We start from the raw sequence: 576,716 nt of genomic DNA, 5'->3' as shown, positions 1-576,716 counted from the left end.
TAGCAATATGCACAGTGATTTTGAAGATCGCTTTATTATGTTCACTGAAGCTCCTTTTCAGAAGTTGAGGAGCCAATTGTTTTCTCCTCTTACGCAGTTGTTTTCACTGTTCTCCCTTGCCCTCTTGCCAGAGATCATGTCTGACTATCATTGCAGAGTGTTGCAATTCGCCCTCCATAGATGCAATCATAGTGTAATGAAGTACCATTATCCCTTGAGTGTCTGGATCTTTTGAGTTTAATGATCATTGAAAGTCAGTGCTCACATACTCTGCAGTTCATCACTCAGTGCTTGAAAGACAGGTCCTTTTTAGCATAGGGTTTCATTTCAGCTGGCTCAGAATTTAAAATTGTGTAGGGAATTTGGGGTTTGTTGGCTGACAGCCAGGTCACACAGTATGTGTTTGGGATTAAAAACTGCATGTTTGTGTTTTACTCGTGATATCACAGAGTGGTCCAGGCTGGTTTATCATTTTCATTTAGAAGCAGAAAATGTCAGGACAGAAGTACTGTCAGACCTCCAAAATAGGTTGGATATTCAATACCTTTCCCTAACCCTCCAAATTATGAAATGTGACAATTGATTAGCCGATGAAGTGAGCTGTAGCTCATGAAAGCTTATGCTCAAATAAATTTGTTAGTCTCTAAGGTGCCACAAGTACTCCTTTTCTTTTTGCATATGCAGACTAACACGGCTGTTACTCTGAAACCTGTCAATAGGAAAAAGGTAATTTCTACTCTTCAGAAAACTAAGTTATTAAAAAGAAACTGGCATATGCCTGAGGAATTATTGTGTAATTGAAATTTCATAATGTCTTTCTGCACAGACATGCTGAGCATCCAAATGGCCATTACAGCCTGTTTGCGGTGATTGATCTGCAGATTAAGGAGGACTTAATCTGGCAGTCACTACCAAGTGTAATGCTTACTGTTGTAAGCAGTTCCATTGATTCTGTGGCACTAATGTCTTCTATTGCTTATTTATAATGTAGACTATCATGTGAAACAAGTCCTCATTTTCCTCAGCAAAAGGAGTGTAGGCCCTGTGGCCTGATGTTCTAAAGGATAAGGAGCTCTCTGCTTCTGTCTGTTGGAGAACAGGGGGAAATATGGCTACTAAGAGAACTTCATTTGCATAACTTTTCTACCCAGAATTCCCCCAGTGACACTTTGGGGGTCACCATAACTGTACCCAAATGTGACACAGAACTGAGAGGAGAGGAGGAAAAACACTTCGACCTAGTTGCAAAGACTCTGATCCAGGGTCCCATATGCTATTAGTCATCACTAGGCATAAACACTCTGATTTAAGCCTCCTGTGAGAGGGAGTGGATATTTTGGGTTGTATTCTCCAGTCCACTAGGGCTGCCTTTGTGATGAAAAGTGGCCATAAAGCAACTAAGGTTGGCCAGTGTTGAATTCACTCTGTACAAGGGAACTTTCAGCTAGCAGAAATCTGGCTAAAGCAGCTCTGTTGCTTCCTATACTGTCCACTCCTTCCTCCCACAGGATAAGGGGAAGGAAAGGGTGTGTCAGAATGGGGCACTGGAGGAACAGAAGGGGTAGGAAGCCATAGAAGAGCAGAACTCTGTTACGTCTGATTCTCTGTTGCTCTAAGGGTATGTCTACACTACAAAATTAGGTTGAATTTATAGAAGTCGGTTTTTTAGAAATAGTTTTTATATAGTCGATTGTGTGTGTCCCCACACAAAATACTCTAAGTGCATTAAGTACATTATCTCAGTGGAGTGCTTCCACAGTACCGAGGCTAGCATCAGCTTCTGGAGCGTTGCACTGTTGGTAGTGTGACAAAGCTCTGTCCTTGCCTCCATGGGTCCCGGGTTTCCTGGTGGATTTTGCTAGCCTCAGAGGCTCACTGTGAAACCTCCACGTAACCCTTCTCTCTCTAGAGACAAGGCTCACAGTCTACTGAGGCATTTTCATCATAAGCCAGAGAGGGAGAAGTGGAGAAGTTATCCTTCCTTGCACAGTCTCTGTTGTCTCCCAGTCTCAGTGATTAATCAGAGGGCAAAGGGGGGGGAGCCCGGGCCCACCCTCTACTCCGGGCTCCAGCCCAGGGACCCTAACAGTATCAGCTATGGTAGCTGACCTTTTAGAAACATGACATGTATAATTCCCTGGGCTACTTCCCCCACAGCAGCCCTCACTTCCTCAAGCTCCACTTCACCCTTACCTCAGGGCCTCCTTCCTTGTGCCTGATATGGTGTGTACTACTCAGCCTCTCCAACAGCACAACTTCCTCCCACAGCTCCTGACATGCACACCCACCTGACTTTTAGCTAGTTTCAGCCAGCCCCTGATTGGCTTCAGGTGTCCCAATCAACCTAGCATTCTCCCTGCCTTCTGGAAAGTTCTTAATTGGTCCCAGGTGTCTTAATTGACCTGGAGCAGCTGCTATTTCACTTATCCTGGTACCAGGGATTTGTTTAGCCTGGAGCTAATATATCTATCTCCCACTACTTTTCTATAGCCATCTGGCCTTGCCCCATCACAGTAGCTATCCCACAGTTCCCGCAGTCTCCGCCGCCCTTTGGAATTCTGGGTTGAGATCCCAATGCCTAATGGGGCAAAAACATTGTCACGGGTGGTTCTGGGTACATGTCGTCAGGCCCTCCTTCCCTCCGTGAAAGCAACAGCAGACAATCGTTTTGCGCCTTTTTTCCTGAGTTACCTGTGCAGATGCCATACCACGGCAAGCATGGAGCCCACTCAGATCACTTTGGCAATTAGGAGCACATTAAACACCACCCACATTATCCAGCAGTATATGTAGCACCAGAACCTGCCAAAGCGAAACCGGGCGAGTAGGCAACGTCAGCGCAGTGACGAGAGTGATGAGGACATGGACACGCTAGCCCAACAGGAAATGAGATTCAAAAGTTCATGGGCCTTTTCCTGTCTACCTGGCCAGTGCATCTGAGTTGAGAGTGCTGTCCAGAGCAGTCACAATAGAGCACTCTGGGATAGCTCCCGGAGGCCAATACCGTCGAATTGTGTCCACACTACCCCAAATTCGACCCGGCAAGGCCAATTTCAGCGCTAATGCCTTGTCAGGGGTGGAGCAAAGAAATCGATTTTAAGAGCCCTTTAAGTAAAAAAAAAGGGCTTCGTCGTGTGGACGGGTGCAGGATTAAATCGATTTAATGCTGCTAAATTTGACCTGAACTCCTAGTGTAGACCAGGGCTAAGGTACTTTATGGCCCTGTGCAGCTCTGACTTGATCTCAGGCCAAGCAGCTCTGAATCAGGAAACTACATCTGGCTCCTTGCAGCTCCTCCTCTCCACTCCATCTGAGCACAAAGTGCAGAATCAGACATCAAATTTTAGATTGCCTCAGTCCTACTACGTAGAAGAGAAATGCCATGCAAGCACAAAGAGAGAAGAAATCATGGAAACTAGGAGAGGAACAAGAAAGGGGGGAAATCTTAGGCCTGGAAGCTAGGGAGAAGAAGGGTAAACAGAGAAGAGCAAAAGAAGGAAGAGAGTATACTGGCAGAAAAGGAAGAGCAGGAGATTGGTCAGGGGAAGGGCCAGGAGAAAATGGCTTAGTGGAATTAGATTGAGGGGGTGGGGTTGCTGCTCACATATTTTCCTGTTTTGCTTGCAGGAGCAAGAACAAAGTGAGAGGGGATTACTAAAGCAAGGGGAAGCAAATGGCAAAGTAAAAGTGCTGGCATACTGTGGGAAAGACAAGGAAGGAAGTGAGGGAGCACACACTGAAAAACTGAAGAAAATATACAGTGGCAGGGAAGGAGAAAAAAGTATGAGGCTTAAAGGGGGAAATATCAGAGATTCACTAGAGAGGAGGTCACAGTAAATAAACAGCATCTTTTAACTATTGTAAGACATTTTAGAAACAGACACAGAAAGGGAGAACAATAAGGCAGAATAAGGTAGAGGAGAATGGGTTAGATTTTAAAAACATTTTGTTGAAATAATTGCCTTAGAATATTGTGAAATGAAGCTCCCTCCCTCTCTTGAAAATGGTCAATTAATTCAAATGTAATTTCTTACAGTTTAAATAGTAGTTTCTTAAATTTAGAGGTAACAGGAGTCAGTGGACATGGACACCTGTCTTGGGAGAGGTATATTGACTTTTGTCCCACTGACCCAGATCATATGACTGGGGACAACTTATAAAGTTCACTTTTGAATTAGCACTCCCATGTGTCATACTCTTATTACAATAGATACCACAATGATGGCAGGAAACCCAGTGCATTTAGTTATGTACTCAGCACCAGTCCTGAAAAATAGCTACTTACAACATCCAAAACAGGGACAGTTGGAGGGGATGAGAACAGACTCCTCGCAGTGGGGCTCAGGGGCAGTGGTGGTAGTTGAATTCCTGTATATTCTACATGGTAAGGGACAAGCCTTATCTTAACAAACTGGAGTATCTGATGTACAACAGTACCGATGTGTATGTGTACTGCCCTCTACTGGATGTAATTATCTTGCCACCTAGTGCTTGGTCTGAAAAGCCAATAGCAAATGAAGAGACATTTCTTTAGTCTAAACTGAGGGCTGTTGGGTTTCGGTTTTTTTTGTTTGTTTGTTTGTGTGTTTGTTTTTTTGGAGATTATGGACAAAGTTGGGAAAAACTCAACCCCAGTTTCCCCATCTGTAAAATGGGGATAATACTTGCCTACCTAACCAGGATATTACAAGGCTTCACTCTTAATGAGAGTTAAGCAAAAAGTACTATTATTCTATGTTTATAAAGTCAGTCCCAAACCAGACAAGATCAAGGTCTCAAACTTCACTGTGCACATGTTATAAGGCTCTGTGATATTCCAAACCCAGTCAAAATCCAGAAGTCTCATCAGAAAGACTGCCTTTACAAGATTTCCAGCCAGGAGAAACAGGATCAGCTGTGCTGAGATAAGCCAGACGTTTAAGGAGTTTAAACCAAACACCAGTATTGCCAGTCATACTGATAGTGGTCTATGTCCATAGCACCCAATATGAAGTTTTCTGTTAAGGGGTTACATCTAGGCACATTGAACACTTAGTCTCTAAGGTGCCACAAGTACTCCTGTTCTTTTTGCGAATACAGACTTACACAGCTGCTACTCTGAAACCTGAACACTTAGTGAAACTTTGCCCCATAGAAACTTAATAATAATCATGTAGTAAGGTACAGGTGAGCCCAGGAAACCAATGGTAGTATGTCTTCTGAGGGAGCCATACTGTGAAGTCCTTTTCCTCCTACTGCAAGTGTAATGCAGAGTTGTTGCCTCAAGATCTGTGAAGATCCTAAGATATCATTAAAATGGGAAAGCCATGACCCCTGTCCCCTGCACTGCAGGAAAAGCTCACGTTGGGAACTCTGGGTATAATTTTAGCGGAGTTTCCTAATTAACTCTTCCTCTTTGGTGTTGGTGGGAATGATCTGGGACCCTGATCATTATACCACCGAAGGCCAGACTTCAGATGGTGAAAATCTGTACAGCACCGTTGACTTCCAGGGAGTGACACCAATTTACACCACCTAAGGAGCAGCCCCTACATGCCTACAAGGCTAATGAGCTATAGCTTTCTCCAGCAAAACCAAACTTTAACACACAGCAGTATGGCTACTTCACAGACCCGTGCCCCTCTTAAAGTAATTTACTTGGCCCTGTGGAAATAAAAGCAAAAGGAACAATAGCCTGAAGGTAATTTATTTTCAATATTGGATGTATTACCTTCAACTTGAGGGAAAATTTCCTTTTGTGAAAATAACTTTGTGCTTTTTCACTAACAAGCATTGGTTGTAAAGAAATACAACGAGAACATGTGAACAACTCCAACACTTAAAAGTAGTTGGACGTCTCAGTGTAATTCTCTTGTTCAAATAAAGATGTATGCTATTTTGGCTTGAACATAATGGCTCTGTCTCATCTTCGCAAACATAAGATATGGTCTGATTTGAAATGAGATTCCCAATAGAGAGAGGCTAATAATGAATAGTAATAGCTTGCTGATATAACCATTTTCAGACCCCTTGAGAATCTGAAAGACATGGAATTAGAGAATATGCCAGGTTATAAATAATTCTTCAGTAACGTATTGTGATGCTTCCCAAGGGTACCCAGGGTTGTGAGGTTGCCTTTAGTATTATGGAGTGTTGTCTGTGCCTGCTGGGAATCAGCTGCCTGAGTCCACCAACCTCAGGCAACATAAGCACTGCCTTCCAGATGATGACCACAGTGACACAGGCTTTCATTAGAGACTTTACATGACATTTTTGATGGACTAGTATGTAGATACCAGACCCGGGAGATCCTTGTAATCCTTATGTATCCCTGGGCCTTCTGCCAGGTGGCATCACATTACTTGAGTCACACATTACTCGAGCACTGGCATGAAATAGATGTTGTACAATGAATCCCACCGCCACCCCGGTGTTTCCCAAACAGAATGTGAAAACAGCAGAATGGGATACACTCTGTTCAAAATAAAAAAACACACACAATGCAGAGACAGGCCCTGAGTCAAAAGAACATCTCGATTCAAGAAAGCACTTAAGCATGTGATCAGTTTAAAGTTGATCATGTGCTTAAGTGCTTTTTTGAAAAACATCCTTAAAAGTTTTCCTGAACTGGGGCCATAATGTGTAGCAGACTGGAAACATCAGCCATACAGCTGTAAAATGCAATCACTTTAGCTGAGGCTTTCAACACGTGTAATTATCTTTGTGATCAAGGACATTAAAAATATGTGCATATGGCCAGTGAGTGCACAATCCATTGTGTGCTACTGCTCACTCACATTGGGAGGGAGCACGCGTCTGTTAGTTAGAACAGGAGAAAGTACGAAGAACCAACCTTTGATTTTTTTTTTCTTTATTGGTGTGTGGAAGGGGACTTCTGAAGTAGTAAGAGAGCATGAAGCGATCTGACCTCTTGGGCATAGGGAAATAATGTATTGGTACTTATCAGGGGAGGGCTAGAAAACAGCAAAGGCCTACTTGTTGGTCTGGGAGAAAGATTAAATTTAGGTCCTATGCCTCATTAAAAAACATCAGGGCTTAGTATAATTGTTCTTCAAACACGACAAGCTAATGGAAGACTGCCCAGGTTAATATGTCCAAGTTTTGATCTACCTTTTTCCATCCCCTTACAGCTTCTGATTTTGTAATGTATTTGAATGAGTAACAGAGCTCCTATAATGGTAAATTATATTTTTATATCTAGATGATATAACAGGAGTTACAGGATGTTCTTTTCTACTGTGCTGCTTCTTGGTTGTTCAAAAGCTAGATCAAGACTCTCTCTGTGTGTGTGTGTGCTTGCACACATATGCCTCACGCTGTAGTTGATTCCAAAGAAAGTCTTAAAGATACCACAAATTGGTGATGAGGAGAGATTCTGAGATAGGTAATCTGTATTAACATGTAATCACTGAAGACCAAAGGGGTAAGCTGCTTTATTTTAATCAGCGATCTTTGTGGATGTAGATAGAATGGCTGTGTTTATTAGTAAATTAGTAAATTTGTTAGTCTCTAAGGTGCCACAAGTACTCCTTTTTGTGAATACAGACTAACACGGCTACTACTCTGAAGCCTGTGTTTACAAAGACCCTCTGAATCCTGCAAGGATGGGGAATTACATACTGAGAGAATGGAGCAGTTTCCTGGTGTTAATAGTGTGGCAGTTAACAAAAAGTTACTATCCATTTTGCATCTTAAGGATAGACCATTGTGTGCACTCATAGCATGAGTCAAGCTAAGAAAGTTATCCAGGGATTGTAGCTATTTTACAAAGGTATTGCCTCTAAAGCTAGAGTTGGTCAGGAATTTTTTGACCAAAAATTTTTTGACAGAAAATGCTGAGTCATCAAAATGGAAACAATTTTTTTAAATTCCCCTCCCCACCCTAATATAGGATGTGTACTGGGGTGGGGGTGAGGGTGTTAGCCTGCATCTGGAGCACACTGCACTTCCCAGTTGCTGCACTGGCCACTAGAGAGGCTATTGCAGGCTGTTACATTAAATTTGACAGGGGTCAAACTGGCCCCAGCTGTTCCAGAGATCAATAGAGCACCAGCTTTGGCCTCTCTCCCCTGGGGTTTGACATCCGGCATCAATTATTCTCTCTTCCAGTTTAAACAGGCCCTATGTATCCATCACATTTTCTTGAGAATTCACACTTAGCCTTTGTTTGCTGTCAGCCCATGTTCTCTGAACCACAGGCTTTGTCTTCACTGACACAAATATGTTATTTTGTTCTGTTTAAAAAAAACAACAACAATAAGACAAATACTGTTGTCTCACTGTAAAATCCTAGGTGGAGACAAGGCATTTGTTGTGTTTCCTGAAAGGTGAGGTTAGCTATATAGCCTTGCTCACCTAGTTTACCTTGAAGTAAAATGCCTCATCTCCATTATATTTTTACAGTAAGATAGCTAAGGCTAACTGTTTTGTATTAATCTTGTGATGTCATCAGGTCCCAAGAATTCCTTGCATGGTTTGTCTGCCAGATCTCAGGAGATGATGCATCTTCAAGGGACAGTCCATTACATTGAAACGGTACCTCATGGGAATGTGCTGTGATCAATGCATGAGATTTTGGGATCACTGCCATCTGAAAATAAGTATCAGTTACGTCCTCTCTATCAATTTCAGCCCATCTGTCAATGTGAAATATATGTGTAGTCTTTACATGGTAAAGGGTATTTGTCTACAGGAATAGCTGTTAATTTGGCACTCCCAAAAATCCTTACATCCCCATTATTCTTGACAGTAGCTACAAATGGTGTTGCCCACTCACCGTGATTTATTCTGTTCAAAATTACTTCCTATTTTAGCCACTCAAATTCTAGTTGAACTTTTGGCCTAAAAGTGCATGGAATTGGTCAGGCCTTCTTGCACCTTTCCGAGCACCATTCATGTATAATGCAAAGTGGCTGGGTAGCATTTCATTTACCCACACCACCACAAAAGCTGTGGTATGTTCTTCCAGAAATTTGTCCCTTCCATGTCCGATAACTACATGTTATGACACTGCTTTAATGTCATGCCAATTTTGCTTAATATAATGGAGCCACTCCCTCCCCAGAAATAGACACCCGCCCACATCCATGATAGTTAGCCGTAACTGATGTATGCAGGAACCCCACTTGCAGGTCTACGTAAATGGTAACCGATGAGCTTCCCTGGGGTTTGTTTACCTTGTATATAGTCATGCTAGTTCCGTTGTACAGTCACTATTGCTGGCAGAGCTCATACATGCCTGAACTATTCTTTCATGTGAGTTTGTCACAGTTGCATTTCCCTTTTCAAATGCTCTGTGTGGCGCTTCTGATGCTACTCTGCTTTGAAACACCAGAAGTCAGATACTGAATATGGTCTGCACAGCTATAGGGAAGAGTGAATGTATATAGAATGTGCACAGCCTGACAGCTGGCTAATGTGGCATTTATCTGATATACATCTTCTGTGTAATTTGTTGCATATGCCATAGATGCAGCAATAGCCACCGCTTGTGGGGGAAAAGTAAGCTCAACCTCTGTTTGTGTTTCCGAATGGCTTTGTATCTCAAATCATGCACCAAATGACCCATCAAGAAGCATCAGCCAAATCTGTTCCAAATGCAGAATGCTAGATTAAAATCTTCGCTTCACCCCTGTCTTACAGACGTTCGATAGCTGCATTGCTTTATGATTTATAAATTATCATCATTGCATTTTGTGAAACTTTGCAACATTCCTGCATCTGCCACAACAGGAAACATTTCAGTGACAGACTAGTATCAGGTTAATGGTTAAAAAAAATTGCTGTAAAAAGATATTAAAGAATGCCCTTGGGGATAGGTGGCTGCGTATTATAGAAAGAGGAGAGAGAGTCACTTTGATTACCAGTTTGAAGTTTATTTCCTGCACATCTGTGGATGTCAAAGTGCATTGTGGCCCAAAGCTACTATGGGAAACACAGTGAAGGTTTGACTCTAACTGTAATTTAACTTACTGTATTTGTTAATAATGCATGGGTTGCTGGATACCATTGTTGGAAAAGTTATCTTTAGACAAGACCGTTTATCAAGTTTAATTAACGTGTCAGAGGAAACAGTGCAGAGAGATTGCACTGAGCTAACCACTGATAATACTAATTTCTCCATATTAGAGGGATAACCGCTTTAAACATAGAAAAAATGTCAGTGATAACATTGAAAATCAAATAGGGAGGTTTTTTCTTTTTCAAATCAAATTCAACATTTTACAGCTAGTGCATTAGAGGAAAGAGAAACAATGAAAATATTCAAGGACTCTCAGTGACATTTTTCTTTTATCTGAACTGAAAAAGGGTTATAAGTGCATGGAGAAATATGGTGGTAACTTAATAAACATTCATTAATTACAAGGCAGCAGAAATATGCTATGCCAGAATCTCAAGAGACTACTAATTAAGTTGTGTGTGTGAAATATCTGGCTCCAGCACATAAAGGTTCATGCTAATTTTTGTTTTTGTTTCTCATCCCTGAGTTCTGGGTTCATATAGCCACAAAATAGCCAAAACTTATGAATGTGCCTTATTTGTTTGTTTGTTTTTGTTATAACTAAACTATAAAACTAAATGATAAAAGTTGGCCCAGGTTTTCCTGAAAGGTTTGCTGAGGTCAGGCTTGAAATTAAACCTGAAATTAAACATGAAATCAGGCAGCTTTCATCTGGTTTCAGGTTTTATAATCCAGGTGTAACAGGAACTATCAGGTCTTCTCTGCCCATGGCTGGAGGCATCAGTGCCCTGATTCCCCCCTACCCAAGGAAAACCTACTCTGATTGGTTTACCAACAAGACTTAAACCTCTAGAGGCTTAGCAGGCCCAGGAGGAGATACTGACCAATCAGGAGCCAGCCGGCCACTTAAGAAGACTTGCTGGCTTCTTCTCAGGGGCAGAGCTACGACAGAGGAGGAGCTTCTACTGCTAGCCCAGAACCCCAAGGCCAGTAAAGCTTAAGAAGGCCTGCCCAATTCCATACACTTTTAGGTCAAAAGTTGAACTAGCATTGGGGTGGTTAAGAAGGCTTGCTTGCTTCTTCTCAGAGCCAGGTCTGGGCTTTGCCTGGCCTTGCCTTCAAGCACTGCAGCTAAGTGCATGCCTTTGAGTTTTGTTTATTTAAAGGCACAGGCAGCCACATCCTGAGTTGTGTTATCCTTAGTTAACTGTTTCGAGATTGATGACAAACTTATGGCACAGGAAATCAGAAAGTCTAAGGCACAAATGAGTTACAACTAGGAACGTAAAAGTGAAGATGAGATTCTATAAATACATTAGTATCAAGAGAAAGAAAAAGCAATGTGTAGGTCCTCTACTTAGTGGGGAAGGAGCACTAATAATACACAACATCAAGGAGCTATGTTCTTTAACGTTTATTTTGCTTCATTCTTCCTACTTCCTACCTTTTCTTACTAAAAAGATAAATTGTGACCAGATACTTAACACAACATTAACAACAAGGAAGGAGGAATGCCAGCCAGAATAGGGAAAGAACAGGTTAAAGAATATTTAGATATGTTAGAAGTATTCAAGTCAGCAGGGCCTAATTAAATTCATCCTGAGATACTTAAGGAACTGTTCCTAGTTCGCTTCAGCTAGTTATATGTGAGAACTAATGGACGGGTGAGGTCCCAGAAGATTGGAGAAGGACAAACATAATTTCTGTTTATTAAAAGGAGAACAAAGAGGACCGCAGGAATTATAGACCATTCAGCCTAACATTGATACCTGGATAGGATACTGGAACACATAATTAAAGAATTAATTTATAAGCATCTAGAGGATAATAGGGCTATAAGTAATAGCCAGCATGGATTTGTCAAGAACAAATCATGTCAAACCACCCTAATTTCCTTCTTTGACATGGTCACTGGCCCAGTGGATAGGGAGAAGCAGTAGATGTGATGTATCTTGATTTTAGTAAGGCTTTGGACACAGTCCCACGTGACATTCTCATAAGCAAACTCGGGAAATGTGATCAAGAGATGAAAATACTGTAAGGTGGGTGCAAAAATGGTTCACTGTCAAATTAGGGGGACATATCTAGTGAGGCCTCCCTCCTGGATCTATCCTGGATCCTGTACTACTCAATATTTTAATTAATGATTTGGATAATGGAATGGAGAGTATGCTTATAAAATCTGTGACTGACACCAAGCTGGGAGGGTTTGCTAGCACTGCAGAAGACAGGATTAGAATTAAAAATGACCTTGACAAATTGGAGAATTGGTTTGAAATCAACAAGAGGAAATTCAATAAAGACAAGTGCAATGTACGACACTTAGGAAGAAAGAAAATCAAATGCACAACTACAAAACAGGGAATAACTGGCTAAGGAATAATACTGCCTAAAAGGATCTGGAGGTTATAGTGGATCATACACTGAATATGATGAAGTTGTGAAAAAGGCAAATATCCTGAGGTGTACCAGCAGAAGTGTCGTATGTAAGACATAGGAGGTAATGGTCTTGCTCTACTCAGCCCTTCTGAGGCCTCAGCTGGAGTACCGTGTCTAGTTCTGAAACTGGGCAAATTCAACATGAATTTATGGAATGTTTCAGTTGACCTGAATCTATTTTATTTAATTTATTTATTTATTTAGGAGGAAAAAAAAGTTTTGGCTGAAAAATTTCACCCAGCTCTACTCCTAACTTCTAATCTTAGCGCTGAAATCAATTTAAGGCCTCCTCCAAAGTCCACTGAAGTCAATAGGAGGTGGTACTTCAATGGCGATGGATCATGTCTCTGTTGAGCAGCCATGGACAAGTCACATAGGAAATACTTGCACAGAGAAGTCACCACTTATTTGCTAACCCACGGGAGGATTGGTCAATGTGTGGAAAACACTTTGAAATTGCAGAGTGCTAAGAAAATGCTAAAATAGATTTTTTCCATATCACCAAAATTACTCTGATGTTTTGACCAATTAATGTAAAATTGTATTTTCCCCATCAGTTGGCAAACTAAATATTGGATTAATGATGGGCTCCTGAATTATATTTCCTCTGCGGTAAATTTTCTTAATACTGTTTTAGAAAAAATATATTTTAATTGTTTCGTTACAAGGTATGACAACAAAATGCACTCTGAGGGCTACTACGGTATATGAAAAAGCATATCATAGCAATGTTTCAGGACAGAATTTGTAAAAGTATGAGCCTATACAATGAATTATATACATGGAAATGTTCTATGTGGCATTTCCTAGGGGACCTGATCTAATTTCCCAATTATTAGATCCCTAATCTCAAAAATCCAGAAGGAAGGAATCTAACCACTCACATTCAAGACTTTTTTTATTATTATTTTTTATGATCACAGTAGAATAGTATGTGCATCTCTCTTCTGGAGATGTCAGGATATTTTCCTATCATTGATTATAATCATTCATCTGTAGAAGCAGCTGACTGAATCCACACTCCCCACATTTTTAGATTTGAAAAGAAAATTTAACAGTTTTGTGTTTTCCAAGTAAATGTTTGGGATGCGATACAATTATACTGCACATTATTCATACACTGTGGCACAGCACACAGCACTCGCTCTCTGTACACCTGTTGCTAACACTGCAGATAATCTGAAAGTACTGGCGCTTGCTTGTGTGACCCTCTTGACAGAGACACCAGGGACTGAATCAGGGATCTCCAGAGCTAAGAGTACAAGCTACTACAGCTCTTTTGCCAGGGGCTCTAACTGTTCATATACTTTGTGCATTGGCACAGAGAGAGACCGGTAACACATATTCACCATTGGGTTACACTAGCAAATCTACAATATTATGCAGAGTATATAAGAACTTGATTTTTTTATTTTTATTTTTTTAAGAAGACAAGATCTTTTCAAACAAAAGATAGTGAGCAGGCAGCATTCAACTTTACACTTACAGAATGCAATTAGTACATTTCTTTTTTTCTCATGGGATTAAGGTGAAGGAAGATTGAGGCTGCACAAGTACCTACAGAATATGGAAGTGAAAACCCAGAGCAATCCTGAAATTAAGACACCTTATTGCTTTGGCATTCCTCAATCTACTTGCGTAACTCAGACCTGAAATACTACCAAGTATTATGGAGCGTAGTAAGTGGTTTCTCAAGAATCAATTTTGTAGGTGTGTCAGGTGGTATTTACAGAATAGCAACGCTGTATAAATTGAACATTGTCCCCTCCTGCATTTTGGTTGGTAAGATCAGATGTCACACACCTAAAATACCAGTGAAGCACAGCACAGAAGATGTAACCCCATTGTTGGGAGAGTTTTCATTAAACCACTAAGAAGGGAGGGAGCAAGAAAGAAACATAATGGTGGCTGAATGAATTGCATATAACCTTTCCTCCTCACCTTCAAAGAAAGGGAAATCACCTGCAAGAAACAGATAGTGGTCTTAAAACAACGTCACTGGATTCAGTGTTTTCACTTTACTTGCTATGTGGCTCTATTGAAATTAAAGGGAGTTTTACCATTCATTTCAATGAGACCAGGATTTCTCATAGGATTTCACCCTATGTTATCTCTCTAGCCTTCTTCCTCCTGCCTCTGTACTTCCTGTTAGATACTTGCCATGTCCACAAAATGGCACTATGCAACAACTCTCATGAGAGGGAAACAACAAGGAGTCCGGTGGCACCTTAAAGACTAACAGATTTATTTGGGCATAAGCTTTCGGGGGTAAAAAAAAAAAAACACTTCTTCAGATGCATGGAGTGAAAATGACAGATGCAGGCATTATTATACATGAAGAGAAAGGAGTTACCTTAGAAGTGGAGAACCAGTGTTGACAGGGCCAATTCAGTCAGGATGGATCTAGTCCACTCCCAATAATTGAGGAGGAGGGGTCAATACCAAGAGAGGGAAAGTTGCTTTTGTAGTGAGCCAGCCACTCCCAGTCCCTATTCAAGCCCAAATTAATGGTGTTAAGTTTGCAAATGAATTTTAGTTCTGCAGTTTCTCTTTGAAGTCTATTTTTGAAGGGTTTTTTTTGTTGAAGTATGGCTACTTTTAAACCTGTTATTGAGTGACCAGGGAGATCGAAGTGTTCTCCTACTGGCTTCTGTATGTTACCATTCCTGGTGTCTGATTTGTGTCCATTTATTCTTTTACACAGAGACTGTCTGGTTTGGCCAACGTACATGGCAGAAGGGCATTGCTGGCACATATCACATTAGTAGATGTGCAGGTGAATGAGTTCCTGATGGTGTGGGTCCTGTGGTGGGGTCCTCTGATGGTGTCTCTAGAGTAGATATGGGGACAGAGTAGGCAATGAGGTTTGTTACAGGGATTGATTCCTGGGTTAGTGTTTCTGTGGTGTGGTGTGTAGTTGCTGGTGAGTATTTGCTTCAGGTTGGGGGGGCTGTCTGTAAGCGAGGACTGGCCTGCCTCCCAAGGTCTGTGAGAGTGAGGGATCATTTTCCAGGATAGGTTGTAGATAGTTGATGATGTGCTGGAGAGGTTTTACCTGGAGGCTGTACATGATGGCCAGTGGTGGTCTGTTATTTTCCTTGTTGGGCCTGTCCTGTAATAGGTGACTTCTGGGTACCTGTCTCACTCTGTCAAACTGTTTCCCCACTACCCCAGGTGGTTAGTGTAGTTTTAAGAATGCTTGATAAAGATCTTGTAGGTGTTTGTCTCTGTCTGAGGGATTGGAGAAAATTTGGTTGTATCTTACAGCTTGGCTGTAGACAATGGATCATGTGATGTGCCCTGGATGGAAGTTGGAGGCATGTAGGTAGGCATAGCAGTCAGTAGGTTTCTGGTATAGGGTGGTGTTTATGTGACCATCACTTATTTGCACTGTAGTGTCAAGGAAGTGGATCTCTTGTGTGGTCCAGGCTGAGGTTGATGGTGGGGTAGAAATTGTTGAAATCCAGGTGGAATTCAAGGGCCTCCTTCCCGTGGGTCCAGATGATGAAGATGTCATCAATGTAGTGCAAACAGAGGAGGAGCGTTAGGGGATGAGAGCTGAGGAAGCGTTGTTCTAAGTCAGCCATAAAAATGTTGGCATACTGTGGGGCCATGCAGGTACCCATAGCAGTGCCGCTGACTTGAAGGTATAAGTTGTCCCTAAATCTGAAATGGTTGTGGGTGAGGACAAAAATCACAAAGCTCAGCCACCAGGTGTGCCATGGCCTCATCAGAGATACTGTTCCTGACAGTTTCTTGTCCTCCTAGGGGAGGGGAAAGTCCTCCTATGACACATCTTACAGCGAGTAAGACATAACATGCCATTAGATACAAATATTAAACACTAATATAGATGAATTCAGTTAATAAAATCATTTAGTCCTTCCTAGATTTTTAACAGTAGAGATTGTTTCGAACATCCAGAAGTATACTCCACATACAGTGACATCCACTGCATTCTTAAAAACCACTTGATGCTGTGATTCTAACATTTAAGGAAATATATTTAAATCTGTGCAAATGCGTAAGAAATTTGACTTGTAAATTTGACACAAATCAAGCTTGGGTAATCTAGCTTGGGTCGCTCAGTGGACCTGAATCAGTGTTGGAGTTCCACATTTTAAAGTATTTCTGACAGTTTCTCATTCTACCGCCTGTGTGCAGGGAGCTGGTTAGATAGGTGGCTGTCGTGAGCTAATTTCTGTCAGCAGATCAGTTGTAGGCAGTCAGGCCTAGTGGTCGGAGGAGGAGTCAGGGTCAGGACCAGAGGTGAAAGGAAGCCGGTACACCCCGGTACAGCGTACCCAGCAAGAGCCGGTGCGCCATACTGGGGTGGATTGGCTTCCCCAGGTGCAATTTAAAGGGCCTGGGGCTCCCAGCAGCGGCTGGAGCCCCCGGCCCTTTAAATTGCTGACAGAGCCCCGCTGCCGGAGCCCTGTAGTAGCAGCAGCGGGGCTGGAGGTGGCGATTTAAAGGGCCCGGGGCTCCGGCCGCTGCTACCACCCCAGCCCCTTTAAACCACTGCCAGAGCCCCCCGGCTGCCGCTGTTACCCCGGGGAGGGGGAAGGAGGCACTTGCTGGTACAAGGTGGGCCGGGGCTGGCTCTGACCTCCCCCAGCCCCGCCTCTTCTGCCTGAGGCCCCGCCCCTTCCAGGGGCCAGAGCTGGCCCCAGCCCAGCCCCGTACCGGTAAGTCCCTAGACCTACTTTCACCCCTGGTCAGGACTGAGAGCTGAGGGTGAGAACCGGAGTCAGAAAAGACAGGAGCAGGGCTGGTTCTGCAGCAGGAACAAGACTGGGTGCAGGACAGGATCTAGGCTGAAGCAGTGGAGGAGCAAAGCAGAAGGAGGGCTTGGAGAGGAGCACAGGGAGATAGCGTATATGGGCATATGCACTGATCAGCCAGCTAGCTACTGCTGTTGCTAGGTTTAAAGACTAACCTCCTGGCTTCCTTAGCCAATCAGCCAGGGCAGTCCATCAGGCAGCCTAGCTGGCTCATTAGGGCATCAGAAGTACTGATCAAGCACAGTGAGGGCAGTTTCACTGAGAGAAAAAATAATATGGATAAGAAATACAAACAAAATAATATAAGTGTGATGAAAATAGGCATTTCCAAATGGTCGGTCTGAATATATTTCACTGTCTTTTTAGAATGTAAACATATTCCACTAAGCGGAGCCTCAATTTCATTCTTTTTCCCCTTTTGTAGATGTTAAGGTTCATTTGGTTGACCTGCCAGTTACAGACACGGACAGCTTCCAATTCACTGATTAGACCTTTGATTTTGCTAAACCTGCTTATCATAAATCTTACCAAATCAAGTCACAGAGACAACCCCATTTATAGTTAGGGCCTATTGGAAACAAGCAAGGGTTTTTTTGTCTGAGATAATTTAACTTAATCCATTCTTTAGAAGGAGGTGATGTATTTCTAAATATTTAGAATGTTGTTGTTTACATAATACTTAGAGGTATGCTCAAACAAATCCTTTTATCGCACACTCCTAAATTTTGCAGTGTTCATAATCCAGATGTGAACTTTGTAGATGACCCCAAATCCTGTAAATAGACTGAACCAAAAACATAGGTCCAAACACTGATCTGAATTATGTGGCTTGATCTTAAATCGAAATATCAGATATAGAGGGACAATGTTGTTTTTTTTCAAAAGTCTTTATATTTACTCAATTTTCTGTGCATAATAATTTACATTATAAAATATGGGATTTGTAGGCATACACGGATGCCAGACTGAAGCTGCTTTGAAAATATGGCTATATTCATATTAATCATTGTAGGCTAATCTTTCAGTAACATTAGCAAAGAAGAGACACATATGTGTACACTTGCCAGACTCAACTCCACAAGAAACATTTCCATCAGCAGTTACTTTCCTCCTATTATGGTAGTTTGCATGCAGCATTTAAGAAGCAGAAGTGACTTGCTAGTAAACCAAACCACAGAGTAAAATGGTATAAACCTATCTTTCCTGCCTGTGCAATAGACCATCACTTGAAGAAAAAAAAAAAAAAAAAACCTTCTCTCTATTTTGTTCAGTTAAATGTCCCACAGTTTTGTTTTTTATATGAAAACATTGTGTATTACGGCCTGCACACATGCAATATTCTGGATCTCAAGACACTTTTTCCACTGATTACTATTCAGAAAGAATATTTGTAGGTTAGGTTACTAACTCCCCAAATTAAAAATCAAATCCATATCAAATATATGCTACAACCCTCCCAGGAACAAGTGAAATGTGATCAAAATTATAAGAAATTTACACAAGACATTTCTTTCTTCAGTGCATCACTTCCTTGAAGTCTGTATTTGGTCAAAACACTCATTGAAGTTTTGCCTGATTAAAAAAATAACTACTTCAGGCTTTGTCCCTATGTGAATTGCAAACATTAGAGAAAGCTGTAGGCCAAGACTTGCATAAGTGACAAGTGACTTGAGGTGCCCAACTTGAGCCACCTTTAAGGGCCCGATGCCTCCTCTCTTTAAAAACCAAGCTCCTTTACTGCATTTCCATTCAGGCACTCAAAACTGAGTCCACCAATATCTCAGTTATAATCTTCAAAAGCAAATGGAGAGCCTGATCCTGCTTGCACAAGAGTCAATGAACAAGGTTCCATTGACATAGTAGGAGCTAGGTCCCTAACTGCTTCTTTTACATTGTTACATGGTTAGAAATATTTCTATCAATAATTATCGAAATGTACAGATAAGCAAAGTAAGAAAAAATGCTGCTTGAAAACTTACTAGACTTTGATTTAAGGATACTTATTTTGTATATTTTGACATGCGATGTTGACAATTTGTGTTTTAATGGTTACAGATTTCATTTTTTGAATCTCAACATCTACTGTGATTAAATCATTATTTTCTGACACCCCTCCCCAGAGCTTCTCACAACTATGACAATGTAAATTGATATAAATAAAAAAATGCTCAAACATACTGTGACAGGTTGGGTCGCAGAAACCCCCTTGGGACTGCCATCTGATGTGCTGGGACTACCTCTGAGCCCGTTTTTCCTGGCATCTTGGGACTTCGGTACCTTGCCTGGTTGTGTCAGACACGCTAGCCTGCTACAAACACAGACCCAGGTCTGAACCACATCCCCTAAAAGCTGCAGGCTTAACTGAAAACAGCTTAAGAAGTGCTCCTGTCTCCAACACCCAGATACCCAGTTCCCAATGGGATCCAAACCCCAAATAAATCTGTTTTACTCTGTATAAAGCTTATACAGGGTAAACTCATAAATTGTTCACCCTCTATAACACTGATAGAGAGAGATGCACAGCTGTTTGCTACCCCAGGAAACAATACTTGCTCTCGGTTAATTAATACGTAAAAAGTGATTTTATTAAATATAAAAAGTAGGATTTAAGTGGTTCCAAGTAATGACAGACAGAACAAAAAGAAAAGGAGGACTTCTGAGTACTCTTCTGGCTCTGTCAATCTGTTTCTTCACTTCTGCAGGTGGGTATTGCAGTTGTAAGAACGCCAGTCGGAGAACACTTCAATCTCTTTGGTCACTCGATTACAGACCTAAAAGTGGCAATTTTTCAACAATAAACCCTCAAAAACAGACTCCAATGAGAGACTGCTGAATTGGAATTAATTTGCAAACTGGATACAATTCACTTAGGCTTAAATAAAGACTGAGAGTGGATGGGTCATGACAGAAAGTAAAACTATTTCCCCATGTTTATCCACCCCCACCCCTCGCTGTTCCTCAGACATTCTTGTCAACTGCTGGAAATGGCCCACCCTGATTACCACTACAAAAGGCTTCCCCCCCACACTCTCCTGTTGGTAATAGCTCACCTTACTTGATCACTCTCGTTACAGTGTGTATGGTAACACCCATTGTTTCATGTTCTCTGTGTATATAAATCTCCCCACTGTATTTTCCACTGAATGCATCCGATGAAGTGAGCTGTAGCTCACGAAAGCTTATGCTCAAATAAATTGGTTAGTCTCTAAGGTGCCACAAGTACTCCTTTTCTTTTTGCGGATACAGACTAACACGGCTGCTACTCTGGAACCAGACAGAACAAAGTGAATTACCAAGCAAAATAAAATAAAACACGCAAGTCTAAGCCTAATACAGTAAGCAACTAAATGCAGGTAAATCTCACCCTCAGAGATGTTCCAATAAGCTTCTTTTACAAACTATACATCCTCCTAGTTTGGGTCCAGCAATCACTCACACCCCTGTTGTTACTGTCCTTTGTTCCAGTTTCTTTCAGGCATCCCTCTAGGGTGGGGAGGCTATCTTATGAGGCTGAAGACAAAATGGAGAGGTTTCCCAGGGCCTTTTATAGTCTATCTTGTGGGTGGAAACCCCTTGTGTTTTCCTATGCAGAATCACAGCTACAAGCTGGAGGTTTGGAGTCACATGGGCAAGTCACATGTCTATGCATGACTCAGTTCTTTACAGGCCAATGCCAGGGTTTACATGTTAGTTTGAATGTTCCCAGGAAAGCTCAGAAGTGGATTGGCATCTCTCAAAGTCCATTGTCAGCTTAAGTGTTTCTTGATTGGGCACTTACTGAGAATAGTCTTTTCTTAAGAAGTTGACCAAATGCTTCACTGAGGCTACTTAAAATCAAACAAGTACATAGCTAATATTCATAACTTCGAAAATAAAAATGATACATGCATACAAATAGGATGAATATATTCAGTAGATCATAACCTTTGCAGAGATATGTTACATGGCATATCTAACATAAAACATATTCCAGTTATGTCATATTTACACTCATAAGCATATTTCTATAAAGCATTATGGGGCACAATGTCCCACATACATTGATATTATCCAAATTACAAAGAAAATAAAAATTGAATTCACACACCACTTCGGTAATTCTCTTCTTTATGAGTCTGGATTGGATTGAGAGCTCAAAATGAAAGATGAACAACTGAGCAATTGAGAACTCCACTGTATTAATCACGCAAATAGAGAAAAATGTACATTAAAATCCGTATTAACTGATCTCGCATTTCATACTTCCCTACTTTGACACTTGGGTAATAGAGTACAGCTCTGATCCAGGCTCTCATTATTCAGGTCAACCAAAAGCTACTAATCTTTTTTTATTTACCTGTGCCCCTATGAGACACTGAACTCAAAGTTCCTTTTCCCTTTCTTCTTAAGAAATGCAGACACCTCCAAATATACAAGACAATGTCAAAAATCATGCCCTTCTTTCCTAGCCTGGGATGCTGGCATTCAGACACCACACATTCAATGCCGCCTCTCCGATCAAATGCCAGCTGGTGTGATGAGGGGAAACCTTACATATGTTAAACACAAAATGATTTGTAACTCTTTGCTGTTCCATTTCAATTGTCTTTTCACAGGAAGGACTTTTTTTTCCCCCTTTCCTGTAGTCAATGGATTTTTCAAGTACATCGGTTTTTCCTTGATCCTTAGGAGCAAAGACATGAACAGACAGTTGTAATAATCTATCAAGATGCAATAAGAAATCCTTACTGAATTGCATCCTAAAATTACTGAAGAACGAGTGATGGTCTGGCTGGATTAAAGTGCCTTTTGACTCAAATTCTCAGATTTCAAAAAGCCAGTCATCATGTATATAAAAATAGATAGAGGGGGCTGCAGAGAATTCCAAACACTTTCATTTAAACAGTGAACAAAATCCTTTTGCTGCATGAGCATTTTGACTGTTTTCTTTGTGCCTGTGTGTGTGTTCTTGAATTCAGTGAAGTCTTATCTGCCCAGCCCACTGCCAGGGGCTACGCTGGAACAAAGCACGGACATAGTATCAAACAGGGTGAAGAAAGGAAAGAAATTATTTGTTCACAGCCCCCACACAGGTTGTGTTCTCTCAAGGTCTGGAAACCACACTGGTGTTAGCTTTCTAAAAATCTTGACTTGGGCAAAGGGGAGGGCAGACAATTAGATGCCTGATCCAAACCTAACAGAAATCAGGAGAAACCTTTCCATCAGGCTCTAGAGCAGGATGCTGTGAGTCAGCGTGGCTGGGCTCTACTCCTGGCTCTGCTACCTATTCATTGTTTTATGCAAGATGCTCAGCCTCTGCCAGTCTTAGTTTACCTTTCTGTAAAAGGGGTATAATACCCACTGCACAGAGGTGACCAGGGCCACTGAGGAAACACTGATTAAGGGACCAAGTTTCAGAGGTTTGAGCACTCTTAATTCCCAGCCCCTCACAGTATCAGGGCCTAAAATAGCACCTCTTGCAAGCAGAATTAAGAACGTAAGAAGAGCCATACGTGGTCAGATGAATAGTCCATCTAGCCCAGTATCCTGTCTGACAGTGGCCAATGTCATATACTTCAGAGGGAATGAACAGAACAGGGCAAATTAATAAGTGATCCATCCCCTGGCGTCCAGTCCCAACTTCTGGCAGTCAGAGGTTTAGGGGCACCCAGAACAGAATTGAGTCCCTAACTATCTGAGCTAATAGCCATTGATGGACCTATCCTCCCAAAATTTATCTAATACTTTTTTTAACCCAGTTACACTTTTGGCCTTCATAACATCCCATGGCAATGAGTTCCACAGGTTGACTGTGCATTGTGTGAAGTTCATCCTTATGTTTGTTATAAACCTGCTGTATATTAATTTCCTTGGGTGACCCCTGGGCTTTGGGATTTTGTGAAAGGGTAAATATCACTTCTTTCTGCCCTTTCTGCACACCATTCATGATCTTATCAACCTTTTTCATATCCCTCCTTTGTCCTCTCTTTTCTAAACTGAACAATCCCAGTTTAATCCCTCCTCATATGGACACTGTTCCATACTCCTCATTATTTTTGTTGCCCTTCTCTATGCTTTTTCCAATTCTAATATATCTTGTTTGAGATGGAGTGACCAGAACTGCATTCAGTATTCAGATTGTGGGCCTGCCATGGAGTTTGTATAGTGGCATTGTGATTTTTTTTTCTTTTATTATCCCTTTCCTAGTGGTTTCTAACGTTATTAGCTTTTTTGACTACCACTGCATATTGAGCAGATGTTTTCAGAGAACAATTCACAATGACTACAATATCTCTTTCTTGAGTGGTAACAGCTAATTCAGACCCCATCATTTTGTATGTATAGTTGGGATTATTTTTCCAGTGTGCATTACTTTACACTTCTCAACATTGAATGTCATCTGCCATTTTGTTACCCAGTCACCTAGTTTAGTGAGATCCCTTTGTAACTCTTCACAGTCATCTTGGGACTTAACTCTCTTGAGTAATTTTGTATCATCTGAAAATTTTGCCACCTCCCCGTTTACCTTCTTTTCCAGATCATTTTTTGAAGAGGGCCTTTGACTCAGACAAAGACACTGTATAAAGATAAAGGACAAAATAATATCTATAATGAGTATATATTGTTACGTATCAGTTCCCTGCATAACAACCTTCAATTTTCCATCTTTGGCAATTTTGCCCAATAGTTGTTTAGTTTGGCCTGCAGTGAACGGCAATTTTTATCCCCAAATTAATAGCAAGCTCATAACTGGAGGGCTTTTTTAAAACAAAAACAAAACACTTTGAATAGTTTTCTCTTATGTCAGGTTTAGGTTCTCTCTGTGCCTGTATCCACTTACTGACTGCAGTGAGAGGCTAGGAGTTATTCTGTGATGAGAGTTATGGAAGATGTCAGTAACATCATAGCTGGGGTACGTTGTAGGAAGACGATTTCCTCCTTCTCTAATGAGCTATGTCTGAGAGGGCAGATGACTCCAAGAGACCAACAACAGCTGTGATGGGAGAAAAATGTGAGAGGTTTGATTTGATTTGGGGTTTGGTTTTTTTTTAGCAGAGTAGCAGACTGTGCACACAAAGAAATGTTGAGATGAGCAAGATATAGAAGTGGGAGTAAACCCAGGAAGGAGTGATTATTTAAACAATAAGCAAGGGATATGTTTTCCCGTTAATGACTTCTGGCAGGGAGAAAGGAGCTGTCTCCTCAAGCTGGGGCAGCTCAGGCAAAGGGGAGCAGGGGCAGCTCAGGCAAAGGGGAGCTGGGGCTGAGGAGAACTGCATGGGGAGACTGTGAGATGTTTTGGTGTGCAATACCATTACAGGAGAACCTCTGAGTTATGGACACCTCAGGAATGGAGGCTGTTTATAACTCTGAAATGTTCATAACCCTAAACAAAACGTTATGGTTATTCTTTCAAAAGTTTACAACTGAACATTGACTTAATACAGGTTTGAAACTTTACTATGCAGAAGAAAAATGCTACTTTTAACCATCTTAATTTAAATGAAACGGACAGAGGAAACTGTTTCCTTACCTTGTCAAAACTATTTTAACTTTCTCTTTATTTTTAGTAGTTCATGTTTAATGCAGTACTGTAACTGTATTTGCTCTTTTTTTTCTTTTTTGTCTCTGCTGCTGCGTGATTGCGTATCTCCAGCTCCAAATGAGATGTCTGATTGACCGGTCAGTGGACAGTTCATAACTCTGGTGTTCGTAACTCTAAGGTTCTACTATAGTTTCATTAGTGACACATCAATATCACCAGCTGACAACAGTAGGATCTACATAACTTTCTCATCTGTTTTAGGCAGTGCACCTTTCTTGTTTTTCTAGCGTCTGGATGAGATTTGAGAATGAGGTGCCTAAGGACATATTAATATAAGTTGGTTGAGAATGGAGAAAGTAACTTGAGCAGGGCTGTGGCTATGCTGGTGATGAAACATGTCCACCATTTGCCAGAGCACTTCGCAATCTGGGAGTCCTTTTCACACAGAGATTTTAAGGTCAGAAGGGACACTTATGATAATCTGTTCTGACCTCCTGCGTAGCAAAGGCCATGGAATGTCACAAAGCAATTCCTGCATCAAACCCTTAAAGATAACTTCTACTTGAGTTAGAGCATAAGAAAGAAATCCATTCTTGATTTAAAGACTTCAAGTGATGGAGAATCCACCACATTCCTTGGTCAGTTGTTCTAATGGTAATTACCCTCACTGTTATAAATTTGGGCCTTTTTTCTAGTCTGAATTTGTCTAGCTTCAGCTTCCAGGCTTTAAATCTTGTTATGCCTTTGTCTGCTAAATTAAAGAGCCCTCTGCTACTAGAAATCTTCATCCAATGTAAGTACCTATAGACCATGATCAAGTCACCTCTTAATCGTCTCTTTAATAACTAAATATACTGAGTTTCTTTGGTAAGGCAGGTTTACCTGATCTTTCTGGTAGCTCTTCTGTGAATCCTTTCAAATTTGCCAACCACTTTTTTAGGTGGAGACACTAAAACTGGACACAGTATTCCAGTAATTGTCTCCCTAATACCATATACAGCAGCAATATCACCTCCCTACTTGTACTCAATATTCCTCTGTTTAGACGCCTAAAGGTCACATTTGCTTTCTTAGCCAATGTACTGATGCAGGTCATGTCAGTGTTCCACATCTTTTTAAACCTATTTTAATGTTGTCAACCCCCCAAAAAAAACCCAGAAAAAAAAACCCCAAACTCAACCCAAAGAACCAAACAAAAACTACCACCAAAACCAGGACTGATTCAAACTAAGAAAATTTTTTTTAAAAGTAAAATTAAAAAAAAAGGCAATTCAATTCTACTGAGAAGCTTCAATTACTGGGGAATGCAGGAGCTCAGTTTATGAGTTCAGACTGTTGAGGTCACCCAGTCACATCTTTCCTCCTGGGACAGTGCTGGCTTTCCTTTACTTCTGGCTGTCATTCAAGGTTTTAGTTTGAATCTGTAAAACTATAAGGGTAAGGACCAGGCTATCTTTCAGACTGCCTGCCTCTGTCATGCGCCATCACAAAAGGTAAGGTACTTGTGCTTTAGTCAAAACAAGTATTGGACTAAGTACAAGACTAACTGGATGAAATTCTCTGTTAGGCAGGAGGTTAGCACAGATGATCTAATGTAGGGGTTCCCAAACTGTGGTATGAGTTCTCTTTGGGGACATCTCTGGGGTGTATGCAGGAGAAATTGTGTAATGGGGGATTTTATTTATTAATTATCTTATTCACTGCATTTTCAGAATAGGCTACTCAGACAAAGCTTTAAAACTCTGTGGGAATTTGTTATATCAAATACGGTAGTTTAATTTACTTCAAGATGTACCAGTGAGAACACAGATACACAGAAATGATGACGTTCAGAGCCAGTACCTCCAATGACTATACAGCACGGGTTCAGTTGCCCAGCAACTGTCCAGTCTAACTGAGCTCAGAAATTGATCAGGGTTTTTTTCAGTTGTATATGTCGCACTGTAACTATATCTATATGTAACAGTGAAATACGGACAGATGGCTAAAGACAGGTAGCATTGAGAAGAACAGTGATGAGAAGGGTAGGGGTACGCAGGCAGCTGGTAAATCTAGAAGGGAGTACGCAATAATGAAAGTTTGGGAACCTCTGATCTAATGGCCTTAAAACTTAAAATCTATCCCTAGAAATGTATTCTCACGTGGAGGCAGGACATTCTCAGTGGAAGGTCCTTGACTATGAATCTTGTTCCCTCTGGTGTCCATTAGAACCGAGGTTTGTTAGATCTTGGAGCATGGTGCAAGGTTTATTTTTTCTGGCCAAGACTTTGCCTAATAGAAAGCACTGTCTTGTCTTACTTTGATTTTTCTCTTTTGTATAGGTATAATAAGGCATACATTTTTTCTAATAGTTCTGTAGATAAACACAACCACTGGCTGTCAGTGAAAGATTTAACACTGTATCCTTGAGCAATCCAAGGGAAAATTACAGTATTACAAGCCCTCAGTGCAGGAAATTCTCCCAAAAAGGGAGTGTGGCTTGATTTACTGAATTACTTAATGCCCCTGCAGACTTTATTAGGGAGTCTTCATCTTAAAAAACACACTCTGTTTAGGGCCACAGGAAATTAACAGCTGAAAGAAAAAGTTCATTTGTGGTTTGTAAGAACAAAGCTGGAAAAATTTGATCTCTTTGCTTAAGGGAAAAGCTTAGGTGGAAGAAAACCCTTTCCAAGACCAGGATCATCCTTGCCCCCAAATCCACAGACAGAGGGCTCCTTCCACATGTGAGTTTCCTTTCTACTGTGTGAAAGGCAAGGCATCAGTATCCCCAAACCTTCTCCAGATATCATGGGGATTACTTTGTGAATCCAGTGTGAATGTTAGGAGGAGGAGTAGAGACTGGACAGGCCGGGAGCAGACCCAGAGTATGCACTACATTGTCCCCACAAAAAACTTACCTCTCCCTAGCTATTCCATGAGGTGGAGCAAAGCCTATCCCCCAAATGGAAAAACTGACTTAATTTAAAAGAAAAGGAGTACTTAGTCTCTAAGGTGCCAAAAGTCCTCCTTTTCTTTTTGCGGATACAGACTAACATGGCTGCTACTCTGAAACCTGACTTAATTTAGAATCTGGCTGTGTAAGGGTTTTTCTGTATTCTTTCTATGATGTCTGGGCAGTGGAAACATGTTTTAAATAGACCTTCAGTTTACTATGGGCCTGAGCCAAAGCATGTTGAGGTCAATGGGAGCGTTTATCCTCTTGCTTGAAGTTAATGGGATCAGGTTTTATAAAATGTGGGATTGGGTCACCTGACCTGGTTACAATAAAAAGAGTTGACCCAAATAGCTGAGGGGTCTTAAAACATATAATAGAAAATACCTGGCAGCTAGGTGAGAACCATCTCTATTTTATTATCTAATTCCTGTCCAGGGTGGGAGTAAAAGCATATTCTGCTCTTGATATCTCAAAGTGTCAACAAATTAAAGAGTAGTAGGTATAATGCAGAGAGTGCTTGAACTGCCATTTCTATGCGTATGTCGAAGTCTGCATTCTGTTGCACCCGGCAGCCTCTCCCTGAAATCAGTGCGGTTTCGTGGCTATAACTGGTGGTAGGATCTGACCCTACATTTTTATTGCCAGTACCAGGCGTGTGTTGTTTCATGGATATTTATGGCTTGTTTTGTTGAAGACATTTCAAATCAGGTTAAAGACCTCATTTGTGAGTCTGTGTGGTCCAGTGGTGATGCTCAGCATTTGGACTCAGACATTTTCCCAGCTCTGTCACTGACATGCTGTGCGACCTTGTGCTAGTCATTTTGCTGTTCTGTGCCTTTATTTCCCATTCCCTCCATTTTCATTGTAAGCTGTTCAGGGAAGAGACAGTCTCTTACTATGGGTTTGTACATCACCTAGCACAATGGGGTCCTGCAACTAGGGATGCAGGTGATACCATAATACAAATAAAAAACCTACAGTAAAGTATTTGTTTTCCCAAGCACTCACATTCAGAGAGAACAATCTGAAGTCCAATTTCCAATAGAATACTCTTGCTTTTTTTTTTTTTTTTTTTTTTGGTAATGGTTTATACTTTTAGGTTTTGGCTTAGTATAGAAACTTAAATTTAAAAAGTAGTCGACAAAATGGACATTTTCCAGGCCACTTTCCACCATGTTTTAATTGGGAACTGTCATATCTCAACAGTAGCTGAAGCTTCGTTCCTTCCTGCCTTATAGGTCAAAGACTAATCAGAAGCTAACTCAATGTATAATTTAAAAGGACTGTTTTCTTAAGTTTCTTAAAATGAAATCTGGTCTTTTTCCCAATGTCATGATGCTTTGGAAAGAAAATAAAGAGATTTGCAACCCCATGGCCATATTCCTTTTTCAGTCCTGCAATGAAATACTCAACTAAACTCTGAGATCTAATCAGACGTTTCCAAAGTAGACAGAGAAAGTGATAATAGTGATTTAAAACTGATGCTTATTATGGATTGGCAGTAGCTGTTCCATAGTTAAGGCTGAAGTTGGTTTTCTGTTAGAAGCCTAATGTTTAAAAAAACAGCAGTATTGCCAACTCTCATGATATTTTTCCCTAGTAATGAGATTCTGGCTGAGCTGAAGCCAGTTTCATGATGATGCAACAAGTTCCAGAGAATCTGAACCCTGACTAGAGGAGGCAACTCCCTCTGATTGCCTGCCCCATCCGCCTGCCTCCAGAGGGTGAGCAACCAATCAGAGCTTCTACAGGAAGAGCTTTCTCTCTCCTGCTTCCCATCCCCTCAGCTACCCAAAGAAATTCTCATGGGGACATGTGGGGGCTGGAAGAGCCCAGCAGCTCAGGGCAGCTCCGCTCCCTCTTCCCGGCCTCCTCACAACACTTGGCTTGGGAAGAGGCAGAGGGGGGTGAAGAGCCCTGCAGCTGCCCCTCCCCAGCACTGAAGGGGAGAAGAGACTGCCACTGCAAACCCCCTTTCCCCCTCCCCCAGGCATGGGAGAGGAGGGTGAAGATCCCCAAGAGGGGCAGAAGTGAGATGAGGGGGTGGAACTGATTGGGGGACTGAGGAACAAGACTGAGCCAGAGGTTGGCAGGGAGAATTAATTGCTGGTCAGGAGAAGGGCAAATGTGGAGGTGAGAGCTCATGCCTTGGAGGGCCAAAATCATCGTACCTACTAAATTGCGGAGAGTGGGCAACAGTCATTGTCACACACACACACACACACACTGCAGATGGGCTAGGGGCGTTCTAACATCAAAACACAGACCAAAAAGCTTAATGTAATCTTTGGCCCCCCAAAAATCATGAGATTGTTAACAATCTCATGATTTGGGGGATTTGATTGATGATTTTTGATTTCTTGATGCTAATAATATTGAAACAGTCCCTCTGAAATGCTAGAAGCAACTTTATCCCATGGAAGGATTTTTCCAGGAAGTGTGGGGAAAAAATATAAAAGGAATTCTTAGAGTTATGTATTTCAAAATCTTCCTGTCTCTCTAAAAATGTTCTTAAAGTTTAGACTCTGTCTCTTACACTCTTTGAAAATGTTCCCAATGTTTCAGTGCTTATCATATCTTTGTATGACCTGGCTTATGAACTCCAACTTTGTTGTGTTGGCCTCAATGAAGAGAAATGGCTTTTAGGGTTTTGAGACAGGGAATTAGATTATATCACAAAACTATTTATATATATATATTTTTATATATATATATATACACATATATATTATAACACCACACTAAGGCCCCCCATCCTGCAAACTCCTACTCACTTTACTTAGACATTACAAAAAAGGCCTATTCTCATGAGATTTGTAGCCTCATTTCTAGGGTTCAAATAAGCTTCCAGCTTTAGAAAATTTATCAGACCCAAACTCACCCAAGTATTCAGATGTGACTATGGATCCTCATTTCAAGTTCTTCTAAAGAGATGGGACTGAAGGAGAACACCAGATCCCGCCCCCTTTGGAACATGGTAACTTGAGAGCAGTATCTAACTGTTTGTGGTGTGGGACCATCTCTGATCAAAACTGAGCCCTTGAACCATCTGAGGTTTTCCCACCACTTGTTCTATCACATGCAAGCCCACATCCCATTCATATGCACCTGCTGCTACACTTCTGCCCCTGATGAAAACAAGTAGCTCTTGAACTGGAGAGTAGAGTTTAAACACTGTCCAAAACCTATGAGAACTGTGTGTTTTTACAGTGCACAGTTTCTCTTGCAACTCTAAAGCCACCTGAGCTGTCAGGGATGCCCTTTCATATGTGCAGGGGCCCTATGGCACCCTGTAGAGAACAGTATTTAAAAAGGGACATTTTGCTCTAATGAAGACTTTTGTTTTTTTCATACCTGCTTGCAATTGGCACAACCTACTAAGCAAGCTTCAGCGATGGGAGAGCTTGCAGGGCAGAGGGAGAAACTTGGATGCCAAAACAATTAGTGCAAACTCTGAAGCTTGATCAGTGCCCGCTGGCAGTATAATGTAATAATTGTTCGGGCTCCGAATTTGTGCTCCCCTTCACTGGAAGGTTTATTGTCTCAAGATACTCTTTTTAACATTATTTGCCTTACAAGAAAATATTTTGCTAGAAAGTCATGTTGAAATGACAACCTGTTTTTTTGTTTAAAAAACCACAAACTGTTCTGCTCACTTATTCAAGTGCTCAGGTTAATTATAATTAGACAGCAAATTACCTATAGTATCCCCACCCCAGATATGAAACAAAATACTTTGGAAATGCTGAGGTCATTATCAGTGTTAGTACACATTTTTGTTGTCCTATGTAAAGACAGAACAATATTTTATCAGTGTGCACAGTAATTAGTTGCACGCTAGCGCTTAAGGCTTAGTTCTCAATTTTATGTAAATTTATCCAGTGACTGAGCCTTTATCAAGTTAATGCATCCCTAATTACCTAGAAAAGGTACCTCCAAAGCCATAGTACACTATATGGATGCATTAGCTCTAGACTCTCTGAAGTTGAGTTCCAAGATTTATGCCTGAAAGATCCAGACAATCGAATACCAATAAACCAAAACAGTGGGGATTTATACATTCTGGACAGACTACCAGAATAGTGTTAGCCCTATTGATGAAGAAGACTTTTACCAGCTTGCAAGCCTCCTGTCCTCTTCCATTAGCTTTTTCCTTCTCCAAAGCTGTTTTTAGAATGATCGCTGCTGATCCAATACGTATAATCCCTTGCAGTCATTTTTATATTCTGTCCTCCTTTTTATGTCTGCATTTTATTATGTTTATTATATAAAATTTGTTTTACTTTGTGAAAGCACTCAGAGAGCTGTACAATAATGTGGGGGGGAGAGGTAGCATTAACACTATTCCTATTCTGCAATTGTCAAGTCTTCATGCTCAGACCCATTCATTCAGAAAACCCAGGACCAAATGAGTGACAGGATCTGTGCAGGAGAGAGAGGCCTAAAGCATGGTTAGAGTGATAATGTTTACAAGAGAAAATGACTATTTCATCTTTTGATTGATTCGGTTTTTGTGAGAAACCCTAAATCGACACTGTGATGAGATCAGGTAAGACAAGGACAAGTATGGGAGAAATTACCCCAAATTTGGGTTCCATAGGATTGGTCCAAATGACCGACAAATGTATGTCTTGCAATATCTATGTCTACTGATTCCAAGAACTCTCCAAACAGAGAATGCCTATCAGAAGCTCTCCTTAATGGAACAATAAGCCCTACTTGAACTCAGACTCATTTTCCTTAGCAAAGTACCATGCTGTTGCTTACAGTAGGGACAGCCTGATTTTCTAGAGTCTCTAATGGTTTAAGCTTTATCCCTATTTATCCAGTAAGTCATGTGTGGGAATCACACTCCATCGTAAATGGTTCAGTAACTAAATTTACTCTCTGTTGACTTTGTCAGCTAATTTGAAAATCATAGTTTTATTACATTCTTATTAATTTCTCTCAAGAACCCTTTCCTTTTCCTATGTGCATCTAAAACAACCAGTAGTTTTTGAAAAATAATAAAGGCTTTACACAAAGCTCCATACTTCTCTGGGGTCTTGCATTCCCTAATTTAAACAAAATTCAAAAAGCACTCATTTAATAAATCTTATCCATATATAAATATTAAGATAATTGTCTATAACAACATAACTGCAGGCAAATGGACAGTCACACCAGCCTATGCTGAATCACAAGTGAAGATGCCAACATGCCTATCATTCAAAGCTAGAACAATATAAAGATAGATTATTAGTGTGGCAGTAACAGGCAATGAGAATACTCCATCAATAAGTGAAGGAAAAGACATCTCATCTCAAAATGATAATGTCCAAGAAGCCAAGAAAAGAGAAAACACACGGAATGATCAGCCTACCTAAACCTGTCAGCCAAAAACCATGGAAACAAAATTCCCAGGAAATTTATAGTTAAACAGTTACAATTTTCTTAAAAATGAAACATTTTTAACACTATTCTAAATTCCAAGAATGGGAGTATTGTAATGCATCAAAATAGAGGAATTTTCAACATTTAGGACAGCATCTGTCACTAAGGCTGGTATTCTGGGATCTTTCACAAGCATTAGTTCACTTTTAAAATATGTCATTTGGCTTGTTTCTGAAAATCATTTGTAGTCATGCCTGCATTCGCACAATAAATAACCCAGCATCAGAGTTTTGTTTCCTGGCTATTAATTGTAAAACACAATGTAGACAGTTTAATGTTCCTATATTCATATGCCTCCGTTTGGCAGAGTATCAAAGTAATGCATTAAAATGATTAAAAGTAGAAATGACTTGCAGGGGCAGAGGAGACAGCATAAGTCACCCTGTAGCAGCCCAACACAATGCTTGCACAGTGGAGAATTCTCCCTTGGCCCCATGTAGCCTTGTGGCCTGTCTAGGTCCCCTATGTGCCACTGAAGCAATGTGTAGAGACCAGAGCAGGGGGCAGAATTCCTCTGCTTCTCTCTAATATGTGGTCCTGAGTATGAAAACATTTAACAACTCTTGCACTGGCATACATCAGACAATTCAATGTAACACAGCCCAATGTTAACTGAAATTGACCTGGAACACTTAATACTTTTCAACCACATTTGCCAAATGTATTATTTTGTGAACAATGAGAATGTGCAGAAGTGGGCAATTAGTTACACAATACAAAATAAATATTTTGTTCAGGACTGGAATTAGCACATTCTGGTTCCAAATAGGTTGGAGTAATGTAAAGAAAAGTACAATCAAATACAATCAAAGATGGCACTTTTCCCCCCCATGATGTCCATTTCAAATGAGTTCTGGCAACATTATATTGTAAGAGTGGGCAGTAAGTATTATCATATTCTTCTGCCAGCAAATTCCTTTTGTTTTGTCAGAGAAACAGATTGTAATTGATAGGTGAGAAAAGTGATCTTTGTAACCATTATACATCTGAGTAATTAAATTTTCTGCTGATACTTAATTTAGTAGTTCAGTGGTTCCAAGCCAACACAATGCATACTAATTATATACCTGCAATTTCCTTTTAACTAATGGAGAGTCTTACCCTTTGGGCTTCTAAAGACAAGCTGAGGTGAAGCCAGCAAGTGAGCCATAGCAACGTCAAGATGAAATATGATTCTTTAACAGCCAAAGCTTATACTGCCACAAAATACTGTATCTGTTTCCATGCTCTGAATAACACACAAACGGATGCACACATGAAGAAACTATAGGGGTACACAAATGACAAACATCAAATTATGGAAGATAGAAATGAAAAGGACTTTTGGGTCATTATTTATCCACTGCCCTGCAAGGGCAAGATTATCATTCCCCACAGTGTAGTGGTGTGTCCAGTCCGGTTTTCAATTTCTTAGGTGATGAGACATTTCCTTTGAGAACTCATTCTATGGTCTACGAGATCTCCCTGCTGGAAGTTTTCCTGATAGTCAGTCTAAAATCAAATCAAGATGGATGTAAACTTTTTATCTTGCCATTTATTTGGCCTGGTGTTTGCAACTTGGTACACATTTTGTCAGGTATTTATTTGTATTGATCTAGACTCTTGGGTGAGAAATCAACTCACAGGGCCAAATCCAGCTTGTTTTACTCACCGTGTAATCCAAGGAAATTCAATAGAGGACTACTCAGGAGACTAAGGCAAGGAGTATTTGGCCTCAAATAAGTCAAAAAAGTACTAATCTAGGCTCATAAAGCTACATCTCTAAATATTTATGGGCCCCATTAGTATAGTATCTGAGTGCTTCACAATAGTCAACGTATTTAGCCTCACAACACCCCTATAAGATTGGAAAGGGTATTATTCCCATTTACAGAAGGGGAACTAAAGCACAGACAGATCAGGTGACCTGCCAATGGTCACACAGAGAGCCTGCAGTGAGGCAGGGAACTGAACCTACATCTCCCAATTCCCAGGCTAGTGCCCTAACCCAGGGCCAGATTTACACCTTACGCACCCCTAGACACAGCATCTTCAGTGCCCCCTTTACCTACCACTGACCTCCATATTTTCCATTCAAATGAAACTTTTAACCCACTTTTAAGCGCCCCTAGAACATGGGTGCTCCTAGGCACATGCCTACTATGCCTAACAGAAATCTGGCCCTGCCCTAACCACAGGACCATTGTGCCCCTAGTGACAAAGCACTGGCCCACACTGTCTTCATAGGTATAGATCTAAAAGACTATAAGTTAGGGGTTCTCAAACTGGAGGTCGGGACCCCTCAGGGGGTCATGAGGTTATTACATGGGGGGTCGCGAGCTGTCAGCCTCCACCCCAAACCCTGCTTTACCTCCAGCATTTATAATGGTGTTAAATATATTTTAAAGTGTTTTTAATTTATAAGGTGGGGGTTGCACTCAGAGGCTTGCTATGTGAAAGGGGTCACCAGTACAACAGTTTGAGAACCACTGCTATAAGTCTTAAGAGGCGGTATTGTGATTTTTTTTTTTCTTAAATTGTATTATGCTTGTGAAAGGTGCTGGGCTATCAGCACCAGAGACTGAAGTGACTTTACAATATGAGCAACAGGTCCCTGCTCTGCTAATTCCCAGGGAGTCTCAGCCCTCACCTGAAAGGGCCACTAGTGATACAGGATAGGTCAGTGTTTGTGTCTATTCAGCCCTTGGCTTATCAGTCAGTTGTGCAGTGAACAGGACACTGATCCACTAGGGAGTGAAACTAGCGACTGGGTTCACATAGGCCAATGAACAGCCATGCAGGTCACTTTTTGGTTTTAGTTGAACTGGAGACCAAGAGGTGAATATCCATGGTTGTATGCATAGTTAAAACTGGATGAATAATAGGAAGACTTCATTAAGAACATCTGTGAAATCACTGTTTGATCTGACCAACTTTGTACCTATTTTATTAAAGAGGATAGACATTGGTCTTTAACTAGAATATTTAAACATTTTGACTGTGTAGCAGGATATTTTACTGTTCAACACTGCAGAGATCAAATTTAAATTTCTTCCATTTTGAGAGAGATTACAAATTCCAGCAGTGTCCCCCATTTTAAGTTTAGGGCACTCTTTCGATTCAGTAGAATCTTTCAAAAACATAACTAAACATTGGCACAACTATTCCACATCTATGATTAATTATGTTATCTTCATTAAAGATGGAATGTTATGTGCCAATTTTAGAAAAAACAGATCATCATGCTATAGAAGTATAGACAATGTATATTTACTGGACTGCAGTATTTTTGTACTCAAGTACTACAATCTGTTAAAAACAAAAGTTAGCAACCCATATGATTCTTTTATATGGTCTTTTAAAAAAAAACAACTCCAACAAAAGCTGGTATATATTTGTTTGTTTCTTTAAGGTGTCAGCCATACCTTCTTGGCAACTACAGTCATAAGGTTTTTTATGCCATGTATCTGAAAGTAGGTCCAAGTACTGTTCCTGCACTCAATTTGTGAAATCTGAGGCATAATGCGAGCTCATTAAGTGTGTTTTCAAAGTAATTATTCTTGAAACAGATTTGCATTTCTATTTAATTAAATGTGACAGGCTTCTCATGATAGTAAGTTTCAGGTAATTTATGAAGAGAAGCAGACTTGGTACTTTATTGTGTACTAAAGTCAAGGGAGATTAGGAACTAGAGAGAACATTCTCTTGCAATAGTGTTATATTGTACGGCTGATTATACTTGACAATTTCATTGTTTTCTTCAGCTGGCAGTAAGGCCCAAAGCCAAAATTTTCAGGCTTGGTATCTAAAGTTAGTCAGCTAAATGCATGTGCAAGTTTGCAGGGTGCCCAGCACTTCTTTTCAAAATTGGCAACTGACTGGGTGACTCAGAATGCTTTCTGTTACAATGAATGGTTTCTCAACAGGGGGCGCTATACTAGATTATATATAGACACAGAGAGAACACTTCTGTCAGAAAGTGCTTGATAAGAAGGAAGGAATAAAGCCTGAATATTGCACTGTCTTGGCTATCGCTCACTTTATGCTCTGTACGGGATCCAAGAAGGGGAAGGCCCAAACCAAACTAACCAAAAAATCACATCCTCTCTAAGAAGGCCTCCAAACCAACCCCAGCAGACAGATGTCCTGGTTCTTTTATTATTTGAGGCAGGCAGGTTTCTCCCTTCCTGGGAGGCCTCAATTCAGAGAAGGAACAACTTAATATTGTTCAGTAGATCCTTACCTCAGAGTCTTGTATCAGACCAACCATAATTACAACCCAAAAAATAAAGCCTCTAGGGCTTTGGTCAGGGTAATATCCTGGGACCTATAACCCATAGCAGCCACCATGACTTCTGATTCCTTCTCTCTCATTCAGCTGTTTTTTTCCTGTTTATATCTAGCTCCGCTCCCAGGGTAGGTCAGAGTACTCCTTGACTGCACCCAGGATATTTTGGCCATAAACTCCATTAAAGAAGTAGTACACCTTGTCACATGCTCATGCACCAAACACAGTGTCAGAAGTGAGTTAGCTCCTTCAGGTACATGAAAATCAGAAACTAAGAATATTGCAAACACGCACAGAAAGACAAACAAAACAAATGAAAACAATAATTATGGCTGCATAGGATATCCCTGTCCCTGAGCAGATGGACATAAAAAGGAACATGATTAGCAACTATACATTCTTTAGATCAGAGTGGAAAAACAACAAAATTGCAATGTGGCTGGATAAAAAGGAAAACAAAATAAGAATGGCCATACTATTAGCTGTAATGGGCAAAGGTTGGCACATGCTCTAAAAGCATCTGGATACATCAACAGCATACAGGGAAGACCCATGTAAAACCCTAGAAGCACTGCAAAAACATTTTCAACTCACAAAAATGTCATGCATGAAATGTATCTTTTTAAGAAGTATGATTCATAGATTACAAACCCACATGGGACTATTGTGATCATCTAGTCTGATTGCTTGTATAATACTGGCCACAGGACTTCCCTGAATTAATTCCTCTTTGAACTAGAGAATACCTTGCAGTCTTGATTTTTTAAAAAATAGCAATGAAGTATCCACCACAGCTGTTAGTAAGGTGTTCCAATGGTTGGTTAATTACTCATTACTAAAAATATACACCTTGTTTTTAGACTAAATGTTTCTAGCTTCAGCTTCCAGCCATTAGATCTGTTGTTAGAGCTGGGTGATTTCCGGGATGGGGAGACTAATAGTTTATTAATTGAAAAATAAGTTTTGGGTTGACCAAAACTATTTGAGAATTTGGGTGAATAGCTTTGGCCAAAAAAAGAAAATTTTGAAAAAGTCAAACTGGTTTGTTTCAACATTTTCAAAACAAAATGTTTTAAAAATATTTAATTTTGAAATTTAGCTAAATTTATTTTAAAGACTAAAACCATAAAACATATAAAAGGGTAAAACACATCCAAAAATGAAGCTAAACCAAATAAAAATATCATTTCAGGTGAAACAAAACATTTTGGGTTTTTGTTGTGCTGAAAAGTTTCAATTTCAGGTCAACCTCAAAAGAAATGTTTTTGAACTTTCTGGTTCGGCCACTGAATCAAAAAATCAATTATTCATTCAGCTCTAATTGTTATACCTTTGTCTGGTAGGGTTGCCAGGTGTCCGGTTTTCAACTGGAATACCTGGTCAAAAAGGGACCATGGCCGTTCAAAGTCCAGTTAGTGGCGCAGCAAGCTCCATGCCTGGCTCCATGTGACTCTGGGGAAGCTGCCAACATGTCTCTCCAGCTCCTAGGTGTAGGGGTGGCCACAGGGGCTCCGCGCACTGCCCCTGCCCTGAGTGCCGGAGCTCCCATTGGCCGGAAACCAGACTTGTCTTACCTAGAACAGATCTCCCCACTAAAGGAGGACCCGCTCTTAATGTATAATCTTAGTTGAAAGCTCTCCACAGAGAGACATACGACAAAATTGTAACTGAAGTAACCATTGTTTCCAGCTTGAGTTCTGCTTCTTGTTTTGTTTTTCCCCCTCTTTTCCTATTTAATAATAAAATAGTCGGTTAATAACTATGATTATTTTGTTTGTCTTTAATCAGTGTCCCTGAGGCATGACTAGAACCCCATGAAACCAAAATAGTGGGAATCCCAACCCTGAATTGGCATTGAGAGACAATTATTAAGATTTAGCCTGCTATTTCTTGTTTTTCTAGACTATAGATTTTTTTAGTATTTTGGAGATAAAAATTACTTGGTACTTGTGACATTATTGACTTGAACTGGGACCATATAGAACATTGTTGCAACCAAGGACCTGTAGTGGCACCAAATCTTGTATAAAGGGGGTCAAATAAGGTGTCTAAGATGAGGTTATGGTTTGCTGGTTAGGATTATGCTATCTGTTTGCATGTATCATTTTTGTATTTAAAGATATAAGTATTGGGTCTATACTCTCTGTGTTCCAAAATTACGCTATGCTTCTGGGTGACACCCCAGACAAGCTGATGTCAGCTCTGCCTAGCCGGCTTGATGGCCCATTAAGGACCATCAGCTATACAAGTGACCCATTGAGAGAAGGCAGATACACCTTGTGACTCAGCAAGGTATGCAGGGACCTGCTCTATGGGCAGAACTCTGAGATGTGATGGACAGCTTGTCCTTGGGACAAAGAAAGACCATGTGGCAAGAGAATATAAAAAGCTGCTGGAGCTCCTCCATCTTGTCTTCAATCCTGCTTCTTACCTCTGGAGGAACTCTGCTACACTGAAGCTTTGAACCAAAGACTGAATGACCCATCCCAACTGTGGATGTTCTCCAGAGACTTGATTTGAACCTGCAGTTTATTCCATCACTGCTGCAAGCCTGAACCAAGAACTTTGCCATTACTGAATGGAATTGATTCCATTTAACCAATTCTAGCCCTCATCTATATCTTTTTCCTTTTATGAATAAACCTTTAGATTTTAGATTCTAAAGGATTGGCAACAGCGTGATTTGTGGGTAAGATCTGATTTGTATATTGACCTGGGTCTGGGGCTTGGTCCTTTGGGATCGAGGGAACCTTTTTTCTTTTACTGAGATATTGGTTTTCATAACCATTCATCCCCATAACAAGTGGCACTGGTGGTGATACTGGGAAACTGGAGTGTCTACTGAATTGCTTGTGTGACTTGTGGTTAGCCAGTGGGGTAAAACCAAAGTCTTCTCTATTTGGCTGGTTTGGTTTGCCTTGGTGTGCATAGAAACCCCAGCCTTGGGCAGTGACTGCCCTGTTTTAAGCAATTTGTCCTGAATTGGCACTCTCAATTGGGTCCCGCCGGAACCAGCCTCGTTACAGTACTCAACAAGTTAAATCATCCCTTTGTACCCCACACTAGTATGAGCGAAGAAGCTAACCAGATTTAATTTGTTATTTACAAGGTGGGAGATAAGAATCAAGAGCACTCTTCTTTATCATTTTTGAGTTTCATTATGTGACAAACTAAGTACCTTTTAATATATATATATTTGTGAAACCCAAGGAAAGTTTTTTTTCTTAAAAGTTATCAAAAATCCAGGACTGGAATAATGGGGTTGCTTTGTCTCATGGCTGTATCAAATATCCTGGCAGAGCAGTGTGTCGATGATTACCTGTGTGTTCAGTATAAGCTAGTGTAATTACTACTTTTTCAAAAATCTATATTCATTCACATCATTTAAAAAAGTTATTTTAGTAGCTTGTCATAAAACAGATGAGACACAATGGAAAAGAGAATGAGATCCACCAGACAACATATAAAACCAAATGAGACACACTAGACAGTCTAAAGATGCAAACAAAAGGTATTATAAATGAGACTCATGCAAGACCAGCAGGAATCAGAGTAATGCAAGATGAGGAGGAGTAAAAACTGGGAGACAAGAAAATTATATTTATTTTAGAATTCATGTCTTTTGTCTATTTTAACCATGCATTTTAGGGATGGGTTTATCAGAAATGTGAAGATATATTTCTAAATTGTGACATTTTGCATTGTGCAGTACTTTCTAACCTATAGTTGCACCTTACCCTCTCTCTCCCCAAAAGGGTTTCCTGGATTGATGAGTTTTCTCCTCTTTTACTCCTCTGCCTTCCAGATATGATGAGCTAGACGTGGCTTCCTCTAGAGCCCAGAAGTGCTCCTTTATGTGGACCCCTTTCCTTAGAGTCTGAGTGTAGTGAGACAAATATGTTAAAATGAACACTGCAGTGCAGAAGGGAATCTGCATCCCTTCAGTGTTTCCAAGCAGCCCAGGGAATATTGTTAAACTGTTAGGCCTCAGTCTTGCAACTGGCTCCGCACAAGCAGACCACTGAGTCCACGTGGAGCCTCACTGAAATCAAATGGGCTGCCCACAAGTCCAGAAATCCACCTACACAGAGCCACTTGTAGGGCTGCGTCCTTACAGTGCTGGCTGTACACGGAAAAGTCATTTCTTTATTTGTAGCTGCAGTCGATGCTGTAGTAGAGTCCCATTGTAAATGAGGATAGCTGAGGATGTTTGATCTTCCTTAGAAGTACTGACCCCTCCATATTTCCTTTGACATGAAACTTTATTACACATACAATTGTGATTAAGGTACAGTGGCAGAAACCATTGTAGAGTAGGAGTCTCCTTTTGTTGCCCATTGACCTTGAATTTCACAATACCACATGGACATGTCTTATTGCAAGTTGGTGTGGTCTAGTGGACAGAGCATGGGATTGGGAGATCTGGGTTCTATTCCTACCTCTGCAGCTGGCCTGCTGACTGATGTTGGGCAACTCACTTCACCTCTCTGTGCCTTAGTTTCCCATCTGTAAAATGGGGATAATGATACTAACTTCCTTGGTAAAGTGCTTTGAGATCTACTCTCAAGAAGCACTAAATAAGAACTAGATACTATTATTATTTAGATCAAGAAGGGAGGCATCCTTATAATGGTGGATTAAGGCAGCACCTAGATACAGCAGTGTTGGGAGAAGACTTACTCAAGGAAGAAATTGCTAAAAGTAACAATCCCCAGACTCATGTTTGAGAAGGTTTGCGTTACTATGACCATTTCCTCTTCTTCCCACAAAATGTAGTTTTGTAGATTAAAGCAAGAGGGAGTATTATGATCATCTAGTCTGACCTTTTGCATAACATAATCCAAAGAGTTAAATCTGGTGATTAAGAATGTTTATGATATAGACTCTTTTTAATGCAAAAAAGAAATAGGGCCTATTCTGTTTTACACTAACAAAACTCTTTTGACACCTGCCCCACCTTCTCCATTGACTTCAACACATTGATGTAGATATGGCAGCAAATGAGGACAAAGGGATGGATTTTAAGTGGCAGGTCACAACTTTATTAAACTTAACACAGGGGATGGGCACTAACCAACCTACCATCCACACTCTCACCTACCAGATATTTTAACTTGTCCCAGTGCAGGGATAATACGGCTCCTACCATACAACCCATAACTCAGGGTAGACTCTCCTCAGCCTATGCCTAGGACTCAGCTCACTTTTCTGCATCCTCCCATCCCCCTCCTTCACTGCAAAGGGGACAGAGGGCACTAAAAGGGAGGTGGAATCTCCATCCTTAGAGGTTTTTATGGACCTGGCTGGGATGATTTAGTTGGGGTTGGTCCTGCTTTGAGCAGGGTTTTGGACTAGATGACCTCCTGAGGTCCCTTCCAACCCTAATCTTCTATGATTCTAAAGAGGAGAATCTTGGCCCCCCACTGCCACAGGGACTTCACCTCTCCCACATGCACAAGGCCCATTAGTAAAATCCCAAGTCTTTTACTTCTGGGAACCTTTCCTTTTATCCTCTGTATTACACTGGAAACCAGCCACTTGTAGGGCTGGGTCCTTATGGTGCTGGCTGTACACGGAAAAGTCATTTCTTTATTTGTAGCTGCAGTCGATGCTGTAGTAGAGTCCCATTGTAAATGAGGATAGCTGAGGATGTTTGATCTTCCTTAGAAGTACTGACCCCTCCATATTTCCTTTGACATGAAACTGTCATAAGTTAACCTCCTTACCAAGTTCTATTACTAATTATTAAATCCTATTCCTATTTAACTTAACTGCATGACCAGGCTGCTCTGAGGAAGACAAAAAACTCCCCAGGCTTCTGCCAATTTGGCCCCTTTGAGAAGAAGATATTTCTTCCTGACCCCAAAACAGGTGATCGATCAGACCCACAGCATCCACAAAAGACAGCTCCAAGGCGACCAGCACAGGGTGGGGTGGGTTGCTGGAACAGAGCCAGAAGAGGCTTCCTATGGCCTGGGCTAGGATTTAAATTAGATGGGAGGGTGAGGGACCAATCAACTCCCTTCTTCCCCAAGCTAGCCAATGAGTGGCTAGAGAATCTGAAGGGGCGGGACATCCCTACATCCCCTCAGCATGTGTTCTCCCCAGTCCTCTGGGGCTATCCCAATTGCCATTGGCCCCATCAAGTTTCCCACCCATTGAGGCAAGTGGGTGGCAAGTACTGATTTATCCTCATGTGAGATAAGAGTCAGGCCCAAAATGTTCACCTTTACACTAGTTTAGGGCCACATTCTTTCAGTATCGCCCACCAACGTGTTAATTTTTACTTCCCTCCCCCCTGTTGCTCCATCCCATTCTTGTTAGCTTTCTAGGTTTTGTAGACAGGGAATTTCCTCTCTCGGTGGCTAAATTATTCAATGTCTGGTAAATTCTTTCCTCATCTCCCTTTTACTAGATTATGCAACTTAATTTAGTGCTTGTAAGATATAAAGCTATAGTATTGCTTACACATAGGCACATTGTGGCTAGGCACTGTGTATTTTTCTCCTCCCCCACATCTCCAGGTGATCCCCTGAAAAATGATTGAGGACAACAGGCCTAATGGCCACCTCTATGAAGAACCTACTTGGAGAATGGGGCACCTGAAGAAACCAATCTGGAATGGGGCCTCTAGATCTGGTTCTAGGTTTAGAGAGTCGGGGACTGTTGTACGGTGTCGAGATTGGAGACGTGGGGTGCCTATCTTGCTGCTCCTTTAAAAGAAAAAAGTTCAGAGCTGAACTGCAGGATCTACACTTTCACCTATCATTTGTTGTATGTTAATAAGGGGTCACATTTCCCATTCTCACCTGCCTCTCCTTCAGTAATAGGCTGGAGCCCTTTTTTATTCCTTTCAGTAATCCCAGATCTGATGGATTAATTTTGATAATCAAACTTTTATTTTCCCAAAACAAAAATTAAAAATAAAAAAATTGAGACTTTTCTTAAGTAAAGACTTCTTTTCAAAAGGAAGTTTAGACATAAAAATAATAATAAAAAAAAAAAGATACCACAAGAAAACTATGACTTTTCGGGAACTGAATCTTCTCTGAATTATACCAGGCTATTACAGGAATAATCCAATTTGTTAATGGAGTTACACCAGTGTAAAACAGAAGAGAGTTGGCCCCTAGACAACGGGCAGTGTGTGAAAGACAAGATAGGAAAAGTCTTGATTTAGAGCCAATCATTTTTAATGAGCAGGGAGCCAAGTAGCACTTAATGGCATGATTCCAAGGGACCGGAAGATAGTGTTAATGTAATGCTCACTAGATTTCAAATGTGCCCTGAGATGACTGTTAGCACTTCAAATGGCTACTACTGGAAAAGGCAACCAATTACAGTTATCCATCCTTTTTAATCCAGCAGAACAATTCAGATGTATCTTTTACGGGTAGACTAAGTGACTGGTTCAGTGAACCAAGCAAACTTTGTCTATATGATGAGATTTATGCATTTTCAAAATGGTACCAAACCCCTTTATATGAAGCAAGTGCTAGTTGCAGCTGAGTAGGGTGCATGGTAACTTCATATGTAATAATTTACCTCAGAAACTGCAGTGTAATCTGTCTGATACTTAAACTCATAAGTAAAGGTATTTTAGAAATGTGTATGTACATTTTATATACAAATGGCCAACATCTTCAAATATAAGACCAAACAAAAATAAGTGCCTATGGTGTCTTCAGTGGAGCTGTTAGGTGCTCAGCTGAGCCAATTACTTAGGTGCCAAAACATGAATTTTGGCACCCATTTTTGGAAATGTTGTTCTTTACTTATAACTTCAGCAGCACTTAAGACCGTTTCAGAGCAAGCACTTTGTGGATGGCTACATGTGTAGATGGATCTGGGCAATGTCTGTTTATTTTTACATCAATAATTCCAGGGGGCACAATATTCTATATCTGATAGCTGTGTGCTTAGTACTGGTTTCATTACATTTCTGTTATAATAGACAGCAGCTGACTACCCCAGGAAAGATGTTTCAGAAAAATCACTGACATAATTGTCAAAGGCTTGTCCACACTTTGCAGTCATCAATTTTACATTGACATCCATAAGTGCTACAGAATCAGCAGATTTTTGCATTGAAATTGCCCAAAGCCTCAGGCCAGAAAACTTGAGTGATGGCAAAGAGAAGTCAATGAGGCTATCCCATGTTTTTCTGTGCCTCAGAGCTTGAGGGGGCAGCTGAGCTACTTTGAAAACATGCGACAAGCAATGTGGGCAGAATATTTTCACTCATATTAGCATCTCTTGCGTCATTTATTATTATTCACTTTATCAATCATTGCACCAGCTACTGCCACTGCTACTGCCTTGTCTCCTTCTCCATTCCCTTTACTGAAACTGCTTCTCGGCTATGCTATTTAATTTTGTTGCACTAAACTGGGTTTGAGTTGTCAACTGAAAAGGCTCCATCAGTCATCACACAGACAAGAGAGAGATGCATTGTTATACCATTTGCTATGGCAAAACTCCTCCATTGCTGCTCTATCCCAGAATGCATTCTAGCATACAAAAAGTGGTCCTCTGTGCCCTGGTCTACACTAGGACTTTAGGTCGAATTTAGCAGCATTAAATCGATGTAAACTTGCACCCGTCCACACGATGAAGCCCTTTATTTCGACTTAAAAGGCTCTTAAAATCGATTTTCTTACTCCACCCCTGACAAGTGGATTAGTGCTTAAATCGGCCTTGCCGGCTCAAATTTGGGGTACTGTGGACACAATTCGACGGTATTGGCCTCCGGGAGCTATCCCAGAGTGCTCCATTGTGACCGCTCTGGACAGCACTCTCAACTCAGATGCACTGGCCAGGTGGACAGGAAAAGAACCGCAAACTTTTGAATCTCATTTCTTGTTTCACCAACGTGGCAAGCTGCAGGTGACCATGCAGAGCTCATCAGCAGAAGTGACCATGATGGAGCCCCAGAATCGCAAAAGAGCTCCAGCATGGACTGAACGGGAGGTACGGGATCTGATCGCTGTATGGGGAGAGGAATCCGTGCTATCAGAACTCCGTTCCAGTTTTCGAAATGCCAAAATCTTTGTCAAAATCTCCCAGGGCATGAAGGACAGAGGCCATAACAGGGACCCGAAGCAGTGACACGTGAAACTTAAGGAGCTGAGGCAAGCCTACCAGAAAACCAGAGAGGTGAAGGGCCGCTCCGGGTCAGAGCCCCAAACATGTCGCTTCTATGATGAGCTGCATGCCTTTTTAGGGGGTTCAGCCACCACTACCCCAGCCGTGTTGTTTGACTCCTTCAATGGAGATGGAGGCAACATGGAAGCAGGTTTTGGGGACGAAGAAGATGATGATGAGGAGGAGGAGGTTGTAGATAGCTCACAGCAAGCAAGCGGAGAAACCGGTTTTCCCGACAGCCAGGAACTGTTTCTCACCCTGGACCTGGAGCCACTACCCCCCAAACCCACCCAAGGCTGCCTCCTGGACCCAGCAGGTGGAGAAGGGACCTCCAGTGAGTGTACCTTTTAAAATACTATACATGGTTTAAAAGCAAGCATGTTTAATGATTGATTTGCCCTGGCATTTGTGGCTCTCCTGGATCTCCTGGGGGGAAGGTTGAGGGGGTAGCCATGCGGTGGGGAGAAGCAAAATGCGACCTTGTAACGAAAGCACATGTGTTATGTATGTAATGTTAACAGCAAGGTTTACCCTGAAAGAGTGTAGCCACTGTTTTATAAAATGTGTCTTTTTAAATACCGCTGTCCCTTTTTTTTTCTCCACCAGCTGCATGTGTTTCAATGATCACAGGATCTTCTCCTTCCCAGAGGCTAGTGAAGATTAGAAAGAAAAAAAACGCACTCGTGATGAAATGTTCTCTGAGCTCATGCTGTCCTCCCACACTGACAGAGCACAGACGAATGCATGGAGGCAAATAATGTCAGAGTGCAGGAAAACACAAAATGACCGGGAGGAGAAGTGGTGGGCTGAAGAGAGTAAGTGGCGGGCTGAAGACAGGGCTGAAGCTCAAATGTGGCAGCAGCGTGATGAGAGGAGGCAGGATTCAATGCTGAGGCTGCTGGAGGATCAAACCAGTATGATCCAGTGTATGGTTGAGCTGCAGCAAAGGAGGCTGGAACACAGACTGCCACTGCAGCCCCTCTGTAACCAACCGCCCTCCTCCCCAAGTTCCATAGCCTCCACACCCAGACGCCCAAGAACGCGGTGGGGGGGCTTCTGGCCAACCAGCCACTCCACCACAGAGGATTGCCCAAAAAACAGAAGGCTGGCATTCAATAAATTTTAAAGTTGTAAACTTTTAAAGTGCTGTGTGGCATTTTCCTTCCCTCCTCCACCACCCCTCCTGGGCTACCTTGGTAGTCATCCCCCTATGTGTGTGATGAATGAATAAAGAATGCATGAATGTGAAGCAACAATGACTTTATTGCCTCTGCAAGCGGTGATCGAAGGGAGGAGGGAAGGGTGGTTAGCTTACAGGGAAGTAGAGTGAACCAAGGGGCGGGGGGTTTCATTAAGGAGAAACAAACAGAACTTTCACACCGTAGCCTGGCCAGTCATGAAACTGGTTTTCAAAGCTTCTCTGATGCGTACCATGCCCTCCTATGCTCTTCTAACCGCCCTGGTGTCTGGCTGCACGTAACCAGCAGCCAGGCGATTTGCCTCAACCTCCCACCCCGCCATAAACGTCTCCCCCTTATTCTCACAGATATTGTGGAGCGCACAGCAAGCAGTAATAACAGTGGGAATATTGGTTTCGCTGAGGTCTAAGCGAGTCAGTAAACGGTGCCAGCATGTTTTTAAATGTCCAAATGCACATTCTACCACCATTCTGCACTTGCTCAGCCTGTAGTTGAACAGCTCCTGACTACTGTCCAGGCTGCCTGTGTACGGCTTCATGAGCCATGGCATTAAGGGGTAGGCTGGGTCCCCAAGGATACATACAGGCATTTCAACGTCCCCAACAGTTATTTTCTGGTCTGGGAATAAAGTCCCTTCCTGCAGCTTTTGAAACAGACCAGAGTTCCTGAAGATGCGAGCGTCATGTACCTTTCCCGGCCATCCCACGTTGATGTTGGTGAAACGTCCCTTGTGATCCACCAGAGCTTGCAGCACTATTGAAAAGTACCCCTTGTGGTTTATGCACCCGCCGGCTTGGTGCTCCGGTGCCAAGATAGGGATATGGGTTCCGTCTATGGCCCCACCACAGTTAGGGAATCCCATTGCAGCAAAGCCATCCAGTATGACCTGCACATTTCCCAGGGTCACTACCCTTGATATCAGCAGATCTTTGATTGCGTGGGCTACTTGCATCACAGTAGCCCCCACAGTAGATTTGCCCACTCCAAATTGATTCCCAACTGACCGGTAGCTGTCTGGCATTGCAAGCTTCCACAGGGCTATCGCCACTCGCTTCTCAACTGTGAGGGCTGCTCTCATCTTGGTATTCATGCGCTTCAGGGCAGGGGAAAGCAAGTCACAAAGTTCCATGAAAGTGCACTTACGCATGCAAAAGTTTCGCAGCCACTGGGAATAGTCCCAGACCTGCAACACTATGCGGTCCCACCAGTCTGTGCTTTTTCCCGAGCCCAGAATCGGCGTTCCACAGCATGAACCTGCCCCATTAGCACCATGATGCATGCATTGGCAGGGCCCATGCTTTCAGAGAAATCTGTGTCCATGTTCTGATCACTCACGTGACCGCGCTGACATCGCCTCCTTGCCCGGTATCACTCTGCCAGGCTCTGGTGCTGCATATACTGCTGGATAATGCGTGTGGTGTTTAATGTGCTCCTAATTGCCAAAGTGAGCTGAGCGGCCTCCATGCTTGCCTTGGTATGGCGTCTGCACAGAAAAAAGGCGTGGAACGATTGTCTGCCGTTGCTCTGATGGAGGGAGGGGCAACTGACAACATGGCTTACAGGGTTGGCTTCAGGGAGCTAAAATCAACAAAGGGGGTGGCTCTACATCAAGGAGTATTTCAGGCAGGACTTCATGGAGGGTTCCAATAAGAAATGGTGCACCTAAGTTATTGTTCTTATTGGAACAAGGAGGTTAGTCTGGCCTCTGATTGATACATGGCTAGATTTACCTCGCTGCACCTTCTCTGCGAGTGACTGCAGTGTGACCTAGAGGAATGAGTCCCCTAGACGGGGAATGGAGGGGAAGCAAATGAGTACAAAACAAATCTGGTCTATTTCTTGTGTTGATCCACTCCATCTATCTTTTACATCTTTGGCTGGCAGCAGATGGTGCAGAAGGCCTGCATGCCACCCACATATCAGGGCTGCTCAGCAGAAGATGGTACAATACAACTGCTAGCCATCCTCATCTCTTGCCTGCCCGGCAGAAGATGATGCAATAGGACTGCTAGCAATCTGTATTGCCTGCCTGCTCACCATAAGATGGTTCAATAGGACTGACTGCAGGACTAAAGAGAATGACTTGATCAAGTCACTCCAAATTTAGTCCCTGTGCCCATGTCTGCCCAGGCACTCCTGATAGACCTCACACAGGCGACCAGGAGCACCTCGGACATGACGATGACGGCTACCAGTCCTACTGTACCGTCTGCTGCCTCAAGGCAATGGGTTGCTGCTACTGTGGAGCAATGCAGTACCGTGTTTGCCAGAACCCAGGAGACATACGGTGACAGTCAGCTGAGCGAGCTCCATGCTTGCCGTGGTATGGCGTCTGCACAGGTAACTCAGGAAAAAAGGCACAAAACGATTGTCTGCCCTTGCTTTCACGGAGGGAGGGAGGGAACGGGGGCCTGACGATATGTACCCAGAACCACCCGCGACAATGTTTTAGCCCCATCAGGCACTGGGATCTCAACCCAGAATTCCAATGGGCAGCAGAGACTGCGGGAACTGTGGGATAGCTACCCACAGTGCAACGCTCCGGAAGTCAACTCTAGCCTCGGTACTGTGGAAGCACTCTGCCGAGTTAATGCACTTAATGCACTTAGAGCATTTTCTGTGGGGACACACACATTCGAATATATAAAACCGATTTCTAAAAAAACGACTTCTATAAATTCGACCTAATTTCGTAGTGTAGACATACCCTGTCATGTGGCTATATGCTGAATCAGCAGACCATAAGGTAGTCAGAGGATTCCACTCTGGAAAGTGGGTACCTGAGATTCCATGTTGACAGAGATACTAGATGGAGCTGCTGAAAAGAGGGAGAACCAACTCTGTGAACAATTTTGAAATTTCAGAGTTTTCATTTCACAGGGTTTGAAATGGACCCAATTTTTGTTTATTTTTCACTTTTACATTAGACTTTTCAAAATATTTTTCATTTACCATTTTCCCCTTTTCCTTGGTACTGTATTTTTAAAAAATCAATTTTCAAAAATGACTATGAATTAAAAAGAAAAGAGGAAAATGAGAAACAATAAAAATCTGTATTTTTTTTTCAATTTTGGAAAAAAAATTTCAGAGATGTGATATCTGGACCCCCAAAAAATATTTTGGGGAAAAGGGTAATTTTTTTTTATTTGAAAATACTGAGCAACTCTATTAGTATGCTACACACGTCTCTAAGAAGTAATGGGGCTCATTTAGAAATCTGTGTTCCAAGTAAACACTGCGTGAAATATTGGCCAGACAGAAGTCAATGGCAAAACTCCCACTGATTTCAGCGGGACTAGGATTTCCCCATGATGTTTCCTGATTTCGCATACTGATAAGCCTCTGAATATAATATCGATTACAAGCTAGAAAGTTGTGGCAAGCAAAATTTGTTTTATTGTACCACAACGTAAGGTCTAGTGGTGAACAGTAAGTTCTCAAAAAGAAAAGGAGTACTTGTGGCACCTTAGAGACTAACCAATTTATATGAGCATAAGCTTTCGTGATCTACAGCTCACTTCATCTCAGTTTTCCTGAGTACCTCTCCTAAGAAGTAGAGAGGGTTTGGATTGGAATTAATGTGTAGGATGGAGCTGTGTGAAGGCAAACTTTCATAATTCAAAATAAAGATACTTTAAAAGGTTTCCCCTCTGTGCTGCCATGTCAACATAGATAGGTTATATTCTTAAATCTAATCAGAGGGAAATAAAATCAAAGCCAAGGTATTTTTCTCTCTCTTCATAATTTTAGTCAAGTCAGACAGGACATAAATAACACAAACTAAGTATGGATGAAAAAATACCGACATAATAAAATTAGGACAAATGTAAGGTATTAATTGGAGTTCTCATTAATACTTGACTATGAGAATTTTGTGAAAACAGCAAACTGATTTGTCCAGAACAGATGTATGGATGGGGGTGGCCAGGTGGGAGAGAGAATCCTGTCCAAGAGCAGGTCAGCTAAGACAAAAAAGAGAAATAAATCAGCAATCAGCTTCCTCTCTCAGATGGGGTAAATAGACACTGGACCTTTTACATTCCAATAGCTCATCCAGGAGACAGAGACATCTTACACTCTAATGCTTTTAGACATGCAAGCAGATTTACTTTTGACTTCTGATTGCATGTTTTATTCAAACCCCTTTTCTTGACAACAAACTGTGGTTTTTGATGCTTCAAATCAAGTTATGTCAGTGTTAATAAAGAGAAGGCAGAGATTTTAGATGTGTGCTGGCTGTAGTAAGCCTATTTGAATTATTTCTAACTTATTTCACATTCGGAGGCCTTAGTCAGGATAGGGGCCTCACTGTGCTAGTTACTGTTCACATGCATAGTAAGAGACAATCCTTACCCCCAAAGAAATTATAATTTCTATAGAGAAGGGAAACGAAGGGTATGTCTACACTACAAAATTAGGTCGAATTTATAGAAGTCGAATTTTTAGAAAGCGATTTTATACAGTCAATTGTGTGTGTGCCCACTTAAGACCATTAAGTCAGCAGAGTGTATCCACAGTACCGAGGCTAGCATCGACTTCTGGAGTGTTGCACTGTGGGTAGCTATCCCACAGTTCCCTCAGTCTCTGCCGCCGATTGGAATTCTGGATTGAGATCCCAGTGCCTGATGGGGCAAAAAACATTGTTGCGGGTGGTTCTGGGTACATGTCGTCAACGCCCCCCCCCCCCCCCCCCCGTGAAAGCAATGGCAGACAATTGTTTCGCTCTTTTTTTCATTGGTTACCCGTGCAGACACCATACCACAGCAAGCATGGAGCCCACTCAGCTCACCATCACCGTACGTCTCCTGAGTGCTGGCAGACGTGGGACTGCATTGCTACACAGCAGCAGCTCATTGCCTTGTGGCAGCAGATAGTGCAGTACAACTAGTAGCCGTTCTCGTCATCTCTTGGGTGCTCTTGGCCTGCCTCGGTCAGGTCTGTCGGGGCGCCTGGCAGACATGGGTGCTCCTGGCAGATCTTAGTGAGGTCTGTCAGGGGCACCTGGGCAGACATGGGTGCTCCTGGCAGACCTCGGTAAAGTCTATCAGGGGCACCTGCACATAAATGGGAATGACTCAGGTCATGCTCTTCTTTACATTTTGTCTCATGGAGATTCAGTCCTGCCTGGAATATTGGCAGAGGGATAAGCTTAGTGGTTTGAGCATTGGTCTGCTAGACCCAGGGTTGTGAGTTCAATCCTTGAGGGGACCATTCTGCCTCAGGCTGCTCTCCCAGCCATCTGCTGCCAGCCTACCCCTTGCTCCTCCCTCCATCAATCGTTTCACGCCTTTTTCCATGCAGGTGCCATATTGCTGTCAGCATCGTCATCCACCCACCGCTTCCACTGCCACTCTGCTCTCCTGCTCACACCATACCATGGCAAGCATGGAGCCCGCTTCTGACCACTCTAAACACCACGCGCATTATCCAGCAGTATATGCAGAACCAGAACCAAAACCTGCAAAAGCAGGTGAATAGGTGACGGCAGTGAGTTGAGGAGAGTGATGAGGACATGGACACAGACTTCTCTCAAAGTACAGGCCCCAGCAATGTGGCCATCCTGGTGGCAGTGGGGCAAGCTCATGCCATGGAATGCCAATTCTGGACCCAGGAAACAAGCACAGACTGGTGGGACCGCATCCTGTTGCAGGTCTGGGACGATTCCCAATGGCTGCAAAACTTTTGTTTGCATAAGGGCACTTTCATGGAACTTTGTGACTTGCTTTCCCCTGCCCTGAAGCACCAGAATACCAAGATGAGAGCAGCCCTCCCAGTTCACAAGCGAGTGGCGATAGCCCTCTGGAAGCTTGCAATGCCAGACAGCTACCAGTCAGTCTGGAATCAATTTGGAGTGGGCAAATCTACTATGGGGGCTGCTGTGATGCAAGTAGCCAACATAATCACTGAGCTACTGCTATCAGGGGTAGTGACTCTGGGAAATGTGCAGGTCATAGTGCATGGCTTAGCAGCGATGGGATTCCCTAAGTGTGGTGGGGTGATAGATGGAACCCATATCCCTATCTTGGGACCGGGGCACCAAGGCAGCCAGTACATAAACCGCAAGGGGTACTTTTCAATGGTGCTGCAAGCACTGGTGGATCACAAGGGACGTCTCACCAATATCAGCGTAGGATGGCCGGGAAAGGTACATGACGCTCACATCTTTAGGAACTCTGGTCTGTGGGAACAGCTGCAGCAAGGGACTTACTTTCCAGACCAGAAAATAACCATTGGGAATGTTGAAATGCCTATATATATCCTTGGGGACCCAGCCTACCCCTTAATGCCATGGCTCATGAAGCCATACACAGGCACCCTGGACAGTAGTCAGGAGCTGATCAACTATAGGCTGAGCAAGTGCAGAATGGTGGTAGAATGTGCATTTGGACATTTAAAAGCACGCTGGCGCAGTTTACTGACTCAGTTAGACCTCAGCAAACGCAATATTCCCATCGTTATTACTGCTTGCTGTGTGCTCCACAATATCTTTGAGAGTAAGGGGGAGACGTTTATGGTGGGGTGGGAGGTTGAGGCAAATCACCTGGCTGCTGATTATGCACAGTCAGACACCAGGGCAGTTAGAAGAGCACAGCAGGGCGAGCTGCGCATCAGAGAAGCTTTGAAAACCAGTTTCATGGCTGATCAGGCTATGGTGTGAAAGTTCTGTTTGTTTCTTGATGAAACCTGCCCCCTTGGTTCACTCTACTTCCCTGTAAGCCAACCGCCCTCCCCTACCCCCTTTGATCACCACTTGCAGAGGCAATAAAGTCATTGTTGTTTCAAATTCATGCATTCTTTATTAATTCATCACACAAATGGGGGGATAACTGCCAAGGTAGCCCTGGAGGGGTGGGAGAGGAGGGAAGCACCAGGTGAGGTGGGGGAGGAGGGGAGGACAGAAGGACAAGGCCACACTGCACTTCAAAACTTATTGTATGCCAACTTTCTGTTGCTTGGGCAGTGGAGTGGTTGGGTGCCCGGAGGCCCCCCCACTGCGTTCTTGGGTGTCTGGGTGAGGGGGCTATGGAACTTGGGGAGGAGGGCGGTTGGTTACACAGGGGCTGTAGCGGTGGTCTGTGCTCATGCTGCCTTTCCTACACCTCAACCATATGCCGGAGCATATCAGTTTGATCCTCCAGTAGCCTCAGCATTGCATCCTACCTCCTCTCATCACGCTGATGCCACCTCTCCTCTTGCTCGTCCCTCCTGTTCTCTCGCTTGTCCCTCCTCTCCTCTCACTCATCCCTCCTGTCCTCGCGTTCATTTTGTGCTTTCCTGGACTCTGGCATTGTCTCCCTCAATGCATTGTGCTGGGCTCTTTCAGCGTGGGAGGCCTGCATGAGCTCAGAGAACATTTCATCGCGAGTGCATTTTTTTAGGCTTCTGATCTTTGATAGCCTCTGGGACAGAGATGATGGGGGGAGCAGTGAAACATTTGCAGCTGCGGGAGGGAAAAAAGGGAGATTAGTCTTTAAAAAGAGACATTTTAGAGAACAATGGGTTAGACTCTTTCACGGTGAACCAAGCTGTTAACATTACATAGCACGTATGCTTTCCTTACAAGGTTGCATTTTGCCTCTTATGTCAAGGGCCTGCCAGTTTGGTGTGAGAGATCACACACGCAGGGCTGGCGGGCAACAGAATTTGGCTTGCAGGCAGCCATGGTAAGCCACAGTCTTTTGGCTTCTTTAACATTCCTAACATGTGGGAATGGTTTCAAACAACAGTGCCCTCATTTCACATACCAAGCACCCATTGGGTTGGCCATTTAAAATGGGTTGGCCATTTAAAAGGAGGGGCTGCAGTTTTCAGGTTAATGTGCAGCACAAACCCAACTAACCCTCCTCCACCCCACCCCCCCACACACACCCAAATCTCTGGGATGATCACTTCACCCCTCCCCCCACCGCATGGCTAACAGCGGGGATGATTTCTGTTCAGCCACCGGCAAACAGCCCAGTAGGAACGGCCACCTCTGAATGTCCCCTTAATAAAATTCCCCTATTTCAACCAGGTGACCATGAATGATATCACCCTCCTGAGGATAACACAGAGATAAAGAATGGATGTCGCTTGAATGCCAGCAAACACCGGGACCATACGCTGCCATGCTTTGTTATGCAATGATTCCAGACTACATGCTGCTGGCCTGGCGTGGTAAAGTGTCCTACCATGGAGGACGGAATAAGGCTGCCCTCCCCAGAAACCTTTTGCAAAGGCTTTGGGAGTACATCCAGGAGAGCTTCATTGAGATGTCCCTGGAGGATTTCCACTCCATCCCCATACACGTTAACAGACTTTCCAGTCGCTGTACTGGCTGCGAATGCATCCCAAGTCTTCAGGGCAAATTAATCATTAAACACGCTTGCTTTTAAATGGTGTATTATATTTACAAAGGTACACTCACCAGAGGTCCCTTCTCCGCCTTGTAGGTCCGGGAGCCCGCCTTCAGTGGGTTGGGAGGGTACTAGATCCAGGGTGAGAAACAGTTCCTGGCTGTCGGGGAAAATGGTTTCTCCACTTGCTTGCTGTGCTTCAACCTCCTCCTCCTCATCATCTTACTCGTCCCCAAAATCCGCATCACTGTTGCGTGAGAGTCCATTGACGAAGTCCACGCACAGTGCTGGGGTAGTTGTAGGGGCACACCCTAGAATGGCATGCAGCTCATCATAGAAGCGGCATGTCTGGGGCTCTGACCCAGAGCAGCCGTTTGCCTCTCTGATTCTTTGGTAGGCTTGCCTGAGCTCCTTAATTTTCACGCGGCACTGCTGCAGGTCCCTGTTATATCCTCTGTCCTTCATGCCCTTGGAGATTTTTTCAAATATTTTGGCATTTTGTCTTTTGGAACGGATTTCTGATAGCATGGATTCATCTCCCCATACAGGGATCAGATCCAGTACCTCCCGTTCGGTCCATGCTGGAGCTCTTTTGTGATTCTGGGACTGCATGGTCACCTGTGCTGATGAGCTCTGCATGGTCACCTGTGCTGATCAGCGCACCATGCTTGCCAAACAGGAAATGAAATTCAAAAGTTCGCGTGGCTTTTCCTGTATACCTGGCCAGTGCATCTGAGTTGAGAGTGCTGTCCAGAGCGGTCACAGTGGAGCACTTTGGGATAGCTCCCGGAGGCCAATACCGTCGAATTGCATCCACGCTACCCCAAATTGGACCCAGCAAGGTTGATTTCAGCGCTAATCCACTCATTGGGGAGGTGTACAGAAACCCGTTTTAAGAGCCCTTAAAGTCAGAAAAAATGGCTTTGTAGTGTGGTCAGGTGCAGGGCTAAACCGATCTAACGCTGCTAAATCTGACCTAAACTCATAGCATAGACCAGGGCTAAGATACAAAGAGGTGAAGTGATTTACACAAGATTCACAGAACAGGTCAATGACGGAGCCTGCTACATAAGTCAGGCCTCCTGATTGCTAGTCCAGTGCCCTACCCACTAGACCAGTGGTTCTCAAAGTCTGTCCGCCGCCTGTTCAGGGAAAGCCCCTGGCGGGCCAGACCAGTTTGTTTATCTGCCGCGTCCACAGGTTCAGCCAATCACGGCTCCCACTGGCCGTGGTTTGCTGCTCCAGGCCCCTGGGGGCTGTGGGAAGCAGCGCGGGCCAAGGGACGTGCTGGCCCCACTTCCCGCAGCCCCCATTGGCCTGGAGCAGCGAACCGCAGCTAGTGGGAGCCGTGATCAGCTGAACCTGCGGACATGGCAGGTAAACAAACTGGTCCGGCCCGCCAGGGGTTTTCCCTGAACAAGCAATGGACCAGCTTTGAGAACCACTGCATATTGAAATTATACTTTAAGTTATTAATTGTTGTTATTTATATTACATTAGCACCTAGAGGCCAGGGTCCCATTGTACTAGGTATGATACAGACATATAACAAAGAGACAGTCCCTATCCTCAAAAACCTACAGAACTTTTCTTTTTATTTGGTTGCATTAATACAAATACTTAAATCAAAATCTGCACCACAAATTCCCTCCAGTAAGCAAGCCATAACTTAAATAACCATCGTAAAGATTCCAAGGCTTCCAGTGGACTTCTGTTCAAACATTAAAGATCACATCTGCTACTTGAGAAAAATCATTACTGATGTCTTGGGTAGTCATCTGAAGGTAGATTTTACTGAGTTTTCATTTTGTTTTAGGCAGGACATACATTCTATGCACAGTTCACATACAATTGGATAGAGGAATATGGATTTGTGCCTCAAAGAATATCAGGCATGAACACTGGAAAAAAAATATTAATCGCCTCCAACATATGTAGTTTTAGAACCCAGTTGGGAACTTATTACTCTAATGCAAATGAGGTGGAAGAACTCTGAAATCAATGAAATGTACATAAGTATAAAACTAGTATAGTAAATTCAGAATCTGGTCCTTCATAAATAAACTGAAGTTCCTTGCTAAAGCAATAGGTGACAGGTGACTGAGTAGTAGAGGAATTATTGTTAAGTGATTGCAGTAGAGAAGTCAGTAATAGTATCATTTCATTAGAATAGTGACAGAATTTGTCTACTGTCAACTGCCTTTATTTTGCTAGTCTATCCAAGATTAAATATAAAGTTAACAACTGGAACCAGTGCTGGCCCAAGATATATGCTATGTAAAATCCAATCTTTCCCACCTGGTATGAACAAACGAATATAGGAATTGCCAAACTAGATCAGACCTGAGGTCCATCTAGTTTAGTATTTCTAACAGTGGTCAGAATCAGATGCTTTAGAGTAAGATGCAACAAAACCTCACAGTAGGCTGATGTGAGTTAATCTGACCCCATCAAGATACATAGATATTTAATAATTAGAGATTGCCCTAAAACCAGAAATATAAGGTTTTATATCCTTTCCGATACTCTCTTCTAGCATTATCTATTATAACGCTGGATGTTTTTGTTACCCTTATAAACTTCCAATCCCACTCTGAATCATTCTAAATTCTTGTTCTTGGTGTCAGTAGTTGGTCACTTTGGTAGTTAAGTCACTTTATTTGTTGCCATTTATACTCCCATATCTTGTATTTATATGAAATGATGACATATAGGTGCCTGTTTGGCAAAGTACTTCAGTACCTGCTTAATCCCATTTAAATTGATGAGCCTTCATTATAATCTTCCATGCTTTGCTGAATCAGGGTCCTACAGCTAATCCAAATGAATTTTCAGCATCCCAGATTAAAATAAATTAACGAATCACAATGTCTGTTCCATTTATGTGTGTGCACCAAGTTCGCTAATTTGGAATTTGTGAATATCAGTTGAATTGCTATAGGAAACAGAAGGCTGATTGGTCAGACTGTCGTGAACAGATGTTTCAATTATAAAAAAAAAACATAAATGACCCGCTTTAGGAGAGACAGAAGCAAGAGGATTGGTAGGAATTACTAAATGTTGCCATCCTGTCTATTTAACAGAATATAATGCACAATTTACTGGGTTATACAATACATAAATTACATCTTTTGTATGCTTTAGAAAACTAAGGGACTGATCTACACCCATTGAATTCAACAACTATAGTTATTTAAATGCAATCTATAGTTCTGACATATTTTATAAATAGCCACAGATCTTTTCCTGCAGTTGTGTTCGGTTTTTTACTTTAATCATGTTTATGCCTTTGTAGAAGAATAGCACAAGGTCTACATAGTATTCAAATCCCACTTAAACATTTGAGAAATCCAGAAAGCCTAAACTGGTACATATGCATGATGCTGGCCCTCTACACAGAGAATACTTTTACCCAATGTCCTTTTTCCTAGGACCCCAAAAAGTGTTATTTAATCTCAATATGTCTTCTATTGTGGTCACACCTAGTAAGCATCCTTTTTCTATAACAGGCTTTTCATTTCAGTTATAACAAAATTAAACCACAGGTAGAAAGCTTCTTGCTGACTTTGATGGTGTGGTTCCTCAAAAGCTATTATGTACAGCAGTTTTCACCTATTACCATATGTGACAGTCCCAAATTGAAATCATTTTGCATTATTATGGTATATTAATAGAAATTACCATTTGGTACGCAAATTTGCAGCATCTTAACATCTTGAGACAGTCAGGATCAATTAGAAAGTTAACCCCAAACCTGAAAAAGCAGCTCAGGTTATATCAAAAAGAATCACAAATAGAAGTAGAAAGCTGAAAAGCATTCAGATGCACTGAAAGGAGAAAAGTTAAGTTACTGTGTCCATTCATGACATGTATGATGAATTTTTAAAGCAGGCATGGAAAGGAAATTGGTGGCACAGCTGGGTTAATTGAGCATTCTAGAATGTAGATCTAAATTCTAATAAGGGTGAAGAGTCAGTATTAGGTGTTTTCTAACATTAATGCAGACAATAATGCAATTTATTTTATCTGGCAGTCCTTGGTCAAACAAAACAAATTTTAAAATCACAATTACAACATTGACAATGCTAGTGATTATATGAGTCCACAATATTTGATGTGGGGTTTTTTAAGTCCCAATCATGGAATTATGGGAGAATCTCACCTTAAAAAAAGAAAGAAGTTTCTAGGTTACACAGTAAGGACTGAAAACACAGACTCATAAAAGTATAGGGTTGGAAGGGACCTCAAAGTCATCAAGTCCAGCCCCCTGCCCTCAGGCAGGACCAAGGAAACCTGAACCATCCCTGACAGGTGTTTGTCCAACCTTCTTCTTTAAAACCCTTCAATCATGGGAATTCCACAATCTCCCTTGGAAGATTATTCCAGATCTTAACTATCCTTATAGTTAGAAAGTTTTTTCCTCATATCTAACCTAAATCTCATTTTGTGCAGATCAAGACCATGAATTCTTGTCCTACCTTCAGTGTACATGGAGAACAATTGATCACTAACCTCTTTATAACAACCCTTAACATAACTGAAGACTACCATCCGGTCCCCCCCTCAGGCCTCAGTCTTCTTTTCTCAGAACCAAATATGTCCAAATTTTTTGAGCTTTCCTCATCAGTCACATTTTCTAAATCTTTTATCATTTGAGTTGCTTTCCTCTGGACTCACTCTGTCTCTGTAATCTGAACACTGGGGTCTCACCAGTGCAAAAGATAGCAGTCAATTGATCCCTATTTCTTACATACAATACTTCTGTTAATACACCCTAGAATGATAAATTTTGTTCACCACTGCCTGCATCACACTGCAAACTCATTTTCAATTTTTGATCCACTATAACACCTAGATCCTTTTCAGTGGTAACATCTAGCTAATTATTCCCCATTTTGTAGCTGTGCATTTGATTTTTCCTTCCTAAGTGAAGTACTTTGCACTTATCTTTATTGAATTTCATCTTGTTGAATTCTGACCAATTCTCCCATTTGTCAAGGTCCTTCTGAATTTTAATCCTGTCCTCCACACAGTTTGCAAACCCCACCTCCCAGCTTGTCATCTGAAGATTTTATAAGCATACTCTCCATTCCATGATCCTAAGCATTAATGAAAATAATGAATAGTGTAGTCCCAGACCTAGGACTGACCCCTACAAGAACCCACTAGATATGCTTCCCAGTTTTACAGTGAATCGTTGATAACTACTCTTTGAATATGGTCTTATAGTAAATTCATCTAGACCACATTTCTCTAGTTTGCTCATGAGAATATCACATGTGACTACGTCAAAAGTCTTACTAAGAACAACATATATCATGTCTACTGCTTTGTTCAAAGAAGAAAACTATATTGGTCTAGCACGATTTGTTCTTGACAAATCCATGCTGGCTATTCCTTATAAACCTATATCCTCTAGGTGTTTGCAAATTGATTGTTTAATAATTTGTTCCAGCATCTTTCCAGGTATCAAAGGTAGGCTGACTGGTCTATAATTCCTGAGGTCCTTTCTGTTTGCCTTTTTAAAGATAGGTACTTTGTTTGCCCTTCTCTAGCCCTCTGGGACCTCACCCATCCTCCAGGAGTTCTTGAACATAATTGCTAACAGTTCCAAGATTGCTTCAGCTTGTTCCTTTAGCAACCTCATATGAATTTCATCAGGCCCTGATGACGTGACTATATATAACTTATCTAAAATTCCTTAACCTGTTCTTTCTGTATTTTGAATTGCCTTCCTTTTCACTTGTTAATATTAATTCTGCTGAGTATCTGGTCACCATTAACCTTTTTAATGAAGACTAAAGCAAAATAGGTATTAAATACTTCAACCTTCTTGACTTCCTCAGTTATTAGCTCTCCTTCCCCGCTAAGTAGATGACTTACACTTTCCTTTGTCTTTCTCTTGCTCCTAATGTATTTAAATAACTTCTTATTGCCTTTTATGTCTCTCACAAGGTGTGAACCCTATTAGCTCAAAACCGAGAAGGCAAGATAAAAGATCCCTAAATGTATTTTTTATAAAACCTCATCTTTTTTTCACCATTTTTCTTTCACCTTTTTGCCTCATGGTTTTTGATTGCTTGGAATTGGCAATACTGCACTTAAGTATAAGGGTCACATTTTCAGTTCCACCTTAATGACGTCTCTACTATTTGTGGGGGCAAAAATGCAGCTTCAGAAATGGATGACATTTTCTGAAAATCTAGCTGTGAATATCGATAGTGAAATCAAAGAGTAAGTCTAGTTTGTTTATGCTTTGTGTATGATTAGGCCATGAAAAAATGGAAATTTGTTCACAGCACTGATAAGTCTCATCAATTATTACAAGAGTTGTAGTAAAATTGTATTATTCGTAAATTCCAGTCTCTGCAGGCATATGATTAGGAGAAAATTTCAACTTAATTAAAAAAAAAACAAAAACAAAAATAAAGTGTCTAGTCCTCTTGGGTGTGAAGAAAAGCTTGAAAACATGATCCAAGTGCACATTAATGGCTGGGCAGGACTTCCTGGTCCACTCCTTTTTAGGGTAGAAGGTAAATGTTCCAACCCTTATTGGTTGCTAAGGGAGTGGACTCCATGTTTGGCAAATATACAAAATATCCAGTATGTACCATACGACACTAGACAAAGTGCAAATGATGAGTGATCCAGTAAGCCATAAGGAATAGCATCAATTGAAAACATAATGAAATGAAAATTGCTCCCAAAAAAATGGTGTTCCTTTTCTCCCTTCTGACTGCTGACAGTAAGCTAGGGGACACAGCTATCCCAGATCTTAGCCTATCCATCACATGGGTAAATATGGCATAGCATTTACAATATTTTGGTTTTTCCACTTCTGGTCTTGGCTGAAATTAAGAGGTTCAGATAAATGCCTAAGCCATTAAACTTTTTGAACCTAGAAAGGGCTCAGAGTTTGGTTTGGATTTTCACATGCAGGGTTGGCTACTCTTTTTTTTTATTCAGATTGTCTCATTCATCCCTTTTGCGGTGATAACTCTGCCTGGCACCTGCACGATATACCTCAGGGGTCCCTATCCGCAGTCCATCCTTCAGCAGCCATACGTGTCCACTGGGCAAACTAGTGTAAAACTGTTCAGGACTCAGAAACAGAAAAGTTAGGTAATTGTAGAGTTTATATTTATGACCTTCATCCAGAGGATAATTACCTCACTTGTACAAATGAGAATGAAGCACGTACTTGATAATAGGTGACGTGATGGCTATGCTGATCCTCTTCAATATAACCGTAGTTGTACTACTTCAGAAGGAAAATGAACAGCGTGCCTCTTCATGAAGGTTATTTTATAATAATTGCGATGAACAGGCTATTTCTAGGAACCGTGTGACCTTTTAACAGATTCCATACTTGATCTTCCATGAAACAGGCACCTCGTAGTAGGAAATCTGTACTTATTTGTAAAGATGTTTGAACAAAGGACACTCATGGACATTATAAGACCTTTTACATCTCCATGTGAAATTAGCTCTAGTTTTCTAGGACTCTTCCGCAAGATTTTGAGCAATTTCGTGTCAACATGATAGAGGACAAAAGAAGCTCAGTAGGTAGAAAGGGAATGAAACAAGAATGAGAGAATGGAAATGAGGAGCGAACAAAGGGGGAGGGGAATCAACACTGGACACAAACACTGAAGCTAAATTACATGACAGGAGGTTAAATTATGCTGACAGAAAGACAAAAGAGTACCAACATGATAACAGTATGTTCACTTCTGATTGGGTTTCCAAATTCTTCACCCCACCCTTGTGAGGCAGCAACATTAAAAAAACTCAGGAATGAATATGTCTTATCATCAAGAGCACACACTGCCCTTTAGGGAATTATCTCTTTGGACATAAGGAAAAGCTATTATTGACTTCAGTGGGTTCTGGATCAAGCCCCAGGTGACTATTATGTCATAGGTAATGGAGGCCAGCTATATTTTGCATTTGAAAACAATGAGGAGAACTTAAAAGGAGATCAGCCAGTCTAACACTGTAAGAGCTTTCTAGCTACTGATAGCTCTGTCTTCATTGGTGAAGTCTTGGCAGTGCCAACTCAGAAGTCTACTCATATTCAGGTAAGGAATCCCACTCCTGCAAATTGGGGCACTGATCTCTCCACTCCTCTTTGTAGGGCAGCTCACTCTCCCATGGACAAAAGCGCTATCGGCTCTTTACTATGCACAGACAACCAGTGCCTCCAGAGACCTGAAAACTATGTCCTTGAAGAATGGGAGAATCAGTGGGAAAGAGAGTCTAATACAGTAAGTAAATTCAGCAGTCCATCAATGCACTTTCCTCCTTGTCCACTTGAAACAGGCTTACTCTCTGGTTCATCCAGAGTTGCCATAACAATGCACTGGCTTGGCCTGTTTCCTTCCCATGCTGTGACTGTGGGGCAGCGTTGCAGCCACTAACTCATGTTGTAAAAGAGTGCCAAACCCTTCATTTGGAGGGCAGTTTCAGTGCTTGATACAGTGCTTGATAGCCTCCCTTGATACAGAAGCTACTCTCTGGTTGCAGAGTAGCAGCCGTGTTAGTCTGTATTCGCAAAAAGAAAAGGAGTACTAGTGGCACCTTAGAGACTAACCAATTTATTTGAGCAATGCTCAGATAAATTGGTTAGTCTCTAAGGTGCCACTAGTACTCCTTTTCTCTCTGGTTACAGAACTTGGACATCTAGCTCCGACCTCTGCATACAACAGAAGAAAAGAAAATAGTAGAGCTGAGCAAAATTTTTCAGACAAATATTTTATTCACCAAGAAATATAATTTCAGTCAATGTGAAACTATTTATGAATTTGACACAAATAATTTTGGCCATTCACAAAATTCCAGAAGAGGAGGAGGAAGTGGTTCTGGTGCTGCAATTGCCTTTCCTCCTGCACCTCGCATTAAACTTTGCCCCATTGTTTAGGGCACACACCAGGGACATAGGAGAGACACAGGTTTGAATTCCTGCTGTGGAACAGACTTGTAACACACTTGTTTGATTCAACAAAAATTCCAAAAAAATTTTAAATTTGGTTAGACTCAAACAGAATGTCTTATCCAATTTTTCAGAACTGCCACTGAACTGAAAAATATCAGTTATTCACCCATCTCTACTTGATAATCCTGGTTTTATTTATTTTTACTGCTAGTTTGTTCTGAAACTATATAGAGATTCCACTCTTAACAACACTATCCTGCATCGTGTGAGTAGTCCCATGCAATTACAATGGTCTTAAATCCTACCCTGCAACACCCCTGGTACAAGGTCTGTCCTAATTAAGGATAATTAGTTGTATCAAATTATATGGTAATATCTGCAGGAGGACACAGCATTAAACTGATGCATCTGCATACAAAATATATTTGGATTTTCCAATAATATAGGAATATACTAGTTAGAGATGGAAAAGACCTACTGGATCATCCAGTCCATCTGCCTGCAAGGGTGGAATACAGTCCCTCGATAATGGTGGAATTTGGCACTTAACTGATGTTGGCCTAAAGGCCAGTAAGGAATACTATGTTAAATGGATTGCAATTAAATGAACAGGACTCTAGATTTAAAATGTAACATGGAGAAGCACTCATTTTTAGTATTAAACTGGAAGAAAAATTCTGAGAGAAATGCAAATGAATGCATTCCAATTATCCTATAATGAAAGTTTCTGGCTTAAACAGACCTATTGCTTTAATAAATATTTTGACTATCCTTGGGATTTAATTTTCTATTCTTAACATAAATTTATGATTGGATTATCCATCACAAATGCAATTCAGGTTTCATGATTTACATGGTAAAAATAGGAAATGTCAGCTCTGCCATGCTGGTTCCCAACTAATGTGAGAGTTTAGAAAAGAGGGAATATCCAAAATTAAAATGTATTTGGCGCTGTAGCTCACCCAGATTGACCGAATTCCATTTAATCAAACCAATCATTATGCTCCTATCACTATTAACAATAATCAATTACAGTACCAAAGCAGAGATGTGAAATGCAAAATGGGAACATTACTCAGCTGCTATACTAGTCTCAAAGGACAAAGCTGGTGATGTCTATCAATGAGAATTACTACCACTTCTCTACTGTGTATGACAGACTTTTTTTCTTTTGGGGGGCACTGGGGCTATGAAATTATGATTGTTAGTTCACCAGCATCATCAGAACAGTTCTAGGGATATTGAAATTTGATAGCAAAGAAAGAACCAGGGCAGAAGATTTTCTTGTGTGTAGGTCCTAGATAAACATTGGCTATTGTTTTCATTTTTTACAAAATAATTTCTTAGCAACGAAAATGATACAGTTAATAATAACTAATTAGGCATTCTCTTAGATCATAATTTTTATAAGCTAAGTTTTGGCATAAACTAGTTGACACATCACTACAAACAAAGATTTTTAATCCCTTTATCCAAAGAGTTTGCAATGAAGAGCCAGAAGATTTTGCTTGTATAAGAGTTCCAGGATCCAGGCCCCAAAGCATCCAAAGTTAACCAATCCAGTGTGTTCCAAAACCATTCTCTCGGCATAGGCTGACTTGCACTGAGCACTTCACTCTCACTCCCTAGATTGTAAACCTTCTTCTGATTAGAGCAGAAGTAAAGTTTTGGCTCTAAAACCTGAGAATCTGTTACATTACACACAGAGTGTGGTTCAAACTCTCTCCTCTGCATCCTCAGTAAAGTTAACTGGGGCTGCATGAGTGTATATTGTTATTAGTTATATTACAGTAGTGCCTAGAGGCAAGTACCCCATTGTGCAAAGCACCGTGAAAACATATAACAGAGACAGTCTGTAACATGGTGGCTTGGCCATAGACTGGAGAGCCAACCTCACCTGGGTTGAATTAGGCACTCCAGGGTAAAAGGCAGCAGGAAGTTGCAGGGATGGGGCTCTTGCAGTGACAGGTTTCCTGTTGTGGTCCTGAAGGAGGGATAATTCCTCTGGAAGGAGGGACTGTGGCTAGCTTAAGCCTGGGTGAAAGATTGTTCTTTTCTGTTTGTTTTGAGAATGTTGTTGATCTAATTTAAAAAACAAAAACAAAACAAAACAAAAAAACCAGACTAAGAGGGGTTGTAACTTAGAGAGAGAGAGAGAGAGACTCTGACTGGAGTTTGTTGAAGGAGCCCCGGTGAAAGGGAAAATGGGCACAGCGGAGGCACACCTGGCCATGTTACATAGTCCCTGCTCCAAAGATCTTAAAGTCCAGCTGTAAGACTAGATACAGGTAGATCCAAAAAACAGACTTGCACAGAACAGGGAAACAAAGAGACTAAACTGATCTGCATGAAAAGCAGTGATGATAGCACACTAGCTGCCTAACCACTGTCAGGTGTTTTGCAGACATCACAGCAGAACTTTAAGGAGGCATTTGAGTATATTGAAGTATTACTTGCCCCAATATCTGTCAGCAGGTGATAGGAGAAACTCTGATTTCAGTTTGGATAAACAGACTAACAGCACATCTTGTTGAATAAGTTATTATTCACAGATATTCAGAATAACCTGTAGGAAGAAATATTAGATAGCAAAACAAGTTCCGTTATGTTTAGCCCATGAAAAACAGCCATTAAGCTTTAAATCAATGAGGGAGAACATCATGACTTTGAGAATTTGGGTGTTGCAAGTTCTTGCAATTTTGGAAAATGGAGTTTGCTCCATTTCCTATAATCAATTCAGAACATCAGAGAGCAGCTTGGATTTTCTTTTTCTTATGATGAGTTTAATTTTTTTCTATCTTCAAAATATTCCTTTTGAAATGCATATCCAACATCACTAAAATAAAATCCTCATTAAATTTTATTTTTTTTGCTTTTCAGTGCCATTAATTTCATTTAAAAATGTAAAACTAGAATCCTCTGTGCGGCATGCAAGCTCTTTCATGCAGAATTTAACTTGTTTTTTTTACAGATTTTCATAGCCTCCAGCCAGTAATTTGCTGAGGCTCATTTAAACAGCTGAGGTACTATTATTTGAAGAACCAGTTGAAGGAAGTTTATTTCTAATGATCTTCAATATAGCCAAAGTATATCCCTTTTACATATACGTGTTATGAATGTCCTAATGGAGTGTAATCATTATGTACTTATGTAAATGCCTGTTGAACTCGGTCTCAGAATTCTAGCCCTGGAATGGGAAACAGAGAGAACTCAGAGGTGGCTGGTTTTCTTTATGTCCAGGGAAATAAGGGTGCAATCCAATTTCAAAGGTGGGAGCTTATAGTCACATTCAAATAAAGGGTCCAAGAGACAAATTCTTCACCTGGATACAGTTCAGTTATGTAGTAAAAATTCAATCTTAATATTTTTATTATATGGCAAATGATAATAACTTGGCTTTGAGCTTGATCAGGATACAGTTGTCCCGTGTTATATCATAGGTGATATAATGGGTTTCAGTGAATAGTGCATTAGATTGGAAGAGCTAGGTTCTAATCCTGACTTACTTTGTGACTATTGGTAAGTCCCTTCATGCTTCTGTTCTTCTGCTTCTCCTCCCATCATTTCTTTGTATTGTCTATTTAGCTTGTGAACTCTTGGGGGCAGGGATTGTCTGTTCTGGATATCTGTACAGTGCCTAGCACGAAAGCACTCTAGGTGCTACAGTAACACAAACAATATCAATTCACTCGTTTAAACTGTACATTGTAAGTTCTCTGCATGAGATGCATCAAGTACACACATACAACTCTTGGACTACCATATTTGCGACCTGTTGCTTTGCATGTATTACATATAGCCTGCTTTGTATTTCCTTTTAGAACCAAATTCATATTTAAAAGCAAAATGCTATCAGGTCTAATTATTGAGACTCATATTAATATTTATTATGCAATTATTCACCTTTGTAATGGCTAGTACTGAACTCCTAATTTATATAAAAAAAACCCTCAGACTTTAATTAGGCTACTTTGAATATTATTAAAATTGAATGTCAATATTTTATCCTGTGACAACAGCGGCATCAAACTTTGCTTTTGTAAGTTAGTTCTTACATCTTCTTACACATTCTTACAATGACACCTTTTTTTTAAAAAAGCGGCACATAGTTTCCCTGCTAGGTGTATCACTTCCTCATTCCTCTGATTGGTTCTGTAGTAGCATTGTAAAGCTCTACATTATAGACCAGTAACTTGAGACCGAAAGATGGGATGCTATCATATGACTTTCACGTTCAAGCCAAGGGTACATTTTATAATCATGCTTGCCAGTTTCAGAGTGCTTTTCATGAGAGAATCTCAAATGCTTTGCAAACTGATGAAATAATTCCCCTGTGAGGTAGGTCTCATTTCACAAATGGGAAACTGAAGCATGGAGAAGAGAAGTCACTTTCCCAATATCAGAAACAGAATCCAGAAATCCTAAACCAGTCAGTTTGGATGCACATGATTTCAGAAAGAGCTGAGTGGGTGCCTGATGAAAATCAAGCTGCTTTAAAGTCTCTCAGAATGGGCACCCAGAAAGTGAGACACCCAAACCAATTGTCATTTCTGAAAATCTTGGACTTTAAACTGCCTGTGAATTCCCTCTTGTGCAGCTTCAGGGACTTGGGAATGCCATTGAGCTGATCTCTGGTGGCTTAGGACCAGGATGTTAGAAGTCAGGACTAGATTGCTGCTCTAGGAAGATTGGGGTAGAAGTGCTACTTGTTCTTCAGAAAATAAGACTGGAGGGTTTTAGTGAGGGGAATGAGAGCATCAGATGCTTTCTAAAGATACAGAAGTAGAAGACTGGACCTTCCACCACCCTCAATTAACAGTAAAGTTGCTTTTGCTTAAACAAATTTTGCCTTGCATGTAGAGGCAGATCAAGGTCTCCTGGGGCCCTGGGCTGGAGCAAGTAGGGGGGGCCCTGGTGTCAGAACCCTAACCCTACCCCACCCCTTCCACCTTTGGCCCCGCCCCATTCTGTCCCTTCTGCCTGCGGCCCTGTTCCCATTCCACCCACAGCCCCACAGCTGTTCCATCCTTTCCTCTGTGGCCCCGCCGCATCTCCCTCCCGCCCACCACCACGCAGCCCGAGACCTCTGCGGCCCCTTTCCCTGGGGCCCCAAATTGTTCAGGGCCTGTGGGCCCAAGCAATAATCTGCCACTGTTGCCATGATACCCTTGAAAAGACATGGAAGGAGACCCTGTGTCCAGTCCCCCTCCCTCCAATAACTTTTATTATTTATGCACAGTGCAACAGCTTCAACAGGAGAGACTAAAGGAACCCTACATCAGAATATCCCATCGCTCAGTGGTTAGTGCTCTGAGATGGGAGACCACTCTTCAAATCTTTTCACCCCCTATGGCAGTGCAGAGACATCCCAGGTGAGTGATCTGGGTCAAAAGTTATAAGGTGGGCACCACCTATTCCTCCTCAGTTTTAAATGGTGCCTGATCCAGTAGGTGCACACTGAGCATGCTTACAAGATCAAGGCCCACATGCAATTAGGCCAACAAATTCCTGTCTTCCCCGAGTTAGTGAATTACTTTGGGGCTTTAGCAGGGAGATAGGAGCCTGGGCAACTAGAGGGTGGCAGCAGTAGACGTGGCCAAAGGCAGAAGCCAAGGGAATTTTTACTCTGAAAAATTTAGGTTGTGAACATGTTTAGGCATCTAAAGTCCAGTGGGGGTTATGTGGATTGCAGTGGAACCAAAACTGGGACTTGGGCACCTAAGTCTGGCATTGGTGTGATAAGGCCACAGAGGGCTCTGGTGTAAGAATAGGTTAGAGGTCCTCATCCTGATTACAGGCCACAGCCCCAAGTCCCCCCTCTCATCTCCAACATCCCAGCTCCTAATCTACCCCATTCCCTCCCATCATCCCCCATTCCTCCAACAACTCACCCCACTGACACACACACCCCAATCCTTCACTCATCTCCAACTCCTTTCTCCCAGCTCTCCAACATCTCCTGCTCTCCGACAACTCAGTCTCAGTCCCTCACTCACCATGCTGGGACCTTCAATTTGGATCCTGTAGGCTGCCAGAGTCCCAATCCAGCTGCAGGCAAATTACACACTTGCTGTAAAGAGTAAAAAAAAAAAAATCATCCCCTCGAGGGTTTGGTTTTATTAACAGAAGAGTGATGCAAAAATAACATTACCTCAATCTGTGGCCTTCCTAGACTTGTGCACTTCTAGCATTGTTTTTTCTTAAGAGTGTCTGTCACAAACCCTAGCATGCTTTGCCAGAGTGCTACTCCCACCTTCCTAATGAATCTAATGAACCACACTCGACGCAGTGAGTCAGTAGCAATTAACTGGAAGCTCTCTGTAGGGTTCCAACACCTGTTAACAGAATGAGGCAACAGGAAAATTCTGTCCCCCTGTTACAGATCCATAACCCTCAGGGCAGAGTTAACCCTCAGGTTCAGACATTCCTTCTCCTGGGCCCTACTTTCACTCTATTCCTGGCAGTGTTAGCTGGCTGTTGATCCCATTAGCATAGAGAACTATGAGGTCAAATAAACATCACCATAATTCTACCTGGAGTCTTTTGGATGAAAGGCAGCTGGCTTAATCCCCAATGGACCCATCAGAGCAAAGAGTAACAACTGCTGCCACCTTGATGGTGAGCGTGTGTGTGATTAAAAATATAAATAGTTTGAGAGGTATGTTAAACTATGGAGATTGTGATATTCTAACTAAATCTGTAGTGAGTATGTATGTATGTATATATGCACTGAGGAAGCTGGGAGCCAATCATGATTATCAAACAGAAAGCAGCGAAGTATTTACGGTGCTGTGTACATAATACGGTGCTATGTACATAATTAAGTTCAATAGCTTTGTGAAAACATAGAAAAGTTGGCACTGTTACAAAATATGGGAACTGCTATTTTCCCTATTATATTACCTGAATGCCATGTCCAAATATTTTATATCCAATTTTACACACACGTGCATCCAGAATATACTGGGTCAGATTCTCAGCTGGTATGAAGTGGTATAGCTCTGCTGATCTAATGGAGTTGCACTGCTTTACACTAGCTGAGAATGTGGCCCATTGTGTACAAAATTCAGAGGTTGCCATTAACAATCGGATAATTTTATTGCAAGTCCTGAGCTGACAATATCTAGCTGTCTGTGGCATATGACAAGCCATTAAGGATGTCCCTGTTTGAGAGAGCGATTGTTTCCGTTATCTTTCTCTCTCCTCTGTTCCTACTTCCACTTTGGATTAGAAATACATCACATTTTGGCTCATCTACAGCAGTCAAAAATGCCATTAAAATGAAAATATTCATCTTGCGTATGCATTCCCAGCCTAATATATCATAAATTTTAATCCTACTTAATTTCCATTTTATACCACTGGTTCCCAATGGTGTCTTGTGATTTTTAGAAATATACTTGTGTGCCATGCTAATTCTCCAGCAAACATGGAAAGTGGAAATGAAAAATGGCCTCCCGTGAGAATTTATAGTCCGTCTGCACCACCAGGCTGTCGGTGTCTGTGGAGCTGTGACAGTCTGAACTACTTTTGAGTATAGTGAGTTGATAGATTGGCATCAGACAGAAGAATGAAACCCATCTCCTTTGTTAAAATGGAGAAAAAAAATGTGGGACACTAGAACGAGTTTATGAGTCTGGGATGTATAAGAGGGCTCATTTTGCCTGAGGACTAACATGATAATTAGAGTGAGATTGACAAAATGTAAAGCTGACTCACTTACAATATGTTTTCCCCCTCTGTTGTAGGATCTGTTGTCACAAAAGAGGCTATTTATCAACCATGCTGCCATATTTTTTTCTTCTAGTGCTGTCAATTTAGTGGCAATTTTTCTGGCATAGAGATCAGGCAATCAGTGTCACTCTTCTTATGACAGCAGCTGCTCCTGACTGGACTGATGACAGTTTGTTTTATGGTGGTTACACCACATTTTTTTCACTAGAGAAATATCCTTAGCTTCTCTTCATTTTTCATCTCATGTCATAAAAGCTGCCCCTCCCCCACCATGAGACTCATTGATTAGCTGAAGTGTTTGCTTAATTAAGCATACCCTGTGGTACATGTTTTATTTGTATTGTAGCAGAAGTTATTCATTGTATTTCTTCTCATCACAGCTATCTGGTGAACTCTATATATCTCTATGGGTTTTAAGGCTTTCATTCCATTGCCTCTTGGGGGATGGTTTTGTTTTTGTTTTTAAATAGAATAATAGATCACAAGAGAGGATGAGGATCTGTGGTTAAGGTAATGGACTGGGACTGGAAAGATGTGGGTTAAATTCCTGACTCTGCTGCAGACTTTCTTTGGGACCTTGGGAAGTCACTTGGTCCCTCTGTGCCTCTATTTCCCATCTGTAAAATGAGCATAAAGGACTTCCTTTCTACCGCTGCTTGCTTTCCACATCTGTTTCTTTCTCTCATGCTATGTATGTGTGCAGAAGTGTCTGGTGCAACATGGCCCCAATCCTGGTCAGGGCCTTTAAGTGCTACTGGAACTCAAATAATAGACCACAACTCACAATATATCATCTTTTGTGGAAAGCTTTTGGGGATTCTAGTTCTCCATTTCATATTCAGCTTACTTTAGTATTCACAAACGTTATTATTTATAACAGCCTGTGAGCTGCTCAGAAATTTGAAGTATCAAACCCAAACTGCAGCAGATGTACCTGGCACTGTACAATAGGTAAAATATACTGAGCAAGTAGTCCCTGCCTTGGTGCCACTATAGTGGACTGTGAAACAGAGTTTTCAGACTTTTGGTGAACTATATCTTAATAGAAAAACTATTTCATGGTCTTCATCATGACACTATTAAACAGATCATGTCCTATTCTGTCCCCTCCTGTCTCTTGGGAACTACTGCAAGTGCTCTTACATGGAAAGTTAATATTAGAAAGAATTTATGTTCTTTTTATAAGATTGAGCACCTGGAAACAAAGAGAGCTAGTACCAGTAAGAACTGCATAGACCACAGGAAGTCCACTGACACATGTGGAAAATCACTTCAAAACACAAAATTTCAGATAAGTTCTTGGAATGTATTGGGACATCTTTTTGTTTCAGAAAGTGGAGGGAGACAGCCATTTTACACTTGATTCTGACCAACACAGAGAAATTGGTAGCAAATCTGCAGCTGGAAGGCAGTTTGGGTGAAAGTGATTGTGAAATGATAGATAAAAAGAAAGGAGTGAGAGCTAGAGAAAAAGGACAATGGAATTTTTTTAAAAAAAACAGATTTTAACAAACTCAGAGGATTGATAGGTAAGGTCCCATGGGAAGAAAATCTAAGAGAAAAAGACAGTTTTTGAAGGAGACAATATTAAAGGCACAACAGCAAACTATCCCAACATGAAGTAAAGATAGAGCCATATTGGCCTCTTACTGTTCTTCCTATCACAAGGTTTTTAATTACCTGAAAATCAGAAAGGAATCCTACAAAAAGTGGAAATGTGGGTGGAGGCATACAAAAGAACAGCACAAGCACACAGGGACAAAACCAGAAAGACTAAGGGACAAAATGAGTTACACCTAGCAAGAGACATAAAAGGGAATAAAAAGAGGTTCTTAAAATACATTAGGAGCAAGATAAAGATGAAGGAAAGTGTAGGTCCTCTACTTAGTGGGGGCAGAGAGCTAGTAATGGACAAAATCAAGAAGGCTGAGGTGTTTAATGCCTATTTTGTTTCAGTCTTCACTAAAACAATTAATGGTGACCAATACAATTAATATTCACAACAAAGAAGAAACACAAGCCAAAATAAGGAAAGAATAGATTAAAAATATTGTCAGATGTATTCATGTCAAGGTTCCTCCCCCACTCTGAACTCTAGGGTACAGATGTGGGGACCTGCATTAAAAACCTCCTAAGCTTATCTTTACCAGCTTAGGTCAAAACTTCCCCAAGGTACAAAATATTCCCCCCGTTGTCCTTGGACTGGCCGCTACCACCACCAAACTAATACTGGTTACTGGGGAAGAGCTGTTTGGACGCGTCTTTCCCCCCAAAATACTTCCCAAAACCCTGCACCCCACTTCCTGGACAAGGTTTGGTAAAAAGCCTCACCAATTTGCCTAGGTGACTACAGACCCAGACCCTTGGATCTTAAGAACAATGAATAATCCTCCCAACACTTGCACCCCCCCTTTCCTGGGAAATGTTGGATAAAAAGCCTCACCAATTTGCATAGGTGACCACAGACCCAAACCTTTGGATCTGAGAACAATGAAAAAGCATTCAGTTTTTTTACAAGAAGACTTTTAATAAAAAATAGAAGTAAATAGAAATAAAGAAATCCCCCCTGTAAAATCAGGATGGTAGATATCTTACAGGGTAATTAGATTCAAAAACATAGAGAACCCCTCTAGGCAAAACCTTAAGTTACAAAAAAGATACACAGACAGAAATAGTTATTCTATTCAGCACAATTCTTTTCTCAGCCATTTAAAGAAATCATAATCTAACACATACCTAGCTAGATTACTTACTGAAAGTTCTAAGACTCCATTCCTGGTCTATCCCTGGCAAAGACGACTACAGACAGACACAGACCCTTTGTTTCTCTCCCTCCTCCCAGCTTTTGAAAGTATCTTGTCTCCTCATTGGTCATTTTGGTCAGGTGCCAGCGAGGTTACCTTTAGCTTCTTAACCCTTTACAGGTGAGAGGAGCTTTCCCCTGGCCAGGAGGGATTTCAAAGGGGTTTACCCTTCCCTTTATATTTATGACACACCCCACAAATCTCAGCTAGGGTGAAACACTGGCTGGGATTTCTTCCTGGAGCTCTAGGAAAAACAGAGTTAATAAGACACATGCCTCTCTAAATATACTACCAAGTACATAAAGACTAACAATATTTTCCACATCTCAAGGACGATTTTAAACAGTTGATTCTGGGAAACTTTCACAGGAGAGTGCATCAGCCACTTTGTTAGAAGCTCCTGAGATGTGTTGGATGTCGAAATCAAAATCTTGGAGAGCTAAACTCCACCGAAGAAGTTTTTTGTTAGTTTCTTTGACGGTGTGAAGCCACTTTAGTGCAGCATGGTCGGTTTGCAGGTGGAAACGCCGTCCCCAAACATATGGGCATAGCTTTTCCAGAGCGTAGACAATGGCATAACATTCTTTTTCAGTGACTGACCAGTTGCTTTCCCTCTCAGACAGTTTTTTGCTGAGAAACACTACAGGGTGGAATTCTTGATCAGGTCCTTTCTGCATTAAAACTGCTCCCACACCACGCTCGGATGCATCTGTGGTTACTAGGAACGGTTTGTCAAAGTCTGGGGCCCTTAGGACAGGGTCAGACATGAGTGTCGCTTTAAGCTTGTTAAAGGCCTTCTGACACTTTCCGGTCCACTGAACAGCATTTGGCTGTTTCTTTTTGGTTAGGTCTGTCAGTGGGGCAGCGATTTGGCTGTAGTGCGGTACAAATCGTCTGTAATAACCGGCCAAGCCTAAGAAGGATTGAACCTGTTTCTTTGACTTTGGGACAGGCCACTTTTGGATAGCATCCACTTTGGCCTGTAGGGGGCTGATAGTCCCTTGACCCACCTGGTGTCCAAGGTAAGTCACTCTGTTTAGGCCTATTTGACACTTCTTAGCCTTAACAGTTAGTCCTGCATCCCTTATGCGCTCAAGGACTTTGTGTAGATGTTCCAGGTGGTCTGCCCAGGAATCCGAAAATATGGCCACATCGTCAAGGTAGGCGACTGCATATTCTCCTAATCCCGCTAGGAGACCATCTACAAGTCTTTGGAAAGTGGCGGGTGCATTTCGCAGCCCGAAAGGGAGTACATTAAATTCATACAGCCTGAGATGTGTGATGAAGGCTGACCTTTCCTTGGCAGATTCATCTAGCGGTACCTGCCAGTACCCCTTGGTTAAGTCCAAGGTAGAGATGAACTGGGCCCGTCCCAGTTTCTCTAATAGTTCATCTGTGCGTGGCATTGGATAGTTGTCTGGGCGAGTTACAGCATTTAGCTTACAGTAGTCCACGCAAAAACGTATTTCCCCATCTGGTTTGGGAACTAGAACCACTGGAGATGCCCATGCACTTTCAGAGGGGCGGATTACACCCATCTGTAACATATCCTGGATCTCCCGTTCTATAGCAGTTTTAGCTTGAGGAGACACCCGGTAAGGTTGGACCCTAATTGGGTGAGCATTACCTGTGTCAATGGAGTGGTATGCCCGTTCAGTCAGTCCTGGGGTGGCTGAGAACGTTGGCGCGTAGCTAGTGCACAGCTCCTGGATCTGCTGTCGCTGCATACGCCCAAGGGTCATGGAGAGGTTCACCTCTTCCACACCACCACCACATTTCCCTTCGTAGTAGACACCTTCGGGCCACTCAGCATCGTCTCCTCCGTGGGCTGTAAACTGACAAACCTTTAATTCTCTGGAATAAAAGGGCTTTAGAGAATTAATATGGTACACCTTAGGCTTTCGGTTGGAGGTGGGGAATGCTATGAGATAATTAACAGCTCCCAGGCGCTCCTGGACCGTGAATGGCCCTTCCCACGATGCTTCCATTTTATGGGCCTGGAGCGCCTTTAAGACCATGACCTGGTCTCCTACTTTGAAGGAACGCTCTCTGGCATGTTTATCATACCAGGCTTTTTGCTCTTTTTGAGCATCCTGTAAGTTTTCTCTAGCAAGGGCTAAAGAGGTTCGAAGGGTGTTTTGTAGGTTGGTTACAAAGTCCAGAATGTTAGCTCCTGGAGAAGGTGTAAATCCCTCCCATTGCTGCTTCACCAACTGCAATGGCCCCTTAACCTCACGGCCATATACAAGTTCAAATGGGGAAAACCCTAAACTGGGATGTGGTACAGCTCTGTAGGCAAAGAGCAACTGCTGCAACACTAGGTCCCAATCATTGGAGTGCTCATTTACGAATTTACGTATCATGGCCCCCAAAGTTCCATTAAACTTCTCCACCATGCCATTTGTTTGATGGTGGTAAGGAGTGGCAACCAAGTGATTTACCCCATGAGCTTCCCAAAGGTTTTTCATAGTTCCTGCCAGGAAATTAGTCCCTGCATCTGTGAGGATGTCGGAGGGCCAACCTACCCTGGCAAAAATGTCTGCTAGTGCCTGGCACACACTTTTAGCCCTGGTGTTGCTTAGAGCTACTGCTTCCGGCCATCGGGTGGCAAAATCCATGAAAGTCAGTATGTACTGCTTTCCTCTGGGTGTCTTTTTCAGAAAAGGACCCAGAATATCCACAGCTACTCGCTGAAATGGAACTTCAATGATGGGGAGTGGCTGGAGAGGGGCTTTGACCTGGTCTTGGGGTTTTCCCACTCTTTGGCACACCTCACAAGACTGGACATAGGTAGAAACATCCTTGCCCATTCCCTCCCAGTGGAATGACCCCCCCAAACGGTCTTTGGTCCTGTTCACCCCAGCATGGCCACTAGGGTGATCGTGGGCTAAGCTCCTGGTGTCCACCAGAAAGAGTTTCCTTGTATAAAAGTCCTCTTTCTACAACAAACCTAGATCGATTAGAAGAGCTGAGAGGCGGTGGGTTGCTCCGTGCCGCCGTCCCAGCTCTCTGGAGGCTTTCATCTGCTTCCTGTTCGGTCTGGAACTGTTCCCTTGATGCTGGAGACATCAGTCCCTCATTGGATTGTGGACCTAGGCTTGGTCCCTCTGGAAGCGATATAGGGGATGGAGCTGTTTCTGTTGACTGTGAACCGCTCTCCGCTGGTGCACTATGTTGGGATTCAGGCTCCGGCTGAGCCTCTTGTGTTGGTTTATCGGCTGCTGCCAGTTCAGGATCGGTGGGGCCCTCTGGTGTTGAGGTTGCAAGTACTGGATTCAGTGCTGACACTGGGTCTGGTATCGGTTGTTCGGCGGGTTCCGGTTCTGGGACTGGTTCCGTCTGGGTCTCTGGGACTGGATCCACTACTGCTGTTGCAGACATTGGCCTGGGGTCCGGGTCCATCACCTCTGACCGGGTCCTGATAGAAGTTTCCGGAACAGAGCTAGGCCTCACGGCTTGTTTAGCCTGGCTGCGGGTGACCGTTCCCACCCTCTTGGCCTACTTCACATGATTGGCCAAGTCTTCCCCCAACAGCATGGGGATGGGATAATCATCATAGACTGCAAAAGTCCACATTCCTGACCAGCCCTTGTACTGGACAGGCAACTTGGCTGTAGGCAAATTGAAAGAGTTGGACTTGAAGGGTTGAATCGTCACTTGGATCTCTGGGTTGATTAAATTGGGGTCCACTAAGGAAGCATGGATAGCTGACACTTGTGCTCCGGTGTCCCTCCACGCAGTGACCTTCTTCCCGCCCACACTCACAGTTTCCCTCCGCTCCAAGGGTATCTGGGAGGTATCTGGGCCTGTGGACCTCTGGTGTGATTCCGGTGCAATGAACTGTAATCTGTTGGGGTTCTTGGGGCAGTTGGCCTTTACATGCCCCAGCTCGTTACATTTAAAACATCGTCCAGCTGAAGGGTCACTGGGGCGAGGAGGGTTGCTGGAGAACGGGGTGGTGGGACGATAAGAGGTCTGGAGGGTTCTTTGGGAGGTAGGTGGGGCTTTGGGCGGCCCCCGGTAATAGGGTGTGGTCTGGGGTGGTCCCTTCTGGTCTCCGCTCCAACTGCGACCAGTTTTCTTCTTCTCTGCCACCTCCACCCATCTGGCTCCAATCTCTCCTGCCTCGATTACAGTTTTGGGTTTCCCATCTAGGATGTATCTTTCTATTTCCTCAGGAACACCCTCTAAGAATTGTTCCATTTGCATTAGGAAGGGCAAATTTACTGGAGATTCAACACTTGCTCCTGATATCCAGGCATCCCAATGTTTCACAATGTGGTAGGCATGTCGGGTAAATGACATGTCTGGTTTCCACCTTAGGGCTCTGAACCTCCGACGAGACTGCTCGGGTGTTATCCCCATTCTGACTCTCGCCTTGGATTTAAACAGTTCATACTTGTTCATGTGTTCTTTAGGCATTTCAGCTGCCACCTCAGCTAAGGGTCCACTGAGCTGCGGCCTCAGCTCTACCATGTATTGGTCAGTAGAGATGTTGTACCCAAGGCAGGCCCTTTCGAAGTTTTCTAGGAAGGCCTCAGTATCATCGCCTGCCTTGTAGGTGGGGAACTTTCTGGGATGGGAAGTGGTACTTGGAGAAGGATTACTAGGGTTTGTTGGGATATTCTGCTGAGCCTTTATCTTCTCCATCTCCTCCACATACTTCCTCTCTTTTTCCTTCTCCTCCAGTTCTTTGTCCCTTGCTTCCATAGCTCTCCTGTGAGCAGCCGCTTGGTGTTGTTCTGCTTCTCTCGCTGCCTCCCTTTCTTGTTCCTTCTTCAGCCGCATGAGTTCTATCTGTCTTTCATGTTCCCTTTGTTTTTCCTCAGCCTGAAATTTGGCTAATTCCAGCTGTAGTCGAGCTGAGGATTTGGTCATTCTAACCTCTCTGTTTTTAACTAACTTTACACACGAGGTTTAGAAATAAACAATCAAAACTTGGCTGTAAAATTTTGCTGTGCTGGAATAGAATACCTATTCTCTGATAGTGATTGTCAGCCTACAGAAAAAGACAATTCCCTTGTCTCTGCTCTGGGCCCAAATTAAAGCAAAAAACCTCCAACTACTTGGAAACCTGCTTACCCAGCCCAAAGAAAAAGCAAATGGGTAGAACACACACCCCCTTTCTTACTTTTAGGAAGACTGTGAATTTCCCTGCAGGAGTTAAGTACCCTGCCTCCAGGCAAAGAAAACCTGCAATTCACAAAGATAATCCCCTTTTGTCTCTGCTTGGTCACAAAGCAGAGAAAAAACAAACTGCTTTCTGGACTTCCTTTCCAAAGGAAAAAAAAATTTCCTTTTTAAAATCTGTATTTCTAGTTCAAAAAATCTCAACTGGATCTCAAAATGATTTCAGGTTAATCCCACCACTATGCCACCATGTCAAGGTTCCTCCCCCACTCTGAACTCTAGGGTACAGATGTGGGGACCTGCATTAAAAACCTCCTAAGCTTATCTTTACCAGCTTAGGTCAAAACTTCCCCAAGGTACAAAATATTCCCCCCGTTGTCCTTGGACTGGCCGCTACCACCACCAAACTAATACTGGTTACTGGGGAAGAGCTGTTTGGACGCGTCTTTCCCCCCAAAATACTTCCCAAAACCCTGCACCCCACTTCCTGGACAAGGTTTGGTAAAAAGCCTCACCAATTTGCCTAGGTGACTACAGACCCAGACCCTTGGATCTTAAGAACAATGAATAATCCTCCCAACACTTGCGCCCCCCCTTTCCTGGGAAATGTTGGATAAAAAGCCTCACCAATTTGCATAGGTGACCACAGACCCAAACCCTTGGATCTGAGAACAATGAAAAAGCATTCCGTTTTTTTACAAGAAGACTTTTAATAAAGAATAGAAGTAAATAGAAATAAAGAAATCCCCCCTGTAAAATCAGGATGGTAGATATCTTACAGGGTAATTAGATTCAAAAACATAGAGAACCCCTCTAGGCAAAACCTTAAGTTACAAAAAAGATACACAGACAGAAATAGTTATTCTATTCAGCACAATTCTTTTCTCAGCCATTTAAAGAAATCATAATCTAACACATACCTAGCTAGATTACTTACTAAAAGTTCTAAGACTCCATTCCTGGTCTATCCCTGGCAAAGACGACTACAGACAGACACAGACCCTTTGTTTCTCTCCCTCCTCCCAGCTTTTGAAAGTATCTTGTCTCCTCATTGGTCATTTTGGTCAGGTGCCAGCGAGGTTACCTTTAGCTTCTTAACCCTTTACAGGTGAGAGGAGCTTTCCCCTGGCCAGGAGGGATTTCAAAGGGGTTTACCCTTCCCTTTATATTTATGACAATTCAAGTCTGCAGAGCCTGGTGGAATTCATCCTTGTACACGTAAGGAAATGGCTGAAGTAATCTCAGAACCATTAGCAATTATCTTTGAGAATGCCTGGAGGATGGGTGAAGTACCAAAGAACTGAAGGGGGCATATGTACATTTTAAAAAGGGGAGTTTTGATGCCTGGAAAGATACTGGAACAAATTGTTAAACAATCAATTTGTAAGCACTTAGAGGATAAAAGGGTTATAAGGAATAATCAGCATGGATTTGTCAAGAATAAATCATGCCAAATCAACATAATTTCCTTCCCTAACAGGGTTACTGGCCTTCTGGACAGGGGAAGCAGTAGATGCAACGTCTTGATTTTTAGTAAGGCTTTTGACACAGTCCTATGTGACAGTCTCATAACCAAACTAAAAAAATGTGGTTGAGATGAATTTACTATAAGATTGGTGCACAGCTGGTTGAAAGACCATACTCAGAGAGTAGATAGCAGTGGTTCATTGTCAACTGGGAGGGCATATCTAGTGGGGTACCTCAGGGGTCAGTCCTGGGTCCAGTACTATTCAGTATTTTCATTAGTGCCTGGCATAATGGAATGGAGAGTATGCTTATAAAATCTTCAAATGACACGAAGCTGGGAGGGGTTGCAAGCAGTTTGGAGAACAGGATTAGTATTCAGTAGGACCTAGAGAAACTGGAGAATTGGTCTGAAATCAACAAAATGAAATTCAATGAAGACAAGTGACAAGTATTTCATTTAGGAAGGAAAAATCAAATATGCAGCTACAAAATGGGGAATTACTGACTAGGGTGACAGTACTGCTACAAGGGATCTGAAGATTATAGTGCATCACAAATTGAATGTAACTCAATAGTGTGATGCAGTTGCAAAAAAAGTCTATTATTATTCTGGGGTGTATTAAAAGGACTATTGTATGTAAGAAATGAGAGATAATTGTCCCACTCTCCTCGGGACTGGGGAGGCCTCAGCTAGTGAACTCAGTCCAGAACTGGACACCACATTGAGGAAAGATGTGGACAAATTGTCGAGAGTCCAGCGCAGAGCAATAAAAAAGATAGATGCTTTAGAAAACCTGACTGATGAGGAAAACTAAACTAATCCGGGCATGTTTAGTCTTGAGAAAAGAAGACTGAGGGAGGATCTGATAAATCTTCAGATATGTTAAGAACTGTTATAAAGAAGATTGGGATCAATTGTTCTCCATGTCCACTGAAGGCAGGACAAGAAGAAATGGTCTTCATCTGCACTAAGGGAGTTTTAGCTTAGATATTAGGGAACATGTTTAGTATTATATATAGAATAGGTTTCCAAGGGAAGTTGTGTCACTGGTGCGTTTAAATAACAGGTTGGATCAACAAACTGTTAGGGATGGTCTGTTTACTTGGTCCTGCCTCAGTGCATGGGTCTGGATTTGATGACTTTTTGAGGTCTTTCCAGTCCAATGTCTCTATGATTTCTATGGTTTTAAAAGGATTCAGCAAAGCACAGACGTCCCATTGATTTAAATGGGACTAAGTGTATGCTTACAGATCAGTGCTTTGCTGAATCAGGGCCTAAACTGTTATCATCTGATAACTGTTTTAGTAGCATTAAATACATGAAGTAAGACTGTGTAGTAAGGCCAGTGCTGTGTGTTCAGATACTCACATCTGCCAGCCACCACTGTAACTGGTAATAACTGACCCCATGTTGTAATCTCAGCAAAGGACTCAGGGGGTTGCCTACAAGCTAGGGTTGATGTGTTTTGAGGAAACTTCCTTTGCTATTGCTCTTCTTATTCTATGGACAAATAGAACATTTTATTCTCCATGGCTGTAATCCAGCACCATTTACAATCAAATTCAATGAAGGGGGGGAGGGGTTCATCTTTCTGGAAGACATGCTGTCCAGGGCAGAGTTTGAAAGGTACTGAAGACAGGTGTTTCTTTGCAAATCAGTCTCCAAATTTTTGTATGTCAAGGTAAAGTCTAAGTTATAATTGCCATTAGGGAACTTAGAAAATGTTAGGACTTAGTTGTGAGGCTAGCCACACATCTATGCTATGGAACAAAGGGGAATATAAGGGTCTGCTCATTCTCCACAAGAGTAGAGAGGAGAATGCTGTGTTGTATAACATTGATTAATTTTCCTAATCTCACACATCAGCTTAGCCTTAAACAGATGTGAGCAGATGAAAGGCCAAAGGTCCTGATTCAACAAATTATGTCAGTACATGCTTACATCTTTTGCTGAGTCAGGGCCTTAATGTTTTTCTCTGAACCTCACTCATCTCCTGGTGGGTTTTTTTCTTTTTTACTACTGTAAATATTTTAATGTGGGATTGTAAATTTCTCCCTAGAAACAAAGATAGATTGAGTGATTGAATATGTTCAGGATAACAGAAAAGGGCTATTTGTCCTAAAAAATCAGAGAGGGAAACATTGATGAGACTACAGAAAGTTACCCCTTTGCTGATAGAGGGTAAAAAAATGCCACTGTCTTTAACTTTAAGATATTTTATTCGATGTTTGCTCGTGTATGGTGTGCTTAATTATATCATGTTCTGACTGTTTACGAAAAACCTTGCTGGTGGTGTTGGAAAGAGGATTTACAAGTAATCTACATTATTATTTAATCATTACATTTTATTTTATTTTTATTAGGCACTCATCCTATGTTGCAGATGTAATTGTGTAGGTTTGAGTGTATAGCACTTTCACCATGTAAGTGGCTATCATTGTTCATGTTTTGATAGGCAGTGTAATAATTCCAATCATGAATACAAATTCAGCTAGAATTAATATGGATGCATGGTAATATGCAAATCCAGAAGATTTGCATTACAATTTTTATAAATTAATATGCTCCCATGGCTGTAACCTGACCTCTAGTCACTGAGGACAGATGATAATTTAAAAGCCCACATCAGTACGTGTTTTGCAAGATGCTGTTTTGAACATGGTGTCCCAGTTAATATAAGACCACTTTGTGTTTCAAAATATACTAAATCAGCTTCTAACTATTTTTTCTTTTGCTGGGATATATAAGTGAAGGGGGGGAAAGTACTGTAAGCGATCCTTCTTCTCCCTCCCTCCCTCCCTTCTCATTGACTTCTCATTGAAGTCCCATGTTGAGAATCCCATTCCTGAATAGGCTTCTTAAAGTGGCAATTCAGCATCTGCCCTTGGATGTGTGTGCACAGCTCTCACTGAAATAGTGGAGTATGGGTGTCACAGTCACACACTGCTTAAAACATTTGATTCCTGCTATTGAACTATAGTGCTTGGGAATGCTTAGTATTAGTTAGATGCTAAATATGTTTTGGAACTAGATAAAATGAAAAATGTCTTCAGTCCAATGGGCCAGCAATAAACTGCCCCATAAAGTTGCCTAGAAGAGGCTGTCTTCAACTAAAGATCCAACAAAATTGTACTCGTAACATGAGGGATATTCTAACATGGTCACTGAAGGGGCTTCTCTATGGAGATCATCCCTAGGGAGTAGGCTGCTTCTGCCAGAGGTGACAACTTGAGTCAGGCTTACCGACCTATAATTGCCGGGGTCACCTTTGGAGCCCTTTTTAAAAATTGGTGTCACATTAACTATTCTCCAGTCATTTGGTACAGCTGATTTAAATGATAGGTTACATACCATGGTTAATAGTCCAGCAATTTCACATTTGAGTTCCTTCAGAACTCTTGGGTGAATAACATCTGGTCCTAGTGACTTATTAGTGTTTAGTTTATCAATTTGTTCCAAAACCTCCTCTAAAGACACCTCAGTCTGGGACAGTTCCTCAGATTTGTCACCTAAAAATAATGGCTTAAGTTTGGGAATCTCCCTCATATCCTCAACCACTAAGACCAACGCAAAGAATTCATTTAGTTTCTCTGCAATGGCCTTATCGTCCTTGAATGCTCCTTTAGCATCTTGATCTTCCAGTGGCCCCACTGGTTGTTTAGCAGAATTTCTGCTTCCGATGTACTTAAAATAAAATTGCTATTACCCTTTGAGGCTTTGGCTAGCTGTTCTTCACATTCTTTTTTGGCCTTCCGAATTATATTTTTACACTTCAATTGCCAGAGTTTATGCTCCTTTATATTTTCCTCATTAGGATTTAACTTCCACTTTTTAAAGGATGCCTTTTTGACTCTAACTGCTTCTTTTACTTTCTTGTTTAGCCATGGTGGCTCTTTTTTGGTTCTCTTACTATGTTTTTTAATTTTGGGTATCCATTTAAGTTGAGCCTCTATTATGGTGTCTTTAAAAAGTTTCCATGTGCCTTGCAGGGATTTTAGTTTTGGTGCTGTACCTTCTAATTTTTGTGTAGTTCCCCTTTCTGAAAATACATGATACAGCGTTGGGCCGCTGAGGTGTTTGCCCTGCCACAGGGATATTAAATTTAATTATATTATGGTCACTATTACCAAACGGTCCAGCTTCCCTACTATACCCCAATTAACTGTGTGAGAATGGGGTAAATTGCTCCTGTGCCTCCATTTATCCATCTGTAACATAGGTATTATAATCGGGGATTCTAGAAATCCATTTGCCATGGAAAAACACGGAATTTGTGGGGTTTTTTACAGAGAATCTTTAGTTTTTACTCTGGCCGCCCGTCTCTGATGGCAGAGTGGAGAGTGGCAGCTGCTGGCCAGGCACCCAGCTCTGAAGGCAGTGCTTCCACCACCAGCAGCACAGAAGTAAGGGAGGCATGGTAGGTTATTGTCACCCTTACTTCTCTGCTGCTGATGATGATCTCCAGCCACGCAGCTCTGAAGGCAGAATCTGTTTGGCCCACACAAGGTTGTGTTCAGGTTTATGTGGCCCTCCTATGAAATAATGTTGGGCACAACTGTTTTAATGCATCTTAAATTTCACTTCAGCCTCCAGATGTGAGTATTTAAAGTTATGAAAAGATGCTGAAAACTTTAAAAATCACCCTTAAAGACCATGTCCCTGAGTTTGGCAAGGACAAATTTCACGTTGATGGTAATGTGCTGTTCTGTATTGTATGAGTTCAACTGATATATATGTATATGTGTACATATTGTGACAGGGTTGGGCCAGAGGGCTACAGGAGAGTGATAGAAGGCAGGTATATTAGCCCCAGATTAATCAGGTCCCTTTTCCCTGGGTAAGGTAACAGGGGAGGTTCCAGAACAATCAGGAACTTGCTGGAACCAATTAAGATAGGCAGGCTAATTAGGGCACCTGGAGCCAATTAAGAAACTGCTAGAATCAATTAAGAGAGGCAGGCTAATCAGGGCACCTGGTTTAAAAAGGACCTCACTTCAGTCAGTGAGGGGTGCGCAAGGAGCTGAGAGTGAGAGGGTGTGCTGCTGGAGGACTGAGGAGTACAAATGCTATCTGGCATCAGGAGGAAGGTCCTGTGGTGAGGATAAAGAAGGTGTTGGGAGGAGGCCATGGGGAAGTAGCCCAGGGAGTTGTAGCTGTTGTACAGCTGTTACAAGAAACACAGTAGACAGCTGTGATCCACAGGGCCCTGGCTGGAACCTGGAATAGAGGGTGGGCCCGGGTTCACCGCATCCCCCTCCCCCCTAGTTGACCTGGACTGTGGGTCCCACCAGAGGGGAAGGTCCCTGGCCTGTTCCCCGACCCACTAGGTGGATCAGCAGAGACTGCGGGGATTGTTCCCCTTCCTTTTCTCCATGCTGGCCAGTGATGAGGTTAGCTGAGTGGACTGCAGGTTTCAGCCACTAGCAAAAGTGGCCAAACTGAGGGCTGCCATGAATCTCTGAGGCGAACAAATCCACCACTAAGCGCAGGACCCACCAAGACAGAGGAGGAACTTTGTCACAATATATATAAAACTAAAGTTCAGCATTTCATTTTAATCATGGAAAAGCACACATTTATGGTTTCTTATTAGAGAATTTTGGGGGTATTTTAATCACAGAAAACTAGTATCCCTAACTATAATATTCATCCATTCCACAGGTGTCTTTTCACCTAATTCATTGACGGTAAAGTTCTGACATTCTCAACATTACATAAAGTGGAGAGTTCTATTATGAATGCATACCAATTATCTACTAAAATGCAAAAGTAAAGATAATGGTAGCTGCAGTGGGAGGATGGCTTTCAGTGAAGATATAATATTGATTTGTTTATTGTACAGACGTTCAGAATAATTTCCTGGAGTGATTCCTTTAGACAGTGAATGGAAATCAATTTTTCTTTCTTATACATTTGAAAGATCTCAGAGAGCTGTGAAGAAGAACAGGAGGAGCCATTAGGATCAGACATTATTAGATCAAGTTGCTAAATATTATGGTTTACTGGTTACAAATCCATCGAAGTGCTCAGTTTGAGCAGAGGAATTATTGCATTGGTTTTTTATTTTAAGGATTTTTGCAAGCTGGGAGAAGGGCTACCTGAGCCCTCTGGTCCTGACCAACATGGGCACAATCCTGCAGCTATTGGGGTATGTTGTCCAGTGAGAAATCAATGGGATGATGCATGTGAGTAAAATTAAGCATAAATGGGCTTGCAGGATCAGATCCCTGTCTCTGTTTGTGGAATGGAGTATCGTAGGATATCATTAGTGACGGTTGCTTTTAGAGACAGTCCTCAAAAAAAAAAAGTCTAGAGTCACCTTATTCACCTTTTTCCATATTAGCCAATCCTCTTTGATTTGAAAGTCCATGAACTATAAAACCCTAAACTCTTAATCCTGTTGGCAACTCTAAATGACACAAGTGCAACCCAGGTGTGGCTGGTCCCTGTAAATGAAACAGGTTGGCATTTGGGGGCTATAGAATATCAGAGAGAAACCTAGTGAATGAGAGTCAGGAAAAATCAGAGACCTCCTCCAGTCTCCTAGGGAAAGCTGCAGAAAGCTCTCCACAGGCCATCTCTGGAAAGGAGGAGGAATAATCAGGAAGGCAGTGGAGGGGCTAGCCTCCTGAGCTTCCTGAATCAGAACTAGTGCCAGGAGGCTGGAATGGACTCAAGGTTAGGAAGATAGTGGAGGGGCTAGCCTGATGACTTGCAAGACCCCAAAGATGGTGGAGGGGCTTACCAGCTCTCCTGCCTGAGCCAGAGAAGGCTGCAGAGGGCTAAAGGCTGAAAGCAGCTGAGGGAATGGCGGCTGACTCTCAGAGCTGGAGAACGGAAGCCAGAGGGACAGAGAGGGCTGTGCTGGGGTGCTGTGCGAGATGTCAGAGCTGTATTTCAGGTATTGCCTGGATTATGCATTGGGCTTTATGTGCACGGGGTTTTCTTCTGTAATAAATTAGTTCCACAAGGGCCATGTGCACCCAGGGAGACAACTGGGATTGTTTCAGGGGACTCTGGAAGGGGAAGCAAAGGCAGACACTTGTCATGTGATGGGGAGAGATCCTTGGCTTCAGCCTGAGCCCAAACATCTACAATAATTAAACAGCCCCTTAGCTGACACAGGCCAGCCTTGGGTTTTAATTGCAGTGTAGACATATCCACAGGGAGCAGTCAAATATCCTCTCAGCCTTCACTTTGCTAGGTTAAACAAGCCATGCTCTTTTTGTGTCCTCTCATAAAATAGGCCGTCCATTCTTCTGACCATCCTAGATTACACGGTAGTGGTTTCTGCTTTGCAATTTTAAAAACTCCAAAAACACAGGTACAATTTGGATATGATTGTTCACTGTGTTGAAGCAAAGTAGATATTGGCCCATGCAGCAAAATTCAGATCCAGATCTTGATGTCTTCTTCCATGACTCCCAAATGGGGATCATGCCTTTACAGAAACAGGTCAGTTGTGGAATTAAATTCAGGGTTTGGATTCCTTTCTTCTGAAAAAGTGGGGGTGTTTTGATCTGGGATTTTGGTTCCATTCACTCTCAAAATTAATTGTCACTTTCAGTTTTCAACCTACAAAATGGGCCGGAAATTTTAGGGTAGAACTTAATTTTTGGTGCTTCTAAAACTTAAAGGACATTTTTTTCCCTCTTGACTGTGTACAAATATTCTCTTCTACTGAGACCTTGTAAAACAAGCTTTAGCCAGGAGCAAAATTTTGCAGAGGGGTCTAATTCTGTAAATAAATATAATAAAAAATTGGTAGCCTGTCACAACTGTAAGTAGTCAGTCAAGCAACACTGCCAGCAGCAGCCCTGCAGTGTTCATTTGATGTCTATTCTATGGAGAATAGAATGTACCGGGAGCTGCTTCAGTATTTTTATAGACAAAATGAGCCCAATTGGTAAGAAATTAGGATATATACAGTTTTTATTGGTAAGAAATTAGGATACATACAGATCTTATTACACCAGGAAATACCCAAGCAATAAGAGAAGAAGGTTTACCTTATAGGAGAAACACTACAGTGAGATTTTTGTTTTTGTTTTGTGAAGGTGGTTAGGAAATAGATAAACTGGGGGTGGGGGATGGATACATACCAAATTAATCTTTCTTGTGCTAGGCTAGATTAAAGTGAAGAATTAATTAAAATATATGTTAATGTTTTCTTGTTGTAATGACTAGATACTGCTAACCCTAACCATTCAAAATTCATGTCAGCTCCCCCAATAATGTAATTGATTTAAAAAATCATCAGTGTTTTAGTTTTATAAAACAAAATATATTTTGGATTCTTTATGTTCTGATATCTGAGTCTTTAGGGTGCACAAGGATCACATTTTCAAGATTTTTCCCTGTAACCATGAGGGCAAGTAATGTGTATAATAAATTTTATATATAAACTTATTATTAAGCACCAACAATATATGCTCTTTGGGGCAGGAGACTATCTCTTATTCTGTACAGTGTGTACAGTGCCTAGGACAATGGAGTCCTGATCTTGGTTTGCCCCAAGCACCAATACAATAAACATGATAAATAATATGGTAGCATTTATCAGAGGGGTAGCCGTGTTAGTCTGGATCTGTAAAAACGGCAAAGAGTCCTGTGGCACCTTATATGGTAGCATTTGTGTATTGTGCAGGGTCTAAGACAGTTCATCTCAGAACATTTACAATCTGGAAGATGGATTTAAGGAGACAGGGTGTCCTGGGAAACCTAGAGAAATGCTAATTGTCTATAAATATAGAAAATATATTACTATCATATTTCTTGTATGCAGTGATGTTGTAGCCATGTTGGTTGCAAGATATTAGAGAGACAAGGTGGGTGAGGTAATATCTTTTATTGGATCACTTCTGTTGGTGAAATAGACAAGCTTTTGAGTTTACACAGAGCTCTTCTTCAGGTCTGGGAATGGTATGCAGAGTGCCACAGCTAAATAGAAGATGGAACAGATTGTTTTATTGACACACATTTCAAGGGACCATTCAAGGTGAAGTGGCCTGTTGACATCTCTCCAGTTGGGAAATGGGGGTTGTTGGGTTATAGATTGTTGTAATAAGCCATGAATCCAGTGTCTCTGTTCAGTCCATGATTTTTAGTGTCTAGCAAAGTTATGAATTTCAGCTCCCACGCTCATCTTTTGAAAGTGTTGTGCAGGTTTCCTTCAAGGATGAGGATTGATAGGTCAGATATAGAGTGATCGCTTTATGAAAAGAGTTTGCCCGCAGGTGACAGGGTGTTCTTGTCATTAACCTTTTTTTCTGGGAGCTCATTTCAGAGCATAATGATTATATCGTTTCACCCACATAGATTTTGTTGGGGCATTTAGTGCACTGAATGAGGTATACCACATGTTGTGATAGGCATGTATAGGACCTATGGATCTAGCAAGGTGTGTTGGGAGGGATGTAGATCATCACAGCAATGGAGATATATCTACAGGACTTGCATCTGTTGTTCTGGCAGGGTCTGGTGCCACTTTGAGCTGATGTGTCCTGGTCGACGGGGAGCTTGTTTCTGATGATGAGCTTAGAGAAACTGGGGGGGGAGGTGTTTGAAGACCAGAAGATGGGGTTAAGAAAAGATTTCTTTCAGGATGTGGTCCCCATCTAGTATGGGTTGTAAATGTTTGATATCCCTTATAGGTTCCAGTGTGGGGTGGTAGGTGACAACCACAGGTGTCCAGTTGGAGGGGGTTCTGTTTACATATTAAGCATGTTCTACTGGGGTATTTGGGTGACCTATTCCATGATACAATCTCTTACTCTGGTGGAGTGTCCTTGTTTGGTAAAGGTGGTTTTAAATATGCTAAGGTGTATATCCCGGACTTTCTCCTTGGAGCATATTCTGTGGTATCTGGGTGTCTGGCAGTAGATAACAGATTTCTGGGTGTGTTTGGGGTGATTACTGAATCAATGAAGGTAGGTGTGGTGACCCATGAATTTCTTGTGTATAGTGGTCTCTAAGGTTCCATTGTTGAAGCTGATCATGATGTTCAGGAAGTTGATGCTAGTGTGGGAGTGTTGTACAGAGAGTTTTTAAAATGGGTTGATGTGGTGGTGAAAATCTATGAGGGAGTTTAGGCTGTCTGTCCAGGTGATGAAATATCATTGTTGTATTCCAGATACATCACTGGTTTCATTTGAAACTAGATTAAAAGGGGGGCTACAAATGCCTTCTTCGTTAGTCACAAAAGCAAAAATATTGATTTTTTTTTCTCCAGTAACTCTACCCAGTGTATCCCTCAATTCTGAAGCTGCACTGGCAAGTGAAAAAGAATATATCCACTAGCCTTAGTACTTGTAAAAAGCACTGGTTTGCTGCCAACTGGCTGTAGAACAGGGCAGTAGCATGGCCAGCTTTCCCCACACGGGCTTGCAGCTCTGCTTTGTACTCTGTTCCTGAACAGTCACTTCCAGGGTCACGTCTGGACTAAGAAGATAGGTTATGATTTAAAGAACTTGTTTGCCAACATTTTTTAAGCCTGCCTTGGTACCTAGTGTGGGCAAAGTAATTGTTGAATACATGTTAACTTGGTGTGGTCAACCCTAGCCCCTCCACACCCAGGGTTAATTGTGATCAGCAATTTTTAAACATGTGTTTTTAAACATGACTAGCCCTATCTGTCCAAGATAAATGGACACAAATCCGACATCAGGAATCATAACATTCGAACACTGGTAGGAGAACACTTCAACCTCTCTGGCTACTCAGTAAAAGATTTAAGGGTGGCAATTTTGCAACAGAAAAGCTTCAAAAACAGACTCCAACAAGAAACTGCTGAGCTTGAATTAATATGCAAACTAGATACCATTAACTTGGGCTTGAATAGACACTGGGAGTGGCTGGAACATTACACACATTGAATCTATTTCCCTATGTTAAGTATCCTCACACCTTCTTGTCAACTGTCTAAATGGGCCATCCTGATTATCACTACAAAAGTTTTTTTCTCCTGCTAATAATAGCTATCTTAACTAATTAGCCTCTTACAATTTGTATGGCAACTTCCACCTTCTCTGTATGTATATATATCTCTTCCTACTATATGTTCCATTCTATGCATCCGATGAAAGCTTATGCTCTAATAAATTGGTTAGTCTCTAAGGTGCCACAAGAACTCCTGTTCTTTTTGCGGATACAGACTAACACGGCTGCTACTCTGAAACCAGTCTTGTTCAAAACTGTGTGAGTTTAAAGCTTCTTAGCTGACATATCTACAAACATAACCTCTTTTCTTAGTACATGTGTCCAAGGTGTTTGAAGGGTGGCTAGAGCTCAAGCCCATCCAACTGTGTCCTCTTAACTAATGTTGGTGGGGGTTTTTGTTGATCAGTTTGTCGAGGCTACCAACTCATTTCGCAGATCAATGAAAAGCTGTCACAAGGGATTGAGTTCAGCACTACCATTACTGAACCTGAGTTGTGTGTATTAGTGGCAGAAGTGAAAGGCTTTGCATCCCATTACCCATCCCCTTGTGGGGGATATTCAGTAGACTAAAGATTGAATAAATATTAGGACCACATATCAAATCTTTAAGAAGTGTAACTAAGAGATGGGACATTGGGAGAGGCGCTTACTTCCTTTAAATGAAAGCCTATGAGCTAGCAAGCAAAAGCAAATGAAACTAAAAGGGTGGTGAAACACTGGAATGCGTTGCCTAGGGAGGTGGTGGAATCTCCTTCCTTGGAAGTTTTTAAGGTCAGGCTTGACAAAGCCCTGGCTGGGATGATTTAACTGGGAATTGGTCCTGCTTCGAGCAGGGGGTTGGACTAGATGACCTTCAGGGGTCCCTTCCAACCCTGATATTCTATGATTCTATGATTCTATGAAACGAGTGATACTGACATTGTAACAGAAATATATTACAGGTTTCAGAGTAACAGCCGTGTTAGTCTGTATTCGCAAAAAGAAAAGGAGTACTTGTGGCACCTTAGAGACTAACGAATTTATTTGAGCATGAGCTTTCGTGAGCTACAGCTCACTTCTTCGGATGCATACCGTGGAAACTGCAGCAGACTTTATATATACACAGAGAATATGAAACAATACCTCCTTCCACCCCACTGTCCTGCTGGTAATAGCTTATCTAAAAGCCATTTCCAGCACAAATCCAGGTTTTCTCACCCTCCACCCCCCCACACAAATTCATTCTCCTGCTGGTGATAGCCCATCCAAAGTGACAACTCTTTACACAATGTGCATGATAATGAAGTTAGGCCATTTCCTGCACAAATCCAGGTTCTCTCACTCCCTCACCCCCCTCCAAAAACCCACCCCCATACACACACAAACTCACTCTCCTGCTGGTAATAGCTCATCCAAACTGGCCACTCTCCAAGTTTAAATCCAAGTTAAACCAGAACATCGGTTAGGCTTTGTTAAAAGTGGAAGCCCCTCTTTCTTCTGTTATGCTCTAATTCCTGCTATTTTTAAAGCTGAAAAAGAATACCCCCTGCTGAGCATCTCCAGAATTAATGAGGCGCCTTGTTGACGGCTACACTAATACCAGTTTTTAAATAGAATGCATGATGGGATGGGGGGGGGGTTCCTCCTCATAAGAGACAAATTTGTGCAAAACACTCCAACTACAAGTGGAACAGCAGAGACCAGAAGTGCGTATTCACTGCAAGCTTCAAATCAGTGCGATCACATCACCACCCTACAAAATGGTGCTCTCAGCCCCACTCAGAGCCCCACACACTGCTATCAAGGTGACCAGTCTTTTTTTGGCTTATCCTCCAAGGGATTTTCATCATAGTGATTGTCCCACCAGCTGCAAATAGTTACTGCCCCTTTCAGAATCCGTTAATGACACTCTTGGATCTGCAAGAGGAGAGGGGTAGCAACAAAGTCAGCTGAGGCTCATGAATTCTTTGGCCTATTGTCCTCATGGCACATTCATCCTAACCCCCCAGTGTGGCTCAGGGTGCTTCCTCTGCAACATTCATAGCTCCCAAAAACCAGGAAGTGAAAACACAATGTCGTGGCAATTTGATGCATCATTCTATACAGCCCAATAAAGCAGCGTGACAAAACAATGCAGTGAACACAATATCACAATGAAGGAAACATTCTGAGACCAGCACTCCAAATAAGTCTGTTCCTTTTGCTCATGTTTATTGGCTCTTTTTTGTCATGCCATGATGGATTAGAAACTGGGTTCTCTTCCTTTGTCAGGTAATTACAGTTTGATTCAAACTTTGTTGTGACTATCCTCTTTTTCTCTAAAATGCAATACAGATATGGAAGGGAGAGGGTGTGATTAAAACATCTAGGTTTCCAAAAGTGGCTCAGATACTATTAGTGTTGATTCATCTTTCCGACTGATCAAGCTAAATCAAGTTCCATGCCATTACTACATGAGGCATGGAAGTCTCTTCAGGAGTTCCTGTCTATTCTGCAGACATTAAACATTCCACTGTTTAATGTATAACACTTTTTATACCCTAATAGAAGGGATTTGTCTTGCTGTCCTGGCTAAATTGATTCCTCCCTTCTGTTGTTGCAACATCTTTTGTTTGCTGCCTTCCTTTCCTGAGGTGGTTGCATTTCATTGATGCCTGCCACATATGGTATCTGAAGACATTGTGGGATGAGAGATGTATAAATCTAAATGGATGCATCTGATATTAACTTTTTCCTACAGTAGTGACACTTAATTACATAGGCTTACTCAAGCTTACTCCCTTACTTAAAGCGAATCATACCTTACTTCTCAAGTTGTCTGATTGACTTCAGTGGGAGTTCAGGTACTTTTCAACATGAATGGAGAAGCTAGAATCTGGTCCTATGTTTTTATGAGACAATGAATTCTTGTTACCACACATCATCATATTATTTTTGTTTTGAACTGTATTGGCATCTAGATACTTCCATAAGTATCTATTTAAACCACTATTCTGGGATCTTTGTTACAAAACAAATCATTTATGCTTTGCAATAACTAGAACCTGGTTAGCTGCCCTATGCAGCAGAATTATGGCTACTTCTCTAAAATTGGTTAAAGGCCTGCTCCTGCTGTCATTGTTCTACCTGGGAAAAGAATCGGCCCCAGTGAGAGCAAAAACTCACTTTTTAAGTGAACTCCTGAACCATTAATGTGAGTGTGACAGGTTCCCTGGAGTGCAACTGGGAACTCGGGCATCGCTGAGCTCTCTGTCTTACCAACCTGGGCTCCCTCTCACACTGTGATGCTGTGACAAACTGCAAACCTCTCCAGGTCCTGCACTTACACGGCCATCCACAGGCAGGGACACATCCAGCTGAGTTACATGAATGCTTTTGCCAGCCAATCATGAATCAACAATAGAGAGGCTCCAGCCAGTTCCCCACAGCTCCCTAGCCTTGGACCCCAGAGCCATCCTGTCTTGCCCTGGTCAGAAGCCTGATCAGTGTAAGTTTATAACACAGTCCACCCCTCCCTCAATGTGGAAAGGACATGCCCCAACTCTTGTTCCTGTGCAGATTTCACCAAGCACTTCAAGCAAAATACGCTGTTTTAGGTAAGATATAAAACACATTTATTAACTACAGAAAGATTTTAAGTGACTCTACGTAATAAGTGTACAGATCAAACTTGGTCACCTAAGAAATAAAAGTAAAATCATGATCTGAGTTCTATAATATACCCAGGATTTGAATCAAGCAATGTCTCACCCTGATGGTATAGTTCCTTAATAAACAAGCTGGGATTTTCCTTTCCAGCCTGGGACCACCTCCCAGTTCAGAGTCTTTTTTCCCAGACATATTTCCAGATGGTTCTGGCCAACTACTAACTATGAGTTGTGGTGGGAGTGAAGCCAAATGATGATGTCACTTCCCTTCCTTTATAGGTTCCTCCAGCGTTCTGGAAAGATCTTTTGCTATGACTGAGTCAAACAGTCTCCATTGTTTATTTCTCTCTCTGAGAGGTCTCCATTATATACAGTTCCCGGGGTAGTTCTTGTGAGTGTGTTTCCTTTAATGGGCCATCATTAGTGTCTGGCTTCTCCACTATTGTACCTGAAAGGCTGGTTGAGGGTGTTCCCAACCTCATAACATATTTCAGTAACACACACACAGCCTCCCATACAATGATAGCACATGTAATCCAACAGAACATTAACATTTGACAGATCAAGACTTTTAAAATGATTCCTTACAAGGCATACTTTGAACAGAACATATCATAATCATATCACCATAGTGAATATGGGGGTGCCAGGGTGTTGCTTTGGGGCACAAAGTATCACAGTGAGTTGATCCTATGTGGGGACAGAAAGGAATTTTAACATCTGGTATTGTCATGTGGTGCAGTGGTTCTCAGCCTTTTCCATACTGAGACCCCTTGGAGACTTTATCTAGGCAGGGATCTAGCTGGATCCTGCTCCCGGTTAACAATTTGGAAACAGTTGGGAAACAATTCCCAGGTTGAGACTTCCTAATAAAGTGCACTGCAGTGTTATTTAGAGGCATAACTTGCTATGGGAGTGCGAATTCAACTTTCCCCACATTCTTAGGTAGGATACAAGGTCAGATAGATTTAATGAGGTCTGGGAATGCCTCTCTCTCTATTTTGTGTTGGCAATAAGCTGAAGACCAATCCTTACTCACCAATTCAGATAATCATCAAGTCTGTGTACTGCAGGCAACCAGCTTGCTATAAGTCTAAATGTTGCAATTTTATAAAATTGATCTTTGGCTTTACTAGGAATTCAGTTCCTGAAAACTTAAGTAATGGCTTTCTGTCAACAGAGATGAAAAGAATAATGAGCTAAGGAGGAGACCCCTGTTCACCAGGATTAAGTATTTGAGGCCTTAGTCTTTTTATTCTTGGCCTCAGGTTTTGGGGAGGGGAGAGGTTGTACTAATTTATTGATTAAGAAGTGCTTCTGGCACATCTTAAGTCTTTCTGAAACACACCTTTCTCTGCTTAACTGTGCTTTGTCTTGAGTTTAAAATGTGCCTTAAAAAGTGGACAACATATAGCACTTCATACAACAGGAGCTTACTGACATAAATGTCAAGTTGTTACTTTACAGACTTGGTTCTTGCAAGTAGGTTCTGTGTGTCGTATTTGTAAGTTAAGAATCACTCCTTGCTCAACGCGCTACCAGGCTGGAGGCATTTTTATATCAGAGAGAGAGAGAGAGTGTTGTTAATAATGTTTTTTATTTTTTTCTGATGTTTTCTGTAACATCCATTATTAATTAACAACCCCAAGAAAGTTTGAAGTGCTATCTCTAGATGCATTCTAAACAAAACTGGATTTCATACTTTCAAAATGGTGGTGGAATTACATCTCAATTTTTCTGAGAAGGTAGTCTAGATGACACTCAGCTATATAAAGGAATAAAACTGATGCTACTGTAAGGACAACTCGGCCCTCAATTACATGTGTGCAATGGACACGGATTTTTATGGCAGCTGTGTGTGCACATATATGGGCAAAATCCAGCACTAGGTCTCCTGTGAATCAAAAGCCTAGTATAAATAAGTAAAAGCAACTGTACTGATTTCCAGTACGTCTGCATGTCCATTCTTTTATATAGTTTATTGGCAGATAAGATATAGTTGAAGAAAATCAAGGAACACATTAAGCCTTTAAGCTGCTTGCCTCTTAAATATTCATGATCCCATCAGGGTTTTTGACAGACAGCTGGGATGGCTTGTCTCACTTCTCTATTAATAAATTTTATTAATCTCACTCAGTCTTCTTCATTAAACCTCTCATTAATTCAGGCTTGAAAGACATTCATCTCCCTCCCCATGCACAGATAACTACAGCTGGCACCCCCAATTTGAAAATGATACCCAAAACACAGAAAATAGCTTTGATACTGTAAAAGGATCTATAATGTATGTTTGGCCTTTTCTATATCAGAGAAACATGCTTGGGGTAACCATCATATGGTCCTCCTCAGTACAGCTTTAACACACCACACAGAAAAATAATCTAGTGTCCCATAGATATTCACATCATTGTTTGAATTAGATATGCTTTGACCTAGGCTAACTATAGCATTTCCCCCCCCCCCCATCATCCTCAGCTGAATGCATGCACAATAGTGCATGTTGTTTCCACAGTACTGCCCCACAGTGGCACAGTAATTGCTCAGGTGGCCTGTCTGGTCTATTCTTTGAACTCTATTTAGATGGAGCCACCAAGATTAACTAGGGGAATAGAGAATTTTCCTAAAGATAAGGGCCAAGATTTTGAAAGCTAATAAATGGGTTTGGTTTTGGGTCGGGGTTTTTTTTTTTTTATGGGGGGGGGGGATGCCAGAGTTGTTGGATACCCAATTTCAGATACTGTCAAGGCTCCTGATTTTTCAGGAAGCATGGCACATCAGCAGTCTGAAATTCAGCCTCCTTTAAGATGTACCAAAATCACTTTTGAAAATCCTGGCCAAGAAGCTGAAACTTCTTGTATCCCTGAGATCCAATTCGTCAGTATATGATGGATCATATTGCGGGGATATTGCTCAATGTTTAATGTTTTCTATAGGATGACAGAGACTCTATATGGAGGGAATTCTCACCGGGTGAACAAGTTTACCACACAAAGCCAAAGGCCCTAAAGCTTGGTTTCTGTTACTGCTGAAAACGTAGGGAAGGTCTTTGTATTGTCATGGAGCCCAACAGAGAATCACTGCTGAAAGCTCCTCCTGGGAGACACAGTGTGCTCCTAATAAAATACACATTACTTCCCAGAAAGCAAGAGCACAACCTCTGGAACAGGGGAACAGTGAAACCTTTGGCACAATGTCCGAAGTGGACAGTTATAGCAACTTTACTATTCCAGGTGCAAACTTCAAAGTCAGAAAGATGTGAAGGCCATGGGGGCAAGGGGAATCCACTGAGGAATTTGAAGCTATTCTGCTGCAGATTCAAGTTATTAAATCAGGTGACACAATTGTTTCTTCTGTTTCCCTGAAGCTAGAAAGTTTGTTGGTTTTGTTTTCTTTGTCTCTAGTGTACCATTTGAGCTGACTGGTTGTAGGGTTTGTTTGTGTTCTTTTTGGATCCATTTTATTCCTTTGTGTTGCTAAGAGGTTTCCATAGCAATTCTAGTATTGGATTAAGGAAGTCATATTATTCAGGTTAATGCATCATCTCTGGAGTTGCGTAAGCAAGCTCTGAAATTCTGCTGTACCTGAAAAGCCATTGAAATGGAGGGGGGAATAATGTGTGATCCGGATCCTCAGTCAGCTTCAATCCACTGACTTCAGTGGAGCTATGCTGCCTTACATCAGCTGAGGAATTGGCCCTGTAAATTGTACTTCCCACACTAATTCTATCAGTAAGATTCCATGAAAAGAACAGTTTTTTAGGACTGCACATATTGAAAACATAGCTGTTCATTGATGCTGGAACATATTAATTCAAGTTATCTTTATTGCTGCACTGCAGCTATTATTTCTGTTTAAAATACCCCATGTTCATATTTTCCTGAATTGCCTCCAACTTTTCTTCCTTAGCAATTTCAAACAGCTCAATAATTACAGTTCTGCTACAGAAATATTATGCCTTGGGTGGGATTGATACATTTCAGAAGCAATAAACAGACTATCAAAAGCCTATAAATTAAAATCTGGAGGGGTTAAAAATGTAAATGGTTATCTCTTCTTATTGAAAAGTTAATTTAGTAGCCAGAGGTGCCAGATTGCTTCTGTCTCCAGAGCTGTCAAAAATAGCTGCAAGCATGGATACCAGCCTCCTTTCCCTCCCCTCCCCACTGTCACCAGGTATCCATGCTGGGTCTGGAGAGGTAATTGCTAAGGATTCAGTCTCTATGCTCACTGAAAAGCTCTTTTGGCTTAAATGACAATTATTAGGGCAGCCTTCCTAATAAGGACACCTCTCCATCAGGAACTAGACTGAGCCCGGACCACGTTTCATATAGGCCACTGAACAGCTGTAAGGTGGTCACAACAATCCTGGGCTGGATTCAGATGACAGGATTACCACTTCCCTAAGGACAAGAGTCTGCCATGCTTACACTGAGTAACTCCTTACTCTGATGATAGTCCCACTAAAGAAAACAGGACTGCCTGTAGAGTGACAAACCACTCGGTGAGAGTAAAGGTTGAAGTATAAATCTAGAAGGGTTTAGAAGGTCTTTGCCCAGGCTGCTATATGATTGGTATTAAAAACGAAACACACAAAAAGACCCCAAAAACCAAGCCCACAGTTATTCATAGTCTGTTCTGTTCAGATTCTTGGACTATGTCTATCACCATACTACTTGAGCACCTTCCAAAAATGCATGACTAACATCTGCAGCAAGACCCTTTCATTGTGATTGCCAGGCTTTTAGCACAGCTTTTTAGCCAGTACCACCACCTTTATTTTGTTTTGTTTTTGTTATTTTGGTTTGTGGGCAGTCTACAAATGACAGAGTGGGATTAAGACTTGTCCAGCTGATCAACTCCAGCTTTCCACCTCCTACAAATGATAGGCAGCAGTAGAAAGTGCATTTTAATAACAAGGGTGTCCTTAGTAACTCCTGTCTAAAACTGAAAGCCATTCAGTTGGGCAGACTGCTCACCCAAAAGCATATACCAGCTCTGCTCTATGGAAAATGTTTGAAGCTGTAGCTCTATCTGGTGGAACAAAGGGAAATCACACTGAATTGGATGGCTGATAGCTTACTAGGTTCAGATCGGAAGAATTTCCTTAAAAACAGAAGTCCTATTTTCAAATAATGTGCTTGACTGCAGGGCAGCACAGGCTGTGTCTACACTGGCTTTATTTTTTAAATTTGATCACTGTTGCTAGGGCTAAATAACATAGAAGCTGGTGTCCTTACCACTGTCTCCTCTACTGCTCCCATTGTTGCTATCCCAGCGGAAGCTGTACCAGGTTCCTACCACCTAATCCCCAGGTGTCACCCCCTAGTCTTGTCTTTTGCAGCTGGACCAAATCATTTGTAAGTACTGGGTACAGTTTACAAAACTGCCCAAGCTTCATTGCAAGTCAGTGGGATTTAGGAGCCTAAGTCACTTAGATGCTATAAAAAAGTTACCTCATTGTCTACATTGGCCTTTTCCATAAATACTCTCACCATTGCACTGTCACTGAAAAATAGAAATCCATATACTGGATCAGGCCATTGATCCACCTCGTCCAGTATCCTATTACCAATACCAGATGCCAGTACCAGATGCGTCATAGGAAAGTAATTCTGTGGTAGGCATCCACGGGATAACTTGCTCCCGGGAAAAGTTTCTACCTAGCCCTTTCAACAGTTGAGGCTGGTTTCCACTTCGGACAAATAAAGACTCATTGGCGCATGGGGATTGGATTCTGGGTCTCCCATATCCTCTGGGAGACTTCTAATCACCAAGCAGCAGAGTCAGTCTCATGCTTGTGCATGCATTCGCATTCACTCTCTTGCTCACCCAATGACTTTTTAATTATTTGTCCAAAGTAGAAGAGCTTCAACAGGGGAGCCCCACATCAGCAAATCCCACAGTTCAGTGGCTAGGGTGCTCACTTTGGATGCCTGTTCAAATATCTTTTCCTCCTCAAGTGAAGGGGTGTGAGTAGCCTAGCACTGAGCTAAAAAAGTTGAGGGAAGTTTGACATTATTCCATTGTGAATCTTGCCCAAAGTCCTACAGGAAGTCTGTGATTGAGCTCCAAACTGGTTTCCGAAGTCCCAGTGCCTAATCTGTAATACAGTCCTTCCTTTCCATGTCCAAGTGCAAATATTCAGGTGGCAGTGACAACTGCAGAACTAGAGGTGCGAATTAGGTGTGCCATTGCCAGAATAAATTATTTATAATTATTATATTTGAAGAGATGGTCCTTAAACTGTCTCATTCAGCTTCAGGTTTAAACCCATGCAGGGGGGCAGTTCCTTCCTGTTTTTAGAGCTTTCCTGTTGCAATATAAGTGCTACAGGAGCTGATGTTTAGCAAGTTTTCTTCATAAACAAAAGGGCTAGAAAGTGTTTATTTAGAAGAAAGCTTATATTCTGTAGAATCTGAATGGGTCGTAGTAGCCAGATAATGACAGCAAACAGAACTCTATCTCCTTTATTTATATACATGATATCTTCAGCTATCCCTCGATTTGAGGATGATGTCTGCCAAGGGAGTTCATTGGTGAATTTTTAAGTGGCTGAGGAGCCCAATTCTTGCCCCACAGATTTTCCCTCAGAAGGGACAGGTATAATCTTGGAGGAGACATAGTTGTTGGCTGGATGTTGTGCCCTTTCTTTTCTCCTTTTGTCACTTCTCTGTCTCATGAGCACATCTGTTCTCCGCAAAGTGAGCTGTGGCTTGGTGTTTGGTGTGGCGCCACTGTGTTCTTCTTCTGTGCCAAGTCCTTCCAGTTTGTTGGGTTGATGCCTTGCTTTTTAAGATGTACTTTCAGTATGTCTTTGAAACACTTCCACTGCCCTCCTCAAGCCCTTCTTCCCTAACTTAATCGGTGTCAAGCAGGACTGTGTCATTACCCCAACGCTGTTCTCCATTTACCTTGCCGTGATCCTGATTCTCATTCGCGACCGCCTTCCCGATGGAATCAGGATAGAGTATCGTATGGATGGCCAACTCCTCAAACTTCGACGACTCCAAACAAAATCTAATATCACGAGAATTGGCATCACTGGCCTTCAGTCCTGTTTACATAATATGTATGCTATATAAAATTTAAATGTATTCAACATATAGATATATAGTTGTGTGTGGACATAATTTGTAATATTGTAATATTCTTCTCATCTCCACATTCACTGTGAAAGATAAGACTCCTCGCAACCTGCAGTTTTACTCATTTTTAAAACTCCCGCATTTACAAAGCTTCTGCATAGGCAGCTGCTCTTCCTTATGGGAGGACAGCATCATTTGGGACCAAAATCTCCCTGCATCCCACACAGAGTTGGTGCTGTTGCATGTTTTGGTACTTTGATATAATAATACAGACCCTTAGTTAGTCTGATGTTATGAAACTGAAGTTGGACCTGATTTAGGATTCAGAAATGCATCTGTGTCTTCTTTCCTGTGGTTTTTGTTTGTTTGTTTGTTTGGCTTCCTCAGTTGGGGGAATTTAACCCACCCTCTCAAAACAGGGATGGTTATGTAGAAGTTGGCTCACATTGTTTGTCAGTTTGAACTCTGGAAATTGAAAGGATGTGAGGAGTGTTTTTTCTTTTTGTTTTGTTTTGTTTTTAAAGCTAATCAAACTACATTATGTCAGATTACCAGCTGGTGTAAATTGGTGTTGCTCCAATGAAGATCTGGCTCTCTTTCTCCTGAATTAACACACAAAGCCAACAGACGAAAATGTAATTCCAGAATATAGCTTCCTAAATCCATGTTATGTGTGTGCATGGAAGAGATGGGCCAATCACTTCTGCAGCACCATTTATTCACACATCCTCTTCAGTCCACAAGTGGGGAGGTGGCAATATACAGGGGTGGAGGAGGGCACACTGTTTCTCCACCAAAGTTCTGACTAGATTCCCACTGAAATAATGCAATTGCATGCTATATCAATTTGAATGGGGCCCCTTCAGTGCTGTGGAACCACCTTTAATCAGGCAAGTCCTGTCAGGAGCTAGGAAAGCAGCAGTGGTCTGAAGTAGAAGTGTGCAGGCATAAGGGGTGAGATTATGTGCAGCTCTCTATCATAGTGCCTGTACCAGGGGAATCCTCTCCTCACCAGAACTGGGGCTTTTAGGGCACCTTTACATCACTCTGGCCCTCTTATGTGGTGTGAAGGGGCTGAAACAGGGGTAAGGCTCCAGCCCAACGTTTTCACATGGAGTAAAATCCTGGCCTTGTTTGAAGTCAAAGTCAAAACTCCCATGGACTTCAATGGGACCAGGATTTCACCTAATAGTTCTTAGAGTAGCTAAGATTTGTGGCATTGGCTTCTTTTGCAGAAAGCAATCCCCAGTTGTCCAACAGTACATTCTGGAAAACTCCACAAAGGGAATCAGCTCCATGGACTTTTGCTCATGGTAGTTATTTCTCCTTGGATGTGTCTAGAAAACTAATCATACTTATATGGGAAATATACGTGGAGGCTCCCTGGTAATGCAACAGCAGCGTGCTTGGAAGGAGATAAAAAGTCATTGGGGGGGCAGAGTGGAGACTAAATTTTTTTAAACTCAGATGGCGCCTTAAGGAAGTGACAGGTGGTCCTTCCACCTGTCACTATATTAGGTAATTTTAGATCCTGTGATTAGATGGCTAGCAAATAAAAATAATAATTTAAAAAAATAACACTTAAAGCAAAATCAGATGGAATAAACAATCCTATTTTTCATAATTTATTCAAAAAGTGAAACCTCTTGTTTCAACTCAAATTTATCACTGGAAAACACTTGTTGTCTGAAAAGTTTTGAACTTCAAACTGCAAATTTTTTCTGTTAAATCTGTATGGGGCAATGTACTATTGGCTATTTTTTCCCATCTCAACAACAGCCATTTAAAACAAACCATATCCACTGGTAGAAATACCAAAATGTTAAACCTGGAACTGTTTTCAGATTCTCATGAAAAATTCAAACTTGCCAATCCTAAGCACTCAAAAATACAAGAGTCAGGTGCCTGAAAATAATGAGATTGGCTTAAAATCATGTGACTTTAACATAAAAGTAAATAATTGGGGTGCTGGTAATCTGCACTCTGGGTTTTAAACCTTCAAGGTTCATGTTTTCAAGGTTTTCTCCATAAAAATGCGGAAAGGGGGTGTATATAAAATGAGATTGTCATGTAATAACATGACTTCAGGAGCTCTATCTTTAACAAACACCAAATATTGAAAGGCTTGCAATAAAATCATAACACTGAAACTTGCCAAAAGTTTCAGCTTTCATAGTCAAAAACTTATAAATTGTGAGAACTGTTCCCTGCCCTGCTGCATGTGTGTGATGCACATGCCAAATGGTAGGTTTACACACTGGGACCACTGATGCATGGAGTGCTTAGAGGTCTGCAGAGAGCACACAGATCACAGGGTGCTGGCTCCCCTTCTTGCTCCAAGCTGGGAGATCAGCACGGGAGATGAATGGAAAAGTAAAGGAGACAATATGGTTAGTTTAAGGGGTGAGGAAGAAGAAAGAGAAAACTGATCACACTAGAGAGCACTCAAATACTTGTGGCTTTCCTTATATTACTTTTACACCTCAGCAATTGCTGTAGTTGCCACAGGGATGTTATCTAATGAAAAATGGGAGGAAGAAGGCCATACAATTGCAGATGGATCGTGGTTCATGGGACACTCTTTAAAATGTGATCCACGTTCTTGGAAAGTATTGCTGACCTTGACCCATTTAAAGTTCATTACCAAAGTCTTCCAAAAGTCCTTTGTGACTGCTGAAATCACTGGCTAACAGAAAATGTAGTTAAGCTGCAGACTCAGAAACCCCTATCAACCACAAAGGGTCATTAAGACACATGGAAACCAAACTGTGTGTTTTCCATATTTGTCTGCAGTTCATAACAGAAGTATCTCTCAGATAGGGGTTTCATTTCTTGCAGTGAATTCTGAGCAGGATATTTTAAGACAGCTATGGGACTGCAAGGGACGTAAGTATATTTCAACACTGTTTAAATTTAAATTCCTCACATTAGAATTGAAAGTGACCTTTTGCTGTTGTGAAGTCAAGGAATGGAATAGCAAATCAAAGAATTCCCATCTCTGTTATCAGGGAAACATGCTTTCTCATTTAGCGGGAACAGAAGGAAGGAGTTAGGTTACCATAGTGATCAATGAGGAAAGGACATGGTTACCTGGATACAGAACTGCTTCCATCCACTGAAACAGGCTTTCTTTTATTTGTTTATTGATGAGAGATCAAAGCTAGCTCTTCACTCACAGAAAAGTCTAAAGGTTAGACTTGGAACAGCTGCTCTGCCTCAGATTTCTGCGCAAGAGAGCAGAGATTTCCAGAACTTTCTTTCTGCAGGATGTCGGCTGCCTTTTTTTCTTTATCTGAAAAATAATAGTCTTCATTGTCAAAGCATAAAAAGAGCAGGTAGCTAAATTAAATTAATTGTCACATCCTTTGCCATCTGAAGAGGCGCCTGTGTGTCTGTGTGTGTGTGTGTACCATTAAGAATACCCCATTCAGCCTTTCATTGCATTTGTAGAGACAAGGCTTTCCTCACAAACTGTAATTGTGTTATACAGACAACATTTACAGTGCCCACACTACCAGCTGCTCCTCCTTATAGAAACACTCCTTGAGATCAAAATCTCCCTGCATCCCACACACACCTGGTGAGGCTGGATTGTAATAATGGAGCCATTGAGGCTGGAAGCTGGAAGTAATGTCACAGAAAACCTAACCTGGGCCTAAAGAAACAATTGGGAGTTTCCGTTTCTGTATATTGTTGCTGGTGGTGGTGTTTGCCTGTCTCCATAATATTGAGCTGTTCTTTTGGGACTCTGACTTTTCCTGAAATCTGTCTTGAGGTCTTAGAAGGATTTGCACTCCTGGGAGGAAGAATGGTCTTTAAGGTACTGAACTGGGATGGAGAAAATCTAGGTTCAATTCCTGGCTTTGCCACAGACTTTCCCTATGACTTTAGACAAGTCATTTAATCTCTCTCTGCCTCAGTTCTCCATCTGTGAAAGCAAAGATAATACTTTTTTCCATTCTGTTTATCTTGTCTATTTAGAATTTTAATTGTTGGATGCATTACTGTCTCTTACTGTTTGTTGGTACAAGATATAGCACAAAGGGGCCCCAATCTTTAGGGCTTCTTGCTGCTGCTGTCATACAAATAATAAATGAACAATGAGGGATCAGAAAACCAGTGTGGTTGTAAGGGCTGAAGACCAGAATGGTAGCCATGATATGCTGAGAAGAGCAAATAACTGTGTGAATAATGGATTTTTTTCGGTTTGCTGGCAGTTCCAAAAACGCAGGAGTGGGGGAGGGTATTCAGTTCAACCCAAAATGACTTTATTAAAAAAACATTGGCAGGTTCAAAGTAGGAAACATTTTGTTGTGGGTCAAATGAAAAGTTTTGGTTTACGGCATTTTTTTAAATAAAAGGAAATGAAGAGCTAGATTCACAAAACTGAGGAGAAGATGTACCCTTATGTCCAATGGTTAGGGCACTCAGCTGGGATATAGGACACTACGGTTCAAATTGCCACTCTGGAGCAGGGACTTGAACCCAGGGCTCGCCATCTTTCTTAGATGAATACTACCCAGCTATAGAGTATGTGGACCAGGTTATAGGGTATTTTCAGGTGACTCTCTATCTTTCCTATTGTAGCTGTTCCACTTTGTATAAAATACTTGAATAGTCATTGGGTCAGCGACAGAGAGTGACTCTAACACCTGGTGGTTAGGGTATTCACCTGGCAAAAGGGACATCTAGTTTCCAGTCCCTGTTCCAATAAATATTTAATTTATACAAAGTGGAACAGTCAGTGAGAGATACTGAGACCTTGGCTGCCTTAGTGTCATGGAAAGCACACTACCTTTTATTATAGATACAGAAAAAGGAGAAACAAAGCATTTGATATGTAAAGTATTAATGCTTTCATTTTAACAATATCCCTTATTTCCATTCAGCTGTAAGGAGTTTTTAGAAGGAAAATAATCCCTGTCTGGCAGTCTCTTAGATGGTATTTAAGAAGAAAATAACTGTGCTTTTGGGGGAAAAGAGAAATTAGTTGAGATAGTCTGGAGCTGCTCTAGTTGCTGATTTTGAAGTCCAATTCCGTTTCCTAAAAGACAAAACAAGACAAATACACACACAGAAAAGGGAAGAGAAATAAACAGCAAAAATTAAAAAGGCAGCTTCTGTTTTGGAAGCTGACTCTTATTCAAACCCTCAAGGCTGAAGAAACACAGGCACAGCACACACTCGTATTTGCCACTCCAAAACCTGGCCAACTTTATAGCAGCACTGGGCTGTTCAAGGCATTGTTCTTAGCCGCCTTTTCTGGTAGCAGGCTCACAGCAGTGTTGCAAAATATCCAGTCTTGGTTGACTAAGCCAAATTCTTATTAAATACAAGGTAAAAAGAAGGAGAGAGGAAAGAAAAGAAATAAGGTGCAGAAGGAAAAGGACAGATGGGGGAAGGATTGACTTCAAGACCCAAAATCTCACATTCCAGGTGCTGTTTGGGATTCAGCCACAGTTGGTGAAGGTGATGATGTCAGCTGGGTTCCTTTCTCTGGCCCAGTCTGGTCAGGACTTCTCTATGATCAGGATGATGAAGGCCAAACTGTGTCATGGAGGATCCCAGGGTCCATGGAGATGGTGTAGGTGGTAGCAATGATGATAAGGCCTGTGCCTTCCAGTCCACCCATCTCCTAGTGAACCTGAATCTGCATTTATTGGGGACAGAAGCTATAACCCTGAGTTCTAATACTTCCTCTGCTGTTCACTTGCTGTGGGGCCTTGGCTAACTTACTTTTCCTGTTATAACTGGTGACAATGACATTGTGCCATTGATGACCTGCTAGCCAAAATGAAAACAAGAAGGAAAACCAAATGGTACCATGCTTTAGTAGGCTAAGTCTACACACTGAGAGATCATGGGCCTAAGATAAAGAAGGAGCAGTGCTTAATTTGTAATGAAAGAAGTGCTGGGGCTCAAGCAATTTTTTTACATTCATAACTGATGCAGCAAGCCCATAGGTGCTGAGGCCATGAACTGCCAAGCCTAGAGGTTCCGGGGCTCAGCCCTGGCACAAACTAAGCACTGGGAAGGAGTGAATATCGGACCTGTTTTTCCTACGACTGTCAAGGTGTACTACAAATTTTTACCCCTCTTGCCTGACCTTTTTGCAACAGATGCAAGATGACAGGCAATGACTGAAGCCCCAAGGCCACACAATAATAGATTCACTGAATAGTCTGCTAATTTATGGTGGAAACATCATGCAATATGATAATCTACTCAATAAAGTTTGCTGCCTCCTACAGAAATTCTGAGTTGCTTCAGGCAGATGCTTCCTTCCCCAAGAAGATCTTGCCCCAACCAAAAACCAGGATTGCAGTTACTCAACTCTGAGGAACATTAAAAGTATTAAAATCAGAAGCAGATTTACAGTAAAACACAGGGTGCCCTGGCACGGGGGCCCTCCAATGACAGGGGGCCCCAGGGCTGAGCAGCTGCACCCCTCACACAAACCCAGCCCCCTGCCCTCCCTGACTCCAGCACCCCCGTCATGCACACCCAGCCCTGACTCCTGCACCCCCTCACACACTCCCAGCCCTGACTCCTGCACCCCTGTCACACACCCCTAGCCCCCTGCCCATCCTGACTCCTGCATCCCCACCTGCACCCCTCGCACCAAACAGAAGCTGCCCCAAATAAGCACTCCACATCCAAACCCCCTGCCCCAGCCCTGAGCCCCCTCCTGCACCCTAACTCCTGGCCAGAACCTGCACTTTAACTTCCTCCCAGACCCTGCACCCCCAGCCTTGAGCCCCTTCCCGCACCCTAAGTCCCACACCCCAATGTGTTTTTACATTTTTTTTATAAAGCACTCTTATCCAAAGCGCTTTACAATAGTTAGCTAATGGTACAAACAATATTTGGAAAGATCATTAAGTGGTCTGCCGAGACCCTCCGCGATTTTTCAAGTGGTCTGTGGAATAAGTTAGACTACAAAAACAATCAAGGTACCTCACTTTATTTTCATTTACTTCCTATTACTTATAGGAGGAGGATGAAGAAAAAAAGAATGAAAAATGTGGGCAGGAGGGAGAGAAGAGAGAATGTTCTTTTTCTTGGCTGGGTTCCAAGCAAGGAGGGGCCCCAAAAATGAAGCTGAGCACAGGGCCTCACTAACTCTAAATCCACCACTGACTAAAATCCAAGATATTTGTTTATCGCTACCAGTTAAAGGCATTTTTTTCTAGAAGAAATAAAAACGTTTTGATGGATAAAATAGAGATGTATCCAAGATCTGGATTTGACTGTAAGAGAATTATGAGCTAAAGTATGTAAAATGCAGTGCTTGAAATCCTATGCAATTGGAAGATTGTTCACAAACATAATACTTTGGAACTGAGGCCACTTGTCGACATTTATAGTATAACACCACTTTGCATTTTGATAGTGCCTTTCATGTGAGGATCTGAAGCCTCTTTAAAAACACTAAAAGAATTAAGTCTAATACCCAAGTGAGTTAGAAAATACTATCACCATTATACAGATGGAGAACTTGAGACAGAGGTTATATGTGTTGCCCGAGATCACACAAGAAGTCAGTGGTGGCAGAACAGTCTGGATTTTCTGACTCCCATTCTAACCTTCCACTTTGACTATTCATATGACAGCCCTGAAGCTAGTAGCTCTTTTCTTTCTCCTTCCCTTTCTAAAGCTATAGGAAGGAGCATCGTCCTTGTTAAATTCACAGCATACGCATAGAGAAGTCCGATTAAGAATGCTCTTTGTGGAAGGTTGCACAATAACCCTAATTTATTTCTTAAACTCCAGAACTTTAGCAATATAAGGATCAAAAACAGAGAGACACAAAGCAGGCTGCCCCCGAAAACAGAGGTGCACAATTCATCTCACTTTATTGTAAACTGGCTGTCTACAAACTACCTCTGCTAGGTCCAGAGAAGACTGCACACTTACCTACAGAGCTCTCTAGCCTGCAGGCAGGACCAGGATTTAAAGTGACAGCTTGTAATTTTTACAGTTTTTAATACACCACGCTCCTCCTGCAGCCCCCCTGGCTAGTGAGCCACCTGTGTCTTGTCAGATGAAATCCAGTTTGACAAATCACAGGTGGTTCATTGTTCAGATTGGCATTTGCAGACACTGAACCATTTGTAGTTTGTTGGATGAAAAGCCAAGCTGCGGGGGGCGGGTTAGTGGAGTCCAGGGGGATATTGTAGAGAGAGTGGCGGGGGGAGCAGAGAGGGGACACAGATGGCAAACTGCCAGGTTCTTTGTCTGGGTGAGGCAGCTGCCAGAGGAGAAGAGTTGGTGGCTTTGCTCCTGACAGCTATCCTCACCGTTCCCGAGCTGCTTTGTAACCTGACCAGCTACCTCTGCAGCAACTGGTACTTTGTGGGATAGGTACCTGGAATGCATTGCAACTGAACCAGTTCAGAGAACCCTACTGTGGAAGTAGTGCTGCAATGCAATAACATTTGGTATGGCTCGGTTGGGTGCACTGGATGGTATGTATTTCGCCTAGCTGTAAATACAAATAATAAAAAAATAAAAACTTAGATAAGCCACTCTTCCCATCCCATCTACCCAGAACATGCACCAGGTATTTCAATGTCTGCACCTCTTTAAAGCTAATGCAGTAGCTCTAAGTGTTGAGGAAACTGGCAATTATTGTTCCAGCTGTTACGGTGAGTTTTGGTCATACGTGGATTCTTGCAGGAAGGCATTTGTTCAATTTAGGCCAACGCTTTAGTTAGTTAAATTCCTGTTGACTCCAGTAAGTTTGCCTGAGTAAGGAGGGGAGGGAAGGACCATTATCCTGAAGTTCTGTTTTTTATGTGGTATGTTCATCCTTTCTCTGGCACCAATTCAGAAAGGCCCTTAAGCATGTGCTTAACTTTAACATTGGCTTGACTTCCATTGGACTCAGCTGAATAGGAATGGACATAAACTTATGTGTAAGTGCTTTTCTGAACCGGACCCTCTTAACCTAACAGTTGCCCTGCAGCATCAGCCCTCATTCAGAATCTTGCCTTTGATTAACAATGAATATCAGAGTTTTCAGAGAGAGGTAGACAACATCCATAATGACCTAGCTAATTATGCAATAATGAGGAAAATTAATTCTTCATTGGGCAATCAGATTGAGTTCTGATGCACTCTTTGATTATCAACCCCCGGCATTTCTGTTGCTTGCATCTGTAAATTTTTCCTAAAATTATCCAGTCTTGCAGTATGGCAAGATTTGCCTGATGGCAAATAAGTTATCAGGATGACTCTATGTTGTGTATAAAATTATTTTAGTATCTGTAAAAATTACTGCTCTTCAAAGTACTCTTTTTTTGCCAATTCTGTTTCCACTGATAAAGATCACCAAAACCTTTTTTAGTTATTGTTTTTTTAATATCTAGTGTGCATTTAAGATCTAACGTTAATAGGAAATCAGTACTCAATATTTTCTGTAGTGTGCCCATACATTTTCTATGCTTTGTTAGCCTAACATCACTATAAATAAAGACATGTATTTTCTTTAAATTCTTTTGCTTCCAAACTTACCAAAGAAGATAACTTTTAATGAGGATGCAAGTACCATTTGCTGCTCTTAGTATATTTCTGCAGAGTTTTTCAGAGCCACTGGAACTTAGTAATAAGCATGCTCTTATTTTTAATCCATTCAATCCACTGTTGAGTCATAGACAGGATTTTGATTTTTAATTTGGCAAATTGACAGGAAAAACCTAATTTCTCTGAAAAATAAGTAACTCAGAGAACCTTGTCAATTTGTACAAAAGCCATATCACTATTAGCATTCAATATGTAATTCTCCAATTACAGTGTTTTCAAAGCATACTGTCAGGCTTCATGAAGGTGTACAAACACATTTCATTACTGACATACAGTTTGGAGTGTGCTAACACCAAAGGAATCTGCATGTACTAGAAAGTAGCTGGCATTATTTGTTAACCAATTCATTCAGCACAATGCCAGGCTTTGAATTTAATCCTTAGCTACCTGCTGTTTTCAGTAGATAAAACAGTGGAACAGCACTGAGAAGTGAGAAGAGTGTGGGGGATGGGGAAAAGGGTATTTTACAACCTTGGACCACAAAAAATCACTATTTTTTTTCTGCCTGGTAGAATGAGTAGGAAGGCAAAGATGTTTTTTCATTTGCCTCTTTATTTGTAGTATAGTAGCATCTAGAAATCCAAGCAAGGGTTAGAGCCCCATTGTGCTAAGCACTGAACAGACAATTAGTCCCTTTCTAAGAGATCTTATAATCTAGGTGACCTTGTCGTGTTTGGAAAACTGGGATTTGGAAGTCTGAGGATGTTTCACAGACAATCTCTTGTCAGCAAGTTAAGGAAGTATGGGCTGGATGAATGCACTATAAGGTGGGTAGAAAGCTGGCTAGATTGTCGGGCTCAACGGGTAGTGATCAATGGCTCCATGTCTAGTTGACAGCCAGTATCAAGTGGAGTGCCCCAAGGGTCGGTCCTGGGGCCGGTTTTGTTCAATATCTTCATAAATGATCTGGAGGATGGTGTGGATTGCACTCTCAGCAAATTTGCGGATGATACTAAACTGGGAGGAGTGGTAGATACGCTGGAGGGGAGGGATAGGATACAGAAGGACCTAGACAAATTGGAGGATTGGGCCAAAAGAAATCTGATGAGGTTCAATAAGGATAAGTGCAGGGTCCTGCACTTAGGATGGAAGAATCCAATGCACCACTACAGACTAGGGACCGAATGGCTAGGCAGCAGTTCTGCGGAAAAGGACCTAGGGGTGACAGTGGACGAGAAGCTGGATATGAGTCAGCAGTGTGCCCTTGTTGCCAAGAAGGCCAATGGCATTTTGGGATGTATAAGTAGGGGCATAGCGAGCAGATCGAGGGACGTGATCGTTCCCCTCTATTCGACATTGGTGAGGCCTCATCTGGAGTACTGTGTCCAGTTTTGGGCCCCACACTACAAGAAGGATGTGGATAAATTGGAGAGAGTCCAGCGAAGGGCAACAAAAATGATTAGAGGTCTAGAACACATGACTTATGAGGAAAGGCTGAGGGAGCTGGGATTGTTTAGCCTGCAGAAGAGAAGAATGAGGGGGGATTTGATAGCTGCTTTCAACTACCTGAAAGGGGGTTCCAAAGAGGATGGCTCTAGACTGTTCTCAATGGTAGCAGATGACAGAACGAGGAGTAATGGTCTCAAGTTGCAGTGGGGGAGGTTTAGATTGGATATTAGGAAAAACTTTTTCACTAAGAGGGTGGTGAAACACTGGAATGCGTTACCTAGGGAGGTGGTAGAATCTCCTTCCTTAGAGGTTTTTAAGGTCAGGCTTGACAAAGCCCTGGCTGGGATGATTTAACTGGGAATTGGTCCTGCTTCGAGCAGGGGGTTGGACTAGATGACCTTCAGGGGTCCCTTCCAACCCGGATATTCTATGATTCTATGATTCTTTGGGGAACAGCATTAAGATCTTGCCATGAAGTTCTGCTGAGGACAGTCGCCTAGTATCTTCCATCAGTGCCATTTCCTTCTTTAGGGCTGGCCTTTTATGGGGACATTTGACATGTCATAAGGATCAGTATGTTGTCCTTCTTACTCAAATTAAACAGCTGTTGCTGACATATACTGAATAATTCACGCAAAATTTAGGCATTGAACCTCAGATCTCCTTGAGCTGAGCCTTTAACCTGAAGTTCAATGAATTTGCAAACACCAGCCCATGCTCATAAACTTGTAAGCATGAGTTGAGGTTGACACAGCTACTAAATCAATTAAATTAATTTCCTCCTAGGGCCTGCTGGACTCCTTCCATATTCCTGCCCCCTCCCCCACCCCCTGCTCATCTTATTGTTCATATAGGTTGGAGATCCATTCTGTCCTTACCCTTTCATCTTCAGATCAGGTAACCCAAGTTCTTTGTGGGTACAGGTTGTCTGGGGTAAGAGAAACCTCAAAGGGTCTTTTGGGGAAGCAGAGGAAGGGAGGGCATCATGCCTTATCTCTGGCGCTACTGGAGCAAGGAAAGCCTGTTCCTCTGTAAATTACATAGGAACAGTGAAGCCACATAATCTGTAGAGCAGTAACCAGGGGGTCACAGGGGATTCCCTGGATACCACATGTTAAAAGAAACACCTTATAATTTTTAGCATGTTGCTGCTAGGTTTTTTTATGATTTTGACCTGAATCTTTTGCTCAGCTTTCTTGTAAAGATGTTTGTGAAAGATGGGGCAAGAATACCGTAGGTTATGGGTATGTCTGCACTGCAACTGGGGGGAGGGGTCATTGCAGCACATGTAGATGTGTTCCAAGCTAACTTTAACCTAACTAGCTCAGGTACCAACACGAGTGAAGTTGGTAGCCTTAATCTAGCTAGTTTAGGTACCAAGAGCTGCAGCAGCACAGACTTCAGTGCAGGCTTTACAAGCATCCGATGAAGTGAGCTGTAGCTCACGAAAGCTTATGCTCTAATAAATTTGTTAGTCTCTAAGGTGCCACAAGTCCTCCTGTTCTTTTTGCGGATACAGACTAACATGGCTGCTACTCTGAAATAGGTAATTAGACAGGCAGTTAGCCAGAACTGAAGTCTGTGCTACCACCGCTATCGGTACCCAAACTAGTGAGATTAAAGCTAGTTAGGGAGTATGTCTATGTGTGTTGCGATTACACCCCCAGTGCAGTGTAGACATACCCTAGACTGTAAAAAACCAGTTCTACAAGAGATAAGCATTCTGTCCCAGGTCCAGCAAGGCACTTAACCATATGTTTAAAGTTATGTTTGTGAGTAGTCCTGTTGATCTGAATGAACTCACATGCTTAAAGTAAAGCAAGTGCTTTGCTGACTTGAAACCAGAGTATCCAGCACTGGGCTCTGAACCAGAGCAATTGGTGCTTTGCAGGAACTAGCCCTTTTAGAGGGTTGGTTGCTATCAGGCACAGGTTTAAGAGGTGTTCAGATCAGGATCTAGATTATGCTGATATTTCAGAATGAGGCTGAATCATGGCTAGGATTTGGGTTTGCATTTTTCGTCAAAATTTCAGACAGGAGTATCAGAGATTTTTGCCATCTTGAAGAATATCAACTGTGACTGCTTTTTACAAGAGTTCATCTGCATCTAAACAACACATGCAAAACAAGAGCCTTCCCGTTTTGAATGCTACCTAAATGTAAACTTTAAATCACTGGTATAGATTCAGATCTGGGGATTTTTAACCTGCTCCCCTCTTTTCAATTGGATTTGGATTTCAGAGTCAGGTTTTTGTCTATGTAGGGTTGCTTCTCATCCCATAAAAGTTTAAACAAATGATACTGTGTTCTGTATCACTGCCCTCTACTGGAGGAAATTATAAGTGCTCACCTATGTGTCAGATTCTGTAATATTACCCTTCTAATGGTGGTTCTCCTTTCACTAAGGTGGTAGGGGCCTCTTCCTTAAGAACAAGGAGAATATTAGTTCTATCCATCCTGTCACAGTAAAGTTCTGAAGGGCCACAGAGGACAGCATAGTGACAATAATATAATACTAAGTGGTCCCAGTTGTGTTACATTACAGCATTTGTATGGTCTTTTTTGTCTTCAAAATGCTGCACAAATGTTAGCTAAAACGCACCTTTTACAAAGTTCAACAAGCTAGAAGATAATGAGAGAAACAATCAGTAAGGGCTGATAATAGATTGTCCTCATGAGTCAAGTTCTTCTAACTTCATTATTTATGTAGCTTCACAGATCCCAAATTAACAGGCTATCATCAGCAATGAAATAAAATCCACGCAAAGATGCTACATAAGCTTCGTATAAAGGGAGAAACAGGGAAATAAAGCAGCAGGCAAAATGGAAAAAAATAAAATCGGAACATTTGTTCAGATGAGAAGTTTTGACAGTGTCAGTAACTCCTTTTATTGTGAGCAGTGCTCCAATATAATTAGGCAGCTTGCTACAAAGAATCATATCTAATGATTTTTCATGTAAATGTTTGCATGGTAGGGGTTTAACACTGTCAGAGTCTTGGAAGTATAACTGAACAGAAGGGGGAGTTTTACCTTTTGCCTGGCTTATGTATACAAACAGGTCTGAGGAGCTGGCAAGCATTGTTGATGTTCTGAAGTGGCAATATTCTCCAATGCTACAAAATTACTTCCTCACATCTCATAGACTTTTTCTCGTCTGTCTGTTGCTGGTGGTTCTCATTCAGTATGATCCATTTAACCCCCACTGTTATCAGTCAAGAAGCTGCAGATGTTATCAATTAACAGAGGAAATGCATGAAAGTCTGCTGCTTTTCATGTCAGGCTTATTTTAAGAGCTGCATGAGGAACACTGTCCCTCACTAAATCTACACCAGTGAGGGCTGAGGCTGAAGAGACTGATTCTCCAATGCCTTGTACCTTGAACAGGTATACACAAAGTCAGGTCAAAGTACGTATAAAACTGCAACTTCTGCATAAGAGAGTGGAGAATTCTGATGTGGTGGCATTTGACATTTGTGTAAATGTCTACACGAAAGATAAGGCAGGGGAAAATTAGGTCCTATATTTCTTTTTGTGTGTGTTGTATGTAAGGCAATCCCAAAGTATGCTTTTATGGGCTCAGTCCTGCAAGGTTCTGACCGCTCTATTCTCCCACTGACATCAGTGGGAGGGTAAGTCACAAGTGCCCAAAACCTCCTGGGATCAAGCACTATTTAATCAATTTGAAGAAAGACCAACTAAAAAAAGTGCAGCTGCAATAAACTGGGTTGCTTAAATATCTGTGTTTTTTCACATAATTATCTGCATGTTCATATTACTACTAGCTACATTTTCCCACATCCAACTAGCTACATTTTCCCTCATCCAACTATTGAACTCCTACAAGGTGCTAATGTAACATGGATGACAATGACAGGAAGGAGAATAGAACATTGGGAGGAGGAAGAAAGAAGTGGCAAGTTAAAGAAAGAGACTGAAGGAAGACTGGCAACAGAAAAAAGGTGGAGTATCTCATTATTTTAGAGTCACCAGGCTGTCACTCGATGCTAGCGATATCTTAATACCACAAGATGATGGGAGCGGGGGAAGGAATGAAGGCTATTTTTACTGGCACCTCTAGGAAAAGTTAGTACATTAAAATAATTTCAGTGGTCTAAATTCACAAAGGACTATTAGGAAATTCAGCATCAGGCCTGTCATTCTAGTTTTAGTTCACTATGTGGTCTAGTGAACAGGGCACTGAGCAAGGAATCAAGAGACCTGCGTTCTATTTCTAGCTTTGCCCCTGAGCGGCTGTGTGGCCTTCTACAAGTCATTTAACCTCTTTTTGGCCCTTGTTTCTCCTCCTCCCCTTTTGGCTATTTAGTTTTAAGCTCTTTTGGACAGGAATTGTCTCTTACTTTGCTTTTTCACTGTGCCTAGCATGATAGGGCCCTGATCTTGGTTGGGTCCTGCTGTGATGCAAAATATTGCAGTGTGTTGTGTTGCAGTTCTCCATACACAAAGAACAAATGTATATTTTCACTAATGAAGACCTTTCTTTTAAATTTAAGAAAACAAAGCAAGAGAAAATAAATGTAAAGTTTCTAAGAGAGAGGTGTGTGTGTGTGTGTGTGTGTTTTCCCTTTGACAGCTGCACTGAGGTCTCAGAACAAAATGTCGGCTGAACTGGGCACAGAGAACACTTAAAATATAAAGATGAACTATGCATAAAACAGAAGCTGTCAGTTTCATAGGTACGCAGACCATACTGCCGTCTATCCTTGACTCAATTAGTGCGCCAGGTTGATCGTTTCCAAAAGCCTACTTAAGAAGAATCGAGAAGAAGATGCCAAAGCCAGGAGGCACTAAGACTCAGCCTTGCTTCATGCCAGTATCAATGCTAAACTCAGACAATGATTCATTTTCATACTGGATAGTTGCCTTCATTCCCTCATGGAACTCCTTTAAATAGGGAGAGCATTTTTTGTGGGCGGTCAGTTTTCAGCAAGATCTTGTATATGCCATTCTTGCTAACCATATCAAAGGCCTTTTTGTAGGTCAATGAATGCTGCCTGTGGTTCTCTGCTTTTTTTTCTTGCAACAAGTGCATTGTGAAGGACTTGTCAGTCATAGAGTGTCCAGCTCTGAACCCACACTGGGTCTTAGGATAAACTCTCTCAGCAAGAACTTGGAGTCTTTTCAGCAGGATGCTTGCAAGTACCTTGCCACCAGGCTGACCAGAGATATCCCTCAGTAGTTGTTGCAGTCCGCACTGTCCCCTTCATTTTTTGTATAAACTGATTATGTTTTGCATCTTTCAGATCCTGGGATTACGGGGTATGTGGCTTTCTTCCCAGCAGGCTCAGAGAAGTGTATGGATGTTGCTCGCAAGCTTTCTCCCCCCTCCTTTGGGAGCCCCAGAGGTATCTGATCATTGTCTGCTGCTTTCCCAGCTGCAACCTCTTTGATAACTTTCTGTACATCTTTGAGAGTTAGTGTTTGGTCCAGCTTCTGCACTGTTGGAAGCTGGGGAATGGCAGCTAAGGCAGTATCCTAGATAATGACATTCTTTGAGTAGAGTTCCTTACAATACTCAGTCCATTGGTCAATCTATTGTTGCCTATCAGTAAGGATGGTACCATCTTTCGCTTTCAGGTTTGCAGTCCTTTTACAAATGGGACCAACTGCCTCTTTGATTCCATCATACCACAAAGGTCTCCTCCTTGAAAGCAGGTCTGAATCTTTTTACCAGGTTTTGCCAATACTTGTGGGCATGTTCTCTGGTGGCTTTCTGGACTGCAGCATTAGCCTCTTTGAACTTAAGAGTTCTGGACTTAGTTGGTTGTTGAAGTAAAGTTAGGCAAGCTTGCGTTTTCTTTTCTATGAGTGGGAGCAGCAGATGTTCAGAGGCTGTGAACCAGACAGGTTGTTTTTTCTTTTGTCATTCCAAAGACATCCTTGGCAGTAGCCAGTGTCTTATTCTTGAAATTTTCCCCACAAGATGTCAGAACCAGGGGAATCATTGATAAATACTGGAGAGGTACATGAACTGAGGACAGACTTCTTGACAGCAAATCCGGCACTGTATAAATTTGATTCATTTTCAGGTTTCACAGACCAGCAGAAGCGGATATTTACTTCATCTAGGGATCCAGTTTCAGAAAGTCTCATCTCACTGAGGGCTGCAATAGACAGCCAGTTGATGTAGTTGTCTGTCAATTATGGCTGTTTTACAAAGTTCATGGTCTTTCAGTTCATGTCCTGTTAACATAGTGTGAAAATTCCAACAAGCAATGATTAATTTAGAGCCAGGAAAGAAGAAGTTGGAAGGAAGCTTTTTTTAGCCCATCTTTTTTAGGATCTTCCCCGAATTTGAGGCAGCAGGCCACCCCTAAATAGGGCTGCTTGGACATCTGAGCTGCTGCCAAGCACCTGGGTCCTTCCCCACCAGGACAAGTGACCATGAAGCATAAACCTTCAATATGTGCGCCTAGACAAAACAAGGGAAGAAAGGGGTTGGTGTAGGCCCTCCACCTTCTCTCTCAGCAAGGACTATAGAACTCCAATTGCAAGATGAAGATCAAGATGATTGGTATAGGCCTGCGGCAGCTTCTACACAGAACACCACTCCGAGTTGAAGGAAGCACCTGTCTTGTCACATCCGCAACTGCACCTTTTCTAAATGGGTGTGGTCCCAGTAACGTGAGTACAGTTAGCCAACAGGATTCTGGCTCATCCACCTTTCTGGAGACATTTCCTTCATTCAGGGGGTTCCACTCCCACACCCTTGGACGCCATTGGGGAGACAGGTTTATTGACTGGTGCCTGTCACTCACCATTGCATTGCTGGCTGCACCATCTACACATCCAGTTGTGAATCCCCAGGGGACTAGCCAGACAATGTATACCAGGAGCTATTTTAAATAAAGGCCATCCTTAGCTGTAAATAGCCATGCCAACATCTTCATGTCATGTTTTCTCCATATCTTTAATATGGGGAAAATGCTTCATGCTACATCATCCTATCATATAATAGCTAAACCAGATGACAAAATGTTTGAGGCAGAATGTTTAAATAACAACACATATAGTGGATCGCACATACGTGTTCCAAGGTGAAATGATCAACAGTTAAGTGAATGACAGGAATCTTGAGGTGCAATCCAGTTTAATCTTAGAACGAAGATAGAAAAGGATTCCCAGTGTTCATGAAACAGTATACTGCAAATATTCTCCTGATGGAAGTAAGTTATATCTGAACAATTTGGAACATCTTTAATGTCAGCTATCCTGCATATTTCATTCCATCATCATCATACTCAAATTGTACTACTGTAATTCTCCATTAAATCGAAATGAAGCTTATGTACATCTGATTAAAGTCAGTCTACTCATCATTTGAGGTAATTGAAGGGTTTGTGTGTGCACTCTGCAATTTCTTCACAGCCATAAGTAAGGGGTGTCTGCTTAAAAGAATGAATTGTGAGGGAAATTTTGAAATAAAGAGGTAAACTAGAAGGATTAAAAAAATGCTGGATTCAGAACAGAGCTTTGTGATCACAGTAATTTAATCATCTTTTCCTCCTCTATTTAAGTCTGATTATCCCTGAGACTTAATACTACCTGACAATTTGAACAGAGGTTGAGCCAGTTGACTTCAGTGGAAGCAGGAGCTGGCTCATTGCAAACATGCTTGAATTTAACTTGAATTAGAATGAGAATTCGCTACATACTGGAAATCAGCCAAGTTTGTCGCTGCCATTTTGTTTTCAGTGAGGAAGTAAACACCTTCCCACTGTATATCTTTGACCTTGCCTTATCTAACATAAATAAATACATAGCAATAGGTATATGTGTTTTTTTAAAAACCTACCAAAATGAGACACACTACTGCCCATACTTCTCCCTTTGGGGAGAGGATGAGAAAACAAACAGAACATAATGGATGTTAGCCCCATCGTTTAATACACTACTGAAAGGTGCTCAGGTAATATGGTGATGAGCATGGTACTATTGGCAGTATTTATATAAAATAGAAGTGTCTTGTTGGATTGGGGAGAGAAGAAATTGAAATGCATCCATACGCATAAAAAATATTCTGTTTTGAGAAGTTTTTGGGGAGGGAGGAATTTTGGAAGATAGGAGTGATGCAAAGGTTTTGTGATGAGACCAAAGCATGAAGTTATCACCAAGATAACTTGCTCAGGTCAATTCAAAGTAATTGTTAGATGTATAAGAATGTTTGGGTGTTTAAACTTCCTAAAACTAATGGAATGTTACATACATTGTTTTCACTTACCTGTTCCTGTCATAATGTAATAGCAAAGGTTTACATGGTAAATACCCCTGTAACTAAATAGCTCAGATATCAAAGAAGCCTTGTGGGATACTAATGAAGAACTTAAGGACTTTAACAGAAAATGCTAATTTCAAAGCAAGTGGCCATTATATATATGGTTGGAGGTCAAAAGTCTTAAGTGCATGCCTCACTCACCGCCATCAAAGGAAAAGCCCATGTTAGTAGAGACACTGTCAGCTTGCTTTGTGTGTGAAGATACTATAAATATGGATTCAAAGAAAGATGCTTTAATCTCTGGACTGTTTGGATTCTAACAGGGCAGAATAACTGAATGAGAAGCCTGAGATCCCCAGAGTTATTCTGGGCAGCCCTGAAAGACCTTTGGGAATCGGGCAGTTTATTACATCACTGCCACCACTTGAAGTTACAAACTGAAATTTACCTGTTATATTACCTGCTTTAACCTCTCAATAAACTCTTGTTCTTTTTTCTTAGCTAATCAATCTTTAGTTTAATTATAGAACTGGTTACCAGCATTGTCTTTGGTGTAAAATCTGGAGTACCATTTGATCTGGGGTAAGTGGCTGGTGCCTTGGAACTGGGAGCAACCTGATGTGGTGTGATTTTAGGTTTGAGTAACCTTTTATTAAAAAGGTCCATTTGTCTGGGTGGCAAAATAGGCTGGAGAGTCTAAGGGGACTGTCTGTGATTCTGTGTAAGACTGGTATGATTACCCAGGAGTTCTGATTTGGTGAAATCTAATTATAGAACATACCACCAGCTTGGGATGTCTGCCCTTGTCTTCTGACAGTCTGCCTTGAGGTAGGCACTCACAGTTGTGAGCTACTCCAGACAGTGTGACACCTGTATTTTGCAGAGCTCTGCTTTTTAGGCCAAATTCTTGCCTCCGTTTCACCTTTGCAATGAAACTGAAACCAACTGCTGTATCAATGGTGTAAAGGGAGGTAGAAATTGACTGGCTGGCCCAGATCCTCAGCTGATGCAAATTGACTTCACTGGCGTTATTACAATTTACATCAGATGGGCATCTGGCCCTTTATTGTCAAATTGATGACAAGACAGAGATTTTCCATTATGCTTATGACACACTGTAAATGGAACAACAAAAGGAAGTCAGATACTAAGAGAAAAACAGGATACAATAAAAGCAGTCTTGGAAGGATTTGATTTTTACTGGCAAATGTTGACTTCACCATACACACACAAACCCATGAAAAATTATTTCCATCAATAATAATCGAAATTTGCAAATAGGCAAAAAGAGAAATACTGCTTGAGAATTTAATTGAAGGATATTTACTTTGTATATTTTTACATATAAGTTTACACCTTTCTTCTTTGATTTTGCACAACTGAAAATTTAAACTGGTAAAAGTCTATAAAGTAAAGATCAAATTCTGCCAAGAGTAAGTAAGTGAAGACTGAGCTCATTTTATAATGCCATACCTGCATTAAGCTTTGAGTGTTAGGAAGAGATGTTCGTTTAGGGACTATACTAGATAATGGAAGCTCAGTGAGCTTCAAAGTTTGATTGCATGTTGTTGAAAATTTTGGAAGTATTGACTTTCTGAGCTAGAGCCCTGAAAATGATGATCATACCTAGTACATGAAACACTTTTTTATGAGACATTAAATTGCCTTACAAGGTTTCATCCTTGGAGTTATTAAAAAAAAAATCAGTACGGCTAATTATCCATTTTATATTAGAGACGTGCAGTTAGGATATTGATACCAGTAACACTTGTCCACCTTTTTAATACATCTACAATACCCACATACTTTGTATGTTAATATTCTTGGAAGTATGGAACTTTATCACATCTCTGAGTTGGTAGTGGCATGGGTCACAAGTGGTTAAATCTAGTTTTGAATAGTTAAATCAACTGAATTCCAGCCAAATTTCAGATAACTAGCTTTGGCCAAGCAATGTTCAAATTTCTGTTTAAGGCCCAATAATTAGGAGGAGGTACCAGTCCTTTTCCTGTGTGGAATTGTTCCCTAGTCATGCAATGTAACTTAATGTTAAACTATCCCAAATGAGACAATTTCCACTCTTCCTTTTAAAGAATATTGTGTAGCCTAATATATCTCACTGTTAGGAATTCTTCATGATATGCAGCCTAGATTTTAATTTTAAGCTTTGCTCTTAGTTACATAGTACCCCTGACTACTACCCTAAATAATTCCACTCCCTCTTTAGTCTTCAAATATTTAGTCGTTGTTTAGCGGAGCTGTAAATAGCAACTTCTTTTAATCTTAAATCAATCCTTCTAGACCCCTAAACTTTTTGTTGTTTTTCTCAGAACTCCTCTTAAATTGTCTCAGATCATCCATTAGATCTTCTACTGGGGTATATATCATATAAATACTGGCATAAGCATTTTAGTACATTGTAAATTGAACACTTTAGCTGAGTATATTTCAGCAATAACTCAGGACATTTAGTGCGAATACTGAGTGGAAGACAAGATCTCAAAACATTCTGGTGGTGATATGATGTCAGGAGCGATCACCTTCCCTGAGAGGTGTAGTATTTTGCTGACAAGCAGATCGGTGTCAAGAAGCTCTTTATTATGAACAGAACTAGATACAGAAATGAGGTAGCAAATGTTCTACTACTCCAGGTAGCTGCAGCCTGTGACTGCCCAGTCCTGTGCTTCTTTGTTTCTTCCCCAGCAAGAAGTGTTTATGCAGGCTTTGGTTTCCTGTGACAGAGTGTACAGGGAATGTGGCATCTCAACACTTCTCGGATGACTTACTTTATAGCACATCTGCCCTTTCTTAGCTCCCTTTCTAAATTTCTTGAATGAATTACAATACTATTATAATATTATAATATACTATTATAATACTATACTAACGAACTATAACAAATACAACAGGGACTGAACAACCCTTCAGGTTATGACGCAATCAGTGGCGGATTTAGAGTTAGTGGGCCCTGTGCTCAGCTTCATTTTTGGGGCCCCCTCCTTGGGACCCAGCAAAGAAAAAGAACATTCTCTCTTCTCTCCCCACCATTTTTCATTCTTTTTTTTTCTTCATCCTCCTCCTATAAGTAAAAGGAAATAAATTAAAATAAAGTGAGGTACCTTGATTCTTTTTGTAGTCTAACTTATTTTTCCACAGATCACTTGAAAATCACTGAGTGTCTCGGTGGACCACTTAATGATCTTTCCAGATATTGTTTGTACCGTTAGCTAACTATTGTAAAACGCTTTGAATAAGAGTGCTTTATAAAAAAATGTAAAAAAGCTTTGGGGTGCGGGGTCTGGCCAGGACTTGTGGTGTAGGAGGGGGCTCAGGGCTGGGGGTGCAGGGTTTGGGAGGAAGTTTTGGTGCAGGATCAGGCTGGGGGTTGGGGTGCAGGGACTGGCCAGGAGTTACGGTGTGGGAGGGGGCTCAGGGCTGGGACAGAGCACTTACCTGTGACAGTTCCCATTTGGTGCGAGGGGTGCAGGTGGGGATGGGGGGGTGGAGGAGTCAGGGTGGGCAGGGGACTGGGGGTGTGGGGTTCCAGGAGTCAGGGAGGGCAGGGTGTATGAGAGGGGTGCAGAAGTCAAGGCTGGGAGTGTGTGGGGGGTGCAGTTGTCGGCTGGGGGGGTGTGAGAGGTTGCAGGAGTCAGGGATAGGGATGCAGGGTCTGGGAGGGAGTTAGGGTGCGGGAGCAGGCTGGGGTCTGGGGTGCAGGGGCTGGCCAGGAGTTAGAATGCAGGAGGTGGCACAGGGTTGGGGCAGGAGGTTGGGGTGTGGAGAGCTTACCTGGAGCAACTCCCATTTGGTGTGAGGGGTGCTGGTGGGAATGTCGGGGGGAAGTGCAGGAGCTCCCGTTTGGTGCTCAGGGTGGGGGTGCGGATGTGGGGGGGGGCAGGAGTCAGGGAGGTCAGGGGGCTGGGGGTGTGTGAGGGAGTGCACGAGTCAGGACAGGGGGTTGGGGGTGTGGACTGGGGTCATGGGGGTGCTCTCTGCCCTGAGCAGCTCATGGCAGGGGGTTAGGGGATGGTATGTGTAGGGGGAGTGCAGGGTCCTGCCTTTGCTCCACCCGGCCTTGATTCCACCCCCTTCCCCAAGGCCCCGCCCCTGCCTCTTCTCCTCCTCCTCCCCCGAGCACACTGCGGCCCCACTCCTCCTCCTCTCTCCCAGAGCTACCTGAGTGCCTTGGCGGGGGAAGCACTGGGAGAAGAGGCGGGGGAGAGGAGAGCTTGGCTGCCGGTGGGTGCGGAGCCTGCAACAGGAGCCCCAGGAGCCAGCAGGACCAAGCTTTTGTCCCTGCAGCTACCCGGCTCTGCGGCCCCTTGTCATTGCGGGGGCCCTGTGCCAGGGCACCCTGTGTTTCACTGTCAATCCGCCTCAGAACACAATAATAACATGTCTCGATCAGTCTCTTAGGGTACTTCAGCAATCTTCTCAATCTGCTGTATTGCAAGTCCTTGTCTGTAACCGACTGTTCAGTCTTAGTCAACAATCAGGTCCGTTTGTGAATTGTTTTCCACTTGTATGTCTGCTCTCACTTCACTTATCTCAGCTGAGTTGTCAGGTGTCTTATGATATGCTTACAAGTTCCTTTTGTGAGGTTTTGCCTTTGTCTGCAATCAGCAAGTATAAATAAGGTGATTCTTCTTTGATTATTGTAGCCTTGACTGGCTGGGGCACATCTTGCCAAGTCCTCACTGAGTCTTCGTTTTTTAACTGTGGAGAGGATTTGCTCCTTTATTGTAATATTTCACCTGATTGTACTTTCACAGTATTTTCCTCACTATCACACACTCCTTAGCAATCCTTTGGTTTTGTCCCATATTTGGAAATCTGAGTATTTATGTGTCTGTTGTAGAGGAGTTCATCAGGTGATTTGCCACGCTGAGTAGTACTAAATATGGATTGTTTCTTGCTCCCATTGCTTTTTGTTTGTTTTGTTTGTTTTTGAGCAAGTTCTTCACTATACACACTTCATGTTCAGCTAATCTATTGGTTTGAAAATATTCGGGATGTCTCATGATGAAAGTTGTACATTTTAGCAAAGTCAAGGAACGCCTTCTTGAGCTGTGGTCCTCTGTCAGTTATTACTGTTTTTGGAATTCTATGACCTGCAAATACAGATTTAATATGCCTGGCAATTGTTGCTGTTGTGGTATCTTCAGCTATGACTTCATCTGGGAAATTGGTAAAGTTGTCCATTGTAACCAGGTGTTTGTGTCATCCCAAGTTGAAGAACGTGTCTATTCTGACTTTGTCCCATGGAATTGCAAGTTGGTTTTGAGGTTCTTTCTTGGTTCTTTCTGCCAGGAATCTCTGTACCTCTGATACATTCCACACTTACTCATCATTTCTTTGTCGCTATTCATCTGTGGCCAGAATACAATTTCTCTAGCTCTCCTTTTTGATTTGGTCATTTCCCAGTACCCTTCATTTATTTGTTTCAATATTGTCCTTCTCATCACCCTGGGACCACGATCTGTGTCCCCTTCAAAAGCACTCATAAGACCACTGAAAATATTTTGTGAAAATATGCAGTGCTGCTTTTTTTCCCCTTCCTTTATTTATCACTTGCATCACTGCTTGTGGCATCTCATCTTTAGTTATTTCTGTCTACAGTTCATCCCATATGCCTGGAGATACAGCTGAAGACACTTATCACGTTCACATGTATATTTACTACTTGTGCCAGATCAGGCTGCGTACTGTCAGATGGAGCATATGTTTTTGAGCGTGTGTCTGCTGTTACCAAGTGATATCCAGGTTGGACTCATCCTACAGCAGAAATCATAATTTTATATTTTCAGAAATGATCACTGTGTCCTCGGTGATGATTCTTTGATTCTCTTTCTGCATATTGAAGTCAATGGATTTTGATCAGTTTCTGCTTTGAAGCTATGGCCATAAAGAAAGATTTGAAATTTTGTCCATATTCCAGACCTAGTATCTCCTTTTCAATTTATTCATACATCTTTTCTGCAGCTGTCACAAACCTAGATGCACGAGAGACTGGCAACAAATCAGTTTGACATTAATGGTACTGCTCCCAGTTGTCCTTTCAAGGCATGTGTGGAGAGTCTTTTCTCTGGGTCAAAAAATTGCAGCACTGGAGCGAATGTTAGAATGTACTTTAAATCATTGTACTCTCTTCCATGCTCTGATCACCATGCCCATTCAGTGACCTTGTGGAGATTCATAGATTTCAAGTCTAAAAGGAACCATTGTGATCATCTAGTGAGTCTAGTTTGACCTCATGCATAACACAGGCCATAGACCTTCCCAAATTAATTCCTAGAGAAGATGTAATAGAAAAACATCCAATCTTGATTAAAAATAGTCAGTGATGGAGAATCCACCATGGCCCTTGGTAAATTGTTCCAATGGCTAATTACCCTCACTGTCAAAAATGCATGCTTTATTTCCAGTCTGAATTTGTCTAGCTTCAACTTCCAGCCATTGGATCATATTATACCTTTCTCAGCTATATTGAAGAGCCCGTTATTAAATTTTTCTCCTTCAGATACTTTTGTATTGTAATTCCTTAACCTTCTCTTTGTTAAGCTAAATAGATTGAGCTCTTTTAGACTTTCACTACAGACATGTTTTCTAATACTTTAATCATTCTCATGGCTGTTCTCTAAATCCTTTCCAATTTATCAACATCCTTCTTGAATTGTGGGCATGAAAACTAAATAAAACTAGATAGTCCAGTAGTGGTCACACCAATGCCAAAAACAGAGGTAAAATAACCTCTCTTTCTTCTTGAGATTCCCTGTTTACGCATCCAAAGATTGCATTAGCTTTTCTGGCCGCAACTTCATATTGGGAGCTCATGTTCAGCTGATTATCCATCACAATCTTTTTTCAGAGTCACTGCTTCCCAGAATAGAGTCCCCCATCCTATAAGTATGGCCTACATTCTTTGTTCCTAGATGTACACATTTTACAGTTAGCCATATTAAAATGCATATTGTTTGCTTCAGTCCAGTTTATCAAGAGATCCAGATTGCTCAGAATCATTTTGTGTATCATTTGCAAACTTTATCAGTGACGATCTAACATTTTCTTCCAGATCATTGATAAAAATGTTAAATAGCATAGGGATAAGACCCCATCCCTATGGGACTCCACTGGAAACACCAGTTTGATGATGATTCCCTGATTACAATTACATTTTGAGACCTATAAATTAGCCAGTTTTTAATCCAGTGGTCCCAAATTGGGGGGGCAGGGCACAGAGGAATGTCTGGGGGGCATGGTGGGCCCAGGCCAGCCCCCGAGGGGCAGGGAAGGTGCGAGCGCCACCCAGCCTTGCCCTGCCCCCAATTCTGCCTGGCCCCAGTCCAAGCTGCCCGCACACACATGTCTGGTTATCTGCAGAAACCAGCCTCCACTACCAGGGGACAGGAAGAAGTAGTTGCTGCTGCTGGAGCCTGGAGGAGCACTCAGGGATGGCTCACTATGTGGTGAAATACTTCTGAAACTGAAAGTATGACAAAAGAGAGTCTTAAGAAGTGGTATCTGCCAAATGGTGTGTTGAAAGAGCAGATCTTTGAGCTCTCAGTGTCAAAGGAGATTTGCCAAAATCCTAACAATGCATATGATTTGCTGAAAAAATTTGGCACCTGCCATCTCAGACATGTTGTCTTTTTTCTGTTCAGCTCTTTAGGGTTCATACACAGTTGTAGTACCCCTCCCTTTTCTTTCAGTTACAAAGGAATGAACACAATCTATTGGTTTTTCTCTTCTCTAAACTATGCTATTTGCTGTCATGTTTTGTAGCTTGCAGTGTTGTTGTAGACATGTTGGTCCCAGGATGATGGGTGAGGTAATATCTTTTATTGGACCAACTTTCAAGCTACAGTGAGCTCTTTTTCAGGTCTGAGAAAGGTACTCAGAAAGTATGTCTACACTGCAATGTAAGCTTCTATAACTGAAGCAGGTTCTCTTAGGGTTTTTGGGTGGCTCATTCCATGATACAATCTACTTCTCTGGGGTGTCCTTGTTTTGGTGAATGCAATTTTAAGTGTGTGGATCTGTATATACAAGAAACTCAAAGATCACTGCACTTACCTTCATAGATCTAGTAACCACCCCAAACACACCAAGAAATCTCTACAGCCAGGCACTCAGATACCACAGAATGTGGTGTGGGGAGAAAGTCCAGGATACACACCTTAACATGCTTTCGCTACACATCATAGCATAATGGTTGGGTTTATTACAGTTTCTACATATTTGCTGAAGGCTGGTGTTTCCTATACTCCTGCTGGGTGCCACATCAATGCCATAGCTTCCTGCTTTACATGCTGGAAACATGCTGTTTCCATGTCTCTGTCCATTGTCACTGTAATTTCTGTGAACTTTTTCCTTACTGGTTTATATATGGTGCTCACAGTCATGAGTTCTGTGCCTTTCTCTAGGTTTTTTATTTGTTTCTGTGGGTTCTGCTGCTTGGCATATACATATTGCCCTTTCTAGTGTCAGATTCATCTCCCTTGGTAATCTTTCATGGGCTTTTTTTGTTGTTACACCCCAGAACAATCTGGTTTTTAATCAGTCTGTTAATATTACATATTCACAGAACTGACTTTTTTTAGTTTTAAGTTTGTAACAAACTCCTCTATTGTTTCCCCTTCCCTCTGTGTTCTCATCCTGAATGTGTATCTCTCACAAGTAACACTTTTTCTAGGGATACAACAATCCTCAAACATTTTCTTTTTTATTTCTGCAAAATTTTCCTCTCCCTCCTACCCACCCCTACCATCTGTGTGGAATGCTTTGCAGACATCTAGGGATTCTGTGCCAGCTGCTAAGAGAAAAGCAATCGTTTGCTCATCCTCCAATTTATTTGCCCCAGTGGTTTTCATATACCGTTCAAATTGTTGTCTGTACCGTTTCCAGGCATACTCAGCCTGGATTCTGATTCTGAGGGCTGGGGAGTTACATACCGTTCCACAGGCTCCATAACATTCATTTCAATGTTACCTCTCACTGTATCTTCCAGCATGCTGTGCCTTCCATTCCTGGTACCACGTAGCATCTCACTGATGAGCAGACCAGTGTCAAGATAAACCCTATATTATTAACAGAACTATGTACAGAAATGAGGTAACAAACTTTCTACTTCTCTGTATAGTTATAGCGTGCAACTGCCCAGTCATGGGCTTCTTTGTTTCTGCCCCCAGCCGGAAGTGTGTCCCAGGAAACCAAAGACTCCATGAAGCGTGTACAGGAAGTGTGGCATCTCTACCAGAGGACTTACTCTGTAGCATTATGGGAGACTGTGGCCATCTTAACTGAGGGTGCCTAGGAGTCTCTAAGTAGAACAATAGAAGACAGCAGCCATTTTGAAAGAGGATAGCTCTTTGTGAAATTCTGAGTATCAGATTATTTGTCAGCCATCCTGAAGAAGAAACTTTGTTATGAAGACTAACAGAAAAAACTTACCATTAATAATAAAAACAGAAATCTTCTAATGCATGAGATTTCACTGAGTTTTAACTACGCGATGTCATGTTTTATTCCACTAAAATCATTCAGAACAACAAATGATATAACACAGGCTGGTAAATTTCTTAAAGGACTGTTTCCTTAATCTTAACTCCTAAATTAACTGACCAATTTACTTCTAAATTCTCAGAAAATTCATTCTATACTCACAGAACAAGTTCTGTATTTTTTGGGAGGATATGCTGCATTCTTCCTATATATAATAATACAGTGGTTGTATCTCTGATTTAAATGTGCAAAACTCAAGTCAAGTTTAACTGTGGAACTGTAAGTCTTCCATAATAATAGGCCAAAGCAGGAATGATACTAAATCCAAATATTGCAAACTTTTGTAAAGTTTAGCTTCCTTGTAAAATCTGTTTCAACCTGAACTGTGTGGTTTGGGCCAAACTCTCCTACTAATATGACAATAGTCTTTATATGGAATATTTAGAAAAAAAATTATTCTATTATCTGAAATATACTTACCAGTACATTTGGAAACACTAGTTCAAAAAAAAAAGTTATTATACACCTTCATGGCATGAATAACATACCACACTAAAAACAATGAGGAGTCCTTGTGGCACCTTAGAGACTAACAAATTTATTTGGGCATAAGCTTTCGTGGGCTATAACCCACTTCATCAGATGCATGGAGTGAAAAATACAGTAAGCAGGTGTAAATATACAGCACATGAAAAGATGGGAGTTGCCTTACCAAGTGCAGGGTTAGTGGCTGGGTCACCACAAAAAGTAATTTTCCCCTGTTGCTATTCACCCCTTCTTGTCAACTGTTGGGAATGCCACATCCACCCTAATTGAATTGGCCTCATTAGCACTGACCCCCAGCCTGGTAACTCCCATCTTTTCATGTGGTGTATATTTATATCTGCCTACTGTATTTTTGACTCCATGCATCTAATGAAGTAGCCCATGAAAACTTATGCCCAAATAAATGTTAGTCTCTAAGGTGCCACAAGGACTCCTTTGTTGTTTTTACTGATACAGACTAATACAGCTACCCCTCTGAAACCATATACCACAGTTTTCCCACTATCAAAATCATTAATAGATAATGTACAAGTGTCTGTAATATCTGTTTTAAGGCTATGACAGCAAGTCAAATGCCTTCCAACAGTGCACTTACCCCTAGTGTGTGTGTGTGTGTGTACTTCAGGCTGATATTTTAAAATACATTGTTCCGCTAATATTCCATCCCAGTTTAATAAGAATGTTGAAAACTGTACCCCTTCATGGTTTTTCCCCCTTTCTGGTGTGACCATAGGAAGATTAGAAGTAAACAAAGCAAACACAACACAATGAATATGAGTGACCTTGAAGCCAAACTATTTACAGGATGAGATTGTTTAAACTTTTAACTTTATGGCCACTGTTTTATGCTACAATAGGCCATTCTTTTTAGATGGATAGAATGGTGCTAGATAACCCTGGTAATACATTAGGTCACCTTAAGAAAATGTGCCAGTCATTTCGACATGAAAAGTGTTTTCCCAAACCAACAGGACCAAGGAACAAATGCATTTGTTTTCTACTCTGAACTTGTTCAGCAACTGAACAAGCTAGAGTTTATGTTCCTGGCTTTAAATGGGACTTCTATTGCCTATTTTGGAGTTAACTCAGTTTAGTCAACTTGTATAAAACCTCTTGGATTTCTGAGCTCCCTGTTGCTTCTCAATTAGACTACATAATTTTGCACTAGATTATGTAATTGAGGTTCACTTTAATTTATCTCCCCTACCTGGATCAAGCAATTAATAGGCTGCAGCAGAATTTACAGCATGAATGTGCAAATAATCGTTTGTTTTAAAGGAAATTTGCAGAGGGAAATGAGTTTTTTCAGATGGATTTTAATGGAAGGTACTAGGTTTTTATATATGGGAATCAGTTAAATTTGTACAATGCCGGGGAGCTGAATGACTTAAGAGAATAGTGATGAGATATATAGCCTATCAAATCTGGTATTCATTCATATATTTACCATCAGAATTTTAGCTGCATGGATCTCAGTCCAACTTCTAGTGGAAACGCCGCAAAATAGACTATCACAATTTGTTTCCAAAGAAACATGAATATGAAAACTCAAAATACCAGACTAAATCAGGTTGGCAGTCTCATCAGAAAAGCCAAAGATCACAGCCAGCCCTTCCAATTTAGAGTTGTGGAAATGTGGGGAAGTTTGCACTGCCACTCATTGCGCTGTTCCTAGTCTCTTTCCAGGGCTGTTAATCTAATACCTTTCATATTAATACAAGACTAGTATCCTATGTGAATAATTCTTTTCCATCACTTGCATTATTTCCCTGTTGTCACATTAAGTAGCTTATTACAAGCTATGGTAGGGATCTGTTTACAATACAACCGTGGCCTAATCATATTGTGTCACAGCTTGCTTTTGCTTGTGTGGACGAGACCAAATCATGTTATGAACATCGCAGGGGAACCATGTTACCTTCAGGGAAAACAAAACTCTGTTTTAACAAGGTTAATAAACAACCATGTTGTATTTAGCATAGATGAGAACTCAGGGACTCGCCTTCTGATCTCAGGTGTCTTGTGATCTTTCCTCTCCCATTTCTCTCAATTGTTCCTTTTGTGATATTTAGATCTCCCATTGTCCCCATGATTTAGCCACAAAAATATTTACCTAGATGTGCCACCAAAAGGAGAAGATGTTGGTGTCTTATTAAATGTCCATTAGGTGTGTTCCAAATTCTCTCAGGATTTTATTAGTTACTTTGGATATGATTTTCTGGGGTTTGGTTTGGTTTGTATTCCTGTTCTACTTTTACTACTGTAAACATCCTTTTAAAGTTGTATCCAGACAATAATTGACTTTCAGTCCCTCCTTCATATCTTGGACTCAATTCACCATATCGTTATTCTGATTTAATTGCAGTTTGCAATCACTTCATCAATTTGCATCAGTGTAAATGGCTACGAGATACAAAGAGACACTGAAGTGCATCCCTTATTTCCAGTTAAGCACTCAGCACCCCATGAAGCATCTGCTCTTTGGGCTATCCTAATTTAAAATGCTAATTATCCTGGCTGAATCATCAACCTGGAGCTTGCTCACTGTCAACCTTTAAAGAGACAAGACTCTTTTGTAATTTCTTTATTTTATTTCTACTGTCTATTAAATATAAGTGATTGACACTAAAATCAAACTGTTAATCTTTACATATGTATATAGTACCATTCTGTCACCTCTTTAGCATAGTTTTTCCTACACCAAACAAATAGAATTTCTTAAATTTCCTGGTAGGTGATTATCATAATTTTAATTGCTTTTCAATTCATACTGGTACACTTTTTTTAGAAACTAATTCTGCCTTTTCTGAGCCAAAGGTTGCTCCCACTTCAGTGAGTGGCAAAATTTTCATTTGACTCCAGTTGGATCAGGGTTTAATCTGTAAGGAAAGTCTCCAGTAAAAATAAATGCAGTTGTGCCATTAACGGCCTTATTTTATGAAGTATAAATGCAAATAGTTGGTGATGAAAAGCTAATGACTTACCCCCTCCCAGAAGAAATAGACTGCATGCTACATCATTGTCTACTGGTAACACTAACCCCTATTGTGGTTGCAATTAATTGTTTAGTTCTATTTCTTCAAGCTACACAATAATTACTAAAATAATATGAACTTTTAGTTGCTATCCCCACAGTAATGCTTTGAAATATAGTTTTCTTTATTTATAAGCAGTAGGTCCGCTGGTATGTCTCTATTTGTCCATTGTCTAAAAATAAATACTTAGCTTAGTATATACTTAACATAGAATATATGCATTAACACAAAATACCTTGTACTGTATATTCATCTGTTGAAAAAAAATTGCAATTATCTTCCTTGATTGTGATATACCATGGTACAATCTAGGCTAATGAGTACTGGTGTCACCCTTGCCCTGCATCCTCGGGTGCCTTACAATGTCTTCCTGAAGTAGCTCCCATATGGCCCACTCACAAACATCCTTCTAGCATGCAGCCACATCTTGAGGCTCTGTGTCTGACTGCAGCCTGCCAGCCACATGTGGGTTACACTCTGGCTCTCACCAGCCTTGGTTATACTGCAGGGTGACACCAACACACCCACAATCTTAGATTTCCTCCCAGAAATGTATGTCCTATACTGCCCTGCCCTCTGCTGGACAATATAAGCTATACTAGGTCCATTATTTCTTTAAAGGAATAATAATCACACAACTTGTAACCCCAAATGGAATTTCCCAGACCCTTTATTTTAAACACACTAGGTGAGATAGAACAATAAAACAAGGTTATTAACTACAAAGAAAGAGATGTTAAGTTACGATTTAGGAACCTAACTTATGCATCTGGTTTTGAAACATTGGCCGTTATTTCTGTTTAGTACCAGCTCTTTGAATCCTGAAACAAAGCAGTGTCTGCTATGTTTTTTGCTTCATCCCATATATACAGAGGCTGCCTGGTTACTTAGAGTTGCTCATGTGTCTGGGCTCCAGGAATTGATTCAAATCATCATGTACAAATAAATAAGTTATTTCAAAACTAAACACAAGTAAAACATTTCATGGACTTTTGCAAAGAGATGGTAAATTTCCAACACAGAGGTTTATAAAGCTTTTTGTTGTGTTTCCTGTGAAAATAACCAACATCGTCATATGGGCAGTTCTGGTGTCCCCATCTCAAAAAAGATATTAGAATTACAAAAAGTATATAGAAAGGCAATAAAATGATTAGGGATATGGAACAGCTTCCATATAAAGAGAAATTAAAAAGACTGGAACTGTTCAACTTAGAAAAGAGATGACTAAGGTGGGGATGTAACGTAGGTCTATAAAATCATGACCGGTGTGGAAAATGTGAATAAGGAAGTGTTATTTACTCATTCTCATAACACAAGAACCAGGGGTCACAAAATGACATTAATAGGCAGCGTGTTTAAAACAAATGTAAGAAGATACTTCATCACACAATGCAGAGTCAACCTGTGGAACACGTAGCTAGGGAATGTTGTGAAGGCCAAAAGTATAACTGGGTTTAAAAAAAACTAGCCAAGTTCATGGAGGATGGTTCAGGAATCACTATTAGCCAACATGGTCAGGGATGCCACAGCTAGCCATAGACCAAATGGCACCCCAGGCAAAGAGCGTCTTTGGCATCCCTCTACCCCATTTGTTTAATTTTTGAATACCTTATTTTTTATTGCATTTGTAGCCCATTTCATGACTTTGATGCATGATTTGCATGCATGATTTATCCCTGTCATATAAGATGATAAATTTGCATGCTAGGATCTGTAAATCTGTTTTTATTCATGCCACATTTAAGCAAATTTTAAGAAAAAATTGTTTCCTCTAAGTTTACAGAAACTTTTTAATATTAAGAATAACTGAAATGTACTAATATCAAGAAATTGAACTGTGCACTAACATTGGGTGGATCAGTATTAAATAGTGTTGCAGTCGGTGACAGCCTTAGACTGTGTGACAGGGTCAGGCCAGATGGCTACAGGAGAGTGCTAGAAGGCCAATATATTAGCCCCAGGTTAAGTAGGTCCCTTTTCCCTGGGTAAGGTTTTTTTGCTTTGTTTTGTTTTTAATCTTCAAGTACTTTATAGACTTTGTATATACAAGAGTCACTTCACTCATCACTGAAATCCAGTTACATCTGGATTAAAGCACAGCAGCTGTTAAATTGTATATGCAAACACATTAAAACAATTTAGGACAGGAACTGAAGAGGAATACCATACACAATTAAAACCACAGGGGGAATTTAGATAGGCTAGGCAGAAAGTAGTATTAAAAATCGTGCATATAGTGCTGCAAATTTACACAGTGCTTTCCAAATGTAATTACCAGCATTGGAATTTGGCCAGGACACTAAGGATAATATCCCTGCTCTTCTAGAAAGGGTCTCTGTATCTTTTAACAGCCACATGTAATCAGGACCTCAACTTCATGTCTTATTCAAAAGGAAGAGCACCACCATCAGCAAAAATTTCTGTAGCACCTAGGTATTTTTTGGAAATCTCTCATCCAAGTATTGGGCCCGGCCTGACCTTCGTTAGCTTTTGAAAGCTGATGGGAATCATAGTACAAGATGGCATCGCTATGTGAATATATTTAAAAGGATGAACATTTTGCTGTGAGTTTGTTTAATCAGAAGAAAAAATGATTAGAATACTAGAGAAGGAAAACTTTAACAGCTAAAACATTATTTGGAATATGACAGGTTTCAGAGGAGCAGCCGTGTTAGTCTGTAATCGCAAAAAGAAAAGGACTACTTGGTTAGTCTCTAAGGTGCCACAAGCACTCCTTTTCTATTTGGAATATGTTACCACTACTCTGTGTCCTATGCATAAATAAGGTAAATACCTTCAAAAGACCTAGTGAACAATGGCATAGGATCTGTTTCTTCTGTCTACATACCAGTAAATATGGAAAGAGACTCTTAACAATTTGAACGGGTGAATTAGGATGCCTAATTTATGAAAGCCAAGCCCCTGGGACATGATATATATGTATATATTGTGACAGGGTTGGGCCAGATGGCTACAGGAGAGTGATTTTTTTTTTTAAAGCAGAAAAGAATTTTATTTGTGTAACACTTACAAAGAATCACCGAAGAGGCTAAAGCAAAACTATGCAACAAAACAAAAGCAAACAGAAGGTATGACACAGCAGCCTTCAGGAGGGAGAAGTGTTCAGGCTAGCCTGGGCCCAGAGCCGGGGGGCTTTCTCGACACTCGTGGTCTTCCACCCTCCTGAGTTACATGGTGGCCTAGATCGGGGGGGCTTCCTCGACACTCGTGGTCTTCCACCCCCTCGAGTTACCTAGTGCCACGCCCAGTGTCACCGATTATTCCTCTCCTGAGAGTGCCCGACAAGATGGGCACAGCTGCGGGTGGGCAGTTTGGGGGTAGGGGGGATTACACCCATGTGTTTTAGGACCCCTCCTAGGTGACAGTGATGATGGTATCCACAGTGGCAACGACTGGGGCTGGGGTCTCTCGTTCTTCCCCTCGATCAAAGGGTCAGACGGAGGGAACCGGACGGGGTCACCGAGCAGAGAACCTCGGACAGCACCCACCGCTCCTCGAAGGCGTCAAGGGAGTCGGTGGATGCCGCCCAGAGGAACTCCGCCCGGATACGTGAATGTACTGAGGATCGGAAAACGGCCCTACAATCGCAGGACGCTTCATTAGCCAACCTCCCCTCTCTGGTTTTATAAATGGGTGTTTTAGCTAGGGCTAGGAGGAGGTTAACCAGGAGATCTTGCGATTTTGTGGGGCCACAGATGGGGAGGGTGTAGATAAAAAGGTGAGGGAAAAAGTGGAGCCAAAAGCGTAATAAAATATTTGTGAGGAGCCGGAAAAGGGGCTGCAATCTGGCACACTCTAAATATACGTGCGCCAGGGTTTCCCTCACGTTGCAAAAAGGGCAAGTATCTGGGATGGGGGTGAACCATGTCAAAAACATGCCCATGCTCACAGCTCCATGAAAGAGCCGCCAACTAATGTCCCCGACGGGCCTCGGGACCAAGGTGGAATACAGGCTGGCCTACCGAGGTTGCTCACCCTCCAAAGGTGGCAGTAGGTCCCACCACTTTGTATCGGGGCGGGACACCAGGGTGTGGGCGTGAAGGGTGTGAAGCATGAGTGTGTATAAATATTTCCATGGCGCGATTTGGAAGCTGACCGGCTGCAGTTCATGCAGCCGGCTTGCAGTGAAAGGGTGAGAGGTTTGTTGGGATCTACAGGGTAGGGGCCCAATTGAAAGGTCCGGCGGGCCTGGGGTAGAGGGTGGGCGGGGTGCGCCCTCGTGCAGGGCTCGATTGAGATAAGCCCGAGAAGCGGGCGTCAAGGCGGCCTTCACCTCCTGAAGTACGCGCTGAGGGGTACAAGGTCTGGAGAGCCCCATGCGCCGAGCGAGCGTCAGGGGATCCAGCCAGTCTCCCCGGTCGTAGTCCAGGAGGTCTCCGACTCTCGTGACTTCCGCCAGGACCAAACTCTGGTGCACCAAGCGGGACTCCACCACCTGCACACGGAGCTGGGGGTTGTGTGGCAGGGGCTCCGTGAGGAGATCTGCTCCCACGGTGGCCGCCACGGTCGTTGAAAACAGTTTCCAAGTCCGGAGGAGGTCCTGCTAGAAGACCGGCAGCCCGGAGAGGTCTTGCGGAAAACCTCTCGGACATAGATAAAAGAGCTGCCGGTCGTATCGGAGCCCTTGGAAGCAGCGCAGGAAGGCGTGCACCAGTATGCTCCACATCGAACTACCTGCACTATAAAGGAGCCTCTGCAGGGCCTGGAGGCGGAAGACACGGACCTGAGTGTGCAGACACTTCAGACCCTGCCCTCCTTCCTTCAGGGGTAGACGAAGAACCCCAACAGGGGCCCAGTGCATTCCTGACCAAAAGAACTCTAGAATTCATGTCCGGAGGTTGCTCAGGAAACCTGGGGCCGGGACCAGGGTGTTGAGCCGGTACCAGAGCGTGGACAGAACTAATTGGTTAAGCACCAGTGCTCTCCCTCGGAGGGAGAGACATCGGAGTAGCCTCGTCCATTTCCGGAGCCGCTCTATCACCCCGCCCTCTACATTTTGCCAGTTCTCAGGCGGGGAAGGGTGCGTGGCAGAAAGGTAAACGCCTAGGTAGAGCAGTGGACCCGCACTCCACCAGATGGTCTGAAGCATGGGTGGGAGGGAGCTCATCCAATGCCAGTCCCCCACCACCAAGCCAGAACTCTTGACCCAGTTGACTCGGGCGGAGGAGGCTGCCGAATAGATGGCCTGGCAAGCCTCCACCCGCGCCAAGTCGCCCGGGTCCTGGACCACGAGGAGCACGTCATCGGCAGACACCGACATGACCAGCCACAGCTCCGGCTCCCGCAGCACCAACCCTGTCAACCTCCTGCGGAGGAGACAGAGGAAAGGCTCGATCGCCAGAGCGTACAGCTGGCCCGAGAGGGGGCACCCCTGCTGCACTCCTTGCCCGAAGCTGACTGGTTCGGTCAGGGTACAGTTGAGCCTAACCAGACACTCCGCGGAGGCGTACAGCACCCCGAGAAAACTCACAAACTGAGGTCCGAATCCAAACGCCTGCAGAGTGCTCAGGAAGTACCCATGGTCTACTCTATCGAACGCCTTCTCCTGATTGAGAGACAGGAGGGCGAACGACAGACCGTCTCTACGCCCGAGTTCCAAAAGGTCTTGGACTAGAAATAGGTTGTCAAAAATGCTGCGACCCGGGACAGTATAGGTCTGGTCTGGGTGGATCACGTCCGCCATCACGGACCCTATCCGCAGCGAGATTGCTTTTGCTACGATTTTGTAGTCCGTGCTAAGGAGCGAGACGGGACACCAGTTTCATAAATTGCGGAGGTCCCCCTTCTTCGGCAACAAGGCGAGCACTGCTCGCCTGCACGAAAGAGGGAGGACCCCGCCCTGCAAAGACTAAGCCCAGACAGTGGCTAGGTCTGGGCCAAGGATGTCCCAGAACGCGCAGTAGAACTCCACGGTCAGCCCGTCCATGCCCGGAGATTTATTGGTTGGCATGCGACGGAAGGCTTCCGAGAACTCGGCCAGGGTGAGAGGCAGCTCTAGTCGGTCTCGGTCGCCCACGCTGACCGTGGGGAGTTCCTCCCAGAGCACCCTGCAAGCACCAGGATCGGTCGGATCCGGGGAGAAAAGGCTAGTGTAGAAGTCACGGGCCCTCCAACACATCTCCACCGGATCCGTGAGGGGGGCGCCGTCTTCTGCTAGAAGGCAGGTGACGTATTTCTTGGCCCCCCTCGTTTTCTCCAGGGCGTAGAAGAAACGGGAGCCGCGATCCATCTCCCGAAGGAGGCGGATGCGGGATCGAACAAAGGCACCTCAGGCCCGATGGTCCTCGAGGGCCCGGAGCTCCTCCCACTTCTCCCGGCACGCTCCGCAGAGGAACGGGTCCTCGGGGCTGGTGGCCAGACGCCTCTCCATCTCTAAGACCTCCCATTCCAACTGCTCTATCGCTGCATTTCTCCGTCGGCTGGTGCCCCGGGTGTAGTCACGGCAGTAGAGCTTGGCACGCACCTTCCCTAGATCCCACCATCACCGCGCCGAGGGAAAGGCACGCCGCTGCTCTCGCCAGGTCAGCCAAAACTCCCGGAAGCATGTCACGAAGCCCTCATCCTCCAACAGGCTGTTGTTAGAGTGCCAATAGGCCGGCCCCGGCCTACCTCTGCATGGAGGGAGGCTGTTATGGTGGCTAGATGATGGTTGGAAAATGGGGCCGGCCGAATGTTGGAGGAGAGGGCCTGTGAAAGATGGAAATGGGATAAATAAATATGGTCCAAACGAGAGTGGTGTGACCAATGGGCCTCCACCCGGACAAAGGTGAACGTGGAAGTGTCATCTGGGTCGTGGTCACGCCAGACGTCTACTAGGGAGTGATGTTCGACTATTTCTCGGAGAATGTTCGCAGCAGCCGGGCTCAGCTCGGCCCCTGAGCGGTCCTGTTCCTCGAGGGTGGTGTTGAAGTCCCCTCCCAGGACTAAGCACTCATGAGAATCTAGGGTGCCGAGGAAGTCGGACACCCGCTGATAGAATTGCAGCCGCTTCGGGCTCGTTGTCGGGGCATAGATGTTAACGAGGTTGACCACAAGCCCCTCCATACGGACTCGGAGATGCAGCAGGTGGCCCGGCACGGCCTCTGTGACCCCTAGCACCTCGGGCTGTAGGTTGGGGGAGAACAGGGTCGCCACTCCAACTTGTTGAATCGTGAAGTGTCTAAAGTAGACCTCGTCTCCCCACTCCAGCTGCCAGCTATCCTCGGCGATCGGATCCGTATGAGTCTCCTGCAGGAAAACTACAGAGTACCCCCCTTCCCGAAGGTAAGAGAGCACCTGGGACCTGCGGAGAGCCATCCTACAGCCCCTGGTGTTCAAAGTTGCGATAATGAGAGGCGTCATGCGCAGGGCTGGGGGGGGGGGTTTCCTTATTGGCGGGGGTGTTCGTGGCGCCCGACGGGTCGCGCAACAATCCGTGACCCATCCTGTAAGTGACTAAATCATCACGGAAGCCATGGGTCCACCCGTAGGCTGCGGCACCATGCCTTCCTTTCCCTCTACCCTCCCTTATAAGGGCCCTTGTGGCCTGGAGGAGTTGGTCAAAGTCCACTCATAGCTGGAGAGCCAGCTGTACCCTGTTGCGGGAGCCACGGATGTTTTCTAAAAACTCTCGCAATGCTTTTCACAGCTCATGGGGGGGTGGGGTTACGATTTCCGGGTTATTTCCTGGTGAGGCTCTTAATGCAGCCTCGTTGTCCGCTGAGGTGGGCAGGCAGGGTGCGGACCACCGACGGGGCATCTGATAGGCTAAAGTTATTAGGTCCATCTCACGCCTTGGGGTAGAAGGGGATGGCGGAGGGAAAATTGCAGCTCCTAATGGGTCGCGGCAGAAAAATGCAAAGGCTGCTCCCTGGGGCGGATCCGCAAAAAATGGGAAGGAAATAACCCCAGGGGCGGCAATAGCATTGCAGAGGGAGGTGGATTGGGCAGGGACAGGGGTGGGGGCGGGGGCAGAGGCAAGGCTCTGGGCTTCGGTAGGCAAGCAGCTGAAAGGTGGTGCCTCCTGAGCAGATTTGAGGGGTGAGGGAGGGGGCTCCCAGCGATGCTAGGCGCAGGCTCTGTGGTGGATTTGGCGGCTATGGCATCAGGTGGTGGACCACCTTCGGTAGGGTGCCCGCCCGGGAAGGCGGTTACGGGGAGGGAGCATGGGGAAAGGGGAACTGAGGTGAGGTTGCCCAGATCGAGGCCAGCCGGCAGTAGATCATCCTCTCCCTGGGTGACTGGGGTCAAACCTAGGGCCTCAATCTCCTCATACATGGAGGAGAGGTCGTCTTCTACTACCCCGGGGGCCTCTCCTCTGGGGCCCGCCTTGACGGTCGCTTCAGGGTTCGCAGGGGGTTCGGGTGGTATCCGGGTAGAAGGGGCTTCCTCAGGGGTCTCGGAGGGGAGGGTCTCCCGTGGAGGGGAGATTCTACCTTCCAATGCCATTCTGTCTTCCCCTCCCGACACCAACAGATGGATCTGATTCGTGGGCATAGCGGAAGGCTCAGTATCAGTGCCTCCCTTCCTGGTCTTCCGGGGGCCTCCGCATCGGATGGGTGCAGCGGAGCTCGAGCCTTCCGCTTGCCTCACTTCCCCTGGACTAGGGTCCAGCCCTCCACAGCGTCGTCTCGGGGTTGGTTAGCAGGGGTCGTGTCGGGGGGCAGAGGCGATGGTTCAGGGGTTCGGGGGGGTAGCGGTGAGGCAGCATGAGGGGCAGGGGGTTCTCCTTGGGGCGGGCCCTCTCCTATACCCGGTAATATCTCTGCTGCACCCTCCTCCATAGGCTCTGCTGGATTGTTGATAGCAAGGGTGGGACTCCCTTGCTCGTCTGGGCGTTGTAGGGGAGGTGTCTCTTGGGCCCGGACGGGAGCAGCAGTGGATCGAGCAGGAGGAGAGGTGGTTTCAGGTGCCGGGCGGCCAGGGGCATCGGCAAAGACGGAGCCGACATCCTGCCGGGTCTCAGGGGTCTCGGGTGCCCCTCCCCGCTGGGTCAAAGGGCAGTCTCTTCGGACATGCCCCGCTGAGTGGCAGAGGTAGCACCGGGCTTCTCCCGTGGAGTAAAAGACCCGATAGCGGGCTCCCTGGTAGGGGACTGGGAAGGACCCCTCGAGTGCCTCTGTCACGCGCCGCCGCCGGCGGTAGAAGCTGCACTTGCCGGCGGAACGAGAGGACGTGACGGAGGGTGGGGTCCTTGCAGCCCAACGGGAGAGGGCTGATGACAGAAACAAGTTTCCCCAGGGTGGAGAGAGCGGGTAACAGGGCGGCATTGGGTATAAAAGGAGGGACGGAGGTGAGGACTAGGCGAACGCCCAGGTCCTCTAGCGGCTCCAGGGGGACAAACACCCCCCCCACCACCAGGCCCTTCTCTGCCGCCTCCTGGGTGGCAGCCTCTGATGCTAAGAAAAAGATGACCTTCCCGTACATTTTGGAGGCTGCCACAATAGCCGTGGGTCCTACCACCCTTGCCAACGCCTGCACGTAGGTCTCCACGTGGGGTGAGGCGGGCACCAGGAGGCAACGGACGCCGTGCTTCCTGGTCGTGGTGGGAAAGGGGCCCCGGCCGCTATTGATGGTAGCGGAGGCGTTAGATGGGCAAGTTGACGAGGCGGCAGGCATGCGGGGGGCTGCCACCGCCCGGGCATACGTCCTGGGGGCCGGGGGAGGGATGCTCGCAGAGCTTGTGGAGGGAACAGCGGGGAGGGACGTCATGGTCGATGACGAGGCCACAGCGGTGGGGGCAGCCCCTGCCATGAAGGGCCTGGTGGTTTTAGCGGGGCCATTTCTTTTCTTCGCACCCTGGCCTTTCCTCCTCCTGGCCTTTCCACCCTGGGGGGGGGTCCTAGAATCTGGGGGGCGGTGGACGTAGCAGCGGCTGAAATTGCCCCAGTGCCTCCTGCTGCCGATGCCCCAGCGGGGGCGGTGGCAAGTGTTTTGACAGCAGTGGTGGGGGGAGGGCTTGGGGGTTGGGCAGGGGGATAGGTGGGGGAGGGGCAACTGAGGTTGTTAGAGGGGCCTCACCCTTCTCATTTCCTGCCATTGTGAGCAGGGAGAGACGGGGAGATACCAGAAGGAGGAGAGGGGAGGGCGAAGCAGATTAACCACTCCTCCCTGCTGGGCTGCAGGCGGGGGGGTGCCAAATGGGTCAGACTGGATGGGGAAGGAAAACAGGAATTGGGGTCCGGTAATGGGGGCAAATTGTGGGGCAAACAATCCGGGGGTGGGGGGTGGGGGGTGGACCCACGCGCGTTTGTCCAAAGAGTCTCATTTGGTCGGCTGTTGTGTCTGGTCCGAATGGCAAAATTCAAAGCAAACAGCTGAATCCAAAGGCAGATGGCAAGTTGCCAGCAGGGACGGATGGCGGGGGGGCCGTGACGGTTGTAGTAGCATTGGGGGGGGCACCGATGATCGGGGGCAGCTCTGTTCCACACCCCCGTACCCCTACGAACACAATTAAAACACAGTCAAACTCCCCCCACACGAGAGTACAATTCAAAAATTACGCAGTCTTACGGCCCCCTCCATGATGGTTCATAGCTTCCCTGGGTGATTTTTTTCTATCGGCTATCTTCTCTTCCAGCTTTGTAATGAGGCTTTCAGCAGGCCAAGAATGTTGCAAAGATAAGAAGAATCTTCCTAGCTCGGTACAGGTTTAGAAATAACAGCAAAACGGCTGGGTCTGGGGGCTTCAACTCCCCTCCTCCGGGGAGCGGGTCGGCAGTTCTCCACCCCCCCCGGGGATTTCAGCTGGAGCAAATAGCAGTGTCCGAGAGCAGGCGTGGGGGGGGGGGGGCTGGCAGCAAGCTGGCAACCGACCAGCACTCGAACAGCAGCAAAAAAAAACCAGCAAAAAAAAACAAAACAAAAAAAGAGTCTGCCCCAGTCGGGGGGGGGGAACTAAAGCAGGGTCAAAAAGTAAGAAAAATCCAGGCCAGGGGGCTTTAGGAAAGAATAGAAAGCGAATAGAGTAGCAGCAAGCGAAGGAGGTCCCTTTTCCCTGGGTAAGGGAGCAGGGAAGGTTCCAGTACAATAGGAACTTTCTGGACACAATTAAGGCAGAGAGGCTGATTAGAACACCTGCAGCCAATCAAGAAGCTGCTAGAATCAATTAAGACAGGCAGGCTAATCAGGGCACCTAGGTTTAAAAAGGAGCTCACTTCAGTTTGTGGTGCACATGCAAGGAGCTGAGAGCAAGAGGTGCAAGAAGCTGAGAGTGAGAAGGCGTACTACTGGAAGACTGAGAAGTACAAGCATTATCAGACATCAGGAGGAAGGTCCTGTGATGAGAATAAAGAAGGTGTTGGGAGGAGGCCATGGGGAAGTAGCCCAGGGAGTTGTAGCTGTCATGCAGTTCTTACAGGAGTCACTGTAGACAGCTGCAATCCACAGGGCCCTGGGCTGGAACCTGGAGTCGAGGGTGGGCCCGGATTCCCCCCATCCCTCCATCCCCCCCAACTCCCTACTTGATACTGGAGGAGTTGACCTGGACTGTGGGTTCCACCAGAGGGGAAGGTCTCTGGCCTGTTCCCTGATCCACTAGGTGGATCAGCAGAGACTGCGGGGATCATTCTTCCTTTTCCCCATGCTGGCCAGTGATGAGGCTAACTGAGTGAATGGCAGATTTGAGCCACGAAAGTGGCCAAACTGAGGGCTGCCATGAACCTCTGAGGCGAGCAAATCCGCCAATAAGTGCAGAACCCACCAAGGCAGAGGAGGAACTTTGTCACAACTGTTAACCCTAGTTCTTTACTTCAGAAGGACGCTACAGCATGCTGTGCTTCAAATCAGCACCCTGGAGCCCCCATATAATTACAATATGTTTTGTACAAAGTATGAATCGTGAGGTATCATTTTAAAAGTCTTGATCTGTTGAACATACAATCCAACAGCATATTATGTGCTATCATCTGATGGGAAGTTATGGTGTCTTGCTATGTGTGTGTTACTGAAATATGGTGTAAGGTTGGGAACCCCCATAACCAGTCTTTCAGATGCAACAGTGGATGAGCCAGACCGCTGATAGCTATTAAAGAATCCACACCTAAGGACTATCCCAGGAACCGTGTACAATGGAGACTTCTCAGAGATAGCACATAGACACTGGAGACTGCTTAACTCACATCATAGCAAAGGGTTTTTCTAGCAAGCTGGAAGAAACTATAAAAGAGGGGAAGTGACACCACTTGGCCTCACTCAACCCACAACTCAACACATGGAAACAAGTCTGGAGGACTGAACTGGAGGAGACTTCCAGCCTGTGTATGGAAGATCTGTGACCTGTTTGTATCTTGTATTAGGGTGAGACTGCTTGATTCAAATCCTGTCTAATTTATAGAACTCACATTGTGATTTTACTTTTATTTCTTAGGTAACCAATTTTGATCTGTACTAGGGCTGTCAAGAGATTTAAAAAATTAATCATGCTGCTGAACAATAATACAATAGTATTTATCTAAATTTGGGGGATGTTTTCTACATTTTCAATTATAACAGAATACAAAGTGCACAGTGCTCACTTTATATTTATTTTTATTACAAATATTTGCACTGTAAAAAACAAAAGAAATAGCATTTTTCAATTCACCTAATGTAAGTCCTGTAGTGCAATCTCTTTATCATGAAAGCTGAACTTACAAATTTTAGAGCCTACAAGTCCACTCAGTCCTGTTCAGCCAATCACTCAGACAAACAAGTTGATTTACATTTGCAGGAGATAATGCTGCACACTTCTTGTTCACAGTGTCACCTGAAAGTGAGAATAGGTGTTCACATGGCACTGTTGTAGCTGACATTGCAAGATATTTACATGCCAGATGCGCTAAAGATTCATATGTCCCTTCATGTTTCAACCACCATTCCAGAGGACATGTGTCCGTGCTGATGACAGGGTCAGCTCAATAACAATCCAAAGCAGTGCGGACTGACACATGTTCATTTTCATCATCAGAGTCAGATGCCACCAGCAGAAGGTAGATTTTCTTTTTTAGTGGTTTGGGTTCGGTAGTTTCCGCAATGGAGTATTTTAAGACTTCTGAAAGCATGCTCCACACCCCATCCTGATCAGACTTCGGACGGCACTTCAGATTCTTAAACCTTGGGTCAAGTGCTGTAGCTATCTTTAAAATTTTACTTTCGTACCATCTTTGAGTTTTGTCAAATCTGCAGTGAAAGTGTTTTTAAAATGAACATATGCTGAGTTATCATCCGAGACTACTATAACATGAAATATATGGCAGAATGCGGATAAAATAGAGCTGGAGACATACAATTCTCCCCCAAGGAGTTCAGTCACAAATTTAATTAACGCATTATTTTTTTAACAAAGTCATCAGCATGGAAGCATATCCTCTGGAATGGTGGCCAAAGCATAAACGGCCATACAAATGTTTAGCATATCTGGCACGTAAATACCTTGCAATGCCAGCTACAGAAGTCCCATGCGAATGCCTGTCATCACTTTCTGATGATGTTTTAAATAATAAGTGGGCAGCATTATCTCCTGTAAATATAAACAAACTTGTTTGTCTTAGTGATTGGCTGAACAAGAAGTAGGACTGAGTGGACTTGTAGGCTCCAAAGTTTTGCATTGTTTTCTTTTGAGTGCAGTTATGTAACAAAAAATCTACATTTGTAAGTTGTACTTTCACAATAAAGAGATTGCACTACAGTACTTGTATGAGGTGAACTGAAAAATACTGTTTTATTTTTCATCATTTTTACAATGCAAATATTTGTAATAAAAAATAATAATATAAAGTGAGCAGTGTACACTTTGTATTCTGTGTTGTAATTGACAGGTTTCAGAGTAACAGCTGTGTTAGTCTGTATTCGCAAAAAGAAAAGGAGTACTTGTGGCACCTTAGAGACTAACCAATTTATTTGAGCATGAGCTTTCGTGAGCTACAGCTCACTTCATCGGATGCATATCGTGGAAACTGCAGCAGACTTTATATACACACAGAGAATATGAAACAATACCTCCTCCCACCCCACTGTCCTGCTGGTAATAGCTTATCTAAAGTGATCATCAAGTTGGGCCATTTCCAGCACAAATCCAGGTTTTCTCCCCTCCACCCCCCCCCCCCCCACACAAATTCACTCTCCTGCTGGTAATAGCTATTTGTGGATTTGTGCTGGAAATGGCCCAACTTGATGATCACTTTAGATAAGCTATTACCAGCAGGACAGTGGGGTGGGAGAAGGTATTGTTTCATATTCTCTGTGTGTATATAAAGTCTGCTGCAGTTTCCACGATATGCATCCGATGAAGTGAGCTGTAGCTCACGAAAGCTCATGCTCAAATAAATTGGTTAGTCTCTAAGGTGCCACAAGTACTCCTTTTCTTTTTGTGTTGTAATTGAAATCAATATATTTGAAAATGTAGAAAAACATCCAAAATATTTAATCAATTTCAGTTGGTGTTCTATTGTTTAACAGTGGGAATAATTTTTTTAATCACAATTAATTTTTTTGAGTTAATCGCATGATTTAACTGCAATTAATTGACAGTCCTAATCTGTATGCTTACTATTTATAATCACTTAAAATCTATCTTTCTGTAGCTAATAAATCTGTTTTATGCTTTACTAAAACATGTGTTTTGTTTGAAGTGCTTGGGAAATCTGCTCAGGAACAGGAGCTGATGAATGGCCTCTCCACATTGAGGAAGGGGCAAACTGGGTTATAAACTTACACTGGTCAGGCTTCTGACCAGGACAGGACAGCTCTGGGGTCCTGGTCTGGGGGAATTGGCTGGAACCTCTCTATTGTTGATTCATGAGTGGCTGGCAAAAGCATTCATGTAACTCATTTGAGTGTGTCCCTGCCTGTGGATGTCTGTGTAAGTGCAGTACTTGCCAAAGGTTTGTAGCTTGTCACAGCATTACAGTGTGAGAGGGAGCCCAGACTGTTGGGACAGAGGACTCAGCAGTACCCCATTTCTAGGTTGTACCCCAGGGAACCTACCATAGTCGCTTTTCTCATGTTTGCCCTCATAAACTCAAGCATAGCATCAAAGAGATCTAAAGACTAGCCAGTGACATTTTCAACCGATAATGGCAAGCAATGTCAGTCTCTTGTTGGCCATTGTCAATCAAAGATATGTTTTTAGTAAGGCTGAGTTTCTAGAAGGAAAATATAGTTCTCTGAAAGCCTGGAAGGTTCCATGAGATTCTATAGCAGTCTGGAACATTCAAGGAGATTAGTGAAAAATGAATCCATGTACGGAATACCTGAAACATTTTACTTCAAACATTCTATTTTCCCTTTTGTCGCTAACAACAAAAACAGCATCCTGAGTCCAGCACCCCAGACAGTTGCCTGCCCCTAAATCCGGCCCTGAGCACAACTCCATGCTCAGGGTGTCCCTAAACCTATGACTGCCAGAAGCTGGGACTGGACAACAGGGGATGGATGACTCGATAATTGCTCTGTTCTGATCATTCCCTCTGAAGCGTCTGGTACTGGCCACTGTTGGAAGACAGGATATTGGGCTAGATAGATAATTGGTCTGACCCAATATGGCCATTCTTAGGTAGTTAAACTAGTTAATAGATAGAGAAATGTCTACTTTACTTTTTTTCTTGGCGGTATGACGCATTGCAAGCATGACCTGAACTGAGGGAGTCTGACACTGGTGTTAAGAGGTTAATCTTACTTTGCCACCGGGTATGTGTGATCCGATGGCAAGTCACCACAATTTATAACCAAATTATTCTGAAATCCCCTTTAACAGGATTCTCTAAATGATATTCCACTCAAAGAGCCAAACACTTCATTATGATGTCTTTCTCCACAGACCTTTTCATTGGCTTCAGTTCCAATGTGCTGTGACAAATTTTTTGCAGTTTGCATTTGGAAGGACTCTGTTTCTGTAGGATCAATGAAAAGTTAATGCTTGTTATGAAGGATGCTTTGATGTGGTTGGTCTTACTCCATTAAACTAAGTCCACCCCCAAAGGGCAGGAGATATTTTTCAGAATTCAAAGGCAATCATTGAGGGCACAGATAATGTAACCTAGCAAAAATAAAGTAGAAAAATTATCATAATAATACCATAAATTTGTAGTGGAGGAAAACCCTAATTTAGAAGGGTTAGAAAGGGTGTATTTTTACATGTACTTAATAAAAAATAATGGGTTTAAATCCAAAATGTTCTGAAATACTCAAGGTACCAGGAGCCCGACTTCATTCAAATGCAAAATTGTTCACTCCAGTCCTGAAGTTAATGGGAATTATACATGAGCTTAAAATGAAGTGCATACTTAACTTCTGCACAGAAGGACAGCCTCAATGAAGTAAGGTTCCCTAGGATGGTTGAAGATACATATCACTCAGAGTCAAATTTGGCTTTCATACACCGATCTGTATAATATGTCCCTGTCTAGTTGCTGATCTACAAAAGTTTATAAATCTGTTATTGCTTCTATAGGTCAAGAGATAATAACTCAAGCTGCTTGTGCTGTTGATCCTGTGATCAACCCCTGCTCTCAGCCCAAGCAGGGTTGGTTCAGTTTACATGTCACTCCCATTGAAGGGAGATTGTGTGCACATATCTGATGGCAAAATTTGTGATTTGTATCTTTGTTCATCCAATACATCTCAAGGTAAGGAATGATTGGTCAGGATACAGCAAATCTGAATATAGTTTAATATCAAATGGTATTTAGATTTTCACAAAGCCAAGCTTTCCAATAGTGTCAAGAGAAATACAGAAATGAAAAAACAATCATATGCGTATTTCACATGAGATTCCTTCTAACAGAAAGCAAAGGCAGAAAATCTGGTTCTCCTAGGGTTAATAAACCATAAAACTTTTCTTGACTTTAATGAAAGTCAATGGAGTTGTTACACTCCTGATGTGACGCATGATAGAAAATCTTATTCTATGTTTTCCTCTTTTTATATACCTGCAACAATAGGGACATTTTTCATTTGTTTATCTGCTGATGGGCTCTTACATTGTTTTCAGTTGTCTTGCTGGCTGATCTCTTGTTATATAAGCTAGTTTTTTTTATAAATAAGGTTAGCTTTTTGCAGTTTCCTAGAGTAAGGAAATAAAATAACCTTCAGTTGTTTGAGTCCCAAATCTCTTGTGGTTCTGGTTAAATGTAATTGGTCACACCTTGCACAGTTTATATAAAATATACACTTAGTTTTAACAACACATCTCGGAATGTCACTTTCAGAGTGATAAAAAGAAAAGAAACTAATTGACTTCATATTTTATGGAACCATGCAGGAGCTTGGTGAGTTAAGGCAAATCAGACTTGTAAGAGATTCTGTGCACTAAGAAAAGTGATTTTACTAATTTTGGGGGAAATGGGAAAAGCTGACCTTTCTGTCTTCTTTGTAAAAGCAATTTTATATAGGGATAAGACAACCAACAATAGGATTTCAACAGACGGAGAAAAATAGTAGGTGCTTATGTAATTAAACATTGTGTCTTAATGCAGACGCACCAGCGGCTGAAACAGATTGCACAGGAAAGCTTCTTTCTGGCCTTTCCTAGCTCTTAGTGCTTGACTTGGAAACCGTAATGTTCTTTTAATGCAAGAATTTTTGGGTAATAGATAACTACATTGTTGTCACTTAGCAACCATAACTGGTCTTTCAAATGAAGTATTTTTGTTTGTTTCGGAGTGAACTAGGTTATGTTAAATAGTATGTTGTTAGTAATAACAGACTTGGCTACTTTGCTAGTGGAGAATGGAAGTGACAAATCCGTTTGCACAGACCTGTTTTGCTGCCTTTTATGTCTACATATAGTATTAGGCATAGACTAGTTAACTAAATCTGTTTGCTAATTCCCTCAGTCCTTAGAAGACCCTTTCATCGTGATAGGTTATTGGGGAGGGAGGCGTATGTTTGTCCATACATGTGCACAATTCTCACAGCAGGTCACTTTGTGTGCACTTAGGTAATTGCATTATTCCCCCCAATGACATTTCCTTACAAACAAGAGTGTGTGTGGGCGAGAAGGAGATGGAATAGAAAGAACTTGGACAGCAGTGATCAATATGATAAAATCATAGTAATGGATACTGTGCCTTTGTTCTTGAAGTATAAAAGCTACTAACATTTTGCCTTTTCAGTTTACAAGCACTACAAAGGCTTCTGAGACCCATTCCGTTTATTTCTGCTCTTGCTGAGTGTTCCTGAAACACAGAACACTGAGATCATTTTCTGACATTTAATAAGTAATTAACTCTTCTGCTAAATTCTAAAAACTCCTTTCAGACACAATATCCGCTGGTTAAGGGGCAAAATAAGTCCCATTTCAGTGGTTTGCTCGCTGCTGGTGGTACTGCATGCAATAGTTCAGCAAGGACACAGTTCTCCTTGCCTCCCTCTGTTCTGTGTCAGCTCACTACTCCCTGCTATTGATGTAGACACCAATGGATTCTGTTTGCTCAATTTGCTGAAAGTAGAGCATAAATTCAATGTAAATGGTAGATGAAGCTGTTCACCCTGGTAATCCTTTTTTGTAAAAAGAGGCCCAAATCAAAACCCTGGATGGGAACAGCCCCGTACGTTGAGATTTGGATCCAGATCTAATTTTGCCACTGATTCTGATCTCTATCATGGACTGAATTAAAACCCTGGTACTCTAGAGAAATTCAGATCCAAATGTTGTGCCTTAAGCTCTTTATTTTTAGCAACATTGAAACCCCCGTTACTAAAGCAGAGGCAAATGGTTCCATTCTCTACACCAATCGCTTTCCCTTGGAACTTGGATTCCAGTCTCTTTAATTTTACCCTGCATAGCTCACTCTATGCCACAGGTTCTCAAACCGGGGTTTGGTACCCCTCAGGGGATCATGAGATTATACATGGGGGATTGTGAGCTGTCAGCCTCCACCCCAAACCCTGCTTTACCTCCAGCATTTATGATAGTGTTAAATATAAAAAAGTGTTTTAATTTATAAGGGGAGGGTCGCACTCAGAGGCCTGCTGTGTGAAAGGGATCACCACTACAAAAGTTTGAGAACCACTGCTCTATGCTATATGCTCACAGATTTATAAATTAATTCTCTTCATCAATACTCCCAAGGCTTTGACAGAGAACTGTAATCCTGGGGTTGATAGCTGGGAAAGGCCACTCACAGTTCTGCTTTTTATAATAATGAATAGTGAGAGAAAAGTGAAAGTTAAACTGCTAGAATAATTCAGGTCATGAGCTCGTTGGGTGAAAAAGTGGCATTTCTAGTGAACTTCTCTGACCAAGTCAAAAGTTGTTTGGTGGAATTTCCATTTTGGCTGCACCAGTTCTGCTACAAGAAGATGACCCTACTAAGAATGATTCAGAATTTGCTTCTAAGTGACTTTTATAAGGCCAGATAGTCAATATAGGGCAGAGCTGAGAAAAGAAGCTGTGAGACATGTTCCAGCCCCTTTTTGTCATCTTGTTGTTCTAAATTAACCAGCGAACAGAGAATCAGGGAGCTACGATTGGCTCCCTGACAGTCTCCTCCATGGGGCCATCTCTTCTACATCAGCTGGATATCACCAGAAGTCTAAGGACTTTGAGTCCTGTGTTCTAACTTTAAGATCCACAGTCCCCCAAATGACAGGCACAGTACTAAAGGTTTCATTCAGAAAAGTGTAACCGTTCACAGCAGCATCCTTTGCCTGCATGAGGATTTACTGGGCAAAAGTCTTGGTTCTTTTTGGATGGCATGGCTCCCTTGAAGCCATTGAAGTTGCACCAATTAACACCTGCAGAGAATTTGGACCATTATAAATTATTTTTATTCCAGTAGTGCCCAACATATGCTAAATGTACAGACTTATAAGAGGACAGTCCTTGCCCTGAAGAGCATACAATCTAAAATAAATACCAAAAAAATTTAAATATATTTTAATCTCTTTGCATGTAAAATCAGCTTGCATTAATATCATGAATTTATTGTAAATATATAATGTTCAAGGGGTGGGAATAGAATACATTTTTAAAATATCTAAAAATGATCATGTATAGAAAGCTGGTTTAGGTGAGGTCGTGATAAGAAGGTATCAGGATCTTCCAAGGCGATAAAGTGCTGTGTATGTCACAAAAAAGCTGGGAGTATTCCCATTTGAATGCTATAAAGTAACTTGTCCTAGCCCTGATGTGTCACAAGTAAAGCTGGTCAGATTTTTTTTTTTCCACTCGTAAATTCAACTTTTCAGTGAAAACTCTGAAAACAAAATATTTCATCAAAATAATGAAATATGTCAATTCAGAAGTGCAGCTGTGTTCCCTCATGCTCCCACTCCCCTCTTTAAACCTGACTCCCTGGTCATATTACATCTCGCATGATGCATCTCCCATGATTCTTTTGGTGAGGGGAGGCAGAGCATCATGGGAATCCCATGGCTTGAGTGCATTTATATAAGATGATGTCTGGCTGGGGAGTGCAACCCATAGAGGCCATGAGGTAACAAAACAAGAGATCCCATGAGACACTTCAGCATGTCGAATTCAAAATATTTTAGGTTTTGGACATTCAATATTTGTCAACAAAAATCGACATGTTTTCACAGAATCATAGAATCATAGAATATCAGGGTTGGAAGGGACCTCAGGAGGTCATCTAGTCCAACCCCCTGCTCAAAGCAGGACCAATCCCTAATTAAATCATCCCAGCCAGGGCTTTGTCAAGCCTGACCTTAAAACTTCTTAGGAAGGAGACACTTTTCACATAAAAAATTCTATAGTCAAAAACCCAATTTTCTGTCAAAAAAATCAGTTCCGATGGAAAATTTTCAGCCATCCCTAGTTGCAAAATATCAGACACTAAACTGCCAGCAGTGCAGAACTGAAAATGGCCCATTCTGCATTTCTGGAACATGTATGTTAAGGTGGAAATTCCACAGTTTTTGGAAAGGAAAGGAAAGAAAGCCTTTTTATGATTTTTTTTTTAAACTGGCAGCTGTTAGAAACTGCTCAAGGGGTTGAAATGTTAGAATATTTGTTAGAATAGAATGTTAAGAGGATAGATGGATTTGTTGGTAGGTGTAGTGGTTAAAGGCTCATAAGTGCTATTTATCACATTACTCTGCTACTTAGCACATGGCTATTATCAACACCTATGTGGCATATACCGCTACAATAATAATTTAAAAGTTTTGCCAACCTCCAGGGCATATAAAACCTAATTCAAGGCACTTAAAAAAGACTCCCATTGACTTCAATGGGCTCTGGATAAAGACCTAAAGTAGTTCATTAGTTTGCTTTACAACAGCTTAAATGTGAAATATAGAGAGAGAGGCCTGAACCAAGATCCAGTATTCAAATGCTCCTTACCGTTGGGTTGGGGTTTGTTTTGTGAAACCAGTTGGACATTATCTTTATAATCTATTTCTGGTACTTACCTGGCCCTCATTCTGCTAGCACTTCACAATCTTTAATTTAGACTCACAACACTCCTGTGAGGTAGGGAAGTGTTATTATCCCTAATTTGCAGATGAGGAACTAAAGCACAGAGAAACTAAGTGACTTGTTGAAGGTAACCTCGGAAGTCTATGGCAGAGCAGGGACCCCTAACTCCCTGGATGGCGTGCCCTAACAACTCAGTCATCCTGGGCATGTTCAGGAGCATGATACAGGTTTTAATGGATAGCTATAATTTCAGTGATCATGTCCTGCTACCTAAAACTCTTTTCTTACTTCATGGAAAGAGAAATTGGTTAAAAACATATGAAGGGTTTAACCATTTACATGTTGTGCACCTTGGTTTTTTGAACAAGCAATGCAAATGTCTATAGAAACTGGGTGGGGGGAGGGGCGGGGGAGAGGAGGCTTGCATAGGTGGGGGCCTTGCATAAGAGTCTCTTGCAGTGATAAATCCAGTACTGCATATTGAATTCAATGTTTTATGTCTCCATTTATCTTAAGGCTTCCTGTAGCACCCATCGCTATAGTTTCTAATTGCTATACAGGTAAATTCGGTCTGTATGACAATGTGCAAAGTGAACTTCATAGAGAGTGATGACTTTCACACTTCCCAAGTCCTAGACCCTCCACCCTTCTAGATAAACAGAGTCCTTAGTTCAGCAGTTTCAAAAAAATTTCCCATCATTGTACTCTTAAACCCAGCAAGGGAGTGCTTTGTAAGTCCCAGGCTGCCACCTAGTGGAAATGGGGTGCTAAAACTAGCTACCCATCAGTAAATGTGGGATATTAGGCTAGTGTGGATTTGTTATTCTCCCCTTCCCTTTGGTGCATGACAGTGCCCTTCTGTATCTTCCTGATACCTCAGCAGTGATGACACAGAGTATATCTCTTTAGCACAAACATGAAAACAGTTCTCTTAATATTCAACACATGCACCTGATAAGGCCAGGGGATCAATTGAAAGCACATTCTGTTAGGAAACAAAGGAAGTTGGTGAGCGAACTCTCATGAGTAGCAACCCTGCAGATTAAGAGCATATAGGATAGTGCTGAGATAGTCCCAAAACACAGGAATGCCTCTATGAAGACAATGGGAAGATATTAAATAAGCCAGTATGGCTTCATTTGGGGCTGCTTCACAGTGGAAATAAGATTTAGGGCTAAAAGGGAAAGCATACATAAAACAAGAAATATAGAGAAGAAACAAGGTGTATACATAAAAGTAAACTCAGAAGCAAAAAAGCAAAATTAGATACTAACTAGAGGAATAAAAACAAGTTTATAAACATGGTAGCGGCAAGAAGACTCCTGGGCTATTGAAGGAAAGAGAAGTATTCATATAGCAAAGGGCATGCAGAAGGCTAATAGCTCAATTTTAAGGACCAAAGAAACTGGAGACTCAGCATTAAGGAATGCTGGGAAACAGGATTATTAGGAGGCAAATACAGAATACTTGCATATTAATTCTTTGTAGAGCTGGTCAAAGAACATCAGACTTCACAATTTTTCATCACAATTTTGACCAAATGAGAGTGCAATGAGTTTTGTGAAACGTGTCACAGAAATGTCATCCCATTTCTCAGCCAGCTAAGGAATTTGTCAAAAAGTGTCAAGATTTTGAATGTAATGGGGGGGGTGGGGATTTTATTCACATTTTCACTTGTTCTGGTCAGTTCTAATTATTTGGAATTGCAGTAGAAGCTAGAGCAGAACAGATTGCAAGGCCCCCTTGTACTAAGCAGTGTATGTACAAATTAATATCTATATACACAGATTTGCCTACAAAAAACTGTTCTGTTTCTCTCATGGCCATCAGCTGACATTGCAAACAAACCTCTTTTCCCTATCACTAGTTGGCCTGAATGAACATATTTTGATATTTTTCCCGAGGATTTTTCTTCCCTCTTAAAGGACCTATACCGCCCAAGGATGGGCACAAATTTGTTTGTGCAAATCTTTAAGAAATACTATTTCTATCCTTATGTCAAACTGTTTGGTGAAATAAGTCCTGGATGGATTTTCACTCTATCTATTTCTATAGCACCTACCAGTTTAATACGGTCTGTGTATATAAGAAAGGGTTGATATATTCTTTCCAGAAAGAACTCACCATCTTGTCTCTATTTTAGCTACTGTCCTGCCTGGGATTATTTTGGTGATTGTCTTCCAGTAGTTTCCATAAGCTTTTTACTGGGGGTTGGGGGGACCTACACAAGAAGGAGAGTCTAACCCCCACCATTTACAGATATAATTGAATCAATAACCACATCATCATACAACACAAACACCTTTAAGCTCAACTCCCCTGAGTACAATAGCCAGTCATGCTAATATAAGGGCCTGATTCTGCAAAGACTAGTGTGCGCTTTACTTTTCACACTGTGGTCCCACTGAGATCAATCAGAATATTCCAAATTAAGCATGTGCATAATTTATTTATTTATTACAGGATTAGGGCCTAATTAGGGTAGAAAATTATATTCCCATTTATTGATTAGTTTTGTTTCCAGCCCAATCTGCATTTTAGGTGCCTAAATACCTTTGAAAATTTGGCCCCCTCTCTGTTTGTTTTGTGGAGTGTCCAGCACAAACTTGGGTATGGTACTGCTACTAATAATAATAATAGTAGTAGCAGCACCATAGTAATTAATGCCCAAGAATTCACTCCTTTTTGGTATTCTTTCTTCTCCTTCTTCAGTTCTTCATGGAAGTGTCTAACTTTGCATTTCATCTTGTTAAATCTGTCATTTCCCTCAGGACATCCAGGCTTCATAATTCATCTTCCTGTTACATTAATTGATACCTTTCACAGCTATGGCAGAAAATACCATTGTGCACCCTTTCTACACAAAAATGTGCACAGTTTTTTCTGAACCACACAATGCAACTGATGGCTGCACAGGACTCCATATAAACTATTACTTAATAGAATATTGTACTGTTTGTGTTTTTATGACAAACCAATTAAAGGCAATGTGAATATTTGTGTGAGTGTACAAAATTAGGGATGAGACAGAAAGTCTGGATCTAAATTTCGCCAAAGCCTGACCGGCTTTGGATCCAGGGCCCTGGTATGGGCTCATCTCCAGTCAAAACAAAACTAATACACAGGCAAACAGTGTCATGTATATTAATAGACATACAATTTAGTCTCTGTTAAGTACTGGGGAGGGGGAAGCATGATGGACTAAGAAGTATAGGCCTGGAAGGAGAAAGGGAAAGGATTGATGGATGTGAGAGGGAGAAGATTAATGTTTGGGGGAATGAGCAGACACTGAATTTTACCCAGGGATGTATCAAGAATCATCAACGGAGCGCAAAGCTAGTCCATAGAGTTCTATTACCTTTAAAATTGTTATCCTCATCCTCCTTGCACACCCCACTTCCTGTTGTTTGATACCTATACTTATTGCTTCCTGGCTTCATGAAATTATAAACTCTTTGGGGCAAGAACCCTGGGTGAAATCCTGTCCCCACTGAAGTCAGTGGGAGTTTTGTCACTGATTTCAGTGTGGCTCAGATTTCACCCTGTCTCTTGTGTGCTTGCATAGCACCTACCACAATGGGGACGTAAACCAGACTGATTTTTTTAATTATTATTAATGTATTTATTTATTAATTAGTGCCTACAAGGACCAGAACCCCCTTGTGCTAGGTGCTGTACAAACACAAAAGAAATTCTCTGCCCCCAAGGAATTTACAATCTAAGTATAAGACAAGAGACAACAGATAGATACAGACAGACAGACTTGGGAGCACAAGGAAACAATTGGTCAGCGTGATAAGCAGTGATCTCTGCACAGAAGCTTGTGAGGTCTTTGGGTGCTATCAAAATATAAATAATTAAGAGCTAATGTGGCAGAGGGATTTGGTTTTTTGTTTTTGTTTTTAAAAAGCCTCTTGTGACAATTTTGGCAGCCCATCATGGCCTACAAACCCAAATCTTTGCATCTCAAGCTTGGCTTGTGACATGTGCACTGATATTTAGCTGGGTACCATGCAGTAGCATCAGGCTTGGGACAAGGTCGCCAAAATACCTTACACTATATTGTAAAATTGACAAGTCACTGAAGTGAATTTGCTATTGTCTGAAAGGATGCAGTAATGAAAGCAAGGCCCATCCCAGAGAAGAAGTAAAAATAAGGTTGATGACCAACTGAGAGATCACTTCTCTCAAGCCAAATTTTCTAGAATGCTGCTGTCCTGCCACTGAATAGAGAAAAGCTATCTCTTTTCTTTGCCAGCCTGGTTAGTCCTAAATATTGTAGCCTAAAGTATCTATTTCCACTGAGGCTTGTATAGAATAGCATCTCAGCAGAAATGGGGAAGGCTCCTCAGCTTCTGGAGGGAGTTAGTATTTAAGAAATCACTGTATTCGCTTAATAAAATCAATAGAAAGGATCGTCTGAATAAAACGCTCTCTGACATGACATAATTGACCTGTCAATTAATTCCTGTTTCCAGTAAGCAACAAAAGGGAAACCAGAACACGGGCTATAGGGATGATTTAACCCAAGGTGGCTAATAAATGAACCAGGCAAAATTCCCAAAGTTAGTTTCATAGGTATCATGTAAACATTTTAGCTGTTTCATTTCAGGCAGTTTTATTGCAATTTTCGCGTAATTGCTTCATGTACATCAGAAAACTGAACAATGTGAAGTTTCTCATGCTCTTCATGTTTAAGCCATTTTCAGTCCCAAAAAAATGGCCCATCTTCCAAAAACTGGCTAATGTTCACTCAAAAACAGGCTAAAAAAATTGGGTATTTTAGCAAAATTTTCTGTAGTAACAGGTTTGGTTTTGAGTTTACAATAAAACACAAAAAAATGTTGACTTTCAAGTAGTTTAGCAGCCTCATCAATATTTCACACATACCTAGCACAGCAAATTATTATGGGAAGAGTGTTGCCAATGTAACGTAAAAACATTTTATAAAGGAATTAAGTACAGGATCCTGAATGTATGATTCAGCAAGTATTTAATTCTGATGCTGTGAACTTGTAAAGAATTATAATTGCTCTTACAAACTTTAAAAAAATCAGTGTAATAAAAAGTAAAATCTTACGATGGAAGCATCCAAATTGAACTTTCCATTTTGGTCCTTGACTCTAACATGACCCCTGTTTGGAGAGAGGCATTTACAAAAGGGAAATGAACAGATTTATGCCTCCTTCCGGCAAAGAGATACACAATGCTTAACTTCCTACACTGATCAGTTCTATTCACTTCAATGGGACTCACTCTGTGAAGGATCAGGGCTGTATACTATGGCTAGGATTTTCCAAGAAGCCGAAGGGAGTCAGGAGCTCAAATCTCATTGAAATTTTATAGGAACTAGGCACCTAATTCCCTTTGAAAGTCCAACCTAGACTCTCAGTCACCGCGCAGTAGACAACTCGTGGTGCAGGATCTGATTTAAGTTTTTTTAAAAAATTGCACTTGACCTTTGCCAGTCCAAGGTCTTACCGCTTGCTTACTGACTGCCTTCCAAATTCCAGTTGACCTAAATCTAAGTGACTAAAGAGTAACTTAACAATAATAACCATCCAGTTACTATTGCTGCATCCCTAATTACTTTATAAAATGTTACAGATGCTTAAATATTTAATAGATTTAACCATTCCTCCTATGGGAAAAATCTCATGAAATATGAATTATGCATGTGTATTGTTTTGCAATAAAGTGGTTGTTGTATTTCAATCAGATTACTGCATGAAGCTTCTTTACAGATCCCATAGAAAATTCTTTGTGGATTGTTTTGTTTATAGCGAAGATTCTAAATCCTGCACATTCATTCCAATGTTCTGCTATGGGTGACAAAAATAACCAGAAAGTGATTGATCAAAACAGTTTGTTCATAACAATGATTGGGCTGAACTATATCATAACTTGTTAATATCCATCATAAATGAATGTTGACCTCTGCCTGAAATAAAATATATGACTGAGTCTTAGGGTTTAAAACAAATTTTATAAAGGATTTAATTTTCAAAGAGAGCACAACAGTCTCTAAACATTGTATGCCATTTTATGCATGCAGATTTTATCAGTTAGACCTCTAACTACTACATTTGCATATGTAACAGCCAGAAGCTGGTAATGGACTGGACAACAAAGGACAGATCACTCGATAACTGCCATATTCTGAAGCATCTGGCATTGGCCACTGTCAGAAGACAGGATACTGGACTAGGCGGACTATTGATCTGACCTAGTGTGGCCGTTCTTATGTCTTAAATGCCAATTCCATGTGCAGAAAGGTGCACTTGGAAAATCAGTCACAATTTTAGAGACTACTTTTAAAAAAGGGCCCTAAGTATCTAACAGTATTTGTCAATAGCTGAACACTGTGATGAGCACTGCTCCAGTTATGGCTGTGGCAATTCAGTTGAAGTCAATGGAGCAATGAAAACTTACACTAGCTGAGAATTTGCTTCATTAGATAAGTTAGATTCTATTAGATTTCTACATATAAATATGTGGTGATGATACTCGCGATAAATTGCAGAACCATGTGGTAAACCACCTGCATTTTTTGTGCTGCCTTGCATATCTCACATGTTTTCTGCTCACTGATCTATCTATATAATGACTGCTTCCAACATTCTAAATCTCAGATCAACTTCAAGCATTCTTTTCTTAAAGGTTCAGATATTTACCCCAAACACATTGCCAAATTCATCCATTCCATCCTCCCCCATAACACAATTTTGCATTCAACTGCATAAACTTTGTCCAAACCATGGGAACAGTCATGGGTAATAGAATGGCTCCCCAATATAGGCCACCTTCAAGAAGAATTCTTGAACAAATGCACCATGAAACTAATAGGATATATCAATGATATTTTCATCCTCTGGACAGATGGTTTAAACGCCCACATAGATTTCCACCACAACTTCAACCACCACTTCCAGTCCATTAAACTCTCTCTGGAACACTCACACACAAACATCAACTTCTTAGACACCAGAAGCAGCTTCAACAATGGAACCCTACAGACAACCACATATAAGAAACCCACAGGTCACCATACCTACCTTCATAGATCCAGTAACCATCCCAAATACACCAAGAAATCGGTTATCTACAGCCAGGCTCTTGGGGCTTGTATCCACTACTGCACTACATGGGCACCGCTGCAGCGTGTCTGGTAAAGATGCAATATGTCGACGGGATAGTGCTCTCCCATCAATGTAGTTACTTCACCATAATGAGAGGCGGAAGCTATGTCAGCGGAACAGCATCTCCCATCAACATAGCGTGGTGTAGACACCACTTTAAGTCGATTTAAGTTATGTTGCTCAGGGGGGAGGGATTTTTTTTACACCCCTGAGCAACGTAACTTACATTGACTTAAAAGCTAGTATATACAAGCCCTCAGATACCACAGAATATGCTCTGAGGAGAAAGTCTGGGATATACACCTTAACACACTTAAAACCAGTGGTGCTGGAACAATTTTTATAGTGAGGATGCTGAAAGCGGCAACCATGTATTTGGGTTGTTATTACTACTTCAAGCCAGAGGTACAGCAGCACCCCCAGGACCACTAGTTCCAGCACCTATGCTTAAAATCGCCTTCACCAAACAAGGATACTCCACCAGAGAAGTAGATCGCGTAATAGAACATGCCATCCAAATAGCCTGAGAGAATCTGCTTCAATACAGAAATAAAGCCCCTCCAACAGCACACTCCTAGCTGTCACCTGCCACCCCACACTGGAACCCATACGGGGTATAATCAAATAACTACAACCTATAGTTGATGGGGACCCCATCCAGAAAGAAAGCTCTCCTGAAGCCCCCTTCTGGCCTTCAAACAACCCACCAACCACTCCAAGTTCATCATCAGAAGCAAGCTCCCCACAGACCAGGGGGCACTAACTCAAAGCAAAACCAGACCCTGCCAGAACAACAGCTGCAAAACCTGAAGACATATCTCCACTGCTACAATGAACAACACCCCCCACAAGACACCTTTCAAGATCCATGGATCCTACACATGCCTATCACAGCCTGTGGTGTACCTCAACCAGTGCACTAAATGCCCCAACAACAACTATGTGGGTGAAACCAGACAATCATACGCTGTCAGATGAACTCACACAGGAAAATTATAAAAGACCAAAACGCCCTATCACCTATGGGTGAACACTTATCACAAAGTGAACCCTCTATATCTGACCTATCAGTCCCCATTCTCAAAGGAAACCTGCACAATACTTTCAAAAGATGGGCCTGAGAGCTTAAATTCACAACTCTGCTAGACACCAAAAATCATGGACTGAACACAGACACTGGATTTATGGTCTATTACAACAGTCTATAATAACCCACTACCCCCCTTTTTTATCCTATGACTGCAGAGGTATTTACGGGTCACTCTATCTTGAATGGTCCCTTACAATATGTGCAAACTATTTATGCTAAACAGTCCATTCCACCTTGCATTTTGCTGTGAGGCTGAGTTTTCCCCTCCCAGACCTGAAGAAGAGCTCTGTGTAAGCTCAAAAGCTTGTCTCTCTCTCACCAACAGAAGTTGGTCCAATAAAAGATATTACTTCACCCACCTTGTTTCTCTAACCAGAATACAGTAATTTAAAAAATAATAATAGTCTTTGCATTTCCCTGCACCTGCCATTTCTGTTTAATATCAGCAAACATACTTTTCATGGGTTACCTTCCCTTAGATGAAATCAGTCTTTTGTAACTGTATGCAGTGGTAATCATTTTCTACATCTATAGAGAATATAGTTTGACATTGCTTATATTATGTATTTTCTTCAATTCTGAGTTATATGAATAATTTATTTTTTATTTAATTTTCAAGTCTTTGTGTGCTTTATGCACAGTTTCTAAATATATTACAGCCTTGGTATAAATGTAATCTATGATACCATAGCAATAACAGAAAATTCACTTTTCTATTTAATCTTTCCCTTTAGAAAAAGACCAAAATGCCAAATACCACATTGTGCAGTTATGGACATTTTGGGTGACATCCTGAAGTGGTGAACCTCATCACCACTTCAGCCCCTTTACTCTGTGTAACAGCCATCTAAAAGCCCTAAATCTGGCCAGAGAAGGATTACCGTGGTGCAGGCATGGTGGAAGTCAGCCAGAAAGCTGACTGATGAAGACCCCTTTATAAGTCTAGCTATAGGAAGCATGCTGGGATGGAGCTGAGGACAGAAAGGGGATTGTAAGGGCAAGCCTGCAGCATGCAACACTGCAGGGATTCCAAGAATTGCTGTGGCCCATAAGGAAAGCCCAACGAGGCTGCCATAATTTAGACAGGTCTCCAAGGCTGTCTAAATTTTGCCAGATACTTCTCCAGACTAGAATTGGGGGAATGGGAGACAGGCAAAGCCCCCATTTATCCTGTTCTTTGGGTTTTTTGCTGCACCTTTAAGCCTCCACTTATTCTGGTCTGTGTGTTCTGTGCTGTATCTCTATGAGGCACAACACAGAATCTCACTGGTACAGAAATTAATTTCTGTGGAAGAAACTTTGGACCATTTACTTTAAATGCATAGAGTACATCACCACAAGTAAATACCATTTGAATTTACCAGTGGCTTGAATGGGGTCTCTGTGACCGAACCCGTCACCACACTACGTGGAGCTATAAAACAAATGAAACCAATGGCGAAGATCTTATGGACTGGATATCTACACAAGACTTACAACTAATCTACGAACTAAAACAACAATCAACATTCCATTCAAGCCACTGGCAACATGGATACAATCCAGACCTAACGTTCGTGTCTAAAGACCAAAGTGGTAACACTCTCTTCGTAACTCGTGAAGTACTGTTGGCATTTCCGAACAGCCACCACAGGCCTATAATGATCTATGTAGGCATTGAAATTCCCGTGTTCTTTCTGAAACCAGTACCACAATGGAATTTTGCTAAAGCTGATTGGGATGCCTACAAACAGACTATTGAGAAAACTGTTGCAAGAATTCCAGCAAGACCGGAATGCTATCAACAGTTCACAGGGCTCCTGAAAGTAGCAGGAAAGAAGAACGTTTCCCGAGACTTCCGGAAATAGTACACTCCCTGCTCAATGAGAGAGACGCAGGAGTTGCTCCGGAAATGCAGTCAGACCAGGAGCTCTCATACTGCAAAAGCCCTGCTATACTACCTTGACACAGCAAGACGCCAGCGCTGGCTTGACTGCATGCAAAACCTTGATTTTACGCATTCAAGTAGTCAAGCCTGGACACTACTGCAATGTCTTGGGGCCGCTAATCCCACAGAGTACCAAAAATCCGGCCAAACTCAATAGCCTCCAAACTGGTGGAGAACACAAAAGGACCACTTGATAAACACACAAGAAGAGAAGTATATCAAAAACTCTACCAAACACTTGCGTCAGTCCCCCGCGGAGAACCTCAATGCTGACAGTGGAAAGAAGTAAAAGAAGGATTTGCTGTGATGAAAAAAGGAAAAGCTGCAGGCCCTGATGGTATTCCAGCAGAATTCCTCCACCATCTTGGCCCCAAAGGACTCCAATGGCTTACAACATTGTACTGTGCTACCTTAAGGACAGTACGGATCCCTGAAATATGGTGTGAGGCAATGGTAATTGCCATTCCAAAGCCTGGCAAACCCCCTAATGAAGCGGGAAGCTAAAGGCCAATTTCTCTACTATGTACAACCTATAAACTTCTTGAACATATCATCCTCAAAAGAATATGCCCTTTTACTGAGCCAATTATCCCTGCAGAACAGGCAGGCTTCTGGCCAAAACGTAGTTGTTGTGACCAAGTTCTGGTATTCACAACTCACATTAAAGCTAGCTATCAAAAAAATCTAAAGACTGGTGCAGTATTTGTTGACCTGTTATCTGCATATGATACTGTATGGATTAAGGGCCTGATGCTGAAACTTGGTAAAATTATACCTTGCTACCAAACACTTCACCCGCTGTAGACTATGCTGAGTAACAGACGCCTACCGGTGTACCTGAATAATAAGACCAGCTGACCCTGTATCATAAATAATGGGCTACCACAAGGCTTTGTACATGCACCAACCGTTTTTAATATTTACATAAGTGACTTGCCTCCAACTAAATCATGAAAATTTGGATATGCAGGTGATCTTGCCATGACAATCCAAGCATCAAACCTCCATGACATTGAGAAAACATTAACTGAGGACCTCCAAAATATGGAACAATATTTCTGGAAATGGAGGCTCAAACGCTGGAAAAACAATAGTAAGTGCATTTCATCTTGATAATAGGAGTGCCAAAAATACACTGAAAGTAGCTTTCTGTGGTAAAAATGTGCAACACAATTACACTCCAACATATCTTGGAGTGAAACTCGACCGCACCCTCTCCTTGCATGATCATTTTGAGAAGGTACCTGCACCGATAAAAATGAGAGCCAACATAATCCAAAAACTAGCAGGTACAACCTGGGGTGCATCAGCATCAGTGCATCTGCAACCACACTTGTATATTCAGTAGCTGAATATTGTGCACTGATATGGAGCAGATGCAGCCACACACAACTTGTGGATACCCAGCTGAATACAGTGATGCGGTGCATCATGGGAACCCTTAAGTCGACTCTAACACCATGGCTATCTAACATTGCTCCCCCACCGATAAACTGAACTGCTGCAACGTTCCGCGAAGCTCAGCGAATCCAGAGAAACAGATACCTTCCTATTCACCAAGACCTTGACAATGCCTCCCCGCCCTCCCTCCCCAGGAACATCTTAAGTCCTGTAAGTCTTTCCAGGAACATTTGTTTAGCCTCATGCAATCAGGCTATGATCAGAAGGAGGCTTGGGAAACAGATTGGGCTAAACAAGACTTAAAAATAAGCACCTTGTGCCAGATCCCACGCAGAAGGTTCCTGGGTTTGACCTTCCACGGTCATCCTGGTCAACTCTGAACCGAATTCGAACCAACCGTGGTAGATGCGGATATCTAATGAACACATGGAAAATCAAGGACTCCCCGGTGCGTGAGTGTGGTTCCCCACGACAGACCGTAGACTGTATCACTACCTACTGCCCAATTTATAAATGGGAAGGAGGCATCACTGGAATAAATTCTGCGACTCCTGATGTAGCCATCTGGCTCGATCAACTTGAGGTGAAATTGTAGTTGCTGCTTTACACCAGCCTCATGAAAGAAGAAGAATAGGTTAGTCACACATGTATTACATATTGTTGAAGGCGAATTCACTCCAATATAAAGAGCTTGGACAAGGTCTTCTACCTCACCATGCTCCTACTGAAATCATTTTTCAGAGTAGAACTGCACTTTGAAGTTTCGACCCCGACTTTGCAAAGTTTGCCCAAGGTTGCTAATACCAGTTTAGCGTCACCAGTGTTTGCAGTATTCATATACCTATAACATTATCTATTATAATTATATAATATTATAAATAATATATAATAATTTCCTCTAAACCCCATGTTTTACACATGATTGGAGCAAAGCAAAGTCTCACTTTACTCCATTCACCTTATTTGCCCCCTGATGTGAGGATGCTCTCATGCTGTGAAAAGCAGGCTTGGAAATGTATTTCCTCAGCTGAAGATGGAGAGGCGATCAATAGAGTCCATCTGTTTGGCGAGCCACCAGTTTGATGTGCTCACAGTTGTAAAGTGCAGTTGCCAGCAACTGGGACTTCAGGCACATGTTTTCTCCAGTTATATAATATATTCCATCCCCTCTTTGCCCCATGGCAGTGATCAAATGAAGGTTCTGTGCATTTTGGAGAATGGGCTGAACTCAGTTAGGTAATGAAAGCAATCTTGGTGGAGGCACTTGGAGTATTCTCACTGATGCTATAAATCTTAGAAATAAGGATCTTTTATCATAACTAGAACCACGATTCCTGATAAAGGACATGGTAAGCTTATTAGTCACACACAGCACGTTGGGCTGTGATCCATTAGAATTCTCTCATGCAAAGCAGAGTTAGGTTGGATGGGTGACCTCCAAGGAATTTGCATGCATGCAGGAGGTGGTGATAGTGATTGAGTAGGTGGCATTCTCCCCTCTGAGTCAATGTCTCAATGTGGTGCTAGGAGTCATTGCGCTGTCGGAGGTGCTATCTTTCAAGTGAAAATAAAACTCAGATTTTGACCATTTGTGGTCATTAGCAATTCCATGATAATTTTATTAATATCAGGGACGTTAACCTAAGTGTCCTACATACAGAATAGCTTGGGCAAATACAATTTACCTACATAAATTCCCTTTTGTTTTTCAACTGGGTACAGTATTCCTTTCTTCCTATTTTCAAGAAGTTGGGTAATATTGCTGAATGTTGTAAAAAAAACTTCTGTATTCCATCTAGAAATAGTTGCATTTAGTGGTACAGAATGTGAAAAGATTTCTAACTATCCATTGCCTGTCTCATTGGGATATTGTGAGGATATTATTAATTAATGTTTCTGAAACTGTTTTGAGATCCTTGGAGGACAGACACTGCAGATATTAGTTGTACAGCTTGTACGTTTTATTGTATTTCTTTAGACCTGATAGGAAAAAAATCATTGACAATTTGAAAATTTTTGACCATATCTACATTTTAAAACAGTCAGGCTTGTTGAAATTCAAACTTACCATAAATTTTCATTAAAATTTCAACCAAAAAAAGGGGGCCATAAAAGGTTTGATTTTTCCCCTGTTTTTTGACCAGTTCTAATAAACAGAAATATACTAAATCAGAATGTAACTAGAACATCATACTGAACTGTTTGACATTAGGTTGGTGACTACGTATGACTATTGAGACCTCTGACTACTAATTTACAGACATGTACCTTTTCTAATGTTAACCTTCCCCTCCCAACCCTGCCCACCTTAATCTGTTTGTTCATATGTTCTGTAAATTCTAAACTGTGACCTTTCTGAGGCACGGACACATAAGAATGTGTTTATAAACTTCCAGAGCCACCTCTCCCACAATGTGTAGTAAAATGGCTACTTTTATATCTGCTCTTGAGGCTTTCATATAGATGTGAAAGTGTTATTCCCATCTCTTCCCATTCTTATCAAGATTACCAAGGAAAAATATGGAGATGGCTTGCAACCCTTTATGTTCAGTTTGGTGTTTTTGAGGGGGGATGGGTAAAACTATTTTCTAGTTTACACTGCTTTACTTTTGGTTTCACTTTTGTGTACTCACTGCATTCTAATATTCTGTGCCTTCCGTTTGGTTCCTGCTGGTCTGTGGATTGCTGTTTCTTGTCTGTGTGCCCCATTTACTGATGCAGTGTGTGAGTTTTGTGATTCACAAAAGCAGCCACTTCTTTCTTTTATGCGGAATGTGGCCACTTCTGACACCAGGTCATGCTTTCTAGCATGGTCAAGCAGCCAAGAGTATCTTCTTGTGAATATGCTGCAGCCTCTGTACTCCAAGGACTCATAGTGGAACCAGGAATATAATGTTTAAACCACAACTCTCTATTAAATACATAACCAGATGGCACTCTGAGCAAGCAGACCCTCAATGTGCCTGCATCTATCATGTCAGAGACCCCTCATAATGGGAACCTCTCTGGTGATTACACATGACTAATTTTAAGGAGATGGTACTGCAGTACACTACACTCCTCTTACAATATTTGTATCTGCTTTCTCTCCCCTGTACAAGTACTCTCTGGATTCCTTATCTTGATAAAATCAAATCCTTCTCTAGACTCCACCTGCCAGTCCATCTACTGTCCTAAATTTCTTTCTCTCTGTCTCCAGAATCTTTTCATTTGCTGTCTGTCCCTGCCAGCTTGACTGAGGCCTGATCTGCATGCACAGTTGTATGGATAAAAAGTGTAATTTTTTAAATAGCAATTAACTTAAAATTGTTGCAACTTTATATGTGAATTCTTTCATATTGGTTTAAATATGATTTATATGGGTTTTGCTTGTGCCGGTCCACACACAAAAATTTAACCGGTTTAATTAAACCGATTTAAATTAAACTGCTGCTGCTGTATATAGCCAAACTGTTACTCACTAATAAATTTCCCCTTGATCACCTCCAACCTGGCTTCTTTCACATCATCATATTCCAGTCAGTGGCATATCATCTATATTCAGTCATGCATTGTGTGCCTTGCATACCTGACTGGCTGCTCATTGTTTAACTGGCAGTCCGTGGGCTGAGTCCAGACTGTGGGATGATTCCATCTGGCCCCCAAGGAGGAGTGGCACACTGTGACTTCACACGCGCTGTATGTAGGCCTACCATCCCTCCAAGATTGTCCTGGAGTCTCCAGGAATTATAGACTAAACCTTAATGAAAGATTATGTCATGTGATGAAACCTCCAGGTATACGTCCAACCAAAACTGGCAACCCTAACTGTATCTGCAAGGTCACACTGCATGAAGGATGACATTTTGGACTGCCTAAGGCATGTGAGTTGTGGTGTGCCTTACTAAAACTGTCATGGCACACCACTGATTCCAGTTCTTTATCTTCTTATTGAAGGCACTGCTCCTCCTCCCCCCACCCCCAACCATTTACATCTCTGCCATCATTTCCTCCTACACTCATCCCAATCCTCTCTTTATTTTCCCCATGCACACTTTCACTCCTCCTTTCAGCATCACACTTGTTGTCCATCATGTTACCTGCTCCTCCTTCTAACCACTCTTTCAAACCCACATGAAGCATTGGTATCCTCCACAATGATGTTTCCGCACTCATTCCTACCTGAAGCCTGCAAGCTGCTCAGGGCCACTGCCACCAAAAGTCACTTACTGCAGGAAGCTGCTCCTCCTTGTAACAGCTGGTTCAATATTCAAGCAAAAAGAGAGAGCCAAGATAATGCAACATTCAGATTTTATTCCTTTCTCCACATATGCTGTCCTCTCTCATCAAGCACTTCCTGAAAATAGAGTTATCTAAGTTCCTAGATGTTACCCTATACATAAGCTTACTGTCATACTATAAAGCCCCTTTGGGGAAACTATGTGTCATAACATCCCTTTTGCCATTTTTGAGATAGTCTAATTAAGCACAAATACTGTCATGTTCCAAAAAAGAAAAGGAGTACTTGTGGCACCTTAGAGACTAACCAATTTATTTGAGCATGAGCTTTCGTGAGCTACAGCTCACTTCATTGGATGTTCCTGTATCTGACATGGACTGGCTACAGCGATTCCTTCTTAGCGAGACATATAGCAAACGTGTTCATCATAAAATCCGTTAATGCTCTGCCAGGTATGGCTGATGTTAGCTTTAAATAAGGTAATTTACACTCAGTGTCACCTAGTGGCTGAACAGTATAGTACAGTTTAGCATTCCATTACATCTCCCCCTTTAAGTTCTACATTCCTACCATTTATAATATTTGCTCTATCACATTGTCTTTGAAGTTCAGTACATATCAGTCTGTTAAGTCTCTCTGAATTGTACTGGTTTCTAATTATGCAATGAACACATAAAAACTTAGTCATCTGGCTGTCCATTAGCTGCAACAACTTGCTGCGGTTGGTCTAGAGTCCTTGAATAGTCATTGTTTTGTTCTTCATCCACCATCTGGAAACTCATGGTGATCAGCGGAGCTCCTGGATGATTGGAAAAAGGCAAATATAGTGCCCATCTTTAAAAAAGGCAAGAGGGAGAATCTGGGGAACTACACACCGGTCAGTCTCACCTCAGTCCTCAGAAAAATCATGGAGTAGGTCCTCAAGGAATCCAATTTGAAGCACTTGGAGGAGAGGAAGGTGATCAGGAACAGTCAACATGGATTCACCAAGGGCAAGTCATGCCTGACCAACCTGATTGCCTTCTATGATGAGATAACTGGCTCTGTGGATATGGGGAAAGTGGTGGATGTGAAATATCTTGACTTTAGCAAAGCCTTTGATACGGTCTCCTACAGTATTCTTGCCAGCAAGTTAAAAGGGATGGATTGGATGAATGGACTATAAGGTGGATAGAAAGTTGGCTAGATCATCGGGCTCCATAAGTAGCGATCAACAGCTCGGTCTAGTTGGGAGCCAGTATCAAGCGGAGTGCTCTAGGGGTCGGTCCTGAGGCCAGTTTTGTTCAACCTCTTCATTAATGATCTGGATGATGGGATGGATTGCGCCCTCAGCAAGTTAGTGGGTGACACTAAGCTGGGCGGAGAGGTAGAGACACTGGAGAGTAGGGATAGGGTCCAGAGTGGCCTAGACAAATTAGAGGATTGGGCCAAAAGAAATCTGATGAGGTTCAACAAGGACAAGTACAGTCCTACACTTAGGACGGAAGAATCCCATGCACTGCTACAGGCTGGGGACTGACTGGCTAAGCAGCAGTTTTGCAGAAAAGGACCTGGGGATTACAGTGGACGAGAAGCTGGATATGAGTCAACAGTGTGCCCTTGTTGCCAAGAAGGCTAATGACATATTGGGCTGCATTAGTAGAAGCATTGCCAGCAGATTGAGGGAAGTGATTATTCTCCTCTATTCGGCACTGGTGACGCCACAGCTGGAGTATTCCACCCAGTTTTGGGGCCCCCACTACAGAAAGGATGTGGACAAATTGGAGAGAGTCCAGCAGAGGGCAATGAAAATTATTAGGGGGCTGGGACATGACTTAATGAGGAGAGGCTGAGGGAACTGGGCTTATTTAGTCTGCGGAATAGAAGAGTGAGGGGGAATTTGATAGCAGCCTTCAACTATCTGAAGGGAGGTTCCAAAGAGGATGGAGCTAGGCTGTTCTCAGCTTAGAGGCACTTAAGGCCTGGCTTCACAAAGCCCTGGCTGGGATGATTTAGTGGGGTTGGTCCTGCTTTGAGCAGGGGTTTGGACTAGATGACCTCCTGAGGTCTCTTCCAACCCTAATCTTCTATGATTCTATGATCTGTAGAATTTTCTCTGTTGATTGTTCTTTCTGAGGAACAAATTGTACACATTGACTGTTTCTGTTGAACTCTCAATTGTCAGTCTCAATCACATATGATCTGGGTGCTGAATTCCTTTTTCTTTATGGCAGCTGGAGTTGTCCATCATTTTTCTCCTTCCAAATTCACACGAATACAGCCATCAGGTTCCAGACCCAAGAGTTCTTTAACTAAGTGACATCTGTTGTAAAAGTGTTCATAAGCTCTTTTAGCCTTTTTATCCCATTTGGCTACTTTCTTCATTTCTATCCACTTCAGAGAGAGATTCTTTTCCATAGTTGAAACAATAGTTCTGAGTTGTCTTCCCAGTTGTGCTGGGCTGAAGCTATATCCAGTAACTGCTATTGGTGTTGATCTGCAACTCAAAAGAGCAAAGAATGGATTTTCTTGGCTATCTATACAGCTCTCTTAGCCTTTCCATTCACTTGTGAGTAATGTGAGCTCTTAGTAATATGATCAAAATCATATTTAGTTCAGAATTACTTAAATTCTGCTGCTGTGAATTGTTGCCTGTAGGTTGTCACTAATTGTTTTGGAATACCAAAGTGACCAAAAGTGCACTTCAGTTTCTCAATACCGTGACATGTTATGTCTTTAAAGTACATTGGTTCAGTATACCTGGAAAAATAATCCACAATGACCAGGAAATGATGTCATCTGAATTTGTATAAATCTGCTGCTAGTCTCTTTCCAAGTTCTCTCTGGTAGAGGTATTGTTATTAAAGGTTCTTTGTGTTGTGTTGGTCTATTAGTTCTGCAATGTTCACATGTGGATACTGTTCTTTATGGCTTTGCTGATGCCCAGCCACCACACTGAGCATTTGGCCTGTTCACAGCATTTAGTTAATCCTTGATGTCCTTTATGGATGAGGTTTAGGATTTCTCCTTTTATTTTGTTTGGAATTAAGATGCAACTGCCTTTAATCATGAGTCAATTTCACTTGTTTAATTGTCCATGCACTGCAAAGTAATTTCTTGTCACTTCCTTAGTGTCCTTTAGATACTTGGGCCGCCCAGCCCTAATGTAATTTAGAACCTCTTGAAGTTGCATATCTGTTAAGCTTGCTTTTTGTAGCTGGTGTAGTTTCTTTTTTTCCCCCTGACATTAGTCTGTCTGCATCCACATATACCTTTACATCACCTTCAAGCTTATGAGTAGTTGAGTGTGATACTGGGTTCTATGACAGAGAGTATTACCAGATCTTTCCCAGGATTGTATTTAGGGCTTGTCTACACTTACCAGAGGATTGATGCTGCGGCAATCAATGCTGCAGCAGTTGATTTAGCGGGTCTAGTGAAGACCCGCTAAATCGACCAACGATCGCTCTCCTGTCAATTCCTGTACTCCACCTGATCGAGAAGAATAAGGGGAGTTGACGGGAGAGCGTCTCCCATCGAGGGCGTGTAGTGTGGACCCCACGGTAAGTAGATCTAAGCTATGTCGATTTGAGTTACGCTATTCATGTAACTCAAATTGCATAGCTTAGATCGACTTTTACCTTTAGTGTAGACAAGCTTTACGCAATTGGATTAAATAACATTAATCTTATCAATAGACGTTGGCATCTCAGCAATGCTTGATCCAGGTCTTTTGCATTGATAAGGGTTACAAGTGGTTTATGGTCTGTTATCAGTGTAAATGAATCCAGTCCACAGATATCTGTAAAAGTTCTTGCATGCCTATAGGCTTGCCAGGCACTCCTTTTCAATTGATGTGTATCGTTTTTCTCCTTCTGTGAGTGTGCAAGAGCAAAATACAACTGGCTTCTGCTCAGATCCATGATGTTGGAACAATACACCACCTAGGCAATAGCTGCTTGCATCTGCACTGAACCGTGTGGGGTTGCTCACATCATAGTACCTGAGAACTGGAGCTTTGAGATCATTTCTTTTGCCTTTTTGAAGGCAATTTCTTGATTTGACCTTATAGCCAAGATGTATTGGACCTTAACAATTCATTCAGTAGTTTTGTAGAAAAGTCTTGTAGGTATTAACTAAGTTAATTTACCATCCCAGTAAGTGTCTCAGTTTTGATACATAAGCTTATGCATTCAATCCTCTAAGTGTTTTTAGTTTTCTCCAGGCTAGGACTGATTCCATCTTTGTCTATTGCCTGTTCCAAAAATTCAGTTTGGAGTAGACAGAAAATGCGTTTTTCCTTGTTCCGTCAGTCCAGACTGACTGATTAGGCTAAGGGCTTCATTGAGGTTTTGTTCTGTTCTTCTGTTGAAGATCCATATATCATAATATCGTCCAGGAAAATTACAACTCCATTTGTTTTTGTTAACAATTCTTCCATCTTTCTTTGGAAAACTTCAAGGTCACTGGTAATCCCAAAAGGTAATCTTTGAAAGCAAAATCTCCCAAAGGGTGTGATAAGTGTAGTCAGTTTAGCACTTTCTTTGGCTAAAGGAATTTGTCAGAATCTGCTTGAGGCTTCCAGCATGGAGAATAATGTATCTTCTTTCACTTTGGGGAGGCTGTCATTCAGTGTTGGGAGGACAGATTTTTCTCTCACAACTGCTTCACTAAGTCTTTTAAGATCCACACAGATTCGTATTTTACCATTTTCTTTATAGCAGATACCACTGGGGCACACCCTGCTGTTGGCTCCGAGATTTTCTTGAGAATGCCAAGCCATTCCATTTTCTTTGACTCAGTGTCCACTTTATGAAGTAAGGGGATAGGAATCCTGTGAGGTATATTTACACTATCTGGTGTAGATTGTCTTTTAAGGTTATTTGTACAGGATCTCCTTTCAAAAATCCAGTATCACCACATACTGCATTTCAGGATGGGTTAGTTGGTCACCAGCTCCTTGCAGTGTGTGATGGCTGTAATTTACATTGTTCTAGTGGTATTCTGATCATGCTGTTATCTAATTTTAATTTGGCTTTGCTTGGTTGCAATTTCATTTTCTTCTCTTGAATAATGCCAAGGAATTCTTTGTAGCCTAGCACATTTAGTGAAGCCCCACTGTCCATTTGACAATTAATTTCATGTTTGTTTATATGCTGCTGTCTTGTCTTTGCAGCTAGTGCTAGTCTGAAATTTACAAATGATTTATTTTTGCTATTTCACTTCATTAATGTTATATAAGTGAAGAATCTCATCCTCTCAGTCACTGTTCGCTTCCTCACCATAGTTCCCTTTTTTCTTATCTGCCAACTTTAACATAAGAATTTCTCTTGCCACAATTATTGCATATGACCTATATTGCAAGGCCTTTTCCATTATGTTTTTCTCCACAGTACCAACATGTCTTCTTTGCCGTTTGTTTAGCTCCTCTGCTTTGTGTTTGTGCATTTGCTTTTGCACAGATTTTGTGTATTTCGCCTTATAGTTTCATGTTTTCCTTGTGTTATTTAGTGAATTATCTCTGAGTCTGCTCCGCTTATGCTCTGTGTTTGGATGTGAGCTTGTTCACTAGTTTTGTGCATGTCTATAGCTCTTGGTGGGCATTCTGATTTGAACTCCTTCATCTTTTATCCCTATTACTGATCTATTTCAAATAAGTTCATCGTTTAAGATCAAATCACAAGTCAGGCATTTTGTGCAGTATGGCAATACATTGTTTCTTCAGATTCTTCATTACACTTCTGCATATTTTTTGTGGATTGAAAATGCTTTTAGAATGATTCTAGAATTTTTACATGGGTCTTCCCAGTCTGCTGCTGACATAACTAGATGCTGTCGAAACATGTGGCAGCCTTTGCAGCTAATAGGGTTGTTGTACTTATTTTGTTTTTATCCAGTCCCATTGTATTTCATAGTTTTCACATTGTGATCTAATGAATATCAGATTTCTGAACACATCCCCTTTCATACCCACCTACTTGGGGACAAGAATTAGGAGTTTGTTTTGTTTGCATTCTTTTGAAGGGGGTTTGATGTTGGACATGCAATATTCTTAAATGCTGACTCCCTGTGACTGTAGGGCTTACTCACTTCTAACATTCAATATTCACAAAAAGAGAGAGCCAAGACAGTGCAATATTCATACTTTATTCCTTCCTCCACATATGCTGTCATCTCTCATCACAAACTTCCTGAAAGCAGAGTTCTGTAAGTTCCTAGAAATTTCCCTATGCATAATCATATTGTCATACTATAATGTTCCTGATGAGGCTCTATCTATCGTAACGGCAGTTCTACGTGCAAGCTGAGGCTAATTATGTGTTCCTCAGCTCCATGCATATGACTAAATACGCAGCAAATTTAGTCTGTGTGACAACTAAAGTGGGATTTCCAGCTCAGATAGACATACCCATGCCAGCTCTGATTGAGTTAGCATGCTAAAGATAGAGGTGTAGCTGTGGCAGCATGAGCATGAGGATGGGCTAGCCATCTGAGTACATGTCTAGGGTCTCAGATGCAATTGCACTCGGGGTAGCTAGCCCCATTCCACCACTCGTGCTGCTGTGGCTACACCTCTATTTTTAGCACATTAGCTTGATCAGGGCTAGCATAGGTATGTCTAACGGAGCTTGAAATTACACCTCTAGCTCCAGTATAGACATAGCCTAAGGGGAAAAGCTTACATAGAAGTCTTTCCCCGCAGCACCCTCTTGTAGGTCCTCCTATGGAAGGATATAGTCAGACCCTGTATTATCTAATCATTTTCCCACTGCCAAAGTTGGGGTTTGATCCTATAAATTTATTGAATGCCCCTGCCCCCATTGACTTAAATGAGATATGTGGGTGCTCAGCACCTCAGAAGGGGCACTTAGAATCAGCCCCTATGGCATGTACATACTCAAAAATAAATACAATTTACCTGCCCAGTTTCAAAGTTTGGTAAATTATTATCATTATTATTATTGATTGGTCTTTAAGGGGAGAAAAGTTCAACAATCATCTTTAGCCTAGGGAAATAGTATATTTTCACCTTCAGATAATGTTAAAATATCACATGTTCAAATATTAAATTATCAAATTTTCCTCAAACTTAAAAAAATCTTTCATCTGAGACTAATTTTTTCCAGAAAGTTCTGAGCAAACAAAACATGAGGTTATAATTTTAAAGTATTTTGCAACCTTAACTACCAAGTATTGTTTGCTACCAAACAAACATTGTGCTTTTTATTTGTGTGCATCTGCTTGGTGCCTTTTCAAATCCCATGAGGTATGTTTCACTGGTTGGCCTTTATTTGCTATAATTTTAACTGCAGTTCTGTTTGCATTTTTTTTAATACATTTAAAGGAGGGGATTATTTCTGCATATGTAGAGGAATGGGGAACTTTCAACTAAAGACTGGGAAGGAGGCAACCCAGCTAATTTAGGGGTAAATTCTGCTGCCCTTACTCCCTGTGACATCAGTGGGACTAATCAGAGTAAGGTCCCATTCACCATGCATAAGGATAGCAGAAATCTTGCCCTTAATTTGCGTATAACCTGCCAGAAAGTCACATTCAAACTCGCTTATCTCCAGAGGTGATGGGTTTATGCTGGATCATCTGTTCCTCTAAGATATATTGTGCAAGTGGGATTTTTGAAGGTTTTGGTGTTGATCTAACTCTGCTCCCACTGAAGTCAGTCAGTCAGCAGAGTTAGGCCAAGCACATGAAGGACTTTTGAAAATCCCACTCTATGTAAATTCAGGTTAATATAAATCCTAGGGATGAGGAAACTAGTTCAGAGAAGATTAATTTTATCCGAGTCTTAATTTGAAACTTGAACCAAACTAACTGAACACTTTTTTAAAGTTTGAAAAAGTTTAGATACATTTTTTTTCTCACCTCCACACTTGCTTAATTTTTGAGGAGGACCAAAAGTAAAGACAAAGAATATTGCAGAGGAAGACTCAAAGCAGGAGGGTTGTGAGATCTTGAAAACATCCCTCCTTTTTTCCTCTCTAAGTAGTACTGATACAATCATATGCCTTTAAGGCCAAGTTCTGCTCGTATAGACTGATCCTGCATCACTGAGGTGAGAGAGTTTTGCCATTGATTTAAAAGGAAACAGGTTCTGGCCCTTAGTTACAGATCTACAACCATATAAGAAGAAAATGTTGCCCCTGAAATCTATAATCTTATAATGACTGGTTCTGGAGGCTTGCTGGTGAGATGGCTTCAGGTTATTCAGGGTCTTCTGTTAATTCTCTGATGTGGAATCCTACCAGCAAAAGTTAATCACTCAGCAGTAGGTACTCATAGAGACTCAGTTCCTGTTTTCTTGAGTTTCATTCTGAACCAATACCATCAGAGAACGAGGGAACTGCTCAGATACCCACTGTAGTCAATGGAAAGCCACCTACTGATTTTAATGGGCTCTGGATCTGGGTTCATTCTTCAGTTCAATTCTGTATTAAATTATTTTCAGAACTGATTAGTGAACACCACACCTTAATACATACCAGCTCTGTTTACCAATATATGCGCTGCCTTAAAATGAAAAGTTCTTCCATCATCAGCTGCTAATTAACTGACCATGAAGTTTTCACTCAAAATACACACAAAATTTATCTTACTTTTTGGTAGCATGCAGCTAGCAGCAAGCATAATAAAAAATTATTTCTCTCTGTCCCAGAAAACAGCCCATAGAAGCAGAAAGATTTTGCAGAATGGAGAAGGCAGGAGACTATCATGAATGCTTTCAGGACTGCATTCTTTGTTTTTCTAATTTGACTAATGGAGCATTTGGACACAAATACTTGGGATGAAAGAAGCTGTGTGTAATGAGACACATCTGTCTAGCCTGAGAAAAGAGACTGGCTCTCAGATATCATATTGTTTGCTTGACTTTTTTAAGTAGCTGGGTTTCATTCACACAATATATATATATATATATTATGTTGGATCTAGTCATAGGGAGGAAAAGAAAGTGGTGTCTCTCCCTCAATTGTGCATATGAGGGGAAAGGAAAGAGGAGGGATGACCTTTCTAAAATCATTCAGTGTGAACACAGGGGTTACACTAGATGACCCTTGCAATCCCTTCTAATCCTATGGTTCTATGAAGTTGTCAGCTCATATTGTTTTCCATTTGGAATGTAACATGGCTAGTCCCAATTACCATATTTGTTCCTGAGGTTAGGGGTTGTTATTACATATATCATATTTCAGATTCTCCTAACAAGTTATTTTAAATAACATTTTATCATCATTCCTGTTCCTTAGATTGTTTTTACCATCACTAGCTTCATTAGTTCAGTAGGAAGAATAATAGAAACATTCTATGTAGGGACCTGCCACCAGATCAGGAACAAACAAAAATGACAAATTGTCATGGAGTTAAACATCTAGCACATTTTGAAGCCCTAGCCTGGGCAAATGCCAGATGTACTGGATCTTCCTCTGACAGGGGCCCAAATTTCTATCTGTTTATACACTTTGGCTGTATTTACATGGCTTCTGATGCCAGTGAATCATTACTGAGTGGAGTTATAGCTGGAGCTGGTTGAAACTGTTTTTATGCAATGTGATGTATGAATTATGTAATTTCTTAAAACTAGATGAATTATGGTAACGTCTAAATAATAGAGGCCCACTTCCAGAGTTATTACTTAATTCTGTTCAGTCAAAACTGCCATTGACTAAAATTGGGATTGGAGTCCTCTTCACCCCAGTAGTAAATCCTACAGCCAAACACACACATCTCAACTTAAAATAGTTAGATGTTTTAGGATCTTTGTTTCCTGATTCTTGCAATTGCTTTAAAGGTGTTTTAATTCTGTGTAACTCATTCGGTAAGTACTCTTCCCCAAGTCTTATATAAATGAGAGAGGATTTTGTCTAGTCTATAATTTAAGTCTCAGTAAAAGTTCAGCTTTTTTTTATAGTAATTGTTTCCCCTATCCACTCCTGCCATCAACAAAACAAAAAGAAGAAAAAAACATATTTCACCATGTTTTAAAGGAAGTGTATTATGAAATTATTTTATTCCAACACTAATTTTCTGGCCATGGATTCTTCATTTTCCTCAACTGTCCCAAAGCTTCAACGCCCAACTTTTAAGCGTGCAGTGCATAACATCTTCATGTACAAACCAGTGGAGAGTTCAAGAGATTAGAGCCAGGGCACCACATTTTACTTATCTTTTCCATTGCCTTTCTGTAAAATCTTCAGCAAATTGTAGAGTCTTAAAATCAAAGGCCAAGAGTTTAAAAAATGCATGTCTAATATTACGGGCCTAAAATCACTATTTAGGTACCTAAATAAATGGCCTGATTTTCAAGAGTGCTGAGCACCAAACAGCTGCAATTGAAATAACTTCTGAAAATCAGACTACTTCTTTTGGTGCTTAAATACAGAGTTAGGAGCCCAATATTAGAAAACCATTTTTTAAAATCTTGGCCAAAGATATTAGAAAAGAAAAAGACCTGTTAGATTATCCAGCCTATTATATTTTATTGATTACTCCTCCTAGGGAAGGATATTTTCTAGTGCTTTGTCCACTCTAGTTTTATTTGTCTTCAACATTTTCTTTGACAGACCACTCTACTGTCTTTTAGATGTTACTGGCAGGAAGTTTTTCATGATATAGATGTCGCATTTCTCAGTTCATCCCATTATCCCTACCATGTTATTCCCCTTTGTACAAAGCTACATTATGCTCCATCCTTGGATTGAAATCCTGGCTTTGTTGAAGTCAATAGCAAAACTCCCATTGACGTCAGTGGGGCTAGGATTTCACCCTTAGTGTTTACATCCTTCAAATACTCATCGATGGTCATCACCACCATCCTCCAGTTGCACCTCCATCACAATCTTAACCACGCCATACATATTGCTTTCTTAAGCCTTCCTTATAAAATAATCTATCTAGAACCATAATTATCTTTACTGTTATCTTAAGTAGACAAACTTCTCTCTGGTACTAATGTGTGACATACCTAGGGTACAGTCTAGACTAGTGAACAGCTGTGTCACCCCTGCCCTCTAAGCTGGTGTGTCCTTTACACTGCTTTGCTGTTTTTTGCCTCCACTCCTGGGCTGCTCACAGACAGACTCTAGCATGTAAGTCGATCCCAGTTATGTCTGTGTACACTTGCAACTTGCCAGTCACTCTCAGACTTTTTACTAGCCTGGATTACACTGCAGGGTGACCCCGGCACATTCCCAGACCCAGACTTTTCCACAGAGATATACATCTTGTGGTGCCCAGCCCTCTCCTGGGCAATACAAGCTCATATCATATAAAGTCCTTCGTTTTATTACTAGAAATGATGCACACAGATCCTGTTATTCCAAATGGAGTTTCCCAAGCACTTCATTTTATACACACTGGTTTAATGAGTTTATCAGCTACAAAGAAAGAGATTTTAAGTGAATGTAAGTAATGAGACATAAAAATCAGAAATGATTATGAGAGAAATAAAGATACAACACAACTAATGTCTAACTTAAACTATGATAAATTCAAAGCAAAATTTCTCTCGCCACATGCTCTCAGTAGTCTTACCGGCCGAACTTCTAGGCCAGGACCCCTTCTTCTGTGTAGTGGCTGCTTCCTTGTATTGCTTCTGGTGCAGTCAATCAATGGACAGAGTGAGCAAGGAGGAGGAGGGGTGCCTTGGGGTGTTTTTCCCTCATTTTTATAGTGTGAGTCCCTCCCTTGAAAACATTTCCAGCTTAGATTCTGGTGACAAAAAGTCTAGGAGGGGTGAGGGTGTGGAATATCTCCTGCGGGTTTTCCCACCTGTTGGAACTCCCTTTGTGCTTGATGACTCTGTTTACTACTTAAATGCAAATTAAGCAGACCACACATTCTTTTGGTCGAGACAGACCGGTGGCCAACTTCTGTTTGGGCAGGGCTTTGGTTTGGAAAATGTGTTAATAACACCATACAGTGGACTCTTACAACTTTACATACAATGTTGCCACACATATTTTATCAGGACAATATTGACCAGCAAAGTATGAGTTTTCAAATGATTTTGAAATTGATGGAAAGATTCCCCCCTTTTGTCAATGGATCACACCTATGGTTAGGAAGGATCTATTTTTATTTTATTTTATTTGTAATTGTTTCTTTAAGTAATAACAAAACAGTGCTTTTCTTGGTTCCTTTTGTTTGTGGATTCTCTTCCTATCCATTTCCTTTTTACCAAACCTATCTCAAGGGGGCAGGATACAACAGATCAACTGGTAAATTCAACAGTTGTATTGTTCAGGGTTGCATTTGTCTGTTACTTACTGAGCTGGGGCAGTAGCAGCTCTCATGCATCCATATCAGCCTATATGAAGGATGATTGTGATTGTCTCGCCTAAGCTTTAACTAGCCACTAACATGAATTTAGAAGTTGCCACAGCTTTCTTGGTATCTCAACTGTACCATTTTTAAGAGATTAAGAATTACAGTTTTAGCTGTACTGTAACCATTCAACTGCTAGGTGTAATGTTTTAAAAAATCTGAACAGATATGTTTTCAACTATGACCTGTTTTTCAAGTCTAGACAGGATCATGGTTTCTCCCACATTTCCCATTGACTTCAATAGGAGGTGTACATGAATCACTAATGGTAAGACTTAGCCTACATTTGTTTTTGTTTTTTCCTCTGCTTCTAAAATGTGCTCTACCTCCCTCTACCCCTTCCATTCCTCAGCTTTTACAAACTGCCTTTTTCCTCTGCTAGACTGCCTTTGGACTGGCTAGGTTTTCTCTTGTGGCTGTGGCTTTTGCTTTCTACCTCACATCTTTCTCTCTGGTCAAACCCCCTCCCTCCTCTGATGTGTTAGTTACTGTTAGACAGTCACATGATGTTCCAAGCTCACTTTCCTTCTCAGGATCTCTTATCCAAGCTGCTCTTCCTTCTGCTTCAATGTAGGACATAGCTGCTTACTCAACTTTCTTTTCACACATATTCTTCATCTAGTCCTTAGACTGCTTTCAGCAGGATTAGTGCAAAAAGATGGTGGTGCCGGGATCTGCAGTCATAAATTCAGTTATCATTTTGTACTGATTCATCTGGTGTGTCGATGTGTTTGGATCTGATTAGCTAAAACATAGTTTTGGTAGTGCTAATAAACCTTTTCATATAAACAAATAGAGATTGTGTTTATAAAAAGAAAAGGAGTCCTTGTGGCACCTTAGAGACTAACCAATTTATTTGAGCATGAGCTTTCGTGAGCTACAGCTCACTTCATCAGATGCATACCGTGGAAACGGTATGCATCTGATGAAGTGAGCTGTAGCTCACGAAAGCTCATGCTCAAATAAATTGGTTAGTCTCTAAGGTGCCACAAGGACTCCTTTTCTTTTTGCGAATACAGACTAACACGGCTGTTACTCTGAAACCTGTGTTTATAAAGAAATCTACAGTATATCCTGGAAAAAAATGAAATCATTCTATTGCAACGGTATTTAAACCCACTGATTGGAATGCAGTGGGATGGGGGGAAAGATGGAGATGAAATAAAGAAAACCCTAAAAAGAGATGCATAAATGGGGAAAGAAAAAAAAGCTGGCATGTCTCAACAAGCCTTTTGTTACCACTATTAAAGCTACAGTGCTCACTATTTCAAATGACAGGGAAAATAAAATCTTTCTTCTGGAGCCTACTATCTACAGAGTCCCCCTCTAAATGTGCACATAAGCAGAGTATGCAGTTACTAAAAATAAACATCAAGATTTTTAAAAATCAATGGGGCAAATTAGTCTCCCACAGCCTTATTTAGGCACTTAAATAATGGGTTAATTTTTAAAAGTGCTGAGCCAGCAGCTGCTCCCCCTGAAATAAATATGAGCTATTGGCTGCTCTGCACTTTTGAAAATCAAGCCACTTATTTGCTGCCTGAACATTAGGGCTAGTTGAAAATGCAGTTTTGTCAGAGTCAAAATGTTTTGCAGAAACGTCTTTTTTGACCAAATTTTTGACATGAAACCATTAAAATGTTTTGTTTCAAAAAGTCAATGTCTTGTTTCATTTTGTTTGTTTTGAACTTTATATAGTACTAAAATATTTAATACAGTATTATGTTATATTTAATTTGTATATAGACTTAATATTTTTGTAAAATCTAAAAGTCTACATGAAATTAGTCAAAATGATAAAGTTGAAATGAAATGTTTGGGCATTATCAAAATGAAACATTTTGCAGGAAATTTAGACATTTTGGCTTTTCTTTCTGATTTGGAATGAATTTCTTTTCAAAAGGTCAATCTCCTGTGGAACAGATATTCTGGTTCCCACCCAGCTCCATGAAATAGGTGTTTAGGAGTCTATGTTTGAAATTATGGCCAATGAACTTATAATGCTCATCCACTGAATGCTCTATGCAATAAACATCCTATTTTCCATGTTCTCCATGACATTGCAGTGAAAGATTTTTCATGTAACAACCACTGATTTACTGTGTCCCTGTGATGCTTTCTATCTACATATTAGGCCATTAAAAATAAAGTAAAATGAAGTAAATGAATGAACAAAATCTTGTGAATATCCTGACCCTGCAGTTACCCAAAGTAATTATATTATAAGGAGCATTATTTGGAACCCTATTTCTTTCAATTGATTTTACAAAAAAAAAAAAATCAAAAACAATAATTGAATACATAGGATTCATCTTAGGATATTACTCTCTCGTAGTAGACATGCATATACCAAGATAAAGTCCATCAAAATTTACAAAAAGAGAGGACAAAAGGAAAATACAGTATACAGCCCTATAATTGAAAAAGCCAGTAATAAGTCAGTCTTATCACTCTTATTATATAGCAAAAATAATAAATTACACCTCTCTCATCATTTTCTTTCATATTTATTCTTTTTGATCAAATCTGTTTCCAACTCATTCAAAGTGGCATAACTAATGGTATTGCTTTTTGATCTGTTTAATCTTCATTAAAATATATCCCAGTAATATAAATAAATAAGTGATGACTCATTATTACATAAAGCTAAGTTTTAAAACAGGTAGTGGAAGGATCTATCTGTGGTTAGGACACTAGCCTAGAACTTAAGAGGCCGGGGTTCAATTCCCTGCTCAGAGTTCTTGTGTGACCTTGGACAACTTTATGCCTCAGTCTCCTACCTGTAAAATGGGGATAATAGTATTTTTCCTGCTGCATAGGGGTGTTGTGAGGATAAATACATTAAAAATTGTGAGGCATTCATATACTATGGTAATGGGGGCCATATATGTACCTAAAATAGACAGAGAAACATATAAGTTCTGTTGAGTAACCTATGTTCAAGAAGCAATGAGAGAAAATGTTTGACTAAATGTAGACTGTGGCATAACTAGAAAAACAAGCATTTAATGTTCCTTTAAAAGATAATCTGAATGTTGGTAAGATAAATCATGGACTAAGATCCTCAGCTGGTGTAAATCAGCATAGTTAGTTTGAAGTCAGGGGAGCAGTGTCAATTTACACCAGCTGAGGATCTGGCCAATGGTCTACAACAAAAAATAATTTAACTAAGTGAGGTTTCCAAAAAGGAATATCTGTAGGCCTGGGACCTTATCAAACCCCTCCTCCTACCCCCGCCTCTCTATTAAACCAGCATTGGATGAAACTCAGGGAGTTCACTACTCAAATTGAAAATAGAATGTTTTGCTGCTGATAAAGCACCCCCACCTTAGGAATGTATCTAATACGAGTTATTACCATCAACAGTTGTAAAGTAAAGACACCAAGGTGCTGGGAAATTTTAGGGAGGATACCCAGAGACTTAATAAATGGTAAATAAATAAAATAAACGTTGACCAAAGAATTTCTGCTGACCATCTGCACAAACAAAATAGTCACAAATATGTTACAATTTAAGCATGCAAAATTGTGCAGAAAGGAGGACACTTAGGTGCTGTATGCCCCAAACCCTCGAAAGGGAAAGGGTGGGGGTGCCTAAATTGACCGGGTCACTCCTTGACCCCTCGGTAAGGTATAGGCAGGGTGTCCCAAATTGTGCTGGTAACATATCTGATTTAGCTTAAAAAGAGAAGCACATTCTTGTTTCTTTCTTAAGTTTATACAATCCATAGCACAATGAGGCCTTGGCCTGTAGACACTAGTGTAATAAAAACAAACAACAATAGACAAAATAATTATGAATTGAGATAAAAATGTTGTTAAAGGTGGAAGTACCCTTTTACTTATTCCAAGAACTGGTCAGAAAATGGAAGTCCTTTCCTGCAAAAAAGTTCACATTTTGGGGACCAAAAAAAAATCATCTTGAATTGGGGAAAAAAATCTAAATTGCAAATTTATTTATTTTTTAGTAAAGGATTTCTAGAAAAATTCCATATGGGGGAAGCCAAAATGGAATGCATGGCTTGCCAGCTGCTCACCTGGCAGATGGGCAGGTTGCCTGGCAGCACTGAACCTGGGAGCCCTGGCTCTGCGGCAGAGCACCAGATGGAGTGCCAAGGAGCTGTAAGCCTGGAAGCCGTGAGAGACATGGCTCACAGGCAGTTCACCTAGTGGTGGGCTACTGAAGAGGTGAGCAGCTGAGCTGACCGGAAAGAAGGTTTCCCTAGAAAGCATTACTCTGACAGAAAACTGTTCCTACTTAAAATTCCAAGCTCTCTCTATTTCTTCCTAAAGTGTCTTTCATTGTTCACCAAATAACACTAATGGATACGGTATACAGTCAGCATAGTTATTGTGTCAGTGAGTCATATTTTGCTTCTATCTATTAAGAATGATTTTTTATTTCTTAGCATTTGGCGGTTGTACTGCTCCTGAACTCGTTTCAGGCTAGATTGTGCCATGGCTCAGTACAGTTTTGCAGAGGGTTGGGCCAGGAGTAATGACTGTACCAATGCAGTCTGCAAAAGGGCTTTCCTCTTCACAGCTCTGATGATTAAGAAAACACAGGGCCTGTGCCTCAGATGCTTCCATTTGGGAGCAACTGGGTGAGGAATAGATGGACCTGTAGCTCCACCTATCCATATGCCAGCAGAGCTGAGGATGCATCACCATTATTAACAACAAACCCCCGTAATGAGATGTTGCAAAGTACCCCTTTCTCTTCTGCTCTGAATAACTGGGGAGACTGGGAGGTATTGTGCCTCTCTGATACAGTTGCCTCCCATGCAGCCCCTATAGGCACATTGCCCCAGGAACACCCCTTATGATCTGAGGAGGCATGCAAACAGCATGATCCTGTCCTAACTTCTTAACAGAATATAAAAATAACTCCTCACACGTACAGGTTTAAAGTAAATACTTACTAGTTTTGGAATTGTCTTTAATTTTTTCCTCTGGGAATATGTTACAGATTCTAGCTGGGAATTAGCCTTCTGAGTAGCTACTTCCCTCTGATGTTGCATACATCACTTTTTGTGTGACGTATAAAGAGAATGAGGCAGAAAAATGAGACTATCTATTGAATATTTTAAGGCAAGCTTTATGATTCAATGCTCAGAAAAGAAATACTGGATTGAGAAGTCAGTCAGATTTGAAATATTTTAAACTGTTTTCCCAATTGTCTATCCATCTGTGCAATGCAACATTACTGTGAATAACAGCAGCTGGCTGTGACCATAGAGATGGAACCTTATTCTTTGTTTCATTATCTTTCTTGAAGAGAAGATATTGATTTTTCCACCCGAAAAACTCTTCTCCCAAGACTATAAAGACATTTATATTTCCTAAAATTTCCTAGAGCTATTTAAGGCCACAGATACTAATGGTTGTTATTATAGGTAATACACCTTGCCACATCCTCGGCTTGCATAAAGCTACATAGCTCCTTGAAGCTCAACAAATTTACAGGCCGATTCTGCCAATATTAGCCATGCTGAGTAAAATCATACTGTACAAGCACACTGTAAGCTGTTTCACCAGCCAGGAAACGGAAATAAAGCCCAAAGCAACAGCCAAGACCTATTATTACTTATTATTTGTATTACAGAGCCCGAGTCATGGATCAGGAATCAGGACCCCAATGTGCTAAGCACTGTACAAACACAAAGGAAAAAGACAATCCCTGCCCCCCAAAACTGACAATTTTAAGTATAAGATGAGAGATGACAGGTGGTTACAACAGATGTGGGGGGAGCACAAAGAAACAATAAAACATTTTGGTCAGTCTGGTAGGCAGAGGTCTAAGCACAGTGGCGCTGGAACATCTTTAATAGTGGGGGTGCTGAAAGCCAGCCCTCTTACCCCTGTCCACCACCCCCCCCGCCCCCGCACACACACACACCCCGAGCTGAGGCTGGGAGCAAAGCCCCAGGCACATGGGGCAGCAGCCAGGACCCCTGGCACGTGGGGCACCAGCTGGAGTCCCGGGCACTCCCAGGTCCCGCGCCTGTGTTTAAGCATACCAGGTGTCTGACAGTTGTCAAGTTTTTTGTAGGCATCATGAAAAAGGAGAGAGTTGGAGAAGGAAAACGAAGTAGCTCCATTTTCTCCTTTTAACCCTTTACAGACTGTAGCAGCTTGTCGCATACTCCCATTAAGTTCAGTTAAAGTAATAAAGTACTACTCTGCCTGGGTGAGCTGATTGTCTATTACTGATTAACTCCTATGTGGACAGTCTTGTTCCCAAACAAGAGTGCCTTATTCCAAATTAGTTTACTCCACTTTATCTAAGGCTATGTCTACACTAGCACTTTTGTCAATATAACTTATGTCACTCACAGGTGTGAAAAAACACACTCCTGAGCACCATAAGAAGCGCCAGTGTGAACAGCGCTCATTGGGGGTGATTTAATTATGTCAACAGGAGAGCTCTCATTCCTACTAGTGTTTTTTTTATCTGCTTGCTTGTGTGCTATAATTTATTAAGAAATACAAACAACACCTTAGCATCCCTGCTACCCTCACTGCCAAGTGTCCAGTCATAAATTAGGTTGTAGAGTGTTATGGATGGGGAATTGGTCTTTTTGAACAATAGCTAACACCATGGGGCTCAATCCCAATTGGGGCCTTAGAATGTTATCATAAACCAATTAAATAAAAATAATGGAGGCCATCTAAGATTAGAGACTTTATATTAACAATTCAGGAATGTAGATGCTGGTGTTGATTTGTGACATCCATTGAACATGGAGGAGAAGGATAATTTCCTGGGAGTGGGAATTACTTTTTATAACATACCAAGTAGTGTATTGATGGCAGTTCCCAAATACTGCCATAATTATAGCATATCCCAGAGTCTATAGTTATCAATTTCCTATAGATTACTCTTTTGGCCTTTCTCTCTGTCTATATGTCTCTACCTAGCCTACTTCTCCTTCCCTCTGAGCTTCCTGTTAGATGCATACAGGGTTCATAAGGTGACGCTACACCACACAATTCTGTGGGATAAAATACAAATCCAGGCTGATGAATATTTGGAGTGTATGATTCTCAGCTTTGCACAGGAAATGCCAAGGGACTGTGTGCATTATCTTAAAGTAACATTTATATGATTTAATTCTCTAGCTCTTTTATTAAACCTGTAAAACATTTTTTACCACTGAATAAGGTTAAGGTTAAAATGACCTCTTGCATTTAAGTAATACTACAATAGTATTTGAGGTAATTCCTTTATAAAATGGATAGAAATTCTCTCTAATATTGAGGAAAGATGTATGTATGTTTGCATGAAAAATGCTAGATAAAATGTAATCTATTACTACTTATCAATTCCTATGGATCTTCCCACACTGAACTGGAACAACTGCCTTTTCACTAGGGAAGAGAGAGCCAGAGAAAGAGATACTGTGTAATAGGGTCCTGATTCTCATTTACACTAAGGCCTCTTTACATAACACTGGCAGATTAAATGAGAATCTGGCCCTAATTATTTTCATTTTATTCTTCCTTGAGAGTTGGATCTAACTTGAAAATGGCTCTATTTTTTTTTAATAAATTGCAGTATCTAAATAAGACACAGCTGCTAGTTGCATCTTTTTGCCGATTGCACCAGGAGATAATCAGTGTCCTACATCTTGTTTACACTATATTAACCACGAGTTCAAAACTCTGAATACATGTAGGGCTCAAATTTACATTTGGACCTTTTCATGCAAAGAGACCCAATAAGCATTAACAGCTGGAATTTTTTTCTTGGAGCAAGGAAAACAGCCTAATCTGTTAAAGTGATGGTGTTTTGAAAATAGAGCTGACACCTTCATAAATCTTTCATAGAAGCAGAGGTGGAGCCAAATCTCATCTATGTTGTACTCAGTCCATCCCATGTGCAATGTGCTTTGGACTGGTAAATATAGGGCTAGGTGAACATGTCAGTAAGAAATATGAATCAGCATTCATTGGACACTAGAGTTTGCTGATCCTTGAGACACCATATCTTTTTCTCCCAGTTTTGCACTATTTTGTACCTTGCGTAGTGTTTTTATAGAACTGGTCAGAAAATAAGGAGATTTTCCATGGAAAATGCTCACTCTGGCAAAATATCAAACTCCAAATGCTCTGGCTCAAACCCAAAATATTTCTATTCAAAACAGCTCCACTGTGCCTCATGGGAGTTGTAGTTTAGGTGCCTTATGTTCCCATTCTCTTCTATGGGTCATGTTCTCTGCCCAGACTACATCTCCCATGATGAGCTACTTTCTCCAATCTTGAAAAGAGGCACCATAGGAGTCCCTGATCACGCTGCATTTTAGGAGATGATTGGGGAACTTTGCTTTTCTTCAGTGACATATCTACATTTTCTATGGAAAGCAGACACTTCATTTTTTAATTGAAAACCTTTTTCCACCAAGAAACTGTTTTGATGGGTGAGGGGGACTTTGACCAATTGGGTCTTTCTTTTGCTGCAGCAATTCTGTCTGAGCTCTCTCATGGATTCCAGGAAAGCAGTTTCCAGCAAGGTTGGCTAGCTGTTTTATCTGAAGCCTTTTTAAACAATCAAAACCTCACACTCTTCCCTCAAAAAGTTTGTGGAGACCGTGTCCCTTCCCCAAGTATGTCCCTGTCATAAATATAAAGGGAAGGGTAAACCCCTTTGAAATCCCTCCTGGCCAGGGGAAAGCTCCTCTCACCTGTAAAGGGTTAAGAAGCTAAAGGTAACCTCGCTGGCACCTGACCAAAATGACCAATGAGGAGACAAGATACTTTCAAAAGCTGGGAGGAGGGAGAGAAACAAAGGGTCTGTGTGTCTGTCTATATGCTGGTTTCTGCCAGGGATAGACCAGGAATGGAGTCTTAGAACTTTTAGTAAGTAATCTAGCTAGGTATGTGTTAGATTATGATTTCTTTAAATGGCTGAGAAAAGAATTGTGCTGACTAGAATAACTATTTCTGTCTGTGTATCTTTTTTGTAACTTAAGGTTTTGCCTAGAGGGGTTCTCTATGTTTTTGAATCTAATTACCCTGTAAGATATCTACCATCCTGATTTTACAGGGGGGATTTCTTTATTTCTATTTACTTCTATTTTTATTAAAAGTCTTCTTTTTCATTGTTCTCAGATCCAAGGGTTTGGGTCTGTGGTCACCTATGCAAATTGGTGAGGCTTTTTATCCAACATTTCCCAGGAAAGGGGGGGTGCAAGTGTTGGGAGGATTGTTCATTGTTCTTAAGATCCAAGGGTCTGGGTCTGTAGTCACCTAGGCAAATTGGTGAGGCTTTTTACCAAACCTTGTCCAGGAAGTAGGTGCAAGGTTTTGGGAAGTATTTTGGGGGGAAAGATGCGTCCAAACAGCTCTTCCCCCAGTAACCAGTATTAGTTTGGTGGTGGTAGCGGCCAATCCAAGGACAAAGGGTGGAATATTTTGTACCTTGGGGAAGTTTTGACCTAAGCTGGTAAAGATAAGCTTAGGAGGTTTTTCATGCAGGTCCCCACATCTGTACCCTAGAGTTCAGAGTGGGGGAGGAACCTTGACAGTCCCTCACACCAGTAACTTCAGTAACCCAAAATTTCTGGCTCTTGCTTAAGTAATAAAGGACTTCACACAGTCTACCTTCTGTCCATTTAGTTTCAGGAGCCATTCCTTTCTACAGTAGTTCCAGTAGCAGTCCTTTGTTAAGGAAAAGTTAGCACATGTGACTCCATTTTGGTTTGGGGCCCACCATTGTTTAAATGCCAGCACATCATACACCAGGAGGAGTGATCCTTAGATACTGAATCCCTGTGAAAATCCTCTTCCTTGTCTCCAGCCTGCCTTGACTCCCAGTATCTGGTTTTTGTCAGTCTCTAACTCCCTGTCTTTTGGCCTTGATGTGAGGCCTCCCATCCTGATAATAAAAGTTACTGATGCATGGCTTTAGGACCATGCTGTGTAATTAACATACTGGTATAGCATGAGGAATGCACCAAGCAGGGATAGGTGATAGATAAGACAAGGGTTTGTTTATTGGCTAAGGTTTCTGATGCACGAGGGCAACATGCTTTGCTAAAAAGTATATAACCTTTGTATAATCTGTATTCAGGGTCCCCTCCTGGCTAGCAGGGGGGTACCACTCTCGAGCGTAATAAACTTAGTGTCTTTTGGCAACTCTGCAGTTGTGGACTTTGTTTCTGTGCCTCAGCCTAGATTCGAACTGTGCGTGACGTATCAGGTATAATTCGCAGCATTGGTGTGCGTGTCCTACAAGGTATAATTCGCAGCAGTTGCGTGCGTGTCCTCTCAGATGTAATTTGTAACACCTTTAGGAGCATAGCCCCTCAGCTTTCTAGAGGATATTGCAATCTCCCCTCTCTGCTTCCAGCTGCCTTCTTTTATAAGGATCAGCTAATTAAGTTCCACCACTTTTCTCAGGTGCAGCAGGCAGAGCTGATCAGCCAGCTGCAGGCTTCTGATGCTAGAAGGATGGTATCCCTTATACCTTTACAAGTATCTATCTAGTTATTTATACTACTTTCTTCACCAGTGTCTAAACACTTGTCATATTCCTATAGTTCCCTAAAATATAGGATCTGATCCCATAAACCTTCAGATGAATAGTCCCCTTGACTTCAGTGGGACTGTGTGTGTGACTAAACACTGTTTATATGATTAAGGGTGTGATGGGTTGCGCCCTTTTAAGATGCCACCTGATGTGCTGAGATACCATTGAGCCCACCTGTTCTGTCAGCAGGGCCCCCTTTTTACTTGTCTTGCTGAGCCAGGCTCTTAAGCCTCCTCCAGCACCCATACAGGTAGGGCCACACCCAACTGCAGAATGACACAGACACTGAGATCAGCTCTGGGAAGACTCAGCTTAAGGGATTTGCCCCAGCACTCAGGTGCCCACCTCCCTTGGAGTGCAGACCCAAAGGTATATTACAAAATCGGCCCTCTCCCTCAATGTTGAGGAAGGTATGCACAGCCTCTTACCCACCAACCCTGCAATTATGAATTGCACAAACTGGGTTACATTATAAACAAGAAATAAGTTTATTAACTACAAAAGGTGAATTTTATGTGGTTAAAGAGACAGCAAACAGAACAAAGCAGATTACTAAGCAAATAAAACAAAACACGCAAACTAAGCTTGATTCACTAAAGAAACTGGTTACAAAATGGAATTTCTCACCCTAAATATTGAATTAGGCAGGATGCAGAGTTTCTGTAGCTCAGAATTCCAGTTATTTCTTCTTGCAGACTGGACCCCTGTCTCAGTCTGGACTCGCCCCCTGCCTTTCCCTTCAGGTTAGTTCCTTTGTCCCTTCAGGTTCTTTCAGCAGTCCTTCTTCTTGGGTAGGCAATGGAGGAGAGTCCCCTTTGCCTTCCTCCCCACCCTTAAATAAGATTTACATAAGGCGGGAATCTTTTGTTTCCCAAACTTGACACCCCTCCTCTCCTTTTAGTGGAAGTTACAAGAAGTCCAAAATAATGTTTAGTGTCTGGTGACAAGACCACCTGACCTAGTAGTGTCACAGTTATGTTTCCAGGACGCCTCCCAGGAAGGAGAGAGATTAGTATCTTCACAGTCTTGTTCTTTCTTCCTAATGGCCCATCAAATCTGATGGCCTGTTGTCTGGTGGGCGTCTTCCAAATACACACCCAGTTGTGATAGTTACATAGTCCATATTCCTAACTTTAGATACAGAAATGATACATGCATACAAATTGGTTAATGACATTCAGTAAATCATAACCTTTCCAATGATATCTTACATGAGCCATCTTGCATAAAAGTATATCTCAGTTATGCCATATTCATATCCTAAGCATATTTTCATAAAGAATATGGAGTATAACATCACAAAGGATTTTCCGGATCATGCTCCAAATGATTAAACAACAATGGACTCAAAGGTATATACTAAATAAATAAAACTGCAAAAGTCAGCCTGAAATTCAGTGACTCAACCATACATGGATATACTTCATCTTTGCAGATGTAAAATAAGTTGTCCCTATCACAAGGTTGGTACATAAATGCACACATTGCACATAACTATAAGTACTTTTTCCTTTTTAGAAGAGTGCATCAGATGTTCACAGCCACAAAGAAATAGTTTATTAAGGGTTATTGTTGATTACTAAGAGTGACTTATTTTACCATCTAAAAGAATATTTTGTGTGTCCACAGGTGGAAGAGGGAGGCTCAAACTTTTCCCATCAAAGCTAGGTAAATTTTGTTTAATTTGTGGATTTAGTATATGTTGTCTCTCTGAATAACACATGAATACGTCATATCAAGTTTAGCCTCAGTATAATCAGGTGTGACTCCCCGGAAATAAAATGAGTTGTGCCAGTTTACACTATGGCTGATTTTTCTCGTAATATGTAACCTGGCTCAGATTAACACAGAAAAAAATAATTCACAAACAGGACTGCATAATTAGACCCGCTTTTTCATTGGAAAGGCTGTTGAGCTGAACATCAACTCAGAATAAGAGAAATCTGACAAAGGGGACTCCAATGGATTTCTTTTATTTTTAATGTGAAAGGCCAACCACACATTTGTGATGATGCACTTAGACATCACTACAAAACCTGCAGTCTTCCAAAGTTAAACTGCTCCAGTGCATAAATCCCACTTCACTGGGCAGTGTGCCTTGACACCAGGCCTTTATGGCCTAAATCTGATCTGGGCACAGTTCCTCAATGTAGCTGTCTCCTGCCAATTAAGAAAACATCTGTGTCTTTCTAGCCCTGGCATCAGTGTAGCTTTATATTATTTGTCTGAAACTCAAAAGGCAGCTGAGCCAAAGAACTGGATGAGAGCTTGTTTTGAACACTCATGCACCTTTAAAAATAAAGCCTGAGGTGGGGGATACCAAAGCAAGAACTACAGTTATATACAACAGCAGTAATTATATGACCGTTAACACTGGAATTAAGGGACATAGGAAGAAAATTCCCCTAAGCATTAGCTGCCTGGTTGTTTAGATGTTAGTTGGCAATGTAATTCTCTACCTAATCATACTGCCAAGGGCTCTATACTAAAAGATGCTAAAAACCTGCTGTGGAAAGCTGAAAGCAATGGGAATTAAGAGAGCTCAGGAAAGACATGGAACTTTGCTGGATTGGGCCCCCAGTGCTTCAAAAAGATTTTTGTGGAACAGCAGATGGGCAAGCTGTATTCAAGGGACCAATCAGCACAGATCCATGTTAAGATCCGTATCACATGACTAAGAGACCACAGAGGAAGTCAGTCTTGGTGCTGGTGTGGGGGAGAGAAATTTAGCAAATATTGGCAAACTCACCTTGGTAAAAAGGCTTCAGAAGCGGCTCACTTTGAATTGAGATTTAGGGGCTGGCTTGCTGCCTGGAGATTAGATCTGGTGACACTCCTCTGCATTTCTGTGGAGAAGACTGGTGGGGTTGTTTTATTTTAATTTGTTAATGACTGATAATGAACACTTCTTGTCTTTAGCCCTCAGATAAACTTCAATTTGTTCAAATATGACAGTTGTTTTCCGGTGGCTGTCATGCCTATTTTCTTCTTTGAGTGTGATTACTGTGTGTTGCCATTCTATGGCTTTGATTCAACAGCAGCAGTTATCTGGTCCAGCAGCTGCCTTTTCTCCTCCAGTGGGGGAAGGGATTTCTGAAAATGTTAAAGGACAGTGCCAGACACCTAGATCCTTTCCCCACTGGCTCTATAGCAGTGGTGGGCAACCTGCAGCCTGTCAGGGTAATCCACTGGCGGGCCACCAGACAGTTTGTTTACATTTGCATGGCCGCCCACAGCTCCCAGTGATCTCAGTTCGCTGTTCCCAGCCAATGGGAGCTGTGAGAAGCGGCGCGGGCTGCAGGAACATGCTGGCTGCCGCTTCCCACAGCTCCCATTGGCTGGGAGTGGCAAACCACGGCCACTGGGAGCTGCAGGCAGCCATGCAAATGTAAACAAACTTTCTGGTGGCCCGCCAGCGGATTACCCTGATGGGCCGTGTGCAGCCTGTGGGCCACAGGTTGCCCACCACTGCTCTATAGTGTCCGTGATACATCCTAGAAACTGTCATACATGGAGTTGATCAGGTATTTTCACAATCTGATAGTTTGGCACAACTTGCACGCTGTGAGTTCAGATGTCTGAATCACTGTGGGAGACAGTTTGACTAGTAGTATGAGTAAGTGTCAATTACCCCTCTATACCTCAGTGTGCTTCTCTGTAAAATAGTAATATTTAACATGTAGCTAAAATGAAGATATTATCCACAGACTGAATTCACTGTTGTTTATAAAGTCCTTTGGTATTCTTGGGTAAAAGATGCTATAGAAATGCAAAGCACTGTCATATCAGGAAAGTCAGACTGGATGGAATGTGAATCTACCAAATCCGCAGCGATCCTCCAAAATAAAAATCCTCCACACGTTCAACCTTCTTTTTCTTCCTCTCCCACCCAACACCACTGACTCTTCTTCCCAGTCCTGCACTCAGGAATATACTTTCTTCCCGTTCATCCCCTCCTTATTGGCAATGTGTCAGTACAGAAATCATACAGCAAATTTATTCAAAGGCCAACCTTGCTAACAGCCATCATTTATACAGTATGCACTAACTCCAAAGTCTACCTTCTGTGTGTTGCCGTGATATAATGACTCGCAAGCCCTGTGTACACCAGAAGCTTGCACTGCAAGCTGCATCCAAAACAGTATATAGAGTACTACTTCATATCGGTCTTCCATATTTGTTTCTACCCACATTTTATCACTAGGGGTGTCAACCAAGCAGGGAGATCAAAGATGTAAATATCTGGAGCAGTATTAATGATTTGTTATGCTGTATCTTCTTATGCAAATTAGTATGCGCTGGAAAAAGTCATCCAAACAACTAAAGTAGGGGAGGAGGAGAGGTTGGTGGTTTTGTTTTCATTTGGTTTTTGGTTTTTTACAGCCTCAAACTTTACTTGGTGTTTAATTCAAAACTATGTAGAACTAGGAATGAAATGTAACCATTTTCTTATACCGAAATATGACCTGGTTTTGGTAGCCTGGCTTGCCTTCATTTGAGAGACCTTAGCTCCGAAAGATGGGTCAAATCCTTTCCTCCTTATTCCCGTGAGAAGCTCCATTGTTGTAGTTGCACTACTTGCTGCAGTAAACTAGCTGCATTTGTCCCAATGTTCATTTTTAGCAATTTCCTTTCAAGATAAACGTCAAACTTCCTCTCTCTCACTTTCCGTTTCTGAAGAGACGCTGAAGCAGAAATTATTCTCCTTTATAATTTACACAGCATCACATTGCTTTCCAGGCTATTCTTCTGCTCTTCTATCTGCCCCATGACAAGTTATAGGCTTCTCTTGTAGGATGATGGGATTGCTGCATGCTGGACTGTGCACTGATGTGGATACAAGTGTCCACACTAACATTGTCCACTGATCACTGATAGACACTACACTTGTTCTTAGTGGCTTTATTTGCTGGAATGCCAAAAGTGCTTTGATAACTATGAACTTTCTAAAAGGCTATGAACTTTTCTCACAGCATCACTAGGAGTATTAGCCCAATTAACTATCTAAGTGTGAAGTATCATTATTTTACAGGGGGATACACTGAGACAGAAGTTAAGTGACTCTAACTCTCCATTTGAAATCCACAGTATTACAATGGATTTAATAATCACCCCTTTTTTCTCTTCACGTTCCTAACTAGAAGCGGTATTATTGTGTGATATTTGGTATGACATAAACAGGGACACCATACTATTTTAAATTTGGTTTTGGTGAGTAGTGAGGACCTCATAGAAAAAATGGTTGTAGGAGACAATCTTGGTTCAAGTAATCATGAGCTAATTCAGTTCAAACTGAACAGAAGGATTAACAAAAATAAGTCTGCAATTAGGGTTTTTGATTTTAAAAGGGCTGACTTTCAAAAATTAAGGAAATTAGTTAGGGAAGGGGATTGGACTGAAGAACTTATGGATCTAAAGGCAGAGGAGGCCTGGGATTACTTTAAATCAAAGCTGCAGAAGCTATCGGAAGCCTGCATCCCAAGAAAGGGGAAAAAATTCATAGGCAGGAGTTGTAGACCAAGCTGGATGAGCAAGCATCTCAGAGAGGTGATTAAGAAAAAGCAGAACGCATACAGAGAGTGGAAGATGGGAGGGATCAGCAAGAAAAGTTACCTTATTGAGGTCAGAACATGTAGGGATAAAGTCAAGTAGAGTTGGACCTTGCAAAGGGAATTAAAACCAATAGTAAAAGGTTCTATAGCCATATAAATAAGAAGAAAACAAAGAAAGAAGAAGTGGGACCGCTAAACACTGAGGATGGAGTGGAGCTCAAGGATAATCTAGGCATGGCAATATCTAAACAAATACTTTGCATCAGTCTTTAATAAGGCTAAAGAGGATCTTAGGGATAACGGTAGCATGACAAATGGGAATAAGGATATGGAGGTAGATATTACCATATCCAAGGTAGAAGCGAAACTCTAACAGTTTAATGGTACTAAATTGGGGGGCCCAGATAATCTTCATCCAAGAATCTTAAAGGAATTGGCACATGAAATTGCAAGCCCATTAGCAAGAATTTTTAATGAATCTGTAAACTCGGGTTGTACCATATAATTGGAGAATTGCTAACATAATTCCTATTTTTAAGAAAGGGGGAAAAAAAGTGATCTAACAGACCTGTTAGTTTGACATCTGTAGTATGCAAGGTCTTGGAAAAAAATTTGAAGGAGAAAGTAGTTAAGGACATTGAGGTCAATGGTAAATGGGACAAAATACAAAAAGTTTTACAAAGGGTAGATCGTGCCAAACCAACCTGATCTCCTTCTTTGAGAAAGTAACAGAATTTTTAGACAAAGGAAACGCAATGGATCTAATTTACCTAGATTTCAGTAAGGCGTTTGATACCATGCCACATGTGGATTAGTTAAATTGGAAAAGATGGGGATCAATATGAAAATTGAAACGTGGAAAAGGAATTGGTTAACAGGGAGACTACAGTGGGTCCTACTGAAAGGTGAACTGTCAGGCTGGAGGGAGGTTACCAGTGGAGTTCCTCAAGGATCAGTTTTGGGACCAATCTTAATCATAAAATCATAGAATATCAGGGTTGGAAGGGACCTCAGGAGGTCATCTAGTCCAACCCCCTGCTCAAAGCAGGACCGATCCCCAATTAAATCATCCCAGCCAGGGCTTTGTCAAGCCTGACCTTAAAAACTTCTAAGGAAGGAGACTCCACCACCTCCCTAGGTAATGCATTCCAGTGTTTCACCACCCTCCTAGTGAAAGTTTTTCCTGATATCCAATCTAAATCTCCCCCACTGCAACTTGAGACCATTACTCCTTGTTCTGTCATCCGCTACCACTGAGAATAGTCTAGATCCATCCTCTTTGGATCCACCTTTCAGGTAGTTGAAAGCAGCTATCAAATCTCCCCTCATTTTTCTCTTCTGTAGACTAAACAATCCCAGTTCCCTCAGCCTCTCCTCGTAAGTCAGGTGTTCCAGTCCCCTAATCATTTTTGTTGCCCTCCGCTGGACTCTCTCCAATTTTTCCACATCCTTCTTGTAGTGTGGGGCCCAAAACTAGACACAGTACTCCAGATGAGGCCTCACCAATGTCGAATAGAGGAGAACAATCACATCCCTCGATCTGCTGGCAATGCTCCTACTTATACATCCCAAAATGCCATTGGCCTTCTTGGCTACAAGGGCACACTGTTGACTGATATCCAGCTTCTCGTCCACTGTCACCCCTAGGTCCTTTTCTGCAGAACTGCTGCCTAGCCATTCGGTCCCTAGTCTGTAGCGGTGCATTGGATTCTTCCGTCCTAAGTGCAGGACTCTGCACTTGTCCTTGTTGAACCTCATAAGATTTCTTTTGGAAAAAGATTTCTTCTACTTTCCAATCCTCCAATTTGTCTAGGTCCCTCTGTATCTTATCCCTACCCTCCAGCGTATCTACCACTCCTCCCAGTTTGGTGTTGTCTGCAAACTTGCTGAGGGTGCAATCCATACCATCCTCCAGATCATTAATGAAGATATTGAACAAAACCGGCCCCAGGACCGACCCCTGGGGCACTCCGCTTGATACTGGCTGCCAACTAGACATGGAACCATTGATCACTACCCGTTGAGCCCGACAATCTAGCCAATTTTTACCCACCTTATAGTGCATTCATCCAGCCCATTCTTCTTTAACTTGCTGGCAAGAATACTGTGGGAGACAGTGTCAAAAGCTTTGCTAAAGTCAAGGAACACCACGTCCACTGGTTTCCCTTCATCCACAGAACCAGTTATCTCGTCATAGAAGGCAATTAGATTAGTCATGCCTGACTAATCTCTTGGTGAATCCATGCTGACTGTTCCTGATCACTTTCCTCTCATCTAAGTGCTTCAGAATTGATTCCTTGAGGACCTGCTCCATGATTTTTCCAGGGACTGAGGTGAGGCTGACTGGCCTGTAGTTCCCAGGATCCTCCTCCTTCCCTTTTTTAAAGATGGGCACTACATTAGCCTTTTTCCAGTCGTCCGGGACTTCCCCGGTTCGCCATGAGTTTTCAAAGATAATGGACAATGGCTCTGCAATCACATCTGCCAACTTCTTTAGCACTCTCAGATGCAACACATCCGCCCCCATGGACTTTTGCACATCCAGCTTTTCTGAATAGTCCCAAACCACTTCTTTCTCCACAGAGGGCTGGTCACCTCCTCCCCATGCTGTGCTGCCCAGTGCAGTAGTCTGGGAGCTGACCTTGTTCGTGAAGGCAGAGGCAAAAAAAAGCATTGAATACATTAGCTTTTTCCACATCCTCCGTCACTAGGTTGCCTCCCTCATTCAGTAAGGAGCCCACACTTTCCTTGACTTTCTTCTTGTTGCCAGCATACCTGAAGAAACCCTTCTTGTTACTCTTAACATCTCTTGCTAGCTGCAACTCCAGGTGTGATTTGGCCTTCCTGATTTCACACCTGCATGCCTGAGCAATATTTTTATACTCATCCCTGGTCATTTGTCCAGTCTTCCACTTCTTGTAAGCTTCTTTTTTGTGTTTAAGATCAGAAAGGATTTCACTGTTAAGCCAAGCTGGCCACCTGCCATATTTACTATTCTTTCTACACATCGGGATGGTTGACCCCTGTAACGTCAATAAGGATTCTTTAAAATACAGCCAGCTCTCCTGGACTCCATTCCCCCTCATGTTATTCTCCCAGGGGATCTTGCCCATCAGGTCCCTGAGGGACTCAGTCTGCTTTTCTGAAGTCCAGGGTCCATATTCTGCTGCTTTCCTTTCCTCCTTGTGTCAGGATCCTGAACTCGACCATCTCATGGTCACTGCCTCCCAGGTTCCCATCCACTTTTGCTTCCCCTACTAATTCTTCCTGGTTTGTGAGCAGCAGGTCAAGAAGAGCTCTGCCCCTAGCTGGTTCCCCCAGCACTTGCACCAGGAAATTGTCCCCTACATTTAAATCTTATTTAATCTTTTTATTACTGACCTCGGCACAAAAAGTGGGAGTGTGCTAATAAGGTTTGCGGATGATACAAAGCTGGGGGGCATTGCCAATTTAGAGAGAGACCGGGATATCATACAGGAAGATTTGGATGACCTTGTAAACTGGAGTAATAGTAATAGGATGAAATTTAATAGTGAGAAGTGTAAGGTTATGCATTCAGGGATTAATAACTAAAATTCTTGTTATAAGCTGGGGACGCATCAATTAGAAGTAACGGAGGAGGAGAAGGACCTTGGAATATTGGTTGATCATAGGATGACTATGAGCCGCCAATGTGATATGGCCGTGAAAAAAGCTAATACAGTCTTGGGATTCATCAGGCGAGGTATTTCCAGGAGAGATAAGGAGGTGTTAGTACCATTACACAAGGCACTGGTGATACCTCACCTGGAATACTGTGTGCAGTTCTGGTCTCCCATGTTTAAGAAGGATGAATTCAAACCTGAACAGGTACAGAGAAGGGCTACTAGGATGATCCGAGGAATGGAAAACCTGTCTTATGAAAGGAGACTCAAGGAGCTTGGCTTGTTTAGCCTAACTAAAAGAAGGCTGAGGGGAGATATGATTGCTCTCTGTAAATAAATCAGAGGGATAAATACCAGAGAGGGAGAGGAACTATTTAAGCTCAGTACCAATGTGGACACAAGAACAAATGGATATAAACTGGTCATTGGGAAGTTTAGACTTGAAATTAGACAAAGGTTTCTAACCATCGGAGGAGTGAAGTTTTGGAATAGCCTTCCAAGGGAAGCAGTGGAGGCAAAAGACCTATCTGGCTTTAAGATTAGACTCGATAAGTTTGTGGAGGACATGGTATGATGGGATAACATGATTTTGGTAATTAATTGATCTTTAAATATTCATGGTAAATAGGCCTAATGGCCTGTTAAATGGGGTGGGATCTGAGTTACCCAGGAAAGAATTCTCTGTAGTATCTGGCTGGTGAATCTTGCCCACATGCTCAGGGTTTAGCTGATCGCCATATTTGGCGTCAGGAAGGAATTTTCCTCCAGGGCAGATTGGAAGAGGCCCTGGAGGTTTTTCGCCTTCCTCTGTAGCATGGGGCACAGGTCACTTGCTGGAGAATTCTCTGCTCCTTGAAGTCTTTAAACCACGATTTGAAGACTTCAATAGCTCAGACATAGGTGAGAGGTTTTTCGCAGGACTGGGTGGGTGAGATTCTGTGGCCTGCATTGTGCAGGAGGTCGGACTAGATGATCATAATGGTCCCTTCTGACCTTAATATCTATGAATCTATAAACAAGAAATTACAATGATTTAGCATCTCCTTTTAGAATCTGAAATTGTTCTGTTCTCACTTCCTTCAATTGACCTCATCTTAGATGACACTACATACCTGTGCTGCCTTTAGTTTCCTTTTTAAAAAAAAAAAAAGTACACTCCCTTGTGGATTTATTATGAATTCACTGCTCTTCACCTTCTCTGAGGTATGCATACAAATAATTTTGTGATCTCCCCCCTTTACACCCCGTTTTTAATCCATCTGCCTTATTTGGGGGGCGAGGATATAAGAGGTCTGCACCTCAAGCAGCTCTCTAGCAATCTGCACACCACGGTAAGACTCTACTTGTTATGAAATATTTTTAAATGATAATAAACTATACAGCAGGTATTCCTTTCCATTTTCCTAATTACTTTTTTGATTCCAGGATCCAACTTCTGCTGGACAATCTAGTGATGTAAGTCTGGATTCTCTTTTCACAAAAGTGTAAAGAGAAATTCCACTGAAATCCATAGTTTCATAAGTGTCAGATTGGTGTAACTGACTGAAAATCTTTATTTGTATTACAGTAGCATCTACAGGGTCTAACAGAAATAAGCCCCTTATTGTTCTGTACACTGTACAAACACAGTGAGGGACTTCTAAATCAAAAAGCTTAGACAAAGGTGGGAGGGAAAACAGGCAGAGAGAGGTGAAGTGACTTGCCAAAGTTCAAACAGCAGGTCCTTAGCTGAGCTGGAAATGAACCTAAGAGTACACCTACATGACATAAAAAAAACACATCACATCAGCAAGTCTCAGAGCCTGGGTCAACTGACTCAGACTTGCACTATGGGGCTAAAAATAGCAGAGTAGGAGTTCCTGCTTGGGCTGTGAGACCTCTCCACTGCTATTTTTAGCTCCATAGTGTGAGCCAAAGTCAGCTGAACAGGCTCTGAGATTCACTGCTGTGGCTTTTGGGTTTTTTTTTTCCCAGTGTAGATGTGCCCTTGGTCTTTTGGCTCCCAGTCCAATTCCCATCAGCGCTTAATTATTCCCAGGGCCCTCAACTTGTCATACAAAATGGAAAAATGTCATGGTAGAAGCCAAATTGTTCCCAATTTTCCATATTTCACTTCTCTTCCTTTCAGATTGGTACCAGTGTAAATGAGATTTACCATGCTATACAAATTTAAAATAATACATTCACATCTTGACAATTTCCTTCTAATTATTTAATACTAAGTAAAGTACTAAAAGGATTTAAGACTTCCAGGTTGTTGGGGGTTTTTTGTTTTGTTTTGTATTCTTTCTGTTTCCTTCATCTCTATGTTTATATTTCTCCATCGGGACTGAAGCCATTTCTATGCCCATTAATGGATTGTTCTACCATTCCCTGGAAATCCTTCTTATTCCCCTAAAAACCCTATTCAGCATTTCAGTGGAGTGGTAGATTCATAGTAATTGGTTTGTCAAGTTTATTTAATGAATGAATTGAGCTCTGTGACCTTATCTGCCTCAAAACCCTCTTTCATGTATGTGTAATGTTTCTAGGAAGAAGGCTGCTTCCTCTCCACTGGACTCACAGCTAACTTTTTCCACCACTGCTCATCATAATTTGTCATATCCCTTCCAACGGTGGAAGCAGGTCACTTTAGATTTCCTAATTAAGATTGGGCCCACTCCACATCTACTTTTCAGATCCTAGGAAGATGGATAATCTTGAACCTACTACCAGATTTTTCCTTAATTGAAATATATTTTGTCCTCCTGGTTTTCACTATCCCCAGAGAGTGAAACTCTTTACCTCACTGACCTCATATCTACCTAAATGCTTGCTCTGTTGCTTCCATCCTGGCCTCCTCATTGTACTGTCCTCGAGACTCCTCACAGTCTGAGTTTTCTCTTTCATGTGTTTTCCCCCAAACTATCTGTAACATTTTTCCTTGCTCAGTCTGAGCCACTGAGTCTCTTCCTCACTTTAAAGCCTCATCTGTAAAATAAAGGAGAGCTGAACCAATTTGACCAGGTCAAAAACTGTACAAAATCTGAACCTAAATCTTAAGCTTCCTCACAGCAGACCCTTTAGAAAATTATCAGTAAAGTATACTCCCTCTGACTTCCTACTGCAGGAAAAAATCTTTTAGTTTTGCTGAGTTTCATCTTGGGGCCTCAACAGATTTGGAAATCTGCTAGTCCAGCAGCTGTTTTCAAGTCTCACAAGGCTTAGGGATTTCATAGGGTTAGAGAAAAGAACACTGTTTTATGTGGAGCTTCTAATATAGGGATGTGCCAGTCCAGTCACAAGAGAGATGAAGCTAGCCAGAACCCATGAGAATTAGTGCCAGATTATGATCCTATTTACACTAGTATAATTCAGATCAGAATTCCCCCCAAAATGTCTGATGTGAGGAACCCTCCCAGTGAGATATCACCACAAGTAGGAGGCTGGGTCAGGACCGAGGAAGGGCAATTATGGGATGTCAGAGTCTCTAGTGAGGGTCAAATACAAACAATTGGGAATGCGGGGGAAAGAAAGATCAGCTTCAGAGAATGGACACTTCAAAGATTCACATATACTTGAATAAGCTATATATCAGGGTTTTGTTTTACCTGGACCAAATGAAGTCAGATGTAAAGTCCATTACTGCTTACAACCTTCCTGTTGACAACAGCTTATTGAAAAATGTCAAAGATTGAAATGCTAATAACATTTTTTGTTGAAATTTTGGTTTATAAAAAAGGAGTCAGAATTTAAAGTGTTCACAAACATTTTGAAATTCAAAAATAATGGAAAATATGGAACAATTCTGGGGAAATGTGAACTTTGCTACTAGATCTGCTGTTCACTTTAGCTCTCACTTCAGAGTACTTTGTGTCAGTTTGAATGAATGCACGAAAATGCATTGTTTTTATACCTCTCCTTCCTCTTGCACATCCATGTCATAGCTAGGCTTGGCAGAACGTTTTTTTTTTATAATACCAACCAATAATATCAATTTGTTTATTTTTAAGCAGTTTTCTATTTTTATCTATTTAAATTTTCACAGGTATGGGAAATTATGGGCAGATAAGGTAATTATTTAATTACAGTAGATGTTGAGATTCAAAAAGGTAAAACTTTATAACTGTTAAAACACAGATACTCAATATCACATGTCAAAATATACAAAATAAATGTCCTTAAATCAAACTCTAATAAGGTCCCACGCAGTACTTTTCTTACTGTGTCTATCTGTACATTTCTGTTATTACTGGTGGAAATATCTTTCATCCGTTTCTGTTTGTACACTGAAATTGTCATTTACCTACATTTACCAATTTAAAATCTAATCCTTCCAAGCCTAATCATAACGCATCAGACCTTCAAGTAGTTGCCCTTCCAATTAAGTAATGTGGGCATTAGGTGAGTCCATTCTGGAACTCCACAGTACATTGTCTCAAACTTGCTCATAGCCCAGATCTGGCTGATAAGACATTTCTGACAGTCTCGATGTAAGTAGAGAAAAGCTCTAGACTTTGTATAGTTCAATAGAGCCAAATATAATCTCTTGTTGCTTTGTCCTTGACGTTTCTATTTTTCCTTGGAACACAATTTATTTAATAAACTATATTATTCTTGAGGATAACATTAATGATATATCAGATCTTTGCCTTTCCTTCCAAAGGATCCTGAAGTATGTTAAAAGCTATGACCCTGAACCTGCAACTCACTGCCTGCAGGTGCATCCCTGAACATACTGGGAAACCGTTGAAATCAGTGGGGCTCCATGTGGATGCAAGGGTGTGCCTGGGTGCAGTCAGTTGCAGGATCAGGGCCTAGATACTGAAATCTCTTTACTCTCCACTGAAAAGCAGCCACTTCTTAGGAGGAACATGGCAGATGCTTAGCAGTGCAAAGCAACATTCTAAAAGTTTAGGGAGTGAAGACAAATTTATTTTCCAGCTGAAACTGAAGGGATTTAGATAAACAAGAATATAATTATCCAAACTGGCATATGACCAATGTGGTATAGTTCATGCTTATACTCTTTCAAAAAGTGCCTTTTCTGACCACAAACCATCAAGATATTCAATTTATGACTCACCTGAAAGTCAGGATCTCTTGCAGCACAGTGCACCCAATTGCCCCAGGCTGGATTGTGGTGACTGTTGAAGATGCAAATTTCAGCTTGCTTAACCATTAGCACCTTCCTGCTGCAGCTGCATAGTCATACATACTAAAGGCTAAGTGTGCATACACACAACGTGTTTTCCCTCTATGGTGTATAGCAGCCTCAAATCCCCTCACCCACACACACTTTTTTTTTTCTGTTTATTTTATATAAAAAAGATCAGGTCCTGAATTCCCTATTTATCAGAGGACTGCAGCAATATGGGGGGACCTGTAACATGACATCAAAGGAAACTGAAACATGAACAGCAAACTCCCACCCCCAGTAGCATTGTGGGGAAAGGAATACTGAATCTCAGGATTCCTTAGGCTCCATATCCCCCTCTCTCTCTTTTGGTGGCTGGCAAAACTGTAGCTCAAGCTTCAATTCCTGTTATGTCACATTCCAGGGCCTCCAAACATTGCCCAAATCGTCCAGCGAGAGAGGAAATTCAGGCCTTGAAATCCTGACATTTCCAGTGTAAAAACCAAGGGAAAACCCTCATGATTGTTTAAAAAGCAAGCCTACTCTATGAGGCCATCTCAGTATATCACAAAGGAAGAATGAAGGGCAAAAACGTTTGTTTTTCAGTTATTTCGCCTTTAAAATGTAATGTCACATTTCACCAGCTTATAAAGAATCCAGGCTAGACTCTCAGCTGGTGAAAAGTAACATATCTCCATTGACTTCAGTGGAGCTATGCTAATGTACAGCAGCTGAGAATCTGGCCCTTTAAATCAAGCTTAAGAAATCGCAGTCAATTTGAGCACAATTTTATACAGGAAGAAATATACATTTGGTATTCATGTTTCAACTTTGCATTTATGATACCATATTTATATTGCTTTAAAGTATCCTGGTGCCACTTCACAAATTATTTTAGATTGCTGTACTTTATCGCTTCTCTGCTTGTCACATTGCAATATTTTATGTTTATTCATTATATTTTAAAATACACAAATTACAGTTTTTTCCTGTGATGGGGTGTCCAGCCCACACAAGGCCTGAAGGTATTAAGGTGGCTAGGCTTTACCTGGAGGTAAAGGTGCCGGAACCTTTGTAGAAGTGGGAGGACCACCAGTCACCCCCCCCCCCCACTTTTTAACATGGAGTAATTTTGGGGGCAGGGTGCACTGTTGATCCCTCCCCCACCCCAAACTACAAGCCTCAGAGCAGCCCCTGCCGGCACCACTCCGTGCCTGCTCAAGGCTTGCAATTTGGGGGGGGCAACACTGCCCCCGTCTTCCCAAACTATGCCCATGAAGTGGGGGGCATGCTCCCTGACTACTTCCTGGCTCTTCCTCCAGACAATGGTGCCGGAATGAGTGCTTAATTCAAGATAAAGCTCAGCTAGTCAGGAACTATATAAAGCCCAGTAGCTGAGAGTTGAAGGGGGCTACAGTCATTCTCAGGATGACAGAAGGCAAGGTAGAGGTAGCCCAGGGATACAGCAGTAAGGTTTAGGACTGTGCAGACTTTGACTCATTTGTTGTAGGGTCCCTGGCCTGGAACCCAGGGTAGAGGGCCTCAGTTCCCCTACCAGCCACTGGACAACGGGCACTGATAAGGGGGTAGTGAAAGAGAAGATTGCCTGGGACATTGGGTCCTGAGAGACTTTGATAATGCACCTGCCATTGTCCCCCAGGAAGGGGAAACTACAGTGACCTGGCCAGAGGGCCAAGCCACGAAGTGGGAGCAGTAGAGTCCAAAGAGTGTGATGGAGTGCAACCGCAAAAAGGGGCGTCAGCCTGGCAAAGCTAATCCCCAGACGTGGCCAGAAGGAGGTGCTCCAGCGATGAGCAGAGAGTGCTCCATGACACTCCGCTTTTATCATTACTGTATATGACACTGTGATAGCTGATCTGAAACATTTTTCTTAGAAGGGACTGCTGGGTTTTTTAAGCTGTGTGCGTAATTAAGATGTTATCTACACCCTTTCAGTCTGTTGCTTGCTTCCATGAAACTGCCTGATTAATGATTTTTGTCACAGGAAAAGTGACATCTGGTTTATATTATAACTAGTAGCTGAAAGCTATTGCATAGATGTAATTCATAAAGTCAAATGTATTTTTTAAAAAAAGTTGAAAATGGGGGGGCTCTTGTTTCCATGCACTGTGCTATAGTGAGCAATGTTGCTCTCTGTACATGTTCCTCAGAATTGGTGCATAGAACTTCCCCTGGGGCTGGAGCCACAACTGCCTCTGTTACCCCCTGTAGCTGTTACTCCCACTTCCTCTGATCAACTGTCACATTCCAACTGCCACAGAACCTTTGGACTCTAACGTTCCATCTGGTTCTCAAAGGGCCTAGTGGTGATTGAACCTGATGATAGTCTTCAAAAAACAAAAATTCTCAACCATGCTTGTAGCAGTTTCCATCGCTTCGCTGACTCAACAGACGTTTTAGGCTTCAGAGTGATGTTTAAGGTTATTGTGTATGTCGGTTGTCTTTGGCTGGCTGGGTGGTTTTGTTGATTTGTGGTTGGGGGGTGTTGTAGCAGGAGCTTTGTGATATTTGTGCAGGAGGCAGTTGGGGAAGAAATCCATCATCTGTGTAGTCTCCCTCATAAAACCAATTAAACTGTTGTATGCAAATCAGCTGTAAAGCAAGAGTGGTGATTGGCTGACCTAATTCTGATATCTCAATAGTCTAGGCCTCTTGGGATGACATAGATACATGCCCTACGCTGCACTGGTGTGATTCACAAATTCAGAAAACTTAAACATTGGATGGTAACAGGTGGCGATGCCCACTGGTGATTGTACCTGGTGATATTCTAAACAAAAAGAGCTCTCAGCTGTGCTTGTAGCTGCTTTCGTCTCTTCATGGTGACTTAATAGACTTAATAGGCTTCAGAGTGCCAATCCTGAAATCTTATTATATAGATATCTCACAGGAAACATCAATATCAGAGCTAGTGGGGGGAAATGGAGAAAACTTTGTCATTCCACAGGTTTTGAAAAGGAATGTTTTGTCATTATTCCTTGCCAAATCTGTGTTTAAAAAAATTGATTTTGACTTTTTATTCAATTTTTACTGTTTTTGGTTTTTTTCTTTTCCTTTTTTCTCCCTTCCTTTCTCACTTTTCTCCATTTCAGTTCACTACTAAAACTGGGGGGAGCGGGAAGAGGGTGGCACAGAGGAGAAAGGATAAACATGAACAGCAGAATAAAAAGTAAAATTGATCAACTAAAAACATTTTTTAAAAAAACCACAAAAGCTACATTTTTCATGTTCCCATCTCTTTGAAAACTTTCAGTTTTTCAGTGAAAACTTTTGGCAAAATCTGCCATTTAGAAAAAAGGTCATTCTTTTTTATATTTTTGTTCAAATAGTTTTGAGCAGCTGTAGTCAATAAATTGCGTTAAATTAACCTAGAACTCTGCAAATTCCCAAACACCAAATTAAGGGCATAATCCTGCCATGTGTTGTGCAGGTGAACAGATGAAAGGAGTCCATTTTGTCACAACATGCCCCTACAGCAAATACACAGGATTTCAGGCTAGTTCTCTGAGTGCTAGGCTGCGGGAGTGTCTAGTGAGCCTTCTGATGAGTGCGTAATGAGCCTGCTGATGAATCGAAGCCTTGTGGGAGCATAGTTAAGCTCCTGGTCTCCTTCTCTAATGACTCTGAACTAGATCAAGATGTAGTGACCCATCTGGAGTAAAGGATAGCACACTGTTGTACTGCTGCAGGGAAGGAGAATGTCATTCCTGCCTTCCCCACAGCTCTAGAAGGAAGTAAAGTGTGCCAGTCTACGCCTGGTGCCATGTACTCTTCCCAACACACCAGCACATGACTGCCTTGGCACTGCCCACGATCCACCCTTTCTGACCCAACTACTCAGAAGTGGGAACCAAGCAGCTCTGCAGAGCTTTCTTCCCTTCCACGCTGCTCCCTGTGCTGCCATACTAGCAGCAGGTGGAAGAGGAAGGTGCACAATGCTCTCATTTAAGCATTAGATTATTGAACTGTTTGCTTACATTGAATAGTATCTTATCCCATGAGCAGCCCTTGTGAAATCAATGAGGCTGTACCACTGGCTTGCTTGGTAAATCATTTCCCTCTCTGTGCCTCAGTTTCCCCATCTGTAAAAGGAGGTGAATGATACTGACCCCCTTTTGTAAAGTGCTTTGAGATCTAAAGATAAAAAATACTTTAAGAGCTAGCAGTAAGTCAATTATTTTGTTTCTAAAATAAAATACTAATCCACTGGAGTCAGGTGCTCATAATCTGCCCTGAAAGGAGAAGCATGGGACCAGGTGGTGTCACATAAAGATGGATTACAGGGACATAGGAATTGTCATGCTATGCCAGACTGCAATGGTCCATCCGCTCCTATATCCTCTGTCCAATAGCGCCAATACTAAATACTTCAGAGGAAGATGTTAGGTACCTCATAACATACAGTAGGTAATTTTTAATAGCTATTTTTCCTCTGTAGTAATCACTACTTCATCACATTGCTAAGACTTGAGAGCTTACACAGCTTCATGAACAGAATGTTGGATACAAAATATATGTACACTGTATATTTATGGAGAGAGTGTATCCTTTCCCCTAGGGAAGTAGTTCAGTGATAACTGAGGTGGGTTTTAGAATCACTTGATTGTCTGGGGAATTTTCAAAGGCACAAAGGACAATTAGATGCCCAACTCTCATTGTTTCTCAATAGAAGTTGAGCGCCTGACTCCCATTTATGTCTTTGAAAGTCTTCCACATCACTAACAAGAAGAAATAATCTATAAAATAAGCTCAGTACTGATGCTGCTATAGTCTAGCCTGGCTGTATTTTCCATTTCTGCAACTGGTTCCTGTCTGTGTGAGACACTGTCTTGGAGAGTCAGCATGAAGTATGGTGTTACACAGTGTCCTATAAGACATGTGACAACTTCAAATTTCCTGCTGAAGCTTGTCCATTTATAGCACATAGAGTGTTAATGATTCGATGAAAGCTCACTCTGGGTCAATTGAGACTTCAGTAGGTGTATTTTGTTATTTACTGGTGTGTTTCATGTGAAATCATTAAAGTGAAAAATGTGAAACCGCTGATTCATGCATTTGTCAGGATGTTTTCACTGCTATGGCTTGATCCAGCTTCCCTCTCCCATGCCTGTAGGTGCTACAGACAATTCAATGCTGGGCATGGCTGTCTAACTGTAATCGGCGTAATTCACAGACACTCATCCTGGTTAAATATTTCACAGTAATTATGGGGTACTAAAATTGTTGTTAATGTTGATACAATGCAAATATATTTATCTCCATATGTTCTGTCAGTGCGAGTGTTATTACTGCTAATGATGTTTCCTTACAAATGCAGATGTTTTCTCTCCCCATTGCCTTTTATTTTGACATTCCAAATAACTGTGTTCTGAAGGATGAAATAAATCCACTGTATTTTTGTAAACCACAGGATTATGTGTCCGGTAAAGGTTAGCCAAGACATCAAGGGAAAGTATATTAAAAAAACACAAGAAAAGCAGTTAAACAACCACCCTTGCACTATTTTAATGATGACAAGCATCGAATTTGACATTTAGCCAAATGTTTGTTCTAGGATCCATGCCTTTTGGAAGGAAATGACAATGACGATCAGTGGTATCCTCGGTAAAACAGAACATTCCATCATGAAATGGGAGGGTTTTGATTATCAGGGGTAAAAATACACAAAGAAAGGAAACTATAAGGTACAAGCACAGACAACTACACTTAAAACAAGTGTATGGGTTAGACCAGTGCTCTAATGACACTGCATTGTGCTACCACAGGGAAATCTAAATGTGGGACCAGAATGGTTCAGGTCTCTGACATCTCCTCTTGGATGTCTGTCAGCTTAAACTTTACATGGCCAAAATTCAACTCCTTATCATTCTTCCTTCCCAAACTCTCCCACTGCTTACTTTCTTAGTTATTGCTAACACTACCATCCTACCCCTCATTCATGTTCATAATTTAGGTATCACCTTTGACTCTGCCTCTCTTTAAAGGTGCACATTGAGGCAGTGTCCAAATCTTGCCACCCTTCCTATATAACATATCTAAGATCTGTCCTTTTCTCTCAGTCCACACCACTAAAATTTTCATCCAGCCTCCTTCTGTTCAGAAGCCATGGAAAATCATTGAGATAAAAATTAGTCTGTGGTCATTTGTGCAACTTCTAGTCATAGAATGGCACTGTATGGCCTGATTCTCATTTACACTAAGTCCACTTTACACTATTTTGGTGGTGTAAAGGGGCGTTAAAGTGGATGTAAATGTAATTTATACCCCCTTTAAGGCCCCTTTATACTGTCATAGTGGTGTGAAGCCACCTTAGCATATGAGAGAGACGAAAGGGTTGTCTACATGGGAAAGTTTTTTCAGTTGTACCAATATAGTCATACAGGCCTATATAGTTACACTGATATAATCCCCTGTGTGAACACTCTTATTCCTGTATAAGATCATGTCTACACTACAGAGCCTTAGCCAGAATAGTGGAGATACAACATCAGCTGGCAAGAGGTGTTCTTCCATTGACTTAGCTATACCACCTTCTGAATGATGTTAGTTAAGCTGACAGAATCACTCTTCTATCAGAATAGATTCATCTACGCCAGGGATTTTGCAGGCATTGCTATGTCTTTAGGGGCTTTAATTTTTTCACACTCCTAGCGGACATAGTAATGCCAGCAAAATTGTGTAGTGTACACCAGGCCAAAGAGTGGTTCTTTTCTGGATTCTGTTAAACCCCTCCCAAAGTGATATAAATTAAATTTTATAAAGGTACTCATACCAGAATAAGAGTGGTGGGAAGGGTTGTGGGGGGTGTTATTTCTGCATAATATCTGTTTTGCATATATCAGAAAATTCCCTGTGTGGACAAGGTCTAAGGCTCTAATTCTGCAAGCTGCTCCTCATGGGCAGAACCCCATTGACTCCAGTGGAATTCCACACAGGTGCAGGGCCCACCCACACAGAACAGCTTTTAAATTCTAGCCTCAAGTCCTAGACATGAATTACCCTGGATGGCTCCAAATCCTGGCTTAGTTATGCACTCAGCTCGCTTGCTTTGGAAGACAGACACACTTCCTTTGCTATCTGATCCCTTTCATTTTGGGTGTTCAAGAATCTTTGCTTCCTGATCAATGCAGCAAAGATCTCTTTTGCTTGGTATTAATCACAAAATCTTTCTTACAATTGGTCTGTGAATGATGAGAGGATATAATTATTAATGCTGGATGTTTATCACAGCCATGACTTCTGTGAAAAAAATCAGGATATCTAGGAAGCTTTCATAAAAAGTCATGGGTTTTGCCAGTATAATCAGACTGTTAGGAGTCAATCTGGCAAAGGTGCTGAGCTCTCCTGTGATGTGTTGAGCACTCTCAGGCCCCAATTTAACAAATCACTTAAGCAAATGCTCAAATTTAAACATGTGAAGTGTATCAGTCCATCCCTATTCAGTAAAGCATTTAGGCACATGCTTAAGTCCCATACTGAATTGGGATCTCAATTCCTTGCAACCTGAGTGGCACGACTGGGACAAGGGTGGTCAGACGTAGTGGTCGGCGCAGAAGTCAGGAGTCAGGCTGAGTCAGATACCAGGAGGCCAGAGTTCAAGAACTAGGTCAGAAGGCATGGGGGTGAGTAAAAAGGCTGGTCATGCAAGAGGGAAAATGCTGTGGCATGGGTCATCACCTTTTGGAGGTGTGCAAACCTGCTGCCTTTGGAGCGCTGGAAGGGAAGCTCCCTGGAAGTGTGGGGAGGCCACCAGTGCCCAGACAGTGTCCCATGATGCATTTTTTTCTGTCCCAGCATTCCCTGGGCTTCCGGCTTTCTTTCATGGCATTTTTCAACGGCCTTTTGTTTGCTGTTCACCCCGCCATCTTTGTGTGAAGGGTTGGATCCCTCACTGCTCTCCTATGCTCTGATAACTGTCATGAAGACATCACAGATGGCAGTGCAGTTAATCACTAAGTTCCTAACTGAAGAAGACTCCCAATTGCCTGACATGCTGTGTGATATGGATAGGAGCAACTTTAGATTTTAGACTGTCGCTTTTGGGCTCAGGAAACAAGCACTGAATGGTGGGATCATATCATCAGACAGGTCTGGGATGACGAGCAGTGGCTACAGAACTTTCAGATGCAGAAAACCACCTTCCTGGAACTGTGTGCAGAGCTTGCCCCAGCACTGTGGTACAACGACACCAGAATGAGAGCTGCCCTCTCAGTGGAGAAGCACGTGACAATTGCTGTGTGGAAGCTGGCAACTCCAGACTGCTATAAGTTGGTCACAAATCAATTTGGAGTTGGGAAGTCAACTATTGGGGCTGCATTAATGCAAGCGTGCAGGGCAATTAATCATATACTGCTACGAAGGACCGTGATTCTGGGAAATGTGCGTGAAATAGTGGATGGCTTTGCAGAAATGGGTTTCCCTAACTGTGAAGGGGAATAGATGGCACACAAGTTCCAATTTTGGCACCAGACCACCTTCTGACAGAGTATATCAATAGGAAGGGGTATTTCTCCATGGTGTGGCAGATGCTTGTGGATCACCATGGGCATTTCACTGACATCAATGCGATATGGTCTGGGAAGGTGCATGACACATGCATCTTCAGGAACACCACCATGTATAGAAAGCTACAAACAGGGACTTTCTTTCCAGACCAGAAGATTACAGTGGGGGATGTTGAAATACCTGTCGTGATCCTGGGAGACCCGGCATGCCCCTTACAGCCATGGCTCATGAAACCTTACACAGAAAACCTGGACAGCAATAAGAAGCCGTTCAACAACCGGCTGAGTAGGCGCCGAATGACAGTGGAATATGCCTTTGGCAAATTAAAGGTGTGCTGGTGATGCCTTTATGGCAGATTATCTCTTAATGAGGATTATATTCCCATGGTCCTAGCTGTGTGTTGTATGTTGCATAATCTTTGTGAAGCTAAGGGTGAAAGGTTTGCTCAGGGATGGAGTGTTGAGTTTGACTGCTTGGCTGCTGATTTTGAGCAGCTAGATACCAGGGCTATCAGAGGGGCCCAGAGGGGAGAAATTCATATCAGGGAGGCATCGCAGTGTGTACACATTCACTGTCTTGTTGACAAAAGCTGACTTTTGTCGACAAAAGCTCTGAAGTGTAGACAAGGCCTAAGCTTTGGCAAAAAGTGAATAGTGAACAATGAATGAGTAATGTTGTTTACAGTAGCAGGTACAAAGGTGCTTTGCAAGTATAGGGTGCACAGAACACTGCCCTTCAGATCTTAAAATCTAAAAGTTAAATGGGAAGATAAACAGGGTAGGAAAGTGGGTGTGCAACACCTCCTTTTTGTAGGGATGTGGAGGATAAAATATATAGAGTAAAACACTTCAGATACAAATTTTCGAACAATCACGTCTGCTAACATTCTTTAAAATTTTGGCATTCCTGAATATTTTTATTAATACTTAGAAGTCAGCTAAATATTCATTAGCAATGAATAATATGACCTTGCAAATAACCATGAAGCAAGCTCACTTTTTCTGTTGATAAACATATTTCCAAATCATTTCTTGTTTTATTTGACCAGCTTTAGTGACATATAGTTCAGCCAGATAATGCACTGAATGATAGAGGCTTGGAGGGGCCAAACTTAAAGTGATACAAATACCCTAATACATGTTACATTCATTACATACATATCAAAACCTTTGGGAAGATGTGTGTTTTAAGGAGGGATTTGTGTGAAAGGAGGATGGTTATTTGATACATAGAAACAAGGAGAAAATAGCGGAAGAAAAGAATTGGAAAGAAAAAGACAGACAATTTCCATGGACTCGTTGAACATACATATGAATTTAGTGAACAAATTCAGCGTAAAGTTCTCCTTTGGTGAACGGTGTATTTTTCTCAAGGAGGAATACGTTATTTTCAGGTCTCTTTTTTTTTTTTTTGGTTCATTTGTGCTTTCAATTGTGCAAAAAAAATTTCAGAAAATGATTTATGAATTCCATTGCCTCACTGATTACTTATCTCCATTCTTAACAGAAATGAATGCAAGCAACTATAGAGGAAAATTGATTTGGACATATTAGAATTTCCACTCAGGTTGTAGCTGGTTTCAAGATGCACACACAGCCAAAGAAGAGTGGCATTCCAAGTCTTGCAGTCATTGAGGTAGATCAAAATGGCTTCAAGTATTTATTCAAGAACTACTACTGAGATACGAAACTTCATCTTGGTCACTTTTTGCAGGCCTCAGAGGCACAGCATGCACAAAGCAAGGAAATCAACTGAAATCTGGCAGAACTATCCTTGTACATTCAATGCAATACTTTCTTAGAGCCGAGTGGAAAAGATTTAGAGATTAAATATGCAGAATGAAGACAGACACCTGGCTGGGATTCAATCTCTGTTTAAAATTTACAGAACACCTAAAGATGTGGCTTCTGGGTCATATTCAGCCACAATTCACCCTAAGAATATCTCTGACTGACCTGGCCTTTATTGTACTGTCCTATTAGTAAAGGCATTCTAAAGCTATTGAATTTCCCTCCCCTAATTATTCTGATATGGTTTCCATGTTTTCTTTGTTCTATTTGGGGGATGGGCGCTTTCTTCTGCTGCAAGCCTAATTAAATCTAACTGCTTTGCCTGGTTATCCTAGTGCAAAGCACACTTGTCTGCAGCATCCCTTTTGGCTTAACTCAGGGGAAAATGTGCAAGTGTCACTTGAAAGCATTTCAGATGAGACAGAACCTAGGCAAGTCAAAGCAAGCACAATTTCAACATGCTGGTAAACCCAGTATTCAGCCCAAGTCTGAATGATGAGAAGCAAAATGGCAACCATAACTATTTTTATTACATTTATCTTTGTTTTGAATTATAGATACAAGCAAAGATTGAGCAATCATGCTGTTTTCCTTTGTATCAGTTCAATAGCATTTTGGAGTGCTTTTCCTGAGTTTAGCATCCCTGCAAGTTAAGAGTATTATGGACCTTTCTTTGTTAATTTCTCAATATGCATAAAATATGGCCCAAAAATGTACTCTGGCAATGTCTGTACATTCCTATACCCAGGAGGAGGTTGCTGATGAGCATTCAGCTAGCAATGGGCCTAACCAAGAACCCATTTATCCACTTCTGAAACTGTAATAGAACTCACTAGAATGTAAATCCGAGACCTGAACACACATGGCTTGTGCTGACATGGAGGCCACCCCCATATCTTATTCTGAACACTGTTGGTCAGTTTTTGGTTGCAGTCCCCTGTCCTTTTCTCCCTTACTTTGTGCAGTGAGACTCCCTCCATCATCTATGGCCTATGTTATACAAGAGGTCAAACTAGATGATCACAGTGGTCCTTTATGGCCTTGGAATCTATTAAAATACCCTCTCATAGTGGTAGGTAGCATGAGATACCTCCCTTCCCATGTCTGCGTCTCATCTCAGTAAGCCTGTTAATGTTCAAAGGAGTAAAACAAGGGACTCCACTAATGAGGGAGTCGCTCAGGCAAAGAGAGTCCTGAAGGAATGGCACATGTAGGCCCTGGGAATGGGGGATCTACTGAAGAAATTCTCCCTCTAGCCCCAGTGAGAGAAGGGGGTGGTGGTCAGGAGTAGGTGAAGATAGTCAACAGCAACACCCTATCCCCGAGCCCAAGCAGAAAAGAAGCACAGAGTCCCACTGCTGCTGGGGATGGAGTGAGTGTAAAAAAAAAAAAAAAAAAATAGCTGACCAGACACTGCTGTCATTTAAAGCAAAGAGCCCAGTCAGAAAGAGGAAGGTGGGAGGACGAAGGCCTCCTGCACACATTGAAGAGCAGCCATGGCATCAGAAACTGAGGAGCCCTGCTAAGGAGGGAAGGATTAATTGACTTGACTGGGAGAAAACAACATTATTAAGATGCAAAGGCATGTATAATGGAGTCATGAATGCATATTCCAAGTAGCTGGAAGTCGTGCATAGATTTTTAGGGCCAGAACGGACCATTATGTTAATCTAGACAGACCTCCTGCATTACACAGGCCACAAAATTTCACCTAGTAATTCCTGCATCAAACTAGAGCATATCTTTTAGAAAGATATCTGATCTCGATGTAAAGATTGCAGATGATAGCAAATCCTCCGCATAAATACAATTTATGAAAAAAGAACGAGGAGTACTTGTGGCACCTTAGAGACTAACAAATTTATTTGGGCATAAGCTTTCGTGGGCTAAAACCCATTTCATCAGATGCATGGATTGGAAAATACAGTAGGAAGATATATAAACACACAGAGAGAACATGAAAAGATGGGGGTTGCCATACCAACTCTAATGAGACAAATCAATTAAGGTGGGCTACTGTCAGCAGGAGGAAAAAAACTTTTGTAGTGATAGTCAGAATGGGCCATTTCAAACAGTTGACAAGAAGGTGTGAGGAACAGGAGGGGGAAACATTAGCGTGGGGAAATAGTTTTTAGTTTGTGTAATGACCCATCCACTCCCAGTCTTTATTCAAGCCTAATTTAATGGTATCCAGTTTGCAAATTAATTCCAGTTCTACAGTTTCTCGTTGGAGTCTGTTTTTGAAGTTTTTTTCTTGAAGAATTGTGACTTTTAGGTCTGTAATTGAGTGTCCAGGGAGGTTGAAGTGTTCTCCAACTGGTTTTTGAATGTTATTCTTGATGTCTGATTTGTGTCCATTTATTCTTTTGCATAGAGACTGTCTGTCTGGTTTGGCCAATGTACATGGCAGAGGGGCATTGCTGGCACATGATGGCATATATCACGTTGGTAGAAGTGCAGGTGAACAAGCCCCTGATGGTGTGGCTGATGTGATTAAGTCCTATGATGGTGTCCCTTGAATAGATATGTGGACAGAGTTGGCAACTGGCTTTGTTGCAAGGATGGGTTCCTGGGTTAGTGTTTTTTGTTGTGTGGTTGCTGGAGAGAATTTGCTTCAGATTGGGGGGCTGTCTGTAAGCGAGGACTGGCCTGTCTCCCAAGGTCTGTGAGAGTGAGGGATCATCCTTCAGGATAGGTTGTAGATCCTTGATGATGCGCAAGAGAGATTTAGTTGTTACCTTCATTGTTAAAAATCAGGGCCTCATTTTTAGTCTGAATTTGTCTAGCTACAGCTTCCAACCATTAGATCTTGTTATGCCTTTTTCTGTTAGATTAAAGAGCCTTCCACTATCAGAAATCTTCTCCCCACATAGGTTCTTACAGATTGTGATTGTCACCTATTAACCTTCTCTTACACAAACTAAATTGATGGAGTTTCTTAAGTCTCTCACAATAAGGCATGTTTTCCAGACCTCAAATCATTCTTGGTTAAGCCTGGATACTAGCACATGCCCTGCTGACTTACAAAAGAGGATGAGTTCTGAGTAAAGTTTTTTAATTTCTGGCATTGCATTTAACTATCCTCACCACACCAGACTCTGGGAGTTTGGATAAAGCCAAACTTTCTCCTGCACTGTCCCTGGTTCTTCGTTTTCCCCTTCTTTATATTTGTAATCATGTAGATATACGCTTTGAGACTCTGTAATATTAGGTGATGACTGTAAAAACTGTGAATATCATTTTCTAAAAATTGGGAGGTGATGATTGTGACTGGTTCCCCCAGAGTGCCACCTGGAACTGCAGTACCACTGAGCCCCCTGGCCCACCAGCCTGGGCTCCCACTCACCCTGTAATGTTGTGACAAGCTGCAGACATGCTCCCGGTCTCACACTTTCACCAGCAAACAGGTAGGGACACACCCAGCTGTAGTAACATGCAGACAGGCTTTCTGATCAGCCCCTGCATGGGAATACTATACAGCCAGGGTACTTACCAGCTCCTCAGGAGCACACCCCCTCTTGAGGGTAAACCCAAAATTATACCATCTTGTGCTGCACAAGGAACTGTACAGCATAAGATCATAAAATTCGCCTTCTCCCTCGATGTGGAGAGACAGATGTAACAGCTTTCTGCCCCAAGTTATGATTTCCACACTGGTTTTAGACAAAACAAAAACAACTTTATTAACTACAAAAGATAGATTTTAAGTGATGATAAGGGATAGCAAAGGGATCAAAGCAGATTACCTCACAAATAAATGCAATCTAAGCTTAATATAAAGAGATTGGGTATGAGAAGCAAATTCTCACCCTAAATGATGATTTAAGCCGGTTGCAGAGATTCTTAAAGGGCAAGTTGCTCTTGCTTGCAGCTTAAAACCCCAGATATTCCTTTCACAGGCTAGAAATTTCTCTCGCCTGGGTTCAGCCCTTCCTCCCAGTTCTGCAGGTGTTTCCAAGAGTCTCTTTGGGGCGGGGAGTCAGTGAAGAACCATGATGATGCCACTCTCCTGCCTTAAATAGCTTTTGCATAGGGCGGGAATCCTTTGTCTCCATGCTTGGTTCCCACGCCCGATCAGTGGAAAAACACTGGTATTCCAAGATGGAATCCAGTACCAGGTGACTTGATCACATGCCCCTGCAGGGTCACAGCAGCCTGACTTGGAGGCTGTTTGTAGTATCCTCAAGAAGTCTCCCTGGTTGGGAAATTAGCTTCTTCTAAGATCTGTTGTTCTCCCTAATGGCCCTTCCCAGCCAGCCATCTAGACTGATTGCATTCTGCCTAGTGAGCGTTTCCCAGGTGTAAACACATTTATAGTAGCTGCATAGACAATATTCCTAACTTCAGATACCAAAATGACACATGCATACAAATAGGATAATCATATTCAGTGAACCATAACCTTTTAAATGATATCTTACATGACCTATCTTGCATAAAATACATCCTAGTTATGCCATAATCATATCATCATAATACTTCTATGAAGAATATGGGGCATAATGCCACAGTGATGAGTAGTGGAAAACAATACTGACATCAATGCATTGCTTCTCTGTATCAATTACAGAGGGCCTGATCTAGCACGTGAAGACATTTACTCCCAGGCAGAGTCCCATTGAAGTCAATGGTGAAGTCTTGTGGATCCTTTTATAGGTTCAGGGCTCAGGCTAGAATTATTGAAGTACATATGCCAAAATATGACTTTACTGCATATTTATGTATAAATGTGCATATAAATCTGTAGATGGATTTTGTTCTTACCTGCCCTGAGCCCTAAGATGCTCTTGACAGCTGATATGACATTAATTCACATGGTTCTCTTTTATAGAGAGCTGTAGCCCAAAATACTTTGAAAGGATTACAGAAAGTAATAAAAAATAGTTTTATCATTACATTTTAAGATTTGTGTGCTCCATGCTTTTTTGTTTGTTTGTTTAAAAACAAGTCTGTGCCATGATTTAAACCCTGGGCCTGATGCTACATTCCAGGCAAGCTCTGCTGGATGCAAGAACAGAAAGGGCTTGGAGTGCAAAAGTGGATTTTAATCACCTTTGCACTTTCCCTTTTGGGGAGTCCCCAGTACAATTAGTGCATTGTTAAAGACTATTCTAGCAGCCAGATATAGTCAAAGCACAGAGGTGCTCTATTCATGCCCTCTTTTTGACAAGAAACCCTCCTTCTACACCAGCTCAGTGCCCACCCTACCACTCTGCTGCACTCAATATCTGTCCCATCAGTGTTGTAAAACAGCAAAATCTGTGATCTGCTATAAGGTTCATATGCACACTAGCCATGACTGACATCACTGCCTCTGTATAGAGGCCTGTGGTAGATATTTTCTACTGAATTCTCAGTCTATCTGTCCATGACTTCTCCCCTTCCAAGCATCTAATCTCTTTGAGCAATTTTCTGTCTTTCTGCAGGGATGAATGAAGTGACCCTTTGAAGCTATTAGTTTTGACATTTGAAAAAGAAGCATCCAGAATGAAAGAATACTCCAATTAAGCAAAACATCAATTAAGGCTTAAGCAAAGATTAAAAGATTCAGATCAGTTCTTTCACTTAAAAGAGAAATAAGTATACTTCACTAGTGAAGATGTTCATTAGAGGAAAGAGCATTTTGAGCATGTCAAATTACCATGACATTGAGGCCCACAGGTGAAATGCAAAACCTTACTGTGTATGTAGGGGGGATTATCTTTCAATTGCCTTTGAAAAAACATGTGGCATTACCTACTTTCCTAGTTGTCTAGGAAGAGTAAGGGCCTGATTCTCATTCGAGACTGCTTTATATCACTTTAGCATAGCAAAGGGGCCATATAGTGTGTGTAAAGCAGAAATGAATTATATTTAAGGCCCTTTTACATGGCCTTACTTTGAACGAGGGTCCAACTATTTGTGCATTCATTTGTCTGGACACACATACATCCAGAATTTCCAAATTATATTACAAGAATGATAAAATAAAAATAATGAGCTTTCAAACACATGACCTCATCCTGCCTGATTTTCTGATGACACTGTGTGTATCTGAGATCTACTGCACATTGCGGAGATTGCTAAAGTGTGATCTTCACACCCCGCAGTCTTATGTCAAATACTCATCTGATATGCAGAACAGAATTTAAATGTTACAAGAACTGAGGCCAGTATTTTTGTAAACAGAATCTGCAACTCATTGGCTTAGACTTGATGTCATTTTCTGCAAGATATGTAATTGTGCCTTATGAAAGTGATTATATTTTTATATTGTGAAAATGAATAGGTGCTATGAGTTTTTACTCTGAAATAGAATATTCTAAAGGGATCAATTCACTCTTTTAAAGGAACTTTCATATTGAAAACTTTCAAATACATTATACTTCAGAATATTCACCTTTTTACATTTAGTCAGTTTTTCTCACCATTTTGCTGAGGATCAATGATATTTGTTGAAATATAAGGGTTTTCACCTTTAACCTTCTCTTAATTCTCAGGGTGTACTCCTTTTTTGGAAAATGTGATAGCATAGTATCAACACTAATAACAGTTCCGTGTGGAAGTGTTTTTTTGATGTGTACACTTTACCACTAGGAACTGGACTAAAACCAACAATTTCACTGCTAACTTCATTTCACATTAGCCATTAATCAGCCATTAGGTGGTAATGACCTTCAGTCTGGACTGATCAAGGCTACATTTGAGCTGCGGTTGAAAGACAATATATCTGAGCTGTCTGATCATCCCATACAGCTGAATTTGTTACACACCAAACATTTTCATAGCAGCTTGTGATGTTATAAACAAAGGATTATGTCTTCATTATGGGATCAAATGAAAAAATAATCCAAACTATGAGGTAGAACAATCCTATTTGGCAATGAATCTTCTGTTACACAAAGGAAGTATCATAAATTACCTGGATGGGCAAATTGGCTACGCAACAAAACAAACAAAAACTGTACAGGTATTTTTTTAAAGTTCAGGAAAGTTTAATTTTAAAATAAATACTTGTCATGCTTCTCTGTTTCCTAATTTTGAAACATAAGAATTGCCATAACAGTTCAGGTTATTGATCTGTTAAAGCTATTATTGTGCATCTGGCAATAGTTACTACAAGTTGTGGTAAAGGTAAAGAAGAAAGGTAAACAAATATTCATGCCTTATTCTGCATTATAGAGGCTCTGATCAAGGACTAGGGCCCCATCATACTAGATACTTTGCAGAGAGCCCACAATCGAGGTTTCTTACATGATACAACAGGTGCAATTAACAGGGAAATAGGAGGCGGGGAGAGGATGCTGTAATGGTAAAATCAGCATTTTTTTGCATAATAATCAGTAGTCTGGGCTAGCTAATTGCTTAGCAATTATGAGATGGCAGTGTTTATAGACATTGTGACAGTGGTAAGTCTTATGGAGAGATTTGAAGAAGGAAAAGGGGGTGGCTTTACAAAGTTGGATCAAGAATTTTCCCCATAAATGAGGGAAAAAGTGTGAAAATGCTTGTGAGAGAAGTGAACTAACAGGTGATAAAGACTGGCATTGTCAACAGAACAAAGAAGGAACTAAACCCTACTGTATATGACAGAGATAATGCTTTCCTGACTCCTGCAGGCAATGAGCTTAGTTTACATAAATTTCAGCATGCATAACACAAATATTATAATTAGCCATAAAATTATGCAATTTTTTAAAAAAAATGCAAACCTAGTACTTGACTCTCTGACCTACTAGATCACTGAATTCTCAGTCTGGCTGTCCATCATATGAAGTATTTATTTGTTTTTATATTTATTAATGATCATTTATTTGATAAGCATTTATTTAATTTTCTATTTGCCTTTATTTTCAATGGGACCAGAAGTGATAATGTCATGTTAAAGATTATTCCCTTGGTAACTGCAGTGTGGCCGGAACCGGATGTACTAACAACTTCACAAAAGAGTCTGTTCTCATGAGATATTAAGTCTGAGTTCCAGGCTAAAATAGATGTATCTCCATAAATGCATCTCCAATTTCAACTCCTGCATCTGAACATTATAAGGTTTTCCCAGAACCATAAAACACTGACAAAGCAAAGTGCTTTTCATGCAAATGTTCCGTCCAAATTTAGCAGAGTGAGAAAGTTCCTCTTTAAACCTACCAAAAGCCTTGCTTCAGGGAGGAGCCAATTATTTTTACTTTTTAACTCCTTCTCTATTGTATCAATGGTTTTGAAACCATAGTCCGAGCAGCTGATTCACTTTTAAGTATCCTTCATCACATTAGTTCTTTCTTATATTCTTCCTTAACAGATGCTGGTGCTAATGAGAGATGGAAGTGAGTAGTACATTACTCATTCTGCAAACTGAAACATGTACAAGAACTTCTGTGTCACTAATTCAAGCCACTTCTGGTAGTAGTAAAGTTCAGTCCAGTAATGTCCCTGTGGCCCGCCACTTCCCACAGCTCCCATTGGCCAGGAACAGCGAACCACAGCCACTGAGAGCTGCGGGGGATGGGGGGGGCATGCCTGCGGATGGTCTATGTCAGCAAAATGTCTCGCAGCCCGCAATCAGATTACCCTGATGGGCTGTATGCTGCCCGAGGGCTGCAGGTTGCCCACCATTGATGTAGAACCTGCTGGTGTGCATTAAAAATTCCCTAGTGTACTTTAGGGTGTGTTGTTTGAAACAGGTTTCAGAGTAACAGCCGTGTTAGTCTGTATTCGCAAAAAGAAAAGGAGTACTTGTGGCACCTTAGAGACTAACCGAAAGCTTATGCTCAAATAAATTGGTTAGTCTCTAAGGTGCCACAAGTACTCCTTTTCTTTTTGTTTGAAACAGTACTACGGAACTTTTAGTGCACATTAGCAGGGTCTGCATGGACCAGTTAGAGCATAACACATTAGTGCACTTTTAAAAATCACCTTCCCTACATAGTGCTCATTGCTGCTCCATATAGACAGGTAACTCAGGGCTTTTCTACCCTGTGTTTGGTTTCTTCAGATGAGATACACTGTAAGGTGGAAGGGGAAGATTACATTGCCACTACTTATTCTATACCTGATCATTGCATAAATGGTGGATACTTTAGTTTCCAGCCTGTCACTAAATATAAAAGTGGGGCAAAGGGCTTTGGGAGGTAGTGTAGTCTAGTAGACTGGAAGACAGGAGTGCTAGGTTCTATTCCTAGTTCTGTCAATGACTTTCTGTGTGACCTCAGGCACATCACTGGCCCTCTGTGTCCCCTCCCACTCTGACCATCTTGTCTAGTTAGCTTTTAGGTGCAGGGTCTGTCTTTCATTATGTTTGTACAGCTCGTAGCATTATGGGGCCCTGATCTTACTTGGTTGAGGCCTCTAGATAGCATTGTAACAAAAATGATAAAATTGAACCCAGAAAAAATGTGACTCAGTCTGAGGTGACATACACTGGACATCTCCTCACAGCAGAGTGACTGAAAGCTGATCCCAAGATCTGTGTACAGTCACAGTCATTGTGCTCACCTAAACTCAGAATGGAAGCCTAATACCACCAGCAGTTCTAGACTCCCCAGCGTGGGCAGGGGTGGTCTGTGTGTGCTCCCTCCCACATATGTTGCCCAGCTGAGGTATCACTGTGCAAGAAGAGCACACACTGGACCGTTTCAAAGGCTGTTTCCGGGGCTGCACTCCCCTGTTCTCTAGAAGAAACTGTAGCAGCCTGAAATTCCATGGGTCAGTTCCTCAGCTGGCGTAAATCAGTGTAGTTCCATGGAAGTCATGTGAGCTAAACAGATTCACACCAGCTGAGAATCTGGCCAAATGCCTTTAGGGGTGCCTATTGAAGCAGTGTGGCTCCACACTACCACTGTGGGCTTAGGCTTAAGGCCACCATTTTAGCCCTTAAAAGGGAGAGAAGAAATAAGGTGCTCCCCTGCTCTGTATTCACAAACATATTAGTCTACTACACAATGTCCTGCTGTGCATTCCAAAATGTACTTTCCAAGTGAGAAGCACAGTCAAAAGGAAAAGAGGTATCTGGTTTTTATCATGAAAAACAGCATACTGTATGCAATCATGATGGGAAAATGTTATAAAGTGTCACTCGGGAGTTTTTAGTGACTTGTGGCAGATCTAACCAGTTTTTCACATCATGAAACCTTACTCTACATTATTCATTACACAACGTTATTTATTAGGGCAGAAACTACAACACATGACACACACAAATAACATCTGTAGCAAAACAATGTTCTTTTGCAACACATCTTGCTTTTGTTTGCAGGGCAGCTAACATTCTTCCTGAAATCATTGATACTTTTACCGTCAGTTTCTGAATGGATGGGTCAATTTTAAACTTTTTTGCTTCAGGGGTAGAAGGAGGGTTTCCAACTATTCATTTAGGACCCACTCCTGCCAAAGTATCTTAGAACTGCCTTCATCCTTCTAATGCAGGATTATTTCTCAAGCAACTCTTCTGTTGCTTTTCTCAGCCAGATTTTAAATATTCCAAACCACTGGCCTCCTGCCACTTCCTTGGAAGTTGTTTTCAAGTGGAAAATAGTATTATTTAATCCTTGTACACCCTATAAGCCCTGCTAATGGCACACTTAGTGGGAAGAAGTTCTCCAAATGAATTTAACTGCTTAGGCATCTTATTCCTCCCCATTAACAAACATTTTTCTCTTTTGGGTTTCCTTGAAGAATTACCATATTTTGAGGGTATCTTCATGAAGAACTTATCAGGGACTGTCCATCCCACCAAAAGCAATGATTTTCTTGGGAGTGTCTTCCTATTAGTGGGTCCCTTAAAAATAAATAAAATAAATCAGCATCTCCATCATATCAGTACCTCCTCTTAAGAGAAGTTCTTTGGAATGTGCTAGCATGGCTTCACAGCTCTGGTACCTGAGCTAGCTAGATTTCTCTGTGATTGCAGTGGAGGCATACTTGAACCTGCAATTGGCTCTACATGGGTGAAACCGTGTGCCCGTGGGGAGTCAGTTAAAAATCAACAAGGGTCTATGCTGCCGTGGGGGACCACCCACACAGAGCTCATTGAAAGACTGGGGACTAAATGAGATATGCAAATCGCATCCCAAAGAGTACAGCACAAAGAACCAAAATACAATCAGCCAAGTCCATCATTGGTGTAACTCTCTACTGAAATCAAAGGATTTTCACAAGGGATAAATTTGTCCTCAGAAATTTAACCAGCGGGCTAACCATTGCCCTCAGTTCCAGCATGCATCTCCCACTAACATAAATGGGATTTTCATGCTTGTGGGTTTAAGATAACGAATGGCCCTAAAACATTAGAAAATGGTGTCAAATTTTCCCTATTTACTCCTTTCTCTCCACCCTTAAATATTCCCCCCCATTGTATTATTATGCCCTCCCACCAGAGGAAACTATTTATTGAAAACGTTATGTTCAACATCTGTTCCCTCACCTGATTCCTTGCTTTTTTTTGCTTTTTCCTTATCACCCCAAACAGACTCCATTCCCATAAACATTTCTTGCATATTGCTTGACAGATTTTCCCCCTTCTCCTCTTCTCTCTCTGTCCATCCCCATACACTCTTCTTTGTTCACTAACTAACTGTTCTGTCAAGCCAGTTCAAATGCTAGCTCCACATCCTGAAGATCCTTAATCTGTCCCTGTCTTCCACAGTTGGAAGGATAAATGTCTATGTGGAGCTATATCTCACTTTCCTAAATAGCCAGTAAAGGCCATGGGTGTCCCCTCAATGACATTCCTAATCTTTCCTGACCCAGGATTATCAAGAGTTGAGTTTATTTGGCTTTGTGCTCTTAGACAACTGGTGCAACCCAGTTGAGGTCAATGGAGTTAACCAGTAAAATGGAAAGGAGTTGGCCCAACGTTTCCAGGCAAATAGTTGATAATTCAGACAATTCATCTGGAAAGGAGAACTAAAATCAAGCTGTTTTTTTAAATTTAGAAGCAGCAGCCACTGTTGACTTGTAAAGGGTATACTGTTCTATTATAGGGATTTCAGATCTAGATGTGGTCCCTCACAATTTTTTTTAAAATAACAGTTTTAGTAAGTGGATCTAAAAGGGTGAGTGTCAGTCTTAATTTCCTGACTTTTATTGAGTAGCATCAGATACTTCAGAGGATTTTATTAAGTAATTTTTGTGTGTGACTTTTTAAAAAGCTATGATTAATTTCTAAGGCAGTGGTTCCCAAACTTGTTCCACCACTTGTGCAGGGAAAGCCCTGGCAGACCGGGCCGGTTTGTTTACCTGCCGGGTCCGCAGGTTCGGCCAATTGCAGCTCCCAGTGGCTGTGGTTCGTTGCTCGAGGCCAGTGGGAGCTGCTAGAAGTGGCATGGGCCAAGGGACATACTGGCTGCCACTTCCAGCAGCTCCCATTGGCCTGGAGCAGCGATCCATGGCCACTGGGAGCCGCAATCGGCCAAACCTGCGGACGCGGCAGGTAAACAAACCGGCCCGGGCCACCAAGGGCTTTCCCTGAACAAGTGGCAGAACAAGTTTGGGAACCACTGTTCTAAGGCATTGGAGTGACATTCATATTTATGATCTGCCTGGTATTACTGCAGGTATGCTTTGTGTGTTGTCATGACAAACAGCAATTAAACGAGAATTATTTTAAAGAAAAAAATACAATATATCATATCAATCTTAGGAAAGCAAATAGGAAAATGGGAGGTAAGATATCTTAATATTTAAACCTGTTTCATCCATACAACTTCCAGATTGTCCTAATCTATAACATATTTTAATTTTTTTGTCCTAGGTGGTTCTTATAATGTATCTGTGCCATTTTAGTACTGGATTGTTAAGGTTACACTGATTTGGGAAATTTGATAATAATCTTATATTTAAATATTGTCTGTTAGTCAACAGGTATCCTAAGCATTTTATAAACTCTTTATTACATTATTCACTACAGAAATCACTGCAACTATCACTGAAATGCAGCCAGCTCTGAATCAGAATGTGGCAAATGTTTGGTAGCACAGCTGCAATATTTACCCATGGCTTAGGTTAGGGAAAGAAATAAAGAATATTGAATTTGTACCAGATTCAGTGGTGATACAGAGTTTGGTATAAGTGTTTCCTGCTGGTTTAAACTATTAAAAAAAAATGGCCTGATAACTCCTGCAACACAAAGTCCTTAGGCCCAAGCGAGGGGTTGTTTCAGCACTGTCCTGGAGGGAAAAGAGTATCACTTATTAAATCCCCAACAGCATTTCCCAGGTCTACTATCTAAGCCTTAATTTATGAGCTCTGATAAGATCAAGAATCAAGATCTCTGATAAGATCAATTATTGAAGTGCTGTGTCTTCAAGGGTATAGTCTCTGTTTACAACCATCTTGTTTCAGAGGCTAGACAGTTAGTGTGACCAGACAGCAAGTGTGAAAAATTGGGACGGGGGGGAGGGGAGTAATAGGAGCCTGTATAAGAAAAAGACCCAAAAATCGGGACTGTCCCTGTAAAATCAGGACATCTGGTCACCCTAGGGTTGAAGTCTCATATAAGGAGATACTCTGTCTGCCTATATGCTTGAACAGCACCTAGCAGAACGGTGCTGTGATCTTGATTGATATTTCTATATTTCTGCATGTTACTGCAATACTGCTACTACTAATTAGTAGTTTAATAATAATTGAATTCCCTGACACGACATCATATCACATTGCATTGTTGGAGATGCTGTTTTTTGCAAAGTTCCTTGCAAAGTCCCCTGTGGTCCCTTAGCCTGCCTTCGATGACTGACAAGTTAAAAATTCCATGGTACATTTCATGTATACCTAATATTTGATCAACACATCTTCTAAACAAAAATGGTTCCAATGTTCAAGGTTCTGTGTGTGCGCTTAGAGACTGCCATTTTTTTCAACAGAGCCACTGCACAAATATTTTACTTAACATAATACTGTGAGATGCCTTGAATATGGAAAGGTGCTATATGAGAGCCAAAGTTATCTAGAGCTAACACTGTGGAATGGGACACAGGAGATCTGACCCTGACTTGCTGTGTGATGCTGGGCAAGTCGCAACCACTCTGTACCTCCATTTCCCTCAGCTGTGGAATAATGATACTTACCTACCATAAATGGATGCTCTGAGGGTGAAATAATTGATGTTTATAAATAATATTAATATCTAGCTCTCTCTATAGCACTTTTCTTCTGCAGATATCCAAGTCTTGTACAAGCACCTTAGATCCTTCGATGGAAGACACTACAGTAGAGCAAAGTATTATTTATTGGATTAAAAAAACATTCTTCTCTGTTCTTTAAATATTGACTTAACTTAAGACTTATAGAAGAAAACAGTGAGTCAACAAAAATGATGTCAGCTGAAGGCATTATGGAGCTATTGGAGGTCACTCTTTCAAAATCAGGGAATAGCTTTCATTTTAACATAAAGAACATGTATCTCTGGGAAATAACATCACTAATCAATAATCAGTAAGGAACAGCTTGGGAGTGATCACCCAGGAAGGGAGCAAAATATGTTAAGGCCAGAGTGTTGGTGTGGGGTGGATCCCCAAATGGATATTCTCCTCAGAATTTTGGGCCTGATTGTAATTCATCTTACACGAAGAAGGAATCATGGCCTGATGGTTGGGGCACCAGCTTACGAGTTTAATTCCTAGCTGTGCCATACATATCCTGTGACCTTAGGAGAATATTGGGCCTCAGTCTTCCATCTATTTTTTTTTTTAAACGGAAGCGTTGTGAGTGTAAGCAGAGTCAGAATGAGCTCTCACCTGACATCTGGTGGTGAGCTGTGGAAAAGGACTTCAGGGGCTGATCTTGTTTTCATGGCACACCCCACCCTGCCTAGAATGATGGGACTGCTTGCCCAAATGGTCACTTTGGCTGCTGTGGGATCCCCACTCTCTTTGCTATTGGGGCAGGAGTAATAAAGTGTTGTTATCCTGGTTATGTGAATCTAGGACAGTAGAACTGTACTTGGCATTTTATGACTGAGGGACTCATCCTCAACTAAGCAGCACTCACTAGGCAAGGGACATGGGTTCCAAAGGCCAGTGAATTGAGAGAGGCTGGGGATAGGCATTTGTACCTGGGAGTATGGGCCCCTTCTGAGGGCTCTAAACACCACTTTGACTCTTCCTCTCTCTACTATGTAATAACAAAGCTAATTTAGACTCAAGTAAGAGTCTTGTTATATGCTGCAGAGCTGAAATCACTGATACCTAGGTTTAAGCATTAGACCTACTTTGGGCTAGTGGTTCTGATGCAAGAAGACTATCCAGGTACACCAGCAGTGAGGCTCCCCTACTAACAGCTGAAATCACTGAGAGCTGTGTTCCTCTGAGATAGATGGGGGGAACTGAAGACATATTGTTGTGCGGCTGGAGGAGAGACGTGGCCAGTGGAGCAGCTGGTGGTGAAGACTGGAGCAGAACCACATAGAGAGGTAAGGATATTGCCTGTCGAGGGCCTGAGCAGTGGCACGTGTAAGGTGCCTCTATACCTCCCCCCCACTTCCACCCAGGCTGGGAGGTGAACTCTGCAGATGAACTTCTGAACTCTGGGGCTGCACTGACCAAGGACAGCAACTTTGAGTGGGGTGACTTTTGGGTTGCTGGACTTAAGAACCCAAAGGGAAAGGACACAGCCCAATCTACTTGGGGGTGGGTCTTCTGGTTCATGGTTTGTGTTTATGAACCCTAGTTGTGGTGTTTTCCCAATTTAATGCTGAGTTGTTTAGCTCCTGTTATTAAAGATTTTTTGCTACACTGAGACTCTGTGCTTGTGAGAGGGGAAGTATTGCCTCTTTGAGGTGCCCAGGGGTGCGTGTGTAATTTTCCCAGGTCACTGGGTGGGAGCTCAAGCTGGTTTTGCATTGTATTTTTGAAAGGGAACCTCTAGGTACTGAACCTGGCCCTTGTTGCTGTCAACTCTGCCTGGCAGAAGGGTTACATGAGGATAAATTCATTAATGCTTGTGAGATGCTCAGAGGCTACAATGATGGGAACCAGGTATGTACTTAAATAGATAGTGTAGTTCTTGACTGACACCACTGAAGTCAAGATAAATTCTGGCCATTTATTTCTTAGGGCCAGATTTTTAAAGGCAATTAGGCACCTTACTCCCATTGATTTCAAATCTGGCCCTTAAACACTTGTCTTTTTTGTTTCTTTAAGGTGTAGAATTTTTTATGACTTAACCCAACTTTCCCATCACCTTGTGTCTGTCTCTGTGCCTTATAACCTTTTGAAATAGAAACAACACGTAAAAGTGCTGTGTTGATACACTTAATCCTCACTTCTCTCTTTTCTTTCTCAGCTTTTCTGATCATCATCATTATTCTAGCCAGGGCTTACTTAACATTAGGGAAGTGTAAAAAAAAAAAACAAAAAAAAACCTGAAATCTCATAGACAGCAAAAAACAAAAACAAACCATAAAACTTTTTTTTTTCACCGTAATATAGTTAGGAAAATGGCAGGTAGTTTCTACAGATTGCAAAAGTGTCATTCTTGCACATGGAAGGATGAATTCTGCCCTCAGTAACATCTGTGGGATGAGGTTGGTTTTAGTGGGTATTCACTGACATAGGCTGAGGTGAGGACAGAACCTGCCACTGATAAACTGTGAAGGTGTGAGCCAGTAGTTTTGCACTGCTCTGACTGGTATCAGGATACAATGCTCTTTTTTCCAAACATTAACTCATCCTTTCAGCTGCTCTGTGGTTTCCTGTGCTTGTACTAATGTGAATTTCCCTTCATCTAATGGCTTGTTTACCATTATGAGTTGAGAGATAGATCCACCCATGTTTAATTTAGGAAGCCGCAGTTTGCCCACTTTTTGGTAGCTGTGAACAACTGAGGTGAAAAAAATATTAAGCCCTCTATTTTCAAATGCATCAACTGTTTTTGCTGTCTCAAGTTAGACGCCCAAAAATTGTGCCCCCAACCCAATTTAGCAGACACCTTTGAAAATGTAGGCGTAAATGACCAATACCTGTCTCCCAGTTCTCTGGCAGCAAGAGAACGTTAGTACTACAGTTACCACTCATCCGAAATTCATGGACAGTCACAATTTTCACAGATCTAGCTCACACCCTGGAAGCCTTTCTTGGCACAGACTGTGATTATATGGTATGGTGTGTGATGTCATCAACCATCGGAGGAGCTGCTGCTGCTGCCACCATCCAGCTTAGCCCATGTCAACTATTGTAATGACAGTGATAACCTGCTGTTACTTTTGATTTCTGCCATCCAGTCCAACCCCCCAATTACATCATCTGCAGGGGGTTGGACTGGATGGCACTCTTGCTTCAGCTTCTGGTATTCATGCTAACTCCCCTCTTTCACACAGCTCTGGGGGGAAGGGAAAGCCGTTGACACTTCTGCTCACCTTGATTAGTAGCTCCTCAGAATGGTCACCCAGCGAAGACATTGCTGTGGGAGGAGGGAAGGTACATAAAATTGAATGGCTCCCCCTACATGAGTCTCAACTTTGTCTTTCTGATTCTAGCCCTCTTTCCCACTCACTGACGGTATCTTCATAGATAAGAGTAGAGTCTAAACCTAGCTTTTAGGGGGCAGGAGGGAGGGGACAAAGGGCGTGTCTACACAGAAAAGCTATGCATGGGCAAACCTACCGAGGCTAGCTTGAATCCAGCTCGTGCGAGTAACACCGTAGGTGAAGACAGCCCAGTGCAGGCTTCAGAGCAGGCTAGTGATCCAAGAACATACCCAGGGTCCTTGCTGAGCTTGTATTTCCTGTGCTGTGCTGCCTTCACAGCTTATCACCCCTGCTAGCTTGGGAAGGCTAGCCATGCACAGCTTTTGCTGGGCAGACATAACCTTAGAGTACAGTGCCTGTTTGTCTAGTATTTTAGCTTTGTTGTTTCCCCGGACATATTTTATCCTGGGGAGGCCATATTGTTGCTATCACAGGCATTTGGTAATTTCTAATTTTTTTCTTATGTAAGATGGTTTTCTTTCTCTTGGCTGTATTCTTCCTCTGAGATAGTAAAAAGAAAAAGGGGAAAGGGAACATCAGACAAAATTAAGCCACCTCTGTTATGAACTGCTCTTTTAGGCCTTGTCTACCCACAAAAGTTGTACTGCTTTAACTATACGGGTATAGTTAAAGTTGTTCAACCCTCCTACTGTGGAGGCAGTTATAGTGTTATGAAGATGGAGAATAATGATACCAGTGTAAATTACTGTTATACCAGTAAAAGCCATAGTGTGGACACACTTATACGGGTATAAGTATATTGTAAAAAATCACACTCCTACTGACATAGTTCCCCCAGTAAAACTTTTAAGTATAGAATATGCCCTAGGCCTTCCGCTTCTGATCAGGTGCTGAGACAGACCTGTATATCTTACCATTAGCAGAGGATTCCGATAAAACTTTGACTGGGGTAATTCCAACTCATCCTGGGATTATTTTTAATCTACCAGTATGTTGTTTTTCCTTTGTGAAAACCAGGCAAGATTAAATACTTATGACTCCAAGTTATAACATCTGGATGATCACACACACACGCACACCCACACATTAAGAAGCAGTTGCAAATTAGCAGTATAAAATAAGATCCCAGTCCTCAGAGATGGGCTTCTGCACCCAGGCAGGGCCTTATTGAAGTCAACAGGGCTCAGTATAGGTGCCACACAGATCCAGTTACAGGACTGAGGCCTAAGATATAATTAAAATGAATAGTAAAGAACTCTTGTGCTCGCTAAGCAAAATACAGTTTCTAAGCAAAAGAATGGAAGCTTCAGAGACCTTCCATAGGGAATGTAATTTATATATTTTGTGTTTTTTGTTAAACAACCTAGTATTTTTGAGTTTGAGCAGAGTCTTGGATGCAGGAGACATGTATCACATCTTTAGAAACATATTAATCCTATAGGTTCTTTAGACCAAAGAAACAAAATTGAATATTCAATTCTAATTCTTTTGTAGCTACACTAACTCTGCTTTTAACATTTATTTTAGAATTTCTAAAGATAATGTAATAAGAAAGAAAACAGGCAGTGCAGCAAACACATTTTTTGTCCTGGTAACCTATCAAAGAAAAAAAATGATGCAATATTAAAAAAATAATTACCAACAGTTTAGAGTGGAAAGCGTTGTATTTCTTTCCTTGTTAAAGGTCTGCTCCTTCTCCCATTGAAGTTGGTGGCAAAATCCCCAGTATCTTCAATGGAAGTAGGATCAGGCCCAAAATTTGTTTAATTGCTGGGGGGGAGCAGAGGGGAATAAATTTTTGCAGATTATATTGAAACTGGGTGCATCTGAGAATCTGACCCTAAATCACAAATGTTTGGACACAATTATTCCCGACTGGCTTGGAAAAGGGGTGGGGAGGGAACTGGAAAAAAATCATCCAGAAATGAACTTTTTTCCAGCAGCTCTATTTATTAGCAGAGATCTTCTACCTTCTAGGCCCCATACGCACCCTCAGCTTGGCTGTAATTGCTCTGCTCCTGCCAACCCACCTCAGTGTACCTCATACTCATAAGGACACAATTTTCTCCTTAGACTTCTGTGTTCAACTAAGCTAATTTTTATAGTAACACCCCTTTCCCCCACCTTACCCCACCCCTTATATGCAGAAAATAAACTGAGCTATTATGTGACTATTGGGTCACTGAGTTAAACTTAAAAAGAAAAGGAGTACTTGTGGCACCTTAGAGACTAACAAATTTATTAGAGCCGAAACCTTATGCTCTAATAAATTTGTTAGTCTCTAAGGTGCCACAAGTACTCCTTTTCTTTTTACAGATACAGACTAACACAGCTGCTACTCTGAAACCTGAGTTAAACTTGTACCAGGCTCGATACTGCCATTCTCACTCATGCAAAATGCTCATCTAAATCAGTGGGAGTTCTGAGGCTATAACATATAAGGATGGTAGCATGAGGTTTGTCATCTGTATTCTATAGTATGTCCTTTTTTCTTTGCTCCTCTGTAAGAGCCAGATAAAAGTGTGCTGCTCTCACTGATTTAAAGGGAAGAATTTGGCGTGAAAGAGAGGACTCTGTCTCTCTCTCTCTCTCTTTGTGTAATCTTTGCTTTTTTTGCTTTGTTTATATCTGTTCTTTTTAGTCACTTTTATATGATGCTATTACAGAAGTTATTATTAATAAATTAATTAATAAGGCTGGAACCCCAATCCAATAAGGTACTGATGTCCTTACACTTCCACTGGAATCCATGGGAATTGAGAAGTGAGCGTGCAACACACAGCAGGATCACCTGAAACAACTGTAGTTTACAACAGTGGTTCTCAACCAGGGGTCTGGGCCCCCCGGGGGGCCTCAAGCAGGTTTCACAGGGGCTGCCAAGCAGGCCAGCATTAGACTCGCTGGGGCTCAGGGCAGAAAGCTGAAGTCCCACAGCATGGGGCTGAAGCCCAGGTCCCTGAGCCCTGCCACCCAGGGCTGAAGCTGAAGCCTAGGCAACATAGCTTCGTGGGGGCCTCTGTGGCATGGGGCCCCAGGCAATTGCCCGGCTTGCTACCCCCTAACGCCGGACCTGGCTTTTATATGCAGAAAACCAGTTATTGTGTCACTGGTGGGCCATGGAGTTATTATAGCATGTTGCGGGGGCCTCCGAAAGAAAAAGGTTGAGAACCTCTGTTTACAAGACTGCTGAAGTGCCTTTAATTTTGAGGCTTGTGATATTGCGAAATGATGATGTAGTTTAAGGCCCAAAATTACAAATGCTGCAGAAGTTTGACAGCAGGCTTCATGGCACAAGCATTCCTTTTCACAGAACCATTAAAAATGGTAGAAAACCTAAGTATAACATGTACCAAACCCCCCAAATGAGCTACAGTTAGAGGGGGCCAAGACTTGCGGTAGATTTGCTTTGCACAAACCTTAATTTAGTATAGATTCCCTGAAGGATTTCTTTTGAATTTGGGGTTGGATACATCAAACAACTTAAAGCAAAACCATCAACTATCACTTGGTTTCTCATTAAGATCATGTGAAACCAGGATGCATAGCCATAAATCCAGTTAGGATTTCTCACGATTAAGTCTTAGCAAATCTCTCAGTGATCCTGTTCTTGATATTAAATTTCTAGTGCAACCCAAATCTAGGTGAGTTTTGCGTGACTTTGAGTTTTGCATTCATCAGTTGTTTCTCCAATGTGTTGTACATTACCTATAGTTTTTGCATGTGTGAAATTACCACTACACAACTGATTGCAAAGCACATTCAAAACTGTGCAAAAGAACCAAGCCTGTCAGATAAATGGTAAATCTACATGGTGAACATGGATAGACAGGTTCACCTGCATTCCTAGCTCCAGCAAGCTTCTGGCTAAATACATGCCTTTCCTTTAAGAATTTAATATCCGTCTTAGTGTCCTTGTGGTATTACCATTTCCCCCCCAGCAGTAACAATTCAACAGTTCAGCAGAGCACAAAGTAGTCTAATCACCAGGCTTGATCTCTCGAATTGTTCTGCAAACTAACTTACAGGCTGAACAAACAAGGTCATCAATGAATAACCAAAAAACAGTAACCACCCCTCTACCAACATGCATCTTTGCAGACACAGGATTCACTGCTAGTTTCAGCGGTTTTAAAGCACCAGTGACCAGCATCCAGTCTTTTAGTGCAGTGTTGTATCCCTTTGTTTATAACAATACTTCCTGACCTAATTCATGAAAAATAACCAGACCTAATTTAAGTGGTTGAGAAAGGGAGAGTGAAGGTTGAGCTGGTGAAAAATTTTCCAACAGAACAGTTTTCATGCACAAAACATTTAATGGGAATGTATCAATTTAGTGAAAAAGTATTTGAAAATTTCATTTTGATAAGGTTGAAGCGCTCCATTCAACTTCAATGGGGTTGGTTCAATATTTCCAATTTGTATCTATAAACATGGAAACGACCTTTTTGAAGCGATATATATCCAAAAGGTCATTTCCATATTCCCAAAACTATTTTGCCCCCAGAAATTTTGTTTTGTAGGAAATTTTGAAGTTTGGACTTTTTGCTCCGAATCGGGATGAAAGGGACATTTCGGATTGTCAGGATTCCTGGCAGAATGGAACTTCTGAGCGTCCCCCGGCCGCAGTTAAGAGCGAGGGGCTCGGGCAGTTTGCATGTCATCATGTTGGGTCTGGAAGGGGGGGAATCTGGAGAGCCACCCCCTGTGGTTTCTTTACACTGGCTCAGCAAGCAGTAGAAGAAAAGGAGAAGCCGATCAGTGCTTCCCACACTTCTCCTGCTCCTCGTGGCCTCTTGGACACACTCTTGAGGGCGTGGGGTTTTGTTTTTGTTTTTTGTTTTAATTGTTTTTATTTTTTTATTTTATTGCTTGCGCGCGCGCGCGCTCTCTCGCCCTGTCTGCGAAGCGGATGCTGCTTTCCAGTCTGCTCTCTCCACCCCCTACCCCAATTCCTGGCAGGGCGCCAAGTGCAGGCGCAGCGCGTTGTGCATCTCAACTACTCCCCTCCGGTGACTGCACCTCTCAGTGCGCGCAGCAGCAGCAGGGGGAGAGGGGAGGAAGAGAGGGTGCTATCACCACAACCCACCGCCAGATAAATCCAAGGGGGAGACAGCAATGGCAGCAAGATGCAATATCTGCCATAGCCCCGGCGGCGTGTGACCGCCATGCAGGCGGCTCCGCTGGGCTGACGCGCTCTGTTCTTGCTGCCTCCCCCCGGCCCAGCCCCTCTCCCCCCGCAGGCACAGAGCGGCTCCCCGGCTTGCGGGCGCACGCGGTAAGTGGAGCGAGGGGGTGGGGGTCCCGGCTCAGGTCTGTGGAGCCGGCACATTCCCGCCGAGCCTCGCTGCGCGGTTGTGGGGGGGGGGGGCAGGCTCCGCGTGGCTGCGAATGGCGGGGGAGCCGAGCTCCCCTCCACCCGCGCATTGCTCAGGGGGAGTCCAGGCAACTGGGATCCAGAGAGAGGGGTCAAGCCCCCCCCACCACCCCCAGCTTCGGCCAAAGGCATCAGAAGCAAGGCAGAAGGGTGCCATGCCTGGAAGTGGAGGGCTCTGGATTTATAGGCGCTGCTGGTAGGTGATTATTTTGTCCTGTGTGTGACTTGTAGCTATTCGGAGGGGGTGAAGCAGAGGGTAGAGAGTTTAAATGGGAATTGCCCGAAGGGGCAAGCAGCGGGGTGAGTAAAAGCAAACGCTGCTGCATAACTTATTTTAGCTTTATCCCTGCACATGCAGGTCTCATCAACAGCATGCACCTTTGAGTGACAACAGCGTCCAGCCCCACCCTAAGCCCAGCAGCTAAAGTGGTCCTGTGATTTCTCTTGGTAGATTTCAGAGTAGCAGCCGTGTTAGTCTGTATTCGCAAAAAGAAAAGGAGGACTTGTGGCACCTTAGAGACTAACAAATTTATCTGAGCATGAGCTTTTGGGGTGAGCTACAGCATCCGATAAAGTGAGCTGTAGCTCACGAAAGCTTATGCTCAAATAAATTGGTTAGTCTCTAAGGTGCCACAAGTGCTCCTTTTCTCTTGGTAGAGTTATCCTGGGTTACTGTCAATTATCCTGGGTTACTGTCAATTTCTGATTGGTAACAGGGTTCATATGAGGATATAGACGCGAGGCTCTAGGCTAGGGGAACCTTGATAAAATGAAATAAAACGATCTGGTTTGAACAAGGAAATGTTTTGGTGCCCTCAACAATGGTCTCTAGGGAGATGTTTGGTTTTCCAAACTCAAGAGACCCACTGAAGGCAAATACAAAAATTGCTCCTGTATGTATCTTTTTCTCAAGGGACGACTTGATAAATACTTGGAAATCACATAATTGTAGCACAGTTAGCAGGACTTTAGACAACGGGTCTGTTGTTCATTGAGAGAGATGTGGGTATTGGGAAAAAAGTAGTTTTGATCTTTTTTTTTTTTTTTTTCCTTTCTGAATCATATGTTTCCCCAGAAAATTAGAAGAAGAAAACACTTTTTTTCCCCCTAAGTGGAAACTACATTTTAGCTGAAATGTAGTGAGAATTCCTAGTCTATTCCAAACTGTGCTTGGAAATTAATACATAGTCCAGTGGGTTAATCATGGTGGTGGTAGCTCTACTGTGTTACTGACAATGTTTACGTTTTTGAAATAAACAATGCAATAGAAAATAAAGTAATAGCATTGTGAAACTTATTATTTATCCATTTAATATCAATTTTAATCTATTTTAACATTTCCATTTTGGTGGCTTTTAAATAGTAAGTATACTAAGTAAGCAGTTTTAAATTAGAGAGATTTATAAAACCATTAACTAACATTGTCTTAGAGATATTCAGCAAGATTTCTGGTTAACATTTCTGTGCATTCTATAATGTATAGTAAACATAGTTTTAAGAGTTGCTTACCCAATACGTTTCTGTCAATACTGAGTTGATAGTTAGCCCTCATATTGGCTTGCCAACATGATGTTTTAACATATCATATGAATATAGAATTAATGTATTTGCAGTCACCTTTCACATCTGAGATACATATCTAAAATATAACTGAGGCTGATACACAAAAACATAGTAGTTCTGTCCCTATTAATAGTCTTCTTCTAACTGGATTTGACTATAAAATGCTCTTCGGTAGATCAGCTCCTCTAATCTTTATTCACATGGGTGAGATCTGTATGCATGAGCAGGAATTCACAGGATCTGTATGCATGAGCAGGTTGTATATTTCCATTTTTGTGTGTGCAGTCATTGATGATTTTGGCAAGTTATAACAAATCTGATAATTTTATGAAGGTTGAGTGCTTTAATACTCTTCAAGACCACATTAATTTGGTGAATGTCTGTGTTTTTAATACTGTGAAATCACCAGTAGCAGACAGCCTTAGAAAGGGAAAAAAGCGCATCAAGGAAATGATTTAGCCTTTATCGTGTTAATAATTTCCAGCCAGCATGCTTTTAAGTATTTTCATTTTAAATTACAGGAAACAATCAGTGATTACATGTACCAGCACAATGTTTAATAATAAAAAGATACAATCTGTAGTAGTCTAAAAGTAAAGTGTTGATGGTTCATTTAGGACCAATGGTGAGGGAGAAGATGAAAGGTCAGAAGCTTTTTTTATCCATTGAGAGAGGGAGGGGAAAGTCAGTTGATTGATTAGCCATTTTTCTTGAAATTGGAATTAACTGAGTAGTGCAGTATAAATCAGCTATCATAGTCAATACATGTGGGATTTTAAGGATATAGTGGGATTAATTTTATTATTATAAAGGTATGCTATAACCACTGAGTTCATGGAAGGGTAGTGCTGTCTAGTGAGAGTGCTCCTTTTTCATTAATACATCTCTTAAGTAAAGAAAAGCATATCTGAAATTTAATTCCAGCAATAAACTGAACAATACACATTATTTTATAATTTCCCGTAGTAATCTATTAATATTTTATTTATTACGAAACATGGATTGATTGGGGTGTGATGTTTGTACCACTCACTGCTGAATGGATAACTTGATGCTTAGTCTTCAGTTCTCTCATTAATAATCTAATTATAGGAAGAGGCTGGAAAGAATATTGAATGAAGAGTTGTTCCCAGTGGACTTGGAAAGGAAGTCACTTTAAAGTAGAACAGTATTTTAACCATTCTGGCCATAACTTTTTACCCACAGTCAGGGTCAGATTTTCAAAACAGCTCTGCTCTGATTTTAGCACGAAAATAAATGGCCAGATTTTCAAAAGAATTCCTCATGTTAGGTTCCGAGCTCTTTCTCTCTCTCTTTTTTATTTTTAAGCATGGCCGTAAGTGCCACAGTCCGAGCTCCTCAGTGCAGCACAGAATTTGGCTCCAATTTGTGGGTGCTAAACTCTTGAAAAACTGCCCCTGAGCTCTTTTGAAAATCTGATCCCACAGTTGTAATCAATTTTTCCCCCTTACTAATGTGTATTCTGGAGGAGACTCTTTTTTTAACAGCAGGTAGAATTGTAGGAGTAAAATATAGCAGCTGTAAATAAAGCCAGTAAAAGTATTTAAATTTTTTATGTGGAAAGCCAGCAGATTTAATGTTCTATAGCTATACCATAAACGCTTATGAAAAAGTATTACAATTCTAATAGAAAATGTAAGTAGCACTTAATCGCTGAACAAAAATAATAGATAATGAGAAAAAATAGCCTTTTTCTGCTTTAACCATACATTTGGGGAAATGTTGTAAAGGATAGTAATTGGGAAAAAAAATAGATTGAGCCAGATCCTGAAACAATGCCAATTTATACCAACAAACGTTCTCGCCTAGTTTGAGTTTTCTTCGCTTTAGAGCAGTGGTTTTCAACCTTTTTCATTTGGGGTCTCCTAAAAAGTTTCGAATGGAGGTGCGGATCCCTTTGGAAATCTTAGACGTAGTCTGTGGACCCCGGGGGTCTGCGGACCCCAAGTTGAAAATCACTTCTTTAGAGCATCAGTTTTCCTAGTTAATGAACTAGCAAAAACAAAAAAAGTGTGGCACCTCTGAAGAACAAAACTGAGTATTTTCATAGAATATCAGGGTTGGAAGGGACCTCAGAAGGTCATCTAGTCCAACCCCCTGCTCAAAGCAGGACCAATCCCCAATTTTTGCCCCAGATCCCTAAATAGCCCCCTCAAGGATTGAACTCACAACCCTGGGTTTAGCAGGCCAATGCTCAAACTACTGAGCTATCGCTCCCCCTGCATAATAGGAAAGCTTTAGAAATTATGGAACAGATTCTGATCTCAATTATCCCCCTGTAAATCACAGTGAGGTCTACTGTGAAGTTACTCTACATTTATACCAATGTAAGTGAGTTCAGAACCCAGCCTTACATATGGAGAACTAGCATAGTTACATTAGAAGTAAAGCCATTGGGTCATATTTTGATCTCATTGAAACCAGTTTTAAACTGATTTAACACCATTATCTTCAGGCCAGTTTCTTATGGTTTACACTCATATAAGTAAGATCAGGAATTATTTCAAAAGTCCTGGTCACAATGACTTGATCAATTGTATTCTCTTTATTTTTAAGGTTGTATTAATGTTTGCTGAATGACGAGAAATGATAATTATCTGCCTACATCTGTGGTCCAGTAATTACTCAGAACTCACTGGCACTATGCACAAAGAATAGAAATGAAAATTCCTTACTGCATGTCTGGAAGTATGTCCTCTGTGGGGTGTTTGCTTTTTCTATGACTTCTTAGTGGCATGAAGATTAATTAGCTAATGCTCTTTGAAGATGAAAAATGTAATGTTAAGGTAACTATAATGCAGAATTATTATTAGTTTTTATTCAGGGAAACTGTTTGTGTATTCACTAGTTTGAAGATCAGAATTTAACGTTGTCTACAGATGATTGTTAAAGGATGTTTAAATTGTGTATTGAAGTGTGTGCAGAGTGGCCGGTTAATGTCTGATTCTGTGGAGGACCATTAATAAGGACTAGCTTGTTTCTAAACCATCTGGTGCTTTTGGAATTTGTGTTTATGGCATGGGGTAGAATGGAGTTGAAAGGGGGAATTGTGGTGTAAGGTAAGGTCTTGTCATTGTTCCTTTAAACCACCATGCAAATACATATGCATTTAGAATTTTCAGGCAAGCCAAAATGTAGGACTAGTACTGAATGGTAAATGAAATCTGACAGCTAAATCAGGACATGACACATAAGGATCTTGAGATTTCCTTACTAGAATAATCTTTCTGAAAAATTTTGCTTGGAATGAATGTAGTCCTGGTTAAAAGCTAGTTCAAAACAATGGCAGGTGGAAAAAAATGAGGCTGGAATTTGATTCTGTTTAAAATCTTTCTCCACTTCAAAGGTGTTTACACCTTTGTTTCCTTTCCTGTCTGAAAAATGGGGGTAATGATACTGACCTCTGTGGCAAAGCACTTTGAGATCTACTGATGAAAAGCAATATATACATGCTGCATAGTTTTATTTGTTTGTTTATTTATTATTACCTTGTGATGACTGGAAGATTCACAAAGGTTGTAGGAATGAAGACCCATCTTTGCTCATCAGACAGTCATATAGTGCAGGCAGCCACAGTGCACTCCTTTGTGTTGATCAGAATGAAACTCAATCTGCCTGAGAGACTGAAAGATGATTTGAACCTTATTTTGATTAGTGAGAGATACTATATATCACTGCATAAAATCTCTTACTCTGCATGTGTGCACAAATGAAGCAGCAGATTTTATGGGAAACTTGGTGGTGTAACTCCTAGATAAGAATAATGTTTCTTGGCAGTCTTGCCACCATCATGCAAAAACCAAGATGGTGACACTAAAAAGGGTCCGTTTTGCTCTTTCATGCTTAGAACTTCAGTCTGCAGATATTTCCATTGAGAAACAACATAAAGAGACCTGAAGTGAACTGAAGGGTAGATATAAAGGCACAAAAATAACATTTAAGGAAAATTAACACACATACTTAATGTGAGGGAATACCCTGGGAAATAATAGTGCTGAAAGAGTCCTGAGGGTTATAACAGAGAACAAATTAGACATGAGTTTGCAATACAGTACGGTGGCAAAACATGCTAATGCAATTATCCACCACATCATTATTATGAACCGGGGGGACAACAGGCTCTACGGGTTTTGAGTGGATGCATTTGGGACGCTGTATTAAATTCAGAGCACTTAGAGATACTAGTAAATTGAAGGCATTTGAAAAAAGATCAATAACACTGGTTAGGGGACTGAAGGGACTGATTTATGAGGAAAGATTAAAAAATGAATCTGTATAGATTGACTAAGAGGTGATTTAGTGGAGGCAGGGACTTAACAGTGTACAGTTTACAGTGTACAGATTCTAAAAATAGAGAAATTATTTAGCATTGTATAAGGGGGTATAATTAAGATTAATGGGCTAAAAAAGAAAATGTAACTTGAATGTCAGAAAAGCTTCCAGACATGGTAATTATTCAGCTGTGGAATAGTCTTCTGAGGGAAGTGGTGGTAACCTCCTTGCTTGGGATATTTAAAAGTAAACTGCATACAAGTCCGGGAAATATACTGTAGGTGATAATAGAATCCTATGTAATGTCACTCCTGGCTAGGTCATCTTTGGGGATTGAGCTGGAGACTCTGCATCTAAAAGCATAAGCCTCTACTGCTTGAACTAAGTGACCAGATTCACTAGCTTAGAGGGAGTAGTAGACTCAAACATCAATAGGTGGTCTAAGCAGAGACAGGGTGTCATAATGCATTAACATGGGCAACACTTGCAGAAGGAGGGAGATGGAGGGGATGAACAAATAGATATTTTCTATATCTAACTCAACTCAACAAATGTATGTTTGCTTATATAGCTGGCAATTGAAATGGGTGTCATTACTCCATATAACAAATATTGCCTCATGTGTCCCCATTTGGTTTTCATGGGTGGGAGGAAAGGGGAAGAGAAGATGCTATATAATGAATGGTTATTGCAGGTCAGGATTGAGATACTCAATGATTCTATTATACCCTTTGCCCCAAGTAGAATTCTACCACTTGAAGAAAATCTAGAAAGTAATTGTTTCTTGAGCATCTTGCTCCTTCAAGTTCCAGCCAGTAGTGGCAAAAGAAGCTGGGTGTTAGTGTTGGATGATACCTTTTCCTTTGTCGAATCCTTTATAAATTAATCTTTGTACACTTGCTGAAACTTGAGAAGCAACTTTAATAGATTCAGAGATTCCAAGGCCAGAAGGGCCTACTATGATCATCTAGTCCGATTTCCTGTAAAACAAAGGCCACAGAACTTCTCCAAAATAATTCCTGGAGCAGATATTTTGGAAAAACATCCAATCTTGATTTAAAAATTGTCAGTGACTGAGAATCCTCCATGACTTTTGCAAATTGGTCCAGTGGTTCTTTACTTTCACGGTTAAAAATTTACACCATATTTCCAGTCTGAATTTCAGCCTCCAGCCATTGGATCACGTTACACCTTCTCTGCTAGATTGAGGAGGCTATTATTAAGTATTTGTTCCGTATATAGATAGACTGTATAGACTCCACCCCAGTTTTACAGAACCAGAGGTTTTGAAATGTCAGTTAAGAATCCAAAGGTTGGATCCAATCTTTTTGAGCTTTGTCTATATGGACAAAATTGGCTTTATATTATGCTTCTGAAATTCTCTAATTTATATAATCCAACTCTGAGTCAGTTTTCTACTGTACAACTTGTCCTTTTATTATTATTATCATCAAATAATTACTCTGGGTAGACATGCTCTTAAGTGTTTGTTTGTATTTGACTTTGTTTTATATTAGACTTCGCTATATCTCTTTTTTGCATGCCTTACTGGAGAATTTGTTGATTCTGCTCCGGGGTAATTTTATGACCACTAATCTTGTGTACAGTTATGCATGCAAGATAACAAGCTAAGGGTAATTGGAGTATATTATTTCAGTGTGTAAAATAATTGTCATGTGGTCAAGAAGGAAATTTTCCATTCCGTGTACAGCATCGCACAACTTGTTGGACACATTGTGGGTTTCTTTAAATTTTTCTGAAGCCTCAGGATTGGCCCTGCCTGAGACAGGATACCAGACTTATATTGGTCTCATCTGATATAGCAATTTGTATATTCCTGTGTCTTATGCTATTTTAGAGGCAATTTTTTTGCATTGGTAATATGCTGTTATCTGTCTTGCCCACTGTCTACTTTTATTAAGTCAAGTGGATTCAGCTTCCTTTCTTGGGAGTATTCACAGCAGATGCTGGGAAATGTACTTGAATTGTGGAACTGATATCACCTTGGTACGACTTACTCTATCCCAGATGTTGAAGTTAAGTGGCTCCCATTTTGTTCGGTCTTGTGAAGATTTCTGGTACTCATGAGTTCTAATCCCATCTCTCTAACAGATTTACTCTGTGCAATGAGATTCTGATACCCTTACTCATGTTGGGTAGCACTTTACTTCACAAGTGGTCTCTTTGACTTCAGTGCAGCCAATTGAGAAATAAGATACTATTCAATATGAGTAAGAATATCAGAATATGGCTTTTAAGATATCTGAATCTGGCCCTTAAGTTGGTCCAATAAAAGATATTATGTCACCCACCTTGTGTCTTATATCCCGGAGCCGGCATGGATACAACACTGCATGCAATTTTCCTACCCAACAGGAGTGCTTTAGAATTAATCAATGAATATTTGCACAGCACTTCAAGCACTTCTTAGTAAAGAGCTAAGTGTTTGTCTCTTTCCATGCCATAATTACCCCTTCTCTTGTCCCTTTTGTAACATTCTGTCTGCATTAGTATCTGATACTTTCCCCTTATATAATTAAACAGACAATGCATGCAGAGTGGATTCCTTCTTTGCTGATTATTTATTCTGGATCTCAGGGCTCTTAGCTGAGGAAAACATATACATGTCTCTAGGAATGGAAGGGGAAATCATCCAATTTAGAGAGGTCATATTATAACATCTGAATAAATTGCACACCAATGTTGCGCTTTTACAAAAACATGTAGTTTCCCATGAACATTTGAAATTCTAAAGAGTCTAAGCAGACAGGGTTTTACCTTTCATCTGCCTGCTTAGGTTATGAGGAGGTGCTTATTCTCACACACACTTTCGTAATTCTCTCATCCCAGTGACGGGCTGGTGAATGCTTAGGCGTAAGTATTCCCCTACTGTGGTCTAGCTTGATTGTTTTGGGTTGTTTTTTTTTTAATGGTTTTTCTGGTTAAAGGAGTATCAAATTTTATAGTGACAAGATGAAAATCACTAGTATTCTCACCGATCTCCCTTTGCTGCGTGTTCATGTGAGGAATTTGGAAGGTTCCATGGCCTGAGTTATGCAGAAAGTCTGACTGGAAGATCATAATGCCCTTAAAATCTATGAATCTATGAAAGCATGAACAATTATATAGATCTACTAATGTTACTCATAATTGCCTTGTTGAGCCTGGACTGCAAGGTTTATGGAGCATTCTGTGTCCAATCACTGGAGGCTACTGTCTGGATTATGATTTTCATATTCAAAGTCACAGTTTCAGGTGTGGAAACAGAGATGCTTGAACCCAGGTCCTCTTCTAATCACTCCACACTTGTTTATTCTTCAGTTTTGCATTATAGATATGCTTTTATTATAGAGTGAGAATGCAGTTCCATTGAGAATTTTTTTCATCAGTCAGTATTAGCATGTCCTTTTAAAAGGACAATAGAAGAACCATGTAAACATTTTGCATTTGAATGCTCTTGTCCAAATTCTGTGCTGCCTTGCACCCTATATAATCCCATTGACTTCAGTGGAATTTGATGAAATCTAAATCAGTGCAGAACATGCTCTGAGGCTAGATGTTGCCTGTGCTGTGCTGGTGCACTTGGTGGGAAGAGAAAGGAGGGGGGTCTGCTACTCTGCTGATTCATTCACTAGCAACTCCAGAGGAGCATTTTTGGGCCCCAGCCAGCTAGTGTGCGTGCTGCCATCACCAGTGTATGCTAAATGGGGCACACACTGCTCCTTTTCATAACAGTGGTGAAATGCAGCCCACTGCACATCTGGTGTATTCTTCCTAGTCTTTCAGGATCCCCAGAGCAGTGGACACATGTAATAGAGATCCTGCTGTTCCTCACTGCACTTACCAGGGAAGGATATGGCCCATAGGCAGCGCCAAAAGGAAATAACACATCTTTAAAATCTGGTAAGCAGAGACTGGGGTTTATACTCATTTTCACTGCTCAGCGATACACAGACAGAAGGGGGCTGCATGGTCTAGTGTGTTAATACAGCCTTCCATCCTGGGATTGTCTATGCAAATTCACACTTAGATAGCAAGGAGCTATGAGCTAATATGGTCTTAGTTGCGGGGGCGGGGGAGAAGGTGGACATTTGTCCATATAAAACCACCTTACGACTGGCAGCCAATGTTCCAGGAAAAATCCTACACTGGAACTATAGGGGGGTTGCAGGTTGGGAGAACCAAGGTTTACTTGTAGAGCTTAGTATGTGTAGGGTGTATTTTTGGTATGTATGTGTATTTTTAGGCAGTGTGGCTTAGTGAGCTGAGACTGAAGAGACCAGGGTTCTATTCTGGCTCTGACACTGGGTTGCTGGGTGAGCTTGGGCAAGTCACTTCACCTCTCCGTGCCTCAGTTGCCCCATTTGTGAAATGGTGATAATGATACTGATCTCCTGTATAAACTTCTTTTAAAATCTACTGATGACAAGCACCGTATAAGAGCTAGCTATTGTATGTGGGATGCTGGCACAACACCTGTTGTGCTGCCACTAGCTCTAACTATTGTTACTCTGTTCTTGGGCACGAAAGTCACATGCCCACATGTAAGTAAATAACTCACAGACTTTAGGCTTGATGTTTAACTACATCATATCTGCCAAGCTGCGTTTTGTACATTCTCCTGTCTACCTCTATGAATAGGGCAGTTACACAGTAGCAGCCGTGTTAGTCTGTATCCGCAAAAAGAACAGGAGGACTTGTGGCACCTTAGAGACTAACACATTTAACAGTGAATGTTGTTAACCTGGCAGAGTGAAGAACAGGAAATACAATGGAATTAGTGTATTTTGGAGAAAATGGTGACATATCAGAGGTACAGTATGCTGTGCTGAAACAAGGTGAAAGCATAATGTGACTGGGCAATTGTCGTGCTATAAAAAGTCTGGGACAACTTTTGAAGAAAGAGATAATTGCTGGTTGAGCTTTAACAAGCAGCCCTGTGTTTTGTTGACTCTGTAACAAAGCCCACATTTTCCTTCTTTGAAAACATAGTAAAAAGCCTTGGGCATAGTAGTGACACAGGTTCCTTAGAGAGACTTCAGAACAGCAGTCAGTTAAAATTTTCATTTATTTCCCTTGCTTATTAACAAGAATCCATTTATAGTCCTGAGGGTGTTGGTATGCAGCCTCTCTGAATTGTTGATATGCTCTGCATTGCTGATGATGCTGGAGATGCGTGTAGTTTAATTCCGAAGCTGCTAAGAAAGATCTTAATGGGCTGGGGGACACAAGTGCTGTGTTGTATAGGTGCTGAGAAAGCACAGGAGTTGGGGTAATCTGAATATACGCTGTGAAGTATTAGTCTCACTCTGTAGAGTAGTGCCTCTGTATTTAGAATATCTAAGTGCATTATTCAATTTCTGTGACCTTAAGCAGAACTGTGCGCTCTCTTTTTGAGTGCTTATGTTGGAAATTCTACTACCTGGTGCCACAAGCACTGGTTGCTGCTGCTCATCTGTGTTTTATTTCCTAGTAATTCACTTCTTTCCATTCCAGACTTGTAGATGACTTTAGTAAGGTTTTGTTCTTTTTGGCTATATTTATCTGTTGTCAATTTTATATAGGAATATAAATTATAACACCATGTGAATTAGGATGCCAGGTCAGCCTTAGGTCAAATTAGGCCTGAATAAAGACTGGGAGTGGTTGGGTCATTACAAAACCTAAACCTAATTTCCCACATACTAATTTCCCCCTACTGTTACTCACACGTTCTTGTCAACTGTTTTTGAAATGGGCCACTCTCATTACCACTGCAAAAGTGATTTTTCCTCTCTTGGTATCCTCCTGTTAATTGAATTGTCTCGTTAGACTGACCTCCCACTTGGTAAGGCAACTCCCATCCTTTCATGTGCTGTGTATTTATACCTGCTACTGTATTTTCCACTCCATGCATCTGACGAAGGTGGTTCTAGCCCATGAAAGCTTATGCCCAAATAAGTTTGTTAGTCTCTAGGTGCCACAAGGACTCCTCGTTGTTTTTGCTGGTACAGACTAACATGGCTACCACTCTGAAACTTGTTAGGGATTGTCTTCAATAGACTCTTGTACTTCAAGATATTTAGCAAGTTTGTAAAGGCTAGTCTGGACACTGCCCACCCGTTTGATCCAGTTTTTTCTTTATTCTATGCTGATCCTAGGGGTAAAAAACAACTATTTGTAGCCTTGAGGAAACATGTGGATAGTGTCCAAGCTAGTATTTACAAACATGTGACCTAGAGCTGGTTGGGAACCAGATTTATCATTTCACAGGTAATTCCGTGACTCAAAAAAAATTTCCATTCTGAAACGGGGTGGGAGTTAAAATTTCCCGCAAGAAGATATTCGGAAACCAATTAGGTTTTGGTCAGTTAAAACATTTCATTCTTACTTTAACCGTTTTAAACTTAAAAACAAAAAAATTATATACAAAACAATGAATTTCATTTCAGATAACACCACATGATTCACTGTCCAAAGCCAAGCTCTACGATACAACTGCATTTCTCCAACCCCTCAGACAGAGACAAACACCTACAAGATCTCTGTCATTTCATTTTGAACAGTTTGTTTGAAACAAAAAATAAAACCGTTCTGTTTTGAAATTATGGAAATCCTTTGTTTTGTTTTTTCTGAACAAACTTTTGTCAAAATTGAGACATCTTGAAATGTTTTGGCTTAGATGAAAACAGCACTTTTTTTGTAAAAAAAACTGTTTTGATGAAAAATTTTCTGACCAGCTCCAGTAATAACTACAATTGTTGTGTGGTGTATGGTTGCTGGTGAGTATTTGCTTCAGGTTGGGGGGCTGTCTGTAAGCAAGGACTGGCCTGTCTCCCAAGATCTGTGAGAGTGATGGGTCATCCTTCAGGATAGGTTGTAGATCCTTGATGATGCGTTGGAGAGGTTTTAGTTGGGGGCTGAAGGTGATGGCTAGTGGCATTCTGTTATTTTCTTTGTTGGGCCTGTCCTGTAGTAGGTAACTTCTGGGTACTCTTCTGGCTCTGTCAGTCTGTTTCTTCACTTCAGCAGGTGGGTATTGTAGTTGTAAGAACGCTTGATAGAGATCTTGTAGGTGTTTCTCTCTGTCTGAGGGGTTGTATCGTAGAGCTTGGCTGTAGATAGTGGATCGTGTGGTGTGGTCTGGATGAAAGCTGGAGGCATGCAGGTAAGTATAGCGGTCAGTAGGTTTCCGGTATAGGGTGGTGTTTATGTGACCATCGCTTATTAGCACTGTAGTGTGCAGGAAGTGGATCTTTTGTGTGGACTGGTCCAGGCTGAGGTTGATGGTGGAAATCATCATGGATTTTGTTGAAATCATGATGGAATTCCTCAAGGTCTTCTTTTCCATAGGTCCAGATGATAAAGATGTCATCAATGTAGCGCAAGTAGAGTAGGGGCATTAGGGGACGAGAGCTGAGGAAGTGTTGTTCTAAATCAGCCATAAAAATGTTGGCATACTGTGGGGCCATACCCATAGCAGTGCCGCTGATTTGAAGGTATACATTGTCCCCAAATGTGAAATAGTTATGGATGAGGACAAAGTCACTGAAGGACGACCCATCACTCTCACAGATCTTGGGAGACAGGCCAGTCCTTGCTTTTAGACAGCCCCCCAACTTGAAGCAAATACTCACCAGCAACCACACACCACACAACAATTGTAGTTATTAGTAGTTATTACTGGAGCTGGTCAGAAAATTTTTCATCAAAACAGTTTTTTGACAAAAAAAGTGCTGTTTTCATCTAAGCCAAAACATTTCAAGATGTCTCAATTTTGTCAACACAACAAAACCACTAACCCAGGAACCTATCCTTGCAACAAAGCCCGTTGCCAACTGTGTCCACATATCTATTCAGGGGACACCATCATAGGGCCTAATACATCAGCCACATGATCAGAGGCTTGTTCACCTGCATATCTACCAGCAATGCCCCTCTGCCATGTACATTGGTCAAACCGGACAGTCTCTACATAAAAGAATAAATGGACACAAATCAGACATCAAGAATTATAACATTCAAAAACCAGTTGGAGAACATTTCAATCTCTCTGGTCACTCGATTATGGACCTAAAAGTGGCAATTCTTCAACAAAAAAACTTCAAAAACAGACTCCAACGAGAGACTGCTGAATTGGAATTCATTTGCAAACTGGACATTATTACATTAGGCTTGAATAAAGACTGGGAGTGGATGTGTCATTACACAAAGTAAAACTGATTCCCCACATTTCTTCCCCCTCTCCCCCCCCCACCTCCGTTCCTCACACGTTCTTGTCAACTGCTGGAAATGGCCCACCTTGATTATCACTACAAAAGATTGTTTTTTTTCTCTCCTGCTGGTAATAGCTCACCTTACCTGATCACTGTCCTTACAGTGTGTATGGTAACACCCATTGTTTCATGTTCTCTGTGTATATAAAATCTCCCCACTCTATTTTCCATGCATCCGATGAAGTGAGCTGTAGCTCCCGAAAGCTTATGCTCAAATAAATTTGTTAGTCTCTAAGGTGCCACAAGTACTCCTTTTCTCCTTTTGCGGATACAGACTAACACGACTGCTACTCTGAAACCTAGCTCAAGAGAGAGGATTTCTTATTCAGAAAGAAGTAAGTTGGCCTTTTCACTGCATTCAAAATGCATGTCTCCAGTGTGCTCGCTGGCTGACTGCTGCAGCATCTGATTTACTATGCTCTCATGGATCCTTGGCTGTTCTCTCTATTGTCACATTTAATGATGTGTGTTTTGTGAACATATCTCATATTTTATCAGAGGGCTCAGCAGTTCTCTTCAACCTCCCAAATCTGCTCATTTCAGGTCAGATTTTCCCAGGAAGAAAAGTCAAATGAAGTAAAAATGGGGAACGAATGTGTATCATCAATATTTGCTGCAATTTTTAGACTTTAAAGGTGACCCACAACGGAAATTAAATGGGCGTGTGTCCCACTATTCTTTTTTTCTTGTGATATACAGCGAGGACCTGAAAAAAGTAGGTTTTTTTTTTTCTGCTTGTTTTTTACATGTGAAATGCAGGTCCTGTCTAGGATGTAAGACTCTATGACTATGTTAGCCAGCGGGAGCTACAGTGTAGGCAAGACTCCTGAGTTGTCAGCCTTTTTAAACAGCGCTCTAGCTAAGCTTTCTGTTTTGCATACTGTTAGCCAAATTCTATGCCACCTTGTACTCCATGTAACCCTACTAATGTCAGTGGAGTTGCTTATCTGCTCAGAATGGTGGCAGAAATTATTCTGGCCTTGTCTTTGCTGCGACTCTCATCAGTTTTAACCCCACAGATTTTTTTAATTTTTTTTTTTTTTTTTGCTTGCTAGTATTTTGCATCTGTTGACTTATTTAACTTCAAAGACTAATAAACATTTTGGAGAAGGCATCTTTGTTAAAGATTCACAACCCTGCCTTTTAGTTAAGGCATGAGAGCTACCAGAATTCATTCAATTGATTCTCTGGCAAAACCAAGAGAAGAGCTGACATTCCTGATATTTTTAAGGTTTAAAAAAAAAAAATAGGTGGAAAGAACAAACTGTAATAGCTTAATTAGTTAAATAACCTATCTTTCAGATCTTTTTTTCTACATTTATAAGATGCAAACTTATGGTTTTTTGCAGCCATTTGTGAGTCACCTTCAAAGGATGATGAAAAGTGAATGGTGAAAATGCTGCATTTGGTCTGCGTGGGGAATTGAACAGTAACAAATAATACCAGGGATGATGATTTCTATGTCAAAAAACCTTTGTTTTACATCTAGGAGGTATTAATCTAGTTATGTGCATTGGAAGTTTCCAGTTGATATTTCAGGTTTCAGTTTTGACCATACAAAGCCCCAAGAGTCTTAAGACCTACGTTCCTGACAGACTGCTTCTTTCATACCAACACAATCAGAAACTCAAGCTATATCTAATATGGCTCCCATTCCCATAGTATACAAGGCCTCGCAATCTTTAATGTATTTATCCTCACAAAACCCCGATGAAGCATTGTTATTCCCATTTTACAGATAGGGAACTGAGGCACAGAGTGGCTAAGTGACTTGCCCAAGTCACGCAGGAAGCTTGTGGCAGAGCAGAGACTTGGACCCAGGTCTCCCAAGTAGGAGGCTAGTGTCCTAACCACTGGTGACAGTGGAAAACTTACTACTGTATACAAGAAGGGACTGTTGGCTAGGCAATGGCATTGGAACAATTTTTATAGTGGAGGTGCTGAAAGCCATTGAACAAAAGTATAAATCCTGTATATGATGAAAACGACTTCAAGCTGCTGCACCCCCCCAGCACCCTTAGTTCCAGCACCTCTGTGTTTTTTGTGAGGGCCTCAAAGCTTCAGAATTCTTTGCCACCTTGTTCTGAAATAACTGTAATCCGATGACTTGAGGACCTCTGGGGGATGCTATTAAGCAATTTTCCCCACAAACATTTGAAAATGGCAGGGAAATCGGAAGGGTAGGAAAGGGCTAATTTGACCTTTTGGGTTGTCTGGTTTGCAACAACTTTACTGCTATACTTTAGTTATATTTGGGTGTTAATTTTGTTGTATTTTTAAGTTATGTACCTGCAGCATATTAAGACATGCTTTTGTTTTAGTGTGGGTATAGACATCTTTTTGTTTTTCTTTGTCTGTACGGCACAGCATGATGGGGTCCTGGTCCTTGGCTGAGGTGCCTAAGCACTACCATAACACACGTAAGAAATAATAATATAATTGAAATCTAAATACATGAGTAAAGAGTACGAGTTGATTCTTACTCGGGATAAATAATTGTGCAGTCTATTAACAGGTTTTTTCTAATTGTCTTTGCATATTAAGAATTGGCCACATTTCAACGTTGTTCTTTAAAGTGCTATGAAAGTACTGCCAGGTATTAGTAGTGTTCTTTACCTGAGTGCTAATTCGGCATCGATATAGTGATAACATTTGTAAAGGTTAACAATACTGATTGAAGATGAGATCACCCTCAGCTGTGCCCTCGCATGTGTGTGGTTTTGGTTCTTTTCCTTTCTCATTTTTACTCACTGAAGATAAGCATTGCTAAACCTGGCCATGGTTCATGATCTCACTTCTGTTTCACCAAATTCTGTTTCCTTACACAAGTGAAATAACTTAAGGTCCAAGTGGATAACTTTGGCATTGTTAAAACTTGGACCCGGCCCTCTTTTTTATAAGCAATACTACACAGATAATTTTATATCTATTACACGTAATAGAGACAAACACCACCACTACTAGGCAAACTGCTCATTGGATATACAAGCAAATGCTAGCTGATGTTATCCACCAAGATAAATTTGACCTGTTCCGTTAGGGGCCTTCACATTAAATTTCCTTTCTCTATCAATATTGCCCACATACTAATATATTATTCAGAGCTTCTAGTTTAGTCCCAGAACTTCAATTTCATATGTATTTAAGACCAAATCCCCAAGTTTGTGTTCTGTCACTGGATACTGTATTATGTTGCTTTATAGATTTCTTGTTCACTGGATCTTCAACTTTTCCTTAGCTTTCATTGATGATTGAAGGTGATTCCAAAGATATGGATATTCTTTTGTTGGGATGGCTGTTCTGTCTAATTCTTGCCATCAGGATTTAATTTACAACTTTCATCTGTACGGAACTGCATTCTTGCTCGCAAAAGCATTTTTCCTAGAAACTCAGTGCAAAATATGCTGAGGGTGTATAGTTGGCTAATTTAAAGTCAGTGGACTTGCTCCCATTTATACCAGCTCAGAATTTGGTTCACTATTTGCAATACCTTGATAGCTCTTTTTCAGCTTTTAGGAAAATAATAATTTTTGTATGTTCTGCTATGGATTTGTTAAAGGAAATACTGAGGATATAATTAATTTCTTTGATTAAGAGAACTTGAGGATGAGTGCCATTTTTGGTTTGTTAATTTTGTAATTAATTTCATATACTTATTGTTAGTGTTTCACTGTATTCCTTCCCTCTTACAAAATATCTTACGTGCCTACCTGACTCTATCTTCTTCTTCTTTTTTTTCCCCCAAGAAGAATTCCTAAGATCATCTGATCACCACATTCAGCTTTTAATGTAATCTAATTTTTGACAGTCTTCCCCTTCATCTCAGTATTGGGCTCTGTTTTGAATATCGCTAGGGCCCTACCAAATTCACGGCCGTGAAAAACATGTCATGGACCATGAAATCTGGTCTTTTGGGTACTTTTACCTTATACTAAACAGATTTCACAGGGGAGACCAGTGTTTCACCCACTGGGGGTCCCAGCCCAAAAGGAGAGTGCGCGGGGGGTTTACAAGGTTATTTTAGGGGGGTCATGGTTTTGCCACCTTACTTCTGACCTGCCTTCAGAGCTGGATGGCTGGAGAGCGACAGCTGCTGGCCAGGCCCTGACTCCTGAAGGCAGTGCCCCACCCGCAGCAGCGCAGAAGTAAGGGTGGCAATACCATACCATGCCATCCTTGTTATACCAATAAAATAAAAACCAGCAGGATCTTATTAAAGGGGAAAAGGCAAAATACCACATTTATTGTGAATACAGAAAGAATCATAGTAAGCAGTTAGTTATAGCTATAACATTCCATTCAATCTCATATTCACACACACACACACACACACACACACACACACACACACACACACACACACACACACACACACACACACACACACACACACACACACACGTTCTGCAAGGTTGTTATCATAGTTACCAGCCTTAGAGTTGCTCATGCCAAGCCACTGGCCAGGTGGCCTGGACATGAGGAGGGAGCAGGGCCTTGTCAGATGCACATCTGATGCTCCTGGAAGTTGGTTTGCAGAATCAGACCCCAAAGTTCTCACTTTCTAGAGTCCATTTTTGTAGGAATTACTTCCTATGCCAGTCGATGGGAATTGCTTCATCATGCTGTTGCTGAATTAATCAGCAGATAGCACATTCCTGATGGCTCTGTGCTGCTAGATGTTATCTTGTTCTTTGGTTCTCCCATTCTTGAGGATGTTGGGTGGATTCCAGTCTGCCCTCCGGGGGCCCTCTGGTTATTTCCACTTGACGCCTTCTTCAGCCGATGGACACTGGATTCTTAGGCTGGCACCTCCCTGATCGTTCAGTTATTATCCACACCAAGCATCCATCCACATACATCGTCTATTTCTATTTTAATCACAATTGTTAACAAAGCAAGATGAATACAACAAAAGGGCGGAGAGTCTCTGGGTGCTATTTCTGTTGTTACAGAGTATTGCTTTGAGTCTCTCTCTGTGTGAGTAGTTGTTATTACAAAGAATTGCTTTGAGAACAGACTGTCTTAGAATGTACTAACGTAATTAGCAGCTTGCAAGTTTCACACACAGAGGAAGAGAAACAGTACCAAAAACCAAGAGACCTCTTAATTAGTAATACACTGGAATTTAAACTGTGGGGAATCAAGCTCATTTGTGATTTTAATACAGATCTTCTTTAATATGATCCAACATCCTTACTTCTGCACTGCTGGTGGTGGTGGCTCTGCCTTCAGAGCTGGGCTCCTGGCCAGCAGCTGCCACTCTCGAGCTGCCTAGTTCTGAATGCAGCACTGCAGCAGCGCAAAAGTAAGGGTGGTAATACCGTGACCCTCCTACAATAACCTTGAGGACCCCCCCCCATGCCGTTTTGGGTCAGGACCCTTATAATTATGACACTCTGAAATTTCAGATTTAAATATCTGAAATAATGAAATTTACAATTTAAAAAAATCTTATGACCATGAATTTGTTAGGGCCCTCAATATCATACAAAGTGTTTGTAATGGCTTGGAGCTGATTTGGGCAATATTTCTTTTTTGATTTATTAGAACTGGTTAATAAACCTCTCTTTTTTTTCTTCCCTCCCCCCATCCCCCCGTGTGAAGATTTTGAATGAAAATGTTTCATTCAAAAATTTTTGTTCTCTCTTATTATTTTTTTTCGTGGAAATGTTTGTTCTAACATTGTCATTTCAATTCAATTAATGTTCATTTTGTTTCAATTCCAATAAAAATTTTGGTGTAATCAGTTTTTAAAAACAGAAATGAAACAAAGATAATTCAAAATTAAACAAAATTTGTTTAATTTCTTTTTGAAATTTCCCATTGCAAAATTGAAAAATTGTTAGGTCCTCTGGAATCAGAACTTGCACCAGTTTAACGTAAATCAGTTGTTAAACTAATTTAGACAAACAGGTGGAAACCTGTTCTGTAGATATTCTTATTTTCATTTGAGTGGTTGATTTTGGTTTAGCTTAAACCAGCAGTTCTCAAACTGTGGATTGGGACCCCAAAGTGGGTCACGACCCTGTTTTAATGGGGTCTCCAGGGCTGGTTTAGACTTGCTGGGATCTGGGATCGAACCCCGAGGGCTTCACAGTGGAGCTCAGGTTACAGGCCCCCTGCCTGGGGCTGAAGCCCTTGGGTTCAGCTTTGTCCCTTCCCTCCCTCCCCGGGCAGCAGGGCTCGGGCTTTGGTTTTGGCTTTGGCCTCCCACTCAGGGCAGTAGGGTTCACGCAGGCTCAAACTTCAGTCCCGTCTCGTCCCCCCTCCCTTTCTGGGGTCATGTAGTAATTTTTGTTGTCAGAAGGAGCTCGTGGTGCAATGAAGTTTGAGAACCCCTGGCTTAAACCTATTCCCAATCAATTTAAGGGAAACAGGCATAAGAGCCCCAGAAGTGGTTTGCATTGGTTTATCTAAATCAGTTTAAAATCATTCACATCTTAAGTTAAACTGTACAACTTCCTTGTGTGGGCAAACCCTGAATATTCCTATTGGCCTGATTAATGGAGTTATTTAGTGCATACTGCTGAAAGCAATGGCATTTGTTAATTCTGCCTTCAGGACACTTTGAAACTTTTACATGTTGCCTCACCTCCACCTCTTCTCTCCTTACCTAACTGTCTGGAGGTCTAGCACTTGGGGCTTCCTTTGTGAGTTTAGTCTGCTTAGTTTTTGTGCCTGCAGTGTCATTGATCCCTTGTTGTGTGTTATGGTCCTGTGCAGTCCTATCACATGCTCTCTTAAGACTCTTAACAGAGTTAAAGGCCTCAATTCTGCACCTTCTGAAGTCAGTGCAGTTCTGTGTGGAAACAGATGCCTGCCTATATACCAGTGATTGGCAACCTTTGGCACACGGCCCATCAGGGAAATCCACTGGTAGACTGGGACGGTTTGTTTACTTGGAGTGTCCGCAGGTTCGGCCGATCGCAGCTCCCACTGGCCACAGTTCACCATTCCAGGCTAATGGGGGCCGTGGGAAGCGGCAGCCAGCTCACCCCTCGGCACACACTGCTTCCTGCGGCCCCCATTGGCCTGGAACGACGAACCATGGCCAGTGGGAGCTGCGATCAGCCGAACCTGCGGACGCTGCAGGTAAACAAACCGTCCCAGTCCACCAGCGGATTTTCCTGATGGACCGCATGCCAAAGGTTGCTGATCCCTGGTATATACTGTCACTTGCAGGATCAAGCCCTACTTGTTCACTTGCTGTTTTACTCAGTAACCTACTTGCATGCAAGTAGATCAAAATATCAGAAGTCAGTGGAAACTTTGATAGACAGGAATACAAAAAGACACGAAAGTCATGGAATCCATCTCTCTCAGGAATGCCATGGCAAATTAGCATGGGGAGAGGAGGGTTATCCGCCCACCGATCTTAAAGAAACAACTTGAAAAATATCTTCTATGAGAAAATCGTGATCTAAAAAATTGGTGTGAAACTTGGGCCATGCTGGGAATTAAGCCAATAAGTCCACAATAGTTAATTGCTTTTAGACTTTTTTTTTTTTAACTGTTCAAGTATTGAATGTTCTTCGTGGATCAGATCTTCCAGTCCAACTGAGAGATGCTCAGTACCTGAGGGGGCTTTTATACATCTTGCTGCCCCTGGGTTCTGGGGCACCTCAGTGCTGACATCTACTGTCATCTGATGCTGATGCTGCTTCTACCCTCTCAATAATGGGTTGGAGCAAAATGATGCAGTCATGGTTGTCTATAAAGGGCATGCTGTCTAGTCTGTCTGTCTGTCCTAGTTATCCCTGTCATGGTCCAAGGCTCCATTATGCTAGGCACTATACAAATGCAGAACAAAAGGATGGTCTGTGCCCTGATGAGCTTACATGAGCTTATGAGTCTGAGTAAATGAAATGTAGCTGGTCTGGGGGTTACTGCTCTCTGTTTCCAGTGAGAGACATGAGTTCATTTCCCTCAGGTCTCTGTTCCCCAGACTATCAGGTGGTACAAGTGCTGATTATGGAGCATATTCAGCCCCTGGAAGCGGGAGGGAATTTGAGCAGAGTGGCTGAGTGCAGAGTTGTGTTGACTAGCTTTGAAAGTAGCCCTGTGTGGTTGTTCTTAGTTGAGAATAGAAGGTGATCATGCCTACAGTTGCGAGCGTGGGGAGGTGAGCGTGGGGAGGATCTTGTGGGAAAGTAGAACGCTATAAAAGAGACACCATGTTAGAGTGCTTGGATCCACCATGCTAGAGTCCCTTCAGTGCTGCCTTTCCTTGGCACTGCTTATTTTTTCCTGTCCCTGTCCTCCCTCTGCCCCACCATCTAAAAAGAATTTTTGTGCTTATGAAGGTTGTGATTTCCACAGTCATGCAGCTTAAAGTCCTCTATTTAGCCACAGAATAAATACAGCGTACGGAGTAACATTACAGGCTATCCCATAACTACCCCGTACCTCACTCATCCATGGGTTTGAGATAATCATCTCTAGGGGTAAGAGGTTAGTTCAGTTTCCATGCCCATTGATTTGTTAGCATCTCTACTGGGACTGCCAGTAATGGTGCCCACTTGTGCCAGTCATAATAGTGATGTATGCTGAAGTGGATGCTTGTCAACTGGGAACTGGACTGAGACCATCACACTTGTTTTTCATGGGCCACTCAACAGTCATCAGTTGGTAACAACTTCCAGATTCAGGAACTCCTCACTTAAGGTCCCGGTTAACGTTGGTTCATTGTTACGTTGCTGATCAATGAGGGAACATGTTTGTTTAAAGTTGTGCAATGCTCCCTTCTAATGTCGTTTGGCAGCCGCCTGCTTTGTCCACTGCTTGCTGGAAGAGCAGCCCGTTTTAGCTAGCTGGTGGGTGGGTGGAACCAGGGTGGACCTGCAGCCCCTCTATCAGCTTCCCGCTCCCCTAAATTCACTGTGCAGCTGCTGCCCAGCAGGCTATCAATTGCTGGCAGTTCAGCTGTCCCTCCCCCCACTGCCCTATGCTGCTCCTGCCCTCTGCCTTGGAGCTGCGGGGGGGGGGGGGGGGGGCTCCTGCTTGCTATGCAGAGGAGGGGGGAAGAGGGAGGCTAATGTCAGGGTGTCCCCCTACTCCTGCCCACCCCGCTTACCCCTTCTCCATATAGAGCAGGGTGGGGACAGGACAGGGCTCAGGATGGAGAGAGCTTGCTGGCTGCAGCTGCTGTCTCAACTTCCTCATCTTTTTAAAAGCAATGCATTTAGAGTGGTGTCAGTGTACTTTAAAGGGGCAATGCGTATCTCTCTCCCACACACAGGGTGTGTGTCTCTGTCTGCCATGCTGTCTCCCCTCCCTCCATTCCTGCTGCCTTGTAGAATATGAGGCTACTTTAACAACAATGTGTTAACCCTTGAGGGCTCAGCCGAGTGCTAGTTCATCATTTAGCAGTAAGGCATTTTCTGGGAAATATCCCACCCTCTTCCAACCTCTAACTTTACCACTTCAACCAAGCTTCACAATCATCATTGCTTTGTAGAGTATTAAATTGTTTGTTAAAAACTTATACTCTCTGTGTGTGTGTGTGTGTGAGTATGTGTGTATATATAATATATATAGTTTTTTCTCTGGTGAAAAAAATTTCCCTGGAACCTAACCCCACCCCCTCATTTATATTTAATTCTTATGGGGAAATTGGATTTGCTTAACATCGTTTTGCTTAAAGTCTCATTTTTCAGGAACATAACTACAACGTTAAGTGAGGAGTTACTGTACTATTACCCTCAGTTGCTTGGTTGGTTTGTGGGGTTTTTGTTTTTCAGTTTTAGTTGGCAATCCAAAGCACCATCACACCTGCCTGTCGCTCATCTGTCATGCTTGCCACCACCAGAACAGCTGTGCAGCAGCAGTAACCATCTGTCTGGCTGAGGACTGATTGCTAATACACAGATTCAGGAAGTAATTATAAGGAGAATTTAATTTGCTCTCTGTGCATGTCAAGGCCTAAGTAATGCAAAAAAGCCCCCACAAAGACAGACAGAAAAAGTTTCCCTGTACCTCACCATCTGGCCATATAAAACTATGCAGCTGCTCTGTTAGTGACAGGCTGATGTCTCTCAGAGCAGCTGAGGCAAATGAACATCATGGTGAGAATAAACCAGTGCACGTTAAGATTAGCGAACAATCCTGTCAAAATAAAGTGGAATTTAGGACAGAACCTCCTAAGTGCTCAGAAACATTAAAGTTTCCTCTCTGATTTGTTTGCCTTAAGCCTAGAAGCCAAATAAGGTTTCAACACACACAAGCTTCCGGAATCAAGTCCTATACCTTTAAGTCTACAGTGGTTGGTTTTGAAAAATTAAACCGACACCAACTCGTCAAAGGACTATGATCTGCACAAGACACAGTGGGACTGCTCACATGCTTGAAGTTAAGCACCTGCTTTACTGCTGTGCTGGATTAGGACCTAAATCTAGTAGCCAGCATTGTCAAATCTCACAATTTTATCATGAGTAATGTGATATTTTGTGTTTTTTCTGATTGCCCCATCTTCTGGAATCATGTGACTATAAGAGAATCTTAGCATTCATTTTTAAAAAGAGTATGTTTCTAGCCTTTATGGTTGCAGAGAATAGCTAGAAAATGTGAACCCTAAGATTTTAGATACTAGAGGGAAAATAAACCCCAAATTTATTATTTTTAACCCAATCTCATGATTTTTGAGACCTGACTTGTGACTTCTGATTTCTTGGGGTTGGCAATACTGTGATATGGAAGATGGAGGGGGGTACACCACAGGCCCTGGGGCATGGTGAAAAGATCTATGCAATCTTCCTTTTGCCTCCTGTCCACTGCAAGGTGTGGTGGGCCCCTAGACTCCTCTGAGAGGTTTCATTTTTATATTGGCCTACGGGCTGATCCAGCGTCCACTGAAATCAAAGGAAAAGTTTCTGTGTACCCAATAAAAATCCAGACCTTTGCTAATTTTGATTTTTACTTTGTAATACCAGTAATGAGTTTAGCGCAGAGCATTTGTCAGGGATTGATGACTGGCATGGAGTAAATGGCCCCCTACTGATCCAAGGGCCATCTACTCCTCCCATGCAGTCATTAATCCCCAGGAAATGTGTTGCACCTCTGCTGTTGTTGCTTAGTCTAATACTGTTTAGAACCCCATAAGTGCCTGTATTCAATTGACCGGCCAGGTGATTATTGAATGACACTAGGCACTACAATCCCTCAATGCTAGCTTTGCTGTGATTTTATTCCTTGGTGGGAGAGGGAGCATGAGGATCTACCCAACTGTCAGTGTTGAATTAATAGTTCCTCTTTATTTTCCAAATAAATCATAAGTAATTCTTCCTCTACTACTGTATTCAGTCCACCAGTTCTGGAACTGTTGCAAAGTCCTGCCCATGGTTGTCATCATGGAGGTAATTCTTGAAAATTTATGGGGCCAGGGATTTCCTGACCTATGTCAGGCAAACAAACCTAAACTCCTTGTTCATTTCAGCCTTGAGTTTGGCCACTCCAGAGATATGGTAGAGAATGTGAACTCCAGATGATACTCTACAATTAACACCCTGCTTTGTTCTACATTTGTAGGCAGGTGTGTCCTGGTGGGTATCCTCCTGACCAAAATTTTGATCAAGGATTTCCTTTTATTTTCTTTTATCTGGTTTCAAAAAGGTTTGAATGTTAGCAATTTATGGATTCAGGTGGCAGCATTAGATACTTCAAAAATCTTTATGGGGAAACAAGTCCTGGCAGTTTATCCTCATATTGCTAAGGTTTATTTATAAAGTCAAGAGGTTCAGACCAGCCTGCTGCTGTCCCATACATAGTTGGAAACTTAATCTGGTCTTTTTTTGTCATGTCTCTATGTGACACTGTGCCAGAAAGGGTTAAGCAACTATCAGGCTAAATGATCCATATTCAACCTTTAAAGACATATTAGAAAAGTACATAAGTGATCATTTTTAAGGAATGGCCCTAACAAAGCCATGTGAGATAGACTAGAGCTTTGAAATGCAGACCTGTATTGTTAGAGAATTAGAGGTAAATACTAATGATATTTGTGTTTTCCTATATGCTTTTTAGATGTTAACAATGTGATTTTTTTTAAGCTTGTAGATGGTAAAGTGCTATTCCTGTCTTACTATGTTCTATGATTCAGAGATCACAAGGGACTATTTAGATTGTAGATGAAATTTGGGAGTAATAATATCATTGTCTATATTTCTCTTTAAAGTTTGTTGTAAGCTGTCTATGAGCTGCTTAATGCATAATTACTTTATGCTGATGAATGCAACTAATTACATGTGTATACATAAGAAATAGGAGGTTTTGTGGTCAAAGCCACAATTTTTCACCCAAGGAATATCTGCTGTTGAGAGGCTTTCAATAGCCTGCCAAAGATCTATAAAAGAACTCTAGGGCCCCGATCCTGTCATCTCAAGTTTGCTTGAACCTTATCAGGGGAGGTTTTGAGTCATAAGACTGAGGTCTCCAGGTATCCTGGACTGTTCCTGCAAATTCTTATGGAACAAACTCTATACATGAACTGCCTATTTGGATTATAACCTGTGGAATTGATTCTGAAAGAACTTTTTGCAACTCAGCAGCTCACCATCTCTACTATGAAACTGACCTAAGAACTATATTCGTATCTGTGTGCATAATGGTCTTTTAACCACAATACTTGCTCTCTTTTCTTTTTAATAAATCTTAGTTTAGATAATAAGAATTGGTGCTAATCGTATATTTGGGTAAGATCTGAAATATTCACTGACCTGGTTAGCAATGTGTCTAATCCCTTTGGATTGGTAGAACTTTATATATGATGAACAAGATTTTTATTAATCCTCATCATCTTTGACTTGGCTGTCTGTGTGGGGAGCCCAAGGCTGGATTGCTTTAAGGGAGCTGTGGGTAACCAGTAAAGAACAGTAAAAAGCTATTACCAGCAGGAGAGTGGGGTGGGAGGAGGTATTGTTTCATGGTCTCTGTGTATATAATGTCTTCTGCAGTTTCCACAGTATGCATCCGATGAAGTGAGCTGTAGCTCACGAAAGCTCACGCTCAAATAAATTGGTTAGTCTCTAAGGTGCCACAAGTACTCCTTTTCTTTTTGCGAATACAGACTAACACGGCTGTTACTCTGAAACCAGTAAAGAACTGTAGAAGCTGTTTTGTTGCTGGGTTGGTGAATGTAATTAGTAGAATAACCAACTGTTTAGAGGATCGTCTGCCCCATTCTTTGCAGTTTGCCCTGATTGAGCAATCTCAGTGTGGCACCACCAGTCACCGTCTATTTGAGCATATGAGGAGCTGTTTGTTGTGGGGTTTTTTGGGTCTTTTTTCCCCCTTGCCTTTAAAAGCAGCTGGCCATTACCTCTGCTCACCAGATATGTGAACATGTAGTCCTATCCATTAAGGAGCATTTCCTACACAGTCTTCTTGAACAAAATTGAGAACGGGCCTGGAATATCTACCAGTGGTGAACTCAGCCTTTCACAGGATGCTTCCTTTCCCTTTTTTCCTAATCCACACTGCCCTATTGAAATTTGCCTTCACTCTCTGGTTGTTATGAAGGCATTTTTGCTTTTAAGACCCTACAACATGCAGTACCTGCATGCATCTGGTATCCTTTTGCACCTCTTTCTTCTCTCTACCAGTGACACCAGCCTTGCTGCCCCTTTAATTTCATTCATTCATGCATTGGTGCTTTCTCCCGTGCAACCTCTTATGCTGGACATGCCCTTTACTAATGCAATCTTTACTTACTTTACTAAGCCACCCCCCTTTGTCTTATATCCGACCTAAGAACTCATATCTCTGCTGTCTTGCCAACAAGAAGAAGGGGAGGAAATCAAAACAAAAAGAAACAAACCACAAAAAAGCAATTTTTTTTTAAACAGGAAAAGAGCCAGCAAGTTATGTGCTTTCCTAACTGCATAATTGAGTGCTCTTATTATCACGGCTTTTTCCTCCTTCAGCGTTATTACCCTAACTTGTTGTGTTTTGCATTGTAGACTCTTCACAAATCATTCAAAGATATAATTCCTGTCCTGAAGTGCTTAATATATTCTGGCTGATTTAACAGTAATCCCTTTATAGATATTAATTAATTAATTAATTATTACCTGGACAGAACCAAACCCTTCCTCAGATCAAACAAAAGTTATGAAAAGGGTTTAAAGCAACCACAGCCAGCACAGTGAAATGTGGGTGCTTTTTGCTATTGCAAAGGCCTAAGAGTTAGCAGACAAAATCCCTACATCAGTTAGGACATGATCCAGAAACTCACTGACGTCAGTGGAAAGACTCCCATTGATGTCAGTGGGCTTTGGATCATGCTTTTAGAGCACGTTCAACTAGATCCATTGGTTCTTAGGATGATAGGAAATGGAGCTTTTCAAGGAGATTTGTAGTGTCATGATACTGGTGGTCAATTCTCACATTTACTCAGCATTGCAAAAGTGATATTCTCTCTGTTTTGCCCCTGATTTCCATAGGATACTATCCTTCTCTCCATCTCTTATTTTCCCCAGTGTTTGTTTGCTAATTCCGAGCAGTACTGGGAATGGCAGATTGGATGAGAATGGGACAATTTGGTTCTTTAACTGTAACTGAGTTTTTCAATTATCCCCACTCTACCAAACCTTTAATCTCTCCATAAAGTTATCGTTATGGGTTGCTGCTCTTCTTGATAGGAAGCTCCTGTTAGCTGCAGACGTTAACCTTTGGAAGAATCTACTTGGAGTGTGGTCTGACACCTCGGTCAACAGAAGCTGAGCATTGGGATTCATGGATCTTTTAGAGAGCCGTTATGGTGATGATAGTTGTGGGCAGGACGGTCGAGAAGACCTATTTGAGGTAACAAACTGTTCCATTATAACCTTCCTCCACACAACTATTCATGGGAACTAGAAAGGAGGTAAATAAGGAACAGGAATGTCTGTAATTCACTAAAAAAGAAAAACATTCAAAATGGAAAGACTTTCACCATTCCCTTTTTAACAAATCCATCCCAGTGCAATTTATGTTCAGCCTCTGGATAACCATATATGTCATTTTCTTTGTTTGTGTGTTGTTGGACTGTTGTGGGAAAAATTCTAAACAGGCAGAGCTCTCAGGTGCAGGGGATAACTCAGCTGGCAGTCTTTGTAAATAATACTGTAAATGCACCTTGAGATATCAGAGGAGGCTCAGCAGTTGCTCCAATGATTCCTTCTCCACCCGCCCCCCCAAGATGCAGACTTTAGTTTACTCTCAGCTGCAAGCTGCCTCATTTACCAGCAAAACTGTTAACACACTGCGACTGAAATTCTTCAGTTTTAGTTCCTCAGATGGATGCAAAGCAGAGGCCACTTTGCCTCTTCCCTAAATAACTAACAGACTAGTCAAAGAAAACATCTAGAGTGCTTCATTATACTACCTTTTAGGGTCGAGTGCTTGTGCCTCTCCATGAGTGGTTTAAAGTTTGATTCTCTTACTGAAGTCACTGTGGGCCATTGACTTTATTGTGAATTCCATACACAGGCTGACTGCAAAACCACACCCTCAGATAGCAAATGTGTATTGAGCTAAATTAGAATATGCCCATTATCAGTGAATTTTGAAAAGTGCTGAGTGTTGGCCTGACTCTGAGCCCATTGAAGTCAATAGTCAATATTACCATTGTCTAAAGTGGAGGCAGACTTTTCAAAACAGACTCTAGAACCAGGTGTCCCGTGGTCCTGATTCTTGACTTCAGCTTGGCTCCACTCTAACCTCCAGACCTGGCCACTCCCTTGGCTCTGACCATTAGGCAAGACCGCCCATGACCCCAGTTGTGATCCTGACATCTGTGCTCATGGCTGCTGCGGGCAGAGGAGAACAAAAACTTAGATTCAAATCCAAATATGTCATATAAGCCAACAAAAAAACCGCATCAAGGTGATTTGCTCAGCCCGGTGGCCAGATGTTTGACACATCTATCAAAGGCTAATTCTTCACTGCAGAGGTAACTCAGGTCATTGGCAGCTGCATCTGAGCACTGGGGTAACTTAACCCAGGTGCGAACAGCCACGCTGCAGAGCCACGCTTGAATTACTGTGTCCTCAATGGTGCTGTACTCATTCATGTGTGTCAAGTAGGACTTCGGGGGCATATCCATTGTGCTTCAATAAGCTGAGTTGCTTTATGATTCTTTCCCAGTGAACTGTGGGTGAATTTGTCTGTCCTTCTGGGTATATGGCAGGAATTGTGGGAAAGCATTGGAGTGATTCAGCCTGTGTCCTCGCTGCAAAGTGGGTGGGTTACTAGCCTGAGCAAAAGAGCATCTCCAGATGAACACCTCCAAACTTGGGTCATAAGTTTGTGTGGACAGCAGGAGGGAGTTACAGGCAACACTCAAGTAAGAGTGCAGGCTACAGGGGTGCTGGAACAATTTTTATAGTGTGGGTGCTGATGATGGAAACCATGTATTTGGTGTGTGTTATTACTACTTCAAGCCAAGGGGTGCAGCAGCACCCCCAGTACCTCTAGTTCCCGCACCACTGTCAGGCTAACTCTTCAGTGAAAATCTATCCTTAGTGAATCTGTATTTCTCTGTTCTGTGTTGATTATTCCTTCCTGTCTAAGAAAGATGCTGTGGGGAGTGGGATAAGAAGAGACCTTAGCTAAGGAGAAGAATTAGTTGAGCTTGGAGTGTGGAGAGAGAGCTTGAGGTGGCAAGGAGGATCTATAGCCTCTACCCCTGCCCTAGCTATGGACTAGATTAATGCTGCTTTTAGCTTTTTAAGGGTTTTTATAGTTCTTGCTCCAGATCTTTACCACTTGCTTCTTTTTCTCTGTCCCACACGTAATAAAAAGGTGACATGTTTTTATACAGAACTTTATGTGCCTCCCTTCTTTAGATGGGTCACTGGGGAATAAAACTAAGAGTTTTGAGAAGAAATTGTTCCCTTCAGGTTTCCATCTTCACCAGTTTGCAAAATTCAAGCTCCAGAAGCAGTTTATCTTAACTACAACAGCAGAAAAGGAGCTCAGAGAGAGATGGTCTTGGAATGGAGATAGGTTGTCATCACTAATTTTTAAGAAAATAAAAAAAGCAAATCGTATGATTAATTCCAGGTGCAATCCTGGCCCCGGTGAAATCAATGGGAGTTTTTCCATTGATTTCAGTGGGGCCAGGATTTTAGCTTCCAATTATAATTTTCATGTCAATTTACAAAGTTGGATATGTTATTTTTAGGAAAAAAGTAGGGAATTCCACCCAGGAGGAAAACCCAAATCTCATGTGTCACTCTTGAGCATAAATTCATTTTTGGAGTTATTTTGCAGCAAAAATAGTCATCTGCAAACGTGTTTAGGGCCTGGTCCAATGCCCATTAATGTCAATGGGAGTCTAGGAAAGGACTGAACTGAAAAAATTGAGGGCCACACTTGACTTCTTGTAATCTTGGCTGTGATGGCTCAACAAGGTGCTCATCTGGGCGCAGTATGCACTACAGGGGGTCCCTGGTATAGGTCTCCCCCTTATCCATTGTTTCACATATCCGTTGCTCATCAATAGGGGAACGTGTTCTGATTTCACGTTGGTCCTGATCTGCATATCCATTGTTTGCAACTTACTTGCTTCACCTTTTGCATCACTTTTCTGTGGGTGCTTACCACCCACTAGCAGCCAGTGCCCCTCTGGCCCCCCAGTGCCTCCTGTCTGCCATGATCATCTGTTCAGCAGCGTATAAGAGGCGCAGGGAGGAGTGGGTGGAACTGGGCGGGAAGGGGCGGGGCGACCATGAGTACAGTACTGTACAGTACTACGCATCATGAGTGGAAAACGTGTTAAAAGTGTTGAGTGGGCCTGTGTCTAAGAGGCAATGTAAAAGTGCAACATTAGAAGTGAAATTAGATGTTATACAGCGTGTTCCCGGTATACGTCGGGGATATGTTCTTGAAAAGGGTGACAGATACTGGGGATCCGCTGGTACAGCAGTGGCGTAGGCAGGAGGGGACACTTGGATGGGCCGTGGGTGGGTGGGCAATGATGGGGGGCGGAGAGGTAGGAGCGATCTGGCTGCCTTTCCCCCTCTCCAGCCAGCCTTGCGGGGGGGTGACAGGGGGGATAAACACTCTGGCCAGGGGCTCCTGGAAAAATGGGGGGGCCCCAGAAAAATGTGTGCCCCTGAATCCACACCCACTCCTCCCCCACACTTGGAGCTTGTCCTATTCTGCCCACCCAGTGCTCCTGCTGGGGAGCAGGATCAGGGCGCGGGGGCTTGCCCAGCTCTGGCGCTCCAGCCAGAGAGTGGGGACCTGGGAGCCCCCATGCACCAACCCCACTCCCTGGCAGGAGGGCTGGGCGAGTGGAGCGGGGCAAGACCCTGACCCTGCTCAGTGCCAGAGCTGGGCAAGCCCCCGCACCCTCACCCCGCTCCCTGGCTGGAATGCGGGGTGGGTGGTGTGGGGCAAATGTTGGGGCGGGCGCAGAGCTGGGATTGGGGGTGGGTGGGCCTGGATGTGAAGCGGGTGGGCTGCAGCATATCCGTCGCTCATCAGTAGGGGAAAGTGTTTCGATTCACATCAGTCCCAATCTGTATATCCGTCATTTGCATTGCATTTGCATTGCATTGCAAATGACAGATATGCGGATCGGGACCAACGTGAATCAGAACATGTAAAGCATATTGAAAGAGGTGAGCATGCAGCTGACATTGCTCATAGTCTCAGTTTTGCCTGCTACGACAGTACGCATAGTTTTTAAGAGTGCTAATCGAATTCATGAAAGCGCTAGAAGTGTTACGAAATTGTCATCAATGAAGATAATGAAACAGAGAAGCAGTACAATGGAGAAGATGGAACGTTTGCTGGCTGACTAGATTGATGAGCTCCATCAAAAGAAAATGCCTGTGAGTTTAAGCTTGATTCAGGAGAAGGCCAAAAGCCTGTATAACGGTTTAAAAGAGGGAGAGAGCTTGAGAGCTCAACAGTGGAAAAGGAGACCTTCAATGCTAGTCGTGGGTGGTTCCACAGATTGCAGAAGCGTGCCAATCTACATAATGTAAAACTCACAGGGGAAGCGGCTAGTGCAGATGAAGAAGCAGCTGAAGTGTTTCAAAAGGTGGCTAGTCTCCAAAACATTGACAGGACGGGCCTTCACTGGAAGAAGATGCCAACGAGGACTTAAATTTCTTGTGATGAGAAGACTGCTCCTGGATTCAAAGCCTCAAAAGACCGTGTAACCCTTCTGCTTGGGGGAAATGCAGAAGGTGGTTATAAGTTGAAGCCCTTGCTTGTCTACCACTGTGAAAACCCAAGAGCAATGAGGGGCTACATCAAGTCTCGTCTCCCCATAATTTGGAAGTTGAACAGAAAGCCTGGATGACATGCAGTATTTTCTGTGAGTGGTTTGTAGACCATGCTGCCCTTGAATTTAAGGCTTACTACCTACGGAGGACCATGTTAATTAAGGAGACGGCAGGTGAAGGAAAGCCCAGTATAAAGGAGTTTTGGAAGTTCTACAACATCTTGAACAGCATGGAAAATATTGATGCATCGTGGGGAGAGGTCACTTCGCAATGTATGAATGGTGTTTGGCGCCATGCATGGCCAGATGCTGTCCATAGCTTCATGGGTTTTGATGCCGTTCCTGCTCTCCAGCAAGAAATCGTCAAGTTGGCGAAGGATGTCTGCTTCAAGGAGGTGGAGTTATTGGAGTCTCACGCTGAGCAACTGACAAATGAGGAACTGATTGAGCTGGACCAACAACGGATATCCGAAGAAAGTAAGGACGATGATGATGACAATGTAGGGCAGGAAGCCAGGAGTTTGACGACAAAGAATCTCTCCTGTTTCTTTGGATTGCTGGATGATATAACAGAAATCATACAGACTGTTGATCCTTTTCGTGAATGGTCTGCCAAAGTCTCCAGGGCTTGCAATGATGCAGTGGTTTGCTACAGAGAGATCTGTCGTTCAGAGATTCATGCAGGAGAGCAGATGTTGATAAAATCCTTTTTTAGGACTTCTGCAACTGAAAAGCCAGCCATGGAAAAGCTAGCCCAAGAAAACCCAGCTGCCACCCCCACCTAAGTTAAGCGTAATTGACACTTTTATATTACTGTATTTACTATATTAAAATGTTCTGTGTGTTTCAAAGGTGTTAGTAGGGTTCTACATTACTTAGTCAATGTTTTATGTGTAAAATGTGTACTGTATAACTTGTCATTGTAAAAAGGTACACTGTTTAAGCAAAAAGAGCATTGTTGTAGATGATGTGGAGACGTGAACGCATCTCCCCCCCTTATTCATTTATTTCTTATGGGGAAAAATTCCCCAGTATCTGTCATTTCGGTATCATCGCCCTTTTCAAGAATGCAACCTCGACTTATACTGGGGACCACCTGTAGTTTATTAGAAGGCTTTTGAAGGTCAGCAGCAACAGGAGGCATGGAAGAGCTTGTGTGCTGGTCACTCCTTGTTGGACTGAACATCACATACACTAACACCAGATGGCAGAAATTAGAAACTATGTGATTGCTCTGACTACTAGAACTAGGTAATAGGCCTAGTGTGTGCAGCACTTTCAATTCAGCTCAGTGCTGATTTGCAACACTTCTTGCTTAGTCCAGTCCTGGGAGGGACTGACACCAGCCAAGATGGAATTAGTTCATGCTGAAAAAATAAGCATGGTTCAACCAGTCAAAAAATATTATGCACTTGTAGTTGATTTTCAAATATAGACATAGTGATTTTATATGTATGTATGATTGTGTGTGTATATGTATATATATGTGTGTGTGTATATATAAACAAAAACACATAAGATATTGAACCATGTTCATATATCATATATTGTACTTTTGAATGCCTCCTCTTTACTCTGCCCACTAATCCGTCTCTGCTGGAGTTACTTCTAGTGGTCTGAATCTGAGCAACTTTCAAATAAATGCAATTTAAATAAAAATTTATTGTCATTTACTGTAGCTGGAGGTTCAGGATGGCCATTGCTCAGTCCTGGACTAGCGAGAGCTTCTAAGTTTTTGAACCACCAGGGCTGGAAATGGGTTCTTTATACCATTGAAGATCTGGGGATTTGCCCCCTCTGAGGTCGGGCACTTGTTTCTTTCCTTAGTTGGTCATGAGTTATTAGGTCTTAAATCCACAACATGGCTATGCCTGGAAAGGTATTTTAGATGATTCTGAGCAGTTTGTAAAACACAGTAGTTCTCATTTTACAATTCTTCCAGCTGTTGGACTCCTCCTGGTGCTTAGGCAGTTTGGTTTTAAGGTGGAAGAATATATAAATAGTACCAGGACTATTTTAAAATGTTTTAAAACATTTCTACAATAGTTTCTCTGTAAATTATATAGAATAAAAGAAAAGATTTGATGGGCTTTATGGATTCTTTTTTTTTTATATGACCTGAGTAGTACACCATTTGATTTGCAACTTGTTCAGATGTGCTTAACTCCAATTTATGCCCACTTGTACCACATCATCATCATATTCATTCTTTTTCTCTCTCTCCTTCTGCCTTCACACTTAGGCACTTGGAGAGGAACAGGAGAGAAGATGAAAAGGGTTGCAATGATACATATTTAACTCACAAGAAAATTCTGATCATAAATGTACTGGCAGAATTGCTGAGCTATGATAATTAAAGTTGTTTGCTTAATTTAAATGAAAAACTAATGTAATGTTCTACTCTAAAAAGTGACTAAAATTGACAATGTGGCTTTATGTGTTTATTACCTTGCTTTGGCACAATTTCAGATTTGCTCAAGAATATGTAAAATAGAAAAGTCAAGATAGCATCTGTAAGCCAACCTGTGTTTTTTAACTCATAAGAAGTAGACATTATTGTATACTTTTCTGACCATAACCTATTTTAAAATAATAGCGGTTGTCATGAATTCTCTGTGCTTTTCCTGCTTAAGCAAAACAGGAAGGAACTTAAACATGTGCTTAAGATTAAGCATGTGAGCATTCCCGCTGAAGTCAATGGGACTACCTCAGGTGCTTCAAGTCAGGAACATGCTTAAGTCTTGTCCTGGATAGAGGCCTAAGTTGGACTCGTATTTAAGGAGTTTCTTTTATAGTAAACAAAAGAGAGCTCTCTCCCTGTCAAGACACCTGTGCACAACGTAACAGAGACATGAAATGACACCCCTTTAGCTTCACTGTTTATGAATAAAAAGTAATGAAATAAATGCCATTTAAAATATATTAAATTTAAAAATGGTTATAAAAATCACAAATATAATAATTTCTCAAACTTGTTGGGAACATCCTATTTCCTTTACAGCAACATCTTCGAAAATAAGATCTGGGATCATCCTTAACTTACCTCTCTAAAAATGCCGAAGACAGCGTTATGTCTGTATAATTAACCTTACAGAGGACGGAAGAACTTTGGGAGGCAAATTTTCATATCATAACTTGAAAGCTGCAAATTATGTTTTAAAGAAGCCATGCCCTTTGAAAAAAATTCTTTTCATATCTGAAGAAAATCAAATATCTCTAAATTCTACTTTTAATATAAAACAAAAATGCAAAAATTCCTCCAGTGGTTGCTTGAGAAGGAACTAAGTTTGTAGAATAAATTATACTTGTTAAATATATAAATGTTATTTGCCTGATTTCTCCATTGCCATGCATCTTGTGTAGTCATTGACAAATGCCACTAAATGACAGCTGATAATGTTTTACAGCTACTTTTGCATTCACTTTACCCCGAGTATAAAATACTCGCATTCTGACTTAGTAGCATTTGATACCCACTTTGCACTGGTGTGAATGACTACACAATGTTCAAGGCAATGGAGAATCAGGCTCAGAAATATATATAAATATGCAGCTGCAAATGACAGGCAAAAAGTGAGGGCATTAAAAGAATGTAAATCTTTCATGCCAGAGTCTCAAGTAGCATAATAAAAGGCGATAGGGTTCCATTTCTATAGATAAAACAGAGGAAGGGAAATCCAGACTGGGACTGTGGATTTTGTTAATAGCAATCTCAAAGGGGAGTGTAAGACCTACTCAAGAGAGGCAGGGCTCAGAATGCTGGGTCTGTCATTGCTGATAATAGAATTTCAAACAGCTTTTTAAAATACATTTATGCCTTCTCAACCGTCAGACCCACCTCAAAGGTCTGTCTGTCTTGGATTTTTGGTTTGGGCCTGTGATCCCATACAATTCAGTCTGTTTTAAACTGGGCATCTGCCACCTCTTTGTTTTTGGAACATATATTATTTCCCATGTGTGTGTTAATGGAAACTGGTCTTGTCTTTACCAGCGGGTATAGCTATCAGCATTGGTGTTAATGAGCCAATCTCCAGTAAAGAAGACAAAGCAAGAAAGGGAAAAGCAAACAGAGAAATGTCCATTTGTATCAGTGTTAATTAGGCTTGGCAGAATTTGATATTTATTAGCTTTTAATTTTGTTGGATAATTAAACCCACCAAGGTAGAGGAACTTTGTCACACTGGTTATAAATAAACCCAAGGGCGTTTATTTATAATCAGTGTGACAAAGTTCCTCCTCTACCTTGGTGGGTTTTGCGCTTATTGGCAGCTTTGCTCTCATTGGAGCTTCACGGCAGCCCTCAGTTTGGCTGTTTTCGTGAACCCACAGTCCAGGTCAACTCCTTCTGTGTCTGACCAGGAGTTGGGAGGTTTGGGGTGAACCCGGGCCCGCCCTCTACTCTGAGTTCTAGCCCAAGGCCCTGTGGAATGCAGCTGTCTAGAGTGCCTCCTGGAACAGCTGTGCGACAGCTACAACTCCCTGGGCTACTTCCCCATGGCCTCCTCCCAACACCTTCTTTATCCTCACCATAGGACCTTCCTCTTGGTGTCTGATAATGCTTGTACTCCTCAGTCCTCCAGCAGTAAGCATTCTCACTTTCAGCTCCTAGTGCCTCTTGCTCCCAGCTCCTCACAAGCACACCACAAACTGAAGTGAGCTCCTTTTTAAACCCAGGTGCCCTGATTAGCCTGATTAATTGATTTTAGCAGCTTCTTGATTGGCTGCAGGTGTTCTAATCAGCCGGTCTGTCTTAATTGTCTCCAGAAGGTTCCTGATTGTTCTGGAGCCTTCCCTGTTACCTTACCCAGGGAAAAGGGACCTACTTAACCTGGGACTAATATATCTGCCTTCTATCTGACCCTGTCACACCAGTTTTTAGATTTTTATCAATTTGTATTTTCAAAGTAGGACAGTTTTGGGGTTTTTAGTATTTTTTTTTAATTTTTATTGATTTAAATGTTCACGGTTGCTGGAAATCGGGTGGGGGATCAGACATTTGCTTAATGACAGTAAATGTTGAGATTCAAAAACTTAAAGCTTTATAGGCTGTTTAAACACAAATTGTCAACTTCACATGTCAAAATATATAAAGTAAATATCCTTAAATCAACAAATCATATGGTTTGTACTATTTATTCGCTAGTCCACTGGATTTTGACTCAAGTTTTCGAACAACGTTTTGATTTTGAACATTTTGAACTCAAGTTCTCAAACAACATTTTTCATGCTTTTTCTATCTGTGAACTTTGCTTATCGATGGAAATATGTTTGTTGGTTTGTGTGTATGCTGAAATTGATGTTGACTGACATTTACCTATAAAATTTTAAACCTTCCAAGCTTAGTGATGAAGCGTTAGAGCGGTGTGACACATACAGATTCCAAGGTCAGAAAGAGGCCACTGTGATCATCTTGCCTGACCTCTTGTATAACACAGGCCATAGAACTTCTTCTCCAAAATAATTCCTAGAGCATTTTTTTTTTAGAGCAACATCCAATCTTGATTTAACAATTGTCCATGATGGCGAATCCACCATGACCCTTAGTAAATTGCTCCAATGGTTAATTACCCTCACTATTAAAAGTTTATGCCTTATTTCTATTCTGAATTTGTCTGTCTTCAACTTCCAGCTATACTCTACTCTGCACAATGGATATGAGCCTTTATTCATACTGTTGAGATATAATCCGCATCTTAGAACATGTGCAATACATTCTTTTTCATCTTCTTTTGCAGAGCTGCCTTTTTTTCAAGTTGCTAATCTTTTCCACCAAATTTTCTTGACTGTTGGAATTTTTCTGTGACACTTGGGAATATATTGCAGAGGTGCTGGACATCTGCTATTCAGTCCTGTGTTCTACACCCTTTAGCAGGTAAGCTATTGTCATTGCAACACCAGTTATTCGCTGTTAAAATGTTTCCACTTCTCAAACATCCCTGCAGAGGGCTCAACTTTGAAATGAAGAGCTGACTGTGCAATATAGAAGTTAAGCAGAATCTCCCACAGCAACTCCACATTGTATTATCTGCCGTTGAAGAACTAGTGCATAACATGGCAGTATCTTGTAATGTTGGAAGTCAGCTCATGTCAATATGTATCTTTCTAGCCTTCTAGCAATTAAATATTGCACCAGTAACCTCCCAATTGTGAATCCATTTGCAGCTGAATTAGAGCTAACTCTATGAAAAAGCAACATAAGTGATTGGTTGAGGCCTTGCACTCTGGGGGGCGCCTCTGCATAAATTCAACTCATGGGCTGAGAAGCCCTATAACATGGAGCTGGAGAGGGAGGCCCTGTAGCCATAAAGCCAATCTTGAGTTGGATTAAAGATTTCAGACACTGTTCACCAGTACATGGTTCATTCATGTGCATTGCTAAAACTGAGTTGAAGGGATTAACATTTGGGAATAGGGTTTTCAGGAGGTAGGGTATTTTATGGATTTCTTGAAATAATTTTCAGAAAACACCAATCATTGGGAGTGGGAGGAGAAAGAAAAGGGGGCGGGAGGGAGTAAGAGAGAGCGCATGTATGTGTGTGACAGAGAGAAATATGCTGCGGTTCCTTACCAATCCTTTTCAGCTTATTTCTTTTAACAATGATACCACATGTAGTTATCCTGATTTTTCTAGGCAATTAAATATTGCTCAGACAAAAGCTTTCCACTAACCACTTTCAAATTACTTTTCTTCCCAAACCATCTAAGAGATTTTCTCATCCCTAAGAAGACCTTAAAGAAACTTTATCCCACTGATTTGACTGAACTTCATCAGCAAACTATAGGATCTAAATTTTGCAGTGGCTTCATTTTTTAAAAATAATGTGGCAGACTTCCCTGAAGGTTCTCACTGTAAAAATATTTAAACATTTTCTTGTAATACACAACCCCATAGGTGATGTTTTATTCTGAATTTATACCAGGCAATAAATGCTGGGGTATTCCTGGTGACATTTCTTATCCAGATCGTATTCATTCTCTATGTTGTTTAATTCCAATGGTGAGGATTAGATTTCCATATATGAGTCTTATATTTTTATGTTCAATTAAATAATTTAGGGCAGATTGTGACTGTGGGTTTTCCAAGTAGGAGCCTCCTCAACCCCGTGTGCATTACCCATGAGAACTAGATGCAATCATAGTCCCTGCATTCAGGGAAAAATGATGAAGGTCCACATTGTGTCTGGCCCTTGTACAGTGGGAGCAGTCAAAACCCCTCCCTTTCTTGTAAACCCCAAGCTATAGTAATAGTCCTTGTGTGCTCCTGACTGAAGGACTGCTTCTGGTTACTGCCAATAGCAGTGCTGGCTGAAGGCAGAGTGATGCCTCCAGTCCCCGATACCAGCAGACAGAGCTTGCCAGCTGAGGAGGATTTCTCCCATGCCCAATACAGGGTTGTGGCTTAAAGCCAGAATTTAGCCCCTCAGGCCTGAGAATCTAACTCAGACTTCTCAGAGTAATAGTAATATTTTGCACGTGTATTGTACCTCTCATGTGAGGATTTCAAACCTACTGCCAGCCCAGTGGCCCCATAGCTCAGTGGTTTGAGCATTGGCCTGCTAAACCCAGGGTTGTGAGTTCAATCCTTGAGGTGGCCATTTGGGTCAAAAATTGGGGATTGGTCCTGCTTTGAGCAGGGGGTTGGACTAGATGACCTCCTGAGGTCCCTTCCAACCCTGATAGTCTATGATTCATGTGAAATGAGTTGGCACTGTGAGTAGCAGACAGATGGAAGTAGACAGGGGTCCATGTCACAGCTGGCGTTTATTGGTAGTCTCAGGTCAAAGACAGAATGGGCATGGACCCTCTCACCCTTAGAGGTGATTCCTCCAGACAAGGCTTGAGGTGGGACAGTATTGACAAGCCATTATGGGAAAAGTTTTATTTCTGCTGTCCATGCTGATCCTGTTCTGTGAGAAACCAGAGAACTTTCATTTCCACGTCTGCTAGTCTTTCAACTTTCTCCAAAGCTAATATTCACTGTAAAGTTTAAGTAAAAGCAACAGTGATGGCATATATTGTTGCTACCAGAACTCAGTCATTACTGGGTGGACTAAATAGGGACCTAGTCTTGTACTTATCCTCTACCTAGCAGTGGTCTCCTTTTGAAAGGTTTTACTATGAACAGACCACCTTTGCATTATTTTGTTTTGAAACTTTTTGCATTTAAAATTGTTCTTTCATGATTAACTGTGAATCTCACAGTAAACAAACTGGCATATAAATGCCATCTATCTCTACCGTAGCATGCATGAAACTAGTTAATTTATCATGGTTCACAAAAACATTACAGTGATGGACTATCAAGAGGGATCCCTGTTAAAGTGGGACATTATTTGACAGTGTGTGTTAAGTAAATTACCCTGCCGATGTGTTTGTCTAGTAGATGTACCAATAGTTGATGAAAAGACAGACTGCCTCCTGTGAATCCAGGAGTTTACAATCAGTTGTTTTCTTCATTGCAAAGACTGTAATTTCTCACTTGCTGGCAATACAATAATAGGCCCAGGCACTAAGGGATGCTTGTGGTATTAAGTGCAGCATTATAAGAAGATCTTATTTCTTACTCCTGCACATATTTTCATAGTTGTATTTATTATTATTAACTTCTTGTATGGGAGGGCCTCAAAGTCCCAATCAAGATCAGGGTCCCGTGGTGCTAAGCATTGTACAGAATACATATCTGAACCAGGCAGGCATTTGTCCAGTGTTAAGCCCAACAGCCCTGCTTTTCTAAGGTTTGTCCTCCATTCTGTAGTGAAACAAAACTGGACGTAGTTTTGAATGGTATCAAATAGGGGACACCCTTTTTGTAAAGCGCGCTGCCCTGCCCCTACTAGCATGCATGTGAGGTCACGCTGGTGGGGTCACGTTGTCGGGTGTGGATCCATGCCATTCCCGGAAGTACCAAAATGTCTAGTATTCTGGGGATGTGTGAGTGGCCTCCCTAATAAAAACCTGGTCTCTGTTCCCATTAGCTTACATTCTAAGGTCCTGACCCTTACAAAGACTTACGCATGTGCTCAACTTTAAGCAAGTGAGCAATCTCATTACCTCAATGGGACTATCACGTGCTTAAGGTCAGGCAGGTGCACGACTCTTTCCAGAATAGGGGCCTAATTAGAAACAGGACTGCACCATGTTTCTTCCATTCACAAAGGCAGGAGGAAGGATAGTGTAACAGTAATAAATCATACGCTTGGTTTATATAGCTAACATAGTGCACAGTTGGATGATTGACATCATTTAATCTCTTATTATTTGATATCTTTCAAATTCCATTTCAAATCCTAACCCCTTGTGCTCCCTTAACATTTCCCCCACCCAGAAAAAGTGACCCTGGACTTACTGCCTTTTTTTATTTTATTATTTGTTTTCCTCCCTTCTACAGAAATTATACCCAACCAACCTTCTCCTAGGAAGTTCCATGGGGGGGGTCCAACCCACACAGTGCTCCTTGCTGGGTGCTCCAGTGCTCCCAGTGTCCTAAATCTGCAATATGGGTGAGGAAAATTCAGCTAGCCCCTCTCCCCTTACCTCTTTGTGCTGCTGGCAAATCACTGCTGCTGAATCTCTTGAAATAGCAACTAAAATATCTACCTACTTGAAATACCAGTTCAACCTGTTGACCAAAAAACCACCCCAAAGACAAAACAGTGCTCAACTAAGGTTGGAACAGTTGCATCAGAAAATGATGCGAAACATTAACTGTGTGCATGCCATGACAGGTAAAGATATTGCTGTCATGGTTAGCCGAGCAGAAAAGCAGGCACATAACAGTCGGACCCGCATCTGGGTGCTGTATTTGCTCAGCTTGAAAAAGGGAAGCAGGATTTGAGATGCTGAAATTTAACACAAGAATTTTTTAACTACCTCTTTCAAAACAGGCATCTCACGTCACTGAATTGAATTGCCATTCCATCCAGCAGCCTCCCAGACACACTCTGGCTCTTTAGAACCCTTCTGGTATGACTACCCTGCAGCTGGGGATGAGATTTCCGACTTGCGTAGGCATACCTGCACTAGCTTTGATTGAGCTAGTGCACTAAAAATAGCAGTGTAGTGGTGGCTACATGGGAAACAGCACAGGTTTGCCACCCAAGTATAATCCCACCCAGCCCCCTGTACTCAGGTGGCTAGCCCTGATGCTGCCCATTTAGTGATGGCTACATTGCTATTATTAGCACACTGGCTCGATCAAAGCTAGCATGGGTATGTCTACCCAAATTGGAAATTATACCTCTGACTGCAGAGTAGTTGTACCCTTTAGGTGCTGTGTAACCATTAGGAATGGGCAGATAAAGAGTGTTCTTCAACATCATTCCAATTTGTCTCAATTTACCTTATTCATTTCTTCTCAAATACTAACTATAAAGCAAGGAGAGAAAAGTAGTATGATTTCCACATTTTTCTCCAACTTCAAACAGGATCTGTACAAGCAACTTTTGTAGGGTTAGGGACTATATAAAGAAGGACAAATTGAGGCACAGAAGGGTTAAATAATTTGCCCAGAGACCAAAAAACAAGTCACCAGTAGTGCCAACCCCAAACCTTCAAAAATCATATTGGGGCTCAAAAAGTCGTGAGATTGATTTGAAAAATCACAAGATTTAAAAACAAACAAACAATTGGGTTCTTTTAATTTGCCTTCTGGTTTTTGATCCTTTTAAGGCACAGTTTTTCAAGCTTTCCTACAGAACCATGAGGGCTAGAAACACATTTTTTTGATAAAAAGTAAGAATCTCAGGGAATCCTAGGACTCCAGGAGGTGAAGCTTTGATGCCAAATATCGTGAGACTCATGATGAAAGCACAAGAGTTGGGGCACTCAGTCAGTGACAGAGTTGGGACCATTACCCATGAATCATGACTCTCTCTCATCCCCTAGTCTAATCACTAGACAATACTTTCTGAAATTTAACAATTTTTTAAAACTTAAAATAAATAGATAAATAAACATAACATTTTGATGGGGTCAATTCATAGTTTGAAAAACCTCTTGACTAAGATTTTCAAAAGCTACTAGTGATTTTGGATATCTCAGTTCTTAAGTGCCTTCCTTCTGGCACCTTCAAGCCACCTAAATATTTGTAAAGTATGGAACCATGCACCTTTTAAAAATTAAGGCCACTTTCAGGTCTTTATAGTTGCATGCCCCAAAATTGAGTCATCCAAAATTCCTAGCCAGTTCTGCAATTTTAAGTTTTAAATTGCTAAAAAGTTTGAAATGGGAGGTTTTCTGTTAAAAGTGTGTGGTGGGGAAAGGATGGTATTACGGTAAAACAAATGTTTCAGCTTTCAACTTTGCTCATGTGGAATAAGTTTGGTGGTTTGATTTGAGATTTGTATGTCACTTTCAAATGGCATGTTAATTTTTTGTACTAAATAAAATAAAGAACATCAAATAGAGGAGCATGAATCAAAATCCTGGATCTGAATTTTGAGGAAGGGAGCAACTGAAATCTACATTTGAAATCATACAGCTGAATTCTACAAATGGCCTCTTGGCTTTATTACAGATTAAGCTATAAATTCATATCGAACTTGGAGTGTTTCTTTCTGAGCCAATCTCTAAAATATGTGAGTAATCAAATAAACATGATCTAAAGACGTTTAACATTTGGGGGATTATTTGAGGGTGTGTTGCATTTTGCTTTTAGATTTATTTCACTTTATAAGTCATCCCCTCTCCACCCTACTCATCTCTTCAGGCTGTGCTGTCTCATTGTGTTGACTGTACACAGATGCTGTAGAATGGGGAGAAGTGATGCTTTTACAGGAATGGAAACATTTTATTTTTAGCAGCTGTACTGGTCAGTCTGACTAAACAGGTTTCCTAAAGGCTGCTGCAAGCTGTAGTCTCTTATAGAGTCCTAACCACCTGCTGTAAGTTTATATTCAGCTATAATTACAGTTCTTGGTCCTTAGAGTCCCACCTGTCTGGGAGGAATGGAACAGCAACTCAGCAAATTCAGTTGAATTCATCTTGCAAGCAATATTCCCAGCAAAACAGTAAGAATTTTATGGCTGCAGGACTTTTTTAGTCTAAAGCAGGAATGGATTGAGCTCACATGGAATAAATATGAACTGAGCCAAACCACTGCACAGAACTAAAGTCAAAACGAAACATGACCCAAGGTTTGGAAAAATATGGTTGCCTCCCCTTTTCTCCCCTTTCACTTTTCTTCTCTTCCCCCCCTTTCCTTTTCCTCTTTTCTTGGCCTAGAAACAGGGAAAGCAAAATGTCATGAGAGAGGCTGCTGTTTAGGTATGCCTGGCGTCACTAAAATCAGGAAGAACTGAAAATCTTGCCAGAACGCTTACCTCATGTGAATTCCAGTATCAAAGATGTATTCTGGGAGTCCTTACTCAAGCAAAACTCTCATTGATTTCAGTGGGAATTTGACTAAGTAAAGATCACAGGGCAGAGACCATTTTCAGAAAAGCTTTGGGAACTTATTTGACAAGAATCTCTGAACCTTTTGATGTTTGGCATCGCTAGTCTGAAGCCTGTTGCAGCTTTATGAAATTGGCCAATTCATCTAGCTGCGCTGACTCATCTAGCAAACTGTTTGAAGTGGCCGTGGCTGACGGAGCTTAAATAAGAAAACCAGAATTTAAGAGTAATGCATTTTATTGTGAAGAATTTAGAACAAAGCAATAATGAAATGAAAGGAGGTTTGACAAACATGCTAGTTTTTCACTGAGGCACAGGAACTTCTAAGTTGTGAAGTTTAAAGGAGGTGGAGCACCCAGCTTGTGAATGTAGGCTCTGAATCATTGGGGTGCTTGCATGGGGTTAGAGTGTAAGTAGTGTCTGCCCTGAGTAGAGGCTAACATGCAGTTGCACCACCTCCAAAGTATAGCAGAGAATGAATACAGGACTCAGACATTCTCTGTTCCTCCTCCACCCCCCTCTTGCCCTGATGTGGTGGGGGAGGGGAGGCACTCACTCCCCTTTTTGGAGCAGTTTACTCCTCCCTATTCATCTGGCCAGCTGTTCTGGCCGAGCAGGAAGGAAGTGGGGCTGAGCATGTGTTCCACACACTCCCCACCTCTTTTGTGGGGAGCATGAAACAAGTAGCGCCTACTCTGTTCACTGTATCCAGAATCACAATCTGAGCAGGGGCATGTGAGCAGGGGCTTCCAGAGCACAGCAGTCCTTTGACACCCAAGCAACTGGAGAGTTTGAAACTTGCTCCACTAGAAGGAACAGCTGTGCTTTGACTCTGCAGCCTTCTCTTACCCATGCCATTAGGTCACTCTGACTGAAGAAGCTGTTTTTTTAGGAGCCATCTTAAGCTTTTAGGTTGGTTCTTAAATTTCAATGCGTTTAAAAAATAAAATGATAAAGGCAATTATTTCAAAAGCAAATAAAAGACCAATTGCTTCCAAAAAGTGTAAATATTTACAACAAAATTAAATGACTGGTTTGATGTAATATGTGGTTTCATTTACTAGAATAGGTCAGGCTGAAGTAATCACCGGTGTGACTTCATTGGCTTCAGTGCACTTTTGGGCCTGAAATTTGGTCGGTCTTAAAACTGTTATTTGGTGATTAATTTGTTTTCTGTGTAATTGTCCACTATGACGTCTGTGCATCTCATCTATATTAACAAGGCAAGCAAGTATTATTTTTCCATTTTACAGATGTTGAACTGAGGCATAGAGAGATCACATAGCTTGCCCAAGTTCACAGAGGAAGTTCTATCCCACTGTGTAAATTACAAGATTAGCCTTCCTTTCATGTCCTCTGGACTATGAGATGCAGGGTTTTCAAACGCACTCTGTATTGGCCTAGCTCTATTCCACTGAAGCCAAAGGGAGTTTTACAGTGATGTCAGTGGGAGCAGATTTAGAGCAAGGCCAAGCACTTTTGAAAATCCCACCCTAACTGTCATTTTCTTAAATATACAACATTGTGACCAAGAAATTAAAAAGCAAAACCATTAGGCACTCAAAGGTTCATCTACACCAGCGGTTCTCAAAGTGGGTTGGGACCCCATTTTAATGGAGTCGCAAGGGCTGGCTTAGACTTCCTGAGGCCCAGGGCCAGAGGTGAAGCCCAAGCCCCACCACCTGGGGCTGAAGCCAAAGCCTGAGGGTTCTGCCCTGGGCGGCGGGGCTCAGGTTACAGGCCTTCTGCCTGGGGAGGACTTCAGCTTTGTGCCCGCCCCCCTCCCGCGCTGGGATGGTGGGGATCGGGCTTTGGCTTTGGTCCTCCTGCCTGGGGCGGTGAGGCTTGGGCAGGCTCTGGCTTTGGTGCCCCCTCCTCGGGTCATGTAGTAATTTTTGTTGTCAGAAGAGGGTCATGGTGCAATGAAGTTTGAGAATCCCTGATCTACACAGTGGAGTAACGTGCACTGAAGAGTGTGTGGTTTCTAAACTGGTATGTTAAAGGGTGCTGCTAGGGAACCATTAGTGTGCACCAGTGAGGTTTACATGGATCAGATGATGCTTAACAGAAAGAAAAGGACTAAATAGACCAGGAAAGAAATACTAGTTTTAAACTTCTAAGTAGATTTTATAAACAGCGGGGAGCCAAATAAAAAGTTAAAACCCATTTGACAAAAAGGTACTTATTGTTGTCTCTTTAAATTAGTTTTTCTTATAAAACAAGTAAGGGCAGGGTATAGGGTCTTAAAAACTCCTGCTCTAATTGTTAGGTGCTACAAGCCTGCGTCTTATGTGTGTGGCTTTTTTATGACTGCACACCCTGTCATATGGGTGTATGAAATAGCATAGTCATGGAGCCCAGTAGCACTGCTGTAAGTAAGGATCTGCTAGACTTCCCTTCCTAAACCCTCCTATTTGGTGTTTAATCATGTTTGTCATTTAATATCCTAGCCACTTCAGATATCATCAGGCTGAAACTTGTCACTCAGCACAGCTGCATTTTTAAAGATGTAAACTAATTCTAATTGGTTTGTCTGGTTTTGCTTTAGAAATTGGCACAAGCCACAAATTTCTCAGGATTGAAGAATGCTTCCCACCCTCCAGTGACTTAAATATATCAGCTTGAAAATGTAAAGGTCAGTTAAATGTGGTACCAAATTACTTGACAATGTCTTTAAAGACAGAACAGCTACGTATGTTTAACAAATTAAGAGCCAGATTCTGAGCCCCCTACTCATTGTGAGTAGTACTTTCCTCCATAAGTATCCCCACTGATTTCAGTGGGACTGTTCAGCGAGGAAGATGCTATCCAAGGGGAATAAGGGTATCAGAATCTGGCTCTTACCAGTAACTTCTGAGAGAATTCCTTTTGGGGAGAAATTTCCCCTTCCCAGGAACCATGGACATCTCCATACTTTGCTGTCCCCCATCCTGCACAGAAAGGTGTGGGGTTACTGCCTTTCCCCAGTCCCAGGGCTGAAGGAAAGGATTAGAAGGGAGGCTGTGTTCATTTTATAGAGGGCACAAGGACCTAAACCAGTTGTCCTTTAACGGGTAGGAGAATCCTCTCCTCTGCCTGACTGAACAATCTATGTCAAGCTCCGGCCGGGAAACCTCATAGGGTTTTCTTCACCTCCTCAGGCTTCCACACTTGGGTTTCTCTGTGAGAGAGGAAGTTCTGCTCCCTGGATAAAAATGCAGGATTGGAACTTACAGAAATGCAGGTTTTCTTCCAGGCTTTTTTTTTCTTCTTTTTCTTCTCCATGTACCCTGATGTTGACACTGGCTTCCACTCTGAATGACAACTTAGTATGCACAATGCTGACCATATATGCACTACACTGTCAGCCACTGCAACATGTGATTGGAGTTTGAGGCTTGAGGCTGGGCCTAAGGTGTGGGAAGGAGGGATCAGATAGTTGTGTAAATTGACAAACACAGCCAAAGGCATTGTTAAGAATTTTCACAAACCTTGTTGTATAGTTTTCTAAATTTCCAGCTCTTACCTGACCCTCTCAAAGTGAGATGTGGGCTTTTCTTGAGCTTCATTAGTGGTGTGACATGATGACCACAGTACATGCTGGGATGCCACAGAAAATGAGATCTGCTAATATTGTGACATCAGGGAACATGAAAGATTCAAATGTGGAAGTTTAAAATCAGTTGTGTGAGTCTGCCTTTCTTACCTTTGGTATTTTGAGCACCAGTATTTTGCTCTGTAGTTATTATTTAACCTATATATAGGTGCTGTAAGTTAGGCTAAAATCCTGTGGGTGGTATCATTTGTATGAAATGGTTGTACAAGGTCATCACTTTAAAATGTGGCATACCACATCCTGCACTGCAGGAGTTGCAAAATCTCACCACACTGCTTGTGTTTTGGAGTTGCTCTCTTCAAGAAGCAAGACTTCTTTGGTAAGTTTTAAAATGTTTGGTTTCATTTATGAAAGAGAGTTCAGTAGAAGCTGTACTTTCCTCATAGGCCATCCTTCACGCAGACTATTCTCAAATGTAGCTTTGCTTTTGAAAAATAAATCTTTCCAAGGCCAAAGGGAAATTATATACGTTCTAAAAAACTAATCCAGATTGATGGCCAGGCTTTCGTAGCTCTTGTAGTACTCTGCACTTTGTTCCAGAAAGCTAAAGTACTTTTAAGGAAAAGCACTATGGGACCCAGAAAAAGAAACTCAAAGTGTCCTTTATACTTTGAGACAAAAAATATGAAGTGCTCCCACTTCATTGGTTAGTACTGTGCTGACCTACTTGAATTTCTCATGGGGATTGCCAGTAATCTTAAAGCAGGGCCCATATTTCCAATAATTCTCATATGAACATGCTTTCATGCTGTTAACGGCTGGCTACCGCTGCAACTTATTAGAAACTCAGCTATTTACCAAAGTGGGATCTTTGCTTGGAAGGTCACCAAGATAATCAGAGCCTTCTTGGAAGACCTTGAATCAGAATTGTTTGGATGTAAGAAGGGTAATGCGGCACAGCACACAACTCAGATCTCCCAGGATTCATATATTTGGAAGGCACTGTACCATGTATAACTTGAACTGCTACGTCAAGGTCATAATGTTCAGAGATCCTATTAATATCATGCATGGTAAGCAATTTATGAAAGAATTCACACAGCATTTGAAAAAAATCATAAACATTATTATCTTAGTTGCTTTTTAAGATTATTTTTCTACTATACCATGATCTTGTAAAAACAAATAAAAAACATTTTAAATAATGCAGTTATTTATTGGACAGAATTTTGAAACATCAGTTTATGTATCACTTTATATTCCATTTATTAACAAAGCCATGTGCTTGGTTTGCCATTCATACCATTTACACAGTTTAGAATGGGTTGTACTACAGTGGCTTTGGGTGAGTGGGTAGCACTGAGACCATGAATTGGTGCTGCCCAGAGGTCTTAGTGCTGATAAAGAAACCCCTCTGTAAGTTATTAAAGTGAAGGATGATAAGGAGAATTACAAATGACATAGATGATGCAGACTAAGGCACTGATCTTCACTTCCTCTTCCTCCTGTAACATTCCACCATGTTCATTCCAATTACAACTCTCACTTTAATTCTCAAACCCTACAAGGAGATAATGAGCAAACAGAAGAGCTGCTGGCATTGCCCCTTGATGGAAACACTTGGCACTTTTTGGTTGCAACATAACAGACAACAGCTTCAGGAACATGGCCTGATTCTTATTCAGTCAGAATATTTCCTGGGTGGAGGGGTTGGCGCAGAAGAGAACTAGCAATTATGTGTTGCACACTTTAAATATCAGCCAAAAATTGCTATTTGGGGAATGAAAAGGGATTTAATGGAAATTTTAGCTATGGATGTTTTACAGTCATTTTTATGTATTTATTTTATTTGTATTGTATTATGGTTGAGTGTAGGGACCTCATCGGAGATCTGGACCCCATTGTGCTAGGCACTGTACAAACAAAGTAAGCAACAGGTTTAAGGTGTTAGGCTTCAGTGCAGCACTACGAACGAAGAGCGTAGAACCTGCAGCCATGTAGAGCCTCACTAAGGTGAAAGGGGGCTTTACCCAGTAGAGGGTTCATCTGTGCAGTTGGCAGTGCAGGATCAGGGCTCAATCCTTACATCCTTTCAGCTGGCCTGTGAATCTGGTATGTATTATCACATTTTACAGATGGAGAAACTGAGGCAGAAAGATTACGTGAGAGCCTAAAGCCATAGAGAGAGTCCAGAGCTGGAATAGGAATTTAGGAATCCATGGCCTTTAAGTCCAACTGTTGTGCTAGACCACATTTCTCCACTTTCGTGCTCATAGAGCTTGTTCATTTGTGCACCTACAATAATTTTGTTTTTAAAAAGTGAAGAGTATTCTTATATCCAGAACCCTGGCTGTTTACTTGGTAGTGTCCCAATACGTTTTCTCACAGACACTAATAATGAGCCAGATCCTCATGTGAGGTAAATTGATGTAGCCTGATGGAAGTCAGTGGAGCTGCACTGACTTGGACCAATTGAGGAACACATCTAATATGTTTAAAGAGTGGTTGCAGTTATAAAAGTTAGTCCAAAATGGCAGCATGACCCAGACTGTCCCCTCTAATGACATCAGTGGAGGGGATCCTTCACAGGCTCATTTCCTCCTGCTTGGCTGGAAGGCGGATGCCACCTGTGCAGCAAAGTCTCTCCCTGCTCCCACCATAACTAGGCAAAAGCCCCTCATGTGGGGCTCTGCAAAGAGCTCCAGGGAGTTATGGGAATAGAGCTGAGGTTAGAAAGTGATGAATCAGAGGACAAGCCACTTTCTACAGTAGCACTTTATTGCTATCCTAGGACCAGCCGTGGTAAATGACAGCAGGAACTGCCCTAGTGAGCTGCCTTTATTTCCAGGTTCTTTATCATGGACTAGTTGCAAATTTGGTTTTGTACTTTCCTTACTCTCAACTGTTCTTTTTTTTCCTACCAACAAGGGAGCATTAAGGGGAGATTATCTCGAAAGAGTTGATGTGTTCAGAGTTACAGTGCTTCCACTCCTTCTTCCTGCCAAGCAGAGTTTTCTTTCCCCTTTCATCTGCTGACTGCTGGTGGAACAAGATGCACTGTGCTTTTAAGAAGTGTGGTTTTTCAGAAGGCTAATTCCTTGGCTTTGGCATATGTTGAGGCATGTTCTCAGTTGGGCTGTATGGTTTATAAAATCTAAAAGTGCATTAGTCTAGTGGGGTTTTTAACTATTTTCTGTAAAGAGGTGGAGTTCAACTTTCTGTTATTTAGTTGTACTCAAAAGAATAATCAGCATTTCTAGGGTAATTCCCCTTTCTCCCCCAACTCCCCCTAAAACGTGGGGAAAATAAAAGGAATTTGTATTTTTTTATGAATTAAAAAGATATCTTTCTCTAATGCCAATATTTAATTAAAAAGACCCTGCAAATCTCTAATGAAATAACTGACAGGGCAAATTCTGTTCTGAGTTATGTTCCCATACATGCATCAATATCACTGCTGTGTTACATTGTCATTGTGGTGGCATACGTGGAACTGAGGGGAGAATTTGGCCCAACACAGTTGTCAGCTTGCTTTTATTTCATTGTGAATCTCCTGATATTTGGAGTGTTTGATAAAGCTCCTGCTCCTGGAGCCATGTGAATAATATGAAAATCTCACCTTGGTACTTTTTAAAAGTACCAAAAAACCAAAGTTTCTGGCCCACTTGGTGGTTCAGAAAAGCTTGAAAATGTGACCCAATTGTATCCAAAAAGCTCAAAAGCTAAAAGGCAAATAAAAAGAACCCAATATTTATTATTTTAAATTAATCTCATGATTTCTTTGTGGGGGAGAACCTGACTCAAGATTTTTGAATCTTTGGGATTGGCAATACTATAATTAAAATACAGCATTCAGTTGCAAAGTAACATATTCTACGAAGAATAGATACGCTTCAGGGTAGTACTTCAGTGATTTTTTTTTTTTTTAACTATTTTTCATGCAGGGCCCTGGCACTGGACTGCAGCAACAATGCAAATCATCTAGGACTGTCCACGTGTACTGGGAGACTAGTCTCCCTTCAATAAACTCACATAACTGTCATTACTCTGTATCAAAGTGGATTTTTTAGATCCTGGTCCTGCAAGTGACTCGTTGTGAACAGACCCCTGCACTCACACCAAGTCCCATTGACCTCATTAGGGTTTTGTGCAAGCTCTGGAATCCACCCATGCACAGTCACAGATTGGGTCCTCCTGGAGAGAAGAATAGGTTTCCGAATATCAGACCAAGAAGAATGGCTGAGTGGCAGTGTTGTGTTTTTTTGTTAGCATAGGAGACTGGACTCAAGGGTTCAATTCCTATTCTGCGACCACCTCGCTGTGTGGTGTTGGTCAAGTCACTTAACCTTTAGGCTGCAGTCCCATGTGAGTTAAAAAGGGACAGTAATACTTACCTGCTTCATGGCTGTGAGCTGGGATTGAATTACTTAATGTCTGTGAAGTACTTGGGGGATGGGGGGGGGGGGTTTGGCTGTATAAAGTGCCAGGTTTTGTTGTTTGTATTTAAGATTAATTAATTATTCATTATGGAGCCATGGCAACTCCCCTCCCTTTACTGTGTCACTAGTTGGTTTTGGTGATCTCATCCCTGCTCTTGTGCAATACTTAAGCCTTCAGAAAGTCCCTTCTATTTAAACCCTTTATTCTGAATTGAGTGGGGTTTTGGGGGCTGCTGCTTTTTTAGTAAGAGGCTGCAGAGCAATGGCAGCACCCCGTCCTTTTATCTCTCAAAGGCTACGGCTATACTTACAGCAGTGTGTAGTGTAGAGACACTGCACACCCAGCTAGCATGTGTGTAAATAGTATAGACGGAGAGGTACAGCTGAGGTGAGTAAAGCTTCCTACACACCTGAATGCCCAGAGAGCTCCTGTGTGGCTCTGTACATGCCAGGCAGTGCCTCCCACCTATATGCTACTGTTTTTAGTAGCGTAGTGTGCTGCATTTAGTAGCATAGGATCCAGCAGTGAGGAAGTGGGGAAAGTCCCTGGCAGCAAGGAAAGGCCTGCTGCCAAAGCGTTTCCCCACTGTGGGACCCTTTCCCTGCTGCTAGAGCCTTTGCAAGGTACATGTGTCGCCCCTGTAGTCTACACACCACTTTTTAAGAGTAGATGCAGCCAAAGTCAGCCAGGGAGCACTGTAGCTCCTCCCCTCTCTCCTAACCATACCTTCCTTCCTCTCTGCCTCTTACGCCAGGTGGCACTGTGCTCTTCCTAGCATGCAGCTTCATGGCCTAGCAGCCAGTGGCTAGAGTATGGGACTGGGAATTAGAACTCTTGGGTTCTATTCACAACTGTGCTCTGGCTCACTGTGTGATCTTGGGCTTTCCCCTGTGTGCTTAATTTTAAATGGGTATAATACATTTTGCCTAATTCCCAGGGGCTTTCAGGCAGAATTAGGACTTGTCTACATGGGGCTGTTAGTGAAGTAAACTAGGAGGTTAATTTAAAGCACACTAGCTACTCTGTTTTTACACCAGGTAGACAAGCCCTTAGTTAGTGCTTATAAAGTGATTGAGCTCTGTGACTGAAAGTGCCATGTAAGTGCTAAATACCTTTCTGTTGTTATGAATGTAGGCAATCTTCATTGAAAGCAAAGTAGCTTATCTGTAAATCAACATTTGATCAGGTGGAGGCATAGATTCCATGTTAGTGGGAGGGAGAAGGAGTGTAAACAAAGCCTGCCCACTTCTACTGAACAGAGAAAACTGTAGTGGAAGTAGAAATGATTCTCATCCCTTGTGGTTTGCTTTGTGTGTAACACAGACTTTGAATGTAGTATTCAAAAGCAGAGGCCAGTTATTGAGACTGTTGGATAGAAGTGAGTGCAGTTCAGCTATTGATGTGGAATTTGAAGTTACAGAATGAGAGCTGTTTTCCTTCTGTTAGCAAGTTTCCAAGGTTTAGTGTGATGCTGGGTACTGCTTTTTTCAGCAGCACTTCCTCTGGGCAGTTGAAAACATATCACAAGCACTCAGATTACTTAAGTGGGCAAGTGGAGCATTCAAAGGAAGAAAAGCAATTGAGAGAGGAGTTTTAAAATGATCATTGCATTAAAAGAATTGCTAATAGCTAATATACAGGCATAACCAATGTGCAGTTGCAAGCTTTCTTGTGCTGTCAAGAAAGGAGAAGGAACTAAAATTCCAAGAAAGATTTAATCCACATTTTGTAAAACCTATCAAATTCACAGCAGGTGAGAAGCGGTAAATGTTTGCCTCCAAAGGAGATTAGAAACTGAAACAAGGCAGAATTATATTAGCACAGATTAACCGGGTTATCAGATAGTCATTTAATTAAACAGAGTAAATCCTTGCTTAGCTGAACCACCTCACCAGAAAAACTCACCTTAATACAAATTATGTTTCCCAATTTCCCTCTTTGTTCATCTAGATAAATCAAATGTCCTTCACCCTATTTGAACAAACAGGGTTCTGATTTATCTGTTTTAGGTCACTGATTTATATGCTGTAGAAGCTATCTCATTGTTTAGAATTCAGTGATATACTGTTGTGGGTGTTTTCCTTTTGCTTCCTTGTACATGGTGAATTGTTTGTTTGTTCCAAACGTTTAAACCCCTCAAACAGAGTAGAAATAACCAAGTCTTTGTACAAAGGTAGGTTAGATTTAGATCTTTGTCTTAAATGAATTTTTCTGTTTTATACATTATGATGCCCTTCTCCCATACATCAAGTATTTTGGGTGGGAGGGGCAGCCAACAGAAAATTAAACCCAGTCTTCGCTTGACCATTAATATTAGCCCAAGATAAAATGTGTTTTTTTTCCTTGTGATATCTGATCAACGCCCCCTCCCCCCACAAACAATATGCAAAAAGCTGAGTCAAATTTCAGGCAGGGGCAGGGCGGAGAAGGAATAAATAAATTCAGATTTTGACAGCGCTTACAAATGACTGATTCAGATACGGCATCTGTGAATTTCAAAATCTGTTTTCACTCCTCTAACTTATATTAATTTGTTATTAAAGACATACATATACTTAGGTATGGCAGAATTTGAAGGATAATATCAATGTTTATTTTTAAGCATTTTTTCTCTTTTTATTGTTTACAGTTGTAGGAAATTATGGGTGGGGGTGTCAGACAATGGGCAGGGCAGGCAATAATTATTTAATGACAGTAGACATTAAGATTCAGAAAGTTAATGTTTGTAACCGGTAAAACACAGATTGTCAACATCACACATCAAAATATGCAAAGTAAATATCCTTAAATCAAACTCTAAGTTCTCAAGTAGCATTTTTCTTCTGTACATTTTGATAAGTATCGATGGAACTATTTTTTCATCAGTTTACGTGTGTATGGTGAAATTGATGTTTACTGACATTTGATAATAAAAATCGAATCCTTCCAAGCCTACATATACTCTAAATGTATTCACAGATCTAGGCAGCTGACATTCATATACAAGAAAAACAAATGAAACAAATAATTATAAATGTTCTGTGCAATTTTATCCCACAAGAAGGTCCAAATTCTGATACCCTTATGCTGAATAGTATCTTACTCTGCGAGTAGTCCTTTTGGTTTAAGTTGGGCTGTTTGATGAGTAATCTGTTACTAACATGAATCTGGCCCCAAGTGTTGTCTAATCATGCTCACCTGATGCATGTCCAACCTGATGCTGTATTACAAGCTATTTTCTTTATAGAAATCTTGTTACAAAGGTCCGTCAGTACTTAACTGATAATGAAAACATTTGTGATTTGAAACAAAATCTTGGTGCAACAAGTCAGACATTGGCTAGGATCTTCCAGCATCATTTTCATAAATATTACAGTGTCAGAGAGAGCAGGATGTTCATCCCTTTGAAGATAACTGAACTGGGGCTTTTGTTGAGACTAGTCATGCCCCGGATTGTGAAGGTGTTATTTCAGTTTAAAAAAATTAAGAAATCCCAAATAGTTAATTCTCATGTTCACTTTATTTATCCTCTGAAGTTCCTCAAAATGAAAGCACCAGTTTCTACTTTTTGGTCTGTATTCATTTTTCTTTCTTTTTTTTAATACTCTCTCTCTTGTGGCTTATCAGATGCTTTCAGCTTAAACAGCCTCTGAGGCAAACAGTAGGTTTGTGCCGTGTGTGTGTGTGTGCGCGTGAATATGTGTGTGTAAGTATTGTAACGTGGCGGGGCATAGGCAGTTATGAAACTTTCCAATAAAGGCTCAGTGCGTCAGTATTGGTTGGTTGTTGTTTTTTTCCATTGCCCTCTGATTTCATTTCCAGTTATGAGTGAAGAGAGAGGGCTGGGGGGAAAAACCTCAAAAAACCAGTTGACTGAGGAAAGAAGCAATTCCCATGACAGGTGGAGTATGCAGCATGTTGAATGAGACTCTTCATTTTTGGTGCACAGGGGCTGGGGGAAGGGGAAATCTTTCCACTTTGGGCAGCTGCTGGTTTAAAGGGGATGTAGCAAACTGTTAAAGCAGCAGCAAGAAGTTTGGCTTTAATTTTTTTAAAGGACTGGAGAAATTATTAACCACGGTTTATGACATCACAGTTGATCTGATTAAAGGTTTGTTTTCTTGCTGGCAGAGGTGTGCTCTGTAGAGACTGGTTCTCTCTTCTTTTTTTTTTTTAAGTTTCTTTTTTGAACAACAAACGGAGAGAACTGCTCGCATTGCTGCTGCTGCTCCAGCTGCGCTTGTGTGTGTGTAAAAAGGATGGTGTATCTGTAGCTGCCACGCACAAACACACATTTGACCATGAGGACTCTTCGCAGGTTGAAGTTCATGAGTTCGCCCAGCCTCAGTGATCTGGGCAAGAGAGAGCAGGCAGCCTTGGATGAGCGGGGGACCCAGCAGCGACGGGCCTGCTCCAACGCTACCTGGAACAGGTAAGGTCTTGCTCGATGCACTTCCTCACCTGGAGCCTCTAAGCTCTCCGACAGCAGCTGGCATGATTAATTCCACAATTACCCTCTCTTTGTTTCACAGTCTGGGATAGTTTGTTCCTAACCGTACTTTATTTCAGGAATGTAACAACACATTGGCTTCTGCATTAATGTATTACTAAACGTGTCTCTGGTTACATGTAACAGACAGAAGCAACTCTTTGAGGCTGCTATTAACCTTTCTCTGAATGCTGACAGAAAAATAGACTTGCCTTCCTGAAGATGGTTCAACCTATTCTGACCGGCAGGAACTTTTTTCAAAGCACCAACATACAAATATGTTCTTACACCTTGCTAGACATTTTAGTTCAAGGTTGATCTGGTTTTGTTTAAAAGTGTCTCTCTGTATATTCTGCTTTGCTGTGCTTTCTGTATGTTTTGGAAGGGGGAAAATAATCCATCAGGTTTACTTTTTTTTGTGTGTGATTTCTATGTCTATCGCTGTTTGTCAAAATATATAGCGGAACATTTTCAAGTAACTTAGGGGAACATTTTCCAAAGTGAGTGACTTAGGCATTTGAGAACCTAAGTCTCATTGACTTTAATTGAGACATTGACTGCTAGGTGCCTAAGGCGCAGATTTTTAAAGGTGTTTAGGTGCCTAACTCCCATTAAAATCAAAGTGCCTAAACACCTTTTAAAAAGCTGGCCTTAAGTCAATTTTTTGAAAATGGGACTTAGGCGCTTTTGGAAAATGTTACTGATAGGTATTTTTAAAAGCACTAAGATATATTTACAGCAAGATAAAAATCACTGGAGCGTCCAGGAGAACCAATTTCCTAATAGGATTGTGTCATTGTGCAAAAAAGATTCCAAAAAAAATCACATCTATCACTATGACTGTGCTTCGATCCATCCTTTGTTAAGTGCGAGCAGCTTGTTAGGCATTGTAACAATACAAGACGCGAAGGAGACACTGTCCCAGCCCTGAGAAGCTTGCATCTTAAATAACACGAGCATGCACAGGGAGACCCAGATGAGGGTGTTAATTCAAGATCTGATACTGCCACCCTTATCAAGGTTACTTCACTTGGCCCGTTGTCCCACGGGAAACAGTAAGGCTATTTGCAGAGTAAAATACTGCTTGGTGTAAGTAAGGGTTGCAGAATAGGGTCCTCGGAACTTTTTCATAATGGTGTGCTGACAGCTTTCACTGGCAGGGATTAGCATTTATGGGACTCCTGGGAGAAGTGAGTTGTCAGGACGGATTTGAAAGGAGAGGGGGTGGCTGCCTGGCCTAGTTGGATAGGGAGGGTTTAGGGGATGGTATGGAAGGGGACTTGTGGTGCTGCATGAGCACTGAGAAAAGGCAAATCTGTTCACATTTGCTGTCTCTGCTGTTGGTGCAAAACACAATCCAAGAACTGGTCAGTTAAGATGGGGTCATATATTTATTTATTTATTTATTTTTGAATTTGGAAAAGGTGGGTACAGTTATGACCAAGGGGTATTTGCCATCTGTGGGTGGGAGACTTGTTAGATCTCTTGTGCATTTAATCAGTCACGCATCATGTATTGTTTAACCATGCATGTGTGAGTAATTGCTTGACTGGTTTGTGAACTCAGTGACCGACCTTTCGTTTTTGCCATGAGTCATCTTTCCCTTAGCTGTGAATACACTGGCATCCTGAACTTCCATAGCATGCATCTTTGAAATCCCTCTGGAGAAGCCAGTGGAGATGCTGCTTTGTAAGACCCACACTGCTTAATTCTGCAGAGTGAGCATCTGTGTATGTGTGCCAAGGTGCTCTGAAGTCGTGATAAATATTACAAAACATGAGTGATTTTTAGAGATTGCAGCCTACGTGCAGGCTCTGCATTTCATAGTAAATAATAGAAGGCCCTCTCTGCAGCAAAGCAAGGGGATAAACGTAGCTTTTTCTTGCAACTTAATGCACCTCATATCCTGTCTTGGCTTTAAGGATCTCAGTACCTTAGCAGATACTCTACACACTCTGTAAAATTTATCTTCATAATTTCATCTCAGGACAGTTGAGGCTTCAGTAATGGGTTAGCTATTCATACTCTGAAACAATTCTCTGAAATCTGGTTAAGATTTTCAGATGTGACCAAAAAAAAATGCAAGATTTTGAAAAGCGACCTGTGCCTTTGGGTGACTCAAAGTGTAGGTGCCCAACCCGAGACACTTTAAAAAGGGGCCTGATTTTCAGAGTGCAGGTGTTCAGCACTCTCTGCAACGCAGGACTCAGGAACTTTTTTAAGGCATCTCCAGTTGGGCACTTAAGGTTTGGGTCACCCAGAATAACTGGTTACTTTTGAAAACCTTTGCCATGCATGTGTTTTGTTTGTTTAGTTCCTTGGGTTTGGTTTGGTTTTCTGTAAAACAAAAGTGCCTTGTTTAACAAAAGCATTTCTAAGTACTGTCCTCAGACATTATCCTTTGGCTTACGGAAAGGTACTGCCTTCCTTATAGGAGAACGATTTCTGCTATTTCAATCAGTGAACTATTAAACATTCTTACTAATCAGGGAAGTGATAGGAAGCACCAGAAATGCCTTCCATTTTCATCAAGCCAGAATCTATTATGGTTAAACATTAGCTGCCATTTCCCCCTTAACTTTAGCATCTGTGCCTGGGTGGCAATTTGTGGGTGTGTGTGTTTGCAAGAGGCTATGAGCCTGATTCAGTAAAGCTGATGCAGGGAGGTGTGAAATACAACCCCTCAGAATGCCCCTGCTCCAGCCAAACCCATTGCTCAAGAGAGGATACTCATCCTTTGGGAGGACAGGCAATGACCCTGACTCTGCCCTGTGTCAGAGTACTGTGGGAGGCCACATTTAGTTTTCCCAAGGTTCTCTATAAGCTTTGCCAGTGGGAGCTTCAGAAGAGAGCCACTCAAGTCAGTGCTCTCTCTAGTCATCCTCCCCGCAGACCATTTTCTGGCTGTGTCACCCACTTTTGAGCCCATGCTGCCTGCTCCAGAAGTAGAGTTTTGGCTACTTCATGTGCCAAAATGAACTGTCCGGCAAAATGTCCTTCATTAAGTCTTCTATGTTGATATCCGCTTAAACCCTTGGGATTGTATTTTTGACAGGGTGAATTCTGCCCTTTGTAGCTAGGTGAGGGCAAATTACAGGAGACTGGTTCCATGTCTGTCATTGCCCAGCTCCCCGCTGGCACATTGCATTCCTAGCAAGGTTTCTTCCTCTGCAGGGATTTTCCTTCATCTCCGGAGCTACAGTACTGTAAAACAGCATGAAACTGTCAAATCAAATGGAAGTAAGGCACTGTTGAGCTTCTGCCTACTACTACGCAAACTGGACTTTGTGGGCACAGCCTCTTCTGTCCCTGCTTTCCCATGATCCCCAAAAGCAGTGTGTACCAACTCACCAGCCAGCCAACACATGTTAACTAGCAACTAGCAGCAGCATAATTGAACAATACAACTTCATGAGAGCTCACAAACTTTGCATTGGATTAAAATAATTTAGGTTCTTTTACAGGCATTGTCTTCAACTGCTTGTTTTCTGCTGCAGCAGTAAAGAGGGCTGAATACTGACTAAACAGATTGGACTGAGAAACCCAAGGTTTATAATCTTTATAATCTGATAGCCAAGGTGGGGCCCCTCTGAGGGCAAAGGAAATCCAAAGAGCGGTTTTCTTTATGACTTAGCTGGCATTGACTGCCTAATCAGTGGTTAATACTGGCTGGGTTCTGCTGTGGAAAAGCCTATCGTGAAATGACATACATTCTCCTTGGTGTTAGGAAAAAAAGGGAAAATGATGACAAGTTGAAGTAGGAGGTAGTGAATAAAATAAGCCAAAATATAAGGAGGAGGAGGAGATGTTTCTTACAATAATGAAATCAACAGTAAATCCAAGCTGAGAAACATTATTAGGAACAACCTGAATTAGTTTTTGCAGGAATATAGTATGCACAGTAGCTTGCCATTAAGTAGTGCTCTGTGGAGGGTGCAATGTTTCATCTTTAATTAAAAATCCCTGTCTTTTCAGATTACAGCAGGGCTTTACTAATGGAAGAAACCTTGAAATGTGTCAAACTGAAAGTACTGAGCTTTCAGTTTTGTTAGGACATTCTTCCCTTTCCCACATTGGCTAATTATTCAGATATACAGTATTTGTATTGACTTAGCTCCTTCTTCCCGGACCTTCTCAATGGGATCCCCTTAGAGAGAGAGTTTGGTTTGAACACAGGAACAAATGGGAGCCCAAAACTCCTTACTTCTACTCCTGACTCCAACACTAACTCTTTTTGTTTCAATTTGGGGAAGCTTCTTAACCCTCTGTGCCTCAGTTTCCCCATCTGCAAAATAGGGATAATAATGTTCATCTCCCTCACAAGTGGGTTTACAATTGATGCAGTTAATGAATGAATGGTTGTAAAGCACTTTGAAGACTTTCTGTTTAATAAATTCATTTATTTTCATTAAATGTTAGACTGAAATTAAGTTGTTTGTCAATGGGTGTTTGCAAATTGTTCCCTTTGAGCACAATTTTCAGAAGTACCAAAGTGACTTAGAAGCTCAAAAGTGATTTATGCACTTAGAAGCTTAAGTCCCCTTGACTTTTAGTGAGATTCACATGGTACTGTTTTTGTTCACTGATTGTTTAACTGGAACTTTTTGAACACGAGAATTACAAATAGCAATTACCGAATACTTGGGTGTACTCTCTCATACCCTTCTTTGCATATGAATTCGGTATTCATTTACAGACTAGCAATTGCCTAAAAATGTGCACAAACAAAAACTTATTTACACACCTTTGTTTGGAAATATAAAGTGAAAAGGTGGTGGTCAAAATGAACAGGTGGTCAAATTTCAAACTAAAGTTAATCAATAGAGTTGGATGAGAAATAGTTTTCCCGTCTGTGAATGTTTTCAAGAGTTTGACCTTTTTTCCTGTATCGAATCAGGATGAAAACTAGAAATCCTGAAAATATTCAAAACCTGAAAAACCAGTTTTATTTTGAGTCAATCAAAATTTTTTTTTTCTTTTTTTTTTTTACAATTTCTAAATATTTCATTTTCAGTTTGACCATTTTTTCTTTGGTTCACCTTTTTTTCAGACTAATTAGTTTAAATTTGGAAACAAAAAGTTGTGTAATACCAGAAATTTCTCAACCTTTTTTCCAGTCAGAAAATTTGGTAAACCCGACCCTGTTGTACAGAGTTTCACTTGTGATGAATTGGCATTTTTCAACAAAAAACATAATTCACTGGAAAAATTCCTGACCAGCTCTGTTTGTGCGCCCAGGTTTGCAATAGTTCCTCAGCTCGACATACAGCTTTTGCCCATTGGAAAGAGAGGTATTTAATCTTAACTACATCTGGTTTTAAAACAATACAAATTTTAAATTTAGGATGATATTTTCAGATTTGCTGAGCACCCATTGAATCAATGGGCAGCTGTGGGTGCTCAACAACTCTGAGAATAAATCCTGTCCTGTCGGATAGCCATTCAACAGCACAAGTGAAATGAGTTTGTTTGGTCTCAGGCTAGTTACACCATGGCCTGGAGTCCATATCTTTTAAAAAAAACATCCCTTCTGCCTTGGTGCTAATTACAATGCTGGTTAGGAGCATCCGCAGAGACTCAAACAACGAATAGGCTAGAATGATACTCTTAACCGCTTTGGGGTCCCTTTACTTTAAGGCATAGTGTTGGGGAAGCCAACCCTGCTCTTGTTTAATAAGAGATTAGTTCATCCCTAGTTACAGAATACCAACTGCCATAGCCTTGCCTTTCTGAGGAAATTGATTGGGCAAACAGTAGAACATAGGTGCTCTCCAGGTGAGAGGTGGAAGGTCCACTCAGCTGATTTCACCATTCTTCTTGTGGGTTCATTCTCCCTTTCAGTTAGTGTTCTTTTGACATTCTACTGCAGACTGTGGTAACTGTGGGATGTATAAATGTGAGAGCTTAGTGCAGCCTTTGGCAAGTCTCCCAAACAGGTCAGCATGGGCTTCCTGTCAAAAACATTCCTATCTTCAGCAGCTCACAGCTATGCTGCTTCTTTGCCTCTTGTGATAGGTCTTCACTGCCATGGTGTATTTGAATGTGTTAATCCTCAGGAAATGCTTGATTAGTCTTTTGTTTTGGATATAAATAATTTTAAATTGTCACAGGAGCTTATCTTGAAAAAGCGACAGGTGGACAGCTTTGGAGAGCTATGTTACACTATCTTTAAATTCACCTTCATGTTTCATTTCTTATACTACAGTGTCTTTTTACACATGCATATACTTTTGCGTGTAGGTCAGCTTCAGATTGTGTTTTTAATATATTAACAAAGGCTAGGGCATTAGGGTAAATATTTGTGTTTTCAGCATAGAATGTAATCTCCAAACTATGGAGAAACCAGTAACAAGTAAATTTCTGTCTGGTTACTTGCATGCTTACCTGCATTGCATATCCACCTATTAAACCCAACGAGTGACCTAGATTTGGTGTTCTCCAGCCTTTTCATTCATTTTGTGTGACCATGTCTATACTCTAGGTGCTACAGTAGCACAGCTCTGTAGCTAAGCCTCTGTAGCACCATAGGAAGCGGTTTTTCTGTCACTGTAGGTAATCTGCCTCTTCAGATGGCAGTGGTTACACTGATGGAAACATTGTCAGCCTTGCATGTCTGTTTCAGGGCTTAGGTCAGCATAATTGTGGTGCTCAGGACTGTGAATTTTTCACACCCTGAGTTCCACAGCTATGTCGATATAACTTCTCAAGTATAGACTTGTCCCAAGAAAGAGCCCTGCTCACTGGCCTGAACCCTCTTTTTTCTCAGCCCTCTCTCCCAAATCCCACTGCTGGATTCACGAACTGTTTGATTCTGCAGATACAGGAAGGGCTCTTTAAACCATTGGTGGCTCATCATGACTCACAGTTTGAGGCAACAGTGACTTAGGCTAATTAGTCTGGTACTTCACAGAAGTCAGTTAGCAGTTGAAGAGAGAGAGAACGCAATCCTCCTGCTTGTACCCAGATTAGACAGTGCTACGCCACCACACTAGTTTACAGCGCCCCACATATAACACTGGGAGGCTTTCAGTTCTTGCTGCAGTGCTGCGTGTTCTGAAAAACGAGCTGCTTGCGCTGATTCAATCCTGTCATGAAAATAGCTTAAGCTTTTTAGGGACTCAGGATGTCTTCTCCCCTACTGCAGTCTTGACTTGGGCACATTACAAGTTTCTACTCTTCTCTTAGGTAACTGGAAACCTCAATCCACCGATCCCCTAACACACAAGCACTTTCACAGTTCTGGACACATTACTGTTCCTGTATTCTGTGTCCTCTGTCCACATCCAGCACTCCTCGGGGGCAGGAACCTAGCCCTCCACCCCAGCTGTCATGGCATAGGAGTGTCAGGTGGGGGACTCAATGAAGAGAAGTTCACCCAATGAATTGTCTGTCTTTTCAGAAGCAGGAGAGAGAATCTGGAGCAGGGGAGACAGGTGATCAAATGGCTATGCAGAGGGAGTGCAGATCTCCTTTAACTAGCCATGGCTCACCCACAATTGGAGGAGCCAGTTCAGACTTCCCAGCTCCTGAGCTTCTTGTGATGTGGATACTTTTGTCCATTACGAACTGAACTGAGATCATCAACTTATGTCACATAGGTCACCAAACGCCTATCAGATGGTAAAGACTTAGTCCTTACCAGCCTGGATTTCATTCATACTGATGACCAGCTGTGTGCGTGTGTGTGTGTGAAGCTGAAGTAAATTGCAATAGTCAGTGGAGCTACACTGATTTACACCAGCTGAGGAACTGTCCCATCAATCCATATGTATGTGCTGTCTTTCCGAAACTGTGCAACCCCCTGCAGGGTAAGGATAGGTGCTGACTCCGTGGGTGCTCTGGGGCTGTAGCACCCATGAAAAAAAATAGTGGGTGCTCAGCACCCACCAGCCACCCGCCAATCAGCTGTTCTGTGGGCCCCACTGATCAGCTCTTCCCCCCTCCCACCCAGCACCTGCTGCCCACCACCAATCAGCTGTTCAGCGGTGGGCGGGAGGCGCTGGGGGCAGGGGCGGAGTGTGAGTGGGAAGAGGCAGAGTGAAGGTAGGGTCTTGGGGGAAGGGGTGGAGTGGGGGCGGGGCCCCGGGGCCCGGAGAAAGCTGAAAGTCGATGCCTGTGAGTGTAAGTAAATGGTTGGATTTTTTTACTTCGTGTGGTGCTCAGATACACCCACGCGCATATGTGTGTGCACGTATACTCACACATACTACACACCTTTCTTGCACCCCATTCTCCCACTACACGACACATGAAACCACTTTGAAGTTAAAGGGAGTTGCTTGTATTCTGAAGGAGAAGAATCAGTCCATGAGCAGTTGTGATGTATGAGAGAGAAGAAGCCACATCTTTGTACCTCGACACTTGGAGTGCATCAGTAGACTAAAACGGTTTTGAACTTGTACATGCAGTAGTATAAACAAGTGGGTTCTCATCTGAAGATTACAGCATTATTCAGCATTGGGGAGTTTATCTGTACACAGCAAGTGCACAGGTGGTTCAAGAAACAGATGGATTTTGTTGTCTTTTTTTGGGGACTGTGGTTTGGGTTCTTCCTCTGCTTTGCTCTTGTAAATATTTTATTTACAGTCCCAAAATATTATATATATCTAAGTTTAGTGCATGACAAAACATGATAATGGCTTTACAAAGTACCAAAAATGAAAATTGTGTGTAGCATTGTGTACTATTCTATGGATAATAGCATTTGGCATTGACTTGTGAGGATGGCAGTCATGTTGCAAGGATGAGATAGCAGACAGTCATGAAAGTCATTAGCTAGAACCAAAGAGGATCTTATGTGCCGTTGTGCCAATGGCTCATGGGCCTGTCTGGCTTTGTATGTATCCCATTACCAAACTTCTGATGCATGCAGTTTGCCCGTATTTTGTATTCTTAATGAATTTCATATTATTGCTAAAAGCATAACCATTGCTTGACGACACTTGCAGTTCAGTATTGGCAATGTGTAAGTGACCAAATAACCAACCGTAGCCAAATTTATTGTCTAAAGTCAAAGCAGAACTATACAGAAAGGAATGAGTTAATAGCACACCAATCCTTCTGAGAAGCTTGTTTCTCGCAGCATGCAGTTCATCTTACACAGAAGGTGTGCTTTGAAATATGTATTCAAAACCACCTCCTTTTATACTAGACCTATTTACAAGTTAGAGGTCTTTCTGTGCACATTACTGAGTTCTAACGCACCAATCTGTATTAGTCCAGTACCTTTCCGATCTCTTGTTTTCTTCCTGGTGCTATCAGCCTGTAACAGTACCTCCCAAGCTTGTACCAGTGCAAAACATTCATGTATCTTGTCTTTGCCAGATTTTGTATTTCCCAGTGCCAAAGCTGACTTCAGCGTTGCAGGGTATTGTGGGATACATATCTCTTGATATAAGTAACCAGATCTGTGGAAAAAGTATGATACCATTCAGTTAGCGTAACTTTCAAACACCTGTATCTGCAGTGTAGCCCTGTCAGTCCCAGGATATTAAAGAGACAAGGTGGGTGAGGTAATATCTTTTACTGGACAAACTTCAGTTGGTGAGAGAGACAAACTTTCAAGCCACGCAGAGCTCTTCAGGTCTGGGAAAGGTACTTAGGCTATGTCTACATTGGCAGTTTTGTCGCTCAGGGGTGTGAAAAAACACCCCTCTGAATGCCAGAACTTCTAGCGATGAAAAGCGCCGGTGTGGATAGTGTCCCTCGTTGGGGGTGGTTTCATTTTGTCGATAAAGAGCAGCCACACAGCGCACCTTACAGTGGTGCAGCTGCAGCGGCACAGCTGCGCCATTGTAAGGTGTGCTGTGTAGACGTAGCCTGCGAGTGTCACCGCTAAATACAAGATGGAACTGATTGTTTATCATAAGTCATTAGCACTTACTATATTGTTACCCAAGTGGAACGTAAGTGGTGCGTAGTCCTTATGCTACTCTTGCACAGACTGAACTTTACCCTGTAATGACAATAAGTACTGATACTTAGCAGATCGTGGGCAACATTAAAATTCAGAATTTTCTGCTTTACAGTGATGGCAGAATCTTCTGTTCTAAAGATGCTACAGTCACTGCAGGTACCTGGCAAGGAATGTTGAATTATTTTTCTTAAATTTCAACTTTGTGATGTTATGTGCAAGGTGCTCAGGGCAATATCAGTGAATGTATGCATGCTTCAGAGACAGGTATGTCATAAAAGGGATTGAGGAATACATTTTATAAAGCATTTCCAATTTAGGTTGAACTGTTAAAATGTGAGCTGAGATTACTCCAGTATAGCGGCATTTTACGTAAACTGAATGACATAGATTACAATATAAAACCCCCTGAGGATCTGCACAGGTACATGGGTCCACCCAAGTGGAACAGCTTGTAAGATCAGGATCTCTCTGAGTAGAAACAGCATCCTTTCTCTGCCGGAGAAAGTTGAGCCAGTTTAACTAAGTGTGATTTTAAACCAATTTAGAAAGCCGGTGCAACCCCCATGGGACACTCAGAGTTTGATTTAAACCAGGTTTATTTCAGGTTAGCTTAAGTCACTTATGAACACAAATTGCCACAAACGCACGTAAGCCACTCTCAAACTGACATGAATGCCCACACAGCCTTTTTTACCTGTTTAAATAAATTGGTTTAAAATCACGCCTCTAATTAAACTTGTGTGACTTTCTTGTGTCGACAAGGCCTAAGCGTTCTGTTCAGTGTCATTAATTAGGGCTTGCAGAACTTTTAGAAGAGAAATAAAGTTTAAAAAGATTAATATAATAATGGAAGAAAATGAGGACACAAATACATTGAAAAAACACCACAACTTACATATTGACTGGGGTAAAGTTTTCAAAAGTGCTTAGGTCCTATTTTAAAAGGTGACAGAGGCTTACATTTGTCAGCAAAACATAGTTAACACTGCTTGTTGGGGGTGGTTTAATTATGCCAGCGGGAGAGCAGCTACATAGGAGACCTTCCAGTGATGCAGCTGTCCCGCTGTAAGGTCCGTAGAGATAGCGGTAGTCATTTAGAAATCTAATGGCTTGTCTGGTATAGCTAGAAATTGACTGGCATAGCTAAAGCGGAATAACTACTGCTCTCTAGCTATGTTGGTATAACTCCTCTGTGGGGACACTCAGAACACTTCACAAACAGCAACTCAGTCTACAGATAATAGCCCAGGTTAGGAGTGGCCTCCATGCAGTCACTCAAAGGCAAACAAAATCTTCTCCCTTGAGCAACTACACAGGGTAGCTGTCCCTGTGCTCCCTGCATTCTGGCACTATTCACTCTTGCTCCCTGCCAGGAAGCAGGACTATTAAAAAAAAAAAAGGGGTCAGCCCCCTCACCAAGCTCACAGAGCAAAGCCAGTGTACTCCAGAGGGAGCAATCTGCTCCATTTGATGGATGGAGCAGGTTGTACTCCCTTCAGTGCAAGGAAGAATGCTGGCAGACTGTCTCTGGTACTTCTCCTGGGGTGGAGGAGGGGGCAGTATCTTAAAAGCCACAATCTGTGTCTGTCAATGTTTGTTGAGAGTCTTGCTCCATTTGAGAGAGCACCCTCTGTGGAGTAATAGACCTGCTGAGAGTCTGGATAGAAAAGCCTCCCCCTCATTCAGACAAGATCTCCGAAGCGAGAGAGAGAGGGAGAGCTGTAGCGGTAGCAGATTTTTGCCGCAGAGAACATTCCAGAGTACATTTCCGAACCAGAAGAGTGTGTAGAGAGTGCTGGTTTTATTCACTACATTAATTGAACCTCACATCTTACTCCTAATATTAAACATGGCCACGTTGCTTCACTGTGTGCTAGGGACATTTGGCTACCAATTTTCAAATGATTGTAAATTGAGTGTCTGTTCAAGCCAGCCAAGATCAACTGTATTGGATTATTAATGCGTACGTGCGAGGAGAATTCAAACAAGGGGTACTTAACATCTTGAAAATGTCATCAAATGAATAGCAGAGGGAGAGAGAGGGTGTTGTTTTCTGTTTTGGTCGGCTTATACATTTCTGCATGGCTGGATCATATGCTCACTATCCCTAACACACCACTTTTATTTTCCTTTCCCCATGCTGATGAGGCCAGAGATGTTTAGCTGTAGGTCTCTTCACTGTTAAACACTCTGGCTGTCTCTCTACTATGAAAGTGAACCAGAGTTTGAGAGTGGTTGCCAAATCTCCTTCCTCCCAGTGCTTCACACTCAGCCCACACTCAAAGTGTTTGTCTTGTGGTGGACTTGACTTCTACACAGGGTCAACCATGCTTAGTACCCAGTAGTAGTGCCCTACCAAATTCACGGCCATGAAAAACGCATCACGGACCATGAACTCTGGTCTCCTACCCACGAAATCTGTCTTTTGTGTGCTTTTACCCTATACTATACAGATTTCTTGGGGGTTCTGACCCAAAGGGGAAATGCAGGGGGGTCACAAGATTATTTTAGGGGGGTCCTGGTATTGCCCCTCTTACTTCTACCCTAACTTCACAGTTGGGCAACCAGAGAGCAGAAAGCAGCGCCCTGCCAGCAGCAGCATAGAAGTAAGGGTGGCAACACCATACCATGCCACTCTTACTTCTGCGCTGCTGCCTTCAGAGCTGGACGGCCGGACAGTGGCAGCTGGTGACTGAGGGCCCAGCAGCACAGAAGTAAAGGTGGCAATACCAGACCAGGCCATCCTTACTGCTGCGCTCGCTGCTGCTGCTGCCAATGGCTCTGCCTTCAGAGCTGGGCTCCCTGCCAGCAGCCACCGCTCTCCAGTTGCTCAGCTCTGACAGCAGTGCCACCAGCAGCAGCAGTGCAGAAGTAAGAGTAGCAGTACCAGCTCCCCTCGCTCCCCCCCCCCCCGCAATAACCTTGCAACCCCCTCACAACTCCTTTTTTGGGTCAGGACCCCTATAATTATAACACCTTGAAATTTCAGATTTAAATAGCTGATATCATGAAATTTATGATTTTTAAAATCCTGTGACCATGAAATTGAGCAAAATGGACCGTGAATTTGGAAGGGCCCTACTCACTGGAGCAAAATATCTGAGATATTTTCTAGACTTTCTCCAGTAGTACGTGTATCTCTCTCCACTTGCTGCAACAGGTGTTGAACTCTGTTGGCCCAGTCCACACCAGTAGAGTAACCGTTTTCAACACCAATTTTGGGGGAAAGAAGATATCCCCAAAACCCGATTTTGATGTCTGCTATCAAACATGGCTCATTTTTCTGGTGCAGAAGCAGCTGGTACTGGAGCCTTTTAAACCATGTAAAGGAACCAAGCACAAGCTTCACAAGGCAATGAGCCTCCTTGTTTACTAGCTTGTCAAATACAAACTAGCACACTTAGGCTAGGCAGATTTGATCCAAACTTTACATTCTAGAACTCAGAAACTTGTCATTTTTCCATTGTACCAGATACACTGTAGTGTGACCTGAAGGAAAATCAGCTGCAGAGCTCTAAAAAAAACATGCTTGCTAAGTCAGTGGTAAAACCAGAAACACAGGGTGGAGGTGTGTGTGGTGGTGTTTTCAGTTTTCTCAAAATCTTTTCCATCAGGTATTCTAAGGGTGAAATTCAACTCCGTGACCTACAGTGGTGGTCTGTTAGTACCACTGTGGATCTCTATTGCTATTCTGCACATTCTGTGTGCAGAAATGTCAGTGGGAGTTTGGCATGTAGAATAGAGATGCACTCTGCAGATTAGGGAGGAAAATTCAGCCTTGTGTTTTCAGACAAGATGTGAGGCTTTTTGCCTGGTGCAAAATCAAACAGAAAGAGTTTCACTTTGTAGTTAGTAATTCCTTTTTTGCTTGGTAGGGTTAAGAAAGAAGAAAAGTGACACAGTGACAATTTCGAAGAGCCTGTTCCATAACCACAATAATCATGTGCTCTTATAATAATACTCAGCTCTTACATTGCATTTTATATCCACTGATCTTAAAGCACTTAAAGTGGGCAAGTATCATTACCCCCACTTTAAATATGAGGAAACTGGGGCCCAGAAGCTAGCCAACATCACACAGTGGTAGATCCAGAAATAGAACCCAGCTCTCGTGACTCACAGTTAAATGTCCTATCCACTGGGCCAGAATACTTCTCGAAGGAGAAGTGTGCTACTAAAATCCTTCCTTTTTCCTCCCTGCAAAGGGAACTGAACTGTTCAGACACGTTTTTTTCTGCCAGGGTAACACTAATGTGTATGCATATTTTTCTGTCTGTGTTGGAAGTGATTACTCTTGGTGTATTTTTCATTTTTAAAGATAAACTGAGAGAGTTGCAGTTGAATTTAAAACCCTGGAGCTATGTCAATTTACATCAGTTTAGAATTTTATATTTCTTTACTTGTGTTACTTTCATTGTTAAAAATGAAATAAGTGTTGTAATCTCATTAACATTTTGCCATTAATCCTATCTGTTCATATTGTGCATTTGTATCCATCTAGAGCAGTGGTTCCCAAACTTGTGCTGCCGCTTGTGCAGGGAAATCCCCTTTGTTTACCTGCCGCCCCTTGCCACTTCCAGCAGCTCCCATTGGCCTGGAGCAGCGAACTGCGGCCACTGGGAGCCACGATCGGCCAAACCTGCAGACACAGCAGGAAAACAAACCGGCCCGGCCCGCCAGGGGCTTCCCCTGAACAAGCAGCGGAACAAGTTTGGGAACCACTGCTCTAGAGAATTAAACTAACCTCGTCACTTTCATTTTTATTCAGCCTTTAGTTTAATTTAACCAGCCAAGTCACTTCCAGTTTGTGACTCTCTTGCTGTAGCACAGTGCTGCAATGTTTGGGTGGCAAAATTTAAAAATAGTTGGAAGAAGACATAACTATCCAGGCTGTGTGCAGGAAACTTCCTCCCGCTCTTGCGCAGCTGCCTGAAGGCTATCTACAATAGCATTTGCTGTGTGTCCCAGTCTCTAGGGAGGGCAGGGACTGTTCCCGTCTGCTCTCCCCACCCCCAGGAGTAGGTTCCCCAAAAGAGGACAGGGAATGGTGGGGATGAGTCAGGCTCATAATCCACCTCTCCCATGACTCCTCTTCACCCGAACCAATGCATAAAGCAGGGTTGGGGTGATGGGGGTGGGGAAAGCAATCTTCTCCTTAGGATGGAGCATATGAGTACACAGAGACACCCCTGTTGTGCAGAGATTCCCCAGAAGAGACTGTATGCCTGAAGTATAGTCTCCCCAGTGTTCCTCCTGGGATAAAGCTGCTTGGGGCAGAGATGTAAATGCCACAGACTGGACCGACATACATTTATTATTTTAACCAAAATATTTTCATGAGTGAAGAGCCGCTTTTCTCTCCATGTTAAACTGATAAGGAGAGCCTTCTGTGGGCAGCACAAACAGTCACCTTAGTAAGAATGACTCTATTAGGGAAAATGGTGTCAAACTGTTGTGGAATCATGTGGCAAAACAACAGGAGTAGCAGCTGATAGATATAAAGTCCATCTACATTTTGAGCTGGAGGTATAATGCCCAGCTCAGGAAGGCATATTTGTGCTAGCTCTGATCTAGCAGTGTGCTAGAAATAGAAGTGTAGCTGCAGTGGTGTGAGCGACAGGAGGGGCTAGCTGCCCCACATACAATCCTGTCTGAGACACTCGGTACGTACTCAAGTGGCTAGCCCCTCCCGCTGCTTGTGGTGCCATGGTTGCGCTCTATTTTTAGTGCACTAGCTCAATCAGAGCTAGCACAGGTATGTCTACCCAAGCTGGACATTACAGCTCCAGCTCGAAGGATAGACATACTATTTGAGTTAACTTTTCAGCTTTGTCCTCAGAAACAAATTCTTTAAATTGTGATGCATGCCTCATCGCATCAGACTCAATCTGAACCCTTTATGTATTTCAGGACTGTGCTGGAGTCTGATCCTTATTCCTCTGAGGGCAGGTCTACTCATAAAACACTGCATCGGCACAGCTGCGCTGCTGTAATACTTTAATGAAGATGCTCAACACTGACAGGAGAGAGCTGTCCCGTCAGCATAGTTAATCCATCTCCATGAGAGGTGGTAGCTGTGTTGGCGGGAGAAGCCTTCCTGTTGACAGAGCACTGTCTATACCGGGGGTTAGGTCGGTGTAATTATGTTGCTCAGAGGTATTTGTTTTTCACACCCCTAAGCGACGTAGTTATATCAAAGTAATTCTGTAGGGTAGACCTGTCCTGAGTAACCCTTATGTGTGGAGGCCTCTTAAAGTCAGTGGGATTCCTAAGCATCACTAGTGGGAGTAAGGGCTGCCAGATGAGGCCCATAGTGTTTTGCAAATTTTCAGATCAGCCCTTCAAATTTGGGCAGTCATGAAAATTATGATAGGTGGCAGCCTTAAGCAGTGTGAATAAATGTTAAGTGCCCACTTACACTTCTAGGCTGAGCTTAGTGAATTTGAAGGTTTCTGCTTTGTGCGCAGTCGATGTTGATCACAGCAGAAACACACAGGCAACATTGACAGTCTCTAAACAGCCTTTGCGTACAAGAGAAGTACAAGTGGAATTAAGAGTGGGTGCTGAGCAGGAATTATACCTGTACCTGGTTCATCACTATCTCTGTTGATGGCTAACTTCCATAAACATTAAATATCCCCTATTTTTTTTCAACTGGTTTTCCTCTACCTGGGGCAGGAGCATAAATCTTGGGGTGGGGCAAGTAGCAATGAATTGGTCTGTGTTACTGATGCTTTTCTGTCATAGTACTGTTATTTTTCTTAAGAAAAATGAATGAGAGATGTCCAGTAAAATTAGCCAAAAACACATCAAAGAGAGAACAGGCCATATTTTTTTCTCTGAAAGTCTTTGAAAGCTCTAAGCATTCTTGTGACTTGAGTAAATATATTCTAGTGAAATAACATTATATTTATGGTCTGAACTTTGCTTTATGTTTACTCTTAAACTACTGATTATTGGTAAAGGAATCAAATAACCATAGTTTAAAAATATATATATATATATCAATAATACATAGATACCATCACCTAAATTATAGTAATATATTTCCTCTGTGATGGGGCCTCTATTCTTGTGATTAAAATATATAGGCTTATATCTTCAAAAGTGTCCAGTGATTTTGGGTACCTTAGTTTTTGGGTGCTCATATTGAGACTTCTTAAGGGCCCTGATTTTCAGAAAGGCCATCTGCCTCTGGAAATCAGGCCCCTTTAAAGTGTCTCAAGTTCAATACCAAACATCACTAGTCACTTTAGGCCATGAGGTCTCTGGGAACTGACGTACAGCTTATCGTGGATGTGGTTACATTTCCAACGTATGAGTAATGACTCGTTTCCTAATTTCTGCTTGCAGTATCCATAATGGAGTAATAGCAGTGTTCCAACGTAAAGGGCTCCCAGACCATGAACTTTACAACCTCAACGAAGGAGTTAGGTGAGTAACACAATCAGTGAGAGAGACGTTGCAGCAGAGTTTTTAGCTGCTGTTGTTGGCTAGTGATCATTGCTGACGACTTCCACAGTGAGGCCTTCTTTCTTCAGTTGTTTGTGTTGGAACTGATAAAGAATATCATTAATCTGTCCCTACTGGTTAGGTGTTGGTTCCTGGTCAGCTGTATTTACTGCAGGACTCTTGTCTGCACATCAGAGGGAAAAACTAAATGTAGTGACCTGCCTGTGTCATGGAAACAAATACAGTCCTGTCTCAACCAGTTTGTAGCAGTCTAGATGACATTTAGAAAACCAGAGTGTAAATCCAGAGCAACTGTGTTAAACCGTAGTGGAAAGAAAAGGAGTACTTGTGGCACCTTAGAGACTAACCAATTTATTTGAGCATAAGCTTTTGTGAGCTATAGCTCACTTCACTGGATGCATAAAGTGGAAAATACTAAAGTGGAATTTTCCACTTTATGCATCCAGTGAAGTGAGCTGTAGCTCACGAAAGCTTATGCTCAAATAAATTTGTTAGTCTCTAAGGTGCCACAAGTACTCCTTTTCTTTTTGTGAATACAGACCAACACGGCTGCTACTCTGAAACCCTTAGTGGAGTTACTCTTGATGTGCTCCCTTATACCTGGGACCAGAATTGGGTCCATGGTTTTCTTTTAACAGCAGGTTGACTATTAATAATTAGTTTATTGATAAACCTGCTTCATATGTTTTGCTCAATTGATCATTCATTTTGATGTACTTGCGGGAGAACAGTTGCTGATGATTCATACCTGAGCTGATTGAGGGCACATTGCAAAATCTAGACCAAAAGCTTCTATCATAAACAACACATCAGCAGGTCAAAACTTGTGGTGTAAAATATTGCATACTGTTGCTTAGAGGTTGGAAATTCCAGTCATGGTAGCATCCTCAGGGCTCCTGACCATTTGGAAATTGTTCCCATGGCTGCGGCAAAACACAGTCCAAAATTATCATCAGTTTCAGGAAATGTGTAGACCTTTCCTTTGTGAGGCTGTATGGTGCCTTTAAGGCACTAATTTGTGTTGGGGGTTTGTGGAGACCAGTAGGAGCTCCAGGAGTAATACAGAGCAAGCATGGCCATTGGGCCACCCCGTAAGAGGATGTAGTGTATACTGGCTGGGGCAAGAGGGGCAAGTGTAGCACCAGCCTCTGCACGCATCCCTCAAGATGGCTAGCAGGATTATCCTCACACAGTCCATCAGTGTGAGTAAGTGCAATGTGGTGCCTGGCCATTGCAGGAAAGGGCGGGGGATGAAAAGTAGGAATGATTCACTGCACATCCATCCAGTGTACATGCAGAGTCTGCTCCATGGATCTGTAGAGTCACCAAGCATAGTCCAGTTTAGTCTTGCATAGCAAGAGCTTTCCTGCAGGGTTCACTTGTCAGAAAAAATTAACAGATTAAAAAGCCATGGTTGGGCTAAAACCCAGCTAGCCTCTTCACTCTTATTTAGAGGTTTGCTTCCTCTTAGACGCCAAGTTAGGTTGACCATCTTCTAACAGCAATCCTCCTTTTCTGTGACTATCCTGGAATTGTTTTTTACAAAGCTCCTTATATGCCCAATGTTCCTTCATAAAAACACGGTTGTGAGGGGAGTATAAGTGGCTTGGAGGGTTGTGCAGGGATCAGGAATATCTGTATCAAGAGGAAGCATTTGTACAAACGCCAACTGCTAGACAGTCTCTTAAGCAGATTAGGACACATTTGTGCACACGGCAGCAGCAGCTGTCTCTCCTGAACTGTCCACTTTCTGACTTAACTATATTTTTCTACTGCACGTCGTCAATACGCAGTTTCTGAATCCTTGTGACTATTTAAAATGAGAACTTCTTCTTTTTTCAAATTTAGTTAAGCACAATGAGGACTATTTGCATGCCTTGGTTCAAAGTTCATACGTCAGATATTATTGCTGTAGCTGTGTCCAAAAATTGAAATTAATATTATTCTGAAGTGGGGAAAATGTAATCACCCTCTCACAACTCAGACATCGCTGCATTTTTCCCCCCCCACACAAAAAATATTTAGGCAAAGCCCGCGCCTGGAAAATTTCCCTTCAGATGCTGTATTTTCTTCACAGTTACAGGATAATAAGAGAAGTTATTTTCCAACTATAAATAATGCAGGTTCTACTGGCAATTATTGTAATTAAATCATGGAAAGAATTGAGTAGCATCATAACATAAATATTAATATGTGGGGAAATAAGTTACGCCTACAGCATTTGTGCATCTTCCTGTTGACTCCCAAACCCGTGGGTGTGTTTGTGCACATGAGTACTTACATGTGGCATAATCTGTTTTGTACATGCATGTGAAGGTTTTCTGTGTACACACAAATATCAGATCCTCAGCCTATTTAAATTTGTGTAGGACCATTTCCTTCAGTGGAGCTACGTTGATTTACACCAGATGAGGATCTGGCTCATAAAATGTATGGGTACCACTTCATGTTTGAAAGTTTGACGCAAGTGTCACTGGATAGGCCTTTCTTCCTTCTTTCCCACCTACCCTTTTCTTCCTCCTCCTTTCTCAGGGAAGATGCAGAAAACATCACAATGGATCAAGGTGATTTTTTAATAAATACAACATACAGTTGTAATAAGATACATGTCTTCTCTGAAGTATTAGGGCTTGTAATTAATACAATTTGAATAAGATATATTTTTGCAACATTAGATCTCGCACACCAACATGGAAATATTTTCCCTTTAGTTCAGTATGTAAAATTTCTGTTCTCCATGATTTGCAGTTTTCCCTCGCCAAAATCACCATTACATTTGACACTGATTGGTCTCTGGGTTGGCAGTCTTGGCAGACCATGTAGCAAGTTACTAGCAGAACCAGAACTAGAATCCAGGTCTCCTGGTCCCACATTGTAAACCTTGGTTCTCAATCTTTTCCATACTGTGATCCCCTTTTCCATACATCCTGGGACTCCCCATCCTATTCAGCAATATGGGAAGAACTGGGTAGGTCTGACTGCCCTCCCCCTCCCCCAGATCCAAACTTGCCCCCTTCTGATCTGGGGTTTTGTTTTGGGTCAGCTGCACAAAATAAAAGTTGTTGGGGTTACAAATGAAATGCACGCTATGGTGATAAAGCAGATGGTTCACCAAGTTAAGTAGCTATAGCTATGAGTGCAAATACATTCCAAGAAAATGATAATCAAACCCAATAGTGTTCTGAACCCTGAATACTGCTATTAAAGAACCATAGAGGGCCTGGCTTCATTTATACCAAAGCTCCGTTCCACCACCATGGAAGTGTAAAGATGCCTTAAAGAGGACGTAAATTACGTTTAGGGCCAAAGGGACTGATTTTACTTCACTTGCACTATTGTAAATGATGAGTGACTCTAGTGGAGTTACATCGTTGTAAAACAGGTTTAAGTGAGGGAAGAAATAGCTCAAAATATAATTGATTTACATCCTGAACTCCTTAACACAGCTTTTATTCAGTCCTTATCAGTTGGTTCAATGGGAGTTTGGCTGAGAAAAGGCTTAAGGTAATGTCCCATAATTCATAGAATATCAGGGTTGGAAGGGACCTCAGGAGGTCATCTAGTCCAACCCCCTGCTCAAAGCAGGATGAATCCCCAATTTTTGCCCCAGATCTCTAAATGACCCCCTCCCCCCAAGGATTGAACTCACAACCCTGGGTTTAGCAGGCCAATGCTCAAACCACTGAGCTAGTATACTCACCTTAATTTTCAGCCAAGTTAAAAAAAATAAAAAATCATTCATGAAAACCTATATATAGAATCTCTCTGCTTAACTCTTTTTTGTATCTGTGACTTTGTGATATTAATAACCATATAGTGGAGACCTGCGGGAGTTCTCTTTTCTTATTCCTTTAGTTGGATGTCATTATTTACACTCCTCAAAAATTAAGGAAGAGGAAACCGTGAGGAAGCAGGATAGCCAGTATTAAAGATGATGTATATCTGCCTCTCCTCTGAGCTTCAGGATGCTAATTGGATACAAGCAAGGCAAATTTCAGCAGCATTTCCTCAGTTGTTGAAAGATTTTGTACCTGATAAAAGAATCTTTCTTTGCATCTTTCATAATTTAATAACTAATAAAGTAAAGGTCAGCTATAATAAAGAACTAGATTTTTTTCATTCTGAGTAGCATTTAGGAGTTAATTTCAGAGTCAACCAAAGAAGAAGCAGCAGGAAGATATAAAAGTGTATTTTATGTGAGTTTATATTAGCATCTTAATTTGTAAAGTCTTTAAACAGACAGAGTAGATTTAGAGCCAAAAAGATACAAGCCTCACAGGAGTGCAAAATGGCTCTTGGTAAAATCAGAGCTGTTTAAAAATCAGGTCTCATATCTGATCAGCAATCTCATTTGAATTTAATCAGCATTTTTACCTGGACTCCATCACAGAAGTATGTGTAGTCAGACATAGCTGTTCAGTACTGACCATTGCCCATGGCCTGATGGATTAGTACAATATATTTTGTTAAAAAAAAGAAAAGAAATACATTTTTGCAAACAACTGTGTTGGGTTCGGTTCTGCTTTGGATCACTTATTAGTAAGCACAGGTACTGAGAACATCAAACACTGATGTTCTAACACTGCCCAAGGACCTCAGCGTTTCATGGATAATTAATTGAAGTCAGCAACAAAGTACCCGTATTATTAGAGATTCAAAGGGGAGAAAGCACTCTGTGCTCTCAGTTCTGCCTTTACCCTGTAAGCAGAGATACTAACGCATCCATAATGCTGCTTGGTATACTGCATTTCACTGCTCATGTAAATGCAGGCTGTGTACTTTTTAGCTTTATTTCTTTCTCGTTTGAACTATTAAGTACCAAAATTTTAGTTCATCAGAGCCTAGGGTTAGTTTTCTAATCAAGAGAATGCCATTTTATAATCAACATTTGGAACTCCAGTAATTAGCCATCACATCTAATCAAGGTATGAAGCCGCCTATGAATTAGCTATTTACAAACCACCTAATAGAATCAACAAGGAAGCTGGGACTGGAGTTTGAAGAGCCAATAACTTGAAGGGAAGGTTGAAATAAAGCAAGAGATTGCCATATAACGTCTCCAATATTCTTTTTCTGAGCTGTGATACCAAGGTTATATTGCAGAGTGAGGTCTGGAGTGGTGGTGTTTCTTTCATATGAGAAATAAAATCTCTGTGAAAATTTACTGTCCTTTCATTATAGACTAGATTCAGCCAACCTTATTTATACTGAGTAGTGCCTTATTCCATGACATGTCCTATTGAAGTCAATGGGCCTGCTTGGAAAGTAAGCTACTCACCAGGAGGCAGAATCGGGATGGGGGGGGGGGGGGAAATAGGGCAGAAGAGGAGCATATAGAGGGGAGTGGTCTGGGCTTCAGAAATAGGGCATGTTTTTTTTAAAAAAATATATATATATATTTAATTATTTTTCAAGGCCAGAAGAAGAGAATAAATGAAAGGGAAAGGTGACCATACACAACAGTGTCTTCATTCACATACAGTGAAATTTGTTTTGTACAACCACAGTAAGGACCAAAATATTTAATTGAGGTGGGTCTTTAACCTAATTTCACATAAAGTCGTACTGAGCTCCTTCAGTGATCACATGGGGCCAGATTTTCAAGTGTTCAGCAACCAAAGGTGTGACTAGATTCTCAGAATTGTTCAGCACCCAACATGCATCACGGGACTTTGCTGCATAGGCCTTGTGCTGGTTCTCTACACAAGGGCGAATTTCACCTTACATTGGTTCTGGCATTAGAGCTGGTGGAATTCAGTTGTTTCATTTGATGGTGGTTTATGGGAATTTTATTTTGTGTAGGTTGGCACTCCCACAGTTTGGCTTAGAGGCTCTCATTTGGAGGAGTCCCCGAACTCAAAGTGATATGCTGCATTTTAACCTGATTTTGCACTGACGCCGTGTGAAACTTGGATTTTTAATTTAAATGACCCAGATTCACTCTGGATGTTTGTGACACTTGGCTCAGTTTCAAGCTTGTCACAAAACCCAGAGAGTTTCACTGGGGTTTCAGGTTTCTTTATGAACACTTTGCACAACTTCGTTATTTAAGTCTCTTAGGGCCCAGACTTGCAGTCCAGAGCTCAAAAAACTCAGAGCGCACCTCATTAAGGCAAGCCAAACTCTCATTCCTTTGGAATTACATCATTTCTAAATTGGCCAGATTGCTCAGAGTCACATACCAGCATAGAATGCTAAGATTTTTCATATTCTTCCATTTCTGAAGTGGAAGTGAAGTGAAATTCTGGTCTCAGGTACATAGGCGTAAATACAGAGTAACTCCAGTGACTTCAGTGGTGTGATACTAAATTTTCACCGATGCAGCTGAAGGCAGAATTCAGCCTCTCTTCTTTCAGTTAAGAAAATGACTCCAGACATACGTGTATTTGTACCATAACTATATTCATTAATATGTCTAAATCTCCTACAATAAATATTTCTGAGCATTTAGAGATGTTGGTTTAAGGGTTTATTATAGTGTGTTATCCCTGTTTAATATGCTTCTAATTAAACATTTTTGGAAGGAAAGATATACAACTTAAAACACTTCGTAAGATCAGCAGTCTTCCTCTCTTATACACAATGTACATTAGGTACAATTTGTTGATTGTATAAATTCTTTTTTTATTCTCTAATACAGGCAACTACTGAAAACTGAGCTGGGATCCTTTTTTACTGAATACCTGCAGGTTTGTGGGGTTTTCGTTTTTCATTTAGCTTCTTACATTTGTCAGTGCTGCTGAGTAAAATTGTTTGTCTGAACAAGTAGTAGGCAAATCCTTTATCTTTCTGTTATCTTAAAGTTTAGGGTAAAAATAGGATCTGTTCCCCTTCCATCAATTTTCATGTCACATTGGTTGAAATTTCATACCAGGCCAGATACTGAAATACTTGACCAGAGGTCTTTGTACCACATGTATTTTAAGGACACTATTAAGGAACTTTATTGGGGTCACTTATAAAGGAAGGATTCAGATCATGGCTACAAAATGGATAAGATTTGCCCCTAACTGTTACAGTGGGATTCCTATAAATACTATTTTATCCAGTATTCTGACGTGATCTATTATCCTGATTCGAAGCTCTCTAAAGGCTGTGGAAAGACTCCTATTGACTTCAGTGGCTTTGGATCAGGTCCTGTTATGAGCATTTATTGACTGATGAGATTTGGTTGTAATATTTCATTTTATAGTGAAAGCCCACATCTAATATAATAAATCTCAGCCTAATACAGATTTTTATTAAACGGATCCTTTTCAATAGGGTCCAAATATTTAATGTAGGTAAAAATTCTGTGGGATTCCTCAAGTTTCTTGTGGTATAATTAATCAGGAAGCCATTTATTAATAATTATACATGATCTTACTTTTAAAATACAATTTACTACCTCCCTTGCTGATTAAATGTTGTATGGCTTATGCTAATGTTTGTAAAAAAGCTTTGATATCCCCAGATGGAAGTTGCTATTCGCTGGAAGGGCTAAGAATATGATCATCATCATCATTTTACAAATGTCCTAGTAGATTTAAACAAGAAGATGGACATAGAAGTAAAATTCCATTAATCAACAGCAACCCTTAAACCAGCTTTCTTGTGGGAACAAAACAAAACAAAACAAAAAATCCGCAATGGCTTCCAAGAAATACGGAGTTGTAGAAATAAAAGGTGTGTGTATTTTATTTACAGAATCAGCTGCTTACAAAAGGCATGGTAATACTGAGGGACAAGATCCGGTTTTATGAAGGTAACTCAGACTTCAGCAATGCTGCAGCTGTTCAGTGGGCTTGATCTAAAACAGTGGTTCTTAACCTGGGGTGCACGCATCCCCTGGGGGTGCAAGATGCCCTTTCTGGAGGTGCGAGACATGCCTGATTATTTTTTTTTTAGAAGGTAAATCATTGAAAACACAAATTAAGCACAGGCACGTAAGTACAACTACTTTGTTTCATCAAACCTCTGTATTTATTAACATTATACATTTTTTAACGATTACTGTAATATACAAACAAAAAACAGATCTAGGTTTAAAGAACTGACCTACTTCAACAATTTTTGATATGGGGTGTGAGAACATATTTTTAGAACCAAAGGGGTGCAGGCTGCAGTAAAGGTTAAGAACCACTGATCTAAAGCATACTGAAATCAATGAGATTCCTTTCACTGACTTCAATGGGCTTTGGATCAGGTCCCATAACAGCAGGTTGTTCCAGTGTCACTTACAGTTTCATGTTCCTATTGGCTTCCACCAAGGAGAAATGTTTGTCTAGCACATCAGCTAACCAAACTTCCTGTTCGGATGTTTACATTTTCATCCAGTTATAACCTGTTTAAGATTAAATAACTGTGGAAAACTGAATACAATATTTTATTAAATGACAATGTAAACCGTGCAATCTCAATTAGCTGAAAAGTCATGGGAACACACTCTGATCTCACTTACACCTGTGTATATCCTGAGTAATTCTGCTGTCTTTAGTAGAGTTACTCTGGGTTTACATTGGCATTAATGAAGTCAGAAGCTGGCCCTTTGTGTTGTCGTGGCTCCATTTGTCTCTGTCTTCAGTTAAAGTGGTTATAAATGTCACCTAACTGAGGCAGCTATTATTGAGATTTCTTTCATATTTGAAAGAATCAATCCAAGTATTAAGTAAATTAAATGCATAGAGAAGGAACAAAACTTCAGAGTATTGGCCAGACTCTGCTCACCTGTACACCAATATAAATCTCGAGTATCTCCACTGAAGACAGTTTTCCACTGGAATTACTCCAGATTTACATCAGTGTAACTAGGAGTAGAATATGGCCCTATCTCTCCACACAAACACTCTAGTTTCTCTCACTTGCATTCACTAGAGATATGTAAATGTGGCAGAAGAGATGTTGTCAGATCAGTCTTTTAATGAGTCTACATGAATGCAGAAAGAAAAAAAACCTCTTAAAATTGCTAGGACAAATTCACTGGCAGAATTATAGTATGGTCAAATACATTCTGCTTACCTAGCCTCCAGCTGCTATTTTACCTGAATACAATATTCTTCATTCCATGGCCTACACTGTTGTGCAGCAGTTAGAGGTGATTTTTAAATTGGCTGTGTCACCCAGAGGCAGCTATATTTCATTAGCGGGTGAAGTAATTTCTGAATATAGATTATAAAATAAAACATCTGAAAACCTTTTGGAATCCAAGACAGTTTTAAAGAAATGCAGTTTTCTTTCAACTGCCCCACAATGTCAAAATGCCTCTTAGTCTAAATACGCCATTTGATCAGTTTCCTGGTGAAAGCCATTGGCATTACTTACAGCTATCTCTGAATTTTAAATGTGACCTTTCATTGCTGTCTGCTTATTTGATTGGATCAAGACTGTTATTGAACCCAAATCTGTTAATGAAAAGACAATTCCCCTGACCACAGCAAACAGAAAACATATTTGACATTACATTCCTCAAACTCCTCTAGAGCTGAACATAGAGTGCTTTAATTATTTAACATAACCCCTACAAAATCACAGACAACTGGACTGTAAGGGTTTCAAGGTTTTCACAGCTTGCTTGCAAATTATAAATCAGATTTTTCAATCTCAAACTGGTAAATCAAAAGGAGAAACCAGTCAATTTTTTAAATCACACTGTATAGGTACATTTTTAAAAAGTTGATATTAGATTTATATAAAATATCATTAATATTTAAGATGCAAAACTGAGAAACAAACATTAAAATGCAAGGTTTCTGAGTTTCATTTCAGTTACAGGAGAAGCTAGCTGCATGTGTAAAATGTCAACAAACTCTTAGGCTAGATTGCTAATTTGATTTAATGCCATATATAGTTTACTTAAACAGGTCATTAAAATGTGTGTGGTGTAAAAATATTGTGGGATCATGGAAAATATTATGTGTCTGTTTCATACAAGAATGACCACATCAGGCCTATGTTTACATGAGCTGAGTTTCCTTTATCCCTGCAAATACTGTAGGAAATCCAACGGCCTTTGCTTGACAGTAAAACAAACGTTCTCAGAGGACATGAAAGTCAAATTCTTTTGTGTGAAATATGCTAATCACCAATTGATTCTAAGCATGCTTCCACATCCCACAGTAAAAGGCCTGTCTGGAAAAATGCAGTTTACTGTTCAGATAGAGGAGCAGCTGTTCTGAGTCACTGTTGTTGCTGCATTGAAATTCATTGCTTTACAAAGTAGACAGTGCTGAGCAGACTGTCCACAAAATATAAGAGATGAGCTAAGGTAAAGACACATTTCCAGCAGGAATAGGGTTGCCAACTTTCTAATAGCAGAAAACCGAACACCCTTGCCCTGCCCCTGCCCTGCCTCTTCTCCTAGGCCCTGCCCCCTCTCACTCTATCCCCACTCCCTCTCTCATTCGCCTTTCCCCACCTTCGCTCACGCGCTCATTTTCACCAGGCTGGGGCAGGGGATTGGGTTGTGGGAGGGGGGTGTGGGCTCTGGGGTGGGGCTGGGGATGAGGGGTTTGGGCTGCAAGGGCGAGCTCCGGCTGGACACAACACAACCACACGGACAGCATTGCACTGCTTCCTACAGATCCTGGAATTTTCAGACCGTCCCCGCGGCTTATTCCTTGCTGGGGTAGGGGTGGAACAATGTGGTGGAATCTCCATGTGGGGATCTTCAGCGATTTAATCCCCTATCTTCCCTCCAGGGAGTTTTACTGCAGGAGGCGGGGGCAGTCTGGCTTTGTTATATTCTGCACAGGAGCTCTCTGACTAAGCTTTGTGCAGGAAGTCCCTCTATTCAGTCAGAGCGTTTAATTGTGTGATCCAAAAGACACACATACTGACTGATCCTATGTACAGGCGGGAGAGATACTTCTAAAATAACTGTCAGTGAGCCCCTTTTGTTCTGCAGGAACTAGTATATTACACATCATTTCCTGTGTTGCTCAGTCAATGCCACTGACTAACTGTTCACAACATAAAACAAGTTAGTGAAGCACTTATGTTTTTACAGGACAGAAGCTGCTGGATACCTTAGCTGAAACCTGGGATTTCTTTTTCAGTGACGTCCTGCCCATGCTTCAGGCTATTTTCTATCCTGTGCAGGTGAACTGTTACTTTGTTACTTTAGAATCCAGAAAAAGCCGTTTGATGGATTGATCAACAAATTGGCACAACTGTCAAACTATCCCAGAGGGGCCAATCTGTTAGTGCAGGTGTTCTGTAAAGTCAAGTCATTTGCATGAATGGTGAAGTACTCATGTGAAAAACATGAAGGGGGAACTTTGAAAAGAGGAACTGCATGCAATGAGGATGTTTAGTCCTTATGTCAGCTCACACTACAGCAAAAGGATATGAATAGTAAAATGAAGATGGGCAATCAGTGAAGCAAGCACAGCTGTGTTGACTTCAGCATGTACATCTCCAGCTAGGCCTCCTGCATGTATAATCTGAAGTGTCTGCACTTAGTATAGTGTTAAAAATGTCAATGGAAAATTTTGTACTCTGTAAGTCATTTTCAGACACTTCCAGTTTTGTTATTGCTGTACTTCTTTGCTGGTGTAAATTGGCTCAGATTCATTGAAGTGAGTGGAGTTGCACTAATTCACACCAGCAGAGAATTTTACCTGAAATCATTTTATACACACTTAAGGCATTTGAGTTCCTTGTGGGGAAAAAGGGCCTGGTTTTCAGAAACATCCTCCTGTTTTGCAGGGTTAACTCTGCATCTACAATTAATTGATAAATCAGTTAATTGGGTGTCTAAATGCTATCAGTATGATCATTTGCACTTGCAGGCACAAAATCCTAGTTCTGTGGAGAAGTTGAAACTATAAATATGTTGTTTCTGCAAGTAAAGGAAACATCTGAAAAATTCCTTGAAGCATGTAAAGCATACAGGGCCACATTGTCCACTGACTTCTGCCATGTGTAGCCATTTAAACCAGTACAATCACCAACTAATCAGAATATTGGGTGGAATTTCAAAAGTATTTTGGCACCTAGTGGGATTTTCAAAAGCTGCTAGGTAAATCAGTTACCTAGGTCCCTCTCAAATCAATGGAAATTAGGCACTGAACTCACGTAGGTGCTTTTGATAGTCCCACTAGGCACCTACTTACATCTTTAGGTGCCTAACTTTCTTTGAAAATCTGCTCCTAGGTAAGTTAGAAACACAAGTCCCATTCTCTTTCTGTGGAAGTTGTGACTGGGATTTTCAGAGGAATCTGAATGTGTATCTGAGGACCTGTATGTCCTAGGGATAAGCCCGTATGTCACCAACTGAAGTAACTACACTAGTGCAAACCCTAGTGCCCTAGTATAGACAAGGAAATGGGGGCTAATCCCTAGTACAGACAAAGCCAGAGGCTGCTATTGCTGCTAGAAACATGTTCTTTGGGCAGAAGCTGAGGTCTTCCCTAGAGAAGAAGTAGTTGCATGGAATCATGATGTGAAGTATCAGCTCTGCTTCTGCCTTGTATGCTGAGACAGTAGCACAGGCAGGTTTTGAGCAGTGGAGGAACTAGGGGGCCGAAGGGCCTTTAGTGGTACCCACCTGCAGTTATACCTATTGACTTGAAAAGGTGCCCCACACAAACCTAAAGGCCATCCGCGGGCTGGTCGCCCCCTCTCCATTAGCTCTGCCACTGTGCTGAGTGTTCCCTGAATTTTAAAGAAGGATGGAGCCACCACTGGGCAGGGCTGGGAAGTCCCAAACCTAGACAAAGTGTGAATTCCCACCCTGCACCCAAGTCAGAGGAAATAAACAGGAATTCAAACGTTGCCCTTGTTAAAATACTCTTAAAACTTTATACTACTGTATTTAGGATTCCAAAATATTCTTACAGGGTGTAAATTCAGGAAAGAGCCCCGATTACATGTGTATCCAGATGTGGCAAAGTTACCACTAACACACTTCTTCCTGGCTGGATGTCATGCTGCAGCAACATTTGCCTCAGGTTCCCCCACTGTCCTTTGGCCGTGCCTGGACTCTCTGACAGTCCTCGTCTGTCCCTCTGGCGCTAGACAGCCGCCCCAGCCCTTCCAGCTGAAGTGCAACCCAGATCTTCCCTGAGGGAACCCCCGCAGCCTCTCTCCTGGGAGCATCCCTCATTCCCTCTGCCCCTTCACTGTTCCTCTGGGTCCAGCTCTCTGGGTCCAGCTCTGGCTTTGGAGAAGTCAGCAGGTAAGCTCCTCTGCAGCTCCCCTGCCTTCAGTCGTCTTTGGTCCTTGGCTCTGGCTGTCTGGCTTAGAGCCAGCAGGCAACTGCCTCTGGTCTATTTGACCTTCAGCCCTCTCCAGCCCCGGTGCTCTGGCTTGGGGACACCAGTCAGCAAACCCGTCTTGCTGCTGTCCTGCCTTCAGCCTTCTCCCAGGCACCACATAAAGTCTCCTGGCTCTGGCAGCTCTCCCCTCCTATCCTTCCCCTGACTGACCCAGGCCCTGACTCACCGGGTCTCTCCTCCCCTAATATCAAGAAGTGCCCTCTTGTAAACACAATTAATTGACCAAACTGGAGTGTGCTGATAAGGCTCTAGCACACCGGCCCTGCTCCCTCTCAAAGGGCCAGTATCACCCTGCGACGCCAGGTCTTGGACGGATTTGTGGATTACAGACTAAATAATTCAGTCCATGGCAATGATAGACAAGTCATACGAAAGTATCATGTGAGTCCACACAAAGATTGTGGATCTGCAGATTGGTTTGTTTTGTTTTTTGACTATCCCAAATATTTCCTTTGAATTTGCATTGAATTTACCATTGCTACTACTCGTAAAGATTTAAGAAAAGCACTTATACTTGGGATTCTGACCGTTATTTTTAAATGGCTCATCATCCTTATTGTGGTGATTCTGTTCATAGGGGAAGGAGCCCTCAGTTCGTCAGCTGGCTCTCCTGCACTTTCGGAACATTATAACCCTCAATATTAAATTAGAAGATGCCCTGTCACGTTCCAGAGCCAGGGTTCCACCTTCAATTATTCAGATGCTGCTAATACTCCAGGTAAGGAGTTTGGGTTATATTTTAAAAATCTCTCTTTCTTTGCTGTGTTGACAACATTTTCAAACGTGGCCGCTGATTTTTTGGGTGCCCAGTTTGAGACATCTCGACCCTGGATTTTAGAGGCACTGAGCATCCACTAGTCCAGGTGAAGTCATGGAACTGTAGTTCTCGACATTGCTGAAAGTGGAGTTTGTGGAAATTCAAACTGTGCAAAGCAAAAATTAAGGGACCCAAAAGTAGAAGCCACTTTTGAAAATTGAGCCTAAATGCATAAAGTTTTGGTATCAGGTTCATATCTGTGGCAGTAACACAACTTTCAAGGGGTGCTATGGGCTGATGCACTAGTATTTCTGGAGATTGGTGGTTTCATCATAATGCTTAGTACAGATTTGATCATGTCGACAAATTCTGTCAAAATTGCTTGCTAGTCACAGATGTAAGATTCTAGGTGTTGGTGTTTTCTTTAAATATTTATCAAGTCCTTGGTCAAGAAACTAGGGATAAGGAGAAATTTACATAGATACAAATTAGGGCTGTCAAGCGATTTTAAAAAAATTAATTGTGCGATTAATCGCGTGATTAAACAATAATAGAATACCATTTAAATATTTTTGGATGTTTTTCTACATTTTCAAATATATTGATTTAAATTATAACACAGAATACAAAGTGTATAGTGCTCACTTTATTTAAAAGCACTGTAAAAAAACAAAAGAAATAGTGTTTTTCAGTTCACCTAAGTACTGTAGTGCAATCTCTTTATCATGAAAGTTAAACTCACAAATGTAGAATTGTACAAAAAAAAACTGCATTCAAAAATAAAACAATGTAAAACTTTAGAGCCTACAAGTCCACTAAGACCTATTTCTTGTTCAGCCAATTGCTCAGACAAACAAGTTTGTTTACGTTTGCAGGAGATAATACTGCCCACTTCTTGTTCATAATGTCACCTGAAAGTGAGAACAGGTGTTCACATGGCACTGTTGGAGCTGGCATTGCAAGATATTTACATGCCAGATATGTTAAACATTCGTAGGCCCCTTCATGCTTCAGCCACCATTCCAGAGGACACGCTTCCATGCTGATGACCCTTGTTAAAAAAATAATGTGTTAATTAAATTTGTGACTGGGAGAGATTTGTATGTCGCTAGCCCTATTTTACCCGCATTCTGCCATATATTTCATGTTATAGCGATCTCGAATGATGACTCAGCACATGTTCATTTTAAGAACACTTGGCTGAACGAGAAGTAGGACTGAGTGGAGTTGCAGGCTCTAAAGTTTGCATGATTTTGTTTTTGAGTGCAGTTATGTAACAAAAAAAATCTACATTTGTAAGTTGCAGTTTCACGATAAAAAGATTGCACTACAGTACTCGTATGAAATAAATTGAAAAATACTGTTTCTTTTGTTTATAATTTTTACAGTGCAAATATTTGTAATAAAAAATAATATAAAGTGAGCACTGTACACTTTGTATTTTGTGTTGTAATTGAAATCAATATATTTGAAAATGTAGAGAAACATCCAAAAATATTTAATAAATTTAAATTGGTATTCTATAGTTTAACGAAGCGATTAAAACTGCAAGTAATCACAATTAATTTTTTAATTGTGATTAATTTTTTTGAGTTAATCGCGTGAGTTAACTGTGATTAATCGACAGCCTTAATACAAATAAATGAAACCAGGGAAACTGTCAGAAGAAAAATAAGATATCCAGAAAGAAAAGCAGCACCTAGTTTGAAAAATATTCAAAGAATGTGTATGTTGGTGAACACTTGATGAAAGAAAAAAATCACAACAGAATGCGTGTTAAAGGGAAAGGTGGCACTTCTTAAAAACTGGGGCAATTGAGACATTGTGGTTAGTAAATTTTTATATACAGATGAATTAAGAACAAATGAAAGGAAATACTTTTTCACTGCTGTTTGGGGTCATTGAATCAAATACTGTGGCTGATCGTATTTTAAGGGCTGCATAATTTAACAACCAATGATACTACCTATATTACTCTGTTATGGGTAATACTGAGATAAGTGTAACCAAATCCCATGCTTCATGACCTCTGCTGGATCAAGAACGGGTATTTTTCCTCAGTACCATATTGCACAGTTGTCTAGGTACATTATTTCAGCAGGGCTTAAAGTTGGGGAGGTCGCACACCTGGCAAAAGATAAAAATTAAGCTGGGTCACTGAGAGCACACTTTAAGCACTCTTACCAAAGCTGGCGCTCCCAGATTATGAAACACCCCTCACTTTTTTTCAGACTGTGTTAAACACTGGTTTTCATTTTTTTCACCTTCCCCTTTAAGAATCAAATATTAGCCGCTGCTAGGATCCTGCTCCCATTGAAGTCAGTGGCAAGACTTCCATTGACTGCAATAGGAGCTGGATAACATCGTATATTAGAAAATTCAAAGGAGGTGATGGAATGATCTGCCAGGAACAGTGCTGCAGGGAAGTTTATTGCACCCCTCCCTTGTCCTCCAGCAGGAAACATTCACAGGATAATAAGCGCTGTTTTTTTTTATTTAAAGGAAAAGGCCAAATTCATCCCCTGTGCAACTCCACTGATTTAAATCTATAATTACGTGGGGATGTATTCCTCCCTGGATGTTTATTCATGTAAATCTCTCACTTATAATCATACAGCAGGAAGATAGTGACAAAAATTGTTGTTTGCCAATAGTTGCCTGGCTTTGCGGTTTAAAATCTAGGTGAAACCAAACCAAAGGCTTAGTGTCAAAGAGGATCAGGGAATGAGTCAGTTTCTCTGTTTACATTTATAAAAGCTCATAGTCAATTCAGAAGGAAGAATGTTCCCCAAACCGAAACATCAGAGAAAACAAAAGCTATTTTTTTGTACATTTAGAGGCAACTGTGCAGTGTTTTAAACTTGTTGAGTAAGATTCAGCCCTGTTGTGGGTAGAGGTGGGGCAAGGATAACAATGCAACTGTCTGGTTCTCATGCAAGATTACAAATCTCATGGTAAAGTTTTATGCTCAGACTTCCCAGAATGATGGAGAGTATTACAGACCTGTCTGAGTCACCCTCATGGATCACAAGTCTGTTCTAATTGGACTCAGCCTTTGTGCTTCCAAGCCAGCTGGGACTGGGCAGCATCAAATCAGTTTCTAGATCTGGGCCTCTAAGGGTGTGTCTACACAGCAAAGAAAAACCCATGGCTGGCCCATGCCAGCTGTCTCGGGCTCATGGGGCTGTTTTATTGCTTTGTAGACTTCCAGGCTCAGGCTGGAGCCTGGGCTTTAGGACTAGGGTGACCAGATGTCCCGATTTTAAAGGGACAGTCCCGATATTCGGGGCTTTGTCTTATATAGGCATCTATCACCCCCCATCCCCTGTCCTGATTTTTCACACTTGCTGTCTGGTCACCCTGTCTAGGACCCTGTGGCGTGGGAGGGTCCCAGAGCTTGGGGCTCCAGCCTGAGCCTGAACGTCTGCCCAGCAGTTTTTCAGCTCCAGAGCCTGAGCCCTGCGAGCCCAAGTCAGCTGACCTGGGTCAGCCCCGGGTGTTTTATCCCTGTTCAGACATGTCCTAAGGTACACTCCTTACAGGTCTTTAGGCAACACACAAAAGCCTGTATGGTCTCCCCACTTGAATCCGTGCTCAGTTGTCTGAGCCCTTGGACCCACTCCATGTGTCAGTCAGGAAGGCCCCTTCTGCGGTCCTTCCATTCTCTGGAGTGATCAGATTAGGGGGTGGAGAGAGACGGGGCAGATCCTGCTTTTACAGAATGTTTCTGTTCCCTCTGTCAGGTGACCAGCTAATCAACTGCAGATTCTAATCCCGTGGTTAGTTGGGAAGTTCCAGCCATCTAGAGTTCAAACTGGGAAAAGCAATTCCCTCCAGCTGGCTCCTCTCTCTAGCAAAACCTTGGTCCAGGGGGTGGGCCCCCTTGGTTGGAACACAGTTACTTACCACTGATGACTCTTTTGTGTTAGTCCTTCTGGGAATTAGGCATTACAATAAGCTTCCCTGTCAGTGGAAGGCCATAATTTGATACAGACATGTACCAATCCATTACATCTGGTTGGATCAAAGACTAGAACACTCTGAAGGCAATGGGATTTGTTTGTGGTGTGGGGTAAATTTGGTATTGGTCATGTACCTTTCTTCATTGGTAGCTGGAGCCCTGTCTGGCCAGAGGAAGACAAAATAACACAGGACTTTTTCTTCATGGAGGGGCGATGTAGGTTTATAAAGAAGAGTGGGAAGTCATGAGAGACTCTGACACTTATTCAACATATAGGCCCCAATCTAACAAAGCATGTAAACACATGCTTAACTTTGACCACATGAGTAATCTCACTGCCTTCAGTGGGACTACTTGCATGTTTAAAGTTCAGTACATGCTTAAGTGCCTTGCTGGATTGCAGCCAACCCAGAAGACTTACCACAAAGGAGAAAATAGTCCCTTTGGAGCATTTCTCAGTGAGAAGGTCTGGAATGAAGTTGGTCCCTGCATTTCCTCCTAGAGGGTAAACTTTTCTTTCAATCAGGTCTTCCAACCTCTGAGCCATAGGCTACATTTATCTTCAGCCCACCCAGCAGCCTCATCCTAAGGAGTGCACCCCAGCCTGTGATACAGTTTCTGCACCAATTCCCTGGGATAAGATGGCATAAGATGGTATATGAATTGGGATAGAAAATCTCACAATCCACCCTGCCACATCCCTGCCCTTCAAACACATGTGTAGATACCACCATTTCTCTGTGAGTAAGGCATCAGAGATATGAAACTCGGGAGCAGAAGAAGGAGAAGAAATTAATGAAAATGTAGTTCAGGAAACTGAATTTGGGAGTTGAGACAAACTGGAGTAGCTAGATTATCTAAAGAGCAACAAAGCATATCAAGGCATTATAAAAGGTCAGATATCCAAGTGGCTCATTCTGTGGGTGCCACATGACAAAATCTTATATCCCTTCAGCACTTTGAAAATATGCCCGTGGAAAGAAGTATGTTCACTTTTGGAATAAAATTGTAGGGTGCCATCACACAGCAGTAGCAAACAGCACAGCTAAGGCTAACATTTAAGGATCAGAAAGTATTCCTAGAGCTAGGTTTTCTACTGGGTGTATGCACCACACCATCAACCTAATCTGGTCCTACAGCCAGTTTAACTAACCCTGGAAAGATCACCCCAGTATCATCTGGTGGCCAAGAAAGAGTTGATTAGATGGTGAAATCCTTGCCCTATTAAGGTATTCATCCAGAGGCTCTTATGGCACTCAACTTCTCTGCTGTCAGCATGACAGGAGAAAGTGTGGCCAGTTGCTCTGCACTAATCCTTAACTGCAGTGTTAGCCCCCATAGCCATGTATAGACAATGTAAATTAAAGCAGCGCTCAGACAGCTCTAGTTGGGCTATTGGGCCTGCAAGAGCAGCATCAGGATCAGGGGAGTGCAAAGAGGAACTTAAGGCACCTTTACATGCACACAAATAGAGACACTCTCAACTTCCACTCTCTGGCACTTTGTGTGGAATTAGAAAGCAGGAGAATGAGTCAGAAAGGAAGCAGGAAAATGGGGGTGAAAAGCACAGAGATTAGGGAAGAACAACTCCCAAAACACCAGAGAGACAAAGTGGTCACTGCGTGATTTCCAGAAGTATTTATACAGAGGACTAAAAAAACCTCTGACTTATTTTGAAAAACATGTTGTATACAGGCCCTTTGTTTGCCACTGTGACTGGAACATCTTATCACTAAGTGTCCTAGTTTAGGCCTGAGAGAGTCTGCAAAGAGTGGTAAGAGAATATTGAGCTGAACATCTCTCATTTGACATAAGGATAATGTGGAGTCCATACAGAGGGTTAAAAAAAAAAAACCTCTCTGGGCAGCACAAACTATTAAAAAAGATATAGAATACGAAGTACAATATCTCTCGTATTGGGGGATGAGGTCTTTTTACACAGCAGGTCCTAATAGAAAAATAAAACCCTGTGGTGTCGTGTGGCTTCTCTGAGCTTCATTGAACTCTTGGGTCGGTCATCTTCATGTAAAAGCAGACAAAATAAATAAATACATCTGCCCAGTGGGACCTATTTCTTGTCTCTGTAATGTGCCTAAATGTTCTCTATATCCCATCTCATTTCAGATGGGTGCAAAGGGCATTTCAAAGGCTGTAATCAAATACAAAGAGTGCCGTTTTCCCAGCTGGGCAGCAACACAGCAAACTAATGACAATGTAGCAGTTAGAGAACAAAATGACCTGCACTCTCCTGAGCACGGCTGTTCTTTGGAACTCAAGCTTTTCCAGCACTGAAGGGAGTATCAGTTGAGGCCGCTTCATTACGGCCTTGAGGTTTATAGTTTGGCAGTCTTTTGTCAGGAGTAGCCTTGCTGAGTCTTTGAGACTGCATTATGGGAGACAGGCAGGTTATAAGCCAGTCAGGGTGGCAGGTGGTTTGGGGTACCAAGATGTTTATAACTCTTTGTTGGTGGTTTTTGAAATAGGGAACCTATAGTGTTTAAGGATATGAGAAATGGATACATACAAATACACTACAGGGCCTAAATATAAAACAGCATTTCTTGAAGTGTACCTTTTCCCTACCTTTTGGGAAATATGATCCTCTCCTCCTTTCCCACAATGGAGACCTCTGTCTGTTGCCTTCTTTGTGTTGTTTCTCTGGGCTTTCAGCCCCATAGATAAAGATGGCAGTGATTGCTACCCAGGTAAGAACTATCCCAGCCAGATCTGTAGCTAGTTTAAATTGGCATCACTCCAATTGACTGCGACATCAGTTGATTTACATGAACTTGAGACTATACCCTCAAATTTCCACTTTGGAAGACTTTGTATGTAAAAACCATGTGCACTTGTGAACTGTGGCCAGTGTAATGTTCTGTTGTCTCTATTAGCAAATACAGAGGTCACACACAGTAGGTATGGCACTGTTTCATGCCCTGTGATGGATCATGTGTTGCCATGCAGTTATTTGTGTCTTTGCAGAGAGAGAATTTTTTCAAAGAGAAATGTGACTTTTTCTCCCTGCAGAGTGTATTATTTCTCTTTGCTTTTGCTTTATTCATTAACGCTATAATTTTTCTATATTAATTTGCTAGATTTCCAGTGATGAGAATTTTTTTTTGCTCACAGAATTAGAAGTGACCTTGTGATACTGGCATTGTTTCACTTACAGCTTATTATATGACCTCAATCCTTCACAGTTCAGGCCAGGAATGCTGCATGTATAAATGCAAAGGAAAAAGCTGTGATTTAGACATTGTGTGCAAGAAAAATTGACCTGACAGTACTAAGAGCACAACTTAGAGTAACCCAGATGCTGCTCTAAGTTGTGCCTTAGGGCTGGACTGTCACCCAGTGGCCCCAACCTCTGGGAAGCATAAATGTAACTTAAATAATAATACCTAGCTCTTATACAGCATTTTTCATCAGTAGATCTCAAAGCACTTTACGAAGGGGGTTCAGTATCATTATCCCCATTTTACAGATGGGGAAACTGAAGCACAGAGAGGTGAAGTGACTCGCCCAAGGTCACCAAGCAGGCGAAGAGCAGCTCTGAGGTTAGAACCAGGTCTCCAGAGTCCCTGTCCACTGCCCTATCCAGTAGGCTATCCTCTCTTAAAACTACCTTCACATTCCTCTCTCCTGAGCTGTGCCCCGCAGTGAAGAGCTGGCCCTAAGCAACTGGTCCCTCAAGCCAAGTTCTGCTTTCAGCTACACCAGTATAAATCGGGAGTAATTCCAGTGAAGTTAATGGAATGACACTGGTGTAAATGAGATCAGGATCAGGCCCTGAGCTCTTGAGGATGTGACTTAATGATAGTGGGTGGCTAGCAATTTTCCGCTTGCAAGCTGTAGTTTTATATTTAAGGAGGGAAACCACTCAGAGGCATTTTTCCCCTGGTATATATTTAGCTTTGTTTTCACAAGGCTTTGAAAAGACGATTTTCTTATTTCAGGAGTTATCACAGCTGAGTTCAGTGCTATGCCCTCAGGCACTGGGGTGGGGGAACAACTGTGGTTACTATTAGCCATTCTACAAGCTATAATGAAAAAACCCAGATTATTTCTCAGAGGTAATTCAACCTGAACCAAAATTCCTGTGACAAACTCTAAGAGAACCAGGCCTGTTCTACTCATGTGGACTCTGCTTAAACCCAGGCCAATGAAATTCGCCCACAACATGGGTAGGTTTATTTTCCTTTTTAAATTGGATCTTCACTGAAAATTAGCAAGCAGTGCATACCAAAACACTGTCGGTTTCCTTTGTTCTTTGCTTTAACCAGGACGGAAAGAGGAAAAGGAATACAGATTGTCCTCTGCTCTTTGTTCTGCGAGCAGATGACGCACATGCACCTGCTTCAAGTGTGTTGTGCCATAATATTTTAACTCTGCATATTCCCCGTTCTTTTAATGCAAGAAGAGCAGTGTGGCCTAGTGACTAGTTCAAGGGAATTAGACTTGGGCCTTGTTTACATGAGAAAGTAGCTTCTACTTAATGAAGTTGGTTTAGAAACCAGTTTAAATCAGTGCAGGCTCCTCTTGTGTAGACACTTCTTATGTCCCCTAAATATCAATTTAGCTTATGTGCTTACCTACACAGTTGCATTGATCTGATTTAGTTAAACCAGTGCAAAAGGCTGTGTGGACATCATAAAAGTGGCTTATTTCGGATTAGCTACAGTCCATTAGAACAGGTTTAACCTGAACCAAAACAAGCCACACTTAAACCAAAATAAGTGTGTCCATGCAGGAGTTTGCATCAGTTTAACTAAACCAGTGCAAGTATGTGTGTAGACAAGTGCGAAGTAGGTAAAAAATCAGCTTATGCTAAAGCAATATAAACCACTCTGAAACTGAAATAAGAGTGTCTGCTCAAGGGTTTTGCTCCAGTTTAACTAAATTGTTTATTGACCAGTTGAGTCAGTTGGTACAAATGTGTCTGTAGAAATTTCTTGTGTAGTCGCATTTTGGTCTGTATTCCACAACTGGCATCAGAAATAGTATCGGCGCTTGGGGCACTGGAAAACCCTGATCTAACCAAGGTCCTATCACATGGCAAGGTTATGGTTTGAAGAATAAAAGAGATTCCAGCAAAGTGAGAGGCTCTTTTGGGGTGTTGCGGTGGGGATAGTAATGCTGTAACCCAGAGGGGAATCTGGACTGTTGAATTCTTTTGAGGTGAATAGCCAGATTGATTGAAATACTGGCTGAGGTCAATATTTACAGTCCCGTGCACCAACGTACATCCCATTCTAGGGCAACCCCATTCACATGACACCATTCACCTGACATGAATAATAACAAAAACCACATTTGCAGCAGTAAAAATGCAGGCTCATGCTGTTTGTAGGTTTTTAATTTTAACAGGGTATAATTCACATTCGCCTAGCATTTCTGAGAGGAATCCCATCGATTTTCCAGGGAGATCTGCTTTCAACCCCAACTGCGTGCAGAAAGAGTTCTTACATCTCCTTGACCTTGCACTGTAGGGGCAACAGGGCAATACACTGCTTAGTACTTTTCCGTTTAGCAGAAAACAAGAGAGCTTTCAGCAGCAAGCTTTTTCTGGGGGGCAGCTCACCATTTTTTTTCTCTGAATATCTCTCAGTCTCCTATTGCAGCTGTGGATAATGGGTAACATTATGTTTTTAAATCAAGGTTGCATGTTTTTTCTAAAAGAGACACTCTATTTCAAATAGGAATTAAATCAGGGAAGGTCTATGGCCTGTGTTATGCAGGAGCTCGGACTAGATGGTCACAGAGCTTCCTTCCGTCTGTGACTATGAAATATTACAGATTCTGAAACGTGAGATATACTGCACCGAGCTGCATCGTCTCTTCCTTCTCCTTCCTTCTCTCATTCGCTCCCTTACAGTCTCTCCTATGCTGCTCTTTTCCTCTTCTCTTCCCACATACTCCATAGGCCATAAGGGGAGATGCAGACAGGAAAGCTGCTGAAAATGCAGGATGGCTGAAAGCTGTGCTTCTCTGCAGGCAGCTCTTTCTCGGATCCCTGCCGATTTTCTCTCTCTCCTTTTCTTTGAGCATGTCTGTAAAAGTGGGTCAGAGCCCGGCGGAGGCTCTCTGCACAGCTACCACTTGCATGGAATGGGAGCTGAACACAAAGGCTGCCGTTAGTTGCTGTGGTTAAAAAGACTTTTTCAGTAATGCCGGTAACTGCTGAAGCCTCACAGAGTCAGGAGTGACATAAGCTAATTACAGTGGAACCCAATTGTAGATAGTGAACTTGGCTGTAATGAAACTCCGTTTACAGTGTCTAAAATGAGAGTCCCAAATTGTTTGCATGGCAGGGGGTCAGGAGCAGTTCTGGTTAGATGACTCTGCTTAGAGGGGCAATTCCAGCTCCCCTGGCCAGGGAAGGGGTTGTCCCCCAGCTGTGTAGTTTGTGTAGTTTGCCTGCGCTGCACTGAGAGTGGCAAACGTATGGGAAAATCCTACAGTTTCAGAGGAATGAAACCAACAGGCTCCTATAGAAATCTGTAGGGTTCTTTGCAAATGTCTCTAAAATTATGTGGCATTTAATCTAAGAATGAAATTCTCTCTGTAGGTCTCTAGAACCATCCTATAGAATTTTATAGCAGGGATACAACTCTATGTGTATTCCATAGGGACAGGATTTGAGGGAGAAAGGATCTGCTCTCCTTTCATGACCCTATCTGCCTATCTATCATCTGTCCCATGCCTTTCCTACCCCCATGTTGCCTGGGAGGGAGGCCACTGGCATGGAACAGGTAATGCTTGAGGCCAAAGGTTCCACCACTATTTGGATTCTCCTGTCCACTATCCCACAATGGGAGCACATAAGGGGTGTGAATGGAGGCCAGTCAGTAGTCTGGTACAAGTAGCCTCTGTTGAACGGCTCTACAAGCTTGGAGGGAGAGGTCTGTGAAATCATGACTGGTGTGGAGAAAGTGGATCAGGAAGCATTTTTTACCCTTCAGATGGCACAAGAACTAGGGTCACCCAATGAAATTAATAGGCACCACGTTTAAAACAAAAGGAAGTACTACTTCACACAGTGAACAGTCAACCTGGGGAATTCATTGCCAGGGGATGTTGTGAAAGTCAAAACTATAACTGAATTCCAAAAAGAATTAGATAAGCTCATGGAGGACAGGTCCACCAATGGCTATAAGCCAACATGTCTGGGATGCAACCCCGTGCTCTGGGTGTTCTTAGGCCTCTGACTGCCAGATGCTGGGGCTGGACGGCAAGGGATGGATCACTTGACGATTGCCATGTTCTGTTCATTCCCTCTGAAGCACCTGGCATTGGCCATTGTCAGAAGACAGGATACTGGGCTAGATGGATCATTGGCCTCACCCAGTATGGCTATTCTTTGTCCCCCTTTTTGCCCCCTCTGCATGTGCCCAGCATCCAGCCCAACCAACTAGAGCTGGCAGTGGGCATGATGATTTTGTTCAGAAAGAAGCTGTATTGTTGAATTACATTATTTTATTTTATTTTTTCTAGAGAAGGCTCCACTGCACTTATATGGTGATCAGTAAAGGGCATAGATGTGATATATTAGATATATCATTCTGTGTAAGTAATGTTTTGTTCCATGGTGAGTGTGTAGGGTTAACTCTTATGCAGTAGTAATTATACATTCTTGCCCTTAGCTCCCTAGGTGCAAAAGTAGCAAACATATGCCGCTCTGTGATATGTGAAACGTACTGTGTAATTCATTACCTTGCTGCTACCTGATAATTACAGGCAATTAAAAGGTAAACAGTTAACCATGTGACTGAACAGTGCTTAGATTATGTGGGTGTTCTTTGAATTAAATCATTACCAGAAGTGAGACTGCCTGCTTTCCCATTGTTTCCAATTTAGTTAGCGTCTAGTTTCAGCAAAATATCCTGTAGTGGTTTTTAGCCACCTTTAAAATTGATTGCAGCTGACTAACTGGCATGCTACCACAGAGTTTTTTTTATGGTAGATGGTCATTCTCAGATTGACTATCTCTTCAATAACAGGATGGGAGTGGTTTAACAAAAGGAAAAAAATTGAATTACCTTTCTCATATGTAATGAGCTGTGTGCTGGAACTGACAGCTCTTAACTATGGCACTTAGCAGCAGCCCTTAAAACTAGATCTTTTAGTACTACCAAACGCATCGTTTTGCACATGTTATGTGAGGAATTGTTCTTTAGTTCCTAATCCAGATACAAGTTTGGAAAAAAGCAAACCAATCTTTGCAACCAAGCTGCCCACCTGCAAGGGAAGCACTGTATTTGAACCAGATGAAGTCACCCTCTCAATCAGCTTAACCCTTAGCAAAGTACATTAGTTACTCTCCAGGTATGTTTCACTTAAGGACTGTCTAATTTCCTGGGTTTTACCTAGGATACTAGGAGCCAGGGGTCGGATGGGGGGAAGGCATCTATTGTTGCTTAAAGTCAGGGTAAGCTCGAGACTCTGGAGTTCTGAGTGATCTTTCAAGAATCTCCTTTTTCTCTCCAGCCCTGCCTTCTTGCTGTCATGGAACAAGACTTCACTGTACAAATATAACAAAAAGACAGTCCCTTCCCCAAAGATCTTACAATCTAAGTAGAACACAAGAGACAACAAGTGAATATAGAGAGACTGACGGGGGAGCACAGGGAAACAAGGCAACACTAATAACAGAATCTATTTTGTGACAAATAAATAATGTGATGATGCTAATGATTCAGGAGTAGTCTTGTGATCCAATAGCATCCTGGTACTATGGGATCCGAGAAGAAAAAGATAGACATGTCATTCCTCCTGTATACACTCATCTGCCCTTGATGTGGCTTCTCAGTATGTAACTCAAGAAAACAAGAAACTCTAATAAGCAGTGGGGAATTTCCAGTGTTTTTCAACATTTCTGAATCACAAAGGGGCCAAACCACAGCTGGTATGAACTGTAGTTCTGCTGAAGTCACCAGTTTCCAGCAGCATAGGATCTGGACCAGTAGTTTTGTCTCAAAAATAATAGAATGAGCTATATTTATGGTAACCTTGTAGTTTACATGAATAAAGGCAGAAAAGTTGCTCCTTGGAGGCAGCCTTTTCATACTGTGCAGAAATCAATAGGAAAATCAGTCAACTTTGAACAAAATGTTACATTGATTTGTAAAGCCATATTCTCAGCTCGTGTAAATTGGTGTCATTCCGTTGATTTCAGTGAAGCTACACTGATTTATACCAGCTGAAGATCTGGCCCAAGTTGTGCAGTGTAGCAGTAGCTACTGACCCTTGTTGTATGACGGGGGGGTTACCTTTTGTAGCCTTCATTCCTGTCAGGTGACTGCAGCCAGGAAATAAGGATCAATCTCTTATCACCACTCATCCATATGTACCCTTATTACATACAATATTTACATTTTTGGTGTTACATGTAATTTGGTTGCAAATTAACTTGCTTGTCCTTACTTTCTAAGGCAGATAGAAAACTGTTTCCCATTCCCCAGACATGCTAATGTTTAAAAGGGATACTCGGGAGAAAGTTTCCACACTAGAGCTGGTTGAAAATTTTCGGATGCAACATTTCGCTGTTGGAAAATGCCAGTTCGTCAAAATCAAAATGTTCTGAGGAAATATGTTGACTTTCATTAAACTTTTGATGGAAACCAGGCAGGCTGCTATGGGGCCAGGGATCCCACAGCTGCCAGGCTCCTGGACTCTGTGGCAGTCCATCTGACAGGGAGCTTGGGCTTCTTTGGGAATTAGGCAACCCAGAAGGACGATTGCCTGGGGAGTCGGGCAGCTAGCTCCCTGATTCTCCAGGTAGATGGCTCTCCAGGCTTTCCAATTTCCTGGGCAGCCAGTTCTCTGGGCTGCCTGACTCCCTAGCTCACTGGGCACTGGTATCCGGGCTGCACAAATGCCCAGGGAATTGGGCAGCCTGGGGACAAAACCAAGAAATTCCATTTCAGTTTTCCCAAAATGGACTTTTTTCCAGCCTTTCCCTGCAATGAAAGTTTGTGCATTTTTTGTGGGAGGGAAAGAGTGTTTCCAGCCAGATCTAGTCCATGCCTTCTACTCGAATGCATCTGAAATACATTGGAGTAGGAGAGAGAGTTTTGGGTGGGATTTAGTGGGGAAAATTTGTAATTACTGGGCTATAGAAATAAGAACTGTCCTAGTTTAATAGGAGCATTTGGTATGTGTACATTCTCTCTGAGAACTGGGATCCTCAGATCTCCTTCTCCCTCCCTCAGTCCTTCACTTCCATCTCCTAGTTTCTCTCCCTGCCTTATTTTGATCTAGGATAAAATTTTCGAAAGTGCCTAAGTCCCATTTTTCCAAATTGACTTAGGTTAATTTTATAAGTACGTCAGAACCTAAGCCTCATTGAAACTCATTGTGATGTAGAGACCCAGGTCCCAGAGTCACAAAGGTATTTAGACACCTAATTCCCTTTGATTTCAGTTGGATCTATGCACCTAAGTACCTGTGTGTATCTGGGCCCAAGTGCCTAAGTCAGCTTTGAACCTGGGACTTATTTTTTTCTAAATCATTCAGATGCTTCTGAAAAGTTTTATCCTAAATCTCACTGAAAGTGAGCATAAGGAGTGGAAGAGGTGTGAATAAAGGAAATGAAAGAAACAGTAACACATTATGGTGTGTTAATAAGCCACACAGGTCAGGATTTGTTTGTATTTTAAACGATGCCCCTTCACTGCATTGTTAGTGGGAATCATAATGAAATTTTGTGTAATTATCAAAATGGCAAAAATTTTAAATCTAGGTGGACAAAGAGAGATCTCCCATTAATCTTTTCAGACAAACTTCAAAGGGCAAGAAAATCAGTGGGATAGATTTAGTTATTCACGGAGGATGAAGCAGCAGAGTTCCTTTCGAAGGCTGAAATCCATCAATATAAAATACTCATTAATGTTTTAAAGGGGAAGCGTGGGTGTGGAAGGCATGAGTCTGAAGTCTTCACAAGTCCTTGGCAGCAGTCAAGTTTGCATTTGCAGCATTTCCAAAGTACTGCTTTGGATATCTCTTCAAAAAGAGTCTAAACAAACTGAGGGAGGATTGCAAAACTCTGCAAGCATCCCTTCTCTTTGGACTCCTACCCAAACCCAAATGCAAGATGTATTTTCTTTAATTAGTGTGGAATGACAATGTCTTGGAGCCCAGAGTGGGTGAAAGACTTGAGAGCTTAAAGTCAAAATGCTTCAATTCATTAGCAATGGCAGACAGGCATACAGGCATACTAGGTATGAATCAGCCTGAACCTCAGGAGGAACCTATAAAGAGATGATGAACTTTACCCTCTGTCAGGGTCTGGGGGTGCAATCCAGATCAGTAAGGGGTTGAGTCACCTCTTATCCTGTAACCCTGGGTTCCTCACAATGCTTTGCTGCTGTAGCTCCCAGCCTGGACACTCACAGCCAGCCTATCAGTATGCAGGTCATACCCTGCATATGTGGGTGCTTAGACAGCCCTGGTTCAGCAGCTCTGACCCCAGCAGCCTGTCTACAGTCCCACAACCCCACTCTGGCTTCCACTAGCCTTGGCTACAACCAGCAAGGTGACCCCAACACACTGCCAGTCCTGAATTTCTCTGAAACAGTGTGCTCTGTAGCATCCAGCCCATTACAGCGTATTAACTTAACTGGGGTAAATATACCCTTCCATTCAAACACAGCACTGAGCTGGTTTATAGTAAAAATAAAACAAGTGTATTAACTATGGGACATAAGCTAAGTGATGCCAAGTAAAAGGAATAAAGTTAAAAAGGGTTACAAGCAAATAAAAGTGAAAACATGAATCTAAAATCTAAAACTTAAGCTAGCAAGGTACAAGCTTTAGTCAAGATGGTTTCTGTCACCAGTCATTCTTCTTGTAAGCTGTGGTTGACTTTCCCTCAGTCAGGACCTTCCACAGAAGTACAAGATGCTGGCTTCCCTTGTCTTCCTAGGCAAAAGATCTTTGACTAAGTAAGTTTCTCACTTATATTCAGTTCCCAGAGACTTCTACACAGACACCCTTTCTCAGCTTGTAGGAAAAGATGTTGTATGCACTGTAGTTGTAGCCATGTTGGTCCCAGTATATTAGAGAGACAAGGTGGGTGAGGTAAAGTATTTGATTAGACCAACTTCTGTTTGATGAGAGAGGCAAGCTTTCAAGCCACAAAGAGCTCTTCTTCAGGTCTGGGAAAGGCACTCCCAGCGCCACAGCAAAATGCAAGGTGGAACTGATTGTTTAGCATAAGTAGTTCCACATATTGTAAGGGACCATTCAAGGTAGAGTGGCCCATTAACACCTCTGCAGGTAAAGGACAACAAGAAGGGGGTAGTGGGTAACAGATTGTTGTAATAAGCTGTAAAACAAGTGTCTCTGGGCATGGCCACACTCGAAACTTCAAAGCGCTGCTGCAGGAGTGCTCCCGCGGCAGCACTTCGAAGTGCGAGTGTGGTCGTGTGCCACCGCTGGGAGAGAGCTCTCCCAGCGCTCATGGTACTCCACCTCCACGAGGGGATTAGCTTAGAGCGCTGGGAGCAGGGCACTGTTTACACTGGCGCATTACAGCGCTGTAACTTGCTGCGCTCGGGGGTGTTTTTTCACGCCCCTGAGCGAGAAAGTTGCAGCGCTGTAAAGTGCCAGTCTAGCCATAGCCTCTGTTCAGTTCATGGTTTTTAGTGTCCAGCAGAGTAATGAGTTTAAGCATCCAGGCTTGTCTTTTGAAAGTGTTGTGCAGGTTTCCTTTGACAATGAGGACTGATAGGTCAGATGTAGAGGGACGGCTTTGTGAAGTGTTCACCCACAGGTGATAAGGTGTTTTTGTCTTGTATCATTTTCCTGTGTGAGCTCATTCAAGAGAGTAGTGATTGTCTGGTTTCACCCGCATAGTTGTTGTTGGGGCATTTAGTGCACTGGTTGAGATACACCACATATTGTGATAGGCATGTGTAGGATCCATGGATCTTGCAAGGTGTGTTTATGAAGAGGGGGTGTTGATCATTGTGGCGCTGGAGATATGTCTACAGGTTTGCATCTGTTGCTCGGGTAAAGTCTCATGCTGCTTTGAGTTGGTGCATTCTGGTACATGGGGAGCTTGCTTCTGATGATGAGCTTGGGGATTGTTTGAAGGCCAGCAGTGGGGGTTCGGGAAAGCCTCATCCTGAAATAATTCTTTCCCAGACCTGAAGAGGACCGCTGTGTGGCTCTGAAGCTTGTCTCTCTCACCAACAGAAGTTGGTCCGGTAAAAGATATTATCTCATCCACTTTGTCTCTTTGTTTCAAGGGCAGAATGACCTCATGCTGTTCTTCCCTTCCTGTGGATTTTTCATCCCATTGCTGATTTCTGTGTAAATGGGGATTCCATTGTTTTTGGTCACACCTTGCTTAATCTCTTTGGAGACAGGTAGATCTTCTCTTGTGTCTGGGAGGGAACCTCTTTCTCCCTGTTTGGCCACAGACTTTAAAGTATATCATCATTAAGTATCCATAATTTCTCAATGTTACATTTCAGAATTATCTTAATCCCCAATGTGTCATTAGCTTTCAGAAAAGGCCTCACTCTATACACTTTTATTGTAATGTAATATTGTATGCAATCAGTTCATTCAGTTGCTTATCACTTGAGTATCAGCCCCCTGTCTTTATAGATTAATAAACCTTTGTAATGTATTCTTTGAAAAGTAAATATTAGACCAACCTTCTCTCTCTCCTGCTGTTAGCTTGATATCTTTGTTTACCTGGTATGTATATATACACCTTTCATTGTGTCTGCCTGATGACCAGGCTACTGGTCAGAGAAGAAACACATTCCTTTGTCTAGGGCAGACCTGTTTAACAACTCCCCCTGACATACCTGGTTTACACACTTTAGTCATAATTCTGGCATATATCCATAACTCTTAAAGCACACTGCAGACATACATCATGGAAGAATATTAATGATCAGTGATTTATTAGTTTTCAAAAGATACATCACGAGGCATATTTTGTAAAAAAAAAAAAAAAAAAAAAAAAATTAAAAAAATATTACAATAGTGTATTGGATGTGAATACAGGGGTGCTGGGGGTGTGTGTCTGTGTGTATGGCCTGTAATACAAAAGGATCTATCTGCGCAGAGACCAACTTGATTGCACCTGAAATGTATTTCACAAACACCTCTGAAAGATTTGGGGACATAGATCGGTTAGCCTGGGTATTGCTATGGTGAAAGATCCACACTAAGTCACCCAACTATGCATAGCTTTATTTAATGTGAAGTCACGTTAGTTATTTGATTGTAATTGTTGTAGTCCTATTCGCTGCCTAGAGGAGACACTTGCTTAGGAATCCGAGACCCTCCAGCCTAAAAACTATATATGGCAGAAATGTGAACCATTATTTCTGGTGGCTCCTTAGCAGGAAAATAGCTGCTCATCTTCTAAAGGATTATAACTACTCGTGTATTTAAGGTTTCAGTATAACTTCTTTGTTTTTTAATTTTCTCATGTTTTTTTACCAGTCTCACATCTTTTCCTTATCTTCTGTCTTCATAGTGTCATATTGTCTGAAGTGTTTAATAAAATGTGAGGAAATGTTTTCTTGGATTTCCATAGATAAGGGGAAAGCTATTTTTTCCTTTATGTGCCCGATCATGCCTGAAAAAATCCCATTGCTATCCTTTCTTCTGCAGAAAAGCCATTCTGAAAAAAACTCCTCTCTGACTTTATATAAACTATATCTGGGAATTCCATTTTCCTTATCTTTTGCCTCTGTCTCAGTGTCACCAACTAATGAATGAAAGCGCAAGAGCAGCTGCTTATATTGAAATTAGAGAGACAAGGTGGATGAGATAATATCTTTTATTGGATCAACTTCTGTTGGTGAAAGAGACAAGCTTTCATACTTATTCACGCCTCTTCTTCAGGTCTGGGAAGTGTACTCAAAGTGTCACAGCTAAATACAAGGTAGAGAAGCTTGTTTACGTAAGTATTTCAAGGGATCACTCAAGGTGAAGGCAAGTGGCCCGTTAAACAATGGCTGAACAAGCTGTTCCAATTGGTCTTTAGCTGTGACACTCTGAGGGCATTTCCCAGACCTGAAGAAGAGTTCTTGTGCAGCTCGAAAGCGTGTCTCTTTCTCTCCAATAGAAGCTGGTCCAGTAAAAGATATTACCTCACCCACCTTGTCTCTCTAATATCCTGGGACTAAGATGGCTACAACCGCACTGCACACACAGTGAAATTGACATAACTCTGCACTTCCTGAGAATAAAGTGAAAATGACAAGATCTTTATTTCTGCAGCAGTTGCAGGAATCTGGAACACTTACTTCTGTCAATATCACCATGCCCAGCCTGTCTGCTTCTCCACTTTTGCTACATTGTGACTATGAGAGAGGCAGAGATTAAAACAAACATGTAACATTAAACCCTTCATGTACTAGCCTTTTCCAGGATACCAGCTACTTAGGAGAAAGTGTAAGGCCACATTTTTAGTGGGCTTCTAAAAATGTGACCAAACTATTTGTGGATGCATCTGTATACATGTGCAAAAAAAGGGTACTTGTATCTTCAAATGAGTAGTTAGACTTGTAGGGCCAGATCCCTAGCTGGCATACATCACTATAGCTTCCATAACCTTAAATTGGAGCTACACTGATTTACACCAGCTCAGAATCTGTCCTGTAATTCCTATTTTGCACATGCAAATGCAAGGAGCTGTGCACCAATATATGTGCTCCCAAATGTGTGTTGGCATACTCTGAGAGGCCTGTTGGTAACTTTTCCTGTAATGAATGGTCAGCTCCGGTAGGTTAAGATCTTTGGGAAAGAAGGGAAAGCTATTTTCTTCCTGCGTGTTCCAATCTGGAAAGGCATTACTCTGCTTCATCCAGCTCATTTTCTTTCTGTCTTTGGATCGTTGCAGACACAGGCACTGACTTTGTCCTTTCTGGGGGGGTGCTTGACCCTCGCTCTGCCCAAGGCCCCGCCCCCACTCCACCGCTTCCCCCAAGCCTCTCCCTGCCTCTTCCTGCCCCCACCCTGCTCTTCCCTCCCCATTCCACCCCATCCCCGTTCATCCCTCTCCTCCCAGCACCTCCTGCATGCAGCTAAACAACTGATCTGTGGCATGCGGGGAGGCAGTGGGAGGGTCTGATTGGTGGGGCCACCAGCGGGCACTGGGGAGAGGGGGAGGAGCTGATGGGGGCTGCCAGTAGGTGCTGAGCACCCACCATTTTTTTCCCCCGTGGGTGCTCAAGCCCTAGAGCACCTATGGTTGCAGAAGAACCCCAAGTATGAAAAACACATTTTAAGTGGATTAGGTTTAGCTCACTTATGGAGAAGAAGCCAAAATTAAGTTTTTGGCTTGGAGCTATTTTGTTGTTGCTGCTGAGAGTGTAGTTCCTAAAGGTTAAAAAATGTCAGTGTCATCTGCTTTGGATGAAAGTGAAATGAGTCAGCAAAAAGAAAACATAGAAGAAAGTAACTGAGAGTTTCTTTCCAGGCTGGGGAGCATGGACGAATGGTTAGAGGAGGGAACTGGGAGTCAGAACTCCTAGCTTCTTGACCCATCTCTGCTCCTGATTAGCGTGATGGGCAAATTCCTTTACCTCTCCGTATTTCAGTTTCTCCTTCTGTATAAATGATGCTTACAGTTCCTCGTAGATAAGTTATGAAGTTTAACTCATTTTTTAATGCCTTGCAATCCTTGATGGAAGGTGCTCTGGTTGAAATCTGGACCCTACTGAATTCAATGGCAAAACTCTCACTGACTTTTATAGGGCCAGGATTTTACCCAATGTGTGTGAAACTATTATTATTCCCTTTAAGATATGGCCTGCCCAGGTTTCCAGCCCTGCATTTCATTGGGCCAGATCATCAGGTGGTGTAATTCAGTGTAGCTCCACTGACTTCAACAGAGCTATGCTGATTTTCACCAGGTGTGGATCTGACCACTTATCTGGTATTGCACCCCCTCAATACATGTATAATTGTCATGCAGCTACATCAATGAAAGCAGTTAACAGCTTCATTCTCTCACCCATCAAGAGGGTTCAGTTCTTGAGCTCCTTCCTATCACTGATACCAGTAATCCTATCAGCCGTTGTTGATCTCCTGCCAATATTTACAGCATGGGTAAATAATTACACTCATGTTCTAGAAGAAACTAGAGATATATCATTAACTCGTTAGATATGCCAAGTGTTGTTCTTGGTTTCAGAGATTACAAAGGCAGAGAAGAATCTGTTTAATATATCGTGTTGTAGTGAAACCACTTGTGAACAATAGCCACTGAAAATTCTGTCTTTTCACAACCATCATGAGTTTCATTTTTATGGGTTTGTTATCATTAAACTTTTATGGGTGAGTGTTTAGAAGAGGGAATATTGAATATATTTAATATGTTTTTAGGGCCTGATTCAATGCCCGTTGATGTTGATAGAAGCCTTTCATTTGATTGCAGTGGACACTGTATCAGGCCCTCTGTCTTTTGCATTTCAGCACTGTATGAATGCAGAGTGTATAGAGGCACAAAAGGTTTGGTAATATACTCTGTGGCTTAGATAATGTTTTGACTTTTCAAATTTGGGGCCCAGTCCTGCAACCTTTAATCACATAAGTAACCCTTACCTATGAGAGTATGGCTTTAATAGCAGTACTCTTGTGAGTAAGGGTTGCAGGAGTCATTCTGGATGCATTTTCTTGGCTTTTAATTTTATACTAGAGATTTATATTGAGAAGCTAGATACCAATTCAACCAGATAAGAATAAATTCTTTGTGAAAAGCAAGTGGACAGTGAAAAATACATACACAGTTGCATACCTGTTCAGAGATCTGCATGGGGATTTAGTCTCATGATTCCCACTAACATGAACAGTATATTCAAGAACACCCCACTTTTGTTTCTCAACCAAGAGAGCAAGTTGTTCTGAGCATTGACTATGTACCTTGGAAATAATTTTCATTGGCACTAAAAATTATTTAATGGAAAAAAGTGTTTGTAAAAGGGAAATTCTCTGCGTCTGATTCGCCCCTGTGTTATTCCAGTTGTGTGTTGGTGTAACTGTTGAAATCAATGAAGTTACATGCTCAGAACAGAGATAACACAGCAGTGAATCAAGCCTTGTAATTTTAGACCATCATATGTCATTTTAACTACAGTGCCTTCCTCTTTTCTTACAATCAAATCCATCCCTATCACTTTGATTGACTGTTTATTTCACTCTTGTTATTTATGTGGTCCCAGAGTGTACATCACAGCTTGCATCGCCATAGCAGTGATATGCTAATAACCATGTCTGAATAACAGAAGTTTTTGCTGTAGATGTTGTTTTGGGTCTGCCTTGCAGGGTAAAACTGAAGACGAGACAGAAGACCATCTTTCTTTAACTGAATAGCAGCTGTTAATATCTCGTGTCTGTCTGTCAGGTAATCATTAAGTGTGTGTGAGTGTGCGTGTTATCTCTGTAGTTTCTGACAGTCATATTAGCCGGCTCTGTTAAGACTTTGCAGTCATTTCTGTATAAATATTCTCTCTCCCCCTCCTGGGATCTGCTGCCTTTCAAACCTATGTAAGGCAGGAAGTACTTATCTTCCTTACCTTCTTTCCTAGGTGGTTAAGGCAAGATAGGGGACTAGCTAACTCAGGAGATAGCAATGTTAGTCTGTATCAGCAAAAGCAATGTGGAGTCCCTGCCTTACCAAGTGGGGGGTCAGTGCTAACGAGGCCAATTCCATTAGGGTGGATGTGGCCCACTTGGTAAGGCAACTCCCATCTTTTCATGTGCTGTATATTTATACCTGCTTACTGTATTTTTCACTCCATGCATCTGATGAAGTGGGTTTTAGCCTACAAAAGCTTATACCCAGATAAATTTGTTAGTCTCTAAGGTGCCACAAGGACTCCTCGTTGTTTCTTCTGTATCCTGTTACTAGTCACTTCTAGGGCAACTGTTGAAATCTGGTGCAGGATGGTTGTAGACTGAAAGTTGTTAAAGCTGGTGGCACTAATTTGTGTATTTGGGCCTGATCCTGCAAACATTCCCGACCTAGTATTTTCTTCCTCTATCACATAGTCCCATTAATTTCAACAGTCTAAGACTGAGCCCCTCAGTGGCAGGATCAAGATGGAGATCAAGCACTGAAGAGTGAGTAACCTTTTCATGCCTAGACGTGGATCCTCTCCAGGGCAGGAGTGAGGCCTGTTGACAGGAGTAGTGTGAGGTGAAGCATGCACTGTTGCAACCTGTTGTTCTATGACAGGACTTTGTTCTCCAGGGCTGTCAATCCACCAATAGTCATGATTGCTATATTGACTTAAATAATGGAAAGCCTGGCTTTTGGTCCCATTGTTTCTCTGAGCTTTAGTTGAGAGTCGTCAGGTACCTGGGATATGATTCTCCTCTGCTTCAGCTCCTTTTCATCTGTGATGGATCTGCAATGGGCATTCTTCAAAGCATTACGAAATACACTGCATTCTTAGCCATCTTTCACATCCTCCTGTGACAAGACTGAGAGCCTGCCGTTGGAATTCCTGCTTGCTTTGCCCAAATGGATCTGGTAAAAGGCCATTTCAAAAAATGTCCTTTCAGTTTATTAAAAATGTATCTGGCAGTTGGTCATTGTTGAAATCTGAGACCATCTCCTTTTGCCGGTGCTTTCTTGTAAAAACTCTGTAGTCAACTAAAACATTAAAAGTTCAAGTAAGAGTCCTATAAATACTTAATCAATGGCTAATGTACACATCAGTGCATCTAAACGTGCAACCTATTGATGCCCAGTGATTGGAGGATACTGTAATAACAGAGCTTTAGTCCAGAGCTGCTGGTCCTTGGTACAATATGTAATTAAAATAGTCATTTAATAGTTTGTTTAAAAGGCAAGTGAGGGTAACTGAATGAAGAGTCCTCTTTGGACCAAGATGTGGATACAAGACTACAGGACACTTTTAGGAAATGATGTCCCTTTATAAATATAAGCCAAAAAGTTAGTTGTTATTGATCAGCCATGACCATTTGAAATTTAAAAGTGCTTCACTAATATTTTCATTAATAAACATTAATAAACCTCAGTGTGGGGTTGAGGGAGGATCCAAGGAGCAGCTGTGTAGGCAGCCTGGGAAAGAAGCCAGGAAATCAGGGGGAGCCAGGAGCTGAGACGTGGTGCGAGGTAGCTGGGATGAGCAAGGGGCTAGTGGATGGAACCCAGGAAGTAGCCGGTGGGGTTAGGAAGGTGAGACCCAAGACGTGAGGGGGGGTGGGGGGGCAGACAAGAGCTGAGCACGAGTGTGACGAAGCCAGGAGGAGCAAGGGAAAGGAGCCGGTAGACATTCTGGTCAGTGTGTGTTATGCATCTCACTCAGATGTGCCATAGAGGATGAGGATCTATCACAGCTCTCACTTTGAGAGCCTGGCTGTTAGTTCAAGTGGTACATTCAATCCCCAGTTCAGTCCCCGGTGTTAGCAGAGATGGTGGCTGTCACTTAATTTTTAGGGTCCATCAGTTTCTGATCAGTGTATCCTGTTAATGCTAAAGGCCCCCGCGTCGGTGAATCAGGATTTTTACCGTTCCTTTCAATATATCTGCCCAGGCAATACCATGCCTATGAGGAGTATCTGAGGTGAAGCTTGGACCTTTTGTGCTCCATTACTTGGGCCAAAAAAGCACAACATGAGCTAGGTGAGAAGTGTTGGGGGATGAGACACTTGTTTATATTTCCTTGTTTTGGCCTAGACAGATGTAACTGAGTTATGTATGTGGAGTGAAGAACAGTAGACAGTGGTCTCCCATTTAGGATGTGGGTTATTATGGGGTCATTCAAAAGAAAGCAGCAAAGCATATTAATCATACTGAGGCACACTGGCTAAAAACTTTTATTCCGAAGTATAGAGGGGATTGATTATGGAGGCACAGAGCGATGTGTGGTGAGGAGAGAATAGAGCCTAGGGTTTGATTTTATGCTTGGTGGAGAGAACGAATTGTGTGTGGGGATTTGTTTGAGGAGGGATATTGTGCAGTGACAAATAGGAGTGAAATGAGGACTGTGCAATAAGATGATCCACATTGTGGATCCCCGTGCTTGGAATGGCCTGGCTCACTGAGGCAGTAATTCACAAAAAGGAACCATATGGGGGCTGGTGCAGCAAACTCCACTTCTCAGAACCACTCAGTACTTTTAGTTAGTGCTGACACTCTTGGGGGTGGGTTTACAACACCAGTGCCTTCCCCTCACAAGGGAAATACTTAGGCCTTTGTCTCTCTTCATAAAACAAGTTCCCTAATACAGAAAATGATTAATCCCCTTTTTCAGGGGATGTAGCAGTCCCTTTCCCTCAGGTGTTAAACAGCATAACCCTTGTCCACTGGATAAGAAAAGCTACAACTGGTCCCTTTTTACACAGAGTAAATAGTGCACAATAAAATAAACCATCTTCCTTTTTGTCACTCTGCAGGGTTTTGCAGATCAGCTCCCCTCAGAGAAGAGATTCTGTGTGTGCTCACTAGAACACCGCCTACAGCTCTCTGTCTTCTTTCATCCTTTAACAAGCCCCAGGTGATTGGCAACTCCCAGGCATGCCTTCCCCATGCAGACTTTATGGCTGGGGTTTTCAAAGGAGCCTAAGGAAATTAGGTGCCTGGCTCCCATTGAAATATGATGCCTGATTCCCTTAGGCTCTGTTGAAAATCCCATCCTGAGCCCCTCCCTGCTGGGCTGGGGATGGGGCACATACATTGTTTATTTCTCACATTTTGTCTTGACTAGGAATATTGAAACTTGGGTGAAGCTAAGAACTTGTCTCACAGTCTTCTTTTCTAGCACATCACTTTTGGCAGCTGGGATGCTATTGGGTCATCTTTTTAATTTCTTTGTTTCGTAATTTAAATAGGTTTTTTTCTTACAGTAAGAAATGAGTAGGGAAAGAATGGAGAAAAGAGAGGTAAACAAAAATTACAATACAGTTACACATGGTCGGATTCTGCCATCCTTACTCAGGGCTTGTCTTCACTACAGTGCTACATTGGCGCAGCACGTCTTCACCAGGAGACACTCTACCCTCGAAGTAATTACTCCACCTCAATGAGAGTGTAGCCAGTGCTATAAGTCGATATAACTTACAGCCCTCAGGGAGTTGCTTTTTCACCCCCCTGAGCAATGTAAGTTACATCGACGTAAGCAATAGTGTAGACAAGTCCTCACGCTGAGTACCACCTTACTCCATGCGTAATGCCACAGATTTCGACGGGACTGCTCAAGAAGTAAGGTGCTACCCATTGTCATTCAGGGTGTCAGAAGCTGGCCTTTTACAAACATAAAGGAATACTGCGTAGTTTAAAAAAAAAAAAAAACAAGTAGAAATAAATGTCTTGATTAAGATTGGTTGGTTGCCATGGTAAAAAATAAGGGAAAGTCATGACTTCGATTTTTTTTAATGAAAAATCACAGAATCCATTTAATAAATATCAAGTTCATGGCATAGTTACAAGTCATATATCCTTTATTTTACTATAAAATTGCTTTAAACTATTTAATACTATTCAAATAGTAGTTCAAAACCATTAAATGAGCCCAGCTTCTTCATATTGGACACACAGAGAGCTAAATTTATAGAAGAACCTTAGGCCAATTCAGGAAGGCATTTAAGCCTGTGATCACATTTGAATTTAGGAACATGCTTACATGCCTTCCTGAATCGGGGCTGTAATTGTGACCGTTTCAGAACTTAGACGTTATACAGATCTAAAACCAAGCATAATAAATCCTTAAATCTTCGGTCACCCTTCTGAGTACATCTGTGCATTATATTCTCCAGCTTTACTTACTCACACAGTCCATGGTAGTAAATCCATGTGTCGCTTTTTCAGTTCTTTAAAATGGATCAGTTTCTACCTTCTGCCTGTGAATTCCTGTTGATTTTGATCGTAGTTGTGCTTCCCAAAGAAATAATTTGCTTTTCCTTTCCTCTGTGTTTTGCAAATGAAGGCCTCATATACTCTTATAAACTCAATGGTTGGTAGTTAATCCACTGGATTTATACCAGTTGACACACAAACTGCCACACTAGCCATGCTTAACTGTGTTCTACGGGTCTGCCGTTCTTACTCTGGACAGTTTCTCCACGGTGCTAACTGGCTGTTCGCTCCACCCCCCTCTTGTCTCCTCCCTCACAGTCTCTTCTCTTCCCGTGACTCCACCCATCTTCCTCTTATTCCCACACGCTTTTCCTCCCTCCCTTCAGTATCCTCTCTCCCTTCCCTCTCAGTTTAGTTAATTGTCTCCCAACAAAATCCCACCCAAAAGACTGAAAAACACCCAAACAAAATGAGAATAAGTATCTTGGCACTAACATGGGAGACACAAACCATGACCATGTTCACTCTGCTTGTGTATCATGTCTAGAACTGGTCAGAAATTTTCTGACAATGTTTTTCCATCAGATACCTGCCTGGTCATCTCCTAGGCTCCTCCAGGCTACTGGCTCCTTAGCATCCTGGACTCCCAGCTTACATACTCCCAGCTGCAGGGCAGCCTGCCAGGCTCTCTGGGGCAGGGACTGTCTCTTTCTTACTTGGTGTTTGTACAGCCCCTAGCTTATGGGGACCCAGATCTCGGTTGCGGTCCCTAGGCCCTGTCATAATAGAAATAACAAAAAGTTCTCTGTAACTTCTGGGGAAGGTGCAATTAATGATTTAATCTAAAGTAGTGAAGTATGGATTTTGATAATGTTATTAAACTTTGAAAGATGTGACTCTTTCCTTGATGCTGAGTACAGATCTTTTCCACTTTCAGTATCATCCATATCTTCAGGAATTAAATCTCCATCATCCATCCTTCAAAAGATGATTGAGAATCTGACCTGAGTTTATCAGAGTAATCCCACTGAAGATGCCAGAATTACTTTTGGATTTCACAATGGTGTAACACAGATCAGGATTTGGCCCAGTATGAATGCTCCCTCTTTTTCTTCAGAAATTTTAGCATGTTTGCCTCTGTATGACATTACAATATCTTGGTCCTCAAACTGAGAAACAGAGACCTTTGAAAGGAATTAAATAGATGCATCTTACACTCAAAGACGCACAAAACTCTCCAGATAAATGAGACTGGGTTCATGAAAAGTAACAATTATGTTTTAAAGAAAGATGTTTGCATAGTTGCAGAGCAAATACTGCATTAAAGAGCAGATCAAAGCTACTGTTTTACTGATGATGATCAGCATTTTAGTCTCTCTCTCTAATGCATGGAGCACCAGCCTGTAATATTATTGCCCACTGGATAAAGCAGGCCAGTTTTTAGCATCAGGATCTATCTTTTGTTTTATTCTCATGCATTGATGTGATACACAGCATGGCATAACATGGTAGCTGGAAGAATTAAAAGATGCCAATCCAGGTACGTACTCTCAAGAACCAGAAACGTACACCATACCTGGTTATTTTGGTGAATATTAAACCATGCTGAGAGGCACTGTGAACACAGCAGTTGCCTGATATTTCAGTAATAAAGCAAAGAGAGTTCAGAGACATCATCTGATCTAATGGGATTATGGAAGACCTCTCATCACGGTTTTTCTTATGTCTTAAACTAGCCTACTGCATGCTGTAGTACATGCCTGCAGCCATACCACTTCTGGGCTGTGATCTTGTCAGCTCTCAAAAGCTAAGCAGGGATAGGTTTCAGTAGGACTTAAATAGGAGTTGGACTCGTAGGTGAGATGTAAAACTGCTGTTGTGACCATTGTGGTCATTGGAGAGTGCTCTGAATTTTTTGCAAAAGAAAGCTTGTGAACCTGCAGTGTTACTAACCAAACCGCAATCTGGATTATTGCATCTTGCCTAACTAGATTCCCCCTCCATTTATAGTTAGATACCTGTGGGCTGATACTCCACTGGTGTAAACTGTAGCTATGACAATTTACACCCACAGAAGATCTGTCTCCTCTTCACTTTCTGTCTTAAACTGTTCTCCTTTGTTGCTTTGTGCTGTTACACAGCCGCTGCTCCCTGTCCCAGAGGTAGTTGCGTTTCAATGCTGCCTGAAGCCATTCCAGTATGTAGCAATCTCTGCAAAGCACTCTGAGATCTCACTGTTTGAAAATGGCTAAATATAAATATAAGAGATTCTCACCACGTTGCCAACTTTCATGATTTTATCATGAGTGTTGTAATATTTGATGTTTTCTTGAACCCCAAGCTCCTGGAGTCAAGTCATTACATGAGAATCTCAGTTTTCAAACATATAAAATAGTAAGGTTCTAGCTCTCTTGAAAGTGTGGCCCAAATGTACCCTAAAAGCTAAAAACCCAGAAGGGAAGAAAAAAAACCCCAAATATATCATTTGGCTTAAAAATCATGAAGGTTTTTTCATCTCTTGATATTGGGGACAAGGAGGGTCTGACTCAAGATTTTTCAGTGCTTGTGGTGGACAATACTGCTAACACAGTTTTTAGTCAACTCAGAATTAACAGCAGACATCAACATATCTATATAAACTGCACTATACACACTTCATTTAAAAGAAGAGAATGTTCTTCACATGTGGTATTTCCATTCTCCTCAAAGAAGTGACTTCATTGAGGTGCCTTTGCCTGCTCTCTCCCCTCGTCTCCTGTGTGTCCCCCTGGAAGGCTGTAGACATCAGGCTGCACAGGATATTTAATATTGTTCGTTCTTTTTATTTCAGTCGTGCTTAGAGATCCCAACCACGATGGGTCCTGTTGTTCTAGGCATGATACAAATACACAGTGTGAGACAGACTCTGTTGTGAAGAAGAGCTTGCAATCTAAACAGACAAGATAGGTAAAGGGTGGGAGAAAGTTAGTCTTATTCCATTTTACAGATGAGGAACTGAGGCAACAAGAGATCCATTGATTGCCCAAGGTCACAAAGGAAGTCTGTAGCAGAGCCCGGGATTGAATCCGAGCCCTGGTTCTGTGCTTTAACTAGAAGACCATCTATCCTCCCTCTCAGTACCCTTTACTGGCACCAGCAATGCAACTCCTTAGCAGGTTTTTGCAGTCTTGAGCTGGTAGTTTCAACATTTTGTTGGGCTCTCTCTCTCTTGAATATTCTAGGAGTTAGGTGTCTGGATTTTCATTTTCCCACATATATTAGTAAGACAAGTGTAACTTATCTCTGGAAGTAAAGGACCCCAGACATGGCTCAATGTCCAGGATAAGAACATGCATAGTCAAATGGATACATTACCTGTTTCAGTGGATCAGCTGAGAGTACACTGACTATAGATCTATACTGTGGTCACCTATCCAGACATTAAAATATACAATATGGACTTCCCCACATATAACTAAATATAAACCAAATCCCTCCAACCTTCAGCCCACTACAAAAGCCAGAGGAAATTGTTGGTCTTCATAGTTTTTCCAGAAGGTTAAACAATATAGAACAGCCAGCTGTCCCCTAGAAGCCACAAGGATCAGCACAGAGATGGCTCAGCCACTTTCCTCCTCAGGTGCCAGAGTGAGACTGAGGATCTTGTGTTTAGGTGACCCTTATGAAATGAGTTGGGTCCTCTGCAGACAGTTTTCAGTGGACAAATGTCACCTGACCAACTGTATGCAACAGAAGTTAGTCCAATAAAAGATATTACCTCACCCACCTGACCAACTGACAGTAATTGCAAGCCTTGCTGGCAGACTCAGAGAGTCTGAAAGTACCATGGTGTCAGAAAGCAAGAGATGGAGGGTCTGGTCTAGTGGTTGGAGCAGTGGAAGCCTTGCCTAGTGGTCAGTGTGGTGGCAGCTAGAACAGAAACTGGAGACATACTCAGGAGCAGGAAAGCAAAAGTAGGGCTGGGAGCTAGGCTAGAGCAGGCTAAAACCTGTGGAGTCTGTCTCCACTGTCAGGCAGGGGAGAGTTCAAAGTTATGAAGTGATGCTGTGCAGACTGAGCTGCTGTTCTCCTTTGAGGCTTGTGTATCTGTCCTGAGAGTCACCAGACCAGCTCTTAGCTTGTGGATTGGCTGCAGCCTAGCTCAAAAATGACTCCTCGCCGCATGTGGCTTAATCAGGCTCTAGTTCAGGGACAACTCATCCCCACACACATGGATACTGCAACACCCCCTCTCACACTGAGGAGGTTCCCTCCAACACATACAGGTATATTGGTGGTCCAGGGCACATGCTTATGCATGGTGCTGTGCCTGTTCTTTGGATAAATACAGGGCTCTGGAGCATTCAATCTGGCACTTATTCACACACCAAAAATAAATAGTTTTACGAATTCATCGTATAGCCTGAAGTCCATCATACTTCTGGTATTGAGAGAGGCTACATACAAATTGCACCACGGAAAATAGTGTATATATAGTCTGCTATTTAATCTCTAAAGGCACAATCCCCTCTCAGAGAATTCAGGAAGTTCTGTAACAATAGTTTGGGAAGGAAGGATCCTGCAGGTGGTAACAATGTATTTGTGCCAAGAGACAAAATAAAAGAAAGGTCATCACATCTCCAGAGGGAGCCAGATGCTCTTTGGCTATGCAAAAAGTATTGAAAAATGTCTGACGACTGAATACAGAGCTGAGGGCTAAGACTAATTGCTGCCTATGTAAACAGCTGGAGTTTTAACCTCATTCAAAGGTAACGGCACTTTGAGGTCTCCATGCTTGAAAAGTGGGGATGCAAATAAACTAAAGTAAAAATGAGGGCTGGAGATTAATGTCCTTCTAGTTCTTGCAAGTGAAAGAAGGAACTTTGTGACTGAACTGGCGGTGAAATTGAACTGTCAGATACTGTTGTGAAAGGGCTTGTGGGAGGAGAGAAGATCTCATAGTACTAGTGAACTGATATTTTTCAAGTGCTTTTTACAACAGCAGGCAGAATCCTTCTCCAATCCCAGGGGAGAGTAGCAGTGCTATGACAGAGTTGTAGGGCTGCTACTCTCCCCCAGGATTGGAGAATAATTGCTAATGGCTCAGATACCTCCTCAGTCAGCTCCTACTCAGGAGGTACTGAGGAGATATCTGAGCCATTAGCGATTATCTTCAAAAAGTCATGGAAGACGGCAGAGATTCCAGAGGACTGGAAAAGGGCAAATATAGTGTCCATCTATTAAAAGGGAAATAAGGACAACCTTAAACAATCAATTTGCAAACATCTAGAAGATAATAAGGTGATAAGTAACAGGATGGATTTGTCAAGAACAAATTGTGTCAAACCAACCAAATAGTTTTCTATTGACAGGGTAGCAAGTCTTGTGGACAGGGGGAAGTTGTAGATGTGGTATATCTTGACTTTAGTAAGATTTTTGATACTGTCTTGCATGATCGTCTCATAAACAAACTACTATAAGGTGGGTGCATATGACTGGTTAGAAAACCGTTCCCAGAGAGTAGTTATCAGTGGTTCACCATCAAGCTGGAAGGGCATAATGAATGGGGTCCTGCAGGGATCAGTTCTGGGTCCAGTTCTGTTCAATATCTTCATCAGTGATTTAGATAATGGCATAGAGAGTACACTTTTAAAATGTGTGGACGATACCAAGCTTGGAGGGGTTGAAAGTGCTTTGGAGCAGTAGTTTTCAACCAGGGGTACACGTACTCTGGGGCTACTTAGAGGTCTTCCGGGGTTATATCAACTCATCTAGCTATTTGCCTAGTTTTACAACAGGCTACATAAAAAAGTACTAGCCAAGTCAGTACAAACTATAATTTCATACAGACAATGATTTGTTTATACTGCTCTGTATACTACACACTGAAATGTAAGTACAATATTTATATTCCAATTGATTTATTTTATAATTAGATGGTAAATATGATAAAGTCAGCAATTTTTCAGTAAGTGTGCTGTGACACTTTTGTATTTTTATGTCTGATTTTGTAAGCAAGTAGTTTTTAAGTGAGGTGAAACTTGGGGTTCAGAAGACAAATCAGATCCCTGAAAGAGGTAGAGTAGTCTGGAAAGGTTGAGAGTCACTGACCTAGACCATCCCTGACAGGTATTTGTCCAATCTGTTCTTTAAAACTTCCAGTGATGGAGATTCCACAACCTCCCTTGATAACCTGTTCCAGTGCTTACCTAGCCTTGTAGTCAGAAAGTTTTCATAATACCTAACCTAACGTTTGTGTTGTTCCTCTCTCTCTCTCTCATTATAGCTTTTTGAGTGTTTTTCCTCTTATTTTCTGTCTGCTCAGATATCCACATAATTGGTTGAATAGTGTAAAAAAGAGATTTGCAAATGTACATGATGAGTTCATTCTGATGTTACTCATGAGGTCACATTATGAGTTTTCAGATTGCTGGTGGACTCTGTTGTAGTTAGTAAAATGACTCTGAATCCTGATAGCTTCACAGAATTTAGCCCGACTGGATATTTAACGAGAAATTCATCTCAGAAGTTTATTCTTTATGGGCCTTCTCTAAAACCCACTGAATAGGGATGCAGCCCTATTTGCTCTTGATTAGTCGTCATTTATTATTTTCCATTTAAAAACTTTCAATCATCCAGTCAGGGAGCAGAGGTAATACCATGTGACTTCAGTTATTAATCACACAGTACAAATAGCAGAGTTGAAGTGAACCATTCACAGACATTTTTACAGGCTGAAATTTGTTCTCAGAAGCTATTTGTTGAATATTGACAGATAACAAATACATCTACAAAAATGGGGGATCATTTCATGAACAAGAAAGAGTATCCATTGTGTAATTTGGGAGTTCTCAAACTTCATTGCTCCATGACCCCCTTCTGACAACAAAAATTACTCCATGACCCCACAAGCGGGGACCGAAGCCTGAGCCCGCCCCAGCCCCGCCACCTGGCTCGGGGTGGGGCGGGGGTTGAACGAAAGAGCTTCAGTCCCGGGTGTGGGGCCTGTAAACTGAGCACCATCACCAAGGCTGAAGCTTTTGGGCTTTGGCTTCAGCCCCAGGTGGTGGGGCTCGGGCTTCATCTTCAGCTCCCGGCCCCAGCAAGTTTAATACCAGCCCTGACGACCCCATTAAAACGGGGTCGCGACCCACTTTGGGATCCCGATGCACAGTTTGAGAACCACGGGTAATTTATTCAGAGTTAATAGTTCAATCTGCATGTTTTTGTTTCCTTGTTTTCCTTTGAGAACACTTTTTGTTGATGTTTTTATGATTATTTCAGGTTACACCAGAGACACACACTGTAATACTGGATTGATTTCTGAAATCTTTACTCAGGCAAAACTTGCATTGGCTTAAAAGTTTATGCTAGAAGACCTCGATCCTGCCATGAGATCTGTGTGGGCACAACCCTATGCCCATGTGGAACCCCAATGAAGTCAGGGAGTGGGCCTCCACACAGATGTAGTTGTAAGGTCAAGAGCTAAGAGTGAAATTCACCTTTCTGCACAAAGCCTCTGCCACAGATGTAAATTTCAGCCTGACTGACTTGAATGGGAGTTTTGCCTCAACAGTAACAAGATTTGGGGGAAGGGGAAGTGCATGGAAGACTAGAAACAACACTTTCTTACAAGTATTTTTGATGAAAATCATAAAAATCTTTGACTATGTATTTTAACAGGTTCTGTGTTTTACTTTTTTGTCTTAGGCGTCACATTCCTGTTTGTGTTGCTTTAGATGACAGGGACACCTTGTGGTACTGGCCACTCAAGCAGCATCTCCAAGGGTTTACTAAGCATTCAGTCAGTTGGTGCTTGTAGGTCACAATTTAAAAAAAAAATACAGTGACAGTTTTAATCATGATCCACAGTGTCTGTTCTTCAGCCTTGGTTTCTGAGAGACTATAGGTCTGATTCTCAAACTGCAGAATGTGAGCAGCTCCCATTGAAGCCAGTGGCTGTAGAGTCAGAACTCCCATGTAACAAATGCATCAGCTAGTTTGTCAAAACCCTGATGTATGAATTTTGGTGCAATATTTGCAGTATGTGAAGCTATCAGTGAGTGTTACAAATTTTGAGGGCATCAGACGTCTTTTACGAGATGCTCTGCAACCACGTAGGTTTGGGCCCTTGTTTAGAATCCGTAAACCTTTGCTCACCTAGGAGAGGGTCTATGGCAGTGTGTGAAGTACAGACATTGCACGCCTAACTGGCATGGGAATAAATGACAGTATGAATGGTGAGGTGCTGGTTAGATGGACAAAGTAGAGCGCCCTCCATTCCTGATTCCCAGGGTATGCATCTTACATGGCTCTCTACAAACCCAAGCCCTGTCTCCCTCATTTACACTGCTGTTTTTAGTAGCGTAGCATCCCGCTGCCTCCTTGCTGATGGAGCCTTTCCCCACCGCAGAGAAAGTCTCTGTCAGCAAGGAAGGCTCTGGCAGGGGGAGGCAGTGTGGAAAGGCTCCAGCCATGGAGAGCCTTTCACTGCCACGTGTAGCTACAGTCTCCAGTGAGTGTGAATGCAGCCTGCCCCTCACTGCAGCATATAGCTACGTGTAGCCTACACGCCACTGCAAATGTAGATTAGGTCTTAGAAAGCACAGACGGTGCCACTTGAGTATGTAACCAGAGTCCTGGACGGGTGGGGCTAGTCTGTGCAGCCGTAGTTTCACTGCTATTATTACTGAAGCTAGTTTGAATCAAAGCTAGCTCAGGTAGGTCTGCAAGTCCTGCAGTCACACCTCCCGGTTGCAGTGTAGCTATACATACCCTAAGGCCTGGTCTACACTGGGGGGGAATCGATCTAAGTTATGCAACTTCAGCTACGTGAATAACTCGTCCCCCATCGACTCCGCTTCTCACTCTGGTGGAGTACTGGAGTCCCAGAGTCGACGGGAGAGCGCTCTGTGGTCGATTTATCGCACTAGACTAGATGCGATAAAGCGACCCCCGCTGGATCAGTTGCTGCCCGTCAATCCAGCGGGTAATGTAGACAAGCCCTTAGACTGTAGGCTCCTGGCAGCAGTCTTTTTGTTATGTGTTTGTACAAGTGCCCAGCACAAAGGGGCTCTGGTGTATGATTGAGCTCCCCACACACTACTGCAATACAAATAATAACCATAAAATAAACCAATGTAATACAGCATGTGTACTTTTGGCATATAATGTAATCAGAATACCTGCTAGCTCTCTGCTTTTGTGAGCAATTTGATCTTGAGACTTGGGAGACAATATTAATCTTCAGTTTTGCTCTTTCTTTCAGGGGGTTCACGAATCTAAGGGAGTGACTGAAGACTATTTGAAACTGGAATCCCTGATACAGAAGGTGGTTTCCCCTTACTTGGGCACATATGGTCTGTATTCCAGTGATGGACCCTTCACACACTCTTCTTGTATTTTGGGTAAGAATAACAGGGGCTTTTAAAATGTCATCAATTTGACATAGTGCAGATGGCTAGCCAAAAAGCTTTGTAAATACATCATGCTGACGCCCATAAAACAGGTGATTGTCGATGCCAAAAAAACGGACACGTCATTTTCTTTATGGTGTGTTGTGGGCACACAAAATTCCAGCTAAGCCTGACCAAGCCTCCTCCAGCTTTCAAAATTCTGAAATAAAATTTGTTATAAAAGAAGTTTTATGTTCTATGGCTTGTGTTATGCTGGGGGTCAGACTAAATGATCATAATGGGCCCTTCTGACCTTAAAATCTATAAATAAATTTACATCTCTCTGTATACCGCTTTCAGTTATAGGAGTTGAACTCAGGGTGCTTTATGGACAATGTGAGATAAAAGGAGAGAGGATGTGCAGACACAAGAAGTGCATGCAGATATCACTTTGCCTAAATGTAGCCAGTGGGGCGTTGTGCCTTTTTCTCAGTACCCAGCAACCTTATACAACTGTTTAGGACAGAAGGTGACGGTGAAGGATTATCAAAAGCACTCAGTGTCTTCCATAGAAGATTCCAGCTGATGTCAGTTGAGCTGGAGTTAGGCCAATACTGAATGCTATTCCATTTGAGTAGTTTATACTGTTGAAACTATAGGGAAATACACAAGCACTGCAAGACAGAATAGAAAAGTAGTAATTGTACCTATAGTTGTAAAAACAAGTAATTTGCTATCCAGTTTGGATATACTTTAAATTGTGCATTTTCTGGGCAATTGATTTAATCCATTTTCTAGTATGAAATTGTCAATAGGGTAGTTCATGATTTGCACATGAAGCTGAACTGGAAATGGATTGTGTTGCAACAGGCATTTAAAGAAACAGATCGATTTTACGTGAGTCAGTCTAGGCTGGTTATCTTCAAAAAATGATGATTCAAAAGAACCATTTTGTATTCATCACTGCTATTAAAGGGACATGAAACAGTGTAATAATTGGGGCTGCTTATAACACCAAGCACCTAGGGTGCCAGTAGCATGCCCCGTGATCCTGACTTGGAGTCAAGCAGTGTAGGTGCTTCAGCAGTTAGGTCTCGTGGGCACTAGTCCTGGTGGGTCCCCAAAACCACTCAGACACATGGCTAAGGTCAAGGGTATTTTTCTAGGCCTGGAAGAGGGAAAGGTTGCAGATATCCTATGTACAGAGCCTAAAACAGTTCAAAGTGAGCAAGGATCGCATCTCTCCTTGGGGCCCCTTTGCACAGGCTACCTCCCCAGCCACTGCTGTTTCAGCTTCCCTGCAGCGCCTCACTAGCCATGCAGCTGCCACTTCCAGTCAGAAGTGGACCACTTCCTTATCCGACCTGGAGGAAGGGGATGTGCAATGGGGAGAGGGCTGAGCGGAGCTGTAGTCTCTTGCTGAGCGGATCCATCACAGTGGCCCAAATCTGACATCTTTTGAACACCAGCTTTTACAAAATCCAGGAGCAATAGAACTATTCCCACAAAAAATTGATAAAATTCCCATGAAACAGTTTTTAAAATCAATAAATATTCCACTACTCTATTTGAAACCCAAACGTTGAAGCGCTAAGGCCTTATCTACACTGGGGATTTGCCAGTGCTGTTGCATTGTAGTGATACTCCTGGATGAGTCATCTGCAGGAACTGAACCCAGGTTCAATGGATTTAAAAGCATAAGTGTCTACTGCCTTTCAGCTAATAGACCTGGACCTTGTCTCTATACTAAATTAGAGCAGCCGTAAGCCTTAATTTATGCCTAGCTGCCAAAAGCCCCAGGGGGACATTCTGGTAGGTGGGGAATCAATAGAGCATAGTTTCACTCTTTTCCCCAGCCATAGCCCCCGTACATTGAGATGGTGAAATGACAGGAGCAGCAGGGCAATCCTTTGAGGACCAAATGCAGTAGCTGTATGATGGTTCCTGCTCAAAGAACAGTGGAACCTCTGGAAGGATGCTTAAAAATCATTTCAATCTTGTATGAATGTTTCATGAAAACGGCACAATTCCAAAAGGTTCTTAGGTAGTGTCAAGAATGCAAAATTGTTGCCACCTAGTGGTCATTGTAAGAAAATGGAGGTGTGGATTAACTGAATTCTAACAAAAAGAAAAGGAGTACTAGTGCATCTGATGAAGTGAGCTGTAGCTCACGAAAGCTTATGCTCAAATAAATTTGTTAGTCTCTAAGGTGCCACAAGTACTCCTTTTCTTTCTGCGAATACAGACTAACACGGCTGCTACTCTGAAACCTGAATTCTAACAATTAGCTGTAAAAATCTAGAATACTGTGAAACCGAGTTCAGATTTCTTAGCCCAGTCATGAGATAGGTTCTGATATTATTTTGGGTCACACAGCACCAGGGCAGTACATTTAATCTCAAATTAAGTTTTTAAACCAAGATTTTCCAAAATGTTTACTCATTTGGGGTGCCTTAAAGGGACTTGATTTTCAGGGGACAGGTGGCTGGTGCATAAATGCTCTGCATGGATTTTATATAATTAAATAGCTTAATTATAGTTAGCAGCACCATCTTCTCAATGCACTTTTTTGCTCATCCTGGAGGAGCTGATTTGATGAAAGAACAAGCTCAATTAAACCAAAAGAGAGCTCAGCCGCAACAGACACAGGACAAAAAGCTGGGTCTCAGATCCTCACAGTAAACTTTGACTCCCGTACTCTCTTCTCCCTACATGTGAGGAACTTCCAGTCACATCCATAGCCATGCACGTCTCAGAGCAGAATTTCACTTCTGGTTTTTCATTAAATAAAAGCACTGTCACAAACTCTTCCAAGTTTATCACAAGTCGCACAATAGCTGGCATTCTTCTTAAACCCCTAGTCCTTGGAATCATGTGAATATTAGAAAAGGAGTACTTGTGGCACCTTAGAGACTAACCAATTTATTTGAGCTGTAGCTCACGAAAGCTTATGCTCAAATAAATTGGTTAGTCTCTAAGGTGCCACAAGTCCTCCTTTTCTTTTTGCGAATACAGACTAACACGGCTGTTACTCTGAAACATGTGAATATTAGAGAATCTTATTTTTTTAAGTTAGTTTTTAGCCCTCATGGTTGTGGATAAAGCTTGAAGATACTATCCATAAAGGTTCAAAAACCAGAAGGTAAATAAAAAGAACGCAACATTGATTCTTTTAAAAAGCTTATGATTTTTATGTCACTCATGTTTTTAGGGCCCTGACTCATTATTTTTGAATGCTTGGGGTTGGCGGTGCTATAAAAAACATAGACTTCAGAGATTTTAATTGAGATTTGTGTCTGTTTACAGAGAAGCGGTTCTTCAGACGTTCCAAATCAGGTGACATCCTCGCCAAGAACCCCGTGGTGAGATCGAAAAGCTACAATAACCCACTGCTGACTCCCGTAGCTGAGTATGAAACAGAGGGTATTGCAGCCAATGGGACTGGCATCCGAAGGCACTCAGTTTCTGAAATGACCTCATGCATGGAGCTACAAGGGTACTCCAATCTCACAACCATCGTGGACAATGGTTCCAAAAGCTCTATGACAACCACGAAGAACTCACTCTCAGGAGAACAAGAAAGGCCCACTGCCAGTTCAGTGCAATGTTCCAGCAAACTCAATGCAATTGAGCAGCAGCAAGGACTCTTTCACACCATGGGTGATCAAAACAGGGCTTTTGAGCTGGCCAGGGACCCTGCCTTGATTCCAGTCCCTTCTTCCAGCCCCGAGAATATAGTGGACCAGATTTTGGAGTCAATTGACTCCGATTCTGAAGGAATTTTCATAGATTTCGGCCGAGGTTGTTCAAATTCATCAGCGTACAACGTGGATGTGAGCAGACAGAGCATCGTGTGACGGACAGGAGACAAAACCTTGGTTTTATTATTATATACAAGTAACTGGTATGTTCAGCTACACAGCAGGGAATAGATATACATACAAGGCCAAAACCTCAGCTGGTGTAAATCATCAGCGCAGTATTAAAAATCAGTGGAGCTACAGTGATTTACCCCAACTGGAGATATGGCCCCTAATATTTTTTTAAACCACCAACCTATTTTCTTCTCATCAGTCTGCAGTAAGATTTCTTACTGTCTTTGTAAGATTATGGATTGTTTGTGTTCGTTTGTTTTCTGAATGGAAAAGAGTCTAATAGAAAGCTATTAGTGCAGCTGGATATGTACATTTACTAGCATAGTCCATTGTATGGCTGCATTCACCTTTATTTGTAGTTGTCTTGAAAGATTCCTGTAAAAGTGGAGGTTGCTCTTTGAACAACACGATTTTGGCTGGAAAAAAAACCTTTTAAAAAAAAAAACAAAAAACCCCGAACAAACAAACAATGATGTGGTCATAAATGTAGCAGAATACAATGATTTATAGTGACTTTTTTCTTCTTTTCTTGGTATGTCTTGTATGGACTCCTCTAACCACTGTGAGTTAGGATTATTAAGAAAAAAAGGTAAAATAAACAACAGTGTGCTACATAATGTGATGCAGGGCCTGGCAGCCAATACAGTGTCTAGGTGAGAGAGATCTCCTAAAACTGGATTTTAGGACTGTGTTAATTTGCTTTTAATGAGACACTTTAAAGAATTTTGTGCATTGTAGATTCTTGGACCACTCTCCATTCTATGCTGAGGTCCCAGCGGAACACAAGTTACTTGTTTCCTGTGTAAATAAAGTTATGGGCTTTCAATGGAAATCTTTATTATTTATCTTAAAGGAATACTATGCAGCAGGTATTGTAATTAGGCACTGACATTTAAAGAATTGGCGTATGAATCAGCAGCGCTTCTGAGGATGCAGTACCTTCTTATACCAGTAGTCCCGTGGAGTTAATCTGTTGAGATGTGTGAAAATGATCTGCGCATCAAGCCCCCAGAACGGTGCAAAGGAATTTAGCCACTTGACATCCAATGACATTAATGTGCACTGGGCAGTTGCATCCCAGTGCCAGCTAGGGTTTTGACCTAATGGTTTTAAAGTAAATGTGGAGACAATATTACAGCTATCACATTACAAATACCTGTCCTGGAGGAGTGAAGTCCTGTAATTAACCACAGAACATGGTCGATAGTCCAAGCAGCATTTGTGAAAGCTTCCCTCACTACTTCATCATCATGCCTTAGTTCTGGTTCAGGAGACACCTGCATAGTTGCTTAGTCTCTTACTGCTATGGCTGATCTGTCAAGGCTGAGGTATATTTGTAGGGAGGTGCTCCGGACATTGCACTGCCGCCACCCACCCTGCTTGTTCTGCAGGTAAAAAGGACTTTTCACTCGCACTAAATTTATTTAAAAGGGGGAAAAAGCATTTTTTTCCTAGACAAAGCTGTCCTAGGGTGGGATGTCTCTTTAAGGTAGTCAGGTTTAGCCCTAACTGTGACCAATGAGCTGCCTCCCAAGTGAGGGGCCTGAGCCCAGGTGGTAGCCTGCAAGTCACCTGGCCTTTACACGAAAGGCCAGCAAGCCACTGAGTTGAGAGTGAGACCTGCAGGGAGCAGGTAAGTTCTTGGAGGAAAGGCTGCCTCAGCAGATGGAACTTGGTTTGTTTGATTTATGTTGAACTGTTTTTGATATGGAGAAATAAAACTCAACCCTGAAGCAAGAAGAGATTGAAATCTTGCTTTTCTTGGGAGTGTCATTTGATGTACTGGCTGGGGAGTTAGCCCCACTGGTGAACAGCAGCAAAACTTGGTCTGTGGGTCTATTATTACTGTGGGTGATGCATGACAAGGAAAGAACCCAACTTACTGCCATTGTTATCAGGGCTGACAGTTAAAATAAGTATTTATTTTTACTTATAAGCTGCATATATTTGCTATGGGAAAACACTGACATACAATAAACATGGAACCCCGTGGTAGTGTTTTGGTAGAAACACTTCTCAGTAGAGAATCATGCTTTACATTTGTTCAGTGCTGGTCAAACTACACAGCTTTTTCCAAGCTTAAGGTCACTCAGGTGCTCAAATGCAGAACTGGGATATGACAATGACCAAGCTAGGTACATACGATAACTGGGCTCTGTATCTCTCTAAAGCTAGAGTTCCCCTGGAGTTTCACTACCGCGGGACTTAAGGATGTCACTAGGATGATGTGTTTGAGTTCAGCAGGGCCAAGGTGGAGCAATGGTGCAGCTCTGCAAGATGAGTACCTTTTGCTGAATGATACAGAGAGTGGCATGGAGTTCAGACTTGCAAGTTCATGCCTGTCTCTGCCTCATGTGAAGATTAGCACTCTATGTGGGGAGGAGGGGGAATGTTGGCTTTTGGGATCAGAACTGAACCAGCCTGCACTTGGAGCCCCACAAGGTGAGCAAGAACTTATGTTCTAATGTACAGCCCCCCCAAATGCTTTGTAAATTGACTGACTCTTGAGATCATTGTAGCTTAAGTATGACCTTTTTTTCACTTCCTTCCCACTGAGAGACCCATTTCGGAGAGAAAGCAGGGAGTGCATCTAATATCTTATTGGAGGGGGAAGAAGGGAAATCAGAGACTTGTTAAAAAGAAAAGCTGAGCTGAATCTTGAAAAGAGTGAGGGCAGGTGACACAGAAAGCAGCAGAGACCAACTAAGTGCCACCTTGTTAAAGGATATTTACAAGGAAGTGGTTTCTAACTTTGTAAATGCTACTACAGCACAGTGTTTCTAGCACTGCATGCTCTCTTAGGTCATAAATAGTCTTCTGAGACACACTCTCAACTCACCAGCAAAATATATTGCACCCCCCACCCAGCGTTTTCTGTTCTGAATGTTGCGTCTCGTACACCCTCTTCTCTATACACTGACTCCCTCCGAAAAAGAAGCACAAAAGTCTCAGAGGAGGAATGGTCCCATGTACCCAAGGGGAGCTAAGATACAAAATAGTACAGGTGGGGCTATGTGACGCCACTGATACACAATTAAAAGTCCTATTAATGTTGGCTGACATGCAGAAGAATGTTAGGATGTGGAACCCCACACAAGCAAAAAGAACTGGTGGAATAGCTTGAGAACGAAAGATGGGCTGTGTGGTAATGTTAGGTAGTGCCCTTTCCTGCAATCAGACTTGGCTGAATAATGTTCAGTCTAAAATCAGGGTTTGTTTTACCTAATAATAACCTGAGAACTATTTTCATTATTTAACCAGCTCTTGGCAACTGGTAGGGTTTTACTAAAACAAGGGCATAGCTGTGCACCTTTACACAGGCCCTTAAATAGTTAGCCCCAGGGCAGCTGAGGGAGATCTCCAGTCTCTGGCTAAAGATCTGACTTAGAACTTCCATGCACTGCCAGGGACAATATGACTGAAGAACCAGGAAAGGTCATTTTCTTGTTTGAAATAATGGGCAAATCACCAAAATAAAATTAAAAGTATCACTCAGTTTAAGGAGTTGCCTGTTGTTATGCAGTACTAATGAGTATTCAAAATCCTTCCATCAAGTCACTACTAGACACGCTTCTGCCTGATCATGGTTAAACTCGGCTAGAAGAGACTCCTCTTTGTTCTTTAACTAAGCTTGTTTAACATCAGCTGCTCCCCCAGGTCCAAAACAATTTCCTGTGTTTGAAACTCCCCCCCCCCACCCCCATATGCTGCAAACATATTGCATAACTCATCACCAGCCCCTTATACAAACTTTTCCTTGCTAATTTTTCAGGTAAAGAACCTTGCCTTCCACAAAATGGCCACTCAGCCACTAGACTACAGTTCCCAAAATGCTATACGCTTAAGGTGAAAGTTCACACTACGCTGCCAGGCTATAAGAAATCCTAACTTGTAGGTGTGCTTTAAAGAAAGCTCCATGCTACAAGGGGGATCCCCAGGGCAAGTACTAGCTTCCAATCTTGCTGCTTACACTGTTGTATAAAGCAAGCCTACAATTTATAAATACAATATTGCCAGCCCCAAACATTCAACAATCATGAACCAGGCCTCCCAAAATCAGGCAATTGGCCTAAAATTCATGAGCTTTTTAAATGTTAACAAACATGTGGCTCTCTCTACGTGCTTTCTGGTTTCTGAGCCTGTAGGATACCATGTTTTCCAGCTTTTTCGCCCTGATTTTACCCTGGCCTTCCTATTCCCGAAATACTTTCTTGCCTACCAAAGACCTTGGACTGAGGAAAAAGAACTACAGGCAATCATCCAAACCAAAAAAGCCGTCGAAGTACTACTACTCTTTGTATTACAGCAGCAACAACAGTTGGAGTCCCATTATACAGGCCATGTAGCAGCAGCTAGTCAGAGACAGGCCCTGGCCTGTAGCATTATGTTCTAAACAGACAAAGGGTGAGAGGAGAGACAGCAGCGCAGAGAAGGGATGTGAGCAGCAGGCCAGTGGCACAGCTGGGACTAGAACCCAGGTCTCTGAGGCCCCAGCCCCTGGACTATACTGCTTCCCTAGGCAAGGTAGCGTTGCTAATATATTATTCCTTGCTGTAGAATAATAGGTGCCTGTTTCTGCATAATTCTAGGAAAAGTAAACGTCTCCAACAAAACAAGAAAAAGCCATTCGCGCTAACATACTTGAATAGTAGGTCAGACTAGAGCCGGGTGAGGGGATGTCAAGGAGGTGGTTATGGCTGCTGTGTCTAAGCTCCCACCTGAGTTACAACAGTTTGCCCCAGCTGTCTGTGATCCTCAAAAGCCCATTTACCAACTGGGGGTAGCTGGAGAACCGTGTGCTCCTGCCTTTTTCCCTCCAACCCATCTCCTGCGCTGGGGACTGTTGGGAAGGAGGCCAATTACACCAGCTCTTCGCTCACTGGGACTGCACTACAGCAGAGGACTCCCCGGCAAGGCCCTTGCAGTCCCTTTGCATGGCCTGAGTCATGCGCCGAGAGTGGAACGAGACAGAATCTATCCCGTTAGCTGATGCCAGGGAGGGATTCATGGATATCACTGGGAATGGGATTTTGCAGTTGAGTCAGATGGCTAAATTCCTGAAATCTGAGCTACGGAGAGAGAAGTGGATGGTCGTGTTTTGAAGGCAGCGATGCAAATCTTGTGTCCAAGGTGAGGCTTTTTAGTGTGTGAACAATCAGACATGAACTCTGAGGGGTGTTCGGTGTTGGCCTAATTCTGATCTCACCGAAGTCAGTGGTAAAACTCCCATTTGTTGAAATGAAAGCAGAATTAGGCCAATGCTGAGCAGTCTTGAAAAATCCCACCCTCAGCCCTGGTCTACACTGGGGGTGAATAACGTAGCTGAAGTGGGCGTACTTAGATCTACTCACCGCGGTGTCTTCACTGCGGTGAGTCGACTGCTGCCGCTCCCCTGTTGACTCCACCTGCGCCTCTCGCGGTGCTGGAGTACAGGAGTCGACGGGAGAGCGTTCGGGGGTCGATTTATCGCGTCTAGACTAGACACGATAAATCGATCCCCGCTGGCTCGATCGCTGCCCGCCTATCCGGCAGGTAGTGAAGACATACCCTTAGATTATTAAGGTTGAGGGATATACCAACTCATGCTATTCAAAGATAATATCTCTAGATTTGCAATAAGGATTTAGATTTGACCTATTTCACTGTCATAGAACTTGGGCATTTTAATATTCTTCAAATAGGTAACTTGACTAGTAATTAAATAATGAAAACAGCCTATTCTTTCATAAATGTGCACTCTTCAGGTCCTGTATTACATTATTGGATTAGAAAGCTGGCTGCCTGCCTGTACAAGATTGCCTACCTGAAATTGATCTTTGTTCGGGTAGCTCTGCCCATAGCCAGAAGAAAGAAAAATAAAGACTAGATGTATAAGTCAAAGGTGGAATTGCGGTATTTTACAGGGCTAATAAAACTACCAGAGGGTTATGCTATTTACTTTGGCTAAGAGAGGTAGTTGAGGCTATATTTACATCATTATAGTTAAAGTTGTGTTGGCATTTCCATCCCACAGATTTCTAACTCTGCCAGATATTTTATTCTGGAATGGAACCCAGTGTATAATGTCTAATTTCCAGCTGGAAAGACTTTTTAGTTCTTTAACTAGTGTCCAGAATGATTTCCCTTTTAAAAAATATTTGATACGCCAAAATATTCAAACTAGTTTTGAGTGGGAAAATCAGTTTGGGGGCATGTTTAGAACACAACTACTGTCTTTATTAGGCAGATTGTTGTTTTGGTCAAACTCACTGGGCTGGGATTCAGGAGCTCTGGGTTTAGTTCTCAGCCCTGCCACAGTTCCTGTGGAAAGCTGGTTTGGAATTTTTTGATGAATTTTTTGTTTTTGTCTGAAAATGACAGTTCATCAAAACCAAAACTTTGTGGGCAATCTCTCGGTTTCAATAAAAGGTTTGGAAAGGCATCTCAGGTCCAGGATGGAAATTCTAGTCAAAATGAAAGCAAGAAAATAGCCCAAGCCCAGCAGTCAGGGCACTCCCCATAGATGTGGAAGCTCCAGGTTCAAGTCCCTGTTCTGAATCAGGCAGACAGGGACTTGATCCTGGGGCTCCCAAACCCAGGTAAATGCCCTGACCACCAGGCTATTGGTAATTCAGGAGTAGGTAATACAGGTGCTTTCTCCCACCACTCATGAAAAATTTCAAAATGTCTCGGCTATGTTCCAGGTGGAACAAAAATAAATTTCAAACCCTCAGTTTTTCTCAAAACAGAATTCTTTTTTTCTGACCAGCCCTAGTGCTATGCGACTTGGGCAAGAAACTCAACCTTTCCATGCCTCAGGTCCCCCTCTGTGAAATGGGAATAATAACACTTGACTTCTCCTACTCTTTGTCCTTTTTGTCTGTTTCATTTGTGAGCTCTTTGTGGCATGGACAGTCTATTACTCCACATTTATACAGTGCTCACTTTCTATTTATTTTTTATTACAAGTATTTGCACTGTAAAAAACAAAAGAAATAGTATTTTTCAATTCACCTAATACAAGAACTGCAGTGCAATCTCTTTATCATGAAAGTTGAACTTACAAATGTAGAATTATGTACAAAAAAATCTTCATTCAAAAATAAAACAATGTAAAATTTTAGAGCCTGCAAGTCCAATCAGTCCTACTTCTTGTTCAGTCAATCACTCGTAAGTTTGTTTACGTTTGCAGGAGATAATGCTGCCCGATTCTTGTTTGCAATGTCACCTGAAAGTGAGAACAGGTGTTCGCATGGCACTGTTGTAGCCAGTGTTGCAAGATATTTATGTGCCAGATGTGCTAAAGAGTCATATGTCCCTTCATGCTTCAACCACCATTCCAGGGGACATGCATCCATGCTGATGACAGGTTCTGCTCGATAACAATCCAAAGCAGCAAAGCAGTGCAGACTGACACTTGTTCATTTTCATTATCTGAGTCAGATCCCACCAGCAGAAGGCTGATTTTCTTTTTTTCTTTTCTTCTTCAGATTCTTAAATCTTGGGTGGAGTGCTGTAGCTATCTTTAGAACTCTCACACTGGTACCTTCTTTACGTTTTGTTAAATCCACAGTGAAAGTGTTCTTAAAATGAACAACACGTGCTGGGTCATCATCTGAGACTGCCATAACATGAAATATATGGCAGAATGCGGGTAAACAGAGCAGGGACATACAATTCTCCCCCAAGGAGTTTAGTCACAAATCTTATTTACGCATTTTTATATTTAATGAGCGTCATCAGCAGGGAAGCATGTCCTCAGGAATGGTGGCCGAAGCATAAAGACGCATACGAATGTTTAGCATATCTAAGTTTTACCTTTTTTGTTTTTTTAGTGCAGTTATGTAACAAAAAAAATCCACATGTAAGCTGCACTTTCACGATAAAGAGGTTGCACTGCAGTACTTGTCTGAGGTGAATTGAAAAATACTATTTCTTTTGGTTATCATTTTTACAGTGCAAATATTTATAGTCAAAAGTAATATACACTTTGATTTCAATATCAACACAGAATACAATATGAAAACGTAGAAAAACATCCAAAATATTTAATAAATTTCAATTGGCATTCTATTGTTTAACAGTGCAATTATATTTGTGATTAATTGTGATAAATTTTTTAAATCGTGATTAATTTGTATATATATTATACACACACACACAAACAAAGGCATATAATATTTTCTGAATTATTCACCATACCATTTCTTATACATCCTAACATGTTGGGGTTTTTTGTTTGTAATCTTGGGCCACACTGAGTAGAGGTCTTCATTGAGATATCTGCAATAACACCCGAGTCCCTCTCCTTAGTTGATACAGTTAATTTAGACCCCCTGTAAGATGTATTAGCAATTTTTTTCTTCCACTGTGCATTTCTTTGCTTTTTTTTTTTTTTTTGACACTCAGTTTCATTTCCCATCATGTTGCCATTCACCAGCTTGTTTAGGTCTCTCTGAAGTTCCTCACATTCCTCTCTGTTCCTGGCTAATCTGAATAACTTTGTGTCATCTACAAATTTTGCTTCCTCACTACTCACCCCCTTTCAGATGATTAATAAATATATAAAACAACATGGGACCTAGTACGGAACCTTAAGACACTCCACTGTTAACATTTTCCATGATGAAGACTGAACATTTAATCCTACTCTTTGCTCTCTGTCTCCTACCAGTTTTTGATCCATGACAATACTTTGCCCTTCTCCCCATGACCACTCTGTTCTTTAGTAGCCTCTTGTGCGGAACCTTGTTAAAGGCCTTTGGGAAGGCTAAATATATTTTCAATTGGTGCTCCTTTATCCAATATTTTATTGACCCATTTAAAGAATTTTAAGAAGTTAGTGAGACACAATTTTCCTTTGTGGAAACCATGTTGATTAGACCCTATCATATTATTTAGATTAGATATTAGAAAAAACTTTCTAACTATAAGGGTAGTTAAACTCTGGAATAGGTTTTCAAGGGAGGTTGTGGAATATCCACCGTAGGAGGTTTTTAAGAACTGGTTGGACAAATACCTGTGAGGGGTGATCTGTGTATGCTTGGTCCAGCCTCAATGTGGGGGATGGACTTGATGACCTCTCAAGGTCCCTTCCAGCACTATGATTCTATAATCTTCCAGGTGTTTTGTTGTTCTGTTTATAATAATAATTTCAATTATTTTTCCACCTACAGATGTAAGGCTTCCTGGGCTACAATTCTCTGGATCATCCCCAGAGCCTTTTTTTAAATATAGGTACAATATTTGTGCGCTCCAGTCCTCTAGAACAACAATTGTATTTGTAAGCAGCTCAGCACTTCATACTTAGACTCCTTCAGAATTCTTGGATGTATAGCCTCTGGGATAGTAATGCACTAAATGTGGGTGGAGAAATTACTGTTGTATAGCTATCTCTTCAAAGGATCATTTTTTTAGGTTGCAAAATGGAGCAGGAAAACTCAATACCGAAGCTCCATCTCCAAAGAAAAGAAGACAATCCTGAATGGGTTTTGGAAACAGACAATGGACGAGTCACTGATGGGACCATGGGTGAAATACTGGCCACACTGAAGTCAATGGTGCTAAGATCTCACCCCCCAGTCTATTCCCATCACCACCACTGACCAACCTTGGGCAAGTCACTTGACCATTTTGTGTCACTGTTTCTCCTCCCACCTAATGTCTGTTTCATCTACTTACACTGTGAACTTCTTGGCACAGGAGGCAGGGGCTGTCTCTGTTTGGCTGCAGCTGGCGCAATGGGGCCCCAGTTTAAGTTGAAGCTCTTTGCTGCTACCACAACACAAATAATAAAGGGGGAAGATATGCAAGAGTTGATCTTAAACCATGTTTTGTAAAGTATCTTCAGAGCTCCTCATTTCACATTTTGTGCCTATTGAATAAACTAAGAACCAAAGACCTGGGCTCTGAGACTTATTGCCATAGAACCGTGCTTGCAGTGTGGACACACCCTAGAAGTCTCCCTGGGCCTTGGCTCCCCATCTGTAAAAGTGGGATAATACTTCCTTACCCCACAGGGGGGCTGTGAGGGTAAAGTCCATCACTGATTATTAGTGGGATGAGGCCCACACAAGTGCACAGATGCCTTGGGGGGACGACAACAGGAAGCTTAAGATGGGACTTCAGCTAAATAATGAATAGATATGAAGTAAAGTGTCCTCTGCTCTAAAGCACCACAGTGAATCAGAGATTTTCATAGTAAAGGATTCTAAGGAGAGGCTTAAATCCTTATTTTGAAGGGAGTATTTACATATGCATTGGCAGCAGGACATGTCTCATCTGGAGTGAAGAGAGGTGAAATCAAGAAAATCTATTCAAAATGATCTGGCTGAAGGATTTTATGCTGGTTGTGGTGAGAGGGCGGGGAGGCTTCCACCCTCCCCCAGTCCACCTCTGTTTTACCAACTATGCTAAGAAGTTGTTTAGGCTAAAACCATACTCTGTTTTACTAAAGGTTAAGAGTTTCATTTCACCATGTCTGGCAAACTGGGATTTAACCATTCTGCAGCTGTGCTCTTCTACAGAGGTGACATATCTGAGACACACGGCAGCACTGAAGGTGCATTTTTCTCCATGTCTCTGGTAAACTGAAGTGGTTAACAGGAAAACTTTTCTGGGAGAAAAGCAATATGGATTATTACAGGAAAACAGGAACATTTTTTCCTGCCTGTGATCTTATCACACCCCAGCTGGTGTTGCACATAGTAAAGAGGGAGAGAGGTACACCATTGTGTCCTGGAATATGTGATGCCAAAAGTACCTAGAAAATTGGGCTTTCTAGCTTTATATTTGCCAAATTCCCTCCGTCCCCCCAAATGAATCAGCTCATAAACGTCTAGGACTATGTTCTGCACTAGGCTGCATGCACAGGTGTGTGGTAAGGTATGGGAATCCAGGAAGGTATCCAAAGAGAGAATTTGGTTTCAAAATCTGAAAGCCAGACGTGAGCATTCAGATACGTCCTTTTTTTTTTTATTTCTGTAAGTAAATAATTGCAGACTAGTGATAAACAGCTCTAATATCTTGTGGAGCGATTCCCCCTTGGTCAAGTCCTGAAAGGCACTATTGATCTGAACTACATCGGCATTTCTAGTGTTCCCCCCTGTGTAGAGTCTGAGTGCCTCTTGGAGTCAGTGGGAGCCGCAGGCACTCAGCACCACTCTGGATCTGGCCCCTATTGATATGGAATTAACAAACGATGGGTAAACAGAGCAAAACCGCAGGAGTACACTGTGGGCAAAGAAACCTCACACGGTATGCAACGTGGGGGGGCATCTGGAAGCAGAAAGTACTTGGCTACTATCCAGACGCAATTCAGTTAAGCCAAATTTCTGTCCACAAGAATCACTAAATGATTAATCTACATGGAGAACCTACTTAACCAAGTTTCACTAGCAAAAGTGAGGAATCTCTAAATATTGGTTTTCTATATTGACTAATTGCAGTGGTGAAAAACAGCATGATATTTTAACCATATGAGAACAAATACACATGGTGGCTGTATCAAATCTTGGTTCAAGGCATAGGAATACTTGGAAAGCACTGCACATCTGATTTACTGCTAGATGGACAGTGTCATGCTCTTTAATGTAGATGTAATGTGTAACATTTTTTTCAAGTTTCCAAAATTTGTTTGCGCTTTAAAACTTCAAGGTTTTTGAATAGAGAAGGGTCCAAGCCATGAAGTTTGGATCCAGATCCAAACTCTCAGGGTGTTCAGAACCAGAATCTTTACCTCTATCCTTCCTAATTTGGCAGGCATGGGGTTAATTTTGGTTTCTTTTCCTTATTTCTTCTAAAGCAACTGAAAATTATAGTGGTATTTTTGCATCCTTCCTTCCTTAGTACGTGAAATCAACCTAGAATTCTCTTTCATTGACTGTTAATTTCAGGCTATATATTTGAGAGCTGACACAGAACTAGAAACAGGGATCATATGAAACGGATTAGCTAGCAGTATCTCATGGTATCTGTGCAATTACCCCTTTCCGCTATAACTTTTTTTCTCAACAGAAATCAAACCAGAATCTCAGATCAACTGGAGCAGCTCCCTTGTGTAGCAATCTTGCCATATTGGTATTACAAAAAAAGTTCTATTGACTTATCCTGTCAAATTTTGCAATAAATGTCCAGGGCCCTTGTTCTCCATGCTGCTGCGGAGTCTGTGGTGGGTAAGGGGGCAGAGGGGACGAACAGGATAAGGTGGCTGTGCAAGATGTTCCAAGAGTTGTTCCTGCTGGGTGATGATCCATGCAGCTGCCAATTTCTCCTCTGCAAAAATCCTGTGCTCCCCATGAGCTATGTAGAGAAAGGGGGCACAGTCAGCTAGTGAGAGAGCAAAGTTGGTGAACAGCATCTTTAAGTAGCGTGTTCTCCCCTCTTTCATGGACTCTGACGTGTCAAACTACCAGATTAATGACTGCTGCTTGGAGCAGCACATGCTCATCCCGCTTACAGTGAGTCCCATCACAAGGGTCACACAATACAGACACTGGCCAACAGCCAATGGCACCTTGGCTGCAAGTTGGCAGTGGTGCCATTGCTGGAGAGGGACCCTACCGCACAACTGGCTGGGGCACTGCAGTGCTGGGGCCAGGTTTCCTGCAGGTACCCCCTTCTTGCAGCTTTTGCTGGCCTCAACCCAGGCTGCACCAGATCTCTGCTGGTCCCATGAAGCGAGTAACTGCAGGCCAATGGCCTCACAGCAAAACCTGCATGGGCTCATATGACATTATTGACATAATCTGTAACTGTATAGATCACTGTTGCAACCGCTGTTATATATTTGCAGCAAATATTGTATAAAGGTTGTTGTGTAAGGGGTCTATGGAGGGGTTATGGTTTGCTGGTTATGATTATGCTGTCTATACGTGTGTATCATTTTTGTAGTTAAAATTATGAATATTGGCTCTATACTCTCTGTATTTCAAACATATGCTACGCTTCTGGGTGACAAGTTGGTGTCAGCTCTGCCTAGCCTGCTTGATGGCCAATTAAGGACCATCAGCTATACAAGTGACCCACTGAGAGAAGGCAGATATACCTTGTGACTCAGCAAGGTATGCAGGGACATGCCTATGGACAGAACTCTGAGGTTCTTCCATGCCATGTGATGGCCAGCTTGTCTTTGGGACAAAGAAAGCAGAGACCACATGGCAAGAGACTATAAAAAGCTGCTGCAGCTCCTCCATCTGGTCTTCAATCCTGCTTCTTACCTCTGGAGGGACTTTGCTACAAACAGAAGCTCTACACAAAGGACTGATGACCCTTCCCAGCTGTGGATATACTCCAGAGACTTGATTTGAACCTGCAGTTTATTCCATCACTGCTACAAACCTGAACCAAGAACTTTGCCATTACTGTATGGAATTGATTCCATTTAACCAACTCTTGCTCTCATCTGTATCTTTTTTCTTTTACGAATAAACCTTTAGATTTTAGAGTCTAAAGAATTGGCAACAGCGTGATTTGTGGGTAAGATCTGATTTGTATATTGATTTGGGTCTGGGGATTGGTCCTTTGGGATCAAGAGAACCTTTTTTCTTTTACTGCAGTATTGGTTTTCATAACCATTTGTCCCCATAATGAGAGGCACTGGTGGTGATACTGGGAAACTGGAGTGTCTAAGGGAATTGCTTGTGTGACTTGTGCTTAGCCTGTGGGGCAAATCCAAAGTCTTCTCTGTTTGGCTGGTTTGCTTTGTCTGGGTGTGCAAAGGAATCCCAGCCTTGGGCTGTAACTGCCCTGCTTTAAGCAATTTGTCCTGAATTGGCACTCTCAGTTGGGTCCCACCAGAACCAGCATAGTTACAGCTCGTGATTATGTTGCTTCTCTTTGCCATAGTTTGATGGGGGAAAGCAAACATGTGATGCTAGGTTCTATTTGCTTCTTCCAACTAAACAGCCGCTCCTCAACCCACAATATTTATAGCCCAGCCATAGATTGAATGAATCAATTTTCCTGCTTCAATACTATGTTATAGGAGTTCTGTGAAGTTACTACATTAAAAACGCTGATTATTATTGATTTAAATGACTGATTACTATGATTGCTTGTGCCTGGTCTGTCAATACATAAAGATCCTCTGCATTTCTCTTTTACATAGCTTATCTTTGGCCATTGCTGTGTCTTTGCCCATTGCTATGATTCTGCAGTTCTTCTAGGGTGCTTCTCTCTTGAATAGCTTTACACTGGGTTTAACCTGTGCAACATGCACTGTGTTACTATCCAAACTGGTCACTGGATTGCACCATTGCTCCAAATAAATGTATCAGAAAGCCAATGCAACATCTGAGAGATGGTGATTCTCAGAGATTTGGCTATTTCATGACTATTTAAAGGCCCCTGTATTGTCTTTCCCCAAAACCTCACCAGAAGCATGCACCTCCTCTGCAGATGGGCCATGGGTCATTTGCAGGTTTAAACTACAGTAGAATCTCAGAGTTACGAATACCAGAGTTACTAACCGACCAGTCAACCACGCACCTCATTTGGAACCGGAAGTTGCCATCAGGCACCAGAGACCAAAAAAACAGAGGGGGAAATACTGTACAGTACAGTACTTTGTTGAAAATAAACTACTAAAAAAAGGGAAAGTCTACAAAAAAGATTTGACAAAGTAAAGAAACTGTTTCTGTGCTTCTTTCATTTAAATTAAGATGGTTAAAAGCAGCATTTTTCTTCTGTGGTAAAGTTTCAAAGCTGTATTAAGTCAATGTTCAGTTGCAAACTTTTAAAAGAACGTTTTGTTCAAAGATATGAACATTTCAGATTTTGGAACAACCTCCATTCCTGAGGTGTTGGTAACTCTGAGGTTCTACTGTAGTATAAATGGTGGCTTCTGTGTAACTTGAAATCTTTAAATTATGATTTGAAGACTTCCGTAACTCAGCCAGAGGTTAGGGGTCTATTACAGGAGTGAGTGGGTGAGTGCCTGTGGTCTGCAATGTGCAAGAGGGTCACACTAGAGGATCATGATGGTCCCTTCTGATCTTAAAGTCTATGAGGTGCTTGACCAAGTCAGTCCAGAGGTAGTGCAACACAGTGCTATTGGGAAATCTGGTCTTGAGACTCTTACTCACTTCCCCACTTGCACAACTGGGAAACTCTACAACTTAGCCCAATTTGATTTCCAGGAGGAGGGACCACCTGATATTGCAGGACAGTGATTCCTAACACACATTTCGGAGCATTACTGATGAACTCTGGAAGGCTGGCATCCAGCCCTTTGGCATCTGGAAACACAGCCATGATGTGAGGGCCTTATGAGGGGGTAAGAGGAAAAGTTGGGGGAATCCTTCGGTTAGTGAGGGTCTTGAAGGATCCCCCTGTGCAAGGAAGATACATCATAGGAGGATATGGTAAGCAGGAGCAGATTCCACTTTGAAACGGCTGCATCATGCCATGTTAGAAAAGAAGCTAGGTCATTTTAACAAGCCAAAGCAGTTAGCTCATCCCCAAGCTCTCTGGTATCCTGACTTCTAGTTCTCCAGACACCAGTATGATGCTGCCCATCTCCACATGGATCATTAGCTTATTCCCTATACTCAACTTCACTGGCTCCCAATCCACTCCACGATCTGGTTCAAAATTGCCTTACTAGTTTTTAAAGCCCTGTGCACTCACTTCAGTCTGTCCTATGGAGACTCTGGTTCTATCAGATCAGGGTTCTCTACCCATTTAGTGCTGGTCTTCCCTCTCCTTTTTTGGGGGGGGGGTCATTGTGCAAGAGCCTTCTCCACTGCAGGTCTTGCCATTTGGGACTGCATTCCTGTACCTTTCTGCCTCACCAACTCTGATCATTTCATAATTCAGCTGAAAATATTGCCCTTCTCCCTTGTTTATTCCTTCCCACTGCTAGTCCTTCATTAGAGAGTTACTCTAAATAATATAGTTTCAGAATTAAGTAAGGTGTTTTGCAACTGGATTGAATGAAAGACATGTTGTAGAGCCAAGTAAAAGCTTAATATTGATGGATCTTATTACTGGATTTTCTGTTCTTTATTTACCCTTTTCCCCCAAGTTTAAAAGAAGGGTAACTATATAATGAAAAAGAAATGATATACTACTGTATTGAATCAAAGGCCCTCCCTTCATTGAGGGAATTCGCTCCCTTGGAAGTCAATGGGATGCTTGCATGCACAAAGGATGCAGGACTAAGCCCAGTACAGGGAGCACAGATGCTCTTTTTTGAAGAAATAGGGGTGCAAAGTTTATTTCATTGCAAAATACATTATGAAAATATGAAAGTTATGCTTCATAACCATACTTCTACTGTGATCTAAGATGCTCTTATTATGATATACCGATTTAAAAAAATAAATCTGTATTTTTAAAATGTATCCTAAATGAAATAAAGGCTAGATGTAAGCAGGAAATAACTTAGTCTTGCAACTTGCCAAATATACATGATTCATTCAGCCCATTTGTTACGACTGCTCAGTCATTCTTTGGGTCTCTCTGTTTGAATTATTTTCCAGACTTGAACTCACTGCTTACAAAATGGATTAGTGTCAATTAAGCGCGCAAAGATGTGTGGCAGTCCTGTGTTGACAAAAGGCCTATGCTGATCTTCCTGGCTCTGATATAATGGTGCACAGCATTTATGTCTGATGAATGATTGTGTTCAGTGCATATATCTTTGCATGTTGGCTAATGGCTTTTGAGGCTTTTATTTATATGCCATTAAGCAGAGGTACAATATTTTAATATAGATGGGAACTGCTTTATGTTTTGCATACATATTTTAAAAATAAGTATAATAATTTGTATGCTGACACTGTTTTTAGTCTTATTTTTATGTAGAACCTGAGTCAGCTGTGCTCTCTGTTTCTTAAATCTTTGAGAGGGAGCAGCAAGGAGGGATGGGGAAACCAAATAATGGACTGGGCATAAGAGCTCTCCTGCACTTTTTCATCAGCTGGGGTGGCAACCCACAACATATTTTGAAGTCTGCATACAATAATACTTAGCGCTTTACAAACATTTGATTAATCCTCCAAATGTCCCGGTGAGGTATGTATTATTCCCATTTAACAGATAGCAAAAGTGAGGCAGAGCTTAAGTGACTTGTCTAAGCCCACAAAAAGAATCTGTGCCATAGCCAGGATTCAAACTCCGGCATTTCTGACACCTTGTGCCATGCTCAGAACACTAGACTACACTACTCTTACAGCTCTTTTGTCTGTGAGTGCTATTTAGAGAAATGTATGGCACATAAATCAAGGACAGCATCCAGCATATAAAGTTCCGAACCATTACTTGTATTTTAAACTAATTTGGGGATTTATTTTGTTAAAGGATAACAATATGAATCCTGTTGCAAGACTTTAAAAGATGTGGGAATCTACAGATATGGGAGGAGGAGAAAAGGACATGATTATGGAATATTAGCAAAAATAAAACTTTTTGGGGGCCAGGGAAAGAGGACAACTATGTTTTCCCTATATGTGCTATTGAAGAGAAAGTAAGATCTACTGATTAGAGCACAGGTCCATTCCTTGCCTTACTAGTGTAATCTTGTGTAATCTTGGGCAAACCATTGTGCCTAAGAGATTGGTGTTTCTCGAGTGTTTATAGCTGGTGCCTCCTCTTTCACCTGATTCCAGCACTTAAACATAAACAATGGGGTAATTATCAAGGTCGATTGCACTATGGAAGGTTGCTTGTTTGAATTTTTGCCTTGGTAATTTGAATGGCAGTAAGAGCTTTGTAACAAACAAGGAAAAAGAGTAGTGTTTCTTCCATGATCATGTATAGTAGGCATGTCAGCAGTGTGAAATTGCAAGTCTTTGACATACCTCTGTGCAGCGGTCCATCAGAACTATAAAAGGGCAGAATATCAGTGGGAAGCAGGCATCTCAAAGGCCTGGAAGAGATGCACAGTGTGAGCCAAAAAACATGTGCATAAGATCACATTTGAGGCTGGGATTTTCAACGAAGCCAAAGGAAGTTAGGTGTCTAAATCCCTCTGGAATTCAGTAGAAGTTGGTGTCAGGGCTGGACCATGGGCGGCCTGTGTGCACTGGACAGCTGCTAAGTTGCAGTCAGGAAACAAGTAGTGGAGTTGAGACTGAGCCAGGTCACAATGCCAGAAGTCAGGATCAGGCACCAAGTTGCAGGCAGATAGCAGAGTCAGGGTCGAGCTAGGTCAGGATACCAGGAAGTCAGGGTCAGAAACTAAATTGCAAGCATAGAGCAAATAAGAATGGAGATGGCTCAGGATATCAGGAAGTCAGAGTCAGATGCCAGGTTACAGACAGAAAGTAAATAGCAAAGGACAAACCAGGGTCAGAAACCAGAGTCTAGGGTCTGGAGCAGAAACAGGTGAACAGTCCGCGTCGTCGCTCAGGCAGCTCCCCTAGTTTAAATACTATAATCGGCCAATCCGTGGTGTGGGGTGCCAGGGGCTGCCACTCAGGAGCTATTGGGCAATATTTCCTTCAGCACCTCAGCATAAGCTTCCAGTGGGGAGGCGGCAGCAGTCTAGACCCCTCATGGTCCCAGCTTCTAGTCCTGCAGGTTCTTACAGTTGGGTACCTTAGAAAATCTCTGTCTAAATCCTTAAGGGTTTATTCTCATTTCTTATATGCACATATGACTCCCATGAATGTCAATGGGAGGAGTTCTATGTACAGGCACTGAGGGGAGAATAAGCTTCTTTGTACGCTCTTTGCTATTGGTCTTCCAGTGGTGAGGAATCTGCTAGAGATGGCTGTGAGGAGCAACCTTCTGTTCCAGACCTGGTTTTCCAACTCTACAAATTTTGGTGGTGTGTGTTTGTACAAAAACCCATACAAGAGGGCTGGAAGATTTGAATTCTGATCTGTCTGACTTCTAATCCCACCAAAGTTCAGTGTGTTTGGATCTGGGATTCGGATCTGGGCCCATCTCTAGAAGTCACATACTAATTAAGCCGGGCTGGTTCAAAACAACAATATGACACAGCTCTTCAATACTCTCTTAATCTGTTTCTATGGCCAAAGAAGAAAGTAACATGGTCTCTCTGACATCAAGTACTTTGTTCTATTGCAGCCTGAATGTTTTTCATGTTATTACCTAGGGGTACATGAAAGGACTTCGTGCTTGTACAACTAAACTGGATCTTTATTATGAGAACTACTTATTTAAGTGCTGCAACTGCAGCTAGCATTCCAGCCATGTGAACACAGACTGACTTCTGGTGCCTCCTCTAAATTCTTCCCTCACGCAACCTGTTCTCCTCCCTCTAAATTCCGTGCAGGTTGCTACCCAATACACTACTAAAAGGGACAGTTTCCTTTGGATGAGAAATATGAATATTTTTAAAATACTGATATCTTAATACTAACTTACTGCAGTGCATAGCTAGATCATTATGGGGATATTAAATCAATCCAGAGGCAAAGAAAGAAGGAAACATCTCACATCACTGTGAGCTCCCCACCTTTCTGACCACTGCTAGCAGCAGAGATAGGGCCCTCCAGACTCTTTGGCCAATGGAATATTTGCTGCTATTGCAAAGGGGGAGGGAGAGAGAATGAGATAGAGCAGTGGTTCTCAACCAGGGGTACAAGTACCCCAGGGGATACCCAGAGGTCTTCCAGGGGGTACCTCAACTCATCTAGATATTTGCCTAGTTTTACAACAGGCTACATAAAAAGCCCTAGCAAAGTCAGTACAAACTAAAATTTCATACAATGACTTGTTTATACTGCTCTATATACTATACACTGAAATGTAAGTACAATATTTATATTCCAACTGATTTATTTTATAATTATATGGTAAAAATGAGACAGTCAGCAATTTTTCAGTAATAGTGTGCTGTGACACTTCTGTATTTTTATATCTGATTTTGTAAGTAAGTGAGTTTTAAGTGAGGTGAAACTTGGGGTATACAAGATAAATCAGACTCCTGAAAGGGGTACAGTACACTGAAAAGGTTGAGAGCCACTGAGATAGAGGAATGAGATGGGGATCCTGGAAAACGTTCTTAAAAAATACTCAGGAATTCAAAATTTAAAATAATCTGAGACAATAAAGGAAGATGATATGCTGATATCTTGCTAATTAATAACACCAAACAATAACATGACTGAACTTAAAATTATGCATGCTGAGCATACTCTCTACCTGACTTCTATGTTCATAGATTCCAAGGCCAGAAGTGACCATTGTGACCATCTAGTCACAGAACTCCCCAAAATAATTCCTATAACAGATCTTATAGAAAATCATCCCCTCTTGATTTAAACATTACCAATGATGGAGAATCCACAGAACCCCTGGTAAATTGTTCCAGTGGTTAATTACTCTCACTATTGAAAATGTACACTTTATTTCCCATCTGAATTTGTCTAGCCTTAGCTTCCAGCCATTGGATTATTTTATGCCTTTCTCGGCTAGATTGAAGAGAAATATGTGTTCCCCATGTAGGTACTTAATGACTGTAATCAAGTCACCCCATAACCTCCTCTTTGTTAGACTTAAGGAGCTCAATCTATTTAGTTTATCACTATAACACATTTTCTAATCCTTTAATCATTCTAGTGGCTATTCTCTGAACCCTCTCCAATTTATCAACATCTTTCTTGAATTGTAAACACCAGAACTGGACGCAGTATTCCAGTAGCAGTCACGCCACTGCCAAATACAGAGGTAAAATAACCTCTCTACTCCTACTCAAGTGTCTCCTTTTTATGCATCCAAGGATCACATTAGCCTTTGGCCACTGTGTTGCACTAGACACTCATGTTCAGCTGATTATCCACCATCAACCCCCAAATCATTTTCAGTCACTGCCTCCCAGGATGGAGTCCCCCATCCTGTAAGTATAGCCTACATTCTTTGTTCCTAGATGTATACGTGTACATTTAGCTGTATTAAAATGCATATTGTTGGCTTGACTTAGCCTATCAAGCAATCTAGATTGCTCTGAATCCGTGACCTGTCCTCTTAATTATTTACCACTTTCCAAATTTTTGTATCATCTGCAAACTTTATCAGTGATGATTTTATGCTTTCTTCCAGATCATTGATGAAAATGTTAAATAGTGTAGGGCCAAGGACTGATCCCTGAAGGACTACTCTAAAAACACACTCGTTTGATGATGATTCTCCATTTACAATTACATATTGAAACCTATCAGTTAGCCAGATTTTAATCCATTTAATATGTGCCATGTTAATTTTATATCATTCTAGTTGTTTAATCAAAATGTCAAGTCAAATGCCTTTTCAGAAGTCTAAGTATATTACATCAACACTATTACATTTTTAAACCAAACTTGTAATCTCGTCCAAAAACGATATCAAGTTAGTTTGACGGGATCTATTTTCCATAAATCCATGTTAATTGGCATTAATTATATAACCCGTAGAGTCCCACGTCAGCCGCTCCGTTATCTTGTCTGGGATCAATGTCAGACTGACAGGTCTATAATTAGCCAGGTCACACCATTTATTTTTTTAAAATATTGTCAGAACATTAGCTTTCCCAGCATTCTGAGACTTATTGAAAATCAATGTTAACTGTCCAAGAAGCATCTCAGCCAGCTCTTGTAAAACTCTTGGATGCAAGTTATCTGGACCTGCTAATTTAAAAATGTCTAACTTCAGTAGCTGCTCCTGAGATACTAGTGGGATGGAAAGAGTGTTTTCATCATCCATATGATATGACTACATCATTTGCCTTTTTCCCCCCAATACAGACCAGAAATATTTTTTGAACACTTTCTGCCTTTTCTGAATTATTATTGATCATTCAGTACCAATATTATAATTCTTTTTGTTCCTATTGTGCTTTTAAAAACTCCTTATTGCCTTTAAGTCTGCAGACCACAGGTTTCTCCTTGTGTCCCTTTACTTCCCCTATTAATTCTCTAGAATTCCTAGCTTCTGACTTATATTCATTAATTATATAGAAGTAATCCATTTTTTTAAATAACCAGTAAGTTAATTTTACACACTGTAGCCACCGCAGCTCTTTAACGTGGCTGTGCCGTCGCGGCACCAGAGCAAAAAACCCACCGCCATTGTCTATGCTGCCACTTTACAGCCCTGAAACTTGCAGCACTCAAGGAGTTGTTTTTTCACACCGCAAGCAAGAAAGTTTCAGCGCTGTAAAGTGGCAGTGTAGACAAGGCCGTAGCCAACACAAGGTAAGATCCTAAAGAAGACCAGGCAATTTGTAGCTTTCACTTGTGTCAGCAGGTTGAGATAAAGCCTATGGAGGAACCTAGGGTTAGGGTGGACCTGCTAACCTGTTAAAACTACAAAATGTTTTGACTTCAGTAGGATTTACCCCATGTCCATTACGACGTTAGCAAATGTGGTAAAAACACATCTCTTTTCCTAGTAAAGACAAGGCCTCAGTGTCTATCCCAAATTCTGAAGGCCTTTGAAAATCTCAACTTCTATCTGTTACCACCAGTTCACAAGATAGAATATAAAAAAGAGCAGGAAACAAAATATGTAACAAAATATAAGTTTATGTAGCATTTCAGGCCAAATTCATCTTTTGTGTAAGCCATTGTAGTTAACATGCAATTATGTCATTGGGCATACGCCAGGGATTAATATGGCCCATTAAAACTTGAAATCAAAACACCTACATGTTCCTCCCCCTCAACAATCACTATCAAAAAAGGAAATATAGCTTGATTAGTGGCTCTTAGTAGGGTTTAACCCATTTCTTGAAAGTCACTGATAGAACCTAAAGGTTTATCTCCAAACAGAAATAAAAACGTATGTTGCTTAATGTGTAAGATACAGAGCCAGAATCTTTCTCTAGTGGTTCCACAAAGATAAGCAGATCCTGATTTAGGGAGCTGAGAATGGCTTTGCCCTGATCCGTTTGCCCTAAAGGGGCTGTCTCACCTCTGCTGTCCTAATGCTTTATCTCACACAGCCATCGTGCTCTGGTCATTTACTCGTTTAAATGAATTGGTCGAGCAGTCTAGATTACACTGGAATGGCACTGATCCTGATGCCTAGCGCTAATCCGACCTTAATTAGAAACCTTGCATTAAATGCATTTTAAATGCCATAAAAGATTAAGCCATTGTGATGATATGAAAGAAGTCATGGGGAGGGGGAGGGTTAAAAAAGAGATGATTAGTGGGTATCAGGTGTTTCATTTCTGCTATGCTTTTAAACAAAGTAAATTGAGCAAAAATTTTTAAAAAATTTTAATAGGGGATCGAGTGACAAACTTGGGGCCAGATTCTGATTATTCTTGTGTGAGGGCCCAATCCAATACCCATAGAAATCAGTGGGTGTCTTTCAATTGACTTAAATGAGTTTTGGATCAGGCCCTAAGTGCTTGTGGGGAGGGAGAATTGCAGAGAGCCCTTTATCTTCATATTTTTGTGCACTTACATCCAGAACAGCCAGAACTCAATTGCTAACATTTTCTGGGCCATAGTGCAACCAGTAGTAGACAGGGATGGAATAGGTGGGGCCATGTTATGACCAACCTCTTCCATATCACTTATCAAAATGGAAATAACAATGAGTTTGTTGACTCAGAGGTTTTTTGATTTCAGTTAATTGATTGCCAGTTAATCTGACTTAGCTAACTCATTTTTATACACAAGGCTGGATGCTCTAAAAATATTTGTGGAGTGTCCAGACTAGCATGCCTAAACATGTTAGCTGTCTCAAGCTAATTGGCAATAATTTACTTAAGTTAAAAACTCTAGTGTAGACACAGGATACTGAGAACAGCGTATACTATCCCTACAGAAAAGGGTGCAAATATTGACCTTCAGTGTATATTTCTAGAGCAAGTATCGCTGTGGTATCTAAATGCACTCAGATTTCAAGGACTATGCTGTAGCTATAGATGCCAGAGTCACTCTCTCACTGGTACGTTGGGTCTTTTTGTAGCCACTTGTTTGTGGTACCCTTAAACAACGATGAGATCTCATGGAAAACTGTCTAATTAGTCCACTCCCCTAGAACTCATCCATAAAGTTACTGCCCCCTCTTCCTTCAATTCTTCCTTCAAGATCCGCTTCTGTAATAGTGCCTAGAAGAAATCAGCCATACAATCATGACTTGCTTGATCTATAACCACACATAGCTGATTTTATTCGTTTTTAAAAATGCATGCACAAACAAAACCAGAAACCACTTTCAAGTGACATAGAACTACCATGTTGCACAGTGGCTAACCTATATGAACATAGGATCTTCTGTCTGTTACCCTTGTCCTCACTCCCCATTCTCCCATTTTGTTTGTCATACTCCATTTTAGCATCTTGTTTCCAAACAGACTGTAAATTCCTTGGGGCAGGGACTGTGTGTCTTCCCTGCATGCATGTAGGGGGAGAAGAGGGAGAGGGATGGGGGTATTCCATCTTGCATAATGGGGGCCACGATTCTGAGTATAACTGTAGTATAAATAATAACTAGAGGGTTGCACACTTTGTTGCTTTCATAGGCCAAGGTCATTGCACAAATCAGGGACTTCTTGCATACCTTCATTCCCTCTATAAGCTCCTTGTGTACAGTACAACCCTCCCATTCCCACTCTATTTCAGGGACTCCCTGCAACCCTACTTCTCCCCTCCCACTAACCAGATGCAGCGGGCCCATGTGCCCCACCATTTCCCCCTTCCAGTTTTCTGATTTTGATGAAAATCAGTAGGGTTCTGCCCACTGATGCCTAAAAACCTTCCCTGAAATTCTGGAATTGATCAGATGTGGTATTCAAAAGTTATCACATTGCAGACAGGCTGAGAAATGGCATTGAGTTGTGAGAGAGCCTTGCTTTGTTTGATCATTTATTAGTATTATTATCTGTATCAATTACCAGTACATATTACATTCTCTACAGGTCTTTCTCTGATTCTTTATTACTAGCCGTTTGCATTGCATCAGTAAGTGTTGATGTGGAATCACAATATCACGCAGTATGGATGCAGCTTTTTGATACCAAAATCACAACATAGTGCCATGGCATCTAATCATGATTACTTTGCAGTTCAGAGCAAGCAAATCTCCAGCTGTTTAAATGATGATTACCAGTGCCTTATGCCTGGACTCACCAGTGTGTGTCTCTGGCATTTATCTCCACAAAATGTGAAATGTGGTATGAAGATAAAATAACACTGTCAAGAAGAGACAGTGCTGGAAACAGATTTGGGGGGTATTATCTAAGCATGACTCCTTTCTGGATACTCCTCAAGCATTGTGATGTATAACCTTTTCTTCCCCCTTCATCACTCTTTCAGCAAATTAACATAGATTGTGATCATCTCATTGTGAGATTATGTCCCTGGTGCACAGACCTTTGTCAAATGGTGGGAGATGGTATAAAAATGGCTGAGTGATGCACTGACTTTTGACAATGACCTGAAAGAGAATTATTTTCACTAAGTATTTGATTATGAGTGAAATAACAGACCCAAGGAACATGTTGACAATGTATGATCTGAAATAAATATATTTTTCTTTCTCACTTTTAAAAGTAAATTTCTCATGCTATAGAGATATAAAAAATGGTCTGCCTAGAGAGACAGAAATCCTCTCTACCCAGAACAAGTGCAGCACAGAGCACAACGGATGTGCCTGCCAACACACCTCAGCATTAGTGTGGAGCAGGGAGCACGTGCTCAATGCCGGTTCAATCCTTGGCTTCTGGGTCAAGACTGCTAATGAAGCTGCGTGTTAGAACTAACTGTAATGATGGTTTTTGTTATGTAGGCCCCCTGCTGCTAGGATTAGACTGAGACCACTAAACTCAATTCATATAAACTCTATTGTTAGATGGCAACAAGACGTATTGACATAGGCCTGATCCAAAGACCACTCAAGCAAACAGGAATCTTTCTACAGACTCCACTTGCCTCTGCACCAGGCCCATTATCCAGATTTGAGTTAGTAACAAGCAAAAGGTGGAAGTTGCTGTGTCCTCACAGTGGGGGAAGCAGAGGGGGAATGTTATTGGTCCCCCTGACAAGATAAACAGGCTAAAATGCAAGTGAAGAGAAGAGGAGCATCAGGCAACTCTGTTTCTCTCTCCAGGGGATGAGGGGCTGTTTGTTTAGTGTTGTTTATCAACAATACTTGTGTACATGAAAGCGATGAATGGAGTACCACTAACATTGGATTACCACCTATTAAGGTCAGAAATTAAGCCTTGGTGCACAACTGAAGTGGACTCAAACCAAAGCTCAGGACACATATACATTTTGGGGAAACTATTATTGTTTCTTTGTATGACAGTAGTGCCTAGGAACCAAACTTTGCAATTGTGTAATATCATTCTCCAAAACCTAATGTGAACAGACTACAGATTCCCGTAAGAATGAAGTTTCCATTTCTCCTGCATGTTTATACCTCCTGTTATTTTCTAAATAACAGACCTGGTTTTGATCTCTACATCTAAGCACAACGTCTTGGTGTGTTATTTTTTTTAAATAAATATTTAGCCTTTCTAATATGTCTTTTCCTCTCCAGAAAACTTCTTTAAATATGTCTGCCTTTCATCTCCAAAGCAGGGAAGTATGCTTTCATCTTGCATCTCTAGATGTACTTGTCTCACTTCCTTAAAATAAAAAATCTTATAGCCCAAATGCTGTTCAGAACCCTGTGTTCCAGTTCTCTCTGTCCTCAGTAATGTCTCTTTTTCCACTGTCCCTCTCTCAAAAAAGATGAAATTAGAAAAGGCATATACTTTTATACAGTATGTGGTAAAATAACTGCATTCAATGTATGACAAGAATAAAGATAAATGTACATTTTGGATGTGATGTTAGCCCATATGCTGTAGAAAATACACGTAAAATATGAAGAACCTCTAGTAGTAAAGGGATTTTATTGTCTTTAGAGATTACTTTAAAATTGGGTGAAACAAAATAATTATGCAAAATTGATAGTTAATTTGAAAGCGCCCTCTCCACCCAAGGCAGTTCAACATATAGTACTGTGAAATACACAGCCATTTCTTGTTCTAATAGAAGCTGCCAGAGTCTCTGTTTTCCACAAAGATACTCTTTGAAATCACATGCCACTATTCAACTCTGGCGGCCAAAATCGTACATTTCAGTAAAATAATGTTGTTCCTGTATATTTACATTGTATAAATAGTATGAGGAATTTCTCTGCATGGTGTATGATATTTTACTGGTGGTAAATGAAAATGGTGGGGAAATTACTCAAAACCACCACGAAGTGTGGCGTTTCAAAGGCATTTCAAAGTAACCTCAGCTATGCAACTTATGCTACAACAGTAACACATCACTGTTAATCATTTCAGCCTTTGTCTACACTGGCACTTAGTCGGCAAAACTTTTATCATTCGGGGTATTAAACCCCCCCCTCCACCCCCCCCGAACGACAAAAGTTTTACCGACGAAAAGCACCGGTGTGAACAGTGCTCTGTTGGCGGGAGAGCTCTCTCCCACCGACAAACAGCAGCTATACTGCGCGCCTTTTAGCAGCATGGCCGTAGCAGCACAGCCGTGTCGCTAAAAGCCTCGTAGTGTAGCCATAGCCTAGTTTTCTTTACTTTCAGGAGACGGACAAAGAAGAACAAAGAATCTGCCAGCAGCTTGGCTCTCCCAGCACAGTATTTAGAGATTCTGTTGTTGTTTATGCAGTGTACAGTGTGCTGGGTATTTTGATGCAGATTCATAAAGGGACTACTACTAAATCTGGCCTTTAGGCACTCACTTCCTTTCGCAGATCTGGCTCTATATGCACAAATAAAACATACACAGCTCCTTCCCTAATGATCTTACAGTCTAAGGCCTTGTATACAGGAGAATGTTGCACCAGTTTAATTTACATCAGTTTTTAAACTGGTTTAGTTAAACCCCTTAGTAGACATTCTTATTGTGTTTTCAGTGGCTTATTTTGATTGAGCTCAAACAGATTCCTAATCAATTTCAGCTAACCTTGAAATAAGTCTAGTTTAAATGGAGTGTGGAAATGGCATTTTTTTTTATCAGTTTCACTTTGGGTTTGTCTACACAGGGACACTTGGGAAAATTAATCTGACTTAACTAAGCCCTGGTCTACACTAGGACTTTAGGTCAAATTTAGCAGCGTTAAATCGATGTAAACCTGCACCCGTCCACACGATGAAGCCCTTTATTTCGACTTAAAGGGCTCTTAAAATCGATTTCCTTACTCCACCCCTGACAAGTGGATTAGCGCTTAAATCGGCCTTGCCGGCTCGAATTTGGGGTACTGTGGACACAATTCGACGGTATTGGCCTCCGGGAGCTATCCCAGAGTGCTCCATTGTGACCGCTCTGGACAGCACTCTCAACTCAGATGCACTGGCCAGGTAGACAGGAAAAGAACCGTGAACTTTTGAATCTCATTTCCTGTTTCGCCAGCGTGGCAAGCTGCAGGTGACCATGCAGAGCTCATCAGCAGAGGTGACCATGATGGAGTCCCAGAATCGCAAAAGAGCTCCAGCATGGACCAAACAGGAGGTACGGGATCTGATCGCTGTATGGGGAGAAGAATCCGTGCTATCAGAACTCCGTTCCAGTTTTCGAAATGCCAAAACCTTTGTCAAAATCTCCCAGGGCATGAAGGACAGAGCCCATAACAGGGACCCGAAGCAGTGCCGCATGAAACTTAAGGAGCTGAGGCAAGCCTACCAGAAAACCAGAGAGGCAAACGGCCGCTCCGGGTCAGAGCCCCAAACATGCCGCTTCTATGATGAGCTGCATGCCATTTTAGGGGGTTCAGCCACCACTACCCCAGCCGTGTTGTTTGACTCCTTCAATGGAGATGGAGGCAACACGGAAGCAGGTTTTGGGGACAAAGAAGATGATGATGATGATGATGAGGTTGTAGATAGCTCACAGCAAGCAAGCGGAGAAACCAGTTTCCCCGACAGCCTGGAACTGTTTCTCACCCTGGACCTGGAGCCAGTACCCCCTGAACCCACCCAAGGCTGCCTCCTGGACCCGGCAGGCAGAGAAGGGACCTCCGGTGAGTGTACCTTTTAAAATACTATACATGGTTTAAAAGTAAGCATGTGAAAGGATTACTTTGCCCTGGCATTCGCGGCTCTCCTGGATGTACTCCTAAAGCCTTTGCAAAAGGTTTCTGGGAGGGCAGCCTTATCGCGTCCTTCATGATAGGACACTTTACCACTCCAGGCCAGTAACACGTACTCGGGAATCATTGTACAACAAAGCATTGCAGTGTATGTTTGCTGGCGTTCAAACAACATCCGTTCTTTATCTCTCCGTGTTATCCTCAGGAGAGTGAGATATAATTCATGGTCACCTGGTTGAAATAGAGTGCTTTTCTTCAGGGGACACTCAGAGGAGCCCGTTCCTGCTGGGCTGTTTGCCTGTGGCTAAACAGAAATGTTCCCCGCTGTTAGCCACTGGGAGGGAGGAGGGTTGAGGGCGTAGCCACGCAGTGGGGGGAGGCAAAATGCGACCTTGTAACGAAAGCACATGTGCTATGTATGTAATGTTAACAGCAAGGTTTACCCTGAAAGAGTGTAGCCACTGTTTTATAAAATGTGTCTTTTTAAATACCGCTGTCCCTTTTTTTTTTCTCCACCAGCTGCATCTGTTTCAATGATCACAGGATCTTCTCCTTTCCAGAGGCTAGTGTAGAAAGAAAAAAAAACGCACTCGAGATGAAATGTTCTCCGAGCTCATGCTGTCCTCCCACACTGACAGAGCACAGACGAATGCGTGGATGCAGACAATGTCAGAGTGCAGGAAAGCACAAAATGACTGGGAGGAGAGGTGGCGGGCTGAAGAGAGTAAGTGGCGGGCTGAAGTGAGTAACTGCCGGGCTGAAGACAGGGCTGAAGCTCAAATGTGGTGGCAGCGTGATGAGAGGAGGCAGGATTCAATGCTGAGGCTGCTGGAGGACCAAACCAGTATGCTCCAGTGTATGGTTGAGCTGCAGCAAAGGCAGCTGGAGCACAGACTGCCACTACAGCCCCTGTGTAACCAACCGCCCTCCTCCCCAAGTTCCATAGCCTCCACACCCAGACGCCCAAGAATGCGGTGTGGGGGCCACCAGCCAACCAGCCACTCCGCCACAGAGGATTGCCCAAAAAAAAGAAGGCTGGCATTCAATAAATTTTAAAGTTGTAAACTTCTAAAGTGCTGTGTGGCATTTTCCTTCCCTCCTCCACCACCCCTCCTGGGCTACCTTGGTAGTCATCCCCCTATTTGTGTGATGAATGAATAAAGAATGCATGAATGTGAAGCAACAATAACTTTATTGCCTCTGCAAGCGGTGATCGAAGGGAGGAGGGGAGGGTGGTTAGCTTACAGGGAAGTAGAGTGAACCAAGGGGCGGGCGGTTTCATCAAGGAGAAACAAACAGAACTTTCACACTGTAGCCTGGTCAGTCATGAAACTGGTTTCAAAGCTTCTCTGATGCGTAACGCGCCCTCCTGTGCTCTTCTAACCGCCCTGGTGTCTGGCTGAGCGTAACCAGCAGCCAGGCGATTTGCCTCAACCTCCCACCTCGTCATAAACGTCTCCCCCTTACTCTCACAGATATTGTGGAGCACACAGCAAGCAGTAATAACAGTGGGAATATTGGTTTCGCTGAGGTCTAAGCGAGTCAGTAAACTGCGCCAACACGCCTTTAAACGTCCAAATGCACATTCTACCACCATTCTGCACTTGCTCAGCCTGTAGTTGAACAGCTCCTCACTACTGTCCAGGCTGCCTGTGTATGGCTTCATGAGCCATGGCGTTAAGGGGTAGGCTGGGTCCCCATGGATACATATAGGCATTTCAACATCCCCAACAGTTATTTTCTGGTCTGGGAATAAAGTTCCTTCCTGCAGCTTTTGAAACAGACTAGAGTTCCTGAAGATGCGAGTGTCATGTACCTTTCCCGGCCATCCCACGTTGATGTTGGTGAAACGTCCCTTGTGATCCACCAGAGTTTGCAGCACTACTGAAAAGTACCCCTTGCGGTTTATGTACTCGGCGGCTTGGTGCTCCGGTGCCAAGATAGGGATATGGGTTCCGTCTATGGCCCCACCACAGTTAGGGAATCCCATTGCAGCAAAGCCCTCCACTATCACCTGCACATTTCCCAGGGTCACTACCCTTGATATCAGCAGAACTTTGATTGCGTGGGCTACTTGCATCACAGCAGCCCCAACAGTAGATTTGCCCACTCCAAATTGATTCCCAACTGACCGGTAGCTGTCTGGCGTTGCAAGCTTCCACAGGGCTATCGCCACTTGCTTCTCAACTGTGAGGGCTGCTCTCATCTTGGTATTCATGCGCTTCAGGGCAGGGGAAAGCAAGTCACAAAGTTCCATGAAAGTGCCCTTACGCATGCGAAAGTTTCGCAGCCACTGGGAATCGTCCCAGACCTGCAACACTATGGGGTCCCACCAGTCTGTGCTTGTTTCCCGAGCCCAGAATCGGTGTTCCACAGCATGAACCTGCCCCATTAGCACCATGATGCATGCATTGGCAGGGCCCATGCTTTCAGAGAAATCTGTGTCCATGTCCTGATCACTCATGTGACCGCGCTGACGTCGCCTCCTCGACCGGTATCGCTTTGCCAGGTTCTGGTGCTGCATATACTGCTGGATAATGCGTGTGGTGTTTAATGTGCTCCTAATTGCCAAAGTGATCTGAGCGGCCTTCATGCTTGCCTTGGTATGGTGTCCTCACAGAAAAAAGGTGCAGAACGATTATCTGCCGTTGCTCTGACGGAGGGAGGGGCGACTGATGACACGGCTTACAGGGTTGGCTTCAGGGAGCTAAAATCAACAAAGTGGGTGGCTTTACATCAAGGAGTATTTCAGGCAGGACTTCACGGAGGGTTCCAATAAGAAATGGTGCACCTAAGTAATTGTTCTTATTGGAACAAGGAGGTTAGTCTGGCCTCTGATTGATACATGGCTAGATTTACCTCGCTGCACCTTCTCTGTGAGTGACTACAGTGTGACCTAGAGGAATGAGTCCCCTAGACAGGGGAGGGGGTGAAGCAAATGAGTACAAAACAAATCTGGTCTATTTCTTGTTTTGATCCACTCCATCTATCTTTTACATCTTTGGCTGGCAGCAGACGGTGCAGAAAGACTGCATGCCATCCACATCTCATGGCTGCTCGGCAGAAGATGGTACAGTACGACTGCTAGCCATCCTCATCTCTTGCCTGCCCGGCAGAAGCTGGTACAGTACGACTGCTAGCAATCCTTATCGCCTGCCTGCTCACCATAAGACGGTTCAATAGGACTGACTGGAGGACTAAAGAGAATGACCTGGTCAAGTCACTCCAAATTTAGTCCCTGCGCCCATGTCTGCCCATGCGCTCCCAGCCGACGTGGCCAGGAGCACCTCGGACACGACGATGACGGCTACCAGTCGATTGCACCGTCTGCTGCCAGAAGGCAATAGGTTGCTGCTACTGTGTAGCAATGCCGTACTGTGTCTGCCAGCACCCAGGAGACATACGGTGACAGTTACCTGAGCGGGCTCCATGCTTGCCGTGGTATGGCGTCTGCACAGGTAACTCAGGAAAAAAGGCGCGAAACGATTGTCTGCCCTTGCTTTCACGGAGGGAGGGAGGGAAGGGGGGCCTGACGATATGTACCCAGAACCACCCGCGACAATGTTTTAGCCCCATCAGGCATTGGGATCTCAACCCAGAATTCCAATGGGCAGCGGAGACTGCGGGAACTGTGGGATAGCTATCCACAGTGCAACGCTCCGGAAGTCGACTCTAGCCTCGGTACTGTGGAAGCACTCCACCGAGTTAATGCACTTAATGCACTTAGAGCATTGTCTGTGGGGACACTCACACTTGAATATATAAAACCGATTTCTAAAAAAACGACTTCTATAAATTCGACCTTATTCCGTAGTGTAGACATACCCTAACAGTATGAATTTTAAGTGGTTTAGGTAAATTGCATTAAACCCCAGTATGGACACTGTCATTCAGAATTAAAGTGCCATTAATTTGGTTTAGCTTAAATCACTTAAACTACTTTAATTTTGAATGATAGTGTCCATTTGGGGTTAATGCAGTTTATTTAAAACACTTTTAATTCACACCTTTTAGTTAAATCAGATTAATTTTCCTGAGTGTCCCTGTGTAGACAAACTTTAAATCAATTTAAAAATTACACCCTTTGTTAAACTGGAGCGGCTTTCTTGTGTAGACAGACCTTCAACCTCCAAACTTATAGTGAGCTCTGCACGGGCAGATCTGTGGATCTGTGCAGGTGTGGGTATCCACCTATATGCAGTATGGAATACACAAGTGAAAGTAACAACAAACAACTGGGAGAAAGTAGGGACAGGAGAATGGGGATTACAATAAAGCCACATAGTTAGCCATGTCTACATTAGCACTTACGTCGGCAAAACTTTTGTCACTCAGGGGTATGAAAAAAAACACCCCCGAGCAACATAACGTTTTGCTGGCGTAAACGCTTGTGTGCACAGTGCTATGTCAAAGGGAGATGATCTCTCCCATCAGCATAATGGGGTTACACGAGCGCTTTTGCAGCAATACAGCTGTGCCGCTGTAAACTTGTAAGTGTAGACACGGCCTTATTTAAGTTTGTTATACATACATGCTTTTTTGATCTGATTGTGTGCATAAATATGTATAGGTACAAACTTTTTCTACATTGTCGAGTAATAAACACTTGCTTTCCTTTCACATAGTGCCCTCCCTCCCCACCATCCATAACATTATTTGCTGCAGTGAAAAAAGAAACTTGAATTAGTCATTAACCATATTAGCTTCATAGCCTGTTTTTTCACTATTTGAGTGGCTTTGTAATATTATTATTTTTATTATAATAAACACACCATAGTTTCAAATAATTTTCCCACATATTCTTCCCCAATAACTAAGCAAAGCCTCTTCTAACCACAACTCCAGAGACGCCTTTCAGTTTCTCCTCCACCTAAATCCCAGTGACTGTGACCTTGTTACCTTTTATTTTTCATTAATTTTTTGGCGAAGGAGCTTAGCTGGAAGCCATTCCTACGTTTTGAATTGTGTATAGCCTCATTGTACAGTATATGTCATTTTACATGGTTAAAATACATTTAAATGGTATGCTATCAATTCAAATATGGGAATCTTTCACTTTACTAAATGCATAGCGCTAACTCTGCTTATTGTGGGGGGAGTGCACGTGTGGGGAAACTCAATGAGCTGTATTGCTGAGAACAGCAGATTATTTTTCCTGTTCTCAAAGCAAATAGCTGTGATTACAGTTCATATTAGCAGTCTGCATTCTTTTAATGTATGTCAGGCTATGAATTTCCAGTTTGGTTCCTTTGACACCTCACATGGGCTGTGTTGGGCTTTTTATTTCTAAGGCAGATTTTGAACAGTATTTGTCACAGCAAAGCTGTTGTTAGAACATATGCTACTGAGTGGAGTCTAAGTTCAGTGATGCTATATTCTGTAGTTTTTCTTGCAATGAATATTACAGTCGAACAATGCTTCTTGCAACAAGTTCTTCATAGTAAGCCGGTTTATTAAGATTGGAAACCTACTTTAAAAGGTTAAATTAAAAATTGTGTAGTAAGACTAAACTCAAAATTATCACAATTTCATAACTTATACCAAATAATGGACAGGAAAGTCTGTAGTGGGGTATGAATTTTGAATCTAAAATGGGAGTAGTAATCTAATCAGGGCATAATATGTGACATAATTGTTTGGAAAGCAATTTGGGATATCTGTGGAAAGTGTTACACAACTACCATGGTCATAGATTTTTATTATTAATAAATAATATTTGTATCATAAGAAGCCCAGTTCCACTCAAATTTCAGGGCCTTTCCTAGAAAAACCTCTTCCTGAGCTTCCCTGGATTGCCACTTGTCTTTTTCCTACTTCCTTGATCTTGGCTCCTCTGCAACTAGCTGAGCCTGTCCCAACAGCTGATTGGCCACTAGAGAACAGCTGTCAGTTGCACCATTATCTGCTGCTCATCCTCTGTATTCAGACATCCACCAGCCCAAGACCTCAGGTCCCGAGAATCCCGTCTCAATCTAGCTATGATTACAGCAAACAATGTAGGACTTGATCCTGTTAGGCACAGAGCACCATCAACCACCAGTGAAGTCAATGGGAGTTGAGGGTTACTCAGCATCTTGCAGAATTTGAACCAATAACCTGCAAACCAGATAAAATGCAAATATACTGAATGATGCAACATTTTCAGGCAATGCAACAGTAATTAGAGGGCTATATACTCAGGTGGTATAAATCAGCATAACTACTAACTTCAGTGAAGCTATGTGGATTTACACCAGCATAGAACCTGGCCCATAATGTTTAAAAATAACTTTGTTATAGTTTATACAAAATATATGCACAGCCTCTCACATATTTGCCAGACACATTTGACACCTCACTGAAAACCTTTTATCTTTCAATCGGGCTAGTAATTCAGTATGACTTTCACTTTTTCAGCTGATCAAAGAAATCTCCATTTTATACATTGGTTCCAGAGTAATGTTTCTGTTCATTCTGCTCATTCTAGTATCTTTAGAGATTCTGTATCATTCACAAATATCCCTGGCATGCCAATCTGTGAACAGAGATTAATGTTTTACATACTCAGACAGGTCATTTCAACGAATCTTGTGTGTTACCAGGAAATAATAAAGCTAAATGACAATGGTAGCACATTCTGCTATTGCCAAATGCTCATTTTAGTTGCCTCTCCTTCCTTACAAACTAGCATCAACAAACTACATTTCATTCTAAACACAGATGCAAACAGAGAGACATGGAGTCTCATCCTTTCACAGCCTTAGTGACTGATAAAGTTTTAACATAAGTGAACAGGACAAAACCAATATTTCCCTAAAGTCTAAGTATAGTATGAAGAACAGTGCAATCCTGCGTTAAATAATTACAGACCCCTTTCTGCAACTCAGTTGCCCATCTTGCTTGAAAGAGGGATGAATTCTGAGTGTGCTTTTTGTCTAAAAATCAATTATGATGCGCTACGTAAATAGGCTTTTGATCTGTTCTCTCACTGCATTTCTCAATCATCATTTACAAATATGGGTAGCAGCAATTACTATAAAGGAAGTACCTTCATTAATTTGGACCAGACGCTTTGATCTGGCAAGTTACTAGTTACTGCTATCTTTGTCTCAGATGGGTTGTTTGTAAGTGTAGTATAACGGCTCTTTGGCAACAAAAATGGTAAGATAAGGAATTGTATGTAATTGTGTTAAGTGAGCTACTGCAACATCTGTAAGGATGGTTTCAGGGTCTTTAATCATGTTAAATTAGTCTCATAAGCAAACTAGGGAAATGTGGTCTAGATCAAATTACTATAAGGTGGGTGCACAACTGGTTGAAAGACCATAATCAGAGAGTAGTTATTAATGGTCCACGGTCAAACTTGGAGGGTGTATCTTCTGGAATCCTGCAGGGGTCAGTCCTGAGTCCAATACTAGTCAATTATTTCATTAATGACTTGGATAAAGAAGTGAACGGTAGGCTTATAAAATTTGCAGATGACCCCAAGTTGGGAGGGATTGCAAGCACTTTGGAGAACAGGATTAGAATTCAAAATGACCTTGACAAACTGGAGAATTGGTCTGAATTCAACAAGATGAAATTCAATACAGACAAGGGCAAAATACTACAATTAGGAAGGAAAAAATCAAACGGACAATTACATAATGAGGAATTACTGGGTAGCTGGTAGCATTGCTGAAAAGGATCTGGGGGCTATAATGGATCACAAATTGAATATGAGTCCCCAATGTGTTGCAGCTGTGAAAGAGGCTAATATTCTGGTGTGTTAACAGGAGTCTTGCATGTCAGACATGGGAGGTAACTGTTCCGCTCTGCTTGGCACCGATGGGGCCTCTGCTGGAGCACTGGGTCCAATTCTGAGCACCACACTTTAGCAAACATGTGGACAAACTGGAAAGAGCCCAGAGAGGAGCAACAAAAATGATCAAAAGTTCAGAAAACCTGACCTCTGAGGAAAGTTTTTTAAAAAAGGTATATTTAGTCTTGAAAAAAGATGAATAAGGAGTGGGAACCGAGGGGGGACCTGATAACCGTTTCAGCTACGTTATGCTCTGTTAGAGAGAGGATGGTGATCAGTCGTTCTCCATGTTCACTGAAGGTAGGACACAAAGTAATGGACTTAATCTGCAGCTAGGAAGATTTAGGTTACACATTAGGAAAAACATTCTAACTATAAGGGGAGTTAAGCTCTGGAATAGGCTTCCAAGGGAAGTTGTAGAATTCCCATCACTGGTGATTATGAACAAGTCAAGAATGGTCTAGGTTTACTTAGTCCTACCTCCGTGCAGGGGGCTGGACTTGATGACTTCTCAGAGTCCTTTCCAGCCTTACATTTCTATGATTCTATATTGCTGAGTGCCAGGAGCCCAATTTTGAAACAGACTGTTTAGACCCTTACTAAAGACACAGTACGATTTAAGAAACTATATTTGGCAATCATGCAACAGATCCAGTAATGAATCAAACTGAAAATAATGCATGATTAAGTATTGGATCATATTGTGAGAGAGGGGGCAAAAAATCCAATTGGTTTCAAGACTAAGCTTGATACATTTATGGAGATGGTATGATGCAATTGTCTACAAAGGCAGGTGTTCCATCTGCAACTGCTGGTATCTAATACCCCCAATGGCTGGAGATGGGACACTGGGGCGGTGTCTACGCTGCTCTATATACGCTGCAATTAGACACCTACAGCTGGCCCATGCCAGTGATTTGGGCTCATAAGGCTGTGGGTAAGGGGCTGTTTAATTGTGCTTTAGACATTTGGGCTTGGGCTGCAGCCCAGTCTCTAGGACCCTGCAAAGTTGGAGGAGCTCAAGCATCTACACTGCAATTAAACAGCCCCTTAGCCTGAGTCCTGTGACCCAAGTCAGCGGGCACGGGCAGCCTGAGATACCTTAGATCGGGAGGCCTCTGAGTTACTACAGCAAATTCTTTCTGAGTCATCTGGCTGGTGAGTCTTGCTGACATGCTCTATTTGGAGTTGGGAAGGAATTTTTTCCCCTGGTCAGTCTGGCAGAGACCCTGCAGGGTTTTTACCTTCCTATGTAGCATGGGGCACAGGTCACTTGCAGCTTTAAACTAGTGAAAATGGTGGATTCTCTGTAACTTGCAGTCTTAAAATCATGATTTGAGGACTTCAGTAACTCCGCCAGAAGTTATGGGTCTATTACAGGGGTGGGGGTGAAGGTTCTGCGGCCTGCGATACACAGGACGTCAGACTAGATGATCACGTTTGGTCCCTTCTGGCCTTAAAGTCTATGAATCTGCACTCCTATTTCCATTCAAAATTACTCATACTCCCTGAAAGAAGTTAAAAATCTAGAGAACCGTAGTGCAGTGGTTCTAAACTGGGGTACATGTACCCCTGGGGGTATGCATAGGTCTTCCAGGAGGTAATTCTACTCATCTATATCAGTGTTTCTCAACCTAGTGGGAGTCACAGGATGGGTTTAGGGGGGTCACATACCCCAGGCAACCCTCTGAAGCTATGTTACATGCTTCAGCCCCAGGTGGCAGGTCTTGGGCTTCAGACTCCTGAAACAGGTACACTAGTCTGGAAAGGTTGAGAACTACTGCTGTGGTGTGTATATATAGCTCTGGGATGCTTTAGTGACAAAGTGAAATAGACTGTGCAACACACATTGTCTTCATAGTCACACATACTGGGGCACTTACGATCTGGTATATGGTTTCTGTATGGTGAATGGTAAAACTCCCATTGATTTCAATAAGCAATTTGTAAATCCCACCTCCAATGTGCCAAGATTTCCTAGACCACTTTATTAAAGAGTACTTGTTGTCATTTGGTATCATCAGAATTTCTTGGAAGGTTATGGTAACAATAAGTGGGTAAAGTTTTTTGTTGTCGTTTTTAAAAAAAACTGGGAATGTTTAGTCTTGAGAGATGATGTAGGGGAGACCTGATAAGAGTCTTCAAATATGTTAAGGGCTGTAATCAATTGTTCTCCATTCCCACTCAAGATAGGACAAAAGCAATGGGCTTATTCTGCACCCAGGGAGGTTTAGGTTACATATTAGGAAAAACTTTCTAATTATAAGGGTAGTTAAGTACTGGAGTAGGTTACTGAGGGAGGTGGTGGAATCTCCATCATTGAAGGCTTTTAAGAACAGGCTGGACAAACACCTGTTAGAGATGGTCTAGATTTACTTGGTCCTGCCTCAGAGGAGGGGGCTGGACTTCTTCGCTTCTCAAAGTCCCTTCCAGGCCTACATTTCTATGATTCCCTATAGTCAGAAGCACAGAATAAATTCCTTTGTTCTCGAAGAACCATGAAACACATTCCATAGCCTTTACACTTGTGACCACCTCACTTAAGACTCCGCCTACTAATTCATCTGGACCTATGACCACTTCTTGTGTTCTAAATCTCTGAGCTATTTTAAATGAAAAGCTGCCACTGAATAGTTTTCCTTTTCCCCCTAAATGTAGTATGAGCTTGCATTTGGTCATAGCAAGTAATGGCCCACGATCAGTAACTGGTACCAAAGTGTAACCTGCCTTTACAGGTAAATAGATATGTAAAATATTGCAGTACCAATTCACTTTAAAACTTTTCTAACCTATCTTTTCTGCAAGATGTGAGGCATAGCCAAAATACATGATGGTATGGTGTGGCATAAAAGTTTTCTGGGTAATTGTTTGAGATGACCTGTACAGGTTAGTCAACTTCACTTTTGAGTAACATGGTTTCCCAAACACATGCCAATGAAAACAAATACTACCAAGTGCCATTATGTAGTGAGGGTTGTTTGTAGAGGCCTAAGCCTGGATTTTGCTCAGACAAAACTCCCAGGAGTACAAGTCCTATATTCTCCCCTAGTAAATATTTGTAAACCAAGGTGAGGCTCAGTATTATAAGTAAGCACTGTACCTTTCTTTCACCATCCTCCACACACACACACACACACACACACACACACACACACACATATGTTTTCTCTGCCCCCTCAGCTATGCAAACTGTGCACTCATCTGGCAGTGACTACACAGAGGAGAATTATTGGTGGGCATTGAGGGAGAAGAGCCCCAGGAGAATTTGCATAAATAGGAAGATGTGTGTGCATAAAACTGTGATGAATGGATCCCTTGGCTTGAATATTAAGCAATAACTTCAATGGAGTGACTGGATTTAGAATGTTAAAACAAGTGTCATACATCTCATTGAGCTATATGTACTCGGTGTGCTTCTTCAACATTGACAATTATCTCTACTAATGATGCATTTGCAGTGCAGCCTGCTGGACTTCTTGGGCCAAATTCAGTCCTAACCCTGCACAATTAACTTCAATAGAATTCTGCTTTCATACACTAAGGCTGAGTTTTTTGCATATTGGCTTATGACAAAGCTTAGACTAAAGGGAATTGCACTTGTACGTTGGCCTTTAAAAAATATTTTCACTCTTGACATGAAGCCTGATTGACAACAGTAAAGAATATGAGCCATTGAATTAGAACATCCCAGATTTTACTAAGAACACTCAAAATATGCAAATATACAGGAGGTGAAGCAACATTCTTATTCCTATTTACAATGCTTTTGATAGACAGAAATAATTCTCTTGTTGCTTGTTACTGAGAAGAATTATTAATTTTGCTTTGTCTGTAGAAAGGCAAAAGCTGACAATCATGTAACAACGTAGGTTGCATAAATTGATTGACTTTAGATGCCGCCCCCAAGCCCATAGCAGCTTGCACAGAATAAATGATTTCTTAATGATGCCAGGTTCCATTAGAGCAGTAGCTGAAACACAGTTTTAATTGACACATACCATGTCCTAGGAAAACAACAGGCAAACTCCCTGACCATTCAATTACCATGTAAATAGGAATGTACAGAACTCCTCTCATATCAGCATCTTGCTTTTTGTTGATGAAAATATGTTAATGGGTAAAAGCAGATTTTCATTTGAATAATAACTTAATGCTTCTTTGAATTTCAGATAGTGGATTAAGCCCTTTCTTTAAAAGTTTCCATTTTCCCTATAGTTCACCAGCTGCTCATGGGGGAAATAATAAATAAAAAACCAAGTGGGAGTCTTCAAACATCCACAGCTGCTAGGGTGCTGGGGGTTTTATAAGCCTGTTTAGGGAAATGAAACACGAGAGTTCCATTTTATCTTTGTTCAGAAGGCTATCGTTGGATGCAAGGGTGGGGGGGAAGAAAAGAAGAAAGCCAGTGACATGTATTTCATGATTGGGACCCATTTTCTTTATCACATCTTGTAAGCCCTTTTGGATCCTTGCCCTATTCATTGCCAGTTGGAGCTGATCCATCTCTCCTTCACATCTACATGGTTAAGATTTACAAGAACACTCAGAGAATAAACAGCACTTTCTTCTTTTTGACTTGACTGTAGGCGAAGCACTGGATCTGAGTAAAAATTAAGTGTTGTATACTGATCCTGAATTGTTAAACTAGATAGATGTTCACAGAAAAATGGTAACAGATGTAGCAGCACCGTACATTTTTCTTCATTCTGCATCATTCTCCATGCTCCAGATGGTACTTTGTCTCATTTCATTTTTTCAATATGAGGCATGTAACAAATCCTTTTTCTTTGTAGTCAGTGGATCCCAAATACTAGGTATTCTTTCCCCACATTCAGGATCTGAAGAGGATCAGTAATGTCATGGTCAAGCTGAAATTAGCTGTAGTTTGTGCCAAAGTGATTACTCACACCAATCACGAGGCTTGCTTCCACCAATAAGCAGAAATCAGACAACATGAGAGGCAACCACCAAGGCCTTCCCTGATTTCTTGAACAGCTCAACACTTTCTGCTTTTCAGATCACATTCCTCCCCAAATATAATACTATGCTTCCCCTTTAAAATTATAAACACACGAAAAGTCTGAATCCTGCATACTGATTTAAATAAGCATTTTAGTTGTACAAGGAATATGAGATTGAGTCCCAAGACAGGCAACTTTGAAAATTCCAATCCGAGCATCTCAATTTCTAGTTCTACACTGTAGTACAGGTGAGCTGCCTTCCTGTGTGTATTTTCAAAAGGTGTCCTAAGCATATATCTGCTTTTAAAATCAGATCTGATAACTGTAAATTCCAAAGTCCAGGAGGTGTGTCTACCGAAGCTGAGTGTATGGATGTCCTCTTCGCAGACAAAGAACTGGGGTTTTCAGACGGGTTTGCGTGTTTTCCAAGATTAACACCATGAGGCATTGTGTCTTTCAGTGACTCACTCTTTGGAAAGGGAATGCGTGTCTTTTAGCCTAGCTGGATAATACTCTGCAATGATCTGTGTGCATACAGTTGTACTGCTGAAAATAAAGTAATGAGCTAGTAGATAACTTAGCTGTTTTTATTTGCTGCTTGAAAAAGTTATATTTTTCTTGACATTCTTTGTATTTCTCTTCCACATATCATTATTATCATAGATGAGCTGGAAAAAGGGTCTATTTCTTTAATAGACCATGATAGTGTGGTAAGATTTACAGTGTATCTAATTCTGAGCCATACCTGCTGGAACTAGGGGTGCTATTGCACCGCCTGGCTTGAAGTGGTTTCCATCATATACAGGGTTTACAGTTTGGTTTAATGGCTCTCAGCACCCGCACTACACAAACTGTTCCAGCACCCCTGCTCTAAGCATTCAAAATCATGAGGCAGTCTCCAACCAATCAAGAAATTTGCCTTAACAATCACGTCACTTTTAGCCTCTAGGTCACTATATAAAGAGGTCATTTAAAAAAAAAAATGATGCAACAGTATATTTTGAGGTTTAAGTGTCCTAAGGAAAGGAGAAGGGATCAGGTTGGGAAAGGCACAAATAAAGCATAAGTAGAATTGTTTGTTCCCTTGTTTCCCATTAATGCTCTTAGTGTCTAATCCCATACTGTGCTTTAGCGCTGCCTGATGTCTATTTATCCATATAATTGGAGATGTTAACCAAACTAATAGAAAATGTACTGCCATATGTGGCTGATGTGACAGCTGGAGGTTTTATTAAAACTGGAAGCTGATTTGGGAAGAGTTCTGTTTTAAATTCTGACCATGATGGTGGCACTCCATTGACAACTGGACTATGCTTGCAACTGTTCACAGTGAGGACTGTATTTTAGTAGACAGATTTTCATATAGACTGCTTCCCATCTAATTCATGAACTGCCCACAGCATGTGACCACACAGTTCTTCATGGCCCACTATTTGTGAATCATTTATGGTTAATAGAGTATGCGTAATTTAGGAAGTTGTTAATAAGGAAGACGGGTGCAGTTTAGGTAAAATAGGGATGCTGTAGCCCTGTTGAAGGTTGCCACTTGGTAACAATAGTTAATGTTAACAAATTTTGAAAAGACTATAAAGCCTCATGCTTCATGGTTTAAGACAAGATTTATTAAGAAGTAGGATGAGATCTTCGTGGAGGGGCAGATTATTCCATATCTTCCCACTGTGGGGCAGCTTATATATCCTTCTGAAGCATCTGATGCAGGCCACTGTTGGAGCCAATACCGGAGCAGATGGACCATGGGTCTGATCCAGTATGGAAATTCCTATATTCCTACTGCCGTCTTTCTTGCAGATGATATTTCTCAGCAAAGGTTTATACCAGTACAATTTGCCCTTTTCCTATCAAATCTTATTTATCACTACCTGCAAGAATTGTCCAATATGATGACTGGTCTTGGCCCTAGATGTTTACACTATCATCTTTTGCAAGTCACACTGACATCATTCATGTGTTAGTGTAACAGTGGGTTAATAGTACTGCCCATATCATATTACCTTCCAGTTCTCTTGCACAATTCTTCTACATGTCATAGTAAGGTCTCCAAAACTCTTTGAACACTTGAGGACAGATCCTCAGCTGATGTACATTGAAATAGCTTCACTAAAGTCAATTGAAATACACTAATGTACATGAGCTGAAGATCTGGCCTATGTTAAAGTTTATTTACCAGGAAGGTGGGTGACTCTGTAGGTTCACTGCGCTGCTATGCCTTTTCTCGCTAAATGGAATTTCCTGCTTGCAGAAATACAACTGTGACTTCAGAAACTTTTGTGAAAGCACATGTAAGAAAAAAATGCATTTCAGACAGCTCTTCAGTGACTTTCACTCCTACTTTTCTATAACAACTCTTTTTTTGGTATTTCAAGTACTCTGTTTTTCTAGCAACGTAATATGACTGGCTAGATTACTATTGGGGAGGGGGTGGGGGAAGTGTTTGAGGGGGAAGAAAAAGTGAAAAAAACCCAAAATAACCAATTTTGTAGCAGACCTATCTAATTTTTTTATTATAAATGGCACAGCATGAATTTCTCTCCTTAAATGTATTGCTTAATTCACACAGTACCACAAGACTACATAGACTAGAAATTTGAAATTACATAGTCATTGAAATAATGCACACATTTGTAGTCCTATCCAATCTATGAATGCATCATTGTGATACCTGTCACATCATCATTGAATCTGACCTTATTAAGAGTCTCAGTGCCAATAATATATCTTTTGATGCTTGCTTTCACCTTAGGGGACTTATTTTTGTCTTTCTCTGAAGCAAATTTTTAAAAATTGAGAGTGATGTTGCTTAAATGAAACTGGGGGAAAATGTCTAGATGGCTAGTAAAAATTTTGTTCTGGTAGACATGAAGTGGAGAAAAAAATAGAACACTTATACACACACAGTGAGAGAGACTGTGTGTGTATATACCTACATACACACAACCATAAATGGGGGCTTTTTTTCTCTTTATGAAGAAGCAAAGGTTTTAAAATGGAGTAAGGCTTAGGCTTAGTTAGAACAGCTTTATTGATTTACTCTCTCAGTCCAGCTCCAGGAAATATATTTCTATAGGGAGACACCATACCAGCTCTATTTACCTTCCCACCCTAGTAAATTACACAGTACGAGCTTAAGGGGCCCCAAGGTTGAAACTTGTCTCAAACACCCCGCATGGGAGGCTGCTGTGAAGGTGAGTGAACTGAGGCAATTTTCCATGTAGCAGAAGTCTGAGAGCTGGTGCACGCTACAAAATTTCACTGGTATGATTTACCACACTCAACTTTGGGTCCTATCAAGAAATCCCTGAACTCCTGTTGGTGAAGTTTAAATCAGCCCCCTGGGAAGCACAAGCCCTCTGCCAGCATTCTTCCATTGGTACAATGCCTATGTGGATAGAGCATTGTTGTTGGGGTTTTGTTTTGGTTCAGTGCCTGAACTGAAGAAGAAGAAAAAATATGGTTTGGGGGCGGGGGGTAGTGGTTTGTTGTTTTTTTTTCTTGCCAAAATGAAAAACTGAAATTTCATTCAGGTCGACTCGAATCAATACTTTCTATATGAAATATTGACTTGTTTCAAAACAAAATGTCAAAATAGATCATTTTGACAATGCTGAAAATGAAATGCTTCAACATTTCTAGGGGGAAATCCTGGAAAAAAATCAAAATTGCAAATTTTGTTGCCCTGAGAAGTGGTTTTTGGTTTGTTTGTTTTTTTGAAAATTTACTATTTGCACAAAACAAAACAAAAGTTTCTGGGGGAACTGAATTACTAATGCAGTAAAGAATATAAGCCATTGAATTAGTCCTTCAGCAACAGTCCTACAATGCCACTGTCCCCACAGCACTGATCACTGTCGCTGAATATCTGAACTCAGCTCCTCTAGGGGTCATTGTGACAGCAAACCTGCAACCCACTTTAAAATCCCTCTCTTCCTACTAGCCCACCTTTGTAAGCACATAGGCGTGGCTCCAGGTAAAGCTACTGGTAAACCTCATGCTGCTGCCTGGTCCAAGAACTAAATCCCACAGGCCAAGGAAATCGGGGGGGGAAATGGGAGGAATGGAGCAGCGCAAGAGTGGCTATGGAATTACTACAGGAACAAAGATGCTTGTTGGGACACTGCAGAGGAGATGCAGAAGTTGGGGTATGACAAAGAAGAGTTTCAATGTCAGGCAAAGGGGAAGGAAGTAGGAACTGTGGCAGTGCTATACGAAAGGCAAACAAGGGCAACAAAAAATCTTGTGCTGCCTTCCAGACCTGCTACTACTATGCACGGTAGATACCATCCAGCATCAGCCCACAAGTGATAGTGGACACCTCCTGACATCCAGAGGAAAGCACCCCAGAATGGTACAGCAATGAAGAGGAAGGGGTACCTGGAGGACACAGAGCCCATGAAGACACAGGAGCTCTTCAAGACACAGCTGAACTCAAAGAGAACTCACGGAGGAAAGGGACAGGGACTCAGGTAGGTGTAATTTATTCCCCACATTAATGCACACTTTTTTTCCCCCCACTTCTTCCACAGCCCCCAAAACTTCACCCCTTTCCCATCTCCCTCTCAAAATGGTGGTCAACTGCAAGCAGGCAGGGAACAAACAAATTCTGCTTTAATGTAGCCCAGTGGTTCCCAAACTTGTTCCGCCACTTGTGCAGGGAAAGCCCCTGGCGGGCCGGGCTGGTTTGTTTACCTGCCGCGTCCACAGGTTTGGCCGATTGTGGCTCCCAGTGGCCGCAGTTCGTTGCTCCAGGCCAATGGGAGCTTCTGGAAGTGGCGGCCAGCACATCCCTCGGCCTGTGCCACTTCCAGCAGCTCCCATTGGCCTGGAGCAGCGAACCTCGGCCAGTGGGAGCCGCGATCGGCCAAACCTGCGGATGCGGCAGGTAAACAAACCAGCCCGGCCCGCCAGGGGCTTTCCTGCCACAAGCGGAAGAACAAGTTTGGGAACCACTGATGTAGCCAGTTTCTTACAATAGTTTAGTTTAAACTAAACTATTGTATCTGTTCAACCTTATATTTAGCTTTTAGAGTAACAGCCGTGTTAGTCTGTCTTTGCAAAAAGAAAAGGAGTACTTGTGGCACCTTAGAGACTAACCAATTTATTTGAGCATGAGCTTTCGTGAGCTACGAAAGCTCATGCTCAAATAAATTGGTTAGTCTCTAAGGTGCCACAAGTACTCCTTTTCTTTTTATATTTAGCTGTGACACTGAGTACCTTTCCCAGACCGGAGGAAGAGCTCTGTGTCGCTTGAAAGCTTGTCTCTCTCACCAATAGAAGTTGGCCCAGTTAAAGATATTACCTCACCCACCTTGTCTCAGTTTATTTTAAGAGCACCAGGCAAAATTCAACAAAAAGAAAACTGGACGCAACTAAAAAAACATTCCCAAATAGATATTTTAGCAAAAGCCTTTGAGGATTTAAATGTCAGGCAGGGAAAAAAATGTCAATAAAATAAAAACAATGCAAATATAATTCAATGCATTCAAAACAGAAAAAAATACATGCAAACCAATACCTGAGCAATGAAATAGAATACATAAAAAATAACTGGAAGTAATCCAGGGACTGGACATTCAGAATACATGGTATTGCAGAAATAGCATGGTAAAAGTTATTTGATACAGATATTCTAAAGAAAAAACACAATATTTTGGTTTTCCAGTCCAAGATCAAAACAAATTACTTGCATTTTGTCCTTGGATTCAGAAAAGAGATAGATATAGCATGTTGCTGGCTCAGGGAGCTTGGCTTGGCCAGACTTACAGAACTAACTGGAAAGCACAATGCTTCCCATTTTAGGAGCTTCTAGTTTAACTTGGCTTGGACATCTTTTTGTCTCCTGGCACAATTTCACCGAAACTTTCAAACAGTTTTTGATCTTTGCCTGAACATTTCTAGGAAAAGAGCCTTGTTTCTCCCATCCCAGTACACCTTTCCATGTCATAGCAATGAGTCCTGGAGAACCATTGCTGTGAAGAGGGTGGGTAGCTTGCAGGACCAAGCAACCACACACTGTCTTGAGCAGTTGCCTTCTCTGGCCCTTTGGTACCCTCCAGAGTGATATATCTGCCAGGATCACTACTGCCTGTAATAATTTTAGAAGTGTTTATTACACTATCCCTACAGTTCTCCTACACCTGGCCCCAGACCTGTGATGGTCAGAAGTTTTGAAAAGTACCTGCATCTACTCACTACAGTGTGTGCCACTGCATGGTCCGGAAACAAACAGTACTGATTGTGATCCTGTTTATACTTTTATGCAGCTCCGTGGGGGAAAAAAATTAGGGAGTTGTGACACTTATCTTTTGATGTCTCCTAACCTCTTAAATCTCACAATGTCTGTCTGTCTCTATCAGTGAAAGGCCATCCCTTCCACACCTGCTGAAAGACTGACCGAGATAAGGAGGAAAAAAGCAATGGATGAGGGAGGATGTGTTCGCAAAGCTACTCACGACTTCTGAGTTCAGAGCCCATGAGATCAGGGAAGAAAGGGAATGGATGCTGGACAAAAGGCACAAGGACCAAAAGGTGCACTCAGGTTATGTCTTCGCTACCCACCGGCTTGGCGGGCAGCGATCAATCCAGCGGGGATCAATTTTATCACGTCTAGTCTAGACGCGATAAATCGATCCCCGACCACCCCTGTATTCCAGTACCATGAGAGGCACAGGCAGAGTCAACAGGGGAGCGGCAGTAGTGGACTCACCGTAGTAAGTCTATCTAAGTACGTCGACTTCAGTTACGTTATTGACATAGCTGAAGTTGCATAACTTAGATCGATTTCCCCCCCAGTGCAGACCAGGGCTCAGTCTCAGAGGTAAACCAAGACATGCAGCTCTTCAGACAACACACTCAGCTGCCTCAGAGCATTGTGGAGAAAAGGATCCAAAGCCCTGCACCCCAACAGCCACTTCACTGTGTGGACAATACCTCCTTCCCAGGGCTAGAGCCATATCTCACCAACTCCCTGACTCCCCTCAAGGTGCCAGCATTCCTTGCAACAATAACCCTTCCACTCAACGCCACTGGACAAAGAGAACTGCCATGACCACACGTACACTAATTTGTGATGCAGCCCAGAGCAGCCAGCACCTTGAACTCTATTTTTGTGTGTCAGATTGTTCAAATTTTCTACTTCTTTAATTCACCGTGTTAACATTTTCCCCTTAGTCTTCCAAATATTATAAAATACACAACATACAGCACTAACACTAGGAATATTTGGCTCACAGAGGCTTATCCTAGTCATGAAATATCTCCATCATTTCTTTAATCTGCCAAATGTACATGCCACAGTCCGTCTGCACCTGCTCAAGTAATAGTTAAATGTTTCCTTGCTGCTGTCTAGCTACTCTGTGTATAGATTCATGGGACAGGGAAGCAAAAGGATACGACTTGAGCCCCTGAGAGTAACAACTGGCAAAGCAACCCCACCAATGCGAATAGGCTAGTATGGGGGAAAATGTCCCTACTGGCATCTTTACAAAACTTCTGTATACCTAAAGCATCCTGCACCTTTCCTGACCACCCAATGGTAACGTTAATGAAATGTCCACAGTAATCCACCAATGCTTGCATAAGCAGAAAGGCATACTTTTCCACAATTATATAATCAGAAGCAAGCTGTCGGGGAGGGAGGGAAAAGGGGTGGAATGAATAGGGATATACACTGCATCTATTGCCCCAAAGCAGTTACAGAAGCCTATCTATTTCAGTGAATCCATCTATTAATTCCTGCATGTTGCCCAGAGTCACAATCATGTGCATCACAACATGTCCAGTGGGCATGCACACATGGCTGACAACCACCCCTACTATAAATTTACCAATATCAAAGCGATTGCTTGCTGACCACTAACAATCCAGGATTGCAAGTGTCCACTGGGTGATTGCTCCCCATCTCTCCACTGCCAAGCAGCATGTGGTGAGCTCAGCACACAACAGCTGCAATAAACATGGCCTTCCACATCTGAACATTCTGTGAAGCCACGACTGGCTATGCCAGATTTGCATCACACTCTGACCCCACCACTCAATACTTGTTTCACAAGCCCAGCCCAGAACCACCTCTCCACCATGTGGAGCTGGTCACTATATGCCTGCAGTAGCAGGCGACTTTCAGTCAGTGTCTGTATCATCCCCTCTCCTCAGTACTCTTATTTTCACTGTTGCATGGCCAGCTGCTGTAGTGATTGTTGTGGCTCCACAAATACCAAAGAATCAGTCAACCTGTCTCTAAAACAGACATGGTAGCTGCTCACAGATGTGTTTAGCATCCATGCTTCGGACTGCAAGGTGGCAGATACTGAAAACTGGCACAAAGGCAAATTATAGGATGGAACAGAGGAAACTGTCAGAATTTTGGAAAATGACAAAAAAAGAGACAATTATGGGTGGAAGTGGAGCAGAGGGACTTTTGGGACCTTCACTCCAAATTCCCTAAGAGGACCACTTTGACATCTCATAATACATCACCCCCTAATTTCCCACAAGACACTGTCCCATGTGAGGGTGCAAGGGACACTGAGATGCCAATACAAGTGTGGTGCTGTGAGGATGTGCTGCAGTAGCCAAGGCAGCCATATGTAAAAGCGAAAGAGCAATGCCTGCAGCTGAATGCTGGGGGAATTGCTACTGGTAAAACTTTCTGGGGTTGACATGGCCTGAGGCTGAACACCCTTTTCCTCCTGAAGCAGCCCTGCCCTGGAGGCCATCAGTACTTAACCCCAAAGTCATGGAGGTGCTTGGCTCCCATCTACAATACTTTTACTTGTATTACACCCAGGGATAACAGTGTTATAACTGGGCCCTCTTGAGTCCGTTAGCATTGTAGAGGATAGGAGTTTTAATAAGAAAATTTCAGCTTCTTCCACACAGGAAGAAAAACTGAGTCGGTGGATCCACGGCTGGATTGTAAAAATCTGGGGCCATCACATGGGAAATTATAATAATACCTACCCTTTCCATAGCTTTTTCCATCAGTAGATTTCAAAGCACTTATGGAGCCCCACATCGTTCTTATTTTACAGATGGAGAAACTGAAGCACACAGAGCTCAAGACCACCCAGCAGAGCAGGCCAATGGCAGGGCCAGGAATACAACCCACGTCTCCTGATTCCCAGGCCAGTGCTCCGCCCAGTTGACCACACTGCCTCCCCTCCTAAAGGTGTCTCTGGCGCTGCCTCAGCCAGGCTGCGGGCCCTGAATGAAGTGACCCCAGCCCGCATCCCTCATTAAAAGCACAGCAAAAGCGAGCGCAGCGATCCTCACAAGCACGTGGGGACCTTACTTGTCCCCAAAACAAGGAAGGCCGCCGCTTACTCGTGTACTGCAGCAAGAGGTGGGGCGCTCAATGGCCAGGGGAACCCCCGCCCCCCGCCCCCATGCCAGCCCCTCCCCAAGCGGAGCGCAGGACAGAGTCACTGGCGGGAGAAGGGGCCGGGCTCGCCGTCCTTGCCTCCAGCTCTGCCCGGGCTGCGCGCTGCCAGCCGCCTTCCACCCTCACCCCGCGCCCGGCCCGGCCTCCCGCCCTGCCCCTCCTCCCGCCGCAGGGAGGCGCCGCTCCCCCGGGAGCCGCCTGCGGAGCCCACCTGGCTGGTCCCCGGCTGCGCGGGAGCAGGAGCCGCGGCCGCCCCAGGTGAGTTGAGGGGAGCTTCGGGGGCGGGGGAGCCGCGCGAGGAAGGACCCGGCTGGTTGGAATTTCCTCGCAGCGCCCGGGGCTGCCCTGTCTACACTGCGCGGGTTTCCCCTCCTAAAGCCCCCAGCCCGTCAGTGAGTTGCCCTCCTCCGGCCCCAAAAGGCCCGCGCTCCCGCGGGGCTTGTTTCCTGCCGGCTCCCCCCCCCCACCAGCTCCCTGCTGCCGCGCCTTGCAGCGCACTAATAGCGCGTCCCTGCTTGTCCCCGGGAGCAGCTGCTGCTGGGATTGGTTTGGGGCAGGGCGAAGGAGCTGTTGTTCCAGGCTGCAGGTGTCTTGTACTTTCTGGGATGGCGAAAGAAAGAAACAAAACACAACCCTCAGCCCCCTTGGCGGAAGTTTTTTAGAGACGTCCCCTTTTTTTTTAGATTAAACGCTATTATTCTGCCAAATTCCTGCTGCCGGTGTTTTGGCCAGACGGTCGAACAGAGTTACCAACACCTTGAGAATGGAGGTTGTTCCAACTCTGAAATGTTTGTTACCCTGAACAAAAAGTTGGGGTGGTTTTTTCAAAAGTTTACAACTGAACACTGACTTAATACAGCTTTGAAACTTTATTATGCAGAAGAAAAATGCTGCTTTCCCTTTATTTTTTCATAGTTTACATTTAACGCAGTACTGTGCCTTGTGTGTTTGTCTGAATGCTGCTGCCTGATTGCGTACTTCCAGTTCCAGTATGGTTGACTGGTCAGTTTGTAACTCTGAGGTTCTGCTGTAGGTCAAACCTCTTGGCCAGCCAAACAAACAAATACTTCCCAACAGGTGTGTTTGTTATCAGGCAATATAACAAACACACATCCTTTGGAAGACAGGTAGCAAAGAGTAAGATGCTTAAGTTTAAAAACACTTTTTATTAATATATATTTTAAGCCAAGCACAGTTTAATAATTTCTTACAGCAAATACTTGTGTTAATACTGCCATTTGAATCCCAAGCACTCCTGTATAAATACAAAGCAGTATATATTTTTAATAAAAGCTACTGCTAGGTTTTCATTATTTTCTCTGAGTAGTAGTTAATGTACAGAAATCATAATGATGAGCTAAGATTAAAGCCCTTTTTCTGCAATTGATATTATGTAGGTGGGCAGCCATGTCACACAGGTTCAGCAATCTGCCAGGGAACTAATAATTGCAGGTTCAATGTCTTAGATTTCTTTAAGAAAGAAACATAAGTGGGTAGAGATTGGGAACTTCTTAGCAGAAGTGTGTGCTGTGGAATGGGGGAAATAATTCAGCATTTATTGTAAAATATTTTACCTTCACCGGGGGACATTTGACTTTATGAGTTTCATTATAGCAGAGCTCGAAGGCCATCCCATTGCTTCAAAAAACTTTACTCCATATTGAATATATTTTATTCAGTTTTCAAGTTTTTAATTTTTTCACCTATATTTCTTTCTATATATGTGATACTGCATATAAACATGTGCTCAAATTCTGTAAAAGAGTTAATAGCTTGCTAAAATCTTTCCTCCAGGATCCCTGCTTAATTCAGAGCACAGTATATCATGTAAACAAAGAATGTATCATAATGCATGTGACCAATACATATATACAAGTGGGCTAAATTAAGGTTGCAAAGGCAAATCATAACATTAATGTAGCTCCTTGTGTGTAGTAATGTATATTACTTGCAAATTTAGTGTTGTTCAAAAGTGCTTGGCTGGCAGACACGAAGACTAAAGTCTTTTTAGCTAGAGACAGGAACAGGCTTCTCTCCACCTCTGGGCAGCCCACCTCAAGAATGAGTGGACGCTGCCATTCAGTATCTATCAATTAGGAATGTTGGAATATATGTTCAGTTTCGCCACTGACTTGCTGTGTAACCTAGGGCAAGTTGCTTAAAGGAATACATGATTTTGGCCCCAAAGTTATATTTCATAAAAGTAGGTCTTTAGTAAACTTAAGAACATCAGGAATGTCTCCAGAACTTTTAAACATTACAATAGAAAGTTGTCTTTTAAAATAAATAAATATCTTGAGTAATTTCAAACAAAATGTTGTAATACTGAGACACCTGGAAGTGAAACTGACTTTAATGAATTAAAAACAAAACTGACTTCATGGATTCCCCCACTCCCTGCCCCATTCTTTTAAGAGGAATACAAAATTGAGAAGTAAAATGGATTTTTAAAGTTTTTTTCAGTTTTAATAATACAAGTGTTTTAATAGAGGTAAAGAAACATACTTGTTCACAATGACACTGATCTTGCAAACACTTAAGCATATGTTTCAGAGTGGTAGCCATGTTAGTTTGTATCAGCAAAAATAACGAGGAGTACTTGTGGCACCTTAGAGACTAACAAATTTATTTGGGCATAAGCTTTCGTGGGCATAAGCTTCATCAGTGGGTTTTAGCCCACGAAAGCTTATGTCCAAATAAATTTGTTAGTCTCTAAGGTGCCACAAGTACTCCTCATTGTTTAAGCATATGTTTAATTTTAAGCATGTGGGTAGACTCCTGGAAATGAATGGAGTGCCTCAAATTCTTAAAGCTATCCATGTTCATAAAGTGTTTGCAGGATTGATGCTAATATGATGAATTAGCATTTTTTTCTCAATTTTAGAAAATGGTGCAGAGTCAATTCCGCCATTGGTGTAAGCAGTTGTTTTCAGTCCAGTTGTACCATTTCCCCCGTGGCTGATAGAATTGGTCAAAAACCATTGAAATTCTGATTTTGGGGAGGAGGGGAAATCATGAAAATTTCAGAGCCGTTTTTCCTTGTTTTTTGACCAGCTATATGGTTGGCTGATATTTGAAATTTGTATGAAATTTTTCAACAATTTTGACTTTTTTTTATAAAAGGCAAACATTTTTCATAAATTTTTGTTTCCATTTTTTTAACCTCCTGAATTGGTTCATGTCTACGTGTTCTCCATGGAAAGTGACCCTTTAAGAAAGAAAACAGAGGCTGAGGGCTGAGACTGAAGAGGAACATATGCAAACACCAACCCAAGCAACCTGAACAGCATTACTTGATTCTATGGTATAAAGTAATAAAAAAAGACGTTATATTTACAATACAGATTTCAGTTGAGTCACAATAATAGGATAGCAAGTAAGATTGGCATATTAAGTCAGTCAGTACTAAAATGAATCCCCCCCCCCCCCTTTTACCCTGCCAGGATGCCTGCCTGGTTGCCTAGAAGCTCTGTTTACACTATGACTTTCAAGTGAGTTTGTAACCAGTTACTGACATGGTTGGCTTAAACATGGTTTGCATCATATGCAAAAAGGTTAATCCACAGTTTGCAAAAAGAAAAGGAGTACTTGTGGCACCTTAGAGACTAACCAATTTATTTGAGCATGAGCTTTCGTGAGCTACAGCTCACTTCATCGGATGCATACTGTGGAAACTGCAGAAGACATTATATACACACAGAAACCATGAAACAATACCTCCTCCCACCCCACTGTCCTGCTGGTAATAGCTTATCTAAAGTGATCATCAAGTTGGGCCATTTCTAGCACAAATCCAGGTTTTCTCCGCCCCCCCCACCCCCAAACTCACTCTCTTGTGAGGGGGTGAGAGAACCTGGATTTGTGCAGGAAATGGCCCACCTTGATTATCATACACATTGTAAAGAGAGTGGTCACTTTGGATGGGCTATTACCAGCAGGAGAGTGAGTTTGGGGGGGGGGGGGCGGTGGGTGAGAGAACCTGGATTTGTGCTGGAAATGGCCCAACTTGATGATCACTTTAGATAAGCTGTTACCAGCAGGACAGTGGGATGGGAGGAGGTATTGTTTCATGGTCTCTGTGTGTATATAATGTCTTCTGCAGTTTCCACGGTATGCATCCGATGAAGTGAGCTGTAGCTCACGAAAGCTCATGCTCAAATAAATTGGTTAGTCTCTAAGGTGCCACAAGTACTCCTTTTCTTTTTGCAAATACAGACTAACACGGCTGTTACTCTGAAATCCACAGTTTGTAACTGCAGTAGCTGATCACATGGGCCTAGGTTGCCATATGTCATAACACTGTTATTTTGCTCTGTAGAGGACTGGTACGGGTCCACTGTCTCACATACATTTGGCAGCACTGCCATGCAACCCTGCATCTCAGTGGGATTCTCTCACCTCCAGCTGAGCTGCAGGAATTTTCAGTAAATATTCATGGTTTTCCTTACATGAAAAATCCTGCTAACTCTTTCGTCAATTTAAAGAAAGCTTTCTGAAGAAAGGCACAATTTTTTTGTGAAAAATGAAAAATTTTGACAATCTAGACAAGCTTTCATTTAAAAAAAAATTGCATTTGAAAACCGCAAAACATTTTTTTGTTTGAAAAATTTCTACCAGCTCTAAAAAACAATGATCCTGGGCCATAGAACTCGTATGAGAAATTACTGACTAAAGCAAAATTAAAAGGACCAATTTATAAACCTCTCTGGACTGGAGAGCGAGGAGTGGTTGTAAAGGATTTACCGACAAACCCTTAATTTTAGCAGTGCTGCTGGGCAAGCCGGGCATAAGACACAAACAGTATTGTATAAATTCACTAATCAAACCTGCCAACTTCAAAACTAAAAGCTCAATCGGTACCTTTTTACAAAAACAATCAGCGAAAAAGCTTTCAATTCTTTTTTTTATCAACTGTAGTCTGTTTGCTTCAAATAAGAGACTGGCAGTTAGTATTATTGTTAATGCTAAATAACGGCTTCTTTGTACTATTGAATTCTCTCTGGCCCAGGCAAAAATAAACTGTTTTAAAATAAAATATAACATGTTTTTGAAGACAAATGTAAATATAATCGCTGGCCTATAACTAGGGCCCTACCAAATTCATGGTCCATTTTGGTCAATTTCATGGTCATAGGATTTAAAAAATAGTAAATTTCGTTATTTCAGTTATTTAAATCTAAAATTTCACAGTGTTGTACCTGCAGGGGCCGTGACACAAAAGGAGGTTGTGGGGGGGTGTCACAAAGCTATTTTAGGGGGGTTGTGGTATTGCCACCCTTACTTCTGCGCTTCTGCTGCTGGTGGGGCGCTGCCTTCAGAGCTGGGCACCCGGCCAGCAGCCACCGCTCTCCAGCCACCATCAAACTCTAAAGGCAGTACAGAAGTAAGAGTGGCAATACCAAAACCCCCTACAATAACCTTGTGGATTCCCTTCTCCCCCACCCCCAGCGGTCCCCTTTTGGGTCAGAACCCCCAGTTTGAGAAACGCTGGTCTCCTGGTGAAATCTATATAGTATAGGGTAAAAGTACACACAAGACCAGATTTCACGGGGAGACCAGATTTTGCAGTCCGTGACGCGCTTTTCACGGCCGAGAGTTTGGTAGGCCCTACTTATAACACATCCCTGCCAAATTATAATTCCCTGCTCCAAAGCAGGGGGCACTTGAGCTTTTCATATGCAAGGTCTGTAGAATTTCTGAACTTGAGGAAAACATACATTCGCCTCGGCTCGTTCTCAGAAATAGCCAACTGTTTTGGCTCAGATTTTCCAAAAGAATTCAACCTGAGGCAGACACCCAGCATGGAAAATTTCAGTTCAAACCTTTCAAGTCTGGCAAAGTGAAAACAGGGTCTTATTATGGGAAGGGAATCATAATAGAGTAATAGATGGTGCTGCCAGCATGGACTATAATAAGGTAAATCCACAACACAGTATACCTTTGTTGCCTTTCAGAGGGGTCTGTCTTATGGGCTATTTCTCAGATTTATTCGTCCTCATGTTAACTTTCAAACTGATTTTTTTTAAATGTTAGTATGTTCGGGCAATATTTCTTTTTACTGTGTGTTCTTATCAAGGACTGTAGCTAACGCTTTTTGTGTATGCTAATGAATTTCAAACTTAAGATAGAGTTCACTAGAGACTTTGGGCTTGCTCTTATGTGGAACTCCCATTGAAATCAGGAAATATTCTGTGTGTGGAGAGTTTGCAGGATCTGGCCCATAATCCAACCAGCTGAATTTCATATAGATGATTAATTTAGAATTTCTGAGATTAAAACCAATCATCCAGGACAAATGTCTTATATGGGAGAGAATTTCTGTATTTAGGGGCATGGCTAGAATCTCTGAAGTTTTGCAGGTCACTTCTAAATGAATGCTTGGGAATAAAGAAAACCTCTTCCATCTTCTTAAAATCTTCTGACTAGGAGTTCAATAAATATCAGATAACATGCCTATTGGGAAACTTGTGTTTTCCATTGTGTTTTGAAACGTGTCTTGGAATACTGAATGGTAGCTTTTATTCCAGAGGTGAGAGAAGTTTCAGAGAAGATTCTTGGAACGAGAAAGCTGATGGTGTGTTTTTGTTTTGTTTTGTTTTTTCCATTTGTAAAGAGCCACTGACTTCTTTGGGAGGGGTACAGACCTGCTTACGGTTCTCCACAGGCCTTTTCCCCTTCCCATTCCTTTCCCCTACCACCTGGGCTTTTTTTCTGCTATTAGAAACAAACCTGAATGTTTTCTAAAGAGAAAAATAATGTATCCTATTTTAAATGGACAGAGACAATGAGACAAGTGAATCTCATGAACTATCTTCTTTGTGGTTTGTCTGAACTCTGTTCCCCCTCTGTTCTGTTAAATGTCAGTCAAAGTTGCAAATGCCTGTGCACAATCAAAATTTTCTGATTGTTGAAGCAGTTCTTAGGGTATGAAAAACCTCTTAGAAGTCTGAGGCTCAGGCTAAAACTCTAAGGTTTGGCACACTACACATGAAATTGGTTTTCAGCAAAGCCTTCAAAACAAAATTTTAACTCCATAACATCAAAGAATTTCTCAAACTCTCAGCAGCTCCTGCTTATTTATACTGAGCTTCAATAGATTTGAACTCAGAGTTTTAACTCTGCAAAAGTTTACAATGCACTTGCTTGTGTGTATGTACCCCACTGCCATCTGCTGGGTAGAATAAATCTAAAAGTTGACTTTGTTGTGAAAAATATTCCATTAGTGCACTGGATTTGCACCCTACATTTTAGGAGCTGAAAAGTGACAGGTCCATTCCCCATGTTGCATGTACATTATAGATGGTCAGTCGATGACTGAGAGAGATATTTGCCACAGGATAGTACAAGGTCTACTAAAACTGAATTCATTTTAAAATGTGACTTTGCATTCATGATGAGTGCAGATGCCTGATTTTTTAGTTCATTAGAAGAGATTGGTACAACAAGCTATTGCAGGCTGAAAAAAGTGTAAGGAGTAGGCAGAGGGTGAAGTTAATGGCAAAACTTGGGATGACTTCAGTGAAGTCAGGATTTTACCTAGGATATACAAGTGTGTCTTCAACTAGGAAGACAACGTTCCTTACATTAAACCTTGGATAAATTACCCTTGCATCATCCATGCCAGTTCTTGCACTTTTATTGATAGGGGATAAATTAGTCCAGAGGAAAGTGGGATAGACGATTTAGGAAAAGCTACTTGTCAGGGTCTTGTCCCAACCCTTTTTAAATGTACCAAGTGGTGGAAAAATTCTTTGGAGACTATACCTAGCATGGATAGTTGCTGTATGTTGACAGCTTTGCTTTTCTCAATAGCTGGGTGTAATATACATGTTGCCTTAATTGACAGATAGATTAAATAGGCTTGGCAGACTCACAGTTGTAGACCTAACTTTGCAGTCAGGATCTTGCAAGTCAGAATCAAAAGCTAAATTTTCTAATCCTGAGAAGGAAAAAAAAATGAAGAAAAAAAATGCAACAAAAATTGAAGGTTCCCTTTCAGATTCAATGGTCATCACTGCAGACAGAAATAAGAGTTAGTCCATTATTGCCGCACATCACATTAAAAATAATTAGAAATGTATAGGTTAATTTTTATATTATTACCTTAATCTGTGGACCTTGTTCTACCAGTTGTGACCTCATTGATTATGGTGACTGGCATCAGGTAACATTCCATTTGTAAACACTTAATGATCTGCTGCAGTAAGAATGCTTAAATGGGCACCCTGAACTTGAAAGCAAATCAGTTTCAAACAAGTGAATCTTAAGTACTTTCTACACATTGCATCTGTCCTGGGTCCCTCTGACAACTGTGATTTTTTTCACCCACATTTTCCTATTTTTAAAAAATGTTTTTCTCTCTCCTCTGTCTGAAAGATCCTCAAAAGGAAAACCACTTGGTTGCAAAAAAAGACAGTGAAACCAACTGTACACAAAATGCCATCAGACTCATAAAATAAGCAAACTGTAAAATAGAGGGGAAACCTTTCTCTTATCTCTGCCAGCTATCCAATCTTTGGTGTTAGTTGTAGTAATAGTAGGTAAAGCAGTTTTTGACAGAAATGTGATTTTTAAATTGAAAGTGTCCATTGTAAAGTTACAATAACCTCTTGCTCCAGCCTCAAAAGTAGTAGGTATTAAATTATTGTAAATCGCTCTTTTAAGAGGAAATAAAACATTCCAAATAGTAGCCTACAGCTTAAACATGCAGGAAATGTGAATGAATTGACTCTAGAACCATATGATCTTTATCTGCCTTTGGGATAAGTTACTTAAAACATTTTTCTTCTGACGATTTTAAAATCAAATGAAGACAAAAATCTACAATAATGTTCAGAAAACATGAGCATCTACAGAAGTTGGACTAAATTTCTCTTTTTTTGGTTTGATTTAAAAAAATAGAATTCACAGATCAAAGAAGAGGTAGAAAAGCAATAATATGTGCCTCATGCATTCCGCTTTTCAAATGAGGCTCACCAAGAACTAGATTGGATACCGTTATTGGCATTGAATTATTGGCTTACTCTTTGAGTAGTCCTATTAATTTGAATAGGAATACTCAAGAAGTAAGACCCTGACTTACTGTGTACATCGCAATCTGGCCCAAAATGCTTTACAAGCAGTAAGGGCCTGGTTCTTCTAGCCTTATTCTCACTGGGCTAGATTCTACCACCCTTACTCGTATTGAATAATACCCAACTCCACAGTAGTCCCATTGAAATCAGTAGCAGCACTTATGAAGTAAGATACTACTCAGCATGAGTTAGACTGACAGAATCTGGTTCACTGGGATTACTTGTAAAGTGGCAGAACTGGTCACTCCTTAATCAAGATAAATAACACTTTGTTGAGTCCCTGATCTAGGAAAACAGTTAGGCACATGCTTAACTTTAATCTGACTTCAGTGGAATTTAAGCACGTGCATCAAATTAAGCACTCACGGTCCTGAATAATAATGCCTAGTTCTTATATAAGCAGTATTATCAGTAGATCTCAAAATGCTTTACAAATAGGGATTCTTTTTTGAATCTGGGATTCATGTAGTAGTATACCCATTTTACAGATGAGGCACAGGAAAGTGGGTGATTTATAGAAGTTTTACTGGTAGTAGCATGGGGACCTGAAGTGAAGAAAAAACATAAATATCAAGGCCCAGACAGGAGACCTAGACAGCATTACTGCACAGGCCCTTGGGTTTACTGGTGCTCAGAATGTTCTATTAGCGTTTCTGTTTATTTTATTTAAAAGTTAACTGCTAAGCAAATATTGAGTTAAGCAGCATGACTTTCTGTGCCCAATAACCCAACTGACCAATCTAAGGGAGCTTTTCAGCATCGAAATGCCTAGCTGCCTCTCTAGGAACCTAAATACCTTTAAAATGTGGCCCTCAGATCTTCCTAAGGACTAGTGATGCTATTTTTGAAAAATAAAATTGGTCTAAAAATAGTTATTTCAGTTCTTAATGTGAACAAACAGGTTATGGGCCAAAGGCTAAAATAACAAACTGAATATGTATTGAACACTCTGTGAACAAATGGTGATGAAGTAAATATGAAAGATTGTGCCTCTGGAGATCCAGTAATATGCCAGCATCTGCTGAATATGCAGAAAATCCTCTCAAACAAAATATGTAAGTTTGAAGTTGCTTCAATAAACAAAACAATCTCCAAATAACTTTACTTACATAGTCAGTGAATATACTGTACTTTAAAAGCACCCAAATGTAGGAAAGATTAGAAAGACCAATAAAAGGTGCTGACCCTCAACGGGGTTAAATAGTCATGGCTCCACTGAAGTCTATGGAGTTATGAGAATTTACACCAGCTAAGGAACAGCTCCAAAGGTTCTACCCTATTCCCCACCGCTGTGTGATCATTTATCGCTATTGTCTCCATCCACCCCAACATTAATTTTGCACCCTTGTTTTCTTCTATAATGAAAGTATACCCTTGGATGTGCATTGTTGCTTTTAAATACAGTTTATTAAATACTTCATACAATATCAAAAGGAATATAGTTATAGAAGGCATTAAGTTATAAGTTTTCTCATTTTGTGTCATGCTGACAGAGGAGAAGGGGGTAAACAATGTGATGTTATTAAATGTGATGATTATATGATGATGCAGATTTATGTAAGTCTATGCAGAGCTTGCAATTTTGTATCTTTATCTGTAGTGCGTGTTGCAACTAGGGTTGCTACTTGCCAGGTGTCCAGTTTTCGACTGGAACACCTGGTTGAAAAGGGACCCTGGTGACTCTGGTCAGCACCGCAGACTGGGCCATAAAAGTCCAGTTGGCACTGGGCTGGCAGGCTCCCTACCTGGCTCCGTGTGGCTCCCTGGAAGTAGTGATGTGTCCCTTGGCTCCTAGGTGCAGGGGCGGCCAGGGAGCTCCACATGCTGCTCCCACCCCAAGTGCTGGCTCCACAGCTCCCATTGGCCGGAAACCATGGCCAATGGGAGCTGTGGGGGCGGCACCTTTGGGCGAAGGCAGCGCGTGGAGCCGCCTGGCCACCCTTCCGCCTAGGAGCTGAGGGACATGTTGCCACTTTCGGGGAACCATCCGGGGTGAGCCCTGCCCAAAGCCTCCACCCCAATCCCCGGCCCTGAGCCCCCTCCCACACCCAAACTCCCTTCTGGAGCCTGCGCCCAAACCCCCTACCCCAGCTCCGAACTCCCTCCCATACTCCAAACCCCTCAGCAATCTGCAGGAGATATGTGTATGTGTGGAGATGGGAAAATTATGCTTCTGTGGGATAGGTGGAGTAATGGAAAGCTTTTTTGTTCATGTGGAAAACCTTTAAGCACTAGTATTATATCTAAAAATGTTAAGCATTTGAAGTTTAACATAGCTAAAAGTCTGGCTTTTTCTAGTGTTCTCCCATGATCCCCAGCAACCTCTCCAAAATATTTGTATTCTGTTATTCTGTAATTTCTCTATTGCCTCTCCCTGTGTTCCCCCTCTTCCAAAAAATTGTAACCACAAACAAACAATTAAAAGCCATATCTCTTAGTAAAACAAACTTGGAGTTTCTGGCCAAGCAATTTTAGAGATAATCTAAGCTAAAGAATATTAGGATAATTTTCAAAATGTCAGTAAAAGGAAGAAATTTCACACACAGTAACTTTAAAACAACACTGGGACTTAGCTTCTGTGCAGAGGGCTGCACAAGACAAAATTACATCTTTAATACTGAATTAGGAGAGCTAGAGCAGTAGTTCTCAAACTTTTGTACTGGGGACCCCTTTCACATAGCAAACCTCTGAGTGCGACCCCTCCTATAAATTAAAAACGCTTTTTTATATATTTAATACTATTATAAATGCTGGAGGCAAAGTGGGGTTTAGGGTGGAGGCTGACAGCTCGCGACCTCCCCGTGTAATAACCTTGCGACACCCTGAGGGGGTCTCGACCCCCAGTTTGAGAACTCCTGAGCTAGAGGAACTTATGAGGCCCCCAGGCTGCATTTTGGCCGCCTTGCATTTAACTGTAGTGGTAAAATTCAATGGTACCTTATAGTATAAATTCTCCCATCTTTAATAATAAGTTATGATAGTTTTGGAAAATTCTTGGGAGGAAAGAGTTCAGTTTTGATATTTTTGCTTTAAATAGGGAAATCAAAGTATTTCAGACCCCCCCCCCAAAAAAAGACTGTAGTTTAATGAATTTATCACAAAAATAGACAAATGGAAATAGGGGAACTGTGATGCAGTGGATATATGCAGTAAGCTTTAGTATGGCTTGGTGCTGAACACTGATTGATAACCAAACCGTGGGCTATGTGATCACTGTATGTAGAATGCATTTGGGAACTGTGCTCCTTTGCTTGAAATTGCAGTTTCAGTTTGGTTTAGCTGGGGGGGCTTATGACATGCTGGCTGAACTGTAACCATGTGTTGAAGATAAATTGAAATGCAGGGCTGTGTTACATATATATTCAGTTATTAAATAAAGCCATAATTTAATCTAGCCAGAGAAATCCCCACTGAATAATTCTGCATTTTAAAAAACTATGGTCATGGTGTACCCACTCTTTATGCCGTAGCTTGTCAAGTTAATTTAATTAAAGTCCTGTCTTTAAAAATATACTTAAGTTAAAGATCCAAAGTGTTTAATCCCTTGAGACAGAAGCTCTGGTTAAGCATGAATTCAGCCCAACATAATTCTTCCTCATTATTGCCTGTTACAGTTTATTAATTAAATAGAAAGCAGATTCCTTATGATTGATCATTAATGTATATTATGATTATAACATCATAATCTTTAGTCAGTAAACACCTACACTGGTTCGGAAAGTGGTTTTGCAGTGGGTGATAATTGCAGCCACTTTTTCTGTCTCGATTATTTTCTCATAACAATAGCAAGGCTGCACAATTTTCTAACTACAAATGTATATTCATGTAGTTTTGCTGTGCCAGGTGAGTGAATGCATATGATAAGAAAATAGCTGTACAGTTTCAGATGACGAAAGAGCATTTCTAAAACTCCCTGCTCTAGTAATGAGTAGAAATAATCCTTTTGCTTCAGTACTTGCAGAACTAGGAATAGCTGATACATGGAGATATTTACACCCAATAGGGAAACCATTTTCATTTCACTCGGGCTTACTTAATGTCTTCTCTCAGATAGTCTTGTTGCTTCTTACCACTGAAAAAAAATATATAAAAAAAAAATAAATGTGTATCGTTCGCCCTTTGCATTCAGCTGTGTGTGGAGGGGAGGTCAGTAATATGGAGTCTGGCTATATTCTACTGGTGACTTATTTTCTTCGCACCCGTTCACCCATCCGGGAACAGAGGGGGTTTCTAGTAGTAGTCAGGCTTTTCTTTAAGGAATCTTAGCAGGCAATAGTCCCAGAGAGCAACCCTGCCTCAAGATTTGACTCTAATCAGATACCAAGGTAGAGAGCAAACTCTCCTGCTGCTAGCACAGCTCTTTACAGAGCCTTGCATAAATATCTAAGCAACACAGCATGTCTTCCCTAAACATAACATTTACTAAGCAAAAGATATGGGAAGACTATATATAACAGCCCCCTCTCTTCCCCCGGCTCCCCCCTACACAGTTGAATTTGGACCCAAAAGTTGCTTGGATCACCTTCCCTCCCTCCCACCCATTGTTCTAAAACTCACCCTACATTTGCCCATTTCCTCTGTCTTTCATGACTCTGCAATTTTAACCCTACCTAGAACATAACTGTTTTCTAAATACTTAGAAACTAAGACACAGAAGCCCAGTTCTTCTATCACAGGATCTGAGTAACACCCCCATGTGGTGGGAGTAATAGGCCCCAGAACACCCTCTTTTTAAAAAACAAAAATTTCCAGGTTTTAGTAGATAAACCTCAAGACAGCCTTCAGAAGCCAATTAATCTCTCAAACCTACCATGAAACATACTGTATACCCATATCAACAATATTAATCACCTAGAACAGATGTAAGTACATAGCTCAAGACAACTACATTTGAATTCTTGTTACTTGAAGGGAAAATAGCCCTTGAGAAGGATTTATTTTGGGCTCATGCAGTGAACAAGAATCTGGCTCAAATCAAGATTACTCTTTACATGCACGGTGTTTCAACAGGAATGTTGTAAAAAGTTTTATTAATGAAACAATGGGATAAACCTAAAATGCAACAAGAAAGGGATACCTTTTATTCCTGATGCTCTGTGTAATTGTAATTGAGATGCTGGCTCTCCTTCCCAGTATAGGTTTCAGAGTAGCGGCCGTGTTAGTCTGTATCCGCAAAAAGAAAAGGAGGACTTGTGGCACCTTAGAGACTAACAGTGGACTTCAAAACGAGTTCTGTTACCATCAAGTTCTCCTTATGTAAGAACAACTATTTAATATATTATCATATTACTCCAAATCTGGAAAAACTCTGTTTTGAAATACTGCACACTTTACCTTCAGGAAACATTCAGCCTTTAAAGTAAGTTAATAGAGATGTTAGGCATTAGACAATGACACCTCTACCTTCCAACCTCCAACCCAATGCAGCAATACTTACCTGAAGTGAGCATGTTGAATGACTCTAAAAAGCAACCAGACAAAATTTTGTCGTCTGTTCTCCCATACATTCTTTTTGAGATGAGAAAAGTAATTATGATTTTTCACACAACCTTCCTAAGCTTTTTGATTTGTGTGTGTGTTGCAAATAGTTGACACTTCAGTCCATTAGCCAAAATCACCAAGACCTTGGACAGATAGGTCAAGTTCAGAAATTTCAGTTGGAGTAATGTATATAAAGTGGATCTGCATTCCAAATAACAGCGCGTGACTTTGTTTATACCATTTGCTGCTGAGAACTGGGACTCAAATAATAATATATGATATGTCTCTTTCTGTTTAATTTCTAAAATTCAGAATTATAGCTAAAACAGAATGATCATGTTTGACTTTTTAAAAATAAAATGCTTAATGCAGTAACTATATACTTTTTTAAAAAATGAAGTGCTGATAAAAGTTATCTGATTGATAGCTTTGGAAACTGATATCCTTTATTTATCCGCTGCATGAACAGTAGTAGTATAACATTACCAGTGCTTAATTTGTGCCAGGATGAACCCTCCGACCTCTTGGCTCGGAACTTCATAGCTCCAGTACCTCTGAGCTTGCTACATCAGTTATGAATGTAAAAAAATTACTTGAGACCCAGCATCTCTTTAATTACCAATTAAGCACTGAAGCTTACCCATACCACCACACAAATATGTCTCAATTGTAGATGGGTTGGCATAAAGGTTGGCAATTTCCTGGTTTAGAAAAACTGGTTTAGGATAGGGTGCCAGTAAATACCAGTTTAAACCAGAAACGGTGGGGAAAGGGGAATTCTTATTAAAATAAACTATGAAAATGATTGAAATATATATAGCAATTTGATAATAGTTTTGCAGTAATATGGTCTGTTTAATTTTGATTAAAGGAAATAAACTAAATAAAAAAAGAGTCTCAACCTAAAGCTATATGTTACTGTCTTGGCTATGTTAGAGACTGAAATGTCTGTATTTAGGAATTCCCTTCCTTATTTAGCAATGAAAATTACCTATTTGTTTAGCAAACAAGGAAGGGGAATTGCCAGATTCAGAAGTTTCAAATTCTGTTTGAAGTAAATTGACAAATTAACTGTCTAGTCCAGTACCCTGTCTCTTGATCTGGGTGGCTGGAGTGCCACTTGACTCCAGTACAGTGACTCAAGTCAGAATATTCCAACATGAGCAAAGATGGAAGACCACTTTGCCCAATTCATGGCTATTTTGAGAAAAATTCATGAAGATGGCAGAGTCTTTGAGGAAAAAAATGTGTGGAAAGGAAGACAATATGAGGAAACGTTTTGAAAAATGCAGTGGAAAGTATGAAGAGACACCGGAACCACTGACGGTGACTAAATCTATTTGCATTGTGTTAGAATCAGACTCTGAGGATGAAGATATTGTTAACACTGCAATACCATTGCCAAGTACATCAAAAGAGCCAGATCCAGGTTGGCCAAAGACAATGAGGAGGAAATATAATGATTTTTCTCAAGCAAAAATGGATGTGTTTGTAACAAAAGCAACGCTAGAATTTAAACAAAAGATAGACTGGAAAATACCTGAATTTTTGTGTGCCTGTAATATTCTGTTATTGAACATCCAACTTTTCAAGCAATGATCAGCAACCTAAGGCCAGACTACAAAGCGCCCATTCTAAAGCAGGTAGCAGGGAAACTGTTAGACACATTTACTGATTGCTTTAGTGTGGAAGCATGCAACACATCACACGGAAAAGCATCTGGTCAGCTGAACAAGAAGAAATTGCACAGCCATGGTCTCTCAGCAGAAATCCTGACTTTCTGCCATATGTACTTGCATTTAAAATAGAAGACGCTCTATAGCCATAATCAATGTTTTCAACCGATATCAAGGAAAACGCTTCACCTGTAACGTGCTGGAAAAATCTGAAGAATACAGATGTTCCCTCTGACTTCATGGAACTGGTGGTGAAATTGCCCAGCGTCCAGCAAGGTCAGCAAGCATAGAACAAATCTTTCAAACTTTGGAAACATCCATTCAAAGCTGAGGAATCAGCTCGGTCTGTGCGTTACACCAAAGTTGGTCTGCTGCCGCCGAATGCTGTGTGGCCAAATGGACCTGGACTGGTAGTCTACAACTCGGCATGCTTCTGATTGCTTAATGTTTCAAGCCTATCATTCTGCATTATTCTTGTTTTCATGTAATTGAATGTTTTTGACTTTTGTTTATGTGATATTGAAAACAGACATATGAGTTATAACACGTATAACTTCCTTGAGAAAATACTGAACCAAAATGTATACAGACATTTTGATGTTCAGTATTATGGTTACATGCATTATTAGTATTGTGCCCACTGTAGTTTTACTTTCTATTTGTACAACCCTAAATTAATCTATGAATCTACTGCCATATGTTACCACAATTTGAATATGTAACTAAAGCTAAATGTAATGTGGTTTGTGGTGTGCATTAATCAAACAGTTTTAAAATACATTAGAACCCTGTTTATCCAAGCCTCCATTATCCAACTCTCTGTATTAACTGAACGGGGTGGCGAGGTCAAGAGGCGAAGCCCCGTTGCCTGGGGCTGACAGTCAGAGCCCCACCCACTCTCCTAATTATCAAAAGTTTTGATGATCTGATCTGGCCCCAGTCCCAATTACATCAGATTAACAGGGTTCATTGTAGAAAATGCCTTAAACTGGTACTAACTAGATTTTCCCTGGGCAGTAAAAACATGGATTTTCCTGGTAAAAGCCACCTCTAATAAATACCATACCAACATCAAGAAGGCATTTAAACTTTCGTCTGAAATTTACTTTTTTTTCACATTTGTGATGGTGATTTGATGATGCTGACTTCTTTCCACTAGGATCTTGACTGAAGCTACCAACCTATGTCACCTAGGCCATTAAAACAGCTGTCTGATATACAGATTAGATTTCTGATCTCTGCTGACTCTGGTTGGATTCCGAGCAGTAATCTAGAGTTGAAAGGTCTGCTGAGATATCCAGTTCCATCGAACACTATGTGGTTTGAAAAAAGAAACACGAAGCAAAACAAAATCTGGCTGATGAAGTAGAAAAGGTGCAACTTATTTCTAGCGCATTTCAGGGGAGCTCTAATCTACTACTACTGATTACTGAGAGGATTTCACCCCTAAATAAAGGCGCCTATGGCATTGTGCTAAGAAAAGCTGCCATGACCTGGGTGTACAACCATTTTTGTATTAAAAGAATTGTGATCTCAGATAATCTGTTCGTTTTGAAACATAGCTGTTCTTTGTTTAGAAAGTGTTTCACTTTCTGTAGAAAGAAAACCAGTTTGTGAACTGAAAAGAGACATTTCAAGAGAGACTGTTTATCAGATAGCGCATTTTCTTGCTGTCAGAGAGCTGTGGTTGAGTCTCTGTCTTCTTTTTTGTTTTGACTCCATGTAACTCCAGATTTTTCTTTCAATTAATATGAAAGAAAGTGGTGCTCTCTGGTTGTCCTACTGAAATTAATTTTCCTAGATGCTGGTATGTTTCCAAGGAAACTGGCCAGTAACGTGGTAGGATTTAAGGGTGGAGGGCCAGGGCCTAGTTGTAATTAGAAGCTGGTGAAACATTTTTGGATGACAGGCTATTTTTCAACAGAAAAATTTTTCTTCATAAGTGAAAATGTTAGTTAGCTTTTGTTCAATATTTTTCATTTTTCATTTTTAAAGAATGCTGACTAAGTGTGAATATGCTCTTTCCCCAGTGGCTGGAGCCTCCAACTGGGGAAACTTTCTAGCTGGTAAAAAAGCACTTTGGTTTATTTTTTCTAAATTTTACTGTTGTTTTGCAAAATATCAAAGTTCTGCAGTTTTGTCCATTTTTTAAATTGTTGAAAAGTTTTGACCAGCATTGCAACTGGCCAAAAACCACATTTTTTATTACTTTTTTTGTTGAAAATTTTACATTTAGTTTTTTGTTAAAAAATGAATTTTTGATGAGAAATTCTGTCAAAAACTTGAAATTCAGGAAAATTTGACCAGCTCTGATAATTTTATTTGGCCTTCCCATTTGGGCCCTGATCTCATCGAGACCTACACACGAGTTTACCTTTGCTATTGTGAATTGTCTCATTGAAATCATAGAACTATTCACAGTAGTGAAGTTAAATGAGCCTTTGCAGGCTCACTAATGTCTTTGTTGGTCACTGCTATGTCTGTTGGCAAATGTGCTGTATGGTGGCAAATAGCATGCTAAGTTTAAAATATTTTCACATTTAGAATACAACCATGCTGTGATCCTGAGAGATGACTTCAAGAGCTAAGTTGTACCAGTCCTGGTTCTGTGTTGGATGGGAGATTGTCTGGCTATGTAGACTCCCTCCTCAGGCCCTACGCTACCAGCACTCCCAGCTATCTTCGAGACACCACTGACTTCCTGAGGAAACTACAATCCGTCGGTGATCTGCCTGAAAACACCATCCTGGCCACTATGGATGTAGAAGCCCTCTACACCAACATTCCACACAAAGATGGACTACAAGCCGTCAGGAACACTATCCCCGATAATGTCACGGCAAACCTGGTGGCTGAACTTTGAGACTTTGTCCTTACCCATAACTATTTTACATTTGGGGACAATGTATACCTTCAAATCAGTGGCACTGCTATGGGTACCCGCATGGTCCCACAGCATGCCAACATTTTTATGGCTGACTTAGAACAACGCTTCCTCAGCTCTCGTCCCCTAATGCCCCTACTCTACTTGCACTACATTGATGACATCTTCATCAAAAAAGGAAGAAAACAGATGAAAATGTGAGCTACAACACTTCAATAGAGTTGGAGCTAAAAATGAAGAAACACGAATATACTAATACTTGTGAAATTTCAAGAAATTGAAAAAGAAGTTTGATTGTCTGAAAGTTTAACACAAAAAACTCTGTCTTTGTTAGACCAGAAGTGTCAGAACAAATTTCTTAGTTTTTTTCTTCTCCTGTTTTCATTTATATGAAAAAATATGTTGTTTTAATAGCATCTTGTTAACACATACGAGCCAAAATGTTCTAACAACACAATTATCCTGTCTGTGTGGTTATTTTCTGAAGAATCCAATAATTCAAAAATAACCATTTTCCACTCTTTATAGTGGTTACTCCATTGTGGACTCTGAGAATACTGGCATCACACATGCTGATCGCACTGGAGTAGAATTTGGAGCACACATTTTTGTTGTGCCCACTGGCACTGCTCTGCTTTAGGATTTGTCAGTGTTTCATTGCAAACCACTCCTTGCAGAGATTTATAGCTAGGCCAAAAAAGTTCCCTCCCAGCTAAAATTTGTGCTTCTTTTAAGTTTTATGGCACACACACAAAATAGAGGTTTTTTTTTTTTCATGGGATATATTTTATCATTATGCATAAGGATTTATGCACATAAATCCCACTGATGCTTGGGAGAGGTAGACATCTAATTTGTGGCATACAGTGACATGGGAAAATAGGGCCAAATCCTCAGCTAGTATATGGGGGCGTAGTCAATAAAACTAGGCTCATTTAGAGGACCTGGGGATTTGGCCCACTGTGAACAACCATTTTTAGTGGCAGTAGCTGGATTTTTTTTAAAATTGCTGCTGTTTTCTTCAGTATCATATAATTTCAGTATATTTCAAACATTGAAAATTGGGGACCATCATAAGTTGTACCTTTTGTGTACAAAATAAAAGTGTAGTTAAAACGGGGCAGTGTCAATTTCAGATTTACAACAAGGTCTAAAATGACCTATTTTATGCTTTTCTCCACCAGAAGAATTTGCCTGAATCCAACCCTATTTAGTCTAAGAGTACACAGTGGACTCACACTTTGTGAAGTGGTGAATAAAGCAATAGCAGAAAGATACCAGGCCCAGGAATAGCCATAGTCTGCTTGCACAGGGCAATCTCCATTCTCATCCCAGGTCTAAAGAACAACAATCCAAAAGCAGGTTTCAGAGTAACAGCCGTGTTAGTCTGTATTCGCAAAAAGAAAAGGAGTAGTCTCTAAGGTGCCACAAGTACTCCTAATCCAAAAGCAGTGTTTCATTTGGTGGACATTATCATGGAGCTGGCTGTTCCAGAGGGATGGGGACTATTGCAGCAAAATTCCACTGCTTCACTGCACCTACATCAAATGCCTCATGACTGCTTCAGAAAGTCAGTGTGGCCTGGAGGATAGCACCCTGGATCAAGATTAAGAAGCCTGAGCTCTATTCCCGGCACTGGCGCGCTTGATGACTCAAACCGGAACAGGTACAGAGAAGGGCTACTAAGATGATCCGAGGAATGGAAAACCTGTCTTATGAAAGGAGACTCAAGGAGCTTGGCTTGTTTAGCCTAACTAAAAGAAGGTTGAGGGGAGATATGATTGCTCTCTATAAATATATCAGAGGGATAAATACCGGAGAGGGAGAGGAATTTTTTAAGCTCAGTACCAATGTGGACACAAGAACAAATGGATATAAACTGGCCACCAGGAAATTTAGACGAGAAATTAGATGAAGATTTCTAACCATAGGAGGAGTGAAGTTTTGGAACAGCCTTCCAAGGGAAACAGTGGGGCAAAAGAGCTATCTGGCTTTAAGATTAAACTCGATCAGTTTATGGAGGAGATGGTATGATGGGATAACATGGTTTTGGTAATTAAATATTCATGGTAAATAGGCCCAATGGCATGTGATGGGATATTAGATGGGGTGGGATCTGAGTTACCCAGGAAAGAATTTTCTGTAGTATCTGGCTGATGAATCTTGCCCATATGCTCAGGGTTTAGCTGATCGCCATATTTGGGGTCGGGAAGGAATTTTCCTCCAGGGCAGATTGGAAGAGGCCCTGGAGGTTTTTCGCCTTCCTCTGTAGCATGGGGCATGGGTCACTTGCTGGAGGATTCTCTGCTCCTTGAAGTCTTTAAACCACGATTTGAGGACTTCAATAGCACAGACATAGGTGAGAGGTTTTGCAGGAGTGTGGGTGAAATTCTGTGGCCTGCGTTGTGCAGGAGGTCAGACTAGATGATCATAATGGTCCCTTCAGACCTAAATATCTATGAAACTATGAATCATCTGGACCCATGGAAAAGAAGCCCTTGAGGAATTCTACCATGATTTCAACAATTTTCATCCCACCATCAACCTCAGCCTGGACCAGTCCACACAAGAGATCCACTTCCTGGACACTAGGGTGCTAATAAGTGATGGTCACACAAACGCCACCCTATACCGGAAATCTGCCGACCGCTATATTTACCTACATGCCTCCAGCTTTCATCCAGACCACACCACATGATCCATTGTCTCTGTCTGAGGGGTTGGAGCAAATGCGGTTGTATCGTAGAGCTTGGCTGTAGACAAACACCTAAAAGATCTCTATCAAGCATTCTTTCAACTACAGTACCCACCTGCTGAAGTGAAGAAACAGATTGACAGAGCCAGAAGAGTACCCAGAAGTTACCTACTACAGGACAGGCCCAACAAAGAAAATAACAGAACGCCACTAGCCATCACCTTCGGCCCCCAACTAAAACCTCTCCAACGCATCATTAAGGATCTACATCCTATCCTGAAGGATGACCCATCACTCTCACAGATCTTGGGAGACAGGCCAGTCCTTGCTTACAGACAGCCCCCCAACCTGAAGCAAATACTCACCAGCAACCACACACCACACAACAAAAACAGTAACCCAGGAACCTATCCTTGCAACAAAGCCCGTTGCCAACTGTGTTCACATATCTATATCAGAGGACACCATCATAGGGCCTAATCACATCAGCCACACTATCAGAGGCTCGTCACCTGCACATCTACCAATGTGATATATGCCATCATGTGCCAGGAATGCCCCTCTGCCATGTACATTGGTCAAACTGGACAGTCTCTACGTAAAAGAATAAATGGACACAAATCAGACATCAAGAATTATAACATTCAAAAACCAGTCGGAGAACACTTCAGTCTCTTTGGTCTCTCGCTTACAGACCTAAAAGTGGCAATTCTTCAACAAAAAAACTTCAAAAACAGACTCCAACGAGAGATTGCAAATGAATTCCAATTCAGCAAATTCGATACAATTAACTTAGGCTTGAATATAGACTGGGAGTGGATGTGTCATTACAGAAAGTAAAACTATTTCCCCTTTATTCCCCTCCTACTGTTCTTGTAAAGTGCTAGAAATGGCCCACCTTGATTATCACTACAAAAGGTTTCCCTGTCCCCGCGCTCTCCTGCTGGTAATAGCTCACCTTTCCTGATCACTCTTATTACAGTCTGTATGGTAACACCCATTGTTTCATGTTCTCTGTATATATAAAATCTCCCCACTATATTTTCCACTGTATGCATCCGATGAAGTGAGCTGTAGCTCACGAAAGCTTATGCTCTAATAAATTTATTAGTCTCTAAGGTGCCACAAGTACTCCTTTTCTTTTTACAGATACAGACTAACATGGCTGCTACTCTGAAACCATTCAAGGAACAGTCACTTTAAAAAACAAACACAGGCACACACAAAAAACCCAGAAAGAGAATTGATTTATATTTGTGCACATGCCACAAATACTAGTATCCTTCCAGTAAGGTGAGGGTGAATTTTTATGTCACTAGTAAAATAGACATATGATTTATGTGCCACAGTAGAGACTCATGCTATGGGTCCTTGATTTGCCACTATCTCTGAGCGGCACTCAGATGTAGTGGAGACTAGTGGGCATAAAGAGTACAGCTCACTGATCTTTGGTTGCCCAGCCCTGACAGAATTTAGAGGAGCAGTGGGGCTACTTTAATTTCTGTCACTGGCATAGAACATTATACCTGCTGGAGGAGGATTAGGCATGATGGCACTCCATTCCACCAGGCACCAGCCCCACTGTTGACGGCACAGAGTGCCCGAGGCAAGCAACAGTTGGGTTTGTTGCCCGGTGTGCGTCGCACCAATGACCACAACGGGGTGGAGAAGCAGTGAGTTTTATTTGAAGCTTTAAATAGGGCGCAGGGAGACTGAACTGTTTTAAATTTTGCAGCCCCACATGCAGATTACAGTATACAATTCATATTTTTGCTTATTTTATTATATAAGCTTATATAATTATTTGTTGCTTTGTACAATACCGTAGCTAATTAGCTAAAGCAGCTAGTTTTGGGTTTTTTTAGTAGTATTGCTTGAGCTTTGCTTTATTTGGTTTTATTTGTTACAGGTTTTTTGCTAAACATTTTTGCCTTATTTATATGTTTTTTAGGCCGAAGCTGGCCTTGGCTAGCAAGCCGTATGCAAACCTGTTTGTGTGCTAGATTTTTTATAGTTTTGCAGGGTTACAGAAGGTTTAAGGAGCGGAGGGGCTTCAGTTTGCCTGGGCCTAGAGCAAGAGGGCTTTATTGACACTTGTGGTTTTTTACCCTTCCGAGTTACCTAGATTAGTGCTCAGTGTCACCACCAACTTTTTTTTTTGAGAACACTTAATAAGCTTGTTACTGAGGTTTTTTTATATTTTAAGGACAACAAGTGATTAAGCGCTGAGGAGTTAGAATTTTTAACAAGAGGATATAATGGGGTTTTTGTGGAGCGGGAGGCACATATTTTATATATGAGTGCTTTATAACAGGCAAGCAAGAGGAGAATGATAATACACAACACAGCACCTGTGAACAGGAGACGAACAATGCCTTCCCCCAGGTTGGGCAGCCATTTCCAGAGTGATTCAAAATAGTGAGCTCTTTTTGGGGGCTTTTTATTGGTTAAGAGCCTGTTCGGCTGACAGGATGTGCTTGTTAATATTTTGTGAATTTTTTGAGACATATGACATATGGGACATATGTATGACATACAGCATTTATTTTTAATTAGGGCACACATTCCGCCCTGTGCAGCCAAAAGGTAATTTAGGGCCTGGCGGTTTTGCAGGGACAACAACCGGAGTTGATAAAGTTCCGTGCTGAGGCTCCTCTCTATGGCCAAGGTATTATTGGCGAACTTGGTGAGGAATACAGAAAGCTGGCGATAGAACTTGGCCAGTTTACCCACCCCATATGCTGGGAGAAGGATTATATTGAATTTATTTTTTTTATTAATGGGTTAGGGGGTGGCATACAGGGACTGCTGATGCCGGGGACGGCCCGACGGGAGCTGGGCCATGACCCGAAAGGGAGGGGTAAGGTATTCCAAATAACAGCTTCCGTGCCAACGGTGGGGTAGCCATTTATAGGCTGAGTTACCACAGACATAAAAGGACTGTCCATTGGCTACCATGCCATTGTGACCTAATTTGTGGACTGCGGCTTCTAAGGAGTTATAATATTGAAGCCCTTTGCCTGTGTTTTGGCCAGCACTGTTACATAGAGGAATAGTGGTATTTGCGGACGGGGACAAATAAAACTGACAGGTACTATTACCAGCAAACCAGGTATGGTTAGCAGTGGCCTCCTGGCGATAACAAAGGAGGCCCATGGGGACGGAGCATAGCTGGGTGGGTTTGGGGGCATGGGTCGCATTCCAGTAGGGTTTTTAGGGATTAGTGTTGCTGCTAACCTTGGCCTTTTTAGTACAGTTTTTTGTTAAGGTGGGCTGCGTTTGCAACCGAGTGGCATTTGCTTTTATTTATTTGTTATAGAGGTCTGACCAGTTGTGGAGGGTTGCCCTTTAAGGGAAGCTGGCCGCATGGTAGGGGATTTGGGAACATATTTAGCAGTTGGACAGATTAAATTTCTGGGCAAAGGCGATTTTGAGGGCCTTATAGGTATTGACATTTAAATTAATGGTTTTTATTTTTTTTTTTTTAGAGAGAGAGAGAGATGGGGAATACTAGGCAAATGACACCCACTATGAGGGACCTTATGGTGTATATGCCCTGGTAGCCCCTCTCTCCCCCCTGTGCTTATGTTTTTTTAAATAATAATTTGAGTTTAAGATTGTTGGAGGGTGACGTGGTGATGGGCTGGACGGTCCACCGTTTCTCTGGTGGAGGAGTAGGCACTGCCTTCAGGCGAGAGTGATGGATCCAGTTTTTGTGTCCCTTGACCTTTGCCGCTGTGTGGGAAACCAGCAGGATGGTGTGGAGTCCCTTCCACTTCTCTTGGAGAGGCTTGTCCTTCCAAGTACGAACAAGCACGGAGTTACCTGGCTGCAAGGAGTGGACAGGGGCATTCAATGGAAGAGGCTGGAAGTCTTTGGTATACCTGTGGAGAGAAGAGAGAACAGCAGACAGAGAGCACATATACTGAGACAAAAAAACACATTTTATTTTTTACTTTTTTGCCAGAACCGGTGTTTTATTTATAGGCTATGCCCTTTTAAACATAATTTTAAAGGGACTAAGCCCTAATTTATTTTTTGGGAGAGCGTGGACACTGAGTAGGATAAGGGGCAGAGCATCGGGCCCTCAAAAGGAGGCTTCTTGGCACACTTTTGAGAGGTGTCGCTTAAGGGTTTGATTGGTACGCTTTATTACACCATTGGTACGCTTTATTACACCATCCTTATCCATGGCGTATGGAGTTTTCAAGGGATCTGTAAGGCATCTGACAGGTGTCGAATGATTTTTGATGTGAAGTGCGTCCCATTGTTAGATTTTATTTATTGGGGGAGTCCGAAGCGGGGAATAATTTTTTTAACAAACTTGAGGGCCACTGTTTTGGCAGTGCAATTATGGCATGGGAAGGCTTCAGGCCATTCGCTGAATCGGTCCACCAAGATGAGGAGATATTTGAACCGTTGAGTTTGGGGAAGCTTAGTAAAAATTATTTGCCACACTAGTCCGGGGCCTGGAGTGGGTTTTAGGGTAGCTGGTGTTACTGGATGTCCTGGCCGAGGGTTATTTTTTTGGCAGACTAAACAGTCAGCTTGTATTTGGGTAGCTAGGGGTCAGAGTTCTGAAGTCAAGAAGTATTTTTTTATTAGCTGAATAAGGGCTTTTTTGCCGGCGTGAATGGCTTCTCTGTCCGCCCTGCATTGCCCCTGGCCACGTCTCAGTTTTTTTTTTGATGGGCTTTACAGTGCACCACCGCTACTTCCGAGGGGAGTTGTACGGCTTTTAGGAGCTGGAGAATTTGGGGACCGTAGTTGACTGGGGAGCCTTGGGCCATTAGCATTCCCCTTTGCTTTTACAGGCCAGCATGGGCATGTAGCACCCTAAAGGCATACTTTGAATTGGTAAAAATGTTGACCCGCTTTCCCTTTGACAGTTTGAGCGCACGGGTCAGGGCTACCAGCTCAGGCAGCTGGGCAGAGGTCCCGGTGGGCAACCTCTCGGCCTCTACTTTTTTGACACTCGTGGTCTTTCACCCTCCCGAGTTACCTAGAGTAGTGCCCAGTGTCACCAACACCACTGTGCCCCTCATATGCTCCCTCTTTGAAACCCATGGGTCGGGGATATGGCTGGAGCAGGAGGCACCAGAGGATCATCACCAGCTTTCTATGGCAGGAGAGTTCCCCTATGTAAGGGAAATTCTCTATCAAATATCTCTTGCCACAAAGTAGCTTTAGAGGACTGGAGAATCTGGACCTATGCATTGCCATTTGGTAGATTACTTATTTAAATGCCCAAATGTTAAACAACAGCCCAGCATAAAGAAAAGGGAGGATCAGGACAAAAAAATAGAAAAGGAGATGACAAAAAAAGAAGAAAGTGGAGATACAGATGTCTGTGAAGAGAGGTGATGTAAGCCAGTATTAGAGAACATGAAATGAACCAATGCAACTTGAATATAGACTATCAAATACTTTCAGCAAACTGCTCATAAGAAATCTTTGGACTGTGTATTCTTAGTACACACTAAATGGTTAATAAATTGAGAAAATCATAAGCTCCTTGAAGATAGTCCATGAAAAGGAAGAGACGTTAAATTTGCTGTTAAATAAATTATTCACAACAGTTCATTCACTTTGTGTGTGTGTGTGAGAGAGAGAGAATTAATTTGGGATTCCTCAATATAAATGCAAAGTTGTTGTAGTTTTTGATTACCAATAATAAAATAATATTTGAAACCTCTCAAGTTCACCTTTGTACCTTATGTCATATAAACAAATATTCAGCTTATGTATTATTCCCTTCTGAATTATTAGTAAAAGTCAGGAATTTAGGAAAAAATTTGAGCCAAAGCATTCTGTTTAAATTTGAATAAGTAACATATCTGACAGCTGAAGAAACAAAAAAGATGAGGCATCAAAGCGGCATATATATTGACAAACATTGTGAGGGATCCCTTGCCTTTGTTTGAAATATCCATAGATGCTAGTTCATTTTCAGACTACTTACTGTATGTGTGGCGGCTTTCATTTTTTATCAAGTAACAATCTTTTAGGGCTGTCAGTGAGTAATAAGATTGCATGTGAAGGGATACAAATTGTGGTATAGTGTAAAACGATTCCAAACTTCTATCATAACAAATTTGAGGTGGAGCGAGTGAGTTAAGTCTGGCAGTTTATCAGAAATGGTGATATTTGGCATAGAATGCTATTAAGCAGATTATGTTATCTCTTAGGAACTGAGAATGCTGCAGTCAAGAGGAAATCAATTTCCTAGGGTGCTACAATAAATTTGTCTTTTATCTAGCAACTTTCTAATTGCAGCCCCCAAGGGAACAATAAGCCAAAAACCAGGCAGATAGTTTCTTCCCTGTCCCCCTTTTTCTTCATCTAAATTGTTTTTGGCATCCTAATAACTTTGCACATTAAAGGTGTGGAAAACATTGAAGACTAGAGTTGTTGATGTCAAATATACAGTAAGGTTACTTGGTAAAAAGCAGACCTTACTGAGCAGTTTTGTGGGGATGTTTAAGTCTTTTTGCTCAGATTACTTTATTAAAGCTGGGAGTGGCCCAATTAGTACTAAAGTTTCTTCCATCCTGCAGGGTCTGAAAGAAGCTATATAAAAGAGAAGGTTTTCCCAACTTGAGTCTTAAGGAGGTAACTGTAGTATGGAATATTACCTCTCCTTCTATTCAGGTTTTCATTTCTCCCCCCTATGAATACTATAGCATGCAGTGTAGCAGTGTTCAGAGGCTCTGTAAGTAGATTCATCTTTAACGCTGTTGTTCATGAGTACTTTAGCTGGAGAAAAAAAAATCCCCAGTTTGGAACTGGAGTTTTGTTTGTTTTTAAGAGTATTATTATTTCTGGTTCTAGTAGAGGTGTTTAAAATTAAGAACAAAAGTTTAAAATACTCTCACATTCTTGTAACTTAAATTCTTTTTGGTCCTGATCCTGCAGCTTCTCTGCACTTGTGGTTTCCCTGTGTCCATGCAGAAAATTTCAAGAAGAGGGCCTTAGTTTATTATGTTCTGTAATATGGACTTTGATTTTAAGGTTGAGATAGGATGGAAGGCAGTGAGATACTGCTTCCCCCTCTTCAGCCTGGATATCTGAGAGGGTGATTGGGCTGTGATTTGCAGAACTTGTTTGAGATGAGGGGCCTCAGAAAATGAGCAGAGCTGCTAATGGCCACTCAGTTGCTTTATTTGTCCTTAAGATTAGCTGTTGAGTTGGACATTTTGACAGCCCAGAGCAGGGGTGGGCAAACTTTTTGGCCTGAGGGCCACATCTGGGTATAGAAATTGTATGGCGGGCCATGAATGCTCACGAAATTAGTGTTGGGGTACAGGGTCTGGCTGGGGGTGTGGGCTCTGGGGTGGGGCTGGGGATAATTGGGTTGGGGTGTAGGAGGGTGCTCCAGGCTAGAACTGAGGGGTTTGGAGGGCGAGAGGGGGATCAGGGCTGGGGCAGAGGGTTGGGGCTTGGGGACAGGGGGTGAGGGCTCTGGTTGGGGGTTCAGGCTCTGGGGTGGGGCCGGGGATTAGGGGTTTGGGGTGCAGGAGGGTGCTCCGGGCTGGGACCAAGGGCTTTGGAGGGTGGAAGGGGGATCATAGCTTGGGCAGGGGTTTGGGGTGTGGGGGGGTGGCTTAGGCGTGCAGGCTCCAGGCGGCGCTTACCTCAAAGAACTCCCAGAAACAGCGGCATGTCCCCCCCTCCAGCTCCTACGCAGAGGCTCAGCTAGGCGACTCTGCTGTGTGCTGCCCCATCTGCAGCTCCCATTGGCCGTAGTTTGTCCACCCCAGCCCAGAGTTTAAGTGATAGTGAAAGATAAATTGGTGGAATTTAACAAAGTAATAATTAGCTATATAGTTACAAACAGCTCAATATGATTAACATCCTGATTCAGCAAATCACTTAAATGCTTAAGTACTTGTCTGAATTGGGTCCTGACACACAGTTGTGTATGAGGCTATAAACAGTGCATGTTTAATTTAGGGATGGTCAAAAAATTTATGATGGAACATTTTTCTATTGTAAAAAGTCTGTTTTATCAAAATTGAAATGTTGTGAAAAGGTAAAAGCATTCAATTTTATTGAAACAGAATGATTTTTCGTTTCATAACTTTAAAAATTTATATGTTTATATATTTTAGTTTTTACTAAACCGAATACCAATCATACAACACCAGTTGGAAGACCAATTACCAATGAGCAAACTAAGTACCAATTTCCAAATCAATTAGAATACAAGTTACAAAACCAAAAAACAATTACCAAGCCAATTACCATAATGAATTATCAATGTGAATGTCAATTACCAGTTTCCAGTTGCTGTTTAGAATGCCAAACACCAATTATTTTACATTATTTTATTTTATATTTTTTAAAAAAATATTAAACCCTAATTTAAAATAATATAAAAATAAAATGAAAAAATAAGATATTTCAAAACTGAAACAAAACCTCTTGACTCACCTAAAATATTTTAAAAAATATTGTTTAACAGAAAATCTCAAAATTTTGACATATTATGATTTAGAAAAATGTTTTCCTCTGAAATGTCAGAATTTTTCATGGAATGGAAATTCAGCATTTCAACAGCCCTAGTTTAACACTCTTTGGGAACCCTTTTATAATCATCTCTGTTGGATATGCAGTGAATTTGTGTGTCCTGTTCTACCTTGCTCTTTAATGAACATAATTGAAGAGGTGGGCCCAGATTCAGCCCTGCTGAAAGCAGTACAACTGCATTAACTGCTGTGGAGGTACGCCATAGCTGACTTTGGCCAGCAGTGGTTATGTTTTCATAGATATCAAATATATGTAACAAAAATAGCTAAGGCATCCAAAGGAAGAAGGTGAGAACTCTAACATTCCACACGTCTGTCCAAAGATTAGTCATAAGAAGGGCTTTTGAATATGGCAAATGTACCATTTAGTATTTTATGTATGACCATTCTAACGATGTGGGTCCCAATTCAGCAAAGCATGTAAGCATGTGTTCAAAATAGGAATAACTTGTGCTTAAAGATAAGCACATGCTTAAGTGCTTTGCTGAAATGAGCCTCCACTTCATACTGGGAATACTAGTAATATCTCAGTTCTCTAGGTTTCAGAGTAACAGCCGTGTTAGTCTGTATTCGCAAAAAGAAAAGGAGGACTTGTGGCACCTTAGAGACTAACCAATTTATTTCTCTATTTAGTTCTCTAGGGATTTTTAAAAAAACTATTTCTAGTGTATTCTTAAAAAGGGAAGAAAAACCCCCACAACCTTTTTGGGCTGTAGGAGCTACATGATGTGGCAGTAAGGAGCATGGGAATTGTTTAGGAAATCTAAATGGTTTGTGTGCTTGTTTACACACCAATGCTGAAGATGATCTTCCATATTATAGCATTGCTGATGTTTAAGCTTGGGGCAGGGGTGGCCAACCTGAGCCTGAGAAGGAGCCAGAATTTACCAATGTACATTGCCAAAGAGCCACAGTAATAAGTCAGCAGCCCCACATCTGCTCCGGCCCATCCACCCCCTCTTCCACCCTCCCCCCAGCTCCCAGCCACAGGCAGCTTGGCTGATCAGTGCCTCCCCCGCCCTCCTGATCAGCTATTTCATGGGATGCAGGAGGCTCTGGGGGGAGGGAGAGGAGTGAGGGCATGGTAGGCTCAGGGAAGGGGGCAGGGAGAGGTGGAGTGGGGTCAGGGCCTGTGGCAGAGCCAGGGGTTGAGCAGTGAGCACCCCCGGCACATTGGAAAGTTGGCACCTGTAGCTCCAGCCCCGGAGTCGATGCCTATACAAGGAGCCGCATATTAACTTCTGAAGAGCCGCATGTGACTCCAGAACCACAGGTTGGCCACCCCTGGCTTGGGGGAAGGTTTGAACGTAGTCCTGCACTTTTTCTTCAGCCCAGCCGTAAATTTACTGGTGTTCTTTTTAATGGTACAAAGAAAACAACTTACAGAATCATGATGTTATTTTTAAAAATGAAAACAAAGGAAGATCTTGATCTTCTTCTGGCCTCCCTGCCAATTTGGGTCCAGATTTTCAATTTAAGAGAGTATTGTAGTTAATGGAGTAGGAATTTGGGAGACAGGACTTCCAAATCCCATTCCCAGTTCCTGACACAGAGTAGTTGTATTGACCTTGGGTGAGTCACTTAATATCTCTGTGCCTCAGTAAAATATCTGAGGTGCTGTGTAGTTTAAGTATTTAATGTTGTTATGTCTACCTGAAGTTTTCATGATTTTGTTTGATATGAAATAAATTTTGTCAAATTAGAGTTATTGCTGTAGCAGAGCAAAATAAAGATGGCAACTGTGAATGAGTATAGACTTTACTTCCTCCTGGAAATGATAGATAGCTGTGAGATGAATAAAAGGAATTATGTAGCCCAAGAAGAGAATACTGACAATTCCTTAATTCTGATGGCTGTAGTCACAATATATATTAAATATGTATTTTGAAGAAGGAAAAAATCCAAAATAAATAATTATATAGATGATCTTTGCTGAAAATCCTGTTACTACACCTTGCATTACCTTGACTGCTAAGTCAAAACCTGTTATAATCCTCTTTATTGTAACAACATTTCTACCAAATAAAAATGATTTGGTTCCAATTACAGGATTATGATTGGGTAATAGGGTTGTTTTCTTTAGATGTAGACAATGTAAATAAAAGCTGAAGGCTTTTTCACAGTGATGGTAACGGTTTATGTTTTTCTAGGGTTTATTGAGAACCGAGAAGCGTCGAATCCAGCAAATATCAGTCAGCAACAATTAGGCTTGTTCCTAACAGAAAACATGTCTGAAATTGATTTTGAGGAATTAGCCGAAATAGGTAAACATTTTTTTATTGCACTTCAAATAGTATCTTTGTAGAATTACAGATAATTTAATAGAGCGTCTTCATTAAGGGAGAAATTTCACAGGCATTTCGTAATAATATTTTGAGCAATCCAATATGAGTTATAGCCACTGTACTGCTGTGTACCCTATTAAAGCCATTGGGGTTGAAGGTTAGTTTAATACATGCAGCTTTTATGAATTATTGGTATATGTTCCCAGTGCAATTCTAGGCTATCGGAATATCACCATCATCACATATTGTGGCACAAATGGGAGTCATTACTCCAAAGAGACAAGTACTGAATGTGCATAGAGATTGCAGTATTGCATGTTATCTCCGAATATGTTAGAAGAATAGAGCAATATGACCCTGGTTTTACAGGGCTCATCATTTTGAAAAATCAGTGTTTAAAATACCCCAAAAACCTGACTTTTGAGGATGCCAGACTGAACCTCAAAGGAGGAACCTTTCACAATCTCTGTTTTACTCTATCTTTCCTGCTCTGTCCCATATTATCACTTTGATTTCCCAGTCATCATGTACTTCCACAGCAGCTGGCTCCCATTTTAGTCCTGGGGACTGAGCCAAAATCCAGTTAAGTCAATGGAAATTAGAATCCCATTGATCTCAGTAGGCTTTGGATCAGGCCTTTCCTTTTCCCCCATAGCCAGGGTTAGCAGTAGTAACTGCCAGTAGGAACTGAAGCAGGGTGATGAACTCCTATCATATATAGGCAAAACACAGTAGTTCTGTTGTTCTCAGTTTGAAATAATGAATATTTTTTACTATGAGACATCCTTCCTCCTACCTTTGCCAAAAATTAAAGAATGGTTAATAAGGAATTATTTCAAGCAGTTCAAGGTAGCTAGTCTCAAAAAAAAGTTCATGATTTATAGTGGGGCCTCTTTAATCACTGCAGGTAACTACAGTACAAATGAATACACGTTTGCTTTACATCTGCAGTTCTTTACCATGTGAGTCTAAACCAGCCAGAGTTAATTATAAATTTTTACACTTAAGATTGCCTATATACAGTACAAAATAAGCTTAAGAGTGGCTGTGTGTTTAAAAAACTTTGGTTTAAATTTCTGGGTCTTTCATGTTAAAAAGCATACTGTATATTTAGGTCAATACAGCCTTTTGTATATCAGTTGATTCTGGTGAACTCACTGTTCGTAAGCACATTTGTTTACTAAACAATTCCCCCTGTTCTACCCCATGATGTTAATGTGTAACTCTTTCTATCCCTGCCCTGCTTTATTGTTTTTTGTTTGCTTACTAAGGTTGATTATACTGTGCAGAAACTTAAAATTCAAAAGCAAAACTGAACACAGTTGTCCTTGTTCTGATTTTTAATATGATTCAAAGTTGGGTTTTTTTGTTGTTGGTTGGTTGCATTTTATAAAAAAAAAAAATCATGTCTGGGTTGCGTTTTTATTATCCATTACTTCCCAACCAGCTCTCAGGGCATAAGTGTTCTGTCCTTACAGCCACCGCATCCAGCTGTTCAGAGTGGTATATTTTTGCTTTTGTAGTTCATCATTTTTAAAAGGTAGGAAAGTATAAATTTGTAGATAATGTTATGAATTTTATCTTTACATTTGTGTGGAGGTCACAAATAGGTTATTTTAATAGCTACATCTTTTTTCTAAGACTAGAAGTGCCACTATTTTATTTTCTATGGATTTTTTTTATTATGAGAGTTCAGGGAGAATGTAAAGATATTTAAAGAAAACCACACACGCATGCATACCTGTACAAATCCCAGGCCCTGCCATGAGTGTAATCATTTTTCATGTTTTTTAAATGCATTTTTGTTACAAAGCCATGTTAAAAGGCAAAATGAGACCAAAAAGCCCTCCACAACCCTAATATATTTCTGTTTAAAGGATAATCTGAAAGACATTGGAAATTGTGCAATGGAAAACAAACCAAAGAAATTATTTAGAAAGAGTATTTCCTCCACAGTTATTAGTTATTTGCACATAAATCTGATTGGAATCAATACCTTATATACTCTCTTTTCCCATATGTATCTCGGGTAGAGGTCAAGTTATATGAAATACATAGGTGTTGAGAATGCAAAATGTTGTTGTTGAAACACCCAAAAAGTGGAGTTAATAATGTTCCTCTTAAAGTGATGGTCCCTATTGTATTCCACTGAGGGGCACACCATGAACACCATGCATCCAGAGTTGGAGAATTTGAAAGTAATGTCTGTTGGTCCGCGCACGTGCCCTGGCTCACCTTGTGCTTCCATCCGAGGTGATAAAGGGCAGGGCGGATCCGTCCACAAGGTATCCAGACCCGATGGTGGAATAAGAACTTTTTAGCCTGATCCCAGTGGTTCTGCCAGTACTAGCAGGGCTCCTCTCTTCCTCTCCTGACAACACGGTGGCTGCATCAGCCAGATCAATTCTCCACCAGATCAATTCAGACAGTTCCAGGAGCTGTTAAGGAGAGTCTAGGGGAAACTCCAGATCCCTGTAGAAGAGATCCAAGATTCCCAGCACAAGCGTCTGGATATCCTTCACCGGTGAGAATAGCATTGCTGATTAGCAAAGCCATACTGGAAGCTGCCAGAACGGTATGGCACACCCCAGCCACATGCACAGTTACTCCCAAAGGAGTGAAAAAATGCTATGTTCTAGCCACAGACTCCACATTTTTCTCACCTCCACCCCCAAATTCCCTTGTAGTCCGGGCTACTACAGAAAGATCTAAACAACAACACCCTTGATCTACAGATAAAGAAAGGAAGTGCTTAGATCTTCTGGGTTGTAAAGTATTCTCATTTTCCAGCCTGCCACTGAGAATCGCAAACTATCAGGCATTGTTAGTCAAATATGATTTCCGTGATTACAGCAAATTCAAGAAGTTTGCCCTTCAATCTGCGGTAGATACAGCGGACGCTTCTCCACAGCCATGACTATAGAGAGTCATGTGTCAAGAGTCCTGGTTCCACTCTTCTTGTTTACCTAGGGAGCTCCAGAAATGAAGACCTTCCCTTCAACAAATCCCATCTTTTTAACCAGAAGACAGATGAGTTGCTACATACACTGAAAGAATCCATGGCTACTCTTTGCTCATTGGACATCTGCACTCACACCCTGAAGAGAAAATTCCACCAACATTTGTCCACATGATGGCATAGATCTCCTCAGTTGTACCCACAAAGACCTTATGAGCCCCCAAGGAAATGCCAGAAAACACAGAGGTCTCACCTTCCTGGTCCCTCCTTGCAGGCTCCAACCTCACAGACCCAGCCAAGAGGTATTTTTGATGCAAGCCCGAGAGATGCCGACTACTAAATCTACCACCTCGTGACCATTCTACTACTTTTGGGGCCATTTAGCACTCTTTCCCCATCCTTGGAGTGCAATAATAACGGACAGATGGGTGTTGAATGTCATCCACTATGGCTGTACGATTGAGTTTTTCATGCTACCTCCTCCAAAACCCTCCTCCCCATCCCCTTTGGGGCCCACTTTCACTACAATATTCTTGCCCAAGAGATGAACTCCTTTTTACAAAGGGGATCAGTAGAACCCATTCCTCTGGAATATCAGGGAACGTGATTTTCCTCAATTTACTTCTGGATACCCAAGAAGAAAGGCAGGTGGAAACTAATCCTCAATCTTCGGCACCTCAATCATTTCATCTGCAAGCTCAAATTTCATCTGATCATGCTGGGAGAAAATGGGAAGTGGTTTACGGCTCTCGATATGAAAGCTACTTACTTTCACATTGATAATCACCATGACCCTAGACAATTCACAGTGGGCACCCATAATTTCCAGTACAGAGTGCTCCCCTTTGGGATAGACACTGCTCCCAGAGTCTTCACCAAAATATTCTCTGGCGTAGTGGCCCACATCAGGTGTTACAGCCTCATGTTTCCATATCTCAGCAATTGGCTCCTGGCTGCCAGATCCAGGCAAGAAGCACAAGTGTCGACTTCGATGCTACTCAACCTCCTCTATTCTGTCAGAGTTAGTGTCAACATCGAGAAATATATCCTTGAGCCCACACAATCTCTGTACTTCTTCGGGGTTACCAAAAACTCTGTCACAGCTTGAGCTTACTTACAACAGACAGATTTAAGACAATGAGCAACATTATAGCTTGCATCAGGAACAATCCTCATGTACCCACCAGGACTTGCCCATCCCTCCTTGCCCCCCCCCCCCCGCCACATGGCTTCTTGTACTTACATGACTCCCTTCACATGACTGCACCTTTGCTGCCTTCAGACCTGACTCCAGTCTGTCTGCTCACCCAACCATCACTCCATGGACCTATAATGTTGACAATCCCCAATAAGGTACTGTCATCCCTCCATTGGTGGACAAACCCACATCAGGTGTGAATGGGGGTTTCCTTCCTTCCCTCGTTTTCAGACGACAGTCATCACTGACACATCTCTAGTAGGCTGTAAAGCCTACATGGACGATCACATGACACATGGCACATGGTGTACCCGAGAATCCAGCATGCACATAAATACCCTAGAACTCCAACCAGTACAAAAGGCCTGTCAATCCTTTCTTCCATTCATTCACTCCCACCACATTCTCATTATATCAGACAATACCATCCCTGTCTTCTAGATCAACAAATGGGGGAATGAGATTGAAGGCTCTGTGCGGCGAAGCGGTCAGTCTCTGGAATTGGTACATCAATCACCAGATCGTCTTGTCCACAGCCTATCTCCCTGGGACACAAAATGTACTTGCAGACTCACCCTGCAGACATTTTTGAGATCAACCACTAGTGGGAACTTCACGATTCCATAATACACAACATTTTCACCTGGTGGAGGACCCAGACCAGAGATCTATTTGTTCTGCAGATGAACAGCAAATGGACCACATACTGCTACAGGGGATGCCTCAGCCACCACTTTTAGAGCGATACTCTCCTACTTTCCTTGTCAGACCAACTCATTTATGCCTTCCCTCCATTACCGCACCTGCCTTGATCTGATGAGACAGAGAGACAGTCATTTGATTGCCCCCTGCTGGCCTAAACAGTTCTGGTTTCCCAATCTCCTCCACATGTCATTCTGCCCACTGATTCCCATCCCCAATTCACCGATCAGTTGACCCAGTACAATGGCTAGATCTGACATCCCAATCCATGTGTGCTACACCTCAGAGTGTGGTATTTAGATGGGCCTCTACTTTATGTAAGGGGACTGTTGTCCCCTTACTAACATTCAGTGGGTGTGTTCTGGTTGGCTAGCTCCCAGTACTAAAAGGGGAAGGATCTATGGGAAACCAGGACCCTGAGACTGATAGTCCTCAGGAACAATGGAGAGAGGCCAATGCTCCAGGTCAGCCTGAATGACAGGGTGCGCAGGCTAATCAGGGAGTCAGGAGCCCAGGGAGGTCCCGTACTCCGTGTGAGCTGGATTTGCCTGAGTCAGACAGAGTGGGGCTAAGCTAAGGAGAAAGCAGGGGCCCGAGCTGAGCCAGGTCCAGAGGGACCAGAAAAGCAGCCCAGAGAGAGCAGACTTGCCCTGGGAGCAGAGCTGCAGCAACCAGAGCCAGAGGGGCCAGAAGAGCAGCCCACGAAGCAGGTCAATGCTGGGAGCAGAGTCACAGAAGCAGTCTGCAGAGCAGACCTGTCCTGGGAGCAGAGCTGCAGCAACCAGAGGGAGAGGGGCCAGAGAAGCAGCCCAGGGAGCTGGAGGCAGAGCAGCAGCAGCAGCAGTGCAGACAGAATGGTGGAGCTGGGGCTGGAGCAGTGCGGAGCTGGGTGCGGTGAGCAGCTGGGGAGAGCGAGAGGGACCCTGGGGGCCCAGCGCAGGTTGACACCTCAGCCAAGAGGCTCTGCAGGCCAGGCTTGGATCCTAACCCCGACAGGGCGGGGGCGACACTGGGCAGAAGGGTCCTACCACTTAGAGCCTGAGAGCGTGTGGCCACCACCAGAGCAAGTGTCCGACCCAAAGCATCCCCGCAGCACAGCCAGGGCCTGAGAAGGGGGCCTGGGACTTACAAGGAACAGCCTGTGAACTGCCCTGACATTCCAGAGACACGGTTTGTGACGTTCCCTGCCACCGAGCGGGGTGATGTGTTTCCTTTCACCTTTCCCATTTTTCCTTCTTCTTTTTAAAATTAATTGTTGATTAAATAACTTGCATTTGCTTTAAATTGTACGTAGTGGTCAATGGGTCAGAGAAGTGCCCAGGGCAGAGAGAGTACCCCCGAGTGGGGACACCCTAGCCCCTGTCCTAGGTGACCACAGCAGGGTTGGGGGTCGAGCCCCTCAGGAATCCTGGACCCAGCCTTGTTGGGGTTGCGAGGACTCTGCCAGACAGGAGAGTGGAAGGAGAGTCCTCAAGGGCAGAGAGGCCACTGGGTAAAGGAGGTGGGAGTGAGGACTCAGATCCTTTCGCTAGCCCACTTCACCGGGGTAGTGCAGAAGCCAGAAAAGTTCCCCACAATAGCGGGACTATTCCTCCGCTTACATTTAGTACAGACATGTTCATTGGTGGCTGGTATAATAGGCCAGGGAGGCTGTGCCTCCTCTGGTGCTGCCTTGGCTGCCGGACCCCCGATTTTAGGGTTTTGGGGGGAAGTTTTTGATTTATTATGCCCCATGTAGGTTCCGGGGCGGCTGAGGAGGTGGTATGTGCTATTCAGCTTCCTGCATTCATCAGTAATCTCCTTGGACTCCAGAGAGAAGATGTGGGGCACTCAAGGCTCCTCTGGCTGCGGTGTTGGGGCTGACCGCAAGTTACCGTGGCCTGTTATTACAGGATGGTCCAGGTAGAGCTAGTAGTAAACCGGCTTTGATCGGCTGGGCTGGCTTGCAGCCACTCCAACTGGATAAACAAGTGAGGAGATAAGCAGGGCCCAAGAGTGTTAAGTGTGGGAATAGAAAGCAATAGTGTTTCCTGCCAGAGCCTGCTTGTGGATGTATACACCCCCTGAGAAAGAGCCGATGATAAAAACGGCTATGAGAATTGCTTTAGACGAACAGTCTCACCTGTGGAGCTTGGCCTTGTGGGTGCCACCCCATGCTGGAGCAGCACCTGCTACGAGCCCTCAAGGACAAGGCTGGAGGGTCCGGGACTGTCCGTAGCAGAACGGGCGTAAGCATTGGTTCTTGCTTGCCTGCTTGGTTGCTGGAAAGCACGTATTTAGTAATGCGTGAAGGCTGGGAAGCTTATTATACTTTGGCAATAAAACTGGTTATACTTATACACCTGGTGTGGTTTCATTGAGTGTATCCGAGCCCCCCTTTGGCACGACACTCAGGGCTCCAGCCGTGTGGAGGGTAGGGGGCCTCGGGGCTGCAGAGGCAGGGCTGGCCTCCCCAAAGGGGGGCTCCACCCACCACCCATGGACGTGTTTTTCGGCTGTACAAAACATTCTTTCCAGAAGCAGGAAAGATTCCACTAGGCGATGTTACCAAGCCAAGTGGAAACACTTCTCATCTTGGGCTCAATACAAAGGAGTCTTACCAGAATCAGCGGGGATCCCCTCATCCTAGACTACAGTCTCTCCTTAAAGTCATCAGGTCTCGCCCTCCGTTCTTTGAGAGTCCACCTGGTGGCAGTTAGCGTGTTCAACCCTCCAGTGGAAGGTTACTCTGTCATGCATCTGCTTACCACAAGGTTTTGGAAAGGCCTCATCAGAACCTTTCCACCTGTCCAAATGATCGCACTCCAGTGGGACCTGAATCTAGTTTCTGTGCTAACAACACCATCCTTTGAGCTGTTAGCGTCATGCTCCATGTCCCTCCTTTCTATGAATGTTGCCTTCCTGGTTGCTATTACTTCTGTGAGATGGGTCGGCGAGCTCAAGGCTCTGATGACACACCTGCCTTTCATGGTGTTCCACAAGGATTAAGTCTCCCTATGTCTACACCTCAAATTTGTCCCAAAGATGGTCTCCCAGTTTCACGTCAATCAAACCATCTACTTACCTGTTTTCCTTCCGAAACCACATGCTTCTCCAGAGGAATGTCGACTCCATTCCCTTGACGTATGGCGAGCTCTTGCTCTCTACCTACAGAGAGCAAAACCAAACAGGAAGTCCCCCTGACTACTTGTGGCAGAAGCAGAGAGACTCAAGGGGCAAGCCAGCTCCACCCAAAGAATTCCAAATGGATTTCTGGTTGCTTTAACCTCTGCTACCAACTATCAGGCCTACCTCCTACAGGGATGCGGGCTCACTCCTCGCAAGCTCAGCCTTCAACCACAGCCTCCCTTCAGGACATTGCACTTGTAGACGTATATATAGCAGTCTTGCAGAGTTCAGTGCACACCTTTTGCAGCACACTACACCTAAGTGCAGGACTCGGCAGCGGACGCCTCCTTTGACATGGCAGTTCTCTACACAACCATTCCATCCTTATCCTCGCACCCTTTTCCAACTTAGGTACTGGTTGTCAGTCACCCTCAGTGGAATAGTCACTTGAATAGCACTCAAAGAAGAAAAGGAGGTAACTTACCTGTAACAGGAGGTTCTTTAAGAGGTGTGGTCTCTATCTGTATTCCACTTCCTGCCCACATTCCCCTCTGCTGCAGATTGGTCAATTCAGAATAGAGAAGGAACTGAAGACACGGTCTGTCCACCCCGCCCTTTATTGCCTCGGACAGAAGCATAAGGCGAACAAGGGTGCATGCACAAACCAACAGACACTACTTTCAAATTCTCCAACTCTGGACGCATGGTTTGCATGTGTAACCCTCAATAGAATACAGATAGGGACCACACATCTCAAAGAACCTCCAGTTACAGGCAAGTAACCTCCTCTTCTTGATATAACTTGTATGATAAAGAAACAGGTGACATACAGTGAGCAATATGCTTTGGGAGGAAAATAATGTGTCTCTTTAAATATCAGCCTTTCTTAATTTAAGCTATCAAGTCACTTGCATGTTAGTATATTTCTCAGAATCATTCTTTTGACCAGTATTGAAATACTAATGGCTGTGACTTTTGCATTCAGCTCACAATGTGTTTGATCTAGGTATTTGTTTTCCCACACCAAGGCCTGTGCACGCTTAGGATCATCTCTGTTTAAGTATCACACTTGTTTTTGGTGAAATGCCATGTCCATGTACAGTAAAGGGCAATATCTACCTTTCATTGAAAATTTCAGTGAAAGGTAGTTTGGGCCTTTGAGAGTCCAATCCAGTGTCCACTCAAGTAAATGGAAAGACTCCTATTGAGTTCACTGCGTTTGCATCAGGCCCTTAGTGCTTTTCTTAGGCTGTCTAACCCACTGTGTCCCCCAGTACATTTAAGGTTTCAGACAGTGATTTTTCTGTCTCAAAGAGCTTACGGTCGAAGTATAAAACAAGGTATGACAGACAGACGGGGAAGCGTAAGGAAACAGTGAGACAACATAGGTTGTTATGACAAGCAGTGGTCACAGCATAACAACTGCCTAACCATTGTCAAGTTTTTTTGGGCATTGTAGCCAAGAAGAACTTAAAGGAGGGCAATGAGAGAGCTTTGCTGCAGATTTTCATGGGAGCTCCTCCCATGTATGCAGCCCAGCATAGGAGAAAATATGATGGTGCTTCTTTGAAAATGTAATAAATGAGTGAGTGAAGAAAGCTGTCATCATTGGCAGGATGGAGCGTGGATCTCAATTTCGCAATATTATATGCAAGATAAAAGAAGGTTTTTTAGTAGTTGATTTTATAAATTCTTGCTTTCTGCTTTAGAATTACAGAAAGATGAGGCAGAACATGCAGTAATGGAGAAGCGAAAGACCTCCTTCACACCAGCAACATGTGAAGACACTGAACTAAGCATTAATCATCCTTACTACGATGTTGCAAGGCATGGCATTGTACAGCTAGCAGGTATATATGTAAAAATTAAAATGCATGACATTTCCTAGATTTAGCAGATATTACTCAACACCTTATTATATTATTTCATATTACACTCTTTAAAGTGATAGATGGGAATAGTGTAGACACTTTGGACCCCAGTTCAGAAAAGAACCTAAGCATATGCTTAATTTCAGACATGTGACTAGAGTTTAAGTACACGCTTCAGTGCTTTGCCAGTTCAGGACCATTGGCCACAATTGGTTTTGTTTAAAAACAAATGTACAAGACCTAAATATGAATAGATGTATTTGTTTCTAATCAGTGAAAATTTGTTTTGTTTTTCATTTCCTGTATGTTCTGAAGCCAGACACATGATCATTCTGTGAGCCCACAAGAAACAGGAAAAAATAACTGAGCAGTCTAAAGTGTTACTGTCTAAAATGAATGAAATGCAAAATGTAAACTTATCAGTGTAAATGGTGAAAATGTAAATTTATCACCTGACTTTCAAAGGTGAAGTCAAGGGGAGCTGCCGGTGCTTCACACCTTTGAAAATCAGGTCATTAGATTTTAAAAAATTCTGCTTTTAATAACGTATAGCATTTTATCTGTGACAGGTAAGCACATCTTTAAAATGTTTATCTTGATAGTGTCCCTTATGGGTTTTTTCCTTTGATTTGTTTTGGACACTATTTTAACTTGCAACACAACAGTAATGCATAAGCCTGAGCTTATGAGTAACTTTAACATTTTTGCACCTAAACTACAAAGCCTGGCATTTTTTTACAGAATGAAATAATAACTAATAGTATTTCCCACTTGTCACCCTGATGAATCCCAAAATTCTTTACTTGCACAGGGCTAGATCATGAATTTCCCGAATAAGGATGAATTTAAGCATATCCTTCAATGCGTTCCTGAATCTAGGCCATAGATGGCAGTCTAAGAGTCATTAGTACTTGATCAATTGATTTACTCTGGAGATCTTGAAGTATTAGATGAGCCAATTCCCTCTGATATGGCCAGACCCAGAGATGTCTGGGTTGACACACACAGAGGGTGAAATCCTAGCTCTGTTGAAGTTGTTAGGAATTTCACCATTGACTTCTATGGGGCCATGATTTTACCCGTAATATCTGTTGAAGATATATGTATATTTTCAGGTAAAACTAATTTATCTCAGCTTCAGCACAAACTTGATACACAATGTAAGAGTTAAACCCATGGCTAAGAGAGTACAAGATTCAAACTCTGTTAGGGTTGTCAACTTTCTAATCGCACATACCTGAACACCCTTGCCACACCACCTGCCCTCCCCTTCCTGAGGCCATGCCCCTGCCCTGCCCCTTCTCTGAAGCCACACCCCTGCTCCCTCCATCCCCCCTCCCTCTGTCTCTTGCCCTCCCACCCACTCACTCACTTTCACCAGGCAGGGGCAGGGGATTGGGGTGCAGGACTGAGTGAGGGCTCTGGCTGGGGGGAGTAAGCTCTGGGATGGGGCCCAGGATGAGGGGTTTGGGGTGCAGGAAGGGGCTCTGGGGTGGGGTTGGGGATGAGGGGATTGGGGTGCAGGAAGAGGCTCCAGGCTGAGGCAGAGGGGTTCAGAGTGCAGGAGGGGGCTCAGGGATGGAGCAGGGGGTTGTGGTGCAGGCTCTGGGAGGGAGTTTGGGTGCAGGAGGGAGTTCCGACCTGGGGCAGGGTATTGGGGTGTTGGAGGGGATAGAGGGTGCAGGCTCCAGCTGGGCATCGCTTACCTCGGGAAGCTCCTGGAAGCGGCTGGCATGTCCAGCTCCTAGGCGGAGGGGCCAGGTGGTTCCGCGTGAGGCCCCTGCCTGCAGGCACTACAACCACAACTCCCATTTGCCATGTTCCCAGCCAATGGGAGCTGCAGAGTCAGCGCTTGGGGCAGCACACAGAGACCCCTGGCCTACCCTGCTCCTAAGAGCTGGAAGTGCTGGCCACTTCCAGGAGCTGTACGGAGCCAGGGCAGTTAGGGAGCCTGCCTTAGCCCCGCTGCCCCACCAACCGGACTTTTAGTGGTCTATTAAAAACTCCTGGATTGTTTTCAATAGCCACCGGGAGTTCGAGACTGATTACAGTAGACTCCCGGCCGGTCCGGGATGGTTGGCAACCCTCAATTCTATTGACTGAGCAAGATACTAATCTGACAGAACAAAAATACTTTCGGGTGTTTGTGTCAGGACCTCAGCCAGGGCTGACCTTAGGGAAAATGGTGGCCTGGGAAACTTGTATTTTGGTGCCCGCTGACTCCCCGAGTTCCCCCACAAATCGCCTCTAGACCCTGCTGTCTCCTCCCGCTCCCATTATCCCGAGCTCCCTTCCACGGCCTCGCATCCTAGGCCCGCCCCTCTCCTTGCTTCTGAACCATAGCACCCCCCTGACCATGGTGCTCTTTGTGGTCTCCCACCTGTAAGGCCAGCCGTGCGCTCAGCTGTCTCTGGGCTTGGTCTCATACCAACCCACTGAGCTCAGCTGAGCGAAATAAACCCTCACTAAGTGACTGTGCTCTCTGATTGGATAGAAGGTCCATTTAACCTTGTAGTAACAGCAGCACAGTGTTTGATCAATGCGTTCCACACCCAAGGCAGCGTCAGTCCTGCTTCTTGTACCAGCTCTTGCTCCAGCCCATGCCTTCTCCTGCTCCAGCCCTAATCCCTACCTTCCTCTAGACTCCTGACTCTGATCGTTGGCTTGTCCCCTGACCACTCTTCTGGTTCTACCTTCTGATTCTGCTTCGGCCACAAGGCCAGACTCCTGTTCACACCACTAGATCACACCACCCACACCCTGGTGTGTGACAGAGAAAAATACCAGGACATCAAAGCTCTGCATGAAGTCCCTGAAGCTAAATTAACAAAGAAGTGTGAAAGAGCTGGCGAACCTTTGAAATAGAAAACAAATTTAGAAACACAAATAGAGAAATTAACAGAGACTTTGAAAATATCAAGGTCATTATAATGTCCCTCCAGCAACCTCTACCACCTGCCTCCTTACACATCGCTATAGGATAATACTTCAGTAAATTAAAGGGGTCATGTTTTATATTCAGCTTTAGCAGATCTGCCAGAAAATTGTCCATGAAGGCAATGCTTTTTTCCCCCTGTTATACCTAGCACCTGAATGTTGTGGGCCTGGATTTGAGAGTCTGAACTTTTCCTTCTAGCAATACATTATACTTTCAGTCTCTTGTTGTAAGAGAGGTTTTATTTTATGTTTGTGTACCGCATCTTCCCTGCACTCAAAGCCCCAGTGGAACTCATTGACACTTGTCATTTGTCTACTGTAGCTGCTATTAATTCTAACAGATACCTCAGTGTTTATCCTTCTTGGAGGATATCATAGAAATGTAGGATTGGAAAGGACCTTGATAAGTCATCTATTCTAGTCCTCTGTACTGAGACAGGACTAAGTATTTTCTAGACCATCATTATATGTTAATCATGACTTACAGGCACAGTGCCTGATGCACAGCTAAACCCTCTGAAAGATGCAGTTTGAACATGTCTTCTGAGATTTGCTTATTATTTTTATTTGCATGGCAATCTTAGTGATTTCTCCTGAATTAGGAAATTGGCATGAGAGAAAACCAGTTGTTGAACAAAATATCTAAACACCATGGAAGCAAACAGAAAATATGTCTTCCATATTCTGAGCCAGGCTCTGCCCCTTGAATAGGAGGAGTTTAAATGGTTTGGAAATTCAAAAGGGGCCAAAATTTTTGGAGTAAGTGATATATATACTCTCCTCCTTGAGCCATCTCCTTTAAGAAAATCATGCTTTCGCTGTTGGTGAGCCACAGGAAACGAGAATACAAAGTGGATAAAGAATGTTAAGTAGCCTCTCTATTCAATAACAGTCTCACCTGACTTATATTTATTTGTGGATGTTCACCTTAGTCTTGTGACATATCAGGGGAGGGGCATGTGCTTCAACATTTCTCTGGAGTGAGAACCAGCATGGTTTAAAAAAAAACCCTCATTTGCAGCTTCCTTGTTTTGTTTTAGAGCTCTCTTCTTAAGCATGTTTGCTCAAACTGAAATCAAAAGGTCATATATATATCCCTGGCTTACCTCCATCAAAGCAAATAGAAGTACACCAGGGATGCATCTGGTTAAAATGTTTACTTCTGTACAAATGATTTTCCTAATGTGCCGGCCTTGGTAGTCAAAAATAACTGCTTTAAGATCAGAAAGCAGTGGTTTTAGCTGGCACGTCAGTCAGGAATAACATGCTGGAGCTTGGTAAGCACGTTGAACAATTTAAATGCAAAACCCAAGTGCATTCATATAGCCAGCAGCTGCACATCAGAATCTTTGTTTAATATTTAAAAATCATAAAATTCTAGAGGAGAATCAAATAAGAAGAAAAGATAAAGGAGGCGGCGGGGAGGGGGAACGCTTCAATTCAGCAAAGAGACGTCTCTAGTCCTTCTTCTAACTGGTGCTAAATCAAATTCATATGCTTGCTGGATTTAAAGCAACTCAGAAAGGGATAGTCTTTTCAAATCTCCTTCCCCTCTGGGAAAAGGACAGTTCCTTTTGAAAACAAAAATAATTTAAAAAAAATTATTTGTACCTAGTTTATTATACACTTTAATCATTTCTCAAATAAAACAAATTATAAAATTTCAGTGTTTGGAGTGGCTTAGTTAAAGTAACTCTGCAAGCTGTTCATTCCATTCTAATTTTGTGGTTGAAAGACAATGGAATATATTATAAATGGATAAGGAATGAGAGGACAGAATTTAATTGAAGATTCTGTGCAATAATTGTTCTGGCTTTTACTTTGATTTTATTTTCCACAATAATTTTTTAAATGCAAAAAATGGCCTTTCATTATGTTTTAATAACAATCTAATATTCCACCCATAAATTAAAATAATTTGTACCTGCTTATCATAACAATAGCTTTGACAAGATCCAAAAGATTCTTCGGAGTCTATTTCACACTGTAGAAATAAGAACAGAGTTAATCCAATTTCCACTGTCAAACAAAAGTGTGGTGGATTTTTTAAAGAGTTCTAGCTGTAATAATTGTTCAGACTGAAATTGGGATGTTTACAGATTGACTTGTCTCATTAATGCTGATATGCAGTTGGCTATTTTACATATATGTCAGCTTGAAACATGCAAATTATTCTGCTGGTCTAGTGATGTACCCATTTGTAAGCATATGAACAGTTTTGGAATCCCACAGCAGTAAAGGCTGTTGCAGTACTGGTTGTTTTTACTTTAATATTGATTAGAAATAAAATTGAGATTTTTTTTTCTTGTGGTGCAAGTGGAGGAACATGTAAAAGCTACATAATACATGAAGCTCTTTCCCTTATTTTCCTCTGACTGCCAGAAGCTGAGATTGGATGACAGGGGCTGGATCACTTGATAATTGCCCTGTTCTGTTCATTCCCTCTGAAGTGTCTGGCACTGGCCACTGTCAGAAGACAGGATACTGGGCTAGATGAACCATTGGCCTGACCCAGTATAGCCGTTTTTATGTTCCATTATCCTCTCATAGTATGGCCTCTAATTATTTCTTGCATGACCTTGTGCAGTATTTTTGCATGTGTGCTGATTTTGTGTGTTTCTAGAAGAATTTCTGATATCTGCTGTCTTAATACTTAGATATGTGCTTTTGTCCTGTTAGCTGTTAGGCTATAGCTGGTAACTTGAGTTGAGTTGGTCTTGGTTTTAAATGTGCATGTTCACTAGCTCCTACCCCTTTTCCACTTAAAATGATTGTTATAATAATGTCTCCTCTATAAATTTCTCTTTTCCAGTCATTTTAATCGAAAACCAAAAAATACAACATTCACATAGCCCATACAAGAAAAGATGTGTTTAGATTCTATGAAATGCTTTTAAACTGATGCATGCATTAATCTTATTTGTAATGTCTGTATTCCATGCTATAAGGTAAAATATGTTTGTTTTAGAATTGTAAAAATGCCTCCTTTGAACTTGTGAACTCAGATGGGAAGAGAGACTTCCCCCCACCCATCCAGAAGGAGTATCAAAAATTAAGTGGTCCATTGTAGGACAAAATCTTTGTTGATTTCCCCATCTACTCATGGAGAAATACGTGCAGAAGGCTTTGTCTCATCTGTCTGAATGCTGGAAGAGGGAAATAAAAATAGCTTTCTTGCACTCTCACAAGGGCTGGAGTCAAGAAACAGTAAAAGTGAGGTCCCCAGGGTCCTAAAAAGATTAAACCCTAAAAAGACATTCAATGCTGACAGATTACTGTATCTCTGTCACCAGTCATCACAGGCAGAACTCATTTGTGTATATGTGCTTGCTTGCTTTCACCAGTAAATAGCTGTCATTTCTTTTTCCTAGTCAATAAACTTTTAGTTAGTTTATTACAGCATTGGCTATAGGTGTTATCTGTGGTGTGAGATCGGGGTAAGCAACTAGTCTCTAGAAATGGAAGCAACCTGAATATTCTGTGATTTTTGCTGTAAGTTACCATTTATCACTAAGTCCAGCTTGCCAGGTGGCAAGGTAGACTGCAGAGCCCAAGGGGACTGCCTGTGACTCCATGGTAAAATTGCTACAGCGATCTAGTTCACATTTGTTACAGGGTTGACAAAATCTAATTATAGAACATACCATCATTTTGGGGTGTCTGCCCTGCTTTTTGACAGTCTGCCATGAGGTTTCCACACTTGGTTGTGAGCCACTCCAGTAAGTCTGACGCTGTTTTTCCACCAGTAGTTCATTAATTGTTTCAGAGGAAGGTGTAAAACCTCACACTTGAAGAATATAGGCACAAGGTATACATGTTCCATTGAACCAGCCTTGTATTTCTTTGCTCTATTTAATCCACATTTTCTTGGAAGCTACTTGTGAAACAGCAAAATATTGACTTTGTATCTCTAAAACTGGTGGTAACCCTCAATGCAATACCAGAGCATCTCTGTAATACAGAGGTCCAAATTTATTCCAGGTATAACTCCACTGACTTCAGAATTAAATCTGGGATGGGTTTGGCTCACTCTGCTATTTCAACTTCAAGAATGGAACCAGATGAAACTAAACAAACAATTAATTACATCAGAAAGCTAGTGGTGCCTTCTGCTTTTGTCTGACTGAAAGAACAAGATGTTTAAGAAAACTATATGGAAAATATATTAAATGTGATTGGTGAAAAGAACAAACAAAGGCCCAGATCCAGGAAATCACCTAAGCATGCACTTTAATCTGTCCTTATGTAGGAAATCACTTGAGCATGTGCTTAGGTGCTTTCCTGAATCAAGCTAAAGCCATGATTCCAGGTGTAGTCGTTTCACAAAGAACTGGTTTCCAAATAAATGAAGAGCATGACTGGAATTCAGAATAGCGAACACAGTCAGAGAAAGGACTTGTGAAATGAAAACACTACCATTTTTTATAACTGTGAAATAACTATGGAATCTTCAAATCCATGTCCGTCTCAGTGCTCACTGAGTGGATCAAATATGTGTCCTAAATAATAAACAATTTGCTCCTGCTGCTTAATTAATTATGCCAAAAAAATAAAAGGTTTAGAACATCCATGGCAATTTTGGTGCACGTTAAAAAGCATTACGGTTTCCTAAGGAGTAAACAATTTAAGTGAAAACAACATCCTTAAAATTGTTGGCCGAGCGTCTCTGTAGTTTTCTTTTACATTCTTTCTTCATCTAAAGATTCCATAGGGCTCACAGGGGACTTCTGTGGAGCAAAGATCTTGTGCTGGCTCTCTGCAAAGGGGAGAATTTCATTTCTAGTGCTCTTGGCTGGAATTTTCAGAGTTGCCTAAGGGATTCAGACTCAGTTCCAACTCCATTCAAATTAATGGAAATGGATCATTTGAAATCTTCTAAGAAGCTTTGAAGATCTCAGCTCATAGTGCTGTAGCTAGGGGGGAATGTCATATTTTGGCTCTTGATTCACATGTTACGTGGTTTGCCATTTGCTAAGCTTGGTGGACAAAAGATAAAGTTTAGGCTGCTCTAGGTTATCCTGGAGACCCTTTTTGACCTCAGCTAACCAAGTTTCAGCTAAAAGCAGAAAGGTAGCTTAGAACAACCATCCACACCATCCCTGACACAAACAAGGATTAGTCCCATTACATAAAAACATAAGCATGTCCATACTGAGTCAGACCAATGGTCCATCTAACCCAGCATCCTGTGTTCTGACAGTGACTGGTGCCAGATGCTTCAGAGGGGTGAACAGTAAAGGGAAATTATCGAATGACCCATCCCCTGTCATCCAGTCCCAGCAGTCGGCAGAGGTTTAGGAACACTAGAGCATGGGGTTGCATCCCTGATCGTCTTGGATAATAGCCACTGATGGATCTATTTTCCATAAACATATCTACTTTTTTTAACCCAGTTATAGTATTGGCCTTCACGCATCCCCTGGCTATGAGTTCCATAGGCTGTGTGTGGTGTGAAGAAGTACTTCATTATGGTCGTTTTAAACCTGCTGCCTATTCATTTCTTTGGGTTACTCCTGGTTCTTGTGTTATGTGAAGAAATAACACTTCCTTATTCTCTTTCTTCATACCATTCATAATTTTATAGATTTCTATCATATATTTCCCCCCATAGGTTTCTCTTTTCCAAGCAGGACAGTCCCCTTTTAATCTCTCCTCATTCAGAAGCTGTTCCATACCATTAATCATTTTTGTTGCCCTTCTCTATACCTTTTCAATTTCTAATATATCTTTTTTGAGATGGGGCAACCAGAACTGCACACAGTATTCAAGGTGTGGCATACGATTCCTAACATTCTGTTATCTTTTTTGACTGCCGCTGCACACTGAGCACATGTTTTCAGAGAACTATCCACAATGACTCCAAAATCTCTTTCTTGAGTGGTAACGGCTAATTTAGACCCCACCATTTTGTGTGAACAGTTGGAATTATGTTTTCCAATATGCATTACTTTTCATTTTTCATCATTGAACTTCATCTGCCATTTTGTTGCCCAGTCACCTAGTTTTGTGAGATCTCTTGTAACTTTTCGCAGCCTGCTTTGGACTTAATTATCTGGAGTAATTTTGTATTGTCTGCAAACTTTGCCACCTCATTGTTTATCCCTTTTCCCAGATTATTTATGAATATGTTAAACAGCACGGGTCCCACTACATATCCTTAGGGCACCCTGCTATTTACTTCTCTCCATTGTGAAAACTGACCATTTATTCCTATCCTTTGTTTCCTATCTTTTAACCAGTTACTAATCCATGAGATGACCTCCCCACTTATGCCAGGACTGCTTACTTTGCTTAAGAGCCTTTGGTATGGGACATTATCAAATGTTATCTGAAAGTTCAGGTACACTATATCAACTGTCCACATGCTTATTGACATGTTCAGATAATTCTAATATATTGGTGAGGCATGATTTCCCTTTCCAAAAGCTGTGTTGACTCTTCCCCAACATTATGTTCATCTATGTGTCTGATAATTCTGTTCTTTACTATAGTTTCAACCAATTTGTCTGGTACTGAAGTTAGGTTTACCAGCCTGTAATTGCCAGGATAGCCTCTGGAGTGTGTGTTTTTTTTAAATTTGGCATCACATCCAGTCATTTGGTACAGAGGCTGATTTAAGCGGTAAGTTGCATACCACTGTAGATATAGGGTAGATCTGTAATTTTATATTTGAGTTCCGTCAGAACTCTTGGGTGAATACCATTTGGGCCCAGTATCTTATTTCTGTTTAATTTATCAATTTGTTCCAAAACCTCCTCTATTGACACCTCATCTGGGACAGTTCCTCAGATTTGTCACCTAAAAAGAATGGCTCAGGTGTGGGAATTTCCCTTCCATCCTCTGCAGTGAAAACTTATGCAGCGCTTCGCTTCTCCGCAACAACCTTGTGTTCCTTGAGTGCTCCTGTAACATCTCGATCATCCACTGGCCCCACTGATTGTTTGGCACCCTTCCTGCTTGAGATGTACTTGAAAAAAATCGCTGTTAGTTTTAGTGTCTTTTGCTAGTTGCTCTTTAAAAAAATGTTTGGCCTGCCTAGTTACACTTTTATATTTGACCTGCCAGAGTTTCTGCTCCTTTCTATTTTCCTCAGTAGGATTTGACTTACAGTTTGTAAATGATGTCGTTCTGATTCTAACCGCCTCTTTTACTCTGTTGTTTAGCGATGGTGGCATTTTTTGGTGGTCTTACTGTTTTTGTTGTTGTTGTTGTTGTTCTAGGCGGGAATACATTAGCCTGAGCGTCTATTATGGTATTTTTAAATAGCTTCCATGCAGCTTGCAGGCACGCTTGTTACTGTACCTTTTAATTCCCATTTAATTAGCTTCCTCATTTTTGTGTAGTTCCCCTATTTGAAGTTAAATGCTACTGTGGTGGATTTCTTTGGTATTTTCCCCGCAACAAGGATGTTAAATTTAAGTACATTATGGGCGCTATTACTGAGTGGTTCAGATAAATTCACTGATTGGATCAGATCCAGTGCTCCACTTAGGACTAAATAAAGAATTGCCTTTCCCCTTGTGGGTTCCAGGACTAGCTGCTCCAAGAAACTGCCATTAATAACATCCAAAAAGTTTATCTCTACATCCCGTCTTGAGGTAACTTGTACCCAGTCAATATGGGGATAACTGAAATCCTCCATGATTTTTAGGCTTCCTGATTTTGTAGCCTCCCTCATCTCCCTAAGCATTTCACAATCACTGTCGCCATCCTGGCCATGTGGTCAGTAGTAAATTGTTATTGCTGTACTTTTATTGTTCAAGAACGGAATTTCTGTAGATAGAAATTCTATGGTACGGTTTGGTACCATCCTGATACCATTTGGTACAAACTGGTACCATTATCACTAGGCTTAAATTATTTGAAATTAATAAAAATATGGGAAACTTCTATTGTTGCTATGGCTACTTTCCTAGATATGGGCCCCATTTCTGCTCCCGTTGAAGTCAGTCACACAATTCCCATTGACTCTAGCTGGAGCAGAAGCAGGCCCTGTAGCTGTAACTGACATTGTAGAAAACATCATAAAATGATGATAGTATTTTATATTGCTTAACCAATACAAAAAATTCTCAAAAATAGTGCTTGACTTTACAGGAGTCCCAAGAGTTTATTTTCAGATTGGGATGAGCTACATGCATTATAAAATACCTTTAATCTGCAACATGCAGTTTGCAATTGCAATGCCATCCATGATCTTAATTAAAAAGTAAAACCATTAATTTTCCTACCTGTCCTTCCCTGCATCTGTTGGTTGGTGGGTTGGTTGGTTGGTTTGTTTTTAATTAAAACTTGTACTGAGGATAGAAAGTGCTGTGGAATGTGCACCTATTGCAGGTGCTCAGCATAGATTTGAAACACGGACAGAAAATCCCAGAGGTTTTCCTGTGATCTTATATTTTAATTTGCACAAATCTTAATCTGGACTGTACACATTATACTCTCCTTCTCCATGGGGAAGCGTTTTCTGTCAGCACATAATGCACAGGAACATTTTGGTTTCATAGTATTAGGAGAACTGGCTCAACACAGTCTGCTCCAGCTGATAGACCTGATGCTGTCACAGCCAATAATCTGCTGAGGTCTCTTCCTTTACACACTCTTTGCTTTAGGTGCATGATCCTGAGTGGTTGATCCAAGGGAAGCACTTAATATCCTCACATGCCTCAAGAGAGGAAATCAATTTCAATCCCTGAAGTGGTTGAGAGCGCAGTTTGGCTTAATGACTTCAGAGACTTATATCTGAGTGAGAACTATGGGCCAGATTGACAAAGGTATTTAGGCACCTAAAGATGCACATATCCCCAAGTGGGATTTTCAAAAGTTTGAAAGCAGGTTAGGTGTTTAGTTTCAATGGGCGTTTAGTGCCTAACCTGTTTAGACACTTTTGAAAATCCCATTTGGCATATAGCTGCATCTTTAAGCACATAAATACCTTTGAAAATCTGCTCCTTATTCTGCAACTGACTCCATGCAGTCAGATCCCTGCCCCTGCACAGAGCCCCATTGAAATTAATGGAATTCTGCAGGAGAGTAGGGCTCTGCCCATGCAGAGTTAATTGCAGTGTTTGGGCTCCTTAAGGACTTCAATATTGGACCCCAAAATAATAACAATCTTTGCATTTACATAGCACCTTTTCATCTGAACATCTCCAAGTAATTTATATGGTGATTTTCCTTTCAAACTTTTTATAGGCAGGTAAACGTACTGAAAATGAACATAGAAACAAAACAATTATTTAAGAAAGAACTTGAGTTTTTAGCCTTCCTACATCTAGCTATTTCTAGCTATCATCTGGCAGTTTCATGCTAACCAGTAGGAAGCAAGAGAAATCAAGACAGTTAGAAACTCATCCTTAGTTCAAACCAATGGGAAAAAGCATTAGAAATTAAACTTAACTTTAAATTGGTGTTTGTGTGTGTGTGTAACCATATCTATATATATTTGCAGTGTGATGAACTTAATATTAACAGGATACAGGCCTAAAATAGGGCCTCAGATCTGAACTGCACCGTACTTTGAGAAGCTCGGGATTCAAACTTTGTGGCACAGGCCCACCTGCATGACTCATATTTCTTCGGTGAATACAAATGGTCTCCAGAAACTAGAACACATGGGCCTCCTCTTTGAGAAATGGTACTCCTTTGCTCTCTGACCCCCTTCCTCTTCTTGAGATGAGTGTTCTCATTACAGACCTCTTCCCCAGTGTTAGATGGAATCTAGTGCTAAGGCCAAACTGCTTGCATCTCAATGGGGCTTTTTCCACCCTTTCGTTCCCAGTTCTTCTGGTTTCTTTTTGGGGTATTTAGAAGTTGTAACTCTGAAATGGGAGGAAAGATGGTCAGAAGTGGTTTTACTTGAATATACTCATCTGGACAGGGGAATGGCAACAGATGCAAGAAGCACCATTTTTCAAAGAAGGTTGAGCAGGTTATCCATTTTCATCTGAAATTCCTGGATGCCATCAGTCCATGAAATAAAGAAAAATAAGTTAAGTTAAAACAAAAACACACTGACCTGAAACACTTCAAAATATATTGATACATCAAGGAATATTGTTCAGATTGCAGTTCTTTTTGCATTGATTTCCATACAGAATGAGCATCCTTCTCTTCTAATTTACTTCTTGTCAATTTAGCAGGAAAATGAGGCCTCCATGGCGTAACTTTTACTTTATTTATGTATTTTAAATTCTATACATGGTAAAATAAAGGCCTATCTGTATGCTCTAGGTGCCCTTGACACACTATATAAAAATACATCCTAAAAACAGAAATTTAAGATAACCTATCACAAACCCCACTCCTCCTTGAACTCTTACAGTTACAATTCCCTGGAGCTCCAAACCCCAGTTTTCAAATGTGTGTGTGTGGGGGGGGGGGAGGCACGGGACGTGAGGTCATGTGAGTCAAGATAGTTCAGACTGAATGGGGTAGTGAATTCCAAGCTGCAAGGTTCTCACACAGAACATCTGGCCAGCAGTCTCAGTCATACCAGTGGAGCTCCAGTTTTGTTTTGGTCAGCCATTAATTTTTAAATGATGGTGGTTTTCTTCAAAATTTTATTAACAAGTTAGACTTGTATGAAAAAAAACAGTTTTTCTGTGTCTCAACATTCCTGTGAAGTTGGTATTATTATTATTATTATACCCTGAATGCAAATGGAGAAACGGACACACAGAATGGGGAATATACTCAAGATCACACAGTAAATCAGGGCAGAGCTGGGAATAGAATCCAAGAGTCATGAGTCCCAGTCATCTTTTCTGATTGTAAAGTAACTGTGCCTTCTACCGATGAGCAGTGTGGGTGGTGGACCAGGGCTCATGGGAGAAGGATTCTCTGCTTTGCTACAGGCCTGCTAGGTAACTCTGGGCAAGTCATTTCACCTTAGTTTTCCCATCAGTAAAACTGGGAGAATAGTACCTACTTGCTTTGTAAAGCTATGGGTTATAAACTCTGTATAAGAGGTAGGTGGTGGATATTCTAGCCTTTAGTGCAGGTGATCCAATGCAGGCAGGAGTTCAAAAGTAACAAGAAGAGACCTTATTACCTTAACTGGAAACCAGGCATAGATTTCTGTTGTTTATGGAGGTGATTTTTTCTGACAAAGAAACTGTTCTACCTGTTTCCAACGGTAGCTAAGACTGGATGCCCAAAGGAAGGTGTAGAAACCCCTCATAGTGCACCTACTTCTGCTAATACAATATCATGTCTGTCTTATATACCTGTATTATATGAATGCTATATAGTAACATATCTGTCAGACATGAACAAATAGGTCAAATAGTGTCAGGATTTAGGGAAGAAAAGTCTTTCGGTAACGTTTGTAATTTCATGTTTGTTTATCATTAATTTTAATGCTCATTTGTCAGATTTGAATGCCTTTGTAAGTGCTCTGAGCATTTCAGATGAAAGGTACTTAACAAGTCCCCCCAGGAAATAAAATAGTGACCTGTTTTATAAACAGACTACTGATTACCTGAATGCATGCACCAATTGTTCATTGCCTTATTCTCTCTGCAGTAGTACGTGAATATTCTATTTAGTATTTTAAACAGGATTTTTTTTACATGAAAATTCCATTAAATATTTATTTCCCCTCCCCCAACATAATGGGAAGGCTTTGAAACAAGATACTCTTCTGCAGCGGGTCTCTGAGGTACGTTAGAATATATACAGACAAATCCAAACATAAGTAGATTATGAAAATGTCCATGTATTGGACAAAAGAAATACAGGATGGGTTTCTTTTAACAATACAAAACCATTCAGTACAAAAGGAATTGCTTGTCTTATGTTGATTGAAAGTGTGTTAGTACCTACTAGACTGGCGACATTATTTATCCATGTAAAATTTGTATGGCTGTGTTGCTAAGATCATTAGCTTAGTGCTTCTGCTCTGGAACAGCATCAGTTGCACAAGTTAGAACAGCCCAAGAACTAGTCTTAAGCTATATAGTCCTAGCTTTTCAGAAGATTTAAGTATTTATTTACTAATTCATTTTGTTTACCAGTTTCACCCCTGTTTCCTTCCCTTCACTCTTTCTTCCTTTTCTTTGGCTTGCTCATTACCAACCATTTATCAGATGATTGTTTGCAAGAAACTGGTAATGAAGAATACCATTTATTTATTCTGCTCCCATGACATCAAAGCCAAACTTTCTTGAGACTTCAGTGGGAAAAGGAGCAGGACCTAAGTTTAATTTACTTTGAAGCTTGAGTTTAGGCAGGGTCATATGTGAATTAGGCCCATTAAAATAATGCAGAGCATCCCAATCAATTTAAGAGAAATGTGAGCTGTAGCTCACGAAAGCTCATGCTCAAATAAATTGGTTAGTCTCTAAGGTGCCACAAGTACTCCTTTTCTTTTTGCGAATACAGACTAACACGGCTGTTACTTTGAAACCTGTCTTCCCATTGTAGCTATATAGCCCCCTATTACCATAGTATCTGAGCATCTCACAGGCTTTATTATATTTATCCTTCCAACCCCCTTGTGAGATAGGGCTGTGCTATTACCTTCATTTTACAGATGGGGAACTGAGGCACAGAGAGACTAAGGGCCACATTTTTAAAGGCATATTTAGGTACCTAAATATGCAGGTAGCACCTAGGCACCTAACTCCCTTTTGAAAGTCCCACTAGGTGCCTATCTGCATCTTAAGAATCTGACTCTTATGGTAAATCTGGACTCTGATGCAGGTCTGACACCTACCATCCACACACACATCAATCAGGCCTGAAAGATCTCAGGATTTGGGCCTATAGACTCAGCCAGAGGTCTGGGTCCAAGGCCTAGCTCGACTGTGATGCGGGTCCCAGTCCAAGGATTTTGCACTGTAGATGCAGCTCAAGTTTGGGTTGCCAGATATGGGTCTGGAGAGTCTGCCAGCACTCTCCCACAAACCCCCAGCCTGTGTTTCTCAGCCGTTCCATCCCAAAAATTCACACCCAGTTACTGTTTGGAGACAGCCCTGTGGAGCAGCCCACAGCAGAACCAGTAACAGAGGAAGTGCCTGAGCATTGCCCTAACTACACCAGCATAAGCCCTATGCCTCTTGTTGAGGTGGTTTTATTATGTCAGCATAGCAGGGGAGTTACATCGGCAGGAAGAGCATTTCAGTGTAGGCAAATATCAGTGTGTATACTTCTGCTGTTTTGTCGACAAAACTGTGTAATGTAGACAAGGCTTTACATACCTGTGATGGGATCCTGGGGTGCAGCCAGGGACTGTGGAACTTTGTGCCCCCTTAACTCTCCAGCCTGGGCTATGTCTCACATTGCTTTGCTAGAGACAAGCAGAAAACCCCTCCAGGCACTGTTATCACTCAGCACAACAGCATGTGGAGCCCCACACCAAGCTAGATTGCATGATTGTTCCCAGAGCCACTCATGAATCACACAGAGAAAGGCACCAGCCAAATCCCCCCACCTCCCAGCCTCGTACCTCAGGAATATACCATCTTGCAGTGCTCAAAATGAGCAGTGCAAATTTATTAATTGGTTCATCACTTCATCAATGGAAAGTGGATATACACCAGCCTTTGGAAATCGGAGCAGATTTACCACACACTTCAGGCACACTCACTGGTAAAGATAAACAGTAAAACAAATTTATTGACTACAAAAGTTAGATTTTGTGTGATTATAAGTGACAGGCAAAAAGTCAGAGTTAGTTACCAAAATAAAATATAAGCATGCAGTCTAAACTTTCAGCCCTATTAGACTGGGCAACATCTAGATTAAGCAGTTTTTCTCACCCCACTGCAGTCTTTAGTATACGGGTTTGTCCCATAAACCTGGGCCAGTCCCCTCTGTTGGAGTCTTCAGTCTTCTGAGTGTCTTTGTTGTTTGCAGCATAGGTGGGGGAAGGAGAAGGACCAAGCATGGGGTCCCTGTGTTCTGTTTTAGTCCATGTGCTTGGAGAACACAAGTCCAGACGTGTCTGGGGGGCATTGCTGAGTCCCCAGGCAAGGTTGAGCAATTCACCTGGTGTAGCCTTATGCAGGTGAGTCATTGAATTGTAGCTCCCTTGCTAGACAATGGCTGTTGATGGTTGTTTGACACCCCACACAGGTGTTGGTTACTTTCCTTGCTGTTGTCTCTTGGGAGCTAATATGTGACTGATTCCCCAATTTACAGCGTGTTTTAGTGACAACCTACAACACAATCTCATAACTTCATACGCACTAAAGATATAGATATTCAGATAGAACAGTGACTTTCAACTGAACATAACCTTTTCCCTGATACCTCACATGGCACGCTTTATATGCAATATCACAATTATATACAGATGAGGAATATGGGGATTACAAGATGCTCCCTCAAGGTATAGTACCTTATAAATCAGACACTCTTGCACTGTCCCAGACCGCCTGTACACTGAGTCAAAAAAAAAAAAAATGTCTGTGATGAGTCCAAACAAAATCAGGGTCTGTATTTGGTCCAAGGGTAGCTGAAATCTGAGTCCAAATTACAGAGGAGGGTGGCTGCCTGTCTGTGTTAGGTGTCCCAATGGCTGGCAGTTAGCCATGTCTGTGCATGGGCTTAGGGTGCATCTCCATGCTAAATCAGCATCTTGTTAATTTTTACCACAATTTTTCATCCATTGTGGCTGGTGATCTGCCTCTGTGGTTGACCAGGGCCTGCATAATGATGGAGTAGTGTCTTTTGCAGTTTACGTACTTGAGCTCCTTACAGAGGGCTAACTACGGGCACATGAGTCCCACTGATAGCCCCAGTGCAGTTTGGAAAGCAGGTCCTCTCAAAGATAGCAGTTATTTTGGGCACACTTTTAATGCCCACCACCTTTGTGCACATCCCAGTTCTGATCACCTCATGAACCTTCACTGCAACAACCCCCACAGTTGACTTGCCAACTCCAAACTGATTCGCGACAGACCTGTAGCAGTCTGGGGTAGCCAGCTTCCAGATGGGTATGGTGACCTGCTTCTGGACCACCACATTGATCCTTGTGTGTGTTGTGGCACTGGAGAGGGTTAGAGCATGTTGTTCACAACCCCCTCAGGAATACCTGCTTTTTCATGTGAAAGTTCTGGAGCCCCTGCTGTTCACCCCAGGTCCACATGATGATCCAGTCTCATGGTCTGCACTTGTGGCCCTGCTCCAGAAGCGCTGGTTTGTGGGGAATCTGCAGCTGTGGCAACAGGTCTGAGCAGCATCAGCTGGCATGTTAGTGTCCCCCTCCAAGAGGTGTGTGTGACATTGCACTCCATATGTTTTATGGAAATATGCTAATGAGTGTGAATATAATGTAACTGGAATATGCTTCATGCAAAAGGTCTCTTGTAAGGTATCATTACAAAGCTTATAATCTACTGCGTGTGTTCATCCTATTTGCATGTATGTATCATTCTTTTATCTGAAGCTAGAAATACGAAGTATTACTCTAAAGTCCTACTGTAACTATGCAAAGTGTGAGCCGTTAATAATGGCTTGAAATCTTGATGGCTCCCATTAACTAGGACAATTGGTTGTAAATGGCTGTTTATTCGCAAACCTTCCTGGGTATGTGCAGGCCAACCCTGAAAGAATGGAGAATGAGGTCTTACAGTGACATGTGATCATGTCACCTGGTACTGGAATCCATCTTAAACCTGGTGCTTTTCCATTTAGAAGGAAGGGTGGGAATCCAGAGAGAGACAAAGGATTCCCGCCTTCTGCCAAAGCTATAAAAGGGGGTGGAACAGAACAGAGGGGGCTGCAGTCATGAGAAATCCCCTAGTTACCTCCTGAGCTGGGACTAACAAGAACTGTACCAGAGACAGGATTGGGCCCAGACTAAGAAGGCGTCTAGTCTGTGAAAGAAGCTGATTGGAACATCTCTGAGGGTGAGATTTACCTATATTCAGTTTCTTAATGTAGGTTTCAGAGTAACAGCCGTGTTAGTCTGTATTCGCAAAAAGAAAAGGAGTACTTGTGGCACCTTAGAGACTAACCAATTTATTTGAGCATGAGCTTTCGTGAGCTACAGCTCACTTCATCGGATGCATACCGTGGAAACTGCAGCAGACTTTATATACATACAGAGATCATAAAACAATACCTCCTCCCACCCCACTGTCCTGCTGGTAATAGCTTATCTAAAGTGATCATCAAGTTGGGTCATTTCCTGCACAAATCCAGGTTTTCTCACCCTCCACCCCCCCACACACAAACTCACTCTCCTGCTGGTAATAGCCCATCCAAAGTGACAACTCTCTACACAATGTGCATGATAATCAAGGTGGGCCATTTCCTGCACAAATCCAGGTTCTCTCATCCCCTCACCCCCCTCCAAAAAACACACACACAAACTCACTCTCCTGCTGGTAATAGCTCATCCAAAGTGACCACTCTCCCTACAATGATCTCTGTATGTATATAAAGTCTGCTGCAGTTTCCACTGAATGCATCCGATGAAGTGAGCTGTAGCTCACGAAAGCTCATGCTCAAATAAATTGGTTAGTCTCTAAGGTACCACAAGTACTCCTTTTCTTTTTTCTTAATGTAGTAGGCTTAGACTTGCGTGTTTTGTTTTATTTTGCTTGGTAACTTACTTTGTTCTGTCTGTTATTACTTGGGACCACTTAAATCCTACTTTTTATTCTTAATAAAATCACTTTTGTTTATTATTGAGCCCAGAGTAAGTGATTAATACCTGGGAAAGCAAACAGCTGCGTATATTTCTCCATCAGTGTTATAGAGGGTGGAAAATTTATGACTTTACCCTGTATGAGCTTTATACAGAGTAAAACAGATTTATTTGGGGTTTGGATCGCATTGGGAGTTGGGTGTTTGGGTGCTGGAGACAGGAGTACCTGCTGAGAAGTTTTCAGTTAAAGTCTGCAGCTTTGGGGACGTGGTTCAGACCCTGGGTCTGTGCTGCAGCAGGCTTGCATGTCTGGCTCAACAAGACAGGGTTCTGGAGTCCCAAGCTGACAGGGAAAACAGGCTCAGAGGTAGTTTCTGCATGTCAGGTGACAGTCCCAAGGGGGTCTCTGTGACCGAACCCATCACAGTGTGTTTGGCAGGTCAAAAACAATTGACAAAATGTCCACCGGCATATCACAGATGCTCTGCCTGAGTCCCAAAATAGGACTGACAGCGTGATCTGGAGAAGTTCCTCCACTGGATCGGGATGATGGGAGCGTGAGGACACAAAATGGCTTGGCTGGATGTATTGGTGGGCTCAAACCATTTCTGGTCAAGGCACGTGGGATGGATAGACAAGTTCTCCCACAATCCACTACAAACCAAGCCCGAGAGCAGGTGCAGCTGGCAAGGAACCCTGGGATACACTTCCAGAAGCAGAAGGTCTGATTCGAGTCTGTGCAGTGCAGTTTGGACACATCAGTACAGTTGGGAGGCCTGGGGTTATTCTGCAGCGTGGACACTCAAGCACGAACTTGGAAACACCAATCTGCAGGTGTGGGTTCCACAGACTCAGGTTTACTATTCAGTGTGGACATACCCTAAGTGATTTACCTATGGTCACACAGAAAATCTATTGTAAAGCAGGAAATTGAACCAAGGACTCCCAAGTCCCCGGGTAGCAAGTGAATGACCTACTAGTTATCCTTCCCCTTAGTAGTACAAATATAAAAGTTACAGCCATTATAAATGGCAAAAGATAGGTATAAAATGTTTAAACAGTCTTGCCCCCATGTGGATGGGGAAAGGGAAGCCAAGTTAAGCCAGTCTGAAATGTAGGCCCTTAATTTTCCTGGACTTAATTCTGCAGGGGGTTGAATGCCTCCTGAAAGGAACTCAGTGCTCTCACCTTCATTTGAATATGGCATTCTTTGCTTCTGTCCCCAACATCCTATGTACGCTGCTGAACAACTTCTTCAAATCACTCCAGTAGTGAGTAAAGGAATTCCTGTGTATAATTTGTCAATTGATGGCAAAGTTCGCAATATATCTGGAATGGAGATGGGACTTACAAAGTTCAGGTCTTTTTCAGAGTTTGTAGGTGTTCAGATCCAGGATTTTGCTTCATATCCCTTGTTTTCTTGTTTCAACATCCTTCTGCATATGAAATGAGCTATATAAAGGTCTTCATTAACTGTGTTTGTTTACCAGGTGATGACAATTCTGGGAGGAGGGTGATTACTTTCAGTTGCTGTCGTATGCCCCCTTCCCATCAGCTCAATCACAGCAGACTCCTAGAGTAAGTTTCTCTCATTTCACCTTCTCTCTCTCTCTGCAGTTTACACTGCTTAAAATTTTAAATGGCATGTCTCATGAGTTCATTTGTAGGTGAATGGGCTTTTTTTGGTCGAGTATGGAAAAAAGTGTCTAATACATGTTAGCCGGAGTACTAAGCCTCTGAATCAGGTGAGAAACTGTCTTGGAAATCAAGCCCCAGCTACTTAACCAGAAACAGCAGGGTTTTTTGTGTATTGTAGTTATATTATTAATCAACTCTTTATGGGTTTTTCTATTGTAACTTATTTTGAGGGACAAACAAAAAAAAAATTAAAATATTTTTAGTACTTTTCAAACTTACTATTTGATAAATTGTATCAGTATTTATTGAATATTATATTTGTCAGATACTTTTTGTGGTATTTAACCAGCTGCAGGAACAGCAAAAGCTGTTTTTATTTTATTTTCTCTTCTCAAAAAACATTTAGTAAGAATGCTGTTTCATTGTTTACACTACAATGCTTTTTGCCTTTGATCTTTAGATGATTCACATTAATTACTAACATTTAATGAGCTAAGTATTTCATTAAGCTTAGTATTTCATTATCTCATCTTATAATGGTGTTGGTTTTTCTTGGTTCAAGATATTGTAAATGATTATTCCTTTTCACAACATCCTTTTTAAAGATCCGTTGTAGGAAGGTAACAGAGATAAAATGTTGCAATCTGGAGGACCTAGTATGGGATTAGAACCAGGACCTGTCTATTATCCCATACTATTATCCCAGCATTAGAGATGGGAAGCTAAGGCACAGAGCAGCTACATAATTTGCCCAAGGTCAAACAGAAAGTTTATGGTAGAGCAGGAAATTGAACCCAGGTCTTCTGAGTCCCAAGCCAGCAGTGGACCATCTTTCCTTTTTAGGATCAGACCAAGCAAGTTAAGGTTTGAGGAAAAACTGTTCAGACTGGGGCCAGCATGGCAGATATTTTGCAAATGAAACCATGTTGGAATGGATTTGGTATGGCAGTGTTTTCACTGTCATTCTTGGAAATGCTGTCCCAGTAAGTAATGCTTCTAGGGATAGTATTGCAGGCTTGGAAATGGCAACTGGCTGTGTAAAAACAGGGGGCAGATGCTCAGCTGACATAAATTGTCATCGATCCATGAGCTGTGGTAATTTGCACCAGCTTAAACTCTGCTCCATTATTCTCAGAAGTACTGCATTTTAGCTAGGGAATTATATAAGGCCAGGAGGCTCAATAGATTGCCTGGGCACAAGGGCATGTTTGGGGATACTGTACCTTTATTTCCAGAGACTTTCATTTTTTTGTAACGCCTTCTGAATGATTATTGTCATGATTTCCATTCAAGCAACTCCTAAAAGCCTTAGCCAGGGATCAAGATCCCTGTACACACAAATAACGCAAAGACAGTCCTTCTCCCAGATAGTTCACTGTCTAAGACTTTTAAAATAAGCAATGGAAAATAAGCAATAAACAAGGGAGTAGAAGATGGGAGGACAAGAGAAGAGTAAAGTTAAATGTATTTGCATAGATAATAGTCACAGTGAGCTCAGAACTTGCAGACTCCCACTAGCCTAATGAATGCCACATGGAACTACACATTTTGTTAAGTGAAAAGAGCAATTAAGAAACATTGTTAAGACTATGCACAGAATAATAAGCAAGAATTGATAATGTAATAACATGGGTAAATTAAAATCTGGTTCAGAGAGAGGTGAGTCGAGATGGTTACTACTCAAGTGGCATTGTTGCCTTGTTTGAATAATTCAGCTGTGGGGAAAAAAACGCCTTGTCCTATTCTCAATTGTACAACAAAGGAAAAAGAAAAGTACCTTAAACTATACCATAAAAGAATCAATACAAAGAAACCTACTTATAAAAACATGCAATATTATTTCAAGATGGGATTACTTAAGTGCATTTCCTTAAATTATCTTAACACATAGGGATCTGATGATGAAATCCCTACAAAAGAAAGCCAGACTAACTTAAGGAAGAGAGAAGTATCTGATGCCAGCCACAGTAATTAGAACTGGTTAAAAATTTTCAAAACATTTGATATTGACAAAAAATATTTCACAAAATTTCACTTTTCACCGTTTTTTGACAAGTGTTAATGCCATTATTTATTCAGAACATAGGAATTCAGAAAGATGAGAACACAAAGCTTTTTCATTATTTCCAGAAAGCATGCCCAGGTTTTTTCATCATTTGATTGCCTGTCAGCACTGCAATCTTTGTACCTCTTGACTAGGCACGTTCTTTTAATGTGGAACATTTTCCCCCTGAACATGAAATCACTGGCATCATGATACATAATGAATGAGTGTATTAATATTGATCATGAACATGAATTTACAAACTTTGGCGTGCTGGGCAAAAATAGTGATTTTGGTTCTTTGGACACTTTTCAGTTTATAAATCCATAAAAATACATTAGAAATCACTTTTTAATACTAAAATATTGCCTCTCTTCTCAGATACTTGAGGTATACACTCGACCAGTATGTGGAGAATGATTATACCCTGGTCTACTTTCACTATGGCCTGAACAGTCGGAATAAACCTTCTCTGAACTGGCTGCAAAGTGCCTACAAAGAATTTGACAGGAAGTATGTTCTCCAAATGTTCTGTGTCTGCCCTTTCTGTGGGTAGGATCCAACTATCGCATCCTGCTTCCTCCAAGAAGGAGGCATATTCTTCACGAAGACCCAACAAGCTAGAGGTCTACCTGTTGGTCTTTCTTTGCTATTGAGATCAAAGAGTTAATTTCCATTACTGTAGATTAGATTAGAAATTTCTACCATGAAGAAATGATTAACAATGAACATTCTAGGTATTGGAAACATTATCCAGGGTGTAAAAATCCTGCAGACCCATAATGAGGAGGCCCAGCCATTCTGTGGTATATTTAAAAAGATGTTTGCAATGCATCGACATTGGTTATTTGTGATTTTCTCACAGTTGTGATCTAGCAGCTCATACCTTACATAGTTCCTTAGACTAAGCTGGGGATAGGAAAAATAGAAGCCAGCTTCTGAAATTCTAGGCCAGAATGTATTTCACTACATAGATTTTAAGGTCAGAAGGGACCACGATGATGATCTGTTCTGACCTCCTTCATAACACGGGCATAGTTCCTTCGCTTTCTGTTTTACTATGCAGTCTACAATTGTTAGATAAATTGTATTGCAGACCTGGGAGCCAGGACAGAATCCCTGTTCCAAAAACACAGGCTTCTAGCAGTGGAGCTAACAGTGCCCCAACTGGCAGCAGTTCATCTTTTACAATCTCTCTGCTCTGGGCAAACAACTAGAGGGCGAAGTGAGAGAAAACAAACACACGCAAATGCCTCCCTTTTCCCCTTACTCCCACTGTCAGAAGCAGCACTGTTTTACATTTTTCACACACCTCTGAGCTTTATGATTCTGGAAGGGATTAGAAACAGATCTACCAAAATAACCACAAGAAAGATAACTATTCTGGTGGTAATTGTAACCTGACCAAAGAGAAAAGTTACCAGACATCTCATGGCAGATCCTGTTCTCATGAGTGTTGCAGCCCAATTTTGCAAATTCGAGAGGCTGAGATCAACACCCAACCTACCACCCTTTTGAATTTCATACACTAAAAACTGAAACATTAAATACTCACCACAAAAAAGTAAAATTTTGCCTAGCAGCCATCAAATATGGAGAGCGATGTTGTCATCTGAAACGTCCAACTGCTGTCATGACATATCACTCTCAGCTCAGTGGTAGACTGAGGGAGTTTGCTTTTGCTGGTAGATTCTCAAAATGGTGAGTGCAAGATAGTCATTTGGTTCTGAGACTGGAGAGGGACTTCTGTTATGTTCACTGTGGATCTTTGCTGTGCAAGGGTCTCTCCCTGGAAAGGAATGACCATGTGAAATTGCAAGCCTGTCCTGTCACACACTCTCTTGGCACAAAGCCATGCCAAATTTACAGCCTCCATATGGAGGAGAAGCAACAGAGGGGAAATATCTTCAGTTGCATTGGCTTCTGAAGTGTGCGCATCTTATTCACACAATGTGGCCTTCATTTCTGCCCAACCGCATTCTCTCCATCCTCCTCCCCAGCCAGAAACTTAGAGAGCAAAAGGGAACCAGATGAGAGTGGGTAATTGGGCAAAAGCAGGCAATCTTACACCCATTATTTGAATCACGGTTGGAATTCTTAGCACATTGACATTGGGAAGCTCACAGCAATATTCACAGCCCAATATTCATGTTCAGTTGTGCTAGCTAAAGGAAAAACTAAACAAATACCCTGTGCACTTTTTGCACTGCATTTTGTCCCTGTACTCCTCTCTCCCCCAATTGGCGAGTGTAACAAATAAAAATAGTCAACATAAATGGGTTTTAAAGGAAAAATTTCAGATAAGTTATTTACAACAGCGGTTCAAAGAAGTCTTTGGGGGATGTAATTGTGCTACATAGGTGAAGAAGAAGAATATAAATATGTAACTTTGCACAAAAGAAATGGGTCCACCTGTTACCTCCAAGTATAAAATAGACTCAAAATATGAACTTCATCTCAATAAAACAACTGCTTTTTATTATTCAAAGTGTTCCCAGGTGCACAGTTCCAAACTTTGTTTGATTTTGGCCTTATAAAAACAATACTGGTTTTCTTTCCCCACTCAAAACCACTTGGGTGCAATTAAAATAAAAAAGAAGAAACTGCGTTAAGTGCTTGGTTCCTCCTACCCACCTCTAAATATATAAGCTGTTGTGCAAAAGTGGTTTTTGCAATTCTTGATCGGTGGAATATGATCCTTTAATGGTCAGCATTCAAGAGGGACCTTCCCTATTGGGGAAAATTTAGAAGAGAAAAGCAGCAATTTATATACAAACCAATGTACTTGGCCACTCATTGTCTGTATCTCCTTTGATATAAGATCTTATTCCTTCATGCAGCCTAATTTCCAGCCTAATGCTTGTCCCTACTATGATCCTGTATTTATGACATCAGATACGTCACTGCAGGATCAATCAGGATTATGGGGGAAAGAGAGATTTTGTTTTAAACACATTGGAGCCGGGACTCTGCTGATGTACTTCAACATAGTGCCATTGGCTTCAGATGAGCTATATCAGTTTACGCTAGCTGGTGTTCTGCCCCAAATATCTTCAGTGATTACTAGCAAACCAAAGCAAACATAGCAAGAGAAATAAATTAATGGATGTAGGTTTTAATTCTGAAAGAATAAACATTTTCCCCAGTATGAACTCAATGATAGAAAAGAATGGAAAATGAAGTAAAATACTTATTTCTTTCACTGGAACTTTCAAGAAGCTCTTTTTATCATTTACAGAGATGCTTCCCACCACCACCATTATTAAATCCACAAAACAACCCAGACATTGGTTAGCAACGTAATAGTGTAATCTTGGCCTACTTTTGTGCCATCAGGACTGACCAGCTCCTTTTTTCATTTTACATTCAATTTCCTCTGAATTAGATTTTTTTGTAGTGTACTTGAAAGGAATATATTTAATGTTCCAGTAATAAAACCTTTTCATTCAATTGCCTCTACTTTATGCTGCAGCATATGATATTAAAAGTCTTCTAACAATTTAATTTTCTTTTCACAGGTATAAGAAAAATCTTAAAGCACTCTATGTTGTACATCCAACCAACTTCATAAAAATTCTGTGGAACATTTTTAAACCTCTCATAAGGTATAGGTGATTTCATTAAAGAGAGTTTCCTATATAGTTTAGGGGGAAGTTTGTCTTTTAATAAGTATTTTTAAAAATACACTGCTCAGATGAGATACCAGACACATATTTAAAGTGTGGCTTAATGTAATATATTTTAAGAGGGAATCAGAGTGATATGTAAAAATAGTTTGGGATTTTTTTTTTTTTCCTTTTCGTGAAGATGCAGAGGTCTTGATTCAGCAAAGCACTTCAGCATGTGCTTCGCTTTAAGGACATGCTTACGTCCATGCTTATTCATCAAAGCACTTAAACATGCATTGAAGTAAATGTGACTGAAGCCCATGGCTAGATTGTAAGCTCTTTGGGGTAAAGGCTGTCTTTATCTGTGTTTGTACAGCTGCTAACAAGATGGGGTCCTGTGATCCCCCACTGGGGCTCTCAGGCACTATCACAATACAAATAATAACTAATAAATTACCTAAACCTTTAAGTATGTGCTCAAGTGCTTTGATGAATGGAGACGGGATTACTCTTGTGCTTACAATTAAACATGTACCTAAATGCTTTGATGAATCTAGGACGTAGGAAGTAATACAAGCACCTTGGAAGGACAAAATCACCTTGACAAATTGGAGAATTGGTCTGAAATCAACAAGATGAAATTCAGTAAAGACAAGTGCCAAGTACTTCCCTTAGGAAGGCAAAGTCAAAGGACAACTACAAAATAACTGGGGTGGCAGTCCTGCTGTAAAGGATCTGGGGGCTATCACAAATTGAATGAGCGTGGACAATGTGATGCAGTTGCAAGAAAGGGTAGTAACTTTCTGGAGTGTATTAATAGGAGTGTCATGTGTAAGACACAGGAGGTAACTGTCCTTCTCTACTCGGCATTGATGACCCCTCCTCTGGAATACTGGGTCCAATTCTGGGCACCACACTTTAGGAGAAATGTGACTAAATTGGAGAGAGTCCAGAGGAAGCAACAAAAATGATAAAACGTTTAGAAAACCTGAGCTATGAGGAAAGGTTAAAAAACCTGTGCATGTTTAGTCTTGAGAAAAGAAGACTGATAACAGTCTTTAATTTTATGTTAAGGGCTGCTATAAAAAGAGGACAATGATCAATTGTTCTTCATGTCCACTGAAGGTCGGACAAGAAGTAATAGGCTTATGTGTAATAAGGGAGATTTAGGTTAGATATTAAAAAAAAAAAAACTTTCCAACTATAAGGGTACTTAAGTTCTGGAATAGGCTTCCTAGAGAGGCTGTGGAATCCCCATCATTGAAGGTTTTTAAGAACCTTTTTGGACAAACACCTGTCAGGGATGCTCTAGGTTTACCTGGTTCTGCCCTAGCACAGGGGGCTGGCCTTGATGACTTTTTTAGGTCCCTTCCAGCCCTACATTTCTGTGATTCCGTCTCTCCAACCCTACATTCAATGCACAATAACTGGCTCAACTACTGGGACCAGAAAGTGGCTTCAGGATTTGGTGCTTACTGCACATATCTGTACATACAAAACTTTCCCTGAACCTCCAAGCCTGTGCGAATTATTCCTGCTAGAAGCCGGAAGAATCTTTCAAATGGGGATTGGAGGGGTGGTTAATGGAGCGGCAGTGGGCTAACGTCAGTGGGTATCCATTTAAGGTATTGCTTCCTAGTTTTGGGGACGGTTATTTATTCCAAGTTATTTATTCCAAGTACTCACTCCCTTCTGAGTTTGATAGTATGTCTATATTAAGATGAATATTGTTCTTGGATCAATGGTTTTAAATTCATCTGCCTACTGAAATGTGTGTAATATTAATATAGCATAAGCATTCATATCAAATAGAAAATTTTGACCAGGGTTTGTTTAATATAGTTTCTTCTTCTGCCTTTGTTATGGTTAAGGTTTCAGCACAATGCATTATTCTTACGTTGATTTTATTTTGATCATTGTGCATCTCAATATTTGTTTTGGATCTGTCAAGGTTCCTTCCCCACTCTGAACGCTAGGGTACAGATGTGGGGACCTGCATGAAAAACCTCCTAAGCTTCTCTTTACCAGCTTAGGTCAAAACTTCCCCAAGGTACAAAATATTCCACCCTTTGTCCTTGGATTGGCCGCTACCACCACTAAACAAATACTGGTTACTGGGGAAGAGCTGTTTGGACACATCTTTCCCCCCAAAATACTTCCCAAAACCTTGCACCCCACTTTCTGGACAAGGTTTGGTAAAAAGCCTCACCAATTTGCCTAGGTGACTACAGACCCAGACCCTTGGATCTCAGAACAATGAAAAAGCATTCAGTTTTCTTACAAAAAGACTTTTAATAGAAATAAATAGAAATAAAGAAATCCCCCCTGTAAAATCAGGATGGTAAATACCTTACAGGGTAATTAGATTCAAAACATAGAGAACCCCTCTAGGCAAAACCTTAAGTTACAAAAAAGATACACAGACAGAAATAGTTATTCTATTCAGCACAATTCTTTTCTCAGCCATTTAAAGAAATCATAATCTAACACATACCTAGCTAGATTACTTACTAAAAGTTCTAAGACTCCATTCCTGGTCTATCCCCAGCAGAAACCAGCATATAGACAGACCCACAGACCCTTTGTTTCTCTCCCTCCTCCCAGCTTTTGAAAGTATCTTGTCTCCTCATTGGTCATTTTTGGTCAGGTGCCAGCGAGGTTACCTTTAGCTTCTTAACCCTTTACAGGTGAGAGGAGCTTTCCCCTGGCCAGGAGGGATTTCAAAGGGGTTTACCCTTCCCTTTATATTTAGGACAGGATCTAATTCAGTATTTGAAATTTTGCTGTTATAATTGTGTAATATTCTTTTTCAATAAAATTTGTGAACAACATTTAAAAAAACAACAACCCTGAAACAAAGAATGAGGTTACAAAAAGTTGAAAGTATCTATACATTCTGCAGATGAAGATTTGGTCTACATAAAATCCAAAAACTAGAAAGAATATTATCTGCTGCAGATTATTTAAGTGTCAAATACTGTCCCACACTTCTGTTTAAGGAGGATTCCACTGATTTTAAAGTAACATAAAATGCAGGGAAGGATATGTAAAATCAGGTGCATCTGTAAGTCTGTGTCATTTGCTAAATTGTAAAGCACTGAGTCTCAGGCTGTAGAGCTCTTTCTCTTTATTAATGCTGCTTTGCTAGTGGGTTTATTCTCATTAAAAATTGAAACCTACGTATACATAACATTAATTTACCAGGATCGTATGCGTTAGGAATTTTCTGTACCCTTCAATGTGCCTCTGCTTTCAGGTTATTTCAGAGTGATCTTATGCTGGCAGTTTATACTTTTGATTTTAAAAATCAATATCAAGCCAAAGTTCACTAAAGGAAAAAGGGGGGAAATACCAGAGTTTGTACTTCATAACTTCTGCTCGGTTGTTGTTAAAATATGGCCATAACTCAAGAAAATGTCACTGCTAATGTTTCTCACAAAAATACTGAAAGAAATTTAAATGTCATAACTCAGGTATATCTGTTTACACTTGAGACTTGTTTTAGGAGTGTAGCATAGATGAACAGAGCATTTGTTATAAGCAAGTGGGTGACTTATTAGGTCAAAGAACAAAAGTAATAAGAAAAAATGTAGAACAGTTGTTTGAATATATTTAAGGAAAAAATAAATATTTATTTGAAATTTTCTGAGCCACAGTAGAATCTGAGTGATCTCTTCTAAAGTCCAAGGGAGACTGGAAAAGAGGGCATTTAATAATTCTAAGCATACCCCCCAAAAAAACCCATAACAATGGGAAAAGGGTGCTGTTCTCCATGAATGAACTTGTAAAAGCCATGAAACTGTAAAAATAGCACAATATGATCTCATTCAGAAATGATGATGCAGCAGTTTTACAGAACAAAAATTCCTGACTGCCTGTGAATGAACAGCAAATTGCCCATTTTGTAAAACTGTATTACTAGAGTGAGTTCTTAAAGACATTGCTTTTTCATTTAATGCAGTCTATATTACAGTTAGCTAATTGCCTTGCATAAAATGTTGAAATCACAGACCATATTGGAAAAAGCATGCTGAAAAGCCCAAATGAGATGGTACACATTCAGGCTGAAATCTGTTAATGTTGCAAAACTACTTCCCTGCTAGCAAAATCTAGCACTTCCTTTTAATTAATACCTTCTAAATTACAGTATTAACTTTTTTAATTCATACTTTCTTCCAGCAGAGGGAGCTTGTGTATATATGTTCAATGACTCGGCAATGAGCCAGTTACTACTGCAAGAGTATTGGTCTCCAAGTACTCTGTCTTATAGAAAAGAGAGGAGTGTGTCTTATACCACATTTCTGTTGGTTTGCTTTAATTTTTATTACAAGACAAATTTTGTTTTACAGAAAAAGAGGCTTATTTCAGAGTGTGTTGTATGTATTTTAAATCATACTTGGAACACCTGAGTCAGTAAATGGGCCTTTACAGACTAAATTTTCAACTTTGACTAGCAATATTTCATGTCACAATTTTGGGAGCTCCATTTTATGACTCCTTAAAGGGGCCTGATTTTTCACAACACATCTTTGAAAATCAAGCCTTTTTAAGGTGTCTACAGCTGAGCATCCAAAAGTTGAGACACCCAAAATCAGTAGTCATTCTTGGAAAATTTAGGCCTTCCATCTATTAGATAATATCTACTGTCCTTTCAATAGAGAGCAAGATTAAAGTGACACATACATGTTTTTCTATCAGCAATGTGTCATTCTTTCCAGAAGTTTACATAAAAAGTGTTCTATAACATTCCTTTTCAAAAAGTTTTCTAGTGCCTTACGAAAGCTGTTATTCAGCAGTTCTCAAACTAATGTTTTTCATATCTATGCAAATCGCAAAACATTCAGATGGAAGTCAGTTATTTTTTTATTCAAATCAGACTCTCAGAGATGCAGTGTGTATGTCTGATCATGTGAAAATGAAATACATCTTGTGTCTCCAGCTGCTTCAGTTATAGTTTAATTTTGAGTTTCATTTGCACTTACATTCTGTAATAGAAAACAAACCTTTCATTGATGTTCCTCCCATGCTGATTGTGTCATTTTTTCCACTATTTTGTTTAGTCATAAGTTTGGGAAAAAGATCACCTATTTGAACTATTTAAGTGACCTGAGAGAGCATCTCAAATATGACCAGCTTAATATTCCTGAAGATGTTATTCGGTATGTAGCAAATTAATAACATCTCCTGTGATACGTATTCTGAAATGGAGAGTTGTGTAATATTCACACAGCTATGCCTCCCCCACAACTCTGTTGTGGGGGGGAGATAGTTCAATGGTTTGAGCATTGGCCTGCTAAACCCAGGGTTGTGAGTTCAATCCTTGAGGGGGCCATTTAGGGATCTGGGGCAAAAATTGGGGATTGGTCCTGCTTTGAGCAGGGGGTGGGACTAGATGACCTCCTGAGGTCCCTTCCAACCCTGATATTATGATTCTTTGTTTTTGAAATAAGATCTAATTTAATTTCTATAACAATTAAAAGCCTAATTTGCTATTTGTCCTTGGCTAGATTTGGCTCTGAAAACTGCATTGTCAGCAAAGACATCCTGTAAAGATGTTGAATGTTTACAAAAGAGAACACTGTATAGTTCTCTACAGGTTCAGAATATCCTCTTAGCCTCAGATGCAAAATATTTTCTTAATATAATTGTACTCGCTGTGTCTTCATTAACAAAACCTTGCCATATATCATTACCGCTTATGAGTAGCGCATACAATTCACTTATTGTATATATGCATAATACTGTTTATTGAGAAGAAAAAAAATCTTACCTATTACTCTTGTGTACTGACAGAAGGTTATTTTAGGTCACTGCTGAATGAAAATAACTGGAAGCTTTTTATTCTGAGTGTTACTGCTGTGTGGGGTTTTTGGACGCCTTTGTATAAAGATGTAATAACAAAAAGCATAGTACAGCTCTACGTTTGTAAAAAGGATTGCACGAGAGGCTTGTGCTTCTGAGCCGCAACTGTGGTTCAATTTTTCTTTTAAATTAGAAGAGGGGTCCTATCTCTTGGATGTGTTTGTTACTATATTTTATTGATTGAAGCAAAACAGCTCTTTCATGTGTTACTTAATGATTCTCCCACAGATGCTTTCAAAGGGTCTAACAAATACTAAAATTAAAAATCACTGGAGGTATTTGTGGGTCTTACAGAAGATCAGCATTGTGAGAAATAGGAGTGATCAGGCAATCAGTGTGTATTGTGGTTTCACTCTTGGGACGTATAAAGTCAATGATTTTTGTTGTTTTCAGACATGATGAAAATCTTCGGGATAAACAGAAGGGGAGACCACCACCTTCAGCTAAGGTTCCTCCACCAAGACCTCCTCTTCCTACGCAGCAATTTGGGGTCAGCCTACAATAGTAAGATTTCTTTGATCGTACCTCTGAAATAAACTCTGGAATGTACTGTATCACTGTGGATTCACATCACACAAAATCTGGAAATTAATTTACCACCAGGGTTTTTTCCCTCTCTCTATATTCTCTCTCTCTCTTTAATAACAGTGAAAGCTGGTAACTGTAAGGCCAAACAATAACGCCTGGTGAATTCATGGCATTGGGTAACTCCACACTGAAGGAAAAAAAAAACAAAAAAAAAACCCCTGCACCAGCAAATCTACAGATTTAGGCTCGGGGGCTTGTGCTACGGTGCTAAAAATATCAGTGTAGATCTTCCCACTTGGGCTGAAGCTCCAGCACTGAGGCTTACCCGCTTTACCAAGTTTCAGAGCCTGAGCTGCAGCCCAAGTTGGAATGTCTGCACTGCTCTTTTTAGCACTGTAACATAAGCCTGGGTCTTTAGGCCCCAGCTCTGAGACTTACTGCCATGGGTGGGCTTTTTGCAATGTAGACATACCCCTAGAGTCCTTGGGAGCTCGATGATTTGCCTACAGTAACTTGTGCAAGCTTAGATGATATGTAATTCTTCAAGTGCTGGTCCCTATGTGTATTCCACTGTGGGGTATGCATGTGCTCCATGTGTCTGAAACTGGAAGTACCTTGTATGCAGTGTCCGTTGGTCTGTGCTTGCACCCTTACTCTCCTTAAGCTCCGTACTGGTGGTATGGGGGTGTTATGGACTAATCAACTCTCCATTTCCTTCCTGATACCCGTGATGCTTTCTTGGGGCGTCCAGAACTGTAAGTCACCCTATCACCCTTCTGCCTTAGCAAAATAAGAATGTGTTGGTGCTACGCTGTGCAACAACTCTCTGCAATCCCAGTCTGTTAGCCTGCCAAACAAACTCCTTAGGACTCTGCCAGTCCTAACTTTGCCTTTCAGGTAAACCCTTGGTGTTCTTCAACTCCAAAACTGTCCAGAAGTATTTCCTTGCAGCTGTCAGACCCTGTCACTAAATGCCCGCAGAAATACAAGTCTGCCATCTCCAAAGAGAGAGAATACAGCCCAGCTTGTTGACGCAGCTGAGGATGCACACCACACTTTACTGTAACAGCACTGAAATTAATTTATAATAAAACAAGAATAGGTTTATTAATAAAGAACAGAGATTTAAGTGATAACTAATCAGAGATAATAGAAACAGAAAATGGTTACAAATAATACAAAAGTATAACACACTTCTAAGAGACTACATATAACCTTAGCAGGCTCAAAGCTTTGTCTAAAGCAATTTTCTCACCTACAGCTACTTCTCAGCATCACCAACCCACATGGATGGGGATCCAACATTCACAGATGCAAAGAACCTGACCTTTTTGTGCCCTCAGTGATGGATAAGATGATGTCTTTTTGCTTCTCCTTCTGTTCCCCAAAGTTCATTATCTTTGTCCTGAGTCAGGATGGCCACCTGGGGTTCACACTATGATGTGTCTTCCAGTGTGCTAATGCCATGTTGTTTCCTCTGCTTCCTGATAACTGATGTTTACCACAGATGCAAATGAACTGCTCATTGTCTCTGGCATTACCATGCTCAATTTACATGAGAGAAATAGGAAAATCAATCTTCCTTTGTCTGAGACGAACCTATTTTGAACATGTAGTTCCAGCATACATACATGACTCTTTAAACACCATCCGTACACACATCACACAATGATACTAAGGACCACTGTGTCACCAACTTTCATTTGATAATTCACAGCACACTCTTATTAGATAAATACTATGAGAGCGGTGTGTGAGGTGTAGTATGTGTGTTAGGCCTGATAGGAGTTACAGAACAGTCAGTCCTCTGCCAGTTGGTACTGGAAGGTTCTTAGGGTCTCTCACAGGGTAGCTGGTCCCTGTGGATAGACTAAGTCCAGCTGCCCTGTGGACAGACTAAGTCTAGTCCCTCCCCAAAGCAGGTGAGTCCAATCCAGCCAATTAAAGAGGGCTGGGCTACAACTGGGCCTATAAAGGGGCTGCTAGTAGGCAGCTGGAGGAGGAAGGTCTGAGACAGGCTGCACCCTAGGGAGGGAAAGCCACACTGGAGCGGAGCTAGCTTCTGTGGTGCGTCCCTGGAGCAAGAGGTTAGGCATCCAGGGAAGCAGCCCTGGGGCTGCTGCTTCAGGAAGGGGGCAGAGTGACTGAGGCTGGGAATCTGCCAGGAGCTGGAGTGCCAGAGATCCCTGGGAGGGGTGGCCCTGAAGCCTGGGGTCAAGGACTGAGTTGAGACTGTTTTCTGTTTGTTTGATAACCTGTGTAAAAGAAATAAGCCTCCTTGACTGAGACTGGGTGTGGCATCGCATGTTTTAGAGCTGGGGAGAAACTCTGGCCTGGTGACAGGGTCACACCACTGCATGGCCTAGGCCGGAATCGCCAGTGTCCAGAGCCAATCTTTTTATCTTTAACCTGTACATATTTCCAATATTTATTAACATTTTTACTGTAGATACCGTTAGTATAGTTTATTCACTATAGTTAACTGTTAGTTAGAATTCCCTCCCCATCCCCCCACTAATTTCCCTTTCCCCGCTGAACAGGATTTAGATTAAGCTCAGGTTACTGGAATTTAACAACTGCGTCTCTTGTCCCCTCTTCAGTGAAGGGTGACAATCAAAGCGGTCTTTATTGCCTCAGAGAGGCTCATAGTTCTGCTAAGAGCAGTAAGTTTCTGCTCCTTTCCCAGCCAAACTCGACGGGCACAAGAACTCCAGCTTCGAAAATAACTTATGGAGCATGCAATGAGACCCCGGTCAGACCCAGGCCAACGGGACTCCCCTGTTCATTGGCCTCCACTACAGTGATAGTGTACAGTGATAAGTCAGAACTTCCAGTACTAACAGTACCATCGGGATTATCTTCCTCATCTCCGGAGGAGATGGTCTCTCCGGCTTCACTCTTTCCTCCAGATGACCATAGTCAATTCCAGGATCTGTTATGAAGAGTGGCAGATCTCCCTGGAAGAGGTTCAGGATACGTGACATAAGCTCCTACACATTGTATAGCGGACAGGATCCAGTTGAATAGCACTTCTGGTGAATGAAGCCATACTGGAACCAGCCAGGGCTATATGGCACATGCCACCAACTTGTGCCCCTATTTCCAAGGAGGCAGAAAAAATGATAATTTCAGCCAAATAAGGGAGCAGAGTTTCTGGTTACCCACCCTACCCTCAACTCTCTGATTATTGAGGTGGTCATTGAAGGATACAGGCAGCAACATGCAAGAACTACCCCTGCAAATAAAGAGGCTAAGCATTTGGAACTCCTAAGAAGGGAGGTAGTTACATCAACGAGCCTCCAATTTAGAATATCAAACTACCAGGAGCTGCTGGCCAACTATGATTTTTATGAACAATTCAAAGTTCCTGGACTTCAAAGAGAAACTCCCTCAAAAGCACAATAGTTCCTGATTCCCAAGAAAAGAGAGAGGTGGAGACCCATTCTCAACCTGTGACAACTCAGTGTGTTTCTTCACAAGCTGAAATTCCACAGTCATACTGGCATCTAGAATTCCATCTCTGGACAAAGACACATGGGTCACATCTCTCGACATGAAAGATGCATACTTTCTTGTGGACATTCACCCTTCCCGCAGATGATTCCTCAGATTTATGGTAGCAGCTGAGCACTACCCGTGTAGGATGCTTCCATTCAATATAGCAACAGCATCCAGGGTCTTTACAAAAGTGTTTTCAATAGTAGTAGCACAGGTCAGATGTAACAGCACCACCATCTTCCTGTCTGTAAAGGACTGGCTTCTGATGGTATGTTGTGTCCGGAAGTCCTGGCTTTGACTTCATCGCCACTTCATCTCCCAGCAGCCTTGGGAATCGAAGCTGACTAACTTGAACTATAGAATTCATAAGATCAACTCTGGACTTGGTCAGGGCAAGGGCTTACTTCCCTGTGGTCAGATTCCACCCCATGAGCAATCTGATAAAATAGATTATGGACAGTATGTGCCTCATGCTGCTGGGGCACCTGGCATCGTATACTTCGATGATGCCTTTTGCCACCTCCATTGCCTGAAAGCTTGGCTCTGAACAGTATATATTCCAAGCAGACACAGCATGAACACAGTGGTGACTGGGACTTGGGTGTCTTTCCACCCAAGGTGAAAGCCTCGCTAATGTGGCGGAAGAACGTGAGGGTTGGAGTTTTCCGCACGCACCAGACAAAACAGTAGTTTCAGATGCCTCCCTGATAGGGTTGGGGGGAGCTGCATGGATGTTCACGCACCCAAATGCATTTGCATAATTCATGGAAACAGAATGAATATAAATCTTCTGGTACTAAGAAAAGTCCAAGAAGCCTGCAAAGCATTTTTACCACTCATACGATCCTGACATGTCCTGATAATATCAGATAATAACAACTGTCTTTTATGTAAACAAGCAGAGAGCAGTGAAGGTATATCCAGAACCACATCACCCTGTCAGCAGTGTACCTACCGGGTGCCCACAATTTGCTAGCAGACAGCATATATTTTGCCACCGATCACAAATGGAAGCTACATGACACAGTGGTGGACACTGTCTTTGCTCAGTGGGCAACCCCTACTTGGGAACTGTTCGCATCCCAGATGAACAGGAAATGTGATACATTCTGTTCCAGAGTAGCTCAGGAACAGGTTTCCAAGCCCAATGTTCTTTTGCTGTCCTGGAATCGCCATGTGAGAGATGCCTTTTCTCCCATCCTGTTAATAATTCAAGTTCTGTGGAAGATCTGGTGAGACAGAGCCCTAATCATCCTTATTGCTCCCAAGTGGCCCAAACAGTACTGGTTTCCAAACCTTCTACAGATGTCAACCCATCTACCCTCTAGCATTCCATCCTTCCCAAATCTATTGACCCAGAGGAATGATGAGCTCAAACATCCCAGCCTGGACTCTCTTCATCTCAGTTTGGTATTTGGATGTAGATCACCTGAGCTCGGAAGCCATTGAAGATTTTCTTAGTAATAGTAGAAAGGATAACACTTCCTGGTGGAATCTAGCCAAGTGGAAATGTTTCTCGATCTGGCCCAGCAAAACCCATGTTTCCAGAGACAGCACGCATTCCAACTATTTTGGACTATCTCCTGGCTTTCAAGATGATATGTCTTTCTCTCTGAGTTCGCTTCAAGTCCGTCTAACAGCAATCAACACATGTCACCCACCAATTGAAGGCTAATCCATCTTCACTCCTCCGTTGACAACTTGGTTTCTGAAAGGTGTGATTAGAAACTTTCCCTCAATCATAGAATCGTAGGACTGGAAGGGACCTCAGGAGGTCATCTAGTCCAGTCCCCTGCACTCATGGGCAGGACTGAGTATTATCTAGACCATCCCTGACAGGTGTTTGTCTAACCTGCTCTTAAAAATATCCAATGATGCAGATTCCACAACCTCCCTAAGCAATTTAATAAACCCATTCATGTCTGAATTCAGTTCAGATCACTCAAACTATTCATGCTCAAATACGCAAGGCTATTTATCCCAACTATTAGCCAAACCCCTATCAAAGAACCTTCTTGCAAGTGAAATGGTGCCATATAAAAATTAAAAGCAAAATAACAAAGCCTCTACGCATTCTAAATGAGAAATAAATGTATCAATTTAAATTGGATTTATGGAGAAAGGTAAACTAATGAGGAGGAATAATGACACTTAATGGGAGCCTTAGCAAATGTAAAACTGAAAATTATCAAATTTGTTTCAGTGTCTTCATGAGTGAACTGCTCTTAGTCATTCTGTCTCCTCTGAAGATTACTGTAACTTGCATCCACAATCTGTTAGTGATCTCACATTTCTCTAGCAAAGTGGCAGGTGGCACGTCTTTGTCTCACGAGGCAAGATTGGTCATTTTCTTAGGAGATAGAAGGTAGTTTTACAATCATGTGTAGCAAATAGGAAAGCACATCTGCTGACAGCAGGGTGACTTGGTGGCTACTGTGCTTGTGAATTATTCCATCACCAGATTGCAGCAGGCAACAGCAGAGTTGCACCTTGTATTGGAACTTAGTAGGGCAGTGCACTTGGGCCCCTGTTCCGCACTTGATAGCGTGGGGACTGCTGCACTAGAGGTTGGTTTGTCATCCTACAGTAAGGGGAAACATTCTTCCCTCAGTTACAACAATGTAAATCAGATATAACTCTTCAGTGGAGTGTAACTGAGAGCACCCACTCTATACTTACAGGCATTGGTTATATAATAAGTATGATTGTAGTAGAAGTGTATTTTGTTCCAGTCCAACAGCATTCATATTGTCAGAGGTATACATGAGGCTAGAGGGTACTGAAGGGAACCTGCTCATGTTAAAGTTTTTACTAAAAAAGTTTATAGGCTGGTGGATGGAGTTTATAGGCTTAAGGTTTGATAATTCCAAGATGCTGACTTAACCAGTCAATAGGAATCCTGTATACTATTTCATAGTTAAGGGATTTTCTTTAGTTCACTGTTGGCTAACTCTGCTCCCATTGGAGATAATGGTAGCACTCCCACTGATTTCTCTGGAAACTGATATAGGTCAACCCTGAGAATTCCACCTTAAAAATCATAAATGCAAGGGCCCTGCTTTATAACGTTAACATTTATCTCAGGCTGACATTTCATATTGGTTCTGTCTCCTAGCAAGCAGGCAGCCCAGAGTTGTAATGAAAACTGGGATATCAAAAAATGACAAGCATTGATTCAGGGTCCCTCACTGTTATCTCAAATGGCAGGTGAAGAAGTATTTTGTTTCGGGTGTGGGGGAGAGAGTTGGAGGAGATGTTCACGTTGGGTTACTGATGCATGTCTGGGGCAGTTCCTTTTCTTAGAGGAGTTCATTAGGCCATGCAGAAGTTTTTAACGTCATAGGCCAGGATTTTCAAAAGAGCCTAAATGAATTAGACATCTAAATCCCATAGAAAGTTACTGGGAGTTAAGGGCCTAACTCTCTTAGGCTTCTTTGAAATCTCAGACATAGTGAATTGGTCTTAATTTATAAGGGAGGCGAAGAGCTTATTATCAGCTTGTTTTATAGCTCTTCATCCTTTTGCTGTCCTCAGTGGCCCAGAGTCCTGTTTCTGAACATTAAATGGGTACACTCAATCTGTTTCAGCCCCAAAAATTTCTCTTTCCTTTAAGGAGAAATGTGATCTTCATGAAGATTCCCTGGGAGAATTGCAGGAGAGAGGGCGAAAAGACAGATTTTGAATCTGTTGAGAGAACACACCATGTGTGGTTATATAAAGATTTTATTGGCATGAGTTAAGGATCACCGTATTATTCATGAGGACCACAGGCAAAAAAGAATTATACAGCGCATTCCAAATGAGTTCCAATAAAACTTTTATACCATACCACACTCTTAGGTATTTTGTTTATGCCACATATTTTACAGAAATGCTATTTTAGACATTTTTAAAGAGTTTTTAAAAATTTATTGGTGCCACTTTTTGTAGCATTTTGTCCTTAACTATGGGCTGCCTTCATTTTATGTGTCTATCGGCATAGATGGAAAGACTTTTTATTTTTTTTTTTTTTTGAGGGGAAAAAAAAGACCTTTACAAAGTATACTATTATTTCATCTAAATAACTTTCCTAGAAATCAAGATGTGAACAGTGGAAAGGAGGGAGTTGAGGCTCAACTGAGAGGGCAACTGATGACTGGACTGGGATATTGAATGACTTCACTTATTTCCTTGCTTATTACAGTTTGCGTTGGTGCTGCCTAGAACCTTTAAGTCAAACTAGTGCTTTGTGCTCTGTGGGCAGAAAAGAATATGAAGTAGGTCTCTGGCCCAAAGAATATATAGTCTGCCTAATGTCCTGATCCTGCAAATGACATTCAGCAGGGCTCCATGAAGGTGCAGGAATCTGTCTGCATGAGTCATAAATAGGATCAGGGCCTACAGGTGGTAACGATTTTTAAATGGTCAATCTATTTATCACCCCCGCTGCATTCCGCCACCATAATTTAAAATAACCCCATATAGCATCTCTGAGGATTTATGTATGAGAGGAGGGATGGTCATGGCACTAGACTGGGACTCAGGAGATATGGCTCAATTCTTGGCTCCACGGTGACCAGAAAGCAAGTGTGAAAAATCAGGACGGGGGTGAGGGGGTAATAGGCACCTATATAAGACAAAACCCCAAATATCAGAACTGTCCCTATAAAATCGGGACATCTGGTCACCCTACCTGGCTCTGACATACACTTCTCCTTCAGGCCCTGATTCAGGCAGAGCCCTTAAGCACATGTTCAACTTTAATTTACTTAAGCAGGACAGAAACAGGTGCTGAAATTTAAACACATGCTTAAGAGTTCTGCTGAATCAGGGCCTTAATCTCTGTTAGCTTCAGTTTCCTATCTGTGAAATGGAGATGACAATATTGAAACTGTAAACTCTTTGGGGCAAGAGCTCTCATTTACTGTCTAGCACAGGGGGCCCTGAACTTGTTCGGACCCAGAAACACTACTTTAGTACTGTCAAGTTCCTTCCCCACTCTGAACTCTAGGGTACAGATGTGGGGACCTGCATGAAAACCTCCTAAACTCATTTTTACCAGCTTAGGTTAAAACTTCCCCAAGGTACAAGCTATTTTCCTTTTTCCCTTGGACTTTATTGCTGCCACCACCGAACGTCTAACAGATATATAACCGGGAAAGAGCCTGCTTGGAAACGTCTTTCCCCGCAAAATCCTCCCCAAGCCCTACACCCCCTTTCCTGGGGAAGGCTTGATAAAAATCCTCACCAATTTGCATAGGTGAACACAGACCCAAACCCTTGGATCTTAAGAACAATGAAAAAGCAATCAGGTCTTAAAAGAAGAATTTTAATAGAAGAAAAAGTAAAAGAATCACCTCTGGAAAATCAGGATGGTAAATACCTTACAGGGTAATTAGATTCAAAACATAGAGAATCCCTCTAGGCAAAACCCTAAGTTACAAAAAGACACAAAAACAGGAATATCCATTCCATTCAGCATAGCTATTTTATCAGCCATTTAAACAAACAGAATCTAACGCATACCTAGCTAGATTACTTACTAAGTTCTAAGACTCCATTCCTGATCTGTTCCCGGCAAAAGCATCACGCAGACAGACAGAGCCTTTGTTTCTCCCCCCCTCCAGCTTTGAAATTATCTTCTCTCCTCATTGGTCATTTTGGTCAGGTGCCAGCGAGGTTATCCTAGCTTCTTAACCCTTTACAGGTGAAAGGGTTTTTCCTCTGGCCTGGAGGGATTTTAAAGGTGTTTACTCTTCCCTTTATATTTATGACAAGTACCAATAATAAATAGTATTAAGAAATATATTTAAAATCATCCAAAGGTGCTGCCTGGGATTTTCTTAGAATTTGGGGCATTGGGGATTAAAAAAATTTACCATTTCCATTTAAAAATGGCTACCATGTTTAGGCAGATTGTAAGATCCTTGGAGCAGGGACCTACTTTGTATTCATTTATGCCTATACAGCACAAAATACTCTGTCACTGTGTGATAAAGAATAGCATATCAATTAAATTTCTAGTATATAGGCCAGATTGTTCTGGAGCCAAATACTACCTATTTCTTTGATCTAAAATAACTCTAAAGGTTTCAAATTCTGCTTTAAAAAAAAGTTGTCCATCTGAAAACATAGAATGAATTAAGCAGTGAAGCTGATAATTAACTTCATGCATTTCATCATATAGAAGAGTTGTCCTCTTCCAGAATGTTTCATCCATGCTTTGTTTTGGAAACTAATTTATTGAGATGAGGCCACAACTCAAAGTCAGCGATACCACTCACATGTTCAAAGTTAAGCATGAGCTTAAGAAACTTGCTGAACTAGGTTCTTTATGCTCAGATAAAGTGGGCACTGAGTATTGTGGGACATAAAGACCTGCTGTTACTCATCACTAAGTTATCATATTTATAAATCCAGGAATTTCAAATAAGATCCATATACAGTACACAAGAATACCTATAGAAAGCAGGACATATTTTCTGTTCATTCACCAAGCCCACCTCCACAATATAAGATAGATAGACACAGATACTGGTTATGCAGAACTATTAGCACTCCCTTGGTTTAAATGGAAAGAGGCAGCATCACTGTTGCTGTTCCGAAAGAAACCATCATTAAAGATTTTATTAAAATGCAATGCAAGAAAATAAAAATCAAGCCACCTTCATCTTGTATTGATTTGATGAATACAATTGTAATGCATGAATGAGGTTCCAGTTTTCAACGCTTAAGTAAAAAAAATCACAACATGTGCCAGGCTGTGGCATTGTCCTTTGCGTACACCCTGTAAACGCCTGTTGCTCCACTCTATTGCCTTTATAGTCAAGGAACACCACAGCTGAGCTCCAGTGCAGAGCGTAGTGTTGACCTTGGCTAGTTATTGGCATCATTCTCAATTGTCTCCATTTGGTTTTAAAAATCTCGTTGTGGGAAGGGAGGAAAATTTTTAGTTCATCTAGTGATTGCCATGGCTGGGGCAGGGGAAGAGGGGAAATGCAGGAATTGCAACAATCGCACAGCTTCAGCTTGTTTTTAAACACTGAACCGTTATCACAAACATTTCAGGGTGCTCTCCTTTTTGCTGTAATCTTTCCTGTTTGTGTATGCTGTGCATGTGCAATCAGGGGGAAAGAAAAATTCTAAACTGAATCTCAGCATGTCACAGAGGGGAAAAAATGAAAACGAGAGAGAGAGATTATCAACCAAGAATACTTAATGGTGCTTGAGAACAATGTTCAACACCTTAAGTGAGTTATCACTAGTCCAAAAACTAGAACTGAATCATTCACCATGTAACATGCTGCACTAACTAATAATAAAGTCTACTCCAGAAAATACTTTCCCTGACTAGTGTGTGAGTGTGTTTTATAACTGATCCCTTTAAAACGGGCATATTGTTGTAATATGATTCAGACATATGAAAATATTCTGCTGTATGGCTGCTATTTAAACAGGAAGTGTAAGATATCTTTTATTCCAAAATGCCAGTAGTAATTGCTGCTCTTCACATATGCATTGTCAGCCATACAACACAAATCCTATGACCGTGAAACTGACCATAATGAACTGTGAATTTGGTAGGGCCCTACTTATGACAATGTCATGTGGGAAGATCAGAAGCCTTACTAAAACCAAGATATAGCATGTCTACTACCCCCCGAACTCTCCACGTCCAACCACTAGGCCAGTAACCCTGTCAAAGAAGGAAATTAGGTTGGTTTGGCATGGTTTGTTCTTGAGAAATCCATTACTTATTACCCTATTATTCTCTAGGTGCTTACAAACTGATTGTTTAATAATGTGTTCCAGTGTCTTTCCAGATATTTTTCAGAGTAGCAGCCACGTTAGTCTGTATTCGCAAAAAGAAAAGGAGGACTTGTGGCACCTTAGAGACTAACAAATTTGTTAGTCTCTAAGGTGCCACAAGTCCTCCTTTTCTTTTTTCCAGATATTGAAGTTAGGCTGACTGGTCTGTAATTCCATGGATCCTCTTTGTCCCCACTTTTAAAAATAGGTACTACGTTTGCCTTCTCCAGTCCTGTGGGACCTCACCAGTCCATCATTTCTGAAAGATTATCGCTGCTAATGGTTCCAAGATTGCTTCAGCTACTCCCTTAAATACCTAGGATCAATTTCTTCAGGCTCTGACAACTTGAATACATCTAACTTATATACATATTCTTTAACCTGTTCTTTCCTTATTCTGGCTTATGTTCCTTCCACCTTGTGTTTAACATTGTGTTAAGCATCTGATCACAATTAACCTTCTTAGTGAAGACTTAGGGCTGGTCTACACTACTGTGGTAAATCAATCTAACTTACGCAACTTCAGTTACGTGAATAACTTAACTGAAATCGACATAGTTAGATCCACTTACCGTGGTGGCTACACTATACTGTGTCAACAGGACAGTGTCTCCAGTCGACTTCCCTTACGCTTCTCAGGGAGGTGGTGTATACAAATCAATGGGAGAGTGCTCTCCCATCGATTTAGCATGTCTTCACCATCAATTGCAGCAGTGCCAATCTACCAGTAAGTGTAGACATGCCCTAAAGAAAAATAGGCATAAAACTCCTCAGCCTTCTTTCCGTTACTAGCTCTACTTCCCCTTTAAGAACTCGACCCACTCTTTTTTCTTTTTTCTTGCTACTAAGTTATTTATAGAACCTCTTCTTATTGCCTTTTATGTTCCTTGCTGGGCGTAATTCATTTTGTGCCACAGCCTTTCTGATTTTGTTTGTACTTCTTTGTGCTATTCGTTTGTACTCCTCCTTACCAATTTGTCTACGTTTCCACTTTCGGTAGGATTTCTCTTTTGATTTTCAGATTATTAAAGAGCTCCTGATTCGGCCACATTGGTCTGTTACTGTTCTTTCTATCTTCCCTTCGCATTGGGATAGTTTACTGTTGAGCCTTTAACATTGTCTCTTTGAGAAACTGCCAGCTCTGCTGAACTCCATTTTCCCCTTAGCTTTTCTTCCGATGGGAATTTACCTACCACCTCTCAGAGTTTGTTAAATATACCTTAACTAATTTAATTCATTTATTTTTACAAATAACAAACAAACCACATAGGTAGCAGGAGAGAAGAAATCATAATATAGCTGAAATTAAAAAAGCATACCCCTCCACAGGAGCTGTTCCAACTAATCATAGTGCTGGGAGGGTATGGTTTGTTGCGTGTATGATCCTAGATGAACATCTTACATGTCTGTGTATCAGCCACAGTGATTGCAATCTCTCAAAGATCATTAACACATTCACAGACCTGTACATTTCTTTGTCTTAGTGCTGAGAGTTTGATAGTAAACATGATTTTGATTTCAGATAGGAAACACAACTATGTATGTAAATATATACCATGTTTAAACCTGAGATCTGCCCTTTTTGATTGTTGAGTGCTTTAAAACACTGGTGGGATGCTCAGCAAATACTGACCATCTTTTTGGTATACTTTCAAAACCTGTCAAAGACAAACATATTTTTCTGTTGTTTTTTTTTTAAATAAGGGAGATAATTGCAGAATTTTCTCATGTGTCTAGAAAAAAAAAACCCGCTGTGTTCGATTTTAGCCTCAGCTGCTTACTCATGAAAGAGAGAGAGAGAAATCTTATTTCATGGGAATCATTCAGAGCATTAATAAACTCAACCTCACTGCATCATGTTGCCTTCAAAAATAAATAGTACAATATCCTTTTAATTATACATACACAGTAGCTTAAAAGGAGACAAATGACAAAGAAAAATCCACATGATAAAAGCCTGCTAAACTTGCAGCATCCCTTGATCAAGACTTATTATAAAATATTCACAGCAAACTCCTCCTCTGGCTGTCTTTAAGCCTTCCTTAAAACCCTTCCACTAAAGACGTACAGCAAAATCAATCAAAAACATCACCGTTGTCGTCACTGCATCATTGTTATAAGCCACCCTGCTGTGGCTTGCTAATCTAAGAGAACAATAACCAGAGTGAAAACAATCAAAAGCGGGTTAAAGTTAGACTGGAATATCGTTGTCTTCTTGTCCTTGACTCTGTTTCAGAACAGTAAACAGCACTTACTTATTACTCAACATGGGGGTGGGGGGTGTATAGACAGATAGATAGATAGATACCAGGAAAAAGGCATTTAGGCGTGGCTCTTTGTGTAAAAATCTGACTTTCTAGTTTCAATAGGCCATTGGTTTGGGCTGGGGTTAGCGTTAGAGCATTGTGGGAGGAGGTTCTTTTTTATAATTGTAGAAAAACTCTTCAGTGTGTTGCAGGCACCTGCTTAATGTATGTATAACATGCATCTCTTTAGATTTATTTGGTGGCTGCTCCTTTCTTTTAGTCTATAAATGTCATTTAAATGCGGTGGCACTTTTCTTTTCTTCCAACAGTCTCAAGGACAAAAATAAAGGCCAACTAATTCCACCAGTAATGAAGCAAACTGTGTTCTACCTGAAAAGTAAAGGTGAGATCTGCTTTTATTTGGCAGTGGGTGGGGGGAAACATCTGCACAAGGGTATCATTATGAAATTATACAGATCTCAGGGCCCAATTCACCAGCGTTCTTAGGCACATACCTAATTTGAAGCATATGCCTAGATCCCAAAGAAACCCGTGGCTTCAGTGAAAACTAAGCACGTGCTCAAGTGCTTTGCTGAATAGAGACCTCAACTGACAAAAACTCTGGTAGGGCTATTTTATTATTACATAGTTGTCCTGTAAAAAAAAAAAAAAATGTTTGTGGGTTTTTGTTTTTGTTTTTTTGCTTTCAGGTGCAGGAAATGGCAAGTGAAAAAAGAATGCTTGAAATACACATCCTGGCCCACATTGTGCCATTGATTTCTTTTTAAGTAAAACTCCCAGTAAAAATCAATGGGGAGTTCATATTAAAAAAAAATAAATCAATGTCATGAGAAACTCAAACTTGAAAAAAAATCTACTTTTCAGGAGTGAGCCTGCAGTCGTCTCTCAGCAAAATATTCCCATTGACATCAAAGTTCCTTTGACTGCAGGTCAGACCCTGCATTTATAGTTTATAAAATGTATATCCGTTACCAACTAAGGGCGGCATTGTTGGTTGCCCTATACGCCCATGCAGGAAAATATGGGAGCATGAGATGCCAACTACCCAAAAGGTTGTTACGTCCCTTCCCAAACAGCTGGCCAAGAAGTTTGTGGGGAGTGTCTTGGCTCCACCCTAAATGCATCAGCCAGTGCAGCTGATCAGCGTAAAGAAGCAGCATTGTGTGACAGATACAGAGTTCATGTAGTTTACTTCCCACTAGAGAAGAGGAGGTGTGGTGGACAGAGACCAGTTTCTGACTCTCAGAGCATCACATTCTGGTTCCTGGTCTGCTTCTGGCACATTGCAACTGTGCACTTTGAGCCTTTATTTTTAATAATACTTCCATAGCATTTTTTGTCCAAAGAGCTCAGAGTTTCACAAACATGAATGAAGCCTCACAGCAGCCCTGTGGGGTAGATGCCGGGATCATCCCTGTTTTATGGATGGTTAAACTGAGACATGGCACTGTTCAGTTACTTGCCCAAGGTCACATAGTAAGTCAGTGGAAGAAAAGGAATGTAACCCAAGAGTCCAGATAAGAGCTGTGTGAAACTTTTAACAGCAGAACATGGATAGATCCAAGTGAAAAAACACTGGCTCGGATTCTCTTTTAAAAGCCAGTCTTTGGGCTTAGTTTGCCAAAAGTTTCACTAAGGATGGGAAACCTTTTGAATGGGGTTAGAAGAAATCTTGGCTGATTTTTGTTTGTTTACTTTTTATATTTTGTTTCGCTTCTGGTGGAAACCATGTTCAGCTCTGTTTTCGCACCCAAAATAAGGCAGTTTTATCTGAGATTTCCTTTTTTTAAAAGTTATTTGTTTCGATGGTACACCAATACCAAGAATAACAGTATGCATTCAGGGTATAATTCACCCCTTTTCAGAAGTGGGCCCACACAAGGCCTATGCAGCATGTAAGTCCCACTCTAGATTTTGTGCTGGCCTTCTGAATGGAGTGAATTTTACCCTCAGTATTCATGTTCATGGTCAGTAAGATTTGGTTTGAGTTTATTAGATCATTTTAACCCAGAACTCAAATGATTCAAACTGTTTGAACTGCCTCTGGAAAGGATCCGTACTAATCACTGCAAAGGAAAAAAAAAAAAATAGCCCCTTCTCGCACTATTGGTGGCTTCCTGACTGAGATACTGGCTCCATTGAAGTCAATGACAGAACCCCCATTGACTTCAGTGGAGCCGGGGATTGACCCATAGTTTCTTGGTCTAATCAGGAGGCCATGTAAGCTAACATTTTAGTTTATTACACATTAAATAAAAATCCATGTTGTATTCATACCTACAGTAAAATTAATTCATTGGCATATTATCTATATGTCCAAATGAGGGAGATAATGAACGAATACCTACTGCTGATTGGCAAGAAGTTGAAGACAGCATCCATAAAGGTATATAGAGCAGTTCGTTCCTTTCCTCTCAAAGACATATGGATGCCTTCAATTACCTGCAGTATCCAGAGGTCAAATAATGGAGAGCGGGCCAATTCTGCTGTTAATACTAACCTCATACCTTCAGTATGTGAGCACCTCTACTGGGGTTTTTAGTGAGAGCCTTTGGATCCACTTGAGTTCCTCTTTTTGGAGCCTCACTTAACGGTAAGTGGGAGTAATGTTTCCAGGCCAAATTAGAAGATGGAATCATTACAAGTGTAACGTGCCAAATGTCCTGCGGCTAGGTGTAGAGAATGCATCCTGTTCGCTGCTAGGAATGTGCTAAGGCAAGGGAATTAGCAGCAACTGCAGACTGTCTCTGCGATTGTGATTGTAAATAGGTAATTTATAATCTCCAGAAGCTACAGTGCATGTTCCCATACAGTATACCCACCTCCATATGATGAAAGCAGTTAGCTCTACTCCAGACACATCCCACCATCAAGATTTCGACTGTTACTTCAGTTTAATACATTTAGGATGCTCATTTCATACTAATCTGAATAGACTAAATCCCTCCCTCATGTGACCCCACTGAAGTGTGCTGAGTTAAACCGAGGATGAAGTTGTCTTGAATTATGACAAATTTATTGTCTTGAAACTAATTATAAAAATACAATTAGATCAATTTACATTTTCTGAGAGTTTTTGGCTGTGTTTTTGGACCGGTGCATGCACACGGACTTCCTCTTGAATATTTTAGAGGTGCAGCAGGAAATGAAGGTACTGTAACCATGATTATCCTCTAACAATGTGTCTTTCCATAACAGTCTGCTGGGCAGATTTGGTACCACACCTCCTGTACTTCTTATTTTGTTTCTTTCTTGATGCTCTCTCTAGTTCACTGCTACACTGATCCCATGCTCTCCCACCTCACCAACTGCTGAGTCTGGCCTAGATACCCTCTGTCTGCTATAGCAGTGACATCAAAAGCACAAAAGAAAAAGAGCAGGCTTTCAGTTTTCATTGTTGTGATGAGGAAAAGCACTGGGTCAGCCTTGTCATTGCAAAGTCTTTTCCAGATGAAGTGATTTTGTCACCCGGTGGGCAGTAATAATCCTTGAGCTTTCTCCAGACCACATCCTTTTTTTTTTTTATTCTTTTAGCTAAAAAGTAACTATAATCCACCAGCTTGTTCAGAACATTTTGCAGAGCCTGTGAAGGGTAGGGCTTAAGGAAGTGTGATGATTCTTCTTAACAAAAGTTCTCAGTCTGGATACATTTAGTTCCTCTGTAACTTTTTTCAAAGCTACATATTCTAGCCAAGCCTAAGTACTTCTCCTTTTTCCTTTCTCTTTGTTCTGGATTAGGCTCTAGGCACCTGCTGTGGGGATGGGCTGTCCCAGTGCTCCGCTATCCCCCACTTAAGCACAGATCTGTTTAGGGCTGCCATGTTTCCAGCCATAGGGAGTTCATTATGAACCATGTTTCTAAGAGACCATGGTTTGTGAGTTGGGAAGTTTTCTGACATCTGCAGCCTCCTAGCACATGTAATGCAGTCAAAGTGTTAACCAGTAGAGAGTGGGCATGCACTTTTGCACCTGCTTAAAAGAGCATAGATTTCATTGTACCTGGTGTTCACTGCAATTTTAATGCCTTGACTGAAGCTAGAGTCTCTCAAAGACTTCCATTGACTTCAGTGAGCTTTAGATCAAGTACTTAAAGTTTGGGGACCTCAGAGAAGCAGCCTGCCATCAAGTTCTGGCAACTCAGGGAGTCTGGCTAGCAGTCCTTCCCTGCACACACAATAAAGGCTACAGTTCAGTCTCAGGCACAAAACCAATTGTGTCCAAGTCCACCTGGTTGGAATCCTGTCCTGGCAGACAAGATTCCTGTGGCAAAGCACAGGCTAAGCAGAGCAGGAGGTAGCCCTGATGATCTTTTAGGGTGCTGCACCAAACCAGAACAAGTCTCCACCTCTCAAGCTGCAGCAGTCAAGCACTAGGTAGAAGGGAGTCCAAACTCCCTTTTCACACAGAGAGACAAAGTAACCTTCACTAGCCTGAAGAGAGAGGATCTCCAAACTCAAATCTTGTTCTGCCAGCCCAATTATTGAGCTAACAAGGGACTGTATGTTGATAATCACTTAACAGGGATTGGGAAGTTCTTAGCTTTTAATCACACAGGAACTTTTTAAGGAATCCCTGTCTGAGGTGTCATTATTATGCTAATAATGTTGTTAGTATTATTATAATTTAAATGTATATGTTTACTCATTGCCAACAATATCCCCAAAAGCTTGCAATTTGAAAGATAGGCACACAAAATGGGGATGAAGTGGGAAATGCAGAGATTGGGACAACTTCTCACTTTAGGGCCTAACAGAAGTCATGGGTTTTTCATAATTCATAGATTTCAAGGCCCAAAGGGACTATTATGACCATCTGGTCTGATGTCATGCAGGACAAAGGCCATTGAATTTCACCAAATGAAGTCAACATCTAAGGGATAAAATTAAAGGGGGAAAGGAGCTCACCAGAGCTAGCAGTTTCTCAAAGAGATAATAGTAAAGGCACAACTGCAAACTATCCCAATGCAAAGGAAATATAGGAAGAATAGTAAGAAGCCAATATGGCTCCATCAAGAGCTCTTTAATGACCTGAAAATCAAAAATTAATACTTTAAGAAGAGGAAACATGGACAAATTGCTAGGAAAGAGTACAAAAGAATAGCACAAACATGAAGGGACAAAATCAGAAAGGCTAAGGCACAAAATGGGTTACATCTAGCACAGGACCTAAAAGGCATTAAGAAGAGGTTCTTTAAATACCTTAGGAGCAAAAGAAAGACAAAAGAAAATATAGGTCGTCTGCTTACCCGTTGTTAACTGACATCAAGAAGGCTGAGGTGTTTAATACGTATTTTGCTTCAGCCTTCACTAAAAAGGTTAATGGTGACCAGATACTCAACACAATTAGTAGTAACAGTAAGGAAGAAGGAAGTCGAGCCAAAATCAGTAAAGAACAAGTGAAAGAATATTTAGATAAGTTAGAAGGTGGCAGGAACTGATTAAATTCATCCTAGAGTCCTTTAAGGGACTAACTGAAGCAATTTTTGAACAGTTAGCAATTATCTTCGAGAATTCATGGAGGACAGGTGAGATCCCAAGAGGACTGGAGAACATAAGAATTGTCATACTGGGTCAGACCAGTGGTCCATCTCGCCCAGTATCCTGTCTTCTGATAGCGACCAATGTCAAATGCCTCAAAGGGATGAGAAAAACAGGGCAATTATCAAGTGATCTGTCCCCTGTCGTCCAGTCCCAGCATCTGGGACTCAGAGGCTTAGAGACGCCAAGAGCATGGGGTTGAATCCCTGACCATCTTGGCTAATAGCCATTGATGGACTTATCCTCTATGAATTTTGAACCCAGTTATAGTTTTGGCCTTCACAACGTCCCCTGGCAACGAGTTCCATAGATTGACTGTTCATTATATGAAGCTGCTGTTCTTATGTTTTTTTTTAACATGCTCTTAATAATTTCATTGGGTGAACCCAGGTTGTTGTGTTATGTGAAGAGGTAAATAACACTATCTTGTTCACTTTCTCCACACCATTCATGATTTTATAAACCTCTATCAGATCTCCCCTTAGTCCTCTCTTTTCTAAATAGAGTAGTCCCGGTTTTTTAAATCTCTCCTCATATAGAAGCTGTTCCATACACTTAATCATTTTGTTGCCCTTCTCTGTACTTTTTCCAATTTCTAATATATCATTTTTGAGATGGAGTGAGCAGACCTGCATACAGTATTCAAAGTGTGGGCATACTGTGGATTTATATAGTAGCATTATGATATTTTTTGTTTTATTATCTAGCCCTTTCCTAATGTTCCTAATATTCTATTAGCTTTTCTGACTGCTGCTGCACATTGAGCAAATGTTTTCAGAGAACTATCCACAATGACTCCAAAATCTCTTTCTTGAGTGGTTACAGCTACTTTAGACCCCCATCATTTTGTATGTACAGTTGGGATTATGTGTTCCAATATGCATTACTTTGCATTTATCAACATTGAACTTCTTCTGCAATTTTGTTACCCAGTCACCCAATTTTGTGAGACTTCTTTGTAACTTTTCACAGTCTGCTTTGGATTTTAACTCTCTTGAGTAATTTTGTGTCATCTGGAAACTTTGACACATCACTGTTTATCCATTTTTCCAGATCATTTATGAACATGTTGAACAGCACTGGTCCCAGTATAGAATCCTGTGGGACACCACAATTTACCTCTCTCCATTCTGAAATCTGACCATTTATTCCTATCCTTTCATAGTATCATAGAATATCAGGGTTGGAAGGGACCTCAGGAGATCATCTAGTCCAACCCCCTGCTCAAAGCAGAACCAATCCCAGTTTTTACCCCAGATCCCTAAATGGCCTCCTCAAGGATTGAACTCACAACCCTGGTTTAGCAGGCCAATGCTCAAACTACTGAGCTATCCCTCCCCCAGTGTGTCCTATCTTTTAACCAGTTGCTGATCCATGAGAGTGCCTTCCTTCTTATCCCATGATTACGTAGTTTGTTTAAGAGCCTTTGGTGAGGGACCTTGACAAAGATTTTATGAAAAGCCAAATATTCCATACCACTAGATCACCCTTGTCCATATGTTTCTTGTAGGGTGTCAACAATTCTAATAGATTATAAAAGCTGTGTTGATTCTTTCTCAACAAATCATGTTCATCTGTTTCTGATCATTCTGTTTTTTACTATAGTTTCAACCCAACTGAAGTTAGGCTTACTGGCCTGTAATTGTCAGGATCTCCTCTGGAGCTTTTAAAAAAAAATGGCATCACATTAGCTATCCTTCAGTCATCTGGTACAGAATAGGTTACGTACCACAGTTAATAGTTCTATAATTTCATATTTGAGTTACTTCTGAACTCTTGGGCAAATACCACCATCTGGTCTTAGTGACTAGTTATTGTTTAATTTATCAATTTGTTCCAAACCCTTCTCTATTGACACATCAATCTGAGACAGTTCCTCAGATTTATGACCTAAAAAGAATGCCACGGGTATGGAAATCTCCTCTACAGTGAAGACAGGTGCAAAGAATTCATTTAGCTTGTCTGCAATGGCCTTTTCTTCCTTGAGTGCTGCTTTAGCACCTCGATCGCCTAGTGGCCACACTGTTTGTTTGGCAGGCTTCCAATACTTTGTACTGACAAAAACTAACAGCAAACTTTTTTTTGTCTTTTGCTCTTCAAATTCTTTTTACCCTGCCTACTTACACTTTTACGCTTGACTTGCCAGAGTTAATATTCCTTTCTATTTACCTCAGTGGGATTCAACTTCCAGTTTTTCAAGGATGCCTTTTATGCTTCTAACTTCGAACTATTTTGGTCCTTTTTTTTTTTAATTGGGGGTGTAGATTTAACTTGAGCCTCTATTATGGTGTTTTTAAAAGTTTCCATGCAGCTTGCAGGCATTTCACTCTTTTGACTGTTCCTTTTAATTTCAGTTTAACTAGCTTCGTCATTTTTGTGTAGTTCCCTTTTCTGAAGTTAAATGCTACTGTGATGGGCTTCTTTGGTATTGCCCCTCTACCAAGGATCTTAAATTTAATTATACTGTGGTCACTATTACTGAATGGTTCAGCTATATTCACCTTCTGTGTGCCACTTAGGACTAAATCAAGGATTGCCTTTCCCCTTGTGAGTTCCAGCATTATCTACTCCAAGAAGCAGACATTAATGGTGTCTAGAAACTTTATCTCTGCACCCTGTCCTGAGGTGACATGTACCCAGGAGATAGATGAAATCCCCCATTGTAATTGGGTTTTCTATTTTGATAGCCTCTCTAATCTTCCTGAGCATTTCACCATCACCATCCTCGTCAGGTGGTTGGTATTATATTCCTATTGCTATACTTCTATTATTCAAGCATGGGATTTCTTTCAATAGAGATTCTGAGGTATATAGCTTGATTCATTTAAGATTTTTACTGTATTTGATTATGCTTTCTTTCACATATAGAAGCACAAACATAGAACATATCTTTAAAAGGGAGAAGAAACAGGACCCAGGGAATTATAGACCAGTCAGCCTAATGTCAATACATAGAAATATACTGGAACAAATTATTGAACAATCAGTTTGTAAGTACTTAGAGGATAAAAGGGTTATAAGGAATAGCCAGCATGGATTTGTCAAGAACAAATCATGCTAAACCAACCTAATTTCCTTCTTTGACAGGGCTACTGGCCTAGTGGTGGGTGCGGAGAGTTGTGGGGGGGCAGTAGACATGGTATATCTTAGTTTTAGTAATGCTTCTGACCTTCCCACATGACATTGTCATAAGCAAATGGGAAATGTGGTCTAGATGAAATTGCTATAAAGTAGGTGTGAGAGATATGGCAATGTCCTACAATATACTGGACAAACCTTATTGAATTAAGTTTAAGGATCTTAGGAGTACATTGTATTAAAAATGCAAATGTTTATGTATTACTGTGGAATTGTATACATCTCTAGGTAAGAAACATGAGCAATGTGAACTCTGGGAAGTGTTAGGAGCTTCAAAGGACTATACGAAACAATGTGAACTTATACAGTTAAGTGAGTGGAAATACCTGGGGGAGGTGATTGCAAATTCCCCATCTCCAGACCTAGCCTTTTGAAGCTACATCTTGAGGAGAAACCTATTGTCTGACTAGTCACCTATTCACAGTCTCTAAGGATCAAAGATCCAAACTGTATAAAGGAGACAATCCCAGATTCATGGAGGGAGTGTTTGTTCTCAGCCAAAGATGAGATCTACTTGCATCATCCCATAATTATTTTTTCTCCAAATATTAAGTAGTTTTGTTAGTCCATAGCATAAGGCCTTGTCTACACTACAGAGTTTTGCCAACACAAGTTATGCCGATGAAAGAACAACAGTATAATTACATCGCTTGCGCATGTTCACACAATGCTGCTTCTGTTGGCTGAGCACATCCACAATTAGTACTCTAGCATTGACCGAGAGAGCAGTGCCCTGTGTGTAGCTATCCCACTGTGCTACTGGCCACCTTCTACAGCTAGGAGTTGTGGAAAGGCCGAGTGGATTGCAGTGCATCATGGGTGTGGGCTTAATGTCCCATGATGCAGTTTTTTCTGTCCCATCATTCCATGGGCTTCCAACTGCATTTCACAGCATTTTTCAACGGCTCCTGTTTACGGTGCACCTGCCATCTCTGTCTGAAAGGGTGGATCCTGCACTGTTCTCTACTGTTGTGGTCCCTGTTATGAACACATTGCAGATGGTCATGCAGTATATCATGAGCTCCCCATCTGAACAGGAATCAGAAGTGCCTGACCTGTTGTGTGCTGTGGAAAGAAACACCAAATTACTTTTGGCATTCTCAGAGCAGTGCGCACCATCACTTTTGGGTTCGGGGGAAAAAAGGACTGAGTGGTAGGATCATGTTGTTATGCAGGACTGAGATGTTGAGCAGTGGCTGCAGAACTTTCAGATGCAGAAAGCCACCTTCTTCTTCAAGAGATGTCCCTGTGGGTGCTCCACTGTAAGTGTGGGTGTGCCCCTGTTCGGAGATTTTTACAGCAGTACCCGTATCGGCCGCGCATGCGCGGAGCCTGCCTTACATACCAGTCCTGTCTTAATAGTGAGCATGTGCGGCCAAACTCCTCAGTTTCTTCTCTACCGTCCCCGGCCAGAGTTGGACCTACAGCAGACTCATTAACTTTTCCTCTTAGTTTAGTACTCTAGTTACTAGATAAGTTCATCCCCTTAAAAAAAAAATTGTTCCTGCTTGTTCCTCTCAGCCTCCAGCCGACGCTAATATGCCTGGCTCCCCAGGATTTAAGCAGTGCACTATGTGCAGGGACGCCATCCCTATCTCGGATGGTCACTCCCAGTGTATAAAATGCCCGGGGGAGTCCCTCATTCCTCAGAAATGTGCCCATTGTTCCAAATTAAAATCCAGGACACATAAAAACAGAGAACGCCGCCTGAAAATGATTCTTGGGCAGAAGTCACTCGGACCTGCTTCTCACCCAGGTATGGGCTCCTCAGTGAACTGAAGCCCTTCCATATCCAGAAAGGACAAAAAAGGAAAATGCCTGCCTTCCTCACCCAGAAGGGAAACACTAAAAGCAAAAGGGTCGCTGAGCAGGTCTATTTTTCTACGCAGACCTTCCCCCGGCTCAGCACCTTTGATGTGCCGATTCTCCAGGCATTGCGCTAATCCCGCCTGTGGCTGCGGCAACAGTGCAAGCTCCCAGTGCCGAGACTTCAGGCTTCAAGTTGCCTACCTCTCTCATGGCACTGTCCAGCACCGCAGTGGACACGGTGCCAGCACAGAGGACCTTGCCGGAGCAGACCCGGACTGCGCTTACCTCCTTGGCACCGCCGACCTCAGCGCATGCATTGAGCGCTACGGTGCAGAGAACGACCCTCCAGTGCCGCAGGCATTCCTAACGGAGGGTTTCTCTCACACAGGCTCTCCGGCACTGCAGTTCGTTCATTCACCGGACCTACAGGTGTCACCTAACCTACAGTCACCTCTACTTGACACCTGTTTTTCTCTGGACATTCACATGCAGTCCGGACACCTGTCTCTGTCTGTTTCTCACTTTTCTAGTGATGAGGAAGCCATAGTGCAGGGAGACTTTTCACCATACCAGTTCTCCCAGTCACAGAGCCAAATCAGCACTGGTCACAGAAAATCTAGGTCTTCGTTCATCAACCACCTCCATCCCTGGTATACAAACCTGTGGATGGCACCACCTTCCCCGGTCATTGGCAATACAGGATCCCTGGGCACCATATAAGTGATTCCACTATGATAGTCAAGATGCCAGAAATAGGAGCAATGCCACCTTGCCACCACCAGTGCATACGGCTACGAATGAGACAACAACAACAACAACAACCTGTTACTCCACACTTCTATGAACACGCTACAAATGCTTCCCCAACCCTTGTGGAGCCTGTATCCACACAGGATGAGGCTATACTGCCTCCCCCACCAACGCTGTCAGATGACTTCTTAAAATTTCAAGACCTCTTCAAAAGAGTCGCCAATGAGTTGAGGATTAATCTGGAGGAAGTTTTCTGAAAACCAACATGAGTTGACTGACATCCTGCAACCTTCCTCCACATCCAAGGTTGCCTTACCTATAAATCCAGCCATTAGGAATCCTGCCAAAACCATATGGCAGACACCAGCTATGAGCACACCTACCTGTAAGTGAGCTAGCCGGAAATATTTTATTCCTTGCAAAGGATCTGAGTTCCTTTTTACTCACCCAGCACCAAACTCATTGATAGTAGAGGTAGCTAACCAAAAGAACAAACACCAATTCCCAGGTCTACCCCAACTGATAAAGACAGTAAAAGGCTGGACCTGCTTGGTCGTAAAGTGTACGCTTCATCCACATTACAATTCCAGATATCTAATTATGCGGCTGTTCTGGCAAAATATGATCACAGAAATTATGAGAAACTCATGGACTTTATTGATGATGTTCCAGAGGGCAAAAACCCATCAGTTCAAAGCCATAGTCTCTGATGGAGAAATCATCTCCTGTACCACACTACAAGCTGTGCTTGGTGTTGCTAATACAGCTGCAAAGTCCACTGCTACAGCAGTCATGATGTGTCAAGCTACCTGGCTTTCATAGTCTTCTTTTCCTTGCAAGGTTCAGAATACCATTGAAGATCTCAGTTTTTCACCATCAAAAGGATTTGCCAGTAACACCAAGAATGTGCTTTACTCCATGAAAGACTCAAGAGCGACATTACGGTCTCTCGGTATCCAACCCCTGCAAATAGGAGGAGACAATATAGATACCAACCTTATCAACATCCACGCTACCCAGTGTATGCTCAACAAAGTCATAGACCACATGAACAACATCAGTGACCAAGATATCAATGTCGCCACGCCATTTCATTGGCTCCATGTCAACCCCCTCCAACTAATAAGCAAATTTGAAGATGTGACCGAGGGTATAGAAAACATTATCCCTACTTCAGTGCCCATTCCTTCCCCCTTCCCCCCCGCGTCCGTTTTCAGGGACTCCTCTCACGAACAACTGCTCCACCAAGAGGTGCATCATCTCCTCCAATTAGGAGCAGTACAACCAGTGCCTAATCAACACAGAGGAAAAGGGTTCTACTCCCATTACTTTTTAACACAAAATAAAACTGGGGGATGGCGACCCATTCTTGACCTCAGATGCCTCAATATATTAGTTAAATAAAATTTTAAAAAAGTACAAAATGGTGACTTGCAACCATAATTCCAACACAGGAGCAGGGAGATTGGGTTTTCAGCCCTCGACCTGCAGGATGCTTATGTTCCTGTGACCATACATCCTGCACATAGTTGTTGTATTCACTTCGTTCTGGGCTCACAACACTACCAGTTAGGGTCCTACCTTTCCGCCTCTCGACTGCACCTCGTGTTTTTTCTGAACTCACGGTCATAACAGCTCATCTCAGAAGGCAGAGAATCATAATTTTTACTTACCTCTACAACTGCCTTTTCAAAGCCAGGACCCTCCAAGAAGCCATTCAGTCCACACAACAGACAATCCAATGTTTCCATGCTCTTGGCCTATGAATGAAAAAAGAAAATCTTCACTCACTCCCACCCAACAACTGGAGTTCATAGGAGCACATTTCAACTCCCACAAAAGAATATCCTCTCTCCCAGTACACCTTTTTAACACCATCAACCTTTTCATTCCCAAGCTGTGCAACAGTCCACAAGTGGCTGCACGAGCTTGCCTACAACTCCAAAGCCACATGGCCTCTTGCACTTTTGTAGTCAGGAACACTCACGCCTAGAACTCTGAGCGATACGCAATGCCTGCCTCCAATTTCTCCCCTTCATACAAAACCAGCATGTCAGGATGACGACGGACAGAATTGCCTGCATGTTCTATGTAAACAGGCCGCGGGGAGGGGGAGAGGAAAGACCCCACTCCCTTTGTACAAAAGCAATAAAATGATGGAACTGGTGTCTCAGACACAATGTCTGAATATCAGCTGCATACTTACCTGGCGCTCTCAATACCACCACCACGACTTCAGCAGAAGATTTCCCACAGACCGCGAATGAGAACTAGACAAGGAGATAGTACAATACCCAACCACAGACCTTTTTGCACTGCAGCAAACAAGAAATGCCCCAGATTTTGTTCCAGAGCAGGACTAGGCAAACACTCCTCGGGGGATGCGTTCGTGTTCCCATGGAACACTGACCTAATGTATGCATTTCCCCAGTACCACTCATACACAAATTATTGATAAAAATACGAACACACCAAGCCAGAGTCATAATGATAGCCCCACATGGCCCGGACAGACATGATACCCTTTCCTTACCAAGATGTAGCTTTCCGCACCCATCCCACTACCCTCTGCCCAAATCTCTTGTCCCAACAATAGGGTCTACTACTCCACCCCAATTTAATCATGTTACACCTCAAGGTTTGGCTTCATGGTTCTCTCATGCCGAGCGAACTTGCTCGGAGCAGGTTCAAAATGTACTCCTTCATAGCACAACAAATTCTACATGCAACACCTGCCTTCGTAACCAGACAAGATTTACACACTGGTGGGGTGTCACAAACACTGCTCCTTTTCTCCATGCCTCTCCTGCTAATCCTCGACTATCTGTTAGAGATTAAATTCTCTGGAATCTCCCTGAGTCCCATCAAACGCCACTTGGCCGCAATTACAATGTTCTATGATGCCATCGATGATAGGACTATCTTTGCTCATCCCATTACTAAGTGATTCCTTAAGGGACCCCAAACCCTGTACCCAGACATCAAACCGCCTAATCCATTTTAGGACCTCCCCTTAGTTTTAACATGCCTATCCAAAAACCATTTGAACTATTAGCCACATGTTCCTTCCTACATCTGTCTATGAAAACTGCATTTCTGGTAGCGATTGCCTCTGCAAGACGCACAGGAGAAATTGCAGCACTCACGGCAGATCTGCCATACACCATATTTTTTAAAGACAAAGTCACCCTACGCTTACTCCCCGAAATTCTCCGAAGGTGCACTCATCTTTCCCTGTCAATGAGCCTATCCATCTCCTTATCTTTTCCAAAACCACATGCGAATTCCTTTGAATCTATGATGCATACTTGGACATGCGCAGAGCTTTGTCCTTCTACTTTGAGAGGACTAAAACCTTTAGGCGTTCCGACAAGCTATTTATCCCCATTGCAAAATGCTCTTAGGACTCATTTATCTCTAACCACTGATTTTCCAAGTGGATCTCGAGTTGCATTTGTCTCTGTTATCAGCTACAGAACGTGACTCCTCCTACCTTTATCAGGACTCACTCCACCAGATCCATGGCAGCCTCAATGGCCTTTCTGCATAACATCCCCCTTTCAGGACATTTCCAGAGCTTCCATTTGGGCTTTTGAAAATGCGTTTGCAAAATATTATGCTCTTACACAGGGACCCATCACCGATACGCGTGTGGGCAGAGCTGTTCTATCTACTGCATTCCTTCCAGATCTCAAGTCCCTACCTCCTTGAGAGATACTGCTTTTCAGTCACCTACAGTGGAGCACCCACAGGGACACCTCTCGAAGAAGAAGAAGAAGAAGAAGAAGAAGAAGAGGAGGTTACTCACCTGTGCAGTAACTGAAGTTCTTCGAGATGAGTGACCCCTGTGGGTGCTCCACTCCCCACCCTCCTCCCTTCTGCTTCGGAACTGGGGTGGCTTCCGTTGTAGAGAAGGAACTGAGGAGTTCAGCCGCACATGCGCACTATTAAGACGACTGGTATGTGAGGCAGGCTCTGCGCATGCGCGGCCGATATGGGTACTGCTGTAAAAATCTCCAAATGGCTCAGGGGCGCACCGGCACTCATAGAATATCAGGGTTGGAAGGGACCTCAGGAGGTCATCTAGTTTCGAAGAACGTCAGTTACTGCACAGGTGAGTAACCTCCTCTTCCTGGAACTGTGTGCAGTGTTTGCCCCAGCACTGCAGCACAAGAACACCAAAATGAGATCTGCCCTCTCTGCAGAGAAGCACGTGGTGATCACTGTGTGGAAGCTGGCAATTGCAAAATGCTACCAGTCAGTTGCAAATCAGTTTGGAGTCGGGAAAGTGTACTGTTGGGTCTGCATTAACGCAAGTGTGCAGGGCCATTAAATCGCATCCTGCTATGAAGGACTGTGACTCTTGGCAACGTGCGTGAAATAGTGGAGAGCTTTGTGGCAGTGGGATACCATAAGTGCGGTAGGGCAATAGCTGGCACGCATATCCCAGGTTTGGCCCCAGACCATCTTGCAACTGAGTACATCAGTAGAAAGGAGTACTGCTCTATGGCATTGCAGGCGCTTGTGGATCACTGTGGGTGTTTCACTGAAGTCAACATGGGGTGGTCTGGCAAGGTGCATGATGCATGCATCTTCAGGAACGCTGGCCTGTACAGGAAACTGCAAGCCGGGACTTTCTTCAGAAGATTCCAGTGGAGGATGTTTAAATGCCCATAGTGATCCAGGGAGACCCAGCGTATTCCTTACTCCCATGGCTCATGAAGCCAGGGATTGAACTGGGACATGCTCTGCATTGTAGCCAGTGAGGGCTTCTCCCCTTCCCAGCTGGTAGAGAGCAGGAAAGTATTTTAGCATTTTGTATTCCTTTGAACCTATTGTCTCTTCTGTTTGTTTAATAAAACTTGCCCTGAATCAAGCCATTGGCCTGCCCCAGCTTGGTGAATCTGCCCACTGGCCTACACTTCTGTCAAGTTTGTATATCAAATAACATTAAAAATGCAACACCGGGTAAGTGTGACAATGGCTAAATATACATTTCAGGGTTCTTGGCTTTTGCATTTTTCACAAAAGTTATATTTTTACCAGGATTCACTGAGACACTATAAATTTCAAGTGTGGTTGAGATCTCTGCAGAAATCTCAAGATAAAAATAAACCTTGTAATAAGAACCACTTACATTTTGTTGGTGCCCACATATCATAAATAATCTCTGCTCAAAGATATCAGCTGTAACTTGAACCTATTCATTCTAAAATCCAAGGGCTAGACTGTGCAACTTAAGCACAGAGCAGTCACACTGCCCCATGTGGAGACAACCACTGCTACGCCCCTGTGTTGAGTGCAGTATAACTAACCCGCTCTCTTTCTGTTGGTCTGGACTCATGGCCTCACCTCCACCCCATGTATCCTCGTCACTGTACACCCCTGTGGAATAGAGATGGAGCTGCCCCTGTAACCAGCAAAGCCCAGGTTTTGCTCTTAGACAACGTATAAAATATCTGCCTTACACAAGCAACAAACAGAGGAAGGAAGGTTACTTATGCCGTTTCCTCAAATCTTTACGGTGTTCCAGTGAGAGGGCAGGGCAGAATCTACCCTTAAGTGGTTGGGAGAGTTTTAAAACAAAGTTTGGGTATTTTATGTATAGCGTTTCAGCCAGCGTTGTGCTTTCTAATATAATTGCAGGCCCATCACTCCTTTTAGCAGTAAGAATTTAAATAATTAACTCTCATTTTGAAAGAGGAATCTAATGAGTTTCTAATTTCTCTCTTTCTGGCAAAGAATTTTTCAACAAAGTTGTAACACAGATTTTTTTTTGTTAATTTTTTTAAATCAGTTTTGACCCTTCTTAAATATTCCTATGTGTTCTTCCTATGGCACAAGAAGTCTCGGGGTGTTGTAGAAGATATTTTTATCTGCACTCTAATTATTTTAGTTCTGAGTATAACACCATGTCCTATAGGTATATATTGTGCCATTACAGGCCATGACATTGCACTGTAAAATTCTGTCTGTGGCAGTAAAATCCCTTTTATTTAAAAGGCAGTATAGAGTATCAAGCTATTTCCAATTATGGTTATGGAATAGTTTGAATACTGCTGTTTGTTACAAACAGCGAAGTTCCCAAGCTATGCAATTATTTGTCAGTGAATACACATGGTAGGACAATACAACCTCTTCCCCATTCAGATCACTGAACCATTCTATATAATGTCCAACTTTTTTTATTTTTAATTCTGGACTTTCTGAGCCAGATTTTCAGGTGCTGTTAATTAGCACAGCCCTGTTGATCTCACTGAAGCCAAGCCGATTTACACCAGCTCAGGATCTGCCATTTGGAGTGGGGTATATGGGTGCGTGACATGGAATTGCAATGGAATGTTTCTAAATTGTTCAAAATCACAAGCAAACATTGAAAGTAAACCTTTTGTGTCCAAGGTCTACACATTCAACTGCTTATTCTGTAGGGCTGGAATATGCTATTAAATGGCAAAGTAGTTTAACTTGTCTACCAAGGGGAGTATCTTTCTCCCTACGAAAGTGGAATTAAACTTCTGTCATAAAGTTGTGTTAAACCAGACCTTATACCTTGATTTATGCAGGCCTAAAAAGAGATGAATTGGTCTCACGGGAGGGAAAAAAAAAGTTTTGAAGAAAATGCAGAATTCTAAGCAATAATGCCTCAGAGTGGGGACAGTGTTTGCTGAGGGTACTTTTTTGCCCTTCCAGTCCTCTTATTCAGATTTGTCTGCTGCAAAACACAGAGCATTCTTTGAACATGCTTGACAGACCTGGTGCTAAATAGTACTAAGTTACTCAGAAAGGTGATTGTGTCTCTTGCTCTTAACAACAATATAATATGAAGGACCCACACAGGTACAGTGGGGTCTGAATGCTCAGTTTACTAACTATATACATCATGCAAGGCTACATATATAGACACTTCTGTTCTGGCAAGAGACTTGGTGGCTTCTGAGAGTGAGATCCACAGGACGAACAATAACTTTTTTAAAGGGATACTATCGTAATTCTACTTGATTTTGACCACTACAAAGGTCAAAAGGAATCAGTCAGAAAAAAAGCTGTCTTTATTCCTACAAAAAATGACTCTTCCTCTACCATCTTTTTGCTAAAGTTATGACCCATGCTTTATAAAAGGGTTACATATTTTCCACCTGAGGAAAAACATTGCTGGTTTTGGGAGAAAAGAAAATCATGCAATTCACTTCCCAAGTGAATAGAGAAATTGGTTGCAGGAGTTTTGCTTTAAGGATGGCTGTGCTGATTTAAAGGGAATCAAAACTGTTTAATTTAAATAGTTGTATGTGCTATTTAGTTTAAATAGCTGGAGGGTGTGGGGAAGTTAAAGGGTCTGGAAGAAACCTACTTTTGGTAACTGTCTGGTTGGTGCTTGTGGTAAAAACAAAATCATCATTTATTGCTTACATTTTATTTGTCTTGAAAAATTACCTCTGAAAACAGCATAGGCGACATCAATATTCCATGTTTCTGTAGGTGAAGCTTAAAGTCACTTTTGCCCATAAGACCGCTAAGAAACTTACCTGGCAAAAGTTTGGTATTAAGTATAATTATTATAACAATGAGGAGATTCAGTCCTAGGTATGCACAGCTGCTGTCTGCACTTCAGATTAATGTATTCAATTAGACCCAGGAAAGCTTACTGTAAAGCATACCCGATAAAGGAATAAACATGTTAAAAGTGGATGTTTATTACAAAACAGTTTAGAGGGAGAGCCACATCAGATAAAGGCTGTAACTGTTAAATAAACTCATTAAAACAAAATAGTGAATAATTAGGAGATCCATCCCAAGGAAAACTTATCTAGAAAATACTCTCTGCACCTGTGGCAGCTAGGGTGAAACTCTCAAATTCTCAGGAAATTATTGTATTGATTGTTTGCTCAAGGCAGTGCCTATTCTGCTTACTGTTTTCAGAACTGTACTTTCACACAGGTTGAGCTATAAATTTAACAGAGCAGTTGATGTGGCTTGCAATAACTTTATTCAATTTAAATATGGTTGGACGGGAGTAAAACAAGCATTCAGATAGCTGTTTGGTCCTCTAATACTCTATATTGTCCGTCCTAGCCTCTGTGTGAGTGGGTTTTCTGGTATATTGTCATTCATAACTCTTCCAGACTTGACCACATGTTCTGAAGTTTAGTATTAGCCCCATATCCTGCAAATAGTCATGCCCATGCTTAACTTTAATTTTAGATAAGGGCATAAATATTTGCAGAATTGAGAATTAAATTTCTAATACATGTTCTTGTACATACTGTAAGTATTAGTTGGGTGTCCATTCAAATTCCATTGACTTATTTCTATTTAGGTTTTACCACTAGTTTACATTGTTGATCCTGCTATTATATTGACTCTCACTCTCATGAACATCATTCAGTAGATGGCTAAAAATAATATATTAACCTACGTTTTATAAAGCGCACCCTTACACACCAACTCGCGTGAATTTATGATAATTAACATAAGAATGGCCATACTGGGTCAGACCAAAGGTCCATCCAGCCCAGTATCCTGTCTGCTAACAGTGGCCAATGCCAGGTGCCCTATAAGGAGTGAACCTAACGGGTAATGATCAACTGATCTGTCTCCTGCCATCCATCTCCACCCTCTGACAAACAGAAGCTAGGGACACCATTCCTTACTCATCCTGGCTAATAGCCATTAATGGACTTAACCTCCATGAATTTATCCAGTTCTCTTTTAAACCCTGTTATAGTCCTAGCCTTCACAACTTCCTCAGGCAAGGAGTTCCACAGATTGACTGTGCGCTGAGTGAAGAACTGCTTCCTTTTATTTGTTTTAAACCTGCTGCCCATTAATTTCATTTGGTGGCCCCTAGGTCTTATATTATGGGAACAAGTAAATAACTTTTCCTTATTCACTTTCTCCACACCACTCATGATTTTATATGCCTCTATCATATCCCCCCTTAGTTTCCTCTTTTCCAAGCTGAAAAGTCCTAACCTCTTTAATCTCTCCTCATATGGGACATGTTCCAAACCCCTAATCATTTGTTGCCCTTTTCTGAACCTTTTCTAATGCCAGTATATCTTTTTTGAGATGAGGGGACCACATCTGTATGCTGTATTCAAGATGTGGGCGTACCATGGATTTATATAAGGGCAAGAAGATATTCTCCATCTTATTCTCTATCCCTTTAACGATTCCTAACATCCCGTTTGCTTTTTTGACTGCCGCTGCACACTGTGTGGACATCTTCAGAGAACTATCCATGCTGACTCCAAGATCTTTCTCCTGATTAGTTGTAGCTAAATTAGCCCCCCATCATATTGCATATATAATTGGGGTAATTTTTTCCAATGTGCATTACTTTACATTTGTCCACATTAAATTTCATTTGCCATTTTGTTGCCCAATCACTTAGTTTTCTGAGATCTTTTTGAAGTTCTTCAGTCTGCTTTGGTCTTAACTATCTTGAGCATCTTGAGTTTAGTATCATCTGCAAACTTTGCCACCACACTGTTTACCCCTTTCTCCAGATCATTTATGTCATCAATTATTAGCTCTCGTTACCCACTAAGCAGAGGACCTTTGTCTTTCTCTTGCTCCTAATTGATTTTTCTGTCCCTTGCTAGGTATAATTCATTTTGTGCCTTTACTTTTCTGATTTTGTCCCTGATGGCTTGGGCTAGTCTTGTCTTTTGTATTTCTCCTTAGCAATTTGTCCATGTCTCCACTTTTTGTGGGATTCTTTTTTATTTTCAGGACACTCGAGTTCCTGATAGAACCTCTTTCCTTCGTATCAGGCCAGTTTGCTGTTGAGCCTTTAATATAGTTTCTCTGAGAAACTGCAAGCTCTCCTGAGCTCTTTTTTCCTTTAGATTTTCTTCCTATGGGACTTTACCTACCAATTCTCAGAGTTTACTAAATAATTACCACAAAAGGAGATTATTTCCTCTCCCACTCAACATACTACTTTTTAAAATAATTCTTAATACTTTGTATCAATTATTCACCAGACTGGGTGCCATTTATATGGTTGCTTCTTCCTTACATTAAAAAAGAATGTCAAACTACAAAATAAGTCATTTCTCCAAGCTAGCATTCACAGAATACAACATTTCTAAAGCCACCTCCCCAATGAGCTGTATCATTCACCACCGAAGACAATGACAAGCCTCCTAAATTGACTTACGCGGGTACAGGATCAGGTCCAGTGTCAACTTATTTGGGCCTACCACAAGTACATACAAACCCCCTTCCAAGTCTGCAAAAAAAGGCTCTTTGCAACCAAAACCATGCCTGTCAATTCTCGTCCTTCTCACACACGGAGACGGAATTTACAAAATGAGCGTAACTTGCTCATTGCTATTTCAGTGTGAAGGTAAATAAATGCTTATCTTAAAATAATACAATGCAAAAAATCTGTTTTTCATCTAAGTCTCTTTCCTCACTCTCTAGCAGATATGCTGGTCTCCTCACAGTCTCAGAAACTAGTTTAACACAGGACTAAGCTGGCAAATAGTACTTTGAAATGTAGATGTTATTACTAAAAATGATGAATCCAAGCATAATCTACACTTTAGAATTCTGAGACAATAAAATCTCAATTCATATTATGAATACAATTTTTGAGAAAGAAGAGAGTTAACTGTGCAAATACCTTGTCATGTATATCAGTTAAACCATAAGGACCTACGTAAGTGTCACCTTACAAAATCAAAGATCTATGAATCCCACATCAACTTCACTAGCTGCTTTGAACTGCTAAAAGCAATGAAGAAGTTAACTGCAAGACTAGGCACTGGGACAAGTTTTAGGGACGTCTTCTTTTCTGTTTCTTTGCATAATGGGGTACAAATAAGTAGAATACGTGCCTCAATAAAAGAGAATGACAAAATGTATTATTCAACCAGTTAAACAGGGGCATCACCACTCCAAGCATATGTGCAGTAACTTAAGATGCACTAAATCACAGTCTGTGCATTCTGGATTATATTCTGTAATTAAAGGACTAGTCATAGTACTGTATGACTGCCTCAATACCACATTTTAACATATTGCCTAAAAACTAGAGCTGACCCGAGGACAACAATTCAGTTTCACATTAGAGCAAAAATAAAACCTTCAGAATATTTTCACACAAATGGGGTGAGGGTAGAGTTTACAGAGGCCCAGGACACCGTGGTGGAAGTGAATATAAGACGGACTTTATTTTCTGCGTACACACGCTTATATCTGCCTGCTGTATACCCCCTAGTGGCTCTCTCTTTTCACAGCTAACACACCAGAAAGGTAGAAGAGAAAGCAGGGACTTTAACATGGGTCTCCCACATGCCAGGCCAGTGTCCCATCCACCAGGATAGAGAGAGTCTCTCCCTCCCTGATCTAAAAACCTGCCTATCAGAAGTTTTGTGGAAACCAGTACATCTCTGCAAAACATTTAAGCTTTGATGAAAGGGCATATTTCAGCAAAAATGTTGTAACTAGTTCTACTTAAAACACTCTCAAACCAAAGTAAGGCCCCTGTTCATGCAAACTCTTATGAATTTGCTTAACTTTAAGCACATGACCATTAATTTCAATGAGGCTACTTGCATGCTTTAAGTTAAGCACATACAAAAGTGTTGGCAGGACATTGCCTAAAAGTCTGTGCACCTCCCACACAGGCAGCCATCCCTTCAAGCAAACAGTTTTCCTCCTGCCACAGAAGATCAAGAGATTTTGAGTTTTGGTGGACCAGCAGGGAAAGTGATTCCAGAGCATGGAACACCCTGAGTCAGATTCTATCCTGTGCCTTGCAAGACATGCAGATTGGGTGGAGCAGCACAGGCTGGGGAGAGGGAAAAGTGACTTCATGCCAAATTAGAAACAAAAAATACCTGAAATCCCATAACTTGTTCTTGTCCCAAATTTTGCAAACTGAAGAGATTCATAATCGTTCACATAAATGTTCTATTTTGAAATGTTTATCTAAAGCTTTGAATGTAGGAAGTTCACTGCATTCTTTTCTCTGTCTTTTGGGGTAGTAGATGCCTTTGTGGGAAATTTAGGGTAAAATTTGCAAAATCCCTATATGACTAAAGTCCCATTTTCAAAAGTGACTTAGGAGCCTAAATCCCAATGATTTTAAAATTCTAAGGGCTTGTCTACTTGAACATTAATTGATGGCAAACTGGGATGTGAATCTACCCACACTGGCCTCCTGCACACTAACTTCCATGTGGATCCTGCTGCTGTGTGCTAAAAGTTCCCTGGTTCATTTTTATCTACCCTGCTTTGAAACAGGAATAGATTGAAGTGCAATAGGGAACTTTTAATGTATGGCAGCAGGGTCCACACAGACACAGCTAGTCTGTGGCAGGTTAGTGTGCGGTAGATTCACACCCCAGCTTGCCACGAACTAAGTGTTTGTACAAATAAGCCATTGGGCACTACTATCTTTGAAATGGGACTTAGTCTCCTGCGTCATGTGGGCGCTTTTGTAAACTTGACCCTGAAAGAAAAAAATTAATTGCAAAGTGTTTAATAAAACCTTGAGAAAAGCAAATGTTATTTCCACAAAGTATGCTAAAGGATGAGCTCAGATTGCTATTCCAGGGTAAAGCATGTTTGATTTACATCCTGGCTTTATGGATCACAGTATGCAGGTACCTCTTCAGAAGAACCTCGCTGGACTCTAAACTCAACAAAATGGCAGTCTTTGAAAAATGCTTGCCTCTGAGTCTGTCATGTGTACCTGTCACCAAACCCACTCACTCTGTTCTAATAGGATTGAAACCCATCAAAACAAGCCAATGAACGACAGCTTTCACACAGAGCACCTTCATTTTATTTTTTCAGGGCTCCGAGTAGAAGGCCTGTTCAGAAGATCAGCCAGCATACAAACTATCAAAGAGGTTCAGAAACTCTATAATCAGGGTAAGTCGCCATCCTCCCGTTGCTTTAAATTAATAACACTCTAAAGGCCAGATTGATGTTCTATCTGTTGGTGACACAGTATCGCTATCTTTCATGTAATTAGTTAATCATAAACCCATTTGTAACCTAAAATGTCATATTAGTGTAAGCAGTAATACAGAAACCTGAAAGATAACGACAGGCATTTAAAGCTTTCTGAATAATGAGTCATCAATTGATGTCAAAGCTGGAGTTTACAAGATCTGCAGCAACTAATGAATTATGAGGCTTAAGTCAAAAAATGGTCTAGTTTTTCATAAACACTTGTATTGCCTCAATGCGTGGTAGGTTACTGCAGTTAGTTACAAATTATCCAGTGCAGTATCTTCTTGTCATTTTGTCTCTAGCGTTTTTCCATGGTTATGACAATGAAATATAATTTTACATAACAATTTGTGAAATGTGTTGAATTCATTTGCTGAAATGTCTTTTTGAGGTGAGTCTCTTGAAGCTAGATTAATAAAACTCCATTTAAAAAAGTACAACATGACAATGTTAAGATTTTGCAGAAGCTGAAAACAAGGAGGATCTCTTTTTCTAACTGTGGTTTGGAACAATTTTTAAACAATAATAAAAGAGATGTTGAAACATGTAACTAAGGAATCATCCTTTTTGGTCCTCTAGGGAAGCCTGTGAATTTTGATGACTATGGAGATATCCATATTCCTGCTGTTATCCTGAAGACCTTCCTCAGGGAACTCCCACAGCCTTTGCTAACCTTTGAATCCTACGATCAAATCCTTGGAATCACCAGTGAGTATAAATCACTTATCATGTCATGAGTTTTATATTTGTAGTTGATCTGGGTTTGGCTAATTTATAATGACTCTGTCACTAATCCATGACATAGTAGGATTTGTATCAGAACATTCATCTCCTCTAAGCCTCAGGCACTAGACCAGAGGGCTCAAAGTCCCGGCCTACGGGCTATCTGCGGCCCGAGAACCTCCCCAGTGCAGCCCGTGGAGGAGAGACACATGCAGCCACGCTGCCAGCTCTGTCTGCTGCAGGCACCGCCTCCCACTGCTCCCATTGGTGGGGGGAGAGGGACAGAGATACCATCACTAGTTGCCGGGCAGAGTCAGCCATGGAGGCAGTGTCACTTTTTTCCATAATGACTATAAACAGGTCAAAATACCGAACACAACTATCTGATGCCCACCTTACTGCAATCCTGAAGGTTTCAACTGCTCAGTCACTGAGGCCAAACATCAACAAACTGACAGAACTGAAGCGTTGCCAGGTGTCTGGCAAACACTAAAAACTCTCTGGCAGGCAAAGAAGTTGTATGACAGTTTTATTATTTCTAAGAAATTTGAAATAAAAAAATACAATATAAATGTTTTCTTTTCTAAACACCATCTTCAGTGACATTATTGTCCCACTGGGAGGATTTGAGGACTGGCACTGGCCCTAAGGTAAATTGAATTTGAGACCCCTGCACTAGACTGATCTGATAGCAAGTTCAGCGTTCCATCCAGTAGAGGGCAGAGGTAAAAATCCATGGCCCAGACTTTCAGAAATAGGACCCTAAAGTTAGACTGCAAGCCCATATTTCGGCGTCTGCCTGATTTTCAAAAGTCCTGAGCTGCTAACAGCTTCCACTCTGTCAGGTGCATAAAAGTTTCTGAAACTCAGCATTTCTGAAATTAGACCAAGGGCCTAAATACAGACTTAGCAGTCTAATTTTGGATTTATATCTTTTAAAATTTTGGGCCATGTTGTAGAAGTACAAAACAGCATATTATTATATATTTATAGTACAATATATTAATATGCACCTTTTCTTCCATCCTCCACCCCCGCTTTGCTCTATTCCCTTTGCCCATACTAAAACCCATTGTTCTGTTCTTTTTGTACGTTTTTTATATGGTGCTTTGCATCCTGGAGGTTTTCAAAGTGCTTTTCAAAACTATTTACTGCTCCATACACAAATCACTTCTCTGCTAAAGTGCAACTGCCTTTGGGGATGGAAGTTGTCAGCCAGATGGGGGATCAGTGTGCAGTGAAGAAGTTGAGCAAGGGAGGAATTTGGAACAATGCCACCAGGGCAAACTCCACTCTTATGGAAGCATGCTGTGTGATATGTAATGTCCACACAGAGCAGGTAGGAGCTTGAAGATTTAGCCCCAAAGGCCCACACATAGACCTCTTGCTTTTTAACCAAGGTTTACTCATTTATTTGTACTGCAATCCTGCATCATCAAGAATTAGGTAAAATTTCCAGTGTGCTTTACTCAATTACTTCAAAACATTGGACCACACTCAGTTACACCAGTGCAATCCCAGTGTCTTCATCTGCACTAGTGAAATTGTGGTAGCAGAATTTGGCCCAGCCTATGTATATTTCATTGAAATTTTAGTAGAGCTACTACTCTGGAATAAAATATTAGGGAACAAACCAGAGTGACTTAAAGCTTAGCGAGGGGAATATATTAATTATCTAAAGGGCTGACATCACATGAATCTACTGGTGATAAAACTTCAATCATGTGGCCTTTTTCCGGGCATTGGGAATTTTTTATGCTGACAGAGTGACTCTATATATTCCAGTATGTCTGGCATTTAGTACACCCTGCTTGGAGAGACATATATTCTGCTATGCACTAGTTCCATTGTAGGTGGGTTCTAAATTCTGATAAGCATTGAGAACTTCCAGTCACAAATTGTGAAAGAGGGTTGTTCTAACCAGGTGCTCTTTGAGGTGGGGGTAACTAAGGCTTGGCTGTTTCCAGAACAGCTTGTTACACTCTGTTAATTACTGAGAGACTCTGCTGTTGAAAAGCTGAAATTATTATCAGTGGCAGTCTCTGTTGCAGCTGGTGACTATGACTGTAAACTCTTTCAGGCAGGGACTGTCATTTGGTTATGTGTTTTGTATAATGCAGTGGGGTCCTGATCCATAAGTATGGCTCCTAGGCATTCTTTCAAAACGAAGAAGAAGAAGGAGAAAAGTTGAACGTGTCCCTGTTCCTGCAGCTACTTATGCACATATTTAGCTTTGCTCATGTGAGTAATCCCATTCGTGATAATCCAGGGTACAGTGCAGATTAAATCTTGTTTAAAGCTTTCATGGAGTTCTATGCAATTTATTATGTGCAGGTCTTTTGGAGAACACCTTAAAATATATTCTAATGTTCATGTAATTGTAAGTCAAATAGACTCACTAGGTGGCTCAGGGTGTCATTTACTTTCTCCTGGCAGTCTTAGGTTCAAACTCTATTTAGCTCATTAGTGAAAAGGAGTTTAATGATGTCAAGCTAGTTTCTAGAAAATGCATATCCACAGAAATCACCATCTTGCGAGTCTCTGCCTAGGACTTGAACATGGAGGATTGGTGCAGGGTCACAACAGAGGTATGTTTGCAGGTATATGAGTAAGGAGAGAGCATTTTGAGTGGCAGGGGTCTCATTGAGAGTTGAGTCAGGGAATAAATATAGTAGCAGCTGTACCCAGTACAGAAAGAGAGGTAATGGGATTCAAATTTAGGACCATGAAATTTCCCTGTAGCAAAGGAACAGCTTCAGCTAACTCATATGCTAGAGAAAATAGTCTGAGAGTTATTCTCAGGCTCTGAGTTGTGCTGTCCAGTGATTATATGAGGGGCTGGGAATCAGGTGTTTTAGATTCTATTCATAACTCTATCAGTGACTAACATCATGATTTTTGAGTAACTTCACTTCTCTCTCTCAATTCTCTTGTCTGTAAAATGGGCATAATAATCCCTGCCTACCTCACAAGGATGGTGCGAGGCTTAATTAATACTTGGAAGATGCTTTCAATCTCAGTTGAAAGTGTCTTTGCAATCTAAAGGCATGTCACTAATTATTATCCTGTAACAGGGTGCAACTCACCATTCCAGCACCTCCTGCTGGCTGTCTTGGGAATTAGCTCTGCATGTTAGTGCACCCTCTTTGGGTGGTGCCTCACCATCACTCCTGCTCCAGAACCCACATCTCTCCAAGGAGCACAGCATCCTCTTCAGTGACACAGCCCTCCATCCATGCCACACACTGTGCTCCCCGCTTCCGGGGGACCTGCAGTCCACTGTTCAGCCACTTTCCTCAGTGGCTACTGTACCAAATTGTCTGGCCACTTCCTTGTGGCCCCAGTATCCTCATTGTCCTTGCCTCAGCCTGCAAACCCCAGCAACCAGCCAGGAAACTGTCTCTTGCTCCCCAAGTCCCTGCTAGCAGCACTGCTGTGTCCATGGTGCTGGCAGTTCTCTCAGCCCTCCAGAGACACAGTCCTTCCTCCCTGGGCTCCCAGCAGAAAACTGTGCTCCTCAGCCCTTCAGCTCCCTTTTTATATTGGCTTGCCTGGCCCTGACTGGCTGTTCCCTTCAACCCCTTTCTAATTGGCCACCTCCAGTGCAGCCTCCCTAGGGCTGCTTTTAATCCCTTTTCTGCCAGTGAGGGGCAACTGCCCCATCACATATCCCAACAAAGGGAAGTAGTGTACACAGATTGAGCTGAATTCAGCTCTCACTTACAGAGATGTAAATCCAAAGTAACTTCACCAGATTTTTGCAGGTGTCACTAAGTTTATAAATTGTCCTAAAAAGAAAATTGCAACCTTATCTATATTTTGATGCCTATTGGATTAGATTACATATGACCTTGATATTACAGGTGTGGAAAGTAGTTTACGAGTGACGAGCTGTAAACAAGTAATCCAAGGACTTCCTGAGCACAATTATGTTGTTCTGAAATACTTGATATGCTTCCTTCATATGGTGAGTACAGGCAAAATTCCCATAATTCTGGCAGACTTTTTGTAAAAGTCTGTTTTTGCAAAATTCAACATTTAAAAGAAAAGAAAAAGAATTGGAAGAGTTGGAGAAATGCAAAAAGAATGTTGTGCATTAATTGTCAATGCAGCAGCTTCAGGCTGCAACACATATCCACTTCTAATAAAAGCCAGAGTTGAACAATGACCTCAATGATAATGTCAGTATAAAACTCTGTATAAATCATTGAAACCACGGTCTAAATAGACATAAAACCACACACTTGCTCATGTGTTTAAATGGGACACTTCCACATTTCTAGTGCTTTTGATTTTTTAATCTTTTTTTTTTTACTTTCCCTTTTTGTGTGAAATACCTTTTTAGAAAAAGCTCGAAAATGATGTCTTCCCTCCCCCAGCGATAAAATAAACAAGCCTGTAAAGCCTTTAGTGCCTGAGAAAGGTGTTGGATCAGTAGCCCCTGGAGTCCAAAGTCATCTGTTTATTCACAGAAGAGAAATATACCAATAGTAGCAGCAATGCAATCTCCCTTCCTACTGCCCAATTTGCCATCTTTCTGGGCTGACCTTTTCAAGCCTGGATGCTTAAATTTAAGCCCCTTCATACATATTTATGAGGCACCTAAGTAAAGCAGGCTGATTTTCAGAGTGCTGGGCACTCACAAATCCCGTGGAATTCTCAGGCACATTGCTGATTTATACCATCTGACGAATTGGTCCTCAGGGCTTGTGAGCCACGTTTCAGAAACAAGTTATTTTAATGCCTCTTTATAGCAAAACCTCACCAAAAAGCAGTATTAAAGGAAACACACTGATCCAACCCTGACGCAGACAAAACTAGTCGGTACCTTTCATACCTACATGTTCATTTATCATTACTTAACTGAACTCCAAAAGCTATTATAAAAATCCTCACGTCATTTGCTATTATTTCAGCAACTGATCTCTCCTCAGTGTTATGAATCGTGTAAGTGCCTTTGTTCCAATACTAGATGCACCATCTCGACGCACTTCTTAAGAGCTGAACACTTGAGGTGTTAATGAGGTGTGCAAAAGTACTACATAGTGTTTTCTATAATTGGGCAACAGAACATAGCATTTATTTTTGAGTGTGCCTTGTTATGTAAAGCACAGAGTCAAGTTGATATTAGCACTCAGATCTGCAATTTTTGCTGATCTGTAGCTTTTAATCTTTCACGTTTGAGGGAGTATTTGCATTCATAAAGGTCAAGGGAATGTGAAACAACCTGGAAGCTGGAGATTTCTATTCATCATAGGTCAGGTGTGCTATGCAAGCAGCCATAATTCAAACTTGAACACACTGCTCTTCCAATAATCCCAGTTTTTACTTGTGACCATCACCCTTCTTACATATAAGAGGTAATTTAATTCCCTCACAAGTTCAGCCTTGAGTAGCGTAAGAGGTACTTGTGGTAATTTTATGAAATGGGATGAAATGTAATCACGAGACACAGTTTTTAAAGATGGTAAATTTGATTCAAGCTTCTCAGCAAAAGACCAACACTTTGCTATGCAGTCTCTACCCCCTTACTTAACGACCGATCTTCTTGTGACCAAGGGACACTACAACAAGACAATGCGATTCCAACAGCAGTAAAAGACCTGAGTTATGGGAATGGCTCCAAGTCCTTTGACCTTAGACTAGCAGTAAATGATTCCTTCCATAATGAGCCCAGCATACTGAAAAAGGAGCAAACTGTCTATTCCCCACTCAGGAATATCTCAGGCTGCTAGAAAATGATCATTTTGGGCAACAGCAGTACCTTACCACTAAGAGCAAATCTGAGTAGTGGAAAATGTTGCATGTTTGTACAGCAGCTAACACAATGTCCCACAATTGAGGTATCTAGGCATTACCATAATACAAATAACAAGGGGAAAACAAGCTGTGTTTTCAAGACTCAGGCCCTAAATGGTGCCCACAAAAGATTTACAACACAGCCTTGTTAATGAATACATAATTCAATTTGTTTGTCAGGAAATGGGTTGTTTTCCTCTTTACAGAATGACATGCAGGCTAGTTTGCAATTACTCAGTTTGAGGCTAAATCTTGAGTTTGGTTTATGTGGTGGTAAGGGGCACATAAGCCCCAGATGGCTGAGTAAGCAGGCTCTTCACTGGACAGATCAATACTGCGTCCAGGTCTGCAGCATGGGCACTATAGCAGCATAGCTACAACGCCGTGGCCATGCCACTGTTACCCTGTAATATAGATGCAGACTACAGTGACAGAAGAGGTTTTTCCATCACTTTAGGAATTCCAACTCCCTGGCTGACAGTAGCTAGGTTGATGGAAGCATTCTTCTGTCAACCTCGCTGCATCTACACTGGGGGTTAGGTTGGTGGAGCTACGACGCTCAGGGATGTGCATTTTTCACACCCCTGAGCGCTGTAGCCATGTCAGCTCAAGGGAGGAAAACTGGGTTGTGTATGGAAAGCCACCAGACGGGATCAATATCTGTTTTCTCAGGTGGAGGATCCTTAGAACTTATGCAATGCCAAGCTGCCCTCCATGAATCCTGGTCCTTCTCACTCCTGGCAGCTGGGTCTCATAGCTGCAGTAACCCCCAGGCTTACTGCTACCTTTTCACAAGGGTGTGTCCTTACCTTCTAACCAAGAAAGATTAGATTTTGGAGGGAGATTGGGAGTGGTGTCACTGTCCTTATTTCCCCTCAAGTTACAATGGGAGGACCGTTGTGATCTTTGGTCCAATAGAACCTGTATTCTCCGAGTCATCAACTGGTAAAACCCTATTTATGGCTGCATGGCCTTTCTATGCCACTAGCTGTCAATCAGCCCCCTGTCATGGGATTGGGGAAGCACTCTGCTTTTTTAGTGACTCCCCAATGCCATTCCTCAGCACCTGGATGGCGCAGAGCTGTGGACTCAGCCTTGAGGTGGGGCTTGGGCTGGGCAACTGCATAGCTACTATGTGCTCAACCTCGAAGTGGGCTAACCTTTCAGGATCCATTTAGGCCCTGTGGTTATAGAATATTCACGCCAGGCAGTTCCATGTGGAATTTGGCCCTTCACGTTGCTTGCATTTGTCACTTTTGGTGGTATGTATGTTTTTTTCCAGGTATCCCAGGAGAGTATTTATAACAAAATGACTGGATCCAACCTGGCATGTGTCTTTGGGTTGAATTTAATCTGGCCGCCTGAAGGAGCTTCTTCCCTGAGTGCTTTGAATCCTCTGAATCTCTTCACTGAATTACTGATAGATTTCTACTCCAAGATCTTCAGTTCACGAACAGTACCTGGTGATATCTTACCTTAATGTTCACAAAAAGGGAAAAGGAATATGCCTACCTTAGCAGAAATCTTCACATATAAACCTATGAGAATTTACTATACACAGGATTTTACAGAAACAAGTATATTTCATATACAGAGCAAAATCCTTTTCTCAATTTTGCATCACCATGATTTTGCAGATATCAAAGATGTTAGGGGAAATATGCTTACCGATACTGTTTGTATGTGGATGTGTGTGTATAAACATTCACAGACCTACAGGTCAAAGTGGCATAAACTTTCCTCTTTTCATAATCTTTAGCAATTGTTAAATATTTGTTAGTTTAAAAATTCATAACAGTAGATAAGACTGTCATTTATTTAAGCATCCTGAAGTTTCCTACTTTGTGGCATTTTTTTCTAGGGCGATGCTAAGTCATCACTTGGGCCATAACTTCTGGACCATCATAGCCCTTCTTGCAGTAGGGCTATACAGGCAATTTTTTCCTCTGGAAAAAGTTTCTTTTGAAGTCTTCAAATATATACAAATTATAGATCAATTTTTCAGAATTTCAGGCACTCATTCCCACATGCACAAAAAGAGTGTGCACTTGTGTCTGCGTTTATGTGCAAGTACCATGAAAACCAAAGTATTTGCCACTGTCAGTTAGGTTATGCATACATCTGTCTCTGTGCTTTTAAATATCTAGTATGCCTGTCCAACCATTGTAGTTGCATGTGCAAACTAAGTGGAAAATTACACAAGCACTCTTGAGGTTTTAAAAATCAAGTAATTTGTGTTTTTATTTTTAAAGAATTTCTGTTTGTATCAGTATATAGTTAATACAGAATGTAAGAAAACCTTGTTTGAAAAAGGCATTGAATGTTTTCATTATTTGCTGTATGCTCTTCAAGTTTTTTGAGTTGTTAGAAATCTGCTCCTAAAATCAGTCTCTCCCACACACACACACACGCACACACACCCCCAAAAAAAAGAGAGAGAGAAAGAAAGAAAACCTTAACCCACCCTGAACCCTGGAAAATACTCCTGATGGCACTTTTATCTAATCTAGTGTGTGTTATCGGTGGGATGACATTAATCCCAGTGGGAATAATTAGCCATAGTAATGTAAAGGGGAGTTTCTGTGTTTTCTCTCTAGATACTTGTATTTGAATACCACTTTACAGTTCTGCTCCCTCTGTCTGCTACTGATCATTAGTGGAACAGGATACGGATGTTGTCCTTGTAACAGCAAAAGGGACTGAAGTAGTGGTGACCAAAGTAAGCAGTATTTTCCCAAACGTCTGCTTCTCCTGCTCCCATACAAAGCTGCTGAAGTAGACGTACCCTTCAGGATATAGTAAAGACAATGATCCATGGAGACCAGTTTGGTTATCCCTTCACCTTCAAAAACAAAGCAACCCTTTTCCTTCTAGCGGTTCTAGCTAACTGGGGGCTTGTGCTTCTAGTCTCTCATCTTGATAGCTACTAAGTATCTATCTGCCTGTCTGACAGATGCAGGCTTCCAAATCCTTGTGTGAGAGAGCAAGTAGTAATTTATTCTTTTTGGCAATTTAGAGAAAATAAGAGAGAGTACCCATCGAACTATGTCAGTCCTATATTTGCCCAGTAGATGTCATGTACAGCATAAGGCTATAAAAGGAAATTATTAAAATGTCAATAATCAAAAAGCTATAGAACAAGCTGTACTGTATGTCACATCCTTTTAAAATTTAAATTATGGTGTAATTTTCTCTTAATTCATCAAGTGTTTCAAAATTTGGGCTTTTAAATATCTATTGTTAAGTGTCTGTTCTTTGTTAAAAAAAAAGAGGCATACTTGTGGCACCATAGAGACGAACAAATTTATTTGGGCATAAGCTTTTGTGGCCTAAAACCAACTTCATCGGGTATCAAGTGGCCAGTTTGGCATGACTTTGCTACTTACATATAAAATGTTGCACAGTATAAAGAGAATAATTAAGATGAGTTTATGAATTTAATGTTGTTGCACTTTCAGGAAAATGAGGTTGCAAAGGAGGAAATGTGTTCAGTCTCTGTTTTATGTCATAAATTGTTAAGACAAATACATTGCTGTGCAGTGCAGTACAGCACAGCAATTTGAAGATACTATTCTGTGAATCGGCACCAAACATTTATATCAGAGGAACTTGGCCTACAGGCCAGTGCATGAAACTGAGAATTAGAAAACCTACTTTCTAATACCATTTCTTGCCCAGAGTGAGAGAGCTATCCAGTGGCAGTTATTTCACCTTTCTAAGTCTCCAATTCTCCTTGAGTAAAAAAAAAAAAAGCCTGCTTTTTTTAGAATGCTTTGAGATTACTGGCTGAGAATTACTATAGAAGTACAAAATGTTATCATTCAGATTTTTCCAAAATCCAACTGGTCAAAATGGCACTTCCAGTACAGTACTAATGGTTTTCAAACATTGGGGAATGTTGCACTGATCAGTGATTTAAGTAGAGAGGAGTCTAGGCAAAATACCATACCAAAACACCTTGGGGTGAATCCTGACTCTGCTGAAGACAATGGGAGTTCTGCCATTGACTTCCGTGGGGCTAGGATTTCACCACATTCTCTGGCTCTCTTTTTGTACAGCACTAGAAAACAGTGACAGAAGTATCCCAGTATCAGTTACAGCATAGTGAAAGCAGAGCCCTAGCCAGAATAGATTGCTAACTCAGCAGCAATTCACCCTAGCGCAGTGCTACTCCAAAGTGGTGGCCCGCGGACCGGTGCCAGTCCTCAAGCCATCGGCTGCCGGGCTGCTGGGAAAAAAAATTGCCAGTCCCCCACATCAGATAGCTTGAGAAGCACTGGGTCTAGAGGAAAGTTGTTTTTTTTTTTCTGACTCCTTGCATTAGTTTTCTGTTCCCCAGAGGTCCACTGCTTCCTACAAAGGTGGATTTGGTATATGCTACAGCATTTGGCTGATCTTTGACTGGCTCAGAAACTGATCTCTTACTGTGTGAATCAGTGGCTGGTGCCTAGCAACAAGTAAAAGTACCTGCAGTGTGCATGGCTTTAGCTACTTTATCTGCTCGTAGGCACCGAGAGCGATTTAAAGAGTGAATCTGTTTTACATATTTGTCACATACCAAATGGCAGTTTTTCCTTTTAGTCTTTATAAATGATCATTTTTCAGAGATCGCTGGCTTCTGTCATTTACCAACTGAAGTACAGAATGGAGTTTCTGATTCCAGGATTGTTTCATTTCTATGAACAAGATCATACGATATCCCACAGTTTGAACAATTTGATATTGCTTAGAAAATGTAATACTGTTCCTGATTATGAGCAGTGTTCACGCTGGTGATGGTACATGCCCGCTTCTAGTCACTTTTTCTCAGCTGGCAGCAGTGAAAAGTGTGGTAGGTGATAGCTGGCTCTACCCCCTCCCAGCCATTCACTGCCTTTGGGCAGGTCTACACTTAAAATGCTGCACCGGTGCAGCTGTGCTGCTGTAGAGCTTTAGGGCCTGGTGACACTTGCAGATGTAGAGCGCTGTGAGTTAAATCCGCCTTCGGAGAGCGCAGTAGGGAAAGCGCTGCCGTGTGTTCACACTGACAGCTGCAAGCGCGCTGGCGTGGCCACATTTGCAGCACTTGCAGCGGCATTGGGAGAGATGCATTATGGGTAGCTATCCCACAGAGCACCTCTTCCCATTCTGGCGCTGTGGCTTATGGTAAGGGAGCGGGGGGGCATTCTGGGTCCTGTCCCAACGCCCCATGATGCATCGCTTCGCATCCCAGCAATCCCTGTGCTTCCGTCCACATTTGGTGCCATCTTCCAATAGTTTTTGTACTGCGCGCTCTGTCTTCCCTTTCGGTCTGTGGGAATGGAGCCCAAACTGCTGAGGAGTATGCTGATGAGTCTCACCAGCACGTCACGTTTGGCAGTCGAATTACTCCTTATGATCCAAAGTGACAATGAGGGCTTCGACGAGGATATTGACTCGAGTAACGCATATGACACGAGTTTGCTTGTGGCATTCACGGACATGCTCACCGCCATGGAACGCCGCTTTTGGGCTCGGGAAACAAGCACTGAGTGGTGGGATCACATCATCATAAAAGTCTGGGATGAGGAGCAGTGGCTGCAGAACTTTCGGATGAGAAAAGCCACTTTCATGGGACTGTGTGAGGAGCTCGCCCCCACCCTGTGGTGCAAGGACACAAGATTGAGAGCTGCCCTGATGGTGGAGAAGCGGGTGGCTATTGCAACCTGGAAGCTGACAACTCCAGACAGCTACCGATTGGTCGCTAACCAGTTTGGAGTGGGAAAGTTGACCGTTGCAATTGTGTTGATGCAAGTTTGCAGGGCCATTAATCGCATCCTGCTCAGAAGAACCGTGACTCTGGGTAACATGCATGACATTGTGGCTGGCTTTCCACCAATGGGTTTCCCTAACTGCGGAGGGGTGATAGATGGCACACATATTCCAATTCTGGCACCAGCCCACTTATCCCTTCCGATTAATGTACTCGGAGGCTATTTCTCTATCGTTCTCCAGGCGTTTGTGGATCACCATGGGCGTTTCATTGACATTAACACAGGCTGGCCCGGAAAGGTGCATGACACACTCATCTTTCGGAACACTGGCCTGTTCACGAAGCTGCAAGCCGGGACTTTTTTCCCAGACCAGAAGATCACCATAGGGGAAGTCAAAATGCCCATTGTGATCCTTGGAGACCCTGCTTACCCGTTAATGCCGTGGCTCCTGAAACCCTACACAGGGAGCCTTGACAGCGGCAAGGAGCAATTCAACAACAGGCTGAGCCGGTGCAGAATGACTGTAGAGTGTGCTTTTGGCCGTTTAAAGGGCTGCTGGCGCTCTCTGTATGGGAAGCTGGACCTGGCTGATGACAGCATCCCTGCTGTTATATCTGCGTGCTGTACCCTCCATAACATTTGTGAAGGGAAGGGTGAAAGCTTCACTCAGGCATGGAACTCGGAGGTTCAACACCTGGAGGCTGAATTTGACCAGCCAGAGAGCAGGGCTATTGGAGGGGCCCAGCACGGGACTGCAAGGATTAGGGATGCCTTGAGGGAGCAATTTGAGGCTGAAAGCCACCAGTAATTTCTGGTGCCCTGCACAGGAGTGAAGTGCAGTGGTTCCAATGTTAGTAGGAATCTGTGTTTGCTACGCTGACTGGCCATGCCTGTTGCTTTCCTGGGCTAAGGTATCTTCTACTTTATGCAATAATAAAGAATGTTTTCAAAGCCAAAAAATCCATTTATTGAAAAGAAACACAACTGCTTGAGAAACAGAAAGGGCAAGGGGGTGGGGTGGGGAACGGTACAAGCACAGATTTGCGTATATCCTGTTATCATACTCAGCCTTCCTCACGGCACAGTGGCATGGACAAGTTAGCCTTACTGGGACAAGGACCACAGTGGCTTTCCCGAGAAAACTGTGCAAGCGCATTGCCCAAGTTCTGGATGAGACCTTTGAAGAGATCACTGAGGCCAGTTACTGCGATGTGAGAGAGCACATCAACACCCTATTCCGTGTTCTAGGCATGCATGCAGCCCTAACCCTCCTCGCCCCAAGAGCCTGCACCAAATAACTTCCTTCCCAAAATAAAAGCCGCTTACTGGGCATCTCCTCTGGTGTTTGTCCTTCCCCAAGCACCGGCTGCCACGACTGGCTACCTTCCTCCTGGCTTGAGAGCAGCTCCTGGCTGTATGCATCTAGGGATTCCGGGGTGTCTTCCTCTGCCTCAGCACCCTCGCTCCCACTTTGCTGCTCCTCTTCCTCCTGCCTTGTTGAACTGGAGTCTGAAGGGTCCATGGTGCTACTCGGAGTGGAGGTGGGGTCGCCCTCAAGTATCGCGTCCAGCTCTTTGTAGAAACAGCAGGTTGCAGGGGCAGCACCAGAGCGGCTGGTTGCCTCACGGGCTTTGCGGTAGGCATTCTGCAGCTCCTTCACTTTAACCCTACACTGCAGTGCGTCCCGGTCATGGCCCCTAACCAGCATGTCCCTTGATATCTGCCCGAAGGTATTGTAATTCCTACAGCTGGAGCACAGCTGGGACTGGACAGCTTCCTTCCCCGAAACACTGATGAGGTCCAGCACCTCGCCGTTACTCTATACTGGCATGGTCACCTGGAAAGATTTGCTGAGAGCACTCCACGCCTTGCTGAGCAAACAGGAAAGGGATTTTCAAAATTCCCAGAAAATTTAAAGGGTGGATCTGACGGCTGATCATCTGAGGGCAGGGCAGTAGAATTCAAAGTGATGACCAGAGTGGCTAGAACAGGCATTGCGGGACACTTCCAGAGGCTGATCAGAGCACACTAACGGACCAGGGCGTCCCCACTGGTGCTGCGGCACCCAGCGGGGGCACACCAAACGTTATTCCACTCGCCGAGGTGGAGTACCAGGAGCGCTCTAGCCGCTGAGTCAGAGCACTCTACGTGCCTTGCCAGTGTGGACGGGTAGTGAGCTAGTGCGCCTGGGGCTCCTTTAATGTGCTCTAACTCGCAAGTGTAGCCAAGCCCTTAGTGAAGATGCAACTATGCCGTCGGGCATAGTTTATGTACCGCTGCGATTTTTCACATCCCTGTGCAACGTAGTTATACCAGTGTAAGTTTATAGCGTAGACCTGTCCGGACTGTTATGCTTCAGCATTGTCATTAGGAAGGATCCTTCAAAGACAGAAGGCACCTTGACGTCAAAAGACTTGCAACAACTGCACAGTTCAGTTGCTAAACAGGTGTGTAGGTGTGGTAATCTGCCCTAAGAACCCCTGTTATCTGGGACTGAACATCAGAATTAACTATGATGTTAAATCAAATCTTATGCGTTATTCAGAAGGGTTTATAGTGAAATTCATGTTAGAAAAATGTATGTTTCAAATTTCCTGACTCCAAGAGGGTTCCTGGAGATGTCCCCTGCAGTTACTTTGATAACAGTTTCTCTTTACAAATGGTAATTGCACAATTCCAGCTTTTGTACAGCGTGCCCTTGCGAACTCTTCCCTTGCATCAAAGAACAATTTTCAGATCATTTTCATAGCAAAAAGGAAATGATTATGGAGATAATCTGTTGGAAACACGTGCTGGGTTTCAGTTTAAAACAATAAAATGCATTCATGAAATGAGAAATGGAGTGTTACCTGTACTGACAATATGCAGAGAATAAATTGCCTACACATTCTAGTTTACTGAGCTATTAGGAGTTTAAAATTGTTCCCAGGATTAGTCTGATTATTAAATGCTCCTAGAAATAAGGTGACTTATGTGCTGTCCAGAATCCATACAGAAACGTGAAATGATAGAACAGAGCCGTTAACCAAAGGAGTTGTTATAATTCTTAATGATCATAAGTATGAGTGATCGCATTACTATATCTGTTATGTCTCTCTGTGTATAGTATATAATAATACATTGCACTTGTAGAACATCTTTCATTGGAGAATCTCTCAGAGCTTTGCAAATATTGATATATTCACCCACCCATACCGTAATGATTCTAATAGAAAAATCTAAAGATATTTTATTCAAATGTGAAATATGCAATTGCTCCCCCATCCAGGTGACTAAGTAGAATTTATACAATAATACAAGGCTCCACCGTTCAGCTTTATTTCCTGAATATCTACCTGCGTTGAAAGCATTTTGCAGCACAAAGTGAAGTGTCTTCAAAACTGAAAAAAAGTGGGTTTATTACACCTTTCAAGAAGCAAGATTATTGCCAGCTCCGGCCAAACTATAAGGTTGTCTGGTTTTGTTGGCATTCTCCTGGCCAATCAATTTCCCTCTCTTATTCTGTTCAGTTTTAAAACATTATCTAACTAAGGTAATGGGCCAAATTCAGCCCTGAGTAAGTGCGTAAGAGCAGCTCCACGAAAGTCAATGGTTTTACACTGGCAGAGAATTAGGCTCCGTATTTGTGTAGAATATATGCGCCATATGAATGAGGCCAGATCTGTAGCTGGGGTAGATTGGCGTAACGCCATTGCCTTCCTTGGAACTATGCTGATTTTCATCAGCTGAGGATCTTGTTCATGTTTGTCTTTGTTCCTTTGCATCTAGCAAACCAGCTTTAATATGAGTATGCAGCGCGCCCTCCAATATTTTAGAGCCAGCTAATCTAAGAGGAGATATTGGAGGGTCTGCCGCCGAATTGCCGCTGCTGTGGAAAGACGAGACGCCGCCCTGATGGCACACAGACTGCTGCCCCTTTCACAGGGCCGCCCTAAGCACCTGCTTGGAATGCTGGTGCCTGGAGCCGGCCCTGGCTCTAGTAATCATTTGAATTCAAGAGAAGTAACTCCGCTAACTGCAGCCCAGAAAAATACTAGCAATCGCTTTTCACAAGACAGTGAAAACTCCAGTGACGCTACAGCTGTGATTGCTCACTGGCCTCTTATTTTGAAGGCGCAATAATTTTGCTGGAGCTAGTCACACCACTTAGATGAGTGAGTGACTGAGTGTAACCCCCTACATGTCACTGTGCTAGGAATTGTGCCTACACTTCAGCGCAGATGCAAATGTTGGCTTACACAAATACTTCTGGTAGCAGAATGGGATTCCACTTCTCAAAATCACCCCCTCTATGTGACTTTGTACTACTTTATTTCTATCCAGGCCACTTCCTCAAAGAGTAGTTCACTTTTGCTTCTGTCCTCAAATGGTTATTAACTTTAAGCTCCCTTGTCACCATAGTGACATCAATGGGAAGTCCAACAAAGTGACCGAACTTTTAAATCTACAAGAAATTGGGCATCCCCACCTGGCCATCTTTTGTGAGGGTTTTTAATGTGTCCTAATGCTGGCATGTGCTCTCAAACTGCTTCTGCGCTTTCAAATGTTCTGGCTTCTCTTTAATCACTCACAAAAGCAGTTTATTGCTCCTTACTCCTTCACCACAAACATTATCCCCTTAATTAATGGGGCAATAAAAAGCATCTGTAAAATGCACCAGATTGCATCGTCTTCAGTGTCTGAAGTTAATTTCTACAGCAATTGCGTGGGGTCGTTCTTCTTGGCAGATTTTTTGTTACTGAACCCAGCACCCTAGATACTAAACCCAAAAGTGCCAGACACAGATATTATCCACCTGTGTCTTTCTCTGTTGTCAGCTTCCAAAGAAACATGCTCTCTCTGCAGCCAGAGCTCACTCTCTCTCCCCATCCCTCCTCAGGGCTGTTGCCCGTTCTCCCCCCCACCCCGCTGCTAAATTCCTCTTCTGTCACTTCCAAACTTTTTCTTTGCTATTTCCAGACTTATGTGATTAACCAGGCTGCTTCCACTGCCCCACCCACACTCCCCTTACACACATGCTTAAATTTGACTTCCTATTAATAATGTTCCTAATGCATCTGCTGCTTTCTTCACACACCCATTCAGTTCACCTTCTCCATTTTGGACGTAAAAGGGAGGAGGCCACTCGGCCTTTCACCACTGCTGTACGACTCTGGATAAATGGAACTGAAACTACACGGGGTTTAATTCCATGAGGAAATTTGAAATCACAATGTTCAAATGAGTATGAAATTGCCCAAAACATGTTTCACCATCTCTGGAACACACAGATGGTTATGCTTCTGAGAAATAGGTTACACTTTTGTATTTAATAATATCCCAGCGCTGTTGGGATACGTGTAAAAAAAAATAAATGAAAAAGCTGTTTTCCTATTTCCTAACCTCCCTCGCCTCCCGAAAATGTATCACATTGGTAGATAGTTGAAATGCAACCACAACTGATGAGTCCAGTAAAGCTAATATTATATTTAACAACCGTGCCCAGAATGGAAACAATATCACACCGGGCAGCGTTGTTTTCTATTCTAAACCCTGGCATATAGCTGAAGAAGGGGTTTCCAATGCATTCTTTCACTGTCAGCATTCCCCTTCTTCCACATAACAGATCTGAAAAGAGGATTTATTTCCCACCTGCTCTCTGTACAGTAGCCTCTCATACTAACTGGGCTACCAAGTGTTGGCAGCTGGTCGCCCCAATTGTTTACGTACTGTATGTTCTTCATGGAGCATTTAACACCAGAGTAAAACAAATAAGCCAGAAACCACGTATACCTTTGTAGATGGATTAGAAGACCTCTGCTGTTCTGAACCTTGAATAAATCTTTATTCCAATCTTTGCCTCATGGCTGAGGCTGCATTCTCAAGTAGTACGGCAGCAAATCCTTCCAAGGTGCAAACTCAAAGCCCTGATGGGTAAATGGCCCATGCACAAGGAAAAAGCAAATCTATTACGTTAAAAAAATAACATTAAAGTAAGATAATACCACTATGGTTTTACATGAAAAGATCTTTACAGAAGGGTGCAAATAAGCAGGGGATTTGTATCCATCACTCACAAGAGCTGAAACCAGGTGTGTTCCTATAAGGAAGGCAATAAGAATACCACATGATATACATGATCCAGTATCACAGCTTCTTTCAATAATTACCATTTGAAAGTTAATAGAACTACACTCCTGGTGCAGCAGCTGTATAGGGCCTATACTGTGAAAACACCATGTTGGAGAACAAGCTGTTTGGATGGTTATAAATTAGGTGTTTCTTCTAGGATTTAATTATTGTTATTATTTACTAATTGCATTATAGTAGTGGCTAGGTTCCAATCAAGATTGGGGGCCCATTGTGCTAGATACTGTATAAACACAGAGTACAAGAAAAGTCATGCCCGCTACAGTCTAAGTAGACATCATGGACACAGAGTGAAGGGAACAGAGGTACAGCTAAGTGTCGTGACTTCTCTGAGGTCATACAGCAGGTCAGTGGCAGAGTTTTGGAACAGAACCTAGATCGTTAAGACTGAGCATGATAAGTTTCTGCAGGGGATGGTATAATGAGATTGCCTACAATGGCATATAGCCCAGCCACAATTGCTATTAGCAGATATCTCCAATGGCCTGAGATGGGACACTAGATGGGGAAATACTCTGTTACTACGGAGAATTCTTTCTGAAGTGTCTGGCTAGTGGGTCTTGCCCATGTGCTCGGGGGTCTAACTTATTGCCATAGTTGGGGGTCAGGAAGGAATTTTCCCCTGAATCAGATTAGCAGAGACCCTGGGGGTTTTTACCTTCCTCTCCAGCATGGGTCCTGGGTCTCTTGCTGGTTTGAAGTAGTGTAAATGGTGGATTCTCTGTAACTTGAACTCCTTAAATCAAGATTTGAGGACTTCAGTAACTCAGCCAGCTGTTATGGGTCTACAGTGGTACAAGTAAGGCAGTACAATACAATACACTGTACCAGTAAGGTATTTATAGCCGTTACACTATACCAGAAAGACAGGAGGAGCAGGATATGGGGCCGCTGGGTGACCCCACTCCAGCAGCTCTTCCATCACGGCTGTACTGCTCCCCAGCCCCGCCCCCAGCCCTTCCACACAGCTGCGTCTCCTGAGTCCTGTCTGGGGTCTGTACAGCAGCCCCGCAGGAGGACAGGGCTGGGGGCAGTTCCCACATTCTGCTCCTTTCGCCGCTGCAATTCCCAGGAGATCCCTGCAGTTCAGAAGTCTCTGGTGCAGCGGGAGGAGGAAAGAGCCCGCCCAGCCACCCTTCCTCCACCCCTCGATAACGTGGCATGGACCATGGGGAGGGCAGGGGGACAGTGCGGAGCCCCGGGTTGGGGGCAGGACAGGGAGAAGTCATGTGGGGGGGTCACATGGTCTTCCCTGCAGCATACTGGTAAGAAATGAATTCTGCTTGCACCACTGTGGGTCTATTATAGGAGTGGGGGGTGAGGTTCTGTGGCCTGCATTGGTCAGACTAGATGATCATGACGGTCCCTTCTGGCCTTAAGGTCTGAGAGTCCTAGTCCAGTATTCGCTGCACTGTTCTAACTTTCAGTGTGGCTGGGAACTATCTTTCAGGACAGTCCATACCCCTGTGAGCAAAGTATAGCAAAAACCATACAGAGTGGGACAGTCCCTGCCTCGAAGAGTTTCCAATCTACCAGAAACATGCCAGACACTCTTTCCTGGCGGAAGTCTTTAATTTAATCTCCTCACTGCTGCTGGAAAACTACATTTGACCTAGTAATTGTTTCCAATGTTCTGTGTGTGTGTCTTTGTTTTATTGAACTAAAGGAATGCTGTGTTTCTTTAATATGTGAAATTTCGCTGACATTTAATCCACAGAGTGAACTAATCATGACAAGCATCCTATTGGAAATATGGAAGCAGCTGTGCAACTGATGCAGCCTAAGCATGGATTGCTGCAGTGTGTTCCACGTGGGGCTATGCATTAAGATCCTTACCGTGTTGCAGAACACTGCAATCTGCTTTTCAAGTGATGTCTCAGTTTGAGCACCTGACTTCTGTGCATCAGGATCTGCACTGGCTGCCTATTGGCTTTTTGGGGGCGTTTAAGGTGTTGGCTTTGACCTATAAAGCTCTAACTCGCTTGGGACCTAGCTATGTGAAAGACCACCTCTCTCCCCATGTCATGCTACAATCAATGGAGATGCACAGACCAGAGTCCCTTCAATTTAAAAAAGAGGGTGCTGTCAGTGGAACAGTCTCCATGAGGGGCTCCCCGTTTTGAAACCTGCTCCTCACTTGGTCCAGAATGGCCTGGGTCTTCTGACTTTCAGGGAATGCAGCAAAACGTATCTATTTACTTGGGCTTTGGGAGGAGGGAGGAGCATGAAGAGGAAGTGAGATTTATTAGGAAGAGAGTTTGGGGAGAATTTTTCCCCTTGTAATTTACATCACATAGGATGCTAGGCTTCTCTTTCATACTTTTTATAAATTGAAAGAATACTACTAATGAATAGAGCTGCCCAGGGAAAGGTTTTTGGATCTCATGAAGTATTTCAAGATTTTGAAAATTTTCCCTGTACTGAATTGGATGAAAAGTCAATCTTGACAACTTTTTGTGAAATGAAAATCCTAAAACATTATTGGTTCAGGTCAACTGAAATATTTCAAAGGGGGTTTGAGGTGGCTATATATATATATATATATATATAATTGACTATAATTAGATTAAAGGGCTAAGCAAAAAGTCATTTCAAACCAGAAAACTAGAATTTTTCATTTTAAAAAATGTCAACATTTTTCCATTTAAAAGGCATCAAATTTGATCCTTTCCTGCAAAAATTTTCAGTTCCAATGAATCAGTATTTTCCAATAAAAAAATCACAGAAAAACTCCTCACCAGCTCTACTAATTCATCTCTTTGGCATCTGGGTAGGAAAAGTATAAAGGACCATCCATCTTAGCTCACCGTTTACTGCAAATACCACAAAACCTGTGCATTCCAGTCAATATTTCTTAGTAAGAAAGGAGAGGGGGCATAGATTAGCATTCATGTTGAGCTCCCCGAGAGTAACTGGCCCGACTCAGGGAAGCTAATGATCCAACCAGCAGACCAAATTCAGTGATGAATCCCAGTCACGTGCCACCTGAGGCACATTGCACATACGCTAAGAAGTAAGAAGGGGAGGTTATAATTGTGAAACAGGATACAAGATTTGATTGTGCTGGTGATTTTTTGCTGTGGTACACTGTACATTATGACAACATTGTATAAAATAGTACATGGTGCATATTTAAAAATAATGGTAAAGATAATGAATATGCAGTATTAATGCAAATATACATCTGCCACATTGTGTCAATAATGGGTGGGTTGATGTTACGTGCAACACAGCAGGTCTTGGATATGGTGAACTTCAACATACCCCTAGAGTTAATGATCTGCACATGAACATGTCCCAGAGTCCACCTCAGGACAATAAGGAGCCACTAGAGTTTTTTAAACTAATGATCAGAAGCTGTGTGTGTGGGGCAAATCTGAAGGCTCTCTGCACCTAGTACTATTTTAGATAGACATTTATGAACTTATTTCCTTGTAGATATGTTTACACTTAAACAACATTAACTATTTTCAGTACCAATATGAATTACCTAATGGGATGAACAGATTAGCTTGAAGACCCTTCCAGTGCCCTTTTCAATTGTCCCTTCATTTCAGTCTGCCTTGGAGGCAGAGAAGTTTTAACAAAACCTCTTAATATGAGGGAACCAATTGCCAATGCTCTTACCAGACTTGTTTCATAGGTTCTTATTAATAGTGAGAAGGAGCATATTCTAATGGCTAGGACCGGGGGCTGAGAGTTGGAACCACATTCATTCCATTCCCCAACTCTTTCAATGGCTCACTCTGTCACATAGGTAACATTTCTTACTGTCTGTGTCTGTTTTCTTCCCTGCAGCATTAAGGAAATACCTTGCAGGGATGCTGAGGAATTTGATTCATACCTGTTAATAAAGTGCATGGAGAACCTCAATTACAGAGTGCAAATAATTATTTTTTCAATAATCCAACAGTTTTGGGGTGGATACTAGAGGATGTGCAAGCACCAATAAGAGGTGGCCATGTTTTTTAGTATTTACAAAAAAAGTTTGCAAACTGAAAGGATCATGGCACCTGCTGTGGGCTGAGACACTTACTGTGAGTGAACCATGGGGCAAGACACTTTTAGACCAAGATATTCAAAAGTGGGCCTAATTTTCTGTGCCTCAGTTTTGAGGTGCCCAACTTGAGACTCCTAGGTATCTAAAGTTGGGAACCTGAAAATTAGTACGCTCTAGATCAGTGTCTGCTAATCAGTGCCCATATTTGAAAATTGGGCCATTAGCTTTCATGTGACTATCAAGATACTTACATGGCCTGAGGCACGCTAGCATCTGGTCACCACCCAGTCATTTAAAAACTAAATAACTCTCTCTCCTCAGTCTCTCTCTTGCTTCCCAGCCTGTAAAAAAAATAACTCAATATGTTTACAAGTGTGGGTGTGTGTTAGCATGAGAGAGACAAGAATTTACTGAGGGAAAGTTAAGCGGAGGAAGCAAGTCTTGCATTTAGTTCTGATAATGCTCAGGTATGCATTCTTATCTCATATGGGACTGCCACAGTCTAGGTCCAACTCTTATGAAAGTTCTGTTCTCTACACTCACGAGCCACCCCCAGCTGGTGGACAGCAGTCAAACTAGGTATAAAGCAGGATCTCCAAAGGGTAGTTCTGTCTCCCAACTATTTTTTAAAACGTATTAGGGGATGTTTCTGTAATAAAACCCAATTTTTTTTAATATTTTATTTTAAGACTAATACCGTATTGGAAATGTATCGTGATTGTAAGTTTCCTTTTCATGGCCTCTCCTTGGTGATTGAAAAGAAGGGTGAGCTCTCTTAAGGGCTTATCTGCATACAAATGGAGTTACTCAGGCATAACTGCCCCAACTAACTCCATGTGTGGAGCCTCTGATTCCACAGGTGGAGCAGCTATTGTTTTTGAATGCACACCCTATCTTTCTCTGAATTCATTATCAAGTATAGGCAAGCCCTACATTATTTAGGATGCAGTGCAAAGCGAGAGAGCAGAGAGGTGGCATTCCAGCTGCTAGGCAGGAACACTACAGCAGGTCAGGTATATTTGTTATCTTGGTCTCTACCAAGGATTGTGTGCTCTTATCCTTCCCCACACACAATACCAACGCATTGTGGAGGGGTTTTGTGCTGCCATCAGTGAGGTCATGAATGTGAGCTGAAAGAAAAAACCCAAGAAGAATTGGGTGGGAGAGGGTGCAAGCAGGTGGAATGATCACTTGTCAGTAACTCTGGGAGTGGGAGGAGACCCTTTGTTGCCAAGCCATTGTCACAAGGTGTCACGTTCCAACTGTGCTCCAGCAAATGGGTTGTGTTTGTGGCTGCCCTTCAGTCCAGCCAAGAGACACTGTCACTTTCTGCCCCCTCCAAGCAGAATCCTTCAAGTTGGAACAGGGGCTGGTTCTTTTACCTGCTGCAGCATCCCGGCCTGGCAGCTATCTGTCTTCTGGGCCAGCTGGCCCTGCTGCCTTCATAATCAAAAGAACAAACCTGTCCCTTCTAATCATGAGGAGACTGGATCAGAAACACACACTCACTATAGAGCATAAACCAAAGCATTGCAATGAAAATTGATTCTGAAAATAAAAATCCCAAATGGGGGTTTAACCATGGGGAAAAAAACCCACAATCTTTAGGAGGTGCTGAGAGTGGGGGGAAATAGTTGGAACTGTGGTAGACAAAAAACCAAACACTCAAGCATCTTTTTCTACACCATATTATCTGCAACATGTTGAGCTGTTCTGTTTATTACCTCCACCAGCAGCACTATCAACATTACTGTTAGAAAGCAAGCCTCTTCATTTAAACTGGTCATTTTACCCCAGCCAAAATCCCACCGTCATTTATGGTCTATTTATTGAGTCTGTGGAGGGAGGAACAAGAAATGATTGCTAAGGTAATGTAAACACATTGTCAAAGTACCGGGAGAGGGAATGAAAAATGTACCAGTCATTTCATTCACCAAAGATTTCCTCCCTCATGTTGTACAGAGAGAAATTAAAAAGACAACTGAGATACCCAGAAATCATCTGATAAAGAAAGTCAAAATTAATTATTTTAAAAAAATTGAATTCCCCTTTTGGCTGATTTTCCTCCAGCTGCACTCCACTAAAAAGAGCTATCAAAGAAAACTATCATTAGGTTTTAATTCAGAATGACTTCAGAAAGCAATTCTGACGCCTCAGTGGATAGCTTTCTGACAGCCTTTTAATCTCCACAGGTTGTTGACAAGAGCTGGAGGAACTCGGTCTGTCATAATTCTCAGCTTTTACATTTTTAGCTTAAAGAAATGTTCTGCTCAAAAGCAACTAATCTTTCCAGAGCATGTCTATGCTAGCTACCTAGAACTTACCATGGGCTTGCATGATGGCTTCTCACATGCCACTCTGCTCCTCTCTTCATCCCACGTTAGTGGTTTAAGTATATAAACAAATCCCTGGGAACACTGAAGATGACCTATACTTTGCGTGTGTGTCTGTGTATATAGTTACATGTGTATAAATATGGTACTTAGGTCTGGCCAAGTAGTGCTCAGTGGGATTTAGGGCCAGCGATGCTGGTATGTTACAGCTGGTTGGGAAATGTTTGCTCCTTCAAAAAAATATATATTGAGGAAAATGAAAAACATTTATTTTCCTCAAAAATTTTCTACAAAAGTTTGTTGAAAACTGAAACATTACAGCCACCCCCTCCCCCAAATTTTTCAGTTTTCAACAAAAGCACAATATGGTTAGTTTCAAAGGGACCTTTCCTGCAGAAATTTCCTTTATAAATATTCCATTTTCCCCCAATAAAAACCACTGCCAAACAAAAATTGACCATGTCTATTGTATGCTAACCTCCCCTTGCCCCACTCCGAGTGGCCTCTGTACTGACTGGGGATCACTGGAGCATATTGTGATGCAGCCATGCTCCTTTCCTCCCCAAGCATGCCCCCCGTGTTGAGAAAGAGTGGCTCAAGATTGGTTACGCTGGTTCTACCCAAGCTGGTGATTCACCCCCCCCCCCACCCCCACACACACCAGGGAGAACCATAAACTACCCATTTAGAGCAGTTTTGGGCCTCTTTGCACTGCCAGAGTGGTGCAGAGGGGCCATAGTGAGAGAGAGAGATAGAGAGTGTGTTTACAGTTGTAGCTTAACTTACATTTTTTACCTCCATTTTAAGCATATTTTCCCCTTTCCATGCTTGCTTTCAACCCAGTACTGGTTTTTGTTTTTCCTTTTTGGAAAGCTGGGGTAGGATTTAGTCAGTTGTTTTTGAGCTGGGACAGTGGGGCAGAAAGTGTTATTTTTACTCTTGAAATAAAGGTTTTTTTAATGGGCGTTTTGTGGATGGGTTTTAGCACAGAAGTCTCTCAAAAACAGCTGAAGTTTGACTCTTCATTGAGAAATCATCACTGTGCTCGTTTGGAAAAACAGAACTAAAAAGAATTACAAAATGAAAAGCTGGCATTTGTGCATGCCTCCTCCAAAAAATTGCTATTAATTTTTTTATTGCTGGCAGCTCTGTGCGGGGTCACATTTAACACAACACTCTCACTCCCCAGTGATTCAGGAAGGGGATAAAGCTGAGTGGCAAATCTGAGCAGATTAGGCTAACAGCCTGTTGTAAAGCCCCACTTTTACTTGGTGGCTTATAATACTCTTCTTGGCATTTTTCCTTTTGGGTCAAAATTCCATATCTTGATATAGTGTTTCTCAGTCTTTAAGAACAGTTTGTTTATTATTTGTGTAGATTGTGGTAGCACCCAAAGGGTCCAGTCAGAATCTGGACCCATTGGGTGAGGTGCTTAAGAGACATGGTCCCTCCTTAAAGCAGCTTACAATCTAAAGGCCTGATCCTGTAGCTTGTGGGCTGTCTACTGCATCTCTGCAGAGCCCCCACTCAAGTCAGGGTCAGAACATTATTGTAGTTGGATCTACTATGCAGGTAGACCCTTCCAGCTATGCATAGCCCTTTTGCCTTGCGTGGGAGTCTGTGGACATCAGAGTTCTCCAGCATGGATCCAGTTGCAGGATTGGGGCCTAATTTAGATGATATTGAGCCAGTCAGGTATGAATACATACACAGGGGCACACTGGGGAAGTCCTGTGCCTTCCTGTGTTATACAGGAGGACAGACTAGATGATTGCACTGGTCCCTTCTAGCCTTGGAATCTGTGAATCATCAGCTGGTGTAAGTCAGCATAGCTCCATGGACTTCAATGGAGCTACAGCAATTCTCAGCACGTGAAGCTCTGGCCTGAACCTTTGTTCAGGGACGCTCCCTGTCTGAGGTGTGAAAGAGGAACAGCTGGTAAGCTCCATGGGTTTCATATGTCTGCAGGAAGAAACTCTAAGCAAATCATAAGTGATTGAAAATTGATTCTGGTGACACACACAGCACAAGTCTGAACCCATGGGGAAAAACAGATGAGAGAAGGGAAACGGTGCTCCTAGCCCTTTAGCCTCAATACATTGGCTTGCCCAGTGTGCTCTGTAGGGAACAGGAGGATACCGGGGAGGAGCACAGTGTTTTGATGTTGCTCTGTTAAGTAACATGTTCCCCTAGACAAACTGCAGAACCCATACAGAAAACATTAAAATGATTCAAAAGGAGAAACTAAGCAAAACATCAAACTCTAACGCTCTTCTAGTGTAAGTTGCTCCCTATCAACTGCATCACAAAAAGCATAAAAACTAAAGGCAGGCTTCTACCTCCATCTCTGTATTGTCTCCACCAGTATCTGGATTTTATTGGGTGAATTCTCCAGCAGGCAGTCAGCCTCACCGAACCTATTGTACAGTAGGAATTCAGCAGACTCCTAACCAATCACCTAATAGAGTTAAAATTAGTGGAAAAATCCCAAAGCTATTTACTCCCATGTAATGCAAACTGAGCAGGTAACTCATCACCCTTATTTGAATACACAAAAAAGAATTAACCAATGCAAACACCCAGAACAAAATGGATGCCTGATTCCGAAACCACATTTCCCAGAACAACACAGGCCAAAGGTCAAGGGTCACATTTCTTCCCTAGTATAAAAGCTCCAGCCCCTGTATACACCTCCATTACAGAAAGCTCCTACTATTAGGAGGGTCTGATATTGTATTCAGCCAAAGGATAGGCCACTGTCAACTTCACCAGTGCTATAAGGTGCTTTTTGGATAATTGGTATGTTTTAATTAATATAATTTGCTGCATCCTTTATAATGTGTTTCAAGGTTCCTTCCCCACTCTGAACGCTAGGGTACAGATGTGGGGACCTGCATGAAAACCTCCTAAGCTTACTTTTACCAGCTGAGGTTAAAACTTCCCAAAAGGTACAAACTATTTTACCCTTTGCCCTTGGACTTTTGCTGCCACCACCAAACATCTAACACCAGTATTATTATTATTAGGAAAGAGTTCGTTTAGAAACGTCTTTCCCCCCCAAAATCCTCCCAAATCTTACCCCCTTTTTTCTGGGGAAGGTTTGATAAAAATCCTCACCAATTTGCATTGATGACCACAGACCCAAACCCTTGGATCTTAAGAACAGTGGAAAAAGCATTCAGTTTCTTAAAAGAAGAATTTTAATAGAAGAAAAAGTAAAAAAAGAATCACCTCTGTAAAATCAGGATGGTAAATACCTTACAGAGTAATTAGATTCAAAACATAGAGAATCCCTCTAGGCAAAACCTTAAGTTACAAAAAGACACAAAAACAGGAATATCCATTTCATTCAGCACAGCTTATTTTCTCAGCCATTTAAACAAACAGAATCTAACACATATCTAGCTAGATTACTTACTAAGTTCTAAGACTCCATTCCTGTTCTGTCCCCAGCAAAAGCACCCCACAGACAGACCCAGACCCTTTGTTTCTCCCCCCTCCAGCTTTGAAAGTATCTTGTCTCCTCATTGGTCATTGTGGTCAGGTGCCAGCGAGGTTATCCTAGCTTCTTAACCCTTTACAGGTGAAAGGGTTTTTCCTCTGGCCAGGAGGGATTTTAAAGGTGTTTACCCTTCCCTTTATATTTATGACAATGTGTAATGAATTTCTTAAATGTTAGCCGCTCCCAGGGAGAGCTCCTTCACTACTGCCAGCCCCAAGCATTCAAAAACCACAAGTCAGGCCACCAACTGGATTACAAAGCATAAGACTTTTTAAAAAATAATTAATTTGGAGTTTTTTATACTTGCCTTTAAGCTGTTAAGCGTTCATGCTTTCAAATTTTTCTCTGCAATTGTGAAGGCTAGATGCTTTCTCTCTTAAATTAAAACTTTCTCTTAAATCACAGGACTCCAGGAGCTGAGGCTTTAAGACAACCCTGAAATATCATGAGACTCATTATCAAATTGTAAGAGTTGCTAACACTGCTCCTTCAAAGAACTCCCTTGATAATTCATGTAATAGCAGCAATGGAGTGAGCTGGGGAGAGAGAGATTAATCTCATGCTAGTATACCTTCAGTTAATACTTATCACAATTAACATTCTACCTAAAAGACTACTATCTCTGCTTCACAAAGAAGTTCAGTGAAATATGTGAGAAGCAGAAAGGGGCTCTGAGGAAAACTTTTGAGTTCTCAGTCCATGCAGCAACTTGTGAAACTTTGCAAGGAGTGGGGGACAGGGGGGACAACATCAAGATCTTGAAGCTTCAGAATGAAGTGGTGGTGGTGTCAAAGTTCTTGTGGTCTTAAATGGAGCTTTGCTTGAAAACTGAAAGATCAGGCTGATATTTCACATAGTGATTCCAAAAGTGAGGTTAGAAAGAATGGGGTGGAAGGGAAAGAATAAATTCCCTGCCTGGGATGGTATCGAACCTTAAGTTATCATCTTTGGTTCTAACCAGGGAAGTGGCAGATTTCCATGGTTTCCTGTTTCCCACTGAGGTAACAATTAAGTCCCCAGGTGTAAGTGGCTAATTGACTTGTCCATTATCACTATCATCACTGCACTCTGCATTATAAAAGGACTATTAATAGTGCTGCTTTTTTTCATGCTGAATTAAACCACTGGTGTTAGGTTGTGAGCTCTTCAGGACAGGAGCTATAGTTTTATTATTTTTTATTCTGTGCCCAGTGTTCTCTAGGTTTACAAATACAGTACTAATGAAGGATTTATAAACACTAATTCAGGCTATGAACATGTGAGAATGAGACAAAGTGTATGCACCTTCTCCAGGTAGCTCAAAGCATCTCACATTTTTAGGAGGCCAATGTCGAGAAGCCACCTACAAAGCTTTTGATTGCTGTGCTTTATCCCTAGGCTAATTTGTTAAAGATGACGTTTAAGTGGCCTTAAATGAGCTTGCCTGGTTGCACATCAGCCTCCTCACAGGTTTCAGAGTAGCAGCCGTGTTAGTCTGTCTTTGCAAAAAGGAAAGGAGGACTTGTGGCACCTTAGAGACTAACCAATTTATTTGAGCATGAGCTTTCGTGAGCTACAGCTCACTTCATCGGATGCATACGCCTCCTCACTGAAACTGTTCGCTCCAATTCACTTTCACCAGTGCGATGGTTTATGGTTTTAAAAAAAAAAATCTGGTCTCCCCTGAACATGTGACTCTTTAAACAACGAACAGGGATAAATCACCACGTCCAGAAAGTGAATCAGGACATCGCTGGTGCTGCAAGCTGGAGGAGTTGAATGTGGATGTCCGGTGTGGTCCTTTATGCACTGGGTGGGCACAACTGCTGTGGGGACACACTTGGCTCCAGAGTGTTTCTCCATTGTTAACTTCATTGGGATGCCATTAATGGTCATCTACCTGAGCAGTTATGGGAGGATTTCAGCATCCTTGTGGCGTTACCCCACGAAGGGACTGAATTCCTCCTTAAAGGTGCTGAGAACCCTCAGCACTGCGTGATGCAAACACTGAGCTCTTTACGTGATCAGGCATAAGAATGGCGCTGTTCTCCCTTAGCTACACTGAATAGGTGCCAATTAATGGTCTTCCCAGTTCAACTAGGAAGTGTTTGGGTATCTTAGCACCCCAGTTCACGAAGGTCCTTAGGCATGCACCTAACTTTAAACAAATGAGCAGTCCTATTGAAGTCAGTGCTTAAAGCAATGCATGTGCTTATGTAGCTTGTTGAATTAAGACCTTAAATAGTACTATAGTTAAATGAATTGAATAGTATGTGGTTTGGTTTGGTTTTTAGGCTGGGCCTTCCCCAGTTAAGTAAAGGGTGGTACAGTCCTTTCTGCTAAAGCTGTAGGAGGTGAATTACATGTACTTTGTGAAATCATTTTTGTGTCTGCTTTCCAGTCACTGATGGAGGTTTTTTTCCCTCCATAGCTGCCCCATCACGCTCTGATTTCATTATGCAGAGTGCATGAGGCTGCCCACGATAAAACGATCGGAGGATCTAGCCATGTGTATGTCAATCTGAAGGAAGGAGAGATTGGTGAGATGCCTGAGTGCATCTGAATACAGATGGTTCCCAGAGTGTTAAGGAGGAAATCCACATAAAGGAATTCGGAAGACGTAGCAGTGGCAGCCACTGAGAATCGTTTTTGACATAGAACAAGAAGAGGCAGTCAGAGGAAAAAGTAACAATTCCGACAAATAGCCAGATAGTCTAACTGACCTAAACAGCAGCTTCCGAGGTGGTGGAATGCACTTCTGTGGTGCAGACCAGGGCTGTTACTCAGCCTCATGGGCATGTGGGGCTTTGATTATAGTTTAGAATGTAGGGATTCAAAGAAATAGTCTCCGGATGCATTTTTAATTCTCTTGGCTTATTTCTCCAAACCATTTGGTTGGCTTCAACATTCATCTTTCTCTGCCCCCCGCCTTCCCCTCCAATAGTGGACCAGATCCTCAGCTGGTGCACACCGAGGTAGCTAGACTGGCTTATACCAGCTGAGGCTCTGTCCCGGTGAGTTTGCATTCTCACTTTCCAAAAGCCCGTAGCACATGTGCTTGGCTCCTGTTTCAGTTGACCAGCCCCCGATGCATGCATGTGAGGACAGAATTTGATCATGCTGGTGACCTTTGGAATTGCCTGCTTGTCAAGGTGGCCTTTGGATCCCTTTATAGCCCACAGCTCTTTGATCCTCTTGACATTTTGGGATCCTCCAAACACCAAGGCTAATCTCAGCTTATTCTCTTTCTCCACACATCCTCCATCCTCCCACTAAGAAGTTTCCAAGTTTTTCCGTAGCATTCAGCCTTGAAAGTGTAGCTATTAGGGCAGAAAGTTTGTCCTGGTGAGTTTTCCATTAAATCCTGTGATAAATGAAGGGGTGTGGGGTAGCTCCCTTTTATGGACCCCCAGCCAGCTAATACCTATCAAATTCCTCTTAGTAGCTGTTCTCTAATTGCTCTCATTGTAAAGGGTTAAAACGTCTCACTGCTATGCATAGGTAAAAGGAAGTGAGTAGACACCTGGCCAAAAGAGCCAATAGGAAGTCTAGAACTTTTTAAAATTGAAAAACAACTCCCCTTTTGTCTGTCTGTGGTTGTCCTCCCAGAGAGAGGGGACAGGGCAGAGTTATGCTGTGAGAATCTTGGGCCAGGTATGAAAAACCATCAGAATCATACCTAGAAACTAATCATCTAAAACCCAAGATATGTAAGTAGATCAGGAAATGACTCGGAAGACGTGATTAGGTTTATCTCTTTATGGCTTATGGACTCCTCTGTGCTAACCCAAGTGATTTTGTTTTGCTTGTAACCTTTAAGATGGACCTCAAGAAAGCTATTCTTGATGCTTAATCCTTGTAGCTTTTTTTCTTAAATCTAGCAAAAGCCTAAGTTCCAGCTGTATCTTCTTTCTTTTTTTATGAATAAATTTTACCTTTTTAAAGAACAGAATTGGATTTTTGTGTCTTAAGAGGTTTGTGCACATGTTTTAATTAGCTGGTGGCAACAGCTGATTTCCTTTTTTTCCCCCCCTTTCCCTCTCCTTCTTTCTGAGCTCTTCCCTGGAGAGGGCATGAAAGGGCTTGAGGGTACCCCACAGGAAGAAATTCCCAAATACGCCTTCCTGAGTTCTCAAAGGGGTTCTGCATTTGGATGGGGGCAGCATCTACCAGTCCAAAGTCAGAAAGAAGCTGTAGCCTTGGGAGTTTAATACAAGCCTGGAGTGGCCTGTATTAATTTTTAAAGTCCTTGCAGGGCCCCATCTTCTGCACTCAAAGTGCCAGAGTGGGGAATCAGCCTTGACAAACCCACTGGCCATTCCTAGTTCCCTGCCATTGCCCTAAGGGGCCAGTGAAACCCTAACCCTCGGCTTTGAGAGGGAGCCCAGAGTAAGGTGGTGAGATCTCCTTTGTCTTCCTCCTTGGGGCCAGACGGTGCCTTTCCCCAGAAATAGCCCCACCGCTTTCAGTGGGACTGCTCAGCACGTGGAACTGCATGAGAACATGGCCCTTGCTTCGCAGGTTTACCTTTATGAGGCTTTCCACAAAAGTCTCACACAGGAGTCTATTCAGCCAAGTGGCCTGACGTAGTCTCAGCACAGCCTGCTCCCTCAGCACTACAGAAAAACTGGGTTTGCTTTTAAAAGGGGCTGGATGCTCTATCTTGGCCCAAAGTATGGCTGCCCTATAGAGGAGGAGAGTTCACGGAGCCCCTCTTGTCCCTAACTTGGGAAAACAGATGCACGTCCCATATGTTAAGTCTTTCTGCTGCTGGAGATAACTGGTATTAATTACAGATGGGCCTGAGGTACAAAAGCTAGATCTGGATCTGCGCATCCTCAAAACGTGAGTTGCCTCACTCACTGCTTCTGGTTTGGCCCCCTCTGTAGTACCGATCTGTCTTATATTTTCAGTTATACTGAGAAATTAGTCCCATCTAACACTTGTACTTTGTAATACAAATGAGTCTCCATAGCAAACCGTTGCAGGAGGTGAACATTTGTGCTACTCTTCCTCCCTCCCTCCCCCCGGTTACATTACATACAGCTCAACAAGGGCTTGTCTCCTCTCAAGGCTGGAGATGGCTGGGGGAGAGGAACATATGGTCTAGTGTGAGAGGCAGAAGTGTCAGCTCCTCTGGGCATACGCCTTTTTTTATAGTTCTGCAATGACATCGTTGCATTAAGATCACCTGATGCTAATGAATGGTACCTGCTCAGAAGAACAGTGAACCTCACTCCATGCACACCCTTAGGTTAAACAGCTGTATGCCCTGGGCGAAGCCTCCTTACTGACCCTGAATTTGGGTTTCAATTTAATCCTGTCCATGGGAGCAAGAATCTCCAGTTGATCATATAATCCAGTTATGCTCCTTGGAGAAATGGTTGGTGTCAAGAAATTGTTTACTTGTAGCTTGAACCCTCATTCATGAGGATGAGTGCCTTGGTTGCGAGTTTGTCTCTTTGTGACTCAGCACCATATGGTGACTAGCAGCCAGACTGAGCTGGAAAGTTACCTCTGAACTGGGGGTGTTGCTGCTATGGGCATTCTCATTCCTGTAGATACTGTACTTCCTGCCCACGGACACCAGGAAATAGTCCTGCACTGCAGTCATTGGTAAACACGGTGGTGGAATTCCTGTAAATGCAGCTTCCTAAGTCCTATTTGTGCACTAGTTGGTAAATGGGTTATTTTGGGACTATCTTGAAGTGATCTTCAGGGACACCTCAGTTCTCTGCTAATTGTCTAAATGAGGCATTTGGAATACAACAAATGACCATTGTCTTTTGAGAAGCTTGGAACTGGTGAGATAAAAAGCAGTTCCGCTAGCTTGGCAGGTAGAGGGGACTGTTAGATATACAGGAAAAGGCCTGGCATGTTCCTTCCAGTAGGAGGAGGTTGTGTACATACATATAAGCCAGTACATTTATAACTAAGGCTAAGATTTTGTTACGGATATTTTTAGTAAAAGTCAGGGACAGGTCACGGGCAATTAAGAAAAATTCACGGAAGCCCATGACCAGTCCCTGACTCTTACTAAAATATCCATGACAAAATGGAAAGCCTCTAGGAAGCTGCATGGCCAACTAGGAGCTCCAGGGCCCTCACCACCTTTGGAGACTTGGACCTCCAGGGTCCCCCTCCACCGAAGCTGGGCACTGTGGGGGTCCCCTTGCCATTTGCAGTGGTGGAGGGCTGCGGGGATCAACACCACAGCAGCGGGGAGCTGTGGTGATCAATGCCGAGGGCAGCTGGGGGATGTGGGGGTCCTGCTGCCTACCGCGGTGGTGGGGAGCTGCTGGGTATCCCCACTGCCGCGGAAGGCAGCGGGATCCTGCAGCTCCCAGCGGCCGCGGGCTGAAGTCACAGAGGTCTTTGGAAGTCACAGATTCCGTGAGGTCCATGATCCAATTGTAGCCTTATTTATAACATGTAGGAGCTTCACTGTTGGATCAGGTCTTGCCAGTGGCGCTGCAGAATTTTTCTTTTCTTTGAAAGAAACCATATTGCATTGACACAACTTTTCTGTAGGGAATGAGAAATTTCACTAAACTTAACTTTTTTCTAATTTTTAAAAATGTTTCAGTAAAATGTTGATCAAAAGCAGAATTGAAATGGTTGAGTTTCAATTACACGAATTTTTGATAAATGAAAATTTTCTGTAGCAATTTTGATAGTGGGGTTCTTAAAAACATTCACAGTTTGTTTTTTAAAAATGGGTACATTTGAAAGACAGAAAAATGGAAAACAGTCACTTCTTGCAATTTTTTTTTTAAATCTTTCACCCTGCTCTAATAGCCAGTGAAGGCTGCTTTCACAACTACCCGCCATTCACCTCACAAAATTTGCAAATCCCATCTGATATTGCTGAGAAATAACAGCCGGTCCTGTTGGCTGCGGAGTGGAATTGGAGAAAGAGAGGGTCAAGTTTTAGAAGAGGTTTTAGTTCAGTGTTCACCAGGGGCCAAGGAATGCAAACTGAACCCATGCTGCTGCCACATAAACCTCTCGAACCTCTGCACGTATCACTGGCCACTCAGCATCACTAATAAAAATCTTCTTTTCCCCCCTACAGCTCTGCCTGCCTGGCAGATCACTTATTGCAAACGAAACAGGGCCCATACTAAAACCCAGACCCGAACCAACCAAAACATTATTTTGTTGGGGGCAGCTGAGGAGGGAGAGGAGACAAAATCAAGATCTGAGTTTCATCTAATGGCTAACTCCAGTCCAGACAGTCCCCAAACTTGTCTGTGTTCATAATCCAGGTTTGAATTTTGCAACTTGAGCTTCTTTCTATTTATAAATCACATCTGCACCTGCCCCAGTATTCAAATAACCTAAAAGACAACGTCTAGTGTTTTTGCTGATTTCTTTCTATTCTGAAGAGACCTGGATTTTTCTTGATCACATCTGAATTTTATAGATGCATGTTCTTGATCAAATTCAAACTCCTGTTTGTAAACACAGCAGAAATGGAAATATTTATACAGCTTGACAATTGTATTAAATATTAGATATGGCTATCGTTCCTTAGTCTGTGATAGAACTGGTTCTGCTGCAGCTACTTTTACAATGTACATCTGCTGTTTTGAAGTGAAATTTGTGGACTAGATGCAAATCAGAAACTGAGTTAGAGACCCCCTAGAGGCAAAGTCATATCTGCCTATCTTTGATAAGAATCTGAGTGTGAAAGTGAAGTATTTAGAATGAAATTAAAAGCTTTGATTTTTTTTCCCCATTATTATTTCATGTTTATGAGGCCTTTAAATGCTCCTTTCAATTCTTATTAGGCTGTAGTATTTTTTTAAGTTATCTCAGTCCACATAATACATTCACCGACAAAAAGCGACATTTAAATAACACTGCAGTTTGGAGACAAATCAGCAATAGCCCGGCAATTCAAAACTGTAGCCTGGAACGCTCCTTAGCTCATGTTACCAGTCAGAGCAAGAGTGGGTGGAGGGGAGAAGAGAGACAGTTTGTGTAAGTGACTAAGGAAGTGTTGATCTTACCTGGACTTTCCAGACTTGATGAGTTTGTGCAATAAATTTAATTTTATTTCTACTTTTTTTGTTGTTGTTGTTCAAGATTTTTTTTTTTAACACAAATTTCATGGACGATTACTGAACACATTTGAACTTCCATCAAGGCACTGAACTTAACTAATAAACAGGCAGTTTTAAAATGTATTGTTTATCCACCTGAATACATTTTGTTATTGCTTGGTTCTGTGTATTGAAAAATCTAGCATTACTATTTTACAGACACACAGTAAAGCTCTGTTCAGTTAAAGAGGTGTAAATGCTGGCAAGTTTGTGGTGTTAATCTGGATTTATAACAGCTTTACTTTAGAATTTGGCCCATAATTTGCATTTCACTTTGTCTTGTGAATAAAGAAAACAAAATATTGGAATCCTTGAGGATGACAGTTCTGCTGCAGGCTAGATTTCACTCTTACACCATCAAAACAGTTACACAGCTGAAACTGAAATCAGAATCTGGACCATATGCTAGGAAAAAGTAGATCAACACGCTTTCTCATAAAGGGCCAGACTCTACCTCCTTTACCTTGGAGTTGCTAATGCCACAGCTTGTCCCACTGATTCCCCAAAATGACTTTGCCAAACAGAGCAGTAAGCCTGGCTGACAAGGAATCTGAGTCATGGGAGTGGTAGGCCAAGCAGGCACAAGTTAGAGCTCCTAACCATTTTATACACCTGACGAAATCATGACCCCATATTAAGTTAATGGGAGACTTACCATTGATGTCAACAGGGCCAGGATTTCACTTGAACAGCAATCTGCTCCAAAGGCTTAGTGACAGTGAAGGAGTTGCACATAGACTATGCGAGTAGAATGACATTTAACCCCCTATCATGTGGTACTGCTTATTCTTGTGCCTCAGATCCTTCTGCAACTGCTGTGGCGGTCATGAAGGGGTCTCTGATGTAAGATGAAGGCCTGCCCTTGAGAACACTGCTTGGAACAACCATGTGATCTGTAGTCACTACAGGCAAACTGTAGGCCTGAACCTGCTCTCAGTGATAGGTAGGGGTGTGTGTGTGTGTGAGAGAGAGAGTGACACACACACACACACACGGCTGGGCCTTTTGTCACCTGAAGACAAGCTTCTGCCTTGGAGCTACAGTGGATCAACCCTCCCTGTGCTGGCCAATGCAGACCAGAATAACTATTTGGGGGACACAAGCAGAAGGCGATCAGGTCCCTCAAAACGACTGCAATACTTTTCCCCCTTCCCTAGAAGTGTTAAGTCCCTCCAGCCCCCGAATTCCAAGCCAAGCTCAATGTTCAGATGTGGGCTCGGACTTATCTTGACCTTAGTCGGGCGCTTGACAGAGTCCACCCCCCCCCCCCCCCGAATGACGTTCTCATAAGAAAATTAGGACAAGGTGGTCTAGATGAAATTACTACAGGGTGGGTCTTTGAACTAGTTATGTACCCTACTCAAAGAGTAGTTCTCTGTAGCTTGCTGTTACAACTGGGAGGCTGTATCTAGTGAGGCCCCGCAAGAGTCTGTCCTGGGTCTGATGCTAATCAACACTTTGTTTGTTTGTGTTTTGTTTTTCCAGTGACGTGGGCAATGGAGTGGGGAGTGTGCTTATAAAATGTGCAGCTGACCCTAAAATGGGAGGGGTTGCAAGCACTCTGGAGGACAAGATTAGAATGCCAAAAGACCTCATGGAATTGGTCTGAAATCAACAAGATGAAATTGAATAAAGACACACTCTACATCCAGTGTGTGTGGGGGTGGGGGTGGAGAGGGGAGGCTGGACTAGAATGCCTCTCCAGGTCCCTTCCAGCCCTACATTTCTATGAGTCTATTGTGAAATGTAAAACAATCACTGTCCCACCATGGTGCCCTGAGCCATGCTACTCCTGTGGATAATTAACCCGTTGCACTGTTTGTAACAGTCAGTGCAGCTGCTCCACAGGGGCAATGAGGGGTGAATGCAGATGCATTGTGTGGAATTTTAATGCGTCTGTGTGAGCTTAGTGTTGCGCTGACAGCCCTAAAGCCTGAACCCTCTTCGTTCTTTGAAGAGCAAGTAGCATGGTCAGGGGCACTACAAAATGCTGTCCCACTATGGCTCAGCCTAGACCTGGGCAGGCCAACTCTGGTGAGAGAGAATGATGACATAGCAATGCATACTCAGGCAATGGTCTCTGTAACAAGACGATGTCCTGATCCTTGCTTTTGCTCTGTCCACAGACTCTGACACCTTCAGTTGTTAAACACCCCAGTGCAGTTTGTTTCCACTTGCTCTTCCTACTACCTCAGGGACCCATACACCATAATTATTTACAGTTTCAGTTTCTCCTCAGCAAATAACTGAGGAGCGAGATCTCTCTACCTAGAGAGCTTCCAGGGGCTGGCTCTGCTAGCCTGCCTCTCTCCCCTGCACATCCTTCATGTGCCACCTTATACTTCCTGCTTTTTAATGGGCCAATTTGCTCATTAGTCCTCCCCTCAGCCCACTTGAATCCACTAATTAGGTCCCATCAGATCCACCCTGGGGGGGGAATTAATTGGTGTTTAAGTGACCATAGTGCTGGCTCAGCTGTTGGTTCCCAGCACTCTGTTACAGTCTCCCTGCTGAGACTCCCAGGCACTACCATCAGAGTCTGGTGATGTACCTCTTGTCTTGTGAAGAAGTGGACTGAGATCTCCAACTTGTTCTACTAGACAACTTTGGTTAGCTGCTGACCTAGGATGGCTGTGACCCTTCAGCACAAAGCTAAAAGGTGCATTGTAACTCCTTGGCAGAACTTGACTTTTTTTATTTTTTCATAAATTGACAGATATTGATTTTTTTAAAAGCATATTTTTATTTTTATCAGTTTTTACAGTTGTGGGAAATTGTGGTGGAGTTAGCCAACAGAGAGGTCAGACAATAATTCTTTAACGACCCTAGACTTTGTGATTCAGAAAATTAAATCTTT

The 576,716-nt window shown here is 41.8% G+C and overlaps 1 protein-coding gene across 5 annotated transcripts; it reads left to right on the top strand.

Moving 5' to 3' along the window:
* The first annotated feature begins 243,124 nt into the window (after positions 1-243,124).
* On the top strand, positions 243,125-545,556 carry ARHGAP8 (Rho GTPase activating protein 8). Of its 5 annotated transcripts, XM_077825721.1 has the most exons (17): positions 243,125-243,324; positions 282,483-282,619; positions 301,273-301,526; positions 318,853-318,933; positions 325,613-325,661; positions 326,659-326,716; positions 466,417-466,557; positions 487,606-487,693; positions 490,179-490,310; positions 493,316-493,402; positions 498,466-498,564; positions 499,661-499,771; positions 513,657-513,730; positions 537,393-537,470; positions 538,134-538,262; positions 542,141-542,244; positions 545,359-545,556. In XM_077825721.1, exons 3-17 carry the CDS (start codon positions 301,396-301,398, stop codon positions 545,554-545,556), a joined length of 1,560 nt encoding a protein of 519 aa, XP_077681847.1. In that variant the 5' UTR covers positions 243,125-243,324; positions 282,483-282,619; positions 301,273-301,395. The 5 variants fall into 5 exon arrangements, with proteins under 5 accessions (XP_077681847.1, XP_077681875.1, XP_077681866.1 ...); XM_077825758.1 differs by lacking the exons at positions 243,125-243,324; positions 282,483-282,619; positions 301,273-301,526; ... (1 more) ...; positions 325,613-325,661; positions 326,659-326,716 and adding an exon at positions 456,643-456,719; XM_077825749.1 differs by lacking the exons at positions 466,417-466,557; positions 487,606-487,693; positions 490,179-490,310; ... (6 more) ...; positions 542,141-542,244; positions 545,359-545,556 and adding exons at positions 291,689-291,775; positions 329,957-330,048; positions 332,806-332,946; positions 368,992-369,130; positions 372,425-374,797 and having other exon boundaries at positions 301,413-301,526.
* Positions 545,557-576,716: the final 31,160 nt, after the last annotated feature.

Source organism: Eretmochelys imbricata, chromosome 1 (assembly GCF_965152235.1).
Source record: "Eretmochelys imbricata isolate rEreImb1 chromosome 1, rEreImb1.hap1, whole genome shotgun sequence".
NCBI classification, from domain to species: domain Eukaryota; kingdom Metazoa; phylum Chordata; order Testudines; family Cheloniidae; genus Eretmochelys; species Eretmochelys imbricata.
This window is presented reverse-complemented; position numbering and strand designations above follow the sequence as displayed.

Excerpts from the sequence above, each read along its gene's own strand:
- ARHGAP8 (XM_077825721.1), top strand. The coding sequence starts at position 301,396 with ATGAGGACTCTTCGCAGGTTGAAGTTCATGAGTTCGCCCAGCCTCAGT. Across the intron at positions 326,717-466,416 it reads CAAGATCCGGTTTTATGAAG|AATTACAGAAAGATGAGGCA; the intron begins GTAACTCAGACT and ends TTTCTGCTTTAG. Across the intron at positions 466,558-487,605 it reads TGGCATTGTACAGCTAGCAG|GTGATGACAATTCTGGGAGG; the intron begins GTATATATGTAA and ends TTTGTTTACCAG.